General features: G+C 46.0%; 1 protein-coding gene and 1 pseudogene across 1 annotated transcript; one reads left to right on the top strand and one right to left on the bottom strand.

Moving 5' to 3' along the window:
* Positions 1 to 121,702: 121,702 nt before the first annotated feature.
* On the bottom strand, positions 121,703 to 142,816 carry LOC144762418 (myeloid-associated differentiation marker-like protein 2; annotated as a pseudogene).
* A 42,900-nt stretch (positions 142,817 to 185,716) lies between these two features.
* Positions 185,717 to 445,857, top strand: TMEM30A (transmembrane protein 30A). The gene is made up of 7 exons (XM_078648076.1): positions 185,717 to 186,140; positions 305,064 to 305,174; positions 334,936 to 335,043; positions 357,219 to 357,306; positions 383,731 to 383,877; positions 394,507 to 394,716; positions 443,497 to 445,857. The coding sequence occupies exons 1-7, from the start codon at positions 185,904 to 185,906 to the stop codon at positions 443,688 to 443,690; spliced, it is 1,095 nt and encodes a 364-aa protein (XP_078504202.1). The 5' UTR covers positions 185,717 to 185,903; the 3' UTR covers positions 443,691 to 445,857.
* The last annotated feature ends 130,859 nt before the right edge of the window (positions 445,858 to 576,716 follow it).

Raw genomic sequence — 576,716 nt, 5'->3', positions numbered from 1 at the left:
AGCTCTTAAATTTGGGTGCCCGTCCCCTACCCCAACGAAATGCCACCCTCCTCTTAGCCATGAGCAGCGCCAGGGCGACATATTTGCGGTGTTCTGCCTGGAGGGGCTTGACATAGCCTAACAGAGCCATCAGTGGGATAGGCTCCACGTGCATATTTATCATCCATGTCAGAGCGTTGAAGACCTGTTCCCAGAAGTCGTTCACCCCGGGCACTCCCACACCAAATGCAGAAAGTCTGCACCTTCAGCGCGACACCTATCACATCTGTCCGAATCTCTTAGTTTATATTTGTGCATCCTGGCTGGGGTGTAATACAGTCTATGCAGGAACTTATAATGTATTATGCGGAGCCTGCTGCTGGCCGAAACCAGTTCAGTCTGCAAACAACAGAACTCCCAGTGATCATCCGTTAGGGCAAAACCCAGCTCCTCCCCCCACCTCGTGCAGGACATCGTAGCCGGCAATTCTCTCTGCGAGTGCACTGTTCTATATATTAGGGAGACTAGGCGTTTAGCTGTGGTAGTCTTTAGTAACAGCTGTAATGGTGCCAGTGCTTGCGGTTCAGCTGGGAACTCCGGGGTAAGAGATCGCATCCCCTGTCTAAGTCGGATGAACAGAAAAACATCAAGAGGGGTTTGTTGTGTGCCCTGAAATATATGCTCCATAGTACGGAATTGGCCGTTATGATATAGGTCCCCCCAGGTACGGATATGGGTACGCTTTTTAAAGTTATGAAAAATGGCCTCCTGGAGAAGGGGCATGCTCAGGTGGTAAGTGAGAGGCAACAGTGGAGAGTATAGCATGGGGACGTTCAACATCCGCCCTATGCGTTGCCATACTGCTAGCGTTCATGTGAGGGTGGTCGGCTTCCTGTCTCTAGTTCCAACAGGTTCATATATGATGCCATCTATTGGGATGGGATGTGCGAGACAGTGTTCCGCCGTAACTTGCGGCAAATACCGTGGCTGCTCCACGCAAAAACCATGCATAATGGGCTTGTGCACTCATGTAGTATAATTCGAAATCTGGTATTCCAAACCATCCCTGCGGGTAAGGTCAAATCAGTACATTCCATTGCAATCTCGGTTGTTTGCCTCCCCATACAAGGCGCGTCAGCTCCGACTTTAGCGTCTTAAAGAAAAAGGCCCACGGATAGTACGGAATATTTAAAAAGAGGTAAAGTAGTTGGGGGAGCACCACCATTTTAATTAAGGATGCCCGGCCCGCCATGGAGGGTGGCCAAGGAGAGGGGCAAAGCTATCCAGCGAGTGACACATTCCGCTATACGGGTCATGGCTGTCCCTTAATTCAATCGCATGAGTTCATCTTTGTCTCTAGTAACTCGTATCCCCAGATATCTCAGTTCCTCTTCACACCACTCCAAAGGATAGTCCAGCGGGAAGCGAACTGTTGCAGCCATCAGAGGGAAAATACTTGACTTCCCCCAATTAATTTGGATCCCAGACAGTTTCCCAAACACTATAAATTCCCTGAAGGATCAGGTTCAGATTTTGCTGTGGGTCCTGGATGTAAAGGGTGATGTCGTCTGCATAGAGAGATATTTTTTTATTTTTATTTATTTTATTTTTATTTAGGAAGTTTTCTATAGCGCTGTCAAGACCCGGAGGAAGCAGAGCGCTTTACAGTAATAGAATGACAAAAATCTGTATAAACATATACATAACAAGAACATGAGCATAACATATGTAAGGTATAAGCATTCAATGAGTGACATTGTAAGCGGAACATGGGTGAGTTGCCGAGCTTCTTTGGTTATGGGATTCACTGTAGTCACATAGTTCAGGGGTTGCTTGCTGACCCCAGTTATCCACAGCCAAGGGAGCGGATCAAGAACAAGGATTTGAGTTGCCTTTTGAATTCCACAAAAGAAGGAATAGTTCTGATGTGCGGGGGGATGGAGTTCCAGATTTTGGGGGCGTTTCCAGTGAAGGAGCAGTCCGCTGTTCTTTTCTTTCTGGTTTTGGGTAGGATGAGCAGGAAGGAGTTCGAGCTTCTCAGATTCCTGGCTTGGCCTGCTTTTTTGAGTTTATTTGCCAGGTATTCGGGTTTGCCGGTATGGAGGGCTTTGTGTGTTAGGCAGGCCGTTCTGAAGTTACTACGCATTTCTACTGGGAGCCATTTGAGTTCCTTGAGTGCTGGGGAGATGTGCTCTGGTTTTTTGATGCCGGTAATCATTCTAGCTGCAGCATGTAGTGTTGTTTTGATCGGTGCCAAGTTCGATTTCGGGATGCCTGTTAGGATTGCGTTCCCATAGTCTAGTCTTGACAGTACCAGAGATGGGTGGCCAGTTTGAGATCCTTGTTAGAAATATAGGGTTTGATCTTGTTCAACAAACTGAGGTTAAAGAAAGCACCTTTGGCTGCATTCTTGATGTGTTTTACCATGTTTACTTTGGGGTCTATGATCATGCCAAGAGATTTAACAGAGTCGGCTAGAGTAAGATTTCCTTTAAGCGCATCGATTGCTTTTAGCCATTCAGTGATTTGAGGGTTGTCTTCCTTGTTCGAGATGAGGAGTGTCTCAGTTTTGTCTGGATTCAGTTTCAAGTGATTGTTTGTCAGCCATTGTTGAACATCTTTCAGGACATCATTTAGTCTATGTATGTCAGTGAGAGAGGAAGTTTCCAGATAGATTTGTGTATCGTCCGCATAAAGGTGAAAGCGGATGTTGGCTTTTCTGAGTAGCTTGGAGAGTGGTTCCATATAGATGTTAAAAAGCTGAGGCGAGAGCACCGAACCTTGGGGGACGCCCTTATTGACCTGTTGGATTTCTGAGGTGAAATTCTTGATTTTTATTATTTGTGTTCGGTTGTGTATGAATGAGGAGAACCATTTGAGAACTACTACGCCGAGGCCAGCTCTTTCTTGAAGAGCCTTGGTGAGGAGTTTGTGGTCCACCGTATCGAATGCTGCAGAAAGGTCAAGAAGAATAAGGAGGCAGCATTTGTCTGAATCCAGAGATCCGTGGATATCGTCTATGATGTTCAGCATCGCTGTTTCTGTGCTGCATCCTTGTCTGAAGCCAGACTGGAGGGGGTCTAGGAGATTGATGTTGCCCAGATGATGAGTCAGTTGCAGGAGTACACAGCGTTCCATAGTTTTGGCTAGTAGAGGGAGGTTAGATATTGGTCTGAAGTTGTTCAGGTCTGTTGAGTCAAGACCTGTTTTTTTCAGCAGGGGGGTAACTTGCCCAATTTCTAGGCAGTCCGGGACCACTCCGTTTTTTAGGGAGCTGTTTATGATGTTGCCCCATATAGGTGCAAGAGAGTGTTTCATTTTCATGATTAGTGAGGGAGGGATGGGGACAGCGATATGAGCTGATGGTTTGGAGGACGAGATCAGCGAGATTATCTCTGCGTCTGGGACGGGGTGGAAGCTAAGCCAGGGGGTGCTCAAAGAGCCGGGAGAGAGAGCCTGAGGAGCAGCCGAACTGGTCTTCTTGGGGTGTGAATTGTTGGGGTCAAGTGAAAGCTCAATTTTTGTGATCTTTTCGTTGAAGAAGTGGGCGAAATTGTCGCAAAGATCTTTGGACGCTAGCACAGAAGAGGACAATGGTTTGGACGTTTGTTGCCTGATGATGCTGTAAAGTTCATTCGGTCTATTTTTGGCTTTGTCCAGTGCCTCGCGGAAGAAGCTGGATTTTTTGTTTTTGATGTGGTTATTGTATTTCCTTCGGGCTGCTTTCAGTTGGTCACGAAGGATGGCCGTTGGGTTGTTTCTCCACTTTCTTTCTTTGCCTCTTAGAGTTCTCCTTTCTGCGTTGAGGTCAGCGTTGAACCACGTTCTGGAAGGGTTAACTCTGCTTCTTTTGAGCTTTAGTGGCGCAAGTTTGTCGAGTATGGACACTAGCTCGGAGTTGTAGCAGTCGATGAGCTCATTGGTGGAAAGGTGCGCTTTGTTGGCCGGAAGAAGAGTGCTTAACTGATCATCCAGGATATCCATGGGTATTTGAGAGAGGTTTCTTGTCCATTTGGGGGGGCCTTGGGGGGGGGTTTATGTGAGGTAATGTGGTGATTGATATGAAAGAGGATCATGTGGTGGTCTGACCAGTCGACGGGAAGAATGTGGTTGATCGTGATTGATTTCTTTTGTGAGATGATAGCATCCAGTGTGGCTCCTTTGTAATGAGTCTCCTCGGTGCAATGTTGTTGCAGGTTGTTATCGTGAAGGAGGCTGGATAGCGATTGGATTAGGGGATTGTGTGTCTCATTCCAGCGAAGATTCAGATCCCCAAGAATTAGGTTATTGGAGTCACCGAGTGCGCCTTGTGCAATCAGGTCGGAAAGTTTTTCTCCAAAAGGGTTGTTTTTAACTGGGGGGTGGTAGAGCATGTGACACCGTAGAGAGTCTTTGTCATTGGTCTTGATGATGGTGGATAGGCATTCGAATGAATCGTAGTCAAAGGAGGTGGTTTCCGAGATGTCCAGGCTGTCCTTGTGGATGATGGCCACCCCTCCTTCCCTATGCTCTATCCTGTCTTTGGAAATGATGGAGAAGTCAGGTGGTACTAGCAAGTCAAGGCAGGGAGGGGATATCTTATTAAGCCAAGTCTCTGTGAGGAACGCAATGTCAATATTGTGAGTGAGGATGGCTTCAGCTAGTTCTGTTGCATGCAGTGAGGCCGATCTACAGTTGATTAGCAAGCAATTGGAGAATTGCTCTTGATTGTTGGCCGATTTATCTTTGATCTCTCTTGGTATGGCAGTGAGGACCGGGTATCTCTGAGGTTTAGTGCTGGGAGGGACTTTCCGGTGACCTGTGATGACTTGGATTTTGGATTTGGGAGAATCTAAGGCGGGGGTGTTGTATGTGGCGGCTAGTAGGGCTGCTTCGCTGTCTGACATAGGTGCTGCTGATCTTAAAGGCCTTGAGGTCAAGTGTTTTGTGTCTGATAGGGGGTTTGGAGGAGTGTGGGAAGGAGTAAGAGTCTTGGACCTAGGGAAGGGGTCTCCGGTTTTTGTAGTCTGCTGTAGGCAGGATTCCGAGATCTTGAGGGGGGATAGTGAAGCTGGGTACTAGAGGTTTCTGTCGGCCTAGGAGAGCTGTTAGCGTTGCCGGAGTGAGCCGTCAGCGGGGGGCATTTGGAGGGTCTGCAGGCTATACCTAGGTTAGAGAGGATCTCCAGTAGGCCCTGGGTGATTGTGACAATCTGGTTTTCGAGAGCCGCGAGGCGTTGTGGCACAGTGTTGAGGGAGGGGATGGGGGTATCTGGGGTATCGCCAGGTGTGTGTGGTTCGGGTTGGGGGGTCCGGGGAGAGGACGGGGGAAGGGGAGGGGAAGGTGCAGGGGAGGACTTTGAATGACTGTGAGCTGGGATGGGACTCGAGGGGAGGGGGGGTTCCTGAAGGCGGAGGAAGGGGAGGGAAAGGGACAGGAGGAGGCTTTGAATGACTGTGAGCTGGGATGAGGCTCATGGGATCAGGTTGAGGATCAGGGTGCGGTTGATGGGATCGGGTTGAGGGATCAGGGGAGAAGGCGGGGGAAGGGGAGGGGAAGGGACAGGGGAGGGCTTCGAGAGACTGTGAGCAGGGATGAGACTCGAGGGGAGGGGGGTTACTGAAGACGGAGGACAGGGATGGGAAGGGACAGGGGGAGGCTTTGTGTGTCTGTGAGTTGGGATGAAGTTCGTGGGGCGTGAGGTTCCTGGAGGCAAGGAAGTATTGACAGTAGGGGGATGAGGGAGGCGGTAACTGGGGGAGGTGTGGCTGTTGGAAGAGGGGATTGAAGGAGGGGTTGGAGTTTCCTGTTGTGGCTGATTGGTAGTAAATGCCCATTGTGAGACAACTTGGCGAGGGGGGGCGTAGCAGGCAGGAAAGCGGTCATGGAGGAGAGGATCATAGTCTTCTCTGTTAGTAGTGAGGGAGGGTGGAGAGGGGGTTGCGGCGTGGTGAGGTAGGGTTGGGGAGGTTGATCTTAATGTGGGGAAAAGGACGTCGAAGGCTTCAAGGTTCTCGTTATTGGCCTGGATAAGGACCGTGTCGTTCGTGTAGATGGTCACCGTAGTGTAGCCTCTACCGACCGATCTAAAAGGGAGTACAGTGGTAAGTTTGCAACCATGGGGAGTGGATGTGGTTTTGGCGATAAATAGTTGCGTTCTGATCACGGAGATCCAGTAATCAGGTCTCTCAGTATGGAATATATGGTCCATCTTAGTCGGACCATTTGCAGACGAGTGGTAGATGTCTGTGATTTGGGTTTCCCTATGTTGACGGATAAGTTTCTGTTTGAAAGAGCGTCTCGATTTAGTAGAGAGGAGGGGGGGAAGATGATGGTGAAGGAGTTGCGGCTGTGGGGTTTCAGGTGGGTAGATAATACTTGAGGGGAAGGGGAAGGTCGGTCTCGAGCCATCCTGAAGGTAGTGAAGGGCGCGAGAGTACCTAGTTTGGTTACGGTGTTTGCGCTAGATGACGCGACTCACCAAGGTTGTATCAGGTGTCCGAGAGCCAGAGAGTCCTTTAAGGCAGCCAAATTGTAGACGATCCAGCATCAACTAGAGGATTGCGGGGCGGGCGATGTTGACGGCTGAAGGTGGCTCCGGTACCTGTAAGTTTCGCTCTGGAGGTGTCCTGGGGTCACGGGAAGGCAGGGGAGCGTCGATCACGTTAACATGTGATCGGGCGGACAGTCCCTGCTTTCGGATAGTGTGAGTCAGGCTGCACTTCCTTGCTTAGAGGTGGGCTAGAAGGTATGGAGCTGTATTTGGCGCATATTGCACCGCAAGGCCTTATAATTGTGGTGTTGTCGCAGTTTCGCTGCTAACGGCTCCACAGCAACAGCAAAGAGCAATGGGGAAAGCGGGCATCCCTGACGAGTACCCCTAGTGATTTGGAACTACTGCGATGTGTGCCCATTATTAAGTACCGTGGCGACCGGTAAGCAGTATAATAATTTGATCCACGAGAGGAATAGAGGTGGAAAGCCCATTTGCAACATTACCCCAAAGATGTAGTCCCACTCAATGGAATCAAAAGCCTTGGTGGCATCTAAAAAAAAACACAGCTAGAGGAAGGTCTGGCAAGACATTATTCAAGATGGCAAAAAGTGTTCTCAAATTATGGGAGGTGGCCCTCCCAGGCACGAAGCCCGACTGGTCAGGGAGGATCAATTTCTCCATCAGCAGGCTCAGTCGAATTGCAATTATTTTCGCTAATATTTTGGCATCGCAATTAACCGCATGCGTGCGGGCGGAATTCCGCCCGTACGCTGGGTTTTTTAAAATCGCACTTTACGTGACGAGCTGGGCTCGTCATGAGCGTGCGAGGAGGCTACGACATGACGAGCCCAGCTCGTCATGAGCGTCGAAGGGGTTAAGGAGGGAGAGTGGCCTGTAGGAGTTGAAGTGCTTGGGTGATTTCCACGGTTTCAACAGCGAAATTATAAGAGCCTCCATCATAGAGGCAAGAAGGTTGCCCACCTCATCCTAGACCTCACGAAGAATGTGGGGACATTAGTTCTATATATGTTTTATAGAATTCTATAGGAATTCCGTCAGTTCCAGTGGCCTTCCACGATAGCATACTCATGATCGCCTCTCTGATCTCATCTAGTTCAAACGGAGCACATAAGAAAGTTCTCTGTACATAACTCAACCAGCCCAATGCCACATCCTCCAAAAAGCTATCTAGGTTCAAGTCATCAACCCTATTTGTAGTATAGAGGCGATTGTAATGGCTCGCAAAGGCATTAAGTATGTTGGTTGTGTCCCGACAAACTGTCCCTTTTAGAGCAGCAAAGTTGTCTAACCATGTGCGCTAGAGCCTTACCTGGCCTAGCCCCTTCTCCGTGACTTCTGGCCACCCAGTATTTGCCTGTAAATTGCGTTTCCCTCTGCGCCACGTCCATGTACTCCGTAAGTGTGTCCCTAAACTTAGCTTGGGCAGAGCCATTCGGGCCCGCAGCAAGCTTCGATTCCAGCGTTTTAAGTTCTACCTCCAATCTCTCCAATGAGGTGATTATATCTTTAAGGACTCCGGACCCCTTGTATATACAGTACCCACGGATCGTGACCTTAAATTCCTCCCAAATAATTTCGACACTGTTCACCGAGTCTTTGTTACGCGCGAAGAAGTCCTGTATTTCTACACGCAGCTCTTCCTGAAATACAGTGTTGAGCAAAGTAGAGGCATGGAGCCGCCAACTACTGCACGGTGTGTCAAAGTCAGAGGAAGAAAGCGTGAGCAGAACCAGGGCATGATCCGAGTACGTTCTGGCTAAGTGCTGTGCTCGGGATATTGCGGGGGCTAACCCTCGGGACACCAAACAGTAATCTAGACTCACCCATGACGCTGCCTGTCCCGTGTACTGTGTACCTTCCTGTGCATGTGGATGGGCATGTCTCCAAGCATCAATCAGTTAATAGGCGTTTATTGTGTCTTGTACAATTGTGCGAGCTTTGGTGTAGTGATGAGGGGCGGGGTGCGACCTGTCTAAGCTGGGGTTATATGTAACATTGAAATCGCCACCCCAAATGACATGAGTAGAGCCCACCTCAAATATCTTGGCCCACAGAGAGGTATAAAAGTTGGTGTCATCTGTATTCTGCCCAATACAGCAGGCCAATGTGAAGGAGATTGATCCCAGCCGCCCCCATGCTAGGCAGTAGCGGCCCTGCGAGTTCCATGTAGCTCCAGCCAAATGGAATGGTACCTGTTTTTTATAAGGATTGCTGTTCCCCTTGCATATGAGGAGTAAGAGGAAAAGATTTATGCTCCACCCACTTACCTGCAGAGCTGTTTGGCTTCTGAGGCGCAAAGTGAGTCTCCTGTATCATAGCTATATGCACACGATGTCTGTCCAAATATGCCAGAATACGCCTTTAACTTCCTGGGATCTCCCAAGCACCTAACATTCCACGTGATAACATTCAGTGCCTCAGAGTCTGTGTTAGCCATACTTTGGGAAATCTAGCATTAGTCTGTGTAGTATCCATGTAATGCAACCCAAATCACTTGTATTAACATAAAAGACTGTCGTAGGGTGCTGTTGATGCTTGCCAATTACCTCACCTTTCATCCTCTCATATCATTGGAGGTCGACACCCTGATGTAGAGGTGTCATACAAAAAACAAACTAGCCCTCTCCCTCTCCCCCACCCACTGAAGCAACCCCAACTTGCCAGAAATAGTCTCCCTCCCTCCCACCCTCCCCGAACCCCAACTTAAGTAAGAACAGTCCCACAGTCCCTGCAAGCAGTGTGCTGTGGTCAATCTCGGGGGAATACCCATTGGGGGCCATCTCTAGGCGGCAACACAGACACCCCGAGCCCCCCGAGCCCTCCGCAGCTGTGCCACCCGGGCTCTTGAGCGGGTGGGGGGGTTTGAAACTAGCTCAAATGGCCCGCCATACAAACAACATGCGTGACTCCTGACTTAGAATCAACTACCAAGCAGCAGTTCAATTGAGGCTATATTTGGAATGTCTTGTTGCGGCGTGGGCTGTGTTATTGCGAATCTTCTTCCGCTCCCGTTGATGAAGACTGTTGCAAAGCTACCAGACCTCCGTCGGATCGATTCATGCGCTTCACGTGTTTAAGGAACTCCTCCACTTGCTGTAGATTAGTGAAGAACCGCTGCTTCCCCTGATGTGTGACCCTGAGACGCGCTAGGTACAACAGCGCATAATCAATTTGCGCTTTCCGCAGTTTTTTCTTGACTTCAATAAACTTACGCCTCTCCTCCTGGACTATGGGTGTAAAGTCTGGGTAGGTGGAGAATGTGTTACCATCATAGGAAAGGGTCTGCTTACTTCTTGCTGCTCAAAGGGCCACATCACGATCTCTGTAATTCAACATTCTCGCTATTATAGGATGCGGAGTGCCCCCAGGCAACGGATGCGGCCCAAGGGACCTATGGGCCCGCTCTACGATGAACTGGCTGGAGAATGATTCCGCTCCAATTGCAGCTATCAGCATGTTTTCGACATACTCCTCCATTTTCCCAGTGTTGGTCGACTCGGGAATTCCCAGCACGCGGATATTAATTCGTCGGCTGTGAGCTTCTAAGTCCTCGTTCTTGGCAGCAATTATTTTCAAAAGCTTATCAATGCAGGCAAGCTGGGTAGTGTTCCTGGTGGTTGCGTCTTCGGTGTCGAATATGTGCCGCTCAGTTTCCTTGATTCGATCCTCGTGTCCCTCCAACTTATGTGCTATGCCATCCATCCGCAATAATATTCTGTCCACCTTGTCCACTATAGTGGCGAACCCCTGTCTAACCTCCTGCAGGATGCTCTGCACATCTGCGGTCTGCGCAGTAGTACCTCCCTGGGCCTCGCCCGTCCTATCATGGTCCTGATCATCCTGAATGCCTGGTATCCGGTTTCCCCATGCTGTCACCAGTGTGAGGCGCAAGCGCGTGTGTCTCTCTCCCGCACGTTTGCCACTCCTCAGAGAGATAGTCGTTCCGGGCCCACGACAAAGTTTAAATATTGCAGTACAGAGGCAACGTAGTGCAGAGGTACTCAGCCTTCCAGACACAGCACCTGCAGTCAATTGGGCACAATCCAGCACACATAGTTCTAAGGGGCATCAGCCACCGTCTCCAGGGCAAAGCATACAGTGTCGTCAACAGTGCCCGCAATCTCTTTGAGGAGCCACCTTCAATTGCGCCAGCAGCAGTATCCTCTCCAACCCTCAGCCTCAGTATGTGACATAGGTCAATCCCCGTGTCTGACCGTTGGGCTTTTTGCAGGGGGGGTCACAGCTTAGTAGGTGGCACCGGGGAACTCTGCCTCCCCAAATAGTATTAAAGCTATTTATATGTCCCCCTCAGGTAACTGCAGCAAAGTCCAGGAATGGCTGTGCCCTCCCTATCCTCCACAAGATGGCGGCCGGTCGTCCCCCACAACAAAATGGCACCAATTAATCTGCCTCAGGTGTATTTATTTGGTCCACAGAGCAGGGCAGCGTTAATAAGTAATGCCCCCCCCCGAGTCCCAGCGGGAGTCCTCCGACATCAATCAGAGCAGGCGCTGTTACCCAGGGCAGTGATCAGGCAGGTCGGCAGGGGTATGAGCAAGGCAGTTCAGTGGGGGCCCAAGAGCGCCTGGGCACCCTGCATGTAATGCCACAGGTGACCGGGGTCTACGCTATCACTCCGAGAGATCCCCAGCAGCCTCGCGTCTCTTTTTCACGGCGGAAGCACACCTCCCCGCCACCAAGGATCCCAGCGCCGCCGCCGCTCCAGCAATCTTCCTGCCTCTCACCTTCTAAGCGGTCGAGCAGCACCAGCTGCACCGGTCACCTCACATCGATTCCGATCGCCTCTTAGTACTGCTCCATCTCGCCCAACCAGTCAGTGTTCAGGGCAAAGTCTTCGCCTCTGCCGCTTGCGCCGCGGCCCGGATGTCTCGTTTGCAGCAGCGGTCTTTCCCAGCCACCTCCGCCACCACACAGCACCACCCAGTACCAGCTGTGCCTCCGGTCGATTCTTCTCCGCCTCAGAATTGGAGTATTTGCAGCCCAAACTCCACAATTTTCTCAGCAAGGCAGCAGGACGCTCAGTCCTTCCAGATAGTAGTTTTGTAAGCGATTAGCAGGCCATTTAGCAGGATAATTGGAGGATTAGTACACCAGGCTGCAGGAGCCTCACGCTTGTGCGGCCATCTTGCGTGTGCACCCCCTAGCGCCTCCCTTAGTAATGTATGTACCATGTGTCATATCATGTATATGTAGTAATTATTCGTGTTTGACGAAATCTGGTCCGGAGTTTGCAGCTGATCGTTTGTTCGTGTGAGCCAAGAGAGTCGAGCAGCAGCCTGAGGCAGTGTGGCAGTGGAGCTTCGTGTGGGAACCCATTGAGAAACCCCCCCTGGAGAAAATAAGGGCGCACAGAGAGTAACCATCTGGCTCTGAGCTCTGAGCCCCGAGCCCGTCCAGCCGCCCTTCGAGCCTTCAAACTTTTGGAGCCCTTTAACTGTGCCGCAGTTAGCTGCCACCGACCCCGCCGCCGCCAGCCGCCAGCCGCCAGCCTTTGCACATAGCTGTGTGGTGTGAATAGCGGTGAAGCGAGGCGCGAGTCGTCGGGCGCAGAGAGAGCCGGCTGAAAAGTGGAAAAGAGGAGCAGGGGACTCGGTGGCGGCGTGCGGGCCCCCACGGTTTGCCGCGAAAAAAAAGCTCCGCGCTCCAGCCAGCTCCATCTGGTCTCTACGACCGCGACCTACGACCGCGACAGTCTGGGTAGGTGTCCCAAGCTGTCAATTTGCCAGGCTGCAAATCTGCCCTCGAAGACCCCCAGATCCACAGAGTGAACTGTTTTTGGGGCTCCGGTGGGGCTCCGATGGAGGGGGACGCCGGTGGGGAGAATCTGGAGAGTAATAAAAGTGAGACCTTAAGCTCTTATCCTACATATTCTCTAGTTAGATCAGCTAGCTCAACTGTTCAAATCGCTGCTATATACTGTCAAATCCCATCTAAAACCTTTTTGCCAGGAAAAAGGCATAACACCACATAGCGAACCTGGTGGGGGAACTTGGACTGTGAAAGCAAGTTCGGCTTAGTAAGCGTCGCTTCAACAGGGGAAAAACAATTAAAAACAATTTTAAAAGCAATAGTGGCAATAATCATCCTCATCTTTATTTACGACGAACCCTTCATCTAACCCCCAGTAAACCCCCAACCGGAGCAAGAACTTATCCAATCGACGGCCCTTAGCCCTTAGCTGGCCCTCAGCCCTACAAACGAAAAAGAAAAAAGAAATAAGATCAAGTCCCAGGCCAAGCTGTGGGCCGTGCAAATGAGATCGGAGACAGTCCGCCAAACGGCGTCAAACAAAAAAAAGGCAAAAAAACAAATAAAAAAAACAAACTTAAAATATCTAAAGAGGAGGAGTCTCTTCTCAATCAAACATCAAAGGGAACATGTTTAAGGGAGAGGCTGGTCTCAGTACCTACCCCGACAACAACGCCAAGCCCGAAATTCAAATCAGGGATCCACAAATTATTTTTTCTAAAGGATCCAATGGCGGCAATATACGCTCCATCAGCAGAAGCCTCGCAGCTGCCAAGCCCAATCCTTCCTGATAAACCACGAGTTATTGCCCCACAGTCATCCACAAACCTCGACATCGCATTACAGAGGGAGTCATCTTCGGAACAAAATACGGCTTGCCCAGGCGTTGGAAAACTAGTGACATTAACAGCTCAGGTGCATCAAACAACGCCTACAACTCTGGCCTCAACACTTACAACAATACCTAAACTGTCGGCTAATACCCCCAATCTTAAGGCAAATGAGCTAGTCAATAATGTCGCATTGGGGGGAAGGACCGAGACTCTTACGGAGGAAAAGAGAGAACGGGAAAACCCTAACAGCAGTTTTGCAGTTTTCAATGTAGCAACCGAGGGACAAACAACTGCCACGGGCCCAAAGGATGGAAAATTATTAGTAGGCCTCAAGGAAGAAGGTCAATCAAACACAAAATGGACAAAGGTTGAAAAATTAAATTTAATAAAATCCGCAGTAAATGCAGCCCCTAAGGAAAATGTTCGCTCCAAATCATTTTCTAATATAAATGACTCAAACTTGGTGGAAATCCTAGAACTATTGGAATCCAACAATCAGGACAATGAAGGTCAAGGAACAGTCCCTCAATCAGTATCAAGTCAAAGTACTCCACAGAGCAGATTCAAAATGGTTGCATCAACACCTTTAAGCCTACAAGGCAAACACATTCCTAAGCATTCAGTATTAGAGGAGAACAGTCATAGTTCTATAAGATTTAAGCAATTAAACCTCTCACCACCAATAACCATTTCATCTGTTAGTGGAACAGACCTCAGGCCAGAGGCCTCGGCGCAGCATAAAGAAGACCACCCTAATACTCAATGGGCTCAAACCCTGATTCACACTTTAGAACAAGCTATAAGGGTTTTGAACTTCCAGTCAGACAAAATGGATGTTCAAATTGACCTTGTAAATCTCATTGCCAACCACATTTGAGGTGTAAACACCAAAATAGATTTAATAACATCAATATTAACTAACAGGAAAAATATGGACCAGCAAAGAGATAACAACAAACAATTATCCATCTGTTGCTGCGGGCCCATATTAGAGAAACTGGCAACTCTCCCCTAAATTTTAAAGGATGTCCTAGGGGCTGTAAAACAATCTTGCAATAGCAAGCAGCAGAAAAATACCCCAAAAAGTGCCGAATTAGAGGAAATAACAAAATGTGCCAAATTAATAATAGAAGACACCAGCGACGTCAATGACGAATCAGAGAAAGCGGAGTCCCAGGCTCAACCTGACTTAATAGACCCTGAATCGAGCTCCTTGAAACCAGTAGCGGTGGTTGCCAAACCGACAAAACGGGAAAGAAAGCGCGCAAGGAAGGCGCGGCTCAAATATAATAAACAGCCAAGCCCAGCCCCGGACAAAATCTTCCCTTAATTTACAATAAAACCATCCATGGGGAAAAATAACATTTCACCCCTGCGTGGGGTGACACTTCCTGCATTAGATCAACAACAAGTAACTCAATCCCGAAAACCAAAGCAACGGAGCACAACCGTTACCCCCATACTTCAAAAATCAGTCCAAGCTTCACAAACGGACGGAGGAGCCTCCCCAGAGGTAAGAGCAACCCATAAATTCATCCATGAAGTGCAGCAACAAGATTGAAATGAAGTATCCAACACAGGCGAAGGGCAAGGAAAAACATCGCTTATGTTAGGCAAACAAGAACCTGGGAGCAACAGAGATCCGAGTACACAATCTTGGGATTTCAAACATGAAGAGAGGAAAAAGGGGTTAGAATCAGAAAAGCGGAAAACCTCTCCGGTCAAGAAGTTTCAGGTACTAACAACCCCCAAGTTTCAAACCCTTATTAAACCAATTGCGGTTACAATAACTGGAAATACTCGACACTGTAAGTTCCATCATTTGGACCAAGTGGCGGTGCAAACAGGAAAAAGTGCAACTAATAATCCGGGAACGCCGGAACGGATTCCAGAAGAGGCAATCTCTGTCCCCACGGAGAGTGAACCCCGAGCTAAAAAGGACACCCTACTAATAACAACTTCCGAAGAGGGAAGAAAAGAGATCTCACCTGTCCGCGACAACGTACAAAATCGGTCAGAGGAGTTTGAATGTAAATTGGCATTTGTCCCCGAATATTCGACCAAAGGAAGACAAGACATCTTAAACAGAGGGAACCTGTTAAGGCTTTTCAAAGAAATCCCTGAATTAAAGGAAATTCGTTCTTGAGACTTAATATCGGTAGAATTCAAACAAACAACAAGGATGGGAGCAGAAGAGACACTGACAACCTGGTCCTCTAAGAATCTGGTGAATAAAATATCTTCAATGAGCGCAAGGTTCGGAGTCTGGGGAATTGCGCTGAAGGCTCACAAATGCCCAAGGTAGCCGCATCCCCTCCTTGAAAATCCAAAAGAGGTGGACACTCTGGGGAAAAGCCAAATCACATGCATACGCGGTGCACGTTCCAACTCGCCCGCAATACCCTCCAACAAGAACAGGTACAACTCAAGGGAAAGCCATGGAAACATGGAGGCCAGTTCTCAGGAAACCAGGGACTGGTCTTGGGGGTCTAAAACACTACATAATAAGCATCCCTAATGAAGATAAGAAATGCTCCACAGCAGCAAGGGGGACGGCCCTTAAAGCAGAAGAACTATGTCCAACCAACATCACGTTCTGCTCATGGAATGTCCTTGGATTTAAAGATATGGGGCAAGACCATGAAACTTTATCATTCTTCACTCAACAAGACATTATCCTGCTCCAGGAAAACTGGAATCTGGTTCCACCTTCAATTCCCGGATTTGTAGAACACCACTTCCTGGCCGAAAGATTTTCTAGTTTCGGGCACCAAAGAGGGGCCCTATCAATATGTGTTACACAAAAGCTGGACTGGTCAACAGAAGAACTAGACACGGGGTTAACTGGATCCAAGCGATCAATCTAAGTGGTAAACACGCGTCTGATGAACTAAAGTGGCAACTCCTATTAATCAATGTTTATATTCACCCGGAAAGAAAAAAGCAGAAAGTAAAATACTAAATCCTAATGAAACTAATAAAATCAATGCAGAGAAGTCATCAGTACTCTCAAATAGTTATCTCGGGTGACTTCAATTGAAATCTCATAGCAAGCACTCAGTTCGGAAGAAAAATACAAGATATTCAGGGAGCGAGAGTTTTCGTGAACGAATTAGAATCTCTCGATTTGGCAATCCTGAACTGAATAACTCTGGGGGACATTCCTGATGCTGCTACATATTTAAGCGGAAAAGTCTTCTCAACAATAGATTTTACTATCATTAGTAACAACTTGCTCCCACAAATCGATACATTTAAAGTCACTCCACGAGTCGAAAGAGATCATCTTCCCCTTATCCTACAAATGAACATTAAAGTAAAGCCTGCACAAAAAATCAAGTCCATTACACAACCCCCTGAAAATTTCAATCTTTGGAAGTTAAAATGACGCGGAGTGGCACCTCAATTTATTCAGGATACAGCCAGTGACTTTTTGGGCAAACAGGGCCCTCAAGCAGAAAACGATCGTGTAATACCTGGGAACAGTTGGGCCATTTATTGGTCCAAAAATTCCCCGCCACCCGGGGACGCACTTCAAGAATGGCGATCAAAAGCGAACCCTGGTTCAATCCTGACCTAAGAAAACAAAAAAGAGAGATTGCGAGAGAGGTGCGTTTGCAATCACAAGCAGCAAAAATGGGTCGTAAAACAGAAAATCTGAAGATGTGCAAACTGAGGAGCAACTACAGGAGGAACCTGAGGAGCGCAAAAATAGCGCATAAAGGGTCCATCTGGTTATAATTATTGACTGCAAGTAAAAAGCCCAATAGCAGTGACTTTTGGGGTATAATAAACAAACTGTCAAATGGCCCAACATTACGACTAGAGGCGGGAATCGGAGTAGATACATGGATTTACCACGTGCAATCTCTGTACAGCAATACAGCAACGAGACTCGCAGGAAGGCCTCACGGGCGACATCTCGATCAGGAAGAAATACAATCATTTTCCGCCTAGGAATACGCGGAAGGCGGATTATCAAGATCAGAGTCATTTAGCATCGAGATGGACAGCCTGACTAACGCGAAGGAACTGGGATGTTTTATAGTAAAACTTAAGACCGAGGGTGCGGCAGGTCCAAATGGCCTCCCCAACGCATTTTTAAGAATGACCCAGAGTTCTGGTCTTCCTATCTCACGCCCCTCTTCAACGAGATCTATAACCAGACTAATATCCCGGCATCCTGGAAGGGGAATATGATCCACCCATATTTAAAAAGGGAGACCATCGCAAGCCGGGAAATTATAGACTGATCTCATTGATGAATGTAGAAGCTAAGCTTTATGCTTCTTGCTTGCTAGTCCAGCTGCAAGACGGGATGGAGGAGTAGAACAGAATTCCCAAGTTCCAGACGGGTTTCAGGCAATGGATGGGCACCACAACTAAACTGGCCATTCTAGCACTCCTAATTGAAAAAGCACAAAAAAAGAAATCCCTGCTTTTTGCGTGCTTTGTGGATATCAAATCCGCTTTTGACAGAGTAAGTATGAGTCACCTCTGGAAGAAACTTAACGCCTGGGGCTTGCCAAGCGCAATGCTCAATGCCATAATTTCCCTGTACACGGATACGTGGGCAAGAGTTAAGCTCGGCGACGGGTTCAGCACAACCCCAAGCATCCATACATAACGAGGCTTGAAACAAGGCTGTGTTTTGGCTCCCAGCCTATTTAACTTGTTCCTATCAGACATCGCATCATACATCAAAAAACCCGATTCCCACCCGCCGAATTTGGCGAACGAGTCAGTTGCCATCTTACAATATGCAGACGATATTGTTTTGCTGAACCAAACTCCTATTGGCTTACAGAGATCAATAAACAATTTAGCAGCTTATTTGGATCACGAACATTTGGAGCTAAACAAAGAAAAAACAAAAATCGTTCGATTAGTGGATCCCAAAAAAATAAGTTTAAATGGTCGGCCAAAGGGGCAGTCGTGGAGGAGCAGCGCTCATATAAATATCTGGGTGTAACAATTGGGCAGGGCGCAACACATAAAGAACATAAATCGGCACTAAAAGCAAAAGTTCAATCACTAATCTATGCATATAGATTACTACGCAAAAAAGTGGACAGCCCGAATTACACTTATCTGTTAAAAGTTATGGCCGCCCAAATCCAGCCCAGTCTGTCCTATGGCCTGGCTCCCTGGTGCGGCAAGGAAGCTCACTTACTGAACGAACTGCAGATAAAGATTTATAAGGCCGTCTTTGACCTGCCAAAATCTGCTTCCCCTTCCCAGGTCAGACTTGAATTTGGCCTTCAACACCAGAAATTCCGGGGAATGAGCAGTTTTGTTAAACTTTGTCATAAATTCCGCTCCTCAAACCCGGACACTTTGAATAGATTATGCTGGGGCGAAATTAAGCACCAGATGATATTCGAAACACCGAATTCCTGGGGAAGCTTTTTGAGAACATCTCTAGCCGAGCTGGAACTACAAACAGTATGGGACAATGGGGAAGACAGAGTAAGCACTGGCAAAGCAGCAAACATCGCAGCAAAAAAGAAATCCTTGTTGGCTGACAAAAAGGCAATCACCAAGCGCCGGCAAGGGTGGACAGTCATTAACTCCTACAGATCTTTAAGGCCACAAGCATATTTATCTGCCCATTACAGCTCACATCTAAAAAAGAGCTTTATATACTTTCGATTGGGTGTGCATGACTCAAAAGACCTGTACCCATCGTGGAAAAAGGACTTTCAATCGGAGACCTGTCGATTATGCGGCTTTAAACAAGAATCTTTACCCCACTTATTATGTGCCTGTCCAGCTGTTCTGAATCAGAGGAGACAGCACTTAAAATTCATTTTTAACGATCTGAACATTCGCTCAAGCAGGCAGGCGGTGATATGTTGGCTGGAGGGCACGTCCAACATCCTGGCTTGCCGGGGGTCAAATACATGACAATGGTTAACAGGCTTTTACGGCAAGCTGATGGAGAACAAACAAAATAAGTTGGATCAATGCAACTATGCAACAGTTGAATCTCCATATTAATTAAGCGGAAAAAATGTTAACCTACAAAAAGACCCCGCCTAGCTGCAGGCACCAAATAATTAGACTGCCCAGAAAAATACACCTGAACACTGGGACCTCATTATTATCATTGTCTTCCGCAAGGGGTTTCACATATCGTTAAATTTGTTAAATTTGTTGTTCTGAGCTTTAAATTTAGCCTCTATCGGTGTTGTATTATGCTGCCAAATTGATAGACCGTCTTATTTTCGCTTTTATTCATGAGATCGGGAGGGATTATACCAAAAAAGTTAAAGAGCAAAAAGGGTTTTACGTCAGGAGAATAATAAGCATCCCTAATGAGGATTATACCAAAAAGTTAAAGAGCAAAAAGGGTTTTACGTCAGGAGAATAATAAGCATCCCTAATGAAGATAAGAAATGCTCTACAGCAGCAAGGGGGACGGCCCAAAAAAGTTAAAGAGCAAAAAGGGTTTTACGTCAGGATAACGTTGTTAAAGTAGGAACCCTTATATAATGATTTTTAACGATAAGCATTTTTGTAAGTAAGTACCTTAACCATGGTATTGTTTTAAAATTAGGTGTATTTTAACATGGGATTGTAATGTAATTTCTTAAATTATCTTTTACTCAATTCAGGGGGGAATTGTAATGATTTTAATTAATCAAACAATAAAAAATGAACTTGAACTTGAACGTATATGTAGTGAAAAGTCAGCAAACTGTCTAACAACAATGACAAGACGTGTCCCATGAAACTGTAAAGTATGCCCAGTTTATGTGTTGCTAACATTCTTTATTTTTAATAAAATGTCCCTACACAAAACCATTGTCTTTCACTTCATGGGATGCAGGGGCTGATAACATTTCGGGGGACGGATTAAGGAAGCTTTATTACAATTCAAGCGTGGTCAGAAGCTTTAAAAGTGCTGAAGCTCTGTTTAGAAGGGTTCAAGTTGAAAAGGAGCTGGTAAATAGAATGCAGGTTAAGACCTGGTTATCTGGTATCTGCGTATTCACTACACAAGACAGCCAAGAGGCATTTTAAGAGGAGACCGACCATTGTGAATGCGCAGCTAGATAATTAATGGCAGGCAGACATAATCAGTCTTCAAGATCTAGACAAGCATAATAATAGAGTTCGATATAAACGGCAATAGATCTATTGCCCAAGTACGCCTTTGCAGAAGCGCAAAGCGATCAAAGTGGTACTAGCATCACCACAGCCTTTAAAGCCATCTTCAGGAATGGCCAAAACCCTCAAAAACTGCAAACAGACAACAGCTAATAATTTTTAAACAATTTGTTTCCGAAATTATTAAAACAGCACAATGTTCATCATTTTGTAATACACACAAAGGTAAAAGCAGCTGTTTTAGAGCGCTTTTACAGAACTTTAAAATCTAAGATGTGGAGATATTTCACTGCTTATAACAACTACCCATATGTGGATGTTCTACATGCTTTTATAGATGATTATAAAACCAGTTTTCACAGAACCATCAAGACCGATAAATCCTTAGCACTGTACGGGAGCCGTGTTAGGGCAAAGGTACAGAAGCCTCTTTTAAAAGAAGGTGATCATGCTAGGGTATCAAAGTTTCAAAGTTGAAAGGCGTCTTTACAATGGGCTAGCGGCAGACTTTTAGCAACAAAATTTTTATAATGGAGAGTGTGGAGCTTAAAGAAGGTACATGTATTTACAGGTTAAAGGACTAGAATAGTGAAAACTTCTTGGGCCTTTTGTAACAAAGAGTTTAAAAAGCTACAGGACGATCCACACTGGGTGTACAGGGTTAAAAAGATTCTGAAAAGGAAAGGTAGCAGGACTAACAGATAGGCCTGGGTGGCCCACGAAATTTAACAGTTGGGTGGAAACCAGCTCCCTGCAAGTACAGGGGGCTCCCAGAAGGCGACACTATGGAGACAACGTAATTTTTACATTTTATATTACTGCGACAGGGCACCCTCAGAGGACGACTACGAGTGTCCTGGGGTGCACTGCCAAGGCCTGTCTACTGGCTATGCTGACGACAATAGAGAGGCGGAGTCCAGATACCTTTTTCAACCCGGAAGAGGCCCCAGGAGCGTCATTGAAGAGAAAGGAGATGGAGCGAGCAACAGTGGAGAAAGAGACAGTCACTAGTGAGAACCAGCGGAGGCAACGGTGGAGGGCAGCGGCTAGATGAACAACGAGGAAGGCAAAACTGAGAACACAGCTCGGTCGGAGATCGGTATTGTGGTCTGTCAGCCAAAGGCGGAGGCGCCCCCAGAGGAAGGCGCTAAGGAGATGGCAGCCATGACCCTGTCAATGGGTCACGGCTACAGGCAAGTGAGTCATGCAACCGGGCGTGTATTTGTAGTGTAGTTCCTATATTCCCAATAGGCTCTGCGCATTGGAATAATATATTCAGCAGTGTAGACGTAGGACTGAGGTTATCTAGGTCTCTACTGACTATATTAGACTTAAGTTTTGCCAGCTAGCTCAGAGGTCACTAGAAACTTTCTCGAATAAACGAGGAGGAGTTTTAACCTCCCTGGATAGACAAGAAGGGATTAGCTTCTGACAACCGTACAACATGACAACTTTGCTCTCCCTGAATAAGAGTGTATCTCTAGAGTCGTGTGAAAACAAAAGACAGCTATTTCACTCAGTTAAGATGTGCGTACTTAGTTTCACCAGAATGCAGAGAAAAGAGAGACGGGCATTTTCAATAAAAGGTGTTATTTATTGAGCAGTCTTCTTCCTCATACAAGAGAAATGAATTGCCACGATTGTAATACTCAAGGTAAAGTAAAGTGCGTACAGTAAAAGGAGGAGTATAAAATAATACTGTAAAAGCATTGATATGGTTTCTTAGCCATATGATACTTTAAAATAGATAAAATATATACATACATATATACATTGAATAATCATACTCAACTGGTGCTTCTAAATACGCCTACCCCGGTGTACCTGACCTAAGCCTAATACGTGGGAAGGAGTAAGTAAGTAGCAGTTTAAGTTAAGTTTGTTTTGCCAAGAATCTGACTCAAGAATTCTCTGTAAGGGTTTAGTCAGTTCCGTACCTGGGTAATAGAAAGCAGGAGGTCTGGTATCTCTCTCTCAGTACTTGATATCCCAGCAACCCGCGAGGGTAGGCTGGAAACGCCGGAGCAGGATTTCTCGGCAGGAGAAAAGACAGCATCTTTCTCAGCGCGTCAAGGAGGAGGGGCAGCGTCCGTGGGCTCTCGCATCAGCTGGGCTTTCGGAAGTAGATAGCTGCTCTGCTCCAGAATTACCACAGTGTGTTTGCTTATGGCAACGTTGGTATATTTATACCTGAAAGGTGCCTGGGTTTCACGTAAGGTTGGACATAAGACATCAATAAAGATGTCACTAAGAACTGGCCGTTCTTACAGTGCTTTACTGGAGTTCTAGGACGAAATCAAAACAAAGGCAAGGGGGGTTTCCCAGGTTGCTGGAGGCTTGGTTTTGTTTAGAGAACTCGGTGTGCTTACTAGGGGGCCGGAGAAGTAGCCTTGCTTAATGTGACAGCATGTGCTACGACGGAATTATGGATATGGTTATTATGCCGTTGGATGGATATTATTGATTTTAGCCGGACAAGGGCATAAAATAGGAATATCGATTCAGGTTTCCTAGATAACACACTACACCCACTCCACGTATTAATGTCCATCATTACTAAAATTTAAGCAATAGTAAACATAAAAGGTGCATGTGTATTCCAACCCACCCCAAAATATATTTTTGCATTTGAAATGGTGTATGCGAAATACATGAAAATGATTATAGGTACTGTACGCTTTTCAAGCAGTGTAATCATTCACTAAAAAGGATGCATATATATATCGGCATGAATGATTTGCGAAATTTACACATGAAATGGCTCTTTATACAGAAAAAAGGGTCAAGACCATTCCAAGACATATAAATACAGTTGCTGTAAATGTGCTAGAGGCTGACGTGATATATTGTCTTTAGAGTTCCTAAAATAGAAGCTCTGTTTTCTAAGAATAGTTCTACTTCAAGGAGAGTACATGTGCCATGAAAAAAGGTAAATATTTTGGAATCGGGGAAAAAAAATAATTTCGCTTTCAGGGGAGAGTGAAAAAATATAGTTCCAAATATGTTCAGTAGCTTTTGTTTATCAAAGCCGAAGGCCGAATTCAGAGTTCAGGGAACGCTGTGTACTAGTTTGCTTAAAAGTTATTCTTTTTGTTCGGGGGAAAACATCATTTCAGACAGACTTTCAAAAAAGCAGTTTACCGCTTCAGGTGAAAGTTTGACCAAGTTGGAAAATGCCTCAACTGTGCAGTCGTGAGCATGATTGCTATCATCGATGACAGGATCAGCAGTGCTCACAGAAGGTCGTACCTGGGTGATGTTGCTCTCCTCTCGCACTTCACTACCCTTTAATCGCAGTGGTGAAGTCTCAACGAATGCCGTCATCAGGATGGGTAACCGCTGGGGACAACACGAAGCATGAGCCGTTACAGGACTTAGCAAAGTATCTGTATCCAATGGTACTTCTGATTGTAGTGTAAGACAGACGTCCAACACGCATTCTTCTCCGCATAGCATACATCGAAGCACAGGTAAGATACAATTCTGCCAGATGGGTCTGAATGAAAGAAACCAGGTCATATTCAGATCTCTTAGCCGGGCTAATCCAAGGACTTTAGTTATGCGGTCCCGATAGCGTATAGCTAGGATCGTTTCTTCCATTGTTGCAGGAGTCTTGTCTGCGTTTTGGCTTGCCATAACGAAGCAGGAGAATCAAAAATAAAATGCCTGCTACGAGTCCCAACAGGAGTGGTAGGCCACCAAAGACAGAATGGACAAAATTAGGAAAAATGCCCAGAACTGTTGTGAAGGGTGGTAACAGTTCTGAAAAAGTTGTCTTAAATACATGTGGGATTCCTCCAGTATCGGACATATTTAGGATTTGGCTTAACATTTCTGCGAAATGTAGGGGGCAATTTGCTGATAAAAGGCTATGTATCTCTGCCGTTGTCTTTGCGACTTGCAGATCATACGTTTCTTTTGATGACGTCAAGGGCACAGTTGTCTGCAAAAGGACAGACTTTATTCTGCTTAAAGTATCAATTCGAATAGAAGAGATATTCAAAAATGGCCAAATGTTTTCCTCCCTGTCTGGAGTGCTGTTTGGAAACAATACTTGCATACAGCAAGTGACCATGGAACTAACGCTAACTAGATAAGCTTTTCCTGGCACCATGCCACAACATCTGTGGTCCACTATTAGCATATAGCTCCCGTTAGAAAGCCGTCTAAAGAATGGCTCTATTCGAGTTGCAGGTGTGCCATGCTGGTGACATGAAAGGTTATTTGAAGTCCCCTCACAGGCCCCATGCAGGTTAATACCTTGACACAGAAGTATACCGCTTAGTGATCTTTTACAATTATTACCACTAAGAAATACATTCTGTTCCTTTTTACTATAATGTGTGTGTGTAAGGTAATTTCCATGATGACTTAATGTACCCTTTACCCAACCTTTCATACTGGCCTGCTGGTATATATTCTTGACAGAATTTAAATTTGAAAGTTGTTATCGGAATAGTTATTATTCCATGTATTATCCATTAGATGACAGGTCTTTCTGACATTGTCAATGGTAATCTCTCAAGTTTTTCAATGCTCAGAATTGTATATTCCGCTCCTTTCTGTGCCAAGCTGATTTGTGTATCAGTAAGGTTAAAGATAGAAAATAATGACGTTGTGTTGATTAAACGCCAAGGCACGTAGCCTGAACGCAGATTTTGTAACGTCCAGCCAAGCTGTACAATAGAACGTAATTGGGACTGACCATGTTGTAACATTAACAAGTCCTGTTCTATTATATCTATAGCAGATGATACAATGCTGTCCAGTGAATATATTCTGGAAGACAGAGTCATTAACCCATTGTCCACAACAGAAAGTGATTTTTCTAAATTAATACGGTCAATTTCCCGTATTTTTTCTGCTGTTTCAGTTTGCATTATTTTCCAAGCTTCATTGTAAGCTGCATATATACTGGCCGCTATGAAACGTTTTTGACGCTGTTTGCGTGGTCCCATTATGAAATCATGCAAGTCAGCACCATCTTTAAGTAAAGTCAAGTGTTGCTTAATTTCTGCCAGTGTGGATTTCTGTAGCCATTCGAGGCAGAGTTTTCCTACACTGTATGTTGTTACTATCCCTGGATGTTGTCTCTGGGAGTATCTAGGGTCTGGCCTGGTCAATTTGAACCCCTGTATTTTGTTCAGGAATCTATCTTGACAGTTATTTGTGTCTGTGGGCCAGATCAACCATTTCTTCCAATCAGGATGTGTTCTGTTTAGTTAAAAATATGGGATACGTCTATCTCAACATCCGTAGTGCTATTACTGTGAGGTGTTGGCTTTGGAATAGACGGTTTGTTCAAGTCTTTAATTTGGGCTAGGCCAAGACAGGTTGTCTGTTGAATGGTACCATTCAAGAATATAATTTGTTCTGGGATCATGCAGGCTCTAAATAAAGATTCTATACCTTGGACCTGCCAATCTTTGGTACCCCAGATTGTTTTTGTTTTAATATTGTTTTTTCAAAAATCAAAACCGAATGTAGTCATTTTTTCATAAAATGCTTCTGAATTTATTTAATTTAGTGTTTGTCAGCATTGTTTTAATTCCTGTCTTATTTAACATTTTGAAATAAAAGGCTTCTGCTTCACTTGTGTTAAACCCTGAGAAGTATGGGAATTTCTCATAAAATGTTTTTGAACTACCTTTTGGTGGAGTTGCACAATGTTCCCATTGATTATAATTTAAAACATTTCTAGGTTGAGCAGATTTATGCAAATAATGATGTGTAAAATGGTTGTAGCAGTACAATTGTTCATAATTAGATGAACCCTGCAAGTAATCATGTTCTGTAAATTTTGCTGACATTACTAAATCTGACATCATATCATTAATACTTTCAAAGTCCCAATCATCAGAGAATGTGCTCGGTTTTACAAAGTCACTTAATGAAATCTTGAACTGGTGTGGATACTTCAAGAGCTCGACCGGGCCATAAATATCGTAATCTGTTTTGTCCCAAGCTACCCCACCTGGTATTGGATTGGCTGTGACATTCACGGATGATAGTTCTCTTTTCTCGATGTGAGATGACTTGTGTGGTTTTAGGACCAAGTTGATGTTCTGACTTGCTGTGTCCATTGTACTGTATTTTCCCTCAATGAATGTTCCCAAACAAAGAACCATGATGAGCCAAAGCAGGAGGAAAAGTACACCTAACACAATCCAAAATTCAATCCATGGAGAAATCAGATAGGTTTCTTTGAGTTGATGAAAGAGTTCTGTTACTTTGTCTTTAAAAGTTTTTGTTGTTGGCTGTTCTTCAGGCTCGCTTGGATCCTCAGAAAAGTCATCGAAATTGATGAAGTAGCCAGATGCAGTTCTGTCAATTGTTGCTCAGGTCTTTTCTTGTTTCATTTAAGTCCTGTAAAATAGCCAAACGATCTTTGATATCAAAGCATTTTTCTTCTACCACTGAAGTCTGACTATCTAAGTCCTGAATATGCATTCTAGTCCCGAACAATAGTTCATACGGACTGAAACCTTTTAGAGAATTTCTTGGCAGATTGTTAAGACTACGTCGGACACTTGTTAAATGTTGGACCCACCCAGTACCCGTACCTAATACCCTCGCTGTTATAGATTGCTTTATGTCTCGGTTTTTTCTTTCCACAATCCCGTTTCCCTCAGGATGGATGGGGCAAAGAGTACCGCAATGCCCATGCTGGTCATGGTCTCCTTATAAGCTCGAGAGCTAAAAGCAGGACCCTGGTCACAATGTAGCATGCCAATTGCGTATATGCCGATATAGACTCGGAAAATCTTTTATAACAGTTCTGGCGTCAGCCGAGCGCTGGGGTCTACATTTTAAGTGAATCTAGTCTTAAATAACATACATGGGGACGCATGTTTCCTGTTTAATCATGCGAATAGATCGCCTTATGCTTTCTATTAGGTGTTCTGGCACTATTTCGGCCGGTTCGCCACTGCGATCTCTGTTGCAGTTTTCACAAATTTTTGCAAATTTGTGATTATCCACGCTCATTCCCGGCCACCAGTATTCTGATTGTAATTCTGTCAGAGATTCCTTGATCTTCTGATGCCTTAGACCTAATCCCATATGTGCTTCATGTATTAAGAAGATTCTCCTGTTCATGTTTGGAATTACTCTATCCCCCACTCCAGGGATTCGAGCAAAAGGAACGGAGTTTGCATCGATTATGTATGTATAATTGAGTGGATAGTTCACGGGTAATGCTGCACAGTCGCCTTTTGAGGACGTTTTTCCTGCCAGCACGGTTTCCCCGTCTATGTATTTTTCTGAACGCTTTTTTGTGGCTACGGAAGGCGGTTTAGTTGCTATATCTGTTTCTTTCAATTTCTGACGGATCGCCACAGATGCTGCTTCCCCTTTTATGTTGGCTAATAATATAGCCGAGACCTGCTTGAAGTCTTTTAGTAATTTCATACCCAGAGTTAAAGCAGGTTCTGGACCGTATTCATTTTGAATCTGTCTTAGCACATCGGGTATTACCGCCATGGACGGAACACCATGTGTTTTTGTGTAAATGGAAGCAAAGACTGTGCCCCAAGTGTCACAGTCCTCCACATGTGGTGCGATCCCCATTGGAAGGCATATAGTCAGAATTCTTTGTTTCTCAGTAGGGGTAGTATCTGGAAATACCACCTCTATTTGAGTGATTTTTTGTGCTAACCACAATGGAATTTGTTCCCGTTTTGCGGTTGTTTTACTAAGACACGATTGTATGTTCTGTGGTGTTATTTTATTTGTGTTCCCCTGATGAGGGGTCAGCTGTGGAATGTTAATAGCTGGTTGGACTGTTGAAGTCCGCATTACGTATTGGACTAATGGTCTATGAATTTTAATCAGTTGTTTTAGCTGTGCTAAAAGTTCTGGTATTGACATTTTTTCAATGTCTGGATGTGGTGTGTAGCTGGCTAGAACCGGCCACGTTGCTCCTGGTCTACCTAGTGGACCGAGCCTGGTGATGTGATTATTATGTTTTAGGGCGCCTTTAAACCAGAGCAGGTGCTCTTGGTATTTTAATGGGATTTTCACCTCCTCGAAAGGAGTGTACTCTTCTGGAGGTTCCTCTATTTTGTAATAGTGGAATTCATGTGTGACAGCGTTTGCTGCTGGAAAGTTTATCCATGAATAGAATACCTCTGTCTGCCGATATTCATGTGCCTCAATTACAAATACGACTATACCACCTCTCGATGTTAGTCCATTCTCTATTAGTTTAACAGTTATAGTTTTTCTTATGTTGACCGGAATGAGTATTGCATTCGGGTCGGTCTGCAGGAGACTTGTGTCATCCTCTAGGAGCTGAGCTGCTATTCTAGCTGTCTCCATTTCTTCTTCATTTTCTGACATTTTTTCTGACAGAAAGGTTTTTGTTGCAGATCAGGTTTTCAAGGAAACAAAGATTAGGTGCACAATATTTTTGGAACACTGTATCCTTCAACGTTGATTAAACCAAAACTATACATAGAAATCTCTTCCTACTAAGTTCCGGCGGATTTTAACCTTTTACCCACTCCAGACGTCTTTTGGAGTATTTACGGGAAAAAGGGTCTGTGTGAATAAGCACGACTGAGTTACTCTAACGTCTTGCGTTAGATTTATCGCCTTACCAAACGTTGGGCGCCATGTAGTGTAGTTCCTATATTCCCAATAGGCTCTGCGCATTGGAATAATATATTCAGCAGTGTAGACGTAGGACTGAGGTTATCTAGGTCTCTACTGACTATATTAGACTTAAGTTTTGCCAGCTAGCTCAGAGGTCACTAGAAACTTTCTCGAATAAACGAGGAGGAGTTTTAACCTCCCTGGATAGACAAGAAGGGATTAGCTTCTGACAACCGTACAACATGACAACTTTGCTCTCCCTGAATAAGAGTGTATCTCTAGAGTCGTGTGAAAACAAAAGACAGCTATTTCACTCAGTTAAGATGTGCGTACTTAGTTTCACCAGAATGCAGAGAAAAGAGAGACGGGCATTTTCAATAAAAGGTGTTATTTATTGAGCAGTCTTCTTCCTCCTACAAGAGAAATGAATTGCCACAATTGTAATACTCATGGTAAAGTAAAGTGCGTACAGTAAAAGGAGGAGTATAAAATAATACTGTAAAAGCATTGATATGGTTTCTTAGCCATATGATACTTTAAAATAGATAAAATATATACATACATATATACATTGAATAATCGTACTCAACTGGTGCTTCTAAATATGCCTACCCCGGTGTACCTGACCTAAGCCTAATACGTGGGAAGGAGTAAGTAAGTAGCAGTTTAAGTTAAGTTTGTTTTGCCAAGAATCTGACTCAAGAATTCTCTGTAAGGGTTTAGTCAGTTCCGTACCTGGGTAATAGAAAGCAGGAGGTCTGGTATCTCTCTCTCAGGACTCGATATCCCAGCAACCCGCGAGGGTAGGCTGGAAACGCCGGAGCTGGATTTCTCGGCAGGAGAAAAGACAGAGTCTTTCTCAGCGCGTCAAGGAGGAGGGGCAGCGTCCGTGGGCTCTCGCATCAGCTGGGCTTTCGGAAGTAGATAGCTGCTCTGCTCCAGAATTACCACCGTGTGTTTGCTCAAGGCAACGTTGGTATATTTATACCTGAAAGGTGCCTGAGTTTGACGTAAGGTTGGACATAAGACGTCAATAAAGATGTCACTAAGAACTGGCCGTTCTTACAGTGCTTTACTGGAGTTCTAGGACGAAATCAAAACAAAGGCAAGGGGGATTTCCCAGGTTGCTGGAGGCTTGGTTTTGTTTAGAGAACTCGGTGTGCTTACTAGGGGGCCGGAGAAGTAGCCTTGCTTAATGTGACAGCATGTGCTACGACGGAATTATGGATATGGTTATTATGCCGTTGTATGGATATTATTGATTATAGCCGGACAAGGGCATAAAATAGGAATATCGAACGGTTTCCTAGATAACACACTACATATTGAGAGGGTGTTTAGTCACTCATGCTTCATATACGGGCCTGTAAAGTAAGGCAGCAGAGCAGCGAAGGAAGGGAGAGTGATCCCTCTCAGGTTTAATTGCTTTGATTTAATGATATCTCACTAGGACACATAGGGTGGTGGTTGGGACAGTTGCCCTAGGTAAGGAGAGGAGTAAAAGGGATCCAGGGTCCCCTTGTTCCTAATACAGGGGTCACCTAAGGCCCCCTCCATAACCCTCCCAGCTATTCCTCCTAGTCTATCCTATCTACCCCTCCAGAACAGTGTGAAGAAATACTGGGAATCCTTCTCTGGATAACTCCTTGTCCTAAAAGGGGGAGGGTTGAGGGAGTACAATAAGACTAGTCAAACACTTGGGAAATTTGCAACTACTAATAGCCTCTCCTTCTCTGTCTTTCCTACTGAGGGGACGACCGACGCTAGAAAGAGGACCGAAGCAGGAGCCAGCAACCGACAGGACGCAAACGGGCATCAGAGCGAAGAGGACGCTGCGTGAACGGGCACAGAGACCTTACCCTTTTGTAGTACACGACAACCAACGTGTGAAATAACAATAAAAGACTATTTCACAAGCATCCCTGTCTTCCATGGTGTTTGGGTCGATGACAAGTGGTGTCAGAAGTGGGATCACCGCCAAGACCAGTCTCAGCGCAGTGTCCGACACCAAGATGATAAAGATAAACAGCCTGGATGACATGCTAAAGCAATTGGCTGAAGGTCAGTGACACCTCCAGTTGGTGACGGAGGGATAAACCACTGATGCACAATAGGACAGGGAGCAACTACAGGAGGCCCTAAAGGGACAACCGGGTCTCATTGCCCAAAACTAGGTGGTACAGAACTCTGCCATCCAGTGCTTAACTGACACTATTGCAAGCAGCAAAGTACACCCTAACATACCAAGTTCGGTGCTACAGAAGTACCAACCAGGGGAAGACCCTGATTTCTCTTTTACGAACTTTGAGCGGGTAGCTACTACTGCCCAATGGCCAGTCAAACACTGGGGCCCATATATAGCACCCCTGTTGTCAGGCAAACTCCAGACTGCCTATCAGGCTGCCAACCCATCCGGAACCACTCCCTATGGACCCATTAAGAAGGTAATACTGGAACGATTGGGCTATGACCCGGAGCATTATCGTGCCAAGTTCAGAAAAGAGAAGTGGTTGCCCAGAGACAACCTTGTGCCCTTTTTTACTAGGTTCAGGACTTGTGAACTCGTTGGCTCCAACCTTATACCTTAACTATTGATGAGGGTTCAGCTCGAGCAGTTCTTGGTGGGGCTTCCAACTGCCACCAGTGCATAGGTGAAACAACACCCGAATATCACTGTCACCAGTGTCATCGAATTTGCTTGTGCCCACCAGAGAGCACCAGAAGTACGGGTGTTTAAGCCATGGATGCCAACCCCAGTTGCCCTGAAGTGGAGATTTTCTTCTCCCTATTAATGCCCAAATATTGTCATCAGAATGTGATTCCAGTGGTCGTTGGGTGCTAGTGGACGCTCTCATGAACAAAATGCAAATAGCCTTTTTTATTATTTATGGGCCTGTTAAACCAGATTCTGAATTTTGGCATTCTATAAAATTGAAATTATCCTCTATATCTAATTATAATATAGTTGTTGGTGGTGATTTTAATAACTGGTTCGACCCTTTTTCTGGCAGGAAATCTAAATGTAAATTTAAACCAGATAAGACCCACAAATCATTTCAGTCTGCCATTTCATCTAGTCCTTTAAATGATGTATGGAAAACATGTCATCCAGATGCTTCTGAATTTACTTTTTTTCTCCTGTTCACCACACAATATCTCATATTGATTATATTTTAATCTCTAAATCATTACTTCCTTGCCTCCAATCATCTGAAATTGGTTCTATTTTTATTTCTGACCATGCTCCTGTCTCTACCTCTATTGATATGTCCCTCACTAAATTCAAACAAGGTCGCTGGCGATTCAAAAATCACCTTTTGTCAGATCAAACCTTTATATCGGAAGCAACCGCTTTCATTAATGAATTTATCCTGCTTAACAATTCTTTAGATACCTCAATTCACAATAATTGGGATGCCTTTAAAGCATCATTTAGAACCTTCACTATTGCTTACTCTTCCAAGAAAAAAAGCTACTAAATGCTAAATATAAAGAAACCCTGCTACAAATTAAAACTTTGGAACATAACTATTTTTCGTCCAAATCATCCTTTTCATTACAAGAGTTAATTAAATCTAAATCTACCCTGAACAAAATTGCCACTGTGGATGCCTGTAACATCTTTCTTAAGATTAAATCAAAATTTCACGGGGTCCAAAACAAAGCAGGGAAAATCTTAGCAAACTATTTAAAAATTAAATTAGAACGTAAGAATATCGGACCTATCCATTCAGAAACAACCAATAAACTCCTTACATCTGACTCTGACATTATAGACACATTTCAATCTTATTACAATCTCTTATATACAGAAAATACTACTTCCTCTGAAGGATATTTTGTATCTTTCTTTCATGATATTCCCAAACCTAAATCTCTCCCTGATATCTTTTTACCACTGGAGGAGGATATCTCTCTTCAAGAAATATCCGATGCTTTTAAATCCTTGAAAAAATCGAATGCACCGGGTCCTGATGGCTTTTCGGTTGAATTATTTTTTAACCTTTTCCTCAATTTTTGCCCCTAAATTATTAGAGCTTTTTAATTCATTCCTATCTAATTCTAAAGTCTGTGGTTCTTTTTTAGAAGCTCTTATTATTGTTATTCCCAAACCTGACAAAGACTCCTCTTGTTGCAAATTTTTTTGTCCAATATCCCTAATCAAATATGATTGTAAAATTTGTGCAAAGATTTTAGCATCCCGTTTGGAGAAAGTTATTCCTCTTCTCATTAATCTAGACCAGGCTGGTTTTGTCAAAGGACGATTGGCTTCTGACAATGCCAGAATGTTTTCCAATATTCTAACCCTTGGAGGAAAATATCCCTTTCCCTTAGCCGCCCTATCTCTTGATGCTGAAAAAGCTTTTGATTGAATAAATTGGGAATTCATGATACACACTTTACAATGTTTTGGGTTTGGTCCAAAGTTTATTTCATATGTCAAACTATTGTATACTGCTCCAAAAGCATGTGGTTTTGTTAATGGTCTCTTCTCCCCGTATTTTCATTTGCAAAGAGGTACACGCCAGGGATGCCCCCTTTCCCCATTACTTTTTCTCCTATGCTTCATTTGCAAAGAGGTACACGCCAGGGATGGCCCCTTTCCCCATTACTTTTTTTCCTATGCTTAGAACCCTTCCTAGAACGTGTTAGAAATAACCCCCTTATTCCTGGTTTTACACTGAAATCCCATCAAATTAAACTTTCTGCATATGCAGACGATACCCTTATTTATATGTCCAATCCTGTTTCCTCACTTCCCCCTTTTTACAAGAGATTGAATCATTCTCTAAAGTCTCAGGTTCTCCAAGACTGAGATTTTACCTTTAAATTCACTATGTTATCATCATATGTTTGATTCAACCAACTTTACATGGTGCCCCCCAAAAATTAAATATTTAGGAACATGGTTTTCCTCTAACATTCCTGACACCCTATCCCACAATTTTACTGCTCCAAAACTTAAAATCAGTAATTTGTTGGCCTCTTGGTCTCCTTTATTTCTGTCTTGGTGGGGCAGACTAGATACGATTAAAATGATGATTGTTCCCCAGGTATTATTTACACTTTAAATGTTACCATTTAAAATCCCCAATTAATATTTTACACAGATTAATTCTATATGTACTACATTTTTAGGGAATAATAAGCATGCACTGATTGCCTTATCTAAATTGATTCGTCCTAAAACCGAGGGCGGTGTTCGATTTCCTGATTTTAGACTATATCATAATGCTTTTTTGATTTGTCAATTTTATGCTATGTCTAAAGATTATCAAGATTTACCTAGGCCATCTTGGGTTACTGTTAAATGTTCATTGTTACATGATTTTTCTTTACAGGATGTTTTATTTATGACCAATTGTACATTTATTTCTAAATACCCAATTTTGAAATACTCTCAATACCTTTTACATACACTTTTTTTCAAGAATTTTGACAGTTATCAATCTTTTCTAGCCTCTTCACTAAGGTTTAATAAATACTTAAAATTTCGTCATAAATCATTTTACTACAAAAATTGGAGAGAAAAGGTCATTTTTTATGTCAATCAATTGATAGTTAACAATTTGATTGTGCTCTTCCATCAATTGCAAGAGAAATGTAATCTCCCTGATTCATATATTCAACAATATAACATTTTAGTTTCGGCTCGCCAGAATTGTTTACAAAACTTCATATCTAACCCAGTTCCAGTTTCATTCACACCTGATACACCCCTGTACCAAGTTTTTCTGACACAATTCCAAGTGCTTCCTTTATATACAAAACACTATCCGTATCTACCGGCACATGGAATAAATCTAATATTGAGTTAGCCTGGGAACAGGATCTATCCCAAACACTGTCTATTCCTCATTGGAACCGATTGTGGCAAAAACTTTTCAAGACTTCCAAGGCCGCCAATATCACACAATCCCTATATTTTATTTATAATAGAGTTGGTATTACTCCCCTTTTCGTTCATAAAATCAACCAATCTGTTTATCCATTTTGTTGGTCATGTCTCGCTCCTGAAGGATCTTTGATACACTTACTTTACCATTGTCCTAAGGTTCATGTTTTTGGAAAGCTGTTTGGTCGAAATGCCTTTTGATTTTTTCTTATGGGGTTCAATTAAACATTCATAATGTATTTTTAGGTACTCTATCTCCTGACGTTAACCAACTTACTTCCAATTCTATTTTATTTGATTTGTTTATTGCCGTTGCTTTTAAGGTTATATTAACATGTTGGGAAGACAATTCTAAATTATCCTTTTTACTCTGGTGGAATTTAATATGTGAATAATAATAGAATTGCTTCTGTATCCCACGCATCCATCCATCTAAAGATTACGTCTGATTTACTATGGCTACCGTTCACTACTTTTTTGTCATCACACTCCTCCCCCCTATAATTTCCTCTTTTATTCAGTATCTTCTTTTTCTTTGTATGTCTCTTTCTCTTCGCTATACTTTTTCTTTCATATTTCTCCCCCCTTTTCTTTTTATAAATAAAATTCACTAATATATTATGCTCTCTCCTAATTTCTACCAGAACACAGTATTTTAGCACAAAGTTCAGTTTTATAATTATTATGTTTTCTTCGTCGAGCAGTTTTAGGAGTTTTAATAGAATTATATGCAATCTTTTAATTCCATTTATATCTCTTACTTTCCATTGATTGTATTATTGTACAATATTTGTTTATACTTCTCTTCTGAACGCAATTTCTGTGTTTTTCTCTTAAATAAAAAAAGAAATTTAACTAAAAAAAAAATATTGTATCCCAATGCTTTTATAGGGAATAGCCTACTTCACTGTGGTAAAAATAGCATCTAGGGCGTATTCACTGTAAGAGCATATTTTACATTAAACTTTTAGATGTTCTAATCTTAAATACCATACACCCTGCCATAAGAGCAATACAGCCTACTTAGGGTGACTTTATAATATTTAAAAGAAAGGTTAAAGTTGTCAAAATAGGTTACTTAGACATTCAAATTTGCAGTTTTAAAACTGAACTGCCAGGCTACATTGGTAGGCCTTGAGACATGTTTTACAGTGGCACAGCAGTGGATGGCACAATGAATGCTGCCGTCCAAAGGTCCCGGATTTCAATCAAGACACAATAAATGTACAACCTGCAGTTATTTGTAGCAAATTCAATCTTAGGCAAAATCAATTTGCCCCATAGGAGATGTGTGACTTTCAACCAGCAATATTCAATGCATTAAACCCAACACATAAATTTTCAAAAACAAAAATTGTTATGTATCACAAATTTATTTACATACTAAAAAGAATTTTTGGCGATCCAGAACAATTATAAATGACAATGAATAAATGATAGATTCAGAAAAAAGGGGGTGCTCAAGTGAAATGAAACGAGACAGTTGAAAGAATAAATGCAAAATAGATTGATACAATCAAAGGGCAAAATTCAAGAAAGCCTACCCATACATTATTATATACACAATTTACAATTGAAATAAGACGGTAGGTGTAGGCTGGGATGGGGGGGCAGTCGTCGACGTTTCGACCCTAACGCAATACGGGCGATTTCTAGGCCTCTGCTACGGGTCTTCTTCAGGACAAAGGATAAGGGGCAGATAGGACTGGATCGATAACCATGGACAGTTAATAGCGGGCGTCTGGCCAATGTTGGAAACCTAAACAAATTAGGAGAGACGTCTGGCCAATGTTGGAAACCAATATTCAATGCTTCATGTGTTTCCAATTAATGGAGTATATACTTCTGATGCCTTCAGAGATAGTCCCCGCTTTGAGAATGAGACGTCTGGACAAGGGTATTAATCCCCTACAGATGAACGTGGGAGGTTCAAATGGACGGATGACCAAAATTAATTTCGTCAATGATGGCTCATTTTTGCCAAACGTGGATGTTAGGCGGGCTCGTACTTCGACTAAGAGAAGCACCTCCTCTGCCCTGAATTGGATTCGCAAGACATCTTTCCTATTCAGTGAAAAGCTGAGGTTTGCCATCATTGACGAAATTAATTTTGGTCATCCGTCCATTTGAACCTCCCACGTTCATCTGTAGGGGATTAATACCCTTGTCCAGACGTCTCATTCTCAAAGCGGGGACTATCTCTGAAGGCATCAGAAGTATATACTCCATTAATTGGAAACACATGAAGCATTGAATATTGGTTTCCAACATTGGCCAGACGTCTCTCCTAATTTGTTTAGGTTTCCAACATTGGCCAGACGCCCGCTATTAACCGTCCATGGTTATCGATCCAGTCCTATCTGCCCCTTATCCTTTGTCCTGAAGAAGACCCGTAGCAGAGGCCTAGAAATCGCCCGTATTGCGTTAGGGTCGAAACGTCGACGACTACCCCCCCATCCCAGCCTACACCTACCGTCTTATTTCAATTGTAAATTGTGTATATAATAATGTATGGGTAGGCTTTCTTGAATTTTGCCCTTTGATTGTATCAATCTATTTTGCATTTATTCTTTCAACTGTCTCGTTTCATTTCACTTGAGCACCCCCTTTTTTCTGAATCTATCATTTATTCATTGTCATTTATAATTGTTCTGGATCGCCAAAAATTCTTTTTAGTATGTAAATAAATTTGTGATACATAACAATTTTTGTTTTTGAAAATTTATGTGTTGGGTTTAATGCATTGAATATTGCTGGTTGAAAGTCACACATCTCCTATGGGGCAAATTGATTTTGCCTAAGATTGAATTTGCTACAAATAACTGCAGGTTGTACATTTATTGTGTCTTGATTGAAATCCGGGACCATGTTCGATATACAAATCGCTACCCAGGTCCTGTGACTAATTGGGTTAACCCCATTGATTCAATGCCGTCCAAAGGTAGCATTTATTTTGCAGGCCCTGGGTGCACTTGCTAGCGTATACTATGGACTTGTGGGTAAATTAAATGTAACAATCAGGAATATACCAATGATACCATGCTGAAAGGAGGAGCACACGCATTTTATCACATCACAGGCTAGTAGGGAAAAAGTGAACCGAGTGCTATAGTCTGCAAAAATAAAGCTCAGCAAAAAGGCAAACAAATCCGCGGTGACTCTGAAAAATGGGTAAATATCCAACAGGTGGTATGTTTAGGTTTCTGTTAAAGAGTCTGATATATGGCTGATTCAATGGCTTTACGAAACAAAAATACCAGTGCATGGTCTCTACGTATGCTGTGCATGAGTGTGCATGAAAACACCTGTGTTTGAGTAGTGCCTTTGTATGTGCCTGTGTAAGAGAGAGTGAGTGAGAGTCTTTGTGTTTGAATGCATAGAAGTGTGTTTTTTCAGATAATATTCAAGCTATCATACCGTTTGAGGGATTATCAGTACTTACCTAGGATCCACCAGGATGCATTTCAACAGTGACTGACCAATTGTGCATTGATGACAGGGCAATTCTGTACTAGCATGTACACTCACTTGACAGTGCAAATCAACATTTGCACTGGCCGAACAGTGCAAGAACAACATTTGCACTGACCGACTGTTACATTTTGCAGTATATGCAAACTGGCCCCTGATGTCCGACTTTAATTACTTGTAACCTAAAGTCTATCTGGGATGTCTCCGTGCAAGAGGCAAATCTGCTTTCCAGTACTCCTGAGAATGGACGCAGGAAGGTACATAGACCTCTTGCTTTATCACATAGCCAATCCATTTTCTGGTCCAGCTTCGTATCCGAACCTAAAATAGCATGAGCAAATGCTACCAATGCTTTCAACTATATGTAGAGTAGGCTCCACATTAAGGAGTATTTCTATCTCACCTCGTGGTATTAGCTGTTTGGTATATCATTTACCTCCTACTGAGAGCGTGCATTACTGAGCCGAAGGGACTATTTTACACCCATCTCAAAAGCACAGTAAATATTTAAGGTTAACTTCCTTGTCATACATACATTTTACACAGAAAGCAATTATTTTTGTTTCCTTTTTTCTCTAAAGCAGACACCACAAGTATAGCACGTGCAGCGGTTGTACGGTAAAACACACACACGCACGCGCTTTAATAGGCTTACACAGCTAAATACCAGTAATGCATACCACATTAAAGCCAGACCTATTGGCTTCACCGATACTTGTTCTATACAGTAGACAGGTGAACCTGGAAATTACTTAAGAGATGTATCTGCCAGAGGAAACCTGGAAGATTTGAAGGTGCATGGATGCTGTGTCCTTCAAACGCCTGCACTGAGCCCTGAGGCACAGTCAGTTCATGCCACACATGCCTCCACATGAAGTGATCTGTAAGTCTCTTGCCAATGAATGGGAATCTTTGTGCTTAACAAAATCTAGGGATGCTCTCCCTTCTCAGATTCAATCTTATACAAAGTACCTGTATTTGATTGTCCTGTTAGATCTATTCTAGCTTCACCTGTGATAAAATCTTACAGGATGAAATCGTTGAGACCATCCTTGGTGAAGGTCTAAATAAATATTTGATGAGCACTCTGTATTTTAACAACTTCTTGGGTCTGCTAGAAGGAAGATAATCGATACCTTTCAGACATCCTTGACAAACACCGAAACTATCTATCTATAGTCACTGTACTGTTTTTTAGAGTGATGCTATAAATAAACCAAGAATGGCCACAGCGTGCTCATTGATTTGAACGTGTAGATAAATTGTATAGTTTGACCTTGGTTCGGATGAGTAGGTCCTGGATGTTTATTTCCACGGCCTCTCAAAGCTATTGGAGTTCCATGTGGCTTTTCCATCAAGATTCTGGCAGGTTGTCCACTATCTATTGGAATTTTGTACCTTAGGGGCCGAGGTCACAGCTGGGCTTTTAATGTGAGTTGACAAAGGATAGGTGTTTGAATCTGGGTTAAGTATGTGAGAAAACTTTTAGCAGAAGAGGGCAGAAGCTCTACAGGAGCTGCGCCTCTGTAAAAGGAAACCCTCAGTATTTGAATAGCTATTATGGGGCCTTTGCCTACACAACATAATATGAAACAAGTGAGACCAGGTTAAATATATCAACTAGGGTGGTGAACTGTCCATTATCAATTTGCAGGACACTTTGCGTGCTTGGAGACACTGCACTGTGCAGAGATATCACAAACAGAGCAGGCCAGGCCTTTTATTCCACCTGGCTTTTCCCTTAATAGTTGGAGACCCTGAAGGCTGAATTTAGAGGTCTGGGGCGCTCCTGGTGCCTCTGTTACTTTTCCTAGTACCAACGTTATTTACAGCAGGCACGGGGAGCCTTCAAGAGAGAAAGATATAGGGAAGAAGGAGTGAGGGAAGGGGAAGGTAGAAAGAATGAGAACAGTAAGGGAGAAGAGAAAGAAGAGATGAAAGAAGGAGAGAAAATGGGAATGGAAAGAGAGAGATTGTGCAAGGAGATGAAAGGAGTGGGCTGGTTTAAGTATTTTGATTAGGGCTGCTTTGGATCAATCAGGCCGTAATCAGAAGAAATTTTTTAGGAAGAAGGGGAATTGGAAGTTGCTGAGTGCATTTTCATTTTTGGGGTTTCTTTCCAAAACACCCATTTCTACATCAGGCCATCTTAAAACATGTGATTCTGCTGGATATTGAGCTTATCGAGTGGGATTACTGTGTCATGCAATATTTAAGGTACCACCTCCTGGCTCAAGCCTTGGCTGTTCACTAGTGCCAATTTGAAAAACAAGTTTACACAATGTATGTTTGCAAGAAATAGGCTTAAACCCTCAAATACCAATGGTCAATATCTCTTTCCCCTACAAATATTGCCCAGTAACCACTTATTGTCATACAGCCCTGGCAAAAGGTCTCACAATGTAGGTATGCCTTTTCCTATCAGATGAACACACTGGGGGAGGGGGGGGGGGGTTTAGAGACAGGCTCAATCAGGCAGCCAACAACAATGTGGGCAAATCAACAGATTTGAACGTAGTCTAGTGAGCATGTTGAAGCCATAGAACTATGACACTTGTCATATAATCTCAGCTTTACCACTTTCCCTAAATATACTGGAAATAAACACTATTATAAATGTGAACGGAGCACACAACACAGTGACTTTTCCCGGAGTACCTTGGCCTTCCCCCTCAGAATTACTGCCATCCAAGTGGTGATCTAATTGATTAGTTGGAAAACTTTGGAACCATAAGACAGTGGGGCATATTCTCAAGGAACTATCGCCGAGTTATCGGCACTTTATCGCCGCCAAAGTCGCAATAAATGTATCCCCCATTCACAAGCTGGTGCTAACAGCCCATATCACCAGTTTACCTGCAATAGCAGTCGCAAAAAACATCGCCACAGATGACCCCAGCAACTAACGCTAATGAGATGCAGAGTAGGCGTTCCCGCGCAAAAAACAGCAACAACACCACTTCGCAACATTCTTAATGACCAGAGAGATCAGCGATAAGAACCCAAAACAGGTGTTAAGGCGAGTTAGCAGCAGGAAATCAACACCTACTCTGACCTGGCGTAAAGTCAGATGACAACCTGCACCAGAAAAAGGAGCCCAGAACAGAGCCACAACTGAAGGGCAACAGATGCCACGGAGCTACTGATCATGCAGCTCGGAGCCCCAACAGGCCCACAACACCCACCGCCACCACCTCCTCCAGGCCCCACCCCCCCTGGCCCCTCCCCGCACACCCACCCCACCCCACGGAACACCACAGAGGCAGCGCAGAGACAGACCGTGGACCTTCAGAAAATGCACCAGCCTCATAGACTTAACACCAGAGTATGTCATTGCCCACTACGGCTCAAAAGGACAACCATACTCTGCACCATGAACACCATAGCCCACAGGCTGGCAGTACCAACACAGCGGAAAACCAACATCCCTCTGCAGATAAAGCTGCTGGCTGTGCTGCATATGTTGGCCTCTGGTACCTTCCAGCTAACAACAGCCAGAGTCGGAGGAGTCTCACAGCCAGCCCTATCAAAGTTCATCAGACCTGTCCTGGATGCCTTCATCAGCTTGGTACCCCCACACTGCGCAGGAACAGCTGGAAACCAAACAAGGTTTCTACGCCATAGATGGCTTCCTGCAAGTGTTGGGGGCAATTGACTGCCCACATGTCCTACTTGTGCCCCCTGCTGACACTGCACACAATTACCACAACAGAAAGCACACGCATTCCATCAATGTGCAGGCAATAGTGGACCACCGGGGACTCTTCACCAATGTTGTCGCAAACTACCCAGGCAGTGGGCATGATTCATATATCTTCTGACAGTCCATCATCAGCCAGCGCTTCCAGGATGGCACCTACGGAAATGCATTGCTCGTTGGTAAGTACAAACTGAACCCACCTCAACTCCATAATCATGCAACTCACAACTCTGAGAATGCACACGTCACAAAGTCACAAACAACATGCCAAACAACATGCCTACCCACCAGACACAACAGCACAACTTACTGTGGGAACATGGGCTCGCCATGTACATGCAGTACAATTAGTTATGCAGTCGCGGTAGCAAGCACTTCTGTTTACACAGTAAATAGTAGCATTCACCAATTTTTTCGTTGTGGCATAAGTCCAATTTATTGACTTAAACAGAAGAATCTGATGCAATTAAATTCAAAGCATTAGCAGATAATGGCAACACAGTTGCTCATTAATATAACAGTGCAATATATTACAGAGCTCTTGGTGTGAATAGAGAAGGAAGAAGGAAATGGGAGTTGAGTGATAACGTGTGGGTAAAGGACAGGGAAAAGGTGTTTGTGACATACATACATCAGTTATACATGGTATGAACTTTTCCGGCCTGTGATAGGTCAAATGTTCCTGGAAATACACATAGCTCTAATGGACAACCAATTTTTTATAACATTGTCGCCAGAGTTTGTGTTGTATGTTATCTGTATTGTCGACGTTTCAACCCCTAAGGTGCAGGATTAAATCGTATCCTCACGGTGGAGTCTTCATCAGGACTGGACTGGGAAGAGCACCTGTGAATAATCGGAAAAATAGTGTGAGGGGGGAAAATTTTTAAATCATGTGGATTTTGCTAGTGTGTCTGGTGATCAGTACCTACCTAAATACAACGACGGGGCTTCTCCGACGTGTGGTTAAAAGGTGTGGGCTTGGATTTGCTCCTAAAGGTAGAGGGAAAACAGTCATGTATCTGCTATCTGAGTCAGCTTATCTCACTACATGAAGAGGTGCCATTCTCATATACTTACTCATCCATAACTGGGAAAAACCATGCAGAGGTATCTCAACAACTTGCATTGCTGTAGGAACCAATCCAAAAGTATCTATAATAAAAAAGGAAGTAAATGTAGCCAAGATAAAAGGACTCTTGGGATCATGAAAAAACTTTGAAACAATGCACAGACTGGCACAAAACTACATAACAAATAAATAGGCCACCTATTAAAAGGCATATCAAGTGTATATATATGGACCCACCTACATGCCTGTCACAATTATAGAGGGCTACCTGTATGCAAAAATAGTAAGAACATCAAAACTGGTCTCTGGTGCACTGACATACTGTTAGCGGAAACGTCGATTCACCCCATATTACACACCATACAGCTATAAGGCATGACGGGGTTAAAAGGTTTAGGTCAATCCTAAGTTAAAATTCCTAAAGACTCCCAGTGTCACACAGCTATTGCAGGGTTTAAAACCCGGAACCTCTCAGAACGCTTATATTCTATCATCACGAGACAGACCACCTCAGCGTGAGTTAAAAAGCACATCATCAGAGTGCCACAATCTATGTGATCCTTGTGATACAAAGCGGAAACCGCCAAATCTAGGCAAAATGCTGAGCAAGGCCAGGATTTAACATGCCCTACACTGATCGTGGTCACTACTCTAGATTCTAAACTCAAAGTCTGCGTTAATCTAGATGTCCCACAGTATGTAACAAAACTCGTGGTTAAAAGCACAATGTGAATTCCTCTTAATGGGTATACAAAGGGGTGTGATCATTAAAACAAATTAACAAGTTGTTCATGGCACACAGTCTACGTTCATCTGGATGTGCCCGAAAACTGTGTCAAAACTCGTGGCTGTAAAGGCAACTTGTGAGCTCATCTTAATCGTTTAGACAATTTAACAAGCTGTTCATGGCGTAAAAGGGTGGACAGCACCAGCGCTTACCTGTCTCTCGGCCGGAATGCTCGGAAGAATGAAACCTGCTGCCCCATGACAAGATAATTAAGGGCACGGCGTAGCTGGCGTGCACGAGGAATGTGCAGCCGCTACATGTCACCTGGGAGGCTCGTCGTTGGGCAGCCAATGCGAGAACTCGGGGCTGCCTCTGACGAACGACGGCCCGTGTCATCCCCTTAACTCCGAGGAAGTGTGTAAAAAAAATATTTTTGGGGGGATTGTGTTCCAACGAAATAACTCGACCATACTGTATGCCTGTGTTCCAAAATGGACATTGCAAATGTATGTAGGCTCTGAGGTGCAAACAGATGTAAACGCTTTCAGCACAATCTGAAATAATTATCGACATGTGTGTGGCAACATTTCTATCCTCTATAGGTGATATTCGGTAGCATGTATCCCTGTGCAAATACTGTAACAACAATCGTAGTGTACTGGACATTCTCCTTTCACCTCTATAGCATATAACAAATGGAATCACATAACAAGGGATCAGCAGTCACAATTATTAATGGCCATCATTGGAGGCCCTATGGCCATAGTATATAACAAGGTATTTGGGATACATTGGAGGTATTGATGTGATATACAGTAGCATGTATTCCTGTGCAATTACTGTAACAACAATCGTAGTGTACTGGACATTCTCCTTTCACCTATAGCATATAACAAATGGAATCACATAACAAGGGATCAGCAGTCACAATTATTAATGGCCATCATTGGAGGCCCTATGGCCATAGTATATAACAAGGTATTTGGGATACATTGGAGGTATTGATGTGATATACAGTAGCATGTATTCCTGTGCAATTACTGTAACAACAATCGTAGTGTACTGGACATTCTCCTTTCACCTATAGCATATAACAAATGGTATCACATAACAAGGGATCAGCAGTCACAATTATTAATGGCCATCATTGGAGGCCCTATGGCCATAGTATATAACAAGGTATTTGGGATACATTGGAGGTATTGATGTGATATACAGTAGCATGTATTCCTGTGCAATTACTGTAACAACAATCGTAGTGTACTGGACATTCTCCTTTCACCTATAGCATATAACAAATGGTATCACATAACAAGGGATCAGCAGTCACAATTATTAATGGCCATCATTGGAGGCCCTATGGCCATAGTATATAACAAGGTATTTGGGATACATTGGAGGTATTGATGTGATATACAGTAGCATGTATTCCTGTGCAATTACTGTAACAACAATCGTAGTGTACTGGACATTCTCCTTTCACCTATAGCATATAACAAATGGTATCACATAACAAGGGATCAGCAGTCACAATTATTAATGGCCATCATTGGAAGCCCTATGTTCATAGGTATCTAGGACATCAATATTCAGCGGTTTCTTCCAAAGGGAGTGTGGGTACCCTTACTTCATATGTACAACAATGACTACGCCTAGGGGGTACACATGATATGTCCTGGGCATGGTTGGTATCAATATTCAGCTGTTTGTCTCAAAGGGAGTTATGGTACCCTTACTTCATATGTACAACATTGACTGCGTCTAGGGGGTAACATGATATGACCCAGGCAAAGTTGGTTACATGTGGCATACTGAACAGCATGTGTCATTAGGAAACAGTAGGTATGGCATGAAGTTAGATTATCTATAACCAGACCAGGCTCGTGAGAACCAGCCCCAATGGTCTTTAGCACCACCCTATCTAACCCATATTTACTCTGTGGTCAGACCTGCTAATTGTGCATTAGTGCCATCTAGTTCATTCAGCCCGTTGTTTACTGTATCTAAAAGGTACATCTACTTGCACTCTCTTAGATTCAAGATGGGCCACAAATCACTTCCCCTCACTCCCAATGGCACTTTTTCAAGGACCAACCATCTGATGGAGTCTAATGAGTGTGTTTGTGTCCTAAAGTGTTCCACTACTGGGGCACCAGGGGTATTGCAGCGAATTCTACTACAGTGCTGCAGTATCCGTGTCTTGACTTTTTGTCTAGCCTGCCCGACATCAGGTTGATTGCATGGGCATACAATGGCGTAGATAACGTCACTTGAATTACAGTTAGTGTGTGTCTTTAGTTCAATGGTGTGGCGTTTGTAACAAAAGGATTTGGTTTCAATCACCATTTTGTTCGCCTTGCATCATGTACATTTGAAATGTCCCACTACTTCGGGGAGGTTCCACATCGTTTGGATTGTTGGTTTCGGTGGTGTATCAAGGAGCGAGTGAACCTCGTGATCTCTGATATTTTTCGCTTTTTTTCAGGCATGCATGGGTGGTTCCTGTATTTCAAGGTCATCTGATATAAGCTTCCAGTAATTATTTTTTTGATCTGATTGCTTCCGGTACAGTAAGTCGAGACACAGATCATTCTGTTGTTGGTAGGTTGGTGTTGTTTAGGCGTTTTTTACTAGTCTCCTGGGGTATCCTCTCTCCATCAGGCGGGTGATTAGATCCTCTGACTCCTGGAAATAGTACTCCTTCAGGGAACAATTCCTCTGGATCCAGAGAAATTGACCGAACGGTAGGTTATCCCGGAGGCTCCAGTTGTGATGGCTGGTTTATCTCAGCAGAGAATTGTGTTCAGCTGGCTTTCTGTACAATGTCGTGTACAGGTGCTTATCCAATGTTTTTATGGTGATATCTAGAAAATCTATAGTGTGCCTGTCCCAATGGATTGTGAACTTGATATCTTTGGAGCAGGTGTTGAGCCACTCAAAGAACCTCAGCAGCACTATTTCGTCCCCTGACCAGATCAATAGTACATCGTCTATGTACCTCCGCCATTGCGTGACATTTTCTTTGTATGGATTTGTGTCAGAAAAGATGTAGAGTCCGAGGCGAAGGCCGCCACCATTGCTACTCCTTTTGCTTGGATGAAGAAGTAATTTTGAAAGACAAAAAAGTTTTGCATCATGGCAACCTCTAAGAGTTCCACTATGAATTGTGTAGGTACATTTGCTGGTTGAGGTCTTTTATCCAAAGCCTGTCTCATCACTTCCAATGCTGGTTGTTGTGGTTTACTCGTCTAGAGGGATATGATGTCTAGAGTTGCCAAAAGCTGTGTTCCTGGATCAAACTTCATTTGGTCCACCAGGTGAATGACCTGCATCATGTCTCCAAGGTATGCCTTAGTTGTTTCAGCCAAAGGTTTCATAAAGAAGTCTATGTATTTGTACACAGGCTGTAGGAGGGAGCCACACCCTGAAATGATGGGTCTTACATGCGTGTCTGTAGGTTCTTATGTACCTTGGTTAAAGTACATGTTGTGGGGAGACGTGGTTGGTTGGTATTTAAATATTCAAATTCTTGATCTGACAGAAACCCTGCCTCTTTTCCTTTTTCCGTTATGAGACGACTTTGTCTTCTTTTGTGGGGTCTGCGGTGACAGGTCTGTAACTTAAGCCATCACGTTGTTGCGAATATATTTCTGTTTTGTAGTCAATGGTGTTCTGAACCACAATAGCCCCCCCCTTATCTGCTGATTTGGTAACTATGGTTTTGTTATTCTACACTGTGCTCAGAGCTTCCCGCTTGCCTTTTGTGATGTTGTGTTTCACATATGACTTAGTTGAACATGCTTTTAAGACATCACGAATGACTACACTTTCAAAACTCAAGATTTTGTGCGACATCATGTGACTCGGAGGCATGAATGTGGAAGGTGGTCGCATTCCAGTGGTTAATGTACATGAGCCATCAATGGCATGGCACCTCAGCTACACAATAGCAGAATGTGGGGAGAGGAGGGAACCAGGCATGTGCAAAGGAGGCGATGTGACTGATGAATGAAACTGCACACAAAGTGTTGCGTGGATGTGCTGGCCAGACTGCCGTATGCAGACCACAGACATATCCATGTCGACATACACTGCTGGTGGTAGTAGTGTTGAGGACAGTGGACGCAACCATGTCACCCCAGCCAGTGGGGAAGATCACGGAAAAGTAGCTTGTTACGTCCCCCCCTGTAAGCGTGTGTGGAGTGGACTGGTCCGGCGTAAGCCAGGCTAGAGTAGGGGTGTGAATAAAAAGCCCATAGCCCTAGGTGTGGTTCTCTTCAGGAATGACAAAAACACTAAGGTGTTTAAGGGCCCTAGGGAAAGTTTAAAAGACCTAGCATAGACACATTCCCTAAACTGTAATAACTAACGCACAGGTATCTATGGGTCTAACCAAAGAAAGAATGAACTACAAGAAAGTGTTGTAACATAAGTCTGAAACCATGAAAGCAATCACGCAAAAGATAAATGAACCAATAAAAGCGGAATACAGTGATCCTACTTTCAGCCTTGATAGTACCGGAAACCCATCAGTCACCACTCGGATCCGCCCTTCATCATTTGGGACTCCTTTTAGACCAAGTACTGCCGGGTCATAAGTGATATCAGAGAAAAAGGTGGAACATCTGCTATCATCTTAATGACTTTCTTGACGGTCAAGGTACTCTTGGTCAGCGATCTAAATGTAGGTGACTGATTAGCAGTGCAATTGAAAAAATGTGAAAGTGTAGTAAAATTGGGTGAGGGAGCAACACGTGACTTTATTCTTGTTTCTGCTCACTCCACCAATATTAAAAACGGAGCAAGGCAGTGTTAACAAATAACTGCCTTCAATAAAATGTAGGTCAACATGTTTCAGCAAACATCATGGACATATTTGTCCTTGCCTTCTTCAGGACCTAGATGAATATTTGTGCTACTGCGGTGTGCAAACTGAAATGTGCAAACTAGAAGTGCCAATAAGTGCAAATTCAAAATATAAAAAGGAACATGATCACCTGGACTCCTAGGTGTCAGCTATCTTCCTGTGTGTGGATCAAAAGTATCCCACTAATAAAGAGAGAGAGCAACCATGTAAACAGACAAGTGTACAGCAACAGCTGGTATCCAAACATTTTTATGTAAACGTAGGGAAAATCTGCCATACGTTAGTTTTATATTTTAAAATGTTTACACCCAATTCGAGGATTAATTATTTTTGTACACAATGAGAACACACATTATCTCCAAAATGCAAAGATGAAAAACCTCCTGCTTACCAGTTTCACAGGAGTAAACCGCCTCACCCCACCTGGCAGCGGTTCAGGTAATGAGGGAAGCACCGCTCTAAAGGATCAAAAAACACGAACCAGACGGTAAGTGTTGTGTGTTCAAAGGAGAAACGCAGTGTGCACAATCAAAATAAGGAGGGGAAAAGAAAAGGTAATGAGAATAGCTATCAGGTAAGTTCTACACCCCTCCGAACCCCGAACACACAGGCCCAAAGGCAGTACAATTTGGCCCACAAACGCACCAGGGGCATCGTGGAGTGCACACTTGGCGTGTTGAAGTCATGTTTCTGGTGTAGTAAGAGGAAGACGCTCTTCAGTCTGGAGGACAAAAGGCTCACCTTTACGGAGGTGATGGGACACTACCAACAACAGCACTGGTGCCACTGACTCTGTGCAGCACAGGCATATCACACGTGGCTGTGGGCCACTGCTGACCGCTGCCTCCGGCACACACTGCAGTAGTGTAGGTCACACAATTGGAACTGAGCCTTGCTCTCTGCATGGCAGGGTTCATGTTATTGTACAGGCCTCATCGCAGACTGCATCCCCTTTCAGCTCTGGTGCCACTGAGTGTGTGCCCAGAAATTAATGGGCAATTTCTGGTTGAAATTCGGTGGCGTCTGAGTCCATGGGTTGGGGGTTGTCTTCATCTTCATGTAGCTGATACTTACATGATGGAAAAGATGAGTCTGTAGCATTCAACTCTGCCATTTGCCTGTTTCTGCTTGCTTCTGCCCTGGAAGGACCTCTTCCACTGTCCCCCGCAATCCTCCGCGACATTCTCCTTGGACATCGACGAGGACCCGCTCAGCTCATGTGGCCCTATCTCAGTACACCTCAAGTCACTGTCCCGTGGCAGTGTGCCTGTGCTGGCCGATGGGCATCCGGGGCCACTAACTTTGTGCCGCTCAAATCATGTACCTTTGCTGGTTGAACTTTGAACTTCTGATTGTCTGATCACTGTTGTGGTTGTTGCCAGTACCAACATCACCTGAGGGGTGGCTTACACTACCCAACACTCATCCAGCACAGGCGTCACTGGGCATGTGACTCTCGCAATAAAAGGAGATGGGCGCCCGTGCCCGTAGCCAGTTCCACAAACTCACTCAGTGTGTCTGTGTTGTCATTATGTATGCATGAAGGGCCGGGGACATTACACATCACATTGTGCTGTGTACAGCGGGCGCTACCATGTCACTGCATGCAGTGTAGACCTGGGACATGTAACAGTGTTGTACCTCCCTGTGAGCGTAAGCGTGGTGGACAGGTGAACGACAGTACAGCATAGGGGTGTGACTCCTTCACACGTGGATCTGGGTGTGGTTAAGTGTAGGCCTTGCCAAGGATGTGGCTGATGTGTGTGTCTCTGTTGTAGTGGCTGCGCCACCCGTCCCGCAATTGACAATGTTACTATGTGGCATGGCCCTGTGTCCGTGCTCGGCTGAAGGGGTACATGGGGGAGGGCATGTCCACTCAGGGTCAGGTGATCATGCATGCCAACTGTTGTGTGTATCGCTATTAGCACAGCATTAGCCAAATATCTACCCTCAACTGCATGTCGAGTACAGCTAGGCAGGTGCTCCACATCTTTGTCAACCCTGTCCTTCCAATGGCCCTACACACACGTGACTAGCCACCTTCTGCGCACATCAACACTGTGTCATAGTCAGGCTTGTGGACATGCGCAGACAGGCATGACAATTTATTTATTTATTTATTTATTTTCAAGGTGTTGTATAGCGTGAACAAGATCCTTACAGATATCAGAGTGCTTTACATATAATGAGAAGACAAAAACAATGTAATACAGGGGAAAGAGAAACAGATAAATAGTATTTACATAGTTTTTAAGTTCAAGTGAATTTAGCTAGGAGGATCGTTTTTACTTCCTTTTTGAAGGATGCAGTGGATGAGATAAGTCTTATTTCTGGAGGGAGGGCATTCCAAATCCTGGGGGCCATCCCTGAGAAGGAGCGTTTGTATCTTTTTGTCTTGTGGAATTTTTGTGGTTTCAGGAGGAGAGTTTGTGCGCTTCTTGTTGTTCTTAAACCACCTGAAATTGTCAATTTCTGTGCAAAGTAGCTAGGCGAATTGTGGTGTAAGGCCTTATGAGTAATGCACGCAATTTTAAGGTGTATTCTGGCTTCATAGGGTAACCAGTTCAGAGATTTTAAGTCGGGGGAGATGTGTGAGCGTTTTTTTGATCCAGTGATGAGTCTTGCTGCAGCATTGATAGAAGCTCTTAGTGGTGCGGTTGTAGATAGGGGGAGGCCGCAGAGTGTGGTGCTTCCATAGTCGATCTGAGGGATAACTAGTGCTTGGACCACAGTTCGGAAATCGTTGGCTGGGAGGAAGGGTTTCAGCTTCCTCAAGGTGTTGATTTGAAAATCAGCTCCCTTCGTTGCATTGCTGATATGTCGTTGCATATTGAGATTGGAGTCCAGGGTTATACCTAAAGATTTTGCTGAGTCTACAATGATAGGTTGGACGTTGAATGCATCGAGGTGTTTAAGCCATTCCCGTGCGATGTGGATTTTGGCGGGGGGAGCTATTAGTAAGAACTCAGTTTTTAGAGCATTAAGTTTGAGATGGTTCTCTGCCAACCATGTCTGTGTTTCCTTAAGAGTTGAGTTGAGAAGTTTGATGTCTTCAGGTGATTGAAGTTTGAGGTAGAGTTGGGTGTCATCAGCATACATGTGGAATTGCACATTAGAGGCATGAAGTAGTACGGTGAGTGGCTCCATGGCTAGATTGAAAAGTGTAGGGGATAAGGCTGATCCTTGCGGGACACCTAGTGTTACTGGGGCAGGGCTGGAAAAAGTGTTGTTGATTTTGAATTTCTGAGTCCGATTGTGGAGGAAGGAGGTGAACCATTTGAGTACTGTTCCCGAAAGACCCATTCTGGAGCTCAGCAGTTCGAGTAAGTTCTCGTGTTTGACCGTGTCGAAAGCTGAAGACAGGTCGAGAAGAATGAGGAGGCAGGTACCATTTTGGTCAAGAATTTGAAGTGCCTCATCAATAATGTGAGTCATGGCTGTTTCTGTGCTGTGGCCTGCGCAGAAGCCGGATTGGTGTCGGTTAAGGAGGTCAAAGTGATCGATGTGTTTTGTCAGTTGGAGGTGAACAGATTTTTCTAACAGTTTGGCTAAGGTAGGGATGTTGGAGATAGGGCGATAGTTATTAAGGTCAGTAGGGTAAGCTGTGGGTTTCTTGAGTATGGGCAAAACTTGTCCCACTTTAAGGGAGTCTGGGATGCATCCTTGTTGGAGAGAGCTGTCAATGATTTGGGTCCTGAGTGGTAGAAGCCATGGGATAAAATCCTTAAAAGCGTTAGCAGGTAGAGGGTCCGAGAGGTGATTGGAGGACTTCAGGGTGCTCAGGATCTTGCCTATGGAATCTTCTGTGTAGGTGTCAAAGGATGACCAGGACGCATTGTTTTTTAGTTTGATGGGGGTTTTGCTGAGGGGGCTAGAGTATAGGTTTAGATCAATGAGGAGATCATTCTTGATGTTGGTTGTCTTTAGATTGAAGAAAGTAGAGAATTCTTCACAGGAAGGTAGGGTGTTGGGTGTGTTCAGTAATCGTTGTGGTTCGTCCTTGGATTGCGATTTGATTAGTTCAAAGAGTTTTTTTGGTCGGTTCTTTGCTTGGTCAAGTTGAAGGTTAAAGAAGTCGGCCTTTGATCGTTTGATTTTCCTGAAGTAAGCGTTTCTCTTTTTCTTTAGTGCATTGAGGTGAAAAGCTGAGAGGGTAGATCTCCAATTACGTTCAGCTAATCTCATAGCTCGTCTGTCATCGTTGAACAGACCATCGTACCATGGTTTAGAGATTTTGGAAGAGACTCTCATTAACTGAAGGGGTGCAACTTCGTTGACTATCGTGGTCATTGATTTGAGGTAATGATCGGTGAGCGCCTGAACATCGTTTATTCCGGTGGGGGGAAGGAGAAGGTTATAGCTGGGTGATGGTAATGAGTTGGGATTGAGTTTCTTCAGGTCTCTTTTCCAGGTCTTGGGTTTGGTGGATTGGGCTGGACAAAGTTTCACATATTCATTGATGAAGAATGTGATAATGTGGTGGTCAGACCAGTCACAAGGTTGGATTGAGTCTAGTTGGGTGGCATCACCTTTGGAGATGATGAGGTCCCGGATAGAGCCTTTATCGTGAGTGGGACTGTTGCAGATTTGGGTGAGGTCTAGGGTGTTGAGGAAGTTTTTGAGACTGTTAACGACTGAGTCATTGTGATCATTCCAGTGAAGATTGAAATCACCAAGGAATATTTGTGAAATTTGTCGACCTGAGTTCGTTGTGATCATGTCCATGAGGTGTTCAGTGAAGGTGAAGTTGTCTCCTGGTGGATGGTAAATGATATGTAGAGAGCAAACTGGATTGCCTTCACTGTTGACGTCGAGGCATATGTGTTCACAAGAGGAGAATGTAGGAGAGATGGCTCTAGTTACTGAGAGGTTACTCCTGTGAATGACTGCTATACCACCTCCTGTTCTGCAGGCCCTGTCTAATCTGATGATGTGGTAGTTAGGGGGAACTAAAATGTCAATGAGGGGGAGGAGGATTCTGTTAACCAGGTTTCGGTGAGTATGATATGGTCAAGATCAAGTGCGATTATGAGGTCGGCTATGTCTGATGCGTGTCTGGGGGTAGATCTACAGTTAAGTAGTGTACATTTGAGCCGTGGGGTGATGATGGAGACGGAGGGGTCAAGAGTGAGGGTGACTTTTGTGAGATTATTAGAGATGGTACCTCTATTATTCTGAGTAGGGGGCTTGTGCGGGTTGGAATGGATAGTAGGGATGGGGAGGTGTGTGGTGGCTGTGCGGGCCATGGAGGCGGAATCATAGGAGTGTAGGAGGGCACGTATGTCATAGCGTGTCAATGTATTGATGGATCGGAGAGGTCGGGAGGAAGAGCTATGGGCAGGGATAGAGGTCCAGCGAGGAGGGTTGTGTATGTGTGAGCATGTAGATGGGGTGGGGGGCTGGCGGGGTAGGTGGGTATCGGGTAGAGAAGGGTGTCTAATATGATTTGTAAATAGCTCTTTGAATGTTTGTAGCTCGTCTTTAATTTGGGAGAGGGAGGACATAATCTTGTCCAGAGTGGAGTTAGGGACGGTGGTGGTGGGGATGGTAGAGCGTAGTAAAAGTTGAGGAGATTGGTCTTTGTTTGGTGTGAGACCTGAACGGGGCCGGGAAAGAGTATGGGGCGGAGGTGAGTAAAGAGTTTAGTATGTGTTAGGCGTGGGTCTAGAGGAAGTAGGGGCGTGTGAACGAGGGAGAGGAGATGAGGTAGGAGTTTCCATGGTGGGTAGTTGTGAGATTCCACTGACAGTGTGTGGGAGGGTTAGCAGGGTGGGGAGGTGGTGTGAAAGGAGGGGGGAGTGGGGATGGGATAGGAGGGGGGGCATATAGGAGGTATGGGGTGAGAGGGGAGTAGAGGTGGGGGAGGTGGGGATGGTAGTGAGGAGAGGGTTAGGTGTGAGAGGAGGGGGGTGGTGATGTGCAAAGAGAAGGGGGGACTAGGTGTGAGAGGGGGAGGAGAAGATGTGAGAGGAGGAGGGGAGACTGGATGTGAGAAGAGGGGGGTGGTGATGGGGGAGTGGGGACTAGGTGTGAGAGGGGGAGGGGTGGTGATGTTGTGAGAGGAGGAGGGGGGACTGGGTGTGAGCGGTGGGGAAGAGGTGAGGGCGGTGGGGGGAATAGGTATGGAAGGAGGAGGGGTGGCGATGGAAGGGGGGGCAAGATAGGAGAGGAGGCGGGATGGTGATGTGAAAGGAGGGGGGAGGGTTAGTTGTGGGAGGTGGCGGGGTGGAGATGTGGCAAGAGTAGGGTGGACTAAATGTAAGAGGAGGGGGGAGGTGATAGAGGAGGAGGGGCTACGTGTGAGGGTTGGTGGGGAGGTGGTAGGGGGAGTAGATGAAGGATGCGGAAGGGTGGTGCAAGAGGAAGAGGGGCTGGGAGAAAGGAGAGGCTTGGATACATGCTCTTTGATAATATGAAATATGTTATCAAATAGGTTTAGGCTATGATCCGTGGCCTGAATGAGGATAGTTGATAGCAAAAAATATATCCAGGCAATAACAATGTAGACAACTGGCAAAAAACTAAGTATAACATATAAACACAAGTAAAAGAAAAAGGTATAACCAATAATTATGATGACATAAAATTTAATAACAATGATAAAATTTGATAAACACATTCATTTAGATACACAATATTATAAAAAGATAATAAAAAAGAAGAATACAGTATTCAATTGCAGTATTCACTCTAATATTTGGGAGAAATAAAAAGCTGTGATAACTCCCAAGGTTGATTGTCGGAGTTGATGTCTATCTGTCGACGCGTTTCGACACAACCAGTGTGTCTTCATCAGGACAACATCTGCGTTTTTCTATAATTCAAGAGATACCAATATTATGTTAAATTTACTTGTGTTTAAACATGTATAACTATTTTTATTTCTTTTAGTAAACTTTTTTTCTCTTTTTTAAAACTCTTTTGATTTTGCTCTTGCAATTTGCCAGATATGTCTTAACAAAAAAACAAATTAAACCACAAATATGAAGACACATAAAAAGAGATACTCAACAGTTAAAAGTATACAAATGAAGCTTTTGAATGTTACCCACTAATCTAAGGAAACATTTACAAACGATACTTGGTATAGACACAAGTCTCTACTGGTTCAGTTCATAGTATTAACGACAACATTTTGTTTCGGTAACATTTCCAAATATAAACCTTAGAGACAAAGGAGAAAAAGTAGAAAGAAAATTGGTGCTAATATCCTGCATAGAGATGAGTATTAGAAGCAGGAATACAAATTATCTAGGAATTATAGCTATAACCTGTATTTTATCTACTTATTCTCTAATTAGCAACAGTACCCCTAGAGACGTGACTTAAAACGAAGCTATAGTATTTCAGTATGAGGAGAAACTGTGAGTTGTTTTACAAATTCCTGAGAAAACGTATGAAGAAATCGATAGGTATGTTCCTATTGCAAAAAGTTAACATTCTCGCTGCTATAATATAACTATAACAAGGACATTTAAAGTAGGAATAGAAACAAGAAGGATAGAAAATACAATCCTAATGATGGAGCCAAAGGACATTTTCATGACCGTCTATACCGGCTTACCCTGGCGTCGCCCGGTTACGATTCAGTAACACGGCAACCCACGTCCTAACTGGGGCTGCTGGTCCGGGCCATTCTGAGTATTAACTCGTTTAGATATTAACTAAACGCTGCCTTGGCATTTTGAGGTTTAGCGATTAAGGCAATTATTTGTTTGTCCTGATGATGGTCCCCATGACCCTTTAGGGGGACCGAAACGCCGTCGACTTGCTTAAGCACCTTATACGAATATTTGATTGCTAAATTGTTGTAATGGTGCGACCTGATAATTTCTGTGAAATGAACATGTAAACAGAAGAACGCTTGTTTGCCTTAAAACCTTTCCTATCTATCACCAACTGTCAACACCCCGCAAGTGTTGGGCACAGGCTTGTGTACCACACAGGGTTTTGTGGAAGGTATCCTTGTTTTATTCTGGAATTTTGTTTATTAAGTAAATGTGAAGGACCTCTGTCCGGCTGGACATGTCATTCTAAAATATAGAACTGATTCCGTCTATATTTATTGATGTTGTACTAGAATGTGCATGGGACCACTGTTGCTTGAAAAGAATTGCTCCCCGAGGTCCCCTGTTGACTAAATTGGGGTCCCTTGTTGTTTACAATATATGTGAATACTTAGTTAACACAGCGTTATTTTCCCGCGATGTTGAAAGTTGCATTAAGCTAATTTTGCTTTTTGTTATCACATGTTCTTGAGAATATGCCCCAATGTTTTTCATCCAGCCTACCCATTGACTAAATGTTGTGCTCTTGAGAAATCACATTTTGTGCATATTCCTCTTTTCCCTCTTTGGCAAGGTCAGTATTTTTTTTTTTAAATCAATGTAAAATCTGATAGTGTGTGGATAAAAACTGGACCAGATACTTATTACCAGGCGAAGGGATAGAAGGCCCTGTCTCATCGTTTTATTTCACAAAATGCAATTGAAGTAAATGTTAAACTTATGGAGCAAGTACTAGTATTTTGTTGTCAGAAGTCCTCCTCTACTCTATGATCTTGTGCAACCATGCTCTCCCTGTGCCTCTGTCCACTAGTCTGCCAAAATGAGAGCACTGTGAAACAAGCTTTTTGATAGAAATAAGCACTAAAGGCACATTCCCAGTATACCACCCAAGTATGGTTTTCATTCACCCATTCAGAACGGTTTAGCAAATGGTGGCTCAAAAGAGGGACACATTTACAGAAAACTGGATCAATTGGCACCACAAAGCCAACTTACAAGAGCACACACTAAGACAGACTTAAGAACACAAATTCAACTCAGAATGAATATTCAACTACCTGGCTAGTATTAAGGCATCTAACAGCACTTACTACCACCAGCTACTTACCACATAAATATATTTTCCAGGAAATGGGCACCCGTAGCAAGGAACGATTTGTTTCAGTTCCGCCCAGTCAACTTATCCACCAAAACACCTACACCTTACACTGAACTATGGAAATGCTGTATTAACGACAGATTTGAGCTATACAAGTGTTAGTTAACAATAACAGCAATAGGGGCGTGGCCTGCGGCGTCAAGCTGGTGGTCGCACTTTGACAGTGCTCCGGACCCCCTCCGTCATCCGCCCTTAACAGCCTACCTTTCTACCATCCATTGGCCGAGCGTGGACCCCGGTGCTGCCCGCTGTCCCCCGGTGTCATCTGGGGCAGCCTTTGATCTCCCCCGCGCCTCCTCTGCTCCTTGCTGCCGGAGGCCCGATTCCACCAACATGGCGGCCCCCAGGTAGCGCGGGCCGGAGCCCAAGCGCTGGTCCACCCGAGGTTTGGGCCCCCCCCCCCGCGGCGGGGTTTGAGACGACGGGTCCGAGAGGCCGCTGGTCCTCCCTGTGCCTTGGATTTCGCAGGGGAGCTGGGAGACGGCGAGCGTGGACGTCACCTGCGGTCCCTGAGGCCTGGGCTGCACGCGAGGGGCCGGTGGGCCACGTGCCCATCCTGAGGCGGCGATCCAGCCCGAGAAGTTGCGGCGGTGGCAGCTGCCAGGCGGAGACATCAGAGGTCCTGTGGATGCTGCGGCCGAGGCTGGGGAGCGGACCTGCAGGAGAGACATCGTTGAGGTGAGGGCTCCCGGGGGTGGGGGCGGCTTGACCCGTGCTCGCCGCCTGGGGCCCCCTGGCCTGTGTCAACTGCCCTGGTGCGTCCCCGCGGCCCACACGCTCTGGCGCTTGCCTGGCTGGACCCCGGGAGCCCCCGCGGAAGATTGCGGTCTGCTGGGATTATTGCGGGTGGCAGCCTTGTGGCTCATTGCTCCCCCTGAGCGGTGGTACCATTGACCCCCCTGCTGCCCGTGCGGGGCCGGCGGCACTGGGGGCGGCGGCGGCTGGCTCCCCTGAACCGCCGGGGGACAGCGAAAACTGTTGGTGAGAGTTGGGCTGCACGGAGATAGAGATCTTCCTACTGGCTGGGGGTACCATAATAGCCTCGGCGCCCGCGGGAGGTGAGGCTGGGCCCATGTAATCCTCCCTGGCCTCTACATCCTGTGCTGACTGCGCCGCTGCACCCCCTGGATTTGGCCTGGATTGACTACGCCCCAGGGGTTACCCCTTTTGGAGAACCACGAACTGCGGTGGGCCGTGAGTGGTGGCCCTACGAGCTGACCTTCTCCTGTGAGGTGGAGATCACACCCTATTGCCCTGGCGGGGACGCATGGGGCCGGAGCGTGGGGGAGCCCCCGAGGAGGGTTCCCTGGGGCCCTGACTGGCCTGGAGCCGCGTGCCCGCCGTTGACCCAGGGACATCCAGGCCCTGTGGCCTCCCGATCTGGGGCCCATCTGGGAGTGCCACCACAACCTAGGTGGATCATCGGGGTGCTGCCGACCCCGAGATCCAGCCAGAACCTTCCCCCTGATGGTGAGGGATCCTCCTTGCCCACTCACTACACGCCAGACCTCACTTTCATATATGACCGGCACCTATAACAAAGCCCTCCACATCCTCTCCTGGAACGTGAATGGCCTCCTTGACCGCATTAAATGAACCGCGGTGCTGCGGGCGGCCCGCCACCACATGCCTGATGCCCTACTCCGCCAGGAGGCACACCTTCTGGGCTCCCAGTGCCACTTCCTGGCTCGAAATGGGTTTGACCGGGTCTGGCATTCCAGTTTTACCAGAGGCTCTCGGGGGTGGCCATTCTTCTGAGACAAGGGCTTCCCTTCACCGTAATCGACGCCGTCACTGACAAACAGGGAACGTATGTGGCCGTGTCGGGACTGGTTGAGGGCAATCCCTTGAATCTCCTTTGCACCTATGTCCCCCCAGCACTCTTATCATCCACTCTTCGGCGCTTCACGCATGTGGTTTCCTCCCTTCCCCAGGGCCTCACCGTCATCGGGGGTGACTTCAACGCTGTGCTTCAACCCTCCATGGATGTGACAGGCCCTCCTTCAGCGCAACGGTTAACCTCTGCGAAGAGCCTGGTAGGATGGACCTCAGCAATGGGTTTTTGCGATGTATGGAGGGTGTGGAACCCCCGAAGGGAACAATACACTTACACATCAGCTGCCCACCACACCCACTCCCGCATAGATTTAATTCTTATGCCCGCCACGGACTGCCAGTTGGTGTCAGGGGTAGAGATTCTCCCCAGGGGAATCTCCGATCACTCCCCCATCTCAATCCACATCGGGTCTTCCTCTACAGGCCCAAGACAACCTGGCGACTAAATGCGTGGTTCCTGCAAGACTCCGAACTGGTGGAGTCTCTCGATCAGGAGCTCCGACATTACTTCTCCGCTCTGGGAGGCGAGCAAAGCAGTGATTCGTGGGGTCGCCAAGGGGTTAGTGCATGCCAAGCGTGCGGCCCAAACCGCCCAGCTGGCGCAGCTGGAGTACCGAGCCGTTCACTTGGACCAAGCTCAACTAGCCAGGGACCCTGCCGACTCCTCTAGACAGCTGGAGCTGGTCCGGGACGAGATTCGGCGGCTTTGCTTGGAGTCGGCCAAAATGCTTTGGCGCTCCTCCGTGGCCCGTATCTACGGCTGGGGCGATAAGAACGGTAAACTGCTCCACAATCTGGTATCCTACCCTAGGGCCCATTGCATCATTCCAGAGATCCGAACGGTCCATGGGACATGCCAAGTGACATCATCGGCTATTGCGCAAACCTTCGCACATTACTGCGCGGCCTTATATACCGCATGCCCCCCGGAGTCTCCCTCACTGAATTGATGGCAGACTCTGGTATGTGCCTTTCATGTCTCCCCAGGGAAACCGCTGATACCCTAGACGGCCCTCTCACCCCGGAAGAAATTCATGGGGCTATCACCCTGCTGCACTCCGGCAAGACGCCAGGGCCTGATGGATTTCCCCAGGAATACTACTCAGCGTTTCACGAGGATCTGGTCCCCCATCTGACGGAGCTTTTCTGCCAGGTGGTCGATGACGGGTCCTTCCCGTCTGAATCCGACGTGGCGACCATTGTGGTCATCCCAAAGACACAACCACCTTCCCTAGACTGCTCCGATTACCACCCAATCTCTCTGATAAACACCGAAATAAAAATTTTCGCTACTGCGATAGCCCAAAGACTCCGGCCCCTCCTGCAGGACCTGGTTGACCCCGACCAATGCAGGTTCATGCCGGCCAGGGGTACCCGTCACTTTATCCGCCGTCTCCACCGGGCGCTGGCCCTTCTCCTCGTTGACTTTGAAAAGGCCTTTGACACGGTGGACTGGGGGTACTTAAGGGACGTTCTGGAAAGAATGGGTTTCGGCCTTCCCTTCCGCCGCCTGGTCCAGGTTCTTTACAACAGCCCTAGAGCCCGTGTACTCGTCAACTGCGCGACCTCTGAACCATTCCCGATTCGGAGAGGCACCCGCCAAGGCTGCCCCCTCTCACCACTCCTATTCATGCTGGCGATGGAGCCCCTGGCTGCAGTAATCAGACAGGACCCCCTCATCCAGGGCTGGATGTGGGATCAGAGCCAGGTGGACAAAATTGCTTTATATGCAGACGATGTTCTGCTCTATTTGGCCGATCCTGAACATTTCAGCCCTAGGTCTTTGACGGCCCTATCTGCCTTTGAGCGGGTCTCAGGTCTCCGTCTCAACCCTGCGAAATCTACACTGGTCCCTCTTCACCCCTCCCGGGAGTGCTTCGACTGGCAGGTGATGATACCCCTCCGGAGGCAGTCATTCAAATACCTGGGTGTGTGGGTGACCCTTCTGCCTGAGATGGAGTGGGCCCTCAATGTTGCCCCGCTGGTCACCCGGATGAAAACCGATCTTAGGAACTGGCAGTCCCTTCCCCTTAACCCATTGGGCAGGAGCGCCCTATTCAAAATGATGATCCTTCCCCGCTTTCTTTATATTCTACAGAACACCTTGGTTCACCTCTCGAGTAGCTAGTTTAGGGAACTGGATGGCACACTCACCCGGTTTCTGTGGGGGGGTGGGCGATCATGATTGTCCCTGTCCCATTGCTGGGTCCCCCCTTTGACGGTGGCATGGGAGTCACCAACCTCTATTTTTACTACCTAGCCACAAAACTCATTGTGATTCACGATTGATTTGCGTGCGGCTGGTCCGACGCAGCATACCGGGTGGAACTCACCGTCTTAGACTTCCCACAGATTCAGGGCTTCCTATACAGCTCCCCGGTGCCACAGGCCATGCCCCCAATCACCAGAACGGTGCTCATGGCTTGGCGCGCTGCCCTTCGCATGGTGCACAGGGATCGGAAGCTGACTAGACAAACACCCCTATGGCATGGCACCTGGTTGAGAGAGGCCTCCTCCCTAGAGGGTTTCCGCCGCTGGGACCTGGTGGGGTTATCACTACTTGGAGACGTGTGGGTAGGAGATCACATGCGCTCTTTTTCTGATCTACAGCAAAGGCATGCCCTCTTACACTCCCAGTTCTATAAATATATGCAACTCCACCACGCCCTCCACATACACCTCCCAGCACCCACTTCCCTTCCGGAGTTTATTCCTCTAGAGGCCCAAGTCATGTTGGGTAACCTGGGGAGAGGGGGAGTGTCCCGTATATACAGAGCCCTGATTAATAACTGCCCCACATTCTTGGTTCGCCTTAGGGAGCGATGGGAGGGGTGGGTGGGTCCTTTGGACGAAGCAGACTGGCGTGACGCCCTTATGGCACCCAAAACCCTAACCACATCTTCAAAGCTATGCCTGGTCCAGCTTTACTACCTCCACACGGCATATCTCACGCCGGCCACTCTCTTTCGAGCCGGTGCGAGAACCTCCCCGGCCTGTGCGCGTTGTGCTGGCACCTCAGCCGACTTCTATCACATGGTATGGCTCTGTCCGGCCTTAGATCCATTCTGGAAGGGGGTGGAAATGGAGGTTACACGGGCTTTGGGATGGGTAGTTCCCCACGACCCGAGGCATTTGTTATTGGGAATGTTTGATGGCCTGGACGGCTCCCGGGCCGACTAGCGCTTTCTGGGAACAGCGTTGGCAGTGGCAAAACAAGACATTGCGGCTAGATGGTCCCAGGCTGAGGCACCGGTACTACAGAAATGAAAGAGGGGTGTGGACTGGTGCGGGGTGCAGGAGGAGGCCCTCTTTGAGGCTCAGGGATGACCAGAGATGTTCAGCAAAGTGTGGGGCAAATGGTTTGGCCTGTTACCATCTTGATGAGTCCTATCTTGCTAACTCAATGTGTTATGAGGGCGCTAATTACTTACTCTGAAAAGACTAATAAGATCTGTGTTGTCATTAGGGAGGGTCAGGGGTTTTTAAATGAAATGTGTGACTTGTTACCAATGAACTTATTTGGATTGCAAACTTCAATAAAAATTTGATTATCAAAAAAAAAACAATAACGCCAGTAGCACAACAATGCTACTTGGCTTGCCTGTGTCACTTGTGCATGGATTTAAAATGTACATTTCACAGATATTCTCTCAAATGTTCTGCCATCCTAAGATTGTGATCTGAAAAAAAGCAACGGGAGAAATTAATAACTTTTTAGACAATGGCATAATAACAAGAAAGTATTAGAAATGTTCAGCCAACAGGGGCAGCTGGCTAGTATCGCCATAATTTCATTATCTTTCAATTGAAGATACTGTGCATTGCCTTTCCATGTCAAACCAACTAGGTTACACGTTAAGCTTTCTCGTAGAACAGGAAAGACATTGAAAAACATGGCCACATTTCAAACAAACGCATCAAGGAAGGCCTGCCAAAATCAGAATCATTTATACAGGAACCAAACAGCGGAAACCTCTCTGGGATACATTGCTTACTCCAGCTTGTATGACTTAAAAAAAGGTTGGCAATACTTGTGGAATTGTTCTTCATATATAAAATAACACGATTTTTAAAAGGATAGGCATGTTTGTTTAAAAGTTCAGGAAGGTGGACTATATAGATAGCGTAAATATAATTTTAGAAATGTTTGGTAAGAAATTATGTTTGTTATAAAAATGTTGCCAATAGATAAACGAGTCAAACTGTTCAGAGCTGTACAACTTAAAAAATTGCAGACGGCAGCCACTAATTCAGCATATCTCCCAGATCCCTCCCCTGTTTGTCGGTTGAGGTATACATCCACTATTCTCAAAATCTGCTAATAATAACGCAAAGCACTACATAGACATGTATAACCTCCACTCATTTCGTCTCACCACTGTGGATGGGCACATAAGACTCCTACAAAATGGTGCTGTATCTAATGGAGACCTCTCTTTCAAAACCAATGTTTATTTGTAACTCAAAGCTAAGGAGACAGCGCATTACCCCCTTCCCTTTCTTTTATTGCTCCCATATTCCTACTTTAATATCTGTTTCTTGAAAGACTCATTATGTTATTTGGGATGTATTTTGCTCTAAATCTTTTTTGACTTTCCCTGTTCAAAGTATATTCAATAAACAGATTTGAAACAAAAACATTTGTAGACAAAGCCAATTGGTCGTGCTAATGTATACAGGGAAGTGTTTTTGCACAGATTGTGAAACTTGTGCGCATAAGTGAGTTTTAGAGGAAGTGAATGGTTGGATGGATAAGACAGTGTATCGAGGTATGTATGTAAGGGTAGTCTGGATGGACGGATACATAGGTGACTAAGTGCATTCATGAATGAATAAATGAATGAGAGCATGCCTTGCTGGAGGCAGATAACACTAATCTTTCTATGTCAGTTGTGGTAATAATTGTAGGACATTGCAAAGTAACTTAATGATGCATGAGCCAAGGATAGCACCAGGGATTGGTACCACTGTACCAAGAATACCTACAATGTTAAAGGGAATATGGCCATTATGTGAGTGCAATCATACAGTGGAGGTGGGCATGCACCATGATGCCAATACTATCTCAAGAATTAGACCCATTTTGATAGTGCACAATTTAGGCAGGCTAGGCCAACATCTTGGAAAGAATGACCACTGTAGGTTAATAATTGCCACCAAGATAATGTGTAGTGTATGCTCATAATTTCATTATAGCTCATTATTCTGAAGTTCATAATCGCATGTTGAGATTTGCTCTATTATTTGGTAATGCTTACTGCATGTTTTGGATGCAACGGTGTAGGAGAGTAGGGTCTGCTTTCCTATAGTCACCCCATTTTTTTGCTTTTTGCTTCACTGGTTTTTGACTTAATGTGACTGTGGGCCTGCTAATCAGACCCACAGCCCTGCTGTTCTCTCTCTAAATGTCACACCATGTACTTTAGGTACATCACCAATTGGGATTTGGGTCACTCCTATGAGTCCCTGTACAGTGTACTATAGGTACCCAGGGCATAGGTGCACCCAAGGCTTACCAGGGGCTGCAGCATATCTTTTGCCACCCCTGGCTGGCCATCCAAACTGACACAACTGGCTGATCACTCAGCTGGGGCAAGGTCATGTAACCACCCCTTGCTTAGATATAGTATTCCTATGTCTAACCTTATATCTAGACACAAATACACCTATAAGTCACTCCTATGGCAGGCTTTAACAATCCTGAAGGCAGAGTGCTTGGTTTTATGTGAGATGGGGCTCTAGCATGAGCTGAGCCTGTCTGCAGCTTTCAGAACCATATCCTTATAGCTGTTCTAGGATATGGCCATACCATATACTCTTAGGTGCATTATGTACCTCGCGGTCATAGGCTAACTTTGGTTTAGCTTTATCAAAACATGTCGTGTAAGGTGTCATACGCTTTGGAATACTACCCCCTCGCCAGTCCTGGTGACGGGGGTAGAATTCCACCCTTCTAGAGGGAGAAGACATGTTACTTCCATTAATCCCAGTTAAAGTTAACCAGAGCCTCAGCATCACAAAATGGATGCTGCTGCCACAGACACAAGTCTGACCTCCTGCTGCTGGGAGTCCTTCCAGCGAGGGAGGCTTGGACAATAGGTTTCCTGTCACAGGGAGGGGCTAGCACCACCCTAGACAGGCTATAGTGTATTGAGGCAGGGAGGGCTAAATGAAATGAGACACTGCCTGGGGCACACAAGGTGTCCTATGCCTAGTCCAGTTCAAACCGGTGCTGGGGCACTCCAGCCGCAGCTCTGGCGTGAAACTGGACAAAGGGAAAGGGATGTAACCACCCCCTTCCTGGGTCCCACCCATAGGAGGGACCTAGCAGGTAATCCAGCCCCTAGATTTGGTATATAGGTAGGAGCTGAGTCCCAAGACTTTAGATTTATCCTGACTGAAACTCTGATACAAAACTCTGGACCTTCGACATCCTACTCAACGTAGAAGACTGAAGAATCTCCCTTGTGGTCAAGGAGTGACCACCCTGTGCAAACAGGCACCATCAAGCGCTCAATGGTTTGCTTTGTCGTTGCTCCCACCAGAGCCCTAACACAGAGCCTTACAAGACCCAGACTTCCAGACTTCCTTAAGCCCTATCCACAGCCACAGCAAAGCTGTCAGTCAGTCAGTCAAACAAAACTTTATTTGATTTGTTAAAACCTTAAAAGTACATTCCACTTTCCGTGATAAGAGAAAGGACAACAGAAAACATGGTAATATTCAACAAGAAAAAGAGCAGCAGCATAACAAGATAATATTAAAACCACAATTACACCTCAAGATACTTAAAATTAACTTCTCTTATTCCTTTTAAAACGGAGTACTATAACATTATTTGTTAAAATCGCTAAAATTTCCTATATATACCTTCTTCAGAATGCAGTTTTTACTACTATTGTCCCTTAGTATCTCTACCTTTATTCAGGGATAAGGGCTACACTATACATGTTCTTCTGCGCATTTGAGGAACCACCTAACTTTATTCATATATTTCCCCAACGCGCAGGCTATGTCTAAAGTCTCCATTTCCACCAAAAGAGTGGCAGCTTGCATTCTGTGCGTAATCTTATATTTTTTAAAAATCGGACATAAAAACTCCTTTCGAAAGTCTAAAAATCTCGTACAATCTAATAAAATATGTGACATATCACAAGTGGTTCCTAAAGTGCAAGTGCATTTCCCATTACTTCCTATCATTGAATTTCGAACCCCGTTATTTGCATAGCATGGGTTTATGCCAATTCGCATTTTCAGGACTTCTCGCCTCAGACTATGGCTGGGTAACCGGTCCACGTAAGGGAAGTGTTGACTGCTCTCCCAAGCCACTTTCATGTGTGCTACCGAGGTCTTTTGAGCAAGGTATTCCTGGTCATAACTACGGGACATATTGACCCCCTGAGTCTTTAATTCTTTTTTCCCAAATATTATGGGGTCTTGTGGCAAACATACCCTCAAATCTAGCACCCCATAAGCCTTGCTTATTGAGGCTCTTACCTCTTTTGCCCAGGGGAGCTCACTATTGATAATTTCCTCCTTAGCCCATTGGGAGATTTTAGCAAATTCCCCTACTCCCAACCGCTGCCAGAAGCGTACAAGGCTCATACAAACTGTAATAGCCCAGGAGGTTATTCCCAGCTCCAGTCGTGCTGCCTGCACCATAGAGGATTTTGGCAGAGCGAATAAGCTTTTTAATATATTTCCCTCTTCACTATCCCAGGAGGTCTTGCCACTGAGATAAATAACCTCGGCTCCATACAGAAATTGTGGGGGGACCATTGCTTGATAAGCTTTTAAGACCGGTCTATCTGACCTTTCACCATAGGTGTTATTAAAGCTTTTTAGGCCTTTGACCGATGCCAATGCCCTTATTTTTAGTGCTTGCAGGTGTGTATGCCATTTCAGGTTACCTGAGAACCACATTCCCAAATATCTATAGTTGGTCACCCTCTCAAGCAAGGTTGTGCCAAGATACCACGAGAACTTCACTTTCCTTCTCCCAAAACATACTATTTTGGTTTTATCCATATTTACCACTAGTTTTTTACTCGTACAGTAATCTTTAAACCTATTGAGTTTTCTCTGGAGGCCTATCTCTGTTTGATCCATTATTACTAGGTCATCGGCATAAAGGAGGCACGATATGTGCCTTCCTCCCAACTTCGGGTTCGCCCCTCTGACATCTCTTAATACTTGGGGTAGGTCAGCTAAAAACAGGGAAAACAGCAGGGGGGCTAGGACGCACCCCTGTCTTAAGCCGTTTCCAATAGGGATTCTCCTGGTCAGTCCTCCATCCGTGTCCAATATTATCTGTGCCCAATTTTCTGTATGTAATGCTTGGACAAGGGCCAGCAGGTCATCCTGTAGTTCATACCCTGTTAGTGTTGACCACAGCTGGTCCCTGTCCACAAGATCAAAGGCTGCACGGAAGTCAACGAAACAGCAGAATAGGTTACTCCTCTGATCAATTGACTTCCGTGCGATGGACCACAGGGCAAAACAATGGTCAATCGTTGAGTGGCCTTCTTTGAACCCCCCCTGCTCTGGGGGTATTATCTGTTTGTCTTCCACCCACTCCTTTAGAATCCCTAGGATTACCTTAGAAAAAACCTTTTCGCCTATATCCAAGAGGTTTATTAAGCGGTAATTTTTAGGGGTGTTTACATCACCTTTTTTATGGATTGGCCTAACAATAGCCCCTTTCCAATTTGCAGGGAATTCACCTGAATTTAGGATCCATAAAAACATATTTGAAAGGAACTCTGCCCACCATTCTATGTTTGTTTTTATTATGACAGCTGGCAGGTTGTCAGGGCCGGCTGCCCGTGTTAGGTTTAGTCTAGATATTATGGTTCTAATTTGATCTGGGAGAAAATGGGTCTTTAATTCTTCACTTATTCCTGGCCAGGCATTTACCATTATTCCCTCCCTCATTGGCCATTTCCCATAAATTTCCTCTAGATAGGCCAGCCACTTGTCCTCTGGTACTGCGCACTGCATGGTCCCTTGTGCTTTCCCCATACAGTCCTGTATTAGCCTCCAGAAGCCTTTCACATTTTTGTCTTCAATTGTCACGAGTAAATTATCCCAACATTTGTCCTTAAAACACCTTTTTTTATCTCTAATAACTGACTTATATTTTAGCTTCATTTTTTTGAGATCTGATACCACTTCCTCACTATAGTTACCTCTGAGTTGTCTTTCTTGTTTCCTAATACCGGCCTTTAATTTCCGGCATTCGGCATCAAACCAGTGTTTGTTATTATTAGGGTATAATGTCGCATTATTTACTGGTTTTTGGATATTGCACTTTAACTTAATCCGGAGGCATTCCACCAATTGCCTTATTATGCCCTCGTACCAGGCTATACTTCCTTCTGGTACAAGGTTACCCAAATTCACAGTTAGCTGATATGCACTTAGTTTCTGTATATATTCCTCGGTGATTCGTGTTGTTAACCGCTTGGGGTATTCTACATCTACTGATAACACTTTTTGTCTTTGCGGGTGGCTATTTACCTGAAGTTCAACCTGCAGTGGATGGTGATCACTACCCTCCACCCCCAAAATTTCGAACTGCTTGATAAGGTGGAAATGCCAGGCCTGTATGAATACATAGTCTATGGGGCACATTTGTTGCCCTACCTTAAAGGTGCGCTTCGCAGGCCTGTCTGCTTCCTTTCTACCGTTGGTACATACAAATCCCATAACCCCCAACAGTTGCCCGAGCTTATCATCTTTACTTGAGGTTTCACAGCTGGGGAATTGTGCCTGCTCTATTTTATATGCATCCAACAAGTCCTTCAACCAAGAATCCATTGATTTAGGATTCAATTTATGGTTGAAGTCTCCCAATATTACGAGCACATCCTTTGGAAACCGGTTACACACCCCATCTAGGTCAGTTTTTAAGTGTTCCAAGTCTGCCTTATATTCATTTACTTTCCCTTTCTGAATATATACATTTATAATGCATAGGCTTTCACCCCCCAACATGTTTGTTGTTCGCACTCTATTGCCCAGTGCCCAGTTACACTGTAGTTCCAGGGGTTCAATGTCCTTGGCAATCCTTGTAGAAATCAGAGTCATCAAACCCCCTGAGGGTCTGCCCACCGTGTTCCTTTTAGCGGCTTTTACATAATGAGTGAAACCTACCGTAGCTGGGATTTCGCCACACAGCCAAGTTTCCTGGAGGCAAACGATATCGTTTTTCCTCAAGATATTTTTAAAATTTTCCTGTATCGCTATTCTATTGTACCCATTTATGTTCCAGGTCATTATTGATAGGCTGTGCGGCGCTCCTGCTTCCTAGTCGATCTCACTCATAAAACCATCTTCCTCACTACTCATATATGCCAGCTCTCTGTATCTGTTCCCAGCAAGTACTTCTTCCATGTCCCACCTTTGGTCGTTGGGTCTTATCGTGATTTCTAGGGCGTCGTTGGTACCTCTCCCCAGATTGATCATTTTTATTTGTCTGTCCCCTAGAGCTGCGTGATTTCTAAGGAAAGGAGTCCCTAACTTATCCGAGAATACATCCTTCCTTTTTAGTATTCTAATGCCTTCCCTTAGCATCTCGGACTCTGCCTTTTCTATAGCATCCTTTATTAGGGCTGAGTGGAGTAAAGCTGAGAACCATGGAGGTGACGCGAGACGTGGGACCGGCCATCTTGGAAAGCCAGTGAAACGCTTTCCGTGCAGCTTCTGAGGCACCCTCAAAGTTGTGCATTGGGTATTGAAAATCCTCAGCCCCGAGCATCAACTGCAACAAAGATTACCTCTCCACACTCATCGAGTGCTGCGTGGGGCCCTTTTGAATTTTCCTGCTTGACGCGTCTGTCCAGTCACTTGCCCATTGGCTAGTGGCCTCTGTGACGACGAAACCCAAAATCTACACTGCTGGTCTGGTTGCTCCAGACTGGCCCTTGCTTCTCTGCGAAGGAGAAGCCCCTCAGTCCTTGCTGGCCTGAGTAAGAAGCCCTCTTCCAATCCTGCGTGGGTTGCCTTTGCCAAGGCTTGTTGACTCCAATCCGGAAGCCGACACCGCTGACAGTGAGAGCCTTTGTGGAAAAGTCTGTGCCCAGCTCCTGGTCATCCTCGACACCTCCTGGTCCACGTGGCAGCAGAGACAAGCTTCACAACATCGCCTGATTGCTTCCCAACATTGCCTAGTTCCTTCCTGGTTCCATCCTGGTCACTGGCTAGTGACCTAGACTCTGTCCCCTCTGCTTTCTGGTACTCCTCATCCTCGATCTGCCCTTGAATCCAACCGGACTCTTCCCTCCTGGTCGCCTGCAGCATCTTTTCTCCAAGGCTCCATAGGAATCCACGACGAAACCCGACACACTTTGGGACCTATGCACCCGTTTCCTGTGGGTGAGGTAACGCGAGTACTTCGGTGCTCCTGTGAAGATTGACTATCCTAGTGTCCTAGTTTCAGGTGGTTAATTCCTAGGCCAGTCGGAAGACTCCTAAATCTTTAACTTTCTAACTTTACGCACCCATTGACTTTTATGTGTGCAGGCGTGTGCGTTTAGACTCTGCACCCGCATCCCGTGGGCCTCCTGCTTCCTAACTACTGTTAGTCCAGTGTAGCCCCAGCGATTCCCAAGGCCCTAGGCCTTTCAATTGTTCATGACATGGTTCTTATACCACTATTTTAGTATATGGTTTAGCGGGCCACCAGGGCCTATCCATATTGTGCAACTTATTGTATGTTATATTGAGTTACTTGTTATGCGCTTGTGCCTCTGCCCTCATAAAGAGTTCAGAGGATTGATTTAGAAATAAATACATATATATTTTGAATATATAACCTGTGTGGTGTCCTTTCGTTTGGTATTAAAGGGATTGCATATGGTAAAACAGCTGGCTTCACATGCCCTCTTGAGTTTAGCCTAAGACTGCTTTTGTCCATGCTACCACTAGGATAGCTGGTCTATAAGGTTGACTTTACAACCATCACCATAAGGGTTGTTTGGACTGATACAGGGTGCCCACTAGAATAGTGGACATCACATATCAGGTCAACTTCTCACAAATGGTGCCTGCCAATGATCTTATATGTTAAAGGTTAGGTCTTAATTTTTGATACAATCATTCGTTTTATATACTATTTGTAGCTTTTGTCATGGAAATAAAAATATGTAGTGTTTTCCAAAAACAAATGATTATATTGGAAAATAACATTGACACTATTAGACTTGATTTATAGTTATCAGAATTGTACTTTCTGGTTGCTAAACTAATGTTTCATGATGTCTGAACTTCTTGCTCTGTGAAGTCATCTTGAAACAAGACTATGCTCGTATGGACATGCAATGAGTCAGGAACCCAACCGAAAGGGCTGCTCTCCACAGTATAAGCAATACAAACCCCATCAAAAAAGTATTACTTTAACTATCGTGTAATAAGTATGACTGTCAGTTCTTATTTTTTAATAAAATAATTTATTTTCTATTTTATGTAGCATTTTGTTCACTCAAATATTTTTGTTCACAAATATCTAACTAATAGTATATATATATCATGTGATCAAGGCAGAAGGAGCTGCCGAAACGCGTCATGGCGGAGTGCTTACATCTGCAATAAATAAATCTGCAATAAATAAATCTTAAGCACCTACTTGGGTCTACGCTCGTTTGTTTGGTGATGAAGCGGGAGAACTAAGATTCTTCATATATATATATATAAATAAATATATATATATATATATATATATATATATATATATATGTGCACTCAGGAGAGAGATAATTCACCATGTTTATTCCTTAGTACCATTACGCGTTTCGACACACGGTGGTGTCTTGGTCACACGATAATCACAGTAAAAAAAGGACGTGCTTAAATAAACAAACAGTAAACATAAATGAGGCACTCGATTTCTGCCTGCTTTGGGTCTCAGCGACGAACGCAATAAACCTGGTGAATTATCTCTCTCATTTTCACTTTTCTTTGGACTTTGCATATTACTGACTGGCTTTTGGGTTCCTGCCGGCGATGCGCCACCCGACTACGGGATTGACCCCGGAAGGACCCTCACTGCGCATACACGGAAACTGAGGGGTTGTATGCCGGCCACAGCGAGGATTACTTGAACTGTTTCATGGAAATACATCGAGGACGAGTGGAGTAACGCGCACCTTTTCGGGCACGAAGGTAAGCTCGTCCCCGGGTACTTTGTGAGGAGGGGGGGCGCCCGGACTGTTCTGTTCGCGCGGAACCCCATTCGAACAGGAATACCGGGAGGTCCGGCTTGCCTGTGTGAAGTGCAAGGGCTGCATTGCGTTAGCGGGAAGAAGGCGACACTGAGGTACCCAGAGGGAGGTCTCGCTTAAGTTTACCCTTTTCCGACGAATTATACACTCGAGTTCTACCAGTAACTAACACAAAGTGGCATCAGGAACTGCTTAGTTATAGGTGGGGGAGAGAGCATAAACACCAGTGAGGAACAGGAGCGGAAAGAATTCTACACCGCAAAATTCGGAGATTCCCGAGATGTGCATGTTCACGATTTCAAACACAGGCACACTGTTGTACACAGTAATTAAGCTATGGATGATGAAGGAGAAAAGCGGAAGGAGACGCAGGCTCTTTTTGCCCGTGCACCGGGCAAAGGTGGAGATGTGAGACCTACAGTTGAAAAACCTGAGGGGAACTTATTGAATCTGAAACTGAGACGCTATGAAAAACCTATAAAACAGAAATCATCTAAGTGGTGGGAGGCGACCTCCCTGCAGGATTATGTTGAAAAAGATATGGTTCCACGGGGACTAAGAATCTATATTACGCTATCACATGAGTCCCTTAATCCACACATGCTGCGGGAATGGGCAGCCAATTCGGCAAGTAGCTCCAAGAATATGCTGAGCATATTAATCAGATATGCGTGTGGGAGGACCGTGAAAGTATCATGAAAGAATTAAAGGAAATTGAAGAAGAATTCAAAAAAAGCACTGAACAAGACAGCAATAGAAAATTCAAAGAGGAGTTAAAAGGTAGATTGAAGAAATATGAAGATGATATAAAGTACCGCAAACAAAAAAAACTGCACAGAGACTGTGGGGACTACCAAATTAGTTGCATTCTCACGTATAGTCATAAGTATGACCATCTATACAAACAACAAAATTCTAATGGAAGAGATGCCAGCGAATCCACAAGACAGGAAGAGAAGCAAGAGAATGTACAAGCAAGTGACTCTGACACTGATATTTCCATCCAAAAAGCAAGCACTTTGTCAGATATTGAAATAACAAAGAAACCCGCAACTTTTTTAAACGAGTTCCGGGTGCTACGGTCACGACGAAACAGAGAACAAAGACGTAACTTCAGAGGCAATGTGTAAAGTATTTGTGCAACACACAACGGCGATGACACAGTAAAAATACTCACAAAAGGAACACCACACCAGTTTTGTATAAGAATAAGAATTTCTTTATCTAAAAAGTATGCGAGAACCAAAAGCAGGTAAATCCAGCTCCAGGCAAAATCAATAATAAAAAGGATTCCAGTTGCCAAGCAAGATCAATAGTCAATAAGAATGAATCCAGTTCCCAGGCCTGATAAAAAAAAAAGGATTCCCGGATCTGAAGAAAATTACATATTTATATGTATTTGTGCCCCCAAGCGCTACCCTCTCACCATCTGCCATGTTGAATAAAAACCCCTGCATTACTTCACATTCAGAGGCCTTATTTCTCTGTCACCAGGCCCCTCCATGCCAGACCCTGAAAAAGGCACACGTTACATTTCTCTGCAGCACATTAGATATTTTTTTGAGCAGTCACGGAGAAAAGGCCCAGCCCGGGGTGTCTTAACAGTGTCAAACAAGGGTCGACCTGATAAAGCTGCATTCCGGCCCGAGCAGGAGGCGAGCAGAAGCCCCTCTGCAGAGATAAGGCCCAGTTTTGCTGTCGGCTCTCAGAGATAAGTGGGGCCCTTGTCAAGGGAAACCTCCAAGACAGTTACACAAGGGGTGGACAGGAAGGGCCAAACCAACTGCTAGTATGAAGCAGCAACACTTCTACAGATGAGAGCAATCTGCATGCTGCCCCGAGCTAGAGATAAGACCAGACATGCTAGTCACTCTGACACCCAGGGCCCTCCCTGGCCAACAGAAAGGAAACAGCCTTCAAGGAGAAGTCTGATAAAGTTACGCAAACAGGCATTGCGAGTTTTAGCTGACCTTGCTGCCCCCTCTATGCACCCACCCACCTATGACTCATTACAGTGAACGCCTACATGCTCATATCTTTTTCTTTCCTTCTGCTTGGAGGGCTCCTCCCTATGTATGCAAAGAATGTATAAATATTGTACTCTGTGAATAAAGCTCAGAACTCTCCTGTGCCTGCTTGGCGCTGGAGCTCTCCCTTAACTCGAGTTAATGCAATAAAGCCCATTGACTCTAATACCACGGACTCTGCTCCTCATTTATGCTTGACCCTTTTGATATTTATTTATTTATAGAAATTATGATAGTGTAAATAATTTATTTACGACATAATCTGGCGCCCGAACAGGGACGCATCCCCTTCCCCACGCGCCGGCGATGTAGGTCCGGCCCCTGCCCCCTTCTACAGCCTAGACGGACTTCAAGTGTACACGCCAGCGGGACTTCCCGCCAACTCCCTCAGGCCCACGGAGGAGGCGGACTGCGACCAGACATCCACACGAGGCGGTGAGGAAGATTGCGGAGCGTCCTGACCCAGAGCCCAACCCGTGAGAGAGCCGAGTCCGAGGTCTTCAGAGGTCTGCCATTCCTGCGCAAGCGTCAAGCGTCCGATGACCAGGTCTTCAAGTTCTGCTTCCCGGTGAGTACCACTGAGAACGCATAAAGACGGGTTCATTTAATGAACACGGTAAAGACGTGTCTCCTTCACGAGACCGGTATGGTTGTACTGTATTCCAGTACATAAGTATATGTTGTATATGTTTTGAGTTTGAAATTGTTTTAGTTAGGTTCCAGCATGCCGTTGTTTTCAAAATTGCGTAAAATAGGCACTAAAAAGGGAATATTAGAAGAGGCAGTTAATGTCCCGCCAAGAGATACTCCCGGCCATTTTATGTATAACAAACATGGCATCAGCGCTATTCTCTATTTAGACCTCTGGGTAGATTACACAAAGGATCTAGAGACGGTGCATAGATGGCCTGCGACCGGCACATGGGATTCAGAATGTAATATGAGAGTAGAGGAACAACTATGGAAAAGGAAGTCGAGGCCCTCGCAGAAAGAGGCCATTGAATTATGGCGCAAAGAGGCTAATAGGAGGGCCCTGAAAGAACTTAACAAAGCCGAGAAAAGCAGGCAAATGTCAGAACAGGCAAAGGAAAAAGAGTTACTAGAAGAGGGTGAACAGGTTCGAGTGGAACAAATGGATAGGGAAAGAAATGCTGTTGTTGCTGGTATCTACCCTGTACTCTCAGAGGAGATTGCAGAGGAAGTTCCCCAAAATGTACCCCTTAAAATTAAACCAACGGCACCAGAGGCGTTCCTTTCGCCTACCTAGCAGAGCCACCCCCAGCCTACATAGACGCACCATTTCCCCCGCTCCCACCAGAGGCCGCGCCCCAGCCAGTCCAGGACCAACAACAGGTTTCCGGGGGTGCGGAAGGGGGGGATAAGGAAATAAAGGATGACGTTGAACTCCCTAGATGTATATATGATTTACAGCCAGGTATTACTGGTCCAATGCGCGCCATATCAATATGAGTAATGCAAGCCATCGCAGAGCTAGATGGACTGCCTGATATGAATACACATTTAGATGCCTTGTATGAGTTCATCAGAACAGGACGGAACCATGAATGCGTAGCTCAAGCTATGGAAAATAGAAAAGTAAAAGCTAAGAACAACATCCTCCGTTTTATTGTCAACTGTCTGATCAGGGAACGTGATGAGGGTGATGGGGACGTGGAGGTTAGTTTAATAGAGTGGAGCGACAGCATCAATGACGGTAAACATGATAAGGTAGCGCAGACAGAAGCAATGACGAATAAGATTAAAAAGAAAATACTAGCAATACGTAACGCCGAGAAGGAAGGCAGGGATAGTGTGTCAGAGGAAGGGGATAATAACGAGACGCCAGACAAAATGAATTTTCTGGGCATAGCACGGCACTGTAATGGCGCCAAACACCATCGACCTCAGAAAACAAGGCTTAACAAGGAAACAAACATCTCTCCCGAGGATTTGTTCCAAACAACTGAAAAAGCCCTAGACCATTGGATGGACGACGAGCCACCCCTCACGCCACATGAGAGGGAGTTGGCTCGGTCGGCCACCCAGTGGGTGTCCCAACATCATGTATATAATCCCGACATAGTGGCCCAGATGTTCCTGAGCCTCCCACCACTCGAACAACGCCTGGCCAGCATCTATATGGTCCAACACTTGATCACGTTGTATGAGAGCCAATATCACCACCCTGGCAAATTATATAAAATACTGGAAAAGGTAATACTAGATAGATGGATGGAACAGGGCCCAGAACTGATTAACACCATTTTAGACTTGCGTCTCCAATATGAGCAATTCCTGTCCGCCTCAATGTCACCAGACCCTCGCCCCAGAGGACAGTACCCTCTGCGAGAGGTCCACCCCATAAGAAAACAAGATGGCACTGTCCAGCGGGTATATGTCTATACCCCTCTCACCAAGCTAGAAATACTGGAAATGAAGAGGTTGTTACCTTCCCATGATAAAGACCCGGGGGGTTTCACAGAGAAATAAAAGATATACTCCGCATAGGAGACTATACTTACCCTGATATCCTAAGGTTACTAAAGGTCTTGTTACCAGCAGGCATTTACAAGAAACTTAAAGAGAAAGACTGGGATGTGGGAGATAAAATGTTGAAGTGGGCAGAGTTGCAAGCTGAAGATGCAGGTAGGACCCCGGGGGATGGCCTTGGTGAAAAAATTAAGGGGCTCCCCGAACTCCTTATACAAATTTTACCAAGACTATTGACGACTAAAAAGGAAGACTGGGATGCAATTTCAGCCTGTAAACAGAAACCAGAGGAAGACACAAGCGATTACTACACTAGGTTGGAAAAATGCTTCGCTGTCAACAGTGGTTTAAAACACAGTAGTGAGGCCTATCCCCACCTTTTTGTGACCAAACTGGTAGATAACGCCCTTCCTCAGATTAGGAATAGAGTGCTGAAGGTTGAGAGCACTTGGCAAGCAAATAGCCCCTCACAAATGTTACAGATGTTGCAATACCACCAAAATAGAATAAGGGAAGAGCAAGAACAAGAAAAGAAGCGCATGAAGGATACAAAAATGAAGGTGCTAGTTGCCCAAACAGTACCTGCAAACACGAACAAGAATGGTACCGCACCCACTAAAGGGACCTGCAATTATTGTAAACAACAGGGTCACTTTGTAAGGGAATGCCCCGTCCTAAAGCACAATATAGCCACAGGTAAAACAAAGGAACGGCCCTATACACCCCAGACAGTACAACACTCAACAGACACAAGTCCCCACCCCGCCGCAGGTCCAGACGCCCGCTGCCGCTGCACCTCAAATGTATCAGTACACGCAGTCAGACTACCCAGAATACCAATCTTTTTCATGAAACAGCCTCGAGAGGGAAGATTGCTTGCCCCTTATCCCAGTTCCTGTGGACCAAGAGGGTCCTTATGTACATGCTCGTTTGCTGGGGCAAGATAGAAAGTTTCTGATTGACACAGTGGCAAGCAGGACTACCATCAGTCATGACGAGGTCCCAGGTGCACCTCTCTCGGGCTCACAGAATATATCCCTGGGATTTTCTGGAAAGCCAATTGTCAACAAAGTATCAGAACCAGTCTCTTTAGGGGTGGGTCCACTGACACGCACCACAGACCTACTACTCACTAAGACATGTCCAGAAAATTTACTAGGTATAAAGACCCTAAAAGAACTGGGAGCAGTTATCTGTTGCTCACCAGAAGGAGTAAGACTGTTTTTGCGTGATTTCAAAGGGCATTTCACGGTTAGAGATTTTGATCCCAGACTTCAGGATGTCCCACAGTATCTATGGGCACAAGGTTTGACTGACGTAGGTTACATGGATATAACATCACACGAGGTCACTCTTAAAGAAGGAGTAGTCCTACCACGAATACGACAGTACAGGATTCCACCTGAGGCTGAAACAGCCTTATTAAAAATAATTCAAGAACTCATTGAACAGGGGGTGGTGGTGGAGACAGACTCGAATGTGTATAACTCCCCCGTCCTCCCTGTTCTTAAACGCACAGACCCTCAAGCACCCCCAGTTTACAGACTAGTAGTTGACCTTCGAGAACTGAACAAATGTGTGGTCCCACAATACCCAGTGGTCCCAGACATTTCCTCATTATTTACTGCCATTGATTCTGAGGCAACATTTTTCACGGTCATTGACCTGAAGAATGCATTCTTCAGCATTCCAATACATCCTGACAGTCAATATCTTTTTGGATTCAGTTTAAAAGGACGCAGCTTTAAATTTACAAGAGCTCCCCAAGGCTTTACAGAAAGCCCAAGTGTTTACAGTCAGGCATTAAAGAGACAACTTGACAGTATTAGTATGCCTACTAACACAGCATTAATACAGTACGTGGATGACATTCTCATCACAGCAAGATCAGAAACTGACTGTGAAGAGGCTTCCCTCACGGTCCTTTATTTTCTGGCGGACAAGGGGCACAAGGTGTCCCCTTCGAAGTTACAGTTCTGTGAACAGCAAGTGGCTTACTTAGGGCACTTGCTGTCCAAGGAGGGTAGGCAGCTGACACAAGAACAAATTAAATTGATTTCCAACATTTCACAACCCAAAACTACAGAAAGAAGTACGTGCATTCATTGGCCTTACTTCCTATTGCAGACAATGGATTCCCCAGTATGCCCACATAGTCAAGCCACTCATACAATTGACTACATTGGAGGCAGCCACCTCTAACGTCCTCCCTTGGACATCAGAGCACACCTTAGCATTTGAGGAACTAAAACGGGCATTATGTCAAGCGCCAGTTTTAGCCACTCCTGATTACAAGAAACACTTCACCCTGTTCGTGACAGAGCGGGATGGAACAGCACAATCTGTCCTCACACAAGACCAAGCAGGGAAACACAAGCCATGTGCTTATTTTTCTAGTACACTGGACCCTGTAGCACAGGCTCTGCCAGCATGCTTGAAATCTGTTGCGGCCACAGCTTTGGCCATAAGACAAAGTGACTCGATAGTGCTGGGACACTCCCTGACAGTACAAGTACCACACGCAGTGGAAGTTCTCCTGAATAGGACACAGACACAACACCTGACTGTAGCAAGATTGACAGGATACGAGCTGACACTATTTCAACCCCACATAGAGATTAGAAGATGTAACATACTCAACCCTGCCACTCTTTTACCCTCAAGCACAGATGACACTACACCCCATGACTGTGTGGAAGTAATAAATGTAGTGACGAAGCCAAGACAAGACTTGACAGATGTTGCACTCCCAGACCCTGACATAACGTTTTATGTAGATGGATCATGCATGAGAACAGGGGCAGGAGAATTAGTGGCAGCATACGCCGTAACTACTGACCATGAGATCATAGAGACACAAAGAATAGATATCCTGTCAGCACAAGCAGCAGAGCTCATTGCTTTGACGCAAGCCTGTAACCGAGCAAAACAGTTAAGGGTTAACATCTACACTGATTCACAATATGCGTTTGGGGTAGTTCATGACTTTGGGGTACTATGGAGGGAGAGAGGTTTTCTGACCTCACACGGGGCCAAGATACAGCATGGCCCTCTCATACAGGCCATGTTAGAAGCAATACACCTACCTACAGCCATAGCGATCCTGAAATGCAAAGCACACACCAAGGCCACAGATGTCATTTCCCAAGGTAATGACCTGGCAGACCGAACTGCTAAACAGACAGCTCAGACTCCAATTGACATAACAAACTCACAGGTATTACCACTGACAAGGACTATGACAGTCAGGGATCCCTCCAAAGATGTACAAGATATACAGACCCATGCCACTCCAGATGAAATAAAGAAATGGACTGAACAAGGAGGGGTCCAGACTGACCAGGGTTGGATGACTAAAAACAAAAAGACATGGTTCCTCCCAGACTCTATGGTACAGGTGATAATAGAGACAGCACATAGCCCGGCACACTTGGGAGAGAAGGGAATGTTGGATGGCCTGCAGAATATCTGGTTTAACAAACACTTGCGAGCGGCAGCAAAGCAGAAAGTGAAGACTTGCATGATTTGTTGCCAATTTAACCCTGGAAAAGGCATCTCAGTGGAACAGGGTGGATTTCATCCCCCTGATCACCATTTTGAGGTTCTCCAAATGGATTATATTCAAATGGACAGATGTAGAGGTCACAAGTACGTCCTGGTAGTGGTGTGTGCCCTAACCAGATGGACAGAAGCTTACCCAGTCCCAGATTATACTGCAGTTACAACAGCCAAACAGTTAGTGAGGGAGTTCTTCCCTAGATACGGGTTGCCACGTGTCATTTACTCAGACAATGGCCAGCCCTTCTCCTCTGAGCTCATGAAACAGGTGTCCCTTCTGTTGGGATATACCTGGAAGTTCCATTGTGTAAGGCATCCCCAAGCAGCAGGTCTAGTAGAGAGACATAACCAGACCCTCAAAACAAAATTAGCTAAAGTCTGTGCAGAAAAGGGCGTGGATTGGATGGTAGCCTTACCGGTTGCCCTCTTTTACATGCGCATGGTAGCTCATTCTAGAACCAGCCTATCCCCATATGAGGTGGTCTTTGGAAGACCACCGAATATGTGGGGTACACCAATACCTAAAAGAATAACTGATGTTGACAGTACTATGCTCACAGATTACCTGGCTTCCTTGATGTCTGCACTACTCTCTTGCCGTTCGCAGGTTGCCGCTGCCTTCCCTGACAACACCCAGGTCGAGGACCATGCCATAGCCCCAGGGGACTGGGTGCTAGTGAGGAACTTCGACCGGACGAGCCCTCTGGACCCCAGGTGGAAGGCACAAAAAATTAGTCCCGCTGACGACGAGGACGGCCATCAAAGTCGAGGGAAGAAAGGGGTGGCTGCATGCCAGTCACTGTAAAAAATACTTTGGGACTACCGGAACATTTGCTAAAAACAAAGACAGTACAGACTTTGAGCCCCCCTTTTTGGAAAAGACTCCCCAGCAACAGTACACTTCCAAACTGAGATCTAGAAGGTCAGTCGACGTTTGATTGTCTAAGTCCACTCGGTGGTGAAGCGGTTGAACATGATGTCTGACTTGAATAAACTAGTGAACAGTAAAGAAAAAAGGACTAATATGAGAGAGAAATACTGCAAGGGTGTTACACAGCAGATGTATAGTGTCTCTGATTATTGTAATTTTTATGAGCATTGTGGTAATAAGTATTGGCTGGTTCTTACATGTTCTCTATCCACCTGCTGTCTCACAGAACGCCACCATAGTACACTCACATGTTGAGCTCCCAGTACACTTAGAGAACAGAAGAAATGAATTTAAGAACAATACTTTCATCACCCTTTTACAACAGCATCAACTGGCCATAAACACATCCAACTGCTGGGTGTGCGGTCTTCTTCCCCATACAGTTGCCAAAGGCATGCCTTTCATCACTCTCCCTTTTTCTTATGAAGGCTCTTGTACCGGTTGGTGGGAAACAAACAAAGATTCCTATATGGCCAATACGGATACAAAAGAGCAGTCTCAGCACAGATATCACCTATACATTTTATGTTGGCGAGGTGAAAAGAACAGGGCATGTGGTACCCCATTAGAGCAGGAAGCCTATGCTGACCACGGTAACAGATCTAATAAGTTATATTATCAGTATATGGACAGGAGAAAAAGATCCGTTTCACCTGTTTTTGTGGCATCAACGAAAGCCCCTTTTTGTGTCCAAAGTAAAGGAAAGATACGTATGGGTGATAGCATCTGCAATCACACAGTCAATTTGAATGGAACAAACAATACACGGCTTATAGCCGCACAGGGCACCTACTTCATATGTGGGGATAAAGGTTATACATGGCTCCCGCAGGGCTGGTCCGGCACATGTTACATTGCTTTTCTCCTTCCCCCCACCTACACTACCCCTGCGGACTATCATGAAATTGAGCCTCTGACTGTCTATAACAGACGGCGAAGGGGGGTCATAGATACAGAAGATACAGCAGGGCAGGAGGCGGGAGACTTCTTTGCCGGAGTCATTCCATTTTGGGGTCCCATGGTAAACAGCAGGAACATCCGCCACCTCACACGAGTGGTGCAAAACACGATAGATGCAATGGCAGGTGCCCTCTCTAATCTCACAGCCGAGGTGGTCGCGGACAGACTCATGACCCTACAAAATTGCATTGTTTTAGACATCGTTCTGGCTGACCGTGGTGGTGTATGCAGATTGATCTCCACGAGTTGTTGGGTGTTTATTCCAAATAACGCACCTACGGTATACCAAGCCATTGCCAAGCTACACAAGATGTCAAGTCAGCTAGACATGGATAAAGGAGAATGGTCCTTAAGCAGCTGGTTGTGGGGATTAGTAGCAACATGGGGATGGAAAGTGTTGACTGTAGTAGGATCAATACTGTTTATCATCTTCAGTTGTTGCCTCTGCATCCAATGCGGCCCTGCCATCTGCAGTCTGTGCGCCACTGCTTGCATTCCCCGTCCACATGTGCAGAGCAGAAAAAATGAAAAGATCATGTTGCAAGAACACATTAACGGCTTGATGAAAATAGAGGTGTATTAGAGGGGTGCGCTTGGGGACAAGGAGGGAATGAAGAAAATTACATATTTATATGTATTTGTGCCCCCAAGCGCTACCCTCTCACCATCTGCCATGTTGAATAAAAACCCCTGCATTACTTCACATTCAGAGGCCTTATTTCTCTGTCACCAGGCCCCTCCATGCCAGACCCTGAAAAAGGCACACGTTACATTTCTCTGCAGCACATTAGATATTTTTTTGAGCAGTCACGGAGAAAAGGCCCAGCCCGGGGTGTCTTAACAGTGTCAAACAAGGGTCGACCTGATAAAGCTGCATTCCGGCCCGAGCAGGAGGCGAGCAGAAGCCCCTCTGTAGAGATAAGGCCCAGTTTTGCTGTCGGCTCTCAGAGATAAGCGGGGCCCATGTCAAGGGAAACCTCCAAGACAGTTACACAAGGGGTGGACAGGAAGGGCCAAACCAACTGCTAGTATGAAGCAGCAACACTTCTACAGATGAGAGCAATCTGCATGCTGCCCCGAGCTAGAGATAAGACCAGACATGCTAGTCACTCTGATACCCAGGGCCCTCCCTGGCCAACAGAAAGGAAACAGCCTTCATGGAGAAGTCTGATAAAGTTACGCAAACAGGCATTGCGAGTTTTAGCTGACCTTGCTGCCCCCTCTATGCACCCACCCACCTATGACTCATTACAGTGAAAGCCTACATGCTCATATCTTTTTCTTTCCTTCTGCTTGGAGGGCTCCTCCCTATGTATGCAAAGAATGTATAAATATTGTACTCTGTGAATAAAGCTCAGAACTCTCCTGTGCCCGCTTGGCGCTGGAGCTCTCCCTTAACTCGAGTTAATGCAATAAAGCCCATTGACTCTAATACCACGGACTCTGCTCCTCATTTATGCTTGACCCTTTTGATATTTATTTATTTATAGAAATTATGATAGTGTAAATAATTTATTTACGACAGTTCCAAGCAAGATCAATAATCAATAAGAATGAATCCAGTTCCCAGGCCTGATCAAATCACCAAAAGCTCATGTGTGCCAAGGGCTCCTGCTGGTAATGCATTTTTCTCACAGTGTCCTTGGATGGCAAAAGTTCACTTGAGGTAGGTTCTCATGGTCAAAGCTCACTGGGGGAAGGTTCTTAGGCCAAAGTTCCCTTGTAGCGTAATAAGTGTGCCTCTCATAGAAATGATGCTCCCAGCGTAGGAAGTGTGGCTGCCCAGGCGCTGCTGGTAATGCTAAAAAATGCCCCAGTGTCGATTACCAAGTAATTATGCCCCCGTAGGCCGGTCAGTGAAGGACGGTTCCCAGCCAAGCACAAAGCTCACACTCCAGGTACCCGGTCAACCCGCACCCCGCCCCCTCGCAGCAGCCTGGTTGCACTGAGGTGTTACCTGGGGTGGTGGTTGCGGGCGCGGGTGCGAGGCTCCTCTTCCCCTGGGGCCTCGGGCTCAGCAGGCGCTGCACGGGTGGGGGTCACGGCCACACAGTGCTCCTTTAGCACAGCGCTTAACAGTGCCTCCAAGTCCGGGGCAATGACGGAGCCTCCTGCCACACAGCGCTTCACTTCTCAGCGCTACACTGCGCGCTCCGGTCCCAGTGGCGGTGACCTCAGGGCCAGTTCCAGTAGGCTTGCGCCAGAAGCAGAGGCAATCACAGAGCCCTCGGGAGGATCATGGGGCAAGCAGTGCTGAGGGCAGGCACAGCATTGCAGGGCAAATTTTAAGAGTGTTGTTGCTGTTCCAAAGGGCAGTCTTTAAAACGCTGTGGTCCAAGGACAGGTAGTTTCCTTTAGCTTAAAAAGGGTGCAGTCCCAAAAAGGCAATCTTTAAAAGGTTGAAGACTCTTTAAAATGTTGTTCAAAGAAAAGTAGTTCCCTTGGGATGTTGTGGAGACACTCTGGTGGTGATGTTGCAGTCTCCCATACAGGGCAGGATCAGCAGACAGTAGGGTAGCTCAGCAGGTTGTGGGGCAGCAGTTCCTTGGAGCAGTCAGCCTCCTTCCCAGTGGCAATCCTCTTGCGCAGCAGTCCTCACTCCAGCAGGGATTCTTCCAGGTCCAGCAGTGTAACAAAGAAGTGAGGCCAGGACCCTCCGTTATATATCTTTTAGTCTAGGGGCTAGAAAGTGGTAGAAGTCTCTGGAAGGGTCTGGGGGTAGGGGCTTCTGGAAGAGTCCAGGGAGTTCTGGTATGTTTCCTGCCTTCCCTGACCTAGCTGTCACAGTGACGAGAGACAGGCCGTTAAGGCTACAGTGGGCAGCCCATCACAGCTCATCCCAGGGAAGAAGGTGTGAATCACCACTCCCACCTCCCAACCCAGGCAGGCTATCAGTATGCAGAGGGGAGGGGGGAGTCTGCAGAGCCTAATCTAAGTGTAGGCAGGAAAAGGTCCCATTTATAAAAGTGGGATCCCTAGCGTAGTAGTACCCAAACCCTATATATCATTGGAAAGGGTTCCCCGCCCTGAGTCCAACAAGACCAAACATGATAGACTTATTAGGTCCCTGTCAGAAGTTATCCCATAAGGGGAGGTTCCCAATGTTAGCCTATGGAGGATTAAGCCTTACTGCGGTACCAGTGGCTTGTGGCAGATATGCCAGCCTCACAAGGTTTTAGGGGAGAGCACCGGCACCTCAGCACTGTTTAGCAGTGGTGAGGCGCCCAGAGTCCTAAGTCCAACAAAAGGTAAGGTAAAAATGAGAGGCAAAAGGGCAAAAAGGTAGGGGAAGACCACCCTAAGGCTGACAGGTCCAACACGTATCCCCCCCAGCTGAAAGTAGGGAGAACTACCCAACCTCTAGGGAGTTCTCATCACTAAGGTGGAAAAACCTAGAGAGACCGTCAGCATTGGCGCTGTCTACTCCGGGTCTGTGTTCCACCCTGAAGTCCATCCCCTGTAGAGAAATGGACCACCTCAACAATTTGGGATTCTCGCCCCTCATTTGCATGAGCCACCTGAGGGGCCGGTGGTCAGTCTGAATCAGGAAGTGGGAGCCAAACAAGTATGGCCTCAGCTTCTTCACAGCCCAGACCACCGCAAAGGCTTCCCTCTCTATCGCACTCCACCGCTGTTCTCGGGGGAGTAGCCTCCTGGAGATGAAAGCAACTGGTTGGTCCCGCCCCTCCTCATTGAGTTGCGAAAGTACTGCCCCAATGCCGTGCTCTGAGACGTCCGTTTGGACAATGAACTCTTTGGAGAAGTCAGTGGCCCTGAGCACAGGAGCTGTGCACATGGCCTGCTTTAGAGAGTCAAAGGCTTTTTGGCAAGCCTCTGTCCAAATGACTTTTCTAGGGTATTTCTTAGAGGTTAGCTCAGTCAAGGGGGCCACAATGGTGCCATAGCCCTTGACAAATCTGCGGTAGTAACCTGTGAGGCCCAGAATGCCCTGACCTCAGTCTGTGTTTTGGGAGGCTCCCAGGCCTTGCCCCCGCCTACCAAATGTCCTAGGTAGACTACCGACCCCTGCCCTATCTGGCATTTGCTGGCTTTGATAGTCAGGCCTGCCTGCTGCAGGGCCTGAAGCACTTCCTGGAGGTGACCCAGATGGTCCTCCCAGCTGCTACTGAAGACAGCAATGTCATCCAGGTAGGCAGCAGAGAAGGCCTTTAAACCGGAGAGGACCCGGTTCACCAGCCGTTGGAAGGTGGTAGGAGCATTTTTCAATCCAAAGGGCATCATTCTAAACTGGTAGTGGCCCTCTGGGGTGGAAAAGGTGGACCTCTCTTTAGCTCCATCCGTTAGGGCGATCTGCCAGTACCCTGACGTAAGGTCAAAGGTACTCAGGTATCGGGCAGCCCCCAGTCGGTCAATGAGCTCATCCGCCCTAGGGATAGGATGAGCGGCAGTCTTGGTCACAGAGTTCAGTCCTCTGTAATCCACACAGAACCTAAGTTCTGGGGTGGTGCCCGGTGGTGCAGCTTTTGGTACCAGAACCACCGGACTGGACCAAGGGCTGTTGGAGGGCTCTATCACCCCCAACTCCAGCATCTTGGGGACCTCACTCTGGATGCTGGCCTTCACCTTATCTGACAACCTGTAAGACTTGGACTTGACAGGGAGGCTGCCTCCTGTGTCCACATCATGGGTACACAGGTGGGTAATCCCAGGGATAAGGGAAAACACTGTGGCCAACTGTCCCAGGACCTGGCGACAGTACCTTTGTTGCTCAGGAGTCAAGAATGGGGAGAGAACCACTCCCTCCACTGACCCATCCTTCTCTTTAGCAGCAAAGAGGTCCGGGAGAGGTTCACTTTCCTCTTCCTCAGCCCCATCAGTTACCATCAGTAAGGTGAGCTCAGACCTCTCATGGTGGGCTTTGAGGCGTTTGGCGTGTAGCACCCTGTGGGGCTGCCTGGGGGTCTTGGGGTCCACTAGGTAAGTGGCCTTGCCCTTTTTCTCCAATATCTCATAAGGGCCTGTCCAGCGATCCTGGAGGGCACTAAGTTCTCCAGGCTCCATGACCCACACCTTCTGTCCAGGTTCTAGCTCCACAGGGTGAGAATTCTGGTTGTACCATTCCTTCATCACCGCCTGGCTGGACTCTAAGTTGTCAGAAGCTTGTTTCCACAACTTAGCCATTTGGCTGCGGAAGGCCAGCATGTAGCTCACTACATCTTGGGAAGCCTCCTTGGAGTCTTCTCCCACCCATCCTTCACTAAACTGAGAGGTCCCCTAACAGGGTGACCGTACAAAAGCTCAAAGGGGCTGAAGCCCACTCCCTTCTGCGGTACCTCCCTGTAGGAAAACAACATACAGGGCAAGAGGATGTCCCACTTTTTCCGCAGGCCCTCAGGCAGACTCCTGATCATGCCCTTTAGGGTCTTGTTAAATCTCTCCACGAGACCATTGGTCTGTGGGTGGTAAGGGGTGGAGAACTTATAAGTAACCCCACACTCCTTCCACATGGCTTGCATGTAGGCAGACATAAAATTAGTACCCCTGTCGGACACCACCTCTTTGGGGAAACCCACTCTGGTAAAAATCCCCATCAAGGCCCGTGCCACTGCAGGTCTAGTGATGGTTCTCACGGGAATAGCCTCTGGGTACCGGGTGGCGTGGTCCACCAGAACCAGGATAAACCTGTGGCCGGAAGAAGTCGGTGGATCCATGGGCCCAACAATGTCGATGCCCACCCTCTCAAAGGGGGTGCTAACGACAGGCAGTGGTTCCAGGGGAGCCTTCAGCTTAGCCCCTGTTTTCCCACTAGCTTGGCAGGCCAGACAGGTCCTGCAGAATATATCTGAGGAGACCCTCATCTGCGGCCAATAAAAATGGGGGCCAAGCCTAGCAAAGGTCTTGTCTTGGCCCAAGTGTCCTACCACATGGATCTCATGAGCCAATTCCAAAAGAAAGGCCCTGTAGCACTGGGGGACAACTAAGGCCCTTGATGACCCATGCACAGGAGCCTTGGGCTCACTGTAAAGGAGCCCATCCTCCCAGTAAATATGATACTGTCATATAGTTACTGCGTACCTATATACCTTGTTAAGTTAGCATGAGCTTATTAAATGTTTAAACGCCATTTTTCCTTTTTGCTGCTTCTGCACACGACACATAATTGTTGTTTTAGCTTTCAGCCTAGAAGAACGTTGTGATTTACATGAGAATAATATGTTATTGCTCTGATATCAGCTTTGCTTGGTAAACTATGTCTGTACAGTGCTGAAGCTTCAAGGATAACTCGACACAGTATTGTTGTGAGGTCTGATCTTCGCACCTTCATAGACATAACATAAGTGTAGCTTCTGCCAAATTCTGGCTTTAGGCGCGTTTTATATTGCTTTGCTTAGAGTACACGACACACACTTGATGCGGTTCGCATGCAGAGAGCTGGTGGAAGATGATGTGATCCCTTCACACTAGGATCTTGAGGTATGGGGCCGCCCTGCTAAAACCCAAAGAGACCTTCTCAGATAATAGTATAATAAGCTAGTTAGGGAGGGTGAGAATTAGGTGTTGCTAACTCCTATTCATTTCAGTTATGACAATTCATGCATGGTAATGTTCCTTTCCATATCGAGTATGGGTTGGTCTTAGGTCTAAATTTCAAAAGTTGTCCCATGTTTTTCGCGCCGAAATGCATTGGGAGGCCATGGGAGGCCAGAATTTTGTAAATGAATGATATTTGACAGTTAAGAGCGTGGATTTAGACATTAAATGTGAATTAAACATTTCGGATGTCATGATGAACTATGGATTACAATTAAAGAAAACTCTCAAATGAAGAAGTTAAAATTGTCTCTTTAAACTTCCTGCTGTCTTAGATCAGCACATACTCGTGCCCAGGTATACGAGTTGATTAAGAACTTGTTTGTTTTCAGTCTTTACACTTCTCACCCTGGAGTAGAGGGTGTTCCTGGAGCACAGTGATCGTTGTATATATTTCACAGTATCTTGCAGTGCTCGAACCATTCAATATTTTGATTTATAGTGTACCTACTCAGTAGGTTCGAAGCACGCCATTTAAAGAACCATGCAATATGATGATATCACCCACATGACTGAAAGTAGGGCGGATACATTCGCATATGATGCAGAAGCTAGCACACGCATATACTCTTTAATACAAGAGGACACTACTGAGTATGCCACCAACAAAACCAAAGAACAACATATCAAGCAACTATTATATCTAACGAGGAAAACAATAAACCAAAGACTCCATGCAAGTACCTTAATCAGGTATCATAAATCTCAACGGATTCCAAGAGGACTCAGAATCCCTCTGAAACCTTCGCTATGCAAAAATAGTAAACAATTTGTCGACAAATGGTACGCCATCCTGAATAAGTGTAGTCTGGACCTTATCCTGTTGATTATTGAGGAATTATCGAAAATATTAGAAGAACTACACACAGAAATCGTGGGAGTCAAGGAAGAATTAAATAAATTTATGAGCCCTGAGGAAATCACTAAAACATTAGAAGACATCAACCAACAATTAATAAAACACACTCAAGAAGTTAACGAGCGCAAAATTAGAAAGTACCGTCGAGACACTCTCGATTACAAACTTGAGGAAGTGTATTCATGGGCAGAAGTCTATGCTAGAAGAAGGCAAAACAAAGGACAAAATTCACAAACTGATACTTCCTCCACAGGGAGTGATACGTCTGCACAAACTAGTCTTCAAAAAACACAAACTCAGCGATCAAAGGAGACCCCAACAACTTCTGCACAAACGTCTTTTTTAGAGTCAGGCCCAGACAAAAGGGCAGACCCAGGAGGGGACATAAACACAGAAAAAGAGAAAGACCCACCAACTACGAGAGAAAAACCCAAAAGGAGGAAATGACAACAGTAGAAATGGATGAGGACAACCTGGTTATCAACATATCACACAAATCCCTGACTAATAAAGAAATGAACACATTGCAGAGAGGTATGTCCTTTATACCTACATCGGAAACCGAAGTCCTTGAATTGGAAGTGAGTTTGTTCAAACTCACTCGTAAATTGCGACTTAGAAACTTCTTTGACAACATAGTGACAGAATCTAGAGAAGAAGAACCAGATCAACTCAAGGGACTCAGAGTCCACAGTAACTATATGGCACCGGTAAGCCACAAGGCCATAGACCTATTTGAAACTTTGTGTAAACAGGATTTACAATCAATTAACCTTCGCCACAAAAAACATTCCAATATATCACCGGGCGAGTTAAAGATCATTAAAAACATCAGTTATGATGAAAACATACTATGCCAAAAAGCAGACAAGGGTGGAGCGCTTGTTATAATGGATCGGTCATATTATGAATCACAAATTAGTGAACATCTGGGTGACACCAACCTGTATATGAGTATCTCCTATAACCCCACCAGAGAAATTCAAGACATCCTAGTTCAGATTCTGAATAAAGCAAAGGACAATGGCACCATTAAAGAAAAAAAAAAACAATATTTGACACAGACGGATCCGCGGAGCCCGTCATTTTATATGACGCCCAAAATCCATAAAGACTTATATAAACCACCATGTAGACCCATAGTATCCACAATCAAGAGCGTTCATGAACCCGTGGGGAAATTCCTCGATAAGTACCTTCAACCGTTTGCAGTGGAAGCGCAGTCCTATATCAAAGACACCACAGATTTTTTGAAAAAACTGGCCACCATCAAAATCACTAAAGAACAATCTATTCACATGGCGACAATAGACGTCAAAGCATTGTACACTTCTATACCTCATCTATCAGGCATTGAAGCAGTGGAAAAAGTGTTGTTACACAGTAACTATGAAGACGCCATGAAAATTTTTTTGATGGAACTTTTAGAGTTTACTCTAATGCACAGTTATTTCAAGCACGGTGAACAGTGGTATATCCAAAAGAGTGGTACATCCATGGGCAATTCGGCTGCTCCGACCTATGCTAATATCTTTATGAGGAACTATGAAGAAACGAACATCTTGAGTCAAAACATATGGAAAGAACACATTAAACTCTACGTCCGTTTCATTGACGACATCTTTATTGTTTGGGAAGGAGCCAAAGAAATCCTATCATCAGAAATTTTGAAACTGAATTTGATAGATGAACGTATTCAGTTCACCTGGGACATCCAAGAGAAAAACATTAATTTTCTAGATGTTAATGTCATCCGAGGAGAGATAGAATTTGATACCACTTTGCACAGAAAAAATACAGACCGGAACAACCTACTAAGTTATAAAAGTTTCCATCCGCCAGCCCTAAAAAGACATTTGCCATTGTCACAACTCATGAGGGTGAAAAGAGTTGTCTCGGAACCGCAAAAAGCAGAATTCCAAATGAATGAAATGTCCACACGATTTTTGAAGAGAGGTTACCCTCCATCGATCTTGAATGAAGCCACTCAAAGAATACAAAACATGTCCAGAGAGTCTCTGTTTACCAATAAACCAGCCTCAAATGAGCAACGAATAACATGTGTCAGTAAATTCTCTATAGCCAGCAAAGCTTTCAAGAACATCATAAGGAAACACTGGTCCATACTACGAATAGAACCGGATTTTAAGGGAGCATTTGAGCATGAACCACTGTTTGCTCATACACGTTCAAAAAACATGGGACAACTTTTGAAATTTAGACCTAAGACCAACCCATACTCGATATGGAAAGGAACATTACCATGCATGAATTGTCATAACTGTGGGAACATTGTGAAAGGCAGTAAGCTATTGCCACCAGACTTCAAAGAAACCATTAACTTGCGGGTAAATGGCACATGCGACACGATGAACGTGATCTACATACTGAGCTGTCCCTGTAAATTGCATTATGTTGGTCACACAGAGCGCAAATTGAAAATTCGGCTCACTGAGCATAAAAGCAACATTCGCACAAAAACGCTCAAATCTACTGTTGCCACACATTTTTTGGAAGCCAACCATGACATTGCTGAACTTAAAGCACGGATTTTGGAAATAGTAGATAAGCATGAAGGCACTAACAACAAAACACAACTCTTAAAAAGAGAGAACTATTGGATTTATCGTTTGAGAACCTTGAAACCGTTTGGCCTCAATGAAAGAGTGGAATTTCTTTGTTATTTGTAAATGGAATATTGTTATGCTTCACATGTTTTTGCGCATGGTGTTCCTTGTTTTATTGTATCATATTCCTCATTCACCTGCATACAAGTACCACAATCCTTAGCGCTAAGCTTAGATACAAGCCCCTCCCACCCCCTTCCCATATACCCCTTCGCTACTCCGCGTTGTTTGAACCGGAGTGCAGCAGATTCCTGATAGCGGCCCTTCGCTTTTTCTGGTAAGCGTAGTATGATTCACGGCTAGTTAAAGGATTACGTCCCACAGTATGTTAATATGTCATCTTAACAGAGTCTTGAGCGGGTGCACCCACCCGTATTCAAAACCGTTATGCTCTTCGCACCCGTGTAGCAGACTCTCTCACCCTTGTGACACCATTTTTCACTTTATACCTTGGGCTGCCCCCCTACCACCACGCTTTTAGTTTAATTTTCAGTGTTCCGCTTAATTTAAACAACAGTATTAAACACCCGTTTTGCATATGTATCTAGCGCGCGTAAAAACATCTTTCAATCTTTAATGTTACGATGCGATATTTAATTTATTGCCGCTGATGTTGCTTTTTTCTATATATGTGCCTGCAAGCAGAGTTTGCATGTAGTTTTGTTGGTTACACACTACGTAGTAGTAATTACCGCTTTTGAATTTGCAGATCCCTTGACAAAGGCGCTGGCTCGTGCCGAAATGCATTGGGAGGCCATGGGAGGCCAGAATTTTGTAAATGAATGATATTTGACAGTTAAGAGCGTGGATTTAGACATTAAATGTGAATTAAACATTTCGGATGTCATGATGAACTATGGATTACAATTAAAGAAAACTCTCAAATGAAGAAGTTAAAATTGTCTCTTTAAACTTCCTGCTGTCTTAGATCAGCACATACTCGTGCCCAGGTATACGAGTTGATTAAGAACTTGTTTGTTTTCAGTCTTTACACTTCTCACCCTGGAGTAGAGGGTGTTCCTGGAGCACAGTGATCGTTGTATATATTTCACAGTATCTTGCAGTGCTCGAACCATTCAATATTTTGATTCCCTTTCCGGGCAGCCATGGACCGTGTGGTAGCACAGATCCACTCTGGTAACCCCAGCACCTCCACATGCGCTTTGAGCTCTACCTCCTTCCAGGCAGTGTGCTCAAGGTCATTCCCTAACAGACAGTCCACTGGCATGGCAGGGCTCACAGCAACTCTTAAAAGGCCTGAAACCCCTCCCCACTCAAATGGAACCTGTGCTATGGGATAGTGACCCCCCTGTTGTCAGCCATCACAACTGGGTGGAACGCATCGGGAATTATTTGCTCTGGGGACACCAGCTGACTCCTTACCATAGTCATGCTGGCACCTGTGTCCCTCAGGGCCTCCACCCCTGACCATTGAGGGTGACCCACTCCCTATACTTAGTAGTATTGGAGGGCACATGGACCTTAGGAACCATCTCACTGTCTCCCAGAGACACTAGGACAAGCCCTGTCCCCTCACTCCCATCATCTAGGGACAGCTCCTCCCCAAGCGCTACACTAGCTACCCCGGGGTTTTTACCTCCAGTGGGCTGTGGTGCTCTCTTGCGACACTTGGGATCCCCCTTGTAGTGTCCAAGTTCACCACACTCATAGCACCGGACAATTCTGGGCTGCTGACCTTTATCAGGATAAGTGGGCATCTGGTGGCCAGATTCGGGCTGGGACCCAGACCCTTTCCTTTGTGAATTATTTTGGGGGCCTTTGGAGAACTCTTTCTTTTTGTCTCCCCCCTCTTTCCTCTGGTGGGGACCCTGACCACCCCTTTGGGAGTCCCCACCAGAACCCCTGTTGGACACTCTGGTACTGACCCAGGTGTCCGCCTCCTCCGCAAGCTTCCTAGGATTGGTCAACTTAAGGTCAACCAGGTGTTGGCGCAGCTCTGGAAAACATTTCTCTAGAAGGTGCTCTCTTAAAAACAAGTCATACAACCCTTCATAGTCATGCACATTGCTGCCCCGCACCCAGCCCTCTAAAGCTTTACTAGCGTAGTCCAGGAAGTCTACCCAGTTCTGTGTGGGAAGTTTGTGGCTATTCCTAAACCTCTGCCTATACCTCTCAGGGGTAAGCCCAAACCTCTTAAGCAATGCGGCTTTCATGACAGAATTGTTAGTCTGGTCTTCCTTCTCTAGGTAAAGGATGGTGTCCCTAACATCTGGAGGTAGGTACTTATACAAACCACCCCCCCAATAACTCTCTGGGACCCCATGGGCTCTTAAAGACACCTCATAGGCGGCTAACCACTTATCAATATTATCCCCCACCTTAAAACTGGCCATCACATCTTTAGGCATAAAGACCCTGGACTCACGTGAAGCTTCCATTCTTGTTGCTGTTGGCCCCTACTTCTAGGGCCCGGATTTCCAGTTCCTTCAGGCTGAGCTCATGGGCAAGTTCTTTTTCCCTCATAGCCAGTCGATTGTTCTCGCGATCCTGCTCCATGGCCCACCTTTCTCTTTCCCGCTCTTTCTCCAGCTTGGCAAGCCCCAACCTAAGCTGTCTCTCCTCTCTCCTGTCCTGTCCTGTCCTCCACGTCCTCTGAAGACAGGGTCTTTACTTACACACTACTGCCTGCCCTAGAAGGTACCCTTGTACCTGGTAAGAAATTACTATTTTCCGCCAAGTGCAGTAGGTCAATATTTCCTGTGGCGTCATGCTCTGGTCCTTGCTCGTCCCCATCTCCTTCTGGGTGGGCTGTTACCCATGCTCTCAAGGCTTTCTGAAGCTCTGCCTTCTTGGCACTTCGCTTGAAGGGCACCCCTTTCTCCTCGCAGAACTCTTTGAGTTGCGCCACTGTGTAAACTTCCAGGTTGGCCAGCTCGAATTCCATCTTGCTAGGTGGGGCCTCAGACGTTTGTAGAGAAAATCAAATGGGACTTAGGCAAAAGGGACCTTATTAAAAAAAAAAGAGCAGCCAGTCAGGGAGAATTTAAGAAAAATTAAAAAATGCCAATTGGAGAGGGTAGACAAAAATTCAGTAGAGTCAGGTGTAGGATTGCGGTGTACACTGCGTCGCTGCGTGGTGTTACACAAGCACAAGTCCTATCCCACCGCTGCCACCAATGTTAGAACCGGGGTCTCTAGTTGGCAGGGGTATGCACCCTAGTCCAAGTAGGTACCACCGCTTCCGACCTGGAAGCTTGGCGCAGAGCAGCAAAGGCGTAACTTCAGAGGCAATGTGTAAAGTATTTGTGCAACACACAACGGCGATGACACAGTAAAAACACTCACAAAAGGAACACCACACCAGTTTTGTATAAGAATAAGAATTTCTTTATCTAAAAATTATGCGAGAACCAAAAGCAGGTAAATCCAGCTCCAGGCAAAATCAATAATAAAAAGGATTCCAGTTTCCAAGCAAGATCAATAGTCAATAAGAATGAATCCAGTTCCCAGGCATGATAAAAAAAAAAGGATTCCCGGTTCCAAGCAAGATCAATAATCAATAAGAATGAATCCAGTTCCCAGGCCTGATCAAATCACCAAAAGCTCATGTGTGCCAAGGGCTCCTGCTGGTAATGTCTTTCTCACAGTGTCCTTGGATGGCAAAAGTTCACTTGAGGTAGGTTCTTATGGTCAAAATTCACTGGGGGAAGGTTCTTAGACCAAAGTTCCCTTGTAGCGTAATAAGTGTGCCTCTCATAGAAATGATGCTCCCAGCGTAGGAAGTGTGGCTGCCCAGGCGCTGCTGGTAATGCTAAAAAATGCCCCAGTGTTGATTACCAAGTAATTATGCCCCCTAGGCCGGTCAGTGAAGGACGGTTCCCAGCCAATCACAAAGCTCACACTCCAGGTACCCAGCCAACCCGCACCCCGCCCCCTTGCAGCAGCCTGGTTGCACTGAGGCGTTACCTGGGGTGGTGGTTGCGGGCGCGGGTGCGAGGCTCCTCTCCCCCTGGGGCCTCGGCCTCAGCAGGTGCTGCACGGGTGGGGGTCACGGCCACACAGCGCTCCTTTAGCACAGCGCTTAACAGTGCCTCCAAGTCCGGGGCAACGACGGAGCCTCCTGCCACACAGCGCTTCGCTTCTCAGCGCTACACAGCGCGCTCCGGTCCCAGTGGGGGTGACCTCAGGGCCAGTTCCAGTCAGCTTGCGCCAGAAGCAGAGGCAATCACAGAGCCCTCGGAGGATCACGGGGCAAGCAGTGCTGAGGGCAGGCACAGCGTTGCAGGGCAAATCTTGAGAGTGTTGTTGCTGTTCCAAAGGGCAGTCTTTAAAACGCTGTGGTCCAAGGACAGGTAGTTTCCTTTAGCTTAAAAAGGGTGCATTCCCAAAAAGGCAATCTTCAAAAGGTTGAAGACTCTTTAAAATGTTGTTCAAAGAAAAGTAGTTCCCTTGGGATGTTGTGGAGACACTCTGGTGGTGATGTTGCAGTCTCTCATGCAGGGCAGGATCAGCAGACAGTAGGGCAGCTCAGCAGGTTGTGGGGCAGCAGTCCCTTGGAGCAGTCAGCCTCCTTCCCAGTGGCAATCCTCTTGCACAGCAGTCCTCACACCAGCAGGGATTCTTCCAGGTCCAGCAGTGTAACAAAGAAGTGAGGCCAGGACCCGCCCTTATATATCTTTTAGACTAGGGGCTAGAAAGTGGTAGAAGTCTCTGGAAGGGTCTGGGGGCAGGCGCTTGTGGAAGAGTCCAGGGAGTTCTGGTATGTTCCCTGCCTTCCCTGACCTAGCTGTCACAGTGACGAGAGACAGGCCGTTAAGGCTACAGTGGGCAGCCCATCACAGCTCATCCCAGGGAAGAAGGTGTGAATCACCACTCCCACCTCCCAACCCAGGCAGGCTATCAGTATGCAGAGGGGAGGGGGGAGTCTGCAGAGCCTAATCTAAGTGTAGGCAGGAAAAGCTCCCATTTATAAAAATGGGATCCCTAGCGTAGTAGTACCCAAACCCTAAATATCATTGGAAAGGGTTCCCCGCCCTGAGTCCAACAAGACCAAACATGATAGACTTATTAGGTCCCTGTCAGAAGTTATCCCATAAGGGGATGTACCCAATGTTAACCTATGGAGGATTAAGCCTTACTGCGGTATCAGTGGCTTGTGGCAGATATGCTAGCCTCACAAGGTTTTAGGGGAGAGCACCTGCTCCTCAGCACTGTTTAGCAGCGTTGAGGTGCCCAGAGTCCTAAGTCCAACAAAAGGTAAGGTAAAAATGAGAGGCAAAAGGGCAAAAAGGTAGGGGAAGACCACCCTAAGGCTGACAGGTCCAACACGGGGCAAGCATGAATACGCCAGGATTGACTGTAGGTGATGTAGAAACATTACAAACAGTCTGTAACTTGGGTAATGTACCTACAGTAAGAGAAGGAGCTCTGGGTATGCAAGAACAAGATGACGTCCCCATGGGTATGGCAGCATGCACTCCATTTAGACCCAAATCCATCTTTTTGCCAGTAATGCCCCATGATGCGATCGATACCTTTCATGAGGTAGTGGCACGGGAATTGATAAAACATAAGCACAAGAAAACAAGGGGCAACAATTTAAATTTTAATTTGTCCAAAACACAATGTGACTTTATCATTTCTTTGGCAGAAGATAAGAATGTCATCATTAGACCTTCGGACAAAGGGGGTATCATTGTCCTATGGGGAAGAGAAATGTACATTGAGGAGGTGAACAAGCAGTTGGATGATAGAGCTTTCTACTGTAAAAGCAACACAATGGAGTACAATCAAAGTATAACTAATATATGGGAGAAGCTAGCCGAGTGGCAGAAGGCAGGCTTAATCACATGGCAAGAGAACTGTTATCTTAAGAAGGATTTTGCCAAGTTGCCCATGCTATACCTCTTACCCAAAGTGCATAAAGACCCCAAGAGACCCCCAGGTAGACCGATTGTCTCCTCCTTGGGAAGTGTTAACGAAAGTATATCCAAATACATAGACCATTTTTTGAGGGAATGTATTACATCATTACCCTCGTATATTAAGGACACAAAGGATTTTCTTAACAAAATAGAAAACATCACTTGGGAGGGTGGGCTCACACTCATCACAATGGATGTGAGTTCGCTTTATACCATAATCGATCATGATCAGGGAATTGAGGCACGCTTCCACTTTATGAGCGCAAGAGGCATAGCATACTTGGGACACCTGCACATGCTTGTAGAGATGATGAGGATATGCCTTACCAACAATATCTTCATGTTTAACGAAGATCTCTGCCGGCAGGTGCGTGGAACCGCGATGGGTTCAAGTTTTGTGCCGAGTTTCGCGAATCTCTTCCTCGGCAAATGGGAAGAGGAGATTCGCTGTGACATAGATCTTAGAGCTGATTTCAGGTTTGTTAAGGTATGGATCCGATATATCGACGATCTTTTTGTAATATGGGGACGTTCAGAACAAGAAGCCAAGAATTTTATCGAAAAGCTGAATAGGAATCCATACAATGTTAAACTCACATCGACCATGAGTACCAGCAGCATTGAGTTTCTCAATACTCAGGTGACTGCTGTACACAAAGGTAAACTCACTACTAGTCTCCACAGGAAAGAAACTGCAGGGAACAGTCTTCTTCACGCTCTCAGTGCTCATCCAGAGACACTCAAATGGAGTATACCGTATGGAGAGTTACTGAGGGCGAGAAGAAACTGCAGCACAGATGAACTATATGAGGCAGAACAAGCAAGGATGGTAACTAGATAGGGGTATCCTGAATGGGTCCTTACCAAAGCAATGAACAAAGTAAAAGACACGACCAGGTCAAGTACTCTTGAGGAGAAGCAGAGTATATCCCAGAGGGAGCTAGAAACTAGGGTGATCACCACCTTCAATCAGGATTCTAAGAAAGTACGGAAAGTTCTGGTTGACAATTGGAAAATACTCAAGGCTGACACTATCAGTGGTCCCTGTATTAGTGACAGACCTCAAGTCACATACCGGAGAGGAAGGCGACTTAGAGACATTTTGGTAAAAGGGGACATCTCACAAACCACAGGCCGCAATGTTCACAATTTAAAAGGGTTTTACGCATGTGGACATTGCAGAGCTTGCAAAACAAGCCACATGGTTAAAGAGATAGAGGTACCAGGTAGAAAAAAAACATACCTTGGGACAATTCTTAACGTTCAGTACTAAATACACAGTGTACGTTTTGGAATGTCCTTGCAAATTGCGATATGTGGGGAGTACCATCTGTATGGTTAAGAAACGGGTGCAAGAACATCTCCGAGCCATTACACACATTGATCTGCACTATCCCATTGCCCGCCACTTCCAACAAAAACATCAGTCCAACAATGCACTCCTCAGATTCTATGCCATCGAACAAGTTAATCTCCCAACTTAAAACGGTCACAGTGCGTGTTTACACAGTGCGGAAGGGGGGGAACAGGGCCTGAGGAGACGTGTGCAAACATGCCCTATGGCGCATTTTAAGTTGGGGAAATATTTCCCCTGCAATCCTGGGGGACCATAGGGGCCAATTAGTCCACCAGGTGCTTCCAGTAAGTGCCACTGTGCTGCGTTGCAGAGAGGTGGTCCAGGCCGTGCAACGCAGCTCTGTGGTGCTAACTGGAGATACCTGGTGGGCTAGTTGTACCCAAGGGACACTAAGGATTCAAGGGGACTTTATACCCCAAATTAAAATGGCCACAGGGTGTGTTTTCACACATCAGCTCAGCCCCCCCTCCCTTCACCAGTGTGCATACGTGCCCTATGGCGCTTTTTAAGAGGTAGTTTTAATCCCCCTGCCCTATTATATATTAGGGGCTTACAGAGGAGGTCATGCTAATAACAGGGGTACCCCAACGCATAGTGTTCCCTAGTGTATGTAGGTGTTTTAACTGTATTCTAAGTGTCTTTTAGCATAGCACTGGCTCTAGGACTGGTTAGTCAGAGTCAGTTACCTCCAGTACCCATCTGAAAAAGTTGAGGGTACAGCATGATTTAGCAAAAGGCTTCTTTCTGCTCCTCTGTTTGTTCTTTCTGCAGGTCTTCCTTCTTCCTGCACTTTTGTTCGTCTTTTTATTTTTTTTATTTTCAAAACCTTTAGTAATATTTGACGATGATTACACAGCTTATCGCCTACAACCAAATAATGGCCGGCAGCTCCGTATTCGTGGTATCTGTCAATTAGTGACTACTCACAGATTTAGCACTAGTTATCACAGCATGTCGCCTACAACCACCTCGGGCCGGCCGAGTTTCAAGTTAAGTAACATTACGCAATTGTAGCCTTTGGAACGTTAGGCATTGTAGGAACACTTCAATACAAATAAACAGATTAGAATGATAAAGGATATATACCAAATAAGAGTAACATTTCCTTATATGCTTGATGGAGCATGAGTGTTTTAGGTATTACACATTTATTGAGATAAGAACAATCCTAACAACATGGAACTCAAACCAAAACAGCATAGGTTGCTCTAATAAGATCCAACATTATCGGATTCATCGCCTTACAGCCCAGCTAGAGGCCTCCATCTAGCTTGCACATACCGTCTGAATAGTACCCTGTATTACAGCAGATTGTGCATCTATCTGTCCATAGTGCGCGCCTGTGGATGGGAGCGGACAGCACGATGGCAGCAAGTCCACAGGTGCCACGAATCGTCCCACATGAAATAGTAGTGAAACCCTGGGTGGGGGTGGGAGGGGAGGGGGGTTGGAGGGGAAGAGAGGAAGAGGTGGGGGAGCTACGTCTCCGGTACAGCATCCTTGAGTTGCCAGTGGAGTGCTTTCATGGGTCGGTTATCCTACCTTGTTCTTCTATATCCCCCCACCCCTAAAGAGGCTGTCAAGAACTTGGGTGTTTTAATGGACAATTCTCTGTCCTTTGAATCTCATGCAAAAAAGGTTGCGGGCACCTGTTTTGGCCGTCTACGCTGCATTAAGCCCATCTTAGGCTTCTTTGAGCCGCCTACCCGCCAAGTCATTGTCCAGTCCCTGGTACTTTCCCATCTAGACTACTGTAACGGTCTTCTATTGGGCGCTAATAAGGCGGTTATCAAGAGACTTCAGAGGGCCCAGAATGCAGTGGCCCGCATCCTCTTTGCCCTACCCAAATACTGCCACACCTCTCACCTCCTTCGCCGACTGCACTGGCTGCCGGTGAAACAAAGAATCGAATTCAAGACCCTTTGTCTCACCCATAAAATTCTACACGGCCAGAGCCCTCAGATACTGCAGGACATGTGTACACCCTATGTTCCTACTCGGGCCCTGCGTTCTGCTGATCTCCATCTTGCTCGCACCATTAGAGTGCGTAAGAGCAGAGCGGGCGGTCGATCTTTTAGGGCTCTCGCCCCGGCCCTCTGGAACTCTATCCCTATGGAAGCACGTGCCATAAAATCACTGGCACTTCCGGAAATATATTAAAACCTGGCTGTTTGCCTCCCTCCAGGGGGCTGAGACTTAGGCTGCTTTACAGTGCCCGATCCCTCCTGCCGTGCCTTTCTGCCCGGCTGTCCGCAAGCCCTGGGACGCCCTGTTGCTGGGGCAGCCATGCGCTCTATAAGCATATTTAACATAACATAACATATTGCAATTCCCACCCCATCTGGAGGAGGAGAGGTCGCTCTGGCATGAGCCCATTGGAGAAAAGGTTCCCGGATATCTCGGGGCCTAGACGCATCAGGCATCAACTCCCAGTATGTACCTAACTGTGTATGTCCATATGTAACATCGGCTAACCAAGAACTGAAGGTAGGCAATTTCTTCCGTCCCCATCTAAGGGCAATGTCGTGTCGTGTATAGCAACAACAAAGCATGCAGTATTCTACTCTGGGGCACTGTATCGACAACCATTCCTAACAGACCCAAATGCGAGGAAGGGTACTTTTCTTCGTCTTTGAGGACTTCTGTTGCTTCTTTCTGCATTTCTTTTTCTCCTTTCTGTGTTTGTTCTTATTTCTTCATATGCCCTACCTCTGTAGGCATAGTTAGAAACTAGCATTTAAAAAAGCTTTGAAATCCACTTACAAAACCATAGGTTTCAGTTACGTTAAAGTTAGAAATTAGCATTTAAAAAACATTTGAAATTCACTGAAAAAACCATAGGTTTCAGACATGTTATAGATAGGAATTCGCATTTAAAAAACCTTAGAAATTCAATGAAAAAAAACATAGGTTTCAGGGGCGTTATAGTTAGCTGGACATTTCACTCATGCAAAACCATTGAAATTCCCCCGTTATAGTTAGTTCAGCTAACTATAACTCGCACCCCCGCAATGCACTGCTGATGACATCACATAGTACATCACTCATGACATGGCCAGTGCCATCACTGATGACATCACTGATGACATCTTTAAATGGCATCACTGATGACATCACTGATGACATCATCCTTGTGATAGAGTGGCAGACCGCCTCTCACCCTAATATAACCTTCGATACACACACTCACAAATAGAAAAAAAATGAACATACCAATGAACATACCAATACCAGTTACAACAACCTATTCAGTAATTCCAAGATCTACATATACATCCACACATTCACACATTCACCAACAGTCCGATACAGACACTCATACATGTACTCACTCATCATATGTACTCATACACCTATACATCCTGTTACACAATGACACTCATCCATAGAGTTACTCACACACATAGACACACATGTAAACAAAGTATCAAACATCCATTAAATTACATATACAATTATACACACACCGCCACACTTACTGGTACAGAAACTTACACGTACTTACTCTCTTAGGTAATCACTTATAGAAACAGAGACTAAATTATACAGGAACTCTTCCAATCTCTCACTCTCACATATGTTCACTTATATACACCAAAACTCACATATACTAGTTTAAAACATATGTTGTTACTCATAAAGACACTATAGAGACAGTAATTAACTCACTAACACACCCATACACACACTCATCCACCCATACAGTCCTGCACACATATTGTCTCAACACATACAAACAGTGACACACTCATTCATGCATCTATGCACTAAGTACTACCCCCCACTGAACCATACAGACACTCAGACACTCATACTGATACTCGAAAAACCAACTAATAAACTATATAGACACTCATGTAGCTACTCACCAACCCATGCAGCCACTTATACACAAAGTGAGAGACTGATACTGATATTTACATATTTAACCATTACTCACTAAGACCATGTATTCATTAAGATACACTTAATCAGTCCGTTATACAATCAATTTTACAACAAAAAAATCATTCATTTAGATCAGAGGTCTTAAATCTGTGGGGCGTGACCCCCAGGGGGGGTCGTGGAGTCCTGGGAAGGGGTAGCAGATTCTGTCAGAGCAGTTCCTTGAAACTCGTGGTTTGCCTTAGTGGCGTCGGGCTGATTGAGGGTGCTCCCGGCGGAGGCCTAATTCACACCGAGGGGTGACAAACATCAACGCCTCATTAACAAGTAAAAGGTCTTTTAAAGACCTGGGAAGTACTCGGGTGTGGCTTTGTGTGTGTCCAAGCTGTTTCAGCCGGGCTCACATACACAAGGGGGAGGGGGGGTGGGATGGCTGGGGGAGGAGGCTGTAGCCCTTTGAGTTCAATGGACGTTGCGCGCCTGGAGCTGTGGGTCCTGCCAGTAAATGCATGTGAAAGGTCCTCTCCCCCCCTCCGACACATCCCATAAATCATTGGTTCAAGTCCCATGAGCCCTCATACCTGGCGCTGTTCTTCACAGTGAGATGTTGTTACACCCTGTCAGCCCTCGCCCGCAGCAGGGAGGCACAGAGATGCCCTCCCATGAGAGAGGAAGAAGGAAGAAGACGCAGAGAGATACTGACCCCCCACCCCATGAGAGAGGTACAGAAAAGGTGGGTGGAAGAATGATGGGTGGATGGATGGATGAAAGGGTGGATGGATGAAGGATGAATGTATGGATAGAAGGATGAAAGGGTGGGTGGATGTATGGATGGAAGGATGAAAGGGTGAATAGATGTATGGATGGATGTAAGGATGAAAGGGTGGATGGATGAAGGATGGATGGATGGATGAAGGATGTATGAATGGATGGAAGGATGAAAGGGTGGATGGATGCATGGAAGGATGAAAGGGTGGACGATGGCTGGATGGATGTAAGGATGAAAGGGTGGATGGATGAAGGATGGATGGATGTGTGAAAAGGTGGGTGAATGAATGATAAGTGGATGGATGAAAGGGTGGATGGATGAAGGATGGATGTGTGAAAAAGAGGGTGGATGAATAATAAGTGGATGGATGAAAGGGTGGATGGATGAGGGATGGATGTATGGATGGATAAAAGGTTGCATGGATGAATGAAGCATGGATGGATGTGCGAAAAGGTGGGGGGATGAATGATTGGTGGATGGATGGACAAAAGGGTGGGTGGATGAAGGATGGATGTATGGATGAAAGGATGAAAGGGTGGATGGATGAAGGATGGATGGATAAAAGGTTGCATGGATGAATGATGGATGGATGTGTGAAAAGGTTGCATGGATGAATGATGGATGGATGTGTGAAAAGGTGGGGGATGAATGATGGATGGATGGAAGGGTGGATGGGTAAAGGATGGATGCATGGATGGAAGGATGAAAGGGTGGATGGATGAAGGATGGATGTATGGATGGAAGGATGAAAGGGTGGATGGATGAAGGATGGATGGATGTGTGAAAGTGTGGGTGGATGAATAATGAATGGATGGATGTGATGAGGTCTAACAGGCGCATTTATGGTTGTCGATAGTTGTTGATGATGAGGAGTACCAGTTTCTAGAAACTTTTATCGGAAGGGGGTCCTCACGCCTAAAAAGGTTTGACAAGGGGGTCTCGGCATCAAAAAGTGTGAAGACCTCTGATTTAGATACTTATATACCCACTTATTCTTCCATCGACCTTGAGATAGACATATATAAAAAATATTTAATTTTCAGAAAGACACACATTCACTGGATGATGTCATCAGTGATGTCATGAGTGATGTCATTTGAGATGTCATCAGTGATGTCATGAGTGATGTCACTGACCATGTCATGAGTGATGTAATATAAGACATCATCAGCAGTGCATTGCAGGCGCGCAAGTTATACTTAACTGAACTAACTATAACAGGGGAATTTCAATGGTTTTGTACGAGTGAAATGTCCAGCTACCTATAACGCCCCTGAAACCTATGTTTCTTTTCAGTGAATATATATATATATATATATATATATATATATATATATATATATATATGTATATATATATATATATATATAGTATGTTTACATAATTATACACCTATATATCAAGTAAGTGTTTGTTTATCATCGGGAGAATGTTGCTTTTAGTGAGGCCATTTTCAAAACGGCATCTGAATTCACGAAATAGTCATTGCCAGCTGCTCCTGAAAGCAACTGTGTTGTATTGTATTGTAATTGCATTTACATAGCATCTACTGCCCTTGATGAGGCATCAAAGTGCTTTTTGCCACACAGCAAGCTGCTTCGGAACCCAAGGTTAGTGTTTAGTCCAGTGTGATTGGTTACTGTTATTGGTATTAGACTTGTGCGGTCAAAGCCAACCATTCCATGCAGTCATTCCAGCTTTTTGTGGTGGACTAAATTAATGGTGGTTAGTTGTGATCATTAGTAGGGGTGTGTGAGCTCATGCACATGTTGGTGGGATTAATAGATGAGTTAGAGAAGATTTGTTATTATTAGGTTGCATAGGTATGCCTATCAAAGGAAAGAGGAGAAATTGTGATCTTGTAAATGAGTTATGGGAAATTTTCAGAAACACAATACTAGATAATAGGCTAAACATACATAACAGAATAGGTTGTGCTGAGAGAGAGGAGGCATGCAGAGAATTGTAGGGAAGGCGAGAGGCATTTGAAAGTAGGAAGAAAAATAAGCTGATAAAATGACAGTAAGAGAGAAGTACTTCTTGGAAGTTGTCTCTAGGTATATCTAGAAAAGAAACAAGATATCTGGTAAATAGGTAACTTAAAACCTGGTGTTTGGAAGGGCTTTCATATTTGCCAATGAATTGCCTTTTGTTTCTCTGATTCGTTATGCAGGAGTCATATTAATGGCAGAGTGTGTGTTATGTTACTGCTAATTATCAACAACACTATTGATGTTGGTTCAGGAAGGCCAGGTCCATACAAAATGTTCAGGATAGCTTGATATGATTCACAAAAATACTCACAATAGAAATAATTTACATTGTTAGTGGTTAAAATGAAAATCTAGCAAACACAACAAGTTGATGGACGGAGTGCTGAAAATGTTCAAACACTCACCTCAGTCAAGAGATCTAGGTTAAAACAGTTGTTCTTTTGCTCACCATGCCACGCCAGTTTGGATCCAGCCATATGCAAATCAGTCTTGACCCGGCTGTCAGGGACTGTCCAGGACTGTCTGGGACACAGTCATTGACTTGGGCAAGGACAGGGAACTGGATAGAAAACGTACACAGAAAGAGAAGTACAGCGCTGCCCAGGATCACACAGGGAGTCAGAGGAGAAAAAGGAATTCAAAGGGGAAGCCTGTACAGGTGAGCAAGATGGCTAAGACTCAAAGGATGGGCACTCAAGATGCAATTTAGCATTCAGAATAACTATACCCAGGATGGACGTGCAGAAATATATACATATACATACACACACAACAAAATTACAATAAAGTGAGTGTGGGGTAAAGCACTCGGGAGCTCCACACGGTAAGACTGCAGCTCAGTAAGGTCCTCAACCACAATTGCTATTACAGATACTGACTGCAAATTCTCACATATGCGATATGCCTGCAAAGGCAGGGTCTGTGAATCTGATAACAATGGTGATGTTGTAAATGTAACTCAAAGACAACACTCACAGTGAACAAGAAATACCACCTAGGTAGTCAGCTGTGCCCACGGATCCTGGCGATCAAACAGGAACACGCAAGGCAGTAACAGCAAGGGGGTAGAACTAAAAACAGGCACAATAGACAAGGCGCTAGACAGGAAAGGCAGGAAACCACAGGGCAAACTTGGCAGAAAGCAAGTAACAAACATGCAAGGTAAAAAAAGCAAGACAGCAGGAATAGAAGACAGTAAAGTAGGAACTTGAGCCAAGGAAATGGGAAGGAAAGCACAGACTGGGAAAGGATATAAAGAAGGGGAGGCTACAAGGGTATACTAGGATAGTATTGAATCAGAAGACAAGACAACATGGTAGCACTGAAGGCTGTGCAGGAGCAGAAATAAGAATTGAGAAAAAGCTCAAGAGCCAAGGTAGCACTGCAGGCAGTGCTAGTTCAGGAACAGGAAGTTACTATAGCTCAGGAGTCAAGGCAGCACTGCAGACAGTGCTAGCTCAAGGAAACAGTAAATAGCTACAGCTCAGGAGACAAGGAGTCAAGAGAGCGCTGCAAGCAGTGCAAATCAGGAACAAGAAACAGCTGAAGCTCAGGAACAGGAACGAAGAAAAACGATAGCTCAGGAACTCAGTAAACAAGGTAGCACTTTAGGCAGTGCCAATTCAGGCACAAGGAATAGCTATAGATCAGGAATCAAGGAACAAGGATTAACCATGCTCAGGAATAAAGGAATTTCAAAAGCTCAGGAAACAAGGATCGGTCTCACTGGAACACAGCTACATTGACCAAACTTGGCCTGGAGAGAGCTGGGGCTTAAAAGAGCTCACAGTAATCACATGAATCAAGTGTGAGCAGGCTAGCAGCAGCCAGCCACAGGTGCGCTGAATTCCTCCACCCATCCTTGGCCTGCAGGGGTGAAGATGACGCAGTGAGCAGGGAATTCTAGGAGCAGAATGTCAGACATTAGCAGGCTGGCTTCAAGCATGAGCAGGCTGGCTTTCACAAAACCCGGCATGGATTGGGAATGGATGTCCATTCCCAAATAGTGACCAAATGGATGGAAGTCAGGATATACTTGCAGGGGAGCATTTGAAAGCTTGTTAGAACACAGGAAAGTCACACTATGCACCCCTCTGGTTTTGGGCATGAGAGTGCAGGGAGCTAATCGTGACACCTGCTCCAATGGCAACAGTCCAGCCCATATTGCCAGGCCAGGTCCTCCCAGGACCAGAAACAAGCATCCTGGGACCGGTTTTGGAATATTACCCCACACCAGCCAGGCCATCTTGAAACCAGTAGCATAGCTAGCAAGGGCCCATGTCTGGGCATACCCATGGCCATTTTGGGGAACATAGCAAACACAGCAAGATGATGGACGGAGTGTTGAAACTTTTTAAACAGTCACGCCCAGTCAAGAGATCAGGGTTAAATAGTTCATTTGCTAACCATGCCACCCCAGTTTGGACCCAGCCATATGCAAATCAGTCTTGGCACTGCTCCCCGTTGGAACAGTCCAGCCCGAACTGCGAGGCCAGGCCCTCTCTGGATTGGAAACAAACATCCTGTAACCGGTTTTGGGGTACCACCCCTCATCAGCCAGGTTAACTTGAATCCAGTGGCACAGTGAGCACAGAAGCAAACTCTGGGCATTCCCTTCCCATTTAGAGTGACCATAGCAACACAAAAAGATGAGGGACGGAATGCTGAATGTATCAACCATTCACCCCCCGCAAAAAATCTGGGTAAAGCCCATTGTTTTTTTGCTCACCATGCCAACCCAGTTTGGACCCAGTTATAGGCAAATCAGTCTTGACCCTGCTCCTCAGGGGAGCAGTTCAGCTCAAACTGCAAAACAAGGTCCCCGCTGGAATGGAAACAAGCATCCTGGGACCGGATTTGGGTCATCACCCCATATCAGCCAGGCTAGCTTGAATCCAACAGCACAGTGAGTATGGGACCCACATCTGGGCAAACCCACTTAGGGTGACTATAGCAACACAAAAGGATGATGGACGGAATGCTGAACATATCAACCATTCACCCCAAGTCACAGATCTGAGTTAAATCCATCATTTTTTTGTTCACTGCTCCACCTCAGTTTGGACCCAGCTTTATGCACATCAGTCTTGACCCTGTTCTCCATTGGAACAGTCCAGCTCGAACTGCCAAGCCAGGTCCTACATGGACCAGAAACAAAAATCCTGGGACCCGTTTCGATATATCAACCCTCAGCAGCCAGGCTAGCTTCAATTCAGTGGCACAGTGAGCGTGGGACCCATGTCTGGGCATACCCAACCCACTTAGGGCGACTATAGCAACACATGAAGATGGTGGACGGAATGCTGAAAATATCAACAATTCACCTCCATTCACAGATCTGGGTTAAATACGAATTCAGAGAGGGTCTTAAACATACCATGGGATCAATATGAAGCTTTATTTTATGGTTTATGAGACAGCCCATGCTGGAATAAAGTGATTCATACTCAATGTCATTTTCAAATGCATACTGCCGGACACGGAGATCAAATTGTATAATTTTCAGGACAACAACCATGTTGCAGCTCAGCAGTGTGCCTCTCCATGTTCCGATGACAATACGGGCCAGTATTTGGTGGTCAAAATGTTGCATTAAGCTCTGATATTCAGCAAGATAGTTATGACCAATACTCATACATATTGCTGGTACTGCTTACTGGACATCATGCTCATTGTTGCCAGTTGTAGATCTTGTCATTGACATATAGGGTTAAATGTACAAGGAAATGGCACAGCGCTGCAAGCAACTTTGCAGCACTGCACTGTATCATTTCCAAATTCAGGGATGCACCGTATTTACAAGAATAGGGCCAACCAGTGTTTTCCCTTGTGCTGGTGCTAAAAGGAAGCTGCCTAGTGCCAACGCAGATACCGTTGCCCCATAGTGTAAGGGCGCCTGCATTCCAGGGAATCATCCCTGCAATGTAAGCATCCTTGCACTATGTGACAAGGGTGTCTGTTTTGCAGGGAATTATTCTTTATGTGCAGGGAGGGACACCTTCTTGCACATAAACAATCTTTAAATGTGTTTTGCTCTTTCTATGTGTGCTGCTGAATACAGCACACTGAGAAAGAGCAAACACAAGTAGAAATATAAGTATTTCTCCTGTTTGCACAAATCTAATGCCTGCTTTTTCATGGCGTTAGTTTTTGGGGCTGCCTCAGGTTTACAAATTCTTCTAAATCTTGGGCAGCGTCAGAAAGCAGTGGAATGCCCACAGTAACACCAATTGCACCCTCTTTTCACACAGATACCTGTGTGAAAGGTACCGTATTTACCAATTGATGTTAAGCCACCCAAAGCAGCTTAAAGCCACTTTATAAATATGGAGCAGGGAATTGCGTCACCGGAATGTCGGTAAAAGTGACATTCTGATGGCTCAACCCCCTTCTAAGTATGCCCCCTAGCCTTATATCTTCATGTCCCATTTTGAGTATTCTAACCCTGACTGAGGGAACGGTGTATACATCCTCCGTTTCATGATGATCAGTTTCCATCAGGTGCTTGTCTCAACTTGCCTGAAGGATAGCCACCAAGCCCCATGCCTCACTGGCCTCGTGTACATTCCAGTTGCCACACATTATTATTATTATTATGGTAACTTGTGTATGGCGCACAGCTACCTCCGACGGAAGTGTCCCGGCGCCATTCCATGTCCTCTCTCCCTCATCAGGGCAGCCGTTCTCAAGCTGCAATTTGCTTACACAAGATCCACTGTCATCCATTTCCTTGGTAACTGCTATGTGTAGCTGTGTCAGTGCCAACCAGAGATCATCTTGCCTATTCATTTCTGTAGCTCCTCTTTAATGAAAACCACTGCAAATAACACCTTTCGATAATCTGCCTTAATATTTGCTGGAAAGGCATGAGGGAGCAACACAGCTAAACGCTTTCAAGGATCGTTTTGTTATTAATGTGTCTGACATGTTGAAGTGAGGTTTGACATGAATCGCGGTAGCCCATTACATGAGCTGCATGTTGATACGTGTGTGCAGTTACCCATTTATTGGCAGCCACATTTTGCACCGGGATGACACTCCCAGACACCATCCATGTCAGCAGCTAATTTGTTGCAGCCTTAGCCAATTAGTAATCACACAGAAAACTGCAAACCTAGTAATGTCCTCTAGACGTTTGCCCAGATAAATACAGGTGAAATTCAGGAAAGAAAATCTGATAAAATGGGGATTTACTTTGAGAGTCAGGGGCCATAACTTCATTTCCTGCTCTAGTTACCCTTTTCTAAGGGCAACACTAGGGTCTCATTAGGAATACTCTGGTAATTGTGCATAAAGGAATTCCCTATAGTTGTGGTATTAGTAAAGATATAAATGTAGTATTCCTGACTCACTCAGAATAATGACCTGAAGCTTCTAAATTCTAATAGCACCTACCATCAATTTTACCTGCAATCTACTGTATCAACACACAATTTAGAAATCACCTGTTCCATATTCCTCTTTTCTTTCTTACACATCATACAACTGTTTTCTTGTTGAGGATGTTGTTATTCTACTGCTGATACCCTTACCCTACCAGTACACTGCTATGAACCCTACTTCTTGGAGAGGGGGCATTTCTAATTAGATCTCCTAAGACTCAAGAGGAATTAGACCCTGCACACCCTCTTTGGAGAATGGGTTCCTGGGGGCGACACTCGCAGAGTGTTCGCCCCCAGGCCATTTCGGGCTTTGGTATGCCCTTAGCCTCGTGGGTTGGGAAGCAGCTGGGAACAGGGGCGCGAGACACGGAGGCCGGCTCTGACGTCAGCTCTAATTGCACAGGTGGCGCAGGGCGCGAGAGCCGGGTCTCCAGTGTCGTAGTTTCCAGAAGCAGCATTCGGGTCTGAGGGGCGTAGAGAGCTGCATTTTTCGGGGAATTCCTTCACCGGAGCTGTAGCGCGATATTTTATCGGACTACGGTGCAGCATGGAGCGAATTTCTTCTTCAGTTCGAGAAGCGCTCCGCATGCTGGCTGAGGCAGGATGAGAGGACCTCCTGATTCCTGGTACGCTCTCCCAGGCGTAGGTTGGCCTGGAGAAAGGGGAGCGTCCGGCCGCCACACTTGTCACAGCAGCGGTTCCAGCCTTGTCATCGACTGACGCCTCGCACGGTTGTTCAGTGAGAGGTGAGCCTTCGACGCTGCATGCGTCTGCCGTTTTTTCTCCTCCTGTTCCACAGACTATTGCACCTCCAGCCCATTCTAGCGAGGCACTCACTTCTCGGCAGAAAGGCAAGACTGCTTTACCTGATGCTACACAGGGCTTGTCCAAACCACTTTTTATTTTTGGAAAACTGAAAGATAATGACAAGTTTTCTTTTTCTTCAGAGTCCTCGGATAGGGGGTTATCTCCCATTATTTCAAATGTTCAAGGAGATTTTGTGATGAGTCAGGGTCATCCTTCGCGACGACCACACAGAGAGCATTTTTGCGCCAGTAATAGTGTCCCGTCCGACTCTCAGGCCTCTGATGTTCCGGTTTCATTTGTGCCGACACCCACTGCAGTCACCCTTGCTCCCATGGCTGGTGGGCCAGGTTTGGTTCCTGATCAATGCGAGGTCCAAGGAGAGTGGGTCTGGATTCCCAAAGACATTTCGGATGCGACTAGAGTGAAGAAGATGCAGGAGGATTGTTCCTCCCAGGCGGCAAAGTCCAGCGCGTTGCGGTCCCACGAGGGTTCGACGCTGCCAGCCTTGCTAGAGGGCAGCGAGAGTACTTCTGGGAGGTTTCTGGCGTCCTGCACCTCCAGCACAAAGAACACTCGGGGAGTTGTGGCGGCTTTACCGGCACCTGTTGACCCCAGGAGAGCAGCTCGCTTCCAGAAAGCGGTTAATTGGAGGGTGTTCGATGGAGGTGTGGGTGATGGAGAAATCCCGGGGAGTGGTGGTTCTGGTACTAGGTCCAGCTGAGACGGGGTGAGGCTTTCTGGTTCTAGAGAGGAGGCCGCTGGCTTGTTAGAAGAGGGGGACTTATCCGAGCAGTTTGATGAAGGAGGGGTGTTACCAACAGTTGTGGGTGGTCTGGGGGGGGGCCTCTAAAGATCTTTCCAGTTTTTATTCCTTACAGGCTAGAGCTCTGGACACAGAGGCTGCCAAGGGACTGAAGAGGAACAAAGCGATGGTGGCTCGTGTGGCTGACTACTAACTTACGAATAAGTCAGGTGAGCAGGACTTACAGACTGTTAAACGCATGAGATTGGACAAGGGGGTAGGCACTGATCCAGGTGATGCTATAGCTAACATGGTTTCGACATTGCCTGCCAAGGATGCTGATACCACGCTAGAGTCTGCTACTAGACAGAATTTTCCTTTCAAACGCTTACCATACATGGGGGTTGCTATGCCCCTAGGTGCTCATTTGAGCAAGACTACTAAAGATAAGATATGGAAGGGCGATTTCATTGATGTGTTTAAGCTTCTTTACAGGGACATCCAAGCGAAAGAGGGTTCCAAAGAAGGGCGTGGGAACTTTCTAAAAGGCCGAGGGTTCCTACTAATATAGATTCCTGGACTTCGGCTTTCCTTATATTTGCTAGTGTTTACTGTGAACAATTTGCTGACAGATCTGTTTCCCTTTTTAAATATATTGATGTCATTAGGAAAGCAGCTCACGTGTTTGGGGGGTTTGCATGGCTTCATTATGACGAGGAATTCAGGGCCCGGTTATCACTGATGCCAGACAAACCTTGGAGGGAAGTTGATAATGAGCTCTGGGTTCAATGGATGTATCCTCAACGGCCTCCTCCTTCCTTACACACGGCCAGTGGCTTAGCGGTGTCTTATCGGCCCTTTTGGTCTAGGCCCACCCCGGGGGGGGGGGGGGGGGGGGGTTGTGGAACAGACCTCAATCCTTGTCGACTGGCGCATGCTGGAATTTCAACAAGGGTTTCTGCACTAGGAACCCTTGCAAATATAAACACGAATGTTCCAGGTGTGGCAGTCGGCATGCGGTCACTCAATGTTTCGGGGACAACGGGCAGTGGGGGACCAGTTTTTACAACAGGGGGCGAGGCTTTACACCTCAGTTTGGCAACAAAGGCTTTTACACCAATCAAAGTGGACATTCTGTGTAGCTGGCTGCCTTTGTACCCTGATGCTCAAGTTGCTAACCTGCTGCACTGGGGTTTCAAAGAAGGTTTTCGGCTGGGTTATCAGGGTCCACGGAACCCCCGGTTCGCACAGAATTTGAAATCTGCTAGGGCTTTTCCTCACATAGTTTGGGACAAACTTTTGTCCGAGGTAAGTGCAGGAAGGATGGCGGGGCCTTTCAATCGCTGCCCTTTAGATAATCTAATTGTGTCTCCCGTAGGCGTTGTTCCCAAAAAGACAGAGGGGGAATACAGAATGATTCAACACTTGTCCTGGCCTCAAGGTTTTTCTGTGAATGATTTCATTGCTAAGGAGGATTCCATGGTGCATTTTGAGTCCGTGGATGCTGCTTTGCTCATGGTCAAAGACATGGGTGAGGGGTCACAGTTGGCAAAATGTGATATTAAATCTGCTTTCCGATTGTTACCCATACATCCATCAGATTTTTCCTTACTAGGCATCTTTTTCGAGGGGCAATATTTTGTGGACAAAACCCTTCCTATGGGCTGTGCCATATCTTGCAAACTGTTTGAAGCATTCAGTTCTTTTCTCCAGTGGTGTTTTTATTTCCGCACAGGCCATGCAGGGATTGCGCATTATCTTGGCCTGGCTAATTCACAACAATGCGCACTTGCCTTACAGGATTTTTAATTGCTTGCAGAGACTCTGGGTGTACCGTTAGCTGAGGACAAAACTGAGGGTCCTTGCTGTTGCCTCACGTATTTGGGCATTGAGATAGACACTATTTCTATGCAGGCTAGGCTCCCTACACAGAAGATTGCAGAAATTAGACGGCTGTTAGAGCATGCTCGCTCTGTACAGAAATTGACCCTCGTGGAGGCACAACGTTTGCTAGGTCATTTGAATTTTGCTTGTAAAGTCATACGTGCTGGCAGGTCTTTTTGTAGGAGACTTGGTTTCTCTATGTCTGGCCTGCAGCTTCCTCATCATAGACTCAGAGTGACAACACACATGCAAGCTGATTTTGAAGCGTGGTCCACATTTTTATCTGATTTCAATGGCATTATACTTTGGTCTCTTGGCGATGATTTTGTCTGGCAATTACAGCTTTTTTCTGATGCCTCTGGCGCATATGGTTTTGGCATTTTTTGGGACGGTCATTGGTGTGCAGAGCGATGGCCCGCCATTTGGTCTACCGAGAAGTAGAGCATTGCTTTCTTGCAGTTTTTCCCCTCATTGTAGCGCTCAGGTTATGGGCTTCCAAATTGGCCAATAAAACTGTACTATTTAACGTAGACAATAAAACGGTGGTTGATCTGGTTAATGGTCAGAAAGCAAAAGATAAGCAGATGTTGAATTTGTTACAGCGCTTTATGTTGGGATGCTTACAATTTAACATTGTCTTCAAGGCAAAGCATATTGCAGGTACAGCTAATAATATCGCGGATGCCCTGTCTCGTTTTCAGTGGGAGAGATTCCGTGGTTTGGCGCCCGGAGCAGAGTTACACATGACTCCCATCCCCTATGACCTATGGAGTTTGGGGATATGACTGCTTATCTGCTCATCGAGAACTCGCTAGCGCACAGCACCAAAGTGGCGTACAGAAGAGCTTGGCTGGAATTTTTGGGGTCAGGTGCCACTTTTAGAACTTGCAGTGGTCCAGGTTTATGTCACCGTAGAAATGATGTAGTGAATTTCATTTTGCTTAATATAAAAAAGAACGTCTCCTCTACCACTATTGCTGGGAAACTGGCAGGTATTGCCTTTTACGGGAAAGCCTTTTGGGGTTATGAGCCTTCCGCTGGTGAAATGGGAAAGCGCATGCTACAGGGTTGGGCTAGGTCCAAAAAGCGGGGTTCATTTCAAAGGGAACCGATATCTATCCAACTACTTGCTAGAATTCTCAAGGTCCTTCCCCAAATTTGTTTTTCCCAGTTTGAATTTCAATTGTTTAAACTGTGCATGGTTTGGCTTTTCTTTGGGGCATTGAGGATTTCAGAACTGTTGGGGTCCTCTCTTCATGATGATTTGAAACTCCTTAACGTTTCTGGTTTTTCTTCGCACATTGAAGTTTGTCTGGAACATTCAAAAACTGATCAGATGGGCAGAGGTTGCACGGTTGAGTTACAGGCTACAGGGGGTTCCCTTTGCCCGGTTCAGGCCTGGTCTGAATTTTTGCATATAGGTGGGGCTTTCTCCAATTTTGTTTTTCGCCACCAGAATGGCTCTCGCCTTACAGCGCCCCAAGTTCTTGGCATACTTAGGAAGTCTTTGAACCTTCTCGGAGAAAATTCCCAACATTTTGGTACTCACTCCTTTCGCATAGGTGCGGCTTCTGAAGCTGCGAGGTGGGGGTTTTCTGTGGTCGACGTTAAGAAGCTGGGTAGGTGGTCTTCTGATTGTTTTTTGCGTTATGTTAGACAGTTGTACATTTTTAATTTCAGTTTTTTCCAGGATATTAATTGTCCTTTCTTTCCAGGCTCGCAGGCCCATCGCAAGAATGTCTGGGTCATCGGCCATTCCTTTGTTAAATGGGCGGCTACGCAGGCTAATAAAAGACACTATGGCACGAGCCTGGGTTTTGCCTCCGAGGCAGTTGCTGTCTCCTGGTGGGGTAAGAGTGGTATGCGCTGGGGGCAGTTGCTGCCTTTGATTGCTGAATTTCCTCCATCACATATGCCAGACTTTTTATTAATACACCTGGGGGAGAACGATCTAGTTCAGTTATCTGGCTTAGGTTTGCTGATAGAAATGAAGACAGACCTTGAGCTTTTACTAAAGACTTGGCCGCGCATGCGGCTCATATTCACTGCTCTTGTGCCCCGCAGAGTGTGGAAAGGAGCGGATAGCTATACGGCCATGGAAAGAGCACGTCGGAAGGTTAACAGGGAAAAAAACGTTTTTGCTTCTTCCACAAAATTGTTTGGTTGCTACATGATGAGATTCAAACCGCTGATTTTCAATTTTTCCGCCATGATGGGGTGCACCTGTCATTCATTGGGAATGAAATATACTTATTGAATATAAAGGACATACTGGCCAGCCTGTTGGGCATCAACCCATGGTGTTAGAATTTATACTGTTATAGCGACAGCTGGTGCTTGTTTTTTTCTGTTATCAAGAGTTTTATTGGTTGTTGCTATTCTGTCCCTGTCTCTCTCCATTCCTTTTTCTGCATTTGCTTCGCCTGAGTATCATTTTCCTTTCTGGATCCTGCTCCTTTATGCGACTCCTGCTTTTCTCTGCCTTTCCTGTTTTTCCCCGTTTTTCCTTCCTTTTCCTCGATTTTTCTCGTTTGCCTCTTTCCATCGTCCTTATCAGAGTGGTTTTATGACTTTTGCTAATTTGTTACAAATTGTTGGGCAACATGGTGTTTTCGCTGTTTCTAACGGCAGTGTTTTTTCCCCTTTTCCTCATGTTTGGCTCACGTTCCAATAAAGTGTTTTTTTTCCTGTTTGGCGACAGTGGTTAATTTTCTTGTGGTACACTTTCACGGGACAACTCAGTTGCCGGGAGGGGGGGGGACAGGAAAAACACCCGTGATGTTTTTTTTTCTGGAGGCAGATTTGGAAGAAAGCAAGACAGGCAGGAAGGGTTGGGGGCATTAGGATTAGGTTTGGGCAGAGGGAAGCAGGGGAGATTAGTTGGAGCCAAGAGGTAGGCAGGAGACTGAGTTAGGCGTTAGGTGAGGAGCTTTGGGATGGACAAGGTGGGGAAATAGGTTGAGGGGGGTATTAGCTGGGGAAATGTATGTATTTGATATGTATGCATATTTATGATCCTGACTACCTGTCTAATAAAGCGGCCTTTTACCCCATTTTGGCGTTCGGTGTGGTTATTGCCCGAAATGTGAATGAGCAGGTGTCTCTCACCTCTCACTACAAATTATGCTCATTTAGATTAGGAGTGGTATGAGTCAGATAACCCTGTCAGAGCAACTCCCATCTACAGGTAAGCATTATATAAAGATATGGAGCCTCACCCTGGCCCCTAGAAATAGTACACACACACAGTTGGAATTTTAAAATAAAAGGTAATTATGCACTATTCATGCATCTATCTTTCATTTAAGAATGCAGTAATCTCAACAGACATAATATACATCAGTGTGAATGTTAGAAGTGCCCTAAACATTATACATCACACATCCCAACTTTCTCGATTAGATAGTCTAGTACTTGCCTAATAGCCACATATATGTTACCAGCAGTATGGCTATTGTATTGGCTCAATAATCATTACAATTCCCTAAGTATTTATATGCTGAGCTATGTAAGTACCCTTGTATAACTCAGTAAGCCAACGTGTCTGAAATTGGACAATGGCACTTGACAATTTCTCATTAACAATCAGTCATTATTTCTGGTCCATTCAATCATTGGTACTCTATATACCTTCTACTCTAATCCCACTTTCATGGTGATTATGTGTGCATTATTTTCTTTAATATTTTAAATGCTACAACTAGACTCTAGCATCGCTCACTGCTCTATATAGACTCTATATCCAGAAATTATTCTCAAAATTAGCAGTGAAATTAATGTTAAAGTAAGCAAGGTAGTTTCACATATTCCTCTGTGCTACATTAGGACTACATCCTTTTTTTTTTGCACATACACCTCTTTGGAAACGTTATGGGTTACTTTTTCTAATATTATTTCATTCAGTAGCATAGTCTGATATTCTGATCATATTACAACTGTATATTCTGACATGCAAACGCTGGAATATTGAAAGTTTAAATCTGGTTAACTTTCAAGTTCTAAAGATGGAGCAGTTGGCAATGTTACATTATCAACAGTGGTGTCCGTGCTTTCTGCTTCATGTGTTCTTAAGACTGGTTGCACTTTAGTTTCAAAATGGCTAAACCCCTTGGACTGAGTTGTTAGTTGCACAGTCAACTGGCAACTTAGTCCCAGTCCTCAGTGCTTTATAGTCTGGGCACAAGGTATGGCTTTACCATCTCCACAGACACTAACCATGTTCTTTTTCTCCTGGGTAACAGTGGTATTATCACCGTTCTTATGTCCTCAGCACCGGCACAGATTCTCAAAAGGCTGAACCGAACTCTTATTTATCCCAATTACTCTACCACAAATCTACCAACCTTTAGCATCTAGCCAGTCCTTGAATGCAGCGTTGTAGTTGCATTCATGCGTAGACCATCCAGGGTATGTTCCAAATTCTGCAACAAAGCAATATGTGATGGATCCCTACATCCTAAAGGGACTGGTATATACATTTTGACACTGAACAACATCTCATAAGAAGTGCAGTTTGGCAGTACACTTACTGGCGTATTATTTAAAGCTCTATGTGCACTATAGAATTTGTGGACTCATGATCACCATATCTGGAATTCTCACAATCAAGACTTGTTTTAACATACCGTTAGCTCTCCTTAGCAAGGACCGTGATCAAAATGAAAAAGTTGAACACATTTCTAGTAAGCCTAACAAGCCTTTTGTAACATTGTGAGCCATGATCTGGCATGGGAAGCCACACCCATATGAATCATGTGCATAAGTCAATCGCTACCAGTATTTAATTGTTTTTATCTATTGGCTTAAGTGGACCGACATGGAACAGATACATAGTTTGCCCTCCTTTCCCCAATGGCACTTGTGGGGAGTCTCACAATAACTTCATTTTGACAGATTACACATTGTAGTCAATATTGTTTTGGGTGTTTGGGCACCATTAGCCAGCAGTAGTGCTCCTCTAAGGTGCATAACATAGTGGAGACTAGTGCATGCACAGAATATATTCTTTCATGAGTGTTTTTTACTACGTTTGATAGGCAAGACTTATTTGGTATGTACCATTTTCCAATTTTAGGAATTCTGACTGTAGCTAGCCCATCTTGTGACAGGAAGTAGTTATCCCTCTTGAAAGAGCCAGAAAGCAGGGCTTTTTTACTGCATGATTATTGGTCTGCTTATCATATAATTAGGTTGATTTTGGTTTTCAACCGGATCACAGCAACTACCTTACTAATCATCACCGGTACAGCAGGTCTGATAGCCTGATCAGCAAAAGCAATGTTATTAGAGCGCACTCCCCTAATTTTGTAGGCAACATATGCTGGACCTTCTCCAATTTATAACTATCCCTAGAGGGCAGCTATCCGAGCTTAAGCTGGTTGGCTTCTGCCATCTTTCCCTGAGAATTTTTGTAATTCTGAATGTTTGAAATCAAAATTGTAGACAGAATGATGATCTTGACATGATCAAAGTAGAAACTGATTTATCAGCTGTATGGAAGTCTATGAAAAATTAATTAAAATGTGCAATTTGTGTCGTTGGGTCATCTAATGGCTTTACAGGTATTTAATTAATTTTGAACACAATATCCTCAAGTGTCCATTCCAGAACAGCACAAGCTGTGGATCATCTCTGTTTTGAGCCCATCAGTGTAAAAACATCATCTTACGAATGCATTTAATTTGAAGATGCGATTCCCAGAAATACATGCCAATACTGAAAGAATTTCTGTGTTCTTTATGTAGAGTCATGGTCAAATAATGCATCTGTACTGGCTTGATTCGTAAACCATTGCACACGAAGCTCTTGCAATGCATGTGAATTTGGTATGCTTGCTTTGGTTGCAGCTTCCAAGGAAAGTAAGCTTCCCACAATTAACAGTTTTTTAGGTCAAGCCTAGCGCAGCGCGCATGGACTACTTTACGAGACTTTTAGTAAGGAGCTTCAGTTTTTGTTTTTCTCAGAGGCTATTGGGTTTTGTGTGCGTCTTTCTAAGAAAGACAGCACGCAATTGGGCAAAGGCAGGTGCATGTCCCGCCTTTGCTCCGTCCACGGCTTATTGCTTGCAGTTACCCGCACAGGCACCATCTATTTTGAATTATCGTGCCCAGACGCATGCGCAATAATTCAAAACAGATAACTCGTTGTGGCACGCACGCGCGCACCACTCGCGTTACAGAATTCCATTTGCTTTACGCAGTGTCTTTCCATACACCCCGTGAATTGGGGTTCACCGTGTTATTTCTACAGCCGTCGGTAGCATGAAGGTCACATGTTTGAACCCTGGCGAGCCCTTTTCAGCCTTTTATTTTTCATCGGATTATTAAAGAAGTGCCAAGTCCAAGATCTAGCGCAGCATGCTCTTCAGAACCGTCAGGTCGTGCACCGGATGTTGCGTGGCCATTCCGTCAGTACCTGCGATGTGAAGGAGATGAGCAGGCACAGTCCGCGATCGTTGCACACTACACAGTGCTGCTATGGCCACGAGGTGAAGCGGATCCGCTGGGAGTACACCAGGTCTGCGATGTAGAGCAGCAAGTTGACATGAGTGAAGACAGTTTCGACGAGCTGGCTGTCCCAGGGGCACCGTCCCCGGGGACATGGCTGCAGATGCTGGGCTGAGCCATACTTACTGTCGAAGCAGAAGACTTGCCAGATGACGACTGCCAGGACAGTAAAGGTCACCACGCACTGCTCAAAGGGACCCGGAGCATCCCTGTGCGCCCAGAAACTCTTAAAATGATGATGGCCACAGTCACCACAAAGCAGAAGCTGTAAACAGCCACACACCACTGTGTGGCCACAAAGCGCTGGTACTGGCTTTCATTGGCCAAGGCGCCAAAGATGATGCAGGCAGCATAGGCCTGGATGGCCTTCAGTAGGCCAGGGACTGTGGCCATGTAGCTGGTAACCTGCCCAGGCTGGACCCGGGTTACGTCCACCTCCACGGCATAAGCTGCCACGAGTAGGGCAGCAAAAACACTAGCAGGCAAATGGAAGTCTCTTACTTCGCAGCCAATGGGGTAGCAGGCAAGTTGGGTGAAGTAGACAGGGTAGACCATGGCAGCAGTGAGCGATGCTAGAGTGGCAAGCATGGCGAAAGTGGCAGTGAAGTCCCCCCAAGAGATTCCTCGCATGCAGCCATACAGCCGGGTCAGCTCACAGCTGACGATGAAGGCTGAGACAGCGCAGCAGACGCACATGCAGAAGATGCCATAGGGGGCACTGTACCTGGCACGGTGTGTGGTGACTTGACCACCATCCCAGGGCACTAGGACCCTGTGGGCCACGGGGCAGCGTCCAGGTCACTGGACATGACTTCCTGTGGGCAGACAGGAAGGGGACACTCACCATCAGGACGAGGAAGAGGACGGACGCAAGAGGCGCCCAGAGCACACATAGAAATAAAGATATGTGAACCGGTACCTGGCTCCTGCGTATTCATTGCCGCGCTAAGGCATCACTACACGACAACTGGCGACGAGGCGGTTTGGAAATCCACGCGTGTGCGTCCCTTGCAACAAAGGGGAACAGGGATACAGGAGGCCACCCTGCATCGCTGTCTGGGGAAGAGGAGCTCATCACTGAAGCGGGAGCCCACCCCGACTGAAAAGGACTGCGGGAAAGACTGCCGGCTGGGACCCCCGTCTGATCGGGTAAGCGCTGCAGGAAAGAGCGCGAAGAAAAGAAAATAGGCGCGAGCTCTCGCGAGAGTCTCGGCGGCCATCTTGGGGTCAGGCGGCCGGGGCCAATAGAAACGCTGCACGGCTGAGCGGCCATTTTGAAGCCAGGCAACGTTGCAGCAAGCGCGAAAGATCGCGAGACTTGGCGGCCATCTTGAAATCAGGCGCCCGGGCCAATGGGAAGGCCAGAATAACGGGCGGCCATTTTGGAAACAGGCAAAACGCCGGAAAAAGAGGAAAAGGAGGAGAAAAAGCTCCAAATTGAGTGGCAAAGCAGTCACAGAAGATAGGAAAGAGGCATAAGGACTACTGAATAGGAAAAAGAAATTAAAACACAAGAGAAAAGGAGCAATTACAAGAGGAAGCCAAAGGCTGCCAGGTGAAAGGGAAAAGAGAAAACGGAAAATATATAATAAAGGCATAACAGTACAAAGGCAACAAAAGGGCCAAAGAAAGAGAAAATGCCAGAAACAAAGCACAGTGCGCAGTATCGCACACCACTACCATTCAGTGTGTCAGAACCACAAGTGGGAATTCGATGGGAGAAGTGGATTGTGAAGTTTGAGCGCTATGTGGAGGCGACTGATGTGGTAGACGGAAAGAAACTAGGGCTATTCCTGAACCTTGCGGGGGATGAAGTGGAGGACCTCCTCATCACACTGCCCCCGAGCGAAATAAAAACATATGACAAGCTGATCAAATGCTTGACGACAAAGTTTGATCCCCAAAGGAATGTCGATTTTGAAAGGTACAATTTCAACATGGCGTTTCAACAGCAGGACGAGTCAATGGATGATTTCGCAACAAGGCTGAGAAAACTAGTGGCTCATTGCGAATTTGAGAACTTTGACAATGAACAGGCCCTTCGCCTAAGATTGATAGAAGGCTGTCGCGACACAGAATTTCGCACAAGACTACTTAAAGAACCGACGAGTGTAGAAAAGATTCTAGATTTGGCAAGAGCGGAGGCCAGGGCAATGGTGCAAGCCAGGCAGATGGACCGAAAGGGAGAACATCTACACCGGATGACAGACACCCGCAAGACGGGCAACTGGAAGAAAGGATCAAAGGAACAAGGAGCAAGAAAAGAGGGCTCGAAAGAAGGCTCTCAATGCTACAGGTGCGGTTTGGACTTTCCACACCGAGGAGCATGCCCGGCATTTGGTCAGACATGCAGAAAATGCAACAAACCCGGCCATTTTGCCACCATGTGTCAAGGGGCACAGTTCAGAAATGAAAGAGGAAAACAAAGAGTGACAACAACCAAACATGTACGTCACATGGAAGCGACCGAAAGGAGCTCGTCGGCGGGGTCGGAAGACGAAGATGAGGAACAAAGAACGGCGGGAAAGGTAGAACGCCTTTACCTCATGTCCACAGAGGAAGGGCAGGAGGAGGAGCACATCCGGTTAGTGGACAGGAAGTCTATAAAAAAGACGGATTGGGTGACCATCGACGTAGGGCCCCATCAAACAGAATTTGTGCTAGATAGCGGGGCCACATGTAACATCATGTGTGCCACAGAGTATGATAAGATGAAAAAAAAAACTCCACTTAGACCGTCAAATGTCAAAGTATTCACATGGGGTGCCCAGAATCCAGTAACAAACATGGGAAAATTCACGGAAACCATGACGCACAAGGGCAAGACCGTCACGGAAGACATACACGTGCTACGAGGAGACATTCCTGCACCATGCCTACTGAGCAATGTAACGGCCAAGATAATGGGCCTACTAAAAATGATGTACCACATGTCAGACAGAGAAAACATCCTACAAGAGTACCCGTCACTAACGAAAGGCCTTGGAAAGTTAAAGGGAAGACAAATAACTTTACACATAAATGAATCAGTCAGGCCTATGGCCCAGCATCATAGAAGGGTGCCCATTCATCTACAACCTCAGGTAGAGGAAGAAATAAAGGCGCTACTGGAACAGGACATCATCGAGCCAGCAGAGGGGCCAACGCCATGGGTATCACCAATAGTGGCGGTGCCTAAAAAGGACGCTGCGCAGATAAGAATATGTGTGGACATGAGAATACCCAACACAGCCATAGAACGAGAACGACACCCAGGGCCGCACCTAGATGACATGATAAGTCGCCTGACCGGAATGAGGAAATTCTCCAAGCTCGACCTATGCAAGGGGTACCACCAGCTGGAGCTGGACCAACAGTCCAGATACATCACAACCTTCTCCACACACCTCGGATTATTTCGCTACAAGAGGCTAAGCTTCGGAATATCGTCAGCAGCAGAGATCTTCCAGGAAACAATAAGGCAAATAATAAGACCGATCAAAAACAGTCTGAACTATAGTGATGATATCCTGGTGTTTGGCAGATGTGATGACGAACATGATAAGGCGTTGAGAGAGGTGTGCTCACAGCTAGTAGAGGTGGGCCTGACCGTAAACGAAAAAAAATGCGAGCTAGGCAGGGAAGAACTGGTATTCTTCGGACACGTCTTCTCAAAGAGAGGAATGAGACCAGATTGGGGCAAAATAGACACCCTTGAAAAGGCAAAAGAACCAAAAGATGTCGCTGACGTGCGCTCATTCCTCGGTCTCGCCAGCTATTGCGCGAGATACATAAAAGACTTTGCGACAGTGAGTACGCCGCTGAGAGAACTGACGAAGCAGGGCCAAGCTTTTGACTGGACAACTGAGTGTCAAAGGGCGTTCGAGGAAATAAGGGCATCAGTAACGGCAGTGGACCACCTAGCGTACTTTGACCCGAGACTTTGCACCGAACTGACAGTGGATGCCAGCCCGGTAGGCCTTGGTGCGATATTAGCACAACACAAGCCAGGAAAAGACTCGCCGTGACAGATAGTGGCGTATGGAAGCAAGAGTTTGTCAGACATAGAAAGGGCATACTCTCAACCAGAAAAGGAGAGCTTGGCGGTTGTGTGGGCATGTGAGCACTATCACATGTTCATATACGGAAAACCGTTCACGATTGTAACAGATCATCAAGCGCTAGTGACAATCTATGGAAATCCAAAGGCAAAGATACCACCAAGAATTGAACGATGGGGAATAAGGTTGATGGACTACAACTTCACGATTGTCCATAAACCAGGGAAGGATCAAAATCCAGCGGACTACATGTCACGGCATCCGCTTCCCTATCAAAAAGGGGGCGCCACGATGGCAGAGGAATATCTGAACTTCATCGTGAGACAGAGCACTCCGGTATCGATAACAAATGAAGAACTAGAACGAGAAACAAAAGGAGACCAGACATTGCAAGCCGTTGGAGTGGTGGTACGGCAGCAGAGGTGGAGACACATCAACAGCAACACCATCACCGCGGAAGGAGTCAATAAAGAGGAAATGCTGGCTTTCAAAAAGATAAGCGAAGAACTGTCGGAAACAGAGAAAGGAATATTAATGAGGGGCTCCAGAATTGTAATACCACGTCGGCTCAGAAAGAGAACAGTTGAACTAGCACATGAGTCGCATCGAGGCATTGTGGCGACAAAGAAGATGCTGAGAGAAAAAGTCTGGTTCCCGGGTCTGGACAACATGGTAGAGGAAGAGATAGCACACTGCCTCACCTGTCAAGTAACAGGACCTCCCGCCAAACAGACACCACTAAAGATGTCGGAACTGCCACCGGCAGTATGGACAGAGCTGGCAACAGACTTCTATGGGCCGCTAGAGAATGGAAAATACCTACTAGTGGTCATTGACGAATTCTCGAGGTTTCCAATAGTAAGAGAAGTATCGTCGACGTCGGCAAGTGCTACGCTACCAGTGCTAGATGACATATTTGCCGCGTGGGGCTCCCCGCAAACACTGAAAACGGACAACGGTCCTCCATTCTCGGGAGAGGAATTCCGCAGATTCCTGGACTACCTGGGGATAAAACATCGGAAAATAACTCCCTTGTGGCCACAGGCCAATGGAATGGCAGAACGATTCATGGGGACAATAAAGAAAGCCATCATGCGGGCGAAGTTGACGCAAATATCTATTGGACAAGCGCTATGTCAAGTACTCAGAGACTACAGGAACACCCCTCATAGCTCCACCGGCAAATGCCCGGCAGAGCTGGTGCTGGGGAGATCGAGCAGAACACGGTTACCTCAGATAGAGGTAACGGGAAACACGACCAGAAGTGACATTGCGGCCAGAGATCACAAAGCAAAACAAAAAATGAAAGAATATGCCGACAAAAGGAGAAATGCAACAGAACACCAGCTGGCTGAAGGGGATCTGGTGGTAGTGCGACAGAAACAACAAAGGAAGTCGGACAGTCCATTCTCAAGAGACCCGCTGGTTGTGACTGATGTGAAGGGGTCAATGGTGACTGCAGCTTCAGACAACAGGAAAATAACAAGGAACAGCTCCCACTTCAAGGAATTGAAAGTGGAGGAAGAAGAACGTGCAACAACAACTGAAAACAGTGAACAAGAACAAAGACCAAAAAGGGAGACGGTACTAACAAAAGAGGAAAACGAAGGACCAGAACAGAGCAGAGGACAAAGACCAAAAAGGGAGTGCAAGAAGACGAGAAGGCTACTGGAAGAAATGTAGAGACTTCTCTCTTTCTCTCTCTCTCTCTCTCTCTCTCTCTCTCTCTCTCTCTCTCTCTCTCTCTCTCTCTCTCTCTCTCTCTCTCTCTCTCTCTTCCCCGAGGCCAAGGATTTGCACATGGGACAAAGACATTCCGTTTGCAACAAAGGGGGAGATATACAAGGGGGGGCCAATAGGCCCCCACGCAAGCATGGCGGGGCCCGGCCCCTCCCACACCCCGTCCCTTTCGGGGCCGCTTGCCCCGCGCCCTCGCCCCGGAAGTACTTGTGTGCTTCCGGGGCGAGGGGGCGGGGTCGCGGCGGCGAAAGGGTTAAAAGCCTGGGGAGCGCGGGAAGCGGCCTCTTTGTGCCCGCGCTCCCAGGCTCGCTCCTCGCCCCACCGTGGGGCCGTGTAATTTTCTCTTTTTTATCTTCCAGGTCCAGGAGCTGTGGAGAGTGCGGTGTCCAGCGTTTCATACGGAGCTACGGAGCAGCACACCGGGAGGCTGTGAAGCGGAGGCTTGGCGGATTGTCGTGTGGGGCAGAAGAGATTAACACCGGGCTTGCTCCGTGCCCCCCAGCGAGGGGCAGAATAATTGGTCTCTTTATTTTCCTGCCAGGTGGTGCAGGCATCGAGCCAGGACGGGGTCAGGAAGAACGCGGTGGCGCCCGGAGATGCACGGAGGCGGGAGAGGCGTTTTTCGATTCCCGGTGGTGCTCGGAGGCGACGAGGGTCATCGGCGCGGGTCCTCGGCTGTCGGGAGGACAACGAGGAGAAAGAAGCACACGGCAGTCCCATAGGTAGGCGGGGGTGCGCTCGAGTCACCAGAAATGTGACTGGGGTGACTGGAATGGTAGACGGGGCTTCCCCCGTCTAAGTACGATGCAGCTCGAATTAAAGAGCTCGGGTTGCTCAGGGATGGATGCTGGTCGGGGTGCTACCAGTAAAGGCCCGTCTTCCCCTCTTAGACTGAAAAAATCAGGGAGGGTGGTCCTGGGAATGTGGCCCCCGCAGACTCCGTCCTCTATAATTTAAGTGGGTGAGAGAAGGGCGAATTTCGACAGAGGCTCTTTGGGCACATTGTGAAACTGGCAGAAAGGGATGAGTAAAAAATTCCAAAAGTGTGGCACACCATTTGAGTTGTATGATAGAGTTGATATCACAGAAGCACGGCCCATGAATAACTTTTGAGGAATAATGAAATCTACATATGTTGCTCCTTTTTAGCTGCTTGGGCATAGTTAAATGAAGAAAACTGATTTTGCGTGAAACTCGTTGTGATAAATGTAAACTGATTTTGCGTGAAACGTATTTAAAACTCGTTTGTTATAAATATAGCGCACCGTACAGTGCTTTTGTCATCTGTAGGCACTGTAAATACGGGGAGCCCGGCTAGCTCAGTCCGGCTAGCTCAGTGGGGCGAAAACGAGTAATTTTTAAAAAACAGGTATTACTTTGTCTAATATCTCTCCCATTTAAGGTGGATACATATTTATTTACTCCAACGTTTAGGGGGGGGTATAGGAACAATGGATTAACACTCTGCTCCCTTTTTACTCGATACAAAATCTTACGTGATGTAACATAGCCTATCTTTGGGACAAACCATGTTTGCCCCATTCCTATTTTCCACGGTGTAGAATGGTAAAATGGCTTTATTCCATCATTGTCCGGGTGCAGAACTTTCCATTATATTTCTCATTACACTACAGTGGTTGTAAGGGAATGCGAAGTACTTTTTGCACAATGCATGTGTTTGCTCGCATTTGTCGCTATTACCTCACGTAACTTAACGTCTGCTTTTGTAATCTGTTCTCATGGAATGTTCTCAGCATGTATCATTGCGGTTCTTATCGCAAAGCGCTCTGACGCCTTTGGGTAAAAGCCTGCGCTATATGTAAAGGCGTAAATATATAAATAAAGACCCGGGGTAGGATCACTTTAGAGCATACAGCTGGCTTAAAAGCATATAAGTAAGAGGGAGGGTATTGCCCCGTCAATAGGTCTCCCCTTTCCATTGCTCAATTTTGAGGAAGGCTTCGTAGGTAGCAATTTTAAACGCTGCGCTGGCTGGCATGACTTCATGAAGATGCACGGAGGCAATCATAACAGGTGGTGAGATTCGTTCGTGAAAAAATAGATTGGATGAAACGGTCTATGCTGCCATCTAGTGCGCCAATAACGGCACCACTGGCATAATACAGCGAGAATAGACTGTCTTTGTAAAGCACATCTTTCATATGCGTGATGTTAGTCCCTGGCATGGGCCTGGGGATATTGACTCCTAAACGTTTAGAGATGAGTGGTGCACAGTACTGGTGTTCGGTTTAGGCAAAGGTACATTAAATATTACATAATAGTGTCTCATTTCTCTAATGAACACTAATGTTAAACTTGGCTGAGCACAGTCAGTGCTTGAAACAAAGCACGAACTTTCTGCTCAGCAGAGGTTTATCCAGTTTCTTGTTTCATAAATTGCTCCTCAGCGAAGTTTCTTTTCATACATTGGTGGGTAAGGAGAATCAATATAGACTCGGGCTGGGTGTGTCATGAGATATTCTGTTTAGAATTCTTAAGTAAGAGGGAAGTAGCGATGCAGCAATTTCACACCCGTGTGTGGTCTGTTGCATCGGTTCTTTCGATTATTTTAGAGAGGCAAGACAAGTTGCTTTTGAAATACAATGGATACCCACCAGTATTATTAAGCGTTCTTTACAACAGGGCTCCTTTCGCAGTAAGCACTGTGGATCTAACTAGCGTCACACAGTAGGGAGCCCTGGTGCATTATATGAGTGTGTGTGCGGCAGCATGCTATACTCCCGTTGTCATATAAATTTAATCTGTACAGTGCCGCCACCCATGGTGGCTAGGACTGCACTCTACCAATCAGCCAGGTATAAACAGGTGAGCATGGGAGAGAGAGCCAGGTGTGAAAGTGAGAGAATATAATCCAATCTAATGGATTGAGCCAAGGAGACCATTTAAATGTTAAGTTCCCCGCCTTCCTCATGCGAGTGTAAGGAGGTTGGGCAGCTATATGCTATGAGGTTGATCTATGGGTTAGGGGCGGTCATCCTTCCTTTCTCATCGGTATGGAGTAGCATTCTGCCGGGGAGTGTTAGTTAGTAGAATTTTACGAGCTACAACAGCAGCAAGTCCATGGTTTTGTTTTCTTGCTCCGTTTACTGGATGGGACTGGCCCAAAGCTCAGGGGGGCTCTTGTATTCATAGTCGAAGGTGGCTCATTCCTAGGGTGGGTGCGTCATGTGGTTATCGCATGAACAGCCAACTCTTTCTTCTCTTCTGAACCTTATACATTACTGAATGCAACGAATCTCTGGTGATTATGACTTCCAGGGCCAGGCCACTGGGACCGAAAAGGGAGTCCTCAAGTGGATTCTTTAGTGAATCCTGAGTGAGAATCTGGGGTGTTGCCACTCTTGTGGTCGGCATTGCTTACATTTGTTTGTAGTGTTCCTCCTTTTCCTGGAGAGGTTTTGTAGGTGGTTCAGAAGGTCTTTTTAAACATTGATCGAGCCAGATCAGGGTGCCGAATTATGCGAACATAGTGCGAGAGAGTTGATTGACATTATAGGGGGCGCACTGCACCAGTCTAGGCGACCCTTATTGACGGTAGGTTAAAGACGACCTTATTAGAAAGCTATCCTAGGGGTAGATGTGGTGAACAGCCGTCAGGCTCAGGCGGCTAGGGAGGAAAAGCAGCTGGTTTTACCAGCCAAAAAATTCTTACGAGTGAGGACATTAAAGTAGTACCACACCAGGTGGATATAGATATGGATATAGGTATTTATTCTGAACACTTTCCTCGGGTCCCTTTAGGAAGCTACGTGGCAAAGAACCTTGTTTTGTCCACATCACTTACAGTTGATTTATAGTGGTACTTCTTTTCATTGAGATGCTCTGTAGATGGTGCTAAATGCGTTAAACATTGATTGGGCCGGATCTATGAAATGTGTGGCACAGGTTAGCAGGCACAGTGCAATTTAAGCCTGGTTACAGTGGTAGGAAACCTTTGACGCGCCCGGACCGAGGTAATGCTACTTACCAACGGTACCATGGTAAAGTGGCTACGTAAGGGATACATCTATCAGGAATATTGACAATACTAGTGCTGGGTCACCTGGGTGCACTTGCGTGTGTACTTAACAGCATTTGGCACCTAATTCTTCCCCCCCTGTTTTATTGCCTAAGTAAGTCAGCCGTACCAAATGTTAGCCAGGAAATTGCCATTCCATAGTAAGCCTGTGAGTTTCAGGTAATTGTCTCAGAGGCCTTAGAGCACGCAAAGGACTCACTATAGTAGAGTTGATCTAAAGAGGAAGGTCGTGACCATTCCTAATTCCCATCTCTGATACTGCTGGTGCTCTTGTATGGGCAGGAGGGGCAGACAGATGTGCATATGAACAGGGGGCGGAACTGGGGGGAGGCAGAATGGGTTAATGAACGGTAACACATTAAACCCTGATCGGTTGAAACTAATGTTGCATCATGATTTACAATAGGTGGCGGTATACTATGAATTGTGGAAAATCATGTGTGGCAGTTGGAGGGCCACCTGTTACTGCAACTTGTTAAGGGAACGATGCTCAGTCTGGTATCATAAGAATAATATACATAGTTTATGGTTGCCCCTTAGTATATTACGCGTTACGGTCGAAGCCAACAGTCCGGCGCGAGGGGTTCGGTACTTAGAACACGTATATCTCATCAAATTGTGATTGGGTGGGTGCTAATGCAAACGGACTGTTCCTTTTAACTGATATCCTAATCATCCTTAAGGAGTCATGAGGGCGTTATGGTATGCACTGGGGACTCCATGCTTTGTGTCACTGCACTGCACACTGGGTAGTGTTCGTTAATGACGGCCATTTTTACAGGGCACTCTTCGTAACACTAATACAGTCACGCTACAGGGGACACAAACTGAGGCTATGCTCCACACTTAGTGGGAAGTGTTTAGGAGTATGCATCTGACGCTAATCGTATCTCAAACGTGGCAAGGGATGGCAATGTAAGACTAGCACGTGTACAGCAGTTATCGCCAGAAACACTAATGGTTTGTGTTTATCTTTTTCATTTATGTATGGCCGGGTCCATGGTGGATATCTGGAGTGCTCCGCATCACAACAGCTGCTACAGGTGGACAGCCCAAGGGATGCTGACGTCAGGTAGAGGATGGCAAACAACAAAGCAAGTGTGATGGGCGAGCGATCAAAAGACGCAGGAGGTGCCAACACAGAGTTGATTGTTTCGGTGTGTAAGCCCTTATATTGGGCTGGCGGCAGTAATGTAGCAGGATGTGGTTTCACAAAAATGGCAGTATTTGCCGTAACAGAAAAATGTATACCTACAGTAACGGCGCCTGTGCACGCAGGGCCACCAGTGTCAGGATGATATGCATAGATCACCAAGTGGTAAGTGACAACGGTAGAGATGGGACAATACACAAGGGTGTGCATTGCTAGCCTCGGCAACCCCAGGAATGATAGGCCTATGCAACGCCTCATTTCCCCGGTTCAGGAAGTGGGGACTTCCATGGTAAAAGTAGTACCATACACTTAACACTTTCCAGAGCGTAGTGGCTGGGTGTGGATGGTTAGCAGACTGTACAGTATGCCAGTGGGAAGGGTAGAATGGTAGTACCAGGATACCCCCGGTCACAGCATCTGCAGGGACCCTCGTTCATTTAGGACATGGGGATACGATGATAGGACCCAGATTGCACCATAGAGGGGGGGCTCAGTTTTCCCCAGGCTGCACGTAAAAGGGGGGGGGGACTAGGCGAGTGCAAGGAGTCACTCGGTGAAGAATCGCTCGATAAAGAGGATCAACACTTGGTTTGAGAAACTATTTCATACACATTAATCGCAGAATATCCCACAGGGGGTCATCTCAGGACCAAGTAGACTAACAGTCGGCTGATAATGGGGGGTTGACGTTTATTAGAGGCTCTACTCACAGGGTGGGGGGTCCAGTGGACAGAGTCGGGGATGCCCTAGGGATAGGGAACTAAATAGCAGGGGTAGAGGGTTTTTGGATTAGGAAGTTATGACCTTTCAGTGTAGGCGGTGGGGGGGGGCCAGATAGTCGGTAAACTACCTGGCCTGTGGCGGTAAGGTCATTAATCGGTGAGCAGCATTTTAAGGTCCTTACGGGGGGGCGGACCCATTCACGAAAGGGGCCGCCCGCGGGAGGGGCCATTGGTCTCTCTCAGAACTTCAGGGGCAGGATATGATATCCCGTTTTAAAGGGTGCGGGGGAGGGAGTCTACGCTTTCCTCAGGCTGGTAGCCACCCCTCACAACACTATGACGTCACTAAGGTGCGCGAGTGTCTGGGCCCTCCTGTTATGGTTAAATGGAGTTCAGGGAGCGCACGTGGGTGTAACGTGCCCTGGGTTGCGCATGCGCATCTTCAACGTGAGAGCGCAGCTGTAAAAGGATCTGACACCGGTTGGCGACCTTGCCGTAGGACTTTATTAAAAATATTAGAATGCAGTTTAATTTTCAGGATGATTAGATTACGTTAGGAAACACGCTGTACTAGCTATTTGTTAAGGTTAGCCCATCATACCATGTCGAAACGGATGTCAATCTAATCTTCTGAAAAGTGTGCATTTTAATAATTGTCAGAAATGTTTATTTGATTAAAATTTTTGATTTGTTTTTATATTTTAATAAATACGGCCAGGGGGGGGGCCCTGTACCCCCCCTTGACTTCCAAAGACCCCCATGTGTTGACTGGTTGAGTTGGGTAATTCAGTCAGTGTTTTAAGGGGGGAGGTGGCCGGCAGTCCAAGACCATGATACAAGGGGGGGCCAATAGGCCCCCACGCAAGCATGGCGGGGCCCTGCCCCTCCCACACCCCGTCCCTTTCGGGGCCGCTTGCCCCTCGCCCTCGCCCCGGAAGTACTTGTGTGCTTCCGGGGCGAGGGGGCGGGGTCGCGGCGGCGAAAGGGTTAAAAGCCTGGGGAGCGCGGGAAGCGGCCTCTTTGTGCCCGCGCTCCCAGGCTCGCTCCTCGCCCCACCGTGGGGCCGTGTAATTTTCCCCACCCTCCATCCCTTGTTAGCAGACCTTGGGGCCTGGCAAATGGTAAGAATCAGGTTTGTCAATGTGCCGGACTATAGGTTTAGGGGGTTTGATCCAGTAGGCCTTGAATTTCCCGTTTACTGGAAGGTAGAACAGATGGAAATATTTTGTGCAGTGCCGTGATATTTAACTAATTCTCTCCTTAGGCCTTTTTTCCCGCTTACAGGAGTATCTGTATATGTATATGTTTTGTGCTTTGCTGTGTATTAACAATTTTCTCCTTAGGCCTTTTTTCCTTTTAGAATAGCAATGTCGTATTTATTATGTGTGTCTGGCGGTAAGGTCATTAATCGGTGAGCAGCATTTTAAGGTCCTTACGGGGGGGCGGACCCATTCACGAAAGGGGCCGCCCGCGGGAGGGGCCATTGGTCTCTCTCAGAACTTCAGGGGCAGGATATGATATCCCGTTTTAAAGGGTGCGGGGGAGGGAGTCTACGCTTTCCTCAGGCTGGTAGCCACCCCTCACAACACTATGACGTCACTAAGGTGCGCGAGTGTCTGGGCCCTCCTGTTATGGTTAAATGGAGTTCAGGGAGCGCACGTGGGTGTAACGTGCCCTGGGTTGCGCATGCGCATCTTCAACGTGAGAGCGCAGCTGTAAAAGGATCTGACACCGGTTGGCGACCTTGCCGTAGGACTTTATTAAAAATATTAGAATGCAGTTTAATTTTCAGGATGATTAGATTACGTTAGGAAACACGCTGTACTAGCTATTTGTTAAGGTTAGCCCATCATACCATGTCGAAACGGATGTCAATCTAATCTTCTGAAAAGTGTGCATTTTAATAATTGTCAGAAATGTTTATTTGATTAAAATTTTTGATTTGTTTTTATATTTTAATAAATACGGCCAGGGGGGGGGCCCTGTACCCCCCCTTGACTTCCAAAGACCCCCATGTGTTGACTGGTTGAGTTGGGTAATTCAGTCAGTGTTTTAAGGGGGGAGGTGGCCGGCAGTCCAAGACCATGATACAAGGGGGGGCCAATAGGCCCCCACGCAAGCATGGCGGGGCCCTGCCCCTCCCACACCCCGTCCCTTTCGGGGCCGCTTGCCCCTCGCCCTCGCCCCGGAAGTACTTGTGTGCTTCCGGGGCGAGGGGGCGGGGTCGCGGCGGCGAAAGGGTTAAAAGCCTGGGGAGCGCGGGAAGCGGCCTCTTTGTGCCCGCGCTCCCAGGCTCGCTCCTCGCCCCACCGTGGGGCCGTGTAATTTTCCCCACCCTCCATCCCTTGTTAGCAGACCTTGGGGCCTGGCAAATGGTAAGAATCAGGTTTGTCAATGTGCCGGACTATAGGTTTAGGGGGTTTGATCCAGTAGGCCTTGAATTTCCCGTTTACTGGAAGGTAGAACAGATGGAAATATTTTGTGCAGTGCCGTGATATTTAACTAATTCTCTCCTTAGGCCTTTTTTCCCGCTTACAGGAGTATCTGTATATGTATATGTTTTGTGCTTTGCTGTGTATTAACAATTTTCTCCTTAGGCCTTTTTTCCTTTTAGAATAGCAATGTCGTATTTATTATGTGTGTCTGGCGGTAAGGTCATTAATCGGTGAGCAGCATTTTAAGGTCCTTACGGGGGGGCGGACCCATTCACGAAAGGGGCCGCCCGCGGGAGGGGCCATTGGTCTCTCTCAGAACTTCAGGGGCAGGATATGATATCCCGTTTTAAAGGGTGCGGGGGAGGGAGTCTACGCTTTCCTCAGGCTGGTAGCCACCCCTCACAACACTATGACGTCACTAAGGTGCGCGAGTGTCTGGGCCCTCCTGTTATGGTTAAATGGAGTTCAGGGAGCGCACGTGGGTGTAACGTGCCCTGGGTTGCGCATGCGCATCTTCAACGTGAGAGCGCAGCTGTAAAAGGATCTGACACCGGTTGGCGACCTTGCCGTAGGACTTTATTAAAAATATTAGAATGCAGTTTAATTTTCAGGATGATTAGATTACGTTAGGAAACACGCTGTACTAGCTATTTGTTAAGGTTAGCCCATCATACCATGTCGAAACGGATGTCAATCTAATCTTCTGAAAAGTGTGCATTTTAATAATTGTCAGAAATGTTTATTTGATAATTTTTGATTTGTTTTTATATTTTAATAAATACGGCCAGGGGGGGGCCCTGTACCCCCCCTTGACTTCCAAAGACCCCCATGTGTTGACTGGTTGAGTTGGGTAATTCAGTCAGTGTTTTAAGGGGGGAGGTGGCCGGCAGTCCAAGACCATGGTGGTGACTTGACCACCATCCCAGGGCACTAGGACCCTGTGGGCCACGGGGCAGCGTCCAGGTCACTGGACATGACTTCCTGTGGGCAGACAGGAAGGGGACACTCACCATCAGGACGAGGAAGAGGACGGACGCAAGAGGCGCCCAGAGCACACATAGAAATAAAGATATGTGAACCGGTACCTGGCTCCTGCGTATTCATTGCCGCGCTAAGGCATCACTACACGACACGGTGCATCACTAGGCTCAGTGCGGCGCAGGCGTACGCCACCTGCAGCAAACGGATCACGCCCACACGGGACCAAATCGCATCCACGTTCAGAAAGGGGCTGTGTCGAGGCCTGGTGAGCCATCTCTCTGCCCAGAGACACGGGGGCAGCAGCAGGTCTGCGGGCCACGTTATGCAGATCTATGTGAGTCTCAGTGTGTCTGCAGTCCTGCCGCTCCCAATCTTCAGAAAGACAAGACAGCGTGCCACCGATCCATTGACCTTTGGCCTCGTATCCTTGTAAGTAGAGCACAGGAGCACCCTCTTCCGACCGCGTGGACGGTTTATTTTCAAGTTCTTGGATCTGATCTCTTGGCAGTCACCACGTTGGAGGGGCTGGTGTATTTTACTCGATGCACAGTCAGAGTCTGGAGCATGTATTCAATTTCACTACGATCTCTGATCTTTCTGAAGATCGCCTCCCTGTTCTGCGTCTTCCGTGACTTCCTTCTGATCGACAGCTGTAGTCCGTTTCTTGTGGGCAGTCAGGGGACCCGGTCTCTGTGCTCAAGTCTCGCCTCTTCATGTGCACCCTTCTATCACTGGCGGATTTCAGCTGGTTGGTCACCTGTGGGGCCTAAAGGTCATGCAAGAACCTGTGTGAGCACTGCCCTGCCTGCATGCTGAAGTCTCGCCCTCGTCCCCAAGCACTGCCCTGGATATCTGCTTGGCGGGTAGGCAGAAGGAGGCTGCTGGGTAAACACTATTCGATATGCACGCCCCGTTGCTGATGGAGATGCAGGGGGGCGCTGGCAGGTTTGTGCTGGAGTTAGAGTTCCGCTTGTTCGTACGTTTTTTGCCTCTTTGTCTTTCTGTCTGTTTGCCTACATTACAAAGACACTGGTAATCCCGTGACGATAATGCAACGTGTCTCTGTTACTTTGTGTCTGTTTATATGTCCACCTTTCATTGTCTCTGTTCAGTTATTTGTATAGCCTTTCTCATTGCCCGTGTCTCGCTCTGTCTCTGTCTATCCCTGTGTATGCGTGCGTATCTATCTATAACTGTCCCTCTCTCACTGTCACTCTCACCCACGATAATGTAAAGCATGACTAAAAACGTATAAGGTCCCAAAGGCGAGACCTATTGGCAATGCCAATGCTTGTTCTTGAACTGTGGGTTCCTAATTATTGCAGTTTGCACAGACTAGAGTATTTTCTCTATCACAGCAAATTGCCCATTTGTAATGCATACAAGGGTGATTTGTACAAAATTGGTATGGTCTGTCCTTTTATTGCTGAAGATGACTGATTACTACCCTAATTATTCAATCAAGTGTATTATCTTGTTTTTGCAACTGTGCCATTGTAAGCATATCACTTCGTAACTCTCTTGTAATGCGATTATTCTTGCTGAGAAAACCCCAGCTATACTAGCACTATCTCGCCCGAGTTAATGGGACTCACCATGGCGCCAACTGTGCAGTAAGGGCTGGGTGAACATTTTCTTCTATCTTTCCTTTGCCAATGTAATTTCATCTGATTCTCCAGTCAGTGCCCACAAAACCTCTGACAATATTAACAAAACCTTGGTATCTGTTATGCGCTTAACAAACACCAGCAGAAGTTTAGGACATATCTCTATATTCTGGGAAGGATTGCAAAATACACATGCAGGCCTGATTCGCCAAGGTGAGTTACACTTTTTAGCATGTTTACACTTCGTGGTAAGTTTACTACTTTCAGTATTCACAAACTTGGAGCGCAAACTACAAAAGTGTACGTTACATGCCTCCACATCCAGAGTAATGAAACTGGCTTTCTCGTGCCCTCCCTGACTCACTAAACCCGTCTTATGCCTCGCTAATCCGATCCCCTCTGGTAGCAACTCTAGCCCTTTTCCCACCCATTTCATTTTGTCCCTCCCACATTTATTATTAAATCCTATACTTAAATATGCAGGGATTCCGCAGTAGGGCGGAGAACTCTTTGCATATAATTAGAGGCAAAGTTTACACTTAGCAGTTCATTTTGGAAGTGCATTTTGCAATACCACAAACGCATTACAAAGTACACTTTGTGAATCAGGCCATTTTTATTTCTTTTATATCTAGGGCCCCAGGATTTCGGGGTGTTTAAGGGTCAAGCCCTGCATTCTGGGCACCATATCAGGACTCCTACTTCTTGAGAGGAGAATGCCTGAGTATATCTTGAGATATGTCAAAGGATTATACCTAGTGTACCCTCTTCAGAGAAAAGGAGAACAGGTAGGTGTATATCACACCTCACTACAAGTTATGGTCATTCAGATAATGAGTGTTGCGAGTCAGAAAAATCGGTTAGAGCAATCCTCATCTGCAGGGTCAGTATTATAAATAGATATGGCTGCTAACCCTGGACTTCGAAATAGTAGATACACACAGTTGCTATTTTAAAATGAAAGGTTATTTATTATGCGTTCTTATACATAAATATTATTTATCAGAATGATGGTAATTATTACAGTAAGCTCAGAAGGCAAACCATATAAAACAAAGTGAATATTAAAGAACCTCTAACATTCTACATCACGCTTCCCTACTGTCTCTATTAGATCAGTCTAGTTCCTACCTAGTACAGACATATATGTTATCAGCCGCATGGATATTGGATTGCCTGAATCATTATAGGAATTCCCAATTTATATGCCAGAGCATGTAAGTATCCCTGCACACCTCACAATGTCATCAGCAGTCTGACAGTGGTATCTTGGCATGACACCTTATTAATCAGACCTTGTGCCTGTCTCCCCCAATTTCTCAATACACTTCATACTTTTTCTTCCAATTATTCTCCATGGAGAGGGGAGGGGTACTCCTTTGAAGCTTCTCATATCATTGCTCCAGAACAAAAGCAATGCTTCTGTTATAGCAGTATAAGAAAGGCAGACAAATATTCCCATTTCTTTTTCCTTCCAAACCTAGGGGCAGATTAGGATGGCGGACGGACCTGCGTCCGTCCGCCACCCCAGAGGTGGAGGGACCGTCCGCAGGGGCAGCGGCGGTCCCTCCGTGCAAATTACGATGTGACCACCACCCTGGCGGTCACATCCTGTATTAATAACATTGCGGCGGGTGCTGCTTCAAGCAGCACCCACCGCAATGTTAAAAATGCATGTATTACATTTACATGCACAAAGCGGCAGGCACCGCGCGGTGCCTGCCGCTTTGTGCATGTAAATGTTGGGGGGTACCATAGGTACCCCCCATGTGCACCCCCCACCCCTGACACCCTGGGGGCCCGCAACGGGCCCCCAAAAGCCAAAGTCCACATGTTTTTCCACGGCGGAAAAGCCGCCGCGGAAAAGCATGTCTCCGTGCAAATCCTAATTTGGCTGAGACACCGTCACCAAATAGCCCTCCCCACCCCGCGGATCAGCGGCGGACGGACCTGCCGTCCGCCGCTGGTCCAACCGCAATCGCACCGCCATCCTAATCTGGCGGTGGGTGTTCTATGTGGCTGCAGCGGTGAATCCGCATACTCCGGGCCGGCGGTGGCTTCCGCCGGCCCGGAGTATGCGGATTCACCGCAATCATAATGAGGCCCCTAATGTGTGCAAAGCCAGATAGCCTTGCAACTCTAATCATGGGACCTACTCCTGAAGCTGTAAGAGAGTGCAAACTGTAATTTCCCTGTTTTGTTAGAGGGATTAATATCAACTTACAGTTCTGAAAACAGTCTGAAAAAATATGGTGTTCTCACACATACACCAATAGATTTACAATTTAAAATATTCATTTTCTAGGACCTAAGTCCGACACACACACACATGCATGCACACACATACACACACTCTCTCTCTTTCTCTCTCTCTCTTTATCTAGTTATTGTTCTCATGTTGGCATACTATCAGGCTCGGATTGTATGTAATAAGTAGGTGTTGGACCTGACATCATTGACGTGGTTTTTCTCCAACTTATTGCCTTCCAGCCTTCCAGCCTCTTGTTTTGCTGGCTTTCAGACTGCACACTTTACCACTGCTAACCAGTGCTAAAGTGCCTGTGCTCTCTCCTTTAAACATGGTCTTTGCTTACACCCAATTGCCATATTTAATTTACTTGCAAGTGCCTAGTAAGTTGGTACTACATGTACCCAGCGCCTGTAAATTAAATGCTACTAGTAGGCCTACAGCACGGATTGTTCCAACCACTTAAGCAGCCTTTTTAAACATGTCTCAGGCCTGCCAATTGCAACCTGTGTGTGCATTTTTAAATTGCCATTTCGACCTGGTAAAATAAACCAGGCCTAAACTGTGCTTTTGAATACGAAAAAGTGAACTTTGGGGTAGGCCCTAAACAGACCACAATACAAGGTGCAGTATATTTAAAAAGTGGGAAATATACTCTCAACTTTTAAATGTCCTGGTAGTGAAAAACCCTTAAACTTGTTTTTCACTACTGCAAGGCCTACCGTTCCCATGCATTGGATTAAATAATTACAAGTAATAAGTGATAACTTTCAACTGGGAGCAGGTAAGAATATTTAGTTTGATGTTTAAAGATTTGTAATTTAAAGCCCTTTTTAATGGTAAAGCTGGATTTCAAGTGCCAATTCTGAAAATGACACTTTTAGAAAGTTGGCATTTTCTTTTCCCAAACATTTGGGACCAGATTTATGATCCTTTCTTGAGGCCCTAAAGGGGAGAACCTGAGTTTGTGACTGCAAAAGAGGGTAATGGCATGTACAAATGCTATTTTGCGAGTCACTGACTCGCAAAATAGCATTTGCGACTCCCGCTATTAGGAAGGGGCATCCTTTCACCCTGCACCCCTGCATGTAGCTTATGCTTAAACCCAACTAGCAGTGTGCCTCTCGCCCCAACTCTTATCTACAGCTACCTAAAAGTAGAAAATAGAGGGAGGACCCAAACAAACCCGCCAACCCCCTGCCGTCCCCTGCCCCACCACCGCTACGTCGTTCCAAGTCAATCTATAATGATATCTTTGCTGACATGGCAAATCGGGGGCACATACCCGCCACACCCCCCATTAACAACATACTGCTTTTAAACCCAACGAACACCCCGACATGCCAGACTATTGTTCATATGCTTCACCTCCGCCTCGGCTCTCCGCCTCCGCCGCGTGTGCACTGTCCAGCTAATCTGTCGCCACATCCGGATTGTCGAAAAAACATTCCTTGCCATTAAGCTCCACCCGGAGCCGGACCGGAAAAATCATAGCATATTTTAGTCCTTTGTCCCTCAATTTCTTTGTCACCGATAAGAAGCCCTGATGCTGCTTTTGTACCATTTGGGTAAAGTCAGGGAAGAAGGAGAGCGTTGCATTCTCATATTTCACGGGGGGCCAGCTCGAGCATCCTGCAAAATCACATCCCTGTCATGAAAGTTCAATACCCTGGCTATCATAGGGCGGGGGGCGCACCCGGTCTAGGTCTGCCGCCGGGGACTCTGTGTGCACGCTCAACCGTGAAAAAATTACTAAGGCCTTTAGGTATGAGGTAATTGAGGACGATAACTTCAACAAAGAGGTCCGGTGTTTGTCCCTCAGATTTCTCAGGCACCCCAAGAATACGGACGTTGTTACGCCTGGCCCTGCCCTCATAGTCATCCAGCTTGCGATCCACTAGGACACTTGAGGCCTTAAGGTCCTGTACCTCTTGTTGTAACAGATTCACATCGTCGATCAAGCTAGCCATCTTGAGCTCCAGTGTCTTTACCTTCTCATTGGCCTTTGTGAGATCCGTCCGTATCAGCCCCATCTCGATCGTGACCGTGTCCAGTATATGATCCAGAGCTTCCATCTTCTGGTCGAACGATGCTTGAACCCCAGTGACGGCCGCCATAAGATCCGCCAACGTCGGTTCCGCAGGGGCAGGAGTAGCCTATTCACTCCCGGATTGGGCCTTCCTCAATTCCCCAGGGGACCCCTTCGGGAAGGTGTAACAATCTAGCCGATTTGATTGAATGTTCCTGGCCCCTCTGGAGGACCGAGGCAGGGGCTTCTCTGTCTCCGGTTTCGTCGCCATCTCGCCACCTTTTCCCCGGGGGGTAGTCCCAAGTGCGGTCTAGTCCCGTGGTCAGGTCCACTGGCCAACCATTCACCCCCGCCGTTCACCAAAAGGGGCACGTATCTTAACCTCCCTGGTCCTCCACTGAGCCACGTCTGGTTATTCTGCCGAAGTCGCACCTGATGCTCCCATCCGCTCCTGGGAAGCGAGCAGCAGTCCGAGGGCCTTGCCCCCTTCCCAAAGTCTCACGTCCAATCTCAGTGCCACACGATTTTGATGAAAGCAATCCGCTACACAGCTTATCTCTGCCAACCCTCCTGGTGCAGCTTGAAACAATGTATCTCTTGATAGCCCTTCAGTGCTGTGGCCAGCCCAGCAACTGTTCTCCACTGTGTCCACCTTACAAGCCGGGGGATGCGCTGCAGCCACCCAAGCCGCGCCGCCCCTATGCCGCACCCCTCTCTCCACAGAGACAGCACCACCCATGGGCATCCACAGGCACCCCACGTTATAATCCGAAACGCTGGCAGCCAAGCGGGACCCCCCCAAAGCAGTCCGATCAGGCCCAGTCTATATTCTGCCACTTGCTTACTGCCCTGCACTTCTGGCCTCAATAGGTCGATCACGCCTCCTCCTCTCTGCAGGCGCCGTCTTCCCTGGGGTATTTGTCACTGTGCAGGCTCTGCATTCAGCCGTCTCTGCCCTTATACTCCAGTCCACAGCTTCTCACAAAGAACGTGCGACAATTACTGCCGGGGTGTACCCCGTCAACAGGCCATCCACAGTCTTAGGTATATTTGCCCCGGGGATGCCCCAGCACCATGCAACAGGCTGAGGTACTGCGCCGGGGCACCACACACGTCCGCACTCCCTCTGCCAAGCTATGCACCCATTGGCGAGAGCACAGGGCTGCTCCAGGGCCGCTCAGGGGCTCCGGGGCGCACGCTCACACACAGCGGGCCGGACCGATGGCAACTGGCCGCTGTTGACTCACTTCCAGGCGGCCACTTTAGAAATCGAGGCCCCAACTTCCACGCCGGACCAGGCCTCAATCTGATGGGCGGCGTATCTATGCCGCAGAGCTACGGAAGGAAGCCGCGGTAACAGGGTTGAGTGCCGCTTCTGCTCCCAAGTCAGGGAGTGGAGCTGGAACTCAAGATTGGACACAGGATATGGTGGCAGGGGACGGTAGTCGGAGGAGCCGGCTCCCTACGCGGCCATCTTGGTCGCCGGTTAGGCTCCTCCCCCTCATTTTTCTTTTTTAAATGCATCCCATTTTCCTTTAAGGAAAACGGGCGGCATTAAAAAAAAAAAGACTGCTTTATTTAAAAGCTGTCCCAGACATGGTGGTCTGCTGACCCCAGCAGGCCACCATCACTGGGAGTGCTAGCCGTTCCTAATGGGGTCGCAAATTTTGATAGCCTCATTAAAATTTATGAGGCATGCAATTTGCGATCCCATTAGGAATCGCTAACAGTGTCTGAGACACTGTTATACGTCCCAATTTGCGAGTCGCAAATTGTGAGTCGCAAATGCGACGCAATTTGCGAGTCGCAAATTGGTGGGTCGTACACCTGGCCCTTGGTGCCTGCAGTCTGTTTACTGGGTCACATGACTAGGTGTAGCTGGTAGTTGGTCTTTGTGTATTGTCCCTAGACAGTGAAACAAAGGGCCATTGGTGTTGGCAGGAGGGCCCATTTCTGACTTGATGAGGGGGAGAGATTGTCAACTACCACACTAGCACATAACAAAGACCCTGCCTGGACATACCGTTGAAGGGTTTGGCACTAGTCTATTGTATTCCCAAGCACTCTGGGGCCAAGGCGGGGAGGTAGGACATTTCAAGCACTTTTGAGGGTGGAAACCTCCAGAACATTCTCCTACTTACTTCCAGGTGGGCACCAGGTATAAATATTGGACCCTCAGACCCAGTTCTTCACTACATCTCTGGACCTGTGAGAAAACTCATAAGCTGTGCTGCTCTGCAAGAAGGACCCCAATTCTGTTGCCCTGCTGTCTGAGTGCAGGACTGAACCTGCATCTTGAACCCAGGACCACCAGAGTGACTCCAAGGGCCAGCTGTCTGACCTCCTGTTTAAAGCCTCAGTGACAGAGCAAGCTCCAACAACTTTGAACTCAGAACTTGGACTTTGCCAGCGGTGAGTCCTGTAACCCAAGCAGTGGTACATCCCAGTCCTGGACCATTGGAAGTGGGCCTGAACGAACTCTGCCAGCCCATCTGTATTAGAACTGCTGAGAAATGCATTCCTGATGCAGGACCTCACATGAAATCCCCTCGGAACCGTGGATGCACGATGCATCTCCAGGTAGGACATCGCATTGCCACCACAGTGCCTCTGCCAGCCGCTGTGCAACGCATCTCCATGCATGGACCTCGAATCGCCACTGCAGCTCTCACTGAACCGCCGCTGGATGATGCATCCCCACCCACCTCACATCGCCTCGACTGTGCTACTCATCCTCGATGCAGGACTTCACATCGCTCAACAACCAGAATTTAAGGTACTTTTGTTCAGCTGGCCTAACTTGGTCCTATATCCGGCCACCGCTCCTTCACAGTCTGCCTGAACTTATGACTTTGTCCTGATCCGCCCCAACCAGATAACCATAGTTGGCACAGTGCTTTTTTCACTTAAATCTTTAAAATTGTATATCTCAGGTTCTTCTGGTTGGATTTTTGTAATAATTTACTAAATTTAACTCTACTTTTCTAAATTGGTATGGGATTGTTCTTGTGTTGTGCTTATGCTTTATCACTGAAGTGCTGCATAAATACTTTACACTTTGCCTCTAAGTTAAGCCTGACTGCTTTGTGCCAAGCTACCAGAGGGTTATGAGCAGGTTAATTTGGGGTTTGCTTGTGACTTCATCCTGACATACATTGTAACTGCTGCTTGAGTAGCGTTTCACACCTCTCAACCAATTTCCAATGGCAGGTATTACCAGGAGGGCCCTGCCACACATGACAGAAAAATATGTAACCCTCTCTCCCAGCTGAGTATTTGAGCACTTTTCTGGAAAATATTATATTACCTAACAGTTGGTGATACAGCTGTTAGCTTTATTATTATTTAACAGATGTAATTTATGGTGATGTACTTGTATTTTAGAAAATGTAATAGAAAATGTACAATTACAAACTCCCTTAAATGTCTCTTTTTAGTTGTTTTGTCTGTTCTCACATTGTATACTTCTTGTCGTTCAACTGAGACAATGTGGTTTGTAGTGTTGACAACAAAATAAAATGTGTCCATCTTTTATAAAAAAATAAAACTCATATTATTAATTCCGTCATATCCATTCCCCTTCCCTCGAGGGTTACTATGACAGATAAAAAACTAAAATGTGATAATCTAAACACAGTTGTGTGAAACATTATATCTGAAAGGCAAACTGGGTCTTACTTTGTTTATCATCTTGGTAGGTCAACAACTTCATACCTACACATGTAATGTAAATTGATATTGCTTTCAAATCAACTGTACTTGCTTTACTTAATTTTGCTTCCCTGTAATGTCCTGAGCTGGAACTTGCCACCAGAAGTGAGTCCCAAGTTCCCCTGTTGCTAAATAATTTAAGTCAAATAACTCCTCACCTATCAAATCTTCTCATATATTTGTAACAATAAGTTCACACATTTATCCTGGTGATAGTGCAAAGAAAACGTAGGATGTAAATGATAACATCGCATAAAAATCAATACATTGGCACCATGCCAAGGTGCGGTACGGCCAAAACCCTTTTGCTCATCCAATTTGGCGGCCACCATGAGAGAAAGCACGGCACACCGGACACGAGCAGAGTAAGGGTCATTGGAAGATCCATGTGCTCCTCATACTTGCAGAATACCCGGTGGGCCCCACCATCAGAGCATTGCCCTGGGCCCCGTAAACCTGACTGCTATTATCCCGACTCGAGCAGGACGCAGTGACTCCATCAGAGCCAGACTGATATCCATACTGCCTCTGCCAGATGAGGCCTGTATGACATTCAACTCCCAGCGCTGCCCTCGCCAGAACTTTGTAAGGCAACTGCGGACACTCCAGGATTTGCATATGGCCGCCTTGGGCTCAGAGGGCTGAGTAGGCTGCGTTGCCACTTTGGCCCGTCATCTAGCCCTGAACCTGCACCTTAGCAGCTGGGTGAAATACAATGGATATTATATGCTGTACCCTGAGCACACAGCAACATGGAGAGGGGCGGGGAACTGGAGGCAATGGGCAACAGGGTCTCCAAATGAAAGAGGCAACCCCACCACCGAAGGGGACAAGCTTGAAGCTCTGCGGCAACAGATCCTCTGACTTGGTGACCACAAGACAGCCCCCAAGCCCATGCAGAGGACTTGGATAACCGCTCCCTCTGCCTCATATCCTCATTCAAGGGGTGCTTTCAGGAGTGGCGGACCGGATACAGTAAGACCTCCACACAAATCCTCAGCGAGGAGGACGCTACTTCCATCCAGCTGGGCCACACGCACAGTGTGGGCTGACTGAGCTGAGGAGGAGCGCGGCCACTGTACATGCTCACCTGTGTACACCACTGGCAACTCAAAAAGGTAATAATCCGAGTGGCACGGGACAACCACCCAGTTTTTTCTTAAAGGGACACAAATTGGTCCTCTACCAGGATTTTGTGACCCTCACCCTACAGAAACGAAGGAGCTTCTGCTCGATCGCCAAGTTCATCATAAGTAAAAGCATAGAATATAGCTGGGGCCACCCGCTCCAGATAATCTTTCGCTGGGAGGACAATCAGGACCCTGGAGGAGGCTTGTCAACTCATGAATCTTCTCCCTGTCACAAATAATGCCTCACCTAAGAACAACCGGAGGCTGAGACCGGCACTGGTGCCGGGTAACAAAACCCTCTTGGGGCCTTCCTCCAGACCCAGCAACTATGGCTCCAGAAAGCCAAGCAGTGCTTGGAAGTCTCAACGGATACTCTGTCCCTGATGAAACTAATTGATCTGGAAGTAGGGCTGGCAGGATAGAGACCCTACCTGGCCCTTTGTCTAACACTGGCCGTATTGGCAGAGGAAGGTGAAACCCTAGAAATCGGAGACCTTTCTAGATGCGAGTGAGTCCACTCTCCCCATCGGATGCTGGTAACTGCTGGTTCCGGACAGCTAACTGTTAATACATGGTTTCTTGTACTTCTATGTTGTTGTAATGTTTAAGTGTTTTGTTTTTTCATGGGGGGACTGTACGCTTTCTTGTTATACTCATCCTTGGGATTCTAAAGGTCAAGCAACCACACACCCAGGCGCTTAATACAGGGGACGCCAACCAGTTCCTCCTCTCTCCTGTTAGACTGTCCCATAGTATTCTGTACAACTTGGACCCTCAACAATACAACTCTTAAGATAGTCAGTCTCAAGGTGCGGGGTTTAAATAGCCCTGCTTTCTTGGTTGGAGAGCTCGGGAGGAGAGATATGTCTCCTTCAAGAAGCACAGGATGAAATCCCGACATTTCCCCCATGTTTTCGTTTGACTCTGCCAAAAAGGATGGCGTGGCCATATTTTTCTCCCACTTTTGCCAAAGGGTTGTATGGGATAAGGTGGCTGAGAGCAGGGGAGGATTGCCAACTATGCTACACTATAGCTATAGCTATGCTAGCTATGCGCATTCATGTGGGGGGACACCTGCTAGTGGACTTTCTATGGACGAACAACATAGACACCACGTCTATAGCCACTCTTTGGTAGACAATGAAAGCTGTGATTAGAGGGGTAATTATTGCTTTCACCGCAGTTGGGAACAAACTGTGAAAGGAAAAAAGAGCAGAATTAGAAGGAAAAAAAGAGCTGAATTATGAAGGGACTCCAGTTGCAGGGGGAATCCCTCCATAAGCGAATAGGGGCCCGAGGGCAGTGAAGGCGTCTTGACTAGGACAAAGCAGAATACGCTCTGCTGCGACTCCGAGACAAGTTTAACACCTGGGGCAACATGTGGAAAACTGCTAGACCATAGGTTGCGGGTCAAGGGCAGATTGATAGGATCAGGGTCATTTGAAGACCGGATGGCTCAGAAGCGACAGAGGACTCTGACAAAGCTGTGTGCTTTGGGAAGTTCTACAAGCAGCTGTATGACACACAGGACCGCTGAGATACTAACAGCCAAACATACCTTCAGGGCGCAAGCATCTCCAACTTACTCGACAACAAGCAAAATCCCCTGAGCGGCTCATCCGTATTCTGGAAGTGATTGTGCCACGGCCTGCTTGAAACCCCTAAAATTGCCTGGCCGAGACACCTTCCCCCCCAATTATATAATACCTTCTGTCAGACCATCATGCTGCTCCTTACTAGGTTGTACAACTCCGTCATTGATACGGGGTATCTTTCCCCGTCAATGCTGCCGACTTCCATAATACTGATCTTAAAGCAGGGGAAAAACAAACTTCATTGCGGTTTCTTACTACCACCCTATTTCTGTGATCAACGTGGACACCAAGCTCTTCACTCATATTTAGGCAGCCTGCCTCAGCCCCTTAATGCCAACCCTGATCGACCCACATCAAGCAGGATTTATTCTCCATGGACAATGTGGAGACAATTACAAACGGATCCTGCATCTCATTGACAAAGCTAGAAGCTCTCGAGGGGAGATTGGCTGCTGGCCTTCAACATGGAGAAAGCATCTGACAGGGTCCATTTGCCCTATTTAGCGGCAACCCTGGAGCACTTTGGATTTGGGAGCACATAAAGGGGCTCAGTGAGAGTCAATGGTATTGGCTCAGAACCTGTCCCCATGCAGAGGGGGACATGGCAGGGCTGTCCATTATCACCCTTATTATTTGCATTCTACATGGAACAAATGGCTCAGCGAGTTCAGTATGACAGTGTAGTTCCCTCTAAACCATATGACCTGCATATTTGTTGGACAACATAAACTTTGGAATAGGTGCCTAGAATGATTCCGCAGGATATGATGGCCTAGAGACCAGCTGGCTCACAGTGCCACCATAAGTCTCCCTAACCTTACCAGGGAGTAAATAGTTTCTGGCAATTACTGAACATGACAACCCTGACCCCTCAGGGATCGTGGAAACAGATCGGAACCTTTTGATAAGCTACTTGTGCTCACTTGTGCTCAGAGACATATACAGGGAATACACAGTGGGATGTTTTCAATATATTTATTGAATCAATGTTATTCTTGTACAAAGAGAGGTCAGGGCAGCAAAACCCTGCACCAGTCGTTAAAGTGTTGTGGCTGTAAAAATGAATTAGAGCAGCAATGAACCAGAGACGTGACCCTCATACGTCCCCAACAAATGGAGAAGAGCCCTTCCCCACAATACATTTTAACATAAATGGCTCTGCACTCAACTAAACAAAAAATGCTTTATAAATGGATATTAGTGTCCATAATCCATCACACATAAGGACAAGTAAATGGGATATGTATCTCCCAAAAGTGTGGAATAGAATAGATGTGTTACAATAATCAGTACACAGACGGAGATGAAGGTGATTCCAGGCACCAAAGGAATAAATAGTAGATAGAATTCTACCATGGTGCTAAAACAGATTATATACGTAGGCATATAAACAAGGCAGTCATCAGGCGTACTCCTACTATGCAAACCCTACTCTGAGTGTATCTACAGTGTGTGTAGGTATGAAGCCAAACATTCCCCCAACGGATGATCCAACCCTGCCAGTCAAGAATGTAGGATCCCGTCTTGGTAACGAACTGGGCACCCCTCACAATGTCAGACAACTGCATTGTGAAGTCTCAGCATGCAGGGACCCTCGGTGTCAGCTAAAGTGCCTCCTCTACAGATCTTTTGAAATGCTCTTTATATATAATAGAAAGCAGCTGGGCAGTGTGCACAAAGATTAGCGATGTTATGGCTATGTAGATAGCCCTGTCTCCCCATGGATGAAGATAGAACAACATTTTTACATAGTGCGTAAAAGGGCCGTGAATGTGATGTTCGAGGCATCGTGATAATGTTGTGCGTAGCTAGATGTGTAAAAAATTTGTTTCAGAGAAACTAATCCAACATTGTCATGCACGCAAATGTATGCAAAAAGTCACAGCAGAAATGTTAATGTGAAAAGTAGGACAATGTAAGAAATAAGCTGCGTCACTACATGGACTTGACCCTGGCACATAAAAACGCATCACAGGGATTTAATTCATGGCTAACACATCAGTCTCTATGCTAATGATGTCCTGGTGTTGCTTTAGCCCTTTGCAATCCCTTCCTGCCCTCCTAAATGAGCTCCTGGTCTTGGACAGACCCTGCAGATTGAAAGTCTTTCTTTATCATCTTTATTCGGTCAAGAAGATGTCAGACCATAAAAGCACATTACAACGAATATAAAAGGTAAGACGATGTTCCAAGCACATACAGATCAACCCATGATTATAAAAAGGCAGTCCTTTCCATATGCCTATTTAACAATCAATTAGAGAAATTTGTAACTTATATCTTTACAAATATTTGTGGTGGGTTATCATAGAGCAGCAGGAAGGTTATAACCCCAAGAAAGCTGGGCTAGAAGGTTAGAATCACAAGAAAGCAATCCCTATTTCATAAAATTCATGTAGATCATCATAAAATTCATAAGATAGACTTACTAGCGTAAATTACACAAAAGATGACATTCTTAAGCAAATATCAATTGTCGGAAGGGACTGCATGAATAGATAAGCAGGACAGCATTGATGGAAATCTAAGTGCTTTAGGTAGCTTAATTTATAATGCGTCCTCCATTTTTAGTGAAATTTACAAAATAGAACAGATTCAAAGTCAACCTGCAGAAATCTCAGGCTCTCAATATTTAATATATCGATGCCCCTCCAAGACCGGCCAGTGAATCTGTATTGCCTGACTGAGCACCAACATCGGGTTTCAGATAGCTAATTCACTTTTGGTGCTCAATTATCACACCCTCATACACAAGACCAGATCGGATCTTTCCTCATTGGAGAACTACGGCCTCCCCTGGCTTGGCTGCATAGCTGCCCTGACGATGGCCTTACTCCCAAGAGCTCTATACTTTTTCTAGGCCCTCCTGTTCTTGCCACTCCAGGTTTACTGAAGAAGCTGCAGACGGAGCTCCTTTTTATGGAGTGGCAAATGTCTATAATGCATCAGGCTCAGGGATACCGCCTGGTCTCAGGAGGAGGCCTGGGGATCCAGAAACTACTTTGAGACTACCAATCAGTACAACTTCGATTTCTGGTAGAATAACACCAGGGGTGAGTTGGAGAACCACTGGTGTTTTATGGATTAAGTGGTGGCGGGAACACATGTGAGGAAGCGATCTTGCTTCCCACGAAAGCACAGGGCCTGTGGTCTCTACTCATCACCAGTCACAGAGCTAGCCATGTGACCTTGGATTCCACAGCTACACGCAAGGGCTTGACTACTTTATCCCCCCACTTTCGCCAATTTTGGGGAAATCCAACTTCTCTTTTTTGCCTGGAATCAGGCAGGCTATAAATCAGTAGGGAACTTATTTTATTCCAACTGGCTTATCACATTCGACCAACTGAAAATGGACTATGAGTTCCCGGAAACGGAACGCCTCCTCTATCTTCAGATCCACCACTGGGTCCTGCAACCCATGGTGAGACTTGTGGTGTAGAGATGCCTGACACCCTTTGAGAAATGGCTGATTACAAAAGATGGCGACAAGCGTCTTGTCTCCAAAATGTATGCCTTCGTCACCTGAGCCACTGTAGGAGAGAAATCAGTGGCATAACTACGCTGGGAGAGGGAGGTGGTGTGCCCCCTCACACATAAGGAATGGCAGGGTATTTATTACAGTGTGTGCCAGACAGTGCATAATGCTACTAGCACAGAAAGTGTGGTCAAAATAGCGTCATACTGGTACCTCACGCCGGCCAGACTGCATCAGGGAAACCCAACGAGCAGCACGACTTGTTGCCGGGGATGAAGGGCCGTGGGCACTCTCCTACACCTCCTATGGTCCTGCCCCAAGCTGGTCCACTACAGGGAGGAGATGTTGAAGGATACTGACATGCACATGGACATTCAGCTGCTGTGTTTCCCTACATATATCCTGCTAGGACTTCCCAAAGCCTTAACCTACCCGCTAAAATAGTGAGTCCAGGTCTATTGAAAGAACTGAAAACCAATAAAAGCCTTGTCTTTGCATGACAGAAAGGCGGGTGACCATTTATGACTCAGATATGTGCAGTAAAACCTGTTAATCACAATCCTACTGTGATCCTCATCACACTCATTATTTATGAGGTGCTCCCATCTCTATACAGGAGAAAAAGACATAGAAGTATGTTTTCACCAAACTTCTAGACATTGTAGAGAAAACTATAAAAGGACAACTTGCCCAGCATTCTTCCTGTCTTAACAACATTATTTGAAGAACAGCAGTCTATGAGGAAATGGGCATGGTGTAATGATTGTTACGAGGATAAGCAGAAATAAAGATAATGAAGATTACCCAAGACTGAATAAGACATCATCCCTAGATCCATCATCCTAGTTGTTACTTATGAGGAATACCAACAACGCACTGGCCTTCAAAAACCCCAAAAAAGAGAAGAAAATATGAAAAAAGGCCACCACTAGTCATTCATAATCAAAAAATAGAATAGATATTTGAGGGCCGATTACGATGTCGGGCAGAAAGCCTCCGCCTGTCATTCGGAATCTTCTCACCGCGTCGGAGCCCTTCTGACCGACTCCGCCGGTTTACATTCCGACTGACTAATTACGATGTTCGCGGTCGGAATGTAAACCGTCCAGTCATTTTGACTCAGGTCCGACAGACTCGCAGAGTATTCCTGTCGGTTAGAATGGCATCATACACCCCTATGGACAGCATTTCCGACCTCGGAATTATGATATCGATCTACAACAGCCTTTCCGCGTCGGCCTGTCCGACACGGAAAGGCTGTCAGAAAGTGACTCTGGGGGCCCCAGGCAGGTCCCCCGAGCCACCTCTGCCTGCGATTGATGGACGAAGGAATACCTACCCTGTAAAACCCTGCACTGTGTGGCAGGCACCATAGGGCACCTGTGACAGGGTGCAGGATTTTACACGCACCCCCCATTTCCCCATAGGAGCCTTTGTTACAGCAGGTTCTCAGGCGTAACACGAGCTCCCATAGGAAACAATGGGAATCCGACCGATAAGTGTTCGGTCGCATCATAATCTGGTCAGAACCGCCTAACGCAAGTCGGTCGGTCCTGAATCAGAGTTGGTGTCGAGCGGAGGCTTTCCGACCAACATCGTAACGAGCCCCTAAGTGTTGTAACTGGCCTTTTTGCTTTAAATCATGCCACAGAGAGACAATAAAACATGTCTTTAGTCTACTGTATTACAATATTTATACATGTGTTCCATGAAAGTGAGTTTGGGTGGACTTGTACAGGTCCCTATCTCCTCTGTTTCTCAGGCCTTGTTTTCCCATCTATCTTCCTTGTATTGTTTCATAGATGTAAAGGAAACCCAGTGATAGAGCACACTGAAAGGGTCCAAATATAGGTTCAGAAAATGTACCAGGCATGTCCATTACAGAAAACCTCATGGTATTGAGAACTCTGATCAGAATCGCCCTTGCAAGATGAAGATCAAGACCCTTATCAGAGGCTGTTTTAGTCTGAGGAGGAACAAGTAAGTGCATAAGAGCCATAGTTCAGAAATGATTCTACAAAGTCTGCCCTCAAAATTCTACTCAGATCATACCCTAGGCCTCCTTGCACGCATCCTAGGTGATGGTGAGCAAGACATAAAAGAAAAATGAAATTCTTTATATGATACATAATTTTACTCTGTTTACCTATAGTTGTTTATTTTACTTTTTTCAGGAAGAAACCCATGATGACAAGAAGAACTGCCCCAATCACAATATCTTACCAAAGCATGTGCTCCAATATACATCTTCTGTAGCGAGGAAGACATGAAGAGAAAGAAAAAGGATGTGCATGAGCATACAATACTAACCTGCACAATGTGCATGCCTGAAGGAAACCAATAATCAATCAATCAATCAATCATGTCATTTGTAAAGCGCGCTACCTACCCGTGAGGGTCTCATGGCGCTGGGGGGGAAGGGGGGGGGGGGGGGTTTAGGGGTGCTGCTACTGCTCGAAAAGCCAGGTCTTGAAGAGTCTTCTGAAGGTCAGCAGGTCTTGGGTTTGCCGGAGGTGGGTGGGGAGGGTGATCCAGGTTTTGGCGGCGATGTGGGAGAATGCTCTGCCGCCAGAGGTCGCTCTTTGGATGCGGGGGACTGTGGCGAGGGCGAGATCGGTGGGCGGAGCTGGCGGGTGGGAGCGTAGAAGCTGAGTTGTCTGTTGAGGTACGCTGGTCCGGTATTGTGGAGTGCCCTATGTGCGTAGGTGAGGAGCTTGAAGGTTATCCTCTTGTTGACGGGGAGCCAGTGAAGTCCTCTCAGGTGGGGTGTGATGTGGCTGCGTCAAGGGATGTTGAGGTTCAGGCGTGCTTAGGTGTTCTGGATACGTTGCAGCCATCTCAGGAGGTTGGCGAGGCTCCTGCGTAGAGGGCATTTCCGTAGTCCAGCCTGCTGCTGACGAGGGCCTGGGTGACTGTTCTTCTCGTTTCGGTGAGGATTCACTTGTAGATCCTGCGGAGCATGCGGAGGGTGTTGAAACAGGAGGAAGAGACGGCGTTGACCTGCTTAGTCATGGAGAGGGTGTAAATGTAAAAGCTTTAAAAATATTTGTTTTAAGGAGTGATACTCCAAAACAACAGACACTTCTCAGAGCAGGGACTCCGATGTGTACATCAATGGCAGGACATGGAATCTGAGGAGAAAGGAAGCCAGTGTATTTGTTTCTTGCCAGGGGTGTACTTGAGCACCATGGACTGTGTGCGACTGAGGTGCCCATGGTGGCCACTGGACTATAGACGCTGCTGGGAGAGGAAAGACTGAGCGGGCCGGGAGAGATGTCTGCTCCCGAGGTATGCTCACCAAGAGTGCCCTCTCCAAGAGGGTGTAGAGGGCAGAGGATACCTTGGTGAAGGGAGACATAGCAGCAAAATCTCAGCACTACACCAGCAGCAGCGATGGCACTGGAGAAGCCCCAGCGCCCGGCCTCTGCCACATCCCCAACACCAGGCACCGTGCTGAAATATAAAGCGCAGCACCTGTGTAGATAAAACGTATGCACATTCCAGCTACCATGGTAAATAAAAAATAAAGAAACACAGTCTCTGTTTTCAAATACACAGGACCTCAACCATGTGTTCCTGCATGATGATCTTCGTTGCTGGCAGGGGGGCTGTGCCTGAGAGTTGCAGGCACGTTGTAGGAGCATAAAAAGAAAGAAGACAAGCTTTCGCGGCCGCGAAAGTGAAAGTAATCGCGGCTGCGCGGTGTGGGGTGTGGGCCGGAAGAGTTCTTTAGAAAGGGGGGGAGTCCTGAGATAAGTAGAAGTGCGCACAAAAGTGAAAGTAACTAACAAGGAGGGAGGGGGTAGTGAGAGGGAGGGAGGGGGAGAGGGGGGTAGTGAGAGCAGAGAGCAAGGGGGTGGAGGAGTATTAAAATGAAAGTGATTCACGCGCTGTAAGGCTTAATGAGCCATGACAAAAAGCCAGATGGCGGCTGCTGGCGTGCACGGGTGCGGAACCGCAATCTTGAGGCCATCAAAAGCTTGTGGTAGCACTTTGAAAATCCACTTACTACATGTCTCGCAGGGCAGCGCATGTGCTGGCTCAGGCGAGACCTCAAAATGGCTTAAAAGAAGAAAATATTTTGTATTTTGATCTTTTTTTACCTTTGAGCAACTGGATATAAAATAGCTTAAACAAAAAATAGATGACGTTTAACCAATCGTTGAAAGTGTACTCCAGAGTGCTGTGAGGTAGTGTCAGTGATTGTGGTGGAAGGGTCAAAACAGTAGCTAAAAAGAACAAATATTTCAATTTCTTTTTACTTTTACCTCTGGGTAACTGCATATAAAATAAGGTGTGAACACTCTAAATAAAAAATAAAGTTAAACTAATTGGTTCCAAGTGTACTCTTTCACGTTATAAAACGTCAGTTGGCTAATGCGATCACTGCAGAGGTCTGAGTGTGTGACCAGAGAGTCACAGAATTAAATCCTGGTTCCCACAGTGGTGAAAAGTGATGAGTATTTCTAGTGCTACAAGGTTTCAGCTTGCGACAGAAAGCACTATAAATATGTAAGCCATTATTTTAAAAAATGTATTACACACAGTATGTAAGCTGCCATAAAATAATGTAGTGTTTAAGATAATACTAGTGTTTTCAGAATATACTTTTTAGGTCTCGCTGATCCAGCGCGCATGCGCTGTCAGTGAGACATTTAGTAACTGGCCTTTTGGAAGTGCTTCCAAAGCGTCGACCAATTACTCTCACGCGCACAAGCACGCTCGATCTCTTTCATTTTCGCGGGCGCGACGTGCACAGCACTTTTTTCCGTCGCGGGCACGCGCTTGCATACAGCCGCGCGCCAAATGCTTGTTTTAAATCCCACTTAAAGCCCTGCTGTACACATACATACTTCTCTCACCTCCCACAACACCCCCTCCACTCCCATCGGGTCTGTGTCCTCTCAGTTCGGACATCGATGAGCCGAGCTCTTGGAGCCACTCACAACTGCCATGAGAGCCTCGACATTTCGTTACACAACCTCGCACTGGATTCTTATGGGCGCGTCTCCTAGCTCTCTATATATATGACAAATGGTGAAGCTCCTACTCCTTCCCACCCACTCCACAAATGACATGGGCACTTCTCTTAGTGAAGCAGGCGCACAGCACTTTTTCTACACCGACCACTGCAGAATCATTACCCCAACATCTCGACTTTCGTGGAGGAGGGTGCTTTCCAGTGTGCTCCTTATTCTTATGAATAAATCTTTATTCAAACCGTTCCCTGGTTTTGAGGATTTGTCTATCATAGTACTCCCACTCGATACACAGAGAGCATTCCCCACAACACATTCCCTAGAGCTGGGAGTGTTCAGTCTGTCACCCAAGCATTTCAAATTCCTGACCAGTGGATCGCCCTGGGTAGACCAATGCACTTTCTCACCGAACACAGGGATCACAGTTCCTCTAGCTGGAGCCTCCTATGCATATATGCTTCTTGGTTAAGTAGCATTAAACACATACAAGCTGTAGCTTTAGCATTAACTCTCTCTTCACACAGCATTAAGCTTTCTCCCCGGCTGCGCTCATCCTGCCCCACCCCTTCGCAAGCCAGCTTCAAGGGCGAAAAGCTATAGTGCATCACTTCCCACCCGTCTCACTATGGATGTATGCCTCTCACTAGACCCTCATCCCATCACATTCTCCAACGCGCAGCTATTAAATGGTCTCCCTAACCCGTCCTGGGTGCCATACCTGGTGAGTACAGCTCTGCCAGCTCCTTGGCCCCTGCATGCTGGGGACCCCATCTGGGGCCGCTGTCCCTGTGCTGGACCACAGGAGGACAATTCTCGACCACGGCCATCCTGTAGTCCTGCTGCTCCGCCCCGCCGCCCCCTTCCCTCGCGCATGCCATCTTCCCGGCGCGGTCCCCTCTTTTCTCTAAATGTAGTGCCACAAAATAATTTCTTCCCTTGGAAAAGGTATTTCCCTCAACTTCTTAAAGACTAGACAAATCATTCTAATATTAAAACAAAAAAGTTAACTGATACCAACTTATAAACTACAGATCAGTCACACACCTTTCATGAATATCTACTGGTTGCAAATACGATGCAGCACAGAAACTACTATCACTAAAATTCTTAATGACGTTAGCCATATGTTGGATAACGGTGGAACAGGCCACTTGTCTTTCTGGATCTCGAAGCATCCTTTGACACAATTGCTCATCGAAGGCCCTTTGAGAACATTAAGAAACACAAATGAGTCAAGGGTATGGTTCATCTCATACCACATCAACCACAAACGCCTGCGGAAAATGGAAGATACCGGTTCTGACTGTGCCACAGTCGCATGTAGAGTACCACTGGGCCCAATCCTGACACCTGCATACTTCAGTCTGTACACAGAGTTGCTAAGAGCCTTACGAACGAGGCAGGCTGTCGGTCCACCCATATATATATGACACTCAACTATACATGAAAATTGCCTCTTTTGATGACATCATTGCTCTTAAAAGTTGCCTAATAAGAATGGATGCTCCAAGATTTAATCAGAGTAATCAAGAGAACACTGTACTCATCCCCGTTGCCAGAGAGCACAAACAACAAGCATTGGCATAGCCAATAGGTCTCGCCTTTGGGACCTTATAAGTATTTAGTTATGCAGTACAATATCCTTGGTGCAACAACATCAACTGTTGCATGGCTATATGCTTAAAAGGTCCCAAAGGCAAGACCTATTGGCTATGCCAAAGCTTGTTAGTAACATGAGATCAGACTGTAAATAATGCAAACCTTTTTATTTGTGCATTAAAAGTACACCTCTCAAAATGAAAATAAGTTCCAGATTTACAAATGCTTTGTATTGGGTTTCTATTACTTTTTTAATGCAAACTTGATGCAAAGTTTACTCTCTAATGCAAATCGAGATTTGCGCTGTTCTGCTCTCTCCATTTCACCCAGGTCAACAAGTCACCTCAAGGTCAGCTTTCACTGTTGAGGGCCTGTTGTTTTTGTAAAACGGTGAGTCCAGGGAATGGCAAAGTTGCATTCAGATGCAGAACCTTGGTCTTCCAGTCCCCTGGGGCCTCATAATAATGGCCAAGAGAACAAGCATTTGCAATGATATAGGTCTCGCATTAGGAAAGTTCGAGCTATTGTTATTTTAAATGACACATTTTTTATTTATGTGTTGGTTTTGAGAAAGGCTAAATTAATAGCTTTGTCATTTACAATACCAATAGTTTTAACTTTCGCAAATTTGATACCTATAGCTTTTGTATTGCAATATGTGTTGTATTTACGTGACATTTCAAATAACAATGGCTTTTAATTTTTTTAATAATTAATACTTAAATAAAAGTTATTGTAATTTATAATGGCAATAGCTTAAACTTTTGTAAAATAACTTTTGTGAAGATTATGTTCAGTGAATTTCATTGTGACGAAAATCCAAGAACAGAAGTGAAATCTTAACATCTTTTTGTGACATTTGTAATAAAACTTGAAACATTGAGAGAACCTATTTGAACCAGTTGTTGTTGGATGGTTGCACAGATTGATGCTGTGGTGGCACTGAGTGATGTTGTAGTGGCGACGAGTGATGTTGTGGCGTTTAGTGATGCATGCTGTGGTAGCGCACAGTGATGTTGTGGTGCCCCTGAGTGATGCTGTGGTGGTGCTAAGTCATGCTGTGGTAATGCGATAGATAGATAGAGTGAGTGCGATAGATAGATAGAGTGAGGGCGATAGATAGATAGAGGGAGGGCGATAGATAGAGGGAGGGCAATAGATAGATAGATAGATAGATAGATAGATAGATAGATAGAGTGAGGGCGATCGATAGAGTGAGGGCGACAGATGGATGCAGTGAGGGCGATAGATAGATAGAGTGAGGGCGATAGATAGATAGATAGATAGATAGATAGATAGATAGATAGATAGATAGATAGATAGATAGATAGATAGATAGAGTGAGGGCAATAGATAGATAGAGTGAGGCAATAGATAGAGTGAGGGTGATAGATAGATAGATAGATAGATAGATAGAGAGATAGATAGATAGATAGATAGATAGATAGATAGATAGATAGATAGATAGACGGACGGACGGACGGACGGACGGACGGACGGACGGACGGACGGACGGACGGACGGACGGACGGACGGACGGACGGACGGACGGACGGACGGACAGACAGACAGACAGACAGACAGACAGACAGACAGACAGACAGACAGACAGACAGACAGACAGACAGACAGACAGACAGACAGACAGACAGACAGACAGACAGACAGACAGACAGACAGACAGACAGACAGAGATAGAGTAAGGGCGATAGATAGAGTGAGAGCGATAGATAGAGTGAGGGTGATGGATAGAGTGAGGGCAATAGATAGATAGATTGAGGGGGATAGATTGATAGAATGAGGGTTATAGATAGATAGAGTGAGGGCGATAGAGTGAGGGTGATTGATAGATAGACAGATAGATAGAGTGAGGGCGATAGATAGAGTGAGGGCGATAGATAGAGTGAGGGCGATAGATAGATAGAGTGAGGGCGATAGATAGATAGAGTGAGTGTGATAGATAGATAGAGAGGTAGAGTGTGGGCAATAGATAGATAGATAGATAGATAGATAGATAGAGTGAGGGCAATTGATAGATAGAGTGAGGGCAATAGATAGATAGAGTGAGGCCAATAGATAGATAGAGTGAGGGCAATAGATAGATAGATAGAGTGAGGGCGATAGATAGATAGACAGATAGATAGAGTGAGGGCGATAGATAGAGTGAGGGTGATAGATAGATAGACAGACAGACAGATAGACAGACAGATAGATAGATAGATAGATAGATAGATAGATAGATAGATAGATAGATAGATAGATGGTTGTGTGTGTGGTTGTGGTTGTGTGTGTGGTTGTGTGTGGTTGTGTGTGTGGTTGTGTGTGTTATGCTTTGTTTTGCTATGCTATGTTTTGTTATGCTATGTTTTATCATGCTATGCTATGTTTTGTTGTGGTATGCTATGCTATGTTTTGCTATGCTATGCTATGATATGTTTTGTTTTGCTATGCTATGTTTTGCAGCCGCGGCCCGTGGAGGGAGTTACGGTGGGGCAGGGAGGCGGAGGGGCAGTGTGGAGGGTGCTAAAAACCGGCATATTTAATTAATAAAATGAATTTCGTAGCGCGCACTGCATCGCATTTTGCAATGCAAGGCGCGCTACCAAATTTGTTTTATTAATTAAATTGTTTACTTACCTGCAATTATCCATATGCCGGTTTTTAGCACCCTCCACCCTGCCCCTCCCCCTCCCCGCCTCCCTGCCCCACCGTAACTCCCTCCACGGGCCGTAGCTGATGTTTTGCTGTGTTTTGTTAAGCTATGCTATGTTTTGTTATGCTATGCTATGTTTTGTTTTGCTATCCTATGCTTTGTTATGCTATGCTATGTTTTGTTTTGCTAACCTATGCTTTGTTTTGTTATGCTATGATATGTTTTGTTGTGTTTTGTTATGCTATGCTATGCTTTGTTATGCTCTGCTATGTTTTATTGTGTTTTGCTATGCTATGCTTTGTTTTGTTATACTATGCTTTGCTATGTTATGTTTTGTTATGCTATGTTTTGTTGTGTTTTGCTATGTTTTGTTATGCTATGTTTTGTTATGCTATGCTTTGTTTTGTTGTTATGCTATGTTGTGTTATGTTATGCTATGCTTTGTTGTGTTTTGTTTTGCTATGCTATGCTATGTATTTCTATCCTATGCTTTGTTTTGTTATGCTATGCTATGTTTTGCTATCCTATGCTTTGTTTTGTTATCCTATGCTTTGTTTTGTTATGTTATGCTATGCTATGCTGTGTTTGTTATGCTATGCTATGTTTTGTTATGCTATGCTATGTTTTGCTGTGTTTTGCTATGCTATGCTTTGTTATGCTATGTTTTGTTATGCTATGCTATGTTTTGTTGTGTTTCATTATGCTATGCGTTGTTTTGCTATGCTATGTTTTGTTATGCTATGTTTTGTTATGCTATGCTATGCTTTCTTATTCTCGGTTTTGTTATGCTATGCTATGTTTTGTTGAGTTTGGTATGCTATGCTATGTTTCGCTATGCTATATGTTTTGTTTTGTTATGCGACCGCCGTACAGCGCTCTGATACCGTGATGGTCATGTTAGCGCTTTTAACACATAATAAATAAATAAATAAATAAATACATAAATAGAAGTATGTCTGAGGGCAGGGGTACCAAGGTGCACTTAGCAAACTTAAGTACAGTACCGGGGCACCCCTCCCCTTTTAAAACAAATCTAAACGTGTCCTGTCTCATTTACAATAAAGCCGGCGCAGGAGGGGATGAAATGCGTTTGTAAAGGGTTGTATATGTAAACGTCTGGCTGAGCACTTCCTGCCCCTGCTTACAAAGTGTGCAAGAGGGAGAAGGGGGGTTGTGATCCGCGCATATGTATCATACATACACACATTCATGCATAATTATTGCAGCCTGGAGCTGGGACAACGTGAGCACACAATGCATTGCGGTGTGTTCAACATGCTAGAACATTCAATGACATTGCGGTGTGCATTTGTACACTGTACAATTCTATCGGTGTGTGTATTGTGTAGCATAGGGTAACAAGGCGGCTTGTAGAACAGGCAGTGACATCGCAGTGTGGGCGTAAAACACGGGTGCAGCATGAAATGGCATTCGAATGTGTACCACATTTAAAAACATTTTATGAACTACAACGTGCAAATAAATGCGCCATGCAAACTCTTACAAAAACATAACTGTATTTATATAAAATGCAACAAATTTTGTACACAAAAATAACCCTGTGGTGTTTAGAACATAATATTGCGACACCCAGCGGTGCGCACAGCTAACAATGCTGTGGCGTGAGTAACATGCGCTGCAACGCGCTTTAAAAAGCCTCAGTAATAATAAAAATAATGCAATAAAAGGAAGTGTGTGCTACATGTAAAAACATAGCGGCTTGTGTGTGGCATGCAATAACACAGCGGTGTTTGTAGCACGAAATACACCCCAGCGCCTACATGTAATAACCACGTGGTGTCTGTAACATGCAACAAAGCGCAGTATTTACATGTAATAACATCGCGGCATTGTTTACAACATACAGTGACACTGCGATGTGTGTAACGTGCAATAAACCCCTGCGTGTATGTGTAACAACATCGCAGTGTGTGTAACATGCAACAAATCACTGTATTTCCATGCGCACCTAGGCGAGAAGGGGGGGAATGCCAGCAGGAAGGGAGGGGGTGGCAAAGGAGCTGGGGGTGTTGCTTGTAAACAACAAGCTCTGGCATTGCGTGGAGGGGGGCGGGGAGCGGATTCCTTTGAAGTGTAGGCTGACAAATGGTGTGCGATGTGCATGTGCTCGCACACATGCACTGTAGGCAATCCGCCTAGAAAAGCCTTTGGGTGCATTTTTGAAAGCCCCTACATAATATCTCGCCAACAAGCATTGCTAAAGCAATGCCTTAAGCGAGACCTAAACAGTAAAGGGGCGAGGTGCTATAGGGGGACTCAGTTTTTGTTTACAATTGGGCCGACACATCTTTCTCAGAGAGATATCACTAAAGAAAGGGTCGATATGTAAGAGGGTCTTTTTTAGGTCGAGCCTAAAGCCAGCACGCATACGCTGCTCAGGGAGACTTGTTGTAGTGGAATATGTAATAGAAGCTCCACCCACTCTCTGCCCATATTTGTCATTGGCTTGTGTCGGTGTCCTACGTAAATGCTGGTGTCTAATTCGTAAAGAGGCTTGTTAGTCCCTCCTTAGTACTGCCTTGTCTTCATCTGTAACCTCCCATGGCGACTGGCCCTTTTACTTCGGATGCTTCACGTACGCCTTTTTTAGTCACTGAGCAGTATTTTCTTTATTGAGCTTCTCCTGTAGGCACAACGTGCTCAGTTTACATTTTAGCGTGCCATGCGCGGACAATAGCAGCATAGGTCTCCCATTTAAATGCAAAACTTATTGCATTGCAAATATTATTTTTCCTGCCTGCAGCGCTCTCCCCATCACTTTTTAAAATGGTTTTAACTAACACATCAAGCCTCAATTGGATTACTGGCAGCCGTGCCTTTTGTTTGTTATTTGTAGATAGAGGCATTCCGAGGGCGCCTGTTCCGTGCACTTCACCTTCCTCTCCCACTTGTTTGCGAGATACAGATGAGCGCCTGAGACCTGGTGTCTTCAACAGGATTTGTTCCTATGTAATTAAGTAACAAATCACAAAAAAACGGGAAATCAGAAACACACGCCTCTCGTTTCCAAAGCTCTATTTTGCCCATTGGGGGTCTCAAATATTTACATCTTTTAGATTCCTAGATAGCAATATGCCTACGACATCGGACTTTTCACAGTGTGGGAAATCTGCAATCCTGGAGTTAGCTTATATTTTCAAAACCACATTCTGCAAATACAGCAATGAACATTTCTCTCATTTTGTTTACACTGAAAAAAAGAAAAATTCAATGTGAGCCAATCTCTTTGCCTCACTCCCGCACACCCATTGCTTGATTTTTCTACAGCCTGGTATGTGCATTAATGGTGAGAAATGCATAGCAAGCATTTTAAAATATAATCAAAGATTTTGATTGGTGTAAGTCCCCAAAATCAGATTTAAACTCCTTCAGGGAACACCCAGGTTCCGAATTCTATCGGGCACAGAACGCATTAAGAATTTACTCCTACCTGGTAGAATATCTCCACTCTTATAGGCCATCGATGCTCCTGAAAAACTGCAGATGCTGTTTTTGCAAAAAGGCTCTGGGATTTGCAGTGGCTGCTGACTTATTTTGCCAAGTGAAGTTTCTCTTAGGTGAGCAAAATTTGCTAATACTACTTAACTGGAATTCCCGACATTATCAGATATAAAAACCACGAATTTCTACTGAGTTTGTTTAAAAGGCTACATATAAAAAGCATCCAAGCACTGTTTAATATTGAGCACACAACTCTTTGAAATGTTTACTGCGCGTTTTTGCACATCTTTACCTATCTAATTATCACATTTTTTCTACTTGCACGGTTCCCAGCAAGTTTCTTATTCAGGTGAAACCTATGTGTGCGTTATGCAGTTTTACTTACATCAGCACGAAAAGTCAAACCATTTTACCACGGCAAATAAAATCCATGATCATGGAAAAATGTAGGGAAAATCTTTTGCCATGCAGTTCTATGTTGCATGCCAATCAAAATAGTCCCTAAATGTCTTGTGAAAGACAATGTACTTCTTCTTATGTATTTGGAACGGTAAGTGAGACTGGGGTCATATCAGTGCTTGCTGAATATGCAACAATAATAACGGTGAACAACTACACGTAAAATGGTATGTGAAGAACAGTGTTCTCTTCAGCATAAACTGGCTTGTTGGATCTATTCTGAGAAAATGTATCATTTTATTGACGCACCAACGTTGCAACAAACGGCTACGCTTTTAAGCGGCTACTGCATGGGCTCAGTTTGTTGCAGTATTTAGTAGCACTAACTCGACCCGAACGTATTGGAGCGCTTTAAATGAGCACCAGTTACTTCAAACAAGAATACATTCATATTTTGGTAGGCACGGAAATATTAAATTTGCTCAGTATCACAGGGTGCTGAGTCGATGCCGAGGCTGGGACCTACCTGTTTCCCTCTGTTCCAAAGTCAGCAGCTCTTACCGTTAGGACACATTATAAGGAACGCAGAAGACGTGTAGCATATAGCAGTCCCTACTAAACATTTAACACTTGTTTAGCCGGGGCACCACTGTGTTCGACATGTCTGTGATCTGCTACAATGAAACCTGGAAGGGAAACAGCCAGCCGGCTGATTTGTCCCAGCAGAGACAGGACTAATGGACCTGTTGTTATCGGAGGATGCTTCAAACACAACGCGTTTATTCGCTGGCTATTAATCCATAGAGCCCGGACCCCCCAGCATGCCCCCCGCACCAACCTCATGCAATCCCACAATCAAACTAGCCAGTCTAAGAGTGTGGGTAAAAAAGCCATGTTTAATAACCATCAAAACACTCATAAACATGACAAAAAACATTTTTAAATCGACATTTCAAAATTAAAATATTCACACTTTTAATATTTACAAGTATTATAACTGATCATAACCACCGGTTATGCAATAACTACTTACTCCAGCACCAAGGGGCCCTCTGACGCGCATCCCCTATCTGAGAACCACGCAAGGTGCAACCCACCTGCGTCCTTGAGCGGTGAGCCCCCAGCCCTCTGTCCTTGTCCGTCATTTCCGGGGGCCTTGAGTCCTAATTGTCTATGTATTAACATTTAACAATACATCAAACGGCTGCTGAATAAACTTGCTAGCATTTCTAAGATGGGAGGTTGCCAGGCAACCAGTCATCAATTACCTTAGTGGACCTATTTAGGGCTGCCCTTCACTCAAAAAAGGTAATTATCTGCCGTCCTAAAGGGGTCAGGAGAGGGGAGGCGCCTATTGTGTCACCTGCTCGGCCTGGGGACAATGCAGTCCTGGAGCAAGCGAGGTGCGAGCTCCCCGGCCTGCAGGCTTTGTTTGGGTCCGGCCTCTCCAGAGGGTGCTGGTGAGAGAGCGCAAATCGAGAAAAAAATTAGAAGTGCACCATATTTACAAGCACGTTGCATTAGTTTAGTAAAGATTACATAAGAGTGTCGAATTTATAGAGTGAAAATACATAAGAGTGTTTAATTAAAATAGAATGCATATATCTGTGTGAAAAGCTAATATAGAAGTGTGTAGAAATGTTAGAATGATGTTGAAATCCAATGTTATGTGGCTGTTGTAGAGGAGAATGTAATACTGCTAAACGTAGAAATGTGTAGGCCACATGGCAGTTCACAGAGAATGAAAGGGGTTGTTACACTCTCACACGATATGGATTTTAATGTTGTTGTAATTCAAAGTATTATTGATCATAGAACTGAAATATATGTTTTATAGAAGTGTTTCATATAACCATTGTGTGTAATGAGTTAGAATACTGTTTAGACTAAGAAATTAAAGGTTTACAGAGTGCACAGGCCCGTTTCATGTAATTCTAATAGGCCTGAATAGATAAGTTCATTTCTTTTGATCTGCATGTGTTAGTTAGAGGAATGTCATGTTAAGCTTAAATTGCAGAGACTGCTCGATGGTTTACGACTTAGAAGATATGGTGGAGGCCGGAATTTGGGGCCCACTGTACAAGTGTCTGTTTGCAGGTGCGAGGAGGTTCCAATCAAGAGAGTGATAAATAGGGTTTTTTTCAGAGAGCCAGGCACAGGCCTGGAGGAGGCTTCAGGAATTTCCTGGGGGGGTACCGTCCTGCCGGAGAAGAGCCTGAGAAGCAAGGTCAACGCTAACGATGGGCCCAGAGGAGTATCAGCATGGAAAATGCCAGAACTGACACCACGTGAGGGGCGTCTCTAAAGGGCGTTTCTATTGTAAATGTGATTTTTGTATTAGGGACAGCACCCGTGGGTGGAGTTAGGGCAGATGGTCTGAGGAACCTAAGAGAGCGGATGGGTAGGCAGATAGGATAACTGCGAGACACCGATTTACAACGAAGACTAAGGGAAGTGAGTGATCTTCTTTGGAAGTCACCACGGCTGACACCTTTTTAGGTTAAGATTTTACTAAGTAGGGATGTCACTTAGTCTAGTGTAGGGACAGTCTAATCTGGATTTTCTTCCTTTCTGTAAATGACTCATAAGCTACAGCTTGTGTCTATTCTTGCAACTGTGATGATTTTTGAATTGGTTTTGGTGATATTCTTCTGCCGACTAAGAGCATTTAGAAAATTTATGTTTGTATTGATACCAGTATATCTTTTGAACCTTATTTTGAGATGTTTGTATCTCCAGTTAACTTTGGCTTTATAATAAACTTTTAAAACTTATTCGTAGTAGGTGGTTCTTTAGAGGGGTGTAAGTCCTTAACTGATTGACCTAGTAGTGGATTGCCTTTTACTCTATGACAGGTATCAACGGTTCAGTCGACCTGAGTTGGGATCTAGACCTATAGAAATAGATCAAAAATCCCGCCGTAACACTGGCAATGGTGCCAGACTCCTGGCGCCAGGCTCTTCTTCACCTTGGGTACCATGCTGCCTGGATCTCTCTCGCACTCACTTGAAACTTTGGATCTTGGAAGTTTGAGCCTGGCTCCGAGGCTCACGGGTGATAAAATAGAGCGAAGCTGTGTGTGTGGCATAAGCGTTACCCTAAGGGAAAGAGATTAAGGATGACGCACTAGACATTTTCGGTATGAATCTTTAACTACAAAGTCAGATATTGATCAGTTTGTATTTGGCTTGATAGATTGGCTCTCTTTATCCAATGTTTCCTACAGTCCACCCTTCATAATTCCTAGTTTCTATTTTTTTTTATATCCTAAGCATTTTACTCAATTTACCCTTGGTTTCCCATAAGGGGCACTTGGCTATTGTTTAACCTTTTGTCAATGAGGTACAGCATTTCGTTAAATTGTATGGTGTAGTTCCTGTTGGGACATTTGAAGCCAGTTTGTTATGCAAGTTTCACTTTTAAAAGTGAATTGCTCTGTTCCATAATTTAATCTGGCTTAATTACCACTCTACATAAAAGGCAACAAAAATCTATTGAACACAAATATGAAGCATATACACGTGAAGCTCTTTGGAAATTCAACTGCACAAATTGTAGAACTGAGTCACTTCTTCTATCCTTGTAAAAACATAGGCTTGGTCTCAACATTTATTACTTCTGATTCATAATTCTGTGTATAGTAGATTTAATGCATTGGGAATCTAATGATTACAAAGAATCATGAGATAAGATAATAAGAGTGAAGCAGCTCTGTGCAATGCTTCAAGAGAAAGCTTCCATTGGTGGATGTACAGCTCACCATGGAACACCAGACTGAGAGATTCTACTCAAAAGGCAATCCATTCTGCAGCTGACCAACCTTTAAAATCTGCAGTATAAGTGCACAAAGTAGCAGCTGTGAACTGGTCACAAAACCAACTAGGAATTACACTTGGCAATGCAATCTTCAAATAAAAAGACAGCTCTGACGCCAGACTTTTTTGGTCGAGCCTGGGTAGCGCGTGTGCTGGTCTGCGAGGCATGCTGTATTCACTTCAATGGGCTTTGGCCATGCCCTTGCTGCCGATTGGTTAAAGTGTGTGTCATTCCACAAGGCTTTCTTCTGTATAGTTTATTGTACTTATTTGTCACACCTTCTCCTGTGTTACTCTTTCCCTGGAGTATTGGCCTATTATGGGATCCTTTCCCTAGAGTGTTTTTCCTTTTGTGTTCATGCACTTTTTTTGTGTTTTGTTGCTTCTATTCTTCATCTGTGCACAGCAGCACCCGGGTACGCATCAAAACTAGCCATGGGTGTCACACACAGTTTGGAGGCCACTGCCATATACTCAAGTGGCCGTTTACTTACATATTCCACAATGATATTGCAAATTATTCTAGCAGGAACAAATGAGGAAAATGGTAATACAATATACAAAGATAATGCAATATGATGTGAGGCAACATGTGGGCACCTTAGTCAGTGTCAGACTGGGTGGTTGACTTGCGCTGCAATTAAAATCTGAATAGCCACCTTGACAATGATGGCAAAGACGTGCAAAACTGTGAACAAAGCACCGCCATCTTGAAGTGGTAATGTTAATGTAAACAACTGAGAGGATGCACCTGTATGTTCCGCGATTATCTGGGGTATGTGTATCCCCTTGTACCAATTAGTATAATGTCAACAAAAACAAGGGTGTGCGCACCACTGTGCTGAGCTTCTGTCATGAACACACAAATGTTGACAATCTCCTACAAACAAGGGTGTGCACGCACATCACTTCACTGTGATGAAAGCTTAAACCACAATACACATTAAGTTGTGTTAATAAAAGACTGGGCTGAGAACCTCCAAAATATGTCTCTTTGTGAAACAATTAATCTCCTTGGATGGCTGCGACGTTGAGTACGTCTGACTCCTGACGTGAGTTGGGAAACACCTGGGCCATAAATCTCACACTTACGTTGATGGTATTTTAACAAAGCAAAATGGCTGCGATGTTGGGTACGTCCACCAGCCTTTGTGAAACAGATTAAGAGGCACGCAAGCATTTTCCTCCAAAATGGCCACTCTTGCTTACGTCTTCAGCTAGGGCGTTAAAAAAAGTCTGTTCCACTTCTACTAATGTTTAGCACATGCACAATGTGAGAAAATGCAGGAGGGGATCACCTGTGTGCTGCCATGGGAGGACCTTCCCCTCAGAGCCCGTACTCCTTTCAACGCTCAGGACGTGCAGAACCACGAAGGACTACAAAATCCATTCCCCTATCCTGTCTCTCCACAGCGAGACGTCAACGTGAACCCGGAAGTAGGCTGGTATAACTCCAGAAGTTCTTGCCGAAGCCCAATAAAAGGAGGAGGAAACGAACAGGAGGCATCTCAGTCTGGTGACGCGGGAGCAGCAGGAACAGTGTCGAGAGAGCGGAAGGAAGAAGACGGACCCTGCAAGCGGACGACCGAAGGAGATCCAAAGAACAAGAACGCCCTGAGAGAAGGAGATGCGGAACCGGACGAGAGGTGGTGCGAGGAGTGGTGATGTTCGCTGGAGGATGCTGGAGAGGGGCCGCAAATCAGGAGAGTTGTGGCGGAGCCGGTGAGTGATAGCGTCTCAAGGGACAAGGAGCAGGGTGTGAAGGAGGTGGGTGGCGAACGTGAGAAGGGATACGGGTAGGGAACTGGGGGTTCCGCCTTGAAAGTATATGCGTGTTGTATGCTCGAGTATTTTGATTTACTGAACAGATGGCACTCTATTTAAACTAGTGTAACCGATAAGCAAGCCTCATTGCAATTTTTCTTTCATGGCACTACGTTAGACCGAGCACTAGTAGGTCCCCTACGCACTGTTTAACGATTTCTCCCCCCCCCCTAACCAGCACATAGAGAGAAGACCTGTGAGCACTTCAAGGTGTGTTGAAGGGTATATACTACCGATTGACTTTAACAAAACTGTGACTGACGGCTCCCTCTTTTCCTCTCTTATGAGCCTTCTGGGAGACACCCTTAACAACGAAGAGGAGGAGCAGGGAACATCGACCTCTGAATCTCCATCAAGCTCAGCCAAGATCACATCGGAAGAGGAACAAGAAGAAAAACATCCTGAATAACATATCACTTCTACTATTGATAATAAAAATCGTCCTTTTGGCAAATACATTTATCAAACCTGCCCTCCCACACACATTGACCGTAAATATTCTGTTCTTGTTCGTTTTTTTTTCTATGCAATGGTTTACAATACCCAGTATGCTTGTCCTTGTCGAGAACAAAGTTTTCCGACTGACATCCCTTAAGTCATGTTCTTAACTTGTGAACTCCTTCCACAGTTGAAGGCAGAGTGACACTGTGGGGACTCCGGATGACCCAGTGGGTTCTGCAGTCACATTATCAAAGCGTCGCCATCATATTTGTAGCGATAAAAAATGCTACAAATACACAAAGGTAAGTCTGTAGTTTAAATGTCACAGACTCCGCAGCGGTCAGCATGAACACCTCAGTCAGTTTAACTGTCGCTTCAAAACCTGCCACACATAAACATTCTGACTTGGAACTGCATGACACCACAAAAGGCTTCTAAGATTCTACAGGTGACAAGAACATCACCTCAATAATAACCACTACAGTATGCTAATCACGCCTGAGTAAGGAGGAAAAATTCACGATACAAGGTCTCAGACACAGAAGATGGACAAGGAGGTAAACCTCTCCTTGAATATTTTCAAGGGGTACTTCTGTGCCTTTCCATCTAGTTTCGAGCTTATACGACTAGTTTATGGCTGTTTTTGCAGGCAAGCTACTCTCACCACCCCCCCTCCAAACGATTTTGAGACCTCGTCCCTTGTTTTGGAGGGTTTTGAAAACACAAAATGCATCCCATGATCGAATACCCTAGCTCGTCACCTGAAAACTAATTTTATGCAATTTGTTTTCCAGCTGTCCCTAAACTTCAAAGTTTGATGACTATGTGAGTAGTGCAGCTTAAGCACTGTGACTGACGATAAACCCACTCAGACCTCTAGTTTCCTTGGATCAATATGATAAACTTATAGCAGTCCAAACATGTTTATATTACCCCATGTTTTAGTTTGTTTGGTGTCAGCGTTTGTGAAATATAATGTTATGTTAACAAGTTGTCCTTTGTCTCTTTAAGGCCAACTTGTTATGATATCAAGCACCCGCTCGGGACATGTGTTGCTTTTCAATATATATCTGTCTTCTGCTGTCCCTGTGTGATCTGATCTAACTGTTTAGTTGGGCAGTTACACTGAGGACACCAAAAGAGCGGTTGTGGGTTCTCTGATCTCCGACATTACCTGCAAACAAATCCTGAGCATTCATCTACATTGTTTGGAGGCTCTTCCCTTCAACATATGGCGACAAGGATGGCGGATTTTGCAGATGAACACTCCGACTGGGTCCGGTTAGAGAGGTCACGTCAAGGTTCCAAACGGGTGCCTGGTGGAAAGGGCAGTGTGCCAAGTCGCCTTCACCCCCCTCCCGAGACCCATGTTGCATGAAGTGTCAGCACCTTCTAATATACTTGGTTTCTCTCCTAATTTGAGAGAATCTTTCTAGTGATTTGACCATTTTTTATCCTTGTAGCCCCAGGTTAGGGTGGGCCTTAGCACGCCCATACCGCTGGGGTCCTCATCACGTTACACTGGTCCTGACGAAAGCCTGAAAAACTGTTAATTTAAAGGCAGAAACTTGTTGACCAACACCTTGGGGATAAAAATGGACTTTTAATTTGGTCCTTTACCCTACACTCTTACTTTTACTCTAATTGGCAAAATTAATAAAGCACTTTTTTAACACAATTGGACATTTTTTAATTCACTTATATCACTCTTCACCCATCACTGAACCAGCTCCGCAGTAAACTGGTGTTGCAGCACACTAGGGTGGCATTCGGCCACTCCTGGTGGGGCCCGATGATGAAGCATGTCACCAACTAGGTTGGTGAGCGACGGCCTTCACAAAAACCAAAAGTGGTTTCATTCACGAGTTAATGTTACAGTGAATGTGGATACATGCTTGCTCTTCTTGTATTATTGATACACTCCTTTGTTGTTTTCTCGATTCTCTTGATCATCAGGTCACATCTCAAGGATCTTCTTGATAAGCTGTGCAGTGAAGGAGTTATTCAATCAACTGACTCATCGGAATGGTTCAGTCCAGTCGTTAACGTGAAGAAAAAGACAGGAGAAATCTTTCTATGTGTGGACTTACGCACCCTCAACAAGAACATTATCATAGATTGTCATCCCCTACCCAAAGTGCAGGATCTCTTAGCAAATTTAGGAAGGGCTAAGATTTTCTCGTTGCTTCTCGTTGCTTGATCTCAGATCAGCTTACCATCAAATACCACTTGCTGCAGAGAAGTCAGGATCTCACTATTTGTATTACAGCTTTTTGGGCTTTTACATTTTTATGGATGCCTTTTAGTCTGGCTTCTGCAGCAAGTGTGTTTGAAAAGTTTATGGACACTGTTTTAAGAGGCATCCACAGGATACAGGCATTTCAGGATGATGTGCTCATTTATGCTGAAAGTGTTAGGGAATGCAATTTAATTTTGGAAAGGGTTTTAAGTGTTTTTGAGAATGTAGGTATTACACTTAGGAAAGCAAAATGCAAATGTTTGGTTGACCAGTTGGATTACCTTGGCCACTGCATCTCTAGTCAGGGCATTAGTCCTAAAATGTTACTGGTCTGTACTATCCAAGATACATCTCCACCCACTAATAAAGATACACTTCGTACATTTCTAGGATTATGTGAATATTACTCATTTTTTATACATGGCTACGCTTTGATTGTTCAACCCTTACGTCATCTATTTTGTCTGATCTGATGCAGTGGATGAATCTTTTTCTAGGATCAAAAATCTCATCACTTCAGCACACATTTTATCAGCTTTTACAGCTGGACAGCCATGTTTTTGGCAGTAGATGCCAGTCAATTAGGGCTAGGGGCCATTCTATCTCAGTGGGTGGACAAACAAGAGCAGACAATTGCTTTTGCATCACGTTCTTTGAGCTCTACTGAATTCAACTACAATACTATTGAAAAAGAGGCATTAGCATATGCATGGGCAATTGAAAAATGTAAAACATATTTGTGGGGTACACAATTTCAAATCTTCACTGATCATAAACCATTCATTTATTTACTCAATGGTACTGGTACGGGTACGGCATCTGCCAGGCTAGTTTGCATTTTGTCAAGAATGCAACTTTACCGTTCATTATCTTCCTGGTGGGAAGAATGCCTGAGTGGATTGCTTGTCCAGAATGCCTCTTGCCAATGATACATTGTGTGAATCTGGGGAAAAAGTGGAATGTGTGGTGGCTCTTATTGGTGATTTTGCTAAGGAACAACCCTACATCTCAAGAGAGTCTTGGTTAAAAGCTCTCCAACAAGTTATCAAACATGTTAAACAAGGATGGCCTCAAGAAAGAAACCTGGCATCTGGACTTAAAGTGTTCGCTCAAGTCTCACATAAATTATCAGTAGTTGAAGGATTTTTACTCCGCCATGAGTTACCCCCCCACAAATGTGAGAGAACTATTATTTAAAAAAACTCCTGAAGGTCATTTGAAATTCACAACCACTATTCTTAACTTGAAGCAATATTATAGGTGGCCTGGTCTTGATGCTCAGGTTTACAGATGGGTGTCAGGATGCAGTACTTGCTTGATTTCTGATAAACATTGGAAATGAACTGAGCCTGACTTAAATATGATTCCTTTACCTGATGCACCATGGGACAAAATTGCACTTGATTATGCAGGTCCTTCTGAGCTTCTTCCCAGCAATAAGAGGTACATGTTAGTTCTGGTGGATTATCTTTTGAAGTGGATTTATTTTTAACTTTGTTTCAACACCTGACACCACATCTGTCATAAATTTCCTTAGCAAAGTATTTGAAGTTGAAGGACCACCAAAAGAGCTTGTGACTTCATAATGGTACTCAGTTCAAGTCACATCAAATGTTGCAATGTATTGATAGTTTGGGAATTAAACATCTCAAGATGACTTTGTACTCTCCAACTTCAAATGGTTTAGTAAAGCGGGTCAGCAATTTTTTTTAAAGAAGGAATACAAACTGCCTAGTCAGCTGGTTAGCAGGTTGAAAATAAAATAAAATTTGAAATGATCATACACTACATAGCACCACTGGTGCAACTACCTTTAAGTTGTTATGCCACACAATGCCCAGATGTAAACTATGTCCTGCATGGGTCAAGGAGTTCTCTAATGGTATTGATAATGCAGAGGATAACTCTGATAGTTTGAGGAATGAAGTGGCCAGACAACATGAAGCGATATCCACCTATTATGGCAATAAGAATAATACCAAAGCAGTCCAGTATTCAGTTGGTGACTGGGTAGTCATTAAAAAACCCAACTGGGTGAGGAAAGAAGAATCTATATTTACCCTACCTGTCAAGATAGTTAGGATTTTTAAAGGTGCCATTCTTTTGGAGGGCATAGGGTGGTGGAACAGGAGGAGTCTAGTGAAAGTCACCTGGGAACAAGCTTCAAAGATAAAGGTTTATCCTACCCAGAGTATGGTGAGGAAAGTTCCTGGTGGGACCTTTCTCCTTGAAAGATTACTTTACATTTAACCTCTGTTATGCCCTCTGCTAAATTGTATAGTGTTCCGTTCAATGAGGATGTTCATGAATATGATTCTATAGCAGGACTGGAGGCTTCTGATTATGCTCTCTCAATTTCTTTACTGAACTCACAGCAGCCGATAAAAGTAAAACTACACAATGAAAAAACAACATATCCCATGAGGCTTTGAACCACGCCTCCTCATTACAGCCAATAGCAACATCTCAAAGTATACAAAATAGAAAGGCACCATCCTGGTTTCCTCTTTCTTTGCTGCTCCCGCAGTCAAGATAAGTGTCTCTCTATGTTGTATACTCTGACTTGTTTATTGCTTTTTACTTGCAATTTATGCCTATTTATTGTAAGGTTTATTATTATATGCGGTTTTGTCTGTCTGCTTTGCAGCGCGATATCTGCCTTTGAGTCGAGCGGTATAACGCTCTTTTGCCTGCTCATGCTTGACGTGCGATTAATTCCTGGTGAGTCGGAACCTGCGAGGCTCTGTTGGCATATGTGCTTGCCGCGCGTTTAAATGCCTGCTTAGTTTAGAGCTCTAAAGGCTCGGTTTACCATGCAGGTTGACAGCGAGTTTACTTGCCGGCACCGGAGCAGTGAAACGTTCCTTTTTCCAACAACCGATTCACCTTAGTTGATCCCCGCTTGTTGACCACGTGTTGTGCTCTAGGTCCTTCCACTTGTTTTTTGCTTCTTGGCTGCCGCCAGCGCTGCTCGCTTTATCCGACCACGGTGTGTGTACGGAGGGGTTTGCACCCTCCCCTGCTGGGAGCCAGGCCGGGCTGCCAGCGTGCGTCTCGGGAGCTTGCACGCGCCTGTGTGCGCGCGCAGCTCCCTTTCCTAATTGCCGGACCGACGCCCTGCCCAGGCTCAACAGGGGCTCTAAGCAGCAGGCTCTGGAGCCACAACAGGCCATTTTCTTGAGCTAAGGCAGCGTTTGAGCTCTTCGGAGACTGACAATTAACTCTTTCATTTCCAGGGCATCTGGAATTAATTTTTGGGCTCCTCTAATCTGCACAGGCTGGTTTACTCCCTCCATTAATCCTGGGCCATACTTAATTCTGTGACTGCATAATCTTTTCACTGGTTCCTTTGCCCCGGCACTGCTCCCTACTGACGCCCTATGCTACTGTGTGGGCTGATAATAGTGCTTCCCTCTGGGGATTGTGATTGAATATTTCTAATATTCACCTTGAAGATGGCAGACTGTGAGTTCTACCAGGAGGAGGTAGCTGCGGGTGAGGACCAGGGTGATAGTGATGATTAATATTGATTATTATTACGATGAGTCAATGGAAGATATTATTGACAAAAAGTTAGACGCAAAGCTGGATAAGGCACTATACTCCGCCTTGCTCCCTATAGCAAAGAAGTTAGAGCTTCTGGCTCCCTCCAAACCCTCCCCTACAGGGTCTTCGTCGATCCCAGCTCCACTTCCCACTTCAGAGCCCTCTGGTCTTCCCTGGCCTCATGTGCACACGTATTGGAAGCTCTACAAGACTAAAGAGCAGGCCCAAGATGGCGTTCCGGCCCTTCCTCCTTCCTCTTCCCCTATCCACATTCCCGATACCAGTACAGATACAGACTCATCTCATGAGTCTCGACCCCGCAAATGCGCTAAGAAGCGCAAACACTCATCTTCCCCGTTCAACCTTCTCCCTTTATGTTTGATCCCTCGGACATTGTCCATCCACGTTCTGCGGATTGGTTCCCCCCCCCCCCCCCTGCAGTTGCTGATTACATGCAGACACATTTACGTAAGAGTTTTGATAAAGACGTGACGTGTCAGGTTAAGGTGCTTGACCTTTCAGGGCCTCTGGCCAAGATTCTGGAGTTGGCCTTTCAGGCACAGGAGACGGGTGCTGCTATCCACCCCGAAGTCCTGGCTGGATGGGCGCGAAGAGCGATCTGTATGCTTGGTAACGCCAACTGTGCCTTGGCTTCTGAATGGCGCAAGTCTGTCCTGCTTAGAATTGACCCTCAATTCGTGGAGTTGGCCTTGTCTGAATCGGGCCCTCTGGCGGAGGGCAACTTTTTGGCGAAAGGTTCGTGAAGGACATTGCCAAATTTGTGAGCACCTTCGCCTCCCTCGATGAGTCGCAATCCTCATTGAAGAGAGTGTTTCATCAGGTCTCTGGTAGGGCCGGCCCTTGCAGAGGATGCTCGACCGGCCGCTACACCAACCCAAGTCCTCAGAGAGGCTTTGCACCCAGACGCAGAAGTTACACCCAAGAGCCCGATCAGACCGGCTTCTATCCCTCCAGGTCTCGTGGCTACAGGGGTCGCTTCAACAGAGGTGTTAACTGAGGCTACAAAAACTTTGAATCCCAGTCTTCTGGTAAGTCCTGTGTGCCCGTTGATTCCACTAGGGGGCAAGTGAGTCCTCAGACCTCGGCCCCAGGATCTCACTCTCCCCGGCAGCTCAGCGGTGCTCTACCCCACCTTGTGTCCAGGCAGCCCTCTTGTGCAGGGTTCGAGGCTTCCCTGCTCCTTTTTTTTCACCTTGTGCCTGTTCACTGTGATTCTGCCTGGTACTGCTTACGTTTCATTCCCCTATATTTAAATAGTATTGTGCCTGCCACTGATAATTGTCTATCTTTTCCATTTGTGCCCCTCACTCTCTAGTTGTTTTCCCTCCGATTTCCCGCCGCTTTCCTTGACTCTTCCCGCCCCGACACGATCCCGCCTCCCAGCCGCACCCACCTCCCCCTACTAATGCTGACCGCTGCACGGTCGCGCGGCAGACGTGCCCAGTTGGCGCGACGCTTGCGTGCCGAAGGCGCGCCTAAGGCAAGCCCATCTGCGCCTGTCTGCGCCTGGCCCGCGCCCAGCACCAGATCCCCTGGCTCCCGCGACCACCACACGACCCGACACCGCTACGACTCAAACACCCTCCATGCACTCAACGCCGGCCGAAATTCCACCTGCTTCCAAGCCACGCTGAGCGCACCCACGGACCCCTCACCTGCCGAAACTGCAGCTACACCAGCCAGCGCACACCAGCAAGTCCTGCCCATCCATACACTGCAGACCACAACCATCTCAGCTGCATATTGCTCAACACCCACTCAGTCCAAAAGCACGCCGTCAAACTCTGGGACCTGCTCGACTCCTCCGCCCCAGACGTCGCCTTCCTGACAGAGACCTGGATGAACACCTCCTTGGCACCGGACATAGCCATAGCCATCCCGGATGGCTACAAGATCACACGCAGGGACCGGAACAATAACAAACCAGGAGGAGGAATTGCCAACATCCACAAGAACACCATCAGAATCTCAACCAGCACAGAGGACTCCCTCAGCATGGCTGAACACCTACACTTCCAGATCCACGTCAATAACAACACCACCCTCAGAGAAACCCTCGTATACAGACTTCCAGGACCCCGATCACAGTTCAGCGAATCCATTGCCGACCTCAAGCACGCCATCGCCTCCACAGACTACATCCTCCTCAGAGACATGAATTTCCACCTAGAGAACACCAACGAAAGCAACTCCACAACACTGATCGACAACCTCGGACTCAAACAACTCATCACGACACCCACCCACTCCGCTGGACACATGCTCGACCCCATCTTCTCCGCCAGCAACCACGTCACCTTCAGGCACACCACCGAATTCCACTGGACCGACCACCACTGCATCCACTTCTCCTTCGAGTAACACACTGCGCACAACCAACCGCAACGTATCCCACACCGCAACTGGAAAAGAGTCACCGAAGACCAACTCACCACCTCGCTTGCCCGTGACCCTCCACCCAAGCCCTCTGAGACCAACGCAGCAGCCCACAACTTCTGACAATGGATCGACGACTGCGCCAACACCCTCGCCCGGACCAAGAAACCCTCCAACAGGCGCACCGACATGAGAGCCATCTGGTTCAACGCCAACCTGCAGAACTCCAAGCACACCTGCAAAAGACTCGAAAAGCAATGGCGCAATGACCAGACACCAGACAACCACACAGCCCTCCTAAATGCCAGGCGCAAACACCACCAACTCATCCGATCCGCCAAAAGAACCTCCTTCGAGGAACGCATCGACAACTACGTACACAACAGCAGAGAGCTATTCAACATCGTGAAAGAACTCGCCACTCCCAGCTACAGCTCCAATGACGTACCGCCGTCACAAGAACTCTGCGACTCCCTGGCTACCTTCTTCCATCGCAAGATCGCAGACATCCACAACAGCTTCGACACTCAGGCACCGACGACAGACGCCGACACCCCCGACCCAACACCCACCAAACGCACCGACCTCCTGCTCTCCTGGAACAACGTCAACGACGAAGACATCATCAAAATCATGAACACCATCCACTCCGGCTCATCTTCCGATCCCTGCCCCCAGCACATCTTCAATAAGTCCAGCTCCATCATCGCACCCCAGCTCTGAAGGATCATCAACAGCTCCTTCGAGACCGCCACCTTCCCAGAAAGCTGGAAACACGCCGAGATCAACGCTCTCCTCAAGAAACCTAAGGCGGACCCAAAGGACCTCAAGAACTTCTGACCCATCTCCCTGCTCCCGTTCCCGGCAAAAGTAATTGAGAAGACCGCCAACAGACAACTGACCCACTTCCTGGAGGAGTACAACAGCCTGGACTCCTCCCAATCCGGCTTCCACAGCAACCAAATCACCGAGACCACCCTCATCGCCGCCACCGACGACATCAGGACCATACTGGACAAGGGCGAAACCGCGGCCCTCATCCGCCTGGACCTCTCGGCCACCTTCGACACCATCTGTCACTACACCCTGTGCACATGCCTTCACGACGCAGGGATCCAAGCAAAACCCTGATTGGATCACCTCCTTCCTCACCAGCAGAACCCAGAGAGTCCGCCTCACCCCCTTCCGATCCGAAGCCACCACGATCACCTGCAGCATACCCCAAAGAGCGTACCCCAAAGATCACCCCTCAACCCGACCCTGTTCAACATCTACATGGCACCGCTCGCCAACATCGTCCGAGCGCACCACCTCAACATTGTCTCATACGCCGATGACACACAGCTGATCACCTCCCTCACCAAAGAATCGAACATCACCAAATCCAACCTCCACAAGGGAATGAAGGCTGTTGCAGATTGGATGAAGACCAGCCGACTGAAACTGAACGCAGACAAAACGGAGGTCCTCATCCTCGGCGCCACCCCCTCTGCATCGGACAACTCCTGGTGGCCGACTGCGCTGGGAGCACCCCGACACCCACAAACCATGCACGCAATCTGAGTTTCATCCTGGACTCAACGCTCTCTACGACCCAGCAAGTCAACACTGTTTCCTTCACCTGCTTCAACACCCTCTGAATGCTCCGCAAGATCTACAGATGGATCCCCACCGAAACCAGGAGAACGGTCACCCAAGCACTCGTCAGCAGCAGGCTGGACTACGGCAATGCCCTCTACGCAGGAACCACAACCACACTCCAGAAGAGACTCCAAAAAATACAGAACACCTCCGCACGCCTCATCCACGGACTCCCTCGCAACAGCCACATCACCACCCAACTAAGAGACCTACACTGGCTACCGATCAACAAGAGGATCACCTTCAAACTCCTCACCCACGCACACAAAGCAATCCACAATGCCGGACCTGCATACCTCAACAAACGACTGTCCTTCTACACCCTGAACCGCCAGCTTCGCTCTGCCGACCTCACCACCGTCCCACGCATTCCGCGAACGACCACCGGCAGCAGATCATTCTCCCACCTTGCCGCAAAGACATGGAATACCCTCCCCATCCTCCTTCGGCAGACCCAGGACCTGCTAACCTTCAGGAGACTTCTCACAGGATCTGGGCTTCGTCATAAACCTCAAGAAGTCAATGATAACCCCGAGCCAACAGATAGAATTCCTGGGCTTTCTAATAAATTCAGTTTCTGCCCAACTTCTCCTTCCATATCAGAAGGAAAATCAAGTCCACTCTGTCCAAACACATGATTTCTTTGAGAGTTTTGGCGAGAATTGTGGGCCTGTTAGCATCCTCCATCCAAGCCATTTTCCCAGGTCCCCTGCACTATCGTGCCCTTCAGCGCCTCAAGATTTATTACATTCAGAAGAAATTCCATTTCGACCATCTCATTCCCTTGTCCCCAGACGCTTGAAAAGAGCCTTGTTGGTGGCTGGAACACATGCCATCCTGGAACGGTCGAGCAATCTTTGGCGCAGGCCCAGACGTGATTGTCGAGTCCGACGCCAGCCGATGGGGCTGGGGCGCTCGATGTGGAGACTTTGCCACAGGCGGACGTTGGTCCGCTGACGAGTTAAAGTTGCACATCAACTGCCTCGAACTTTTAGCAGGCTCATTTGCGATCAGGTCAATATCTCCTCTGAAGAGCAATTGTTGCATCCTCCTCCAGATGGACAATGTGTCAGCGGTGAGATATATCAATCGCCTAGGGGGAACAAGGTCCAGTATGTTGGTCAACATAGTGAAGGAGTTCTGCCACTTCTGCCTGGATCACAAAATCACTGTCATAGCAGAATACCTACCGTGGAAGCTCAAACACGTAGCGGATTGGAACTCGAGGTTCCTCAAGGACTACAGCGATTGTAGGCTTCACCCCTCTCTGTTTGCGCAGATCATGAGTATGCGAGGCCCCTGCAAGATAGAGCTATTTGCCTCTAGCCTCAATGCTCAGCTCCCTTTGTTCTTCAGTTGGAGACCGGACCTGATGGCGATGGGAACGGATGCGTTTCTTCACCATTGGGGGCAGCAGAGGAACTATGCGTTTCCTCCGTTTGCCTTGATACCGAGAGTGGCTGCCTTGGTCCGTCGACAGACGGCCTCAATAGTGTTGGTGACACCTTTGTGGAAGACTCAGTCGTGGTTTCCCACACTATTGGAGTTGTCTGTGGGTCTTCCGTTTCAACTTCCGATATTCCCTACGCTTCTCCAGGACCCATAGGGGGATTGTCACCCGCTGGTCCTACAGAACCAACTAACTCTGATGATGTGGACGCTCTCAGGAGACACGAGAGCATTCCAGGCCTTTCGCATGGTGCTGCCGGCTTCATACAACAGGCTTGGGCTCCATCGACCCGAAAGTGATATTCAGCTTCCTAGAAGAGATGGGTGGGTTGGTGCCTTCAACGGCAGGCGGATCCTGTGGGATCAGATGTGACTGAGATTTTAAACTTCCTTTCTGAGTGTGTGGAGTCAGGCCTTGCCTACAGATTGGTTAACAACTTCAGGTCCGTAATCACAGCAGGCCACGATCATATTGATGGCAAACCTGTGGGAATGCATCCCCTGCTATGTAAATTGCTTAAGTGTGTCGGGGTGGCTAATCGCCCCTCGTCCCAGATATTCAACCCTATGGGATTTTTCTAAGGTCTTCTCCTTACTTGAATCTTGGCCGAATAATACAGACCTTTCCTTGAAACAGTTATCTGCCAAGCTCACTATGTTGCTATGTCTACTCTCCTGCCGCAGAGTTTCTGATGTACGAGCTTTGGATCTAGCAGGCAGAATATTTTCTCCACAGGGTGTTTCTTTTGCAATCACAAGACGGACAAAAACAATGTCACGTTTGGTGGAGTATCCCTCTTTCCCTCATAATAATAAATTATGTGTTTTGCAATGTTTGAAATGTTATGAGGAACGCACTCTTGCACCAAGGTCTGATCTGTTGGGTCAGTTGTTAATATCACTACAAAAGCCTTTCAAACCGGTCTCTGCTGCCACCTTAGCTAGGTGGGTCAGATGGGTAATGTCAGAAGCAGGTATTGATATCCCAGTATATTGTGCCCATTCTGCGAGAGGAGCTATGACCTCCAAGGCTTACATGTTGGGATCTCGTTTAGAAGATATCCTGAAAGCAGCTGACTGATCTACAGATTCTATGTTTAAAGTTTTTTATTACAAGCCTATATCTCATGTTTCTTCTGTTGTTATTGATGAGCTTTGAACCAGCATAATCAGAAGCCTCCGGTCCTGCTATAGAATACAACATTTTCCAGCAATCGCGACAAGAATTTTATATTCTATTAAGGACACAGAGGTGAGGATAAAACCCACCCGTTGGGACAGTTTATATCAACTGTTAAGTTGTTTGATGGTTAAGTTAATAACTGTATTAAATACCCACCCTATGAGAATCAGATTTGTGGGTTCTCCTTCTCGACCTTGTTTCTATTTTTAGGAAATGATTCTAACAAGAACTGACTGGCTACTCCGGATGGAGATGGATCACCCCAGTGTGAGGAGCTGGTGACATCAGGACGTGTGCAATATATTCTCAGTTGAGAATAAAAAAGGAACAGTTTGCCTCTCCGTTGAGATTTGGGACTTTGTTTTTTTGGTTTGTACTTATGGACTGGTTTTTCGCAAAGAAAGAGGAAGCCAGGATGGTGCCTCTCTATTTTGTATACTTTGAGATGTTGCTATTGGATGTAATGAGGAGGCGTGGTTCAAAGCCTAATATGATGTTTTTTCATTGTGTAGTTTTACTTTTATTGGCTGCTGTGAGTTCAGTTAAGAAATTGAGAGAGCATAATCCTCGCCTCCGTGCCCTTAATAGAATCTAAAATTCTTGTTGCGATAGCTGGAAAATGTTGTATTCACATGTTGTTGCCATGTCATGAGCGCGGGTTCTTTCTTCTGGTGTCAGCATGGAGGATTAGAGCAGAAGGTCTTCGCTTGCCAGTTCTCCTTGCAGCATATTTCACAATGTTTCATTTCCTCTGAGGTTTAAAGATTATTACTTAATGTAGTTCATTGTTATTGTGCATGCTGCTTTGCTCTTTTTCCTGGTTACTGTTAAGATCACCGAATTGTAAATTTGGTGATATTATGCATGCTTACATGACTTCTATTATTATTGTTTACTCAACTTTTTTTCATTCGCAATAATGGGGGGGGGGTTGATGTTATGATAACAAGTTGCCCTTAGTCTCTTTAAGGACAACTTGTTATGACCCGTGCTCCCACTAGGGACATGTGTTGCTCTGCTGTCCCTGGGTGTTCGTTTTGCTCTGTTTAGTTGGGCAGCTACACCGAGGACACCAACAGAGCGGTTGTGGGTTCTCTGCTCTCCGACATTATCTGCAAATAACTCCTGAGTTTTCATCTATTTCGAATGGAGCATCTTCTATTCAACACTTAATTAGCCGCATTCTTAAATTATTTTTTATAGATTTTAAGCGCGATTTAAATACAATTTACAACTTCAATTTCAGTTTGAAGATAAAATCATCGTTAACCAAAATCTAAAAAAATATGCCTGAAAATAGGGACAAGCGTTCAGGTATTTTGATAGGTAAGTCGCCAAAAGTAAATACACACATTAACGCGGTAAAACTGTCACAGAGCTCGGTGAGCTCAGCAGGTATGGATCTCCGGCACAACCAGGGCACGCCCACGAAAGCCGGGAAAAACACACAAGAAACGTGATCGTTCAACAACGAATCATTGCTCGCTGCTTTGTAGCTTCGTTGCTGTGTCGTCACTTCCTATGAGCTTTACGTCTGCGGTGGTTACCAGGAGGAACCCAGTGGCGACGAGAACCCGGAAGTGTAGGAGAGTCTCCGTTTCAGTCCGACAGTAGCCTCGACTTGCCGCCCGGCCATGAATTACAACGCCAAGGAGGAAGACGGCGGCGGGCACCACTCGGGCGCCGGGTCCGGGGTGGCTTCAAAGAGTAAGAAGCCAGACAATACTGCCTTCAAGCAGCAGCGGTTGCCCGCCTGGCAGCCCATCCTGACAGCCGGTACCGTGCTACCTGCTTTTTTCGTCATCGGCTTAATCTTCATCCCCATCGGTATCGGCATTTTCGTCACCAGCAACAACATCCGGGAGCGCGAGGTACCAAAAACAGTACTAATCCTACCCATAAATAACTATTGTCTGCGTGACCACCCATCGCCCTGCACCCCAACGCTGTCCCGTGGCGCTATGCTTTATGTATCAATTCACACCACCCTCGTGGCCACAATGACAGTCTGTGCGCTATTAACACTGTGCCTAGGAAGATGATTGTATTAACGGGGGCCTAGGGAGGGATGGCTATTCTAATGCTCATTATTCACCCCGCCCTTAAAGCAACCTTGGGAACTCAATGGCCTTGTTCCGATAAAAAGGTAACTGGGTGACCTTTGTCATTCCCAGAACTGATGTTCGCAGACCTTTAATCCTGCGAGAAATCATGAGTCAATCTATATAACTTTTTTCCCCATACAAACAGAGGGTCGTGCAGTTCTTCAAAGGTTTGTCATAAACATTAGATGAGAAGCATTTTAGAGCATCGTACGTATATATAGTATTCGGATTTCATATCGTATACACACTTATCGTTAATTTTATCTTTGCGCTACTCGGGGATTTTTGGTGAGCTGTTTTATTTGTAGAAAACTTTAAACAGGAAATTTATGTGGAATGATTTTGGTGCTTCTATATAGTTTCCACTTGACTGTATGGCTGTGCAAAAATGACGGTTCTCAATCAAATATATTTTGTACGTCCTCGACACTTTTATTTTGAAAACACGTTCTTGATACTTTTACTTTTGACAGTGTGAGATTTATATTTTTCTTTAAAGTATATGGATGATTTATTTATGTCTAGAAAGCTATATTAAGGTCATTGTTTTAGTCTTTTTGGTTCTTGTTCTGTTTAGTTTTCACGTAATTTTTTTCTGCGATGTTTCCAATTGACGTTATCAGGACTCAGTGTACCCAAGTACATCATAGCGCTGGTGTTAATGGAATTGACTTGTGGTATTATTTGCATGAAGCTCGTACCGAAGCTTGAGAACGCACCCGTGTGATACATTCCAAAAACATGTTTAAATTTTATATATATATATATATATATATATATACACCCCCCGTGTATTGAAGTACTTTTGCTATTCTCAAACACGTATCAATGAAAACGCAAGTATTCTCCATTACATAAACAGTTTTTTAAAAATTATAAAGCTAGATTGAATTTTGAGGTGTAATGCCTTGCTAATTCTTTTACGAGAAAACGAGGTTTATATCTAACACGCACATAATCTCTTTGCGTGTGAAAGAAATACTTTAATTTAGATAATGTGCAGTCCTTACTCTGCCAAAAGTCCCCCATGTTCCATGATTTTAAGATTTCTTTTCTATCGCTTGGCGTTTGTGCATTACTTTGTGAAGAAAAGGATTGCATTGGGAGCAGGTGTTTTTTGCCAGGGGCTGTTGGGAGGGGTCCACCTTGTAGGCTGAACAGTTATGTTGGCATATCCCAAGTGCGTTTTACGAACATAAAAGAGGTACACATTGAACAGATGCAGGAGGTCTTTTCTTACACCCTCATTATCTGCAGTGCACATTATTATTTTTGTTCTCATATGTGTTAACGCTGTCCTTGATGAACTACATTCAAGGCGAAACAAGCTAATAAGCTCTGGATCTTAATTTGGTGTACTACACACATTTTCGTCTATCACTGACCTTGCACATTCCGCCCTCCTCACTATTCGCACTTCTCTATCCAAGGGTTTGCAAATCCATAACTTAATAAACTTTTTAACGTAATCAATAGGCCATCATTCACCACTCCGTGGGTGTTTTAATATTAAAAGAAATAAACATGTCTCCACCAAACGGGTCTTTAACTGTATTATTTGAACATGGCCCTTTCAAACTCGTCATCCTAATGTAAATCCAAAATCTACTCATCTAAATCTTTCTCATCAAATACACCACCTCAGTTAATTTCTCCCACTAAATCATCTTCTTCTTGTGAGCCGCTAAGGGCAAACTTTCCATGTGTGTGGCTAAAGACACCTTTTCTTTCCGTGCCGCCACGGACAGCCATCACAGCGGTGACCACCAAGTAATCCTTTCTCTTTTTTGACATCTCAATGTCCTCAATATGCCTTATCTTTTTTTGTTTTCCTCTTACCAACTTCACCACTTACATATTCTCCACACTCAAATTCTCTTATTCTAAGAACACCATCCACAGCTTCTTTCTGACTTTACCTGTTTCCTTATCTCATGTTGTATAAGTATCTTCACTATCTCTTTATTTACCATATCTCCTGTGTCCTGGAACTTCCCACTCTGTCAATCATGCTCTGTTATTTAAATCCAATTAAAAAATATTTTCTCTTTCTAAACAAATCAAACTTTTTACACCTACTCTTTCCTCATAAAAAATCCAAATTTTCTAAGCATTCCAACTGACCTTCTTTTCAACCGCCTCCGCGCTAGCATATTTTATTTATATCCTATTATAAAATCCCCAAACTAAAATGTCTATTTTAATCTTGCATAACTTTGTAAACTCATGTGCAGGCGAATATGCATTAGTAAGGGGCTCGGCCCTGTGAGCTCCTACGCACACTGATTCATAAATGATCTTTTAGGAGCTGTGCTCGAATGCAGAAGTCTGATACAACAACTCGCATGCAGGCACGAGTAAGGGGCTCCGGTTCGTGAGGTCCTACTCACGTGCTCCAACGTAACAATTTTTTTGAGCAGCGCTCGTATGCAGAACCTGTCACAACACTTTGATTATCCTCGCTCGCGAACGGCAGATCATCAATAACTTAGCAACGAACCGCATTCGCATGCTCCTCGAGCCTCGCTCCCCTGTTAATGCCGCCAACCAAACAGGCAAGCACACGCAGAGAGCCCGTATCGAGTTTACAATTAAAAAAAATGCATCCATTCATTCTCACCTAAAGCTGTTCCTACCTATCGTCTAGAAAAGTTATTAAACCATTTTGAGAACGCTAAAAGGCTAAACACACAAATTAGTTATATTACTTTTTTTGTTGTTGCTATGAAACCTTAATTCTAGACAATAAAACAATCACAGCGACTCTTCCATAAATTAAAAGCTCAGGCTCAGACTATCACAATCATAACACACTTACTCAAACCATAAAACAACACATATATATTTGTATGTATTCTCACTTCAATCAAATAGATAACAATGTGTAGTAAATCTGAAAGGTACTTATCTCCTTTAGCAGCAATTAAAAGAGGAAGAATGCTCAGCTTATTGGGTATCTATGGACTTGAGTGTTCTGATTCTAGTGTTTTTAATTGTTATAATGTTCTTTAAAGGTGCTGCAGGAGTAGTATTAAAAGATATAATGCATATTAGAACGTTGGAAGCTCCATTGAAAACAATGGAGTAGCTCCGGGCTTGTAAAGGCTGGTATAAGTGCAAAGCTTCAACATTCCAGTGCTTCTTTGTGACTGTGAACAAAGGCTTCAGGGAGCCTGGGGGATGTCAATCCTCTCACCTCAGATAAGGCTTTGTTTTATTTGTTAGAACGTTCTGCCCTCTAGTGGCAGAATGTTCTAATAGCCTTATAGTCCTTCGTAGCAGGGCTATACCGGCAATTAAAGTTACGCTGCTTTGTTAAAGTCCCTCGTCTTCGGCTTGGGCCTTTTAATGCTGCAGCGGCCCTTTAATAGCTATAAGGCTATAATGGTAGCCTCCGTGTCTTTAATGAAAACTTGATTCTCATTTCACTTTGCTTGGAGAATTGCCATTCCAAAAGGTAAAACGTAACCAGTTTATGGGGACATTGCATCTTCATTAACTGCCATCTAGTCCCAATGAGCCAATGCCCTAGCTTCGTAAACATGAATATCAACTTTAGGATATTTGTGAATAGTCCTATTCTTACTTTTTTATACCTAAGGTTATCCCCCTCGCCCCTTTTGCAAATTCAAGGTTTACTGAAGAAGCAGTTCTTTATAGAAATCTGGCTTGGAAATCTTTCATAATTCCGTTGTGAATAAATAAACCTAGTATATCGTTATCTTAACCCTCCACTGGTTTTGCATACATTGAGATTGGTTTGGAGGGAGAGACCATGACACTAGAAAAAACATGCCAGTTCCTACGCTGAATGGTTCTTATGGTGCCTGTGTCTTCAGAGTAGGTTGTAATTAGGCAAAATCTGCCCTCACTTGTTTTGTCTTTTTTGTTGTTTCCTAATAGGCTATCCCTTGGTATTTTGCTAACCTTTCTCAAGGTATTCTCAATTAATTCTGGACTGTAGCCTCTAGCAAAAAATCTTTCAAGGCTTTCTCTGGCTGTGCTAGTAAAATTGCATTCTCTGGAACAGTTTTTTTTAAGATGTAAAAACTCCCCATAGGGGATGCTGGTTTTTAATTTTACTGGATGACTGCTGGTAGCATGTAACGTGCTGTTTCCAGCAGTTGGTTTGCGGTATAGGGCAGTAATAATCCTATTCTCTTGGATCTCAATCGTCAGGCCGAGATAGTTCACTGCCACTGAACTAATCTGGCCTGAAAACTGTAGATTTACACTGTTGTCATTCAGATGTTCAATGTAATGTCTCGCACTTTCGACTGACCCCCTTCAGACAAGGAAGAGGTCTTTGATGAATCTGTGCCAGGTTACTGTATTCTTAGACCAGCCTGCGTTTGCTGGGGACCATGCCACCTGCTCCTCCCACCAGCCCACGAATAAATTTGCGTAACTGGGGGCGAAGCAGATGCCCATCACGGTCCCCGAGACCTGCCTGTTAAAGGTCTCCCTGAAACAAGAAAATTTGATTTAATAAGCAGAATTGTACAAGCTCGATCAACATTTTACTATGTTCCATGAATCCCCATTGGTCTTTTGCTCAAAAAATACTCCACAGCTTTTAGACCATGTGTATGATCTATACATGTGTATAGACTCGTAATGTCAAGCACTATGAGAATAAAAGATTGTTCCCATTGTAGTTTCTCGATACGTGTAATGAAATCTTTAGTGTCTGATGTAAGAAGACAACTTTATTACCGACCGAAATAGAAAATGATCCACAAAGACCGACAGACTTTCAGTTAGGCTCCCCTAAGAGGATACTATGGGCCTGCCAGGTGGTCGTGTTTTGTCTTTGTGTATCTTCAGTAAATAGTAGAAAGTTGGAATTATCGGGTTTAATGTTCTCAAGAAAAGATGTTTTTCGGTAACCAGCATGGATTTATTGTGCCGTTTCTGGATTAGCAGGTGATATTCAGTTATAGTCTCCTGGTATCTCTTTTTTGTTGTTAATTCGTAATACCGGTTGTCAGTCATTTGACGGAGAGCTCTCCTACGTTCTGTTCCCTTGGCATGAGGACAATATTTCCCCCTTTATCAGAGGGTTTGTAAATCACGGTTGGATCCTTTTGTAGATTTTTTTTTAGAGCTTTTTCCTGGGCTTTAGTTGCATTTCTTTTTATTGTCCCGTGGCTGCCCTTCTCACGAAGTTGTACTAGATCCTTTATTACTGCCCCCGAGAAGGTATCTATAGCGTCTTGGGGCATTTGTGGCAAGAATTGGGAAGCAGGTATAAAATCGCTACATGGTCCCTCCTGGTTGATTCCCACATTCCTAGTTCTTTGAGTTATAGTGTCCTCATTATAATCTCTAGATCTCTCTTCTCCTTGCCGTCGTTCTTCCAATAGTTCTAAGGTCGTGAGATCATTTAGGGACAGTAAATCTGTATCTTTGCCTTTCATTTGTCTGGCCTCCTTGATGGTAGGTTTCATCTTGAAATATTTGTGCAACTTGAGCTTTCTTGTGAACTTAAAAAAAACCTGGTTTTTGTAAATTCAAAGCCGGATTGTGGGCAAAAGGATAGGCCTAATTTCAATACAGATTCCTCAGTCTCTGTTATTTGTCTTGATGTTAAATTCACAATGGTGAGATTATCTATCTTTTTCACCGTCTGCCCCCTCTCTTGCTTCTGGTGACCCTTGGTGTCACGTTGCCTCTTCCTTTTCCCCTTCCAGCCGCCCCTTCTGGTTTGTTGGCATCCACTTCTGGGGGCTTGCTCTTCTCCCCCTCCCCCCCCGGACTCAGCCACGACTGGCGAATCAGGTTGAACTCCTCGTGAAAAGGGATTCTCTTCTGGTTGCCGGAGGGGCCAGCTGTTTCTTCCCCAGAAAACTCATTCTCCGTCACATCCGACTCGGAGGTTTCAATTCTTTCGGGTGCCTGCATTAGTGTCTGTTTTTTTTTTTTGATAGTTCCTTCCTGGGCCCATCGAATTTTTTTGCAAATGTTAGTATTCGCCCCATAGAATAGTCCCTCTCGTCACGGTTGAATTTCTCTTGTTTTCTTTGGCGGATTTTCATTTCATATTGTTGCAATTTTTTACCTCAATTCCTCTTGGTTTTTTTTTTTTTTTTTTTTTTTCTTCAAAGAAATTTTTATTAATTTTTCAAAACAGAGATTCAAGGCACAATCCGCCAACACAGCCTCGCAGGGGATCTCCCAAGCCTGAAGTATAGTATTCACACAGACAGACAAACAGGGGGAGGAGCCCCCAGCACCATTTAGTGCACCCAAGTCACATCAGCTGCACAGTTGTAGGGTTCATCTTCAAGGAAGATTGGGTACAGTCACAATAACAGCCGCGTGGGGGGGGATCACGAGGATTTGCGCCACATCTAGGAATGTCTCTGCGATGATTACCGCCCCCATGTGTTTTGTTTCGACCAATTGTCAACATGTGCAATTAGAGAGGATCGCACCTCGAGGGCACAAAAAGAGTCAAAAGTGGATAACACACCAAGAACCAAACAATAAAACCCAACCCACCCCCCTCCCGCCCCAGAACTCCCTCTCCCTCCCCCCTCCCAAGTGGTGGTGCTGCGATACTACAGAGTTTCGACCGTATGGAATCCCTCAGAGTTGAAAAAGATGGAGGGCCCGAAGTGTAGGAGGGCAAACCGCCGATGGTAGGCCTCTCGAGAGGACAGAGACCAAAGGACCCCATCGAAATTCAAAGTTCTTAAAATCCTCTCGAGAAATATCAGACATGCGTTCCAAGCTAAGCAGCTGCCACAGTCGGGAATGCCACAAGGACATCGCTGGTGCCTCCCTCTTCTTCCACGCCGCCGCTATAGCGATCTTGGCTGCCCCCACACATATCCACATAATCCTCTTATCGGCCCTGGTTTGGTGTTCTAGCAAAGGATTTCTAATGCCAAGTAGGGCCTCTGTCATTGATGTCGGGATGGGGTACCCCAAGATGACCGTTAGCTGTGCTAGGATCTCTTCCAAGAACGGCCTAATGGCGGGGCAGTCCCACCAGATGTGTTGGAAGTCTCCCTGTAGGCCACATCCTCTCCAACACCTATCTGACGAGCCTGGAAAAATTCTAGCTAGTTTAGACGGGTATAAATACCAGTCCATCATTACTTTCAAATGGGCTTCTCGTAAAGCCGTGGATTGATTGAGTTTAAATATGTCGGTCCAAAGATGGGTCCACTCTGCCTCTGAGATGTCTCGCTGAGCCATCCCTTCCCACCATGCCATATATCTTGGGCGGTGTGCTATCGCTGTAGAGAGTAAGGGCTTATACAGAGCCAAAATAGCACCCTTCATGGTCGAAGTTTTGATGAGGAGAGATTCGAATTTAGTGAGAGGTCTGGTGGCACCCTCCCTAATCCGTGGCTCGAGAGCCCAATGCAGCAGCTGTGCGTGGTGGTATCGCTCGCGATCCCCAAACCCATAATCCCTTTTGCAGTTCTCAAATGTAAGGGGATCATAGTTGTGGAATAAATGGGTCAGTGCGAGACAACCCCCTTCCCTCCAAGCATTAAACGGCCCTTCTAGAAGCGCTGGGGGGAATGAGGAGGTAAAGTGTATAGGTGTAAAAGGTGAAGGGAAAGAAGTCCACCCCTCCCTTGTCGCCACGGAGTCCCAAACTTTAAGAGTAGGGGGGGCCGGGTGCTGAGGTATGCATTTTGGGGTCTGTCCTGTTTGTCGCGCCAAATTAAGTCCCATATCGTTCTACCTGCTATGCTACGGTCCATGTGGAGCCAATGCTTCTCCGATTCCTTTTGTGACCATTCGACCAAAATTCGCAGTTGGGCCGCCTTATAGTAGAGTCTTAAGATCAGGAAGTCCTGCTCCCCCCCCCCCCCCCCTCTGCGGACGACGTAGCATAGAAAAGGAGAAACGGGCCCGCCCTCCCTGCCAGACAAACTGCAGGATCATCGTTTTCATGCGAAATCCTCATCTAGTTCTATGGGAAGTGCCTGAAATAAGTATAGTAGTTTGGGGAGGAGTGTCCTCTTTACAGCATGGATGCGCCCCAACCAGGAGAGAAAAAGCGGTTTCCATCTCGTCAGATCCGCTTGAATGCGGGTGAGGAGTGGGGGAAAATTGGCCGCATATAGTTTCTCTATCGATGGCGTCAATTGCACCCCTAGGTATTGTATGGAAGAGGACGCCCACGCTAGAGGCGATAGCGATCGGAGTTGTAAAGCTTCTGCATGGGAGAGGGTGAGATTAAGTATATAGGACTTATCCAGATTAACCTTGAAACCTGCCGCTTTTTCGAAGGAACTAAGCACTTCCTGTAGACGTGGGAGCGATCTTATCGGGTTGGACAAGGAAAGGAGGACGTCATCCGCGAAGAGGGAGGTTTTATGGGATTCACCTGTAAAAGGGAGGCCCTCAATCCCTTGATGTTCCTTGACTGCTACAGCTAAGGGCTCTATACTGAGGGCGAACAACAAGGGAGACAGGGGGCATCCCTGTCTGGTCCCCCTGGAGTGGTAGAATGAGGCAGATTGTACGCCAGTAATTGAGACTTTGGATCTTGGGTGTCTATAATTGGCCTAGAGCATTTTTATGAATTGGGGGGAAAAGCCAAATTTCGCGAGTGTGGTTAGCAGGAAGTTCCAATCAACACGGTCAAATGCCTTTTCAGCATCTAGTCCGACTAGGACCGCAGGAATTTTAAATTTGTTGGCTTTCTCAATTAGGTGGACGATACGGCGGGTGTTGTCATGTGTTTGGCGCCCCTTAATGAAGCCAGACTGATCGGGATGGATAAGAAGTGGCATGAGCTCGTACAATCTTTTGGCCAGAATGGAAGAGTATAGCTTTGCGTCAATGTTTAGGAGGGCAATGGGCCGGTAAGAGGCACAGCGGGTGGTGTCTTTACCCGTTTTGGGGATCACTGAGATCACCGCCTCGGCCATAGAGTCCGAGGTGTCGCCGTCTGAGGCCATCCGATTAAAAAGCCGAACCAAGTGGTGACCAATGTTGGCCGCAAATGTCTTATAAAACACCGCGGTATATCCGTCAGTGCCGGGCGCCTTATGGGGTTTCAGCGCCTTGATGGCTGATTGCACTTCCTCAAGCGTGATCGGAGCTATAAGAGTCTCATTCCACGCAGGGGAGACCTGCGGAAGTGGTAAGTCCCTAAGGAAGGCTTGTTGTTGCTCAGTGTCCAGTGTGTCTGCTGAGTACAGGGAGTTATAAAAGTTCCAGAAAAGGCGCGCCTTATCCTCGTCTTTATGGAGTACCCTTCCCGTCGCATCTTGAATACCCCCTATGTATTCTCTCTCTCTTGTCTTTCAGTTGCCTAGCTAAGTGTTTCCCCACCTTGTTGCCCTGGGTATAGGACAGATTGCGCAGCTTGAGAAGGGTGAATTCTGCCCTATTGTTGTAATTTGCCCGAGTGCCGTGAGCGTGCGGAGCGTCTGCCTAGTGGGTGCAAGTTTGTGGGTTCGTTCAGCAGTTGCTAATTCCTCCTCCAGACGTTCCCTTTCTTTTGCTCGCTGCCTATTCAGGGCTGAATTGAGCGCTATGCATTTGCCCCGCAGCACAGCTTTGAAAGTGTCCCATGTGTTATATTCAGAGGTCTCTTCCGGCCTATTAAGGGTGAAGAATTCTTTGATAGTCTCCCGCAATTGTGTGGTCGATTCCTTATCCCTCGTCGGGGCTTCCGGGAAGTACCAACGAGCAGGAGTTGGAGCATTACCTAGCCACGAAAGACACAGTGTATAAAGGCCATGATCTGATACTGAGATGGGGAATATCTTAGCGTCCCGGAGATTACCCTGTAGGGACTGACTGGTAAAAATGTAATCTAGTCGGGAGTAGGTCTGGTGTACATGTGAAAAGGAGTAGTCTCGGGTATGCGGGTATAAGGCCCGCCATGTGTCCAAAAGTCCCATGTCCTTGATGTGTGTCTGTATGGTATCGGTAAAAGTGCCCATGTCGGAGCGGCGTGTGTGCGTGCTGTCGAGTTCTGGGTGCCAGACCAGATTGAAATCCCCCATGCAAAGTCGGTCACTTTACCCAACAGTGCGTGCAAGAATTTTTTTTCCCCAGTGTTAGGGGCATATATTGCCACAAAAGTGCACATCTTCCCTTTCAATCGACCTTTGACCATCAGCCATCGCCCTTCTTTATCACCCTGAATACCTATGGGTTGGAACTGAACAGACGAGCTAAAGAGGAGAGCTACCCCCTTTTGTTTAGTAGAAGCCGAGGATTTATAGATAAGGGGGTATTTTTTATGTTTAAGACGGTGGTCTTCGGCTTTCAACAGATGTGTTTCCTGCAGGGCTACTATGTCTAAATGATGATCCAGAATGTATTTCCAGACCTTCTGGCGCTTCTGAGGGGAATTGAGCCCTTTAACGTTCCAAGTTCCTATAGTAAGTGGCATTATAGATCAGACTTTGTTGTTCCCTCTGTCGTAGCTAATCCCTGCCCTGCCCTCCCTTGTAGAATGTTCTCTTCCCTCGGCTCCTCCCATGCGCGCCTGGGAAGGACTGGACCATAGATGCATTCTGAATCCCCATATGATAGTGTTGTAGCCACCCTTGCCCCCTCCCGTTCCGGAGCCATTCGAAACATTCTGCACTATGCCACTCGAAGGTTCCTACGGTGAGAAATAATACGATACCACCACCACCACCACCACCACCACCACCACCATCACCATCCTCCTCCCTCCCTCCCCAGAACACCCCAAAGGATCAACCGAATACTAAACAAAAAACATAATCTTAACCATTTGTGTTGTCGTCGCGCGGGGCACTCCAGCCCGCGCATAGGCTGGTGGAGACTACGGGTCCTGGACCCAGTCCGCACAGCGCACCAACGCCCCCACAACAATGGATTAGTAGGACCAGCACGGCTCACAGTTCACCACAGCCTCTGCCAAAGAAGGTTCCCGCCCAATGTCTCTGTCTCTGGAAGGTGTGGCAGGGGCCAAACTCGCATCTTCATGAGTAGCTAGACTCCACAGTGAGGGGATCAGGCCAGCGCTACCATTGTCCCCAGTAAAGATGAAACGTGGCCTCACCTATTCACGTCGTCATCGGTTCTTCCTGTTTGTTGCCTGTGACCAGGTCCGGGATGTGGACGCGTCTCCTGATGGGCCGCCAGAAGCACCTGGGACGGGGTCGCCCTCCTCTGCTGGTAGGCCCAGGAGATGTAGGCCCTCCTGAAGCGTGGTGACGTGGTGCCTCTTGTTGTGGAGCTCGAAGCTAAGACCGAAGGGGTACGTCCATCTGTATCTAACCTCATCTTCTTGAAGCTTGGCAGTGATCAGACGCATAAGTTGTCTGTGTGCTAAGGTAGAAGGGGCAAAATCTTGGAATATGGAGCAGGAGAAATTTTGGAAGGATACAGAGCCTTTAGTTCTAGCTGCTTGCAGAACGTCCTCTTTTACCTTGTAGGAATGGAATTTCGCCAAGATGTCTCGAGGTTTCCGCCGGTCACCTTTCGGGAGGAGGCCCACCCTATGGATTCTGTCAAGCTTCATTTTAAGGACTGTGGGGCTCAAGATTTCTGCAAAGAGTCCTTCTATGAAAGTCTCCAGGTCGCCACTCTCTGCGCCTTCCTCCAGGTCCTTGATACGGATGCTCTCCCTTCGAGCGCGATTTTCCAAATCCTCAGCTTTCAATATCGTTTGCTGCAACTGTTCCTTCAGACAATGCATCTCCGTCTGGCAATCTCCCATCGCCTGCTTCTGCTCCTGATGAGCCGACTCAAGATCCAGAACTCTGGTACCCACGGAGTCCACGTCGCGTTGCAGCGAGGCCATGCGTTCCGAGATATCCGATCGTAGTTGGTCAATGGATGTTTTAATGTCCTGGCCTAGCTCATTGCGTAGTTCGGATTTGAAATCCTTGAGCATGAATTGGAATTCCGCCTTAGATAGGGCCATGGTCGACTTCTCCGGGTTGCCCCGTAGGATCAGTCTCGAGTCCGCAGCAGTGAAAAAATCCGATACTCTGCCAGTCCCTTTAGTTGTGCCTTTCTTCGGTGACATAAGGAGGCGGCAAGAATGGAACAATCGGCCACGACCCCGTCAGGGGGGCACCTGAGATCACCAGCGGGAGATAGCCACGTAGTTGTGAGAGACTCTCCAGATTCACCACCTTGGCGCTGGGCTGAGCGTCCCCCCGAATTTCAAAGACCTGAGGATAAATCGTGGCTGGTTTGTTCTGATTCCCTCATCACACAGAGGTATGCATACCCTCAGGGCAGTTTCTGTAGGTTGTGGAACATTGTGGCCACCCTTCAGCCTGGGGCCTCGTCCGGACGTCTTCTCGGGGCTCCACGAGGTGCAGACAGATATCAAGGTGTCCCTCCGGCCGCCATTTTAGGGTCAGGCAGTCGGGTCCGCCGCTCTTCTCTCTCCGGACGAACCACTAGCAAGCCAGACATTCAGACTCACCCCTGAGTCTCCGTCGCCTCCCAAGGCCGCCCGACCTCCGTAAGAGACACGTCGACGCCTACCGGAGTCTCTGGCGCTTGCAGTGTCCGTAGCGAATCAGGCGGCCGCCGCCATCTTGCCGCCGGAGCCCCACTCCGATCGGAGACAGCAAGGAGACAGGGGCTTCTGGGATCCGCAGCTCACTCAGGACATCTCCACTGGGTGCAGCACCGTTGTCGACTCCTGGAGGTGAGTCCCAGCCCGATTGCACCGTCCAATTTCCACCGTATTGGGACGCCGTGCGCGGCGCGGACCGGGAGCCAAAGCAGTTCACGTCTGCTCGGCCATCTTGCCCGGCCACGCCCCCTCTTGTTTGTTTTTATCAGGGTTGTTTTTATCTTCCAATGTCTGTATTTCGGCCAGACCCTTTGCTCTGTAGCTGCAGGTGAATTTCATAAGTATCTCTAAACTCCCTCTACAATATAGAGCTGTATGCTTCGCCCACTCTTCCAACAAGAGTGGGTCGGGATTCTCATAAGCAGGCACTGTATAGATGTGCAGACCTTGTGAGACTCTCTCGACCTCGATATAGTTCCCGAAGAGAGGTCGCCTCCCACCATTTGCGCATCTCACGCTCATACAGTTTCTCCAGTTTTGTAAATTGCAATAGTAAGGTGTTCGGAATGCTCAAACTTTCCGCGGTGCCAGTATGTATTGCGCCTTTCTTCTTTTTCTTGAACATATCGGCTGCCGCCTCTTTACGCGCCGACTCGCTAAACATCATTATTCTTTAAGTAGGAGCACCGATTCCGGTCTCCTTAAAGTTCAAACTGAGGGGGACAGGGCGGTTCCGTACATAGGACTCGCCAACAGCCGATCCACGGCAAGATCGAAGAAATGATGTGTCTCAAACCGCTTTGATTTACGAAACTGGTCCAGAGAATATGATTTTACCAACACAGCCAGAGAAAGCCTGGAAAGATTCGTTGCTAGAGGCTACAGTCCAGAATTACTTGAGAATACCTTGAGAAAGGCTAGCAAAATACCAAGGGATAGCCTATTAGGAAACAATAAAAAAGACAAAACAAGTGAGGGCAGATTTCGCCTAATTACAACCTACTCTGAAGACAGACACCATAAGAACCATTCTACGTAGGAACTGGCATGTTTTAAAAGCAGATGCAATCATTGGAATGGACATTCCACCAGTCCCATAAGTTACCTTTTAAGAAGGCAAGGTCTCTCAGAGATAAATTGGTCCACAGCCATTTAGATAGTCCTCTACCTAAACAGAACACACTAACTGAGAAGAAGGGTTTCTACCCCTGCGGTAGATGCAAAGCATGTGCATTTAGCAAAATGGTTTTAACTTACGACATCCCAGGAATGAAAGGTCGTAAGACAATAAACAAATTTGTAACATGTCAGACTACACATTTAGTTTACAGTTTAATGTGTCCCTGTAAACTAAAATATATAGGTAGCACCATGAATGGTGTCAAAGTGAGAATTCTGGAGCACATGCGTGCAATTATGAACAAGGATATGAGTTATCCAGTGGCAAGACACTTCGCTATTAAAAACAATAGTAATAGAGATCTACTCCAATACTTTGGATTAGACCATGTACCACTCCACATCAGAGGGGGGGACAGAGTGCTCAAATTAAGACGATTGGAGTCGAGATTTATAATCGATTTACAGACAAACTCCTATTGGTCTGAACAGCGGTGAGGAGTTAACAGTACACCTAGGGATCTAGGTAATTGAGCCATGTTACAGAAAGCAATCTTGCCAATTCTTGAACTATTGGTGACAGGCACTGGGTACTAAGCCGATACACAGCGAGAATAAGACATATTCAGGGGGACAGGGCGGTTCTGTACATAGGAATCGCCAACAGCCAATCCACGGCAAGATCTTAGAAATTATGTGTCTCAAACAGCTTTGATTTTTAATCATGAACACACATGAGATTGACTAAGATGATTTAAATATTTTCATATAAACATTGTAAATATCCATTTGTGTAAATGTATGCACAGAATCTTGTAAGATATGGGTTTGTAAATATTGTTTCACCATATATAGCAGATTTTGCACATTGTAAGATGGCGCCAAAATTGATGTGGCGTGATAGTGCTACATCACTTGCACTGCCGGTCAATTTTGGTTATATATATATATATATATATATATGTTTGTGTACAAAGGCTCTGCATTGAAGAAAGCACACGGCAACAGAGAAGTCGGTAAAAAACCTTCATTTAATGCTTGAGAATGTCCCGGCTTCCGTCTCTTATGCTTGCCTGCCCGACGCGTTTCAGTGCTTCCTGCACTTTCCTCTGGGGCTTGATGGCAGTGTGTTCTGATTGAGGAGGCTTGTACAATTACCCAGTCCCTGCTTACTTTAGTGGTTTAGCCTGGGAGGCGCTTCATTAGCACGTGACTCAATTACTGTCTTCTGGGAATTGTAGTGTGTTTCGCCTGTAATTATTCCCCACAGTGGGTTTCACACCGGCATCAAATTATTTCAGGTTGCGATGGTATTGTCGAATTCCAACACATTATAAAGGCATTTCAGTATGCCCCGGTTAGCTCGAGCATTCCCATCTGTGTTGCACTCTGCTGCGCCGTCACCTGTCTGGGTTTGTTCCCTGAACGACGGCCCCTTTCTCCACGGCTCCCTCCTATATAACAAGGTGGTGCATCTCTTCCACGACGAAGCTGTCGTGTTGAATTGTTTGTGTACAAAGGCTCTGCATTGAAGAAAGCACACGGCAACAGAGAAGTGCTTTCTTCAATGCAGAGCCTTTGTACACAAATATATATATATATATATATATATATATATATAACCTATGTTTTTTTCAGTGAATATATATATATATATATATATATATATATATATTACCTACTGGCGGTCGCCAGTAGGTATATATAGTTAGGATTTTTTCCCTATGGGTTTTTTGAAAATTCTATGTCTAATAACTTTGGCGTTTGTGGACGGAATTGGCTGAAATTTTCTGGAAAATGGAACATTTTGTTTCTGAGCAGCCCCTGGAAATTTGGGGGGGGTTCGTCCAGGGGGGGCCGAGAATAAAGGGGGGTCCCAAAACGTGTTTTTAACATTGAGTTTTCCATAGGGTGGTCTGTCGCATTTTTAGCCCGAACGGCTGAATGGATTTGCACGAAACTTGGCAAAATTGTAGAGACTGGTAGCCCGATGTGCCTTTTGTAGGTCTCAATTTATGTGCTCCAGTGGATTTTGAAAAATTAACATTTAAAAAAAGATATATATCTGTAACAGCGGACTGGGCAGCTCCCGGTTCGCGGACCGGGGAGCGTACCAAAACTTCGCGTAGCGAAGCTGATTGGCTCTCCGGCGTCTGTAAACATTCCAAACAGTCCGGAGCGGCCGCCATCTTGTCTCTCGGTAGGATTGAGAGACAAGAGGAGGCCAAAACAAAAAGGGAAATAACCATAAGGGGGCATAGTAGATCCTCCCTGACCCCTTAGGTTTAATGTGGAGGCTTTAAAAGGGCCCCGCGGGGCAAAAAAAAAATAATTTTTTTTTTGTTTTTTTGCGTGGGTAGCGCCCGGTACGCGAACCGGGAAGCGTTCTGGGCAGCGTACTGCAATGAAAAATGAATGATAGACTTTTCAAATGCTGTATGTTAATTGATTGTTGTTTTTGTTGATTATTTTTTATTTTTTTTATTTTTTAAGCATTTTTTATTGTGTTTCATATTTTATTAAACTTTCTAACATTTCATTGTCAGAAATTTCAAAATTATCTTGGAATATACATTGTAGTCTCTGAGGTTGTAAAATGTCCTCATTTGCAAGGAGGTTATCTACTGCTTGTACACATTGCAGTAGTTCTTGGTCCCAAGTTTCATCCATAAATTCAATCTCATTTGGATCAATGATTTCTGTGTTGGACTCTGGAAGGACAATTTCAAATGAAATTTTTTGTTCGCTTTCCATTTTCCCTGAAATTTGCATAAAAAAAATATATATTAGTAGAGGTAGGGCAATGTTGGGATTGATTTTAGATAGGCAGTTTTTAACAGTGAATTTATCTTTGGGCAGTGTATAGTATCAGAGTGATTGTATCTAAATTTATAAGTACTACAGAGGGATAGTATATAACTAACAGAAAAAGTTTGCCATAATAACTTAAAGTGCACAATATACTTCAGTTTTAAAAATAACAACTTACCTTTAAAAATAAGTTGAAGTTATTAATGAAAATCCTATTGAAATGTACACCAGGAAGTAGTAGTCAAAATGGCTGTGTTTCCTTCTCTTCCTTTATATATATATTCGGGTACATAACCAATCAAATGTCAGGTAAAAAAAGTAGAAAATGAAAGTAACATTTTAATTGGTTGTGAATTCCAACACTTCAGATGTGTTTTGTGAAGTAATTTACCTCACGGTATTTAGAGAGGTCTACAGGCTAAATGGCTAAATGGAATTCCAATCAAATTTGTGAAAATGGTAGGGATTGGTATGTAGTATGAGCTAATCTATATTTGGTGAAATTATCTCAAGTGGCTTTTGTGTGAACTACTTTCCCACCTTTTTTGATGGTGCGCTTCCCAGGGAGCGACCCGGTACGCGAACCGTTGAGCGCCCCGGTTCGCGGACCTTAAGCGTTCCAGGAGTCCACCATTTTGTGTTTCGGTCGAATTAAGATACAAGATGGAGGGCAAATAATGTTCAGAATGGGTAGAAGGGGGCACGGTAGAGTTATCTTGACCCCCTAGGTTTTCTGAGGGTGGCTGAGGAGGCTTATATGTGCGAAAAAAAAAAAAATTCAAAAAAAATTTCGCGAGGTTAGCTCCCGGTTCGCGTACCGGGTAGCGGCCCCGGTAGCGTATTTTGTTGAAAATTAGTGAAAAATGTTAGAGTAAAATAATAATTGTGAGTGATCAGATGTAGGGTAGCTCTGAGAAGAGCTTTTGGGTTTATGGTACATTTAGGTACTTATAAGTAGGTACCAATGCACATTCTTAAATTCAGAGTGAAAATTCTGTTGCTCTCATCTGAGAAGTGAACTCCATCTCCTCTGTAGATATCTTGCATGTAGTAACGCAAGTTATTGTTGTACAGGGAGCCCATTCCATGGTCTCTCATGTAAGCTGAAACAGATTTGTTTACATGCTTCCTCGATTTCTCAATTTGTGGACAAAATTGGTTGGACCACCTCCATTTCTGTCTTTGGCATATATTTGAATATACCAAGGCAGTCTGAGGAAAAAATGACATTAATTGCTCAAAGGTGTCCTTTAAAAGCATTTCCAGACCTACCCCAGTCAAAGTGCCCAAGTCATTACCTCCACAGTGCACAATTAACAGGTCAGGTTTGGGCAAATGCATAAAGGTTTTCACCAATGGTATCAATTGGTGACATTTTAATCCTCTGTGGCCAAACCACTTAATTTCCACATCTTGTAAATTGAGGTTAGGTAAATTCCTGCTTTCAACGTACCTTTGAGCCCAGTGAATATAACTATGACCAACAATCCAGACAGAAAACATGGTGAGAGAAGGTTGTCCTGCAGTCAGATGAAGTGTGGCAATGAAATGGCAGTTGAAAAAATGAGAGTTTGAAATGAAAAAAACTATGGAGTTTCTGTGTTCATGAAGCAGTAACAGTGATTGGTGGATTTTGATTGATGAAAACAGAAAGTTAGGGTGTACAGATGTGTTGTTTGAGAGATGTATTTTGAGTGGTCAATAAAAAATCCTTAAATGAAAGAAAGCACTGGATATGCAGGTGCACTGAGAGTTCAGAGTTCAATTGCAACATTGTTGTGTGAACTTGCAAACACCAGATTTTCTCCAAGAGGTGGTTGCTATGGAAAATAGCCAGAAATGGCAGAGGGGGGAAGGGTTTTCATTTGAAAAAAAGTGAGGGAAGAGTTTTGATTGGGTGACATGAGAAATATGTGTGAAGAATTACAGCATTTCTGTGCTTTTGATAGCTGCAGACTCTGGAGTGCATACCTTTTGCTCTGCTGAAGACAAATTGGTGTGTTTCTTAGACTGTTTTCAAACTCAAAGTATTTGCTAAGGTGAGAAAATATTTCTTTATTTTAGATAGAGAATAGTGTGCTTTAAGGAGAAAATATGATTTATGTGGCGCAAATTGCTTGTAAATATGCTCTCACATGTGCATGAAAAAATTTGATTTTGAATGTTAGTGTTATATAGCCATGTTAAAAGTGACTCAACCATGCTGGAAAGTCAATCAAAAAATGATTTCATGTGTTTTAATGACATTTTAAGTCATTTTCCCATGTGCAGTGTTTAGAAATTATGATTTGAAAATCGTTTTTGGGGAAAAGGAATTGTTTATAAAATCATGACAAGGACATAATGGTGTATGGTTCTTTATAAGGCAATTGACTGTCCCTGATGTTATTTTTCTCATTTTAGTGTAAGACCTTTCTCTGTGGCGCAAATTGCTTGTAAATATGCTCTCACATGTGCATGGAAAGTTTTAATTTTGAATGTTTGTGTTACATAGCCATGTTAAAAGTGACCCAACCATGGAGGAAAGCCAATCAAAAAACGCTTTCATGTGTTTCAATGACATTTCAAGTCATTTTCTCATGTGCAGTGTTTAGAAATTATGATTTGAAAATCGTTTTTGGGAAAAAGGAATTGTTTTTAAATTCATGAGAAGGACATAATGGTGTATGGTTCTTTATAAGGCAATTAACTGTCCCTGATGTTATTTTTCCCATTTTAATGTAAGACCTTTCTCTGTGGCGCAAATTGCTTGTAAATATGCTCCCACATGTGCATGGAAAATTTAGATTTTGAATGTTTGTGTTACATAGGCATGTTAAAAGTGACCCTACCATGCAGGAAAGCCAATCAAAAAACGCTTTTATGTGTCTTAAGGACAATTTAAGTAATTTTCCCATGTGTAGTGTTTTGAAGTTATGATTTGAAAATCGTTGTTGAGGGAAAGGAATGTTGTTAAAATTTATGTGCGCCATATGCCCCCAAATTTCTTTTTTAGGGTTGCAGCAGGGTGTTCTTGAGACACCCCTGCACCTTTGGAATAAATTCCTAATTTGTGATGAACAAATTGTTAATCGCAAATTGCACCTTCATTTATATGAGCCTCCTAGCTCATGGAAATGAATGGGTAATTTGCAATTAGCAATTTTCTCATCGCAAATTTGGAATGGTAAAGAATCGCTATTTATTCCTTAAAATTCGCTTTTTTGGAAATGCAAAATAGTTATATGATACATATGGCGGTTGATGTCTAACAAGATAAGAAGCTTAGGTATACATTTATGATGACTGGCGCAATGAAGTAGAAATCACTTACTTCATTGGTAGGCCTTTACATGAATTATCTCCTCTGTATTCTTCATCAAGCGTAACTTTAATCTGCAATCCTGAGTAGGCCTCACTTTAAACAAACCTCTGGATAGGCTACATCTTATTGTTATCCTGTATTAATCATTTAAAATGCTAGGGACAGATTTATGATAGGTGTATACCTCTTTTGTGCCACTTAGAAAACATTGTCCATGGGGAAATGACTTAAAATGTCCTTAAGACACATGAATGTGTTATTTTAAAACGTTTGCAATTTTTTTGGGTCACTTTCAACATGGCTATGTGACTGAAACAGTCAAAATCTAAATTTGCAATGCACAGGTGGGAGCATATTTACAAGGAATGTGCTTCATGGGGAAAGGTCTTATAATGTAATATGGGAAAAATGACATTAGAGACACTGAAATGCCTTATAGAGAAGCATACACCATTATGTCCTTGTCATAAATTTGCAAACCATTACTTTTCCCCAAAAACGATTTTCAAATTATATTTTGAAAACACTGCACATGTGGAAATTACTTAAAATGTCAATAATTCAAAATTTGCGATTCCTTAAATGCAATGTATCAAAAAAAAAATATGTAAAAAATGATATTAAGGATTTGGAAACTACCACCAACTTCTAGTTTGTGGTAATTTGCGAATTCTTTTCAAAAAGCATTTTTTTCAAAAAAAAAAAGGTCCCATATGACGCCCATACATGCCATTAGGGCATGTAGGTGTGCCATGTGCTCTCAAATTTCTTTTTCAGGGGTGCAGCAGGGTGTTCTTGAGATACCCCTGCACGCTTGAAAAAAATCCTATTTTGTGATGAGCTAATTGCTAATCACAAATTGCAACCTTAATTCCTATGAGCCTCCTAGCCCATGGAAATGAATGGGTAATTTGCAATTAGCAATTTGGTCATTGCAAATTAGGAATAGTAAAGAATTGCTATTTATTCCTTAAAATTTGCTATTTAGGAAATGGAAAATAGTTTGATGGTACATATGGTGGTTCATCTGTAACAAGATAAGAAGCTTAAGGATACATTTATGATGACTGGTGCAATAAAGTGCACATTACTTACTTCATTGGTAGTCCTTTATATGTATTATCTCCTCTGTATTCTTCATCAAGCGTAACTTTGATCTGCAATCCTGAGTAGGCCTCACCTTAAACAAACCTCTGGATAGGACACACTTTATTGTCATCCTGGATTAATCATTTAAAATGCTAAGGATAGATTTATGATAGGTGTATGCCTTTTTTCTGCCACTGTGCGTCACTTTTATGATGCAGCGGTGGTGCAAAATATTTGCTATGAGGTGACAACATTAAAAATTGATGCATTTAGGCAGATATGTCATGGTGTAAAAAAAAAACGTACCACATAAAACCCAATCAGGAGTAATGCAAAAGATGCACCATGTCGCAAGACAGGCCTCACTTGGGGCCATATGTATCAAGCTAATTAGCATTTGCAAAGATCAAAATTCTATGAATTTCGGCCTTTGCGAATGTTAATTAGACAAATGGTATGTATCAAACAACTTTGATGCAAAATAAGGAGTAGCAAAATTTGCTATTCCTTATTTTGCGATTGCACTGAAGCATTTGTAAATTTTGTGACTACTTAAATGCAATGTATCAAACAAAAACTATGTAAAAAATGACATTAAGGATTTGGAAACTATTGTGGTAAATTAGTGGTAATTTGTGAATTCTTTTCAAAAAGCTTTTTTTCAAAAAAACAAAAGGTGCCATATGACGCCAACACATGCCCTTAGGGCATGTATGTGTGCCATATGCCCCCAAATTTGTTTTTCAGGGGTGCAGCAGGTGTTCTTGAGACACCCCTGCACCCTTGGAAAAATTCCTAGTTTGTGATGAGCAAATTGCTAATCGCAAATTAAACCTTCATTCATATTAGCCTCCTAGGCCATGGAAATGAATGGGTAACTTGCAATTAGCAATTTGCTCATCGCAAATTAGGAATGGTAAAGAATCGCTATTTATTCCTTAAAATTCGCTATTTAGAAAATGTAAAATATTTTGATGATACATATGGCAGTTCATCTGTAACAAGATAAGAAGCTTAGGGATAGATTTATGATGACTGGCGCATCACCAGGGATGTGACAGTCATCCTGCGCCACTGTTCCGCCACCCATGTTGTGCTGCATTTACAATGCGGCGCAGCATGGGGCAAAAACGGCACAGATGCGTGACGCATCTGTGCTGTAAAGGTGGCGCATTGCTGGAGTTGTATCGCAAGTGCGATGCAGCTCCAGCAAGGCTCAGGGGTGCCCCATCTCCACAATGCTGCGTCAAGACCTATGCCAGCTTCAATCAGGCGCAGGGTTTTGACGCAGCTTTCTCCTATCTGATTGTAAATGCGGCACACCATGGGTGGTAAAGCAGTGGTGCACATTAACTGGTGCATGCCTGGGGATGTGCCATTTAATATAAATCTGCACTTTAACATTTGAGTATGTGCAGGGGACACAGAGTCGTTGAGGCTTATCCAAGGTTAAGAAGAGATGAGTCCTGTTCAGTGAAAAATTAGACATAGGCTTCACCTGCTCAGCATTGCTGGACATGGCTAAATAATAGCTGCAAAATGTTAATCTTGTTAAACAATTTTACTATTATAATCTCTGAGATTTGTTTCTTACTCTGCAACATCTCATTGTTGTTATCTTTCTTTAAAGATAAAGACAACATCAACATGAGCGACAATCTGCAATCAGTTGATTTTGACCTCATCATTGAACTCGTAATTGAAACATCAGTGGATGTTGATCCCTTGGATGATTTAAATCCTGAGGATGAAGAAGAGTGTGATGAGGATGCAGATTTGTCCGAATTATATGATATAGGATGGGAAGCTGACCTGCTTGAGCCTTTGGAATTATAAACATTTATTTTTAAAATTTATAATCAATAAAAAGTAAAAAGGTAAACCGTTTAATTTAAAAATAAAGACACCTTCAAAAACAGGTTATGTGTAGTGTCTTCAATAAAATATTAAAATATGCTCATAAAAGTAGATCAGATTCACATATAAAATAGCATAGGTAACATAAATATAAATGTCATTTCTTTTCTGGTATTTCTGTATTGTAAAAATGGCAATGACTAAAAAATCTTCAAATTAAAATGTCAAGTAGTGTGTTATGTTTTTGATCACTATTACTGATTTACTGTTTGATAATAATGTTTATTAACATTTTTTATTATATTTTTCCTCAGATTCAACTGCAGATCGTTTCAAGAATTTAATATGCCTACAACAGAAAGACAGATAAAGGCTGCAAAACGTCAAAGACAGCAGGAGAAAAAAAAAATGCAGCAGTCCTCTAACAAAAAGATTTCTCAAGCCACGAAGAAAGCACTGGGTAAGAGCTCTAAATATTTCATAAGAAATATTTGTAATAAAAAAAATATTACTACAGAAAATGTTTCAGTCCATAACACGAGCAGTAAATCAAATGGAAAGAAAAGGACAATGGAAAATGTTACTGCTAGAGCAAGAGATAAATCTGTGCATGATAGTAGAAGGAAACAACAGTTTAGGGAGATTCGTAAACGAATGTTCCGCAACAGGATAATTGGCAATTTGTTAAAAAATATTAAGAAAGGTCAACAGAAACTAGTTTTTTATAAGAGAAAAAAAAAAGTTGAGAAAGTTATTGATCAGGCATTTGAAATTAAACGTAAGTTATTTATTTTGATAATCAATAGAATTAGGAAACTAAACAAGGCAATTTTTGATTTCAAAAGAAATAGTAGATGGAAGAGAATAGTTAATCGTAGTAATTTTTGTGAAGTTTTTTCTGGAGAATGGATGCATAGTTCAAGCTGTGAGGCATTTTTTAATGAAGAGAGTTATTTCCAGGATAATGATTTGGTGCATGCAGTTGACATCAGTGGTCGTGCTTATGAAGTGAAAGATGGTTGTCCAGTTGAAAAAGAAAAACTTGTGACAACAGAGGCAGAAGAGTTGTTAGGTAATGAGGTTTTAGGAAGACGTGCTAAGGGTCCTGTGTACACCTGGAAGTGTAGTAGTATTTGCAGTGTGCGACAGGATTCCATCAATTTGCTTTGTGATTTTGTACGGTCATTTAACAAAAAAAGTTTGAAGCAGAAAATGAGGTTGTTGCAAGAATTAGATCCTTGCAGAGTAAGAGAAGTGACAGGTTTGCATGGTCATTCACTGGCTTGTCTTTCCAGGAGAGTATGCCAGAGTGTTTTTCATCATTTCAGGATGCTAGCAGTGCATCATAACAAAGTGAGGAAATTAGTTAGAATGTTGTATTATGCTAAGAGTCCAGCAATTATGCTGAAACAATTATGCGCTGCTCTTTTGCATGGTTCTGAAATAGATGTGAAGAATATATGTGAAGAAATTGAGTTTTGTTACTTTGGAAGTAAAGAGGAGAATGTTGAAATTGAGCAAGAAGTAGAGGGTCATTTGGAAGATAGTGTACATGTTTCCAGTACAGATAATTTCCAGAGGGAAATTGCGACGTTTGACATGAAATCAAGTGAGAGGCCTAATTTCACTTGTGTGTGTTGTAGACGCACTTATTATAAGAATCAGACTAAGTTAGTGGATTTATATGCAAAAAGTGAAAGGGAAAATAATAGTGAATGGAAGGATTTTGCAACATACTTGATGGTAGAAAATTGTTTTGATTTGGGATTGGATCAACGTGTGTGTACTTATTGTTGTAACAAATTAAAACAAAACCAGATGCCTGCTAGAGCAGTTCATAATAATCTGGAATTGGTTGAGATTCCTTCTGAATTGAAGGACTTAAATACTTATGAATCTATTTTGATTCAAAGTATCCATCCCTTTCAGGCTATTGTAAGAATGGAGCCAAAGACAGGGAAATTGCCTCCATCAGATTTACAGAGAGGATTAAAGGGAAGAGTTGTTTATTTGCCTCTAGATTTGAAGAAAAACATTAACACAATTGGAGTAGAAAAAGTGGAAGAGGAACCTCTTGTTATCTTAGTTAATGGGGTTCCGACAAAGAATAAGAAAATATGGCAAGATTTAGTAGATGTTAGGAAAGTTAAAAAGGCAACATTGTATTTGAAAAAAAATAATAAATACTATAAGAATGTATATGTTGCAGAAGAGGAAGTAAGGGAGGAAGAGGATAGCGATTTGTGTGCTGGTCAAATTGAGAAAGTAGAACCCTCTACTAGTGAGGAAATATATGAACATTATAGTGTTCATCCTTTGCATTCCAAGGAAGTCATGGGGAATGCTATTGAGTTGTTTCAAATGAAACAAGCCAAAGGGAGTCCCATTAGTGTTTGGGAGGAAAGTTTGGAAGCTCGGTGTTTCCCACAGCTTTTTCCAACAGGTCAGGGAGGAAGATATGATGAGCGACCTCATCAAATTCCTGCTTCTGAATACCGGACTTTGCGATTGTATGCAGGAGATGCTAGGTTTCGACAATGCATTCCTTATTTGTTTCATCTCCTGTTTGAAAGCGATCTGTCTGGACTGTCATATGCAGTGAACCACATCTTGAAAAGTGGTATACACATGCAAAACATCTCGGCAAGTGATTTTATGGATAAAGTCAATGTCCAAGATAGTATTTTGGATTCTCACCTGATTAATCTCATGGCGTGTCAGCGTGGTACTAATGAGTACTGGTACCGTCGTCATGGTGATTTAAAATGTATGCTGAGGAACTTAGGTACTCCCACATGGTTCCTCACTCTGAGTTGTGCCGAGTATGGCTGGGAAGACTTACTTCAATTTCTACGAGAGGCAAATGCTAACGTAGATAACATTGAATTCAAGACACCCGGAGAACTGTGCTCTTTGGATCCAGTCAATGTATGTAGGTACTTCAATCATAGATTTGAAGCTATGATGTCTTTCATCATGAATAAGAAGAATCCACCTCTTGGAGAGGTGTTGGATTTCTTCTGGAGAAAGGAGTACCAAGCAAGAGGTGCTCCTCATATACATATGTTGTTGTGGATCAAGGATGCACCTAAATTTGGAACGGATCCAGAAGACTCAGTGATGAGTTTCATCCAACAGTATTCTACGTGTGCTGTTCCAAACGCAAAGGAGAAGAAAAGCCTAAGAGAAAAAGTTCTGCGTTTCCAAAGCCATCGATGTGGAAAGTACTGCCGTCGTAAATTCCGAAACAAGGACAAGTTCTACACCAAATGTCGTTTCGGCTTTCCACGACCGGTGATTTCTAAAGGAAGAGTAAACAGTTTGATGTCTTCGCTGCGACATAATGTGATGAAGAAATCACCTAAAAACACATACAATTTGAAGAGGAATGAAGAGTCCAAGTACATCAACGACTACAACCCGGTGATTTTGTCCATGTGGAATGCTAACATGGATATACAGTTTGTGGCTGATAACTGTATGGCTGTGGCTCGGTATGTGACGTCTTACATCACCAAAAAAGAGAAGACAGAATTGAAGGATATGTGGGAGGACATTTCCCATGAAAAGAGCCTCAGCAAGAAGTTGTACAGTTTCAGTCTGAAGATGTTGTCGCATCGAGAAATCGGAGCGTACGAATGTTCTGACCGGTTGTCTTCAGCAAGTCTCTATGCCAAGTCCAGGAGTATCGTTTGGGCGAGTCTTGGTCTTGCTGCAACGCGTAATCGAGTTCTCAAACCTGTGCGGGAAATTGAGTATTTGGCGGAAAAGGAGCCAAACAGTACCGACATTTTGAAGACAAACATGTTGGATACATATTATCCAAATCGAAGCAGTCACCTAGAGAATGTTTGTCTGTATGAGGTTCTGTAAAATTACATATTCAAGAGGAACATCAAAGAAGATACTGAGAAAGGAGTGTATGCTGTAATAGGAAGTGAGGGATGTCTGGTCAAGCAAAGAAAATGCCACTTGATAAACCATCGAAAATTGAGTGGCGAATCTCCTGAAAAAAAGGAGTTTTTCTATTTAGCACTTTTGCAACTTTTCAAGCCTTGGCGTGCAGAAGAGGAACTGCTTGGAGATTTCCTCTGTTACGAAGACTCTTTCAATGCCGCCAAGGAGACCATAGAATGTCCTGCTTTTCCCAGATATGTAGAAATGTTGAATGCGGAAATTGAGCAGGAAGCAACGATTGCAGCCGAGATTGCCAGAGACAGTTCTCAGGACAGTCAGAGTTCTGCTTCATTGAGTCAGGATCCACTAGGAGGACCTCTTATTGAAAATGAAGCTGCCACTGCTATGAATGAAGTGGAAAGAGCCATGGCACATGCTCAAGAGGATGCGGTTAACTTAGAAGAGTTGAAAAGGCAACTCAACGTTGAGCAGAGGAAAATATATGACGAAGTTACCATGCAAATTGATCATGGATTAAGTCATGATAAGAAAGAGTGCTCATGTACGTCGTTGAAGCCTGTCCGACTGTACGTGAGTGGAGAAGCGGGAACTGGAAAAAGTTTCCTCATTAAAGCAATTTCATGCTATTTGCAGGAAAGGACAGAGTCATCGCTGTCTTGTGTTGTCACTGCTCCAACTGGACTGGCAGCACATAATATTAAAGGGATTACTTTACATCGTTTACTGATGCTGCCAGTGGAGCATGACAACAAATTAGAATATCACAAGCTATCTGGAGATGCTTGTTTTGAAGTTTCAAGAATCTTGAGGAAAATGAAACTTCTTATCATTGACGAAGTAAGCATGGTTTCCAATGTCATGCTTGCCTTTGTGCATTTGAGGATGCAAGAAGTTCTCAAAACAGAGTATGATGTGTTATTTGGTGGCAAACACATCATTGTTTTCGGAGATCTTCTGCAGCTGACACCAGTGAAAGGGCAACCTGTGTTCAAAATGCTCACGCATGAAGATACCAGGAAGTGCCTAGGCAGCATTGGCAACGTCAATATATGGTTAAACTTCAATTATGCTGAACTGCATGAAAATATGCGTCAGGCGAAGGATGAAGTTTACAAGACTATTCTACAAGATGTTAGAATAGGAAAAGTGACCGAGCATGGGAAAGAAGCTTTACATGCACGATTACTGTCAAATTTATATCCAGAACAAGATGTTGTGCCTGAGAATATTTTTCAGAAAATTACTGAGAAGAAATCTGGAATATGTTTGATGCCAACTCTTGCAGAATGTGCCAAATTTAACAACAAAATGTTGCATTTAGAAAAGCAAGAGATTGTGAAACTGGAAGCTATTGATAGAGTAGAGCATATGGGATCAACAATTATTTTGTCTGAGAATCTGAAAACTAAATTGGATTCATTAGAGAAGAGTATATCTAAAACTGCAGGTTTTGAAAAGACTCTGAATGTGTGCTTGAACTGCCGTATAATTTTAAGAAGGAATTTACATGTTGAAAGAGGTCTGGTAAATGGATCAATGGGTAATGTTGTTGATTTTGTGAAATACAGAAATAGAGATGGAATTAAATTTTTAAAAATTAAATTTGATGGCATTGAGGAAGTACAGCTAATTGCTCGTTGTTCTGCTAGATTTTTGCTTGTAAAAGACTTATATGTGCGCCGTAAGCAGTTCCCGGTTTGCTTGGCATATGCGGTGACAATCCATAAATCGCAAGGTTTAAGTGTAGACAGTGCATTGGTGAATATTGGCAGTTCTGTGTTCAAGGAGGGTATGGCATATGTGGCATTGTCACGAGTTAGAACTTTATCGGGATTGTACTTGATTGAGTGTGATGTCACAAACATTTGTGCAGATCTAGATTGTGTTAAGGAATACAATAGGTTAAGAAGAGAGTATGCGCCACATTTGCCTCAGTTTCCTTTGTTTGAGAAACGTCTGGTAGGCCGGAAACGAAGAAATGAGAACAATACTGGGGAGGTTGTAGCAAAAAGACAAAAAGTGAATGAACCTAAAATTACAAGCAGAAACAAAGAGGATTCTGTTGAAGATGTTGTTGGTTTTCAGTTTGAAAACAGTTCTGGTGTCAACTGCTATGCTAATGTAGTAATTAATGTTTTGTTTTCTCTAAAAAATGTAAAAGAAGAGATTGTGGTCAATTCTGATCAAAGATTTTGCAGTTTGTTAAATTCTGTGTTAGAGAAATGTACCACTGATAGAAGAAACATAGAAAGTGTGTCTGAAATTCGAAATCTGTTAGATAGATGTTCAGGCCAAACACAATTCTCTCAAAATATTCAGCAAGATTGTCAGGAGTTTTTAATGTATATGCTTGATGTATTACATGCTGAAGGTGTAGATGTAGATCAGCTGTTTGGGCTTTCTTATCAATGGCAGCATGACTGTGAGAACTGTATGGTATCAAGTACTACTAGTGTAGACTCAGAAAGATTTATATATTTAACTTTGCCAGACAGTAAATCAGTCTCCTTTAATAAGCTAGTAAAAGCTGCTAATCACAACATGGAGTGTAGCCAATGTAAATCTGAAATGATGTCCACATTATTTATACGAACATATGGCCAGTACGTCATTTTAATGTTCCAACGATGTAGGACTGATGGAACAAAATTGACAACTTTAATAAAAAATGTTGTAGCTTCGCAGTTGTCAATATCAGGAAGGACTTTTGTAACTACAGCAATTATATATCATGATGGCCCTTCAATAACATCAGGACATTACACAGCTTATTTAAAGTCTAGAAATGGCTGGTCATTCTGCAATGATTCTGTTTTAGTTTTCAAAAAAAAATTGCCGTATGACCTTAAAAACTCTTACCTGGTGTTTTTAAAACCAAAATTTTAGGGAAATAATCTCGGGATGTGCTCTGTGGAATTTCAAGAAGTTCTAATGGCTCCTACACAATTTGGCCTTGAGGATAAGTGTAGTTCAGAGACATAACTTCTAATCATAGGACTGGACATCATGGAGATATATGTGCACTTTGAATGAGTTCAGAAAAACTGTTTCTTTTTATAAGCTAATTGAAGCAGCCAATCAAAACATGGAGTAGAGGGAATGTAAGTCTGCAATGCTGTCTACTGTTTTACATTGCTTTGTGATTAAAAGTGATGTAGAGAATTAAATAATTGTAGTACTCATAGAGGTAGTGTAAGTCTGCTTCATATTAAGCAGTATCAGTGTCATAGGAAATGTAGAACATGACTGAGCAAGAAGGAGAAGATATTACTATTCCAGGATTGTGAAAATGATCTTCAACATTTTAATTGTGAAAGTTGCGGAAATGCCAAATGATGGGATTGGCTTACAAGAAATCCAAGAGTTATAAATAGCTCTGACTAGATTTGGCCTTGTGGAAAATAGTGGTAGAGAGCAAGAAGTCATTTATTGCATGTAACGTGTTTTTAAAAACGATGGAGGTTTTCTTTCAGAAAGTGGCGGGCTGAAAGTAATAACAGCACAAAAGAGTGTAAGCTGTTCATAGGACATCCTTGGACGTCATGGAAAGTAAGTTAACTTTAAGGAGTTCTGAATTTTGATTGCTGATGTTGTATGGGTTTTTTAAACACAATCATTTTGATTGTGTTTTTTTCTCCCCGCTGTTACATGATGAATACCTTCAAGTCACTGTTTTTAGTGAATTTTGATACATTCTGAGAACAGCAAAAATAAACCATTTAACATGTATAATTAATTCTGTACTGTTTGCATTTATGATGTATATGTAGAACTGTGTAGGAGGCATGGAGAAGGTGAGTTTTCTGTAAGTGTTAAATTTATTGCATGCAGTGCTGCACTTCTACGTATTCTTTCATATGCTGGACTACATCTGCACAATGAGATACCTAAGCAAAGGAAACACAAGTGATGTGATTGTGAAATGAGCAAAATAAATTGTACATATTTCAATTACATCACCTGTGTTTCCTATCATTATGAATCACATTGTGCAGATCAAGTTTAGGTCTGTCCAGGGAAACATAGGAGGTTTCTACTTTGTTGAAGAGTGCAGTGGACATGACTCACTTCATTGGTAGACCTTCACATGTATTATGTCTTCTATTCTCTTCAACAACTCGAAATTTCATCTGCAACCCTGAGTAGGCCTCACCTGAAACAAAACTCTGGATAGTAGACATCTTATTGGCATCCTGAAGCAATTATTTTAAATTTTAGTGTCTTGCGACACTTTTCTGAGACAACAGCAATGCAAAAGATGCACCATTTTTTAAGATAGGCCTCACTTCATCTGCATCAAGATAGTGTTAGTTTAAAATGTATATCTTTAGGACTGTGTAGCTTCTGTAAGTGTCAAAGTTATTGAAAAACTGTTTGTCCTTCAATCTTTGCCCTTGTCTTTTGTAATTTTTTAATACATGTTTTTATATTTTTCAAATGTTTGTTCTCTCTTTCACAGATTGAAAGTATAAAAATAAAAAGTGAGGAATTTAACGACAATTATAAGGTAAGTATTTTGTACTCTTTTCGTTACATTTCTATCACATTGAACTACTATTAGTTCCACTGCTTCATTTCTTTAATCCTCAGTTTCCTGCTTTTGCTATTTCCCTCATTCCTTTATCTATTAACTACTTACTCAACTCCTTCCACTCTTTTTCTCAGTCCCTCTCTTCTCATAGTTCCTCACTCTTGTTCACTCACTCCGTCTCTATTACTCTTAGTGTCTTTGACTGATCACTGTATCACTATTTGTTCATAATGCTTTCTCTGTGTAGTTGAAGCACACTAAGGGGCATATTATGAATGCAGCCAATAAAATTATTGCTCTTTTTATTGACAGAAAACTGGTGCAAAAGCGGCTTTAGCGGCAGTTTTCTGCCGCAAAAGCAGCTTTAGCGACACATTTCTGCCGATAAAAGCTGCAAAACTTTTATTGCCTATGTTGATAATATGCCCCTATGTTATTTACATTAGGGCTATATTGTCCAGTATAACAATCAAAATTGCTCTCCAAAGACACCAGGCAAAGCAGACGCTCCCTCAAACAGATCACCAAGCGCAATTTACCCTACTTACAATCTAGCCTGTTCTCTGTCGAGACTTTAGCAATCTTTAGAGCACAAGATAAGATTTTTTTACATGGAAGAGCCATACGTATTGCAATTCTACTTAAGAAACAAGCATTGGCATAGACAATAGGTCTCGCCTTTGGGACTTTATACGTGTTTAGCCATGCAACAGTTGATGTTGCTGCACCAAGGATATTATGCTGCATAACTAAAGACTTAGAAGGTCCCAAAGTCGATACCTATTGGCTATGCCAATGCTTGTTTTTCTTTCACTTCGTTATCTATTTTGTTTTTCACAATTATACCCTCTTCTGTCTGTTCTTTGGTAAATAGATCTATTAAATAGTATCTCTTCTTTACTCCCTATAGCTGTCTTTCTTGAAACATCACTCTCTGTTTACTTTCCTTATACTTACTCTTTTTTTAAAAAAAAAATTTTTTTTTTGGTTAGCTCCCGGTACGCGTACCGGGAAGCTAAACCGGAAGCGAACCAAAAGAAATAGAGCTTGCCAGAGTGCTAAACATTCTAGCAATTTTTTTGGAAAGGGAAGGTAGTTCTGAAAAGAACTTTTTTTTTTATATTTTTGTTGTTTTATATTTTTTTTGTATTTTTTGAACATTTTTTGTTTTTTTTGTATTTTTTGAACGATTTTATATTTTTTTTGGTTTTTTGGGGGGGGGGGGAAACAACAAAAAACAGGCGTTGAAAAGGGCTCAACAGGAGCAAAAAAAATTTACTGGGGGCGGTTAGGGCAATCATGGTGTTCATACGCCAGGTTCAGTGCATTGATGCTCATGTTGCCACAAGCTAATAATCCACGACAGCGCATACATAAGTGTATCATGTTCCCAAAATTGGGCTGGATATTTGGCACAGTTTCCCGTGCCTCCTCTGGTGATAAAGAAACCGATGTTGCTGGTCTCGTCACAGGAGTTGGTCGAGGATTGTCCATCATATCCCTTAATTCCGCCCGGCTGTAATTTAAGGGATGTTTCCTCGTCATATGCCTATGCATGGTATGATTACCGTAGCTGTATTTTTTGTCCGTCCCTCTGGACAATTGTTCCTTGCATATGAGGCATGTTGCATACCTGGCATTGACCTTTTTTTGGCCACGAGGGATGGAAAAAAACTGCCAGATGAAACTGGGTTTCTTTCTTGAAACCCGGGGCAACTCTTCAAGAAATTGTGGTTGTTCTCCCTCCTCATCCATCTCTTCATCTTCCTCCTCAGTGTTGATAACCACCTGGGGAGGTGGTCCTCTCTTCCCATGAGGAGGTGGAGGTGGTGGTGGGGGTGCACCAGCTGAAGCAATCAGTGAAGCCATTTTCATAGAATCAAAATAGGTCTTCCAAGAAGCAAAATAGGTCTTCCTCTCACAATAATGAAAGTCAGAGTGAGGAAAGAAGGAGTGGTTTTCATCATTTGGAAAAAACAATACTTCTCAACCAATGAAAAGTGTTATTTTTAGGTCACCTGACCTAGCCTTCCATAATTATGAAACTAAAAGTGAAATGAACCAATGAAAAGCTTTATTAACAAGTCACATGACCTCTAACTTTCATGTTACGCGCTGCGGAACGCTCCCCGGTTAGCTTCCGGTTCGCTGCGCTTCGCGCCTCGGTCCGCGCCCCGGGACACTTCCGGGTGCGCTAACGCAGTACGTCACAAGACGCATTTCGCGGCAACGCAATACGTCACGCTTTCGCGCCGCGGATCGCTTCCGGGGAGTTGCGTTTCGCGCCTCGGTCCGCGCCCCGGGGCACTTCCGGGTGCGCTAACGCAGTACGTCATAAGACGCATTACGCGGCAACGCAATACCGTCACTATGTTGATTTGTTACCGGTTCGCGGACGGGATCGCGGAATCGAATTGAGCTAACTGGAAGCTTCCCGGTTAGCGGACCGGGAGCGAAACAAAAAAAATATTTAAAATTTTTTTATTAATAAACATATAAAATATATTTTTGGATTTAAAGAATAATACATTTTACAGCTATAGATATTAGCTTTTAAAAAACCAATGAAATTCACTGAAAAAACCATAGGTTATAGACCATATATAGTTAGGAATTAGCATTTACAAAACCTTGAAAATTCACTGAAAAAACCATAGGTTATAGACCATATATAGTTAGGAATTAGCATTTACAAAACCTTGAAAATTCACTGAAAAAACCATAGGTTATAGACCATATATAGTTAGGAATTAGCATTTAAAAAACTTTATTTTACTCACACAAAACCAATGAAATTCCATATATAGTTAGTTGTACTAACTATATATCGCGCACCCGCAATCCACTGCTGATCATGTCACATATTACATCATTCATGACATGGTCAGTGACATCACTGATGACATCACTGATGACATCTCAAATGACATCACTGATGACATCACTGATGACATCTCAAATGACATCACTGATGACAACATCCAGTGACTGTATGTTTCTGTAAAGTTAAAATATGTTTTACATATTGAAGAATGAGTGGATGTAGAAGTGTCTGAACAAAGGATTTAGTAGGTGCATGACTGACTGTATGAGTGAGTGATTAAATGTGTCTCACTGAGTGCATGGGTTAGTGACTAAACTGTCTTAATTTGTGCATCATTATGTCTGTTGTTCTGTAAACTGCTGCATGTGTTGATCAGTAGCTATATGATTAACTATATGGGTTATTGATTGGTTGCCCAAGTATTTGTATGGGAGACTGAGAGTGTGTATGGGTGGCTGGGAGGTGTATGACTCTCTGCATAGATGTATGGGTTCAAAAGTGCATGTGGAAACAGCTGTATGGGCGGTTGACTGTGTGCATGACTGTATTGGTGAGTGAATAGATGTCTCAGTGCTACATGTCAAAGTAAGTACATATGTAAAATACAGTACATGTGAGAGTTGACATATATAAATAACTGTGCATAAGAGCCAGTGAATGTGTGAGTGGCTGTATGGATCATTGTGAACTTGTATCCAGGATTGTATAAGTGAGTAAATATGTTTTAGTATATGTTTGAATAAGTAAGGTGTGTATAAATGTATAGTTGTGAAAATGGAGGTGTGGTTGATTCTTTGCATGACTGACTAGGTGTGTAAGTAACTCCATGGATGAGTGACAGTCTGTGAGTGTCTGTTTACACTGAGTGTATCTAAGGTTATATTAGAGTCTGAAGAGGTTCATCGTATTATCACATGAATGATGTCATCAGTGATGTGATCAGTGATGTCATTTGAGATGTCATCAGTGATGTGATCAGTGATGTCATTTGAGATGTCATCAGTGATGTCATTTGAGATGTCATCAGTGATGTCATCAGTGATGTCACTGACCATGTCATGAATGATGTAATATGTGACATGATCAGCAGTGGATTGCGGGTGCGCGATATATAGTTAGTACAACTAACTATATATGGAATTTCATTGGTTTTGTGTGAGTAAAATAAAGTTTTTTAAATGCTAATTCCTAACTATATATGGTCTATAACCTATGGTTTTTTCAGTGAATATATATATATATATATGTGTATATATCTATATATGTGTATATATCGCAATTTATCATCCGGAGAGATTGTGATTTGCCCAGAATCACAGCATGTTGCACGACCTGGACTCAAACCGAGATCCCCAGCTCCTGAGTCAGCAGCTCTGGCCGCTGTGCCACATCCTATCTTATGTGATATTTGTCAAGGAGCTCTTAACTTCGGCCCAGCGTATTTTTTTCGTAAAGTTTTGCCTCTTTAGGTTTTTTCGGAATGCGTTATACTTTAAATTAAATTAGCAGATTTATATGACGTAGGTGAAATTAATGCATTGCCAATGCTTGTTCCTGTCTAGGATATGGGTGAGGCAGAGGGATTTAAACAACCTTTTTAAATATAAGGGAACAACTACAAAAGTTTGTGTACCTGAGCAGAGCATTGCTGTTTGTGATGATGAATCTTTCAAGAGTGGTTGACGTGGCTGGCGTTCGAGAATCAATAAAGGAAGCAAGCTTGTGTTAGTAAAAAATCTGTCAGCATTTTCTGCTTCTTTCTAATGGACATGAGATCTTTTAGAAAGGTGTGCAATCACGTGAACACTTAGATTTCTCTTGCTTCTTAGTTTGTTTTTAAAAACCGACACATGGTGGACTAGTGTACTGAGACTTGGATTTTCACATCTACTCAGTTGACATTCTGCTTCTATCCTCCTACAATAAGTCTGTAAACCAACAACAATGCCTCTATTAGCCAATCCCATTTGCTAGCCATTAAAGTAAAAGATAGATGGGTCCATACTGGTCACCTTAATAAAGCGCGATGTTATCATTTTCCATACCCACAAAGAATACTGAAGCTCCCTATGCACAAAAAGCAAGCTACTGTCAGTAAAAAGAATAATTTTACTGTAAAACCGGGTGTCCAGCAATTATCTGCAAACGTTTTTAATTGAATGGAAGGACGCCCTCAGAACCAGATCTGTGGCATAATCTGGAACTGACTGTTGAGATTAATGGTTTCTGGGATCTGAAAATAGCACACATGGTAAGCAGGAGAAAAACATGCTGCCAGAGTAGTGGCTGGTGTAACGGGGACGGGTCATATCGACCAATTAGAAAAACAAAACAAAAAAATCCTCAAAATAGCATCACAGATAATATTCAAGGCATAACATGTTTAGAAAAATACTCCTAAACCTCGGGTAGGAAAAATGAGTATTGGTATGTGTCAACCAGTAATCTAGGAACGTAGAAGATAGCATTGGCACCAACAGTTGAGGGAACTAAATTTTGTGGAAGAACATGCAGCGCTCTGTGCTTGCAAAGATATTAAACGCCTATTAATTAGAAAAGTGAAAACATACCTTTCCTACACAATATGCTGTTAAATACCAATTTATTCTTGACGTTATAGAGGAGCCTTACTCTGTCATTTAGAAAAAAACTTTTTTGACTTAAACAGTAATAAGTGCTATTGTTGCAAGCCACGTTTTATTCATTTACTTTAGAAAAAAGTGTCTTTTTCATCCGGCCAACTGTCGTCCTTTGATTTTTTTTTTATTTTTTATTAATTATATTGAGATTTAGTTTTCTATCTCTTATGAACAGGTAATAAAAACGTAGCCGAAAAAGCAACAATGACTAAATTCATAAAGTCCCAGTAATTATACAAAGAAAGCCTCCTATTAATCTAAAATATATCCAATTGCTATTGGGCAGTGCACTGACTTTCCCGAAGATCAGATGAGCACAACCGGCAATAAGGCCTTGTGTAGAAAGGGGACAGAGTAGAGAATAATGATTGGCTCTAAATTCATTTCTTCATGTGGCAGGGGGAGAAAGCAGTTTCCACCCCGTAACCCTCGGAGCGAGGTCCCAAGATCCCCCTTCCAGTGCCTTACTCTGAGTACAGTGACAAAATCTTAGCCAACCCTCACTTCTCTAGCATTATCTCCCAACCCCATCTAATGGCATTTTTCTAAAAGTCTCCGGCCAAGTCTATCCATGTAAACACACTTTATTGTAACGAAATCCACTCTCAGCTTAACTGGATATCCCACTGAGGCCATGATGCCCTTTCCCTCAAGTCATTCCTTCGTTCTAGAAGGGCATTGTTCATGTTAATATGTTAGGGATGCAGTCAAGGCGAAAATAAGGAACCTAACAGGACTGATCTCTTTAAGCATCAATCACTAGACGTGAAACATTTCTGCCCAAGCCTGAACCTCCTTTCAGATTAAAGAAATCTTTCTTGTGTAATTTGTCTGTCAGTCATACTCTCGGGTAAGTGTGGTGTCAGTGTGGAATGGTCTGATGTGGTTACACTGTCGCCTCTTCTCATGCATGCCAGACTATTGCTACACAGGCCCATGGTTGTAGCCACCCATAGTATCGCTACATCAGGAAAGCCGCCAGCTGAGTCCTTTGGGTGTACAGGCTCAATAGCTGAAGTCCTCCTCCGGAGATCCAGACTTGTTTTCGCCAGCTGGCCCCTCCTGATGCCTTTGGCAACAACCAATTACCCCAAACCCCACCCGGTGCTGTATTCCTTTTTCGAAGACCTGGCATAACCAACGTTCCTTGGGTTTGAATCCCTTTCAGCTGCTGGTCCTGATTCCTCTCCCAGTTTTAGCCTTGCTTGGCCTCTGTGACTCATCCTGGGAGCCTGCCTCTGAAGAGTTTCACACTTCATCAGCTGCATCACTGCTTGGAGCGGGGAACTACAAGGCCTGATTATTGTTGCTGATGGAGAAAACTAGTCCTCTGTCCATCGGCCCCATTTGTATCACTGACATCTCTTCCAACTCTCTGGCAGCAAATTGCCTCTGGAGGAGGATTCAATCCGTACGGGACTGGGGCCCAGTTTCTGGATCATCTTGGATGCTGGTTGCCCCAGCCACCTTTTTTTTTAATTTTTATTTTATTTTATTTTTTTATATAGAGCTTTGTAAGAATATGCTCACATTTAGTGCGATGAATGAACTGCATTGCTGATTGCATTAATATTTTAGTGAGATTTTACAAATGATAAATACAGTAGTATTCCTGTTCTCACCCCCATATTACATTTAAATATTAGAGGAAGTAGATGAAAGTAAAACTTTGCTCTAGGAGAAGGTGTTGGTTACTTTGTAGATCCCGGCGTGTTGTGGTACAGTTTTTATGCATCACAATCTTTATTTTATTTATTTATTTTATTTTCGAAGTTTTGTATAGTGCTAGCCTGACCGGGGTGGGGGTGTATCGGAGCGCTTCACAACAATTGCAGAGCAGAACAAACGAGAGCAGAACATATTACAATAAAGCGAGCAAAGGAAAGCAGAATACAGGAAGACAATCCGGATGGGAATCATAGTAAAGAAGATGTTGAGGAGTTCCGTTACAAGGGCTTGTTATCCCACAACCGAGAGAGGTTAAGTGTCATTTTCAGCTCTCAGACTGATCCTATCCAATAGCTAGTGATCGATCGTGGAAAAGGATTTTGAGCTGACTTTTGAATTTAGCAAAGGAGGGAATAGTTCTGATGTGGGGGGGAATAGAGTTCCATATTTTGGGAGCATTGCCGGCGAAGGATCTGGCAGCGTTTGTTTGTTTTCGTTTTTTTAGCGGGATAAGAAGTAAGGTATTGGAGCTTCTAAGGTTCCTGTTCTGACCTGCTTTTTTGAGTTTGGATGCCAGATATTGGGGTTTGCCTGTGTGGAGGGCTTTGTGGTTGAGGCAGGCCGTTCTGAAGTTCGCCCGCATTTCTATTGGAAGCCACTTGAGTTCTTTGAGAGAGGAGAGATGTGGTCACATTTCTTTAATCTGGTGACCATTCTGTATTGAGGGTTGTTTTCAGGGGAGCAAGGTGTGTTTTTGGTATTCCTGAGAGGACTGCATTTCCATAGTCCAGTCTTGACAGCACCAATGCTTGCATGGCTTGTTTGAGATCTTTGGGGGGGATGAAAGGTTTTATTTTGTTTAGTGGCTACAGGTTAAGGAAGGCGCTCTTAGACGAAATCTTAATGTGTTTGGTCATGTCCAGTTTTGAGTCTAGTGTGATGCCTAATGATTTAGAAGAATCGGCTAGGGTGAGGTTCCCGTTGAGCGCATCGATCTCTTTTAGCCACTCGACCACTTGAGGGTTCTCTTCTTTGTTCAAGATGAGGAGAAGTTCGGTTTTGCCCGGGTTCAGTTTTAAGTGGTTGCTTGCCAGCCAGCGTTGCACTTCTCTTAGTGTTTCATTGAGTCTTTGAATGAGAAGAGCTCCAGGTAGATTTGGGTGTCATCAGCATATAGGTGAAAAGGGATGTTGGCTTTTCTGAGTTAAGTGGCGAAGGGTTCCATGTAAATGTTAGAGTAGAGGGGAGAGCACTGGTCCTTAAGGGACTTCCCTCAAGACTGGCTGAAGGTCAGATTTGAAGCATCTGATTTTGATTCTCTGGGAGCGGTTGAGTAGGAATTAGGAGAACCAATTGAGGACCACCTCGTTTAAACCAGTCCTTTCTTTGAGAGCTTTGAGGAGAAGTTTGTGGTCAACTGTGTCAAATTATGCCTATAGGTCAAGGAGAATGAGGAGGCAACATTGGTCTGAGTCCAGTGATTCGTGAATATCCTCAATTATGTTGAGGATTGCGGTTTCAATGCTGCATCCTTTCGTGATTTCTGACTGGTGGGAGTCAAGGAGGTTGGTAATGTCCAGGTGTTGAGATAATTGTTGGAGTACACATCTTTCTAGGATTTTGGAAAGAAGAGGAAGGTTGGAGACTGGTCTCAAGTTGTTTAGGTCTTTTATGTCTAGGCCTGGTTTTTTCAGCAGCGGGGTGACTTGACCCACTTTCAGACAATCGGGAACGCTTCCGGTTTTTAGGGAGCTGTTTATAATCCTACACCGGAGTGGAGTGAGGGAGAGTTTCAACTTTTTGGTGAGTTGTGTAGGGAGAGAGCGTGCGATGAAGGTTTAGAGATGGAGATAAGTTTGACTATCTCTTCCTCTGGAATGGGCTGGAAGAGTGACCAGGATTTAGTGTTGGGAGTGTGAGCACTGCTAAGCACCCAGCTGGGCTGGTAAAGGAAGGGGAGGAGCAGTTGATGTCCAGGGAGTGCTCGATCTTGGAGAACTTGTCATTTAAGAAGGTGGCGAAGTTGTCGCACCGTTCTTTGGAAGCCTGTCCCAAGGACTTGTTAGGTTTGGAGGTTTGTTGTCTGATGATCTTGAAGAGCTCCTTGGGTCTGTTTTTTGCGCCATCCAGTGCAGAGCGGAAATATACAGATTTTTTGTTCTTGATATGACTGTTGTATTTCTTCCTGATAGATCTAAGTTGATTGCGGTGGAAGGTAGTGGGCATGCTCCTCCAGCGTCTTTCTGAGGCTCTTAATTGTCTCATTTCGTCATTGATGTCAGAGTCGAACCACGATCGGGCCGGAATGGCTTGTTTTTTTTTTTTTTTTTTTAAAGTTTCAGGGGTACGAGTTGGTCCAGCAGGGATACGTTGTTCATGTTATATAGCGAGGTGAGATCATTTGTGGAGAGATCCTTGCCGCTGGGTAGGAGCAACTATAAACCTTCCTCCAGGATGTCCGGGGGGATTTGGATGAGATTTCTGGACCATTTGGGTGGGGGGGGTGGGTCTTGAACAGGAGGCAGGGATAGAACTTTTTTATTGATGTGTAATAAGATCATGTGGTGATCCGAACAGTCCACTGGGAGAATGTTGTCAATCGTGATTGCGTCTCGATGGGCAATGATGTCATCCAAGGTCGCTCCTTTGTTGTGAGTTTCTTCCGAGCAGTGTTGGGACAGGTTATTGTCGCAGAGGAGACTGTTGAGAGATTAAATTAGTATGTTGTTGGCTTTATTCCAGCGTAGGTTGAGATCACCCAGGATTAGGTAGTCCGTGTCATTGAGAGCACAGCGGGCAATCAAGTCGGATAAGTGTTCCCCAAATGTGGGGGTGTTACCTGGTGGGTGATAGAGCAGGTGACCAACTAATGGGCTGTTATCCTTTGTTTTGATGTTGACAGTGGGACATTCAAAGGAGCTATACTTGCAGGAGTCCATTACAGTGATGTCTATGTCCTCCTTATGGATGATGGTAACATCTCCACCTCGTTGGCTTTTCTATCTTTGTTGATGATGGAGAAACCTGGGGGCACCAGCATATCAAAACAGGGAGGGGAGATCTTGTTCAGTCACGTCTTCGTGATGAACGCAATATCTAAATCCTGAGAGAGGATGGCTTCTGCTAATTCCGTTGCGTGCTTGGAGGCTGATCTACAGTTGATGAGCATGCACTTAGTGGATAATTTCTTATTGCTCGGATACTCTCCTGATGGGGCCCTCTTTATTGAGGAAAGGGAGGGTGGGGGTCTTGTAATTTTTACGGGGGTGGTCTTTTCTGAAGCCTGTGATCACTTGAATATTAGAATTCGGGGACGCTGAGAGAGGAGAAACATAGGTGGAGGCTATGTCCAAAGCTTCTTCAGCAGACATTGCTGCTTTAGTTCTGGAAGGTCTTTGTGACTGGATCTCCGCATCCTTACTAGAAGGGAACTGTACCCCAGATGCGGGGGCTTTGATTCTTGTGGGAGGCTGAAACGGGATCTCAGCATAGTTCCTGGTAGGACTCTGCCGCCGGTTCTTGAGGGTGGATGAGGGCCCGAGATGCAGCGTTAGAAGGATAGTGTTGGTCTGGGAAGATGATTCAGAAAGGGGGTGGTGATGGACAGAGCATCTGAGTTAAACAGAACACTCATACCCAATTCTTTACTGGAAAGGAAACAAGCTTCCGGGGACCGGTTTCTGGCATTACAGCTCAGACATGAGTCCCTTGCTCACTGCACCATCAGGATTCAAGCAAGCCGGGCCGAAGACGGCTGTAATGCCAGAAACCGGTCCCCGGAAGCTTGTTTCCTTTCCAGTGAAGACTTGGCTTGGTAGTTTGGTCTGCCCTGCTCCCATGATGCACTGGGCCAGGGACAGACTAATTTGCATATAGCCAGGTTCTGAACTGGGATGGTGCAGTGAGCTAAAAAACGGTGATGGATCAAGCCCTGATCTGTTGACTGGGTAGGAGTGTTCTGACTAACTCAGATACTCTGTCCATCACCACCCCCTTTTTGAAATTATTTTGGCCACCACAAGTGTGGAAGGGTATGCTCAGACATGAGTCCCTTGCTCACTGCACCATCAGGATTCAAGCAAGCCGGGCCGAAGACGGCTGTAATGCCAGAAACCGGTCCCCGGAAGCTTGTTTCCTTTCCAGTGAAGAATTGGCTTGGTAGTTTGGTCTGCCCTGCTCCCATGATGCACTGGGCCAGGGACAGACTAATTTGCATATAGGCAGGTTCTGAACTGGGATGCTGCAGTGAGGTAAAAAACGGTGATGGATCAAGCCCTGATCTGTTGACTGGGTAGGAGTGTTCTGATTAACTCAGATACTCTGTCCATCACCACCCCCTTTTTGAAATTGGTCTGGGAAGATGGCCTGGGTTGGGATTGCTGGGGCTTTCGAGCTTTGACTAGGTTGGTTAGGATTTCATCAAGGCCCCTGAATGTTATTTCATGCCATGCGGATTCATATGTACCGGCATGGGTGGGTTGACGAAGGTTGGAGTGCCCGGTGCCATTGTTGCTTACTAAATAGACGAGGGTTGCTGAGCTGCTGTTAGAAAGGCGAGACTCCCTTGGTCTGGGAGTGACGACTGTGGGCAACTGAAGACTAGTGTTTGGCCGTCACGCAGGGGACCTCTCTACTATGTGAGCAGTGGGACTCCCTTGTGCGCGAGGCCATTGCGTAGCGATGGGAGAGATAGATGGCTATGGGAACAAGATGTCGTGAAAGGAGTCGGTGGAGTTCCGATTACCCTGTTCTGGGGTGATATGGCGGTGGACCATATAAGAGAGGGAGCCTCTCGGTTAGGCTGGGAGGTTAGTTGCTGCTTAATGAGGGAGGGAGTGAGGGTCAGTGTGATCTATTTGTCCCGATTGGGGGTGGTCGGAGGGACGAGTCGACACGAGTGGGAGAGATAAAGGTTCTGGGGCATAGATGCGGCCGAAAAATTTGTGATTGTTACGGAGGGAGAGAGCGTCTTGAAATATGACTGATACCTTAGAGTGGACCAGGAGTCATCAGCGTCGTTGGAGCAGGCGGAGGGTAGTCTTTAGCATCCTGAGTATGACCTTAAACTGTGTGGGGGTCCTAACAAAGCGTTAAATGCCACACTCTTATTTTGCCGAGATGGGATGGTGTCGGCCAACTTAGTCAGGCATCAACTCCGTGCCACTCCGGGTCGTGCTCAGACTCCTTTTTGGGCTTCCTTTTGGGCAGGTCTTAAAGGGGGGGGGGGGGGGGGGAGTTTCATCCAAATGAGTGACCCAGTGAGCGGAGGCACGGAAAGCTTAGTGGGTGCTGCAAACCTTTAACTGGAGATGTCCTCGGCATCGGCAAATCTTAGGGCCAGGCATGGACTTCAAGTCTTTCTGGATCTTTTAGAGTACCTTTTTGGGCTTCCTTGTGGGCAGGACTGAGGGGGGGGGAGCCTTCATCCATATGAGAGCACCAGTGGACGGGGGCACGAAAGCTTAATGAAAGCTGGAAAACTTTCGACCAGTGGAGTCCTATGCATCTGCTATTTTGGGTCCATAGACTTCAGGTCTTTCTGGATCCTTTTTGCCTTCCTATTTGTTTATATTTTTGTTTTTTTTGCTTCCCTTTGGGCGGCTCCAAGGAGAGGGAGCCAAGCCTTCCTCCGATTGCGAGCTCCGATGAGCAGGAGCAAGAGGAGCTTTGAGTGAACAGTGCTCGATCAGGCACAGTCTCAGGCGTCGGCCATCTTAGGCCAGGCGATGACCTCTCGCCGAACTGCCGTGTGAGCAAAATCTTTTCCCAGATCTCTTCCGTACACCATTAAGGGAGGGGGGAGCCACTCCTTGAATCCATGCAGGCTCCGGTGTGCGGGCCATCAAGGCTGCCCCTCCAGGGAATCAGCATGAGCGTCCATCGAGGGGTCCTTCGGATCGCTCCTCGCTCCTCTCTTGACGCCTGCCGGGCAGCTCCGACTGCGTGGGGGTGACTCTCGCCCGCTTCCGTTCCAGGACTTCTTTATGCAGAGCAAATCGTCAGGCTTACATGGGAAGAACCCGAAGGATTAGTCTCCCGGGGCTCCTCGGCATGACCGTTTTGGCAGCCGGGGCGCTGGGGACGCTCTCGCAGAGGTTCAGCCAGGTGCCCCGGTAAGTCCTGCGGTGTTCAAGATTAATGGCTGTGGCGGGGTGAACGGGGAGAACGGGCCAGGTGGGATTTTCACAAAGTTGGTGATCCCAAGTCCAAGAGCCCATTTTTCCGATCTTGCCAGCCGCGGCTGGCAAAAGTCCCCATCATTCGGTAAGCTTTGGTAAGGAGATACCTGCATTATTAACGTGCCTGCATTATTATTAACGTGCTATACTATCTATGCTGCAGTAGGCGCGCAGCGCTTCTGACTTTTAAAATTTACCGTTTTTTGTATTTTGGTTATAATCATTTCCTTAGCCCCTGTTTTTAATACCATCGCCGCGCCCACAGACTTGCACCATAATTGGGCCCCCCACCGCTTGTAGAGCGGAGTTCTTCGTGCTGGTATTGCTTACTCGTGGCGCCTGGCCGCCATATTGGGGGTGCTGTCTTTCCAGCGCGCCACCTGACCCAGCGCTCTAGTGCTCCGTTTGGAGACCAGGTGAGGCTGTACTTAAAGCTCACATCCCTTCGCGCAGCGGAGACGCGCAGCGGTGGTGCCTGACTCGCGCCGGAGTCAAGCCAGAGTCCTGCCCGTCTGCGCCCGTCAGCATCCCGGAGGCTTTCGGGGCGGCGGGGGGGCTCTGGTACCAGGCATGTGTATGCCTGGGTTACCCATGCTGCGTTATACTTCTGAGGAGCTCCGCTCCCTCCATAATCTAGCTAGCGGCTGCTGCACTGTCTTTCCCGGCCACCATAGAGGTAAGTCACGCTGCCCTTGCTGTGGCTGGCGCCCCAACCGCGCTTTTTCTTCATCTCCCAACAATAACACCATCAGTGTTGGGTACCTCTGCATGCTGTTAAATACTAGATCTGCGTGCAGACACGCGCAAGACATTTTTGAGCTTCTCGATACGGAGAAGCCCCTTTGTCTTATGCTTACTGAGACGTGGTTGGGAGAATTTTCCAATCCGGACGTCACTATGGCAATTCCGCCTGATTATAATATCTTTAGGAAGGATAGAGCTAAGGGAAGGGGTGGCGGAGTGGCACTGGTGGTGAAGAAAGGCACGTCATGTACTATCCTGCCAGTGGATGACATCCGCGGCTCCGAGACCCTTGCTTTTTCTATCACTCTGGCTCCTCACCAATCAGTTAAAGGCTTATTAGTATACCGACCACCTGGCCCACCTGGAACGTTTTTTGAAGACCTCGATTCGGTTTTGCTGGGACTGGCCCTGAAAACAGAACACTGTATAGTAGCCGGGGATTTCAACTTCCGGATGGATGATCCGTCGGACCCGGCCGCTATTAAACTATTAGAGGCTACGGCCCTGCTGGGCCTTATCCCTTACCTTCAGGGGCCTACGCATGATAAGGGACATACTCTTGACCAGGTCTTCTCGACATCCCCTCTTGAGGTGAAAGAGATTATCCCGGTGCTATGGTCAGACCATCGGCTTGCTAAATTCTCGATTAGAGGCACAGCTAAATTGTCTATTCCTGTGCCACAGCAGCAGGGTCGAGTCCCTAGGGCTTATCATCGAGTGACCCCTGCGATGCTGGCCCAGGCCGCCCTGGATCACCCTTGCCCCCTCACAGGTGACCGTCTTTGCAAGCATGGCTTTTAGACAGGCTAAACGATCTTGCCCCGGTGTTGGCCCCCCGCTTGACATCGAAACGGGTCTCGGCTCCCTGGTTCACCGCAGCACTGTCGGCTACGCGGCAGCAGTGTAAGGTAGCCGAAAGAGCCTGGCGGGCACAATACGATGCTGTGGCTAGGCTGACCTATAAGACGGCGGTTAAGGCCTATCACCGGGACATTCGCCTTGGAAAAAAAGCCTACCTTGCAGGGAGGATAGAAGCCGCCTCCAACTCCTGTAAGGAGATTTTCACCATAGTGAAAGAATTCATGGCTTCACGGTCCAATACATCTGAAGAGATGCCCTCTGAATCTTGGGCCTCGGATCTTGCTAACTTTTTTACTAGCAAGATCAAACTTATACAGGACTCTTTTCCACCGGTGGCACCTGTGGGGCCGATAAACCCTGAGGTTGACATGTTCTCTCTGGCCGCACCAGGTTCGACGTTGGCTGCGTTTCCACCTATTTCAGCCCCTGCTTCCTTAGCGCTTATGGGCAATCTCAAATCTGGGTCGCCTCTGGACCCGTGCCCGGCCAAATTTTTGGCGAAAATTGCGGAAGGGATTAATCCGCTGGCGAACCCTCTCCTGAATCTCTCGTTGAGCCAGGGAGTGGTTCCGCAGGCCTGGAAGCAGGCAATGGTCATCCCTCTGCTTAAGAAGCCCGGTCTTGACCCGAAGGCCCCAGTCAACTATAGGCCTATTTCTCTGCTGCCGGCTCTCACGAAAATTTTGGAGAAGCATGTTCAGACGGTGCTCTCCAATTTTTTAGAGACACACGAGATTCTGCACGCCACCCAGTCTGGTTTCCGTCCAAATCTCAGCACAGAGACCGCGCTCCTAGAGGTTTCAGAAACCATTAAAGGGGTTCTGGATACCGGGGGCAAAGCCATGCTGGTGATGTTGGACTTGGCGGCTTTTGACACCGTCCCCCATGATGGCCTTCTCGCAAGACTCTATGAGATCGGCCTGCGGGGGACGGTGCTCAGCTGGTTTTCTTCCTACCTAGCCGGCCGCCGGCAAACGGTCTGGGCCTCCCCAGATTCCGCCGTGATGCCGCCTCTGGGAGTCGGGGTTCCACAGGGCTCTATACTGAGCCCGACCCTCTTTAACATCTTTATGACCCCTTTGGCGGCATTGGCGGAGTCATTTGGGGCCCAGATCGTATCTTATGCAGACGACACCCAGCTCCTCTTCTCTTGTAAGAGAGGAGGAGACTTTGATGGGGAGAGTATCCGGGATTGCCTTGGGGCTGTTTTTAAATGGTTCCAACTGAACAGCCTCAAGTGCAATTCCGATAAGTCCGAGGTACTCTTCTTTGGGTGCGATACGGAGCCAGACTGGCAGGCTTGGTGGCCCATTAATATGTTTCCTCCGTCTTGTTCATCCCAAACTGCTAAGAACTTGGGGGTCAAGATGGACAAGGGGCTGACGTTGAAATCCCAGATCCTTGGTGTGACGGGTACGTGCTTCGGCCTCCTGAAGATGCTGCGGAGGTTTTTACCCCTTTTGTCTGAGGAGCATAGGAAGCTGACTGTGCAGGCTCTGATCGGCTCTAGGTTAGATTATTCGAACGTTCTTTACCTGGGCCTACCAGAGTATCTGCTACAGCGGCTCCAAGTCGTGCAGAACGCTGCCGCGAGGGCCATTTTTGGTCTGAACAGACGATCCAGTGCTGCAGGTTTGCTGCAGATGCTGCACTGGCTTCCCATCCGCAAACTGATTGCTTTCAAGGCATTGACTTTGGCCTATAAGGCCCTCCATGCTGTGGGAGCGAAGTACCTCCAAAAGAGACTTGCCTTTTACCACCCGGCTCGTTCTCTGAGGTCAGAATCTCTGTTCCTGGCGGCTGTCCCGCGAGTGAAGAGGGCCCGCCTGGGAGGCCGCTCCTTTGGATTGCTGGCACCACAGATGTGGAACTCACTGCCGCTCACACTCCGGGGAGCCACCAGTCTACTTGCTTTTAGGAAAGGCCTCAAAACCTGGCTGTTTACCCAGTAGGCCGCCCTGTTGTTTGCTTTCTCTGTGTTCCTTTCTTCTTTTTTCACTGTGTTATGTTATTGTGCTGTAGCTCTCCTTACCTAAAGCGCCGGGACACTCTTTTTGAGTAGCCGTGCGCTATACAAAAATAAATATAACCTAACATAACATCATATTGTCTACTAGCAGTCACCATGCAGACACTTCATGTTTTCATGTTTTTTAGGTTGAGCCTGGGCAGCGAATGCCCTGCTCTGCGAGGCATGCTGTATTGGAGTATGCACTTGAAACCCCACCAACTCTCCACCCATATTTGTCATTGGCTTGTGCCATTGTCCTTCGTAAATGCTGGCTTCTGAGTCGATAATTGGCTTGTTAGTCCCTCCTTAGTACCGCCTTGTCTTCATTTGTAATCTCCCACGACAACACCCCCTTTTACGTGTTGATGCTCAGTAGGCTTTAATTACAGCCTCTGAGCACTATTTCGTTTAGTGGTTTTCACATGCAGCTGTTGCAGGCAGGACACGCTCTCTCGCAACAGCTTTATTATTTTTGTTACATAGCACAGCACGCCACGCCACGCTGACATTGGCGGCTGTGCCTTTGGTTTACTTGCTGCGCCAAATGTGGCACATGTTTTTTTGTTTTTACTCTTTTAAATTTTTTGTAAATTGCTCCATGTCGCACTTAAACTTTAATGTTGGCCGCGCCCGTTTACTTAAACGAGCTGAGTTTAAGGAAAAAGGCATGGCCGCCATTAAAGTGAAAATGCGGCATGGGGTGCTTTTACATATAAAAGCATTTGTTTGCCAACTTGATAAACAAATGCTTTTTTTCCCCTAAATGCGCCCGATACCGAGCTTTCACTTTAATGGTGGCCACCCCCTTTGTTTAGACACGGTTCGCCTAAAGAAAGGTGTGTGACTGAAATTAAAGTTGAAGCGCACATGGGGGGTTTTACAAGCTAGCATTTGTAATGCAATAGGTGTCGCATTTACGAAACTCTCGTAAATGCAAGACCTATTTCATTACAAATGCTTGTTATTGAAAATTAAGAGCTCATTTCAGCAGTTTTTCTACCCTGAAAGTTTTAAATAATAGTGCCTTAGGCTGTTACTATGTAAACATCGTAAAACTGTAAATATGATGATTGCTCACATACAATGCAATACTTATTTTATTTCAAAATAAATATCAAGGATTGTGTGATGCTATGGGCCACACCTGCAAGGGGTTTCACAGGGACACCATCTATTAAAGTGGCCTTATATTAATGTGTTAGCCTAAATACTTTGTGTATTGCTTATAGGCTGACGTGCAGTGAAAGCTGGAGGATGCTGATATATATGGTTAATGTAAATTACCATTAGTTCATTTCAACCCACGTAGCCATAATCTATGCAGAAAACATATATATTTTTTTTAATATAAATCTGTTTTTATTGTTTATATTCCAAACAATGGCAAGTATGGCAGTATAGAAAATATCAATCATGACTAATAACATGTGCATTAATGACAAAAAATCAAAAAGAAATCTTACATAAGTCCAATCGGCTGCAGGTAGGACCACATAAATTAAATTCAACATTTCGCCCTTAAATTTCTCACGTGTCTTCCTCAGAACTGTCGTCGTCATGTTCGGGTATAGGCTTGCATATATTTCCTTGATAGACATTCCATGCTGCCCATATTTTGGTCCATTTTTGGGGACAGCCCGAGTGATATAGACCGTCCTTTCGGCCATCATGGCCAAATCCATATCTTTACACCAGGTCGTTAGTGTGGGCAAGTCTGCAGTTCCACATTTTTGTGCTATATTGCGCTTTGCCACCATGAACCCCAGTGTTGCCCAAGTTTGTGTCTGGCGTGTGAGGTCGTTGAGGTCCCATATGTTTAGCAGGCATTTTCGGGGCTCTGGAGCCAGCGAGACACCCGTGACTTGTGATAGTGTTCTCAGTATCCTCGTCCAGAAATCAGCCATTCGGGGACAATCCCACAGTGTATGATAAAAGGAACCTCCTCCCGACAGCTCCTAAGGCAATACGGGTGTTGTGCTCTGCCCATTTTATGCAAGGGGGTTCAGGTATGGTACATGCGGTGCAAGATTTTTCAGTTGAACTAGCCGCAGCCGCGCCGGTATGCCTACTTCTTCTTTAGGAGTTTTCAAGTTATGATAATAAAACGTAAGACCACCTATTTCATCAATCGTGTGTACAGAGGTGACGGTTATTGCTGCACACTGTCTACGATATCATGTGGTCGTACAAATTCATTTGGAAACGCCCCTGCATGAGTGTTCCTTTGAATAAGGATTCTTTTTTTCTGGACATATTTACAGTGGAGCATTTACTGAGAGTTTTCTTTTCCGATATAGAGCGGTGCTCCTCAGTACCTGAGCTGCAGCCAGGTGAGGTGAAGCGCCATCCCCACAACTACAGGGTGAGCGGCGCAATATGGATATATGGAAATCCTTGTAATGAAATATAAACTACATATGAGTTTATTATGTTTAATTCAAAATGTCTGTCTCCTATCATCTTTTTCTCTTTGGTATCTTGGTATTTTAGATTGTGGTGGAGTACTCAACCTGGAACTCAGGTGATGTAATTCCCTTTTAAATATTTCCTTTCACTTATTGAAAAGCAGTAGCAGTAACAAGGTCCTGATGAATGCATTGGCACTATCCATTTATACAGAAACATGTTGACCAATTTCCGCTAAACAGATATTTTGTTAAATCTGTTGTTTTTCAAGTATTTTTAATCTTGGAGGGCTGAGAGAAATCATTAAAATCACACTTCTACTCAGTCTCATCTAATTTTAGTTTATCACTACTTACCTTTTTCTTTGCACTGCTTTTTCGGTTGTCTTTCTACACTGACTCTTGAATCTACATTGCCAATCCCGCAGATATAAGAGTCGTTTTGCTCTCACAGTCTCTTTTACACTCTGGGGACTGCGTTTGCTTTCACTCCTGGGTAAGGAGAAACCCACATGATGAAAAAGTGGCGGTACAGATCGACAACTGATGGGAATATTTCCACCTACCCTTGGGTTTAATTTTCCCAGTTATCGCATGTTTTTTGATTTCTAACCTATCACATGGTGTTATTCAGGTTTACCATGGGCTTTTGATGAATGGAGCTGTTGTCTTTTTCTTTTCTTTTATTGTCTGACTCCTAGATACTTTTTGTGTATAACTGTTGTAAGTAGGGGTGTGTGTATAACTGTTGTAAGTAGGGGTGTGTATCTAGTTTGAGTCTTTAAGCCAGCCCTTGGACCCCCTTCTATGTAGTGTGTGTTATAGCGATGCCTATATCGTCCCATTGGTCGAATCCCTTACTTTTGCGCAAGCGTCCCAATTGTTTGGTATCCCATAGTGGGGTGAGGCGGGTTAGGGTCCCTTTCCACCCAAGTCGCGCTTGTGCTGCATGCCATATTGTAGCCGTATGTTTTGTTGGTCCTAGTAGGTTTGATGCCTGGTCCTTATTGTAAAGCACCGAGAGAAAACATTTTTTTTTTTTAAAATACAAACCTATTTGTTGCCATTCTGGAATGAAGAAAAATAATCCGAGCAATTTTAAAAGAATAAAGATACAGACTTGTTTCTTTTTCATGTTTTTAATGTGCCTGTTACTTTAACGGACTCCATCGTTTTTATTTATTTATCAGTGCGCGCCCTTGTCGTATTAACCCGTTCGCTGCTTTTGTCGGCCAATGGCCTTCGCGAGCACTACCTCCGTACTGCTGTGCACGTCCGTTGGCCGGCGTGGCCCCGCCCGCTTATTAGAACGTTCCGCACCGGCGCAGAACGTTCGAAGCAGCAAACAGGTTGAAAAATAATGCAGTACAACACGTTTCTGTAATTTTGTGGTTTGGAACCTTCCAGGCATAAGGCTTACTTTTAACAGTTGTAAATCATGCAGTTTTATTTATGAGCGAATAAAACTTGGTCCACAAATTCTGCACGCTTTTAATTTTACATTCTTACTGTGGAGCTTTTAGTGAAGGTGCTGCAAAGAGATTCATGCAGAATATGCATTACATATCTGAAGCTTCAGCATTAATGTGTGCATTGCTGTAGTTATTACACAGCAGATGAAGGGAGTGACGCTCTCATAAGAACGGAGTGCTGCACCCTGCTTAAGCGTCTTTGTTCAGGAATCCTTGTATGATGAACAGCTGCACTTTTTTGTAAAGTTTCAACATCTCAGCAAGTAACTGAATAAGGAGTATTATGTTCATGCCATTTTAATGTACATATTTAACAAAGACAACTATTACTTCTTCTCGGTTTTAAATTGCAATACTGCTAAAGCATCGCCACTTCAAACTTAAAAACAACCTGAAGTACTGGTTGGGTTAGACCTCGAAAGCGTTAGTTAAAAAACACGATTCAGGTGACCTCGTCCTACACTTCACTTTGGGTCGAGAACATTTCCTGTTGTGTCTTTCTTAGCAGTTTAGAGAAAGTGTAAGGCTGAATTTTTTTTTAGTTTAAGGTCTCATACAGTTTTAATATTTAATATTTCCTTTGCAGCTCCTTCAGTTTGTGTTTCTCCTATTTCCTTTGTTGAATGTTTATTGCATGAACTCTGTATTTATTACTCTATTTGTTGTCCGTTGCGTAGCTGTCGAGGGGCAATAAGAGTCAGGGTGACTTTTTATAAGATTTTTAAAAATGAATGTCTGCTCTCGAAGAGCTGGAAAATATGAATTTTCCGATCAGCATAATGACAACAAGAAATAAACACTAAAGACATTTGTTGGTGTCTCTATGGTATAGTTACCCCATGAAACTCTAGCTCAAGTCCCAGCGCAGCACAACCAGATATACCCAAAAGTGCTTTGTGATGCTGTTTGTCACTATAAACCCTAAAAGTCAATATCTGCAGTTCTACTGATTGGATTTTTGTTGTTTTGGTCTTGTTTCATTAATTAATGTCTGATCTATTCTAACCTGGTGTGCAATCTGCTTATGTGCTGTTTTAATTGTTTTTGCAGTTTGAAGTGTTGCACAAATGCTTTACACACAACCTCTAAGTTAAACCTGACTGCTCTGTGCCAAGCTACCAGAGGGTGAGCGTAGGTTAATTTAGGGTTTGCTATCCCTTACCAGGATTGTGGTTGCTGCTTGACCAGGGCTCATAACCCAGTCAACCAGTTACCCAATTTCTAATATTGGTGATCAGCGGTGGGAGTAGCGCCATACAGTGATTTGGTGTACACTACTATTCGATACCTAAGAACAATTCAAATGTTTAATTTTCCCTGATTGACATTGTTGATTTTTACCAAATCATGTCTTTCTGTTGGATCTGAATCTACACCTGCAACTACACCTGCAAGAATGAGAATTCCAGAAGTTTTATCAGAGATTGTATGCAGAGGATGGGTCCGCTTCTCAAGAAATACCATCAACCATTTATTAGTATTTACCATCATAGAGAGATGACTGGGATTCAGCAATCCAGCTTGGAGAATCCAGTTACATTGCCTGAAGTTAAAACTGCAGGTAGTCAACTTGCCAGTGAGGAGGACTCCGGCCCAGATCTAATCCCCTTCTGTTGAAATGTTTTCATTTTTTTATTGAAAATGTCATTAGTAACATAACATTTGTGAAAAATCTGCATATATGCATGTTATTGCCGTTATGTACATGCAAGTAAGCATTGCTATGTATAACCCCCAACAACTCCTTCTAATCCCCCTCCCCCCAATCCGATAGCAAGCCAATCAGGGTTACAAGCAGATGTAAGATTATCATACAGTGGACAACTACACGATTAAAAGGAAGTACAGTGTTCGTCACCTAACTCCCTCCTGCTCTCTCTCTCTCTCCATCGTCTACCAGGTCTTCCAGGGAATAATGTAAAATCCATTTCTCCACTACTGTGTTGTGAGGCCCTCTTCAGACCCCCAATGACGGGCTACGTCTCTCTTAACTATGACCAGGGCAAGGCTACAGAAAGGCAATTGGGCTTGTGGTAGGTCTATATCATTATGAATGCTCAGAAGGATACATTTGAGGTACACTGGGAGGCGCAGCGAAAACATGACCAAAAGATCTCCTGTGATGACTCTCGTATGTCTGTATTTTGGGACAGCTTCATATTGTGTGAAAAAAGGAGCCATCAATGTCTTTTCATCTCAGACAGCATGGGTCCATTGCCCTCCCCATATCATGGAGTCGTCGTCTATCATAGTAGACTCAGTGCAAAATTTTAAACTGTACCAGTTAAAGCCTTGACTTCATCACTACCTCTCAGGGTTGCATTAACCTCTTCACTGCTGCGCGAATTTCGCTGCAGTGCTGAAGGGTTTAAAAGCGTATTGGCTCATGACGGAAATGTTCCGTCATCAGCACCGGAGCACCGACGCTGATGACGGAACCGTTCAGTCATGAGCATGGAAGGGGTTAAGGATGTCTCCCAATCAGTCTACTCCATGTCTCCTGCGTTTGCCACCCACTTCTAACGCATTCCCCTCCCTGTGTATGGCTCATTATAGAGGAGGGTCCTGTATGTGGAATAAATCGCACCTCTCCCTAAGCCTTCCATCAACTGCCTCCACTCCACCAGCGGTGTAAATTATGGGATCCCCCCCCCCCCCTCTTCTCCTCCCCCGGAAGCCCCTCAGATTTCCATGCATGTCTTAGCTGTGCATACTTTAGGAACGGAGTGTCGTACATGCCATAATCTGTCTGTAGATAGGAGAGCGGCATGATAATGGGACCCTCCAGAAGATCCCCTACCTTGGCAATCCCTATCAGGTCCCAGGCCCTGAAACTGAGTTTGGGTAGCCACTTCGAATCCCACAACAGTGATTCCCTCGTGGGCTTGCCTTGCCACCCCATAGATTTCATGGCTCTAGCCCATATCCCAATTGCACCCTGGTGGCAGGAAGGAGACGCTGAGTCCCTCTTCCCTCCCATATAAGTAGTGACTTCAAGATTTCATGGACCTTTGGGATCGGTCTAGCTTGATGTGGAGTGACCTGGGGGTAATTGAGCCAATCATTGACATTAATGCCTAATAATACACACAGATGTCAGGTAGGGCAATTCCACTGTTTTATTGGTGAGGCTGGAGCGTAGTTAGGGCAGCTCTAGGGTGTTTATCATCTCACAGTAATATTTGTAGATCTCAGTCTATTGTGGTGAAAATCTCAGGAAGAATTGGGTAATAAGTGTGTTGGAAGGCATAGAGTAGCTTGGGCAGTGCTATCATCTTGAATACCGCCGGCCTTCTGAATAATGTGAGGTGCAGTTCACGCCATCTACCTGTATTTTCTCGACAGTTACGCATAATTCTCCCTAAATTACGTTCATTGCATACCTCTTTGTGATGTGTCAGAAATATACCCAGGTTTTTAAATCCTAGAGTGTTGTGCGCCAGGTGATGGTCAAGGGGGCGGGGTGCAACAGTGTTCCCCTGTTAAAAATAGAGAAGGGATTTATCCCAATTATTTCGATACCCGGAATAGCTCCCGTTTTAGTCTAGTCTCTGGAATTATAGCGGGAGATACAGGGAGGGCCTGGTGATGTAAAGGAGAACATCCTCAGCATAGAGGGAAATGTTTTTTCTCAATGGCCTCCTCGCCCGAGGCGCAGAAGGTCTGAATCACCAGATGGTCACTGAACCTACATGCCAGCGATTCCTTAATAAGGGCAAATAGGAGGGGAGAGAGGGGGCAGCCATGTTGAGTTCATCGACCTATCGTGACCTCTGAGGACATCACCACGTTAACTCTCACAGATGCCCTCTGGGCCTGGTAGAGTAATTTAACCCATTTCCTGAAACTGGGACCGAGACCGGATTTAACTAATGTAATTTCTAGGAACGGCCTATGCATGGCGTCAGACGCTTTCTCAGAGTCTAGTGCTAGCCAAACAAGTGACTCCAGTCGATCCTTCATTTCGTTAATCCAATTCTGTGTGCGCCTTCAGTTGTAACAGGTAGATCTTCCTGGCATGGAACCCGGTTGGTCCTGGGAAATATGCAGCATAATAACTTGTATCAATCTGGTGGCCAAGATCAGAGCCAATATCTTGACTTCAATATTTAATAGAGATACCGGATTGTAAGAGCCACAGTAGTCTCTGGGCAAGCCGTCTTTGTGTATAAAGTCTATAGTTGCCCTCTGAAGGTCGTGGGGGGAGAATTCCCACCCTTCTTGCCTCCAAGAACATGTCTTAAAGCCGGGGTCCAAAGAGGTTCACCAATTTCTTGTAAAAGTCTGTTCCCAATGGGCCCTGACGTTTTGTTAGTTTTGAAATGGGTATGGCATTTCTGACTCCCGTTAGTGATATCTCAGCATCTAATGTTTCACAGGTCTCTGCATCTAACACCGGGTTAGTGATAGATTCTAGCTATGTTGTGAGTTGGGATGCTGACTGCAGAGGTCTAGCATTGTATAGCTCTTTATAATAGCATGCAAAGACCTCAGCTATGTCTTTATCTGAGTCAACTACCTGCCCATCTGGTCTAAGTACGCGGTGAACCCATCTGGCCTCCCATTCTTTTCTTGCCTGCCAGGCTAGTAATTTACTGTTCTTGTCTCCGGCATCATATAGTTTATGGACGGTTGCTTGCATTTGATTCTTGGCGCATTCCTGCACTAAGGCACGGTATTACTCTCTAAGGAGTGCCAGCTGGCTGAGGACCAAGGGTTAGGGCTCAGAGCCTAGGGTTTTCTCAAGGTCCAACAGCTGATTTTCTAGTCGTTCTAGGGAGATACGAGCCCGTTTACATTTCTGTGCCACCAAGTTCTGTGCCCTATCACGAAGAACTGTCTTGTAAACTTCCCATAATGTTATTTTGGATGTGACTGTGTTCTCGTTTTCTGTAATATAAAGCTCTGTTTCTACCCTAAGGCCAACTGCCACCTCTTGATCGCGCAGGTCCCAGATGTTCAGTTTTCATCCAGTCTCTCACTTCGCACCCTTACCCATCTGTATTGGGCGAGTGGCCGGAGAGGCCCGAGCCAAGCAGTCCGCCCGCCGCATTTTTTTTTTTTTTTTAGTAGAGTCTTATATAGCGCGAACTAGACCCGAATCAGGTATCAGAGCGCTTTACATAGCACAAGTGACTTTTTTTTTTTTTGTTTGTTTTACATGAGGACACACACTTTCATTTTTTTTTTAGGCACGCGGAGATTAAGTGATTTGCCCAGAATCACAGGAGGTTTTGGCGTCGTTACCGAGACTCGAACCCAGATCCCCAGGTCCGAGGTCGAGCGCCTTAGCTGTTAGGCCAACTCCTCTCCTGCGCATTGTGCTCACTTCACCATCTAGGATATAGCCTAATCCGGAGAAGACTCCATGGGCCCTGGAGAAGTAGGAATAGCCCCTAGCGTGGGGGAGCGGCCTCCTCTACATATCCGTCAGTCCCAGGGCATTCTTAAGTTTGCGAGTGGAGTCTAATGGACATGTGATTGGGTCGAGCTAGTCCTATCTTGACTTGGCACCATAACGTCATTGAAGTCACCCACAGATGAAGTGAGGATCCTGCCTCTAAGAGAATGCTGGCTACTTTGTCTATGATGGGGCTACTAGTCCGGGAAGGGGGAAGCATAGACGCTAATTAATGTGACCTCTGGGTGCCCCTACAACCCCTTTATCCCAGGATAGTGGCCCAGCAAGTAAATCCAACATCTCATGACTATAAAGGGTGTCCTCTTGAGAACCAAAATAGCTCCCCCCGGACCTAGAGGTGTATCCTGAGTGTGCTGTTGTGATCTATGCACTCCGACTCAGAAATTTGCATTTTGAGATGTGTTTCTTAACACGGATGATTAAAGTCTCTTTATATAAAGTGTGACTAGCCCCTCTTGATCTTCACTCCCAAGTCATTACCATGCCACGTTGAGATTGAGATACTATTCTTCTAGAGGCATTTCACTTGCGTCTCGTGTTTTAAAGGGTAGGAAATGGCGTGAACAGGGTGGTTGTCTCTCCAGCGCCCTAAGGTTGCGACCAATTGTGTCTCTAGACCAAGCCACACAGTGGTCCACTGGTCTGAAAGTATGCTGCCCTATACAGTTTAATGATTGGTGCCCCTAAACATTTGTAACTGAGAACCCCCCCATGTCAAACCCAGCATTCCCCTCCCCACAAAACCACTGCGAGTGAAACCCCAAATTGACTAATCCTTGAACTACTCAACAGAGGAGTGTGAGAGGCCTGTAGCGCACCATCTCCACCCATTAATTTAGCCCCACAAACCACACATTAACAACAACAACAACTAGCTCAACTGTCCCTGATAACAGTGATACTAGAAAGTGTACCTGGTATAGTCGTTCTGTTGCTCCTCCAGACGACGGCAGGGGGGCGCAGTTGATGTTAATGTGCCACCTTCTGGCCACATGTAGAATGCCAAAGTGCCTTTAAGATGTCGTCGGCAGTTCAGCGTTTGCCGCATCAGGAGGGGATCGCCCTGAGTCTTCTTTGAGGGCTGCAATAGCCTCTTCCAATGGGTGGGGAGCCCACAAGTCTATCTCTCGCTCATCTCTAAGCGCTGCAAGCAGGCGCTCTCTCGGTGTCCATTGCAGTAGTCTGCTTCTCAGCCAGCCGCTGGCCCCTTTGTGATTGCAAGGATGTTGACGGGTGCTCACGGTTGTCTCGTCTTCGCCACAATCACGGCTATCTCAACCTTTTCTCTTGGGATGGCGTTTAACCTTATGTCTGGCACCTTCAGTCATATTCGAGCGGGGGTCTTGCACCCTTTCTTGTGGACGCTCCTCAAGCCAAATCCAGGCCTCTTCTGGCGTTAAAAAGAAATGGGATTTTCCTTGATTGAGTACTTTTAGCTTGGCTGGGAACATAAGCGTGTATCGTAGCTGTAGGTTGCGTATTCTAGCCTTCACCTCGTCAAAGGTGTCTCTGCTTCTGTACCTCTGTATTGTAATCCAGGAATATAAGTATTTTGAAGTTATTGTATCTCACCTCCTCAAGTTTGCACCCCTCGGTAATGATCATACCCTGTTGCGAAAGTTCAGGAAGAATGCCGTGACTGTCCTGGGCGAGGCCCCAGGAGAAGGGGGGTTCTCCAGTGCACAGTGAACTCTCTCAATGGCCTAGCACAGTGCTACTCCAAGCACAGCCTGGGGAGCACTTGCGGCCCTCTTGACATTTACATGGGTCCCCCCTGGTGAACAGTAGTACAAGCTGCTGTTTAGTTGCTGAGCAGTAATATTCAGAACTTTTTAAAAGTAAGCAAGCATTTATTAACCTGCATAAACATCCCTGCCTATTTATTTAGCTTTTGTTTAGACCTCTACACAATCCCTGACCCACCCAGATCCCCTACCAACACCCTGCTGGCATCAGTGTGGCCCTTGGTCACACCACAGACCGTACTTTGCGGCCCCTGGGCAGATGTTTGTGAGTGCCCATGTCCTAGCAGGAGCAAAATTTGTCCTGTGGAGTGAGAGAGCAAAGCCATTTGTCTAGGAATTTCACCATATCGGGGCCTTCAACTACTTCAGGCAATCCCACAAAGCAGAGATTACTATGGTGGGACGGTTTTCCATGTCTTCCAGCCGCCATAGTATTTCTTCAGTAGAGTTTTGGGAGTCTGTGACATCCCTGCGGAGAGTAGCAACTGTGTCTTCTAAGTCTATCACCGAGACTCTGCTGATATGACTCTTTTTGCCACGTTGTGGAGGTCCTGCCAAAGTGAGGTGACCTTTGACCGTACTTCGCCAACTCTTTCCTCCAGGGCCTCTCGGGAGGACTGTATGGCCAGAAGGAGGGCGGCATTATCTGGCATGGCCTATGTGGCTGGCTCCGGACGAGGGGGCGGTTTATCTACTATTCTTGTGAAGCGGTCAAGTCGTCCCTGGCGGGTAGGCTTAGGGTCTTTGTCTTTGGCCATCTCCCCCACAAATGGCCGTCTACAGGTCAAAGTAACTGCTCCTCTGGGTCGCCTCTCAATCGTAGAGGCCGTGAGCAGCCGTGGGCTGGGCAGGCACCACAAAGGGCCCGATGGTCTTTGCCAGATGAGCAGAAGGTACAGCGCTGATGAGTAGGCCTCTTCGTTTAGGCAAACAGCACTGACCTTACGCCAGCTGTTTCTGCCTACTACACAAGGATGACGTAGTGCACCTGTGCACCACGTACTGCCGTCGGGGCCTAGCTCTCAGAATGCTGGCACTTACTGTTGTGGGCGGTATCTGAATGTCCAAGCCTGGAGTCTCCTGCCGCTGTATGCACCTGGAGTGGCCCCCCTTACTCCAGGCGGCCTTTTTCTCAGGCGCGGCCCCAGCAGCCTCGGGCCTAGCAGGCACCTCCAGGCCCAACCTTATCTGGTAGCCCTTGGTCCTTGGAGTGTACTCCCTCCTACCCTCAGGTCTATTACAATAGGCCCTCTCTCCACAGCCAGTGCCTTGGAAGCTACTCCGTTCCCAGCTCCCGACTGAGTTAGGGCCGCAATCAGCTGCTGCAGTCAGACGACCTCGATGCTGTCGCTCCCTCCTCCAAGCAATCTCGTGGCTCACTGCCCCACCAAGGCCACTATTGGTTCTCGCTAGGACGAGGAGGCAGTGTATCTCCCAGTCCCACCGTTGGTTGTCCCTTGTCCAGGATTTAGGCCACGTTGGCAGGTCCGCCGGCTCTGTTCACCTCCTCGGCCTCCCCCAAAGTCCCAGGTCATGCGGCCGGCAGGCAGGCAGGATTATTTTGGGTCACAAAAAGTTTCTTGCCATAGCCAGGTATGCAGGCGTGCTTTTGCGATGTGATTGCACAATGGTTAGGATAAAGGCAGGATATTGAGCTGCCTGGCGCGGAGCTCAGAAACTGCATGTCTTGCTCTGCCACCATCTTGGCCACGCCCCATCGGCCTTGAGTTTTATGTTTTTTACATATCCTTTCTCCCTTTTTATGCAACCTTTTTATTTTATTCGAGCCTTTTGGGCAGGTGCCTAACTCTTGATCAGAGACCAACATTGTTATCTTTCCTGAGAAAGGGAAATACCACATGTTGTCTGGGTCGTATCGACCAATTTGATGTTGATTCGAAGATCGACTATCTTTAGTGATCTTGAGTTTAGTGGATGAGTGCCAGCATTGGTTTAAACTGAGTACAGAAACTTCCGCTCAAGTAAGTATGGCTATTACTGCTTTAGAAGCTGGAAGGTACATTGTCGGAATGATGATGCTTGACACAGAAAAAGCCTTCAACCGTGTCTCTTGGGCAGTCCTCTGGGCAGTGATGGGTGCCTTTAGTTTTGGTCCTCTGTTTATCAACCGGGTTTAACAATTGTATAAAGGATTGACGACCAGGAGCATCCTTTGCTCCGGCACTCTCGGACCTCATAACGATCAACAGGGGCACTCGACAAGGGTTCCCTTTATCAACCCAGCTGTTTGTGTGCGAATACATCAGCTGGAGCTCAAGGTTCTCGCCTCTGCATAAAATGTGGCCATTTTGACCTCTTCCCCAGGCATCGATTTAACAGTAATAGATACTATTGCGAGTACGTTTGGGCCGTCTCTGGCTATATGAAATTAATTCTGACAAGACCCAAGTCCTGACTAATGTCTCTGGCTTAGGACGAGACAGGCGCTGGGTAAGGTTGGCAACTTATCTTGGGGTTCAGTTATAATTAAAAATGGAAGAAATAATTGAACTCCATTATGGTGAAATTTTTACAAGGACGATGGAGACTTTTAATGAGCAGAATAGACTACATCTTAGGATAACTTGGAGGTACAATCTTATTAAAATGATCCTTTTACCTCATTATCTCCATCTTGTGTACTTCTCAATCTCCCTAAATACGTTTTCATAAGATTGAGGCATCCTGGCAGAATTCCATTTGGAGTTATCGTAAACTTAAATCCAAGTTTCAGCTTCTTCTGCTGCCACAGGAGAGTGGGGGATTCTCCTTACACGACCTTCTGGTTCACTATCTGGCTGCATTCTTGTCTAGATTAGTCCTGGTTCTCGGTAGGGAGCTATGGCCCCTGGGGCACATATTTACTCAGGGTTGACCACAGAAGTCCTTGTGTTGGTATGATCAACACCATCTATTTTTAAAAGGACCAGGTTCAAGAACTTGCGATGTATCATTCTATGTGTTCTTATTTTTAAAAAGACGTTACAGACTCTTACTTTGTACAACAACTATACATATTTAGATTATAATCATAACCTGCCTTGACAAGCACATGAGTTTCTTGGAATGTTGGGATGGTTCTAGCCTTCTTTATATTAGGGCAACTATTTGAGTGTGACGTTGTTCTTTCTTATGAGGACTTGTGGCAACGGTTCTCTCTCCCTGTGAAGTTTTTTTTCCGCTATCTTCAGGTATGGCATATCTTGGGTAAGGCAAAAACGGAAGACGTTCTGGTCTTTCTGATGAAGGCCTCCCACAAGAAAAGTATTAGCCGTGCCTAAACATGAGTTCCTCAGCTGAGGCGGGGCAGAGGGCTCCACCCTTTTCAGTCTAGGGCAGATAAGTGGTGCCAGCACCTTGTGGTGGGGGTAACCTCGGAGGTTATATCATAATATAATTCTTGCACCGTTCTTCATTAAATGATTACGAAGTACACACTTCATCGAGTCTGATGGGATCAGCTTTCACCTTTTACTACTTTCTAATTGGTTTTAAAAAGTTCTTGGAGCACCAAATTTTTATATTTCAAGCAGGATTCAGATAGGGTTTTACAATGAGTAAAGACATGCGATGTATGCTTCGGAAATGCCTGTTAACATTGTGGTGCACAATTTGAAATGTCTCAGCATTTCGTTTTCAAAAGGAGTGCATACATTTGAAATATTCATTTTTTTATGCTTGGCGATGCATGTTTTTATTTTCTATATGGGATGTTGTTCGAGGGCAAAGATCGGAATAAGTGTTAGCATTGTGCGCTATTGTCTATTAAACGGGGATGCTAACATTGATTGCTAGCCCAATTGTATTAAGTCGTCTTGTCCATCCTTTATTAATTTCTTACTTTTAGGTTTCACCATCAAGCGGTCTCTTAGTCGGACAAATCATAAGAAACATCTCAGTAATAATAATTAAAAAAAGAAGGAAAAAAAAAAAATATATATATCTAAGAATTTTGCAACATCTTCGTGCGATCAAAAACATCGACCCTAATTACCCAATGGCCAAGCACTTCAATGAATGTCACCAGGGCGATTGTAATAAACTACAGTACTCCGGCCTTAAAATTATAAAATCTGCAGAGAGAGGGGGTGAACGGACATTGAAGTTGCGGAAAATGGAGTCAAGAATGATCATGGCGATGGGTATGGAGCACCCACATGGACACATTCTGGATGCAGAACTGTATGTACATTTGTAAATATCAGTGTAAATACCAGTATTACATTACATTACATAGGATGTAAATATGGATTTTTCTTCTTTTTTCCACATTGTCATTATATATATATATATTTTGTAAATTCTCGAAATTCCATGGATAGAAACTCAGAAAAATGTTTTCACTTTATCACATTTTTTAATTAATGTACTTTACATATTATATGAATTGATATGGTGATAATTATCTTCGTTTTGAAAAGAGTACTTTACCTTTCATGCGAAATAGAGATGAAAATGAACACAAAAAATAACAGCGGTAATATGGTGGCAACACTGGTCCACTGTGTGAGAGAAAGGTTATCTGTCTAGTGTTTTAAGGATATAGAAAAGGGTACTTGCACACATACACTTTAAAACCACTCTAGACGCCTTGGGACTCTATGGTCCAGTTGAAGGCTAAGTGTAGCCGAAACGCGTAGGCCGTCCTGTATTTCGCACTTTTGCACATGGTGTTTTAAGAAATAAAACTTAATGAATAACTTATCTGCTGCGGTGCCGTGACTTTCTTGCTGGAAGGAGAGGAGGCGGAAGGAATCAAAGTTATTTATATATATATATATATATATATATATCTGCAATACCTCGCAGAAAAACGCCACTTTAGCGCAGAATCATGAGCGTGGACTAACAGTTGTCAGTGTTATTTTATTCCCATTTCACATGTCACGACGTGTTTCGGCCGTCCAAGCGGCCTTGATCACATGACTGCGCATTCTGACAAGCCCCATTTTTAAAGTGCATGTGCATCTCAATTGCAGTAGACATAAAGAAAATACTTTCATGTTTAATACATATATGGAAATGTTTTTTTGGCATTATTTCACATAAATAAGTATGTCAAATATTAAAAATAACAGCATAAATGCTTATTTCTAAAAACATTTCGTTTAGGACATTCATCAAAGGACATGTCAAAAGTCATTCCAATCTATTATCTGCATTAATGCATGTGAACTTCCCTACTATTCCAGACATACTACTGCAACTACATAAACTTTTACTTCTGCGTGCTCACCTAAACGTGAAGTGAAATAAAACACCAGTGTGTCTTACAGACTATATGCATATACGTGTTGTAAAAAAGAAAGAAAAGAAAGGATATATATATCTACTGCATTTGAGTATCTGACAGAAGGGCATCGGTCAGTCTGAAATCTGCTTTTCTATGTGACGATATTTCAGTGGCACATTCCAAAGCATTTCAGCCATAAGTCTAGGTTTTACACAGTATTACTGCCCTTAACCACAGTCGCCTCTTTTCCGTCTTGACAAGTTCATCTTAAACCATTAACCAACTATTCAGTCACAAATGGCCCACTAGAATCCTTAAACTGGGATGCGAACTGCTTCTGATCTGCAGTCACGTGAATGAGAATTTATTTGTTGACATAGTTGTAGAATCATTGAACATAATATGTAAGGAGTTGGGTTAGAGATGATGAGGAAAGATATTAAATACAATTAAAGATAGAGAGCCATATGCATCTTCTCAAGTTATTGCTATGAAATATTGACATACAATGAGGCAAATAGTGGTGTGACTCCTTCCCTCTAGAGCGATTGAAGTCAGCCCTGAATTGGTCACCACAATTCTGGCCTCATACAGGCGATGCACTGATGGTTAATTGTGCTTAATGGTGGAGAGTGGCCTAAATTGGTGTTGACATGTGCAGCCTCTAGGATGGATTCTGTTCAGTGGCCATTTTAGGCCCGATTTGGAAAATGTCCCAGTAATGTTATTCTTCAAAAAGCTAGCAGAGATAAATACTGCACAACTACATTTTCCAGTAGATTAGCTCAGAGTAGAGAGCCCACAAGTTTTTTTGCTTCTCTTTAACCAAAGGATGTATTTAAACAGGAACAAAAGACGGCGCAGTACTCGAGACTGCATTTTAGCTACCCTTGGAGGGTGCTTGGCCAGTAGGCTTCACAGGCATATGTTGTACTTAGAACGTTAGACTGCTCCATAAATGCGTAGCTCATCGCACAAGAGGTGGGATGGAGTCTTTTTTTTAATTGTGGACCATTGGCTAAGACTGCACCATTGTTGTGAAGAATAAAAATATCTGAGGTTTAAGATTTAAATTCATGCACTTTGATTAATTAACTTTATTTGCTTGTCCATTCTTGAGTCATACATTTCTTCTGTCCTGCGTGTACGCAGCACATGTTTCACATCTTCCTATGTAGCCACATTGTGATTCACTTATCCTAATGAGTACTGTTTACTCTCAGCTCTACTATGAAGCAGCAAATAGGAACCCATTTAAAAGCACATTTTCCTGCATTTCATTGGTTTTTAGCATTTATATCGAGATTCATACCCCCTGTGTGGGACACAAGGGCATGAAATCCCTACAAAACACAAAACAATTGCATAGCATGTTTCACAACAAAATAAAAACTGAATGCACCACAATAAACTGTGCAACACAACAGAACCGCAATGCAGTAATAAAACAGAAGAGCACAAAATGTAATACAACAGCATCGCCACAACAAAGTGCAACAAAAACAATTCACATATTTATTCTTCTCACTCCTTACCGCCTCCATAAATTTGCTCTCATAGCACATTGGTAAAATCTGTTGCTCCAAGCACTGCCGTAACACCCAGGACATGCAATAGCACCATTTACAATTGTTTTATGATCTGGGTCATCGTTTTCTATCCAGCTACTGGTAATTCTGTACCTTTTCTAAACGGAAGAAAGAGCCTTCTCCTCATCTAGTTATTTATTATTGTTCTTTGATCCTGGACCAGATTTACATAGGGTGTGTGTGCCTATTTAGCATCTGGATATTACCTTCCCTTGTTTTTTTTATTTTTCTAGGAGTGTTGATGACTCAGGCTTTCTGTCTGGCCTGTGCAGTTGCTAGTGCAACAAAGCATTATCCAGGCTGAACCAATTTATCAGAAATGTCCAAGTACGTAAGTGATATTGATTCCTCACAATCCTGGACCATGCAGAGGCAGATAATATGCATTGTTAATATCACAGTGCAGTTCTGTGGGTATATGAGACACCGGAAGAATTGCTCCCCTGTGTCCACTGTTATGCAAACCTGAGTTACAGCATTACTAGTGCAAATGTGTGGAATCTCAGTAGACTAGCCCTTGCATCTTAAATAGTGGAAATGGATATTAACACCTCCCCCCCCCCCCCACACCACCCTCCAAAGTTGAGGAGCCAATAACCTGCTGTGACTCCTAGGACAATGTAACAGATATTCTGCCTTCTAAGTATAGGAAGTATTAAGGGAATATTTTTCTACCTGAAGTTTTCTCCTTTTTGCATCTGTAGGTGATACAGAGTAAGAGCAGATCATTGATTCATTGTATATTTGGCTAGCTTGTAGCTTTCTTTTATATTTATTAGAGATGGATCAGTTCCTCATCATTGGGTCTTTCTGTTGTTAGACCTGTGATGACTACGGAGTGTCAGTCTTCCTCTAGAAAGAAACTGATGTAATTTCTCAATTACAGTTTTTTAGTCTGCTGATTGTAGTAAGAGACATTCATGCTTCAAGGTTTTGTTGGAGCAGGTGTCTGCTGCAGTTCCATTTGCTGCAACATCTGAGCATGATCCGACAGAGACCCATTCAGAATCTTGCAACTAGTAGCATAGACAGTCAGAGTCTGATGTGAGGAAGTAGCCTATCCTTTACTGAGCAATATGGTCGCAGGTGAGAAGTGTGTTGCTTTTCTCATTGATGAGTGACTTTCCATATGTCCAGAAGGCCGTGGTCCCCTAGGATTTTGTCCATTATGGCTGTATCATTTGCATTATTAGTGTCTATCTGACCCTGTTCATTGCTAGGTTCTAATGACCAGCAACAGTTGCTAGCGTCAAGCCAAAACGTGTGCAATTTCTGGATAGCTCAGGCAGGAATGGTAGTATGGCAAATTAGGGCCATAAACTGGTCCAACGATAAAACTCCTGGCACACAGCGAAAGCTTGGCAAACAATTATGTCCAATCACATTTTTGGGATGTGCACCATAGTTTTTTCCTGAATTAAATATTTACGCCACATTTCTTGGAACAAGTTGGTTGGCAGAGGTGGGGGAGGGCGTGGGGGGGGGGGATTTGGATGGCGTACAGATAACTACTGTACCTTCATGGCCCATTCTATTTTCAGTTTGTTTATCAGAGTTTGCGACAGGTGCACTTCCTGTAGGAGTGAAAGATCTGTTTTTTTTTATCCAAGGTTGGACAGTATTCTTTTGTGTTTTACTTGGTGCGATATGCCATTTACATTTGGGAAGATAATCATGAGGGAGACCAGTAAAATTGCACCTTGTTTGGAGAAAGTGTGTTTGGAGAAGCACCTTAATACTATTCGGTTAAGCATTAGACTGTATCAAGGTAATATACACTACTTCATTGGGCGCAGCGTGGCAGTGCTGTTCAAAAATTCACCATGTATAAGAGCAGTCTGATAATCACACACTAAACATTATAGAACTGGGGACTGGACAAACAAACCTAATGGCAAAGGCCCAAGAGAGGGTTTGCTCAAGTCCCCTATGGGTCAGGCCCTGGAGCCAAACTCTGTCACTTGTGGAATGTGCTGCCACTCACCGGTGGAGGGATACCTGGTTCAAGCCCTAGGGAACAGTTTGTAGTGTGCTTTGTTAATGATCTGTGTATGAAATGGTTGAGGGCAGAGCTATTGGACATGTACAAGTACCCAGTTGTACAGAGAAGTGGGTCTCCTCCGGGTCAAGGAGAGGAAGGCAGACAATGTATATCCAAGGAAGATGGGGCTTGATTGAATGTGGAGGTCATCTATTGGACCACTCTGAGGAGGGATGTGCGAAGTGGTGGTAGTAGTGACTGATTAATGACAAAACATCAGCAGGAAGGGCATAATAAAGGAAATGTGTCAGCTGTCGGAGCAGATCAGGCAAGCACAGGAATCCGACTCCCAGGTTCCACATGAGAAGGAGAGAAACTCTGAGACGGAATATTGATGCAGGCAGGTAGAATATATCTTCTGCCTAAAATCAGTTGATCAGTCTTTGACAGTGAGGGCTCCAATGGTAGGTTTCGGAGAGAACCGGAATTTGTCCCATTCCATGTTGCTGGTCAGTAATTCTACTACTTTGATCGGGCTGAACCTTTTGGAGTGTCTGTGGAGCAATTCCTCACTCGTCCATCCATAGCACTGATGCTCACGTCAGCAAAGGACAAGCCAGCCTGATTCCAGTGAGAAGACATAAGGAACATTCCTTGTGTCCCTGGATGATGATTCCATGCTCTCCAAGAACCTCAAGATCCTCGGGGCCAGAGTCCTCCATGATGTGGAAGGTCCCAGTATACCATATTTTATGTCCCATGTGAAATGTCTCGGCCTCAGGACAAAGCAAGCCTTCCCCTTCACATTGGTCTCAAAAGAAAACATTTCCAAGGTCTGATTCCGATGACCATCAAGCATTTAGGGGCCATTCCGACATGCTACTTGGAAGATTTGTCATGCTTGCTTGTGTCAAAGAAAATTCACAAGGATTGGTCTGGGCTGCCACATACTTGTCTCTCGAGGGTGGATTTTGTGACTCTGTAGTTTAGGCAGTGGTTCAAAGGTCATGCTATATAGGTGGGGAAGCATGGCCCCATAGAAGCCCTCATGCTGTCTTTCTCAATTATTCCGTAGTAGTAGGTATGATTGGATTGCGCCCTGTCTTTCTGATCAGTCTGGCCATGTCCGATCTCATTGACTTGACTTCTGATGTCAGTTCTGTGATCCTGTAGTCAACAGCACTGTTTCATAAATGTGATCTCCCTCATCGCCTCAAAGTTGATATGATGCGAAGAGGCCCCATGGATCGGTGCATCCACCCTGGTGCCCCCAATTGCCTGAGAGTTTTGCCAGTGAAATTGTTGGGAACTGCACCTAGTTGAAGACTTGGACAGCCAGAGTCCTGGGAGCAACACCAAAGACCTGACTGACCAAATTGATCCTCCAGTGGGATTACTCACCCACAGGCTCAGTTTCTAGTGGAGCACAGGACATAAAAAGAGTTGGAACCCAAGAGCGTCCCATCCAGTCCAGTATCTAGAAGGAGCTAAAATAGCCTATGCTTGTTGTGGTGCCACAGGTAAACGAGAAAGGGGGGGGGGGGGTCGCGAAGGAAATCCATGGCAGTAAAAAAGATGGGGGTGGGGTGGGGGTAGCTCACAAGGCCCATCGGTTTTCTGCAATTCATCACTCGTTATGGACCTGTGCAAGTGTCCAATATAAGCTCACCTACACAGGCAAGCAAAGAGGGAGAGCAGAGCACCTCATTCTGATTCCGATATGGTGGTGTCACAGTCTCTCCAGTATTTCCACAGGGGCAGATGCACTGGTCAGGCACACGCCCTCCCTAGTAAGGTGAGCGGGGAGGGAGAGAAACAGAAACCTGACCCAGGTCTTTGGGGAGTATTCTAGCATCACTAAATGTCCTATGAGGGCAAGCGTCCTTGCTCTGCACTACTCCAATGTTACAGCCGCTTGAGTGCATACTTTGCCTCCTTCCTGCTGTTAATGTGCTGTGACGACAAACAGTTTCTCGACTGGGCTGCCACTCCTTCACCTTTGTACATCCAGCCCTTTTTGGAGCGAAAGATGAGCAGCCAGCACTCTGCAGGGAGAGCTCACTGGTAGGCCAACAAAGGATGTTGGAGGGGAGGGGCGGGGGTGGTGTGAGGGGCGAACTTGTGGACTCCTGGGTGACTTAGGCAGACATTCAATGCTTCGGGGTGGCTGGTTAGTGTGCAGGGAGGGATCCCTCATTGGTTGCTGCCATCCAGCTCATCAGTGCACTACTCTAGGCACCATCATTGGGCTTTTTCCATGGAGCTCCCAAGTGGCAGCTGGTATCTTCATCTGTTGCCTAGATCTACCCCTCAAATGAGTATTTGGCCTGCGATGGAAAGTTAGCCTCATTAACATCCATGATTGTTTGGATAGTCCAATGCTAGAATTGAACTAGTGTAGCAAGCTTATGTACGGTACAATATAATTAACTTGGTTCCAGGAAAGATGTGAATGGCAAGAGAGAGTTGTGGTACACAACACTACTATCTCAAAATTTGTACAAATGTAAAAGCCGCCAGTACAAGTTAGATTTCAGTTAATGTAAAATACCTATGGTAATAATAGTGCCATATAGTGTAGCGAAAAACAATGGTCCGTTGCTATACATAGCGTGCATTGTAAACTATAACTTAATAATCCAAATGGTAGCGCTGCCCTTTGGGCAAAAGCAAAATAAAATAGCAGTGTAATTACATTAGCATAGGAATGGCTTAACAATATTCAAAAAACGCATATTGATCGCAATCACTAACTTATCACAATGCTGGAAAATGGAAGCCCTCCATCATCCCCAAGATATTTTGTGCTGTACATACCCCCCTGCAGAATATTGTGGCTTGAGGAAATTGTGAGGCACAAAAAAGGGAAATTTGTGGCCCACAGTTGTGTATTTTGCAGCATTTTTGTGGCACCTATTTTAATTACATTTAATAGTTATGTCCTGTTAAAGGAAATCTTAAGTAAAAAAACATGGTGTTAGGGCTCCTCCTCAGACCGACCCAGTGTTGGGACGCCATTGTGGGGGTATAACCCTTGTGGAAGGGAGCTCCTTTTGGAGGGGAGCTCTTGAGGTATAAAATGTTTGGAAGAACATCCTATATGATGAGTGGCATGGGTGTCTAAATCTAATTAAGAGGAATCTGCATAAGTGAAAAGGAATGGAGTAAAACTGCTAAAACGACCTTGTCGTGGACCGTAAATCGTATTTGTGTCCCCAGTGGCCTCTGTGTGAAGAAGCATCTGACCCCTAGATGGGTGATGGATTTCATTCTTAAAATAGATGAAGTCCTTACATTTGAGACTAATGTTTTGGTTTGAGGCAAATAGCCTGGAGTATTCTTTGTCGTGCTATTCAACAGATATGCATACTTTTAGCCTGTGATTGATGTTGGACAGCAGAGATGATACATCTAGTGTTTTCGTTTTACTGAAAAGAAATCAGACGGGTGGTGGTTATGTTTTAAAAAGGATGGTAGATGCTAATGCTACAATTGTCCACCTCACCAACACTCACTTCAAATTACAAGCTTTTGTAAATAATCAAAATCTATCAGCAGAATGTTGAAAATGTAATCAAACGAGGTGTCCGGGATTAGTACATAAGGTATCACACCATTTAATGACTTTAAATATTTAATGTTTGTTGGCAGTTCGTAATAAGTTGTTTAGATGATGCCATGCCATTGGGGACACTGGGCTCTGATATTGGGCTTTACTTCTAGAAATCACTGTTTTCAGCTCTGTTGGCCAAAGATTCCATAGAAAGTTGATTGTATAGTAATTGCATTTATATACCGCTTACCACCCCATTCAAGAAATGTAAGCGCTTTACGATTCGTAGTAAACTACTCTGGTTTCTAAAGTTAGTGTATATTCCAGCGGTTGTTGTTGGTTAATAGGATTAGTTTTCTTTTCTCAAGGGAATCCTCATTCACTTCAGTTCGACCCGCTATGGGTAGCCATGACTAACCACATTAACCAACTAACAAACTATCTCACTGGAAGCGGGAATATTTGACTACAGGTTTTGTGCATGCAGGAAGTGTTAGTCCAGTGGTATCTTTTAATAGGGGAGGAACTTATGACCTGTAGATGGGCTACATGCACACCTCCACAGCAAGTGGATTGCTCCCCGAGCTGCCTCCGCGGCACGTCTCACACAGATGAAGAAGTTGAGGGCCTATTAGCTGGCCAGGTTTCTCCCCAGCAAAAGGATGAGGATGTGAAAGAAGGCCCATCCCTTACTCCACCACTTAGTGCAGGAATAAAGTAGCCCATCTTCTAAAAATCTGATGACTCATGACCTTCTCCTCAGTAGTCAGGTTTTGCTCATCTGCCCTTCAAACTGGAGAAGACTGCAAAGCTATGAAGCTCTGCACACCGAGATTACAGCTTCAAAGTGAAAAGAAGCATAGAACCATCTCCTCGTTCAGGAGGCAGCAGGGCCAATAACAGAATAAAGGATTAGCATTTTTACAGAACACCTGGGACTAGCCCGTCAGTAACCGGAAAGGATCATATAAAGTCAATACATTTGTGTATAAGAATAGAAAGCAGTATTGTGTTCTTTCTTTCGAACTTTGTAGCACATCTTACCCACTGTCTTCTCCCACAGTCTCTGCAGCTGACGGGACACCTGGAGAGGTGGGCGAGGTAATTAAAGCTGGAGCCAGACTTGAGCCTCTTGGAACCTCGAGCCCAAGCTTCAATAGGAGGTGATGTAGCCTAGTGGCTACAGCTATCGCCTTTACAATATGGGGGACCAGGTTTGAATCCTGACCTCCGCTCAGTGTTAATGGGAACATCGTTAAATGTCCTTGTGCCAAAAAAAAAGTACAAGATCTGTTATGAAGCGCTCTTATGTCGTTGGGCAACGCTTGTGCGGTGTAAACAGCAAAAATAAAATGTGAATTCTGCTTGTCACCCACACACTTATCTAATCCTCCAAGACCGAAGGACAAAGCGCTAACTTGTTTACCATTGATGTCCGAAAGAGATACCTAGAAGCTGAATTGTCCAGCGCGGAACTGAGAAATTGGAGATAAATCACTGCTTCCCTGCTTGGCCAAATTGTGTGACCTAATTCAAATAATTCATTTGACTGAACTTGGTTTTTGTTCATTCCACATATCAGAGCACCTTCAAATATGAGTTCAAGATTTGCAATATACAAAACCTCTTTTATATTTTCTGTAATAATCTATAATGTTTATCCATTTATATTAAGGATCGGGGTCACATGTAGGGATCACATGACGACAAACTTGCCTCTTAGTCCAGTAATAGCATTGTCATCAGAGCGGGGGCAAGAACGTTTCTCAGTGCATGTTTAAAAACTCACTTTTAATCAGTGCTTCTAAATGCAGAGATATAGTCTGATATACTAAGGTGAAATGCATTTGCATTTTGAAGACACAAGATCATATTTTAACATTATCATTGTTGCATGATTTACATGCTAAATATTTCCAGGGCTTGGTTCCTGCGCGGGCTCTTTGAGCCGGAGCTGCTTTGGCTCCCCTCTGGCTCAGAACTCCTAATTTTTTTGGCTCGCCCACCTCTATACCTTAGCGCCCCCAGGCTGGTTCTCCTTCTTAGTTTGCATGTCACAGAGTGGGCAGAGGGATGGGTGAAAGTGAGGAGAAGTAAAAAAAAAAAAAGTTACAATATAACAGAGCTCACTATAGGTGAAAAGGTTATGCTAGTCTTCCAGAAACTCCAAAAATGTACTGTTGCAGGCCTGGCTTCCTCGCTGGTACAGTCACTCCCCGAAGCCGCTCCAGGAAAAGGGAGGAGGAGGAGGAGGAGGAGGAGGAGAAGGAGGAAGAGCTGGAAAAGGCGATGTTAACATTATTTATAGCATGTCTTGGGAGGGTGGGCAAGCAATAAAAAGACAGGTTGTGCTACTGCCCTTCCATCGCGCAGAGGAACATAATACTGTGCTTATTCAAAGACACTAGCCAGCCTGCATTAAAAGAAAGTCATGAATCAAGAAAAGCAATGCTTGTTCTTTTGTGCCACCCAGGCAGTTTTGTGGTAAATATGCAATTTACATAGTTGCCGTCATTTGAAAAAAAATTCCAGTGACAATTTGCAGCACTTACTTACTTGAAAATTTACCACACCTACTGCCCCAAAGCCCCGCCCACTACTCCCAACCCACATAATTCGCATAATTTAACTCTTCCATCTTAAAATACTGTCACTTATTGCCACTTGCATTATAAAATAAGCAATGTGCTATTAAAGTTCGTACATCTAGTCAAGACCGATAGCAACACCTTCCCAACTGGACAAAAGAGCAGTGAGCCTGGGGGGGGCGGAGTTTGCCGGCGCCGAAGATGGCCGCCGCGCTATCTAGTAACGATCCTGCAACTATCCAGCATTGGCGTGATCAATTGACTCCGCAATGAGCAGCCCTGCAATGTAGAACGGACCCTGCGCTTGCAGAGCCCTTCAGCTCCCTCCTGCGTGGTGTGCAAGAGACGCGGCAGCTGAGTCGGTGTGGTGCGTGAGCTGGGCCGCGCATCCCCGGCCTCTGGTACATCTCTGGCCGACCGGAAGTTGGTGCAGGCTGGGTGCGGTTGCCCGGACGTGCCGGCCGAAGCATCGAAAAGGCACGAGGGCGCTCAGGCACGTACTACCGGCCCTGCTGAGTGGAGTGCGACTGTCGGCCCCAGGACTCAGATTGGGGCAGGTTATTGGCAGCGTGTGGGACTGGAGGGGCAGCGTGCAGGCTGAGTGCACTGCTGCGGTGTCCTGCTAAGGGCTGCGCCTGGACGGCGGAGCGAGTGCTGTGAGGGGACGACATTCGGCAGGATCCTCGGGTATGGTAACTCTGCCACACGACCTACTGAACCCCCTCCTCCCCCCCGGCTTGAGGACACACCGCTCGGGCCCGTGGGGCTGAAAGTGTGTGGGGCACTATCCTTGTTCCATGGGCAGTGCCCTGACCTAGCCCCCCAGTGCTAGACGCATGGAGTGACTACTGCTCCTGAACCTTCCACGTCCCCTTTTCCCGGCAGGGGCCCTGGCTGCTATACGTCCCTCCCCGGTGTCTCACGCCCACTTGAAGCTGTGCTGCCTGGATTGCCTGACCGCCATCGCGCACAGACCTGGGTGGGAACTGTTCTATGCTTGGGCCGCGTCGGGGGGAGCCAATAGGGGAGCCCAGCTCCATAACTACACATCGGCAGGCAGAGTTGGCCTTTGGGGGTGACGGCCTAAACTGAGCTACAGACCTCCAGAGGCACCGCGACAGGCATAGATCGCCGATAGCTCCCCCTGCGCACGCCTTTCCCCGCTGCAACCCTAGACAACATTGGCGGGCCTGCAGTGGACCCTCGTGGCCTAGGTGTGATTTGCTGTTGACCGCTACTATGGGCAGGACAGATGAAACGCAGCAGAAACTGTCCTTTGACAGCACAGGCCCAAGGATCGCGCGCTTTCGACAAGCGATCGTGGCGCGAGTGAGGAGAGGGCCATGGAGCTACCAAACCGCGACATCAAGGCCATGCTGACCTCGATGGAAAAGAGACTCCAAAACTCGCTAACAGATCGACTCCCTCTCCTACTGCATGGATAGTATGTCTGAAAGAGTGAACAAGCATGCGAACGCGTCGACATGACTGAACGCCGTATCACTGAAGTTGAAGAAGCGCAGACGGATGTGGATACAAGCCGTAAACATATGGAAAAGATGCTACAGACACTACAGGACAAGGCCGAAGACTTAGAAGCGAGGTCCCGAAGGAGCAATCTACGGATCACAGGCCTGCTGGAGTCAACACCCACTAGGAATATGAAACAGTTTGTGGAGAAATTGCTGGTCATGCTGTTGGGCAGCGACACTTTCTCGCCCACGAGCGGGCGCATCGATCCTTAGGCCCATGGCCTGCACCAGGCGCTCCACTGCGGCCTATCATAGCAAAATTACTGCTTCCGAGATGCATCGCTGAGAGTCGCTAGGGAGAAGCAGACTCTGTACTATGAGGGATTGGTGCTTGCCTTGTTCCCAGATTTCACAATGAAAGTACAGGAGGCGAGGCGGCAGTTTGTCCCACTCAAAAAACAGCTTAGGGAAAAGAACTTAGATTATGCTATGCTGTATCCGGCCCGCCTCCTGGTCAATCGACAGGGCAGGTCGCTAATCTTCATGGACCCACGGTACTGCAAAAAGCGATCAAGGACTGGATCAGGGAGAAACGGTGCAGCCAGGACATGGTCGCTGGAGCTGAAGCCGCAGGAGGTTCGCTCGATGAGCAGGACTGACCACATGCTTGATCACCTCTCCGATAAGGAACATACGATTGTGGAGACTGGGTATTGCAATATAGTGTACATGTGTCTCCCGGGCCTGGGTGGGCGCTGAGGGACGACTCTGGGTCCTCATATACTGGCAATGTGGTACTGACTTTCTGAGTTTTTCCTTTTATCTTTCTTGGGGCTGAACATTATTGAGCAGATATGGTCGACTGTCAGGAGTCTCAGATTAGACTGTATGTAAGTTAACTATTTCTCACGCCAATGAGTAATGCTACTGAGTTGTAGTGCGGATTGGTCCGTTCTCTCCCAACGGTTAGAATTCTAGTGCACAGGTGGCAACCTCCACCTACGAGTGAATGACATAACGGGGAGATTGTTGTTGATGCATTTGGGTGAGTGGGGCAGCGGGTGGTGGTGAGGGGTTTATTTTGTTTTGTATTGTATGTATGTTACGCTTTTGGGGTATGTTGGGTCTTTTTTCCTTCAGGTCCTGTTTGGGGGGGGGCTTGATGTGGGTGGTGGGAGGTTGGGACATGGGAAACAGGCAATATTGCTTGCTAGCTCTAGTCGATTCCGTTTGGTGCACAGTTCTATAAAGATATGTAATACTCAGTGAAGGTGACTATGTACGACTCCGCGACCCAAGTGACTGAGGACGGGCAGGACCCTGGGGTAGACACTTAAAACGCTAACATGGAATGTCTGCGGACTGAACCATAGAAAAATATACAAGGTCCTTGCCTACCTGAAGAGGCATTCCATAGCTGTGGCATTTTTACAAGAAACGCATCTCCCGCTTAATTCCTCTATGTTAAGCTGTAAGGGCCTACTTGGGAACATACTAGCTGCAGGCTTCACCACATATGCGCAAGGTGTCCTCACATGTGTCAACCCTAAGTCAGCCCTTACATCACGCCGCTGGCCACTGACACTGACAGACAGTATGCTCTCACTAGATGTAATGGGAAGAACATGGATTTGTTGCTGGTAAATATATATGGCCCAAACTTTGACAACCCAGAATTTTTCTCCGGTCTGGCCCATGAGGTGAACTGCTGCTGTGGAATCTCCTAGATGTGTGGGGGGGGGCTCAACCTGGTTCGGGACCCAAACTTGGACAGATCGGGCGTTCCTTCATGACGCACAACTGCGGCGGCCAGGGACCTCGATAGTATATCCGTTAGGTTTGACCTATGCGATGTATGGCGATGGAAGCACCCACGCACGGGGGGTTATACACATTATTCCGCATACCATAACATACACAATCATATAGATTATTGGCTTGCTATTAATTCGCTCTGCGATCAAGTCCACACTTGTCAGGTTCTGCCATGCACGCTTTCCGACCTCTCTCCGATTCTCCTAGTGCTGGAAAAGCCCGGCAGGCGCATACCCCCATTCATCTGGCGTTTTCCTCCCTACTCTCTGTTAGATGCGGTGTTCAAACAAGAGCTGGCCGAGGCTATTGAGCTATTTGTTTTCAAAAATGTGGACTCTGTTGAGGACTACCAAATTGTCTGGGAAACTTTTACGGTATACATCCGGGGGATCACTATAGCGAAACATTCGGGGGTTCTCCGTTCCATACGCAACAGGTTAAAAGACCTGGAGGGGAAGATTAAGGGCCTAGAGCGCCGTCTGCTGCATGGCCATAATGAGGCGGTGGAGAGTGAACTAGCGGAGTCACTGGTAGAATACAATCAGGCGGCAGATGACGAGATTAAGCATCTGGGCAAATATGCCACTGCTAGGGCGTATGGAGAGAGTGAAAGGCCGGGAGTGGTTTTGGCGCAGCTACTTAAGAAACGACGTGAAGCAGCGCGTACTGTGGAAATAAGGTCTGAGGAGGGCTCACTTTTGTCAGATGACAAAGGGGTAGCGGATAGATTTCGCCAATACTACTCGGTGATATATTCCTCCCGAAATGCAGCGGCAAATGAGGATGTAATTGACTATTTGGCACATATCAAATTACCGTAGCTGTCTAACACGCACAGAGAATTCCTTATGAGGCCCTTAGAGAGGGACAAAATATTACTGGCTTTATCTAGTATGCGTGCAGGTAGTGCTCCGGGCTCTGATGGCCTCACTGTCATGTTCTATAGGACTTTTATTGATCTGCTGCTTCCACAGCTAGCTACGCTTTTTGATAACGTGTCACCGGCAATATGCCGCCTACTATGTCGGAAGCGGTGATAATCGTTCTTCTTAAACCCGGCAAGCCCTCAGATGATTGCGCCTCGTATCGCCCTTTGTCTCTGCTCAATGTGGACACTAAGTTGTTTGCTAAGATCCTCGCTAACAGATTAGTCCCACTTTTAGTGGCTTCGGAGCAAACTGGGTTCGTACCTGGAAGAAATCTCCCCTATAACTTACGCACTGTATTTGGTGCCCTGCAACATATCAACCCAGACACGCCGGCTGCGGCGGTCTTTCTAGATATAGAAAAGGCATTCAACTCTGTTAAATGGCCGTTCATGACACTGGGTACTGTCTAGGATGGGAGTGGGACCGGTTTTCCTCCAGTTATTAGGCACCCTATATAGTCAACCCACGGCCCGAATAAATATAGGCAACATAGTCACAGACCCAATACACATTACCAGGGGCACGCAACAAAGCTGCCCCCTGTCGCCGTTCCTTTATGCCTTGGTGTCTGAACCTCTGGCGTGTGCGCTACGGGAATATCACCAGCACCAGGGAATACGTTTTCCACACTATAAAATTATCGTCTCCACCTACGCTGATGATACACTCTTATATGTCCGTTACCCTGAAACTAACCTCTCTGCCGTGCTCCGTGAGGTGGTGCGCTTTGGCGCACTGTCTGGACTCCATGTCAACTGGACAAAGTCCATTATCTTTCCACTTACGCCGAATACTCCTCAATTTGAATTATACTACCCTCTCTTATGGACCACAGACGCGGTACGATATGATACACACGGACTCTGAGACAGTATTCAGGGAAAATTACAGGACGACCTTCAGTAAATTAGAAAACGTAGTAGAGAGATGGATTAAGCTGCCCCTGTCATTGCTAGGTAGAATATCCATCATGAAAATGGTAGTGTTGCCATGGCTGCTATTTTTATTTACGAATATTCCCAGGGTAATTCCTCTGGCCTTTTTTTCACCGCCTCACGACACTGATGGTTAGATTGGTATGGGCTGGCAACCAGCCGCTTGTTAGATGGCAAATACTAGTTTTGCCTTATTCTATGGGAGGACTGGGAGCCCCAGATTTTGAATTGTATTATAGAACTGCACAGTGCGCCCACGCTTACTACCGAATACATGGTTCTCCTGACATACTGCATCTTAGGATTGAATCAGAGGTGGCTGTGCCACTTCCACTGCCTGAAATGCTGTTCCAGACTGTAGACCGGAGGGCATGTATATTAGACTCCATTAACTCCACTGCACACGCCTGGCCCCATCTCTTGCAGCTGCAAGCGGGCGCTATATTATACTTGCTGAAAGCCTCTCTGGACTGGTGCACCTGGCTGGCACCTTGTAAAGAAAAAGGAGTTACACAAGCACTCAACACTGTGGGAGTACACACAGTGGGGGACTTGTTCAAGGGAGGGAGGGGGGTGGCTGGGTCTGCGAGGTATGGGACGACTATAGCAACTCTGACCCTTACCCCACCACCATGACACAATTCCAATTTCACAGAACCCGAGCAGCACAGAGAATTGCTTGGGGACTAATATCTTGAGCCCCCGTAGATACTGGCCTTTACGCACTTTATTCGCGCAACAACCCGAGACGCGTGGTCGCCAAACTCTACAGCATATCCAATGCACACAGAGCGCACCAGTACACTAAGGCACGCTTGGCATGGCAGCATGATCTGGTGATAGATATAGACATGTGGACTTATTGCTGTACAGGTGCTAAACTTATTTCCCTTAACGGTAGACACCGACTGGTGCACTTTAAATACCTAAACAGGGTATACTATACCCCTGATAGGCTGCATAGATATGGGCTAAGGGATAGCGGGGCATGCGACCGCTGCCGGGTGCAAATAGCCAACTTCCTTCACTTAGACTGGACTTGTCCAGGCATTTCGTCGTTCTGGGTGGCTATATTTAAGGAATTAAGTAATATTACGAAGCTAGCCCTTGATCCTGACCAAGCACTAGCATTATTGGGCTATTCCAAGCCAATTCCCAAAGGGGTGCAATGTTTGATAGATATGGGTCTGCTGATGGCTAGATGCAGGGGGGCGATCAATTGGTCTCGGGGACCCTTACCCACGGTCTCGCAGTGGAAAGGGGACATGACATATTGTAGTAAGCAGACAGAGCTTTAGTGCAAATTACTACCCCCGCCCCCCCCCCCCCCCCCCCCACGTAACACGCCAAAGAACTTTTGGAAATTATACACTACCCACCTGCTAACTGCATCTGTTGCTGACGATGTGACCCTTGACCAGGGACGTGGTGTGCCCAACGACTGTTCCTTTCATCATGGTACATCTGTTTAGTATGCGTATGTCAAACATTCCAGTGTGCTACATCTCGGAGGACTTGTATAACTATGGACTTAACTAATGCCTGATGTCACCTGTGATACCCTGCGCTACTATTAGTGTTTAATAATTGCCTGCCCCACTGGGAATTAATGCCAATGTTTACCTGTCAACGTAAGGAACTGAGTTTAATGTTATACTCCATTGCTGTGTCTTGTACTTGAACGTTCTAAGAAAATCAATAAAATAAATTAATAAAAAATAAAATAAAATGAGTAGTGAGCCTGGCGCACAGGCACACACCTACAGCCATCCTGTACTCCAGCTGTGCGTGAGACACCGCCACCACTCTGCTGCGCGGGTTGGAAGGAACCCCGGGGGTGGATCATGGGTGATCTCTTGGACCTCCACTCAGTGTGGTGGGTATTCAACAAACCGCAGACTTTGTAGAGAGCAGCAACACTGATAGTCTTCACCGAAGCTTCTTAGGTCCTGCAACGAAAGACAACAAGAGACAGCAGGGGCGCAAGAAAACCCTACTGCAACCTGAAATTTCCAAAGATACTGGAGAGCTCGAATCCAAGATTTGCAACACTCCTGCATAGGTATTCCTACTCCTAAAAACACCAACAAAATAAGTTTGGGAATCCCACAGTTTTTCTATTTACCCGGCCTTAATTCATCCACACATTGTATTTGCTCGAGGTTAGCAAAATGCGTGGGCGGGGTGGTTGAAATCGGGAGTAAAATTTTTCCTACAAAATGTAATTCTTAATCATGTGGTTACTAACTTCGGGACCTGGCTGCAACTGGAATTACTTTGAATTAAAAACCACATCATAACATCCTCTTTCATTATTCTATAATTCAAAGCCAATATGCAGAGACTTATCCCAAAGTTTTGAACTGGCAAATGTGCACGAAAATCACTTGTGGTAATCTTGCATGAAACAATGCTGCATACTTATTACGTTTTGCAGCAAGGTTGGGCTTGGCCTGCGAGAGCAGCTACCATGTCCCCATTTTCTTGGGTCATCGCTGTGCCTGGTGGATGGCTGCTGCCGCTGAGGCTCGCTCAGGTCAGCTACAGTCCTCTGGGCAGCTGAGCTGCAAACTATTAATGTTCAGCGCCACTCACAATGGCCCAACGCCCTGTCTGGGCCCGGCATCGTAGACGTTGCGGGATTTATCATTACCATGGCGAGCGAAGCTCATCATTGCACGAAGCACTGCAGCAAAAAGAAACTAATTTCAACTGCCGCGCCACCCAGCTGCTTAACTGTTGACATTGTTGTACCTGAGCTCAGCCAGCCCCAGGGCCTGCCGAGCTGCACTCGCCGCACACTCATTGCCACTCCAGCTTTTACCAAATCAGGTTTTAGCGGCAAGTAGGGCAGAAAGTGGAATTGGCGGGACTGTCCTCAGACAGTGAATTACCCGGAACAGTCTCCAACTTGCCGGGACAGTCCCGGCAAAAACGGGACAGTTGACAGCTATGAATTAACAAAATCACGAAAAGTTGGGGGGGGTGTTCTGTCTGAGGCACCCAATAGCAGCATGGTCTTAGAGAATTTGTTGTCCGGTGTTGTTCAGTTCAGACATTTTGGCCATAACCCTCTGCCATTAAGTCTGAGTTTGCCAAGTTCAAAAGGTTCAACCAGAGAGGCTGGGTTACAGTTTGCCTATTAGCATGGGGTTTTTGGACAACGTCTGCCGGAAAACATGATGTTCTTTCTTACTTGTCCCCCAGAATGCTAACCTCTTAATGGGTGTTGAATGGCCTACTGTGGACAATCGAAACGTGCTGTACTCCTTTCACTTCATGTGCTCTACCTCTAAAATATGACAATTGATTAGCAAACATTAACTATTTTGTACGCTTTTGTTGAGTAAGTCTACAGTGTACAGTCTGCATTGTTAACTCGACATCCAACCAGTTATGACCTATTTAGTCCTATATCTAAGATTAAAGAAGTCAAATCTAAAATATATCTTAAAGCATGCATGTTCCAGTTATATGTTGGTTAAACTGTTAACTTTCATATTTCTGAAGTAAGATGGTCACCAAAGCGTTACTATGTAGGTCTCTGCCATCTATGTAAAAATGAAGCTTGCGGGTGTGTACAGAAGCCCTGTTTTTGAACTTGGGCTGAGAAAAAGCTAGACATTGCATTCTTATAATATTTTGGTAATTGACGAAAAAAGACTTAATTGATTAAATGAGTTTTAGTACAAACACAAAAAAATGTTTCTTTCCTGCACCAGTGTAAAACTAGCTTGTCTTTGCAGGGACCTCCCACTATGCAGTGACCTGTAATTGGGTTTCCCATCAGCCCAGAACATTGACAGCAGGTGTAAAGGGTTTTCATAAATAGTATGAAAACTACGTTCTTTTTGGTTTAATGACTTCTGCTGGCAAGCTGACACTACTAGGAATCACCAAAACACAGTTTTGGGTGGTTCCTGGTTGTGAATCAAGTGAAGATGTTTGGGTTGCTGTCTCACATAATAGGCAGGTGTGGCCTGTTGTTCCGGCTGAGTCAAAGGAATGATACAGAAGGGAATTGTCTATGAGGAGTCTCTTCCTTAATGGCACCTGGGGTGGACGACAATAGATAGATGGCGAGTATGGGGGAGTTTCTCTTTAATAGGATGAAGGCTGCAATAATTTTGTTAATTAAGGTGGACTGGCTCAGTCATTGAACATACGAATGGGGCTTCCTGGTATAGATCCTCGCAGAAATTTCAGGGTGGTTTAGGGCCCAGTCCCGACTCCCCGACGCCAATAAATCCAGCAGCTAGGCTAGAGAAGTTACTGTCCTGCAAGGAGAAGAGGGGGGCTTAGCAGATCTAGAAGAGCTTCTATTGTGCTGTGAGGAAGGACCAGAGTCCTTGAAACAGTAGATCTATGTGGGTCTGGACATTTGACTGTGGTTTGAGTGTTTAGGACGCCTGCCTCCCCCTGAAACCCGTGGCACTTTATTCTAAGAAAAGTACCTGGAAGTCTGTTGGTATTTGATGCTGCATAAATATAATACAGAGTTTTTGCTTGAAGAACTGAACGTTTAGACGCTTGGGTTCGCCATTTGTGTTTGAAAGCGGGCATTTGCTACATATAAGTGACTCTTGATGTTGAGAAAACAAAGCGTTTTCTTCAAGATTGATTTAAAAAAAAAAAAAAAAAACATTGTGTGTGAGGGGAAATTGACTGTTTTAGGGTTGTGAACAAAAGTATTACTGCCGTTGGATTTTTCTAAAAGCCACTGTTTTCCTCAAATTCATACATCAGGAACTGCTTCAGAAGCTAAAATTAGTTTTCTGAATCTTTTGTAGGTATACTTTGTGCCCTTTTTAGTCATTTCTTGGTTTTAATGTGTTTTGATACGGCTGTTCCTTACAGAAACACCGCTTCTGCTTTTTTTAATGCAAGATTGTTTGTCATGCTGGCACAATCGGTAGATAGATAATAGAGGCTATCATGGCATGAACTGTTTATTGTGACTCTTTCTGGTCTTACCTCTTACGTTACATAGTGGAATAGGATAAACATTTGTCACCCATAGATCTATGTACCTGATTCTTGCACAAACCTGGTGGTTTGCTAGCACTCTTGCGTTCTAGATTTCACTCCGAGTAATTATCTGTGTGAATAGCTGATCATAAGATTTCCCTGCCTTCTGTGATGGTACAGGTTTTCATCTACTCTGAAAGATAGGAGGGCCTTATGAAAACACTGCCTGTTGGGTCACCAACATTTCCGCTCTACCCTGCGGGTACGCCCCATTTTCCCTTCCTTGTCCTCCCACTTCTCTAAATAATACATGGCTCAAGAGAAACCGTGTCATATCACCAACATCTTATAGAGTGGCAGGCTCGTTTTCTTTAGTGTGAATTCCTGCAGATGTTCCTCCTCTTTTCTCTAACCTTTCCATATTGGATTTGACTAGTGGGTTCCATCCCTTCAAGTCTACTTCTTTTTGCCATTATTTAGGCAGGAGATGTTGGCCATACCCCCTATATTTATGTCCATTTCCGCTTTTCCTTGCATGCCAAAAGGAATCTGTGTTTTGAACATGGCGGCCACTAGACATCTTTCCCTGGTCCACACCGGTCTCCCTAATCATAACAAAAAACACAGATGATGGACGGAATGCTGAAAAAATCAAACATTCAATCTCCCAGTCAGATATGTGTTTAATCCATTGTTTATTGCTTACCACGCCCCCCCAGTTTGGACCCAGCCATATGCAAATCAGTCTCGACTCCTCATCCCCTTGGGGAACAGTCCAGCCCGTACTGCCAGGCCAGGTTCCCCCTGGACCAGAAACAAGCATCCGGAGACTGGTTTTGGGGTATAGTTTTCATCAGCCGGGCTAGCTGGAATCCAGTAGCACAGTGAGCACAGGACCCACGTCTTGGCATCCCCTTCCGACTTAGGGCGAGAAAAGCAAAAAGAACAGATGATGGACGGCATGCTGAACAAATCGAACATTCACCCCAGTGACAGATCTGGGTTTAATCCATCAGTTGTTTTATTTGAGGCATCATGGAAGAATACGGTCTTTCCTTTGTTCACAGACCGGCTCCTAAATGCACCTCCTAGCTCTGTCACTCCAACGGCTTTCCAACTGCTTACCAACATGATGTAGGATAGTCTTCTCTGTGTGGTGGCAGAGAGGTGTCAGGAACAGCACACCTCCATCTGAGAACTCTGGTCCAGGCCTGCCTAAGCGCGATGCCTCCCAAATGACGGAAGTAGGCATACAACCAGAGGGTAACTATTCCCTGGTGGCGATCTGATATACTGACCTACTCTGGGCGTCTGCCCATGCAGCTTACGTGACTGTGTTACTTTGCGTGAGCCGCAGCTTGCATCAACTCCGGTCCCAAAACACCTTCCTGTGGGCACTTGCCATTTTGCAGTTGGCCAGGTACATCTTCCGGAAGCTTGTTCTCATGGGAACTATTTTATATTTACTTCAGCAGAAAGAAGTGCAAGTGGTGCTGCCATTGTGAGCAGCAGTCATCACCCGTCTTACAGTTTGTCATTCTTGCAAATAAGTGTTTACTTTTTGATGGCTATACCTTTGACATGCTGGTGTTTGGAAAGTATTTAGTTTTAGCCCACGTTCTGATGGCCGTGATTTTGCAAAATGCATGCACATAATGTTTGTAAGCATTTAAATGTACCCAGAGATCAACATGAAGGTGTCCCAAACTGTTAAAAGCCTGTGGAATTACTTTACCTAAGTCGCTAGAAAACATTTCAGCTATTGCTACGCCCCCCAAAAAATATTTTACCACAAACCAGCTCTGGTGTAGCCCGGGTTAAGGAGGACAGAGGGTGGGATGTTCCAATGTAGAATCTCTCCTCTCAAAGCGTACCAAAGTAATATCATTAAAAAGCATCAATTTACATATTGATGAGTCATTCTGGCTAAGGGGCCCATCAAACTTACCAAAAATCAGAAAGGATAACTTCCAGCGGAAAAGGAAAGATGTGGGAATCTAAATGTACAACACTTTTGTCCCGAAAGAGTCCTGTTAATTAAAATATGAAAGTTATACACTGCTTGCAGACATTTCCAGGTCGCAGTTATTTCATGTTCTTACAAATTTCTCTTTTTGGTTTTACTTTCAAACATATTTTTTTTCACGATAAAGTTAACTCTGCACTTAGAAATCGAAAGTAAACATTACCCTTGGAACAATTAAGAACCATCACGTCTCAATCTAAATGTAAAATTCTTCCGCCCCCCACCCATCCGCGTCTCAAGAAGATCCACACCAATTTATATAAATAGCAAACATCTTTACATATGTTTAGGCATCAGAGGAATATTGTTCCGGTGAGTACGTTTTTGAATATAAATAATTTTCACTTTAAAAAGTGGACACTGGTGCACTTGCTTAGTTCTGCAATGTAATCGTAAGGAGATAAGAACAAATTCTGGAAACGGGTATAGTACTGCAACTTACTCGACCAATCTCCAGGAGTTAAGGTGTGTGGTTGACATGGTCCAAGGCAGCACTAGCAGTACACCACCAACGTCCTGGGGGGGTTGGGCGCAGGGTGCAGAACCGCATCGGAAGCCCAATGTATTTCAATTGACATCGGTCACTGAGGAAAGAGGCTGAATGCTCTGGCCAGGAGGCCAGTCAGGCTGAACCAGCAAGTGGGCTCAAGCCTTGCGATGCTCTGGGATAGGAGGGCGACACCTTTTGGTCCTTTTTTCCAAAGCCAAGGGCGACCGGTGCATGGGTGCCCTTGGGCATCGGGTTTTTCCTTACCGGAGCAGCCGCGTTTGAGGGGTCCGCTGTTCACAGGAGGTGTTGTCTTTTTCAAAGGCAGGCAGTCCTCCCAATTTTCTGAAGTAAACTGTTGGATGAGTTGACTTTAGCGCAGTTTTCGATGAGAGATACAGACAGGCCAGTGGGGCGGGTACCAGGTCAGCTGCTTCTTCTCTCTTCTCTGCTTTCACGGCTCTTCTGTGTCCTCTCTCTTAGGTCATGAGGATCTGCTTCTCCGGTGCCAGGGACTCTCCTAAATAAAGAATTTAGGGATGTTAGAGGAGTGTAGGGTAGTAGCCAATGGGCTACTGACCCTTGGAATAGCTACAACACCTACATGTCCACTTCCTGTGGGAAGTGGGCATAGCCCTGTCCCAGAATTCCTGAGTAGACCATCACAAAGATGGCTACTTCTAAAAAAACATGTCCACTTAACAGTAGCCCACCTTAGGGGTGGTACTAGTCTGTAGGTGGCACACCTAACTGACTAGCTAATTTTCTCGCATTTCCATGTGGCATGGGGGCTTCCTCTCCAGTGAGGGGAGCCAGATTCGCATTCCAAAGGCGGCAGCTTCTTTGAAGCTTGCAGGCCCAAGTAGTCAAATCAGCAGGTCGTCCTGTGGGAGAGGGTGTTACACCCTCTTCCCGGACAGGATTTTGTTCTTGATCTTTTGAGGGCAAAGGACCTCACCTTAGGCCATCAGAACAGCATCTTGGGTGGCGGGCTGGCAGAAAACAGTCAGCAAGTACATCAGAGGCTGGTAGGTTTTCAGGAGGTACCTCTAAGGTACACACTGGGTGCATGTAATGGTAAATCCAAAACTGGTATCAGTATGGGTTTACCAGTACAAGATGTTTGATACCAAACCTCCCTATTTTTAGTGAAGCCATCATGTAGTGGGGGAAATTGTTTTTCACCAGTGTCCAGCCCAAGCGAGCGCCTATTGAAATGGCAAAGGATCCGCGCCCATGATAAAAAAAAAAGACCTTTAATTTCTGTTAAGCACTTGTCCTATAAATACATCCTTCTATGATGAGTAGAGTTACTTTTAAGCATTCATCTGCTTAGTGAATCACTCGTGGTAATAAGTTAATTCATGTGTGCGTCTCTTACAGGACGTTCTGGTCACTGGCTATTAACTTAATGATGCCCGAATTGGTGACACCCAGCAACAGTCCCAGCATTAAAAATACAGAGTTGTTTGGGGCTGGTCTGTTTACAGTTCAAGTATTATTGTATTTATGTTGCAACTTTGTTTCTAAACTTGTTTTGATGAGTAAAGACTTTGCAGTGACTATGAAACTTCCATTTATGACTGTGACTAGCCTTACAACACATCATACAGTTAAAACCAAGTCTGGATTGACAGATCGTTTTATGTTTACCATGGGGTGGGGGCTGCATCTCATTAATTTAATATTGTGTAAATTAAGCGACTGATATTTTAGTAAAGGTGCGCATTTGTGTTTTATTGAAGTGCGTTTTACTTCTGTATTTTCAAATAAACCATACTAGAACATGTCTTTGTGGCATAGCTGCGAACTGTTCCGTGTCTGCCGGTACACTCCTGGCAAGTTGGAGACTGTCCTGGGTAATTCACTATTACGCTACAGTCCCGGCAATTGCACTTCCAGCCCTGCTAGTCGCCAAAACATGATTTGGTAAGTGGCAGGCAGCGTGCTGCTCGACAGGCTTGGGGGCTGGCTGAGCTCAAGAGCAACCATGCGAACAGTTAAGCGGGTGGGTGGCGCAGCAGTTGAAATTAGTTTCATTTTGCTGCAGTGCTTCCTGCCAGGGGCGGCTGGAGACATTTGAAAGTGGTGGGCGTAAACTAATTTGCATATTGCAGCGAGCGAGCCCGAACCACCTTGCATCCATCCATACATCATTCATGCATCCACCCATCCATCCATCCACCCACCCACCCATCCGTCCACCAATTCTGCATCCATCCTGCATCCATCATTCATTCATGCATCCACCCATCCATCCAGCATCCATCATTCATTCATGCATTCACCCATCCATCCATCCTGCATCCATCATTCATTCATCCACCCATCCACCCTGCATCCATCATTCATTCATCCATCCATCCACCCATCCATCCTGCATCCATCCATCATTCATTCATCCACCCATCCATCCACCCATCCATCCACCCATCCATCCACCCATCCATCATCCATCCTGCATCCATTCATGTGTCCACCCATCCATGTGTCCACCCATCCATCCACCCATCCTGCATCCATCATTCATGCACCCATCCATCCTGCATCCATCATTCATTCATCCACCCATCCATCCTGCATCCATCATTCATTCATCCACCCATCCATCCACCCATCATCCATTCCTGCATCCATTCATGCATCCACCCATCCATCCTGCATCCATCATTCATTCATGCACCCATCCATCCACCCTGCATCCATCCTGCATCCATCATTCATTCATGCACCCATCCATCCACCCTGCATCCATCCTGCATCCATCATTCATCCACCCATCCTGCATCCATCATTCATGCATCCACCCATCCACCCATCATTCATCCTGCATCCATTCATGTGTCCACCCATCCACCCACCCATCCTGCATCCATCCATCATTCATTCATGCACCCATCCACCCACCCATCCTGCATCCATCATTCATTCATGCACCCATCCATCCTGCATCCATCATTCATTCATGCACCCATCCATCCTGCATCCATCATTCATTCATACACCCATCCATCCACCCATCCAGCATCCATCATTCATTCATCCATCCATCCACCCATCCATCATCCATCCTGCATCCATTCCTGCATCCATCCATCCATCATTCATTCATGCACCCATCCATCCACCCTGCATCCACCATTCATTCATGCACCCATCCATCCACCCTGCATCCATCCTGCATCCATCATTCATTCATCTACCCATCCACCCATCCTGCATCCATCCTGCATCCATCATTCATGCATCCACCCATCCATTCATCCACCCATCATTCATCCTGCATCCATTCATGCATCCACCCATCCTGCATCCATCATTCATGTATTTTTATGACCATATAACTTGCACACAGCTTGTCAGTGTTTAATACCAGTCTCGAACCTTGTACTCCAGCACCAATGATACATGATTAATATTAATTGTTTTTAAAAACATGTATTTATTCGACACCAATTTCACACCTTAGTCGGAACATCAATTTTATTTGTTTTTTAAAATATCTATTTATTTAACACCAAAGTAAGTCATGTATACATGTTTATGGTTCGATAAGAGGCTCGAACCTGGTTTCTCAGCACCAAAGTCGGCCGTGCTATCCGTCAGGGGTTATGTAACCGGGCTATGTAGTGACCAGCCAATCCTGCGCCAGGATTGGCTGGGGGGGCCCCATGACTCGTCGCCCTGTGTAACCCCGGGGGCTGCGGCCCGCCCCCTGGTCCTCTCTCTAAGGGGGAATTCACAAGAAAACGATCTGCGCATGCGCGGGCATGTTTGTGCCCAAAAATACACTTGCGCAGCTGCAGCAGCCCGATCCCCCCCCCCCCCCCCCCCCCCCTTGCGCACTTCGGGTGTCTCCCGGTTTCCCGGCCGGCAGATAGCGCGATTTTTTAAAATAATTGTGATTGCCTTCTAGTGACGACGTGGTGGGTCCATGGGGCTTAGTGGGGCTTCGCCCCTACGCCCCAATGGACGCACCGCGCCTGCTTTCCTGCAATGATGAGCTCAGCTCGCTGTGGTAATGATAAATCCCGGGATGCTGACGCAGCCAGGCACAGACAGGGCATTGCAGGCGGCACTGAAACGCACAGCTCGCTCCAGCACAATGGCGCTTAATAGTTTGCAGCTCAGCTGCCCAGAGGACTACAGCTGGTAGCTGAGCCGAGCGAACCTCATTGGCGACAGCTGTCCACCAGGCACAGAGACAACCCAGACCAGCGGCCCGTGTACGGAAATGGCAGCTGCTCTCGCAGGCCGCGCTTACCCTTGCTGCAGAATTAAGTAAGTGTGCACCATTGTTTCATGCAAAATTACCTCTTGTGATTCTGGGATATATTTGCCAGCTCAAAACTATTGGGATACATCTCTGCAAAATGGTTTTGAATTATAGAATAGTTACCAGCTGCAGCCAGGTCCCGTAGTTAGTAAACACATGATAAGAATTGCATTTTGCAGGAAAAATGGGACTCCTGATATAACCCCGATCCAACACCCGCCACCCACCGTCCCCCCCTCTCCCCCCCCCCCCCCCCCCGCCGGCCTGGCCTGGGCAGTTTGCCAACCTCGAACGAACGCAATGTGTGGATGAAAAAAGGCCTGATAATTAGAAAAAACTGTGGGATTCCTGAACTTATTCCGTCGGTTTTGGTGCTTAAATGAACAGGAATACCTATGCAGGAGTTTTGCATGGCTCTCCCTATGCCGGTATTTTGGTAAATTTCTGGTTGCAGTAGGGTTTTTCTTGCACAGCTGCTGTCTCTGTTGTCATTGGTTGCATGCCCTGGGGGCTCTCAGTGGAGTCTGTCCAAGGTTCCGCTCTCTGGGTCCTATACAAGGTCTCCAGGTTGTTTAATACCCACCACGGTTGGAGGGCCAAGATATAACCTATGATCCACCCCCGGTTTTTTTTCCTACCCTCGCAACAGAGCACAGGTGGTGTCTCAAGCACAGCTGGAGTGCAGGCTGGCTGTAGGTGTGTGCCTGTGTGCCAGGCTAACTACTCTTTTATCCAGTTGAGTGGGTGTTATCAGTCTTGACTATGTATGTATGAATTTTAATAGCATATTGCTAATTTTATATTGCAAGTGACAATCCGTGACAGTATTTTAAGCTGGCGGAGTAAAATTGTGTTAATTATGTGAGTTGGGCGGAATGGGTGGAGTTTTTGGGGTAGTGGGTGGAGCTTTGGGGCAGTTGGTGTGTTAGACTTTCAAGTAAGTAATTGATAGCTGTGCTGCAAAGTGTCCCTGGACATTTTTTTAAAAAATGTTTGCAACTATGTTGTAGTACTTTGCTGGAGGTGAGAGCAGGTAGATTGAATGTCTTGGTGAAAGGTAGTCCAAATGTGTGCTTACAGGCATGCTGAAACTGACTATATGTGAGATTTTATAAGCATTTATTTTGCACATATCTGCCTCGTAGTGCTTTGGGACATACGTTTCCACATGCTTCCGAAGCTCTGACAGACTAGAATCTGACCTGAATCATACTATGGTGGTTTGGTTCAGGGATTATGTTCTCGTCCATCACGAACACTGATGTGTCCATTGTATGATGTGGTGGCTGAACACTAATTTAAATTGCAGGAAGAATGGAAGTGGTAGTCTCTGGTAATTGTGTTGCAGTGCGTTAGAATGCATGTCTTTAGTGCCAGGCCAGCTCCCCTGTAAACAGTAACACAAAACCAAAAAACGATGGACTGCATATAGTATCAAGTTATTACTAGTGGCTGAAATGAATTTAATCCACTGCAACGCCCCAAGTGCAACGGTATTCCAAGACGTGGATCCAGTGCTCACTGTGCCACTGGAACCAGGTTGTAACCCACTGAAAAAGCCCCGATATCCCATGCTGCTGTAGGGTTGCTTGTGTTTCGATTCAGAATGGACCTCATCTAGCAGTTCAGCATAGTCTTTTACTATGGGAGGTGGGCGAAGGCTCATTTACATATGGCTGGTTGCTGTCTGAAGTGGTATTTTGGGCAAGAAAACAGTGAACTGGGATGCAGCCCCAAGAAACTCTCAGTGGCGGACGTTCAAGCATTCCACCCATCACTATTTTGTATTCCTCAGAGTTGTAGCTGTCTTGCATCTCAGGGTGGACAGTGCAGAATGTGATCTGTGCTGTTGCATATATGGGAGAAGTGGAGGTTTAATATGGTCAGTTTCTTTAAGTGAGCGAAAACGTATGTGAAGTTTCTATATGCCCTAGCTTGGTAGGGTCAACTTGATTGCCAGATTCTTTGGATGTACATGAGATGTTGGGTTTAACTTGTTCTGTTCGTTTTTTATTTATGATGTTGAAAATATATACTTCACATTATTTCAATGGAATAGATTTCTTTTGAATACAACAGATAGTGCATAAGATACTTTAACAGGTAGCCAGCCATTTCAGGACTGAGGTGCAAGGTGTTTTGCTATGGTGTCCAATAAAACGCCACTGCTGGAAACTCGCAATCCTGGATTACATTTCATAAGGGTTCGCATCCACTAGTGCTCAAAGCTATCAATGCAGGCAAGGATTGGAATGGGTGTGATACCACACTTGCTTCAGCTAGAGCTGTGAATATGACTGCAGTTCTAGTAGGTGAAGGTGGAAACAGCCAAAACTAGCTAGGAGCAAGCTGAATATTGCTGGATGTTGGAAAGGATGTGAATAACCACAGCCACCCCCATTTCCCACCTTCTCTTCTCCACCCCCCCCCCCCAACCCACCATGGAATTAGGAATCCTGGAGTACAAGTTTGTTTTAGCAGTTACAGGAGCACTCCATGTGTCCTGAAGAATTATGCTGACATATCAAATTTTGAAGTAAAGCACACATTTGAGAGGCGGGTGTCTAATAATTGATTTTAACCTAATATACTATTGTAGTAGATGAGCTTTTTACGACGAAAGCCAGTAATTTGCACCAACACCTGTTTAGATGTTTACTTTAGGCAATAGCCTTAGACCTATTCATCCCTGCTATAGTTGAACGACACAGATACAGTATATCTCTGTAGCTGCCTTTAGGTTGTACTGGACCAGCATTCAACAATTTCCACATATTTTAAAATCTGAGTCTTTATTTTTATGAGCCGTATAGCGCTTTTTTTTGGCTGCAAAGAGCGCTTAAATTATTTTTTGAGCAGAAAAAAACATTTCTGTGTTGCTTTAATTTTAGTGGGATAGTAGGAGTGATTCATGTCCAAGTTGCTTATTTTGAATGAGGAAGGTAGGAAACAAAACTATTTGTCTAAAGGAAAAGGGGACACAAGTAAAAGGGGTGGTGAGCAGAGGGAAAAGAGGACACAATTAAAAGGGGTGGTGAGCAGAGGGGACACCTAGATCCTTTTGAGACTTGGTGAAAATAGTGCACACATGTACAAGAGGTGTTATTGGCGTACCAGAGTTCACTAACCATCTGAGCCTCCTTGCAGAGAGCAATGGAGTTACTGAATTCAGCGTAGGCGTCATGAGGATGGCTGTTGGTAAGGGATAGGTCTGTGATGGGCACAAGATGAAGTGAAGGACACAAAGAGAAGAGAAAAAGTAATGATGACTGCTATGAGGGGAGGAGAATGGTGGCAAAATGGAAATGGGCAGCAGGATGAGCAGAAGGCGAGAGGGCACTGATGGGCTTTACCATGGCCAGTAAGGGGTGGGAAAGTAGAAGTGTTCCTCAGTGGTTCGTGAACTGGGCATTTGATGGAAGCCTCACTTGCTCCTCTTCTGGCAAAGGAGTGCCAGTGGTGTCTCAGATTTCCTGACCCTCCCTGTTCCAGTTGAGGCGATCCCTGACATCACCCACAAGGCCCATATGGTGCTCTGAGTGGAGCAAAGTGTGGGGTGAACGTTCAGGCAGTGACAATAGGGTTCTTTGCAGCCATTGGTGCTTCCGGACCGGTATTCTATGCATGAAAAGAATATAGCAGGGGTCTAAAACCTGTCTGTAAAGAGCTACTTCTGATCAATGATAATCATCCTGAGCTGCTAATACTGTTAGTGACAAGTTTTGCCTATGCCATATAATTTATGACTCCGTTATTAGCTTTGAATATATTTTGGAAGTTCAACCATTTTTCTCCAAACGTTATCTTATGGTTTCTGTAAGCACCCATATTTTCGTCTTGAATACATGCTTTGTTGAATCCATCTACGAACAACTAACACTTCTAATATAGTAGGCTGGGCTGCACATAGGAGGGCTAATCCTAGGTAGCCAGGGAGCTACCAGTAACTCGTGAGCTAGTTATTGGAGAGGGTTTGCATATAGTACCATAAGTTGGATCACTGGTAAAGACCAAGAGCCTCCCAGTTGACCTGGAAGATGGCTAGTTAAGGCGTTTCGGTTGGAGACATCGTTTTAACATCATTCAACTACTTTCCTGAGCATGCTCATTCTGCTGATGTGTACGGAACCGGTGGCTTTCTATGCCCTGGGTCTTAGGACTAAGGAGGAGCTACACCACGTTTATAGTGTATTTTGTGTCCTATGGAAGCACAGTCTGGAGAAGGAATCCTTTAGATGCCTTTCAGGCTTGGGGAAAAACGTGCACTAGCACGTCACCACCAGACATCTTGCTGTATTTAATAGCAATAAAACACCCCAATGTTCTAGCAAACGGTGGCCTGCTTTGCACATTGTGGACTTTCTCCATTGATCTGCTTCTTTAATTTCACATAGCCGTTGCTGGCGCTGGTTACAGCTATTCAAGGCGCCCCTCTGTGTAAAAAGGGAGGGTTAGCCTATTCTGTGTAAAATGATCGTATTTGGATGTGGTTTAATGTCTCCATTTTAGCCAGGGTCCGCCTTACTTCAACCCTTCACCCAAAAAATATGAAATGCTAACTCACTTTCCCATGTGGCTTCAATTGCGAATAATTGTGTATTGTAAAATATGTTTAATGTGTAAATATATTTGATGTGAAAATAACTGTACTTTCGCAATTACATGCTCCTACCGTACACACACCTTTCTTGTTGAAACTGGCCATCACCAAGACGGAAATCTTTTGTATACAGCTTCTCATGCAAGAAGTGTTTTAGGCTTAAAAAAAGGGCTCCAGTGCTTCTTGAACCTCGCTTTGTGCTGCTTCAATTGCTTAAAATAATAGTGAAATAAAATGAGGCCAGAGAGGGGATTCTGCAGGTGAGAAATGGAAGCACTTAATTGATATGCGCACTCACTCCTTGCTGCTTTTGGTTTTATTTTCATTTTAAATTGGAACATTTAGCCCTTTGTGTGCAAGGGAGCAACATAATTTGAGTTTGCGGTGGTTAGGAAAAAAACACTTTTCATTAAACAAATGCCACATGTTCTGAGATGTCATTGGAGATCATTTTACTGCGCTCCACTCCCTTCCCTAAACATTGATGTTTTAAATAAATAAAATAGTCTCTTTTTTTTGTGCCATTATTGTGGAAGTATCAATTGGCAATTTTAGATGCTTTGAATGGATTTCCTCCTAACCTCTTTGTAAGTTTAACCTTAATGGCAGCAGGTCCAATTAACGGCAACATTCTGTAGCTGTTTTCCTGGAATTCTTGTCCCCGGAGACGTTATTGCTTTTAGACACTTTAAAAGCTGCAGCTTTAGAAAATCGGGAACAGAAAGCAGATGAGATTTATAAGAATATGCAGTTCTTTTGCTATTTTAGCTTAGGTGACTTCTGCGGAGGAGTTAGGACAATGTAGTGAATACCACTGATAGGAGTCTGGCGGCTTCTTTCTTACACAGGGTTGCAGAGTTGTACACTTTTCAGGAAGGAAAAAAAGGCCCATGTTTCTCTAATTATACCACCTTTGGTGTCCTGTTCAGACTTCTTGTCACATTGTTGTTTCTACAGACTCAAACGCCTTCTTTGCTCGTATACTGGGATTGGGGATTGCGCCATTGCCACTTTTACTATAAAATAAATGTTTTGTTTATTTTATTTTATTTAATGCGATTTTTATATAGCGCAAACATTACCCAAAGGTGTCGGAGCACTTTACAAAAGAACCAGTTGCGATACACAAGGACTTTGGATTACATGAGTTACATAAGAGTTACAGAGAAAAAATTGCACATGTACAAGTTGTAAAGTCACTCAAGGAGAGATACAAACCGATAGATACACACTCTAAAATCACATAGATATGGTAGTAAGTTCAAACAATCGATTCGTCTGCCAGGCCCTAGATATTACTTATCCCTGTAACTGGTGGACACCGCCCAAAGCAGCAATAAAATAGTAAATAATTTACACAACCAAGTACTGAATATATAGCAGGAGGAACATCTTCTCTTAGCTTAGTTGCTGTTTTTTGTCTGACATCAAAAACGAAGAGTACATAAGTGGTGAAGACAAACTATATAAACCCATTAAACCCCTGCCATGCCTACTTTAGCTTATGAAGGGGTTTAGTTGTATAGTGTTTATGCTGCGTAAAAGTTATTTTCAAAGTACTCCAATCCGATTTCAGAAATAGCTCTTTGCAAACGAAGTCCAGTCTTAAAAAAAAAAAAACTCTATAGACAAATACATTTTATTATAATTGGCCTGCAGCCCAACTATAAACAACAAGCATTAACAATGCCAATAGGCATGGCTGTAAAAGAATGTTGTATTGTACTGTGAAGAATTACAAGTAAATGGTATGGAAATAGATATGCATTTGTGTAGAAGCTAAGAACTGTAGAATCATTTTGTTGTCAGTTAAAAGGTTATATTACAGCTGCACTGTCAAGCCAGAGCCAGACCTAAATATGCATGTAGGTTAAGGACTACCCGCCTCCCATCTGTGGTGCAGCCAGCCTTATACAGGGCAGTTAATCAGCATTCCAATCTCATGCTTTTTGCCCTTAAAGTTCAGGCTTAGGCAGCTGGATAAAAAGACAAAATGATCACAGAAGCATGGAGGGCAAGCACTTTTTTGTGTGGAAGCGTATAACGTCCGCCAAATCAAAACATGTGCTCCTGTTCCAAACATGGGGGTGGAGACCAAGCCCCTCTCTAGTGATGCTCACATGATTATCTGACAACAGCAGTGCTGGCAAGCCAGACCATAAAAACGCCAATGATTAGTTTACAACTAGAGCCAGGGAAAGGCACAGCACCTGCAGCATGTGGGCTCCTGGGAGGTGTGAATGGATGTCTGGTGTGGGGGGCGGGGGGGTCTGATGCGAGGGCCCCATTCTGCCCTACAGAAAATCTGCACCCCTCACGGCCACTTACACTGCCTCTCCACCGGAAGGTTCCTGGGGCTGGGTGGGTAGGAGTAACTGTGATGTGGTGGAAATTGTGTTAATTGGGCAGCCTTCCAGGTGCATAGAGGGATATTGGCTGGAGACCTTAAAGTATTTCCTCCCCCCGCCCCTTCTCGCCCCCATGGGAGGGGCAGTTTGCTTTGGGATCTGCATCTCTTACTTACTGTGGCTACACAAACACTTTAACATTTTGATTTTTTAAAAGAGTAATGCCCCGGTTACTTACCGGTAATCTTCATTACTCCGAGTCCGTCTTCCTCGCCACAGTAATTACCCATGAGCCTCTGGCTCCACACAGAACTCCAAGCATAAAAAAAAATAGCGCTCTAGCCTCCCTCTCCCTCCTCCAAGATGGCCGCCAGTGGCTCCAGCCAATCCCATAAAGGGATACAGAAAGACCAACACGACCTGAAGAACCAAGCCGCAGACATGAAGCCACCAACCGGGCAAAAAGGGAAGGGAAGCTATACTGTGGCGAGGAAGACATGGACACGGAGAAATGAAGATCACCGGTAAGTAACTGGGCATTACCTCCTCGTCCTGTCTTCCTCGCCACAGTAATTACCCATGGGCCGATACCAAAGCAATCAGCTTCATGCAAGGAAAACACTCCACAGAATCATGTAGAGAAACAAATTTTCAACCACAAGAGGTACAATATTCCACAGAAACATACACCTCAAGGAATCCCAGTCGACAGTACAGAAGAGGGAAGGAAACAGAACCCCCACCGCCAATCCGAAGGCGATAACGGGACCTGAAAGCTAGCGGGGACGACCAAGTGGCAGTCCGGCAAACATCCACCACGGACACCCCTTGAAAAGCGGCCCACGAAACAGAAACAGATCCGGTGGACCGACCCCGAACAGACAGAGGGGGAAGAATAGAAACAGAACCATAAGCCAACAGTATGGCCTCCTCAATCCAACGACTGACAGTGGACAGGGAGGGCTTCAGGCCCTGATGAGACAAACCAAAATTGACAAACAAATTGTCAACCGTACAAAAGGAAGAAGTGCGTGACAAAGAAACCAACAATGCACGACGCACATCCAATAGGTGGAGAAGGCAATCCTCCGCCTAGGAAGGATCAGGACAAAGAATTGGAAGAACCACTTCAGCAGAACGGGGAAAATAAGAATCCACCTTAGGAATAAACGTAGGATGAGGGCACAAGACCACACGATCAGACAAAATGACCAAAAGTGGAGCAGATCGCAGGAAGGCACCCAGCACACCAATATGGCAGGCAGATGCAATAGCCACAAGAAACACCACTTCGAGTGTCAAGAACCACAGGCCCACCGACTCCAAAGGCTCGAAAGGAGCCGACTGCAAGGAACGCAATACCAGAGGAAGGTCCCAAGGAGGAGAACAGAAGATAGGACGGGGACGTGGCAAAGAAAGCGACTCAAAAAGCCGAGCCACCAAAGGAGAAAACAGAACCAAAGGCAGGACATGAAATGCCCGAACGGCGGCCCATAGAGCCCTGAGAGTGGAAATGGTCAAGCCCAAAGGAAACCATCAAGTAAAAAAATCCAGAATCCGAGCAGGGTCCAAAGAAGCCAACGACAGCCTGTGACACACACATCAAGAGGCAAATTTATCCCAATGCCTAGCATAGGACCTAAGAGTATAAGGCCTCCGAGATTGCGGAATGACGCCAGCAACCGCAAACAACAACCTGCATGCAACAGCGATCCCCTCACAAGAGCCAGGCCCGCAGACCCAGGGACCGGAACACAGGCAGAGGCAGAAGAGGACCCAACAGAGGATAAGGCACGAACGGTAACGTCCAGCCCGGAGATACAGCCAATTCCAGCAACAGGGGATACCAAGGACGACGGTACCACACCGGAGCAACCAGAAGGACAAACGACCCCACTCTCCTGAGCTCCCGCAATACCTTCGGATTCAGGGGAACAGGAGGAAAGGCATACAACAGGCCCCTCGGTCAAAGAAACGACAGAGCGACCACACTCCAAGCATCCAGACAAGGCATAAACGTGTAAAAAAACAGCGAATGCGGAAGAGGACCGGGAAGCAAAGAGGTCCACAATCTGAGACCCAAACATCCACCGCAACCATCTGAACATCAAGAGTGGCAGGGACAAAGACCCCATGGATGGAAACACACGGTTCAGACAATCCATCACAAAGCACTCCCGACCAGTCAGGAAAAGCTCAGACAGGGACACCAGGCTCACCCCGCCCAGCAACAAATCGACGGCCGAGGCAACCGAGGGAACGTGACAGTCCGTCCGGACCCACACACGGTGACCCCGCGGAGATCCGAAAAAGGTCAACAGACCCAACAGGAAGGACCCAGCCTCCCGTAGTCGGAAGAACAAGACAACACCGCCTGAGGCCAAACCCCCGATTCATAGAAACCCCCAGAGAAGAACCCTACCTCAGCAGGCCGGAATCGGCAGTGATAACCCGCGAGGGAACAACCAGAAACGGGCGGCCCCTGGACAGACTACATTCGGCCACCAGGCCACCAGGACACCAGGACCACCCGAACCCCCGGGGACACATGGAACAAAACACTCATATCTAGAGAACAGGGGTTCCAAATGCAACAAAAGTGCCGGACACCCACAGACATTTGTGAAGGCGAGCCCATGGCACGGTCCACAAAGATGCAGACATCAGACCCCGAACCCGCAATCACAGGCACACATGAGGAGAATGCCCCGACAACCGGGACCGCACAGCAGACTTGGGGACAGAACCGATCAGGGGGCAGGAACACCAACCCCAACTGAGTCCCGAACAGAGCCCCAAAGAAAGTCAATACCTGCGTCGGAACCAGGGATGACCACGGAACATTCCCCAGTAACTCGCGATTCTCCAGGACATAGCATAGCATCCGGATATGCAACCCCGCCTACAAAAGAAAAGAAGTAGAAAAATGTAACGACCAGACTGTGGGAAAAAAACACTAACCATCCCACGAAAGGGCTGACCAGCACGTACCCTCCGCGAAGGACCAAAAGACCTTCGGGAACCAAAAGCCCGGAAACGGCCAGAACGCTCAGGAGCCAGAAGCAAACGGGCCACCGCCGTCTACCGAAACAAATTCCCCAATTGGGAGGCAAACAGGCACACACCAGAGAAATGGATGTACATCAGCAGACCCTTCAGTGCAGCATCCGCCTACCATGACCGGAGCCACAACAGCCTGCACGCAGCGAAAGAAGACCCAGCAGCCGAAGCAGCCGTCCCCAAAGAATTATCTTGTACCATTAACGCCAGAGTAGAAGAGACATCTACCCCCTGGTCCAACAATACAGCCAAAGACTGAAAATCCGTAAAGAAAGACTGGACAGCATATTAAGAACAGGCCGCAGCCCGGATGGAGAAAGCAGCCGCTGCAAAAGTGCGCTACACCGTACCATCCACCTCACGATCCACAGGGTCAGCAGGAGAGGAATCCTCCCAAACAGTCCCATGAGAGGACATACCGGCCATCAAGGAAGCAACCTCAACAGAGGAAGGGATTGTCACAGCAAAGTCCTGCAGAGGATAGCGGTTATTCAAAAAATGCGGAAAAGAGCCCTTGTCCACATTCCTCCACTCCGACTCCAAAACTATCAAAACAGAAGAATGCAGAGGCAAAGAATCAGGCTCAGGACGCTGATAATGACAAATAATCATCTTCCATAGGCACAACAGAGCCAGGAAAAACCAAGTTCCAGCGAATGTGACCCAGCACCACCTCCAGGTCGGCACCCTGCACAAAACGATTGTTGACATCTACATCCTCCTCAGACTAAGAGTCAGGAGCGGGAGTGTTATCAGCCCTAGGCCATTTAGCAGGAGGAACCTGCCCCATATCCCGTAAGGCAGCAGCCATAGCATAAGCTATCACGCTCAGCAATAATCCCACAGAAGGAATCGTTACCCCAGAGTCAGAAGCCACCAAGGAATCCGGAGCAGCCAAAGCCGAAGAACCACCCTCCATAAGAGCCAAACATGAGTGACAAACACAGGCAATCCACAGAAAACACCCGATCAAAAAAAATATATATATACCCGAGGTAGCTAAGCAACCAATGGAAAACACCCACTGCACGCCCCCGACAGCACAGAAAAGCGAGGGAAGTCTTGCGCGCATCCCGGTAAGAATGCCCGGACCCAACGTGCACAGGGAAAACAGCACGAGAAGCCACATCTCGCCTCCCGCAGCCCCCGAATCAAAGAGTCAGCAGAAGGTAAGTGCGAGTCACCGGGAGCCTCCGGCCCCCACAGGCACCCGCAAGCGACCGCGCACACATCCGCATAGCAGGACGCACCACGAGTCCACGGGAGTCCTCAGCCCCCCAAGGAAAACGCACCCGGCCGCACATACACCCGCACAGCAGGACACTCGGCCGGGAGACAGAACACGGCCAGTAAGACCCCGCACAGCAGGACCCAAGGCGCATTCACAAGTAGCGAGGCACAAGGCGCCCAGGCCACAGAAACGCTCCCAAGTCCGCTAGAGCAGGACCGTAGCGCAACGGCAAAAGAAGGGGGAGAAAAAAATCATTAAACAAAACAACACGGTCAAACCACCAAGGAATGGCAATACTCGAACGTCCCCCTTCCCAATACCAGAGGACAAGCGGGGCTGCTCCAGCAGTACCCCAGCTCCCACTCACCTGACCAGCAGGGAACACAGCACTCGGAGTAGTGCAGAAAAAAAGAACAGGTCGTGTTGGTCTTTCTGTATCCTTTTATGGGATTGGCTGGAGCCACTGGGGGCCATCTTGGAGGAGGGAAGAGGGAGACTAGAGCACTATTTTTTTTTATGCTTGGAGTTCTGTGTGGAGCCGGAGGCTCATGGGTAATTACTGTGGCAAGGAAGACAGGACGAGGAGGTAATGATATCTTGGTCTCCCCTGGTTTTCCATGTTTGAGGAGTGTCCGGGCTTAGTAGTATTTCCTGGGTGCTGGTTGACACTGAGCCCAAACACTACAGCCATCCGCCATCAACCCTGGGTACTCCAAAGACCCACTGAACACTAAAGATTCTTAAAGATATGGGATGGTGAGCCAGGCGTAACAGATCAAGCAAGCGCCACAGGTTTCCTGGTAACCTGGTAGTACGTGGAGGTCACATCATTTTGTTCTGTTTATCTGGAATACACCTCAAACCAGATTTTTTTTCTTATGCTTAAATATAAGATTCTATATTCGCTGCTCATTTGATTGATAGCAAAAGAATGAAATGCCAAGGGTCCGGCCAAGAGGATTTAAATTTTTGGCTTGCAGCTTACACTCCGATATTTGAAACTGGCATCTTAACACAGGGTTGTGTTTTATGGGTAAGGATCTGTGGTGCTCTAGGCAGTGCAAAGGTGCTGATCAGCAGGGTGTTTTATTGTTTATCCGACCAAAGTCACAGCATGCAGGAGTCTTTTGTCTGGCCTGTTTAAATGTTGCACAGATATGATTTACCTTGGGGGAAAAAAAACATAAGAGGCGTTTGGCAAAACAGGAACAGCTGGTTTAATTAAACACTGCGGCAGACAGCATACAAAAACAGGTCTGAGGACTGAACAGAGGTTTTGAATACCATTATAGAAATTTCTTGGAGCATCATATAACGATTCGTAGATCCTATTTAGGAGTGGAATGTGGGCTTAGTCATTGAGCCATAAATTACTCACACGTGATGACAAATGCAGGTTGGTCTTGACCTTGCATGGACACAGTGAGGGCCAGTGGGTAACCTATCCAGATGTCCGGCATAGGGTGCGCGTGATCACTACATGTGCTTTGAGTGTTGTGCTGATTGGCTGAGTGTTCCTAACTTTATGTGGTATCTTACTATGATGTTTTCGGGAACACGCGCCCATCTGGCCATGTGCATTTTATTGGGGCCAATCTCCCTGGACCATTGTGATGTTGCTGCCTATCTGTGGGACTAATCTGGGTTTTTCCTTATCGTGCATTTGTTCTGATCGTTACCTCTCCACCTGTGATCTGTCCATCAGTTGCCTTAGGCCTAGATCGCAGGGCCTGCCTGGCCACGTATTACTGATTCTAGGTTAATGGAGAGGTCATCTCGGGTGATTTCGACAACAGTGATTCGATTTCGTTTTTATCACACATTTATCGTTTTGTACAACAACATCAATATTAACATAATGATATGTCTGTTTTATAATTTGCTTGTTGATGGTTTGTTTTGGTTTAAAGAAGGGACACCTCTATGCCCTACTATGTCGGAGTTTGCCCTTAGTCTTGAACTATGTTAGAAGTTTGCTTTTAAGCACACTGGCATATGATGTGTGGTGAATTTGCGCCATATTTACTGTGCGCACAACTGTTAACTAAATTGTTCTTTTATCAGTTCTTGTGAGAAAACATCATGTTACTCAATTTGTGAATCTCAGAATTGAGAAAGCTTAGATTTCGAGTTTCAGAAATAGTCTGTAGAATACTTTCTAATTCACCCAGGAATGTCTGCTCTGGAAATAATTTGCGATGTTGCGTGCTACACACATGCAAGGGTCTGGTGGTGGAATGTAAACAGGGCATTGCACACGCTTGGATCAGTGGCACTTTGCTCTAGCATTGTCTTTTGGCAGCAGTTGTTTCACTGTTATCTGGGATTTAGAGTTCCCATTTTCCGTATAGTGAAATGTCACTACAAATTGGGAAAAGGTAAGAGATTCCAGTGATTGCTTGAAGTCTTATCGAGTTATAACAAGGCAATTCCGGGAACAAAAGTAATCGAGAAAGCTTAGATTTCTGTAGAGCACCAATCTGCAATTTTATGTGCATAAAATGTATTCTATTTGCTCGATATGTTTTAATTAGGAAGATGGGAACAAAAGCTGTTAATGGCAATCGCCATACTCTCTCTTTCTGTGTTTTGAGTTGCAAGGTCTTTTTACTTGCGGTTTTGCACTATATTTTAAAGATCACCAGTTAGCTATTTGAAAAATCTGTTGCTGCTGCAACTACTCAAGCCAATTCATGATAGTAGGTAGACTTTTAGTCACTGACAGCTATTCGCCTCTTCTGGCACTGGCTCCCCTGTCAGCATCCCATGCCTAAACAATCCAGAGTTGACACCACCCTGGGTTTTGTCTTCTGCATGGCTCTAGAGTGCGTGCTTCCCCTGCCCTATGTTCATCTCTTGGCAGGTCACTTGAACACTTGAAAGTGTTGTAGTTTTTTTTATCTCTACCTCAGTGAACATGACAGGTGTCGCATTTACAAGGAGCAGGCCTTAAGCTCCCAGTGGCCAGTAGACACTGTGCCATATTTATGTAAATGTAAATCCGCATTTGTAAAGCGGAAACTACTCGCCCTTATGGGTCTCAAGGTGCTGGGGGCCGGCGTGGAAATTAAGTGAGCTATTGCCCAGAGTCACATGGTTCTGAGCTGCCGCTGGGGATCGAACCGTGAGCCCTGTGTTCCCAAGTCAGCTACCCTGGCCGCTGCACCACACCTCTCCACCCACTGCACCACACCTTCCATCTACATATATAAAAACAAATGTATGTCTGTCTGTCTGTTTGTCCTTTATGCATTACTACACCATTCATCCGATCGCCATGAAACTTTGGGAAGTTGTTGAGTACACTCCCGCGAAAGTTTCTGGCATACATTTGTTTTAAATATCAGCCCCCCAGGGCCCTCATAATCTTTCGAATACTGATGTACGCACAAGATGGAGAAAAAAAAATCGTGTATCCACAAGCACTCGAATAAATAAATAGAATTAAAACCGCATTCATCTGATCGCCAGGAAACTTTGGAAAGTTGTTGAGTACACTCCCGCGAAGGTCTCTGGCATAAGTATTTTTTAAATATCGGCCCCCCAGGGCCCTCATAATCTTTCGAATACTGATGTATGCACCAGTCGGAAAAACAAAAAAATTGTGTATCCACAAGCACTCGAATAAGTAAATAGAATTAAAACGACACTTTGAAATGTTTTCCATGTTAAAATTAATGTTTCAATAAAAATGACACAATGTAAATTGAATGTTATCAGAACGATTTTCCTTGAATTTCCTTTCTTCAGAGATGCAACAACGCGCGACGGGTAAGCTAGTTTATTTATAACCGAAAGATCATCATTTCTTTAAATGGGAGAAATGTAAAGTTAGGAAAACTTTTTCTATGAAACATTACATATTAACCCCTTGCGTGCGTCGGATGGCCGCCGGCTGTCCGACGTCACGGTGGGCGTATGTGGAAGATGGCCGGGGGCTGTCCAAACCACGCCATAAATCAGCCGCACCGCGGCGAAATTTTCGCCGCGGTCAAGGGGTTAATGTCTTCCTCCACTTTCAACAAAGCCAAATATCTCTTAATGTTTTCTGACGTATGTTTATTTACTTAAAATTCCTCCCATTTAAACAAAATGTATTTTTAGGTTATAAATATATCGCCATGTCTACAGGCCACTGGGAGCAAAATGCTTGGTGTTTGTAAATGTGACACTTAAACTCTTTAGTTTCATTTTCTCAATACAGTGCTATATATATATATATATATATTTTTTAAACTTTATTTTATTAAGCTTCACAAAGAACACAACAAAAACAAGCAGTGCTTAATTCAAAGTGCCTATCAATAGGAATACCACTCCCACATATCTAGGTAGTGTTATGAAAACATGAGGCAAATCATCCCTCTGCTGAACATTGGTGGTAGAAGACAACCCATCAGAACAGTATTATATAGAGTCCAAGTCATCAACCAGATATACAGTAAAAATATGCACACATTGTCACACTTAGCTGTCACATCCATTACAAATTAGTAGAGAAGTCACAAGGTTTTACATCTCATTTTCCGAACCATCCTCCAAGCTAGTGTCACAGTCAGTTTATTGAGGAGGAGCACCCAGGCCATGATTGCATCCACAGCATTCTCATCAGTACGGGGAAGGTGCTTATGGGCCTCCTCCCCTGCACCCCATTCACATAAGTCCCTGAGTCATGCGTAGTTTGTGGCATCCTAGCGCTTATCTAACCAATGACTATTTGCCAATAATAGTGCAAGCTCAGCAAGTTTGTAGGGGGTCTTTTGCCCTTTGGACTGTGCCACCACTTTCAGGAGGCAAGGCATCGCAGTGAGGGGAATTGCAGCGTCCGGTGCCCTACATCCCTCCAGAAACTATGTATCCCAGCACATGTCCAGGCATAATGTAAAAAGGAGGCCCCCAATTCCCCACAACATGCACAACTAGCTCCTCTCAAAAGGTCTGTTCTATTCAGCTGTCTAGGGGTCACATAGGAGCGTTGTAGGAAATGAACATTAGGAATTTGAATTGTGGTTGCAGGAAACCGTCCTCACAATCTCGCAGGCGCAGGACCAATCGGCGTCTGTAATGAGCTCCTCCAGTTCTCTGGCCCTATTCCAGTGCGCTGCGCAGGAGGTACTCCAGGTCCCCCTGGACTGTGCCATAAAGCAGGGTGATTAGTTGTTTCGATTCTCCTCCATTGCAGCAATCCAAGTCCAGAAAGGGCCAAGGCATAGCGGGAAACACATCCCACAGCTCTCTCGCAGTATTTTCTAGTTTAGCAGAATGAAGGTAGTAGTCTGGTCCCGCCCGAATGCCTCTTGAAAGGTGAGGAAAACCTCCCATGGGTGTAGGTCACCCGCCACCTGTACAAGTTCTGGCATCAGCGCAGGCAACCCTATATTCTCCAGAAAACCCTTAATCATCCACTCAGGACCCGCCACTCCAGCTTGGTATACCTTCTTAAAGTGACCCACACAGACGTCTAATATGTCCTGATGACTAGTCACAAGGGCACTGCCAGGAGTGCAAATGTGGAAAATAGGGGGGAACTCTTGCTCCCTATGCAATATCTGGGCTAAAAGCCTACGTAGTGCGCATTTGAGAGGCTCCCAGATACGCAGCACCTCCATTGAACCGGATGTTCCTCGCAGAAGCGTTTCCACACCTTATGACGTCGTAGGAAGGAATGGACCCTATACCTGTTTTAGAAGTCCCTCAAGCCCCTAACATTCCACGTTATGATATTCGTATAGTCATCTGTGAGTTTCCCCCCTGGGGCACCAATCCTAATGCCCTTCCCGATTTACTGCCATCGTGTAGTAATCCAAGTGATGAAAAAGAATCATTCAATAGGTGTTAGGCACTGCAATCAACACCTAGCACTCTGCAACCAATGGCAGAGCAGGGCATTATAACACCCACAACTTCCCCCACCCCGGAAAGACCGTATAACAGCAACACCAACACATACTGCAAACCCATCACAATCCTTGCTGTCGGGACCCACAGCCTATACCCAGAACTGTGGCCTACCACTTAAATGGATGGAGCACCCTCCGCTCCTTAAACAATATGATACCATATCAAATGTAAACCCACGGTCTGTCATCTCATAGTAACCACAACAAGAATAATGCAACCAAATAATGTAAACCAACGCAGCATATGGTGGACTTGACTGCTATACATACCTCAAGCTACAGAATAGGCATAACATAACACCCACACACCTGAAGAAGAAAGAGCGGAGAGACATAAAGGAAAAGCAGAGACAAATGCTTCAAAAAAACGGTGAAAGGACAAGCGATCAGACGCAGTATCTCCCAGCCCAATTGAAGGCTCTGTGGTACGTACAGTCCCTCCAGATTCTTAGGGCACCAACCCCATGGTACCATCCCCCTGGATCTCAATTATCTGCCATTTCTCCTTGCCAGGCGACTGGGGTGGAATGGGGGACCCAGCTCCTTTGCCTCGTGCGACCTCCAGTTTGGGCTGCAGGCACCATGGGCACTACTAGTGCCAGCTCGACACTAACTTGACCTGTCTCTGGGTACTTTGTCCCACACCTCCAACCATTTACACACATCCACTGGGCTATTAAAGAAGTGGGACTTTCCTCCAGACAGGACTCCTAATCAAGCTGGATACAGTAGCGTGTAGCGAAGACCCATTGAAAGCATTTTGGCCTTCACCTCCAAGAAGCCATTCCTGAATCTCTGGACTCTGTTGGTGTAGTCTGGATAAATATAGACCTTATGATTTTCGAAGTGGGCAGTATCTGTCACCCAGGCAGCCTGGAGTATGCAATCCCAGTCCTTATAGTTCAAGATCCAAGCAATGATGGAACGTGTCGGTGCCCCAGGCATGGGGGGAGCCACCAGTGCCCGGTGCGCACTCTCAGTTGCAAATAGTGTGGATAGTCCAGTAGGTTTGAGCACCTCCTGAATCCAGCATTCCACAAAGGCCTGCTGCGATGCCTTCGGCCCGTTCTGGGAACCCAAGAAAGCAAAAATGTTATGGCACGATCTCCTCTCAACATCCTACACTTGTGCTTCAAGGATCCCTGTTTTAGAGGTAACCACAAAACACACAAGATGATGGACGGAATGTTGCACAATGGCAAAACATTCACCCCCAGTCACAGATCTGGGTTTAATACATCGTTGTTTTGCTCACCAAGCCACCCCAGTTCAGACATGGCCATATGCAAATCAGTCATGACCCTGTGCCTCATGGGAACAGTCCAGCCCGAACTGCCAAGCCATGTCTTCCCTGGATCAGAATCAAGCATCCTAGGACCGGTTTCTGGCTATCAGCCGTCTTCAGCCAGGATAGCTTGACTCCAGTGGCGTAGTGAGCACGGGACCCACGTCTGGGCATACCCTTCCCACCCTTCCTACCGGTCCCAGGATGCTTGATTCCGGTCCAGGGAAGACCTGGCTTGGCAGTTCGGGCTGGACTTCTTCCCATGAGGCACAGGGTCAAGACTGATTTGCTATTGGCCATGTCTGAACTAGGGTGGCTTGGTGAGCAAAATAACGATGGATTAAACCCAGATCTGTGACTGGGGGTGAATGTTTTGCCATTGTGCAACATTCTGTCCATCATCTTGTGTGTTTTGCTTGGAGGTAACCACAGCCATTTGCTTCCAAAGGGCAGCGTCCTCTAATTGAAGTTCAGAAATGGAGCCCTCTACAACCTGCACCTTGTCCAATACTTACCTGGGATCAGCACATTAGGAGATTGACTTCCAGCGCCACAGTCTCGAACTTCCCCTAAAGAGCCACCCTGGATCATTTATGGCAGCGAGCAGCTCCGCTCGGGAGGGCTCATCAGCAGACTAATCCAATGTAGAATCTTATCTTTTTTTTTTTTTCACAACAGATTTTATTGAATAAATCAAGCAAGGCAATCAATGTGGCACCCCACAATCAGGAGAGACCACTAAGCATTTGGATACATTACATATGGCAGGATCTGAATCCGAACTAGAATCATTGCAAATTATATTCATTTGGAACTACCCCCCACCCCGTCCCCACCCCAACTTCCCACCAGCCTCAACCAGTCCCACCCCGTAGTCCCTCCCTAACCCTGTGCACGTGTGAAGAGGAAACAGCGTTGTGTGAGTACAGTGTAGCCGGCATGGCGCAAGCCACAGGTCCACGCAATGGGGGAAGCCTAGGGCTCCTCTTCGGGTTCGACTGGGGGGTCCAGTGGCAAGTCCCTATAATCGGCCCATCTTTTCCATATCCTAAAGTGTTTGCAGGGGCAACCTCGCGCTTCAAAGATCGGGCGCTCCAGACCCATACAAAAGTCCAATCCTGCTTTCCATACACACAGAGGAGGGGCCCGTTCGTCCTTCCAAGCCCGTGCTAGGTCTCTCTTGGCTAGTACCAGCCCCAATAGCAGTAGATGGCGCTTATAACTATTCCCCCCCACTCCCTCAAGAATATGAAGCTATCCTAATCGATGAGTGCGGGGCAGGTCCCAGTGTAGCACTTCCGACAGACAATTCCACACACCTCTCCAAAAGCCAGCTATTCTAGGACACAGCCACACCGTATGAAGCAGCGAGCCCACCTCCATCCCACAACGCAGGCATTCCGGTGATTCAATCAGTCCCGCCTTCCAGAGGCGCTCACGGGTAAAATAAGCCCTGTGAAGAATTTTAAATTGGATAAACCTGAGCCTCATGGCGATGGCAGCCCCTCGTGGGGATTCCAGAGCCTCTCGCCAATCGTCCTCGTCCATGGGACCAACATCCACCTCCCAGGCCGTCCGCAGGGGAAGGAGGTCAGAGGCGCAGTGAGTGACCATCGTTTGGTATATTCGGGATACTTTTTTGTCTCCGAGATCACCCATGAACAACTTCGCCTCAATAGGGCTGAATTCGGGGAGCGAGTCTAACTCGGCAACGTATAGTGTTAGTGCATGCCGAAGCTGCAGATAACGAAAGAACTGGGTCCGCGGCATGTGGAACTCCGCACTAAGTTCCTGGAACGACTTAAAAGCAGTTCCAGACATCACATGTCCCAGCGACGAGATCCCGATCGCGTCCCAGCCACCGAAACCCGACAAGGAGGCCAGTGCAGGCAGTCTACCGTTACGCCACAGCGACGTTTCCGCAGTCAACTTACCCCACCAGCCCATGCGTCGCAACGCTTGACGCCAAACAAGGAAGACAGTTTTCGTGACACTGGGCAACTCCCGCCGCAGCCGAGCAGAGTAGAGGAGCATGTGAAGAGTGTTGTCACCCATCAGCGCGCGTTCTAATGCATACGCCGGGTCACCCCTTTCACCGTACCACCAGTCATTAAGGATAAGCAGGTGAGCTGCCTGATAGTAGGACATGAGGTCCGAGGTGGCAAGTCCTCCACAGTACGTAGATAGGAAGCCAGTACGCAGCGCCACCCTGGCAGATCCCCCAGCCCATAGGAACCGCCCCAAGACCGAATTCACCTGCCGAAACCACGAGGTTGGGACAGGGTGGGGATAGTTTTGCAGCTGATACAGGAGGCGTGGAAGCGCCACCATCTTGAAAATGGCGGACCGGCCAAATATATTAAGAGGCATTCGGGACCAAGTTTTCACGTCTGCCTGCACCCGCTCCCACACCGGCAGCACAGAACGTTCCCACGTGAGGATCACTGATTCCGACAGGAACACTCCCAGGTATTGCAAGCCACCGGACGCCACCCGCAGGTCCAGTGTCCAGGGATCCGATACTGCACCACCTCCAAGGACCCACAGGGTAGATTTACCCAGGTTCAGGTATAGGCCCGAGACCTCTCCAAAGACCCGCATTATTTCCAATACTCGCGGCCCGGAGCGTCGCAGGTCCGTAAGGAAGAAAAGGACATCATCAGCGTACAACGCAATTCTATCAGAGAGGCCCCGGGGCCACACAAATCCTCGCATCTGCGCATCGATACGTACCCAGGCGGCCAATGGCTCCATAGCAAGGGCAAAGAGATACGGGGATAGAGGACATCCCTGTCGGGTTCCCCGGCCAATGTGGAAGGTCTCCAAAACCGCCCCGGCAATACGCACCGCAGCTGTGATATCTGTATAGAGCAGCTTAATGTAGGATAGAAAAACAGGGCCCAGGTTGAGACGGGGCAGGAGCGCGAACAGATATGACCAGCTCACCGAGTGTAGAATCTTATCTTTGACCCGCCTGTTGTGTCTGCCGATGTGGGTGGTCGGGGGCTGATGTAGTGCACTGCTCCACAGTGTTCCCCTGTGAGGGGATCGACTGCTTACTTCTGTCCGTGAGGATACGGCCGGTGTAACCCCTAGGTACCCTGCTGTAGTACAGCACCCATCAGCACTCCCACCCAGAGGCCCCCAGTTCAGTCAGCTATAGCTGAAACTAAGTGCAAAACTGATGAGGACGGGTTCTCATGAGCCCTCCGCTAACAGGCTTCAACTGGGCTGTGCGGCCTGTTTCTTGGGGGGTGAGTCCAATTCAGTGGTTATCCTCCATATGAGGCCAGTGTCAGTCCACGTGTGGGCCCAAGGGGGCCAAATGTGCCTAAAGACAACCACCTCAGAGAAGAAATGAAGAAGAAATTAAGAAATGTAGCAAGGAGCAGCCCCCTGGCCCAGGCCATTTGTAGGCCCACGATCTACTACAGTCCCCAAGTCTCAATGGGCAGTTATCAGTCCCAACGTAAGCCCTGTGATAAAAGCCCAGCCACATCTGGAAGGAGCGTTTGTGTTGGGGACACCAGGGAGTGGGGAGCAAACCGCAGCTGTAATAGACAAGGTGAGGAGGCAGTGACTGCTCAGTTCAGTGCCTACCGAGTTGGATCCTTTGTCTAGCTCCCGTGTCAGGAGGAGGGGGCAGGTCCTTTAGGAGCCCTGCATGGACGAGGGTGAATCCAGCGATTGAGCTCCTCCTCGCAGAGTCTTCGTCTATCTGGACAGAAGCACATCTAATGGGACCCACCGCGGGCAGCATCGCACCAGGCCTGAGGAAAACCAGGAGCCAATCTATTGATGAGTGCTGTCACCAGCAGTGTCGCCGGCATGTGTCATCGAGCAGGTGGGGGGAGGGCGCAGCAGAACAGCCTAGCAGGTTATGTCGGGTTGCATAGCTGAGGCCAGCTCCCAGCGCAGCACCAGCAGTCAGCGCAGGCCACGACAATTAACCCGTTGGAGACCGCCTCTCGCCTTGTCGGACTACCCAATTTTTGTAGAACATAGGGCTAACCCCCACCGTAAGTTGAAGCCGTGGGTCAGTGAATATGGCAGGATTATGCAGGATAATGCCAGGGCTGTGAGGAGCTTCCTGGAAGCGCGTCCTGCCTGCCATCTTGCATGGTCAAGCCTCACAGTGCCATATTTAAAACTGAAAAATACAGTCCTTATTTTATGGTGGACAAATTTACAGTGCAGTAAAATGTTACATACTCTGAACATTTTTGCAGAACATTTTTCTGCACTTTAAATTTCTCTCATTTGTATTATACATGTAACGGTGTGACATAAGGTGAAAAGTGTGTTCTGTGCCGCATGTACATACGACAGTCTCTCAGTTACCCCCACACATATATCCCATTCATATGCACACATGGTCATACATCCCCAAAGACCACACACTGTGACGCATATGGGAGCCCTGTCATTGCACCCCTAGTCAAAGCATTTTGTTCAAACCATAGCATGTGACTGTATGGACATTAGGCCTAAATCCAATTAAGCTGGGTGTGGGGGCGTCTGGTAACTATAAGCGAATGCTTAGCCTTCAGTATCTCATAATGATTTTCACTGATCAGAAGTAGCTTTTGCTACAGAAAAGGTTGGAAGACCTCTGCTCTAGAGCTTGACTCTGTAAAAGAGGTGGGAGACCTATACATGCCTCCTCGACTTCAGTGTCTGCTGCCCTCTGTACCCAGGCTGTGGTAGTCTGACTGTAGTGGCAACATTAATCTATACTCCTGGCTACTTATAGCCTTTAGGAGGGGCTTCCTACCAACTACCTCCTAGTACAGTTGGTGCAGTCTCGTTACCTGGGTTATTTTTGCCTCTGTGGTATGTGGGATGTGTCTATTGAGAACCAGTGGGTGTACTGGGTGAGACTGGTGTCATTGTGTTTAATGTGATCGCAGCTGGTATATGTTCTGCTGGACATTCTAGCTCACCCGTGCCCTTCCCTATTCTTAGTGGAAGCCTGGTGGGTTGGGGTAGGCACTATCTCTTATATGTATTTAGGTAAGACTCCCTCTGCTGGGACTATCCTCTCCCTTGCCTCTTGGTCTAATATACATTCATATTCCTCCCTGGGTGATAGGACAGACCGGTACCCTGAGACTGGGAGAGACCTACTCACATGGACTGATCACGTTGTGAATATGCAGGAAATATGCCCCAGGAGAAAATATTAAATAACATAACTCATTTAAATAAACATGTTCATGTGTAAGCACATCGGTTAGGCGTGCACAAAGAGCGGAATGACTATCCTCGCATAATGATGGGTTACAAAAAAAGTTTACCCGCTCGACCCTATAAAAATAAATGTCGTGGCATGGGCGATTGTTAAGCCTCGTCACCTTTAACGTTTTTCTTCCAGCATGTTGGTAATGAAAGTCAGCGCCCTCATTTTTGTGATGAATAACCTGATCACAGAAGGATTAATGTGACCTGGATATAGGCAGCTTGATATGTAGTAGGAAATGTGTTCACAATTTACATATCCTGGGCTGAGTCTACAGATGTCAGATCCGTAATGTAATAAATTCCTTTACAGAAATGCTCTGTGTACTTCTTATTTGAAAAGGGAGCATAAAGCTTCTGTTTGAACCGGGTTGGAAAATAGAAATTGTACATTTGCATAGCTGAGCTTTTTATTTGGTCACCTCAAGGAGTGTCCAATGAATTTTCGGAATTCATCATGCAACTAAACCGCTTTACATATGAAATATTAGAGACTCTTTTACTGTGAGTTACATGAGAGGGTGCTTAAGTTAGAAATGAAAAATGTAAATGCTTCCTTGGTAACATTTCCAAATTCAGAACTAGGTGCGCACAGTCCAGGGTCGCAGTTGAGGCTGGCACCTAAGATTTGTACTAGCCTTGTGAAAAATACATGCATTTGTGCCCCTGTGTGAACAGTGGAGAAAAGTAGATAACAAGGAATGAGGCCTTGGAGCTGTCCTTACTAGTCAATAACCCCTGTGTTAGTTTTTTTAACCAAGACAACAGACACTGTAAATCAATCACAAGCCCTCTTCTATAGTGCCATCTCCACTTCTGCACGTTACATCTGATCCAGGAAGCCTTGAATAACTCATGCATCGTCTGCACTGTAATACATCTAATGAGAAGATGATGTTATTTCTCCAGCAGAGCAGTAGTTGTTTTGGATTTCTACACAGGCGCTTTTCAGATGTGGCAAGCATTTCTTTTATACTCCATCGAAGCTGTACTAAGCTATAAATGATTGGATATACACTGTTGCTCCATGCCATACTTATAATTTAGCATATTAACCTGTGATGTCTACTTTTTTAGGGCTCGGGGCGGAGCTCCGAGATCCTATTGTTAAAGGAAAAAAAAAAGTTTCTTTAGGGCTCGGGAAAGACACATTCCTTAGTGCGCGAGTTTTTTTTTATTATCTGAATGGTGATTGGTCCTCGCGGTGATGTATTTTTAGTAGTCTTGATGCGATTGGGCAGATGTAATTGTCGGGCGCCATTTTGGGCATTTTCTGTGCGGTTACGTGCTCGGCAGTGCATTAATTTTAATTAGGAGCTGTCAGGGTGGCCGTGTAATGCATTCCAGATGGTGTGCTCGCGTTCACCATAGAGCAGTGCGTTTGTCGGGCGCGCGTCCTCCTCACGTGCACACAGGCATAGCGAATCAGTGTCTCAAACACTCTTGATTTAACCAGGGGACTCATGATCTCTTTATAGTCAAAATTATTTTATTTTGTCTTTCTCCTTGTTAAAGCTCTCCACTCAATACATGTTAAGGGAGAAATTAAATTGCCTCGATGTTATTTACCACATTTCAAAGGTTATCATTTATGAATTTCTTTTCATCTGGTGTTTTCGTAAAGCACTACACATACCTCCCAACAGTGTCCTCAGGCGATGTCTGCATTTCTGCTGCTGATGGTGTTTTTTGGAAGGGGAAATAGCGAAATATAGACATTTTGGGATCGCTTGCTGAAAGAGTTGTAATCTGAGTGTAATGTTTTCCTTTTCTTATTGACTTTTTATGGCGGGAGCCCAAAAAGTTATCATTAACCCCTACGACGCTCATGACGAGCTGGGCTCGTCATGGCGTAGCCTCCTCGCACGCTCATGACGAGCCCAGCTCGTCACGTAACATGCGATTTTAAAAAACCCAGCGTACGGGCGGAATTCCGCCCGCACCCATGCGGTTAAATACAGAAAAACAATATATCAAGGCGCGCAAAATGTGCACCTCTGGAGACCCCAGCTTGTTCTCAAACACCCAATATTTATTTAGTATATTGTGCACAGCCCCAGCTCTGTGTGGCACACGGCTCCCAGTCTCCGCAGGCGCTGGGACTTCCTTTTGTTATGAACTCGCTTTCCAATACATCCGGCTGCTAGCCCGAGGCGCTCCTGCGCGAGAGTCACCTGTCAGACAAAATTGCGGCTCCGCTTGTATTTCCAAATGAAAATTATTGGGAACACCTTTAAATTAAGGTTTCGGGAAGGAAAGCAAGAACCGGTTTAACATTAATTGCAAACCTTCCCACCCCACTGACCCCGGCCCCCGGCAATGCCCGCACAAACACGATGACATTGGGGCGCGCACACACATGAAATATAGGCACACAGGTACATGCACACATTTTTTTTCCTTTCATATCCCAAATAAATGTAGCTCACCGTTTTCACCCCAACACAGTGGGTCCCTCAAAACATCCCATTTTAAAAATAGATTTTCTCAGATTGACAGGGAACAAAGAGGTCCCTGGGATTTTGCCTCGCGTGGTCAAGTCAAGACATTGTGTTGGAAAGCGCTGTTACTCGGTACCACACAACAATGTGAGTGCAGAGTGAGTGTACAGAGTAGTGAGTGCAGAGTAGTGAGTAGTGAGTGCAGAGTAGTGAGTAGTGAGTGCAGAGTAGTGAGTAGTGAGTGCAGAGTAGTGAGTAGTGAGTGCAGAGTAGTGAGTAGTGAGTGCAGAGTAGTGAGTAGAGTAGAGTAGAGTAGTGAGTAGAGTAGAGTAGAGTAGTGAGTAGAGTAGTGAGTAGAGTAGTGAGTAGAGTAGAGAGTAGAGTAGTGAGTGAAGAGTAGTGAGTAGTGAGTAGTGAGTAGAGTAGAGAGTAGAGAGTAGAGAGTATCCATGACAATTTGGCAATCCTCCTAGATTCTTCTATTCATGATAGTGTTATTATGGTAACATTCTACTCGTATCAATAAAGCAAACCTTAGGGGGCTAGTGGCTGAGACCTCACCTATTTCAGACCTGTAGTTTATGCAAATATATAGCTTCTCCAAACTGCATAACCAGTGTGGCATGTCTATCAACTGCACAGCTAGCACAGCCTCCCATGTCGCTTGTGAAAACCAAAATCTGCACCACCAATGCTTTAAGACCCCTGACCATGTTCATTACTCGATACAAAGAGACCGCAGTTGATTAAACACTCCCGTGCCTAGGGTCTGTGTCACGTTGTGGTTTAGGGAGGATGTTGCCACACCATTCTTGTGTCTTCAGTTCCTGTATGGTGTGTTTGCAGGATCAAACCAGCACTCTAACATTAAACATGAAATGGCAAGTGTTGGCAGATCTGTTTCGTGAAGCTAGGACAGGACACTGTTGTCCAACGGTAGGCTTTGTGGCTGTTTAATTATTTCTGCTGAACACAACTTATTAAAACCTGTTTTAAAGATACTTTTGCTAATATTAGAAAGAATTCGCTGGAGTAATCTTACGGAGGTGGTGGAAGGTGGTCTTTGTTTTAGGTTGCCAGTTGACTGAGAAGTGGGCATGTGAGCCCCCATAGCACTTTAGTTAATTAAAAGGGGAGAATGTTAGGGACTGGTGGCTCAGTGGACTAATGCATCCACTCCATGGATTTGTGTTTGACCACATGATCAGAGGTTTGAATTTCCGCTGGGTCCACTTAAACCTTCATCCTTCTGAGGTATACAATGAGTACCAAAAGAGCTCTGTTTCAGAACACATGTTTTATTTAGTGCTAAAACGCCCCAAGGGATGAACGATGGTCTAAGTGTTATTTAAACATATTTATACAGTACTCCTTCTATTCTGCGCTTGTTGTCAAGAACTGACTTGTTTTGTTAATTCACTGAGTTGTACAAGTGGGACACAGCAAGCAGTCTGGATCGGGGTGGTTTGAGGTGAGAAGAGCGCTTAAGGAGGGCAGGAAAAAGTGCTCATTTTCAGGTCTATAAATGGAAAAATGCATTGATTCAGTAACCACAGACTTCACTCCCACTCCAGTAAGTACATATGATGAGGGTGTATGTGTCCTGTGAAGATTGACTGTCATTCTCTCTACCTTTCAGATTGATTATACAGGAATAGACCCTTCAAGTGAATGCCACAGATGTCGAAATGCCCTTTGGAACGACACGTGCACTTGCACCATGAACTTCACCCTGGATCAGCCTTTTGAGGTGAGTCTTTCTTTCGTGTGCCAGAGGGCCAGTTTCAAAGTGTACATCACAGCCTGCATTCCGTAAATAACTCTTCTTTTTAGTCTAAAATTTGTGCTCAGCACTGTGTCCTTTTTGCATCTAGCCCGCCACCCATTACGTTTGGTTTATAAGACACTAGCGATCATTGTGCTTTTTGGAATTTTAAATGAAACCATGCTATTTTCCTTTTCATTCCTAAGGTTTCAACATATTGCCATTTCTCCAAATCCCCATTAATCATCTTGTTCTAAAATATTTTATCTGCACAGACGTTCCAGAAAGAAAGCTAGAAATCAAAATGTGATCATTTCTTTTAAACCAGAATAATATCGAAAATTATATAAATTATATAAAGGCAAACTACTTAAATCTCAAGATCAAAACTGTTGTACTGAAAAGTATTGAACATGCACAATTTAAAAAGCACAATAATAAAATATTTTAATATAAGCAAAATACTTTGAGATATTTAAAACCGACTTAGTGCGCAACAGCAGGAACACACACTTTGGTTCATGATTTCCCATTAGCAATCACTGTAGTGGAAGTATTGCTAGTTAGAATTCTTGTATATATACCCGTCTGTAATTCGAAACTCATACGTTGGTTTAGTGGCATGTTTCGCTGTAGATACACATACTGTGCATACTCATACCATCTAGTAGTTGGGCTCGGGCATGCGTAAGTTGTTTTTCCTCCAAGAAGTATTTTTGAGTTACGAGGTATAGTGACTCTTCCTATTACTGGTAATGCACATGGGCATCAACTCCATTGTTAGATATTTATTTTTTCTGCCATCCAGTTTAGACTTGTTTCCACCGATCTCTGGGCCGACTCCTTGCGATGTTTGTCGTCGTACGTTTCAGGACTTTACGTTTCAGTTGAATAAAGCAATTGTTGTTGGCAGCCGGTTCGGTGTAGTCTCGACCTTAATCGGGCTCAACGATCAGGTGTTATTCGATGCCCCTCCTGCGTTCGAAGTCCGAAGCAAATGAAACTCAGGATGCCCAACCATGGAAATGTAGACCAGGAGTAAATCATCCCTCAATCCACTACCTGCCCTCATCAAGCTCAGGCCAACCACATCCCTCTAGGGGATCGGGTGTCGAGCCCAGAAGCTCAGCGCCAGGCTTCCAGTCCGCCACGGACTGAAAGCCATGGCCAGCAACAATGGGTATCCTATCCAACTCCGAGTTAGCCTTCGGCACCAAACCAGCTGCTAAAGATCAGACCTCCGGCGCTGGCAACACCTTCGACACTGACCACTCCATCGGTGCCCTCTAAGCCCATCTCAGCGCCAAAATCTTACCTCAGCACCAGCAGAACACTAAACACCTTTGGCGCGAAGCGCCCAAAGCCCCATCCTCTGCTGTATCCAAGGATCCAGAGCAACCCATCGTGCAGGAGAAGCTTGACACTCAGCAGAACCAAATTCTCATTCACCCACAGACTGGCAAGATCATTACTCAAACCCCTCCATAGGCTCAGAACTCTGTTCCTCACAAGAAGCTGACATTCGAGGAGGCTTTTGCCTTGGATTCCGACTCGACTCGACTCGACTCGACCCTGAGCATAGGGATGGCTTGTGTGACGATTAGGACATCGACTTCCCAGGGACAGTGGCCCAGATTTCAACCCCGCCAAATCATCCCCCAGATAATAATACATCCTCGTACCACAAGGTGCTCCATCGGGTTGTCTCCTTTCATAAGGTGGAGATGTACAAGGTACAGGAGGATGCAAACTTCCTTGTGGAGACGCTGCCCACCCCCCAGCGCTCCCTGCAGCTCTTTCCTATGCAGAAGGGAATTTTGAAAATCGTTCCTGACAAATTTAAGGAGATGATGAAGGCCAGGGTAGTCACCTGCAGGGTGGACAAAATGGATAAACCCTCCCCTTCTGACCCACCTTGCATCCGGGGCCAACTCCCTCCAGGTTCTATAGTGGTCTATTTATCATGCAAGTGTGCCAACGCTCAAGGCACTGGTGATGCTTCTCCTCCAAATAACGAGAGCTAAAAGATAGATGCGGAGGGTAAGCGGCTTGCTGCCCAATCAGCAACTCACTAGTGCATTGCTAACTCTATTGGACTGCTCTCCGGGTATGATTGGGCCCACTGGGACGAGATGGAGGAGCTCCTCCAGTATCTCTTGGACCTATACAGGAAACGTGACTTTGAGCTAGTTTCTGAAGGGGAGCTCATCTCAAACACCACCATTCGTGTGCCCTGAGTGCCGCTAATACTGCTGCGCTAGGCATCAACTCCAGGGTCTTTATTTGATGCCATCCCTGGCTGCTTGACTCCGGCTTCAAGCCAGAGGTACAACAGCATCTGATTAACTAGTCTTTCGACAAGGAGCACCTCTTTAGACTGTAATTCAGATGCTGGAGAAGATTTTTTTTAAAAAAGGCACGATACAGCCTTCTCTCTAGAGTTAATTTTGCAGGCCTCAGTATAGCGGGGCTTCCAAGGTCACCTCCCCTGAGTCATCTACCTCTTACCACAGGCAACGGCAACAACAGACTCCTACTCCAGGTTATTCCATAGGAAGATACAGGGGTAACAAGTCCTGTGGCCGAATATTGGGTGGTGTGGCTAAAAAAGCTGCCATAGCCAAGCAGTCACTCACTCTCCCTTACCCTTGATTTTACTACACCTGTTAGGGAAAGACTGCAAGGTTTTCTCTCACACTGGGAAGAAATTGCCCAGTTGTTCTCCATCATCCGGCTGGATTACTGTTTAGAACTCACTGCAACCCCACCAAATATCCATTCCTGCAAAGACACCGTCTCCACAGAACATTAGCAGCTCCCTCAGGAGGAAGTAGAACCACTAATTCGCAAGGGGGCAAAAGCGCCTGTGCCGCCACACCAGTGCAGCAAAGGGGTATGCCTCCTGTACTTCCTAATCCTAAAAAAGGAGAGAGTTGTCCTACGCAACCTCAGTATACCCTCAACAAATACATCCTTTAAGAGCAATTCCACATGGTCATACCCAGGATGTCACCCCACTCCTACAGCAAGATGACTTCATGACAGCACTCAACCTGAAGGACTCCTACGTTCACATTTCAATCCACTCTGCACCCTGACAGTACTTCCGGTTTGTGATAAGTGGCCAACATTTTCAGTTTTGAGTGATACCACAGCCCCTATGGTTATTACCAAGTGTCTTGTTGTGGTTGCCGCTCATCTCGGGAGGATAGTAAACACAACAAGATAATGGACAAAGTGCTGAAACATTTCAACCACTCACCTACAGTGGCAGATCTGTGTTTAATCCATCATTCTTTTGCTCACTATGCCATGCCAGCTTTGACCCAGCCATATGCAAATCAGTCTTGACCTTGTTCCTCATGGGAACAGTCCAGCTTGAACTGCCAGACCATGTCCTCCCTGGACCGGAAACAAGCATCCTGGGACCGTTTTTGCGGTATTACCTCTCATCAGCCAAGCCAGTCTGAATCCAGTGGCACATCGAGCAAGGGACACATGTCCCGGCTACCCATGGCCATTTAGGGCGAACATAGCAAACACAACAAGATGATGTACGGAGTGCTGAAAGCTTTCAACCACTCACCCCCAGTTACAGACTGGCATCCACATGTTCCCTTATTTGGACGGCTGGTTGATCAAGAGTGCAAATGAGCAACAGTGCTTGGCACATTCTCAGAACCACCATAGACGTCTTGCACATTCTAGGGTTCAGTATCAACCCACTGAAGTCCCACCTTCAGACCCTCTAGGTAAAACTCTTTCTGGGAGCAGTTCTCAGATCAATCAGTGGGAAAGCATAACCCAGCCAAGGACGGATCCAAGCTTTCCTGATGTTACTACCCCTTTTTGAGTCAGATCCCCATATTACGGTCCGGACGATCATGCGTCTCCTTGGCATTATGGCACACTGTATTGCTATAGTTCCCCACTTGATATTGACAGTCCTTAGCCAAATAATGGTTACAAACAGAGGGTCACTGGCAATATCTAGTGTTGATTTGGGCCAACACTCACTGCTCTCTACAGTGGTGGAACAGCAACAATCTGTTGCAGGGGCAGCTCTTTCTCAACGCAGTTCTTCGAGTGACCATGTTGACGGATACTTCTCTCACTGGGTGTGGAGTGCATTGACAGGATCTGACCATTCAGGGTATAGCAACATGTCAGCAACACCCAGGGTTATATATCAACTACCTGGAGCTAGTAGCCATCCAGGTAGCTATCCAAGCCTTTTTTCTACCACATTCAACACTAGGTGGTCTTCATCAACATAGACCACTTGACTGTCATGTATTACTATAAAAAACAGGGCGGAACAATCTCACAACAGTTGCTAGAGTTTGTACAGGCCGTTTGGTGGTAGACACTTCATCCCAGGATCCATCTACTGGCTGAGTACATACCAGGAGTGAACAACAGTCTGTCAGACCTGCTCAGCATGATTTGGCAACTAGTCCATGAGTGTGACCTCCAACCACAAGTCATGCTCCCTTCTCGCCATCATTGAAAACACCAAATGCCCAAGCTTCGCCTCCAGGTTCCCACATCCACAGTCCATGGCAATGCAGTATGGATGAACTGGTCAGGGATGTTTCACAACGCTGTTCAGCCTCTTCCATTTCTTTCTTTTGTGGATTGGAGGCTTCTGCAAACATCCCTCACTTTCATCCTTGTGGCTCCCAGATGGACCATGCAATCCTGGTTCACCACCCTTCTGGATCTGTCCCTATGTGTAACAGAAACTGCCCAGTCAACCAGACCTATGCACACCGAACCAGGGCACAGTCAGGCACTAGAGTGCATGCAAACTTAGTTTTGCAATTTGACTCCTGAAGTCCTTGAATTTTGATACTTCAAGCTGCCTCCTGAGTGTATGACCATCCTCAAGAAGGCCTGCTGGCTTGCTAATTGGCTACATGGAAAAGATTTGGCCACTATTGCTTCTATGAAAAATTGACCCTCTCAAGCCAGCAGTACAAGACCTAGTCTACCTGCTTCATCTGGAGATTGCAGGCCTTGCCTACACATCTATTTTCCTTCACTTAGCTGCATTTTCAGCTTCAGAATAGGAAGCACACTTCTCTGTTCACGGTCCCAGTTGTCAAAGCTTTCAAGGAAGAACTTAAACAAGTCATTCCACCCAGAGTACCTCTGACCCCTGTGTACAACCTCAGCACTGTTCTCGCATGACTCATGGGCCCTCATTTTATGCCTCTTCATTCAACCTCCCTACAGTTTCTCTCCGTGAAGTTGGCTTTTCTACTGGCCATCATCTCTCTGACATGTGAGCTTCAAACTCTTACCCTCCAGGAACCTATCGTTCAGGTGCACAATGATAGGGTTGTATGTATAATAAAACGTAAACTTCTACCTACTGTGGTATCTTCTTCTTTTCTTAACCAAACCATTGAACTCCCTGTGTTCTTCTCACACCCTGACTCCATGGCAGTGAGGGCCCGTCACACACAAGACGTCAAGATGGCTCACATGTATTACACTGACAGGACTAAACCCTTTTGCATACCTTGGCAGCTCTTTGTCTCATTCACAAAACCACACAAAGGCCATACTCTCTCCAAGGCAAGCATTGGCAAGTGGCTGGTCAAATGCATTCACACTTATCATGCTGAACTCAACGGGCAAGTGCCTGCCCCACCCAGGCCCCACCCTACCCAAAAAAGGATCCTCTATGGCTTTCCTTAACAAAGCTTCCTTTTTAAACCTAGTAAAGAAACTACATGGTGCATTACATGCACATTCACTAAGAAACTAAGAACTACTGTGTGGATGTCTTAGCACGCCTGACTAAGAGAAAAGATCCCCTTGATGACAATTCACAGTGTAACAATGTACTCTAAATGCAAAAAACATAAAAAATGTATGTGTTATTTATTACAAATTCAATTTATTCATGTGTAGTTAAAAAATATAAATAATGTATGTCATAAAATCAAAACAATAATATACAGTATAAAAAACTCATACACAATCAATTATGACCTGCATAATTAAAACCGACAAACATGTACAACATAACATTTGTTTGATACTAGATGTACATTCCAAATCCTATTTCACCACTTGGTTATATACAAAGATGAAATCAGTATTATAAATTCAGTGCTGGATCCTTGAATTGTACAGAACAAAGAGCGTCTTAGCACGCCAACAAGCTTATGTGGGCTATAGATTTCTGTGCTCCATGTTCAGCCTCACCCGCTGTGCAGAAAAGCAGTCGAACCATGGAGTCTATGCCCATGCGCATTACCAATAATACTCAATTGAATGTTTTGAATAAAAACAACTTTCACACATCTGAGTTCCACATTTGTTTGACAAGGAGTATGCACATCATGTGAATTTACAGCACTACATGCCGCAATCCGGGACTTAGAGGGTAAATTTTCCTTTGTGGGAAGGGTATACCCAGACGTGGGTCCCGTGCCCACTACGCCAATGGAGTCAAGTTATCCTGGCTGATGACGACTGATAGCCAGAAACCAGTCCTAGGATGCTTGATTCCGGTCCAGGGAATACATGGTTTGGCAGTTCGGGCTGGACTGTTACCCTGAGGCACAGGGTCCAGACTAATTTGCATATGTCTGAACTGGGGTGGCGTGGTGAGCAAAATAACGATGGATTAAACCCAGATCTGTGACTGGGGGTGAATGTTTTGCCAATTATTATTATTATTAAATGACATTTATAGAGCGCACTGACACCATGAGTTTCCTGGCGCTGTAGGACAGAGGGGGAGCAGACTGAGGAGGTTTACAAGGTTTAGGAGGGTAGGGGGAAGAGGAGAGTTTTGAGCTGTTTCCTAAAGAGAAGGAGGGAGCTACTGGATTTAATGGCCATAGGGAGGGGATTCCAGAATTTTGGGGCCAAGAAGGCGAACCTTCGTCCACCGAATTTATTGGTTCTTGTTTTGGGCACGACAAGCTTTTGGGGATGGGAAGAGCGTAAATCGCGAGTGGGGCGATAAGGGTGGATGAGTGAGGTTACGAAGGCGGGGCTGGTGCCATGAAGTGCTCTGAACGTAAGGCAACCCACCTTGAAGGCCACTCTCTGCTCTATAGGCAGCCAGTGTAATTTGTGCAGCAATGGTTTGGCTGATTGCCATTTAGGAGATTTGTGAATGAGGCGAGCTGCTTGGTTTTGGACTGCCTGTAGGCGGTGGAGAAGTGTTTTGGGGAGGCCGTGGTAGAGGGAATTGGAGAAGTCCAAACGGGAGAGCACTAGGGAAACAATCACTTGGATTAGAGCAGCAGGGTGGAGTAGGTGACTAATTTTGCGGATCTTACGAAGTTGGAAGGAGCAGGATGAAACCACCGAGCCGACTTGAGATCGAAGGGAGAGTTCGGAGTCGATGGTCACGCCCAAGCTCTTTACAGTGTTTGCGGGAGTAGGTGGGGTGCCAAGTTCCGTGGGCCAGAAGTGCGCCCCCCAGGCAGAGGGACTGGAGCCCGGAAGGAGGAGCTCTGTTTTCCCGGGATTCAATTTCAGATGGTTGGTGTTCATCCATTCCTGTATGTGGACCATGGCGGCGTGGTGCCAATGTGCAACATTCCGTCCATCATCTTGTGTGTTTTCCTTAGTCAAATCATTCAGTTAATCAAGGGAAAAATGACTTGTTACCCCCTTCGCTGCTAGGCCTTTTCCCATCCTGTGCTAAGCCTTTTTTTGGCGATTTGGGGAAGTGCGCTCTTAGGCCGTTGTAACTTTTTGACCACATAAGGTATCCACGCCAAATTTGCGTCCTTTTATTCCAACATTATGTGGATTCTAAAGGTGCCCAGGGTTTGTGGATTCCCTTGGAGGCGTCCCAGAAATTAAGCAAAATACAGTAAATTTTTTGTTTTTTTCAGAAAAATGGGGAAAACGGGCAGCAAATGAAAGCCTCTGGGTTTTTCCCTGCAAATGTTATCAAAAAAGGGTTTGTGGGGCTGAAATCTCCATTTTCTCAGCTTTTAGGGAATGGCAGTCTTTTGTCAGAGAACCAACATTTTTCACAGTTTTGGCATTTTTCTGTGACATAGCCTATTTTTGCTATTTTTAGAGCTTTCAACCTCCTTCCAGTTAATGGTAGAAATGAGTTTGAAAGCAATAATGGATACTGGAAAGCTATACATTTTCAAAAAGTAGACCACATTCTGAATTCAGAAAGGGGTAATTTGTCTAAATCCATGAAGGTTTCTTTATAGAAACTAACAGTTAAATATTGGAATAATTATAAATTAGTTGAAAAAAACAGCCTTTTGTCTCAAAGTTTTCACCTGTAACTTCTTGTAATTTTGACAGCTCTTTTAAAGCAATATACCGTTACATCCGTTTGACCTTCCTGGTTGTGGGGATATATAGGACTTGTAGTTTCACCAAGAACCCGACGAACCCAGAGCCAAAAACAAAGCAGCAACGTGCAATGGTATTTTATTATTTACCGGGTATAGAGCACTTATTCTTGGAAAATGTATACATGGAAAAATCGGTATGAAAGACACCTATTTATTTCTTAATTGGGTACAAATTATAGAGTTTAGATTTTCAAAATTGGGAATACTCCTACTAGCATGAGAATTATTGGTCATTTTCAAAATGATTTTTTTTACACAATGTCTTTCATTGGGAAGGGAGAAATGCATGAAAAATTATAGGTAATAACAGTTGATTTACAAATCTGAATTACCCTAAGTCTCCCGATAAAAACGGTACCTCACTTGTGTGGGTCGGCTTGTGCCTGCGACAGGAAACGGCGCAAAATGCAACGTGGTCGCACCTCAATTTTGCAGTTAAAAATTGACCCTTTTTTGGCAAAGTGCCTACCTGTAGTTTTTGAACCCTAGCTCTGCAGGCACCTAGGGAAAACTAGCAAACCTATACATTTTTGAAAACTAGACACCCAGGGGAATTCAGGATAGGGTGACTCGACTGCCTCCCACCAGGTTCTGTTACCCAGATTCCCTTGCAAAGCTAAAACATTGCCAAAAAAACGCATTTTCCTCACATTTCAGTGGTGGAAAGTTCTGGAATCTGCGTGAATGAACAAATTTCCACCCACCCCGCGTTCCCCCAGGTCTCCCGAGAAAAATGGTGCCTCTCTTGCCTGGGTCTGCCTAGTGCCTGCGACAGGAAACTGCGCAAAACGCAATGTGGTCGCACCTCAATTTCGCAGTCAAAACTGGCCCTTTTTTGGCAAAGTGCCTACCTTTCGTTTTTGAACCCTAGCTCTGCCGGCACCTACGGAAACCTAGCAAGGCTATAAATTTTTTAAAACTAGACACCCTGGGGAATTCAGGATGGGTGACTCAACTGCCTCCCACCAGGTTCTGTTACCCAGAATCCCTTGCAAATCTATAAAATTGACAGAAAAAACGCATTTTTCTCACATTTCTGTGGTGTAAAGTTCTGGAATCTGCGTGGATCAACAAATTCCCACCCACCCAGCGTTCCCCCAGGTCTCCCGAGAAAAATGGTGCCTCACTTGCGTGGGTAGGCATAGTGGGTGTAACAGGAAAAGGCCCAAATCGTACGGTGGAGACTTAAAAATAACCTACAGCAAAACTACCTTATTTGGGGGGGGGGGGGGGGGGGGGGGCACCTGAGTTTTTGGCCCGTGGCTCGGCGGCAAACTTGGGAAACTACCAAACCCAAACAGTTCTGAAAACTAGACACCCGGGGGACTCCAGTGAGGTATGGCATGCGTGGGTCCCACCTTCGTATTCCTACCCAGAATTCCCTGCAAACCTTAAAATTAGGTAAAAAAAACACTTTTCCATACATTTTTGCGTGGGATCTTCGTGCCGGCAAAAATGTCCTACCACCCAGCATTCCCCTTGTTCTCCCGAGTAAAATGATACCTCACTTGTGTGGGTGGGCCAAAGCAGAACAGGCCAAAAATGTATTTTTAAGAAATTGTAGCGTTCGGGATTGACAAATTAAGCACAGAGTATTCTACTGTTTTGGGGTCATCCTAGTCACAGACCTTTGGCTCACCCACACAAGTGAGGTATCATTTTACTCGGGAGAACGCTGGGTGGTAGGACATTTGTGCCGGCACGGAGATCCCACGCAAAAATGTATGGAAAAGTAGTTTTTTTTAACCTAATTTTAAGGTTTGCAGGGAATTCTGGGTAGGAAAACGTTGGGGGACCCAAGCATGCCATACCTCCCTGGACTCCCCTGGGTGTCTAGTTTTCAGAACTGTTTGGGTTTTGTAGTTTCCAAAGATAGCCGCCGAGCCCCGGGCCAAAAACTCAGGTGCCCCCCCCAAAAAAATAAGGTAGTTTTGCTAAAGGTAATTTTTAAGTCTCCACCGTATGATTTGGGCCTTTTCCTGTTCCAGCCACAATGTCTACCCACGCAAGTGAGGTACCATTTTTATCGGTATACCTGGGGGAACTCTGGGTGGGAGGAAATTTGTGTGAGCCCAGTGATGCCATGCTTTCCCGCACAAAAATGTGTGAAAAAAATTATTTTTTTCAACTAAAATTGAGGTTTGCAAGGGATTCTGGGTAAGAGAACGTTGGGGGATCCACACAAGCCATAGTTCCTTAGAAGCCTCCGGGTGTCTAGGTTTCAGAAGTGTATGGGTTTGATAGGTTTCCCTAGATAGCCGCCGAGCACAGGACCAAAAATCCAGGTGACCTCCCTTGCAAAACCAAATTGTTTTGACTTGATTATGTTTTCTGTTCTACAGCATGAGCACCAATCAAGTGCCAGTCCACGTACACCATCAGCCAAGCACCAGCCCACGCACACCACCAGCCAAGCACCAATCCATACACTCCGCCAGGCAATCTCCAGTCCACACACACTGCCAGCCAAGCACCAATCCTTGCACTCCTCCAGCCAAGCGCCATTCACTCACACCGCCAGCCAAGCACCTATCCTTGCACTCCGCCAGCCAAGCAAAAATCCAGGCACACCCCCAGCCAAACACCAATCCATGCACTCTGCCAGCCAAACACCAGTCCACGCACACCACCAGCCAAGCGCCAGTCCACGCACCCCGCCATCCAAGCACCAGCCTGCACACACCACCATCGCATTTAGAATTTTTTATGAAAATAACACAAACCAATTGCAAATACCTACAAATCTGCTAACACAAATTCTAAAATTAAATACATTGCACTAATGCCAACCTTGAAACCGACTAAAAAATATTACAGAATACAGACCAGGCAGTTCACTCTACCGCTCATGGAAACTCCCAAAACTTCTTATGCGTGTGATACGATTTAAAACAAGCTGACACACACAATCCAGGATTAGAATGACAGTCGGGGCAGTACATACAAGTCTCCCTCCGCACGCCTCATCGCCAACAGACTCTACATCTTCTAGTGGGAAAGTCTTTTGAGGATGTGGGAGGAATGTATTCAGGAAAGTGGCGATCTTTGTCTAGCCACATCCTCCACCACTCCAACTCTAGGAACACTTGCCTGTTCCACTAGAACAAGGCTGCCTATTATAGACTCCTGTAACTTAACAAAAGGCATCTTTGACTCAGGACAAGAATTCTGGAACACAACAAAAGCATTAAAGGTTGCCAAGTGGAAAAGATGGATAGGCAACTTCTTATACAAAATGTAAGACTTTCGAAGAGCTGCATAAGTTTCCAACCTCTGATCTACTCTGTCAACACCACCCATGTGCCTATTGTAGTCTAAAATGCACACAGGTTTGCGCACTTCAGCACCCTGACCCCAAACAGGCACAGGTTCAGTGCTTTTATCATGGATAGTAGTCAGCATGTACACATCTCTCCTGTCTGAAAACTTCACAGCTAGAAGCTCCTCACATCGCAATGCACTAGACTGTCCCCGCACAAGCCTTTTGCAAACAAGTTCTTTTGGGAAACGTTTATGGTTACAGCGCATTATGCCACAAGCAACAGTGCCCACTTTGGCCAAATCCTTGAACAACCGCACACCAGTTTAGAAGTTATCTACATATAAATGGTGGCCTTTGTTAAATAATCCTCTACCTAGTTCCCACACAATTTTCTCAGTCACTCCAAAAGTGGAAGGACAACCAGGAGGGTTAATGCTGGACTCCTTACCGGTGTACACCCTGAAATTACAGACCTATCCAGTCCCACTGTCACACAGCATATACAGTTTAATTCCATAGCGTGCCCTCTTACTAGGAACGTACTACCTAAAAACCAAGCGGCCCTTGAACAATACCAAAGACTCATCCACTGCTATTTCTTTACCAGGAGCAAAGATCTCAGGAAAACGATCAACAAAGTGATTAAGGACAGGCCGAATCTTAAAAAGACGGTCACAATCAGGGTGATTTCGTGGCAACGCTAAACCATTATCAACAAAATGCATCATCCGAAGCAGAAGCAAATACCGATCACTACTCATGACTGCTGGAAATATAGCTGTTGCCATCAAGGGACTAGTGGACCAATATGAAGACATTGATGGCTTCCTTAGCAAGCCCATCAAAAAAGTTAATCCCAAAAACTTCTTCATCTCTTCAACATTTGTGGGAGTCCACCGGGTAGCTCTAGAATGGGGCATAAGGCTGGCACTGTTGTCCCTCAAAAACTGTTCTGCATACAAATTAGTTTGCTCAACAATCTCTGCCAAAAACACACCGTCCAAAAACAACTGAGAAAAATGTATCGGCAGAAAATTCTCAGTATTCCCTCTACTCCCTGGAACACCAGTGAAATCTGGCAATGCCGGCTGCACCATGCCAGGGGCAACACAGAGGCCAACACTATCATCGGGAAGTGCAGCCTCCCCAGCCTGCAGCCCAGATGCCTCTTGCCGCACTACACCAACGGGAAGCCTAGCAGCCTCAGATACTTCTTGCTGCACAACACCAACGGAAAACCGAGCATCCCCAGAGGGCTCTTGCTGCACTACACCAACGGGAAGCCTAGCAGCCTCAGATGCTTTTTGCTGCACTACACCAACGGGAAACTTAGCAGCCCCAGATACCTCTTGCCACACTACACCAATGGGAAGCCTAACAGCCACAGATGCCTCTTGCTGCACTACACCAATAGGAAGCCTAGCAGCACCAGATGCCTCTTGCCGCACCACAGCAATGTGAAGCCTTTTGGGCGCAGCCTGCAGCCCACATGCCTCTTGCCGACGTACACCAAAGGGAAACCTTGCGGCCCTAGGCTGCAGCCCAGATGCCTCTTGGCCCACTACCGGCACATCAATGTCCTCCTCTAACACAGGCACTTCATCAGCACTAGAAGAAGATTCATCATCCAATAATTCCACGCAAAGAGAAAACTCACTGCCTGAATCTTCTCCACCTACCTCTGGCTCCGAATCGGAGTCAGTCTCTGAACCATGGTCATAGGAAGACTCAAAAAGCATACCAACAACCTGCTGAGCAGTAATCCTACGACTAGCCATAATCCTTACAAAGAAAGAAGACTGCACAAACAAGTGAACAACAACCAACACTGTGCAAAGTAAGTAGTAAACAAGGTAAGGCTTTCACACAAAGATCTATACCCTCCAAAACAATACAACTCTTACCAAAGATAGCTACACTCACCAGCACCTACTCCGCTGAGACACAGCAAAAAGAAATGATATCCCACTAGAAAGAAAAAGAAACTACACATTAGACAACCAAGTACACATCAAGCACTAATGCTAAAAAGATTTTGACAATCAAAACACAGAGCCACACAAACTTCTATAACTACACCTTTTACAAAAACACATTCATCTAGGGAAAGTAGTACAAAATACATTCACTTACCAAGCACATGCAACTACACAAGCTGCAAAACCAGCAGTAACAGAACCGCAACCTACAACAATCAAAACAGCAAAAGCCTTGACCTAGAATGAAATAGAGAAAAAAAAATTACTACTACATTTCGCAAACAATTAAAAATATAACACACAAATATGCCACCCAAATGGACATTCGGCCAGATGGGCCTTCAAATAGGGCTGAGACCAATGGGGATTAGGTGAGGTGTTCCACCAAGACACTGGTTATATTTCTGGATGTTTTTTTCTGCCTGCCCCATTTGGTGCCAGTCGGTCTTTTGGTCCTTACTGTACCCCCCTCACACGGGGGCAGTAAGGACAAAAAAAGACCGACTGGCACCAAGGGGGATGGGCAGTAAAAAACATCCAAAAATATAACAACCTTTGGAAGCGAGCCTTGCCCAAGGGCTCACTTCCACACACTACAAAACCCAATTCCTAGGGCCTAGTGGGCCAAAAAACAGGGCCAATTCGCCCCCAGGGGGGTGGGGGTGGAGCAGAAAAACATTCCTAAAAAATGTCCCCTCTAGGAAGCGAACCTTGCCCAAGGGGTCGCAGCCATTACAAACCAATAAATCCCTGGTGCCTAGTGGTGTTTTTCTGCCCCCCCCCCCCCCGGGGGCAAAAAGGCTGGAAAAAAATGACCTATTTGCCCGGTGGGGGGCAGAAAATGTAAATCTACATTTGTCCCCCACCTGTAAGTGACCCTTGCCCAAGGGGTCACTTCCATTGCAATGAAAACAATCTCTGGTGCCTAGTGCCATTTTCTGCCCCCCCCCTATCCCCCCGGGGGCAAAACGGGCAAAGAAACAGGCTGATTTGCCCCCGGGGGGGGGCAGAAAATGTAAATCAAAAATTAAGCTCCCACCTGGAAGTGACCCTTGCTCAAGGGGTCACTTCTACATTTCTAAAATGAAAACCCTGGTGCTAGTGGCGATTTTCTGCCCCGCCTGGGGGCAAAACGGCCGAAAAAAACGGGCCGATTTGCCCCCAGGGGAGGGGGGACAGAAAATCGAAACGAATTTTGGCCCAAAAATGGAAGCGACCCTTGCCCAAAGGGTCGCTTCCAATGCGCAAAAATTGCCCCGTAAGATATCCCTGGTGCTAGTGGTGATTTTCTGGGCTCGTCATCAGCAGGGAAGGGGTTACAGAAACAGTTTTAAACACACTACTGTTACTGTGATTTGAAATCTGAAAGCTTTGTGCATTTTTTTTGTTCTTTTTTTTTTTTGCGTAAGACCTTTATTAACACAAAGCGATTGACACAGCATGAGCCTACAACCCTGGGGCCGGCTCGCTACGTTAATATCAGTAACCATCATTGGATATGTTCGTTGCTCATAAACATCTCTGCATTGTGAGGCGGAGTCTCCCCGCATGCCTCACGCATGGCTACTAGCTGGCATATGGGATGAGTCTTACATTTTCACATTTTATAACAAAGAACAAAAGAACAACATTCCCCAACTTAGACCATACAGTGCAGTCTCACTTGCCACACTTCAGCTGCAATGATAGTTCCAGTTCCCCCCTAGTTCCTGCCGCCACCCAGCTCATGCACGTGCGGTCACCTGCCCATGTTCCCTATCGATTCAATCCAGGGGTAGGTTCTCCTCATCATCCTGTATTGAAGCGAGGTATTCCTCCAAATAACCCCAGATATTTTTGGGCCTGGACTTCGCCGGCATTTGCTCCTCATAAGTTTGTAGCTTGTCACGACAGGTGGACATGTCATGCAACCACGTTTTTATCTTCGGCACCTTACGACTGTGCCAGCATTGCGCCACTTGCCTCTTCGCTAACAATAAGGCTATTGCACAGAACTTGCGCTTCAATGCCCTGAACTGTGGCACTATTCCCAGCAGGCAGACTTTGGGTGTACACTGCACCTCCTCCTCCAAAATGATAGACAAGGTGGCCGTGACCTCCACCCAGTAACTCGCTATCTTGGCGCAGTCCCAGGCCAGATGTGCAAAGCCCGCACCCTCCCTATTACACCTTTTGCACCTATCTTCCTCCTGCAACCCGAATCTAAGCAGTTTTGTCGGCGTGTAATAAATTTGGTGAAGAAATTTAAAATGAATAATTCTCAAATTGCCTTTGGGTGTCAGTATTTGTGTCAGGGCACAAGTGCTAGTCCATTCTTCGTCTGTCAATGGTGCGTCTAATAGTGTATCCCACCGCCCCTTGGCCTTCAGCGCATTTCCCGCTAATTCTGATTGCGCAGCTGTATAAAGTCTGGATACCAGGTGTGATAAATCGTTAGTTGTGATCAATAATTGTAGTGGCGCAAGGCATTCTGGTTCCGCTGGGAACGTCGGGTAATGTTCCCTCAAAGCTCTAGTGAGTCTGTAATATGTAAAGTGAAACATGGGAGTTTGGTTCTGGATATAACCCAACTGGTCTAGGCCTATGAATGTGCCCCCTTGAAACACATCACCCATCCTGTCAATACCAGCTCTACTCAGCAGGGACATTCCGACACTCTCCCCGGTGACTGACAGCTCCTGATGATGGTGTAAGGACATGGCCGGTGCATACAGTGGGGTTTTATGAGCCAACTGCCCCAGCCTGTGCCAAGCTTTGACCGTGGTATCCACCGTGTTAATATCCCTAGCATGTAGTGGGGGTCGTGTATGTGAAATTATTGCCGAGAGGGGAACAGGATGCGCATCACTCTCCTCTATAGCCGCATGTGTGAGGTATGGGACCGCATGGTACCAATATGCCGCGTATTGCGCCTGCGCGCAAAGGTAGTATAAGAGGAAATCAGGCACACTGAAACCACCCTGTGCAAATGGGAGTGTAAGAGTCTGCAAATCTACACGGGCCTGTTTGCCAGCCCATATCAGGGTCCTCACCAGGGAGTTAATGCGGCGGAATATAGCCTGTGGCGGCGTGATTGGGATGTTGTTAAACATGCACAACAATTTGGGCAACACGTTCATTTTAACAATTGCTATCCTGTCGGCTAATGACAGGGGCAAATGTATCCAGCGCTGGATGCTGTCCTCCAGCTTCGAGAGTGTCACACCGTAGTTCGCTCGTAGTACCTCCTCTGGATCTCTATGGTACATGACCCCCAGGTATCTGATCGGATCCTGTTGCCACTCCAGCGGGAAATCTACAGCAAAGGAGGAGGTGGTGTCAGTGAGGGGTATTATGGAGGATTTGGCCCAATTTATAGCCAGCCCTGAGTGTCCTCCGAACCTGATGTATTCCCTGAGTAGTGAGTTTAGGTGAGTCTCAGGGTCACGGACATAGAGTAACATATCGTCCGCATATAACGATATGTGAAGCGGCCTGGCTATAAAGTGTAACGCCGAGTCTTTGTAGTTCTGCCGTACCAGACAGGCCAGAGGTTCCAGTGCCAGTGCGAATAATAGAGGCGAGAGCGGGCAGCCTTGCCTCGTCCCTCGCTCAATTGCAAATTGATCCGAAACATAGCCATTGATTCTGATCCTGGCACACGGCTTTGTATAAAGCAAGGAGACCCATTGCACAAACCTTTTAGGGAACCCCATTCTATTCAGGACGGTGATCATATATCGCCACTCAATGGAGTCGAACGCTTTTGCAGCGTCGAGCAGAACCGCCACCGCTTTGACCGAGGGTTGAAGGTAGTGCGAGAGTGCAAACAGGGATCTAGTGTTATGCGTGGTTGATCTAGAGGGCACGAAGCTGGACTGGTCTGGCAGGACCAGACTGGTCATCAGGGGAGACAGCCGCTTCGCTATAAGTTTCGCAAGGATTTTTGAGTCTACATTTATCAATGAGAGTGGCCTGTACGAGTCACACTCCTCCGGATCTTTAGACGGTTTGAGGAGAGCTATGATCATGGCTTCGCGTAACGTGGGGGGGAGCAACGCTTTTTCAAATGAGGTGCCGTACATGTCCACCAAATGTGGCGCGACAATGTCCGCATACTGTTTATAAAATTCCGAGGTATTCCCATCAGGGCCTGGCGCCTTACCATTCGGCAGCGATCCTATCACCTCAGTCACCTCCTCTGCCGTGATGGGCCTAGCCAAGTACTCCCTATGCGCATCTGACAGCCAGCCAATCGCCACATCGTGCAAGTAGTCACACGTGTCGGCTGCTGGGGCTGTGGGTTGTGACTGGTAGAGTGACCCAAAGGAATCCACAAAGCATTTCAATATATCCGCGGCATGTGTTTGCGGTACACCCTCCCTGGACTTAACCCTGAGTATTGCTGTCGGACCACAGCCCTCAGATTTTCCGAGCCAATACAGCCCCAGGCCTACCCCCCTCTCCAAAGGTTCTAGCCACATAAGTGCGATTCAGGTACTTCATTTCGGACTCAAGAAAGTCCGCGTGTTCAGTGTGTACTTCGCGCAGTTTAGACAAATGGGAGACATCCTGAGTGGCCTCATACAGGGACTCCAGGTCCCTCATCTGCTGCTCGCATCTGCGTATTTGGTCCCTGATATCCTTAAGGACCCCTATAGTGGTGCTAATGCAGACCCCCCTGATCGTGGCTTTGAATGCCTCCCAAAGGAGGCACGAGTCGTCTGTCGTCGGAGCATTGATTTCAAAATAGTCCTTTATCGCTTTTTTAATGGTGTCGGCATATACCGTGTCCGTGAGGGCACGTGAATTAAAGCGCCATTGAAAAGGAGGGGGTGTGTATCGTGGGATTTCCAATTGCAGCAGGACGGGGTTGTGGTCCGATAGTGTGCGGGGCAGCACCTGCAGGTGATGAACCCATAGCGCCAGGTCTTTGGTGCCCAGCCAGTAATCCAGCCTGGACCAGCTGTTGTGTGAAGCTGTTATGTGCGTGGCCCCAGATGCGTCAGTGTGTTTCAGCCTCCAGAGATCCGCCAACCCCAGGTCTTTCATCATGTGACCCACCATTAGGCGCGATTGCTTGTGTTGTTCCAAGGAATTAGATGAGCGGTCCAAGCCGTCACGCAGGGTCATGTTCCAGTCACCACCACATAATATGTGTGTGCTATTATGTTTTTGCAAGTGGTCCCAGACTTCTCGAAAGAAGTCCGGTGCGTCCGTGTTGGGACCATAAACATTCAACAACGTCACTCGTTGGCTCCTCAGTGTGCCCGATACCAACACAAACCTACCAGATGGGTCTTGTGTAACATGTTGAGTCTCAAAGCCCACCCCTCGCTTTATCAATATGATCACCCCTCTTGAGTAGGAAGAATATGAGGCCCTGTAGACTGCCTCCGCCCACCTCGACCCCAAGTGAGCGTGTGTGTGCGGCGCTAGGTGTGATTCCTGTAGGAACGCTATGTCTACATTCCATCTCGCCAGGCTGGCGAAGACCTGTCTGATTTTACGAGGTTGTGAGAACCCTCTAATGTTCCAAGTAAGAATGTTCAAGCTTCTCCTACCCGTATCCCTCGAACCCATCAAAATTGATTAATACAGTACATGACAGTGTCACCCATGTCAACTGTGTAGGATTTGCCAGATTCTCCCCAGCAGGAAGCCCAAACTGTACAGCGGCAGGCAGAACCAACGGGGAACAAAAAAGGAGAGATATATCGTACTCTGTCGGTCTTTGCATACACTTAAACAACCCCCCACCCCTTATCCCACCCACTCCAGCAACCCCAACCTGCCGAAGCCTTACCCTTTCAGTGCACCATTCCCTTGAACTCATAACCATAACTACAGTGCCCAAATCGAAACTCTTAGTGGGTTATACCCTCCCGGAGGTCCGCCAGGAGCACAACTCTCCACCCGAGAGATGGGTGCGGGCGATGCTAGATAAACTGTATGGTACGCAATTTAAGTGATCATCCACCGCCACCCCCACCGCCCCCCGATAACACATCAACAGCGTTGCAAAAATAATGACATGCCTGGTGCAGTACTATCTCACCTTAACTCCATTATTCAAACAGCAAATAACATATCCCTCAGCCCTCCCGATGTGCTGTTCGCCTCATACAGCACATCTGAAACATCAACGGTAGCATTTGATCGAGGCGTGTAAAAGGGAGTGCGTAGTAGGCAGCTTACATTCCACATGGTCCAGTGGCCCACACGGAGTGAGCCGGCCCTCACAGGTCAAACCGCCAAATGGCGCCATTGCTGCCCGCCACTATTAGCCAGTATAGCACGAGGGAGGGGCTGGCAGCGCGGGGCAGCCACAATCCATAGTCAATGTGAACCCTTCACAGCCGAACAGCAGTCACATTGCCCCAGCAGGTCCCATCCATCCAGATATGCAGTCATAGCTGCACTGGCAACACGAGTCTTTTCTCAGGAGATCAGCGCCATGTTGGTCCCACCAGTGCAGACAATAGCGGCCATGCTATAACGTATGTAAGCAAACAGTACAAGCATGCCCAGTAGTCCGAGCGCCCCATATAGTAAATTTGCAAACTTCAGTCTTAGTAGTGATTGAGGCGTGTAGGAGCTGATGCATGGTTGTCATCCCACCTTTCACAAGGTCCAGTAACCCATAGTGCATCGAGGCCACATGGCCACCTCACGTTAACGCTTACGAGAATAAGCTACAGCAGTCAATGCGGAGGATGGGAACTGCTCCGCCTGTTACAAGCCAGTAAAATGGCGCCAAAACGACCCGCCATTATCAGCCAGCTTAGTGTGAGGGGGGGCATGGTAGCGTGGGGCAGCCACAAGCCATAGTCAATATTTACACTAAACAGATAAGCCACAGTCCCGGCCGCCCCATCACATGCCTACCACCCAGTTATCCAGACAGTGCGGCACTATTTCCACAGCACAGCACGCAGGAGGTCGGCGCCATGTTCTCCAACCGGTGCAGACACCAGCGGCCAAGTATTAACTGACACAATCGATCAGTACAACACAACTCACCACTGGTCGGCTTGGAATCAATCCAGCGGCTTCAGTCCGAGTCCCGGCGCTGTTCATTTTGCGATCTGTCTTTCATCTCGCGTTGCACCTTTTTAATAAAGTCTTGTGCCGCCTTCGGTGACGTCAATACAATCGCTTTCTCCTGCCACACCACCCGGAGTCGCGCTGGATACAACATTGAGTACACAATATTCAGGTCTCGCAGTTTGGCCTTCACGGTGTTGTATTCCTTCCGGGCCTGCTGGACCGCAACCGTGTGGTCTGGATAGAACTCCAGGGAGTTACCTTGATGTTGGATTTTCCCCTTTTCCCTCGCAAGTCGAAGGATCGTGTCCCTGTCGCGGTAATTGAGGATCCGCGCCACTATAGGTCTCGGAGTGGCGCCTGGCGGCGGTTTCGGGGCCAGTGACCTATGTGCACGCTCCACGATGAAAAGTGGCGATAAGGCCTCCGCACCAAATAGATGTTTGCACAGGGATTCAACGTAGTTCTCCATTCGCCCCGTGTTGGTGGTCTCCGGCAGGCCTGTAATGCGTATGTTATTGCGCCTCGAGCGCGCTTCCAAGTCCTCCTCCTTCGCTTTGATCACCTCCAGGAGGCGTTCAATACCTGCGCACTTGGAAGTGGAGGCCCGTGCTTCGTCCTCAACCGCGGAGATTCTGGTTTCGGCCTCATCCAGACGCTCGCCATGCTTCTCCTGCCGCGCTGCCATGCCATCCATTCTGCAAGTTAGATTGTCCAGCTTGCCATTTATATCCTGCAAGTTGGACTGTATCGCTAACAGGATCTTCTCTATGTTGTTGTTGGCCGCAGGCCCAGCAGTATCGCTACCTTCCACCACATCGTCCGTGGGTTTCGCCGGCTTTCTGTTCTCAAATGAGTTTCGGCTGTTGCTTATCTGGCTTACCCATGTTGCCGGTTGGAGATGCTGTCTTCCTGCTAGCGGGCCCAGGTGCCCTCGTGACTCTAGCTGGGGTCGCCGTGTTGTATCGCACAGGGCGTATCGCAGCCGCACTCGGTACTTTCTCCAGGTTGGGAAGGGGGCACCACCTCCAGCCACCTGACCACGTGGGTATGGGGGAGATCGCCTGCAGTCCTCACACGCAGCCGTGCAGTGTAGTATAGTCAGCGACCTGGTTGTGCCAGTGCAGGTTGAGCGATGGACTGTGGAATGCTGGTGAGCTGGTTATGGCCCGGGCCTCACTGTCTCTGGGGTCATGGGCATTCGGTGTGTGTCCTCACCTCCTCGCGCTGAACAGCCGCCACAGCACAGCCTGTGCCACAGGTACCACAAGCGCTCCAGGTCAGCAGTGCTACAGGCCTCTGAGAGCGCAGTGGTTATGCCGGCAATTCAGCAATCCTGGGACTGTTGCTTGTCTACCGGCGAGACGGCTATAGTCCCCTCACGTCGGTACCGGCCGCCGCCATCTTGTCAGGCACCCAGTCCGGCGCATTTACAGCAGTACATGGCCCTCCGCAGTGACAAGGGGCGAGATGCGGACACCGGAAGGGACAGGGAACAGGTCTCTACCCCCGCAGCGGTATCGTTGGTGTAGGAGGATGGTTCCGTGTCGTCGGCCCCTCACTGACCGTGCGTTTGTCCTTCGGCGGCGGCCATCTTGTCAGGCAGTCAACGCGCCAAGGCACTGCACGCAGAGAAAACTCCTCAAAACACGGTATCCGAAGTGCGCTTCAGATCTCGGACATAGCAGCACATCTTCCCACACCTGCCGATGTGTTTGGATGGCGGGTAACGGGGGCGAGAACGGCAAGAGATCACATATTTGCCGATCGCCCGGCGGAGCTGCAGCTCAGGCAGCCATTACGCAGTGCGCCCCCTAGCGCCTCAGCTTTGTGCATTTAAATTCGTTGATTTAGGTACCATTAACCAGTTTTGTTTTGACACTTCAACAAATGAGGAAATTGATGGGACCTGGGTACTTATTTTTCAAAATGTACTAAATGCTATCAATCAGTCAATCAATTTGTAAAGTGCAGTACTTTGGCCCCTAGGGGTATCTGGGTGCTGAGACTGCCATGTCTCCATCGAAGAGCCAGGTCTTTAGTTTCTTTCTGAAGTCTGCCAGAGATGGAGCTGTTCGAAGGTGGAGGGGCAAGTTGTTTCAGGTCTTGGCAGCAATGTAGGAGAAGGAGCGGCCTTGATGTGTCTGTGATGGATGAGGGGCTTGTGTGCAAGGTCGAGTGAGGCGGAGTAGAGGTGTCTTGCAGGCAGATGGAATTTCAGACTATAGTTGATGTAGGATGGTACTTGATTGTGTAGAGCTTTGTATGCATGTGTGAGCATCTTGTACTGGCATCTCTTCTGGATGGGGTGCCAGTGGTGGTGTCTGAGGTGGGGGGAGGGGACGGGAGTGATGTGGGTCCGTTTGGTCCAGGATGAGTCTGGCTGCGATATTTGTATGGTCTGGAGTCTTCTGAGGAGCTGGGTGGAATCCGGCATAGACCGTGTTGCTGAAGTCGAGACGGCTGGGGACTAGGGCCTTGGTGACGGTCTTTCTTGTGTTGATTGGGATTCATCTGAAGATACTACGGTGCACGTGGAGGGAATAGAAGCATGAGGAGGCTACTGCTTTGACTTGTTGTTTCATGGTTAGTTGGCTGTCTAGGATGATGCATGGTTGCATGCATGGTCTGTTGGTATGGGTGTTGGTCCAAGTTCTGCTGGCCACCAGCTTTAGTCCCATGGGGAGGTGTTCTTCAGAAGTAACTTCAGGTTCGAGGCATATAAGCTTCTGATAGTACACTTTGCATAGATCGCCATCTGGTGTTGGGCTAGGATGCTTGCACATTGTTGTCTTGGAAGAAGTCTTTTGTGGTCACAAGATAGGTGACTGCTCCCTTGGATGATAGTGCACATGTGTATCGACTCCATCTTCAGATAGTTTTTTTCCGCCATTGGGTTCGGATGTAACTTCTGCGATCAGGTTCGGCACCATATTCTCCAAATCTTTTCGACGCGCAAAACCATCATAGACTCGACGGTATTGATTTTTATCGCGTGATCTTCGACGTGCTCCTCAAATACTCTATTCCGGTCGTCGACGCGGGCCGCTGGGCCTATCGACTATCTTCGGGCCTACGGCTCATGGAAAGGACTCAATTTAAAAAATGCCCCCAGTGTGGAGCTGAATTTCTACACAGTGACCACCACAAGGTCTGTAACCTGTGTCTCTCGCCTGAGCACGACGAGAACAATTGCCAGGCCTGCTCCTCCTTAGATCCAAAAAGACCATCCATGATCGCCAGGCCCGACGACACAGCCTGGTGCAGCAAGCAGCTCTGGCGGACATCTTTGATAAAGGCCCCAATGTTCCGGAAGAGGACTCTGAGGATCTGCAAATCGTGTCCGAAGCAGACAACTCCGACTCAGACCATCCCTTAACTCCAGGTCAACGAGTGAGTACAGCTGCCCCTGCCCCAATCCCACATCCAAAAAAGAAGGCCCTGGTCAAGACTTTGCCAGCTGGCCCCAGTCGTGACCAAAAATATGCTTCAAAAGCCCCACCCTCGGGCTCTGCTCTGAATATAAAAGACAAGCCTTCCGGTAGCTTGGTACTGAGCAACCCACATATCACTGTCCCACAAGCGCCATCTGCACTGAAGCAACCTACTCCCAAAAAGACCTTGACACCGACCACCCCCGTGCCGAAGGAATATGTTATGTTATGTTAAATTTGTTTATATAGCGCAACAGGGCGTCCCAGCGCTTGCAGACAGGCCAAGAGGCAGAGCAGGGGGCAATGAAGTGACAATTTAACCCGAAACAGGAGTGCTGGTCGTCCTAAATGGAGGCGAACAGCCAAGTTTTAATTTGTTTCCGAAAGAGTCGATGGTCCTGTGTGGCGCGTACCTCTGGGGGGGATGGAGTTCCAGAGAAGCGGGGCCATGGACTTAAATGACCGGCCGCCTGCTCTGCTCTTGCGTACCCTAATGGTGCATGCAAGGTGGAGGTCTGCAGAGCGTAAGGCACGTGTGGGGAAAAGGCATCAGATCCGAAACCAAAACATTTGGAACCGAAAAAGATTTCCGCCGCCACATCGAAACCAAAGGACCCGAAAACACCCTCCAAGTCTCTGGAGCAGAAATCTAAACCCCACTCAGAACCGAAAAAATCGGCGCCAAAAGCATCTACAGAAGAGGAAGAACTTTTTCGACCTGATCCTATCGATCCAAAACAAAAAATAATCCATATAGACCCTAAAACAGGACATGTGTCTACTGTTCCACACAACAAAAGGAAATTGGACACCCCAGGCATTCCTGCAGTGCCTGTAAAGAAGAAGAACTGTGCGACTTCACCTTTGTAACCCTCTTCTCCTGTTCTTCCTTCTAAGTCTGGCTCTCCTATACTTCCACCAAACTCACCACTGAATTAGGGGATAGGGGACACAACACTGACCCTTTTGATGATCCTGATAACGATGCAGACGTACCACAGGATGTTTGGGATGATTATGATGACCCAGTAGATCCTCCAGACCTCCCTAACCCTCCTGCAGATCCAACAAAGTCATCTCCCCCAGATGACAATATTGGTTTTAACCAGCTTGTAAATGGTATGGCTCAATACCATGGTGTCCCAATGCATTCCGACCCCCACAGAGGAGGATTTTCTACTAGACACCTTTTGAACAGTCACTAAAAACTGTTCAAACACTGGTAATGTTAAAAGGGGTCATTAAACAAGCCCCTGACTTATTCAAGGAACCTGTTAGGACTAGAATTCTAAATCTAAGGATTGACAAAAAATATAAACCTGCTTCCAGTGATCCCGCCTACATCAAAGGACAGCTCCCTTTAGATTCCTTGATGGTAACTAACGCTAGAAAACATGCCAACTCTCAAACCTCCGGTGATACGCCACCTCCAGCCAAGGAGTCTAAACTATTAGATGCTTCTGGCAAACGAGTGGCTGCCTAAGCTGCTAATAACTGGCGAATAGCCAACACACAAGCATTACTTGCTAGGTATGAAAGGGCTCACTATGACCAACTAGAATCCCTATTGCAACATTTACCTGATCAATATAAGACCCAAGGCCAATGATTTAATTCAGGAGGGGAAGTTAATAACTAACGCATCAATCAAATGTGCCCTTGATGCAGCAGACACCGCCTCTAGAGCCATTAACACTAGGGTGTTACTCATACGACATGCCTGGTTGCGAATCTCTGGCTTCAAACAGGAGGTATAAACAACTATCCTCAATCAGCCGTTCAATCAGCAATAGCTTTTTGGACCAGCTGTAGACACCGCTCTTGAAAAAATAAGGACACAGAGACTGCTAAATCCATGGGAGCATTGCAATCTCCATCCCCACGTGGTTTCTTTCGGCGCTCCTTCTATAGTGGAGCATCCAAAAACATCAATACAGACAATGCTTCATACAAAAACACCACACAAACATCCCCCAACAGGGGATATTTTAGAGGTGGATACAGGTGAAACAGCAAGGGGAGAGGCCAAGGTAATTATTATTATTTAAAATTTTATAAAGCGCATAGCTGCCTCATTGATGAGGCGTCCCAGCGCTACGGTAATAACACTCCCAGCGGTAATAATACTTGCTCCTCCCCCAGTAATAAGCAGCAACTTCCCTCCACTCCCTCCAGACCTTTGAACTCCAGTTGGAGGGAGACTATCACATTTCCTACCTGTCTGCAATTCCATCACTACAGACAAGTGGGTAAGACAAATTATCCAATATGGTTACTGCCTGGAATTTACTACTACTCCACCCAACATACTACCCAAACAACGCTCAATGTCTGGGGAACATCTAACACTCCTCAAACAAGAGCTTCTTTTACTGCTTCAAAAACATGCAATAGAACCAGTTCCCATACAACATCAGGGAACAAGGGTTTACTCCCTCTATTGCCTAATCCCCAAAAAGACGGGACCCTAAGGCCAATACTGTACCTCAGACCTCTCAATTTCTACAAACAATCAGATCATTTTCACATGATCCCTCTACAGCAGGTTCTTCTGCTGCTTCAACAAGGCAACTTCCTTGCCACACTAGATCTCAAGGACTTTTACTTCCACATTCCCATACACCCTGCTCACAGAAAATACCTAAGGTTCACAGTGGACGGCCAGCACTATCAGTTCAAAGTCCTTCCATTTGGGGTGACCACAGCACCCAGGGTGTTCACAAAGTGCCTTGCAGTAGTAGTAGCAGCACACTTGAGAAGACACCAAATTCATGTATTTCCATACCTGGACGATTGGCTGATAAAAGCCAACTCATACATCCAGTGTGTTTACCACACTTATCAAACAATTCAACTGTTACACAACTTGGAGTTTACACTAAACTACACCAAGTCACACCTTCAACCCTCCCACATACATCAGTATCTAGGAGCAACAATAGACACTTGCAAGCTCTAGCATACCCCAATCCAGGCAGGATAGCCAGCATGCAAACCCTCATCAACAGGTTTCAGCCTCAACACTCTCTCCAGCACGATTGTTTATGCAGCTCATAGGAATGTTGGCCTCTTGCATTTTCATCGTACCTCACGCAAAACTTCAGATGCACCCTTTACAAGAATGTTTGGCACATCAGTGGAACCAGGCTCAAGGACAACTTGCAGATCTGGTGTTGGTGGACAGCCGAACACATCGCTCTCTGCAGTGGTGGAACATACAAAACCCGTCCAAAGGACGGCCGTTCCTAGAGCCGGTTCCACAGATAGTGCTAACAGACGCATCACTCACGGTCTGGAAAGCTCCTCTCCTAAACCATACAATTCAGGGCAGGTGGACCACCCAACAAATACTGCTCCAAATCAGTCACCTAGAACTACTAGCAATATTTCTAGCCTTAAAGTCATTCCAAGTACATCTTCTCAACAAGACTGCCTTAGTCCGGACAGACAATATGACATACATACAAAAGCAAGGAGGAACACATTGTCTGCAGCTCTCTCGCCTAGCGCAAAGCATATGCAGATGGGCCATTCCACAAAACATATATCTTCTGGAGGAACATCTTCCAGGAGTAAGCAATCGGATAGCGGATCTGTTAAGTCGTCAGACTCAACAAATACTCAAATGGGAACTTCATCCACAAGTTCTTCAACCTTTCTTCCAAATGTGGGGCCAACCAGACATAGATCTGTTCGCCACACACGCAAACGTAAAATGCCCAACCTTCACCGCCAGGTTTCCACACACGCTGACCAAGTGCAATGCGATATGGATGAGCTGGTCAGGCAGATTTGCTTACGCTTTTCCGCCACTCCCACTCATTCCACTAGTAATATGCAAGCTCAAGCAACAGTGAATGATCCTAGTTGCTCCCACATGGGCACGGCAACCATGGTTCACAGCACTACGGGAACTATCACTAGTCCCTCATCAAAAATTACAGCTCTCCCAAAAGCTGCTGACGCAGAACTATGGAGAAATAAGGCACCCAGATCCAGCGCAACTGAATCTAGCGATCTGGCTCCTGAAGTCTTAGAGTTTGGTTACCTGAACCTCCCACCGGACTGTAGGAGTATTATTAAAGAAGCCAAACGTCCCACTTCTGAAGCTTGCTATGCAACCAAATGGAAAAGATTTGTTATTTACTGCAAAAACAACTAAATTGAGCCATTAGATGCTTCAATACAAAACATTATTTGCTCCATCTACAAAGATGCAATCTTGCATACTCATCAATCAGATTACATCTACCTGCCCTTGCCGCCTACTTACAAAACAGACAACATTTGTCATTGTTTCGAGTAGCTGCTATCAAAGCCTTCATGGAAGGCCTTAAAAGGATAATTCCACCCAGACTGCCACCTAAACATTGTTCTTACTAGGCTCATGGGTCCCCCCATTTGAGCCTTTACGTAAATGCGAATTACAATTCCTTACATGGAAAGTAGCATTCCTTGTCGCAATCACATCTCTTAGGAGAGAAAGCGAGACGAGATCCAGGCTTAAACCAAACAAGAACCCTTTTTACAAATAAAACCAAATAAAGGTTTCTTAGAACAAATCCAAAATTTCCTCCCAAGGTAATTTCTGCTTTCCATCTTAATCAATCAATAGAGTTACCAGTGTTTTTCCAAAACCCTGATTCCGTAGCAAAAACAGCTCTTCACATGCTCTACATCAGAAGAGTTTTGCTTTATTACATAGACAGAACTAAACCCTTTAGAAAAACAAAACAACTGTTCGTAGCTTTCTCTCCACCTCATTAAGGCAACCCCAGCTCCAAAACAGGAACTGCCAGGTGGATAGTCAAATGTATTCAAATGTGCTACCAAAAAGCAAAACACTCAAACTAAGGGCTTCCATGGCATTCTTAGGGAACATTCCCGTAGACATTTGTGAGTCGATGCCCATGCGCACTTTTATCCAAGGGAGGAGTCACCTATCTCGTGACCACCAAAGACTTCTTCCAAGACAACAACAAGATGCAAGCATCCGAGCCCAATACCAGATGGCGATCTATGCAAATGTACTACTATGCAGCTCTACATGCCAAGAACAAATGCATACTGGTAAGTAGTATTTTCCTTTTGTCAGAGTTGAGTTTGAGGCAGTTATGTCTCATCCATTTGGCTACGTTGGTTATGGCATTGCCGAAGTTGGTTTTGGTGTTTGAGGAGTCCTCTGTGATTGAGAGGATTAGTTGAGTGTCATCTGCGTAGGAGAAACAAATTGAATATATCCTGCCTGATCTTATTTTCCCCTTTATGCTACAGATAATATTGTGCTTTAGTTATGAAGTGGTTCGTCCTTTTGTAACATTATTTCTTCTTGTATGCTTACATAGAAAGTAAAAGAAAACGTTGAAGATTAAGTATTGATTTTTATTCTTAAATTAATGTATAGATGTCACGCCCCAACACAAAGCAAGTGAATGACCATGTGCTTTGGGGTTTCAATTGTGTGTGTCAAGTTTAATTGGCAGCAACTGCTTTTGTGTTCAGGTTAATATTTTCCCACTCCAAGATCAAGATTTTTTAAATGCAATGTTTTCCATTAGAGTCCTATCTTCTAATTAGTCCTGTATGTTCATGTGACTGAACCATACAAGCAAAAGACCACAACTTTGCCATGTGATTTATTTATTGTTAAAAGACTATGAATAAAATGTGTTTATCTGTCCCATTTAGAGCAATGTGTTTATGTATTATGGGCTGTCCAACTTTTACCAAAATCATCGTCGTTATGTTAAATCTCGAGATGACAGCCAACTAAATGGAGACAAAACATCATTATTGGTAAGTAAATATTGAATTAGTGGGTGTGGGTCCCTAATCTTGGAATCATTTCTGTTTGCAGCAATTTATGTCTTTCCTTAGTTTAGTGATGGCTGTCTGTGTAAAGGCGACATCCTATCTGTTTACACCTTTTGTACCGTAATGTTCTCTCATGAGCAGTGTTCAACTCCATTCAATATTCATTTGCTGTACTGCATGTTTAATAGAAATGTGAAAATAAGCTCATTCCTGTGTCTTCCACTACTAAAACCCAACCAATCTCACCTTTATAATGTGAAACCTTTTTCTTGCCTCCTTCGCCATACATCCCTCTTTATTGTGTCCGGTGAACTTGTGCTCAGAGTATCCTGCTACCTTTACAATATGTGTACATTTTATCCAGTCTTCCATCACTTACTACTCCTTTTCCATCACAGTGTAACCAAATATAATACTGACTCTCGTCTCTAGGCTCTCAAATTTACAGTCCAAATGTCTATTCTTGTAATTTCCTATTTTGTTCATCTCATGAAAACACTTCCAAAATATAATCACTTTTAGTGCTCTCTCCTCTGGGCCAGGTTGAACCTGGAACTCACATTTTGTTACCGTCCGATTTCCTCCTTTTCCTTATAAAATCCGTGTTCGAGGCATGTGTGCTGTAGATACACATGCTTTGCCATCTAGTGTTGGTTTCGGATGTTTGCAAGTTAGTTTTCTTCTAAGAAGTCTTTCCAGTCACGAGGTAAGGTGACTCATCCTTTCGGTGATATTGCGCATGGGCGTCAACTCCATTATTAGATTGTTTTCTTTCCGCCATCGGTTTCGGACGTGGTTTGCTACACTCCGGTTCGAAACCGTCCTTTGGGTTCCCCTCGTGCGCAATCCACTGTACCCTCGATGGTATTATCGTGCTCGTTTTTACTATTTTTCATGCATCGAATTGACCGGAAGACTCCATCTTCGGTCGAAGACATTGTGGGCGACTTTCGGCTCTAGCCACGTCGGTTGACTTCTACTCCCTTCCGTACTAGCCAGCTTTCTGCTGATGAAGCAGAATCCATTTCAATTTTGTCCTCTGTGCCAATTCCAAGTACCCTTACACCAACCTGCATAAAGTCTGCAACTTGTGCCTCTCACAGGAGCAGAAAGAAGAAGATTGTGAGGGTTGGCGGGCATTCCGATTGAAAATAACTCTCTGCAGGATCGATGAAGAGACATGCAGTGACAACAAATACACCATACTCCGTATATCTTCGGAGTAGAATCCGAACACGAAAAGGTAGAAACGTCAGCAGCGGAGGAGGAGGAAAGATTCTCTATCCCAGAATCGGATTCCAAAATAGAGTTGGAGTCCGAAGACGTTCCACCCGGACAGGGAACCGTGAGTACTTTAGCCCCTCTACCCTCCAAACTTTCTTCGATCAAACAAAAGGCTTCGGGACCGCCTTTGGGCAATGGTCGGCACAGAGACTATGTTTCCAATGGCCCGCCATCGGGCATGGCACTAAAACAACGATTCAAGCCTTCCGGCTCGGGACCGAGTCGAGGAAAGCAGTCTTTGGAACCAAAACCTTCCTCTCCAAAAGACCAGTCCAGTTTGGAATTGAAACCTTCCACTCCGAAGGACATAAAAGACGAGTACAGATCGGCACCGAAACCTTTGGTGATGAAATCGAAAGATGCCCTTCCAAAGCCTCCAGAACCGATCCTAGAACTTATGAAAGAAAAGCTAGACCCTAAGCAGACAAAACTTTACATCAATCCAGACACTGGACATATTTTGGCAAAAACACCTTCCAAAAGGAAAGTTTGCTCAGAGGACACTATCTATAAGATTCCCCTCAAGAAAAAGAATGACCTGGCTACAAGCCCTATTTACCCTAATTATCAATACCCATGGGATAACTATAATATTGATCTACCCATGAATAATGATCCAGATCTATATTCTGCGAAGCAATCACCCCCAGATGATGATGTAGCTTATCAAGAGCTGATTTCAAGAGCAGCAGCTTACCATGGGGTTAAATTATACGAAGAGTCTTTAGAAATAGGGTTTTTATTTGACACACTAGGTTCTACACATAGGACGAGTCAGTCTACCTATGTTTTAAGGTTTTATGACGCATGCCGATGACCTCTTTAACCCCTTTGCTGTGGGGGTTAATCCCCCGCTGTGCTGGGGTGGAAGGGGGCGCACACAGCTCCTGCATGCTCATGACGAGCTCGTCATGAGGCACGGCGCTCCTGTGCTCATGACGATCTCAGCTCGTCACAGGAGCATTACCTGCCGTGGTACGCTCAGCACAGCAGGGGAATTATCCCCGCATGCGAGCGTTCCAAGGCTCATGACGAGCCGAGCTCGTCATGAGCACCGGAGCGCCGTGGCTCATGTCGAGCTCAGCTCGTCATGAGCCTCGAAGAGGTTAAAGACCCTGTTCGGGCCTGCATATTGACACCTAGGGTTGACAAAAAATATACACCTCCATCATCTGATCCCATTTTTATTAAGAGGCAATTACCTTTAGACTCACTAGTAGTCTCTATTGCTCATAAGAGAGTAAATTCACAAACATCTGCAGATGCACTACCCCCAGACAAAGAGTCTAAACTGATAGATGCATCTGGTAAAAGAGTAGCTGCTAAGCCACTAACCACTTGCCTATTGCCAAATACGCAGGGCCTACTAGCCAGGTATGATAGAGCCCACGGGGACGAAATGGAAGATCTAATTCAACACCTCCCATAGGAGCATAAGAAAAGAGCACATTCCGGTTCACCCAGCACATTGCTAATATCTCAGATTTGTCATTGCTGGAAAACAGATCAGTTCATAGTACTTCCATTAGGAATAACTACTGCTCCCAGAGTGTTCACAAAATGTCTAGCAGTAGTGGCAGCTCATCTCAGAAGACAATAGACTCCTGTCTTCCCGTACCTAGTCGATTGGATCGTCAAACCCAGCACACACCACAAGTGTTTGCAACACACTCAGACTACATTAAACGTACTCTACCAATTGGGGTTTACAATCAATACGCAAAAGTCTCCTCTTCATCCTTCACAAATGCAGTCCTATCTGGGAGTAACTCTAAATACCTCCCAGAGCTTTAGCCTCTCCCAATGCAACCAGAATTCAAAATATCCAAACTCTGTTACTACAGTTTCAGACCAATCAATACTTAGCAGTCAGGACTTTCATGCAACTACCAGGCATGATGGCATCATGCATTGCAATAGTGCCTCATGCAAGATTACACATGCGTCTGCTACAAGAATGCTTAGCACGTCAGTGGAATCAGTCACAGGATCAATTAACAGATCTAGTGCTGGTAGACAGCTGAACCCATCACTTTCTACAGTGGTGGAACACACAAAACGTATCAAAAGAGCGGCCCTTCATCGACCATGTTCCACAGATCGTGCTAACAGCAGACGCATCTCATACATGTTTGGGTGCCCATCTACAGAACTTGACTATTTTAGGGTCTGTGGGACAATGAGCACAAAAGTCTCCACATCAACTTTCTAGCGCGTCTTGCTGTGTATCTAGCACTCCAAGCTTTTCAGTGTCACCTCATAGGGAAAGTTGTTTTAGTCAGCACGGACAATAGGACAGCTATGTACTATGTACAAAAACAGGGGGCGGGGGGGGAACACTCTATGCAACTATCACGCCTCTCTCAGATCATTTGGCATTGGGCAGTCGATCACCGAATTCATCTTCTGACAGAGCACCTCTCAGGAGTGAACAATCAAATTGCAACCTCCTCAGCAGGATGCAGCAACAAATACATGAGTGGGAACTTCATCACCAGGTTCTCCTTCCATACTTTCTAGAATGGGGATTCCCACAAATCTGTGGTTCCTCATCAAAAGCTGCAGCTCTATTCCAGCCTTCTCACTCAGAGCCATGGCGAAATTAGACACCCAAACCTAGAGTTTGGATACTTAAATTTGCCGCCAGACTGTAAGGCTTTCTTTCTTCTTTAAGAATAGTCAATCACCGGAGCATGTAATGCAACAAAATGGAAAAGATTTGTTGTGTATTGTAACAGCAACAATATTGAACCACTAGATGCCCGTATTCAAAATAACATTGGTTACCTTTTGCATCTACAGCGATCCGGTCTAACCTACACTTACTCCAATATTGGAGCTTTCATAGATTCACATGCCTGCATCATTCCCCGTCGTCGAGACGGGAGTCTCCGGTATATAAAAAAACAATGCTTAGCAGTATAGCAAACTGAAAGAGGCCTATGCCCATTTCTCTTTTGCAACCCATAACACTTGTTATGTAAAAAGGACCAAACTTTTCCCTGAACCAATCCGAGCTCCTCACCCTCTAGAACCCTCCTGAGAGAACCTCTTGCTCCTCAGATTTTCTACCGCACGTTGTGCTAGGGAGCCTCCTTTGAGCTCTGCTCAAACTCTTCAATTCTACTGACTTTGACTGGGATTTGAGGTACTCTCTTTTTCCAGATTTACTTATTTGAAGTTCCTTTTTCTTCTACCATGGCTGACCTGGAGAGTAAAGGATTATTTAGAGCTTGTGCCACCTGCTCTAAAAAAAATACTTTATACAGATGACCCTCATAAAGACTTCATATACTGCCTATATCCAGACCATCAGGCGAAGGATTGTAAGGTACATCGTACCTTCTCAAATAAAACCTTGAAGGATCGTGAGGGAAGACTACTACTTTGGCTTCAGAAGGATAAAGCCAGGAAGGAGATCCTCTCAAGTGATGGTGAGGAGGAGTCCTTTTCGTCTAGGAGATTTAAAAAAAGGAACAGATCTCCTTAGGCTCATACCTCAGGTGAAAGACCCGAGAGTGCCCATAAAAAGACCGCTCCAGGGTCTTCAGGGCGCAGACCCTCAAAATCTCCTTCAGGCAAAGGTAAGGGGAAGAAGGGTCCTGCTTCAGAGGTGAAACAAGTAAAGAAAACTACCTCAGAGCCTTCAAAATCGACTCCCAGGGTCAAGATTACTATCAAAAAGCCATGCTCCACACCTTCTGAGGAGAAAGAGAAAAAATCTACACCGTCGACGGAAGCGTCGACGAAAAAATGACATCATCGTCGACAAAAGCGGCATAGTCGACGAAGCAGGAGGTAAAGGCTGTTTCTAAGGCTTTATCGCCGTCAACCCTTCCACCGTCGACGACTGTGTCGACGACTGTGTCGACGACGAGCCCTTCGACGACTATGACAACTATGACGACCATGGCTACATTCACATCGGCGACGGGATCGACGACGGCAACGACCACTGGACCGTTGACGATGGCGACGACGATGATGGCGGCTACGACTTATTATTATTATTATTATTATTATTATTAATGAATTTGTATGGCGCAACAGCTATCCGGAGGTTTCCCAGTGCCCTGGACCTCAACTAGGCTAAGGAAGAGTCTGAGGAGTTATTGATGGAACAACCAAGTCTTAATGCCTTTTCGAAATTTTACATAGTTCTGTTCATGACGGAGCGGAAGAGGTAGCGAGTTTCACAGAACAGGAGCCAGCTGAGCAAAGGAGCGACCACCCATCCGAACTCGTTTGAATCTAGGGATCACAAATTTAGGCTGCTTTGACGTGCGAAGATGACGAGTAGGGATTTATAGTTTAACCAGCTCACAGAGATAGCTGGGAGCCTTACCAGTGTTGATTCTGTGCATGAAACAGAGTGCTTTAAATTTAGAGCGGTTTCCAATCTTTAGCCAGTGTAGATCACGTAGGTAGCCTGTAATGTGAGTCATTCTAAGAAGACGATATAACAGTCTGGCTGCAGCATTTTGGATCACTTGCAGTCGACGAGTAACATCTTTATTGGCTCCTAGGTATAAGATGTTCCCGTAGTCCAGCCTTGATACAATAAGGGCTTGGACTACTGTCCTTTGTGCCCCATCTGGTAGCAGCCATAGGATTTTTCTTAGCCACTTTAAAATGGCAAAACATATTGAGGTGGTCTTAACTGATTGTTGTCGCATGGACAGTTGGTCATCAATTATGATGCCCAGATTGCGAACGGACTGCGACGGTTGAGGAGTAGGACCCATTTCAGTCGGCCATTGCAGTGGACCCCAGTGCTCCTTCTGTTCATCAATGATAAGAAGCTCTGTTTTCCTGACGTTTAGCTTCTGTTTATTGGAGTGCATCCATTCAGCGATCTTATGAAGTCCTGTATGGAGGGGTGACACCTCAGACTTGTCATCAGTCGATAAAGAGAAGACAAGCTGGGTGTCGTCCGCGTAGGAAAATATAGTAAGGTCCGCTTCTTCTGCTATAGTTGCCAAAGGACTGATGTAAACATTAAAAAGTAGAGGACTCAAGATAGAGCCTTGAGGCACTCCGTGAGGGGAAACGAGAGGGCTGGAATTATTATTCTCGGAGAAGACCTGGAAAGTGCGATTCGACCGGGGTCGCATGGGATATGGTATCAAAGGCGGCACTCAAGTCAAGTAGTATGAGTGCCACCATGCTACCCTTGTCTAACCTCAGACAAATTGTTTCCGCCACTCCCAGGACTGTAGACTCCGTTGAAATGCCTGCTCTGAACCCGGATTGGGATTGGTGCATGAGATTGTGGGAGTTCACAAAATCTGTTAGTTGATTATTGACATGCTTTCCCCAAATTTTGGAAAATGCAGGAAACAGTGACACAGGGCGAAAGTTGGAAAAAACTTCCGGATCAGCATTCGCTTTCTTCAGAAAGGGTAGAACCATTGCGTGTTTCCATATTTCCGGCACCACTGCTTCGTCAATTGAGGCATTGAGAAGATCCCTTATCCCATTTAAGATCAGAGGATTCAGCTTTTTTAGAATGTGTACAGGGATAGGGTCCTTCGGGGAGCCCGACTTAATGCTGTTTAATATATCCATGAAGGCTGCTGAATCTAGCAGTTGCCAACTGGTAAGTAAATTCCCATAGGGTGCTGCCAGCTCCCTAAAAGGACTAGGAGTAGATGACATTTGAGTGGGTTCAGGGCTCTGTTTTCCGTTTATACTGAATTCGGTATACATTTTCTCGATTCTATCATTAAAATTGTTCGCTAGCTGTTTGCATTGAATTAGATAGTTTAGGGGGTTCTGGTTGGTGTGCTGCACTCGACAATTCTTGTACCACTTTAAAAAGAAGTTTTGGATTATTTTGCACAGCAAGAATGTTATTTTTTGTGTGTTCTGCCCTTGCCGTCTTGCATGATAACTGGTAGACTTTGATGGCTTGCTTGTAAGATAGTTTTACCGCCGGTTCATAATGTTTTCTCCGCTGCCTCTCTAGCACCTTACATCTAGTTTTTTCGGCTTTAAGAATCTCCGAGAATAATGGGGCTGGAGGTCGATGGTACCTCGGTTTGTTATTTAATGGGATAATAGTATCTGCTGCAGCAGTTAACCAGTTATTGATTATGTTCGTATCCGAAATTTTAACTTCTTTTAAGTCTGGTTTTGAATAAAGTAGTTGGGTGTTTAGGAGCTCTTTATTAAGCCTTTTCCAATTTCTGGATCAAATTGCGTTGGCCAGTGATGACTTGTTCCCTACCTGCTTGATCTTAAAACTAACTACGTAATGGTCAGACTAGAATAAAGGTGTATTAGGCTCGCATGTTAAATTATTTACGTTGGAAAAGATAGGATCTAACAAGTGTCCTGCTTTATGCGTGGGACCGGAATTACATAGTGGCAAATTGAGAGCGTCTAGATCTGAAATTAGTGTCAAGCAAGTTTAGCAGTTGTGGTCGTCAAGATGTAAGTTTAGATCTCCTAAAATCAAGTAATTAGTGGCTTCAAGTAGATAAGGAGCAATGAAATCCGGGAGCACAGCCGCCCAGGCTCCTGCTGATCCCGGGGGGCGATAAATCCGCATCCCTGAAAAAGTGAACTGGGGTGAGAGAGCTAATTTAAATAGGCCAGCTTTAGTTATTTAGCGGTAGTTCCTCCCATTTACAAATAAATTCCTTTTTAAAAATAATACCTATGCCTCCACCTATTTTATTCTTACGATTCATCCTGAGGATCGTGTAATTCAAAGGGATTGCAGTAGCTATGTCTGGTCCTGAGCTATCATTAAGCCATGTTTCCGTCGGGAAGATGGCATCAGGTTGGAGGTCACTTATTAAATCGTAGATATCTTCCTTGTGTTTTCGCAGCGATCTACAGTTTATGCTAAAAAATCGATAGTCTTTGGTCGCATTATCCTCTTTGTGCTTCACATAGGAAGTAGGATTATTATGAACCAAAGTATCTGCTCTCGAAAGTTGCAGACTCAAAGAGAGGGAGAAATTACAGCCAGGACAAGGGACAGATGGATTCTCTGGTTTCAGCATCTTACAGTTCTGATGGCAGTTAGGGCGAAGTTTGTTGAGATCTTCGTGGGAGTATCTAAGAGAAAGCGCATTTTGTGCAAGTGCTATTGCCCCTGGTTCAGATCGGTCGCGGACGGGCGCAGATGGGCTTTCCTTTGGCGCGCCGCCAGCGCGTCCGCTGCGTGCGTCCGCTGCGCGTCGTGCTCATGTGCTCTCTAAGTAGTGTGGATGTAAGTAGTCCCGCCCCCTGTCCTCTAACCCAGAAGAGATGTCTTTACCGCCTTCACTCCCTCCACAACAACCGGTAAAGACCCGTGGTGGACCGGGGAGTTGGCGGAATGAACTGCGGGTGTCAGAGGAACATCGTGCAGCGGTAAGTGAGCAAAAAGTATCCAAAGTTAAAACACAATGCGCTCAGAATAAATTGAATTACTTAAAAACAAATTACCATGCCTTTGAAAGCACCTCGAGCAAGTTATTCATTCAGCGCCCGTACCTATGGCTTAGCGCGAGTCGCGAGACTATCTCGTCGACAGGCTCGTCAAATGGTTTTTGGCCTGAAAAGAACAATCACACCAGAAATTACATCTCCAAGTAAAGTGTCTCCATTAGTTCCTTCTCACTTTCTAGAGGAAGAGGACTAAGAGGACGAAGACTCGGAGGATGAGTATGAAGGATTTCAAGATAATCCCAACAACATCAACAATACCACTAGGAGCATCACGAGGAGATCACAAGTGTACCGTCTTCTTTATTGAAGGATCTACAAGACATGTTAGAAGATTATAGGAGAAGATATCCAGTGCCTCAAGCCTCTAAGGAAATTCCAGAGGTTACGCCTAGACCACGCTCTGTACCGGGTATGCCATTGCGAAGGCAGGAGATCTTGCCAGAGCCTCTTCCTAAATCTCCACCACCAAGATCTCAGCAGGATCCAGATACCACGGATGATGACCATGAAGGAGAGATTATGGACCCTAGTAGAGAGTGGGACGATTATCTCATTCCGTCTCCTACACCGAAACCTGTGGATTCTCCACCAGAGGACATTGGTGGGTTTCATAACCTGATGGAAAGGGCCACTAAAAGATTCGCACTTACCATGGTGGAGGATAAAGCTGAATGTTTCTTATGACTTTAAGGAACCCTATCAAAGATCTGTTCGGTCCTTTCCTATTGTAAGTCATATCTGGGAGGAAGGTCTAAAGCTTATGGAAACGCCAGCTACATGGACCCCAGTGCTCGCCAGACTGGACAAAAAAATTAAAGCGCCTGCAGATGCTCCAGTGTCTTTTTTGGGTCATCCCAAACCGGACTCAGTTATTACACAGGCGGCGCAACAGAAATCGAGAAATCCGTCCGCTCCAATTAGGGCACCCCGAGACAGGGAAGGTAGGAGACTGGACAACGCAGGAAAGAGATTTTCCTCAATGTCGGCTCTACTAGTAGAAGCTGCAAATGCCCTGGCCATTCTGGTGAGATATGACAGACAAATGTGGAGCGACCTTTCGCCATAAATTGACCGTGTAACAGAACCAGAGAGAAAAGATCCCAGAAAAATTCTTCAGGAGGGTGAGAGGACTTCAGCAGAAGTCCTTGATTGTGCCATGGATATAGCGACTACAGCATTTAGGTCTCTGGGAGGAGCAGCGGTTCTGTGTAGACAAGGGTGGTTAAGAGCGACGGCTTTTAGACCGGAGGTCCAGAATAAGATCTTAGACCTTCCCTTCAACGGTGAGGATTTATTTGGCAAGCATGTTGATGACACACTACAGAGCATCAAAAAAGATAATGATACTGCTAAAGCATTAGGAACTCTGCAATACAGGAAGGTTCCTTTTCGAGGCTCTAAGGGTAGGGGGCAATCATCTTACAGAGGAGGATATCCGCAAGGAAGATATTCCTCTTCTCCACCTCATCTCAGCCCTACCGTCAACAGTATACACATCGACAATGGGGAGGTTATACAAAATCGACTCCGAAAGAAAAAGGAGGTCGTCGGGGGAAAGACAACACCCGACGACAATGATAACCTTCGAGTTCCGGCTACACCGACTCTACTGAGATCACATGCTCCCCTGGGAGTAAAGATTGCTCATTATTTTCTGAATTGGCAAGAAATAACTACGGACCAATGGGTCCTAAACATTATTCAATTCGGCCACTCTTTAGACGCCTCTTTGTACACCACCGATGCATCAATCCTTTGCATCAAATCCGGAAGGAGATTCGGACAATGCTCCGAAAGGGAGCAATAGAACCGGTCCCGAATTCCCAAAAAGGAAAGGGGTTTCACTCCCGATTTTGTTTCTGGTCTAGAAAAACATCCTCCAATGGTGTCCTATTCTGGGTCTCAGATCCCTAAACACCTATCTCAAAAAGCAATCTTTCAGGATGGTTTCTTTTCAGGACATCCTTCTACTATTGAACCCAGGAGATCATATGACTACTTTAGATCTACAAGATGCGTACTTTCACGTCCCCATCCATCCTTCACACAGACAGTACCTTCGGTTCATGGTAGCTGGAAAACATTACCAATTCAAGGTACTACCATTCGGCCTAAAGTCAGCGCCAAGAGTGTTCACAAAATGCCTGAATCCAGTGGCGGCTGTTTTAAGGAAACAAAAACATCAAATATTTCCTTACCTCGACGACTGGTTAGTCAAGGCACCATCGCAAGCACTAGCCCGAGCGTCAACAAAGGCTTGCATAGACTGGTTTACCACACTAGGTTTGACTCTACACGAGGAAAAATCATCCCTTCGACAAATGAAACTGATTACTTTTTTGGGAGCAATACTGGATACGGAGAGAAACAAGGCGTTTCCCTCCAAAGAAAGACAGCTGAAGATCGTGTCTCTCTTTCAAGACTTTATAAAAAGAAAGTGTCTTTCAGTACGCAGGTACAAGTCCTTACTGGGCATAATGTCATCTTGCATTTCCCTCGTGCCTCACTGAAGGTTAAGAATGCGCCCGTTGCAAGAACAGCTCGATCTACAATGGCGTCAAGCGGAGGGATCCTTCGAAGACTTAGTCCAAGTAACACCAGTCATGGTTCAAGCAGCGACATGGTGGGCACAAGAACAAAATGTCTCTCAAGGTCTTTCATTTCTTACAATACCAGCTTCATTGGCAGTGACTACAGATGCGTCCCTAGAAGGACGGGGAGCATTTATTCAAGACCTTCAAGTCCGCGGTCGTTGGAAGTTGCACGAGCAGCAATTATACATAAACTTGCTGGAGTTCAGGGCAATCCGCTTCGCATTACAAGCTTTCCTGCCAAGGATAAGAGTCTCGTCGGTGTTGATAAGAACGGACAACATGACTGCGATGCGCTACTTAAACAAGCAAGGAGGAACAAGATCTCTCCCTTTCTCAAGAAGCCCAGAGAATATTGGAATGGGTGCTACAGCAACGGATATCCTTGACAGCGGAACATCTCCCAGGGGATCAAAACATCAAGGCGGATACTCTCAGCAGGCTCACGTCATCCTGCCACGAGTGGGAACTGGACCAGGGGATCCTAAACAAAATTTTTCGAAGATGGGAAGACCAACAGTAGACCTCTTCGCCACAAGGGAGAACAAGAAATGCCGGTTCTTCGCAAGCTGGATTCCCCAGAGGGGGTCTCGGGGGAATGCGTTTTCGATGGCATGGCCCGGCGTATTTGCCTACGTTTTTCCTCCAATTCCTCTCCTACCGCAAGTGCTTGTGAAGATCAAGAAAGAACCGTGCAGGCTGATCTGATAGCCCCATGGTGGCCCATACAACACTGGTTCACAGAACTCCTGCTGCTGTCGGAGGCCCGTCCAGTTCGTCTCCAACCAATCCATCTCTTCTGACAATGTCCCAGGGACTAGTGGTCCATCCGGACCCGAAATCCTTGCGCTTAGTGGCCTTTCTCCTGAGCACTGTGAGTTTCAGCAACTAAATATCTCCTAAGAATGTAAAAACATCCTGTCTAAAGCTAGAGCGATGAAGTGGAAGAGGTTTTGTCTCTGGTGTCAGAAGTAAAATTCATCCCCTAACTGCAGCACCTCATGAAGTTATCCCATACATCTTACTTTTAGCCAAATCTGGATTGGCTCACGCTTCTATTAAGGTGCATTTAGCCGCAATATACACCTACAGAAGGTCTGTCTCAGGCCCATCCTTATGGTCGACAAGGATTATCAAACTATTTATGAAGGGATTGTTCAGAGTTTTTCCTCGAATAAAGCCTCCACCACCCCCACTTTGGCGTCTAAACACAGTACTGTCACAATTGATGAAGCAGCCGATACACAGAGCAGATATTAAATTCCTATCATGGAAGGTGGCGCTTCTCATCGCTCTAACGTCAGCGAGACGGGTAGGAGAACTACAGGCTCTCACGATTCAAGACCCTTTTTTGCAATTTAAAGATGACAGGATGATTCTTAGGACTAACCCAAAGTTTATTCCTAAAGTACCAACTGACTTTCATTTAAATGAACCATTAGTTTTAAAACCCTTCTTTCCTCAACCAGTAACAGCGGCGGAAAGAGTTTTGCATTCGCTGGATGTACAACGATGTCTCCAATTCTATTTGCAAGAGACTAAGAGCTTTCGCAAATCTTCACAGCTTTTCGTCGCTTACAGCGCACCCAGAAAAGGTTTCCCTTTATCAAAACGGGGGATTGCTAGGTGGATTTCTAGTGCGATTGTCTACTGTCACAAAGCTGCTGGAAAACCCCTGAACGCACAAGTTCGTGCTCATTCAACGAGAGCAGTGTCCACATCCACTGCGTTATTTGCAGGAGTGCCGATCCAGGACATCTGCAGGGCAGCAACCTGGACATCTACGCACACCTTCACTAGGCACTACTGCTTAGAAGCGGCTGCAGAAACAGATGTGGCAGTGGGAGAAGCGGTTCTGAGAAATATCATCCAATAACGGTGAGCCCTCTTTACATCCCTCCTTCCTTTTGTCTTGATTACAAAGGCACATTTTTATTACTCGCTGTGTATAATGTTATTCATACTGTCTTACATGATAATAGAATACAGAGAACAAATGTGCTTTGTTATATCACTGCTCGCTCTTCTGATTCCGGCATGTGAATCTATGAAAGCTCCAATACTGGAGTAAGAAAACACGTTACTTACCTGTAACTGTAGTTCTCCAGTATTGGAAGCTTTCATAGATTCACATGCAACCCACCCTCCTCCCCTGAGAGGCTCACCTTGGATTCAGCACGGAAAGTGTTTTATGCACAAGTGCGCGAAAATCTGAGGAGCAAGAGGTTCTCTCAGGAGGGCTCTAGAGGGTGAGGAGCTCTGATTAGTTCAGGGAAAAGTTTGGTCCTTTTTACATAACAAGTGTTATGGGTTGCAAAAGGTAAATGGGCCTAGGCCTCTTTCAGTTTGCTATACTGCTAAGTTTGCTATACTGCTAAGCATTGCTTTTTTATATACCGGAGACTCCCGTCTCGACGACGGGGAATGATTCAGGCATGTGAATCTATGAAAGCTTCCAATACTGGAAAATAGCCTTAACAGTGGAATTGATGCCCATGCGCAAATTCACAGAAAGGAGGAGTCACCTTACCTCGTGATTGGAAAGACTTCTTCAAAGAAAAACAACTTGCAAACATCCAAACCAACTCTAGAGGGCAACCCATGAGAATCTACAGCTCTACCTACCAAGAACAGATACTTACAGTGTAAGTAACATAATCCTTCCCATTCTCAAGTGAATCTCAATATTTTAATAGTTCAGCTAATTAACAATATCTGTGTGCCAATTAGAGGTAGCTGCCGCTAGCAAGTGTTTTGCTCACAGTAACCCAAGTGATGTAACCTTTTTACTGCTGATATTTGTAATAGCTTTTGATATCTGATTTGGGCTGGTCAGTCAGGTGCAGCTTGGTTCCAGGGGCACAGTGAGCAGGGGACCCACTTCTGGGCATATCCTTGGCCGAATTGGGTGTTCTGTCCGGCACATAATAGGTGATGGTCCTGCGCTCACTGTGCCATTGCAACCAAGCTACTCTAGACTGAAGAGCTGGACTGTTTGTATAGGAGTACGGTCAAGACTGTTTTGCATATTGCTGGGTCCAAATGCTGGTGGCATGTTGGGCAAAAGAACACGGTGTTGGAATGCTACAGCAAACGATTGCCAGTGGTTAGACAAAATGTAAGCTTCCCCCATCCTGTTTTTTGTTGTGAAATATAGGTGATTTCATATAGACAAGAGTGAAGCTCAAGTTGTAGATGATGTCGCTTAGATCCCATAGGTGAAAAACATCCTTGTTAAACTGTTTTTCCCATCTTTAATTCCATGTTCTGTTTGGTTACCCAAGTCATCAGTCCATTCTTTCATCATCTACGCTGGGGCAGAGGAATAATGGGAGAGCCATACCAGCTAGTAGCTGCACGGCAGGTGGGCACTAGGTGGCCCTCTGGGGGGGTCAGGCCCTAGCCATGCTCTGGGCTTTCAGGCACGCTCCCTCTCGCCATATTGGTCATTGCTTCAGAGGCACATCCCTCCCACTTTTCAGCCACTTCAGATACAGGGCTCCTACCTCTCCGGGCTGGGCCTAGCCGATACCTTGCCCCAATCCTGAAATGTTTATGCAATCCATGCAGCGGGAGGAAGGTGGCTAATCATGCCATTGAACCTTTGCTTCCCTGTGCCCATTAACCTACACTATGCTGCACCACAAGCTCGCCTGGGAGAATTCTGTGACTCCACTCTAGCACAAGGTTTCAGCAGTGGATATGGACATGGAGACCACCCCACTGGCAGCTGCTGAAGGATCATCGCTGGTGTCACTTTCTTATAAACTTACTTTCTTATGTTTGAATACTATAAAAGTAATAAAGACTGCTCCAAATGTGCCGTGCCCATGCAGAGTTTGTGTGCAAGATATTGATTTTGCAGTATCATTGAGGATGGATTTTAAAGAGGCCACTCTTCTTGCCTATAGGTCTGTTAGTGTGGCAACTCCTTATTCCAGGTGCGATACAGCTGCTTCTAGTACTGCACTGTATTAGGTCTTCATCGAGTGTAATATTTGTGATTGCAAACCTTTTAGTTGGTGCTGTGCTCCTTTTGCTGTTTTTGACGTGTGCTTCCGAGTGGATCTTGCTATCAAGTATGATACCCAGTGGTTTAGGATTGTGAACTGATTTGTTGCTTCGGCTAGGTTCAGTGCTTTTGAGTCATGGTGACCATTTAGTAATTTAACACATTCAGTCTGCAAAATATTGGTGTCTGTTCTGTGGGGCCCGGTGCTTTTCACGTGAAAGCTGTTGGCAGTACCTTTCGAACCAGGTTGTGAATGGGTCAGAAACATGGATTGAATTTACGAATGATAATTGCTGCTAAATGTTTATCAGCTGCCTCCTTAAATTTTAAGTTGGTGGGTGGTTACATGATGTTTGTCTGTGTAGCTATGCAAGGTGAAAAATTATTTGCATCACCTTTAACAATTCTTTTTTGTACACACTTCTGGAATAGGTACACATAGCGATCTTTCTGGGTTTGAAAGTATTGCTTGCATTGCATACAGTGAGGCAATGGTGCCAAATTGGACTTGGTTTTTGCATTGTTTCAAGTATCTGGCACATCTTTAAAAGTTAAGTGCCTCTAGAAAGACTGTTTAAATCCACATTCCTCTAGAGGAGAACTGAAAACTGTTTTACAGGTTTACTTCCACAGATTAAATGCTATTGCAAAAAATCTCCAATTGCTACAATCAAAAATCCTGCAAGAATAATTGACTTTGGATATCAAAGCTTAAGATGCAGGTTTTAACAAGGCAGTTCCAAGCCAGAAAACAATACACCCTCTGAGGGCAAGCTTACTATACATGTAATACATATGTCAGTAAAGCTAACCAATCTAGGCATCCTACTAGAGGCAATACTTCCCCAGTATGCATAAAGTGTCTTCTCATTGGTTGTTACTGATGGGCTCAAATCGCTTGCAATCATACCCCTTTAGTCTAATATTGAATGGCAAATAAAACCGGTTTTCAATATAAACAAACCTCTTATCTCTCGGTCTTAAAAAATGCATACTGACTTAACTGTCTTTCACAAAGTAGTGAATTTTCTGCTTCACCAGGTAGCTCCAGAAAACCTGTAGACGAAAAAACAAAGCTGTAAGGACCAGGATATATTAAAATTAATTTAGCAGATAAACCACTTCCACAATTTTAAAACGACATGAAGATTAGTCTCATTAATGCTGCTTGTTTGACTTAATAAAGGGCTTTATTGTATTCGTAATTGGATAAGAAACCTTATGTCCTGATTACTGCTGCCTGTCTGAACCCATGCCACCTGACTGATATGTTCGAGGGGACAGAGGTATTGGTCTGATGTTTACTCTTTAGCTACCTCCTGTTATGTGTGGCTGGTGTTATGTGGATCATCTTCCTCCCTCTTCTCTCTTCCACCTTTCAGTCTACCTTTCTTCTTCCTGCCTCCCTTGGTGCTTCTGGTCCCCTGCATCCCAGGTATGTGATTTTGATGGTTTAATGCCGTGTGCTCCGAGTATTCTATTTCTGGGGTGCTGAGACTTTATCCTTTCCTCTCATTTGTTTTCCTCTCCCGGACTGAGCTTTAGCCTTACGTCTGCACCCCTGTCTTTCTTTGACTTTATCTCTTTAGATGCCCTGGTGATTGGAAAAATTGATAGCCTGAATTCTCTCTAGTTTCTGTTTGACAGGCAAAAGATGTATTTTAGGTGAGCATGCATTGACTGCTTCTCACAGTAATCAGCAGTCAGGAGGGGGATAAGAACTCTTTTCTTCAGGCATGCACCATTAACCCCATCCTCGCTGCTAATCTGTTGCTTTATTCCTTCTTGTGCCCACTAAGCCTACGTGATATGGTTGATGACTTCCCGGAGGATGGATTCACCTTAATTGTTTTGGGGGAAGGAATAGGAGAGCTAGCCTGTGTTTCACCCCTATATTGTGCCACATTATTTACCATCCTGCCAGTTCCCCATCCTGTCTTCTCCGTAGCCTTGCTACATTCATTTTCACATCCTTTATTTTCCCTCTTTGTGCCCCTTCTTTTTTGGCAATCTTGGGTTGCTCCTCCATTGTTCTGTTTTTTTCCCATCTAGGTTGTTCCCCTCCGCACATTGTAGTAAAGTGCTTCCCAGAGTCGACTTTTATGCTAGGAGCACTGTGAAATGAGGATCTGCAATATCGTGTTATATATTCAGAGTCCCTAAAGTCTTTCTTAGGTGTTCCAGGGGTGGGGGGGTCCTGTAGGTATAAGCAGAGTCCTTATAAAACCTGTTTTATAGGCCCTGCTATTGGAGAAATTGACCAGTTCATGTTTCCATTGCAGATCCCCAACCCATAAGTTAAGAATGGAAAAATCCATAAAACTAAAATTAAAGAACTCCGTAGAATGGTAATGACAGAATCAACAATATGGTCAGAGATAAATGGATTAGCCTGGTTGCTTTGAAGAAGTGATCCCATTGGTTAGGAAGCCTTTCTGGGAGGAGAGGCTGCTGGGCATAGGAATGCAAGAGCCAGGGGGAGGGATAGTAAATAATGCTCTTCAAGGGAAGGAGCAGACCAGCTAGAAAAAACAGTTTTCATTTCCAACTCTCCTATTTGAACCCAAGCATATGCTAGCCTTAAGGAAGGAATGAGCAGATGAAAGGGGGGGAGACTATGGAGATTAGCCATCCTGGGGGTGTGTTTAGCCAGCACCTCTCTCCCTGCTGAAAAGTCTAACATATTGCATTTAGGAGGAAATGTGTTTTCTGGGATAGTATTGTTCCACACTTTGGAGGAAGTGGTCATGCTCGGGGTGTTGCTCTGCACCTCATTGGACAGAAGTGCCCTCCTGCTTGGTCCCAGAGAACACTAAATAAGTGTCTGAGAGTGGCAGTGCCTCTCAGATCTGCTTTTTGAAACCTAAGAGAACAAGAAGGGTCCACGCTCAGGAGTTTGATGTGCACTAACCAGCCCCTGCACTCTGAAGCAAAATGCCTGTGGTATTAAATGCATTTTATGTAATGTGAGGTCTTTGGCTAGGCATCCTTTTGAAATCTGGGATATGATTTCATCACATTCCCCAGATATTTGCTTTCTTACTGAAACCTGGTTAAATGCCACCAACTATCCACTTATTGAAGTGGCCATTCCAGATAAGTATACTTTTCTACATCTGGATAGGGAGGGAAAGACAGGCGGGGGATAGCAATAGCCTTTAAGAATCATCTTTCTATAAATTGGATCACCACACTAAGAAATGAAAGCATGGAGCTAGGAATTTTTAAGATCACAACCTCACCCACAGATAGCTGGAATGGTGCACTATTATATCGACCTTCGGGCTCGAAGACAGATTTTGTTGACAAACTTACAGAATTTATTGCTATGCATGTACTTGTTGCCAACAAATTCCTCCTATTGGGGGATTTTAACTTCCATGGTGAAAATTCAAATTGCTTGGAGGTGAATAAACTCATATCCACCCTTGACCTGCTGGGGTTGTCCCAAAGAGTGACTGGTCCTACCCAATCGGCGGGACATACGCTAGACCTTATCTTCTCCAATATTGACCATCTGACCTGCAACCCCCCAGAGCCTCTTACATGGTCTGTCCATGCTCAGGTCGGCTTTACCATCAAACTGCCCTGTCCCAAGATCACCACATAAAATACGGGCAAGAATCAAATCATGCGGAGACCTTCGCGCAATCTCTCAGTTGAAGCTTTCGAGGAGGTATTCCAATCAGAAGTGGGCAAAAAGGATAGGGATAATGAGCTACATTGGAGGGTTTTAACAAGGCGTTCGAAACCGCATTGGATGTAGTGATCCCTAATAAAAAGATGTTCCAGTTACAAAACCGTCCATCGGCCCCCTGGTACACTAGTGAACTTAGGACTGAAAAATCCAAATGCAAAAGACTGGAGAGAGTCTGGCGCACTAGTAAAGCAATATTTGATAGGACGCATTTCAAACAAGCCTTGACCACCTACCACTTCAACTTAAAAATGGCTAGACGCCAATTCATTCTCAACCAAATTGAAGGTGCTGCCAATGCCCCCAAAGCCCTTTTTAACATTGTAAAGGATTTTGTGTTCCCTGATGCTTGCAGGCAATCCCCTGTAGAAACTCAAGACTTTTGTGATCAGCTTGCTAGCTATTTTCAAGAAACAATTATTAGGATATATGAGAACTTTCCAGAGAAAATCGCCCATGCACCGGATAGCCCGAGCAGGCATGGAGATCTGGATATAAGGATTGTACACACCTTGGGCTGTTTTGACCCAATTACCCTAGAGGGTGTCTCAAAAGCACTGGCCTCACCAACAGATCTCTGTCCACCTAAGATTATGGCTCTTCTAGCCACCAGTTGTGCGCTAGCTATTCTCCAACTGCACAATTCCTCCATTTTATCCGGGGTTATTCCTTGTATTTGGAATGAATCTTTTGTGCGTTCTATCCTGAAGAAACTCTCGGCTGATCCACGAGATCTTGGCAATTACCGCCCGATCTCCCTCCTACCTTTACTGGCTAAGGTGTTGGAGAGCATGATTAATAAGCAACGGAGTCAATATCTGGAGCAAAACGAAATTTTAGACCCCTCACAATCAGGATTCTGACAGGGTTTTAGCACAGAAACCGCCATACTAGCAGTCACTGACTCGCTTAGATTAGAAACAGATAAAGGTGGATCGGCAATACTGCTGCTACTAGATCTCTCCGCAGCATTTGACAACATCTCACATAAAGTGCTAGCGGAGAGACTGGCTACCTGTGGAATCCAGGGAACAGCCCTAAAATGGTTACGAAACTTCATGTCCGGCAGAACACAAACAGTCATGCTTGGCTCTCATCTTTCAAACCCAATCAGCTTGGACAGAGGAGTCCCTCAGGGCTCCTGCCTAAGCCCTACCTTGTTTAACATTTATATGTCTCCTCTGGCAGGGATTGCAGAACAACAGGGCTTTGAGATCATCTCTTATGCAGATGATACTCCGCTCATGTTCCAGATCGGCAAGGATACAGTAGCTGAAAAAGCACGGTTGGCCAAAGGTATGCTTGTAATCTCCAACTGGATGACGCAGAACTGTCTCCAGCTGAATCCTGGCAAGACCGAGATAATGCTAATGGGCAAAGCCACAGCTAGCTGGTCGTATGACTGGTGGCCGGCCCAATTGGGAGCTGCTCCAGTCCCGACACAATGTGTTAAAAACCTAGGGCTGAAACTAGATCAGCCTTTATCTATGAAAGACCACATTGCCGCAACTACTAGCTCATGCTACTATAGCCTGCGTCTGTTGCGCAAAATCCTCCCCTTTATGCCGACAACCCATCGAAAAACCCTGGTCCAGGCTCATTAGTCGACTGGACTATGGCAATGCTCTGTTGGCAGGGGTTGGAGAGACTCTGCTGAACAAGCTGCAGGTGATTCAAAACACTGCAGCTAGAATGGTATTGAATCACCCAACGGGGACCGCATCGGTTCCATTACTGCGCGAACTCCACTGGCTACCAGTGAGGAAAAGATCATACTTTAAGATCTGCTGTCTTACTTATACAGCACTTAAAGGAAGAGGCCCCAAATACCTCCAAAAGAGAATTAACAAATACGTAACTCATAGAAACCTCAGGTTGGAGTCGCAAGATCTCCTACAAATTCCACACATAAGGCTGTGCCGCTCCGGAGGAAAATCCTTCTCGTACCTAGCGCCAAGGTACTGGAATGAGTTACCAGATTTCCTTTGGAAAATGGGCATCTACAGCACTTTCAGGAAACAGCTTAAAGCCTTTCTATTCTAGTTTCATCTGCTCCCTTTCAGTCGCAGGAATTTTGCTAGTCAGCGCCGAGATGCCCCCGGGTGAGTCGAGCGCTATACAAAAAACAGATAACATAACAAGATTGCACCTCTTGCACCATCTAAAACTACAGCCCTGTGGATCAAACCTGCTTCAAAAGGACTAAAGAGTGGACTCACTGCAAGCTACAGGTTAATAGAGCTCACCTGGGCCATCACCACAACGAATCCTCTGCCTGGAGTACTACCAGTGAATTTGTAAGGGTTTTGTCCAAGTGGATTTTTGGAACTAAAGTCCAAAACTTTCAAGGACCCTCTTTGAGATTCCAGACCCTTAGATTGTATTTTAAACACTTTAGACCCGCAAGAGAAACTTCAGAAAGGAGTTCCTAATGCAATTAGGCCTGCTGGAGGAGGCTGCAAGATCATGCTGAGTTTCCTTTAGAACAGTTACTAAGTATGAATTTTTCCCTGTCCGAGGCAACCAAGTGTCCAAAAGTGGTACTGTTGGTTTCTAAGCACTAGAAAGTGTCTGTTCTTTAAGAATGCATATCTTTGGTTCCCTATCAGTGGATTTTGTATTGTTTTGGTGTCATTTTAAGGATAAAAATATTTTCTATTTTTATAAATTGGTGTCGTATTTTTATTGTGTTATGTCTTAATTATTTACTGAATTGGTATTTTTTAAAATGCTTTACAAACCTGTCTTTGAAGTTAAACCTGCCTGCAGGCAGCAAAGCTACCAAGGGTTCAGCATGGGCATAATTTTCTAAGACCTGCTCTGGGCCCTATTGTGTGTTAGTAGTATTATTGCCAGTGGTAAATGCATATCTGCCACTACTAATAATACACTTTCCAACTCAGTTATTTAGTTCTTGTTTTTGCAGGAATGGAGATATTTCATTGTCATAGTGTGATGTTTCATTACAGGTCTTGAATCCATCTTTCGATCAGAATGCATCACTTTGTAACATAAACTATTGATAACTTGTGAAACATAGAGGGAAACGGTTTATTTGTTGTAATTATCATTCTTTCTCGCTCTTCTCCACTGACTTTGTTGCATTGTTTTTGTTACTTCCTGAAAATAGAGCCCAAGTAAGGAATGTGAACCTTACAGAACCAATAATAACTTGCCTATTGCACCATGTGGAGCAATTGCCAACAGTATGTTTAACGGTAAGATATTTTTAAAATAAATTAGTTACTTGCTATCTGGTAGGTTTTTTACAAACTGAGTGATCACTGAGCTGATATCCTATTTTTTAAATGACAAGTTGACAGTTACCAAACATAGCCCTCTTTTCTCATATGTTGATGCGTTTTGACTTTGGGAAGATGGTGAAATGTTAGCTTTACCCTTACATATAATTTATTATCCCTTTCTTATTGCATTGGAAATATACTATGACTTTTGTGTTTATGTTAATAAGAATCGCAAACTGTTTTAGATCATTTTGGTCATATTTGTTTAGTTGCATTTGTGTTAAATTTCTGTGCGCGCCTCATTTAGAAATGCAGAACGGAGCATGCATCCAACCATCTAACTGTTCATTGAAACAAAGTCTTGAGTGGTAGCAAAAAACTCTTTGAAAGAAATGGTGGGGAAGGAGATAGAACAAGGAGAAAACACAAGTTTTCTCTTGCAGGATTTAATTTGCTATTTATAGTCAATAAAATATATGCATCCTTGTGTGGGATCTCTAGCACTTTTATAGTAGATAGAATTATTATTTCAAAATAGATTTAATTAAGGAAACCTGTCTCCGACATATGTCAATAAATGGATGTGGTTGTACACTATATAATATATTGGCTGAAGAATAAACGTTCACTGCTCCCACAAAAAAAGGTTACAGTGGTGCTTATTGGCATTGCATCCTACATAAAGGAAGTCGGACATTTGATGAGGATTACAGAGGCTTCACTGTCCCAATATGCACATCATTGCCAAGTAATTTACTTTTTCACTCTATAGGCATATTTATCTTTAAAAAAATTATGCCAGAGTAGATTCCAAGTTTCTCAACATATGGCCATTAGCCAAATAATTCACTATTATCTCTTAACAGAGAGGTGGTTTGCTTTTTTTTTAATGTGAGTCTCTCTTGAACTGCCTTTACAGGAATAATGATTAGCTGTTCTAAGAAAGCATCACTGTTTGTGGAGAACTGAAATTAACGCAACAGGCAAGAGAAATGTAGCATATTGGTGATGCACCAAATGTTCTCCAAGTATATGGAGAGATTGCTTATGTTGCATAGTAGTAGTAGTAGTAATACTTTATTCAGTACCCATGCACCATCAAAGTATGTATAATAAATATGTAACATTAAAAATACAGTTTAAAACGACAGGTAGTTTATTCATACTATAAAACCAATACTACTTCAAATCCATTCCTATTTACAAGTGGTGCAAATATGGTCTTGAGTAGGTCTAGGCGGTAAATTCCGTTCCGCTTGCTGAATTTGGTTAATTTCATGTTCCACCGAGAACACGGAATTGCCCAAAAATATGCTGCTGTGCTGAATATTTTGCGTGTTCACGCTTTCAAAATGCGTGTTCTCAAGATATTTCTCCCCGAGCATGCAAACAGCGTTCGCGAACAGAAAAAAAGCATCGCGAACGGGCGGAACAAGCAATTCCGTGGGTTAGTGGAACTTTTGCGTGCTCGCGTAGATTTTTTATCGTTTTGCGGAGCTTTGCGTCGCGCCCACCCCTAGACTTGAGCTATATACAAGCAAGCAAAAAAAAACATTTTTATCAGAAATCTCATAGGAATTTAAAAATTGAAAATATGTATAAATTAAAATTAATTGATCTTCAAGATGCATCTCGTTTGCTAGGTGACTCTTACTACAATTTTGTTACGCTTAACCAAACCGCCTGTAAAAAGTTACTAACTAGAATTACAGGGGAGGTATCACTCTTTTAAATTCTATACGCCACTAGATATATGGTCAAACCCAAGTACAGACATAATCAATTAATCCTTTGTAAAGCGTACTACATACCTGCGAGGGTCTCAAGGCGCTGGGGGAGGCGCTACTGATCGAACAGCCAGGTCTCCCACCGGTGGTTGTTCTTCGGATGCACGGGACGGTGGCGAGTGAGAGGTCGGCGGAGCGTAGCTGGCGGTTGGGGATGTAGAAGGAGAGCCGTCTGTTTAGGTAGGCTGGGCCAGACATGTGGAGTGCCTTGTGTGCGTGGGTGAGGATCTTGAAGGATATCCTCTTGTTGATGGGGAGCCAGTGCAGGTTTCTCAGGTGGTGGGGGTGATGTGGCCGTGGCGTGGTACGACTGCTGCTCTTCATGCAGTCGGCGACGGCCTTCATTCCTTCGTGGAGGTTGGCTTTGGCTGTGATGGGGTCCTTGGTGAGGGAGAGGATCAGCTTAGTGTCGTCGGCGTAGGAGATAATGTTGAGGTTGTGCTGTCGGGCTACGTGTGCGAGCGGGGCCATGTAAATGTTGAACAGCTTCGGGCTAAGGGAGGATCCCTGGGGTATGCCGCAGATGATCTTGGAGGCTTCGGAACGGAATGGGGGAGGCGGACGCTCTGGGTTCTGCCAGAGAGGAAGGAGGTGGTCCAATCCAGGGACTTGTCGCGGATACCTGCGGCATGGAGGCATGCGCGTAGTTTGCGGTGGCAGACTGTGTCAAAGGCGGCAGAGAGGTCTAGGAGGATGAGTGCTGCGGTCTCGCCGTTGTTCAGCAGGGTCCTGATGTCGTCTGTGGCGGCGATGAGGGCAGTCTCGGTGCTGTGGTTGCTGCGGAACCCTGACTGGGAAGGGTCTAGGATTCTGTTTTCTACGAGGTATCGGGTTAGCTGTCTGACGGTTTTCTCGATGACCTTGCCCGGGAAGGGGAGCAGAGAGATGGGCTGGAAGTTCTTGACGTCTCTTGGGTCTGCCTTAGGTTTTTTGAGTAGGGCGTTGATCTCTGCGTGTTTCCAGATCTCTGGGAAGGTTGCGGTCTCGAGGGAGAGATTGATGGCGTTGCACAGGTGGGGTGCGATGGTGCTACTTCCTTTATTGAAGACGTGGTGCGGGAATAGGTCAGACGGAGAGCTGGAGTGGATTGAGTGCATGGTCTTGATGGTGTCATCGATGCTCACGCTGGCCCAGGCTAGCAGGGGGTCGTGGTCGTTGGTGTACGGAGGGTCTGTTGTGTTGCTGTCTGTTGGGGCTGTCTGGGTGTTGAAGCTGTCGTGGGTGTCTTCTATCTTGCGGTGGAAGAAGGTGGCGAGGGAGTCACACAGGGCTTGCGACGACGGGATGTTGTTGGGGTTGGAGCTGGGGTTGGAGAGTTCCTTCATGATGTTGAAGAGCTCCTTGCTATTGTGTGCGTTGTTGTCGAGGCGGTCTTTGAAGAAGGTCCTCTTGGCCGTCCTGATGAGGTGTTGGTGGTTGCGGATGGCGTCCTTGTGTGCTGCGTGGCTAGTGTCAAATGATTGGGCACTAGCTGGTGTCCCAGTCTCCAGATCTAAGCACTTAACCTGCCTTGTCTTTAGAATAGCAAAACAGACATGCAAAGTAGGGATCTGCTAGAAGAGCAAACATTGATAAACAAGTTGTTGACGTGTGTTCTCTATTTGGGAAATGCTGATTTTCGTACTATGTGGCCAGAATTTGTGTTCAGTTTACCTGAATCTCATTCCAAAAAGCGAATGTGCCCTGAAACTGCAGAAGGCGCCGGGTCCTGATGAGCTTAATGTCATTTTCTATCGTAAGTTCGCGCCCGAACTGACACCCCAACTGGTGCTCTTGTTTAACGAAATAGCGAATGCCCAGAGGGTAACAGAAACTGTGGGGCTGGTTACAGTCCTTCCCAAACCGGGAAAAGATCCTAAAGCATGCGCTTCTTATAGGCCAATAGCCCTCCTGAACTTAGTTGCCAAATTGTAATCCTCCCAGCACTGATCGACCCAGATCAATCGGTATTTAATATGGGTCGGCAGACCCATGATCTTCTTCGATTAGTGCACATATTTGAAAAAGCACAGAAGAAAAACATCCCCGCGGCCCTCCTCTCGCTGGACGGAGAGAAGGCCTTTGATTGGGTAGATTGGGCCTTTCTGGCGCGAACTCTGAAATGCTTTGGGTTCAACGACTCGTTCAGCGGCATGGTTCAGACCAATTATCGCTCCCCCGCTATGAGAGTCCTCGTCAATGGGGCGGCATCTGACGCCTTCACACTTGCGTGGGGGACAAGGTAGGGATGCCCTCTGTCCCCCATGCTGTTTGCTTTCTGCATCGAAACCCTAGCAGTGAGGATGAAGGCGAACCAGAATGTTCGAGGCATGTGGGCTGCTAAATTCATATCTATTGCATAGATCGCCGCCTAGTGTTGGGTCCGGATGATTGCACATTGTTGTCCTGGAAGAGTCTTCGAAGTATCACGAGATAGGTGGCTCCTCCTCTGGACTACAGTGCGCATGGGCATCGACTCCATCCCCAGATTGTTTTTTTCCGCCATTGGGTTCGGATGGGATTTCGACGTCTCCTGTCGGAATCGATAAAAAACAGTTCTCTGAAGGCCAAAAGGCTTTCTAACCTCGTCGGTATTGTTGGCATTCGGTTCTCGTGTATACTCCAACTCTTCGAGCCGGTTTTCTGGGGAGTCGTGTGACTCTTCAGTCATCGAGGCCCTTTGACGCCGCAAGACCCCGACGAAACTACAATGGAACGAAGTCCGTTCAAAAAGTGTCCCGTGTGCGGTTCGAAGTACCCACACATCGACGTGCATCCTGTATGCAACAAGTGCCTGTCGCCGGACCACAACGAGGCCGACTGTATGGCCTGTTCGAAGTTCAGGTCGAAGAAGACGCTCAAGATTCGGCGCGTGGCGCGCCTTGAGGCCCAGCGATCAGCACCGGTGGACATCTTCAACGACCCCGAAGCAGACGAGCAAGAGCTTCAGCTTCAGATATCCCCTCCATCGGCGGAGGTCGAGCCCGACTACGGAGAGGCCGTGGAGGGCCTGGACCTAGACGAATACGTCGAGGAGGTAGGGGACGGCGAGGAAGTTTATGGGGCCGCGGAAGATAGCTCGGAGGAAGAGCTATGCCCCGTCCGTACCATAACTAAGGCTCAGGTCACGGGATCGCCACTCGGCCTTACCCACGACCCTCCACCTAAGTCCTCGGCCCCGCCTTCTGGCCCGGCTACAGACATTTCAGCGGAGCCTCCGTTACAGAAAACGAAACCGAAACCATCGGCTTCGACTTCTTCTAAGATGGCCGACACACCATCGAAACCGAAGACGGCAGAGATGGCTTCAAAACAGTCGTCTTCGGAGGCTTCCAAGCCTAAAAAGGCAGTCGACAACGAAAAGGCACCCAAAGGGGCCAAGGAGGCCGGCTCCAAGAAAGTCGTCGAGCATGTGTCGAGTAAGGTGGTGGAGTCGACGTCGAAGAAGACTGTCGAGAAACCTTCACCCAAGACTGCCGTGCCGCACTCTGAAACCACGACGCAAAGGGGGAAAACTGCCGATCCGAAGCCGGCGGCGTCGACGCCTAAGGCCAAGACAGGGGAACGGACCCTTGCAGAGGATAACGGGACAAGGCGTCGGAACCGACAAAGTCCTCGGTACCAACGGCGGCTGTCCCGCTGAAGAAGACTTCAACGCCAATCCTCTATACTCTGCCGCCGAAGGTAGCGCCGAAGGCTTTCGCACCTCGTACGGTGCCCGATGACTCGGAGGGGCTGCGGCAGACTCCGCGTACTGGAAGCTCTGCTCAACCACTTGCGCAGGACGACGATTCGGAGCATTTTATCGACGCCGACACGGGCAAATTACTGCTCTACAAGAGGAAAATTACATCCCAGCCGGTGGACTCCTATGTAATCCCTCTAAAAAAGAAAAGGCCTGCACCAGATACTCCAGAGCTTGTGGAACCCATTCCTCAACAGCCTAGGAGGAGTCCGACGCCTTCACCCACCTACTCAGATGGGGATGGGAATGAACAGGATGATGAGTATACCTTCCCTGCCAATAATGACCCTGATGAACAGCAGGACTCGTGGATAGACACTGGTGACCAGGGTGACCAACAGGTGGTTAGTGACCCACAGCTTTATGGAATAAAAACTTCTCCTACTGAAGACTCGGCGGCATTTAATGCCTTAATTGAACGGGCGGCTGCAAATCACAAGGTGGAGATGCATGCCGACCCTGTGGAGGTTGACTTTTTGTTTGATACATTCTCTGCATCGGAAAAGACTGTCAAAACACTGCCAATGCTTAAAGGGGTTCTCAAACATGCCAATGACATTTTCAAGGAACCCACCAGGGCACGGGTGGTCAACCCACATATAGAGAAGAAATACAGACCGGCACCTGGGGACCCTGCTTATATACGAGGCCAGTTGCCTCTGGACTTTTTGGTCGTCTCCAATGCCCGCAAGAGGGCGCATTCACAGACAACGGGTGAAGCTCCTCCCCCGGACAAAGAGTCGAAAGTGCTGGAGGCAGGGGGCAAAAGGGTGGCGGCACAGGCTGCAAACATATGGCGCATATCCAATACACAAGCCCTGTTGGCTAGATATGATAGGGCGCATTATGACACCTTGGAACAGCTTTTGCAACACCTTCCAGACAAGTTCAAGGAAGGAGCTGAAATGTTGATCCAAGAGGGCAAGCTCATTTCTAATGCTGCGATTAAATGTGCGCTTGACGTTGCAGATACAGCAGCAAGGGCGGTGAACACTAGTGTTATGTTGAGGCGTCAAGCTTGGCTCCGCATCTCGGGGTTCAAGCCCGAGATCCAAACAACTATCCTCAACCAACCCGTCAATCCAGACAGACTGTTTGGCCCGGAGGTTGACACCACCCTTGAGAAAATTAAAAAAGACACTGAGACGGCTAAGTCCATGGGTGCACTTGGCACAGCAGACAAGTTTCCATAGAGGAGGCGCCCAGGCCTCTTACCCCAAACAGAATAGAGGTGGTTACAGAGGAAACAGCGCCAAGGGCAGAGGCAGAGGCAACAATACTTCCCGTTCCTCTGCTGCCACCAAACAGTGACTCCCTGTCAGTGCCCCCCGACCATCCATCCCCTGTCGGGGGAAGACTCCAACAGTTCCTGCCAGTCTGGAAAAACATCACCACAGACAGGTGGGTAAGGAAGCTTATCCAGTTCGGGTATTGTTTGGCGTTAACGTCCACTCCCCCCAACATACCCCCAAGACAACGTCCTATGTCAGCAGAGCACTTGCACTTGTTGCAGCAGGAGGTTCTCGTAATGCTGCAAAAAGGAGCAATAGAGCTCGTGCCAGTGGAGGAGGAAGGCACAGGGGTTTATTCCCTGTACTTCTTAATACCAAAGAAGGACGGCTCACTCAGACCCATTCTGGACCTGCGCCCCCTCAATCTATACATACTCTCGGAACATTTTCACATGTTAACGCTACAACAGGTTCTTCCACTTTTAAACCAGGGAGACTTCCTCGCAACCTTGGACCTCAAGGATGCTTATTTTCACATACCACTCCACCCGTCCCACAGAAAGTACCTCAGGTTTACCATACAGAACAGGCATTACCAGTTCAAGGTCCTACCCTTTGGAGTGACCACTGCCCCCAGGGTGTTCACGAAGTGTCTGGCGACCGTGGCCGCGCACCTCAGGAGACAGAACATACATGTCTACCCTTACCTGGACGACTGGCTCGTTCAAGCCAAGTCGGAACAACAGTGCGCCGCAGACATGTCCCACACTATTCACCTCCTTCACAGTCTGGGGTTCTCCTTAAACTATCCAAAGTCGCACCTCCAACCTGCCCACGTGCGGCAGTATCTGGGCGCGACCATCAATACTCTGGCTGCCACAGCACAGCCAAACCTGGCGAGGATCGACAACATCCAGTCGCTAATCCAGAGGTTCAGACCCCAACACTCACTCCCAGCGAGAGTGTTCATGCAGTTGATAGGCATGATGGCCTCCTGCATCTTCATAGTCCCGCACGCGAGACTGCATATGCGTCCGCTCCAGGAATGTCTAGCACATCAGTGGACTCAGGCTCATGGACAGTTGAAAGACCTAGTGTTGGTAACCGGTCGGGCATACAACTCTCTGCATTGGTGGACTCCACACAACCTTTGCAAGGGCCGACCGTTCCAAGAGCCTGTACCACAGATCATCCTCACGACGGACGCCTCTCTCCAGGGTTGGGGGGCTCATGTGCTCCACTACACGGTGCAGGGACTATGGACAACACAGCAAAGGAAGATGCACATCAACTGCCTGGAGTTGATGGCGATCTTTATGGCGTTAAAGTCCTTCAAAGTACATTTGTGCAACAAGGTCGTGCTGATCCGGACGGACAACATGACGGCCATGTACTACATCCAGAAGCAGGGGGGTACGCACTCTCCACAGCTGTCTCATCTGGCTCAGAGCATGTGGAAGTGGGCCATTCAGAGGAACATCTTCCTCATGGCGGAACACCTTCCGGGCAAGGACAACCAGATGGCGGATCTGCTCAGCAGGTACAGCCATCGAATGCACGAGTGGGAGATACATCCATCTGTACTCCGCCCGTACTTCCAGCAGTGGGGTCATCCGGAGATAGACCTGTTTGCCACAAAGGAAAACGCAAAATGCCAAAGCTTTGCCGCCAGGTTCCCTCACCCACAGTCGCAAGGCAATGCGATATGGATGAAAGGGTCAGGCAGATTTGCGTACGCTTTTCCCCCAGCGCCTCTCATTCCGCTGGTGGCAAGAAAGCTAAAGCAACACTCGATGACGCTCATCCTGGTTGCTCCAACGTGGGCACGCCAACCATGGTACACAACATTTCTAGAACTCTCCGTGGTACCGCATCAAAGGCTGCACCTCACACCCAGGCTCTTGACGCAGAACCATGGCGACATTCAGCATCCAGACCCGCAACAGCTCAATCTGGCGATCTGGCTCCTGAAGTCCTAGAGTTTGGCTACCTTAATCTGCCTCCTGAATGTATGGACATCATCAGAGAGGCAAGAAAACCCACTACCCGAGCTTGCTATGCAGCGAAATGGAAGCGTTTTCTCATCTACTGTACAGAGCATGACATAAATCCGCTAGATGCATCCATTCCAAACATCATTTGCTACTTGTTACATCTTTACAAATGCAATCTAGCGTACGCTTCCATTCGAATACACTTGTCAGCCATAGCAGCTTATCTTCAGAACAGGCAGCGCCTCTCTGTTTTCATGGTGCCTGCCATTAAAGCTTTTCTAGAAGGGCTGAAGCGGGTCATTCCTCACAGGACCCCACCCGCTCCAATATGGAATCTCAACGTGGTCCTCACTAGGTTGATGGGTCCACCCTTTGAGCCTCTACATTCATGTGAGATTCAATTCCTGACATGGAAAGTGGCTTTCCTCATTGCCATCACGTCTCTCAGACGTGTTAGTGAGCTACAGGCGCTCACGATACAAGAGCCATTTATTCAGGTTCATTCCAACAGGGTGGTGCTCCGCACTAACCCCAAGTTCCTTCCAAAGGTGGTGTCACAATTTCACGTCAATCAGTCAATTGAACTGCCCGCATTCTTTCCAAATCCAGAGACGGTAGCGGAAAGAATGCTCCATACCTTGGACGTTAAAAGGGCGTTGATGTACTATATGGACAGAACACAACCATTTAGAAAAACACAACAACTATTCGTTGCCTTTTCAGCTCAGCACAAGGGCAACCCCATTTCCAAAGCGGGAATAGCCAGGTGGATCGTTCAATGTATTCAGATTTGCTATCAGAAAGCTAAACGCACTTTTACGATCCCACCCAGAGCACACTCCACACGCAAGTTAGGAGCCTCCATGGCATTCCTGGGAAACATTCCTTTAGAAGACATTTGCAGAGCAGCCACGTGGTCCACACCACGCACGTTTACCAAACAATACTGCGTAGACGTGCATTCCAAACAGCAGGCAGCTGTAGGACAAGTTGTTCTTAAGACTCTATTTCAGACTTCTGCAGCTGGCACAGGCGGCCGCCGTTAATGGAGGGACTGCTATATATTCTATGCAATAGATATGAATTTAGCAGCCCACATGCCTCGAACTGAATATGCTACTTACCAGTATGCATCTGTTCTTGGCATGTAGGGCTGCTAACATTCATATCGCCCACCCTCCTCCCCGGCGCCTGTAGCAGCTGCAGATTGCTTCTTGCATTCAATCATTAGCATGGACATCTTTAACACTGTCATACTCCATCTTTGCCGCAATGGCTAAAAACAATCCGGGGATGGAGTCGATGCCCATGCGCACTGTAGTCCAGGGGAGGAGCCACCTATCTCGTGATACTTCGAAGACTCTTCCAGGACAACCATGTGCAATCATCCGGACCCAACACTAGGCGGCGATCTATGCAATAGATATGAATGTTAGCAGCCCTACATGCCAAGAACAGATGCATACTGGTAAGTAGCATATTCAATCAACGGGGTAACCTTCGGCATGGACGCCCACAAGATCTCCCTCATCGCGGACAACGTGCTCCTTCCCATCACAGACCCACATACCTCGCTACCGGCAATCCTAGAAGAACTTAAACGCTTTGAACGATTGTCAGGTTTTAAGGTGAATAGAGCAAGGTCTTTATAGCTCAACCTCACCCTACCAGTAGAGGAGTGGGATCGTATACCAGCGACTTCCCCCATCTGTTGCACAAACAAAGACATTACATACCTAGGGGTTAAGCTCATTCCAAAAATCGTGGGGCTCTATAAGGCCAATTTCCCACCGTTGCTGAGATAAATTAAGGCAGACCTGAACCAGTGGAAATCGACCTATACTTCTTGGATAGGGAGAATTAATGCGGTGAAAATGAACATCCTCCCTAGACTTCTATATCTATTTCAAGGCCTCCTGATACCAGTGGACAGGGATCTTTTCACTGACCTAAAAAAGGTGGTCACCGGTTTCATTTGGCAGGGGCAACGAGCCTGACTCTCGCACAGAGTCCTGATCCGGCCGCATTCAGAGTGAAGCCTAGCTCTCCCAGACTTCAGAAGCTATTACTGAGCTGCCCAATTGCATGTCATCACGGAGTGGTCCAACACGGAGTCCGAAAAGCACTGGCTCCTTATGGATTGCCAGATAACGGGTAGGATCATATGGGACCTCTTGTGGTTAAAGAAAAAATATAGGTTTTCAAATGCGGACATCAGTACCCCCACAGCCACTACCCTACGAGTGTGGGACATGCTCACTAAAAAACACTCCCTGACGACCTTTCCCTCGCCCGACACCCCCATCCATTTCAACTCTGATTTTTCCCCAGGAGTGAAGGAGGGAGCTTTCTCACAGTGGAAAGAGGGAGGCTGCCTAATGATCTCCCACTTATATAGGAAAGAGGAATTCATGTCTTGCGGAACGTGTAAAAGCGTTCTATCTAAAGCCCTCTGAGGGATTTTATTACACTCCACTCAAACACTGGGTGCAGCAACCACAGGAGCGGCTGGCCGCTACCAGGGACCTGCTCCCAATAGAGTAATTTGCACAGTCAGGGTCCTCCTCCAAGGGCACGATTTTCTTCCTTTACTCCCTCTTTCGGTCACTAACTCCACAGGAGCGCCCGAGACACAGAGCTTTCTGGGCAACCACTCTTTCGAGTCCAGTAGAGGAGAAGCAATGGAGCTATTTATATAAGGACATAACTAAACATAACAGATCTATGTATCTCCGTGAGGCTCACTACAAAAAAATATACGATTGGTACTTACACCCCCAAAAACTACAAAAGATATTGCCTAACACCTTGGACAGATGCTGGCGAGGCTACGGCTTACTGGGTGACTTCAGGCATATTTGATGGGACTGTACCTCAATCAAGCCATATTGGAAAGAAATCCTGTCACAGATGAAACTGATTTTAGACTAACCCATTCCGGAGACCATTGAACACACCCTACTGGGGCTTAGAAACCTGATACTGCAAAGGCAAACAAATAGTGATCAAGCCATCATGTGGCTATGTCTTGGGGCTGCCAAGTTGGCGGTGGCAGCGGCCTGGAAAAAGACGGAGGCCCTGTCCGTAACGCAGTGGCATGCTAGACTCTGGCGAGCTTTAGTGATGGAGTGGCTATCAGACATCACAGAGGGCACGAGGAAGGGTTTTTACTACATATGGGCTCCGCTAGTGAAATATCTGTCAGAAGGTCTTCCCTTATTTGCATGCAGCCCCAGACTGAGGGCCCTCCACCTCTTCCACATCTAACCAAGTAGAGTCCCGCAAGGTTTTTCTAGCGTGAGAGTTGTCTGACCCCCACCCACCCAGCCACCTTACAAAGAGCGTCACTCTGGCACCTACCCACCATAATACACAGGTTAATCTCTTTTTTTGATATTGTTTTTTCTCTCTTTACACTATTGTTTTCGATCTTTGTCACACCGTATTATTTTTGTTAGTTGTTTTTTCGTCTCTTGGGTTTCACACAAGGCCTTAGTTGAGGCACACAGTTCATACAGAACACATCCGTGTATTCGCTCTGAGTCCCTACAACCGGGTAATGACACAGCGGGAATGCATTGAGAAAGTGGAAAGGTTAGGTTGGGACAGCCATGTACAGGTACTTAAGGGGTCGAGTCCTCGTTAACAAGCTGTGTTTACTTGGAAGCAATCTGTAACAGTTGCCCTGTATGAAAAATTGGATGCAACTGTCATGTTGCTTCTCTATGCTTGAATTGCTATAAAACTTCAATAAAAAGATTTTTTAAATAAAGATTTCCGGGTGGACGATCAACTTTTCCTGGGTTATGTGGGTGCCAAGAAATGTCAGGCCTTGCACAAACGTACCATCTCTCGATGGGTTGTCCTATGCATCAAGACCTGCGATTCTTTGTGAAAAAGAAACCTCCAGTAGGACTACGTGCCCACTCTACTAGGGCGACAACAGCCGCTACTGCTTTGGGACGTGGAGGTCCGCTGCTTGACAGCCACGTGGGCATCCCTGCACACGTTCACAAAACATTACTGACTGGACAGCCAAGTCCGTAGGGACTGCATTTTCGGCCGCTCTGTTCCCCAGGGCTTCCTGGTGTGAACTTAGTTCGCAGACCCACCAACGGGGTTGGCATTGCTGGGGTATCTATTCGAAAGGTAAGGAATCTATAACTACTGTCTCTTTCAGATGAACAAGTTACTTACCTTTGGTAACAATGTATCTGTAAGAGACATATATAGTTATAAATTCCTTACCGCCCACCCATCCTCCCCGTTCTGTGAACTGACTTCTAGGGATAGAGGGTCTCCCTTCGAGGGCCCTAGTTTTGTACACCAGTAGTCAGTGTCTTGCATGGCTCTGGGCTTCTGCCGTGGAAAGTCATGTCAGAACTGACGTCGGTGCGCAGGTGCGATGTCTAAGTAGACACCGCAACGTCATTCTGGCGACGACGGACAAGGAGTCGACTGACGCCACCCACCGACGCGCATGGATACTGCTACGAAACAACTCTCTGGATCCAGTCTGACGCCTGGGGGTAATTACCAAAGTAAGTAACTTGTTCATTTAGACTATCTTTTCCATCTGCAGCAAACAGGGCTTGCTTACACATCTATCAGATTACAATTTGCAGGACTAGTTGCCTACATGCAAAAAAGTCAATATATGTCCTTGTTTTATATACCAATAATATAGTTAGATAAGAGAAGAGTTGGACAGATCAGTTAGGCAAAGATCTCAGTGGGAACTGCCGAAGCCACAGAGGCGGAAGTCACGGAGGGTGAAGAAACAGACCCCAGCCACTCCATACAGGGACCAAGGATCAGGAGACACGTGGCGCGGGAGGGCGTCTTCGTCAGGAGACAAATCCGTGCCGGGCTCAAGATTCAGTTGTCTCCGGAATGATGTCCGTTCAGAAGGGGACGAGGAGGAGGACTTGGGGAGCCGTGCATCTGGGGGAGAGGACGAGGGAGGGAGGGGGGGCCGGGCTCGGTACACCCGCTGGTAGAGGCGATCCGACATCTGGAACATGATTCCTCGGGGCAGATCAGTGCCTCAGTAATGGACACGCAAGACTCCCGTTCGTGAACAATGGTGCACCTGGACAGTGGGGATGGCAGCACGTCTTAGGGAAGCACGCAAGTTGGCACCCCCTTTCTTTTCTTTTCGTTTTTTACTGTTTTTGACTTTCTGAAGGGTGGGATGTGTGGGTGGGCGACAGGCCTTCTCCTGCGGATAGTCTTGTCCTGTGTCAGGGTGCGACTGGATGGGGAGGGAGGTGGGGTGTGGGGTGGGAGGGGGGGGGCATTCCAAGTTGACTCAGGTTGGGGTTCGAGTTGGGAATTTGGGGGGGGGGGAGATGGTGGGGACAGGGCAGCAGCATACTTTAAACACGCTCACCACAAAGGTAGGCCAGAGAATACCACTTTACAGATGCAGCATAGTAGTCGGGAAGTGGCTGGGAATTGCCACGACTCTCGTACACAGGGGATTGCCCTTGTGCGAATAATGGAGTATCCGCCTTCGAGACGATGCCCGGGGCTCAAATGACGCATACGCTAGACACCGCAAGCTTGGGGGAGAGGGGAGTTAGCATCCTGTCTTGGAATGTCAATGGGCTGGGAGCCAAGATTAAGAGAGGGCTTGTGAATGCCTACATCAAAAGAGTAGACCCCGACATCACTCTCTTACAGGAAACTCACCTCAAGGGAACACAGTGTGCTTTCATTGCAAGGGGTCGACATAGAGTTCTGGCTCATTCAGGGTACACGTCCGATTCTAGGGGGGTGGCGGTTTTCATCAAAAAGACCTCACCATTTCATACAACTCGCACTTGGGTGGATCCCCTAGGAACATATGTAGGGGTGCAGGGATCATGGAATAGGAACATCTACACAATAATCTCAGTGTATGCCCCGCCCAAACTACAGGCACGAACACTCAAGGCTATAGCCACTATTCTGCTAGACACGCCGGACACGATCCAAGTGGTGGGGGGAGATTTTAATGATGTCATGGAAGTACAACGAGACCGATCAGGGGATGTGGCTAGAGGGGAGGCCCAGACGGCGCTTTCGCGCACGATGCACAACGTAGGACTGCTGGATATATGGCGGTGGCTCCACCCCACCCAAACACCTTACTCGTATTACTCTGGGGCACATAAGGTGTTCTCGAGACTAGATTATGTCTTCATGTCCAGACAATACTTGAGAGGTACGGATACTGCGGAATATAACGCCAGAGGCGTGTCCGACCACTTGCCTTTGTTCGTGAGGATGGGAGGAGGTCGAGGCGCGTTGGATTCCTCCTGGCACCTTGCGGCATGGGACCTACAAAACGCATCTATAGTCAGGGGTCTTAGAGCTGACATCAAGGTCTACGTGGCCGAGAATGAGGGCACAGTGGATTCCGGGGTCACATTCTGGGAAGCCCTAAAACCGGTCTTCAGAGACAGAATAGGAGGCAGGTTGAGGGAGGAATGGCGTAAGGGCCGTGCCGACGTTACTGCGGTGGAACAAACGGTGCTAGACTTGGAAAGGGAGTACCAACGCGGGAGGAACTCGGAGACCCGTAGACGGCTGTTAGACGCCCAGATGCGATACAGAGAGCTGGTAACTAATGAGGCGAAGACGCAATCCCTGGCCACCCTCCACCGTCTCTACGACATGGGAGACAAGTCCGGCAAGCTACTATCGTGGCTTAGTAAAAAGGAGAGGGCGGAACGATGGGTGGACACTAATAGAAACGGAGAGGGGGTGCTAGTGTGTGCAGACGGGGAGATAACCGATGTTTTCGCCACTCACTACGAAGGCTTCTATGCAGCGCAGGCCTTGGGGACAAGCGACGAGGCATTGAGTTACATGTCCCGGACGGACATTCCAGTGCTGACTCCGGAAGCTGTCGTGGGCCTAGAGGCGGACATCTCGACAGAGGACATAACTGAAGCCATTGCTAAATTGAAACTGGGGAAAACACTGGGGCCTAATGGCTTTCCTGCAGAATTTTTTAAGCGCACAGCAGACCTCCTGTCCCGTCACCTTAAGAGTCTCTACTCTGACACGTATCAGGAAGGGGAGCTACCACCGGATCTCTCTTCGGCCACGATAGTGCCGATTTATAAAGAAGGTAAGCCTCGGGAGGACTGTGCATCCTACCGCTCGATATCTCTCCTGAATATGGAGGTGAAGATCCTAGTGACAATCCTGGCAGGCCGTCTGAGGGCGGTCATACCGGATCTCATACACCTGGATCAGTCCGGCTTCCTACCGGATAGGGCGACTAAATTGAACTTGAGAAGGACGCACAATTGGCTACAGGAGGTGAGGGGACGAGTTGAACCCCATTGGTACCTCTCCCTTGACGCAGAAAAAGCCTTTGACGCCGTACACTGGCCTGTTCGAGGCATGTGGGCTGCTAAATTCATATCTTTTGCATTAGATCGCCGCCTAGTGTTGGGTCCGGATGATCGCACATTGTTGTCCTGGAAGAGTCTTCGAAGTATCCTGAGATAGGTGGCTCCTCCCCTGGACTACAGTGCGCATGGGCATCGGCTCCATCCCCAGATTGTTTTTTTCCGCCATTGGGTTCGGATGCGGTCTCGACGTCTCTCTGTCGAAACCGAGAAAAACTAGCTTTTTACGGCCAAAAGGCCTTACTTTCATCGCGTCGGTATTGTTTGCGCACGGTCTCGAGTTCTTCCGTCTCTTTGAGTCTGATTCTACGGAGTCGTATCACTCTTCGGACATCGAGGCCTTCTCATCGCGACACGACCGCAACTTTTCAGCATGGAGCGGAGCCCGTTTAAATACTGTCCCGTCTGTGGGTCGAAATACCCACATATCGATGTGCACCCGGTCTGTAACAAGTGCCTCTCGCCGGACCACAATGATGGAACTGCATGGCCTGCTCCAGATTCAGGTCAAAGAAGACTCTCAAGCTTCGGCGCGCGGTGCGCCTTGAGGCCAGACAAGCGGCCCCGGATCCAGAAAACATCTTCGGCGACCAAGAAGAGGAGGGCCGGAGCCATCATCTTCAAATTTCACCGCCCGCGACGGACGTCGAGGCAGATCCGGAAGACGACGATGGAGTCGTGGGTCAAGGCCTTGAATACGTCGACGAGGTAGGGGACGTCGAAGAAGTTTATGGGGCCGCGGAAGATAGCTCGGGTGATGAGCTATGCCCCGAAGGTTATTCGGATCAGGCTCGGGTCACGGGATCGCCAGTCGGCCTTACCCAAGACCCCGTACCGCAAGCCACGGCCCCGCCTTCATGCCCGGCCACGGACATACTTGCTGTGCTGCCCGTAGCGAAACCGAAAGTGAAACCAACGGTATCGACTACACCTAAAATGGCCGACCCGAAACCGAAACCGAAACTTACGGATTCGAGCGTCCCTAAGATGGCGGCCGTTCCACCAAAGAACCCGAAACCTGCTGCCTCATCGACTCCGTCGGCCTCTGGTCCACAGAAGTCGAAGAAAACTGTCGATCCGACAGTGTCGACATCGTCGACAGAAGAGGTTTCCTCTAAGAAGGGAGTTCGGCACGGGTCGACCGGTGCGACGCCTTCAAAGCCCGCCAAAGCCGGCGACAAGACTCCGGTTCCGACTGGGACGTCGTTAGTCGGGCGCGTGGTGGAGACGGAGCCGGCAAAATCACACGGATCGAAAGCTGGAAGCTCAACACATAGGTCCAAGGACTCTGTGTCTACGGCTGCAGCGTCAACGTCTAGGACTCAGAAGGGCCAACAAGACGTCGGATCCGAGGCCAAGGGGAAGGCCTCCTCGTCGGCGCCAAGTGCCGCTGTGAGTGACGCGTCCCCCATCGCCGCTTCACTACAGAGAATTCGGGAGAAGGCATCTGCGACGTCGGCTCCGATGCCATCGCACCAGAAGCCGATGGACTTGCCGGCGAAGCCTGCTGGTAAACTTCTCTTCATTCTGCCGCCCAAGGAGGCTCCGAAGGCCTTTACGCCAAAGACGGCGCCAAAGACATCGGAATCGTCAACGTCTGGAGCACTGACAGGTCGACTACTCGACTCAGGAGAAGATTCTGAGCGTTTTATCGATGCAGACACGGGCAAATTGACCCTTTACAAAAGAAAGATCACTTCGCAACCAGTGGACTCCTATGTTATCCCTCTGAAGAAGAAAAAGCTTGCTCAGGACGCTTCAGTCCTGATGGAACCTATCCAGCCTCCCCCTAGAAGGAGCCCAACACCTTCCCCAGACCACTCTGAGGGTGAGGGTTATGGAGAAGATGACCAATACACTTTCCCCGTCAATGAACCCGATGCACAGCAAGATTCCTATGACGACATAGGTGACCAAGGCACACAGGATGTGGGGCAGGACCAACAGCCTTTCAGTGCACGTGCATCCCCAACAGAAGATTCAGCAGGTTTTCATGCACTCATTGAACGGGCAGCTGCTAATCATGATGTGTTGGATCTAGCCCTGATCTCTTGACTGGGTGAGAGTACTCTGCTTAATTCAGAGACTCTGTCCATCACCACCCCTTGTTGTAAATTATTTTGTCCACCCTAAGCGTGGAAGGGTATACTCCGATGTGAGTCCCTTGCTCATTGCACCATCAGGATTCAAGCAAGCCGGGCCGAAGACGCCTGAAATGGCAGAAACCGGTCCCCGGAAGCTTGTTTCCTTCCCAGTGTAAGAATTGGCTTTTGTAGTCTGGTCTGCCCTGTTCCCATGATGCACTGGGCCAGGGACAGACTAATTTGCATACAGCCAGGTTCTGAAACTGGGATGGTGCAATGAGCTAAAAAACGGTGTTGGATCTAGCCCTGATCTCTTGACTGGGTGAGAGTACTCTGCTTAATTCAGAGACTCTGTCCATCACCACCCCTTGTTGTAAATTATTATTATTATTATTATTTTTTTTTTTTGCTAATCATGATGTGGACATGCATGCTGACCCAGTAGAAGAAGACTTTCTATTTGACACTTTTTCAGTCTCTGAAAGGACAGTAAAGACACTGCCTATGCTCAAGGGGGTCCTTAAGCATGCTGCGGACATCTTTAAAGAACCCACCAGGGCGAGGGTGGTCAATCCACGCATCGAGAAGAAGTACAGACCAGCCCCTGCAGACCCTGCATACATTCGGGGACAGTTGCCTCTTGACTCCCTTGTGGTCGCAAATGCCCGCAAACGGGCGAACTCCCAAACGACGGGTGAAGCTCCTCCCCCGGACAAGGAGTCAAAAGTGCTGGAGGCAGGGGGCAAAAGGGTAGCGGCGCAGGCTGCCAATTTCTGGCGTATTGCCAATACACAGGCACTATTGGCACGTTATGATAGGGCGCATTACGACACCCTAGAGCAAGTTTTCCAACACCTGCCTACGCAGTTTCAAGAGGCTACCAGACTGCTTATAGAGGAGGGAAAACTAATCTCTAACGCAGCCATAAAGTGTGCACTGGATGCCGCAGACACTGCAGCTAGGGCTGTTAACACTAGCGTCATGCTGAGACGGCAGGCGTGGCTCCGCATATCGGGGTTTAAACCGGACATTCAAACAACCATACTCAATCAGCCCGTCAATCCTGATAGACTGTTTGGTCCTGATGTTGACACCACCCTCGAAAAGATTAAGAAAGACAACGAAACTGCTAAATCTATTGGGGCCCTACAATCACAACAGTTCCGGGGCAACACTTTTCGTCGCTCAGGTGCACGTGGAGTCACCAGAGGACAGATGGGTCAACAGTCACAGTTCTCCAGAGGTGGAGCACAGTCCTCGTACCCCAAGCAGAACAAAGGGGGTTATCGAGGAAACAGCACCAGAGGGCGTGGCAGAGGAAACAACAATTCCCGTTCCTCTGCCCCAAACAAACAGTGACTCTCTGTCACTGCCCCCCGACCATTTAACACCTGTCGGGGGGAGACTCCAGCAGTTCCTGCCAGTCTGGACAAACATCACCACAGACAGGTGGGTGCGACAACTTGTCCAGTACGGTTATTGTCTAGAGTTAAATTCCACTCCACCCAACATTCCACCAATGCAACGGCCTATGTCCGCAGAGCATTTGCACTTATTGCAGCAGGAAGTGGTGGTGATGCTGCAAAAAGGCGCAATCGAGCTCGTGCCAGTGGAGGAGGAAGGCACGGGGGTATATTCCCTGTACTTCCTTATTCCAAAGAAGGACGGATCTCTCAGACCCATTCTGGATCTGCGTCCCCTCAACCTGTATATACTGTCAGAACATTTCCATATGCTTACACTGCAACAGATCCTTCCCTTGTTAAACCAAGGGGACTTCTTAGCAACCTTAGACCTCAAGGATGCATATTTCCACATTCCACTACACCCGTCCCACAGAAAATACCTCAGGTTCACTATACAAGGCAAGCATTACCAGTTCAAGGTCCTACCCTTCGGGGTGACCACAGCCCCAAGAGTGTTTACCAAGTGTCTGGCGACGGTAGCGGCGCACCTCAGGAGGCAGAACATCCATGTCTACCCCTACCTGGACGACTGGCTCGTTCAAGCCAAGTCGGAACAACAGTGCGCCGCGGACATGTCAACTACCATTCACCTCCTTCACAATCTGGGCTTCTCGTTGAACTACCCAAAGTCGCATCTTCGGCCAGCACATGTCCGGCAGTTTCTAGGTGCGACGATCAATACCCTGACGGCCATGGCTCAGCCAAACCAAGTCAGGATAGACAGCATGCGGTCTCTAATCCAAAAGTTCAAACCACAACACTCGCTTCCAGCGAGAGTGTTCATGCAGTTAATTGGCATGATGGCCTCCTGCATCTTCATAGTCCCTCACGCACGTTTACATATGCGTCCGCTCCAGGAGTGCTTAGCAAATCAGTGGACACAGGCTCAGGGACAATTGACAGACCTAGTGTTGGTTACCAGTCGGGCATACGACTCTCTGCATTGGTGGACTCCACACAACCTTTGCAAGGGCCGACTGTTCCAGGACCCAGTGCCACAGATTATCCTGACAACGGACGCATCTCTCCAGGGATGGGGAGCTCATCTGCTCACTTACACGGTGCAGGGACTATGGACGACGCAGCAACAGAAGATGCACATCAACTATCTGGAACTGATGGCAATCTTCATGGCGCTCAAGTCCTTCAATGTACATCTGTGCAACAAGGTAGTGTTAGTCCGGACGGACAACATGACCGCGATGTACTACATTCAAAAGCAGGGGGGCACACACTCGCCACAGCTGTCTCATCTGGCTCAGAGCATGTGGAAGTGGGCCATTCAGAGGAACATTTTCCTCATGGCAGAACACCTCCCCGGCAAGGACAATCAGATGGCGGATCTGCTCAGCAGATACAGCCATCAAATGCACGAGTGGGAGTTACACCCCTCTGTTCTCCGACCGTACTTCCAGCAGTGGGGTCAGCCGGAGATAGACCTGTTTGCCACAAACGAAAACGCAAAATGCCAACACTTTGCCGCCAGGTTCCCTCACCCGCAGTCGCAGGGGGATGCGATATGGATGAACTGGTCAGGCAGATTTGCGTACGCTTTTCCGCCAGCCCCTCTGATCCCCCTGGTGGCAAGAAAACTAAGGCAGCACTCGATGACTCTCATCCTAGTTGCTCCAACGTGGGCGCGCCAACCATGGTACACCACGTTTCTCGAACTCTCGGTGGTGCCGCATCAAAGGCTGCGCCTCACGCCCAGACTTTTGACGCAGAACCATGGAGACATTCAGCATCCAGATCCGCAACAGCTCAACCTGGCGATCTGGCTCCTGAAGTCCTAGAGTTTGGATACCTTCACCTACCTCCAGAATGCATGGACATCATCAAGGAGGCAAGGAAGCCGACTACCAGGGCGTGCTATGCTGCAAAGTGGAAGCGTTTTGTCATTTACTGTACAGCCAATAACATCAACCCGCTAGATGCATCTATCCCTAACATCATTTGCTATCTGTTGCATCTTTACAAGTGCAATCTAGCGTACACGTCCATTCGGATACATCTATCCGCCATAGCAGCTTATCTTCAGAACAGGCAGCATCTCTCAGTCTTCAGAGTGCCTGCCATTAAAGCTTTTCTTGAAGGCCTAAAACGAGTCATTCCCCCAAGAACACCACCAGCTCCGGTGTGGAACCTCAATGTGGTCCTCACCAGGCTGATGGGACCACCTTTTGAGCCATTACACTCATGTGAACTCCAGTTCCTAACGTGGAAAGTAGCTTTCCTAATAGCTATTACTTCACTGAGGCGTGTTAGTGAGCTGCAAGCGCTCACAACCCAAGAGCCATTCATTCAGATTCATCCAAATAGGGTGGTACTGCGTACTAACCCCAAATTCCTTCCGAAGGTGGTGTCACAGTTTCATCTCAACCAAACTATTGACTTGCCTGCATTCTTCCAAAACCCACAAACGGTGGCGGAAAGAATGCTTCATACTTTGGATGTCAGGAGGGCGTTGATGTACTATATTGACAGGACACAACACTTTAGGAAAACAAAACAGCTATTTGTTGCCTTCTCGCCACAGCACAAGGGCAACCCGATTTCCAAAGCAGGAATAGCCAGGTGGATTGTTAAGTGCATCCAAATCTGTTATCAAAAGGCTAAACGTACCTTAACGATACCCCCAAGGGCGCACTCCACACGCAAATTGGGGGTATCTATGGCTTTCCTGGGGAACATTCCTTTAGAAGACATTTGCAGAGCAGCCACGTGGGTTACACCACATACCTTTACAAAACACTACTGTGTTGATGTGCATTCCAAACAGCAAGCGGCTGTAGGACAGGCTGTTCTCAAAACACTTTTTCAAGTTTCTGCAGCTGGCACGGGCAACCGCCGCTAATGGAGGGACTGCTATATATTCTATGCAAAAGATATGAATTTAGCAGCCCACATGCCTCGAACTGAATATGCTACTTACCAGTATGCATCTGTTCTTGGCATGTAGGGCTGCTAACATTCATATCGCCCACCCTCCTCCCCGGTGCCTGTCGCAGCTGCAGACATATTCTTGCATTCAATCATTAGCATGGACATCCTTTACACTATTTCACTCCATCTCTGCCACAATGGCTAAAAACAATCTGGGGATGGAGCCGATGCCCATGCGCACTGTAGTCCAGGGGAGGAGCCACCTATCTCAGGATACTTCGAAGACTCTTCCAGGACAACAATGTGCGATCATCCGGACCCAACACTAGGCGGCGATCTAATGCAAAAGATATGAATGTTAGCAGCCCTACATGCCAAGAACAGATGCATACTGGTAAGTAGCATATTCATTTCTCATGGCGGTGTTCCAGAAGGCTTCGGCCCAAAATTCCAGAGGTGGGTCCAGCTCCTCTATACTACCCCGAGAGCGAGGGTGCGGGTAAATGGCAGACTGTCCCGAGAATTCCCGATCCGGGGGGGTACCCGGCAGGGGTGCCCCCTCTCTCCCCTACTCTTTACACTCACCATCGAGATACTGGCAGCCAGGATCAGACAGAACGAGGACATAATAGGCTTTGTGAAACCAGGCACTGAGCTAGGCCAAGAAAAGGTTTCGCTCTATGCGGACGATGTCCTCCTCTACATAACAAGACCAGAGTCGCAAGTCCCGGCGCTATTTCGGGAATTAGCGCAATATGGCGGGAGGGCGGGCCACACCATAAATTGGCATAAGTCCATCCTGTACGACCCTGGGGGACAGGACCGATGGGGATGGTTACCGGAGCGACTCCTGACCACCACTGAAGGCTTTCAGTACCTTGGAGTATACATCACCTCGAATGTGGCTTTATCGTTCCGGAGGAATCTGGAGCGTATCATAGTGAATGCAGTGGCTGACATGGACCGTTGGAGACAGCTCCCACTCACACTCTTGGGTAGAGCGGCCATGTACAAAATGATCATCCTGCCAAAATTTCTTTATGCGCTGCAAAACGAGTATTATCCGATACCTGTTGCGGTGTTCAATAGAATCCATTCGGACCTGCGTACGTTTCTGTGGCTGGGTAAGCAACCACGGGTGGCCCTAACCACGCTCCAGAGGCACCAATACAGTGGAGGCATCTCGCTGCCTAACCTGGAGGCGTACTACTGGGCGGAGCATCTGACGCCGATCAATGCCTGGTTGCATACCCCTGCGGACCACCCGACGTATGCCTTGGAGAGGCATAAAATGTCGCCTAAGAACCTACTAAGCTACCTATATGGTGGCACCGGACGGGCGCGGCTCCTTCCGGCAACGGTCCAGACCCTCACAGCCTGGACTAGGGCCACGAAACGTATGGGGTGGGAGAAGAAGCTCACACGGCAGACTCCGCTGTGGCACTGTCACTGGCTGACAAAGCTCAACAAATTGAGCGGATTCCAACGATGGGACGATATAGGCATCTCCACTATAGGAGATGTGATTGTTAAGGGGGAACTGAAGTCCTTCGGGGCCCTGCAGGGAGACTTCGGCCTCCACGAGTCGCAGCTCTTTAAATACCTACAGTTCCGCAATGCGTGGAGGGTTCAGAACATACCGTTACGGGACATCCCGGAATACGCGCCGCTAGAGGGGCGCCTACTCCAAGAACAGATGGTGGGACAGGCGGTTTCCCTTACCTACAAGACTCTAACGAACAACATGTTGGGAGATCTGGCAAAGCTCAGAGGCGTATGGGAGGCACAGGTAGGAGAGATGGAAGACCTAGATTGGGAGATGGCCCTGATGCACCCCAGAGAGGTGGCAATCAAATCGAGATTACGCCTCATCCAGTTTAATGTGCTACACAGAACGTACTATGATAGAACGTACTATGATAGACAACGTCTCCTCCGTATGGGGAGAGTGGCAGACGCCCGTTGCCTCAGGTGCCTGCAGCAGGAGGGAGACTTCTTCCACACTATATGGGCATGTACTAGAATACAGATCTATTGGACACACATATTCACTGAACAGGAGCCGAAGTTGGTGTTGCTGGGTTTGACCACTGAGGTTGACCTCCCGCGCCCACTCATCACTTTCCTGGTGCTTCCACTGGTGGTAGCGAAACGGGACATTGCAAAACACTGGGGAGCGCAGGAGCCGCCTGACATAGAGGAATGGAGGAGAGGGCTAGACCTCTATATGGCAGCTGAAAGAGTGACCTACAAGGCAAGGGGATGCTCGAAAAAATTCCGCAGAGTCTGGGCAAAATGGCGACACGACCATGGCTTGGACGGGGGGCTGGGAGGGGAGGGAAGAGAGGTTTAGGTTATTTCCCTCCCAGAGGGCAGAGGAGGGGGAGGGCCCGAGGGGATCCCAGTTTACATAAGGGGTGCCCTGAGGCACCGATTGTGAGATGCATCAATAGGGGATTGATCTTTGGAAACTGAAGAAGGTGGAGAGGGATATAGAAGTATAGTTGCTGCCTGAAATGACCAAATGGTTTAGTTGCTATGAGACATTGTAATGTATATACTTTCATGAAACAAACGTTTTGAGGGGGGGGGGGGGAGAAAACGTAAAAGTGATGACTATTTCCGTACTGATAATACATGCAGTTTTCCTCGATCTGTTCTCTGGGCAGTAGTGATCCGATGAATATGGATGTGTAACGCCGCCCGGCCCCCGGGATGTGGGCTGAATGGCTGTGTGAGGCGCTGCCTGGTTAATTGGTGCGTGGTTAAGTTATCCCTCAGAAGAGGCACTGTACAGAATAACCTGCTTTCATCACAATAAAAAGTTGTTTAAAAAAAAATAATAATATAGTTAGATGCATTCAAACATGTTCTAAAAAAGCGAAAAGGGTGCTAACAGTACCACCACGGGCTCATTCCACACATAAACAAGGAGCCATTATGGCTTTCCTAGGAAATATCCCTAATAAGAATATTTGTAAAGCAGCAGCATGAAAGAAGCCACATACCTTTTCTAAACACTATTGTGTTTCTGTTTTCACCCATCAACAAGCAAGAGTGGGTCAGGGTGTACTTAAAACACTATTTTAAACAAGTACTTCAACCAGTCGCTAGCCACCGGAAAAGGGAGCACTACTTTACATTCAATATTAAACAGTTGTATCTAAAGCCAACACATGCTACGAATGGAATATGTTTATTAATCTGTAAACATCTGGTCGTAACGTGTAGTGTTGTAGATTCATATGCACCCACCCTCCTCCCCAGAAGCGTTTGGTTGCATTACCTCATAATATTTAGAATTCTACTTTACACACTCAATTATACCCATATTTCTTTCTTCTGTCACTTTGTTGCACCTTTGTCTAACGCTCACCTGATGAGCCAAAAGCAATCTAACAAAGAAGCCAAGCAACATGTGCAATGCACACCGAAAGGGAAGTAACTATACCTCATGACTCGAAGACTTCTTCGAAGAAAAACAACTTGTAATCATCCGAGCCCCACACTAGATGGCAGGATAATGCTAAGTGTATGAATCTACGTCACTACACCCTACGAATATATGTGCACAGGGTAAATAACATATTCCCTTATTCACATCTTTTTCTTCTATTGTTCTTTTCTCCTTAGAATTGATGAGGGTGTATTATGAAACTTATTTATTTGATAAATTATAGGCCTGTCTTTTCATGCGTTTTGAATTTTTTCCTTAACTTGTAAATAAACTATTTGTTAATTTGTAAATTAAACAAGCTCCAAAATACATGTTAGTAACAACTTGTTTACCTCTTTGTCTTTCCTATCATTTTGCCTTTTAGATTCTTTCAAATTGTATTATGTTTTGAATAATGATACCAAAACCGAGATACCCTTAAATAAGAGAGGTATTGCTTGGTGGACGGATAAAAATGTGAAGTTTAAAAATCCAACTGGCAACACAACCAACTTAACTGAACTCTTTAAAGGTAAAGAAGGCGTGTTTGTGTAATTCATGTTGTTGTGTTAGAGTAGAAGTCGTACTAGGAGTCTATTTGTTATCTTGACTGTGTATTTATTTTTTACTCTTGTGGCTTGGGACGAATGTTATTTTCCAACAAAGGAATTGTGTTTTTTGTTACTGCGCGCAACATAAAAATGAGTGCCTTACACCTGATAAAAAGCTGAAGTTTCTCTTTACCCTCTCACTCAATACCCTTTACAAAATAGTCATTCGTGCCACGCGCCAGCTAAATTATCCCTTTGCCTGGATAGCACAGATTAACAGATGTTGAAACTATAAAAAATAAAAATACAGTCCTTACAGCGTATTTTCAAAACTGTATTTGTGCTATAAACCATTCGTTAACCTTGCAGCTACACCTGTTTGAAAGAGAGTGAAACTGTTAACGTTTCATTTTTGTTTCCAGGAAGACTTTTAACCAATTAACAATTCTGAAGGCAGTTTGCATGTGTACCTTCATGATTCATTGCTGGTATAGCTGTTTCTCATTTAAGCGTTCACCTTCAATCTGCATAGAAAACATAAAATAATTGAGGTGACTCTACGAACAAACATTTCCTATTGAATAGATCTGCCTGTGGATTCCTCACCTTTTGAATATCCTCCATGCGCAACATTCCACGGAAACTGTCCTCTGCACCAGTGTTAAGGTCCATTGCCAGGAGGTACAAGCCTGCTCCAGGGGATCCAGTGTTTTTGTCTTCATACCCTATAACTAAAAGCTTGGTAGTACAGGCTTCTTGTTCCACCAAACTGCTGTCTGGTTCGATTCCAACCACTACAGCTGACAGGGAGTCTAAGAGGATGGAGCGATCTGCCAAGAAGGTCCAAAATGCTACATGTTTATTAGAGCGTTATGTGCATGTTTTAATGGGCTCTGCAAGAGAAGTCGTCCCAAAGCAGCCTGGGTATCTCCAGGGTAATTTTTTTGAGATCTTGAATGATGCTCAGGCGGCTGCCTGCCAGGTAATACAGTCGGGACTGGACACTGCTGCCTCTGTGGCAAGGGCTATGGCTACCTCTGTGGCCACAAGAAAACATCCATGGTTGAGGGGTCTGGCTTCTCGTCAGATATTCAAGCTACATTGATGGACTTGCCCTTCGGTGGGGCAAGTTTTTTGGTCTGAAATAGAATGAGGCTAGAGCGCACTGCTTTCTATTATGTTAAATGTTCTTACTTTTGCTTGTAACTTTTATTGTTTAAGCGTGCAGTCAAGGCGGCGCCTCTTGCCTGTAGTCGCCCAATGAATAATCCAATAAGTAGTGCTTCCCACTGACAAAGTGGAAGCATCCCCTGACGCACAGCTATGAAATCCTCCTGGGAATGGCCCAGAGTTCCTCTAAAGTTTATGAAATAAACAAATTTTCAATGTTCATCTGTCTCTTTTATTAGTCAAAGAGGTATTTTTTGATTCATCAAATTCATCATTTAGAATATATTTCAATTGTATTCAAGTCAAATGCATTTCGGTCACTTAGACCTTCATCTGGGACCACATGAGCTGAAACAAGGTATAACAAAATACTACGTCAGAAAAAATGTAAAGGATAATGTCAAAAAAGTACATGCTGTTCATTTGTATAATGTTAATTGTGGTGACTTTCTGTGCATTTCACCCAAGTGCAAAACCAGCTTTTGTGTTGTCGTGACATAATATAACCAAAACACGCCCGTTTCGGGCACTCACATTGTTGTACTTGATAATCATTTGCGTGTTATTCTATTGCCATATTAGCGAAACTTTCAAGGAAAACGTAAGAACAACTTTGATGTAAAGTCTCCCTATGTACACACAATGGTTAATAAGACTCGTATTAGTGCATCATTGTATGGTTTTTAACTCACTTTCTCGACGCATTAAACCAGGAAGTGATGCTACTAATAAACCACCACCAAACAAACTATCCGCCCAGAAAGACACCACAAACTGGTCAACCTAACACAGAAATGACTACCACAAAGGGAACGGCAGTAGTTGAAAAACCAACGACTTCAACAGCGAGCGGTACTATTGATGAGCATTTTTTATGCGAAGGCCCAGACCTACAAGGAGATCCTGTAGGAGAAATCGATCCTCCAAACACAAGGAGCGTGACGACAAAAATAAAGGAGAAAGAGAAAAAGAAGACAACACCAAAACCCACCTAGTGATTAACATATCCAATTACAAGTTGACTGACCAAGAACTTGCAGTACTGGAAAAAGGTACTTCCTTTGTTCCCACGACTGACCAACTCACTGGAACTGGAGATCAGTTTCTTCAAACTTATGCGCAAATTAAGGTTGCGTTATTTCTTCGATCATGTAGTGGATAAACCCTTGACAACAGAACAGGATCAGCTAAAAGGATTACGAGCCAGAAGTATTTTTATGGCACCGTTGAGTCACAAAACACTCGACTTATTTGAGACCATGGTCAAACAGGATTTGAATAAAATAAAATTTGAGAAAAAACCACGTAGAAACCTGACTAACAAAGACCTGGATATCTTAAAAAAACTTGCTGATAACAAAGAGATAGTGTGCACTAAAGCAGATAAAGGCGGAGGCCTGGTCATTATGAATGCCACTATGTATCAACAAAAAATTGAAGAACATCTAGGGGATTCCAATACCTATGCAAAATTGAATGCAAACCCCACTAAAGAATACACCAAAAAGCTGACTGAACTAGTTGAGAGAGCCAAGGAAAATGGCACCATCGACGATAAAACTAAGAAATTTTTGTTGAAGGAGAATCCCAGTAGCCCGACATTTTACATGATGCCGAAGGTGCACAAGAATTTGTGGGACCCTCCCTTACGTCCCATTGTATCCACGAGAAACAGCATACATGAAGCCACAGGTCAATTCATTGACCAATATATGCAACCTTCAGTACAAAACATGATGACATACATTAGAGACTCCACTGATTTTTTGACGAGGTTGAACCAGTTGGAACTTGAAGGAAATGAAGAATTGATACTATGCACAGCTGACGTAAAGTCGTTATACACTTCGATACCCCATGGAACAGGCATCGAAGCAATGGAACAAGCCATTCTATCAACGGATTATGAAGAACCCATGCAGATCTTTCTCATAGAATTGTTAGTTTTCACGCTATATCACAGCTATTTCAAGTGTAACAATGAGTGGTACCAACAATTAGTTGGTACATCAATGGGCAACTGCGCAGCCCCGGTATATGCTAATTTATACATGAAGGCATATGAGGAAGAGCACATACTGAACAACCACACATGGACTGACAATCTGAAAATAATAGTACGGTACATAGACGACATATTCTTAATATGGAAGAACTCGGAAGATATGCTACAACAAGCACTCACTGAATTGAACTTAAAAAATGAAAGAATTCAACTCACTTGGGAAATCTCCATGTCCACCATAACGTTTTTAGACGTCCGAGTCAATTTACAGGAAGGGAAAATACAAACTGAAATGCACAGAAAAGCAACAGACAGGAATAATACTGTTCACTTTCAAAGTTTTCATCAAGACTCACTGAAAAAGAATCTACCCATATCACAGATGATGAGAGCAAAAAGAATTACTTCGGAGACAAGCAAAGTGGATCACACTTTGAGAGATATGGGTGATAGATTTCTAAGGAGAGGATATCCAAAGACTCTTGTTGATCAATCTATTGGGAAGGTTAAGAACATACCAAGGGCAGAACTGTTGAAAACACGCACTAAGACTAAACAAGAAAGAATGACAGTTGTATCAAAATATTCAACCATGAGCCACAAATTTAAAAGAATCATACGGACCCATTGGAGTATTCTACGAGCAGAAGTTGACTTCAAACCCAGCTTTGAACAACAACCTATTTTTGCCTTTACCAGGGGCAAAAACTTAGGAGAACTATTGAAACAAAAAAGACAAAAAGATGAAATTTACCGAGGTACAAGACCTTGCTTGCAATGTGGACATTGTAATAACATCATAAGAGGAAATACGATCACACACCCAATGAAGGGACATAACATAAAGCTACATGTTAATGCAACCTGTGACACGGCCAATGCTATCTATATGTTGAAATGTCCATGCGGAAAGGCTTACGTAGGAAAGACAACCAGAAAAATAAAAACACGACTAAACGAACACAAATCAAATATAAGAACTGTGAACGTTAAATCAACAATAGCGTTGCATTTTAATGAAGCCAAGCATAACGTTTCACAACTTCAATTAACCATCTTGAAAGTAATTGAAAAAAGAGAAGGTCGGGACAATAACAGGTTTCTCCTTCAGAGGGAGAACAGTTGGATGTATCTGCTAAATACCCATAAGCCCTTTGGTCTCAATGATCGGGTAGAATTTATGTGCTATTTATGAACACGTGCTATAGACTTTCAAAAACACAGTTGTGTTTTGCTTTACTCATACTGGTGGATAAAGTAGTCATCTACTTGTAAAACATTTTACTTTATATTTTTGATATTCTGTTATTTATTTAATTTTTTCGATGCCGATTATGATGACTTCTTTCACTCATTATTGTATAATGTTTTTATATCATTTTTATATCATTTATGATAATAGCATCGAGTGATAGGAATTGCTAGATATCTCCGTTTAGGAAACTTCATTGATAGTCTATTTATTTTTGAGACCCGCATGATTGGTAGAAGTCCCGCTCATGTGACCGGGAATCATCCAATCAGAATGACAGTTAGAATAACGTGTACTGCACATTGAGCTTGAAGAGGGGTGATTGGACCGGCTTCTTGCGAATGCCGGGAGATTGCCGGATGCGGTTTCTAACAGAGAGCAGGAGAGAGGAGACGCTGGTTTAATGCGTCGAGAGTGAGTTAAAAACCATACAATGATGCACTAATACGAGTCTTATTAACCATTGTGTGTACATAGGGAGACTTTACATCAAAGTTGTTCTTACGTTTTCCTTGACAGTTTCGCTAATATGGCAATAGAATAACACGCAAATGATTATCAAGTACAACAAATGTGAGTGCCCGAAACGGGCGTGTTTTGGTTATATTATGTCACGACAACACAAAAGCTGGTTTTGCACTTGGGTGAAATGCACGGAAAGTCACCACAATTAACATTATACAAATGAACAGCATGTACTTTTTTGACATTATCCTTTACATTTTTTCTGACGTAGTATTTTGTTATACCTTGTTTCAGCTCATGTGGTCCCAGATGAAAGTCTAAGTGACCGAAATGCATTGGACTTGAATACAATTGAAATATATTCTAAATGATGAATTTGATGAATCAAAAAATACCTCTTTGACTAATAAAAGAGACAGATGAACATTGAAAATTTGTTTATTTCATAAACTTTAGAGGAACTCTGGGCCATTCCCAGGAGGATTTCATAGCTGTGCGTCAGGGGATGCTTCCACTTTGTCAGTGGGAAGCCCTACTTATTGCAAGTTTTTTGGTGCCAAGGCAGATTCTGCGCTGCAAAGGTTCAAGGATAATAAGGAGACTGCGAGGTCCTTGAGTCTTCAGTTGCAACCTATGGACTACAGACAGTTCCGTAGGTTTCAAGGCTTCAGCCGGGACCTGTCCTTTCGAGGAAGAAATTGACAGCAACAGCAGCAAGCCTCAAATCCCCTTAATATGAGTAACAAGGGATGGGGCAGAGATCGTCAGCTTGGTTCTGCCCATCAACCAGCCTCCTTCTCTTTGTTCTCCCAGGCCAATGGCGCTTGAAAGCAGCTCTAGTTTCACCATCATAGAGCATGCTTGTCCAGTGGGAGGACAGGTTTGACTTTTTTCTGCCTCCCTGGAGGTCTGTCACTACAGACCTCTAGGTCGTCGACATTGTGGAAAATAGTTATGCCCTTCCAGAAGTGCCCCCTTCGCCTCACTTCGCTTTTGTTCCAGTCCTGAAGGTCTTGAGCCTGCTCAGTCTGTTTGCTACATGCATTTTGCTGGTCAGTCATGCATGCTCGCACAAGAGGGCTCTCAGTGGAGCCTTCAGACAATGGTTTCAACACAACAGAAAACTTGAGGATATGGTCACGATCTCCAGAGACACTGCAGCATATTTTCAATGGTGGGGGGTGTCCAGCAACCTGTCACAAGGGAAGCCGTTTCATCCCCCTCCTCCAGTGGCCATAATGATAACAGATGTGCAGCCTATCTGGAGGTCAAAAGCCTTTGGTCTCCAGAGGAAAGATTGTTGAAAATCAATCTTCTGGAATTGCAGGCAATACGTTGGCTCTCAACGCTTTCCCCATTCTATTTGCGGGCAGTCAGTTCAGGCCTCAAGAGACTATACTACTGCGATGTGGTAGGTAAACAAGCAGGGAAGAGTTGGGTTGTATCTCCTCTGCAGAGAAGCTCTACGGTTTTGGCCCTGGCCCCAGGATCATCAGATTTGCATCATCGGAAATCACTTGGCCGGAGTTCTGAAAGTAAGTGTGGGCTGTCTCTTTCTGCATTATTCAGCCACTCACAAGTGGCTTCTCAATCAATAAGTGGTTCCGCATATTTTCAGACTGTGGGGGATTCCTCAGTTAGAACTGTTTGCCACTCACAAGAATGTGCACTCCATGCGTCATTGTGCAGTCTTCAGTATCCGATGCAGAGAGGATTGGGGAACGCGTTCAGTTAGACTGGGGATACCAGCTGCTTTATTCTGTTCTCCCCCCTACCCTTAATTTCTCGGGTTGTGAGGAAGATTCGCCAAGAATGGGCCCACGTCATATTAATAGCCCCGGATTGGCCGCAAAGGGTATGGTACACCAGCCTTCATTACTACTTTGAGCCTTCCTCTGTCTCCCTCACAGGGCAGACCTCCACTCGCAGTTGCAGGGGCAGGTTCTACACCCCTACCTCCAGAGCCTGCACTGTCATGCCTGGAGATTGAACGATGAAACTGGAGTTTTTTCTCTCTCCCATCTAATGTGGTGGACATTATTTTTTATCAGCCAGAAGGCACTCCACCAAGGCAGTCTCTGCTGGCAGGTGGGCTTAATTTATGAAGTGGTGTGGAGAGAATTCAGTTGACTCTTTGAAGGCCTATTTGTCGAATGTTTTGAGTTATGCGCTTTCCCTGGCGCTGCAACGTTGTGCTGTTGCAACAGTTCAAGGATACCTGTTTGCTTTTCTTTGCTTGCCTGACCAACCTTCCGTTTTTAAGTCGCCTATAGTTTTAAGATTCATTAAGGGGCTTACTAATAGGTTTCCTCCCACTCAGTTTATCATTCCTCAGTGGGATCTTAATCTAGTACTTACATTTCTTATGTATTCTCCTTTTGAGCCCTTGAGCCCTCGCATAGTTGTTTGTTGAGGCCACTTACCTTTAAAACTATTTTTCGTGGCAAGAACATCTGCCAGAAGAGTTAGTGAGCTGCACGACCTTAGCTCTAGGCCTCCTTTCACAACCTTTCATTCAGATGAGTTGGTGCTTAGAACCAGAGCTGCTTTTCTGCCAAAGGTTATCACTTCATTCCATTTAGGACAATCCATTACCTTGCCTACTTTTTACCCTTCCATGCATCCATCAAAGGAGGAGGAGAGGCTACATCGTTTGGACCCTCAGAGGGCTGTGAGTTTCTACATGGACAGAACTCATGGATTCAGATTGGATAACCAGTTGTTTGTTGGCTATGTAGGCAAGATGAAAAGGAAAGCAGTACACAGGAGGGCATTGTCCAGGCGGATAATCCTGTCTATCAAGAGTTGCTACGCCTTGGCTAAGATCCATCTGAGGGTATTAGAGCTCATTATACCAGAGCTAAATCTTTAACTTCTGCTTTGGCTAGAGGTGTCTCATGCGGACATTTGCAAAGTGGCAACTTTGGACTCCGTCCAGATTTTTGCAAAGCATTACTGCTTGCATTCTGAAGTGAGGAGGGACAGCCATTGTGCTCGTTCTTTGTTACAGGATTTTTTGGTATAAGCAGGCAGGTTCCCACAGAATGCAGGACAGCTTGGGGATTCTATTCAAAAGGTGAGGAATCCACAGGTAGATGTACCCATCAGAGGAACACGTTACTTAACCTTTGGTAACGCTTTTTCTGGTGGTTACAGTATCTTTCCGTGGATTCCTCACTGACCTTTCCGCCTCACCATTGCCTGTCTGCATATACCGACATAAGGGGGAGGAGTTCCACAGCTTTCCTGCATTATAGGAGAAAGAGTGGCTGCTGCTTCTTGCTCTCTTTATTTTTGTCACTGTGGGGTGCAACATGTTTGCCAAGCGGAGGCTTCTGTTAGGGAGTTATGGGGTGATCATAGATTGATTGATCGATCACTGGCCCCTTTCCCCTGAAGGACTTATGGGTAATACACAGTCCTTTGAATTTGATTCTCTCCACTATTGGCAGCCAGTGTAGATTTCTCAAAGCAGGGTTAGCCAATTGCCGATAAGGGAGATCTAGGAGCAAACAGCCCGAGCAATTCTGAATTAACTGTAATCTGGTTGTCGTGGCCTTAGGAGCTCCTGGATAAAGGGCATTCCCGTAATCCATGCGTGAGAGAATCAGAGCCTGGGACATTATCCTTCTTGTGAGGAACGGGAGGAGAGGAATAACTTTCCGAAGCATCCTCATGATGAAATAGCATGTTGCAGACAGTTTAGCTGTTTGGTATCCGAAGGTCAGGGAGCGATCCAGCCACATGGCAAGACTTTTAATTTGATTCTTAGGTGGTGGGGCAGAGCCAAAACAATTCGGCCACAGTATCCCTAAATTGGCTGTTGGTGAGTTGCCTACTAGCATGAGCTCCGTCTTGTCTCAGTTCAATTTTAAACATGAGAGCTCCATCCATTTGGCAACCTCCTCTAAGCAAGGGCCTACGCTTGCCAATGAGTTTTCTGGGCAGTTTAAGGCCATGGCCAGTTGTATATAATCGGCATGAGTCACAATTGTTATGCCAATGGCTGGACTATCTCAGCGAGCGGCCTCATGTATATATTGAATAACATGGGGCTAATGGAGGATCCCTGAGGAACACCGTAGCTGAGGGTCATACTCTTAGACAAAGCTTCTCCTTCGAAGACCTAAAAAGATCTGTCCTCTAAGAAGGATTGTAGCCAAGTAACACCCCCTGATACTCCCAGTATCCTGAGTCTGGAGAGTAAGATGTTATGGTTGACAGAGTCTAATGCGTCGCTGAGATCCAGAAGAATGATAGCCGCTACGCCACCCTGATCCAGGATCCTCCTGGACTCTTAAACTACCACTAGGAGCTCTGTCTAAGTCGTATGTGGGGGCAAAAACCCATCTGTGTAGGGTGAAGCAGGTTATTCTATTCTAGCAACTCGGATAGCACTGAGTTAACATGCCTCTCCAAGATTTTGCTAATTACTGGGAGGAGGGAGATAGGCTGATAGTTCCCTAGGGTACCTCGATCCAGATTGGGTTTTTAATAGTGCCTTTACCATGGCACATTTCCATGTAAGAGGAACCACTCCTGAGGAGATGGAGGTGTTGATCAGTTCTTGGATCACTGGGAGAATTGTGCCCGTAGCTAATTTCAGAACATATGGGGGGGCTGGATCCCTAGGTGATCCAGATTTAACCCAGGCCATGATGGATTCTAGAGAGTTAAGATAATACGTTTATGTGGAGTACTGCACTTGGGGGGCATTCAAAAGGTGAGCAATACACCGCAGATAATTTATCCACCAGAAAAAGCGTTACCAAAGGTAAGTAACTTGTTCTTGTGGGTTAAAAGCTAGACATACCAGTTTAGCCTAAAGAATTCAGGTTTTTTTCACAAAACCCATGTGTGACATAATGCAGAAGATTTGCTTGTTTAACTAGACATTCGCCACTCAAGAACCACTTGCACTTTTAAATGTCTCTAAAAAGTCAATATTGATGAAAAACAAACTTAAGTGCTGAAATAAAAAAAACTGAAAAAAGGTTCACACACACAATTGAATTGGATCCATGGCGTCTTGCTTGCATATAAAAATGCTTAATCCGATACAAGTTTGTAGGGGGGAAATAAATCAGTAGTCTAAGTTCTACTCGATAGAGACTACAGGCTTCTTAACAAGTGTATTGCAGGAGGTACCATGTTTCCCTATAGCTTCATTGTTTCAGTGTCCTCTTTTATGTTTTCATGCAGTGGAATTCAAAACTTCAATGCAATTGTAGTTCATAACATTATGCTCATCCCCAGATCCTCTACACTACTTCCCTACAGCTTTCTTGGAAGACCTGTCTATCCATTTGGGCATAAAACCAGTCACTTAAACGTGAGTTGTGCTGGAAATGCCTCATGCCCACTAACCAGTGTAGTCCAAAAAATACATCTTAATCTGGTAAAGCTTATTTAATTTCTTTTAAGGAAACATTTATATTTTCAAGTTAGCACATATTCGGAAAATACGGAGTACACTGATATTTTGCAGAAAAATATTTGCATAACCGGACAACAAATTGAGAGGGTGGAGTTTATATTTTGCCCTTGGAATAATTCCAGGAGAAACCAAATAAGTACTGGCATGAATGCAAAAACACAAGTTGAAGGCCGGGAGCTATAGAGAAACCCTCACTTTAATATCTGTATTTTAAGTTATCACATACAATTTCTAATTTCTTTGCTCTCACAGTGAGTTATTATTAATTTATTTTATTTCAGGTACCACGCAACCTCTGAATTGGCAAGGTCCAGTCTACAAGTTGGATACGCTTGACCCTGACAACAATGGGTTCATCAATGAAGACTTCATTGTTTGGATGCGTACAGCAGCTTTACCTACTTTCCGGAAGCTTTATCGCTTGATAGAGCGGAGCAATACTATGCAGCCTACTTTGCCAGCAGGAAACTACTCTCTTTTCATTTCATATAGTATCCTTTCACATAAATCTAAGTGTTCATGTTGTGCTGCGCCCAGCAAAACCATCGAAATGTCCAATGAATCTTGACCTTTATTCAGTGCAAATGCTGATTATAACAGAGTTCAGTTTGTGTTGTAGCGAATTCAATCACTGTCCATTTTCATTGGCCTATCTGGCACCCTCCATTTGTGTGCTACTGCAGTGTATTCTAAGCATTGTGGCAGGAAGCTTGCGCCTGCTAATCTTTCGGATTATTGCCTGCTTAGCTGCAGTTTTGTTGTGCCACTTGTTTTGGTGACTACCGAGTTTTCCTCTGTAGCGGTGCTTTCTGACCTTTGTCTTTATGTATGCCATTATGTGGCTTTTAAGAGTATCAGACAACCACAACTTGACTTTTGTCTTTTTCATAAATGAGTTCCATAACTGACAAATTGTTTTCTCCTAACCTGAAGGCCTGCTGGCATGCAATGCCATTTGTTAGATAGGATTTTCCAGCCAACATACTTTACCCTTGCCTTATGAAAATTAATCAACTTCATTGAGTATTTGAGGCAGGCTGTGTTGTGACCTAAAAATGACTTTTTATAATGTACAAAAGCCTTTTTTTTTTTTTTTTACGAGTTGAAGTATTTCTCTTAAAATGTCTCTTGCTACCCTTTCCGAATCGCAAGTAGGAGTGTGAGAACGGCACAGCCATTATTTTAACAATTAAGAATGTCTTGTATCAACCATTTGTGAACATAATTTTAATCATAACCCATTGATATCTTCTGATGGTGTATATACACCATCAGAAGGTAACAAAACTTCAAGTGCAAGAACAGCTCTCCACTGGACCCCAAAAGATAAACTTACGATAGGCATCTCAAACAACACGTAGAAATGAACTGTGGAAACAGAAATTAAAACCCCGATCAACACCTGCGGCACTGTACAAAAAATTGCACAAGAAAGACCGAATTTGAGGTTCTTCACTACTGTCCTACATGCCAGTTGGGATAACGGGCAGTTAGTTATTAACCCATGGATCATTTATCTACCCCCGAGATAGGGTCGGAACTGATTCGGAAAGGGGGAGTTATCCCTGTTGGCAGCCTCGGAGGAAGCAGGTGGTGTTATTGAGGACCACTGCTTGCTCCTCCTAATGCCTTCCTAAACAGGAAACATTTTTTCAGCTGCATCTGTCCCTTTAATGGATATGGATTTCTTTAGTTAAAGTTACTGCAGGTTTGACCTGTCAAAATTTAACAAACCGATATTTAATGCGCCCAATAATTATCAGATGAAGTAAATCCCACTTCGAATTTCAAACCCCTGCACAGGGGTTTACTTGCACAAAGGTCGGATAACGCCGATCCACTTGCAGTCAGGGACTTAGTGTTCTGTTTAGAGCAGGGCTTAAAGTTCAAGCTTAGGGTAAAGTAATGGATACTTTTCTGATTTTAACTGCATTCAGGGTTATACCCACAAAAGGAATTACTGCACCAAAAATATCTCCCAAAATTTCTGAAAAACTTTCTCTTCTGAATCTACTCAGATGATTGCCAATTTCAAATGAACCCTTTTCATTTCCGTCTACATGAAAAAAATTTGGGAAGACTAAACCAACATAAGTCCCATACCAGTGGTCTGGGAGATTGTAGTAAGCCTTGTCTCCACATACAAAATAAATTTCAGGGAAAATTGGATCTTTGCCACCTTTGAATCCCCATCCACTCAAGATTTGATAAGTATCCTCACACTGACTTGAACCCACAAAATAATTGTCAAAAAGCGTGTTGTCTCTCCTAATGCAAAGCTTACCACTAACTGGTTTATCTATGTGAATAGCAACATTTTCTAATGATCTACCATTAAGTTTTTCATCCTCAACTTGCCAAAACTTAGATTTGGTTTGTTTCAGCATCTCATTTCTTTTATAAATTGCTCTTCTCTCCAACTAAATTCAAGAAAGACTTCTCCTCATTTCTCAATTTACAAGTTAAATTGTTTCTAAAAGCATATTCATATGTTAGTTCATTTGTTACAACAAAGAATTCCCTCATCTGTTTCGCTTGTTTATGCTTATTCAATCTTTTGTCAACTTTTAGATTTTCAAAAATCTCGTCGTGGTTAGAATAATAGTACTCTAAACGACCTGTTTGATAAAACAAACTAGCTATTACGCTGCATGTAATGCCATAAGTAAGGGAAAGTATGTTATAGGTCACCCCCTCAGAAACAGAGACTGGTCATTTCACACAAATGTATCAATCCTTAACATCCATCACTCTAACATATTCAGAAAGAAGTCTTGAAAAAGTATTACTAGAAAAGTCACCAACAGATCTATCTTGGTGGATCTCTGGCTTGTGATCAATAACTCTGTTAGTTTTGCCTGCTGTACCATGATTATCTTGTTTAGCCATAGCTTTGCTTGTCATATTAGCCTTGTATATTTCCTTGTCAATTCCAAAAGGGAAAATGACAGCTAGAATTAACCAGACCAAGATTATTAAAACCACACAAATTAGTGAAATTTTACAACATCTCCTCAGAATAGAACACCTTGAATCATAATTAACATAAGGCATCTTTTACTCAGAACAAGAGCCTTTCAGAGAAAATCAAATACTAAAAATTTAAAAATCACTAAATATACCCCCCTGTTTTTTTAAATTATTTTTTTTACAGAAAACCCTACTTTCTAACAGCTTTTCTTCGACCTTGCGTCTTACATCAATGTATTTTTCAGCTAACACAATTTCTTCGACCTTGTGTCACCTAACACAATTTTTTCAGCCTTATGCCAAATTTACTGAAATCATTTTAATCATTTCCACTTGTGTCATCTAAATCTTCCTGACTACTACTATTCACCTCCACCACAGGTGGGATGATTATGTACGTCCACTCAGGGGACTTGTACTTCTGGTTAGGCTTTACAACTCTTTTTGCTCTACTACTGATAACTTCTATTTTCTTCCCTGCTTGAATTTTCTTATCAGTCACTTTTCTGACTAGAGACTTCGTTCACCTGCTCTTTTGATCTGTTCACAAATTTGAATTTTAGTCCCTCATTTTCATTAGGCCAGTTATCACCTCTTCTTTGCAATTTCTTTTTTGGTTCAGATGTGTTGCACTCAGCACTCCAAGCTCTTTTTCTAAAATTTCTTATTATCACTTTCATTTGAATCTGTTTCTGATACTTCAATTCTAAATCTAGGCTCTTCTTTACTCGGCAGTTTCACTCTGTTAGGAACATCATCCTTATAGCTGGTACTCGGAATTTCGTCTTCTTCTTCTTCTGGAATAATTTCCAACTTCCCAGTTTCAGGAATTCCGTTCCTGCCTTCAGAGTTTCCAATCTGCTTTTCAATTGAATTTTCCAGATATCGACCTTCTTGTCGATCTTTAGGATCTGGATTTCTTTCAGGTTCTTCTTCAGAATCAGAATCAGTTGTTGTGTCACCTTCGTCAGGATTTTCAGGTGTTGGCACACGAATAGTGTGACTAGCGTGAATCCACCTCTTTAATCCTTTGCACTTTACTGCATTTGTTGTGACAAGAATCACCTGTCTTGCTTTTTGCCACCTGGGTACCAGACAATTTCTTCTCCGATGTATTTTTGTCCTCACCCAGTCACCTGGTAACAGATCATGAGCTTTTTCTTTGTCTCTTGCAATTACATCAGTTCCTACCTGGTGGAACACAGAAGTCACTACGTCAGAAAGGTTCTTACAGTATTCCAAAATGACGCTATCATTTATACTCATTAGCTTTCCAACAGGTACAAATGCTTGTCTCATGACTCTACCCATGACAATGTCATGAGGACTCAAACCTGTCTTTTTATCAGGAGTACTTCTCAAAGACATCAAAACAAGTGGGAGTGCGTCAGTCCACTTTACTCCTGTAGGGAAACACATCTTTGCTATTCTATTCTTGATCGTACCATTTATTTGCTCAACCACACCTGATGCTTCTGGTCTGTAGGCACAGTGCAGCTTCTGTTTTATGTTCAATGCTTCACAAATCATTTGTAATAGTCTGTTCTCAAAATGTGTGCCTCGGTCAGTTTCCACAGTCACTGGAAAACTGTACCCAGGTATGATCTCCCTTAAAAGCAATTTTGCAACAGTAACTGAATCATTATGACGTGTTGGACACGCTTCCACCCATCTTGAAAATAGACAAACTATCACAAGAACTTACCTCAATTTATTGTGGGGTGGCATATTAATGAAATCCATTTGTAACCTAGTAAAAGGACCACCCTCCCGTCCTATGGTTCCCATGCTCACAACTGTTTTTCTGTTTGGATTCATTTGTTGACAGACTAAGCATCTCTGACAAAATGATTCTGCAATTATTCTAAATTTTGGGTTGAACCATGTCTGCCTAAATAACCTGATCATGGAACCTCTTCCAATATGTCCTGGACCATGATACATTCTAGCCATGTCAGCAATCATACTATTTGGCATTACTGGTCTGTCATCTTTGTAAACCCAAATTTCATCTTCCTCTCGCTGTCTGCAACCTGCTCTTAACCATGAGTTGTTCTCCTCATCATCCGCCTCATCTTGTAAATCTTTAACTCCTTGCCATGTCTCAACTACAGATGTTAGCATGAGTGAATTCAAAACATGTTCATTGTTTTTCTCCCGATTGATTGAATAATTGTTTATTGCACAGTGTTTTGCAATCTCATCTGCATAGGCATTTCCTTTGGTTATATAATCATTGCCCTTTTTATGAGCCACACATTTCAGGACAGCAATTTTCTCTGGTAACTGAATGCCATCGATCAATCTTTTGATCAATTTTGCATTTCTTATAGGTGATCCCGCAGAAGTTAAATAACCTCTTTGAGACCAGAGTTGACCATAGTCATGAACCACACCGTATCCATACTGACTATCAGTCACTATGGTAATTCTTATTCCTTTTGCTCTTTCACATGCTCGAATCAAAGCAATCAATTCTGCTACTTGAGCTGAACGAATTCCTTCGAGACAGGAAGCCTCAATTACATCTGCAACTGTGCAGCCAGAATATGCTGCTCTCAGAATACCTTCATCTGTTCTTAAACATGAACCATCAACAAAGTAAACAAAATCTGACTCTGGCAATGGAACATCTTTAATGCCCTGCCTTGGTTTAGTACAATATTCAAAAACATCCAAGTATTCGTGATCAATGTCATTTTCATTTCTGATCTCTGTTACAGTACCATCAGGCAACAATGTGGAAGGATTTAAATTCACACACCTTGCTATTGAGACGTTATCTGATCCCGGAATAATTTTCTCATATTTCGTTAATCTGTTACTTGTCAGATGCTGTGTTTTGCTTCTGGTAAGGAGAATTTCAACAGAATGGGGTACATAAACTTTTACAGGAAACCCCATTATGATTCCTTCACTCTGTTCAAGGCTTACACTTGTTGCAGCCACTGCTTTTAAGCAGCCAGGTAATGCTTTTGCAACAGGATCAAGAACAGCTGAGAAATATGCAATTGGCTTTCTCAGTTTCCCATGTCTCTGTATTAGAACTGACAGTGCACATCCTTCCCTTTCACTGCAATACAGCTCAAATTCTTTTTCATAATCTGGTGTACTCAAAGCAGGTGCTTCACACAAACTTCTTTTTAACTGCTCCAAAGCTTCTAACTCAGTTTGTGTCAGAATAATCGGGTCTTTTATGTCTGCTTTAGTCAGTCTCGGAAGTGGTTTTGCAATTACTGAAAATCCACTAATCCATTGACGACAGTAACCAACCATTCCTAGAAACATTCTGACCTGTCTTTGTGTCTTTGGAGGTTGCATTCCCTGAATAATTTTAATTCTCTCAATTGTTACCTGTCTGATTCCTTTCGCAATCCTGTGACCAAGATATTTAACTTCTTGTTTGCAAAACTGTAATTTCGCAGGAGACACTTAATGTCCTTCATCTGCCAAATGATTCAAGAGAGTAATGGTATCTGTAACACAGTTATCTCGTGTTTTCGCTGCTACTAGCAGGTCATCAATGTATTGGACCAATGTTGATTTTCCAGGTAAATCTAAATTTTCCAAGGATTTCTTTAACAACTGATTAAAAATAGATGGACTCTCTGTATACCCTTGAGGGATACAACACCATGCTAGGATGCGATCCTGGAACCTAAACGCAAAAAATTGCTGGCTATCTGGATGCAATGGAACAGTAAAGAACGCATTGCAGAGATCAATGACTGTATACCATTCTGCATCATGCAGAATCTGATAAAGAATTACGGCAGGGTTTGGAACAACTGGGCAACATGGAACAACTATCTGATTAACCTTTCTCAGGTCTTGAACAATCCTGTAAGTTCCATTTGGCTTTTTGATACCCATAATCGGTGAATTACATGGACTACTCTCAATTTCTTTTAGAACACCTTGTTTTATGAATTTTTCAATCACAGGTATGACACCTTCAATAGTTTCTGCTTTCATTTTATACTGAGGAATATTTGGAAAATCTACTCCTTGTTTCACTGTAATTTTGACTGGATCCACGTTTCTCATCAAACCCATTTCGCTTCCTGTAAGATCCCAAATTTTAGCATTAACTGTTTCTTTTAATTCTTCTGGAAGACTTTCCTTATCAAATACAGGAAATAATTTACTTTCCTCTGCTTCAACCATTAACATTGTTAATTTATAAAGCCCATCTTCTTCTAAAGTTTGAATCTCAATACCATCCGGTGAGCAGTATATTTTGCAATTCATCTTGCACAATATATCTCTTCCTAACAGATTTACAGGACTGCTGTTACAAACTACAAATCTATGTTTGTCTTTACATTTTCCAATTTCAACATTTACAGGATCTGTTAAGTCTGTTTTAATTTGTTGATTAGCTACGCCAACTACTTGGATGGTGTCCCCAGAGAGAGGCAGGTTTTCTATTTCCACTGATCTAACAGTAGAACGGGTAGCACCTGTGTCCACAAGAAAAGTGATTTCTACATCATTCACTTTACCATTAATAAATGGACCAGACTGGTCTACCTCGAGAGTGGCTCCAAGCACACACTCTTCCTCCTCTCTCAGGCACCGTCATAAGTAATCTTCAGAATCACTTCCTCCATTTTCATTTAACAAGTATTGTTGAGAAACATTTTGCACATTTACTCTTTGCGATCTGTTTACCTGATCACCTCCACAGAATCCCGTCTCTGAATTGTATCTCTGTACATTCACACAATTTGGAAGTGGTGGTTGTGGAATCTGACTCTGATTCACTACCTGTCGCTGTAGCTGTTGCTGCAGATTTATCTCATTCTGCATCTGTGGATTTAATGATGCATTTTTAACATTTCTGGGCGGATTTTTACATTCGCGCTTCCAGTGTCCAATTTAGCCGCAATTAAAACATGGTAGTTTCTGTTTAAGTTCTTCAATATTCACATTAAATTTTGGTTTATTATAATTACCTTTAAATTTACCTTGATTTTGATTAACATTTTTATTTTCTGAACTTGCAATTTGTTGTTCAGCAACTTTTACTTGTGCCCACATGGCTTTTTCTTTTCGCTTTTCCTGCCTCGCATCTATCTCATCACTACAATATTTTGCCTTTCTCAAAATGTCATCAACTGATAGTGATTGCCAACCAACTATTCCGTTTCTAATCATATCACCAATTTCAGGTCTTAAACCATAAACAAACCTATATATGAAGTGGCTCATGTCCTTTTCACTTAATTTTTCATAGCCACTGTACTGTTTGAAAACCAACAGTAACCTTTCATAAAATGAATGGACTGATTCTTTTGGCTCCTGATTTGTTCTGTCTATTTTAACCCAGTCAACTTCTTTTGGGGGAATCTTGTTTTTCAACCAATAAATTACTTCATCATACAAATCCATAACTTCTGATGATGGAGCACCTGTTACTCTATCTCGTTCAGGTTCTACTTTAGGCCAACTTAAAGGAACTTTACATTCTGTCCAAAGATCTGACGGAACGACAATGTCAAAGAATCCATCAAGATCAATCCGCAGAACTTTTGAGACTTTGATAAATCTATCCACCTGTCGATACCATTCCACAGGCTTTTCTCTCAGCCGAGGGAAATCATTGGTGAACAAGAAAATGTCCTGTCTTGTCCAAGGGACTTGCACATACCCACCTCCTGCTATTTCTCTCATCGGGAATTGATTTGCTACTTCACCTTTTTCTCTCTCTTCTTCTCTTTTCTTTGTCCATTTTACTCTCCATTTACTTAAATCTCCTAATCTTTTTAAATACACAATTAAATCTTTTATATGCAATATTCTTCCATTAGAATTCATGTCTTCAATATCCCTTTCAGTAAATTCTATTCTGTAATGCTTACCCAAATTCTTTTGTCTGCTCAAATCAACTTCTAGTTCAATGGCTAATTCTTCTAACTGTTCATATTTATTTTTAGTTTTCCATTGAATGCTTTTGCAAATAAACAACAATTCCTCATCTTGATAATGCTTTAAATTGTCAGGTCCAATTGTGCCAATAATTAATTCCTCCAAATCTGCTTTTAATTTTGCAACATCAAGTAATTTATTTTCTGGAGTCTTTGAGGTATGCAGAGTAGGTGTTCTATTTTATTTATACTCTTTTCTGGAGTATCAGCATCAGATTCTGCACCAGTTGGTGTTCTACCTATTGGACTTTGATTAAAAGTTAAATCGGGCATCCTTGTTCTTTCTTGATGTATTTCTGACACATCTGAATAAAAATTTTCAGCAACTTTTTGAATTTCTGCATTTAATGGAATAGTCAAAGCTGAATGTCTAATTTCTCTTTGATCAAATACTGGTTGAACAGGACCAATCGTTACTGGAACTGTTACCGCTTCCATGCTTTTAGTTAACTGCTGTATTAATTCTTCTTTTGTTCGAAAATATTCTGAAGTATTTGGCATATCCCCAGAACCTTCTGTTCTCATCACGTTTCTTAGTCTCATTTCTGCGAACTGGAGTTTCAACATAATTTCTATTTTCCCCAAATATGCTAGAATTAGTTCTGGTTTCTACGCTTTCAGGAGTATTTGCATTATTCGGGTATAATCTAGGAGATACTTCATTAACAATTTCTCTTGGAGGTGCACTTGGAGTAGTTCCTGAAGAAACCATCGGGGAAGACCAAGTACAAGCTGGTTTATAAGGAGTATTCTTTTTCTGATTTGTAATATAAATCTCTTCTAAAACTGGATCTTCTAAATCACTTTCTTCAACATTATTATTTTTCTTTTGGGTATTCTTTTGACCCTGTACTTCAGTAACCATCTCTCTTACTGGGTACAAACCATCACACATGTCTGCACGTCTCCAACGACGCATTCTATCTTCATGAGTTTCCCTATTAATGTCTAACTTTGGGCCTCGTATTATACCACTATTTTCTTGTGCTAGTTCAAACATCTCATCCTCCCATTCAACTAAAGCTTCAAATTAAGTAGGTCTAGGCTTTGGCACAAGAGCCATCATTTTTTCTCGCAAGTTTTTCAAAACCCTCATATTAAATGATCCATCTTCCGGCCATGCTAATACACCATCATCTTTGCTATACTCCATCCAATTATCAAACCAAAGACAAGTATGATAACCATATTCACCTTCCATATAGGCTGCAGGTGTTTTGTACTTATGAAGTAACTTTCCACCTCGCGTTTCAAGTTTCTTATCGGATGTAAATATATTTTTCAATTTCTGAAGCCATGTAAGCTTCTTTTCCTCTTTCTTGTAATAATAACTCATGTTTTTAATCAAATCCGCTTATTTCTAAATGATCGTAAATGTTTCCTGGTTGGTCCGCAAAATCAACCAATCCGTGCGCGAAACTCGCCAACAAGCCAATCAGGTTAAGCTACGTCACCACCTTGCTCAACCAATAGAAGCACTGCTTTCAGGATAAGCCAATCAGCTATCAGCTCGTCTTTGTCACGTGAGCCAATTAGTGCGCTTGCTGTGACGTATGTTAGCCAATCACAGCGCGGACCTTTGTGACGTACACTGCCGTTGCAGCTTCTCGTCTCTCACTCCAAGAGCTCACCCCTCCTTCACAAAATATTTTCACAGTGCCATTTTAAATAAAACTTTTCAATGAATTTCAATTAGTAACTCCAGAAAAACAAACCATTTGTCTGTTTCACTAAAATAAAGTGATAGCCTCTACAGACACTCAAGTATTCTTTGCGTGGAATAGACAACGCTATTCTCACAGAATATTCATTTGTTGATAAAGTAGGTCTACTCTACCCTTCTAACGGGTAATAACGAATTTGTTTCTCTCTGAATGCACATAAGGTGACAATTCAAAGTTTAACTCAAACGTAATTACAAAATCATTTTCACACAATCAAACAAGAAAGAACCCTAAACAAGCATACACAAATCTTGGTAGGACTTTAACCAACCATAGAAATCTACACTCGCCAGTAAGAATAGACGACGCTACCTCATCTTCCACTCAAGCTTGGATAAATTCTACTACTCTTTTCACAGTGAGTTTTAAAACAGGCTCCAAGTCCCTATACTCGAAAGCTACGATTTCATAGACAATCCTCATTATGCATTTTACCTAGCACACCTAGAGCCCCTATACTTGTGCTGTACGTCCACAACACTAGTGATATTTGTCAATACCACTATTTTGAAACAGAACAAATGCACTGTGCAACTTAACTTGTCACACTACTCTTATCCCGGCTCAACTAGGAATTTTCACACTGCTGGAAAAAACCTTTCGACTACATACAACAACTGAACAAACTCAACATATGTTAAAACATCAATCCTATGTAATTACCATGTAGCATGTCCGTTACCATAGAAACCGTAACTCTGCTACCAAGAAATTGATGCAGCGCCCATGTAGAAAAACTGTCTCAACAACGCTACCCAACACCATAATACTCACCATTAATCATAAATTACTCGTAAGGCCCATAAACTAACGAGACAATTTTTGGGCAACTGAATCATGTGACCTAATTAATCAGAACCTATTTACACATTTATATACATCTGCAGTTTATCATCTCTTACCATGGTTTTTATGCAAATAACATTTAATTAAGTCACTTAGGTAAATGGATCAACTGACCATGATTAACTAGACCATGAATAATGTAAGGGAAAAATCATTTAGGCTTATTATCCTTACGTGCGCCAAATGTTCATCAGCATGTCACGCCTTTCTGGAATCGGAAACGAGCAGCCCCCTCCTGTCAAAGGGGTCAAGTTTTATACCTTCTCTGACTAGCTAATATCCGCTAAAGTATTCTTTTTCCTGCCATCCAAAGTTCTAATTGGCTGACAGATGTCAGTCAATATGAGATCATCTCCTCTTTTTCAATCCAAAATTGAGCTTTCTAAAACACCATTGTCCTTTAAGTCATGCAACACTAGCTTCCTCGGAAATGCAACAATTTATTGAATATCAGTTCGCTGCTTCCTTAACTTGGCAGATTTGCCTCATCCCGTCCTTGATTTTGTCATTCTCAGAACACATCCTGCACGAAAGTTATTCATCAGTATTTCTTTAGCAACTGTCGGTGTGACAAATGTTTCCAACTCGGAATACGTGCAGGCTCCACTCTGGACAGGATTCTAAGCTCCATCTTCAAACACTAGGCCTTAGACCCTTCTCCCGATAACTAGTATTCAAACAAACACAAGCCATTAATTAATTAAAGTATTGAGATTCATTCTGTTACCCACTCCCTTTGCTAAATATTAACCCATTAATCAATGCTACCTAGCTGAAGCTCAAGCCATGGAACTCTCCACGAACTTAGGCCACATAAAAGAGGAAAGACATAACATATGCACACAAAATAAGCACATGCTTTTAATAAAACAGCCGCATTTAATACTGACGAAGACCATAGACAAGGTTAGTTTATTATTTTCCACGAAATTGCAGTTTGCAACATAAAGCACATATGTTAATCCCCTGTGTCGTGTAATGCATTTTTAAACTAGGTTGATTAGTACAATTCACTCTAAGCTTATTAATATGATTATATTATGGAAGTTTAACTTCGCGAGTCAGAACAAAATATCATTCTGAACCTCGCTCAATCAGACCAGAGTTAGATTTCGCTCATGGTCGCTCTTCTTTTTTGGCACATGTGATATCATCTGACAGCACAATAGTTCAGAGGAAAATAACGTAATCGTGCTGGCGTGGTTACTATCATGTCCTGCACCCTGCCATCACTTCCGGAGGCAAAGTGAGTTAGTCACAGAGTCCAATATTGCCATCTGGTGGCACACAGGAGCAATTGTTGTGAGAAGGTCCATGTCTAGTCTGACGCCTGTGGAAATTCAGAAGATAAGGTATCTGCAGTTGGAGTAGCCTCCAGAAAGTGGGTTACCGAAGATTAATAACGTGTTACACTATTTCTTTTTTGATTCGTGCCCCATATATATTCCTGCTTTGAGATTGCGGCAGGATCTTCATCCGCAAGGTAACATTATTCATTCTGGACAATAGGAATGAAAATGTGTCAGTCTGCTCTCGGCACAGGACAGGCACCCCTCTTCACTGACAGCAACAGCCCTTGGAAGATTAATCCCTTCCTTGCTCGGATTCATCATATTCCCCTAGTAGATGTGAATGTCTACTAGGTGCATGTACATTTTAAAACTATAGTAGCACTAAGTTAAAAGCCAGGTCTCTGCTCTCACCCACCCAGCTGAGCAAGAAATTAATTGGTTGAAAGAAGCAGTCGAAATTCCAGTGGTTTCACTCCCAAAACTAATACTATTAAGGGAACGAAGTTGAACCACACTTCCAGTTCATGTTTCATTCCCATTGGAAACCGAGGTTTAAAAAACAAAATTGTGATAGGAGCACTCCATCCTTCACAAACCGGTAGTCCTCTTCCCTGGAAAGATAGATTGCAGGGATACCACCTTAATCTGATTCCTGACTCCAGAAGGAAGGTGAAAGCCAACTAGAGAGCAGGAATTTGGATAGTGTCACTCTGGCAGCACTACAGAAGCAGCCAGAACTCTCCTCCTCAGGATGGCATCTTGTTTAAATCTTTATTGGAAACAAGGCACTCCTCCTTTTCATTAGTCTATCTACTGAAAGTATAACTACTTGTTGCCTGTGGAAGGACCCTAATTGTCAAGCATGAATCATTGTCACATTAAAACCAGGTATGCATTCTGGCGAAAACCCGCCACAAAGGACCTTATCTCCCTTTAACCAGTACACCGTGCACCAGGTTCTCAGCTCTGATTAGGTTCTAAGCGGTTGGTATCTAAAAACCATGGATAGATTCTTGTTAAAATAAAAATAGAGTTGAACGCCGGGCTGTAAGAGGCAAGATGCATTTCTCCAATACTCAACCCATCATCTCATTTAATTGTCCCTATTAAGCATATTGGGGTGTCAGCCCTCAGTTTACCCTCCTCAGGGAGCCTGAAATGTTCTCTGGGATTCAGAGATTCTTTGTATGTGAATCTCTAGTTTCTAGAAATCTATTGAGTTGTTAGGTTCCCCTTTTTCTCAGTAGGGGTTAAAAGCTACATCCTGCTTGAAAGCCCAAAAAAAGCAGTGAATATACCTGTTAGACCTGGCATCTTGTGGCGTGATTTCCCTGTATTTTTGCTTCTGGACTTCTGTTTTTAACTGTGTGCTGCATTTAATTTTTTCTGTGTTTGGAACTCTTGGCTCTTTACCACTGCTGACCAGTGCTAAAGTGCAAGTGCTCGCTGTGTAAATTTTATTGGTGATTGGTTTATCCATCATTGGCATATTTGATTTACTAGCTAGTTTCTAGTAAAGTGCGCAAGGTGTGTCCATTGCTTGTAAATCAATTGCTACTAGTGAGCCTGCTTTATCAAGAAAACAGTGGTTCTGTGGTGCAATAAATGTACGGTAATGATTCAGTACATAGCGTAATAGCAATCACAGTGTAGAGGGGAGGCATCAGTCGGACCCGGGCAGACTGATAGACGCGATTGCGCGCAGTTTTCCAGAATCACAGGCATTTTCCTGTTGGAAACCACTCGGCCTGAATAAACTACACCAGCAGCCTTGGTCCCCTGAACTTGATTCAGCCCCCTGCGGGCAGAGACCCAGGACCTGATTCTAGGAGGAGTCTTCATCTACATTCCCACCACAGTGTACCCGGCTGGGTTCACTGTGAGTAATTTAACGCTCCTACTCACGCATGGGTTGCTCTTCTGGATTAACACATATACATTAAGCAAGATGTCCCACAGCACTTGGTCCTGGCGAGACCCCTCACCCCCCCGGGTCGAAACGCCGTCGACACTATAGGAAATGAACCATACAAACAGTGCCTATGATTGTAGATAGCCACTGTCTAACTATTGTGTAAATTATCGTTCATGGTCACTTTCCTTCTTTCCTTGTAAATACCCCTAGTAGAAACCTGTATATATTTACTCCCTGTCACTTAACTGTTCTTTTGTTCTCACAAATACTCATGGGACACTTTGCACTTTTCATGAATACTATGTGTGCAATGTATATAATTGGTTGAACTCCTTTTTCTGAAATATAGAGAAAATGATGATATAAAAAATTGGTACTATGAGCTTTGTTTCTCCTTCTGACATCCTCCCTAAAAACCCTCTACACTGTGATTGCTATTACGCTATGTACTGAATCATTACCATACATTTATTGCACCACAGGAACCACTATTTTCTTGGTAAAGTACGCACCCTGGTTCCTCTGTGAGTAGGGTTCCCTTGTGAGCCTGCAGCACTGATTGTGCCTCCCACATGAGTAGCTCTGTAAACATGTCTCAGACCTACCACTGCAGTTTCTGTGTGTGCAGTGTTGGACTGCCATTTCGATCTGGCAATTTCACCCACTTGGAAGGCCCAATCCTTAACTTTTACTACATTTAAATCACCCCTAAGGTAGTCCAAAGACAGCCCCATGTACTGTGTATTTAACATGTAGGACATGTACTGGTGTGTTTTACATGTCCTAATAGTGAAATACTGCTAGTTTTGTTTTTCACTATTGTAATGACTATCTCTTCCATAGGGTAACATGGGGATTGCCTTGAAATATATTTTAGGTGTAATTTCCCATTGGGAAATTTGGAGTTAGGGGTGTCTGAACATGTGAGAAGTTGGCCTGGCATATGCTGTCCACTATTCTAGCGGGCACCTTGCACCAGTCCAAACGACCCTTATTGATGATAGGTTTAAGACAAGCTTTATTGAAAGCTATCCTAGTGGTAGCTATGGAGAGCAGCCTTCAGGCTAAGTCTTGAAGGAGTGTAAAGCAGCTTGGTTTACCAGATCATAACCTCTTGAATGTCTGAATGAAAACAGACCCACACAAGGTGTGTATATATATATGTATGTATATATATATATATATATATGTATATATATATATATATATATATATGTATATATATATATATATATATATATATACACTCTAGTTATCCCTTTATGAGATTACAGAGCAAAGTACACAATGTCAATGCAATAGAAATTCAGTAAATAGCACAATATTCACTGGGCCCCAGGGGAGTAACAAAATATATATTAAGAAAGTGGTATGAGAACTACGACTTGACTAGACACAAGGCCTAGAGCCTGTAGAATCGCTGGGACCACAAGGAACCACCCAATGTAGTGACACGGGGGACACGTGCACTGCAAAAACACAGCCGTGAGACACAGCTAGCTTCTATGGGGAAAGTCGCGGTTGGAAATTTAAAGATTAAGGACGCTTACGAGAGGACTTTGTGCAAACCCCTTTAGACTTAAAGGGTTCTAGGGCCATCACCCATGGGAGCACCGGAGTACTCGAGTTACCTCACCCAGGGAAGCCGGGTGCATAGGTGTCTTTTGGTGTCGGGAATCGTCATTGATTTCAATTGCGATCTGCTGCTGTCGAAGTGGAAAGTGTCCTGTGTAATCCAAGCCTGGATCATGGATCAGAAGAACCTGAAAGCAGAGGGGACAGAGTCTGTGTCACTAGCCAGTGGCCAGGGACACGATAGACGAATGCCCACCGATGTTGGGTGATTCAGGTGTGAAGAGGTGAAGCTTGACTCTGCAGCCAAGAGGACCAGGAGGCGTTTACGACGACCAGGAGCTGGTTTTAAGCTGTCCCACGAAGGATGTTGAGTGCTGTGGTGTCGGTGCCCCGATTGGACCCAACAAGCCATGGCAACAGCAAACCACGCAGGAAGAGAAAATATGCTTTGGCGCGGACCAGCAAGGTCCATGAGACTTATCAAGTGGTAGAAAGTCAGGGCACGTCTGGAGCAACCAGGGAAGCCCAAGGAAAGTCAAAGTTGCCTTCTCAGTGACTCACCAGTCAACGGACCAGGGATCGCGAAGGTACCTCGAGCGGAAACACAAAAGGCCATCTCTCGGAATACTTGTGGGGTGTAGGCCAGCAATCTTAAGTGGAAAAGGTGCTCGGGTCTGGGCTACAAGTAACCCAATGCACAGCCTCAAGGGACTTCAAGAAGCTGATGCACTTGCAAATGTGCGGGGTGTCCAGGGGTTCCGGTTCCACGGTACTCATGAGGGCTGCTGGTCTCCGCTTTGCTGGGGACTCAGGTCAGCCTCGGAGAAGTCTGGAAATCCACCTCCTCGGCTACAATTACTTCAGAGTCCATCTGGAGCTTCGGAGATGCAGACCGGTCAGATGCGTCTTTGGTGCCTGCCAAACGGAGGAGTAGCTCCTTTACTCCAAAGGAGATTCTTCAGTCATCCAGCGTCGTGCAGATCGTCGAAGTTCCAAGATTTAGTATCAGTTTCATCGAGGTGTAATCTAAAGTCCTGTAGTCAGGGGTTCCTTTCTTATACAAAAGGAATGGGTTGTACATATTCTGTGGACCCACCTATGGGAGGGTTTGGAAAGAGGGGTGGCTACACCCATTTACTTTGTCAATTTTCGCGCCAGAGCAGGGACTGCTAGCCCCTGCAACCGGTTTGAACTGGGCTATGCACAGGGACAAAGAAATTGTGGAATCTGATTCTTTCTCCTGGTACTGAGTTCAAGTTAACAAAACGCGCTCTACATTTCTTGTGAACTTTCTGCCCAACACAAACGTGAAACTTGCATATTGTTCTCTCCTTGCATGTTTTTTGAATTCCAGTCCCTCCTCTTTCAGTGAGTACAGATACAACGTCATCTTCTTGAAACACCACATCACAAATGAAACACTTTTCTACGTCCATTTTCACTGTATCTCACAGCAACTCGCAAGAACCTGTAACCCATAAATGAAACATTTTTGATTAACAAAAAAATAAACAATAACAAAGTTACAAAACACAAACAATAGCAATTTTTTTATTTCAAAAGTTAATTGTAATATTTACGTTCCTTCACACTTTGTCATATAAGTCAACGAAAAAATTATACAAACTTTGTCTATCTGACATATTACGCGATTATTTGATATTATGGTCATCAGAAACAAATTTTTTTTTCAAAACTGGTTTTATTGAATCACAGAAATAAACATCCACAGTGCTCCGAACCCCGGAGAGGCTGTGACTACAATCACGGTTCATGTTGTGCGATACATTTACTAAAAATACCCTCTACTCCCCAAACCCCCCCCCCCCAACTACCCAACCTCCCCCCCCCACCCCCTTCCTGCAACACTCCGTCTCTCCACCACTGCTATGGGTATGTATACAATCATCCATGGATATAACTGTGCCTCAATATGCCTACTACATCTGCCCTTCCTCGCCCCTTGGCGGTGGCTCCAGCCACAGTCCCCTGTAGTCTGCCCACCTCTTCCATATTTTATAGTGTTTTGTGGGACAGCCTCGAACACCGGCCGCTCCAGTCCCATGCTCCAGTCCTTTCCTCCACCCCGCTACCTTGGGAGCCCCAGGGTTCTTCCAGGCCTGAGCCACATCACGTTTGGCCAGTGTTAGTCCCAGCAGCAGCAAGTGTCGCTTGTAAACATTCCCGCCCACCCCATCAAGCATATGAAGTAGGCCCAATTTCGCCGTGCGAGGGAGCTTCCACCCCAGCACCTGTGACAAACAGTCCCACACACCCTTCCAGAATCTCGCCAGGCCACTACACTCCCATACTGTATGCAAAAGGGTGCCCAACTCATGACCACACTGCAAGCACGCCGGGAACTCAATCAGCCCTGCCTTCCACAATCTCTCTCTGGTTTAATAAGCACGGTGCAGGTATTTAAATTGTATTAGGCGTAAGCGGACTGCTATTGCTGCTCCCCTGGGGGACTCAAGAGCCTCCCGCCAGTCCTCCTCGTCCAGCTCTCCCACATCCCTCTCCCAGCGATCTCTCAAGGGCTGTAGATCCGAAGAACAGTGTGTCACTAAAGTTTGGTATATTTTGGATATCTTTCAATCCTCTAAATCCCCCATAAAGACTTTTGCCTCTATTGGGCTGAATTCGGGCAGCGTAGTCAAGCCCACCAGCGCGGGTGCCAGAGCGTGCCTAAATTGTAGATGGCGAAAGAACTGGGTGCGGGGCATATTGAACTCTATACTGAGGTCTTGAAAGGTTTTAAGCTTGGTTCCTCTGAGGACCTGGCCCAAAGTTGAAATACCTATCAAATCCCAGCTCCTAAATCCCGGAAGGGACATCAGGGCCGGGAGTTGCCAGTTATGCCAGAGCGGGGTCTCCCCAGTCAGCTTTCCCCACCATCCCATGCGGTGCAGTGCCTGCCGCCATACCTGGAACACCACTTGCGTTGCTCTAGGCAGTCTCTTACTCAGCTGCGGTGAGTATAATACCGTGTGTAGTGAGTCAGGTTCCATCAGGTATCGTTCTAGGGCATATGCCGGGTCCCCCCTGCCACAATACCACCAGTCATTCAGGACCACCAGATGTGAGGCCTGGTAGTACGACAGAAGATCTGAGGTCGCCAGTCCCCCACAGTATGTGGACAGAAAGCAGGTCCGCAGCGCTACTCTCGCGCGCCACCGGCCCACAAAAAGCGACCGAGAGCCGGGTTGACCAGTCGGAACCAAGACGATGGGATTGGGAATGGGTGGTTTTGCAGTTGGTACAGTATTCTGGGAAGGGCAACCATCTTAAAAATGGCTGACCTACCGTAAATATTGAGAGGCATGCGGGACCAGCACTTCATTTCCTGCTGCACTTTGTCCCATACAGGAACCACGTTGCGCTCCCAGGCTATCGTCGGCATGGACGTCAGGAACACTCCCAAATATTTAATGCCCCCGATCGCTCTCTGCAGTGTCAAGGCCCACGGCCCGACTTCGAAGCGGTCTCCCAAAGTCCATAGGGTGGATTTCTGCGGTTTCAGGCAGAGTCCGGAAACTTCGCCGAAGATCCTCATGATGTCCAGGACCCGCGGCCCGGACCGGTTCACGTCTGTAAGAAAGAACAGGACATCATCCGCATATAGTGCGATTCTGTCCGACGGTCCCGCCTGCCACTCACGGCCCTTCAGCTGTGCATCCATTCGGACCCACGCTGCCAGCGGCTCCATAGCTAGAGCAAACCAGTAAGGCGAGAGGGGGCACCCCTGCCGAGTGCCACGTCCTATCGGGAAGGCTGCCGACACCTCCCCCGCCACCCTCACCGAGGCCGTCAGACCGGTATAGAGAAGTCGGATATAGGACATAAAGTGGGGCCCTAGGTTAAGGCGCGGAAGGAGGGCAAACAAATAGGTCCAACTCAGGGAATCAAAGGCCCTGTCAATATCAGCTAGTAGTAGTGCCGCCTGATCCGCGGTTTTACTCATCGCCTCCACAGCCACGTGGGCTCGTCTAATATTATGCCGCGTCGCCCTGCGGGGCATAAATCCGGCTTGATCCGGATGGACCAAATCTGATATGTAGGGGAGAAGGCGATTCGCAAGCGCTTTAGCAAGTATTTTGGCCTCCATGTTAAGAAGAGAAATTGGCCGATAGGACTCTTGGCTGTCCGGCTTTGCAAAATACAACTATTTCCGCATGTCTCCAGTCCGCCGGCAGAAGGCCCCTTCTCGTGCCGCCTCCAGGGCGGCTTTGTAATGTGGCCCCAGTTGTAGGTGATAGCGCTTAAAAAATTCACTCGGGAAACCGTTGGGTCCGGGGGCTTACCAGGGTTGAGTTCCCCCAGTGCTGTGCCCAATTCATCGGCCGAAAGTGGGGCCTCAAGGCGCTCCCGCACATCATCAGGAAGCGCGCGGGGCGGGAGATCAGTTATAAACTTATCAATGTCAAGTGCCGAGAGAGAGTCCCGCGGGGCGCACTGCAGTGCAAAGTAGCCAGCGAAACTGTTCGCCAGGTCCCTTGGGGCTGAAATGGAGGCCCCGGTATCGTCTCTAAGGCCCGGCAGGTCCTGTGCCTGGAACACTTTTTGGCAGAGTCTATGAAGCATGGTGCTGGACTTGTCGCCCCATTGATAAATCCTGCTTCTGGTCGCTAGCCAGATCTGGCAGGCCTCGTCCAACTGGAGAGAAGCGTACGTCTGCTGCGCCAGTAAAAGTTGCCCTACGTCCTCTAGGCGATTCGCCACCCCACATTGAGTTTCCAGCTGCATCACCTCCGCCGCGGCCCGCACCAGTTCTTCCCGTCGTCTGCGACGCGACGCCGCGCACCATGCAATATCTACCCCACGCAGCGTAGGTTTCATAGCCTCCCAAACTGTCCGTGTGTCAGAGACCGTACCTAAGTTTTCTTCCCAGTACTGGGCGATAGCCACCTCTAGATGTTGCTGATATGCCTCCTGCTGCAAATGCCAGGTGGAGAGGCGCCACCTGAATGGGCGTCTCTCCCTGTCTAGGGCAACCTCCACAACTACGGGGGAGTGATCCGAAAGTCCCCGCGGCAGGATAGCCGCCGAGACCACTCTGGCAATGACCGCGGCAGGAACAAAAATGTAGTCTAGTCTCGAAAACGAGCGGTGGACCGCCGAGACATACGTGAACTCCCTCTCATGCGTATGCAAATATCGCCATGCGTCAACCCAGTTCAGGCCACTCACCATACCATGTAATCTAGTGGGGGTATCTACAGCGGGGTCCCCCCTAAGTCTGAGGCGATCAATTCGACACTGCATGACATCATTCCAGACCCCCCCTATCACCGCAAGGCTCTCTGGGATCTCGGCCCACACCGTGAAGAGTTTTTCAATCAGGGCCCACTGCAGCGGGGGTGGAGCATATACACTCCCAAGAACCACTGATTCTGAGCCACCCGTCCCCTGTACAAAGACATAACGGCCCTGGGGGTCTATCCAGTGTTTAGTGTGTGTGAAGGCCAGTCTACGATGCATCAGTAAGGCCACCCCCCTTGCACCTCTCCCAAAGCCCGCGTGGTAGACCTGATCATAGCCATATCTCTGTAAGCTCAGTGCTTTGTTACCCATGAGGTGTTTCTTGCAGCATCAGGACATCTACATTCTCCTTCTTCCCTTGTCGCAACACCGCCCCCCGTTTGATCTTGTCCAGCATACCCCTCACATTCCAGCTCATCACTCTCATGAGGGCACCAAATTGCGCCCGCCCAGGGTTTTCAGCCCCCATCTGAGGGCAGATTAAGTCGTACAGCAGGTAGTAGGCTCAACAAGTGTGGACTCCACAACAGCATCATTCGAGACAATCGTGTGCAGGACAGCCCTCCCCCCAACCTCCCTCAGGCCCCAACCACCCCTCGCCAACTGCAATTAACTTCCCACAACTTTCCCCCCCCCCACCCCCACCCCATACCTCAATGAACAATGAAGTATCTGTCGCGGTGTGGCGTGGCTCCTGCCCCCAACATGAGATAGACCGCCCACCCCACCAATGGACCCCCATCGCTACCCAAAACCCACTAACAAACTAGACCTAACAGAGGAGTCGAGTCCGCCCTCCCCATGCCGCCCCCCCACCCGAGTCCCAAAACCACAAAGTTACTTGTACAAATGAAGTTCTTTGCTACGGTCCGCTAAGGTTGTCCACATCAGGGGGGAGCGAACCATCTCCCTTCAATCTAGATGGAGCAATCACTTTTCGCTGCGGTAGCTAAGACGCCGGATCCTGAGAGACTGGAGCCCCAGTAGCTCCCGCCGCCCCATTCTCCGTGGAGGAGTTCTTCTTAGAGCGGGACCGCCAATTGCTTCTGCTGCGCGACCGCCGTGGAGTCTGAGGGGGCCCAGACGTGGAGGAGTCTGAATCCCGACCTGGGGGGGGTGTGCACTCTGATACGGACTGTCTCGTCTGTCCAGGCGAAGACTTCCTCCGGGGTGTTATTAAAGAGTAAGGTCCTGGACTAAAACACCACCCGCAGGCGGGCCGGATAGAGCAGGGCATATTGAATTTTCAGACCCCGCAGTCTCGCTTTGGCCTCAGTGAAGGATTGGCGCTGCTTCTGCACCAACTTAGTGTAGTCCGGAAAGATTAGGATCTTATGAGTGTCATACAGCAGAGGGTCCTTCATACGGGCTTGTCGTAGGATCGTGTCGCAGTCGTGATAATTGAGGAGCTTGGCTATCACAGGTCTAGGGCGTTCTCCCACTGGCGGCTTCTGGATTAGCGCCCGGTGTGCCCGTTTGACTATAAAGCAGCGCGATAGGGACTCCGGCGGCATCCAACTTTCCAACCAAGTGGTCAGGAAGGCCTCCATACCACCCTTCTCACAATCTTCCGGAAATCCCACAAACCGTAGGTTGTTCCGCCGGACGCGCCCTTCAGCATCCTCACCGCCACTGACCCGCAGGCCGTCGCCGCCGAGCCAGGCTGCAGCCCTCACGGGACCAAATCGCTGCAAGGTTATATATGGCCGGTCACCGCTGCCTGCTGCCACCTCCACGCATACGGGCCTGCCCTGTGGCCCTGAAGTGTTTCTGAGCCAGGGGAGGAGAAAGTCCAGAGCACTGAGGGAGAGGCGCCGGATGTTGCGATCCCAGGCCAAATGTCACTCCCCCCCCTCCCCCCTCGAGCAGCACCAGGAATCGCTACTCAGTTGTTGGAGAAGAAAATGGGGTGGGGGGGGAGACCGTATCGCCAGGGCAGGAGGGGGGGGGGCTCTCCGCCGCTTCACAGTGCGGCCGCTACCGCTCAGACCTCGCGGCAGCCCGCCCAGCCGCCGATCTTGCCTTCAAGCCAGCCGGAGTTGTGGAGCGGGGGCCCCCAGCAGCCTACCCGCCGGCCTCCTTTCAAATCACGCCCCGGGTACCTTCGGCGCAGCCGCCTCTGTGGTCCCGATGGTCAGGGACCGGCTCCTTCCTCCGCGGCACGCCGGCCGCGCCTCACTTCCGGTCTGCCCCTGCAAGGCGAGAGCCCCGGCTCCACTCGTGGCCGCACCGCTCCAGGGCCCAAATCACCGCACAGCAAGTCGCCTCAGCCCCCAAACGATCACCACGGCTCCGCAGCAAGGTCCGGTGGGCGAATTCGTTGGTTCGGGCTCTTCGGGATGAGGGAAGCGGGGGATATATGCAGGATATCGGATCGGCAGGACGGAGCTCACTCAAGCTGCGTCCGCCATGATCGCCGCCTTGGCCACGCCCCCCATCAGAAACAAATTTTGATGTTATTTTTGACTTTCCCGTTCCTAAAAAGATATAAAATGATACCACACATGGGCATATAAACAGTTATATCCTTTATCTCAAATAATGGGCAGCCATTTTGAAAAATCCGCCATATTTGATTACCGTGTCATGATAGAGTGGTAGACTTTTCACCATCGTTTTGTACGGAAAAATTTCAATAAGAATCCACTCACAGAAATTGTATTGCAATTAGTTCTAGGTTCCGCAACAAATTGACTAGTCTAGAGGCGTCTATTTGGAGGACAAATGTCTTTTTGAAATCAGGATAGGTAACTACAATAGACGTGCAAAGAATCCTTTTCAGTTTCTGGAAGCTTTCTTCATGGGAGGCTAGCCAAAGAAGGTGTTTCCCCGTGTGCGTTTTGGAGAGTAGATCGGTAAGGGGACTCGCTATTTCAGAGAAATGTGGTATAAACCTTCTGTAATACCCCACCAAACCAAGGAATGAGAACGGACATCTTTCTAACAGGAGGGCCGGGGTATCTTGGAGATGGCTTCTGTGTTGCTGACCTGTGGCTTTATACACCCCTTACTGATAGTATATCCTAGATATTCTATGTGTTCAGTCCCAAAAGTGGTTTTCTTGGGATTGAGGGTGAGACCTGCCTGTTTTAAAACTGAAATACCGCTTCCAGGTGTACAAAGTGAGTTTCCCAAGTCAGGACTATAGACGACAATGTCGTCCAGATAGGCAACCGCAAATTGGTGGTGTGGGGCCAGTATAGTGTCCATTAATCGCTGAAAAGTAGCGGGGTCCCTTTAAAGGCCGAAAGGCAGGACTTTAAAGTGGTATAGACCCATGGGTGTTGAGAAGGCCGTTTTTTCTTTGGCTGAAGAGGTTAATGGTATCTGCCAATAGCCTTTGGTTAAGTCTATGGTTCTCATTACTCTAGCTTCCCCCAGTCGTTCGATTAACTCGTCCACCCTGGGCATTGGATAGGCATCAAACTTTGATACTGAATTCACCTGACGAAAATCTATGCAAAATCTGATGCTCCCATCAAGTCTTGGGACGAGAACGACTGGAGAGGGCCAGGCACTGTGGGAAGGTTCAATTATATCGCCTTCCAACATTGCTTGTATCTCCTGGTAGACTGCTTTTCTCCTAGCCTCGGGAATACGATATGGTTTCAGCTTAACTGGTTGGGTTGTTTTTGTGACAATGTCGTGTTCTACTAAAGTATTTCGCCCAGGATTCCCTGATAAGACAGCGGCATATTTTGCACACAGATCCAACATGTTGTTTTTATTTTGCTGTCACATGTGGTCCTAATTGGATGTGGGTATCTCACTGATGTCCCTGGGGAATGTAGGATACTTCCATGGGTTTGTCTACGGTGATGTGGCATATGGGGGTGTCTGGGTTTGGGGTATCCTGAAGGGGCCTCTCCCAAGCTTTGAGAAGATTTATATGATATATCTGTCCCTCGTTCTTTTTATGGGGGACATCGACTAAGTTACTTTACTCAATATTTTGTAGGGACCCTGCCAGGTGGCCAGTAGCTTTTTCTCTGAGCTAGGTAACAGAATGAGTACATGATATCCCGTTTTGAACTCCCTAAGCCTTGACTGACGGTCATACTGTTGTTTTTGCCTAGTCTGAGCACTCTCCATGTTTACATGAACCTCCTCCCATAGAGAAGACAAGGTATCTTTCAAACTGGCTGAACATTGAAGTAGAGGTTTGCCCTCATCTTCTTCCCCTGTCCACTTTTCTATGGCCATGTCTAGGAGTGTTCGGGGTTGTCGCCCGAACAAGAGTTCAAAGGGCGAAACGCCTGTTGACTTTTGTTTGTGTGTCCTAATAGCAAATAAGACAAGGGGAAGTTGCCTGTCCCAATCCCTCCCTGCTTTGTCTATGCTTTATTTTAAGATGGTCTTGATAGTGCAGTTGTATCTTTCTACCAACCCATCTGTTTGAGGACGGTAGACTGACGTGCGTATCTGCTTTACTTTGAGGATGGCACATATTTGTTTCATTAAACAGGACATAAACGGGGTTCCCTGATCTGTTAACAATTCCTGAGGGAACCCCACCCGAGAAAAGAACGTAACGATGGAAGCTACAGCTGGGGTCGTCGCGGAAGAAAGGGGTATCGCTTCTGGGTATCTGGTAGCATAATCTACTAGAACAAGGATGTACTGATTGCCTCGAACTGAGGGAATTAAGGGACCTACCAAGTCCATCCATACTGTCTTAAACGGAACATCTAAAATGGGGAGGGGTTGAAGCGGTGCTTTAGAAATGACTGGAGTGTTGACCAATTGACAACGGGGACAGTTAGTACAGTATATGGCTACTTCTTGATATACCCCCACCCCCGGCCAATAGAAATTTTATTTGATTCTTTTCACATGTTTTTATTGGATTTTCTCCACCGAAACAAGAGTGATACATCGTATTATGCAGGAAGGCAGATTCTTGTGTCATACAATAAATGGAAACACAGTACAGGATCACAAGCAGTTTGTTCTGATCGCATACCATTGCTACTGCTATGCTGTCCTCTGCAAGTTGCGGGGTATTAAGTTCGTAGCAGTGTAGGTCCATAACTGCAATCAAGGCACTATAATATCATAACAATTGTAATATAGTCCGGTGGCCTCATAAAAACATGCCCTGTAACAACAACAACAAAAAAATCCGAAAAAAGGAACAATACCCACCACCCTCTATTACCCCTGTGCTCAGATTCCAGTAATCTGCCTTATGAGGTGTGTGTGACTAACTCACTCAGGTGCCCATAGTGTGGTGCCAGAGACTGTCTACTGTTAGTTAATAGTTGACGGGTGTTGGCGATACCCATTTGCAAGTGGGTAGTAGTGGGGCCTTGGGGCTCACAATCGTCTATGTCCGGTATGTGGGTCAGGGCGTGTACTCAGTGCGCGGATGCATCTATAGCAGTAAATTCTTCCAGCAGTGCTTGCCATTCCAGCGAAATGGGCGTCCGCCTCAACCCCCTGTATTCCACTCGGTGCAGTTCTGCTCCCTCCGCTTTACCCCAGCGGACTACTTCATCGTGCCAATCCAAAGGGGACGGGGGTCTGGTGGATATCCAGCGCGTGGTCACCGTTCTTTTGGCTAGTAGAAGGGCTAGATTGGCGAAGCGCGAGGAGGGGTTGCCTTTTTTGTCGCGGGGGCCCAGACCCAAAATAGAGTACTCAATGGAATCATATGGACCTGTTGGGATCACTGTGGCAAGGATCATACGGACCGTTGCCCAATAGTTTCCTAGCTTCGGGCAGGACCACATCATGTGCAGTAGGCCAGCCTTATAGCGCCTTGCATCGCAGGCATTAGTCAGTGGCTCTTGGGAACATGGCCTGTAGCCTACGTGGAGTCAGATATGCCCTTTGTAATAGTATAAGTTGGATAAACTTGAATCTAGGATTCTGCAACACTTTTTTGGGGAATCCCAGAATCCTGCTCCATTCCCCGCAATAGAATTTTGGTAATAGGTTTTTCAGGGTATGCTCTTTGCCATAATGCCCACCCCTGGTCTGGCTATGGGCCAAGGACAATACCTGTTCCCTGTAGGATCGAGGTACAAACTGTTCTTTCCTTTTGTCCCCCTTATGCGATACCCTGTATAAAAGTCCCCTTTTCACACAGAAAAGGGCCTACCATGTCTGGTTGATCTTCCTGCTCTTGGTTCCAGGCATTGAGTAGCGTGGAATCATCTCTTTGTGCAGCCCGAAAGCTTTGTCCTGGCTCTTGCGATGTGTCTGGAGAAGTAAAGATATGTGTGGGTGAGAGTGGTTCTGACTGCAGATACATAGCACGTTCCCTCCTTTTTCCTTGCAGGTTTTTTGTATTTTAGGGAACGTTTCCTCTATCTCTGCTGCATAAAAAGGGGCACTATCTAACCAAAGGGCCGCGGGAGGTGATGCGGTGTAGGCCCCCCCTTGTTGGAACTTCTGGAGGACCGACCCAGGTACATTAGGGTGGATGCGTGCACTAGAAAGAGTGTCGGTCAGGCGAAGAACTGCGGTGTCCTGAACTTTTTGGTTCGAGGTTAGGAGAGCTGCTTGGTCCTTTAAGGCTGACTGCAAAGCTTCCCTCTCCTTTTGTGCCTGCTTGGTTTGTTCCTCAAATACTAGCTGTAAGTGGCGCTGCCCTTCGGCTAACTGGGTAATGATTGCTTCCATGATGGGGTTCAGTCTTTTTCCAGACTTTTATCCCGCTTCTGACACCACTGTGGTCGGGACGCTCTCACCAGTTTGTCGCTCCCTCCCTTCTCCGGTACTAAAGTAGTCCGAAACTATATAGGTTTGGTTTATTTTAGAGGTTCAGGGGTTAAACCATCAACATAAGTGTTTTCTTTGAAGGCAGCAAAAGTCAGCATAGAATAAACAGAATGCAGGTGTGGGGTCCTTCACGATAGACTCCTTGTATCTCTGTTCCCAGCTCCGTCTCTTGGTAGGATGCGTGGACCCAAAAGAAAAAAAACACGGGCTCAGGCTTCAATTAAATACTCATACATAGGAGGGAGGGTAAGTGCACGGTCACCAGTCCCTAGTGTATCGTGCCTAATGTGGGGGAAAACAAGTGGTGACTTTAGTGATGCCCCTTATGCGCGCCCAAGCCCCTGGACAAGCACCGAGCATGCAGCGGGTACTTGCCTGCTTCCACGACCCTCCTGGGCTGTGGTGTTGGGAAACCAAGCCTCCTCGCCGTCAGGGAGTACAGTGTTCCCGGGGCAGTGCTCCTTGAGCTGTTTTTCCCTCTCTGGCTCTTGTTCTCCGGTGCGTGGCTCCCGCTCTGCTCTGGTGCATGGCTCCCGCTCTGCTCCTCCTGCGCGCACCTCCTCGGCGTCCTCTTCTTCCCTCGGGGTCGTGCTCTGCAGCTTGTACTCCGGTTCGGCTCCGGTCGCGTCCTCCTCCTCTTCCTGCTCCGAAACAGCTGAACGCCCTTCCGAACGCTGGCTGTCCTTTTTACCGGCCTCGGGCGCTAATTCCATATCGGACGCTAGAGCGCCAATCCCCTTCCGGTTTCCATTTTGGTGGCGGCCATGTTGGGTTGGTCGGCGTTGTCGCCTGCGAGTGGGGGTTGGAAACCATCACACCACATTTCTGTAAAACACTTGTTTGAATTTTCTTCAAATATATTCTCTTTAAGTGAAAAAAAACGTGGTAGCTGAAGACCTTCATTGGTGGATGTCCGATGCAAAACTGATGTGCCTCAAACATTTCTACTTGCCACATTCAGAACTCACAGTACTGAAGGACACCTTTTCTCTGGACTGGGGAAGTCACCTGGGTAATGTGTTGTACGGAGGCCTCTGGTTTCCAGTAGAGCAGCTTTACCCTAGCAACCTTTTAGAGCTACATGGCTTGCCTGCCTTCTGTGAAGGAAAGGAATTCAAAGGTGGGAATGGCTATTTAATAGCTATTTATTTTGACATAGCAATCATGAGACTTAATACACAATAGAAAAACTGCAGACGCAACGTTAGAAAAAGAAATACAGTAAAATTACTCTCGCCACAGCACTCATATGTATCACAGTCATACCACTCACATTCCCATCCAAACGTGCAAAAAAGAGAAATACAAAAATGATTCCCCACTACAGGTGAGGCTAAGTCCCGTAGGGGAAATCAAGAAACGGTCTGCTCTGATTGTAAAAAAAAGATGTTTTTCAGTTATTAAACACTAGAATGTTTTAAGCACAATCGGGGTTATTCAAACAACACATATTGAGTGTAAGTAATAAACCAAATCTTCGAGTGCGAAATCAATAAGCACAAGAACACACTAGAAGAGCAGACCAAGAAAGGCAGGCCTACGCGTTTCGAATCCCTCTAGCTCAAAAGGGGATTCTCCTCAGGGCCAGGATACATTCTGAAAAGTAGAAAAGGATAGAGACTAAATACCAATCAAGTCTAAAATGCAAGGACACTACAGAGCACTACTACACCAACAAAATATGTCGCTTACCCTCATACCTCATAAGTAGGTGCAAGAATGAAGACTCCTAAAAGGGTGGAAAGGTAAAACTAAAATAAAACTAAATGAAAATGCCAAATATCAGTAGAAGATGGGGTATGGGGGGGGAAGGACAAGTTTCAACGTAAATGGACATTGGATTACCTTGAGAGTTATGTAGTAAAGCCTGTAGTGGACGGGTAGGGATCGAAAAAACTATGTGGTGAGAGCGGCAAATCCGCAAGAAAAACCACCCATACTACGACAAATGATGGGCCTAAATCCCATTGTGGGTCACCACCAATGTGGCACATGTCTATGTTGCGATACCACCACGGAAGGATTTTTATTCCAACACAATGGTATTTCGTGGAAGCACGAAACCTTCAGCAACTGTAAATACAAATTTGTGGTATATGGGATCACATGCCCATGTGGTCTCCTATACATTGGCAAAACCAACCAAGAGGCGCGACCAAAGAATTTCTCAACACAAATCGAGGATCAAAAACAAACTGGAAACTGCGCCACTGGTCAACCACTTGACAAGATATAACCACCAAATAAGCGACCTAAAATGGACTATCATCTCGAAGGTCGAGAAAGACCCACGTGGTGGGGATTGGGATTCTAAATTATCCAAAAGAGAGGCACTCCTCATTGTAAAATTTGATACGGCTACCACAGGCCTCAATGAACTATCTGAAATCTATAAACTATGAGCCATTCCATTGATGCGGACCACCTTGACCAACCACTTTCCAAATCGCTTTGGAGTTCCGAAGTTTCTTTCGAAGGTGTGGTGCAGGAAGTTTTATTTAGTCTCTTAATTATTGTTTTTCATAATTATCTCACAGGGTGTCCAAGCCCCAATAGTACTTGAAGAGTCCTCTGGTATTTCTTCACGTATTAAAATCCACAGCTCTACATTCCTTTCCATGTCTCTCCTGACGATTCCATTGCCTTCGCGCATGTGCGAGGGACTAGTGTCCTCTAAAATTCTCTGACCCCAGCCTGGGGCCTATAAACACCTCCCCTTCGGCTGCACTGAATCATCTCGACTACGCATGCGCGTACAATCAGCGCCCTTGGACCACCACACGTTGTATTCGGCAGACTGCTCAAGCCTCGGTAAGTTCCGCTCTTTGACGCGACTGCTTTGTGGCACCTCTCCCACTTTGCCCCACCGATGCCTTACAGCGACTTTTATTTTAATTACAGAGTGGACTCAATACGTTTCTAGTTGTTTACGCTGCAATTCTTTACAGCGCCTGTCCAGCCCCCGTACATTGATTGTGCATCCCAGATACGGGTAAGAACGCTTTGTAGTAGTTCTGTGCGTTTTTTTGCTCTACATCTAGGATGGGTCACTTACACTTAATCCCCTCATGATTTACGCAGATTCCGCGTACCGGATTCGATCCCTACCCGTCCACTACAGGCTTCACTACATAACTCTCAAGGTAATCCAATGTCCATTTACGTTGAAACTTGTCCTTCCCCCCCCCATACCCCATCTTCTACTGATATTTGGCATTTTCATTTAGTTTTATTTTATTTTTACCTTTCCACCCTTTTAGGAGTCTTCATTCTTGCACCTACTTATGATGGTAAGCGACATATTTTGTTGGTGTAGTAGTGCTCTGTAGTGTCCTTGCACTTTAGACTTGATTGGTATTTAGTCTCTATCCTTGTATAGCGCACAATCACCCGTTAGGGTCTCTAGGCGCTGGGGGCCGTCGGGAAGATTAAGCAAGCTATTGCCCAGAGTCGCATGGTGCTGGGCTAACCTGCCGCCGGAGCCGGGGATCGAACCCTGATCCCCAGATTCCAGCGTCAGTCGCCCTGGCCGCGGCAGTGGGAGAGGTGTGGCGCCGCGGCCAGGGCGACTGACGCTGGAATCTGGGGATCAGGGTTCGATCCCCGGCTCCGGCGGCAGGTTAGCCCAGCACCATGCGACTCTGGGCAATAGCTTGCTTAATCTTCCCGACGGCCCCCAGCGCCTAGAGACCCTAACGGGTGATTGTGCGCTATACAAATGTGGATTATTATTATTATTTTCTACTTTTCAGAATGTATCCTGGCCCTGAGGAGAATCCCCTTTTGAGATAGAGGGATTCGAAACGCGTAGGCCTGCCTTTCTTGGTCTGCTCTTCTAGTGTGTTCTTGTGCTTATTGATTTCGCACTCGAAGATTTGGTTTATTACTTACACTCAATATGTGTTGTTTGAATAACCCCGATTGTGATTAAAACATTCTAGTGTTTAATAACTGAAAAACATATTTTTTTACAATCAGAGCAGACCGTTTCTTGATTTCCCCTACGGGACTTAGCCTCACCTGTAGTGGGGAATCATTTTTGTATTTCTCTTTTTTGCACGTTTGGATGGGAATGTGAGTGGTATGACTGTGATACATATGAGTGCTGTGGCGAGAGTAATTTTATTGTATTTCTTTTTCTAACTTTGCGTCTGCAATTTTTCTATTGTGTATTAAGTCTCATGATTGCTATGTCAAAATTGATTCAAATAAATAGCTATTAAATAGCCATTCCCACCTTTGAATTCCTTTTCTTCTGTGGATGTTATTGATTTATGTTGAATAAACCCATCAGTATTGGCATCTACTTTTGTTTGTTTAGATGATCGGCTCAGCCTTACTGATTAGAGCCAGCCCTGGTTTGTTAGTACTTCTGTGAAGGACAGCTCAACCCAGATCCTTAGTGGTAACAGGATAACCATGTTGTGTTGCAAAAAGAAGGGCAGGGTGTTTTCTCCGCTCTCCCTATAGGCTCTGAGGCTGTGATGGTGCCTGCGCCCCCACAGGACATCCCTGTTGGTTAGTCATCTGGCAGGTTCTTTGAATAACAAGCCAGACTTACCCAGCAAGAGTCCTCTTACTGATCATGAGTGGAATCTAATCCTGGTGGAGTACAGGACGTTGTCATGTAGAGGGGCGTGCCTTCAGTAGATCTGTTTACTAATCCAGAGAGCGCCTATTGTCCAGCCTTTTGTACCATGGAGCCAGTCTAAAAGTGTCCACCTTCAGTAGGATCTCCGGCGACCTTTATGCTTTCCCACCACTGCTGCTAAACCCACGGGTCCTAAAAAAAAAGCCAGGAGGGACCAGACCCTGCTAATCTTGATACTCCTGGATAGGGTTCGGAGACTTTGGGACCATAACCTACCAAATCTGAGCATCTGCCCTCCATTTCAGCTGCTTTTTTTGGAGGATCTGCTGTCCAAGCAGGAGGGCCGAGTCCTACAGCTGAATCTCCACAAGCTACACCTCCATGCATGGGATTGTGCAGAACTAAAGTGAGTGGCTTTACTCTCCCTCTGAAGGTAGTGTGCACATTTCCGCCGTCCATCAATGCCCACAGGTCTATATTTAGCTGGTGAAAGGGCATTCAGTTTGGATACTCTTCTACCTAAGTCCTCTGATGTTATTCTGTTTGTTTTCGCGTTGACACAGCATAGCTTTGTTGTAGACACATTTAGTGGTTACTTGCCCTTTTGGCCATTCTTAGGTGCCTCATTAGCCCTGTTTCTTGAAAGTGTTTGTATATGTTTTTCCCTTCTCATTTTGTTCTGCCTCGGTGGTACCTTAATTTGGTCCTTCTGACCTTCATGACTGTTTTTCTCATAGCCATCAGCAAGTTTTAGTCGGTGTGCTTAGTCACTGGATTATAAGCAGTGCTTTAGTTTTTCTGTTGATAGTAATAAGATGCACCCATGGACGATCAGTTATTTATTAGATTCGTAGATGCAAAGAAAGGACAGGCTGTTCTGAAAGGAATCTCATCAAGGTGGGTAGGATTAGGTTGTACTGTGCTCTTGCCAAAAATAAGCCTACTATGGGTCTTTTGAGCTAATTCCGCCAGAGTGAAGGCCAATACTTGTGCGTGGCTAGAGTCATTATGGTATTGGGCATCTGTCATGCTGCTACATGACCTCTGTCCATAACTTCACCAGGTGCTATTGTAGCCTCTCTCTGAGGCCTGTGTCATTTTAACCAATTGGTCCTGCAAGATCACCTAGTGTAAAGTACCCTTCTCAAACCCAAATCCTTTGGGGATGGTTTTGTTTATATTAATTCAAACGGTGTGAAATCTGCAGTTAAAAGTATCTATCAGAAGAACTACTTACTTGCCTTTGGTAACGCTCTTCCTGGTGTATGTACACTCTTAACTGCTGATTCTTCACCACCCATCCACCTCTTGGTTGTGTTAGGGTTGTATTGTATATGGTGACATATGTTTTATGTAATTAGTCTGCTAGGCGATGTGGACATTCAGTACGGTTTCAAAGAGTTTATTTTATTATTGACATGAATGTAAAATGGAGGTTTTGCAGCATAGACAGCTTCTAGATTCACAAACTGTGCATATTCCGCCATCTAGTGGTTGGAGTCGGGAAGTGCTTTGTATTTTTTTTTGTGTGTTGGGAGGTTGCGAAACTTGATACCTCTGGCGAGGCTACAACCCCACTTGTGTGTGCAAGCTCTCAGATTATTTTTTCCACCATGATGACTTCGGTGAAAAGACAGCAGCAGCAGACACATGCAACAGAGGAGGCCCACCAGAAGCTCCAAGGAGATATGTGGTAATAACAGAGTTGCATGAGGGAAAAATCTTGAGCTTTAAAGCAGCTTGTTTGGCGCTGCTCACATTATTCTTCATGCAGCAGGACAAGTACACTTTTGTTGCCTTTTTTACAAAACTGTCCCCAAACTATTAAGGGGATGCTCTGCACGGAGCAATGCTTTATCCACAAACGAGGTAAGAATGTAATCTTTTATATATTATAAAGCATCATGATGGATGAACTGCTCCACGCACAAGCGCAGGACTTTAAAAAATGTAAGCCACATTTATTTCAACTAATTCAGAATATATACTAGTCTGTCTAACGTGCCTGTATTTGCAGCACTGTGCCGGTACGCATGCAGGGTTTGGCAGTGCATTCCAAACGCACAAATAATGAAAAAGCTTCATAGGAAGGGCTTATTTCCCAGTGTTTACCTAGTTTTCAGACATAGCTAGAACTCAGCTTTGATTAAAGAGACAATTTAAGAATCTTTTAAACGGTTATCAATAAAGCAGGGTATTTAATTCCCTACTAGTTAACTAGTTAACAAACATTTATAAAAGCGCCAAACACTGAGCCATAAAACTCTCTAACCCCCGCCTCCCCCCACCCCCGTTCCGCCTGAACACAAGAAGGGTAAACTTCAAGGGACCTTCATGTCGAGCACTGTGGCCTCATAAAATCAGGGTATTATCTCTGGGAAGCACTTTCCTTAATGGCCTTGCTGAACAGGGCCTGGAAGGGGGTTTTAGTTTCTCAATAAGAGCGTAAATAAATTAAAGCACTTCATTACGTTTTTTCATTCTCACCTTCCCAAAGGCCAAATATAATGTAACGGGGTTCTCTGCAAATCCCAAGACCATGCTATATCATATATCGCAACCACAATACAACAACACCTCTCACAAGAGAAGGCACAACCAAGGAAAATATGGCAACATTTAGCAGTTACTAAAGCACCTCGCTATAATAATTCTTTGCAAAGCTTTTTCGCGCAAGCAGCAAAGCAATGGTTCACAGCTATGCTGTACATATGCCTCAAAGATTGCACTACCAGAAAGCCGCTGATAACATAACACAGCGACGGAGAAAAATACTTCACGGTAAAGCATAGGGCATACAATAAAGAAAAGCCTCATAAATGCGCAAACAGGCACGCACTTGCAAAATAGCACTAAGTACTAATAGGCGCACAAGTGCAGCGTTACCTGCTAAGCCACTCCATGCTATAAAGTTGCAATAGTAGGCTACCTTGTACATTAATCCTCTTATACAAAAATAACACATATCACCCAATACTCAATGCATTGTGCCGGTGTCAAATAGGCACCCGGGGTATTTCTATAGCAAGCACATAAACGGTCTCTTTTAAACCCAGTCACAGAAAACGTTAAGAACATACCAACTCCCTCCACCATTCACCATTGCTGGACTGTGCAACCCTGTTTTTAACAACAGACATTATTGCTGCAACAAACGGAAGCTTGCTTTGGTTTAGTCATCTTTTAACAATCGCTAATGTTGGGGGAATCAGTTTGTGAGCACTGAACTGTTGCGTATTTACCTGCAGTCCTTGCCTTGGTCCGCCGCTGCTGCTGTGACGTTTGAGCGGAGGGCGGGACTTCATTTCACAGGCGCACCAGATTCCACCCTCACTTCCAGTCTGGAAGTTGACGGCTAGTGCTCTAGCTTTCAGGCATCGCAGCTCTATATCAGCCGGATGCTGCAGCAGACGCACACAGCGGGAGTGCAGGGGGTGCGCCAAAGGCAAGCCCATCCGCGCATTAACCACGCACAACGCCAGCCATTATGCCAGTTCTTCGCACAACGGCACAATTAGTTCTCCAATACAGTATACCAGGGAAGCACTTCTGCACCTTAAAACCACAGGTAATTGCCACCTGAGTACTCCCCATGATCCATGCCAGATCCAAGGAGAAACAGTGTGCTCCTATTGTCCCACTATGTTCTACTGCCTCCCTCTTTCTCAAGTAAGGCACAGGTTTGCCAAGCAAATAGATTTGAACAATAATCAGAATACAACCCATTGCTCACTAATCAACACAAGATCTCATCAAAATGTCCTAACATTTCATCAGTTCATGGAGGAACATGCTATTGACATAGCCTTATTACAGAAACCTGGGCAGAGCCCTCATCTGAACTTGACCTCTTGGGAGCCCTCCCAGATGGATTTAATATGTACAAGACAGACGGAATCGGGGGAAAAAAGGGGGCATTGCCCTTAGAGCCAGAAATACTCTCACTATTAAGTTTAACACCATCTCAGACTTTACCGAAGGAGAAGTAGCGAATTTTAAAATTAAACTTGATGATCATAACACTTTTAACGTCTCTCTTATCTATCGCCCACTATCAGCCAAGGCCAACTTCTTAAGCTCCATTGTACAGCTTTTAGAACTTAAAGTAAAGCTACCCAATTATAACCTCCTTGGCGATTTTAACTTTCACCTTGATAACCTCACAGACTCGGATACATAGGCCCTTTTAGACTATATGGCCTGTGTAGGCCTCAACCAACTAGTAAAGGAAGCGACCCACTTGGCAAGGCACTGTTTGGATGGAATCTTTACTGGCCATCCTAACCTTCTTTGGACTAAAATGATACCACTCATCTGGTAAGATCACAGAGCAGTGCTGTTTAAAATTAACACACCTCCCAAAAAGTCTACAAGCCTGTCCAAGTAAACTTTTAGCTTTCAGCCATGGCATAAAATTAAGAAAGATGAACTTAGCAAGATATTAGTAGGCTCACATAGGTCCACCTCAGTAAACCTTGATGAGGCAGTATCAAACTATCACTCCTGGATACACCATGCTGGACAGTAATTAGCTCCCCTAACCACACAGTACCCAATCAGGCGTTCTGAACCCTGGTTTAATAAATCTTATAGAGCAAAAACAGACACGTAGAAAACTTGAAGGGAAATGGAGACTAGACAACAACAATCAAATTAAAGCCGAATATAAACTGGCTATGCAGACCTATAAACAGCTCATCGTCAAAGCCAAATCGGACTTCATCAAAGAAAGTATTGAAGCATCCGAGGGCTGTTCTAAAAAACTGTTTGCTACAGTAAAAAAACTCTCTAACCTCCCTGAAATTGAAAGCCAGGGTAATGGCCAGCAATTCTGTAACAGGTTAGCTAATGCTTTTCAATTTAAAGTCAACCAAGTTTTCAACAGCTTTATTCCCCAAGTCAATTCATCTGTATTAACAGACAAGAATCTAAGTACAAACTTATCCCACCAAACCAACATTGTTAGTCCCTCCACCACCATTCTATCTTCAATTCAATCGATCACTCTTAATCACACTATTGAGCTGATCCTTCAAGTAAAATCGTGATCACCCTTCGATCCTTGTCCCCCAAAAACAATGCATCTAGTCCCAGAAATCGTAGGACCGGTCCTTTGGCCTATTTTTAAGACCATGATTTCCTCAAGAGTGTTCCCTCCTGAATGGAAAAAAGCATCTATTTTGCCTCTACTGAAAAAGGCAAAATTGGACCCAGACGATCCTTCCAATTACCGACCGATTTCTATGATATCATTCCCAGCCAAAATCATTGAAAAATATCTTAATGAGGAATTGTCCACCTTCCTCGTGGAAGGAGGTATTCTAGACCACTCACAATTTGGTTTCCGGGCCCACCATAGTACGTAACTTGCCCTAATCACAGCTACGAAGGAACTTAGGATAACTCTTGACAAAGATGGAAGTGCCGCCCTGATACTTTTGGACCTATCGGTGGCATTCAATGCTGTCAACCATGACGTGTTGGTCGATCGTCTTACTGCACTGGGAATAAGAGATAAAGCACTCCTACTTAAATCCTATCTGTCTAATAGAGCACAGTCTGTAGCGCTTGACCCGTTTGTCTCCCCAGACTTCACATTACTTTGTGGAGTGCCTCAGGGCTCATTGCTGAGCCCTACTCTCTTCAATCTATACGTCTCTCCACTGGCCAAACTGATAAAAACGTTTGGATTCATGCTGGTGTCGTATGCGGACGAAACGCAAATCATAGTGTCTATTAACAGCTCGCCTGCCGACACCGCGTCCCGGTTCAAAGACTGTATAAATCATATTGGTAACTGGATGTAGACAAATTGTCTTAAGCTCAGCGCCTCAAAAACAGAGGTCATGCTTTTTGGCAATACACCCATTGCGTGGTCAGACAGTGGTGGCCAAGTCACAGGGGCCCTCTCCTGGTGCCAGCGGAGAAGGGTAAAAACCTGGGAGTTCTGTTGAATACTAAGCTCTCCTTTGAGCCTCAGATTAACCATACAACTGCAACCTGCTTTTTCATCCTCCAAATCTTAAGGAAGATTTTGCCGCTCATCCCGTTTGAGCTGAGGAAAATAGTAGTCACAGCCTTGATTGGTTCCAGACTAGATTACTGTAGCGCCCTAATGACCAGTGCAAGCAAATGTAGTCTACAAAAATTACACACTACCCAAAATGCTCCAGCTAAAGTTCTGCTTGGGCTTCCTCGTCTTGCCTCAGCCTCTATGGCTCTCGCAGAACTACACTGGCTGTCTATTAACAAGCGCATTCAGTTTAAAGCCTTGCTTATCACATTCAAGGCAATACACTGCAAAGGCCCACTACAACTATCACAACTCCTTAAACCCACCATCCCAGGAAGACCATTAAGATCTGCCAAGAGTGGCAATCTCGCCATCCCCAAGATCTCAAGATTAAAATGGGGAGGCAAAAGTTTTACCTATACTGCCTCTTAAGCTCTGGAAGTCCTTGCCCACTTCCCTGAAAAACGAACATAACTTGCTACACTTCAGGAAGCGTCTAGAAACATGGCTCTACCAGTAACTCTTTTCTGGGAACAACTGCTTTCTGGTGTTTTAGCGCCTAGATACCTTCGGGTAATGTCGTGCTTTAGAAATTCGCCATTTCATTTCACATAAACCACTATACATAGTTTTACACACATGGTTTACTTCTAATAAGGAATGAAGTCTCAGACAGCAAGACTACAACCCCCAAAATACAAGTACATATCTACGCACGCTACACAGCATTTCTTTCTACAATACAATATGTACTTTCAGCTCAACATTATGTTGGCTATAATCACAAATGCAAGTCCGCTTCACTAAAGGGGCAGATCGCCACGATATGAGTGGGCATACCACAACCACACTAATCTCACACACACTATGGGCGTGGTGAGCCCAAAAGGTGGAAGTCCTCTCCTACCACAGAGACTGATCTTGGCACCATAAGGGAGCCGGCAACTCTTCAAGGGGAGTTATCTGCGAATTCCGAAACTATTGCTTAAGGCCGGCAACTGGGGTTGACAGCGACCTTTTCTGGACACCGTAATGGAGCCGGCAACTCTTCTATAGGAGTTCATCGCGACTTCCAAAGGTATCCCATATGGCCGGAAACTGTTGTTGGCTGCGACCATAAAATTCACCAAATACAGTGGGGCCTTAATACCCTACCACCACATACAGCACCTACACACAGCAGGGCTCGAAAAATCCCAAAAATGGTACTAGTCCTGCAGGACTAGTACCCTAAAAAATGTCCTCGACCTAACTGCAACCTACATGACCTCCGTCTCTGAAAGCGGAGCAATTGTGACAAGATAACAAGATTTAAAGGCATCTTTATTGCTCATTAGCTTTGTGAGCAATAAAAATGCCTTTAAATCTTATCTTGTCACATTTGCTCCGTTTTCACAGACAGAGGACATAAGTTGGTTTGTTTTAGGACCTAAAAACAGCTCGACCTTGTTAAATTTAGCTCTACTATGCGAGCGGTCGAGTGGAATTTTCGAGCCCTGCACATAACATAAAACATAACTAAATCAGCACCTTAAACCTTGCATAGGCCTACTGTATAGCAAACCAGGTTAATGGGGACACGGTAAGGACGCATACCTCGCATCATGCCCACAAGATACTTATCACAATCTATCCCTAATAGGGCAAACACAACACACCCCTTACCAGGTGGAGGTTCCGTTACAACAAGTAAACATCCATAAAGGCAGAATAAGCACAAAACAAGGCACAGTTCTGCAGGCTTCCTGACTACATGGTTAAAACTACACAAGATATGCACACATCATACTTAAATGTTACTGTATCTCTCCCTTGCGCTTCATCACAAGGGATATCAATACCACAAAACCAGGCATTAGCCTACTAAAAATTAGAAGCCCGTTAGCAAATAGATAGCCAAAAGGCCCACTATGCACAGTGCACATTAAGGGCCGTAACCCTCATAGTATGGTATTTTATTGTAATTGCATTTATATAGCTCTTACTACCCCTGACGAGGCGTCGAAGCGCTTTTTCGGCGAGTAGCACGCTATTCGGAACTGAAACCAGGGGCGAATAAACATCAAGGTCAACATCTTTGCTGTACATGTCAAAATCTTGGGTATACCACATGGGTGGAATACTCTCCATAAGGGGAAAATAAACATACATATGTAGGCCTCTACATCAGCATATATAAATTAAATATATAGCTGGTATTGTTGAGGTATGTTTATAGGTACAAACTAAAGTGCCCCCCAAAACAGTCAACAGGACCTTGGCATACAAACACCCAAGGCTTATAACAAGGTCAAGGCCTTTCTTTACTCTACCCTTAATTGCCTCCTAAGGTCATAAACAGGACACATAATCATACAATAACGTCCATGTTCTAGGAAACCATAAACAGGGAAGAGTAATAACAGATTTCAACAGGTCAACAGCATACCCATAAAGGTTGTCTGTTGCTACCAAGGCTAACATCAGACACAATACGTACACATATAAAGCAACCAGGCACCCCAAAAAACCCTTAAGCCATATCTACATAAGGCACCTTTGCCGCGGCCGCGATTTCGCGGCAGTGCGGCACATCCGCAAAATGGGCGGGGCCCCGTTGGCTGACGGCAGCACTAGCGAGGTAGTGCTCCCTTAGCACGCAAGGGGTTAAAACCAGCCCATTGCATCAAAATAAATCTGGCAACATACAAACAAGAGCTCGTGGTTGGTAAACACCATATTAAAAATAGCACTCACGGAATAAAACAAGCAAATTGGGCGTTAGCCTACACATGGATGAATGGGCCTATAAAATATAACTATTTTAATATACATCCAGGGGTTTTGTTCCTGGTCACATATAAAAATATGTAAAACACTCGCAAATGCAAATATGTACACAACGGAGTACATATATGGGTACTTTCCTCAAAGAAAATCTATATGGATACCTACTATATACACACAACGGGAAAACTCAAATTCTCCCAGAAAACAACAAGTGGTACTCTACACCATTTGTGTTTTTTATTATCCTAGGGGAATCAACTACACTTCACTCCCTCCTCCGCAATCTCTAAATACCGCTATACAATCGATGCACAGTTTAATCAAGAAGACGTATATGCTGCAAAACAAAAATATTACTTACCTGTAAGAATAGTTTTGCAGCCTAGCCTCTTCTAGAGTCACATACGACTCTCCCTCCTTCCCTGTGAAGGAGAAAGAATTAAAATAAATCAATGAATACAAGGAAAACTCAAAACATAGTCCCTACATCAACATAGTAAATAAGTACTTGTAAGGGCTAACAAATAGCAAAAGCTATACATCTCCTCTTTCAATATTACGTACGTAATATATTTTTTTTAAACTAGAGCCGCAGCAACTATGCTGCGTATCTCCTATTATATCAACTGATAACCCCTTTCATAAACACATAAGCAAAAACTAGTAAAAAAAGATTATAATAATAAATGTGTTTAGGTATATATAGATAGATAGATAGAGATATATATATATATATATATATATATCTCTATCTCAATAAGTCACCTTTTACAAATCAACAAGTGTCCCTGCACTCTCAGCCCTATAAGCAATCGGTATTATACCTATTCAACAAGCAGACATAATCGCAACGCAAAACGGGAAAAACTAATCTGAGAGCTTGCACGCACACAAGGGGGGGGGGGTTGTAGCCTCACCAGAGGGATCAGGTTTCGCAACCTCCCAACAGAAAAAAAGAAAATACAAAGCACTTTCTGACTCCGTCTACCAGATGTAGGGATATGCAGTTTGTGAATCTAGAAGAGTCTAGGCTTCAAAACTTTTCTTACAGGTAAGTAATATTTTTGTTTCCTATCAATCAACGCAGTTAACGGACACCTAGGGAAAACAAGCACCTGGAAGGATTCCAAAGGGGAGTAATCTGTGGTTAAAGTATCCACAGAAAGTAAAACCAAGATAAGAAATGTTAGTCTTCATGGCTTTGAATGAGGCAGTTAGTAGCAATAGCTGCAGAAGTGTGCAAGAAAGCTCCAAAGGAGGTTTGAGTCATCAACCAAAAATATGATTTGCTTTGGGGTTTCCTCCTAGTAAGCAGGTAATCAGATTTCAGTCTCATGTGTTTATGAGAAAATACAACTGGATTGATTTATATTTACCCTATTATATGTTCGAGGCATGTGAGCTGCTGAATTCATATCTGTGCACAGATCGCCGCCTAGTGTTAGGTCCGGATGATTGCACATTGTTGTCCTGGAAGAGTCTTCGAAGTATCGCGAGATAGGTGGCTCCTCCTTCGGACTACAGCGCGCATGGGCATCCTCTTCATCCTCAGATTGGTTTTTTTCCGCCATTGGGTTCGGATGTACTTTCCTACACTCCAAGTTCGGAATCAACAAAACTTCTCTAAAGGCCAAAAGGCCTTCGGATTCGTCAGTATTGTTCAGCGTTTGGTACCGATACACTTTTTGAACTTCTGTTGCACCCCGGACGTCGAATCGGGCCGTGAGGCCTTCTCGACAACACGTGGACCGACCGTCGATGGAACGAAGTCCATTCAAATACTGCCCGCAGTGCAACTCCAAGTTCCCGCACACAGATAAGCATCCTGTGTGCAACAAATGCCCATCTCCAGATCACAACGAAGATAGTTGCCTAGCCTGTGCCCAGTTCCGGTCGAAAAAGACTATCCGGAATCAACGGGCGGCGAGGCAAGAAATGCCAGAGGTCGGCGCCAGAACCCGACAACATCTTCGACGATGAGGCAGACCTAGCTAGTGCCAAAGACTCTGATCAAGACGAACAGCAATACTCGGAGCACGACTCCGAATATTACCTCAAAGAGGAGGAAAAAATCGTTGATCTCGAGGAATACGATCAAGACATCATAGCGGTTGAAGACGACTCCGATGACGACGAGGGGCGAACCGTGAGTACACCGCCCCATATAGACACTACACCGATATCAGAGGCTCGGGTCGAGGCATCGCCAGCAGGCCTTAGCCAAGATCAACATCCTCGTTCTACAGCCCCGCCATACCAAGAACATACCAAAAGAGCCTTCTGAGACACGTTATACGACACCGGTTCCATCAAAACCGAAACTCGTCGACAATACCGTCTTCGGACCGATCGTCGTCGAACCGAAGGTGATTAGGCCGAAGGGCGTCGACCCGAAGGCCACTGTCCCAATACACCCTTCGAAGCCAAAGACCATCGAGTCTACATCGAAGACAAAAGCTATCGAGTCGAGCTCAAAGTCAAAAGCCGTCTAGTCAACCTCGCGGCCAAAACACGTCGAATCGACACCAAAAAAGCACTTCGAATCGACTCCCAAGACAAAGCACGTCGAATCGAGCAAAGCAGACTCAACTTTCGACAGTGGGAAAAAAACGGTCAATGAAGGCAAAAGGCCTACGCCCAAAAGTAACGTCGAACCGAAAGCGAAACCGCAGGTGGACGAAAACAACTCTTTCGAGCCGACTCCCATCGATCCAAAAAAGGGCATCGTGCCAAAACCACAAACTCCGAAAACACCTAAAGAGACTATCGAACCGACCAAACCGATCGGTCCGAAAAAGGTGGTGAAGCCAGCCAAAGACGTTCAACCGACAAAACCTGTCGAAAAACATCAAAAACCGATCCAACCACCAAAAGCGGTCAAACTCAATAAAGCTATAGACCCGCAAAAAGTCAAACCAAATGCTACGGCTCCGAGGCCAAAAACTGTGGAAGAAGAGATTATTCATCCAGACCCATCCACAGAAGACAAGTCAAAACTGTACATTGACCCCAAAACTGGTAAAGTGACTGTCTACACAAAAAAGAAAAGACCTCTGCCAACTGAAGACTTTTCTAAAATTCCCCTCAAAAAGAAGACTGTGCTACCTCTCCTATACTTTTTGAACCTATCACTCCAGCTATGCCTACTACTCCATATGCCCCAACATCACCGGCACGCTCTGACTACAACCCAGATGAAGATCAGGATGCAGATGTGGGGTTTGGGTATCCACAAAACCCAATAGGAGACCCAAATTTACAGCCATGGGGTGGGGGAGGAGAACCAGATACTGAAGGGACACACAGGCCCTGCTGCCCAGATATGATAGGGCGCACTACGACAGCTTGGAAGACATTCTCCAACACTTATCTGATCCTTACAAACAGCAGGCAGATGAACTTCTACAGGAGGGGAAGCTCATCACCAATGCCTCAATTAAATGTGCCCTAGACGCGGCAGACACTACTGCCAGATCCATCAATACTAGCGTGCTGCTAAGGCGCCACGCATGGCTTCGCATATCAGGCTTTAAGAATGAAGTCCAATCCACAATTCTTAATCAGCCCATTATCCCAGACTTTTTCCATGGGAGCTCTCCAGTCACAACAACACCGGGGCTCCTTTCGTCGCTCCAATTATAGAGGAGGAGCGCGAAGTAATACATCACAGCAATCCTCCACCTACAAAAGTAACACACAATCCACATACAACAAAAACACAAACAGGGGTGGATACAGAGGAAATAACACCAAAGGACGGGGTCGTGGAGGCAATGCAAATAGATCCTCCACTAACACCAAACAGTGACTTCTTGGCACTACCGCCAGACCACATAACACCGGTCGGGGGAAGACTACAACAATATCTGCCAGTCTGGTTAAATATCACTACAGACAAGTGGATCAGGCAAATTATCCAACATGGCTATTGCCTCGAACTCACCTCAACACCACCCAACATACCACCCGTGCACCGTCCAATGTCACAGGAACATATAAAGCTACTGCAACAAGAGGTCATCAGTATGCTGCAAAAGGGGGCCATAGAACCAGTCCCACTACAACATCAGGGAACAGGAGTATACTCTCTATACTTCCTTATTCCAAAGAAGGACGGGTCTCTCAGACCAATATTGGACCTCAGGCCCCTCAACCTGTACATCTTGTCTGAGCATTTTCATATGCTCACTCTCCAGCAAGTCTTACCATTGCTTCGCATGGGAGACTTCCTAGCAACTCTAGACCTCAAAGACGCGTACTTTCATATACCAATACACCCTGCTCACAGAAAGTACCTAAGGTTCACCATTCAAGGACAGCACTACCAGTTCAAAGTCCTACCATTTGGTGTCACAAAAGTTCCACGAGTGTTCACCAAATGTCTAGCTACAGTGGCGGCACATCTCAGGAGGCAACACATCCATGTGTACCCTTATCTGAACGATTGGCTAATACACGCGCCATCAGCCCAGCAATGTGCCAACCACATGTCAAAGACCATCCATCTACTGCACAGTTTAGGATTTTCACTAAACTACCCAAAAACACATCTGCAGCCCTCCCACGTCCAACAATACCTGGGAGCAACAATAGATACACTGGCAGCAAAAGCATATCCCAACGCAGCACGGATCAAGGGAATGCAAGCGTTGATCCAAACGTTCAGACCCCAACACTCGTTACCAGCTCAAGTGTTTATGCAACTAATAGGCATGATGGCCTCGTGCATATTCATAGTCCCTCATGCTAGGCTACATGTGCGTCCACTCCAAGAGTGCCTAGCAAGGCAGTGGAACCAGACTCACGGGCAATTAAAGGACCTAGTGTTGGTGACCAGTCGAGCATACAACTCTGCATTGGTGGAATCCACAAAACCTTTGCAAGGGACGACTGTTCCAAGAGCCTGTCCCACAAATGGTGTTAACTGCGGACGCATCCCTACTAGGATGGGGAGCCCATGTCCTACACTACACAGTACAGGGACTCTGGAATGCACATCAACCTCCTAGAGTTGATGGCAATCTTTCTAGCCCTAAAAGCTTTCAAAACACACTTGTGCAACAAAGCCGTGTTGATCCGGACGGACAACATGCTATGTATTACATTCAAAAACAAGGAGGAACACACTCACCACAGCTGTCGCACCTAGCTCAAGCAATGTGGAAATGGGCCATTCAGAAAAACATGTTTCTCATGGCGGAGCACCTCCCAGGCAAGGACAATCAAGTAGCCGACCTGCTCAGCAGACACAGCCAACAGATGCATGAATGGGAAATTAACCCCAAAGTGCTCCAACCATTCTTCCGGAGGTGGGGACACCCGGAGATAGATCTGTTTGCCACAAGCGAAAACGCAAAATGCCAGTACTTTGCCGCTAGATTCCCACATCCGCAGTCGCAGGGCAATGCAATATGGATGAACTGGTCAGGCAAATTTGCGTACGCTTTTCCCCCAGCTCCATTGATACCACTGGTGGCACGCAAAATGCGCCAACATTCGCTAACACTGATCCTAGTTGCTCCCACATGGGCAAGGCAACCATGGTACACGACGTTCCTAGAACTGTCAGTAGTACCTCATCAAAGACTGCGACTCACACCCAATCTTCTAACTCAGAGCCATGGAGAAATCCAACACCCAGACCCGCAACAGCTGAACCTGGCGATCTGGCCCCTGAAGTCCTAGAATTTGGATACCTAAACCTGCCCCCGACTCCATGAATATTATCAAAGAGGCAAGAAACCCCACTACCAGAGCATGTTATGCAGCAAAGTGGAAACGTTTCGTCATTTACTGTAGCAACAATGACATTAACCCACTTGATGCTTCTACTCAAGACATCATTTGCTATCTCTTGCACCTACAACGTTGCAATTTAGCCTATTCCTCCATCAGGATACATCTAGCTGCGTTAGCAGCATATCTTCAAAACAGGCAACACCTTTCACTATTTAGGGTGATAGCAATTAAAGCGTTTATGGAAGGACTTAAACGCGTAATTCCTCCAAGACACCCACCTTCACCAGTCTGGGATCTAAACGTCGTTTTAACCAGACTTATGGGACCACCTTTTGAACCACTACACTCGTGCGAACTACAATTTCTTACTTGGAAGGTGGCTTTCCTTGTGGCTATTACTTCGCTTCGAAGAGTTAGCGAGCTACAAGCCCTAACTATTCAAAAGCCATTCATTCAAGTACATGCAAATAGAGTAGTTCTCAGAACAAACCCTAAATTCATGCCAAAGGTGGTATCCCATTTCCATATAAATCAAACCATAGAACTGCCAGTGTTCTTCCAAAATCCGCAGACAGTAGCTGAAAGGGCCTTACATACTCTAGATGTCAAGAGAGCTCTGCTATACTACATAGACAGAACTAAGGCATTTTGTAAGACAACACAGTTGTTTGTTGCTTTCTCACTGCAACACAAAGGCAACCCCATTTCTAAATCAGGTATAGCCAGATGGATCGTTGAGTGCATCCAAATATGTTATTTAAAGGCTAAACACACCTTAACTGTTCCCCCTAGGGCACTTTCCACACGCAAGCTAGGGGCATCCATGGCTTTCCTGGGTAATATTCCTTTACACGACATTTGTAGAGCAGCTACATGGTCAACCACACATACATTTACCAAACACTATTGTGTAGATGTACATTCAAAACAGCAAGCTGCTGTAGGATAGGCTGTTCTCAAAACTCTTTTCCAAAATGCTGCAGCTGACAGAGGTAGCCACCGCTAAGGGAAATACTGCTATACATTCTATGCACAGATATGAATTCAGCAGCCCACATGCCTCGAACGAAATATGCTACTTACCAGTATGCATCTGTTCTTGGCATGTAGGGCTGCTGACATTCATATCGCCCACCCACCTCCCCAGTGCCTGTCGCAGCTGCAGCATTCACTCTTTGCATGGACATCTTTTTCTGTACTATACTCCATCTCTGCCACAATGGCGAAAAACAATCTGAGGATGGAGAGGATGCCCATGCGCACTGTAGTCCGAAGGAGGAGCCACCTATCTCGTGATACTTCGAAGACTCTTCCAGGACAACAATGTGCAATCATCCGGACCCAACTCTAGGCGGCGATCTATGCACAGATATGAATGTCAGCAGCCCTACATGCCAAGAACAGATGCATACTGGTAAGTAGCATATTCCTTCTCCTATTTACAGCGTTCAATGTTGTAACTGCTGGATGGTAGAGGGGGATTTTTCCACATTACATTTGGTGAAGGTAACCATAATTAATGAAAAATGTAATAATCTATTTTGGTTTTGTTAACCATGTACAGTTTACTTTCGCCAAACTTGAAACCAGGCTGGTGGAGGAAGTGCACTGTGTTTAACTTGCGTGCCTTAAAAGAAATGATGACATAAAAAAGGTGTGTGTGTATATATATGTGTGTGTTTGTGCGTGTGTAAGTTGCTAGCATTTGAGTAAAACAATAATTGTGTGTATCAAAAGGGGTATAATTTTGTTTGAAGGCTTAGGCATCACTGCACTTTATAAAACTACATGTTGAAGTGTGATGGAAAGGTGGAACCTTAACTGTTCAGCAAATCTACACTGTGAATTATTGTGTGGTGTAGCAGTAATTCAGTATAATCATTGTATCCTTATTGATTGTTTTCCTATGTACTGTTCAGATTACCCTGTAAAATCATTTGATGGACGGAAGAGAATGATCCTGAGCACCATTTCCTGGATGGGAGGAAAGAACCCTTTCCTGGGAATCGCATATATCACTGTTGGCTCCATCTGCTTCTTTTTAGGAGTTGTGCTACTGATTATTCACCATAAATACGGAAACCGAAACAGTAGTGCTGACATTGCAAATTAGCTTCTGCTTGAATATGGTATTCTGCATGTGCACCAAAGCAAGGCCAGAATGGGCCCGGCTTTTGTCTGTTAGGTGTGCTTAATACAAGTCATTGTCTAAAAAAAAAAAGGCTGCATAGTTTTTTGTTTGATTGCTGCTTGACCTGAAAAGCAAAAACAGCGAGGGGTATGTAGTAGAATTAGTGATATGACCAAGCCATCATTGGCATTGCTTCAGTAGTTTATTCTTTTAGCTCCCTTCAAGCTTCCAAGGTTTGTTCATGTATTTGTTACTTTTTTAAAGATCATCCGTCAGAAGAGGTTCCCTGTCCTGCTCGGTATTGCACACATTTCCCCGATTTGTTACCAGACAGGTTTGTTGTACTGCAAATGTACGCATATTCAAGGTATTTAAGATGAAAGATTTGATCAACTGCTTTGATTGTTGTTGTCTGCGTTAATCTTAAGAAGCATTCATGTTTTTGTTAGACCAGGCTAATTAAGTCTTTGATTCACATTCTTGTTTCTGTAACTCGTTTTTTCATGTCTGAATAGGCCAAGCATGTTGATCTGCAGCGAATAACACAGCAGCAAATTCGACCTCATATTTTCTATTTAAATGCAGGGTTCTGAAATTCCCTCTTTAGAGAAGATTTGAACTGGTTTTAAATCTGTAAGGCAAAATATTCCTACAAGGGGCGTTATCCTTTTTATATTTAAAACCTATGTTCTGGATTGTGATAACATGAGGAACTAGAACTCTGTGTTGCTTCTATTTTATGTCCACATCCTTCCACAGTGGAGAAGATACAGTGCAGTTTGGAATTCTGTGTCATTTTTGTTGAGGTAACAACTCCCTTTTTCTTTTTTTTTTTTTTTTTAATAAAGATGTTTTGGACAGGACTATGCTGGAGATGGGTTGTGGTACCTACAATTATAACAAGCATAAAGAGAAGAAAGAAGGGTTAAGCTCTTCTGATGTAGCACATCAAACTACTCAAGACATAACCTTCCCCAGTATTATGTATATCTGAAAATGGATATTTGCATTTATTTTTCTCCAAGGTGTACAATTAAGTAAATATGTTCAGCAGGATTCAAGACATAACAAGAAAAAAAAATCCCACACTTATGATGAGGCAGCCTCCCCTGAGTTTTTTTGGGGCAGATGTAGCAAAGTTTCCTTTCCTGTTTGTCGGGTGACACACATACATGGTAATTGGCATCACCCTGTGTGAATCTTGAAGTTTTGTTATTTAAAAGGGTATTGATCTAGGAATAAAAAATGTTTGCTGTGTCCTGTTTAGATGTCATATCTGGCATTTTCTGTTCAACTCCATAGATTATATCTCTTGTATTGTTTATGGTGATAGATGCTTTATGTATTTAGCCTGCTAATTATTGTGAATATTCAATGCTATTTTAAAGATTTTTTTAAGCAGCAGTGTGGTTTATGCTTGACGTGAATGTAAATTTTAAGTTTTCTGTCAATCGAAACAATTAACACTTCCCTAAAGACACAAGTGGAGGGCTTGCTTTTTTAAAAATGTGTCACTACTGAATATCACATGGTTGCCTGTTTTGTGCATCTCTTTCCATTGCCCGTAAAACTAAGTAGGAACAGGTGTTGCGGAGAGCAGACTGCACCCTAAACAAAACCACAACAAATGTGTACCACTGTTAACACCTTCGCTGTGTTCGTCGGCCAACGACCGTTGCGAGCACTACCTCCGTTGGCCGTCGCAGCCCCGCCCACTCCGCTAAACGGCCGTACCGCGGCGGAATTGCCACCAAGGTTAATAGAACAGGGTGGTAATTTGACTCTGGATTCTAATACGGCAACATTCTATATCTTTTAACCAAAGGTATGAAAATCATCATTTTTTTCTCTAGACGCTTACTTGCTAAAACATAACTGAAGTTGACATTACTCACAGAATTAGCAATAGATAAAACTCTAGTATCAGATGAGCAGTTTTCATTCCAGCCTGTTCGTACATTGCCATCAAATGTTGTTACCTTTTCCCATATCAAAAGTTTTGTTTTGTCAGCGTATTTAAATCTGATTTATGTTGAATGCTTTATATTTAAGTTATATTCGAATTGATTTAGTAATGCCTCACTGTAAATAACGTGATTAAACAAAGAAGAAAATTGTTATTAATAAAACGCATGCATGCGAGTAACCCTTTCACAGCGCTGCTATGTGTGGTTTAAACAACTATCGTGCTTTTCTATGCAAGCTTCCATGGCTCACGTTGCCAACTGGATAGATTTAGTTCCCCAAAGCTGTTGAGATTGAAAATATTGCCTTAACATTGAGAATTTCTCTGGGGGGGGGGGGGGGGGGCGGGTCTCGTGGGGGAAGGGGGGATTTCCACTGAGAGCCTTGGCACACTCTTTTAGCATCTGGTGTACCTTTCCTTGTTGAGGATTTCAGTTTTTTTTTTTTTTTTTTTTTTACTGGAGCTTGTGATCCTTTTTTTCTTTAGATTATAACATGGAGGACTGAGTTTAATTCGAGTAGTTCTAAAGACAATGCTCTCCCTCATTGTAAGAATATCGGACTATTGCCAATTACGCACAAACACCACCTTTTTGAATAGTGAAACTCCATATTTAGGCCCGGAAGAGGCAATACATGGATAAACAGTTTCCTCTTTGGAGGAATGTGAACTTATAGTTTTTTAACTTGAAAATAATTGGCAATTCGATTTAATAGCTTTACTGTCATTTATTTCTACTATATTGATGATGTTTATTGTTGAAGATCAAGCCACTCGGATTTCAGATATAGTATGCAAATATTTACTATAGATTAGTGTTGTTTTTTTTTTTCAATGTAACCATTGTTCTGTTGGAGATTTTTACTTTTTATTGCTTCTTAACAAAATGTTAAATAGTAATTTTACTATTAAGAAAATGTTAAACAATCATTTTAAATGCTTGCATTGCAGTTTTCACATAAATCTTTACTGATGTCTCCAAAGTCGGGGTCTGCATTGGTTGCTGCTCCCTCACTCTTTATTCCATACTCTTTGCCATCCCTTATTGTGTCTCCCTTTTATGTTTACATCCCCATTGCTCACCTTTTTTGTTCGAGGTGCATGTACCTTGTTGGACAAGCGTAATATAAATGATAATTGGGTAATAATGAATTGATATCTCAGTTAATCTACCAACTTAACCTGCAAGTGTCCTAGTGCAAGGACATTCTGAAAAGGAATACATAGTTGACTATTTGCTGGATTTTAAAAAGAAATGCCTACAGTATTATCTGAGTTTGCATGTGCAGTGCTAAGAATGTCTAGTTATCCAAGTCTTCCCTAGAATATTTAATCTCTTACACCCCCCCCCCGTCCGTCCCCCCGTTAAGGCACGCTTGAACCCCCTTTGAAAGACTACTGGGTCTGCTACATGCCCCTTGTCTATGAATCTTGTTACATGGCAAGCTTAGATGTGGAAGGCATGAAATCTACTGGTAGTCGCATGTCAAATTCACCTTTGAGATGGATAAGGCAGAGGCATTCATTATTTTGTTAAAGTCTGGTTAGTGGTGAAAAAATGCTAACATTTATCCCATTGGAAACATTACTTGCAATCATGTGTAAAGAATCACTGAATACCTCGCTAAAAATGCTTGGAGGGAGTGCAGAACCCACTTTGACATGGAAGCCAAGTTCAGTCTTCATCTTGGCCATTAGATATTTCACCTTTGCAAATGATTTATTTACTAAAACTGCAGTGCAGACATGGATGCTTCCACAGTTTCATTGAAGAAAAAACCCTAGGCAACTATCTGCCCATAAAGTATAACAGACCTAGTTAAGCATAAACATGATATTAGAGACTGTGTACAATTCAATAAAAAATAATTGTATTAATACAAATTCTTTTAAAATTATCATTGTTAATATTTCAATAATTCCATGAAAAATGAGTACTGCACAACAACATCACAACAAAACTTACAGAATGGACAAAAAGGAATACAATTAGCAAACATGTGCATATCAACTAAACATGATAATCACTATAATAATCTTCAAAATAATTTGTTAGAAAAAAACAGAATAAATCAGGTAAACAATAATATAGTCAAGTGGCTAAACATTTAATGATGACTCTTCTCAATGTTGACATTGAGAAGATTCATCATTAACCCCTTCCATGCGTCAGACGCGCGGGAGCCGTTGGACCACAAGTGCTACTGTGTGTCGGATGGCTCCGGTGCGTCCGACGCCATTGCCCATGAAATCCCTCTGGTGCAGGCACCAGAGGGATTTCTTTTACACCCCCAAAACCTCAGTAGCTGGGGAAAAACTTCCCCCAGTTCCAGATCAGTAGCTGGGGAAGAGCCCCCTCCCTGCCCCCCCTCCGTTTCTGTGAAATGACGATCAGCGCTGAACTGAAATGAGCCCTCTTTCTATGTGCTCTGGGGGCTATCTCAGCCCCCTGAGCCCCCAGCTTCCGAGCCCCCCCTCCCCCACCTGTTTCTGTGAAATGACGATCAGCGCGCACGCCGTGCTGACGTCATTTCACAGAAACCAAAACTGAAATGAGCCCTCCTACGTGCTCTGGTGGCTATCTCAGCCCCCTGAGCATGTAGAAAGACGGGAGAGGTATCATTGGAATGGGGAGAATCTCCCCTTCCCAGTGGATCCCTGCTTGGGGATCGCCCCAGAGGACAATCCCCAAGCAGGAATTCACCCACTAGACACCAGGGAGGGGGTAGCGGCCCCTTGGGCAAGGGCCTTTGCTCTCCCCAACACAATTTGTAAATGTAAATGTCATGGTACTTATAGAGCGCACTGTCACCAGACGGTCACCTTGCGGTGTCGCCTATGCGGTTTCCTGGCGCTGATACTCATACCGCTGTGGAACCCCTCCTGGCTTTCCCTGTGAAGTGTCCACTCCTGGGCACCCCCAGGGTGAAGCCAGGCATCCTTAGCGCTGTTGGGGCCAGTGTGGAGGCTAAGCAAGCTATTGCCCAGAGTTGCAGCGAGGGGCCCGTGATTAGAATAGGCACCGAGGCGAGAATTAACAGGTCCGAGGAAATTGAGCCCGAGACCCCGACGAGGCAGGAATCGAACCCTGGTCCCTGGCCAGAACTCTGCATCAGGGTCTGCCGCTCTAACCATTGAGCCACACTCCTCCACAATTTGGGCAAATTCAGTCCTTCTACCCCCCTGAGGGGCAGAAAGCCCACTAAACGCCAGGGATTTTATTTTGGCCACTTGATTTTAGGGTGGGGGCTGCCCAAAACAGAGCCCCCCCAATCTGCCTTGGGGCAGAAAGCTCACTAGACGCCAGGAATTTATTTGGGGCAATTTAGTTAGGGTAGAGGCTTCCCAAAACGGGCAAGCCAGATGGGGGCAGAAAGCCAGCTAGAAACTAGGGATTTTTTTGGTGCAATTTTAATTAGGGTGGGGGCTACCCAAAATGGGCATGCCAATGCCCCCACCCCCACCAAAATTACAGCTAAAAGCCCACTAGATGCCAGGGATTTATTTTGCCAATTTGAATCCTGGGTGGGGGCTTCCCAAAACGGGCATGCTTATGCCCCCACCTACAAAAGTTAGTCTTTCTGCCCCCACAGGGGGTAGAAAGCCCACCAGAAAACAGGGATGTTTGTTTTTATTCGTGTAGTGGTGGGGGCTGCCTAAAATGGGCATGACCATACCCCCAAAGAAATTCGTCTTTCTGCCCCCCCTGGGGGGACAGATGGGGGCAGAGGCCACTGATCTGCCCCCCCACCCCCACCTGGGGGAGCAGAAAGCCCATTATGTGCCAGCGATTATGCTGGTTTTTTATATGCGTGGGGGTGAGGCATGCCCAGAATGGGCATACCAATGCCCACCCTTACAAAAAATCGCCACAGTCTTTCTGCCCCACTTGGGGGCAAATCTGGGCAACCCCCCCTCCCCGATTCTCCACCAGGGCGGTATCATTTTACTCAGGAGAACGCTGTGGGGTAGGACATTTGTGCCGGCACTGTGATTCCACACAAAAATATGTGGAAAATGTGGGGTTTTTCAGCTAAATTTGAGGTTTGTATGGCATTCTGGGTAGGAAAACGTTGGGGGATCCACGCAAGCCATACCTAATTGGATTGGACTCCCCTGAGTGTCAAGTTTTCAGAAATGTTTGGGTTTGGTACTTTCCCAAAATGGCCGCCGACCCTGTGGCCAAAAGCCCTGGTGACCGCGCCCCCCTCCCCCCCCTCTAAACCAGGTAGTTTTTTTATAGGTAATTTTGAAGTCTCCACAGTACGATTTGGGCCATTTCCTGTTGCAGTCACTATGCCTACCCACACAAGGGAGATACCATTTTTATCGGGAGGCCTGGGGAACGCTGGATGAGAGGAAATTTGTGGATCCATGCAGATTCCAGAACTTTCCCACACAGAAATTTGAGAAAAAAGTGGGGGGGGGGGTTTCAGCGAAATTCGAGGTTTGCAGGGGATTCTGGGTTGGAGAATGTTGGGGGACCCTCGCAAGCCATACCTCGCTGGACTCCCCTGGTGTCTAGTTTCCAGAAATGTGTGGTTTTGTTAGGTTTCCCTACATGGCCATCAAGCCCTGGGCCAAAAACTCATGGGATCCCCCTGCAAAACCAGGTTGGTTTGTGATAAGTAATTTTGATGTCGCCTCAATTGGTTTTGGGCCCTTGCCTATCACGGGTCCTTGACCCACCCACGCAAGGAAGGTACCACTCTTCTCAAAACACTTTGGGGGACATGGGGTGTGTGGAATTTTGTGGATCCACGCAGATTCCAGAACATTTCACCACAGAAATGTGAGTAAAATGTTTTTTTGGGACAATTTTTTAGGTTTGCAAGGGATTTTGGGTAACAGAACCTTGTGAGAGCCACTCAAGTCACCCCATCCTGGATTCCCCTGCGTGTCTAGTTTTTAAAAATGTATAGGTTTGCTTGGTTTCCCTAGGTGCCAGCAGAGCTACGGTTCAAAAACTACAACTAGGCACTTTGCATAAAAAGGGTCCTTTTTCACTGTGAAAATGTGGTGTGTCCACGTTGCGTTGTGGGACGTTTCCTGTCACGGGCACAAGGACTGCCCACATAAGTGAGGTACCATTTTTCTCAGAAGTTTGGGGAACACTGGGTGGGTGGAATTTTGTGGATCCACGCAGATCTTTTTTGGGGGGGGAACAATTTTTTAGGTTTGCGAGGGATTCTGGGTAACAGAACTTGGTGAGAGCCGGTCAAGTCACCCATCCTGGATTCCCCTGGGTGTCTAGTTTTAAAAAATGTATAGGTTTGCTAGGTTTCCCTAGGTGACGGCAGAACTTGGGTTAAAAAACTACAGCTAAGCACTTTGCAAAAAATGGGTCATTTTTCACTGTAAAAATGTGGTGTGTCCACGTTGCGTTATGCGCCATTTCCAGTTGTGGGCACTAGGCCTAACCACACAAGTGAGTTACCATTTTTATCGGGAAACTTAGGGTAAAACAGAATTGTAGAGCAACTGTAATTACCTATTGACTTTTGATGCATATCTGCCTTCCAAATGAAAGACAATGTGCAAAAACAAAGTAATTTTGAAAAATTACCTATAATTCTCATGCTAGTATGGGAATTCCCAATTTCGGAAATGTGCAAATATCTATTGTTTCTAAACTGTATATTTTGTTCTCGTTTCAGAAATATATAGGGGTCTTTCATACTGATTTTTCCATGTATACATTTTCCCAGAATAATAGCTATATACCCGGTACATAATAAAAAAACATTGCAAGTCGCTGCTCAGTTATTGGCTCTGGGTTCGTCGGGTTCGTGGTGAACCTACAAGTCGTATATATCCCCACAACCAGAAAGGTCCAGTGGATGTAACGGTATATTGCTTTCAAACAGCTGTCATAATTAGAAGAAGTTACAGGTGTAATCGTTGACACAAATGGCTGTTTTTTTCAACTAATTTAAAAAATTTCCTACGTTTAACTGTTGGATCCTTGAAGGATCTACACAAATGACCCCTTGCTTAATTCAGAATTTTGTCTACTTTTCTAAAATGTATAGCTTTCCGGGATCCATTATTGCTTTCATACCCATTTCTACCGATTACTGGAAAGAGGTTGAAAGCGCAAAAATAGGCTATGTCCCAGAAAAATGCCAAAACTGTGTAAAAAATGTTGGTTTTCTGACAAGCGTCTGCTTGTCCCTGAAACCTGGGAAGATGGTGATATCAGCACCACAACCCCCTTTTTAAAAAAAATTGTTTTTATTGATAAATTGCATGACAGACAGATAGTGATTACATACAGTATTCGCAAGTTACATTTAACACCGCATCTGGGACAGAGTTCAGATAAGCATATATATTAAACAGTTACTTCTCTGTCTCTACTTCTCCGCATTTCCAATTCCACCACAGGTGATGCACATACCTCCCGCCTATAGAAATTCCACTTCAACCATTTCCTGTCCCACTTCTTCGGGCACCCCCAGCTATAAAAACTTCTTTCTCCGCTGCCATACATCTATCGAATTCTTCAGCCACACTGCCACTGCAGGCAGTGCCACTCTGCCCCACCCCTCGCTATCTCCCTCTTGACTAGCGTGTAACCTAGCGTCGCCAATTGTTGTTCCGTTCAGTTAGGTCTGTATCTTCCCATACATTAAGCAAACCCAGGTGGGGCGTCATGCTTAGCGTCTTCCCCAGTGCAGATTGCACATGAGCTGTGGCCCTGTCCCATAGATCCCGCACGAGCGGGCATTCCCACACCATATGATAAAAGGTAGCCGGCTGCCGGCAACCCTTCAAACACAGGTCATCCTGCCTTTACCCGATTTTTGCTAGTGTTATTCCCGTCAAATAGGAGCGGTGTAGGATACGAAGCTGTATTAATCTGAATCTGAGCTTAATAGCTTCCTCTCTGGGCGATATAAGCGCCTGTCGTCAATCCTCCTCATCAATCGGCCCAAGGTCTCCCTTCTAGTGCTCCTTAAGCTTTTCGAAGTTATCAGGCAAATTATTACTACGTTTTTTATAGGTCCAGGAGATCGCCTTGGACTGCAGCAGCCCATCCAACAAGCGATCCTCAAGGTGTGACGATTCCGGTATGTCCTTGCAGCTAGGGAAAGCCGCCTGCAAAGCATGCCTAATTTGCAGATACCTAAAAACCTCTCCTGGGGCCAAGTGGTAGGCCTTTTGCAGCTCCTCAAATTTGAGAATGGCTCCTCTTTTAACCAGGTCCTTGACTGTCGAGATACCAATGACATCCTATCTATCGAACCCCGTGTGATGGCAAAGCATGCAGAGTTTCTGTGAATACCACAGTGGCGTTGCCTTGGCGAGCACCCCCGCCCATCCCAGACGTGAGTTGGCTAACCGCCAGATCTGTACCGTATGTAAAGTGGGGGCAATAGATTGTTGCTTCTTAGTGCGGGAATACAGGGCCCCCAGATAGCCCGAGCGATGCATCTGATACCTATCTAGGGCACATGTCGGGTCATCTGGCGGGGCATACCTCTTATCTATTTACAGCCACCAATTGAGAAGCCCAATAATACAACCTTACGCCGGGCAATGCAATGCCCCCATCATACCAGCCTTTCATCCGTTTCTGAAGCGCAATCCTCAGGGCTTTACCATCCCAGAGCAGTGTACGTATCTCCCCTTCCACCGCTACAAAATATCCATCCGGAATTCGGTGCGGGCAGTTCTGGAGAATGTACAGAAATCGTGGGAGAGCCAACATTTTAAAAAGAGCATCGCGGCCCACCGACGACAGGCAGCGACCTCCAATGTTTGACAGGTGCAGTCTGGCCAATGGGGTGCCAAATTGCGACTATAGAAGAGAGCCGGATCTGGTGTGATAAAGACTCCCAGGTACTTAAATCCATCCGCTGAGACCACTAGCGTACAGACTTTAGGGAGACGGGGGTCTGCCCATGCAGCACATATAGCACGGACTTACTCCAATTAATTGCGTACCCAGAGTACTTCCCGAAGTTCGTGAAGATATTAAGAACTGTGTGGATTGATTTATATGGAGAGGCAAGATAAAGCAATATGTCATCGGCATAAAAAGATATTCTAACTTCACACTCCGGTGACCATCTAAAACCATGCACCATTACGTCACGACGAATCCAGGCCGCCAGGGGCTCCAGCATGAGGGAAAACAGCAGCGGGGACAGCGGGCACCCCTGTCTGGTGCCTCTCCGTAGCGTGAACTTTTGGGACGTGTAGTTGTTGACTCTAACCTGCCCCTGGATGTCAGTATACAGCAGCCTCACCCACCATATAAATTTAGGGCCCAACCCAGCTCTCACAAGAACTTCAAAAAGATACGGCCATTCGATCGAATCGAATGCCATGGATGCATCGAGTGACAATATAACTGCATCCTCCTCCAGAAAATACTGACGCGCCATCACATTATGGAGCCGGCGGATGTTAAGGGCGGTGTTTCTCCCAGGCATGAAGCCAGACTTTGTTGTGAATCTATCTAGGACCCTAATTAGATATCCCCGATTCATGCCCTTATGCGGTTATAACAAAACATACCCTTATAAAGGCATAAGAATCATGTCCATATTCAGGCATACCCCATGCAGTCCAAATACGGCAAGGCTACTCCCATAGACTCCTAGAAAGCACAACGTGTTCTTTAAACAAACCAAGCCTCCAGCAGCCCGGGAATTCCCCCTGCTTTTGTTTTGATTTGCACAAGAACTCCTGGAGTCCAGAAAGAACTGTTAGTTCTTAGTGACGTCTTATGTCCAACCTTACGTCAAACACGGCACCTTTCCGGTATAAATATACCAACGTTGCCTTAACCAAACACACGGTGGTTAGGAGCAGAGCGGCTATCTACTTGCCCGACGCCCAGCTGATGCGAGAGCCTAAGGAAGCTGACCCTCCCATGACGCACTGAGAGAGACGCTGTCTTTTCTCTTGCCGAGAAATCCAGCTCCGGTGTTTCCAGTCACCCTTGCAGGTTGCTGGGAGATAGAGTCCTGAGAGAGAGATACAAGACCTCCTACATTCTAGAACCAAGGAGCTGACTAAAACCTTAAGAGATTTCTTGATTCAGATTCTTGGCAAAAAACCAACTTAACTTAAACTGCAACTTACTCCTTCCCACGTATTAGGCTTAGGTCAGGTACACCGGGGTAGGCGTATCTTAGAAGCACCAGTTGAGTACGTTAGTCAATGTTTTTATGTATGTATATATTTTATCCATTTTAAAGTATCATATGGCTAAGAAACCATATCAATGCTTTTACAGTATTATTTCATAATACTCCTTTTACTGTACGCACTTTACTTCATGATAAGTATTGCAACTGTGGCAATTAATTTCTCTTGCATGAGAAAGAAGACTGCTCAATAAATAACACATTTTATTGAAAACGCCCGTCTCTCTATTTCTCTGCACTCTGGTGAAACTAAGTATGCACGATTGACTGAGTAAAATAGTTGTCTATTGTTTTCACACGACTCTAGATATATACTCTTTATTCTGAGGGAGCAAAGTTGTCATGTTTATGCGGTTGTCAGAAGCTAATCCCTTCTTGTATAAATCAGGAGAGTTAACTCTTTCCTGAACATTCGAGAAAGTTTCTAGTGACCTCTGAGCTAGCTGGCAAACCTAATTAAGTCTAATATAGTCAGTAGAGACCTAGATGACCTCAGTCCTACGTCTAAACTGCTGTTTATATTATTCCAATGCGCAGAGCCTATTGGGACTATAGGAACTACACTACAACTTGTCCAAGTGCACCAAAGATGAAATCACTGTTCCCAGCCGCATGGTAAGGACTTTTTCCAAGATCTTAGCGTCAACGTTTATCAATGAAACCGGCCTGAATGAGCGACAGTCGTCCACCGGCTTTCCGGCCTTATGGATAACAACTATAGTGGCTAGAAGTTGGTCGGGCGGCAGAACACCCTTCTCCCAGCTTTCCTGATACATTGCCCGCTAGTGCGGGACCACCTGAGAGGCCACAGCCTTAAGGAACTCCACAGTGGTGTCGTTCGGCCCCATCGCCTTCCCAGATTTAATTTGGCCAATAGCCTTTTGGATTTCCTCCTTCAATAGATCTGCATCTAATATATCCCTGTCCATCTCCGAAAGAGTCGGTACATCGCTATCCGCCAGCAGCCGGCGCAAGTCTTCCGCTGTATACGTCGTGGAGGGAGAAAATACCTTCTCGAAGTGATCTGCAAACGCCTCTATGTTGCCGGGGCAATGCAGGACCTCATCACTTGGCGATGTTAGTCAGGGCACCCACCATGCACCCTGTTCCCTCCTCTCCAGCCACGCTAGTGTCTTTCCTGCCCTGTCTCCAAACTCATATAGCCTGTGTTTGGTAGCTGCCTTTTTGGCCAACATTTGTTCACGTGCTTTGAGCTTGTACTCCTTCTGCTTTAACTGCAGACTATGCAGTGAATCCTCCGAGGGAGTTAACTGGTGAGCCGCCTCGAGCCCTCTGAGGGCTTCCTCCAGCTGCACCAAGATCTTGCGCCTTTTAGCAATATATTTACAGGGCATACCCCTTCAGGACCACCTCATACGCCTCCCACAGCGTTTGCGCCGATCCCACCGACCCTAGATTTCCTGTCAGGAAATACCCAGTTTGCACACACAGCTCCTCCTTGATATCTGGAATTCTCAACAGCCAGGGGTTGATGACAATAGTACAACACTGCTGCCTTTCCCCTATGTGAACACCACTCCCGCTGAGGAGTGATCCGAAATACCCCGGTGGTACGTCCGGGGATGCCTGAAATTACCTACTGAGGCTGTGTATGTTAAAACGTAGTCTATTCAGGAGAGACTGCCATGCATGCTGGAAAAATATATAAATTTGGAGTCCACTGTCTGGAACTCCCATCCCACATCCGAGAGGCCCAGCGCCGCGGTAAATTCCGCCATGAGCTCATTCGGCTTGGCCCCCTGCTTCTGCGGGTATCAACGGTGTCGTCCATTGTCATATTGTAATCCCCGCCCAGTATCAAAGTACCATCAGGAAGTTTGGTCAATACCCAGCCCAGATCTATTAAGGCATCTCTACTCAGCGCTGGTGGCAAGTAAACAGAAACTACATTCAGGGCCCTCCATTCCCACTGGGCCTCAGCTACCGCAAACAGCCCCCCCCCCCGGATCTACCCACGTGTTATGTACGATAAATGATGTGCTTTTTCTAACCAAGATACACGTGCCCCTAGATCCAGTGGTATAGTCGGCATGCACCAGGAGCCGGTATCCCCATCTATTAAGGCCCTTACTTTTATTGCCTACCATGTGGGTTTCCTGCAATAGGACAAAATCCGGGGACTGTCTCTTCAAGTACTGCTGGACGACACCGCTCTTTATTTTATCCCCTAAGGCATTAACATTCAAGGAAAGGACAGAGAGCACTGATTCCCGTTCAGCCCCCATCCCCCAGTACGTTGATACTCATAGCCCAATAGGTCAGTAATACATCGATCACTTCTTTACGCAACTCGCAAATAAGAGCAGCACTGTCACACCTGAGTCTGTCACATTCAAAAAGAGAAAACCAAACATGGCAAAACTGTAGAGTTATTCTGGAACTCGTCTCCGAAGCGCATACTTAAGTCTATCCAATCCGTAGCATAGGAGTTCACCACAACTTTGAAAGCAGCAAGAAACTGCAGAACACCCCCCACCCCTGACCCCCATTCGCACCCCCCTCCCTGCCTGTGGATTTAGAACTACCCACCCCCAAACATGGTAGACTGCCTCTCACACCCCCTGAAATGCTGAAAACGCAGAGGGAACCGACCCCCCCCCCCACAGATACACATCAGTTATCTTATTTTGTAGCCATCCTCTATTAACAGCAACTAAGCTGTGTCATATCACGTCAATATACCCATCAAATAATACCATGTCATAAAGCACCAAGTTAAGAAACAGTCTTGTATCAGTGAGTCCTTCCACCCCCCCACCCGTGCCACTCTACTTGCTTATTCTTCTAGTTTCAGGCTCTTCAGTCCCACCGCCAGGGCTATCAGTCCTGCTCCTCCAGCCAACTGTTCTCCGTGACGGAACCATTGCTCGCCACCTCCATCCGGACTCCTCTGCAGGCCAGATCTACTAAGGCAGTCCCTCCTTTACCCTCCCACCATGCTCTAGCCCTCCATCCATTCTCAGACCGCATCTGGTGAGTCAAAGAACCATGACTTTCCATCCGACTCCACTCGCACCAGGAAGAACATCGCATATTTTACCTCCCGATCGCTCAGCTCCTTCTTAACCACTTGGAAGCTTCTGCGTTGCGCCTGAACCTTGGCCGTGAAATCCGGAAAGAACGCCACCTCATAATTATCCATCTTCAAGGGAGGGCTGGACCGTGCAGTCTGCAGTATTATGTCCCTATCTGGGTAGTTAAACACCCTGGCAATCGGGGGTCTCGGAGGTGCGCCTGGTTTTGGTCTACCACCCGGTACCCTGTGAGCTCCCTCTAAAGAGAAGTAGCTGGACAAAGTTTTGGGCTTTCGGTGTTTCGTGATTAGCTCCTCCACATAAAGGTCCGCAGCCCCTCCGTTCTTTCCGGAACCCCTAAAATTCGAATTTTATTACGGCGGGCTCGACCTTCATAGTCGTCTAGCTGTTGCGACATTCTTGCCTGCTACTGTTGCATGTCGAGCATTTGTCTCTGGAGTTCCGATGTGTCAGGCTGCAGGGCGCTCGTCACTATCTAGTTCCTTAGCTTTCTCGTCCCTTTTCTTAAAGTCCGCTCTGAATAACGAAACCTCAACAGTGACCGAGTCCACTGAAGTACGCACCTCACCTATCGCCGCCATAACATCATGAAGAGTTGGCTCCGGTACAGGGGCCACCGTGCCCCATCTCTCCAATCGCGGTGATTCGCCTTTTTCACCGGTTTTAGATCATGCGAACTTCGCCAATTGTTTCTGAGCGTTAGCCTTGGGACCCTTCCCTCCTGTCGCCATGACTACGGAGCCCTGAATCTTCAGACAAAAGCAGAGGGCAGCCTAGTGGATACAATCGCAACCAGCTGAAGGAAACGGCTAACACAGTACACAGCACTTGCAAGTGGTTTTTCTCGGGGTCCGTCACGCCAAGCAGGCCTTTCACTCACGATGGTTGACTCCAGGAGTCAGGGGTCAGCTGCCCCTGCGATCAGTGCAGGACTCCTTGTCACTCAATCACAGCCCACTAGCAGATGCTCTCAGTAGCGCTCCACAGTGCCAACCTTCCTGCTCCTCAAGGCACATCAGGGAGGGCCGACATACACTGCGCCAGTCCCGGCTCGAGGTCAGGGGCCCAGAAAAGCAATGTCCCGAGCCCAGCGCACCGCCCACACCACAGGTCCGCGCGCGTGATGGCCACTCCAGTTACCAGCAGGATATTTGAGTGGGGCAGCACCCGCACAGCTTTCACTCCAGGCTCCTGCCCGCGGGGCCTTCTTGCAGATCAATCTGTCCAGAGGGATCCCAACCAGGCTGGACACAATCGCCCACCCAGTCTCCTGGGTCAGCTGTCGTCATGCTCCTTCCTTACTCCTCTACTGCCGAAGCACTGCACACAGTCCAGTAAACAGGCGGCACCCCCTCCGGACAATGGGCAACAGCCAGCGCTCCTCTAACGCACCTCCTGCAGCCAAGCGCCCCCCTGCGAGGAAAGTACAGGGCATCAGTGGGGATCCCTAGCGCCCCCACATCCAGGCATAAGCTCTTTCTGTGTTAGGCTGCAGTTCAGAGGTGGTAACAGCCGTAGCACCGCCCGCCTTCCAGCCGCTGAGCCGTTGCAATCTCCTCCACTCCCGGGCCTTCTCCGCCCGCAGGCAGTAGGGCCAATGCTCCCACTGAGGCATACCGCTGCCACCTCACCCGGACCGCTTTTCCCCCACTGCGCCTCTGCAGGGTCCCTTCTCCGGGCCGCCGATCACAACTCTGCCCTCCTAGTCATGTAGGCCGCAAAGCCGTGGCCTCCAGCACCAGGGCGTCCGCCGGGTCTGCACACCATCTCTCGCTGTGCCGGATTGAGCGCCGTGGACTCGCCAACGCAGGACTCATGCCGCCTCCGGCATTTGCCGCACCTCACTACTGGGCAGCGAAGCTCTCAGGACAAGGTCACTGTCACGCCTGGAGGCCGTCTCACATCACGGGCCGCACCGCGGGGCCGCCATTTCCTGAAGCACTGCACAGCCAAGACGATTCTTCAGGAAAGGCGCCGCGGCGGGAGTCCGAAAGTAGCACGGGGGGGGTCAGGAACCAAAAACCCACCGCCATGAAGGGTCTCACATCCTCGGATGGCTCAGGAGAGAACAAGATAGCCGCAGGAGGGAAGGAGCTTGTTTAGGCAGCGGCCATTTCCCACGGCTGCAAGCCATGCCCCCACAACCCCTTTTTTGATACCATTTGCAGGGAAAAGACCAGACGCTTTCATCTGTAGCCCTTTTTCCCAAAAAAACTAAATGTTGCTGTATTTTGGCTAATTTCTGTGTCCCCTCCAGGGGAATCCACATACCCTGGGTACCTTTAGAATCCCCATGATTTTGGGGGGAAAAAGGATGCAAATTTGGCATGGATACCTTTGTGGTCAAAAGCCCAAAAAAGGCTTGGCACAGCGGGGGAAAAGGCCTAGCAGCGAAGGGGTTAAACGTTTAGCCACTTGACTATATTATTGTTAATTGTATTCTCAACAATAGACTATATCTTCATGTCTGAATCCCTTGCAGGTTCATTTATCTAATTTTGAGGTCCCTAGCCTGGGCAAAAGTGATCATGACCCTCTGATTTTAACCTTACACCTTGGTGTTCCAGTGGCAGTTATATATTGTGCAGTGGGTTCCTCAACAACTGCTGAATCAAAAAAACTAGTAAGGAGGAATAAATGATCCTACAGAAAACTCCCAGGTCTCCAAGTCACTACGGATGGTGACCACTAACCCCACAGAAAGTTCTGCAAAATAATTGGAAGCGGAAGTTAAGAAGAAGCCTCCCCATATACAAGCACAATCCCACTATTAAAAACGCAAAGGATGAGACCGAACTGCATAAGGCATATAAAAAAGCTGTATGTGAAGTGAAGAAAAAGAGTGGCTAAAAATACATCATCTGAAAGAAACAGGTTAGTGTTAGATTCCTTACCTTAGAATATCCCCAGGCGTCAGACTGGATCTGGAATGTTTTCGTTAGCAGTACCCCTGCGCGTCGCTAGGCGTCGTCCGTGGCTCCGCGTCAGTCGTCGTGATCGCCGGGATGACGTCGTCGGAGTACTTGGACGCCGCCCTCGCGCGCGGACGTCAGTTATTTTTTCCACGTCAGCAAGCGCAGTTTCGGGAAGAGCAGTACTCCAGTCAATTTTTGACTAACTTTTTGATCTCTTTTGATCACTTTTCGAGTCGACCTCGACTCGCGGTGCCGCTAGGGATGCCTGGTTTTAAACCTTGCGAGGACTGTCACCGCCTGATGTCGGTGACAGACCCCCACAGTCGGTGCCTTTATTGCATCGGAGCCGACAATGATGACAAGTCATGCCCCCGACTGCCGGGCCTTGACCTCGAAGGCTAGATGGGAGCGGTCCTGTAAGCTGCTCAAGATCCAGCAGTCGGCTCCGCGCCGCTCGAGGTCCCGGTCGAGGAGGAAGTCGAGGGACCGGTCGCAGAGCCGCAGTCAACACCACTCGACGAGCCACCACCTCTTGTCGGGCTCCAAGTCCTTAGGTAAGTCGAGGCATTCAGAAAAGAAGTCGAAGAGGCGTCATCACGCTTCCGACTCTGCCTCCCCACCCCTCCCCTCCCCCCTCCTCCCCCTCCCCTCCCCCCTCCTCTTCCCCCACCTCTTTCCCCCCTCCTCCCCCCCGCTTCCCCCCTTCCCCCCCGAAGAGGCGTCATTCCGACTCTACCTCCTCTTCCCCCCTCCGCCTCTCCCCCCCTCCGCCTCTCCCCCCTCCCGCCCCCTCCATCCCCCTCTATCCCCCCCCCTCCGTGCACCCCACCACCGAGAGCCTCCGGATCGGGAATCCAAAAGGTATGATCAGTTTGGGAAGAAACTGTTCTCCTCTGAGTTTGGGGCTGCGGTCTGTCAACACCGCCTGCCTTTTGGGCCGTTACACCCACTCTCTGTGGGATACGGTTGCGGACGTGCTGCCACAGTGTCCGGAGGAGACCCGGCCAAAGCTCGCCCAAGCCCTGGCGGAAGGGTGGGATGCAGCACGGTACTCAATTAGATGTGGACTTGACACCACGGACTCACTGGGTAGAGCGATTTACAACAATGGTGGCGGTGACTGATGTCCGCCAACTTTTCCAGGGATGTCCAGACCACGCTCAATGACATGCCCTTCGATGGCCATCGCCTTTTTGGAGACAAGGCGGATAGTGCGCTGGAACGTTTCAAGGACTCCAGGGCTACGGCCAAATCCTTGGGCCTAGGCCAGCGCCAGCAAACTTCTGCTTTTCGCCCCTTTCGTGGCCAAGGAAGGGGCGCCCCTACACGTCCAGCCAGCCACAGGCCGCAGAACCAGTCTCAACGTGGTCGTGGACGTGGTAACCGCTGTGGAAGTGCCCGGGGACAACGGCAAGGTCAGTCCACATCCGCTCCCGCAGCATCTGCCTCTAAGCCTTCCTAGTCCGGCATTTCAGGCCCATTCAACACCAGTGGGGGGCAGGGTTCGCCATCACCTGCTCCACTGGCGCACCATCACGTCGGACAGGTAGGTGCTGCAAATCGTCCGAAGGGGCTAATCCCTCCCATTCGAGCCGACCCCTCCAGCCATACCACCGCATGTCGGGGGATCACTTGAAACTTCTGCAGGAGGAAGTTATGGCCCTCTTGGCCAAGGGGGCCATTGAGCGTGTTCCTGGGCCAGAGTAGGACGTGGTTGTCATTCCCACTACTTTCTAGTACCCAAGGGCAAAGGAGGCCTACGCCCTATCTTGGACCTACGGAGCGTCAACGGCTTCCTCCTGAAGAAGAAGTTCAAGATGCTGACTTTGTCTCAAGTCCTAGCTGCCCTGGACTCAGGAGACTGGATGGTAGCTTTGGACTTGCAGGGTGCATATTTCCACATCCCCGTCCTGCCGGCCCACCGGCGCTACCTGCGGTTCATGGTAGGCCACGAGCACTTTCAGTTTACCGTGCTCCCCTTCGGCCTTACCAGTGCCCCTCGGGTGTTCACGAAGGTGATGGCTGTGATCGCAGCTCATCTGCGCAGATCAGCGGCCTCAGTCTTCCCCTATCTCGATGACTGGTTGTGGAAGGCGAGCTTGCCCCAGACAGTCATCTCCCACCTCCAGACTACGGCCGACCTCCTGCACTCGCTGGTGTTCTCCATCAACGTGCCAAAGTCACACCTGGGCCCCAAACAGAAGCTCCTTTTCATCGGAGCGGTTCTGGACTCTGCGCAGTTACGGGTTTTTCCCCCCGAACACCGGGTTCGGGATATTCAGGCTATGATTCCGATCTTTCAGCCTTTATCCCGAGTCTCGGTTAGGTTGACGCTGCGGCTCCTGGGGCTGATGGCCTTCTGCATCCTTCTGGTGCATCACGCCAGGTGGTGGATGCGGGCTCTGCAGTGGGACCTGAAGTTTCAGTGGGCACAGCATCAGGGCAACCTGTCCGACCATGTCCTGATCTCGGAGGGCACTGCGAGTCTGTTGCAGTGGTGGCTCACGAACCGCGATTGGGTCAGTAGCAGATATCTCTCCCTACCCCAAGCGAAGCATGTAGTGATGACGGATGCGTACCTTCTGGGATGGGGGGGCCACATGGTAGAGAGGGAGATCAGAGGCCTCTGGTCTCCGGCGGAGTCGCGCTCCATATCAACCTTCTGGAGCTGCGGGCGATCCGACTTGCACTGAAGGCATTCCTTCACTCTGTCCGTGGAAGTGTAGTGCAGGTGTTCACGGACAACACCACCGCCATGTTTTACTGCAACAAACAGGGCGGGGTGGGGTCGTGGACCCTTTGCCAGGAGGCTCTGCGCCTCTGGACATGGCTGGAACATCAGGGCGTCACCCTGGTGGTTCAACACCTGGCAGGTTCCCTGAACGCCAGGGCGGACGAACTCAGCCGCCGGTGCATGATGGATCACGAATGGCGTCTGAACTCTGACGTGGCGCAAGGTCTCTTTCAGCAGTGGGGAAAGCCTTGGTTAGATCTATTTGCCACCGAAGAGAACGCGCAATATCATCAGTTCTGCGCGTTGGAATTTCCAAGACGGCACTCGCTCGGCGACGCTTTTCGTCGCGAGTGGAGCTGCGGTCTGTTGTACGCCTTTCTGCCTATACCACTTCTGCCCAGAGTGCTGAAGAAGATCAGGCTAGAGCGGGCCCAAGTCAATGGACGGGCGGTGCACAAGCGAACCATCTCTCGGTGGGTCGTCTTGTGCATCAAGGTTTGCTACTCCTTGGCGAAAAAGGAGCCTCCTGTTGGGCTGCGTGCCCATTCCACTCAGGGCCACAGCGGCTACTACTGCCCTGAGTTGGGGAGTACCCTTGCAGGACTTCTGCCAGGCAGCTACGTGGGCCTGGCTGCACACGTTTGCTAGACACTACTGCCTAGACAGCCAAGTCCGGATGGATGGCTTTTTTGGCCGTTCCATTCTCCAGGACTTTCTGATGTGATCTTGGTTCGCAACCGGAGTTGGTATTGCTGGGGTATCTATTCTAAGGTAAGGAATCTAACTCTTACCTGTTTCTTTCAGATGCACAAATTACTTGCCTTTGGTAACAATGTATCTTTAAGAAACAGTAGTTAGTGTTAGATTCCTTACCGCCCCACCCATCCTCCCCGTTCTGCGAACTGATATCGAGGGTTAAGGTATCTCCCTTTGAGGGCCCTAGTCTCATGGCACCAGTGTTGGTTTCTTGCATGGCTCTGCATTCCTGGCGCGGAAAGCTGTGTACAGAACTGACGTCAGCGTGCGAGAGCGGCGTCTAAGTACTCCGACGTCATTCCGGCGATCACAACGATGGACGCGGAGTGGCAGACGACGCCTACGGACGCGCAGGGGTACTGCTGATGAAAACTTTCCAGATCCAGTCTGACACCTGGGGATATTCTAGGGTAAGGAATCTAACACTAACTACTGTTTCTTATAGATATATCGTTACCGAAGGTAAGTAACTTGTGCAACTGCGCAAAGAAATAACTGTTGCTCGCTTCTGGAACAATGTGAGTAAACAAAAATCCTCAAAACGAGGGGAAATTTAGTTTTGGAAAGTGGATGGGGGAGCCATTTAGCAGCCCTACTCTCTAGCCACCCTACAGCACCATGCTTCATGGACAAACAGCGGCTTGCTGATCAGCTCCCATGGGACCAACAGAAGCTAACCTCACCAGCTCAGGTCTGCAAACGTATCAAAGCTTGATGACTGGAATTTTTAATTGTGATCCGGAGGACTGGGCAATGGTTTCAACCCCGCTATTTAACCACACTTTCATCTTTGGGCAAATTCCAGAGGCTTAGAGAGGCTCTACTTTATGCCCAATATTTAGGAAAGGAGATTCAACAAATCCAGCCAATTACCGCTTGAGATCCCTGCTTGATCTTGAGGCTAAAGCTTTGCAACTACTCAACAAGCTGGAGGCCTGGGCATCGGACAACGGACTTCTTACATTTTTCCCGACAGGTTTCCATGGAGGAGCATCTACCATTAACAATATTATGTACTAGCTGCTCTGAGCCACCTAGCAGCCATCTACCACTGCTTTATCAATTCTAGTGCGGCATTTGACAAGGTGGACCGACCGACACTGTGGAGGAAGCTATCTGGTGCATTCCTTTCAACCTTCTAAGACCTATAATCTCTCTACTCAGCCATGGGTTTAGGTGGAAACCGGTCCTTACACAACCACCCCCCAAATTTCCACGCAAGAAGGCTTGAAGCAAGGTTGCATGCTCGCTCCCTTGCTCTTCAATTTATATACAGCAGATCTGGGGAAAGCACTGGCAAACAGCAGCTTTCCCCCTTCTCGAATAAGCTACAAGTCTGTACACATTCTACAAAATGATGACGACCTTGTAATCCTGGATCATACAAAAGTGGGATTACAGCGACGAGCCTCCACACGTACAACTAAAGGAATTTTCTCACGATAAGACCAAAATCGTAATTTTTGGGCGTTACAAGAGCATGAAATTCCTTTTATGCTGTTTGGGACCCAAGACCATCACCACCGGCATTGAAATACAACTACTTGGAGGTGTGGTTCTCTAAGTCCGCCCAAATCTTGGCTCTCAAAAGCTCATTAAAAAATAACTTCACAGCTATCATCTACTGCTTAGTCAGCCTCAATAAGAACGTAAACAGCCCCTCCGCAGCACAAATTATTAAAGTTATTCAGGGCCCTCTTCTTCCACTGCTACAATATGGACATCAGGTCCCTTCCGGTGCCTGCCCTGATTTTCTAGAGAATGCACATTTTTCAACTGCCCAGATACCTCCACAGATCAAGAACTGAGTAGAAATTTGGCCTGTTAAATCAAACGCTTGCTAGTGAGGCAGATTCTCTGAAATATTATATGCGCACACTGAATGATCCAGAGATCTCTCTTAAGTCTGTCTTAGAATTATATTTGAGAGCTCAGGGAACCCATGGCACAGACAACTACAGAGGGCAATTGCATCCTTCTAAATTGAAGCATTAGCGCTCACTTTTGACTCCATTAAATTTCTGGCGTGGGAAAAGGTAGTTAATAGACCGTTATGACTAGTCTCATTCCAGCAAGGTTCAGCTTCTTTAAGGTTTTCAGATTTTTCTCTTGTTAAATGTATCATATCTGGTTGGGAGACCTCAGCAATACCTCTTAAATTCCATCAACAGCTGGGTGTGTAGTGACATTATGTATATGCGCTTGCTCTGCCTGCCAATAATAGATATAAACCCAGCATGGGCCAACTCAGGCTAGAAAGGGGCTTGTAGCCTATGTAATTTCAAGCATCAATCATGGCTACACTTTCTGTGCTGCTGCCCAGCTCGCAACGCTACAAGAAGGGCTCTATTAAAACCAATCTTCCCTACGAAGAGTGCCCGCACTTGTGTGGAGACATCTTCAATATATTTTTCCCAACATTATGGAATGTCCTTATCAAGGTGCTCAAAATTCATCAAGGTTTTTAGAGATTCACTCCAATGTTAATCTGCTAATTCCCAACCGTCGGTTATGTTCAAAAACCGAATTACCGACTACTACTAAAAGAAATTTGGAAACATCTAGACGTACAGCATGGCTTACAGGGGCCCCCTTAAATGCAATATTGTTTAATTATTGTACAAAAGTCTAGTATTTATCACAACTTTACACTATTGCCTTGCTTTGAGCCTAACCATGTTGGTTTAGTTTTTGTGTTTATCCTTTATGAACTTAGACAAAACAGCTATATCCAGTGGTGTTGGGAAGCATTCTAAATTATCTAGAAACAAGCCACTGGTGGCAGATTGTATTCCGCCCCTCAACTGATCTTTGATGGCAAACTCGCCATGTAGAATGAGAAAAAATGTATAGTTTTATTAATCAAACAACAAGTTTAATTGTGCTCCAAGTCTACTTATTCGATGAACAATGCACTAGAACTTTACAATGTTAATGATCTCATCAAATGGGTCTTTTACAGTAGTGATCTTTGTTTTAGACTGTTTTTTAATTTTTTGTCTGATTAAAATCTTTTAAGGTGGACGAGGTTAAGCACCAGGACTTCAATCCTGTATATTCAGGATCTTTAATGAAGGGACTTTAGCTTTAGAACGTTATCAATCAACTAGTTTAATGTGCACCAAGTCTGCTTGTTTGAAGAACCCACGCATTAGCACTTTATAATGTGAATTACCCGAATAACTTGGCCTTTTACTGAAGTGATCTATATTTTAGACCGTTCTTATTATTTTTAGGGTCACCCCAAGTTGTGGGTAGGACTGTCACAGAATGGGTCAAGTTAAGGTCCGCTACAAAGGATTTAAGTCTGTTAACTGCAGGATCGATAGGGTCATTTCAGTGGATGTTGAAATCACCGAAGATGATTTGGGGACAAAGTTGTCCTGCCAATTGGTAGAGATGATTTCCATTATTTGTTCTATGGATATGCTGTTATATCATAGTGGGTGGTAAATTGTGTGCAGTTTGCACAATGGATTGTTATTCGGAATATCAATGCATAAGTATTCCCATGAGGCTAGGGCAATGTTGTGTGACTGTTTCACTTAGAGGTTGTTTCGGTATGTGTAGGCAATACCTCCTTTTTGTTCTGCCTGGTCTATCTTATTTTTTGTTGTTTTGGTTAGGTGGAACTAAGTGTGGAGGCACTGTTTAGCTAAGTTTCGGTCAGAGTTAGTAGGTCCAACTCATGTGCAAGGATGATGTGTGCGATGCCGGCTGCATGTTTCACTGCTGATCTGCAATTGAGTAGCATGCATTTTTAGGTGTGGTTTGATGTCCTCTGCGGTTGCATGAGTGATGGGCACTTGCTTAAGGTTAGACTTGTTTCTAGTTCTGTGATTGAGCCCTGGTTCTCTTTGTGGGTTTGTAAGAATTGTTTGGGTTTGGTCCAAATTGGCTCTGTGAGCGGAATCTGTAGAATTATATGAGAAAGAGGGTGGGAATGTCAATATCAGAGAGAGGATTATTGTGTGTGATTGGCCAAGTGGAGGCGTCGAGGGTAGGGTATCGGTCTACACCTGAGATGGGAGAGAAAGTTGAGGTCCCGTTGGTTGTGGGGCATGACAGTGCTCTAGTGTGGGAATTAGTATCTAGAGCATGGTTGTGTATTTTTCACAGTAGCTTTGTAGATCCATCTATTGTTTGCCAGCTCTGAGGTGATGCTTATTAGGTTTTGTAGGTCTGCCTTAAGTAGTTGTAGGTCCAGTAATTTCACCAAGTTTGGATTTGAGTGATAAGTGAGAACAAGAGATTGAGGTTTGGGTCCAAAGGCCAGGAGATGGGAAGTGGGGGGTGCTCAAGACTGTTGGCCTGAGCGAACAGGCAGGGGGAGGTCGGGTTGTAGCTGGAATGGGGCATGAGGTGGAGAGTTGGTGAGCTGGACAGGTAGGAGCGTTGGGGTCTTATGCTGTGTGATACTGTTTGGATTTGGGTTATCATGCTTCACTGGTGACGTGGTTTGGGCCAAAGGTAGTGCCTTGAGTGTATTCAAAGTATCCATGAGGGTGTATTCAGCCATCAAGGGGATAGTCGAGGTGGTATGGTTATTTCTTTGGCTGTAAATCTCTGCTTGCTACCTTGCAGTGCATTAAGGGGGTAGCCTTGTTTGGTGATTCATGGATAGGGGCTCATGTTCCTTGGAGGGTGGTGTTCTGTGTGGTTGCACAACATGTGGTAGCTAGGGGAGGCGTGATGGAGCATGAGGGAACATTACTGTGGCTTCCTGAGGGAAGCTTGCAGAGTGAAGGCAGCCTTGGGAGGGAGCATATTTAATTCTAGTTATAAAGCTTTGATGCTAGCGAAAGTTTCAACAAAAATGTCTAGGTTTTGGTCTGAAAATTGGATGAGGATGACCATGGTATTATATAGCGAAATGGTTGCGCCTGCTCTACAAGTGAGTGAGGAGGCTAATGCATTGCAACTCTGTCAGCATTGTCCATTAAGTTGATGGGTTCTTCAGTCCTCAGTCTTTCTACAGCCTCCAATTTTAGCATTCTAATTTTAGACGCTCTAGTTCTGTTGTCTTTATATTTGCAGACCTTAAGTCCTGCATGCTAAAACGTTTGAACTCCAAGGCAGTAATTCAAGTTCAAGAATACTAGCTCTCTGGTTCACGTACTGGTCCTGTAATTTGGGCATAGCAGTAGGAAGCTTTTTAGTTCTCTTTTTCCGTATGATGCTTTTTCCCAATACTTTACTGAAAGGAATCTCTTGTACTTTGTTGCTAATAAGACAGACTTTGTAACCATTTAAAAGAATACATTTTTGCAGACTATATTTCCGGAACATGGTAAACAAGCATTGAAAATGCAATAGTCTTGCCTTTGAATAAGTTAACGCCATTTGCTTTGCTAATGGTATTGTATAGCAAAGCAAATGGCTTTAACTTTATGAAAGGCGAGACCTGCAATTTTAATCAAGCTGCTTCTCTCACACACACGGGCTGAGTACCATTGTGAGCCCTTGGTTGGATGGAAGGATGGCTTGTTTAGCGGATTGGGTAAACGAGTGCACACACTGGTGGAGGAATCAATTTTGGGGCAGCCCTTTGCTGACCTGGTTCGCTGGCTCTAGAGCAGCTCTGCTGACCTGGTTTGTCTGGCTTTGAAGCAGCTCTGCTGGCCTGGTTCTGTGGCTCTAAAGCAGCTCTGCTGACCTGCGTCTCTCCCTCTAAAGTAGCTCTGCTGACCTGCGTCTCTCCCTCTAAAGTAGCTCTGCTGACCTGGTTTCTCTGGCTCTACAGCAGCTCTGCTGACCTGGTTTCTCTGCCTCAAGAGCAGCTCTGCTGACCTGGTTCTCTGCCTCAAGAGCAGCTCTGCCGACCTGGTTCTCTGCATCTGCTGACCTGGTTCTATGGCTCTAAAGTAGCTCTGCTGACGTGATTCTCTGGATCTAAAGCAACTCCGCTGACCTGATTCTCTGGTTTTGAAGCAGCTGTGTTGACCTGGTTCTCTGGCTCTAGAGCAGCTCTGCTGCCCTTGTTCTCTCCCTCTAAAGCAGCTCTGCTGACCTTGTTCTCTGGCTCTAAAGCAGCTCTGCTGACCTGGTTCTCGCCCTCTAAAACAGCTCTGCTGACCTGGTTTCTCTGGCTCTACAGCAGCTCTGCTAACCCGGTCCTCTGCCTCAAGAGCAGCTCTGCTGACCTGGTTCTCTGGCTCTAATGCAGCTCTGCTGATCTGGTTTTCGGTCTCTAAAACAGCTCTGCTGACCTGGTTTCTCTGGCTCTACAGCAGCTCTGCTGACCTGGTTTCTCTGTCTCTAGAGCAGCTCTGGTGACCTGGTTCTTAGGCTGTAGAGCAGCTCTGCTGACCTGGTTCCCTGCCTCTAGAGTAGCTCTGCTGCCCTGGCTCTATGGTTCTAAAGCAGCTCTGCTGACCTGGTTCTCTGGCTCTAAAGCAGCTCTGCTTACCTGGTCCTCTGCCTCTAGAACAGCTCTGCTGACCTAGTTCTTAAGTTCTAGATCAGCTCTGCTGACCTGGTTCGCTGGCTCTAAAGCAGCTCTTCTGACCTGGTTCGCTGGCTCTAAAGCAGCTCTGCTGACCTGGTTCTCTTCCTCTAAAGCAGGTCTGCTGACCTGAATTCTCTGGCTCTAAAGCAGCTCTCCTGACCTGGTTCTCTCCCTCTAAAGCAGCTCTGCGGACCTGGTTCCTCTGGCTCTACAGCAGCTCTGCTTTCTCTGGGTCTACTGCAGCTCTGCTGACCTGGCTCTAAAGCAGCTCTGCTGACCTGGTTCTCTGGATCTAAAGCAGCTCTGCTGACCTGGTACTCTCCCTCTAAAGCAGCTCTGGTGACCTGGTTTCTCTGGCTCTACATCAGCTCTGCTGACCTGGTTCTCTCCCCCTAAAGCAGCTCTGCGGATCTGTTTCATCTGGCTCTACAGCAGCTCTGCTGACCTGGTTCTCTGGCTCTAAAGCAGCTCTGCTGACTTGGTTCTCTGGATCTAAAGCAGCTCTGCTGACCTGGTACTCTCCCTCTAAAGCTGCTCTGGTGACCTGGTTTCTCTGGCTCTACATCAGCTCTGCTGACCTGGTTCTCTAGCCCTAGAGCAGCACTGCTGACCTTGTTTTATGGCTCTAAAGCAGCTCTGCTGAGCTGGTTCTCTGGCTTTGCAGCAGCTCTGCTGACCTGGTTCTCTGGCTCTGAAGCTGCTCTGCTGACCTGGTTCTCTGGTCTTGAAGCTGCTCTGCTGACCTGGTTCTCTGGCTCTGAAGCTGCTCTGCTGACCTGGTTCCATGACTCTAAAGCATCTCTGCTGACCTGGTTCTCTGGATCTAAAGCAGCTCTGCTGACCTGGTACTCTCCCTCTAAAGCAGCTCTGGTGACCTGGTTTCTCTGGCTCTACATCAGCTCTGCTGACCTGGTTCTCTCCCCCTAAAGCAGCTCTGCGGATCTGTTCACTCTGTCTCTAAAGCAGCTCTGCTGACCTGGTTCTCTGGATCTAAAGCAGCTCTGCTGACCTGGTACTCTCCCTCTAAAGCAGCTCTGGTGACCTGGTTTCTCTGGTTCTACATCAGCTCTGCTGACCTGGTTCTCTAGCCCTAGAGCAGCACTGCTGACCTTGTTTTATGGCTCTAAAGCAGCTCTGCTGACCTGGTTCTCTGGCTTTGAAGCAGCTCTGCTGACCTGGTACTCTGGCTCTGAAGCTGCTCTGCTGACCTGGTTCTATGACTCTGAAGCAGCTCTGCTGGCCTGGTTCTCTGGCTCTAGAGCAGCTCTGCTGACATGGTTCTCTCCTTCTAAAGCATCTCTGCTTTCCTGGTTCTCTATCTCTAGAGCAGCTCTGCTGCCCTGGTTCTCTATCTCTAGAGCAGCTCTGTTGCGCTGGTTCTCTGTCTCTACAGCAGCTCTGCTGACCTGGTTTCTCTGGCTCTACAGCAGCTCTGCTGAGCTGGTTCTCTGGCTCTAGAGCAGCTCTGCTGACCTGGTTCTCTGGCTCTAGAGCAGCTCTGCTGACCTGGTTCTCTGGCTCTAGAGCAGCTCTGCTGACCTGGTTCTATGGCTCTGAAGCAGCTCTGCTGACCTGGTTCTATGGCTCTGAAGCAGCTCTGCTGGCCTGGTTCTCTGGCTCTAGAGCAGCTCTGCTGACATGGTTCTCTCCTTCTAAAGCATCTCTGCGTTCCTGGTTCTCTATCTCTAGAGCAGCTCTGCTGCCCTGGTTCTCTATCTCTAGAGCAGCTCTGTTGCGCTGGTTCTCTGTCTCTACAGCAGCTCTGCTGACCTGGTTTCTCTGGCTCTACAGCAGCTCTGCTGACTGGTTCTCTGGCTCTACAGCAGCTCTGCTGACCTGGTTCTCTGGCTCTAGAGCAGCTCTGCTGACCTGGTTCTCTGGCTCTAGAGCAGCTCTGCTGACCTGGTTCTCTGGCTCTAGAGCAGCTCTGCTGACCTGGTTCTCTGGCTCTAGAGCAGCTCTGCTGACCTGGTTCTATGGCTCTGAAGCAGCTCTGCTGACCTGGTTCTATGGCTCTGAAGCAGCTCTGCTGACCTGGTTCTATGGCTCTAGAGCAGCTCTGCTGACCTGGTTCTGTGGCTCTGAAGCAGCTCTGCTGACCTGGTTCTATGGCTCTGAAGCAGCTCTGCTGACCTAGTTCTATGGCTTTGAAGCAGCTCTGCTGACCTAGTTCTATGGCTTTGAAACAGCTCTGCTGACCTGGTTCTCTGGCTCTAGAGCAGCTCTGCTGGCCTGGTTCTTTGGCTCTAGAGCAGCTCTGCTGACCTGGTTCTCTGGCTCTAAAGCAGCTCTGTTGACCTGGTTCTCGCCCTCTAATGCAGCTCTGCTGACCTGGTTTCTCTGTCTCTAGAGCAGCTCTGGTGACCTGGTTCTTAGGCTGTAGAGCAGCTCTGGTGACCTGGTTCTTAGGCTGTAGAGCAGCTCTGCTGACCTGGTTCTTAGGCTGTAGAGCAGCTCTGCTGACCTGGTTCTCTGGCTCTAAAGCAGCTCTGCTGACCTGGTTCTCTAGCTCTAAAGCAGCTCTGCTGACCTGGTTCTCTCCCTCTAAAGCAGCTCTGCTGACCTGGTTTCTCTGGTTCTAAAGCAGCTCTGCTGAGCTGGTTCTCTGGCTCTAAAGCAGCTCTGTTGAGCTGGTTCTCTCCCTCTAAAGCAGCTCTGCTGACCTGGTTTCTCTGGCTCTACAGCAGCTCTGCTTACCTGGTTCTCTGGCTCTCGAGCAGATCTGCTGACCTGGTTCTTAGGCTCTAGAGCAGCTCTGCTGACCTGGTTCTGTAGCTTTGAAGCAGCTCTGCTGACCTGGTTCCTCTGGCTCTACAGCAGCTCTGCTTTCTCTGGGTCTACTGCAGCTCTGTTGACCTGGTTCTCTGGCTCTAAAGCAGCTCTGCTTTCTCTGGGTCTACTGCAGCTCTGCTGACCTGGTTTCTGGCTCTAAAGCAGCTCTGCTGACCTGGTTCTCTGGATCTAAAGCAGCTCTGCTGACCTGGTTCTCTCCCTCTAAAGCAGCTCTGCGGATCTGTTTCCTCTGGCTCTACAGCAGCTCTGCTGACCTGGTTCTCTGGCTCTAAAGCAGCTCTGCTGACCTGGTTCTCTGGATCTAAAGCAGCTCTGCTGACCTGGTACTCTCCCTCTAAAGCAGCTCTGGTGACCTGGTTTCTCTGGCTCTACATCAGCTCTGCTGACCTGGTTCTCTAGCCCTAGAGCAGCACTGCTGACCTTGTTTTATGGCTCTAAAGCTGCTCTGCTGACCTGGTTCTCTGGCTTTGAAGCAGCTCTGCTGACCTGGTTCTCCGGCTCTGAAGCTGCTCTGCTGACATGGTTCCACGGCTCTGAAGCAGCTCTGCTGGCCTGGTTCTCTGGCTCTAGAGCAGCTCTGCTGACCTGGTTCTCTCCCTCTAAAGCATCTCTGCTTACCTGGTTCTCTATCTCTAGAGCAGCTCTGCTGCCCTGGTTCTCTATCTCTAGAGCAGCTCTGTTGCCCTGGTTCTCTGTCTCTACAGCAGCTCTGCTGACCTGGTTTCTCTGGCTCTAGAGCAGCTCTGCTGACCTGGTTCTCTGGCTCTAGAGCAGCTCTGCTGACCTGGTTCTCTGGCTCTGAAGCAGCTCTGCTGACCTGGTTCTATGGCTCTAGAGCAGCTCTGCTGACCTGGTTCTGTGGCTCTGAAGCAGCTCTGCTGACCTAGTTCTATGGCTCTGAAGCAGCTCTGCTGACCTAGTTCTATGGCTTTGAAGCAGCTCTGCTGACCTGGTTCTCTGGCTCTAGAGCAGCTCTGCTGGCCTGGTTCTTTGGCTCTGTTGGACCCGGCCTCGTGGCGTGGTCCTACCCCTCCCGCCTGGCGGGCCCCGGACGACATCGGCCCTCCATCCAGCCCGGGTCGGCCTCGGGCACACCTCTGCACGCCCTCCACACCACCAGATCCGCCACCCGGCGGCCCACAACCACTGACACGACACCCTCGGGCCGCCCCAGCATTACCGGTCCGGTGCCCACCCCGGACCCTCATTCCAGGCCCGACGCCATCTTGGGCCCATCACGTCACAGACACGTGGTCCCGGACCGGCCACGGCCCCAGCGAGCCCGCCATCGAGGCACCAAGAACCCTCCGGGTGGCAGAGTAGCCACTCCACCAGAGACAAGAAGAGGGGAATTTCGATGGCTCTCCAACCATCCCCGGATGCCTGGTTTCGATCACCCTCCGGCCTCCCTGGGCTCCGGCTCCACCCCCCTGCTGGGTGTCTGGACACCATCATCCTGGCCCCTCTGACCCCCAGGCGAGAGGGTCCGGACTTCAAAGGACTCCAGACCTATATCTGGGCCAGCCCCGGAGTAGGACAGCAGTTGTATCCCGAAGTCGAGAAGCCCTGCTGACGCTGTCGCGGCTGACCCTGAGACGAACTCACCTCGCTGTTCTACCTGGAGCCTGCTGGCGCTGCCGCGGTCCATCTTCGCTGTAACCATCTCGGAACCTGCTGGCGCTGCCGCGGTCCATCTTTGCTGTGACCTCCTTGGAGCCTGCTGCCGCTGCCGCGGTCCACACTCGCTGAACCATCTTGGAACCTGCTGGCGCTGCCGCGGTCCACACTCGCTGAACCATCTTGGAACCTGCTGGCGCTGCCGCGGTCCACACTCGCTGAACCATCTTGGAGCCTGCTGGCGCTGCCGCGGTCCACACTCGCTGATCCATCTCGGAACCTGCTGGCGCTGCCGCGGTCCACGCTCGCGGAATCATCTTGGAGCCTGCTGGCGCTGCCGCGGCCCAACCTTCCGGAACCCCCAGCTCGAGGATTGAGAGCTGTGCGTAGGGTCCCATTGCAACCGACCATCTATAAGACTGTCCCGCTACCTGGCCCCTTGCTACGAGACTTTCCAGATCTCTGGATCTGCTGTATATATTGAAACGATACTTATTGCCCGATAAAGATTGAAAACTCTATCCACGTGTGGTGTATATTTGGAGTGGTGGGGTTACTCTGCTGTACGATTCTAGGAGAGGGCCCTCCCGTCGGAGGCCTCTCGACATCGCTCGGTCCCTTCTCTGAAGGAGGGGTAGACCTAGGGGTGGTCAGTCAGACACCTTCTGCCTCCCCCGGGTTCGCCTTTCTAACATTGGTGGCAGGCGCTGCGATCCGAGCCAACGCAAAATCGTACAGAGGGTGATCTACCCGCTACGACGGAAAAACACACAGAGACCATGACGACCCAAGGAACCAACCTACCTGCCGAATTCCAGAAAGAGAAGATAGAAGAATACAGCCACAAAGAACTAAAACAATTCTGTAAAGACATGGGTATCGCTACCACTGGCCTGAGCACAAAAGAGGACTTCAAATCGGCCCTACAAGCCTGGGTGGAAACCCGAGAAAGACCACCCCAAGAGGAGAATGGCCCGAACGGGCAACCGGAAACCAGCGCACCCCCGACGGGGGAAAGAACCGCAACACTAAACGTGGACCTCATCTATGAAGACGCACGAGAGCGCAACCGGCTACACGAAGTGGAACTTGCACGACTCCGGCTAGACGGAGAACTCCAGCTAGCGGAGAAAAAGATAGCCCTCGAGCAACTACGGCTGGAGGGGGATCTAGAAGAGAAACGGAGACAACGTGACCTCGAAGAAAAACGACTAGCCTATGAACACGAACGAGGCCTGAGAGAACTAGAAATCAAGGCCAAGATCAACGAAGATAGCGCGGCCGGGGCCAAGACCGCGGCCCCTCCCGTGGACGCCAAGGTTCACCTACCGAAAGATGTAGTCAAAGAATACTACAAGAACGATGATATCCAACAATGGTTCAAGGCCTACGAGGTGGCCATGACCGCCCATCGGGTGCCCCTGAAGGATTGGGGCGCTGGCCTGTGGGGAAAGTTCGTCAACGAAGGGAGAGACGCCCTGCTGGAACTCCCTGACACCGAAATGACCTCCTATGAACACATGAAAACGGCACTACCCACGCCCTACGGACTCACCCCAGAAATGTACCGGCAGAGGTTCCGAGACTGTAAAAAAATCCCCGGTACCACTTGGGTAGAGTATGTGAACTTTTTTAGCAGATCCTTCGAGGGGTGGGTCAAAGGCAGTCAGGTCACTACCTACCAGCAGTTGGTCGACCTGATGTTATGGGAGCACCTCTCCAACAACTGCTTCATTGAACTACGACTGATTCAGAAAAGGGGGTGGTGATGAACAGAGTGCCTGAATTAAGCAGACCACTCTTACCCAGTCCAAAGATCAGGGCTTGATCCATCACCGTTTTTTAGCTCACTGCACCATCCCAGCTCAGAACTTGGCTATATGCAAATTAGTCTGTTCCTGTCCCAGTGCATGATGGGAACAGGGCAAACCAAACTACTAAGCCAATTCTTGTACTGGGAAGGAAACAAGCTTCCGGGGACCGGTTTCTGCCATTTCAGGCGTCTTCGGCCCGGCTTGCTTGAATCCTGATGGTGCAATGAGCAAGGGACTCACATCTGAGTATACCCTTCCACGCTTATGGTGGACAAAATGATTCAGAAAAGGGGGTGGTGATGAACAGAGTGCCTGAATTAAGCAGACCACTCTTACCCAGTCCAAAGATCAGGGCTTGATCCATCACCGTTTTTTAGCTCACTGCACCATCCCAGCTCAGAACTTGGCTATATGCAAATTAGTCTGTTCCTGTCCCAGTGCATGATGGGAACAGGGCAAACCAAACTACCAAGCCAATTCTTGTACTGGGAAGGAAACAAGCTTCCGGGGACCGGTTTCTGCCATTTCAGGCGTCTTCGGCCCGGCTTGCTTGAATCCTGATGGTGCAATGAGCAAGGGACTCACATCTGAGTATACCCTTCCACGCTTATGGTGGACAAAATGATTCAGAAAAGGGGCTGTATCGTTTTTGGCCACTATAGGTGTGGCAGGGTATACTCAGACATGAGTCCCTTTCTCACTGCTCCATCAGGATTCAAGCAAGCCGGGCCGAAGAGGCTGAAATGCCAGAAACCGGTCCCCGGTAGCTTGTCTCCTTTCTGGTGAAGAATTGGCTTGGTAGTTTGGTCTGCCCTGTTCCCATGATGCACTGGGCCAGGGACAGACTAATTTGCATATAGCCAGGTTCTGAGCTGGGATGGGGCAGTGAGATAAATAACGGTGATGGATCAAGCCCTGATCTTTGGACTGGGTAAGAGTGGTCTGCTTAATTCAGACACTCTGTTCATCACCACCCCCTTTTCTGTATCGTTTTTGGCCACTATAGGTGTGGCAGGGTATACTCAGACATGAGTCCCTTTCTCACTGCTCCATCAGGATTCAAGCAAGCCGGGCCGAAGAGGCTGAAATGCCAGAAACCGGTCCCCGGTAGCTTGTCTCCTTTCTGGTGAAGAATTGGCTTGGTAGTTTGGTCTGCCCTGTTCCCATGATGCACTGGGCCAGGGACAGACTAATTTGCATATAGCCAGGTTCTGAGCTGGGATGGGGCAGTGAGATAAATAACGGTGATGGATCAAGCCCTGATCTTTGGACTGGGTAAGAGTGGTCTGCTTAATTCAGACACTCTGTTCATCACCACCCCCTTTTCTGTATCGTTTTTGGCCACTATAGGTGTGGCAGGGTATACTCAGACATGAGTCCCTTTCTCACTGCTCCATCAGGATTCAAGCAAGCCGGGCCGAAGAGGCTGAAATGCCAGAAACCGGTCCCCGGTAGCTTGTCTCCTTTCTGGTGAAGAATTGGCTTGGTAGTTTGGTCTGCCCTGTTCCCATGTTGCACTGGGCCAGGGACAGACTAATTTGCATATAGCCAGGTTCTGAGCTGGGATGGGGCAGTGAGATAAATAACGGTGATGGATCAAGCCCTGATCTTTGGACTGGGTAAGAGTGGTCTGCTTAATTCAGACACTCTGTTCATCACCACCCCCTTTTCTGTATCGTTTTTGGCCACTATAGGTGTGGCAGGGTATACTCAGACATGAGTCCCTTTCTCACTGCTCCATCAGGATTCAAGCAAGCCGGGCCGAAGAGGCTGAAATGCCAGAAACCGGTCCCCGGTAGCTTGTCTCCTTTCTGGTGAAGAATTGGCTTGGTAGTTTGGTCTGCCCTGTTCCCATGATGCACTGGGCCAGGGACAGACTAATTTGCATATAGCCAGGTTCTGAGCTGGGATGGGGCAGTGAGATAAATAACGGTGATGGATCAAGCCCTGATCTTTGGACTGGGTAAGAGTGGTCTGCTTAATTCAGACACTCTGTTCATCACCACCCCCTTTTCTGTATCGTTTTTGGCCACTATAGGTGTGGCAGGGTATACTCAGACATGAGTCCCTTTCTCACTGCTCCATCAGGATTCAAGCAAGCCGGGCCGAAGAGGCTGAAATGCCAGAAACCGGTCCCCGGTAGCTTGTCTCCTTTCTGGTGAAGAATTGGCTTGGTAGTTTGGTCTGCCCTGTTCCCATGATGCACTGGGCCAGGGACAGACTAATTTGCATATAGCCAGGTTCTGAGCTGGGATGGGGCAGTGAGATAAATAACGGTGATGGATCAAGCCCTGATCTTTGGACTGGGTAAGAGTGGTCTGCTTAATTCAGACACTCTGTTCATCACCACCCCCTTTTCTGTATCGTTTTTGGCCACTATAGGTGTGGCAGGGTATACTCAGACATGAGTCCCTTTCTCACTGCTCCATCAGGATTCAAGCAAGCCGGGCCGAAGAGGCTGAAATGCCAGAAACCGGTCCCCGGTAGCTTGTCTCCTTTCTGGTGAAGAATTGGCTTGGTAGTTTGGTCTGCCCTGTTCCCATGATGCACTGGGCCAGGGACAGACTAATTTGCATATAGCCAGGTTCTGAGCTGGGATGGGGCAGTGAGATAAATAACGGTGATGGATCAAGCCCTGATCTTTGGACTGGGTAAGAGTGGTCTGCTTAATTCAGACACTCTGTTCATCACCACCCCCTTTTCTGTATCATTGAACTACGACAGCACCTCCTCGACAGCAAGTTGACCGAGCCGCGAAAGCTAGCGGTCGAAGCAGATCGGTGGGCGAGCAACCGCGTCCACTGGAACACCACAGGAGAATACGGACGAGGGTCCCCGGGGAACCACCGGCCGCGAGGCGGCGGGTCTGGCATCGGCCGAGACCTTCCGCCGGGGTCTTCGCCCGCCTCCTCTACACCAGCCTCCAGCCCGAGGGGGGCCCCTCCAGCCCGACCGGGGCCACGCCCCAACGTTACGTGCCACAGATGCCAACGGCTGGGTCACTATGCCAATGATCCTCTCTGCCCCATGAACCAGCGGCCCGGCACCACCGGGCCCCCGGTCGACAAATCACGGCAGCTGCCCTAAGCGCAGAAAAGGAGGAAGAAGAAGAGGTCCCTATGGAACCAGAAGAATGGGAGTCCGCGGCCATGTGCCTCGCCTCCCTGGGCGACAAAGACATGATCCCCCGAGACCAGATTCCGGTCAACACCCAGAAGTACCGCCAGTGGGTCACCATTAACGGGCGCCGGGCCGAGGCTCTCTGTGACACGGGGGCCAGCATAACTGCCGTCCGCTGCCATCTGGTGACCCCAGAACAAATCTTGCCCCACGTTCTGTGCCCTGTCCGGTCTGCGGACAATTCCGAGAACCTGTGCCAGATGGCCCGCATCCCCTTCGAGTGGGGAGGAGTGTCCGGCCTACTGAAAGTCACCGTCCGAGACGACGCCCCGGTGGACTGCCTCCTAGGGAACGACCTGGAAAGTTCCCCCTGGGCACAGATCGAGAGAAGAGAGCATCTGGGGATGCTAGGCCTTCCTGAATGGGTTTGCGTAACGACCCGATCCATGTCCACCCGGGACGCCGTCCCAACCGAAGACAATCTGCCCGAAGAACCTGAATGGCCGGCACCTCCGCCACCCGCCACTGCCACGGCCGAACCCGACCTGGGGCCGCAGGGCCCCAGCCATGAAGAACTTCCCGAGCTCGGGCCCCTTCCCGAACTAGCCCAGTGGCGCCAAGAAGGGGGCCCCACCCACGAGCAGTTCTGTCGGGAACAAAAGACATGTCCTTCCCTTGAGGGACTCCGACAACAGGCCGCCACGCAAGCCACAGGAGACTCCTCGGGGTCCCACTGGGTCTATTGGGACCAGGACCTCCTGTACAGTGAACAGAAGATCGCCGAGTGCTAGTCGTCCCCCTCCACTTCAGAGACTTTCTCTTAAACCTGGCACATGATGTGCCCCTAGCTGGACACCTGGGGCAGGACAAAACCTACAGCCGCCTGGTGACCCACTTTTATTGGCCGAAGATGCGCCGCGATGTGTACAACCACTGCCGAACCTGTCCGACCTGCCAAGCCAGCGGAAAAAGTGGGGGGAAAATCAAGGCCCCACTCCAACCGTTTCCTGTGGTGACCACTCCCTTCGAGCGAGTAGGGATCGACATCGTGGGGCCCCTGGATCCTCCAACCTCACAGGGGCACCGCTTCATCCTCGTCCTGGTGGACCATGCCACCCGCTACCCAGAAGCTATCCCCCTCCGGACTATCACCCGCCCCCGTAGTGGGCCGGGCGCTAATGGGGATCTTCTCCCGAGTCGGCTTCCCCCGAGAGGTCGTCAGTGATCTGGGCACAAACTTTATATCGAAATATATGCGGTCCCTGTGGCAACAGTGCGGGGTCGCGTATAAGTTCACCACCCCGTATCACCCTCAAGGGAATGGACTAGTGGAGCGATTTAATAGGACCCTGAAAGGAATGATCAAGGGCCTAGAAGAGCCCCTCCGGCGCAAATGGGACGTTCTGCTGCCATGCCTCCTGTTCGCCTACCGGGAGGTACCCCAGAAGTCCCTGGGGTTCAGCCCCTTTGAACTATTATATGGCCACCCGGTGCGAGGCCCCCTCAGCCTGGTCAAGTAAGTCTGGGAGCTGGCCGCCTCCGATACTCCGCCCGATGTTTTCCGATACCTCTTGACTCTCCGCAACCAGACTCGGAAGTTCCGGGAACTGGCCGAAAGCAACCTGAAGGCCAGTCAAGAGGAGATGAAGCGCTGGTATGATGAAAATGCCTCGTCCATTGAATTCGAGCCGGGCCAGCAGGTCTGGGTCATGTCCCCGGTCGACCCCGGCGCCCTCCAGGACAAATGGACGGGGCCCTTCAAAGTGGTGGAGCGCAAGAGCCCCGTCACCTACCTAGTGGACATGGAGTCCCCCCCGGAACCCCCTCCGGGTCCTACACGCCAACCGGCTCAAGCCCCACTTTGTCCGCACCGAACTGAGCCTGTTGTTGGCTACCGATGACGAAGCAGAGGACGACTCCGAGCCTCTACCAGACCTCCTGAGCACCTCCGAGAAAGATGGCTCCGTCGAGGGAGTCTCCCTCTCTCCCGCGCTGACACCCAAACAGCGCCAGGACTGCCAGAAACTGCTGGGTCAATTTGCGAACTTATTTTCCCCTCACCCCCGGAGTCACCCAGTGGTGTGTTCACGACGTCGACACCGGGGACAGTCCGCCCTTGCGGCACCGAGCCTACCGAGTCCCCGACCGAGTCCGGGCCTGCATCCACGCCGAAGTTTCCAAGATGTTAGCTCTAGGGGTAGTCGAACCTTCAGACAGTCCATGGGCCAGTCCCGTCGTCCTGGTCCCTAAGGCCGCCGCCCCTGGAGTGCCCCTGGAGCTGCGGTTCTGTGTCGACTACCGGGGACTGAATGCCGTCACCAGGACCGACGCCCATCCCATTCCCCGAGCGGATGAGCTGATCGATCGCCTGGGGGCCGCCAGGTACCTCAGCACCTTCGACCTCACAGCCGGATACTGGCAAATCGGCCTCACGCCAGGGGCACAAGAACGATCCGCTTTCTCGACCCCCGATGGCCACTTCCACTTCAACGTGATGCCCTTCGGCATGAAGAATGCTCCGGCCACCTTCCAGAGACTAGTGAACCGGGTGCTGGCAGGGCTGGAAGAGTTCAGTGCCGCCTATCTGGACGATATTGCGGTGTACAGCCTCTGTTGGGACGAGCACTTGACCCACCTCTGGAAGGTCCTGACGGCCCTCCAACGGGCCGGACTAACAATAAAAGCCAGCAAGTGCCAGATCGGTCAAGGGTCCGTGACCTATCTGGGACACCAAGTGGGGAGCGGCCAAGTGGCTCCCCTTCAACCCAAGATCGACGCCATCCAGGCCTGGGAGCCCCCCGTCACCCAGACCGCCGTCCGAGCCTTCCTGGGGCTCACTGGATACTATCGGCGGTTCATAAAGGACTATGGGAGCATTGTGGGGCCCCTCACAGAACTAACCTCCAAGAGACTACCCCCGAGTGCCAAGTAGCCTTTGAGACACTAAAGACTGCCATGTGCACCGCCCCAGTGCTCCAGGCCCCCGACTACAGCCGAGAGTTCATCGTCCAAACGGACGCCTCGGAACACGGCATTGGGGCCGTACTCTCCCAAATGAACTCTGACGGAGTCGACCTTCCTGTGGCCTTCATCAGCCGGCGCCTGCTGGCCCGAGAACAACGATGGAGCACCATTGAGAGGGAAGCATTCGCCGTCGTATGGGCCCTAAAGAAACTCCGGCCCTACCTCTTCGGCACCCACTTCAGAGTACAGACCGACCACCGGCCCCTGCGGTGGTTGATGCAGATGCGGGGCGAGAACCCGACGTTGCTACGTTGGTCCATCTCCCTCCAAGGGATGAACTTCACCGTGGAGCATCGCCCTGGCAACGACCACGCCAACGCTGACGGCCTCTCCAGATTCTTCCGCCTTGGCGAGGAGAATCCCCAAGAAGATGGGTGACTCTCCCCTGCCTTCAGCTGGGGGGGACGCGTGTTGGACCCGGCCTCGTGGCGTGGTCCTACCCCTCCCGCCTGGCGGGCCCCGGACGACATCGGCCCTCCATCCAGCCCGGGTCGGCCTCGGGCACACCTCTGCACGCCCTCCACACCACCAGATCCGCCACCCGGCGGCCCACAACCACTGACACGACACCCTCGGGCCGCCCCAGCATTACCGGTCCAGTGCCCACCCCGGACCCTCATTCCAGGCCCGACGCCATCTTGGGCCCATCACGTCACAGACACGTGGTCCCGGACCAGCCGCGGCAACGGCCCCAGCGAGCCCGCCATCGAGGCACCAAGAAACCACCGGGTGGTAGAGTGGCCACTCCACCAGAGACGAGGAGAGGGGATTTTCGATGGCTCTCCAACCATCCCCGGATGCCTGGTTTCGATCACCCTCCGGCCTTCCTGGGCTCCGGCTCCGCCCCCCTGCTGGGTGTCTGGACACCATCATCCCGGCCCCTCTGACCCCCAGGCGAGAGGGTCCGGACATCAAAGGACTCCAGACCTATATCTGGGCCAGCCCCGGAGTAGGACGGCAGTTGTATCCCGGAGTCGAGAAGCCCTGCTGACGCTGTCGCGGCTGACCCTGAGACGAACTCACCTCGCTGTTCTACCTGGAGCCTGCTGGCGCTGCCGCGGTCCATCTTCGCTGTAACCATCTCGGAACCTGCTGGCGCTGCCGCGGTCCATCTTTGCTGTGACCTCCTTGGAGCCTGCTGGCGCTGCCGCGGTCCACACTCGCTGAACCATCTTGGAACCTGCTGGCGCTGCCGCGGTCCACACTCGCTGAACCATCTTGGAACCTGCTGGCGCTGCCGCTGTCCACACTCGCTGAACCATCTTGGAGCCTGCTGGCGCTGCCGCGGTCCACACTCGCTGATCCATCTCGGAACCTGCTGGCGCTGCTGCGGTCCACGCTCGCGGAATCATCTTGGAGCCTGCTGGCGCTGCCGCGGCCCAACCTTCCGGAACCCCCCAGCTCGAGGATTGAGAGCTGTGCGTAGGGTCCCATTGCAACCGACCATCTATAAGACTGTCCCACTACCTGGCCCCTTGCTACGAGACTTTCCAGATCTCTGGATCTGCTGTATATATTGAAACGATACTTATTGCCTGATAAAGATTGAAAACTCTATCTACGTGTGGTGTATATTTGGAGTGGTGGGGTTACTCTGCTGTACGATTCTAGGAGAGGGCCCTCCCGTCGGAGGCCTCTCGACATCGCTCGGTCCCTTCTCTGAAGGAGGGGTAGACCTAGGGGTGGTCAGTCAGACACCTTCTGCCTCCCCCGGGTTCGCCTTTCTAACAGGCTCTAGAGCAGCTCTGCTGACCTGGTTCTCTGGCTCTAAAGCAGCTCTGCTGACCTGGTTCTCTGGCTCTAAAGCAGCTCTGTTGACCTGGTTCTGGCCCTCTAATGCAGCTCTGCTGACCTGGTTTCTCTGTCTCTAGAGCAGCTCTGGTGACCTGGTTGTTAGGCTGTAGAGCAGCTCTGGTGACCTGGTTCTTAGGCTGTAGAGCAGCTCTGCTGACCTGGTTCTCTGGCTCCAAAGCAGCTCTGCTGACCTGGTTCTCTGGCTCCAAAGCAGCTCTGCTGACCTGGTTCTCTGGCTCTAAAGCAGCTCTGCTAACCTGGTTCTTTGGCTCTAAAGCAGCTCTGCTGACCTGGTTCTCTGGCTCTAAAGCAGCTCTGCTGACCTGGTTCTCTGGCTCTAAAGCAGCTCTGCTGACCTGGTTTCTCTGGCTCTAAAGCAGCTCTGCTGAGCTGGTTCTCTGGCTCTAAAGCAGCTCTGTTGAGCTGGTTCTCTCCCTCTAAAGCAGCTCTGCTGACCTGGTTTCTCTGGCTCTACAGCAGCTCTGCTTACCTGGTTCTCTGGCTCTGAGCAGATCTGCTGACCTGGTTCTTAGGCTCTAGAGCAGCTCTGCTGACCTGGTTCTGTAGCTTTGAAGCAGCTCTGCTGACCTGGTTCTCTGGCTCTAAAGCAGCTCTGTTGACCTAGTTCTCTCCCTCTAAAGCAGCTCCGCTCACCTGGTTTCTCTGGCTCTAGAGCAGCTCTGCTGACCTGTTTCTCTGGCTCTATAAGCACCTCTGCTGACCTGGTTCTCTCCCTCGAAAGCAGCTCTGCTGACCTGGTTCTCTGGATCTAAAGCAGCTCTGCTGACCTGGTTCTCTGGATCTAAAGCAGCTCTGCTGACCTGGTTCTCTGGATCTAAAGCAGCTCTGCTGACCTGGTTTCTCTGGCTCTACAGCAGCTCTGCTGACCTGGTTTCTCTGGCTCTACAGCAGCTCTGCTGACCTGGTTTCTCTGGCTCTACAGCAGCTCTGCTGACCTGGTTTCTCTGGCTCTAGAGCAGCTCTGCTGACCTGGTTCTTAGGCTCTAGAGTAGCTCTGCTGACCTGATTTTCTGGTTGTAAAGCTGCTCTACTGACGTGGTTCGCTGGCTGTAAAGCAGCTCTGCTGACCTGGTTCTCTGGCTCTAAAGCAGCTCTGATGACCTGCTTCTCTAGCTCTAAAGCAGCTCTGCTGACCTGGTTCTCTCCCTCTAGATAGAAGATTGATAGATGATAGATAGAAGATAGATAACTAGAAGTTATATAGATAATAGGTGGATAGAAGATAGATAATAGATGCATCAAAGATAGATAATAGAAAGAAGATAGATAAAAGATAGATACTAGATGGATAGAAGATAGATAGAATATATATATAGAAAAAAGATAGATAATAGATAGAAAATAATTAGATAAAAGATAGAAGATAAAAGATATATGATAGAGAAACGATAGAAGATCAAAGGTCGATAGAAGATCAAAGGTCGATAGAAGATCAAAGGTCGATAGAAGATCAAAGGTCGATAGAAGATCAAAGGTCGATAGAAGATCAAAGGTCGATAATAGATAATAGAGAGAAGATAGACGGTAGATAGAAGATATAGACAGAAGATAAAAGATAGATAATAGAAGATAGATAATAGATATTAGATAGATAATAGTTAGAAGATAGATAGATATAGAGAAATGATAGATAAAATATACATAGAAGATAAATGATAGACAATAGATATTATTTAGAAGATAAAAGATAGATGGAAGATAAAAAGATAGATGATAGATAAAAGATAGATGATAGATAGATGATAGAGAAAAGATAGATAGAAGATAAAAGATAGATAATAGATATTATTTAGAAGATAAAAGATAGATGGAAGATAAAAAGATAGATGATAGATAAAAGATAGATAATAGATGAAAGATAGATAATAGATAGATAATAGAGAAAAGATACATAGAAGATAAAAGATAGATAATAGAGAGATTGATAATAGATGATAGATAAAAGATATATAAAAGATAATAGATAGATGATAGATACATGATAGATAAGATATAGATAGTACAAATGGGGTGCACTTAGCTCCGGGTGGTTGATAAAGGGGGTACACTGAGAGTAGTGTCTTTAACACAGTGTGCACCGAGTGCTGCATATTCGACACGGGAGCTCGGCTCTGAGTGATCAATGCACATGGTGCACTGAAAGCGAGAGTTTAACACACTGAGCAGGGCATGGTTAACACACGGGTGCACTGAGCGTGGCTTGTTAAAAATGTGTTCACTATGTGGTTAACACACAGTTTGCACCGAGCGCTGTGTGTTTGACACAAGGGTTACTCTGGGCGCTATGTGGTTAACGTGACGAAGTACATTGAGCAGGAATGTGTTTGGGGTGTGCGGGTAACTGTATTATTTATCTAGTGGTAATGGTATAGAAAGTATACATATATTTTAGAGATTAGTGTAACAAAGCCTGAGGATCAGTGAAAAGCTATACCAAAAAAAGTGCTTAGCAGCTAATTAGGGAACACTGTCTCTCACCGCCAGTAAAAGATGCAATCCCGGTGGGCGGGGCCAAAAGGAGACAGCGTGGTAACCAGGAGGGACTAAAAACCCTCCTGGACAATCAGAGCACCCGGCTTTGCATAATTGTTGATGCAAAATGATGCGCCCCAATGCAAAACACTGGCAGAGCAGAAAGCGAGCTTCTGGAATCGTATCGATTCCGAGAAGCTGTCGTATGACGAGTGCAGTGCTAGTGCAGCGCTTGTGCAGCTTTCGGCAGGCTGAAACCTAAAAATAAGGACTAGTCTGTGACGAAAGCAAATGTGTGCCGTACAGTGATATGATAAAGAAAGTATGTCCTCTTAGGATACCAGTATTTTACATATTAGCCCGTATCTAACAATGACTGAGTAGTCACAAACTCCTAGCAGTAGATACATTTAAACTCATGTGTCAATTACTTACATTTTATTTTGTCATAATGAAAACAGCTAATATTCAGAAGCCTAGTATGAATAAGCAAGTGTGCCCTTGCTGCTTCCATATCAGGTAAGAAAGTAACAAGATGTGGTTGCTGCTAAACAAGCACACTGCTTCCTTGATCAACCGGAAGTAGTACCACTTGTATATTGAATAAGAATTTTTGCCAGTTTGGTCTGGGGCATTCTGATTTGTAGTAGTATACAATATCTGTGATTTTCTTAGAGTAAACATTGCTGGTGCTTATCCCTCTGAGGGGTTACTATAAAGAAGGTTACAAACCAAATACATCCATCATTCCCCAGTCAGAAAGAACAAGACAGTTGCCAGTATAACCAGAAATGTGTCTCCATGGGAACTACCTACGTGCCTTTGCCAATGTGGTAGACAGAGATAACAATTCTGCTATTGGGAAAAGACTGAGGTGCGGCTTTCGTGCATCAGATAATGTACCCCCCCCCAAAAGAACATTATTCTTTGGACAGATGAGACCAGTGTGGAATTGTTTGCACAGCAGCGTATTTGACAAAAACTACAGACTGCATCACCAGTAGAACCTCATACCTCACTGCCAAGCATAACGGCAGATGAATGGTGATTTGAGCCTTCTTTACAACTGCAGGACATGGACTCCTCACAATTGGAATCTAACATGAATTTGTCTCTGTACCATCACGTTCTATAGGAAAATCTGAGACCATCTGTCCAAAAGATCAAGCTTATCCGTAAATAGATCCTGCATCAGAATAATGCTCCAGAAGGCACCTGTAAATCTACAAATGAATGGCTGAATGTGGTTGGAGTGACCTATAGATCAATTTAGGAGATTAGGAAGAGATGGCAGGAACTTTTATCAGGGAGAAGGTGGCAAGCTGTCTGCGTGAGGCAAGAGGAACAGAAGGAGGCCCCCCTGGGTCCCACCCCCAACTACCATAGAAGAACTTGTGCAAAGCACCTTTGAGCCAGAAGCCATCAGTGGTGTTGGTGCAATTGACACCATAGACCTTCCTGTAACCTCACAAGGTCACTCAAATATAGAATTGTGATACTGAACAGAGTATGGGAAGGGAGTCAGTCAGACAAGTAATCATATTGTTAACCCATAGTAATGTAGTGAATAAAAATAAAACAAGTCCTAATCTCAGATATACAGTAGTATTAGTCTATGTACTTTGTGAGATATAGTGCAAAAAAAAATTACCAACAAATAGAAGGGCAGAAAATGTAATGGTAAATGTTGCAAATGTAGTCAAAGTGCAACTAAATACAAAACGCTAAAGTATTTTCAATCCATTTTTACACAGTAAATCCACCTCAAGACAATGACCATTTAGAAGAGGAATGGCCTGAAGATATACACATGCATGTAGGTGACATTGTGATTGCCGCAGATATGTCAGTCCTACACATGCTGTTAATCTAACTCCTGCAACTACAGAGCATAGAGACACAGCTGAAGAAGGGAGTGAGGAAATCACACCGACTGTTGCACAGGACCCTATAATGAGGCTGTCCCAACTGCGGGTAAGATATAGACTTGCCACTTGTCGTCCTTCATACACTCAATCACAGTCCCCTGTTACAAATATGATGAGTTTTGAAAACCAACTGCTCTGGAGGTTTAGAAACCTATATGATAAAGGTTCAGCACCCGCAACAGAAGCAGATCAAAATGATTAATCATAAACTGGTAACCCTAGTCAAATGCCTCTCAACTGGGTTTGAAAGTGCCACAAGTACCTAAGCTGCCAAACAGATGGCAAATAAATGATAATGTTGCTATCTCACTCATGCCATAAAGATCTTATGTCCGGAACTGCATCCTAAAATCATCCAGCAAAGGTGTAGGGAGCGCCATACATCATCCCGCATTAATAGGTTAACTCATGCTATCAATCACATAGCACAAGCCACAACTATCTTCTCTCACCGTATCGTAAGTGAGTAGGTGGAAATGGGGTGGAAATGGGGCACCACAGTGCAAATATCGCATGAGGACTAATACAGGTGATCAATGCTGTGTAGACAATGCAAGGGGCACACTGGTATGAGTGGAAGAACGTGAGACCCATTTAAGTGTCATCCGCATTTCAGCTATAGACATCTGCTGTGAAGCAGGGGTCACAGTGGTGCTGCTGACATTTTTAGAGCAAAAACACCAGCCCTTACCAAACGCAAGCCTTAGAAAGGAAGAACTGCTCCGTCATAACATTGCATGAACTTGCATATCGTTTTGTTTCTCAAAACAACCGTCTGGAAAGAGAAGAATCTTTTCAGATATACATTATGTATTGGGTGTATTTAGTAATTCAGCCCACAATGGCTCTTTCTAATTCTTTATGTAACATTGAATGCATTTACATACTTACCATGAAAAGTAATGATTGGTTATATTAGCACGTATCAAATGCCCTTCTGTAGCTCGAGTTTCTTCATGTGTGGGAGATTTGCCATTGCTTCGCCTTCTTCGTCTGTCATATTCGGACAAAGTAAATTATTTCTTCCTTTTTTGCAATATTGTGCAGAATAACACCTGTTGTTTATATGTTTCTACTTAACTCTGGGTAGTTTTGCAGGGCAACACCACTCTTATGCAGACATCTAAAGCAAGTTTTAAGTTATCGAAAAGTATGTGCAACTGTGCCTCTGGTGCTACATTGTGCCACGAGGTAAAGACATTCAATGAGAGTATAGGGGACAGATATGGTGTCATTATCCATGGCTGTAAGACATACGCACCATCACCTACAAGCAAACAAAAGCTATTTAGCTATGGGACTTAGTTGACATTTAAGCTGTATGTTTTATAATTATATGTGTATTTACCCAATGAATATTATATTCATCATCAAAAACTCTTTTTTGTAGCCTTTGTTAAATTCCACTATGTCGGAATATGAAAGGGTCGTGGGTGCTTTGTGGAACTTGGGCAACAATATCTGTTATGACCTTTTTGACACCACACACCCCTTGAATGTTTAGGGAATTAGAATTATTGCAATTCCTGAACAAATATGGAATGCCCGGTGGTGGGCATATAGGCACATGTCCCACCTACACATCCAATGAAATTAGGAAAGTTGGCAATCCAATAAAATTCTATTTTTGCTACTGTTCAATTCCTGTGCATTTCCGGGCAAGCATATCGGTCTGAATGTGCATTACCGTAGCATCTAGAAACGCATGAAAAAAAGAAGAAAGAGTACTCGGACACACCACCAGCTGCTGCAATCACTCCTTGGTAGCCATGAGAGGATAACAGATGCAAACTACAAAACTCCTACTCATGGGTGGGGTTGGACGTACTGCACAAGGTGTGTCTCTCAAGCTGAGGTTTTAAATCCACTGTGAGCTCCTGGATAACAGCCCTACTTAGCCTGTACTTAGCAAATATGTCTTCCTCCGTTTGCTCAAATGGTGAAATCCTCAGTGTGAAGATCCTTTTCAGTCGGCTCCTTCTCTGCAAACCAGCCAGACTACGCATTCTCCTTTCCATCACATACAGAGCAGCCATTTTGGGAAACCAAAGATGCATTCTGAGCTAGCTTGTATAGTTTGCACACAGTTACCACCTAATTTCATGTGCAAAATGGTGGTTTTGAAACTAGTCACGATTTGCAATTGCAGGGTACATGGGAATAGCAATTTGCTAGTAACTATTTCTTAATAGCAAATCGCTATATGGAGTCGATAAAATACTGATTCGTTATTCATTCGGCTGCAAGTGCATTGCCTACATACCAAAATTGTGTTTTTGCGACAGGTAACTAGTTTGTGACTGGACCATATATATTCGATAGTGCCGCCAAGATTTTAAAAGAGTTTGCGATACTCTTGACAGATTACACTTTGTCCGAGATCTGATATAAATTGTGAACTCTTCACGACACTGAAGTACCTATATTGAAAGAGTGAACAAATTATATTCACTCTTTTAAAATCTTGGCGGCACTATCGAATATATATGGTATGTTTTCGCGTGGACAGACTATCAGCAACCTAGCATTTGCCCTGAAGAAGTCTGTGGTCTATACCACTATAGACGAAACACGTGTTGGCGGCTGGACCTTATGAGAAGATTACTATTGGAATAAAAAGAAGAAATGAAGACCACTCTACTTGTGATTTATTGAAGACACCTCATTGATTGTGTTTTATTAGCTCAGGATATAGTTTGTTAAGTATATATGGTACTGTTTTTCATTACCATTCTGGTTGTTGGTAGGTGGCCATCACCTTATCCTTGGAGCTATTCAGATTGTGCTTATACATTTTTGTCAGAACTCTGCGTAGCCATCACCCAGCCACCCCTCATCCATTGTTTAGTTTGTGACTGATTACCGAGTAGCAAAAACTTTGCACATATGGTCCAACATGAAATGTGTGTTTTGTTTTGAGGTTTGCTTTTCCTTTGGTTAGGACTCAACTTCCTATTGGCTAGGTAATAATTAGATTCATATTCATTATTAAAACAAGAATCTTAATCGGTTCACATCACTGTGATTAAAACACTCTGGAATCTAGATTGACCGAGCAGAATTAGCGTACGCATTCTTCTTCTGTGATTTCAAAGCGAAAGAGAACAACCGAGCTGTGGCTGCAAGTGAGTTATCACACTTGTATCGGGGCTCTGAGTTTTGTAAGGGACTTAAACCAGAAGATAATTTGCTTAGATATGCCGGCATCATATAATATCTGAAGGACCCAGCAACCAAGCTGCCTAAAACAAGCCATCCGGCTTTCATTCCCAATGTTTGAACTGAGCGTTAGGAGCATCCATAGGCAATGCCATTTGTTCATTAAAAAAAAAGAAAAACGAGCACAAAGAATAGGCCTACAGGGTTTCATTGACAGAGTATTTGCCTGAATTATACAATGGGTCTATAATGTGGAATCACTGAACAAACAGTATTTGTTTGTTATTTTTTACTTTGGCCCTTTAAACTGCCACATAATCTGAAAACTATTCTATTAGGCCATAACCCGGTATGCCTTAATAACGTGCAAGATAATTATTGATGCAAATTCAGAACATTTCAGGTATCAAGTAAGTTTAGAAGGTACACACGCCTCCTTCAGCACTGAAAACTAATTAAACCCCATCACGCCCCCAAAATACATGTAGATAAAGAGATAATATAAAGCACTGAGATCAAATGTAGATGATTAAATCAGATTTAGAAATCTGACACATATTGATTGTTAAAGGATACATTTTCTTAAAAAGGGTTATAGAGCACTTTCGATAAACATTTTGAAAAGTAATATTAAAGCACGTCCAATTAGTGCTTATCTCATTGATCTCAAAGACCAAGGGCCCAACACGGTTTGGCACTGCAACGAGCACTTTTGAGCAGCCGTTGCTCAACTCATCCACATAGGCTCCCCGCACCTCGAAGCGGGGTCAATGGAGAGATCTGTAGTGAAGAGGTCCTAATGTTATTATTTTGTATAGCTTTAACTGAGTTCCTTGTTTGTAGTATCCTAGCTTGTCTACATTTCTTCAGGAGATCTGGGTTCTCAGTAATAATTCTGTACCTGTACAGTGTAGTATTGAGTCATATACATGAATCTAATTACTAGCTTAATAGTCAGTTTTCCAATTCCTGGTCCTCATTGGATAGCTGGATTGGATCCCCTATGTCCAACTCCTCTCGGCATGGTTCAAGATCCCTCCCTCGGAGTACCAAAGTAAATGATACTGAGGTGTAGTGCCAGGCATCGTAAGATCTATGTATCTGGGCCCAGTGGCACTACAGCAATTATCTATGGTAGCGTGTCGGAAGGTTTATCTGTCATTAGAAGTAAGAACATAGGGGGTTCCCTACTGAGATCCCTATTGACATTCCCTGCCTGAAGATTACCCATCCCAGCTCAAGCTTAATGTTCATGTCCAGTTGAAGGAGGCCAAGTGCTGGTATCAGCCGAGAAGTTTGACAAAGACAGGTTAATGCAGTAGCATGAATATCAATAGAGTTGTGAGTTGCAAATGCTTAAAGCTTAGATTGCAGTGTGGTGAAATGGCTGCATGAGGTTATGCGAAGTGGTTGAAATTCATGTGTGAGTGATGCGCTAGGTGCAGAAGAGTTGAAGTTATTAGGTTCGTCTTGACCGAAGATCCCTGGATACACACCTCTGTGTGGCCTCAGTGTGGCATATGCTGAGTAAATTGTCTGCTGTGTTTCAAAGGTGCTGTTCATGAGACGTCGGTGGCAGGCCCATTAAGTGAAGGGAAATTCTGCTTGTGAATGAGGATAATGGTTGTTATGATTGTTTCCAGTGTATTGGAAACATATTATAGCAGCTTAAGTGGGATTGTGCTGGGCGCTGCTTCTGTCCACTGAAACCATCCGTCGGCTGGTCGATGCTGGACAGACAGTGGTGCTGATTCGTTGGACCTTAGCGCGGCCTTTGATACCGTGGCTCATCCCGTGCTGATTCAGCACCTTTAGGAGAGCGGAATAACCAACCGGGCGGTGAAGTGGCTAAGCTTGCTACAGGACAGGATCTTTCAATTATCCCAAGGGCAGTACTACTCAAAGAAGATCAGACTAGGTCAGGGGGTCCCCCAGGGATCAATATTAAGCCCTACACTTTTCAATCTGTACATCGCCCGTCTGTCAAACATCATTGATAAATACGGCATCAGCATCGTGTCATACGCGGATGACACGCAGCTTGACGTATCCTTGTCCCAAGCTCAGGAAGAAACTGCTGCTAACTTCTCGGCCTGCCTCCAAGAGCTCTCAGTCTGGATGGCTAACAACTGTCTAAAGCACAATGGCGGGAAGACCGAGGTCCTCATTGTAGGAAACACTCCCGAGATATGGTCGACGAGTTGGTGGCTGCAGACTCTGGGCGCCACCCCCGTCCCTAAGAAGGAGTTCAAAACCTGGGGATATGGCTAGAACCCACCCTCTCCTATGATCACCACACCAGGACGGTGGCAGGAAAGTGCTTTGGCATAATGAAGGCCCTTCGGAAAATCTTAGATGTGCTCACAGTAGCGGCCAGGAAAACTCTAGTCCATGCATTTGTCACCTCTCGCTTGGACTACGGGAATGCACTCTATATAGGGGCCAATAAAAAGAGCATGCAAAGACAACAGTACATCCAGAATGCCGCCGCCCGCCTGGTCCTGATGCTTCCCAGGAGAGCCTCGTCAAAAAAGGCCCGCATTACTCTCCACTGGCTTCCTATAAGAGAAAGAATCATATTCAAAACTATATGCATTAGTCAGCGAATTATGTTGAGGAAAGGCCCAGAGTACTTGCACAGTCTACTGACCCCTTACATGCCTACCAGAGCCCTGCGTTCCCAAGGCGCAGGACTGGTGAAAGTCCCAGTTATAAAAAAAATGAAAATGGAAGGCCGCTCTTTTTGCTACCTGGCCGCTAAGCAATGGAACGCTCTTCCTCTAGACCTCCGCATGGAACAGTTGGAGAACATCTTTAGGAAAAACCTGAAAACTTGGCTTTTCCAGGATTAAAATCTCTGCTTTCCCATTCCCATGAGATATACTGCTCCATCCTTTCTGACTCCTCCCTGTGCTCTTTCTGACCGCAGCGCGGGAACACACTAGTCAGTGTAACCAGGCGCTTTACAAACTCTTTATTATTATTATTATTATTTGAAGTGTATGGGAAATTAGATTGGAATATTGCTGTAGGTTAGGTTTCTTGTGTGAAAGGATCTGCCATTTGCTTTAGTGGAGCAGACCGAGTAATTGAAATAAGCTTGCTTTGTGTGTGGATTTTGCTCAGAGAAAACGGTCACGAAGGATTGTAAAGGAGGGGTAGCCGCCTGAAGGACTGAGATCAAAGTCTTAAAGTGTTGGGCTGGTATTGGTCGGTTGATGTAATGCTGCGCTGGGATAAGGTGACTAAGGCACTGTGTGCCGGGCTGTTTGATTTATAGGAGAAAAACAAGGATTTGGTGTAATGCAGCGCTGGGATAAGGTGACTAAGGCACTGTGTGCTGGGCTGTTATTTGATTTATAGGAGAAAAACAAGGATTTGATCAGAGAGAAATATTTGCAAAGGACTAATTTAAATTCAGGGAAAAATGAAAATGATGAGAAATGTTTAAGGTTTAATGCAGGGGGATGCACCAATACCTCCCTAGTGTACCCCAGCCTTATATATGACCCAAGAAAGAGGATATCACATGTGTATATGACTTGAGAATTGGATGAAGTACACCATAAATGATGGGCCATTAGCTTTCCCATAAATATGAATCATTTAATATTCGTATCCTTGAAAACTTGAGGAGACAATTATACAAGATTAAGCCGTCTCCTCGACCCATGCAGTTTGAGGCACTCAGCGAATGGGAGCATATAGCTCATCAAAAAGATAAACAAATGTCAGGGAAGGTACAGGAATACTTTGAACCTAAATGTTCAGGCTAGGTGAGATGCTCAACAGAGGGCTTGGAGAACAGCTATAACTGAGAGCTTGGAGAACAGCTATAGCAGAGGGAACTAGAATGTATCCTGAGCTAGTGCCAGGAAAGGAAGAAGGAGGAAAGAGTAAGGAAAAGAAAAAACTTCTAGAAAAACTAAAAACATTAGATCCAGCTACAAATAGTGATCATGAATTTTATGATGAATTACCAAATTAATTGCTACTGAATCGACCACCACCTTATTATGAAGACCAGCCCGAGAGTTTAACAAACTCTTGTTCGGGAATAGTTCCAGATGCACCTGCAGCACCTATAGAGCCAGTTCCACGCACCCCTTTTACACAAGTGGGTGATAATGAAGAGACACCTGGTGTGGATAATCAGACTGGTATGAACGCACCTGATGCCTTGAAAGTTCCAGTGACTATAGCTCCTGATGTTCCCTTGTACCAATTTGGGAATTAGGAAAAGAATGCACACACATTTGCTGTCCCTGCTGGGATAAATGGTACAATCTTTGCTTCTGCAGATGGTAGAACGAGGCAGCCTACACAAGTACCTTTAATTCTTACCTTCCTCGTGTAGCCAGCAATGTGTCGAGTCTACGTTGCACACGATTAAACTCTTCCAGTGGAAGGGCAGGACCAGGTAAGACTCCTTACGTGCCTGAAAATGGTATGGTAACTCCACTCAGGCAACACAGAATACTACAGGAAAAACTCTCCCGTTGGGAACGCCAAATTCTGACATGTCCCCACTCCACTCCTATTGCAAGAATGGAAAGTCAGGATGAGAACTTGTTAGGGAATGCAGCAGAAGGACAAAGAGGTCCTACTTTCTCAAGAAATGTACTGGCTTAAAAATATAATCACACCTGCAAACGACACAGGTGCGGGAGCCAAGGGCACACATACTTTGGAAGGGAAAAAGAATAGGTCCCTTGATATTGCCAGGCTCGTTGTAGAATTAGAGGGAAAGATTATAGGTACCATAAGCCCTGCTAGAATAGTAGCAAATCAGGATGATGAATTGCTGTTCCTCTGTAAAGATATTAAAAGATGCGCTCGAAATACACATGAAAAATTATCTGAATTGGCACAAAAATATGGAGTAGATGTAAAGCAATCAAAACATTGCAAAAAACCTATAGACAACTTCAGTGACAAAGACATTGGACACATGAGACCTTCAGGAATGAGGTTACAGATTAAAGAATTTCTGACCCTTCTCAAAAAATAGGAAGAATTGGAAAAATGGGAAGGTTGATGGGCCAAAAAGAAGGAAACAAAAAGGGTTAGCATGCAAATGTTAATGGTCTTCTTGGACGATGGGTGCAACGGAGTGAGGATGCCTCCAATGAGAGAGGTCCCTGGAAGAGGATATGTTCATGTCCCTTGGACCAGACCAGACATCTTGTCCCTTACAAATGATTTCCCAAAATTAGGAGAGAATACTGTTGAATAGTATAAGGAAGTTGGACGGTTTGTGAAGGTTTCAAAGGCCTCACTGAAAGATTTAGATACCCTGTTTGACATTTTAGTCCTAAGCAATTTGTGGCCAGAATGTAAAATTGCTGTTGATTGGCCTGAAACAGAACCGACAAGGAATGCTTGTATAGGGGCACCATCTCCTGAGGTGATACAGAAATATAACCAAGTTATCACCAATTCCAAAGGGAAAATTTCCCCCAAAGAGATTGATTGGGTGTAGATTGACAACAACCCAGGAGCTGAAAGAATCAGTTCATGCTTATTATCAAAGACTCTTGCAGGCATTCAAGCAGTATAGTGGGATGGAGAATGTGTCTGAAAAGGATATGGGGCAATTTTTTATCGGTTTTTGTAGGGATTGAGGCCTGATATTAACCACAGGATTCAGCTGCATCTAATTTGCTGGTGGAGTAAGCCCATAGATGAACTACTGCATTATGCAAAATACTGTGGAGATGAAATTGATTCAAAATATAAGAAGCAACTAATGATTGTTCAGAAAGGTCAGGGTGGAACAGGGCTTGATCCCATGCTAATTGTGTAGGGAGATTATCAGCAGCCCCCGAGAATGCGAGGGGTGAGCAGAGGACAATAGCATGGTATGAAGCCCCATGGTAGAGGTCGAGGTGTGTCAATAGATGCTTTAAAAAGGACCAATCTGTGTCATGTTTGCAGCAAGTTGGGGCATTGGAAGCGCAAATGTCGAATTAATCTGATTAATCAAGCCCGGCTTGCTTGAATCCAGTGGCAAAGTGAGCAAGGGACTCACGTCTGAGCATACCTTGCCAACTTATGGCGAACAAAGGAAAACCAAAGGAAATGATGGACGGAGCGTTGACAATACAAGCACTCACCCCCAGTCAACTGATCTGGGTTTAATCCATCACCATTCTTTAGCCCACTCTGCCACCCCAGTTCAGACATGGCCATATGCAAATCAGCTCAGACGTGAGTCCCTTGCTCACTTTGCCACTGGAGTCAAGCAAGCCCGGCTGAAGATGGCTGTAATGCCAGAAACCGGTCCTGGGAAGCTTGATTCCGGTCCAGGGAAGACATGGCTTGGCAGTTCGGGCTGGACTGTTCCCATGAGGCACAGGGTCAGACTGATTTGCATATGGCCATGTCTGAACTGGGGTGGCGGAGTGAGCTAAAGAACGGTGATGGATTAAACCCAGATCAGTTGACTGGGGGTGAGTGTTTGTATTGTCAATGCTCCGTCCATCACCACCTTTGGTTTTTCTTTGTTCGCCCTAAGTTGGCAGGGTATGCTCAGACGTGAGTCCCTTGCTCACTTTGCCACTGGAGTCAAGCAAGCCCGGCTGAAGATGGCTGTAATGCCAGAAACCGGTCCTGGGAAGCTTGATTCCGGTCCAGGGAAGACATGGCTTGGCAGTTCGGGCTGGACTGTTCCCATGAGGCACAGGGTCAGACTGATTTGCATATGGCCATGTCTGAACTGGGGTGGCGGAGTGAGCTAAAGAACGGTGATGGATTAAACCCAGATCAGTTGACTGGGGGTGAGTGTTTGTATTGTCAACGCTCCGTCCATCACCACCTTTGTTTTTTCTTTGTTCGCCCTAAGTTGGCGGGGTATGCTCAGACGTGAGTCCCTTGCTCACTTTGCCACTGGAGTCAAGCAAGCCCGGCTGAAGACGGCTGTAATGCCGGAAACCAATCCTGGGAAGCTTGATTCCGGTCCAGGGAAGACATGGCTTGGTAGTTCGGGCTGGACTGTTCCCATGAGGCACAGGGTCAGACTGATTTGCATATGGCCATGTCTGAATTGGGGTGGCGAAGTGAGCTAAAGAACAGTGATGGATTAAACCCAGATCAGTTGACTGGGGGTGAGTGTTTGTATTGTCAACGCTCCGTCCATCATCACCTTTGGATTTTCTAAGTCAGGAAAATACCAGGTGTAAAAAAAAGCAGTGCTAACCACGGTTAGCGCTGCTTTTTTTATCACTAACAGGGTTAGCGAAATCCTTGATAATAGAAGAAATGTCGCTTAACAACATGTCTCCTTTTGTTTTTCTCTGGAACGCCCTCTTTGCATCTCATTAGAGATGCAAGGGGAAGCGTAGAGAAAAAGGGTGCTAACATGCGAATTTGCGTGTTAGCACCCTGTTGCTGATAGGGAGATAATTTTATCTCCGCTTTCTTGGCTTTTAAAGCCAAAAAAGCGGAGATAAATCCCTTGATAATATGCCCCTGAGTTCCATACCATCGATGAGGATGTTGTTTTTAAATTGGCTAACCAGAAGACAGAAAGCGCATAACTGTTTCTCCTATTAACAAGAGATGACTTGTCTTTGAAAGAGAGGCGCCATATTTCCTGAGGTCTAGGACTTTATAGGCAAAGATATTGGTCAGATTAAAGGTGTGGCTCCAGTAAAAATTACTGTGAAGCCTAATGCTGAATATCCACAAATCCCACAATACAATTTGAGTCCAAAAACCATTGCAGGAATAACACCTTTAATTGATTCGATGATTGAGCAAGGTATCCAGAAAGAAATAATGTCCATGTTACTCTGCTATTATGGGTTTACAGAAGCCTAACAGTAAATACCGTATTGTTCAGGATTTGAGGAAAATGAATCAAGTAGTTGCCAATGTTGTCCTGGGGTGCCAAATCCAGCATAGATTTTGTTCTAAATCCCTTGTGAAACTGAATGGTTCTCAGTCATTGATTTGTGTCAAGACTTCTTTTCCATTCCATTGCATGAGGATAGTCAGTATTTGTTTGTTTTCCGGTTCGGTCATTGTGTTTTGGCATGGTGCCAAGTTCAACAAGGGTATATGGAAAGCCCCTCCATATTCAATTAGTTTTTAACGAAAAATCTGCGATCCCTGGAGATGCCAAATCATTCTGCCCTTGTCCAGTAAGTTGATGACTTACTGGTAGCGTCAAGTACACACGAGGCTTGCACAAGCAATACTATTGCTTTATTGAATCACTTGGCTGTCAATGGACATAAAGTGCCACCGTCCAAATTGCAATTTTGCCAAAGGATTTTTGTGCACCATGAACACCATATTGAGAAAGGAGCAAGGAAAGTGTCTCAAGACAGGAATGCTGCAATCCTCAATAGGAGTCCGTCAACTACTCAAAAGGAAGTCTGCATGTTTTGGGGAATGGTTGGCTATTGTCTGCAATGGATTCCAATTTTTCTTCGACAGCCCAACCTCTTCAGAGGCTGACACACAAAGATGTGTCAGATCCAGTACCCTGGAATGATGGTAGCATGCCCTCGTCTACTGAACTGCGAGAGAGTCTTTTTTGAGCTCCAGCCTTGGGAATGCTTGACTATAACAAGAGCTTTACTCTCTTTAGCAGTGAGCGCGAGTGATGCACACTATCAGTACTAGCACAGATGCATGGTACTGCACGCAGACCTGTAGCATATTGTTCGGCAACCCTTGATCCTGTTGCCTCCACTATGCTTGGATGTTTGAAATTAGTTGCAGCAACGTATGTGAGTTTGGAGCAGAGTGAAAGCTTTGTGTAGGGACATCGACTTAGAGCATTGGTAATCATAGTAAGGCCCGCGGGCCGCTGGCGGCCCGGCAAGCCTTCCGTGGCGGCCCGCGGACCTTGAGACATCATACCCGTGTTTGAAATTATTTTTTTAAGAGTGTCTGCAGCAGCGCGAGAGACTCTGCTGCTCTGTGGGGGCCGGGCGATCCTAGCGATAGCCAGAGTAAAGCTGCAGGGGCCTAAGAAGAGGTGAAATACATCAAGGCCTCATTAACATGAAAATGGTCTTTTAAAGACCTGTTAAGTGCTCGGGTGCGGCTGTGAGTGTGTGTATGCCCCGGCTAACACACAGGCAGGGTGTGATGAGAGGGAGGGGGACGGAGAGGGTGGGAGAGTGAGTGAGAGGGAGGAAACCCCATTTGTATTAGGTAATTATTCAATCCTCAGGTGAAATTAGCAAAAACAGTTCCCAACCACGCACCAGCCAACTATTTTCAAAGTATTAGGCAGTCAGTATTTTAAGATGCTTTTTTTTATTAATCGAAAAGTCAGTGCTTCATTTTGCCGCACACTGTATTTCTTCTCCGGAAAGCTGCCAAGCACTCGTTAGCGAGTATGAATATCTGAGCAGCTACCTTAGGCACTGTAGCCCTGATAACTGTCTCGAAGTTGGCAGGCGAATTCCCACATGTTTTCTTATAAACACATGCACACCTCAAAAGAAAAGCGCATTCTTTAGCTGGAAAACCACCTACTTAATCGGCGCTTCTCGCTCGCTCAGTCTATTGCCCCACATTCAGGGTCTACCACGGAATGCAAGACCACCCGAGAGAAAATTACGATTTAAATTTTTGTCCAAAAATAATCAGCGCTAACAAAGGCTACTGCAGCTTTGAGTAACCTTCTTGCATGTAATCGGTTTTAAACCCAAACAAGGTAATTTAGCACTTTCCCTATCCTGGATGCCTGTAAGTATTTGAATACTCTTTCATATTCAGCAACACATTTATAGCACAGGTCAGGTTTTACTAAGAGGGATTGCCCAGCGTTTATTTGGTTAAAGTAGTGTATGTACTATTGATTCAGCGCCGACTATTAGTTCTATATTTGACCCTATGGCTTCCGGAAATTATGAGCTACATTTGTTTTAAAAAATATTATGTTTTTGTAGGTGTTATCTATTCACAACCCTGTTTGCGGCTGTGAGTGTGTGTGTGCCCCGGCTGACACACAGGGTGAAATGAGAGGGAGGGGGACGGAGAGGGAGGGAGAGTGAGAGGGAGTGAGAGGGAGGGAAAGGGAGGAAGAGGGAGTGAGAGGGAGGGAAAAGGAGGGAAAGTGAGAGGAAGTGAGAGGGAGGAAAAGGGAGGTAGATGGAGAGGGAGTGAGAGGGAGGAAAAGGGAGGGAGATGGAGAGGGAGTGAGAGGGAGGGAGTGAGAGGGAGGGAAAGGGATGGAGACAGAGGGAGGGAGACGGAGGGAGAGAAAGGGAGTGAAAGGGAGTGACGGAGAGGGAGGGAAAGGGAAGGAGACGGAGAGGGAGTGAAAGGGAGGGAGATGGAGAGTGAGTGAGTGAGAGGGAGGGAAAGGGAGTGAGACCGAGAGGGAGGGAAAGGGAGGGAGACAGAGTGAGAGGGAGGGAATGGGAGGGAGAGGGAGTGAGAGGGAGTGAGAGGGAGGGAGAGGGAGAGAAAGGGAGAGAGAGGGAGAGGGAGAGAGAGGGAGGGAGAGAGGGAGTGAGAGAACGTGAGAGAGAGTGAGAGGGAGAGAGAGGGAGTGAGACAGAGGGAGACAGGGAGAGAGAGAGGGAGGGAGAGAGAGAGAGCTAGAGCGAGAGAGGGAGACCAAGAGTGAAAGAGAGAGAGAGAGATGTGTGTATGCCAGGTCTGGTGGCTCAGTGGACGAAGGCGTCCGCAGCAGGGACCTGTGATCAACCTCATGGTCACAAACCAAACTGTAAATTTGGCCCCAGAGAGAAAGTTTGTGAGTACCCATGACTTAGAGTGTATATACCTCATTCTGTTGAGGTCTTGCTTACGCATACTCAAAAGCAGCACCTCACAAACAGCCGCCTCACCAGATATGAGCAGATCATCCTGGGAGCAGGGAACTTGACTCTGAGATGCACGAGTTTGAATCCTGCAACTTTGATGACCCTTCCTGGAAATGAGTTTGTGATTGATGTGGCTGATCATGATTTTGAGTTGTGTACGAAGCTGCCTACAGATATACTTGATACCCCTTTGCCTGAATGAGATCATGTGCTGTTTGTGAATGGTTCTTGTTTACATGATGCGGAAGGAAACCTGAAAGCTGCTTATGCTGTGTGTACAGTTGTGGGTGTGATTTTTTTTTTTTTTTTGGCAGAGTGTTATATAGCGCGAACTTGACCCGAATCGGGCATCAGAGCACTTTACATAGCACCAGTTACGTTACATGAGGACGCACATTCATTTTTGTTAGGCGAGGGGAGATTAAGTGATTTGCTGAGAATCACAGGATGTTCAGTGGCATTGCCGAGACTCGAACCCAGATTCAAGGTCGACCGCCCTGGCCGTTAGGCCAACTCCTCTCCCTCTAGAAGCTTCCTGGTTGCAATGTGTTGAAGGTAGCTGAACTGGATGCCTTGACACAAGCCTGTGACTTATCTGACAAATTACGAGCTATCATCTTCACCGATAGTCAGTACAGATTTGGGGTTGTACATGACTTTGAGCAATTGTGCTGGAAGCGAGGATTTATGACCTCATGTGGGTCCCCATCAGGAATGGAGAGAGTTTGACAAACCTTTGGCTGTCAGTACAATTGCCTGTCCAAATTGCCGTGGTGAAGTGTGCAGCCCATCGGTAGGGCAATTATTATGTCACAGTCGAAAACCGCTTTGCAGATGAGACTGCGTGCTATTGCGCTCTAAATTCTGACACATACAATAAAGATCCTCTGCGAGAGAAAGCAGATTTCACCAATTGCAAACTGTTTTTATCCCCTGTCGAGACATGTGAAGGGGTGAAGGCATTACAGGATGAGGTACCAGAAACCGAAAAACAAGGATGGGTCTGAGTCAGATACACAAAATGGTAAGAAGATGAGGTGTGGGTGTACACTGATGGGAGACCTGTTTGCTGCCTCCTATGGTGTGCTACTATCGTGGTCCTGCACATATTGGGAGGGATGCTATGATGCGTCTCTTTCATTAGACAAGGTTTAATCTAAGAGTCAGATCAGTGGCAGAAGACTTGTGTCATCGTTGCATAGTGTGTCAACAACAAAATGTGGGGAAAAAGTACCCCTGTTACCATTCACCATGTACGAAGATCTGGGGGTCCTTTCAACTGAATGCAACTGTTTTTTGTTGAAATGCCCCCTTGCAATGGTTTGAGATGCATTTTTTTGAGAGAAAGAGAGCGTGTGTGTGTTCGTGTGTGTGTGTGTGTGTTCTCGAAGGTGTGTACAAGCTTACCCAATGAGACGAAACAACAGTCTTACTGTAGCTAAGTAGTTGTTATGAGAGTTGATACCATGTTTTGGATTTCCAACTTCCTTGGAGTCAGACCGAGGGACACACTTTAACAGTGAGATTCTACAGATGTTATGTGCAGCCTTACAAATTGATCAGAAGCTCCATTGTGCTTATCGTCCAGAAGCCTCGAATTGTGGAGCAGATAAAAGCCACACTGAAATCCAGATTGGCACAGTTGTGTGCTTCAACTTCTTTGAGATGACCTGATGCATTGCCTCTTGTGTTGATGAGTTTGAGAAGTACCCCAGACAGAAGAACAAGACTATCTCCTCATGAGATCATTATGGGGAGGACTATGAGACGGCCATCAGTTCCCATCACTGTACTGGTTAATATGACCGATGATTTGGTGCTCGATTACTGTAAGGGACTGGCTGACGTGGTATGTTCTGTGCCTCAGCAGGTTAGGAAAGCTGCTATTTCACCTCAACAGGAGCAGTGCCACGTCCTCATTCCAGTCGACTGGGTCCTGGTGAGAAAACACATACGCAAGTTGAAGTTGGACCTAATTGGCTTGGGCCGTTCCTGGTAACTACAAATGCTGTTAAGTGTGGTGGTCTTCCAAACTGGGTGCAGGCTACTCACGCTTGCAGAGTCCCATGTCCTCTTGATTATACAGTGCCTGTTTCAGATGTGCTGGTGGTTACAGAAAGACAGCTGTCTCACGTTAGCCAAACTCTAGAGCGGGCTCCATCTACTGGGATCCGAGAGAGTCCTCTCCTATAGGTACCGAAGGGTCACAAGAAGAGGAGCGGACTAGGCGTCTGTGCTTAATTTGTGCCTGTAGTTTCTGTTGCTTAGCACCGGCACTTATTTTTTAGGGCCGGGTGTATTGAAGTTTTCTCCCCTGGGCCCAGTAATTATTCAAAAGAAATGTACATGCATCTGTCCTGTGTTCCTTCAGTTCAGATCCCTGCCTGGCTTGTCTCCAGAGAATGGGTCGCTCCGGTCAAGGCATGATGACTGCATCACGGTAGTGATATCAGCAGTGCATGCCTGCCTTTCATCAAAGGGCGTCCTCCTTCTCATTCTGTTTGAATAATTGTGGCTGAGGGCGGGCTCATGGGTGATATGGGGGGCAAGGCAGGCTGGGAAAGTTCAAGACATGCTGCTGAGGCCCATTAGACGTGGTACTCTGACTTTTGGCCAACGCAGCTGTCAAGAGGCCTGCACTGAGGAGGAATTTAAACGCAGTTATAGCATTTTAAGAATGAAAGCAGAAAATCCCTGATGCTGCACAGATTATTAATTACTTATGCAGGAATTGAATTCGACCAGATGCACACACAAAAGGTGAGTCTCCCCCCCCCCCCACCCCGCACCTACCTTTTTTCATGGGGTGGTACAGAGCAGTTAATTAAGCGTACTAGTGTCTGCCACTGCAGGTCCCAATAACTGAAGTTTTAATCCAACTGATTATGGAAGTTGAAACAGTTAAGAACTGGTGCAGGGCAAGCAAGAATATTTAAAAATAGGAGTGCGCAACAGCAGATTTCTATACCCATACACTTCGCTTGAATATGAAAGCCCTGCCTCGTTGACTTCCCCAGAAAACATTTGTATACACGAACCTTTGCCCACAGCCTTACTTGTAAAATCAGCTGTTAGTTGTTTTAGACCATCATGTACTCCCAGCAAAGCTATCTACTGCCAAATAATAAACAAGCGGTGCTTTTTCCAAGAACTAACGCGCCTCCTGCTGTGTGTCCTCAAAATACGCTTTCATGATAAGGTGAGGGCAGCCTTAGTGCAGAAAAGCCATCCTTCAATTTCCAAATGTATTCAAATCTGTTTGCGCTATGTAAATCCAATTACAAAATATAGTCAGAAATAAAGCTGACTTTTTTTTATGTGTTTCAAAGAAGTAATGCATGGGGAAACTAGAGAGGCAATTTCGAAAAAAGCCCAAAGCCTACCCTCCCCCCCCACCCAAAAAAAAAGAAGCATTTGTTGTGTTTCTGGGCCAGTATGGCTGCGTGACCATTTATGCTCTACTGTTCACTGTGGGCAGTGAATTCACATTCTGCATGTCATCTGCTATGTCTCAAGTACTTTGAGTCACAGATTTGAGAACCCAAATTCTGAGCATTAGGATCATTGAAGTCACATTCTTCTAACTACTACTCTGCAGGAAACCTCTACTCAGTGGAGTGACACCAGAGGGGTGAACATTTTTATTTATTGATTTGAAATCTACACGAGGTTCTAGGAAAGATTTAGTAACTTTCCAATTGTTGCAACGTTTTACCATTTTCTACATTTGCATAGAAATCATGCATACATTTGCCACTGTGCATAAAAAATCTCAGAAAAAGTTAAACCTTCGGACACAAAGTCTCCATATATCTTTCATCTTGGATGGGTTCCATTAGTCTGGCAGTTATCTCTCAGTACAGTGAAAATTAGCTTGCAATGCACAAAACAATCTGCTAATCTACGAAGGTGTAGTTAAACTGGGAAACTTCACTAAGGAATAAAGTCCAGAGCAATGCTTAAAAAAAAATCTTTACAAACCTCTAAATCCCACTAGCCAATAGATGAATCCATAATGTATGTCCAAAATGAACACAGTGAGTGTGCTGTAGCCAAACGCTTATTCATGTGTTGACAAACCAATAACTACAATGACCATATATAAGTTGTTTTTTCATGCATTAAGAGTATTGCCACAGCTCTTAACTATTTTGCACTAAGGTTTTTCCTTTTTAGGTCGAGCCTGTAACAGCGTGCATGCGCTGTTCTGGTGAAGACTTTATGTAAGGGCTTTCAGAAATCGCACAGAAGCTCGCACATGCTCGCGTGTGTGCTTTTAGTTTTGACCCAGGCTATTGGCCTTTGCGTGCGTCTTTTTAACAAAGACAGCACGCAATTGGGCAAAGGCGGGCGCATTGCCCCGCCCACGGCCTATTGGTGGCGGTTACCCGCACAGGCAACATCTGTTTTGAATTATCGTACCCGATAATGCAAAACAAATGTCTCGCTGTGGCGAGCGCGTGCACCACTCGCGTGCTTGTTTCCTTCCTCCTGTTGCCATGCTGAGCACGGCATCCGCTTTAGGGACAACGCGCAGTTTCTTTTTTTTTGTTTCAACTTTACTGTTGAGAGCGGCGCCTGTTTGAGGGAACGCGCTCTGTTTAGTTTTTTTTTTCCTTAACATAATTCCTTCTGTGTGCAGGTTGTGAATATTTGGTCCTACTGACTGTGATTCATATGCCCCCTCACCGCCCCCATCATCAGCCACCGTACTCTAGTCTATGTTCACGGAAAATACTTCAAATACGCATCTTCTCCCAATAAGGCTCGACACAGATGCGGGTTTACATTTGAGCCAGGACGGATCTTGACACGCAAGGCGAAGAGAGATCACAAAGCAACATGTCAGCAAGGAAACAGATAGACATGTTGTGTGCCGGTGTAAACTAGATGCACAGTTATTTCTATCAGTTCTGTTTTGTGCTTGCTTCTTTTAAGTACTGGTTTTCCCTTTGACGTTGCTCTGTTGGGTCGTGCCCTTCCTCTGCGTTCATAAAAAATACCTAAGCTCACACTCTGGAAGGGGGTTTGGGGGGCACGGCAGGGGGGACACCGACCCTGTGGTCTATGCTGGCTTTCATAGCTAAAGCACAAGCAGAGCCATTAAAAGATATAAATCTACCGTCAAATGCCAAGAAATATATAATGAAGAACTTTTTAAAAAATGTAAAACTTCTAACGTTTTTGAGTATCTAGGTTGAATAGATACCATTGTATTACGGAATGGAACAGCATTTGTTGAAAATAATATTTTTTTAAACATCAAGCATTCAAGGATATCCCCATGCTCCGATTACGTTACCTATTACAGATTACCACAGACTCTATTTTATAGTGATGTACCGTAGTTCTAATTATGCCCTGCAGCTACTGCGAATGTATATTAAAATCAATAATTCCTCGGAATTTCCCTTGAAACAAATCAGGTTCTAACTTTTAAATTGCTAGTCAGCTCACGGATGCAACCCAGATTATGCTACACAGTTAAATGTTGTCATATAATATGCCTCAGGCGTTTGTATCCAGGCACCATCTCGAAATAAGAGCCGTCAGTCAGAGGACTCTGTGGTCTTTCTAAAGGTAAAACAGATGTGAACATTACCTCGAACTTCCCACTGCCCTCAGTGTTAATAATCATTTACTGCAAACTACAACAGCACACAGGAAACAGGCATCACGAACAAAGGAAAGGTCAGTCCGCAGAAACGCAGCTGTGTTGTGGCTTAAGCTTTTGCAGTGTAGTGTTTTGTGATAGATTAAGATGAAATTAATAGGCATCATAAATTGTATTAGCATCTGACCCATTTGTTCTGACGTATATCTGAGAGACTACAGCGTTAGGCCTTAAATTGTGCACCACTCAGAAGTGTTTTGCCTGAGCAGCGGAGAGCTCAGTGTGTTAGGAACACGAGCAGTTATTAAAGTTAGCAGTTGCTATTAATTTGATTACTTTTCTAGATCTGGATTCAGTAGTACAATACCAAACAAGTATTTGCAATACAATAGGGCTCGCATTTACACAAGTTTAAGCTTTTGGCATTGTAAATGACAATGCCTTTTATTTATGTTTTAAAAAACAAAACATACAAAAGGCATTGCCATTTACTTTTTTTTTTTACTTTATTTTTATTTTTGATTTGAAGAACACATGGTGGCAGGAGACATAAGACATAAGATTATACAGAAAAGAGCAAAGAGAATATCATGGAAAAATACAAAAGAAGAAGAAACAGAAAAAAAAAATTATACAATACAATACACTAAAGTAAATTTTAGTTAGACAGGCAATTCTCAAATGGTGCCCAATTCTTAGAGGCAATCAAACGCCTTCTAGTCCCTCTCAACAGCTGGACTGATGTCTACAATGTATGCCATCCAAGCATTCTAGCTTTCCAATGGCAGAAAATGGGCGGTTCAACGCTAAGCCACTGTGATGTAATACAGAGTCTGATCATGGCCATTGCAATAAACAGAAAGCTTGAATATATCTTGTTCTCTCAGAGGCCATCGAATGTTCGTAGCCAGTTATTATTAGCTCTGCTGAGATCTTAACAGCGGTTTCAATAAACTGATTAATAAAGGCTTCAATTTCATTTATAAAAGAACCTAAAGCAGGGCATGCATAAAACATGTGAACAGAATCAGCAGAGAAAAGTTTACATCTAGCACATGAAGACCCTTTAGCACCTCTAGCAACTCCCCAGCTAGCTAGTTTGGCAGGAGTATGGTAGAGATTGAACATTATATGGGGGGAAAGGGCGTGTTCGTGGATGCATTAGATTAAAAATGACTTAAGACTTGAAATAATGGATCATAAAGGATTAAAGTGTATGATAATAGCAAAAATGTTCGCAATTGCATAAGCAACAGTGCCATGGTTTGGGGCACTGATCCAGTGCCCTGTTATAGTGATTTAATGTTACATGTGTCTTAGGAGCTGGGCACATAACCATTGAGCACGCATATCGAATAATGAAGAGGTGGATAAAGTGGATGAAAAAAGGTGTGCAGCCTACTCCCCCCATATGTTGTTACAATTAATCGGCTTCAATGGGCTAGCACCCACTCAAGATTGGAATCAAAGGAACTTTTTTTTTGTAAACACTTTATTGAAGTCAGTAAAGCAATCTACAGTGACAGCAATTTGATACATTTCTCGTACCCTGGAATAGCAAGTGGTGGTATCAACAATACAAATTTAACCTGCAACTGTACAGTAAGATTGCGTAGTAGGAGAACATGCATACAATAGTGTTATTTTTCTGATAAGGCAACAGGTGTGGATATACTGTAAATCAAGATGCACGTACAGAACAGAACAGGGAATATAAAAAACAGAAATCATACGGGCTATCTTGCGAGAACAGCACCTTAAGTCAGCTTGTAAGACAATGCACAATACAATCGGTGACAACCATCCTAGGGCAATACAAAAAGCGGTGAAGACCGGCACCACCCTGCAAGGGCCCAAGCAACCTGCAAGTGCCATCACAAGTATCAGGGGACGGAACATACCACAGAGCGGATCAGAACCGCTCCATCGCCCATTGCTCCAGCAAGAACATGCTCCAGTGCAAGGAGAAGAGAAGAACCACCGGCCCAGCTGAATCAGGTCATCATACACCAGGAAGGTAAGTGTGCCGCTCCGAGGGAATGTTCGAAGCGGATGCAAGTAGAGAGAGTTCACGAACTAGCCCACCCCGGTTGGAGTATTAGGATGTAGGGATTGAGAGGGCGCCATCTTCGCCTTTTCAGTTATATAATGGCGATAAGGGCCCCAGATATCTACGGGGCGGGAGGAGGTCGGAAGTTGTTCCGAATATTCCACGCTGTTAATATTACAGAATGCCAGGCTCCCAAGCCACGACGCCACCGTGGGAGCGCGCCGTGAACACCAAAGCAGCGCCACCTCTCTCTTGGCCAGCAGGAAGCAGATGGACGCCAATCTGCGGGTTTTACGAGGGAAATCGGACACATACCCCAGCAATGCAATCTCAGGCGTGACAGTCAATGATAGTGTCAGTATTTCACCTAATGTTCTGTGTACCTCAACCCAGTAGGAGTGTAATTTCGGGCAGGTCCAGGAAAGGTGAGCAAAATCAGCCTGGGGGGCGCCACATTTAGGACAGGTATGGGATCTGGTGGGGTCAATCCTATGTGAAAGTGCCGGTGTGTGGTACAGTCTACGGAGAAATTTAAAGTGAATAAGCTTGTGTCTGGCATTCATAGAGACTTCCCTGGTCATGGCGCAGCATGCTTCCCATTGATCGTCCGTGATCTGTGTGCCTAGATCCAATTCCCAAGCAGTGCGGACCGTTTCGTCTGACGAGGGAAGTGAAAGCAGGCACAGTTTGTAAAGTTTGGACACCAAGTGGGCCCCTGATGTGTCCTGTATGATGTGCGTAAGGGCCGGAGTATCTTCAGGCGGGAGAGGAAACGTGTCGAATGTAGCTCTCAGCATCGCTCGTATTCTTGTAAGAATGAACGTGTCCATGAATGTGCGGTCTGCGAATCGGGAATCCTCAGTGATCGTGAATATGTGGCCATTGGTGAACAGGTCACCAATCGTGTGTAACTGGAATTTCGCCAGTGTTCTACAGACCACCGTTTCGCCCGTTATGGGGAGCCAGTGGGAGTTGGGCAGCGGGAGGGCGGAGGAGTACAGTGTATCTATGCGTAGCAAGCGTTTAAGTTTGTCCCAGGCCCAGGTCGTTGTGGTGAGTGGGAGTATGTCCTGATGTTCACGGGGGAGACCTCTAGGAAGAACCGTCGCTAGGCTCACCGGGAGCGCCGCGTCAGCTTCAGGCCTCAGGTGTGGAATCCTGGCATCAGGATGATACCAAGAGTGTGCGTAGGAGCACTGGGCGGCCAGGTAGTAAAGGTGGAAATCCTGGACCCCAAAGCCGCCCCTCTCGTACGGAAGTGTTAGCGTGCGCCAAGCCAGCCGTGGGCGTCTGCCCCCCATACCAATCTCAGCAATGCAGTGCGTAATTGCGTAAAAAAAACCTTGGTGAGAGGAATCGGGATATTGTTGAATAGGTACAAAAAACGGGGGAGAACAATCATCTTTATAATGGCAATGCGCCCAGCCATTGACAAAGGGAGACGCAGCCACCTGTCAGTGTTATCCTCCAGAAAATCAAGAGCTCGGCCATAGTTTAAGCGAATGATGGATACAGTATCAAGGTGTATGTGAATCCCCAGATATTTAACAGAGTCTTCACACCACTCCAGTGGGTGGGAGCAGGGCCATTGTGTGGTGGCAGGGGTGAGGGGAAATAACTGTGACTTGTGCCAATTGACCCTAAGGCCAGAATAGTCACCAAAGCGTTCAACCTCAAATAACAGGGGTCGCAGATTGGCCTCCGGAGAGCGGACATATAAGACCATGTCGTCCGCATATAGCGAGACCAATAGAGGGCCTGTGCGAAACTACAGCCCTCTGTGGAGATGCTTTTCCTGTAAGTGCCGCACCAGGGGATCCATCGCCAAAATGAAAAGCAAGGGTGACAAGGGGCATCCCTGACGGGTACCTCTAGATAAAGTAAATTTGTCGGATATGGTGCCGTTGATGCGGATGCGGGCCGCGGGAGCAGTGTACAGCAGTTCCACTGTCGCGACAAACATCGCGGGCATGCCCATCCTGCGCATCACATCTAGAAAAAAGGGCCATTCCAGCGTATCGAAAGCCTTTTCGGTGTCCAAAAAGACCGCGGCAGCAGGGGTAGCTGGATCGATTCTATGGAGAACCGAAAAAATCGTGCGCAAGTTCAGTGAGGTTGACTGCTGAGGAACAAAGCCTGATTGTGCCGGAGATATAATGGTGTTGACCAGCAACGCTAACCGAATCGCCAACGCCTTGGCCAAGATCTTATAGTCCAGGTTGAGAAGCGAAAGTGGGCGATAGGAGCTGCAGACCGTGGGGTCGCGTCCTGGTTTGGGCAACAGAACTATGACCGCCTCGCGAAGAGTCGGAGGAAGAATGCCAGATTCTAAGGCCTCGGCGTACACTTCCATAAGAATGGGCACCAGTTCGTCCTTGTATTCCTGATAAAAATCCGCCATGAAGCCATCAAGGCCAGGCGCTGAGGACCCCTTCAAGGAGTCGATCGCCTCCGTTATCAGTTCCGGCGTGATGGGATGAGCCAAAAAATCCTGCATATATTTCTCCAGGTATACCATAGCGATTTCATTAATGTATGGCCCCGGATCGCGACACTCCACCGAAAGGGCAGACGAGTAAAGCTGCCGATAGTAGGCCAAAAAGGTGCCGCAAACGGCAGGGGTGCCGAAATGGCGATCACCCTGCGCGTCAATTATCTCAGTAATGTACGTCGCCTGACGGGGAGGGCGCAATAGCTGAGCCAGCAATCTACCCGGCCGATCGCCTTCACCATACTGACGTGCCGTGTGGTATTTGCCGACATACTTCAGTTCCCTGTCTGCCGTGTCTCTGAACTCCAGGAGCAGCTCGAGGCGACGTGCCTCGTGGTCCGGAGAGGGATTAGTAAGGATCGCATGTTCGACAGCCAACAACTCCTTCTCCAGGCGGGACAGAGTAGCACGGATGTCTCGCAGCGCCCCAACATGTTTAGTGATGCACACCCCCCTTATGGTGGCTTTGAACCCCTCCCAGAGTGTGGCCCAAGTGGTTACCGATCCAGTATTCAGTTCGAAATATTCCGCAATCGCAGTGCGCACCTCCTCTGTAAATACCGGGTCTGTTAAAGCCCTCCCAGGAAACCTCCACTGTCGTTCGTAGCCACCCAATCGAGGAACTGCCAGGGACAGGACAACGGGGGAGTGGTCTGAAAAAGTGCGGGGGAGAGTGTTATGGTCGGTGACCCAACCCGCCAAACCCGGTGAAAGTAACCAGTAGTCTATCCTGGTGCTGGTATTGTGGTAGCCAGAGTGATGCGTGAAAGCGGGTGAGGTAGAGTGTAGTTTTGCTTCAATGTCCAGAAGAGAGAAATGGGAGCAAATGGACGCCACCGCCGCGCGGACGAGTGGTTTGCGATCAGGGGAGGGGGACGTACTATCCCTGCCGGCGTCCATGAGCATGTTGAAGTCACCCCCCATCGCCAGCATGTCTACGTCAGAGTGTAGAAGGGAGAGGTAAAGGTCCTCAAAACATGTCGGGGAGTCCACATTCGGACCATAGACTACCACAAAAGCAATTTTATGGCCATACAGCTGTCCAGATAATATAGCGTACCTTCCCTCGCAGTCTGCTTTGCTATGGAGAAAAACAAAAGGAATCCGCTTATGTATCAAGATCGCCACCCCGCGCGCATATCTGCTGTAACATGAAAATATTCTGTGGGAACCCCAGCCCCTAGCAAATGAGGACGTGTCTGCCTGAGTCATGTGGGTTTCTTGTATTAAAAGGACATCTGTCTTATACCTCTCCACGTATTGCAGTACCTGTTTCCTTTTACGGGTGGAGTTCAGCCCCCTAACATTCCAAGTCATCATTGTCAGCCCCGATGGTCCAACCTGTAAGCCTACCCTGGCCATGGCATCAGATCAAAATGTGCAAGCAAGAAACAGTGATGCAGCCAACCAACTATATGTGCCTCGCAAGCAAAAGACAATAAGAATAAGAAAAAGAAAATAAAAGGGGACCATAAAGAACACACATATTCCCCCCCCCCCACCCGCCACCCAGCCTCCCCGCTTCCCAAGAGAGGCAGAACCCATCTAGGTTTCGAGCAACAGAGCAGAAGAACAATAAACAGTAATACAAAGCTTCAAAACATTTCTGCAAACAAAAGCGTAAAACGCGCCAGAAAGAAGAGCAAAACACATAGGCATACGCCATGGGGGGAGGCAACGCCATCCCCCGAGCGGGCAACCCAACAGCACAAAATTGGAGATATTAGCAAGCATGGTAAACCGGAGAAAACACCACACCCCGGTTGACAATTGAACCCCAGCAGGAGTGACCCAGGTGATCAGCCCCGGGCAGAGTCAGCAAATAAATCTGCACTAGCTTGCGTGTCCGGCTGCTGCGGAGATGTAGGTCTAGATCCAGAGGCTGAACCCTGCCCCTGTGAGTAGGAGCGGCAAAATTCTTGAGCGACAGCCGGAGAGTCAAAGATACGGAACCTGCCATGAACGTCCACCTTTAGCCGGGCAGGGTACAGCATGCTGTATTTCAGGCCGAGATTGCGGAGAGCCGCCTTAACACTGGTGTACTTCCGACGTGCCTCCTGCACCATCAAAGTGTAGTCCGGGAAAAAAGACAGCTTACTCCCCTGCCACTGCACCTCACCCATCTCCCGCGCAGCCCGGAGGGCGGCATCGCGGTCGCGAAAGTTCATGATCCTGGCGATGATGGGCCGAGGAGGCAGGCCTGGGTTCGGCTTAGGCCCCAAAGTCCTGTGGGCCCTCTCTACCACGAAGCCAGTCGTGAAGGTGTCCCTGCCAAACAGTTCAACGAGGAGCTTCTCCACAAAGGTATCGAAGCGGCCGGTGGCTGTCGTCTCCGCCACGCCAAGGATACGGATATTATTGCGCCGGCTCCGGGCTTCCAAATCCTCATTCTTGATGGCCACGTCCTTGAGAATTTTCTCGACCCGCTCTAGCCTCTTCAGAGCCTTGGATGACCCGTCCTCCAAATCAGACACCCTCGATTCTGCTAGGTCCAGTCTTCGGTCGTGAGCCTGCACCGTAGAGCCGATGTCAGCCAGTTTCTTTTCCAAACTATCAAAGCGAGTGTCCAGCGCCTTAAAGCCGGCGCGCATCTCCCCCAACATGGCGGCCATCATGGACGTTGCGTCGGCAATAGCTGGTGCCTCCTGTGCACTCGAAACCGCACCCGGAGGGGGGTCCGAAGCAGGCGGTAGAGGTTTATCAAAAGTAAGTGTCCTCTGGGCCGGGTCTTTCTTCCCCATGGCAGCAGTCGTGTGTCGGGGTCGCAAACGCAGCGACAATGGCGGAGAGCAGGGATCAATTGTTGTGCAGGTGGTCGGGTATAACCCCCACCCGGCAACTGCAGCAGGCAAGTGGTGTGGGCCCAGAGCAGGAGAGAGAGTACAAGGAGGCGCAGGTCAGTCACTGGTAGGGCAACGGACCGCTTCTATGTGGGCACCACGTGCAGCGCATCGCCACCTTAGTCGTTGGCGTGCTCAGGGTACATATGGTGGAGCTTCACGAGGCAGCACAGTAGTATTCACGAGGCAGCACAGTCGTATGAAGCACAGAGGCACAGCGGGTCCGCCGGGCCGCGCCGAATAAAGTTCCCGGCCCACCAGCAGCCGTGCGACCCCCCCCCTCCCCACCCCTGGCAAGGCCCCGCAGGCACCACCCCCGAGCCGCGCGAGCCCAAACCCCAGGCCCCGGCTCCTCTGCACGCCCGGCCCGAAGGCCTCGACCTCAGCCAGAGAACAGGGACCCCGGGGAGCAGGGACCGCGCAGCGGCGGCGGCACCCACAACAACCCAGCAAGGGAGCGCTACCTAGGGGGGAGGACGCCGCGGCCGTTCAAGGCAGAGCGGGACTCACCCGGCGCTCCAGCGCAGAGGGAAGACGGCGCCGACGCCCGGAAGCTTCAGGACCCCTCCGCCGTGCTCTCTGCGTCCGGCCGCTCCAGCGGCTCGGAAACGGCTCTACCGTGGTCCGGTGCCATCCGAGGGCATTTGCAGGCTCGAGGGGTGTTTCAGAACACCGGTCTGCATCTCCGTGTGCCGTCACAGGGCGCCCGCTCGGAGGAGCTTCACTGCGGAGCCGCCATTCCGCATGCCGCCGTGGCCACGCCCCTGGAATCAAAGGAACTTAGAGAGATAAACTCGTCGAGCCACGCGCAAGGCGGAACATCTGTTTTCACTCAGCATGTTTATTTTTAGAATCGTCGGAAGTTTCTCGGAATTGGTTTTTAAAAAAAACAAATGATGACAATGGAATTCGTGCAAGCGCTTTGAACTTCACTGTATCTCTATATTTATCCATACAGCCATGGAATAATAATGAATACTTACCATGTTTTGTAGATTGGAAATGGGTTACTAAAGGGAATTTAAGATGTAACATGGGAGTTGTAGTTTAAGGGAGGTCCGGATTGATTGCAGTTTCACTGATGTTTACAAGTCACTCTAACGGGCGGGCTATTGTGGGAGGAGGGGTCGAGAAGGTATTTAAACGAAAGGCGAATTGCCAACTAGGAGACAGTCTTGCCGAAGTCAGGTCGACAGGATGAATGGTTTGCAGCAGGTACGTGATGAGGGCAGTTGATAAGGAAAATGGAGGGAGGGGATAGTGATTAATCACCTGTTTAGATGCTCGTTTCATAGCACTGAGCTTTATATAGAGACATGGCTCATCTCAGCACGAGGCTGACTAGCAATGAGAAGTATAAAATAAAATGTGTGGCGCCGTTGATGATATGTGACCGGAAAGGGCGGTAACACGGGTGTTGTTAGACTCGGGGGTAAGAGTGGTTTTGTTGGAAACCTCATTATGAAAGGTGCAGGAGAGCCTGAATACTAGTGATCAGACCGAGGATAAGGGAGGAGGGAAGGTATATTAAGGGTACATGAGCCCATATGTGACCATGAAACTGTTTGGAATGTTAATAATATTAAGGCAATAGACCAGCACGTAATAATTGCATGCACTTATGGGAAAAGCGTAGAATGCCCATTTGACTGTATGGAGGTTACAGTAAACGATTTTAACCTGATATGTGAAAAAGTGATTTGGCTATTTAGCAGCGCATTGTATGTTAATATCTGTTTAATTCATTCTTACAGTTACCCCTGACGAAGGGCCCCTGGAGGCCCGAAATGCATTGGGTTGTAATAAACTGCTTAAAGATGAAACATGCCTTCAGTGCGTACTTTTGAATGAAGAGGTTCGGATGACCCATCAAGAATTTGAGAAATAGTGGAAAATTGGCATTTCCTTGTTCGTGGATGCATTAGATTAAAAATGACTTAAGACTTGAAATAATGGATCATAAAGGATTAAAGTGTATGATAATAGCAAAAATGTTCGCAATTGCATAAGCAACAGTGCCATGGTTTGGGGCACTGATCCAGTGCCCTGTTATAGAGATTGAACATTGACATATAGCTTTGAGTACGAAGCGTACCTGAGACCAAAACAGAACTGGCTAATTCTAACGGAAATTTTAAGTCTACAAATGAAACCCCGAATTTACCCGCCCACTTACTGTTCTGAGCCTCTAAATCATCTGGGAGTTGAGAGAGAAGACAGTGATACAGAGCCCTAATCTGGACTTTCTTTGTATTAATTCAACGATGGCGATCTTATCGAACATATTAGGGTTTCTTTGAAGATTCTTATCGAGGAAACTTCTAAGCTGTAAATATTTTAAAAAATGATTAGATTGTAAGTGAAACTTCTCCTTCAGGTAGGAGAATGAAGCCATCTGACTTAAGTGAGCCAAATCCCCAATTTCCTTCAACCGAACAGAGCTCCATTTAATAATCACAGCCTCTTGAAATATTAGAGGTAATAATCCTGTGGCATTAAATGGGGTATAATAATTGATCTTTGAAATGAGAAAATGGCGACGGATTCTTTGCCAGACTGAGAATAGGGCCCAACAAACCTTAAATTTTGTTTTTTTAAAATAGCTTGGTTTAAGGATCTGAGTTAAAACTCCTTTAGCAGCATCGCCGAGCGATATTGCATATATAGATGGAGACAAATGCAGAGGGATGTCAACTGAGTCACCCAACAAAGGGACACCAAAATGTTGTATCAAGGCGGCCCAGTAGTAATATAACAGATTCGGAACTGTCCAGCCGCCCTGCTCACGCGTTAGACAAGTCCACTTTGCCGCCCTTCTTGGTTTGCGATAGCCCCATAAAAATCGTTGGCATATCCTTTCTTAATAATGTTGCTTTAGGAATTAAGAGTGGAACTGATCTAAAAAGGTATAAGAATTTCGGGAGGACAAACATCTTTAAGATATTACAGCGACCAAATAAAGAGAGATGTAGGTGATCCAATCTCTCTAACTTAGTATGGAGTGAATCAATTATGGGGGAGTAATTCAAATCAGGGATCTGATCTACATCAGCGGAAATTTGAACACCTAAGTATACAGCCTCTAGAACTGTAGGAACCTGTGAAAAGGGCATAGCTGTAGATTGAACAATTTGCGTCTTTGCGACGTTTAACTTGTAACCAGAAATAGCACCGAATCGCCCCGCAAGAATCTCTAATGCAGTAAACGATTGGTCAACATTGTCAGTTAATACAACAATATCGTCGGCATATGCCAATGCCTTATACTCAATTCCCTGAACCCTGACAGGGGAAATAGCCTGGGAACTTTCAATCATACTAAGGAAGGGATCGATAAACAAGGTAAAAAGAAGGGGAGAGCAGGGACAGCCTAGTCTAGTCCCCCTGCTAATAGGAAAATAATCTGACTCCTTCCCTGAAATACGGATTGCAGCAGATGGAGCTAGATATAAGACTTGATGAGCCTGAATAAAATTCACAGAGAATCCCTTCCAGCGTAGAACACCCCACAGGTATCCCCAGGAGACCCTGTTGAACACCTTTTCGGCGTCCAACAGGATCACCCCAAGAGGAGTACTTGTGACCTTAGCCCAATCAAGCAAAGCAATGATGCGGCGGATATGATCAGTTGTGTCCCTGCCAGGAATGAACCCGTGTTGACGAGGCGAGACCAGAGGGACAATAATTTGAGCTAATCTGAAAGCTAAAATTCTCGAGTAGATTTTACTATCGGTGTTAATAAGTGCTATTGGCCGATTTGATGCGGGGTTCAGCTCATCCTTGCCTTTTTTCTTGAAGAGGACAATTATCGTCCGTCGCCAAGAATCGGGCACGGTCCCGACTTGCGGTGACCTAAAAACATCTAACATTTCTTGCTTAAATACTGAGGAGAAAGTCTTATAGAACTCTAAATGAATAAGATCGGGGCCAGCTGCTTTGCCATTGGAGAGAGATTTTATAGCAATTTCAACCTTCTCCCAGCTGATAGGTGCAGACAAGACTTCATTTGCTCTGCTGTAACCTTCAGAGTGTCCAAAGGATGAAAGAATTGATCCATGGTAGTTTGTTGTTGCAGAGTGATAATAGGATCTTCTGTATATGAACTCGAGTAAAAATGCAGAAAAACGTTCATAACGTTTCCTGAATACTACCAAACTGGTCAATAATTCGGGCAATCCGATTAGCCATGGCCCTTTGCTGGAGTCTCTTTGCTAGGACCTTGCCTGAGTTTTCCCCAAACTCATACATTAAGGTCCGAAATTGTATATATTTAACTTCAAGATATTTATACAGTGGGTCTAAAAAATTTGACTTTGCTATTGCAACCAGTTTCTGACTACTAGCCACATCTTGGCCCACCCGGATATTAGTGCTTAAACCAAGTTCTGCTTGTCGGAGTGCTTCTAATCTATATTTAGTTTCCTGCTGCGCTTGTTGCCAGCGGTAAGAAGTGAATCTTTTAGTTTCTCCACGCAAGCCAGCTTTGAATGTGTCCCAAACAATAGAATCAGAAGATATGCCCCTATAAATATTAAAAAATCCTACAATCCAAGAAGTCATCTGTTCCTGATACTGCTCGTCTAAGAGCAGTTTCCTTTCAAAGGTCCATGATCTGATCTGCTTAACAGGGCGATCCCATACGAAATTAACAGTTATAGGATTGTGATCAGATATAGTCCTAGGGGTGACTACAATCTTAGCAGATCCGACCAATTGATCGGACATAAAAACATAATCAAGATGCACCATTTTATTATGTGGAATAGAATAGAATGTATGGCCATCCTCATTTTGATAATGATGATGCCACACATCAATCAGGCCATGTTCCTCAAGAAGGGTCTGAAGGGCCTTAAAAACTTGAGGCTTCCGACCTACATAACCATGGTACATAGAGGGGAACAGCGTTTACAACAAAACCTTTACAACGCTGTGCCTTTACGACGCAACTTTTACAACGCAAGTCGTTACAACGACTTGCGCTGGGGGGGCGCTCCAGGATAGGGAATAGTTTAATTTACTATCCAACTCCTTCCCTACTATCCACGGGGACTGGAGTTGGAATAGTAAATTAAACTATTCACTATCCAGCGCCCCCCAACGCAAGTCGTTGTAATGACTTGCGTTGTAAAAGTTGCGTCGTAAAGGCATGCGTTGTAAATGCATGCGTAGTAACGACATACATCCACGTAGATATATTAATTTGACTGGAAATATTGATATTGAAATTGCCAAAAAACAACATTGGGTGAGACCACCCAGCTAGTTCCACATTTAAATTCCTAAACACTTAGGGGTCATCAAGATTAGGAGCATAAATCGAACATATGGTGAGAGGACAATTATTTACCACTAATTCCAGAACAACCCATCTAGCACAATTGTCTTCTTTGACTCTTTTAACCAACCCAACCCCTATCTTTAGCAGAATAGCAACACCCCTAATTGTAGATGTTTGACAAGTGCAGGCGACTAAATCATACCCAGGAAGTCTTAATAATCCTCGATTACTCCAGGGAATATGGGTTTCCTGCAGGCAGATTAAGTCTACCTGCATAATTTGAAGTATTTTGTGGAAAATCCTACGTTTTTTAGGATCATTCAGTCCACAGATATTCCAAGTCGCGCAGCTAAGCCTATCCCCCCCATTAGGAGTTATCAAAAAGCAGCAGCCCAAAAAAAACACTTTACTCGTCAAACAGAAATTTAATTCTCTAAGAGTGAGTTTGCACGATGTAACAATTAGCATCACATAAAGCAAGTTTTGAAGGATCAAGCCCATTCCTGCAAAAACACCCTGTCTCCTGACCACCACCCATCACCAAAGCAAACCCCCCACCCAACCCCAATACACACACACCCCCGCCCCCCTCCACCCCCACACCCTTCACCCCCCATGTAGAGCAACAGGACCATGGTCCTTACGATGGTTAAGTTGGTGAGCACCCATGCTCCGCTGTGTCCGCCGTCCCCCCTGTCTAAACATTACAGATGACCCTGCCATCAGAGAATAAGAATACTAACATAGAATATAGAACAATCAGGTCATCTTAAGACTCTACAAATTCCAAAAACAAAAAAAGGTTCCTTTCCCAGTTAAAGTAGAAAGATAAGCGATTTGAACTAGATAGAGTCCAAGAACTCCTTAGCAGGTATCTCAGAGAGAAAGTACTTTGTTTGGCCCTTGAAGATGACTTTTAACTTTGCTGGAAAGAGCAGGAATACCTGGGCACCCTTAGCCTGAAATAAGGATATCAGCTGGCGGAGATGCCAGCGGGGGTCAACTGTTTCTGAAAAGAAATCAGGCCGAACAAAGAATTGGCAGTTCTTGGCCATCCTCTTCTTGTTTGGTCTGGCTAAATCGAATATTCTTTCACGAGCAAGAAAGTTATTGAAGCAGACGAGGATGGCACGAGGATAGGTGTTGTTAGTACTAGATGAGGATTGCTTTTTATGAAACGTAAACCTATGTGCACGTTGTATTTCAAGATTCCAGCCCCATTGCGTGACTTCGGGGAAGGCCTCAGTAAAAAGCTCTACTATAAACTGCCTAGCATCCTCGCCTTCTTTATTTTCATCAATACCTAAGATTCGCAGATTGTTCCTTCTTGCTCGATTCTCTAAGTCAGAGAGTTTCCAGAGAATATCCTTACGTTGTTCTTTAATCTCCGTTACAAGGTCCTTCTGAGCTGCTGCAGCGTCCTCTAAAGCCGAAATCCACTCCTCAGCTTCGCCAACCCTTACAGAAGTGTCCGTGCATGTTTTGATAACACGCTGAAGGGAATTTTGCATTGTGCGACAGGCACCTTGTGTGCGCATATTCTCCTGCCTTGTTGCCTCCCTATGCATGATGATGGTTTGGTATATTGTTGAGAGGGACACCTCTTCAATAGCTTCTGTTGCAGCACCCTGAACGTTACCGGCTGTACCTCGCTTATTTATTGCAGATTCTTCTAATAAGATACTACATGCGGTCATATCAGTGATCGATGCCAATGTTTTAGCGCCAGGGGCCTTACGAACTGTATCGGTGAAGTCAGCTGCATTTTTCGAGGCCTCGCTTAGACGCCAGTCACCAGCTTCACTATCATAACCAGACCATTGGAGCTCGGCATCTTCATCCTCCCCCGATAGTGAATGATCTGAGACTCAATAAAATTTATCAGTAGCCTCACTGATCTCCGACCCCCTTGTGTCTAAGGAATGCTCTACCGTAAGATCATCGGAATGGAGGGCCATTGAATTGACACACAGGTCCAGAGCAGGAATAAGTTGATTGCCAAGCTGGACTACGTTTCCCAGAGTGCCTTGGGGGGTGGGGTTTGAAGAGCTGGCAGGACCTGAATTTAACGTCTGCTCTGATAAATCCTCCGAATGATGATTATTGGAGTCAGGAAGCACAATATTTTGTAATGAGGTATCAGCAATGGTTTGTAAATCTGCATGGAAGATTTCAGTGCCCATCTGCAGAGCAGGATCAGTAACAGTCATATCTGAATCGAAAACTGTAGCTGGTTGTTGCACTAAGGCCACCAGCTCTGGAATCACAGTACCCATTGCCAGAGCCCCCTCCTTACCGATAGAGTCTTTGGTGGCTTTTGAATTTTTCGAAATGAGCTGCATCTTTTCAGTGCCTCCCGGGCCGCCTTGCGAAGCCGCTGCTTTCCCCTTTAATCCGATTCGATCGAAGAGCTCCGGTAACGTTTGCCCTTTCTTCGGGACTGTGCCGGCAGATGGAGGAGAAGATTTTGCGGCTGCCGCCGATCGTCCTTTCTCGCTCAGGGCCGCGGAGACGGGAACCTTAGATTTGGGTTCTTGATTAATTCGAGCAGAGCCGTGGGTCTTCAGAGCTGCGGCAGCCGTCTTCGTTAAGACCTTCGGAGGCATATTACACAATGAGGTCGAGGTCAAAGAATCACAGCACAGGCAGCAGCTAATCCCATGAGTTCGGAGCTCCACCCGAGACACCAGCCCAGGTGTGCAGAGACCAGAGTGACGAGCTGCCCGCCAGATCCAAAACAGCTTCACAGCAAGTCCTGACCTCACGGAGTCCAAATGAAAGGTAAGCGCCATAAGAAGAGGGCTCTGTATTGAGGATCGCTTTTAGCAAGAAGGATATTCTATAGAAAATCGCCGGGGTAGGAATACGGAAAATGAGCCAGGGGGAAAGGCATTGCCATTTACAATGCAAATAGCTCAAACTCTCTTGAATGCGAGACCTATTGCATTGCAATGCTTGTTTAAAAGAGGTGCCATTTTTGTGTACTACCGACAAACTGCATTATGTCAGTAGGAATATTGGTCCGACAGATTGACACCCTTCAATCTACTGATTGTGGGCATTTAGGTTTGTAAAAGGTTTGTTGTGTCCACTGTTGTTAAGTTGGAAGGAATGTAGGGGGGCAAAATTAAAAGCATTGTGAAAATCATGGCACTTTGATATTCTTCTCATATTGTAATAGCTATCAGACCGTGGAATAAAGAGAACTTTAATAAAAAATCCTATTTGTGGCAAACGTCAACACACATTGGTTTTGTATGTTTCACTTCAGTATTATACTAGCAGGGATAGTACTCATGATTAAGATTTCAACTGGTTTGGAGCACTCAATCTTTACACCGTAGTAGAGCAGTGGGCCAATTTTGATATAATGCAGCAGAAATGCTAGTTTGTTTCTTTTGCAAAGTAATCACAGAGATGGGTCCCTGGGCTACAGCATAGCATATGTGAGAAATTGGGATGTTTGTTGAAGAGTGTGAAACCCTACTCAAGAAACAGCCTGTAAATGTTGTTTCTTCACTCACACATACTTTAGAAAACAAATGCTCCCCCCTCCCCCTGGGGATAAACAGATCATCAATCCATACAAAATCATCTTCTAAAAATATAGGGGCAGATTTACAAGCTCCTTCCGCCACTTTTGAGTAATTTCTAACAAGGGAAAAATGACGCAAAATTGACGCAAGGGGCTTGTAAATCTGCCCCATAATTTGATAGGCAAATATAGTCAAATCAGCAGTAATATGACACAGATGTAATCTAGAGACACGTATTTAAAGTGCGACGTGCAGAATATATATGATGACAGGAATACCAGTTATACATATTAACCAAGCTTCCAGCTTTGGCGCGTTGTATTAAGTGTGACGTGCGGAATAAATATAATGGAAGGGCTGGCCGTAATAAATAATAACCAGGCTTCCCGCCTTTAAACATATTATTCCCTTCAGCACAATAATGTCACAATAAACACTGAATCCCAGAATCATTCAAAAATCACCATCGGGCTGTAATTTAAAGTGCAAAATGCTGATCTAAAAGACTCCTGGGCGATCCCTCTTATATGCTCAAACCCCCTCAGTTTTCTAATCTAGATAAGGGTGCCCATATTAGCTGGCCTTTTTAGGTTTCGTCCTGGCGTTGCAACTGCATAGCAGTTGCTCCGCCCAGGCAAAATCTAATGTTATCTCTATACTGGGGACTTGAAACCGCCCCTTCTTCCATTGGCTAGCTCCATAAATGGAGGCTAGCCATTGGAAGAGATCGGCTGTCAGTCACGTTTTCCCGTGAAAACGCGATTCTGGGGCGTTTCTGGGTCTTTTTTTAAGCCCCGCCCCTTGTTGCCGTGTGTCCCGGGCCGCGCTCTGATTGGCTGCAGGCCCGGGACACCCCTGTGACGTCATTTCCCGGGCAGCGCTGTGATTGGCTGCCGGCCCGGGACACCCCCGTGACATCATTCCCCGGCCGCGCCGTGATTGGCTGCGGCCCAGGACCTGACTTGGTATTATTTTGGGATAGACCTTCTACTGCTTATTGCAGGTTGGCGCTGGTACCGTCCTTTCCCATTAAGAGCTCCTGTAAGCACGAGCGCCCTCTGCATGACGAGGCGCTCTGGGCCTGCGCTCAGCTTGCTATTGACTTTGGCTCCGTGTCACGACAGTGCGAAGGGGCTGTCATTGATGGAACGGGCTAATAAGGCGCACTGGCTGCAAACAGTGAAAGCTGGCGCATGCCCTGGGCCTCGCGCATCTCGAGCAGGGTCGGGCTGCCCTGCAAACAGCGCCTTGACTTTTCTCATTAAGGATTCGACCTGTTTATTGAATCTGGTAATGTCTGCAAACAAGCTTTCCAGGGATTAAAAGAGGGAGGGAGGGAGGGCGGGGGAGGGCGCGGGCCTCCAGCGAGCGAGGGGCCCTCGCTTTCCTACCCGTAGGGCACTGTCACTCACTACCTCTTTTACACTCATTAGCAATTGTGCCGGGAGGCGCTTGCTGCCCAGGGGTCGGACTGGGGGCCCAAAATCAGTCCTGGTCCTGGAGAGACTGTTCAAAGCAGCCCCGCTTCGTATCTCTCTCGCTTTCTCTTTTAATTCTCTCTCTCTCTGTCTCTCTTCCTGTCTCAGACACTCTCTCTCTCTCTTTTTCTCTCTGCCCCTCTCTCTCCCTCCTGTGTGCCGCCCGCCCGGTGCCTCACATCTTAGAACGCAGCCACCCCGATTCGTTCAACAACTTAGCAGCAAGAGTTGCAGCCCCCCGGAAATGCCCATTGGGACGAATAGTCAGTCCTACTCTGCGTGTGGGGATTCCTGCTGCCTTTGAATGAGTATGTTTTGCCATGTATTAGTACAAAAAAGCATGCGGTGCACATAGGACACGTCTGTCCCTCCCTGTGGGTAACATCCTTGGCAGCTACTTGCCATTACATTGCTTGATAATATCCGGTCCACCCACACTGACCACTGCTGGCCAGTGTGCGTTGTGCAGGGAAAAGTGCCTCTGCTATAGCAGTAGCGCTGGAATTAGAGCATCTGGGCTTCTCGGAGCTTTGTAGCATCGTATGTAAGCCATTCATTTCCCGCGCAAGACACTTATTAACGTTCAGGGCGAGGCACTCTGTAAATGTAAAGAAAACACAAGCAAGTTACTCGGACAGTGTTTTTAAAAGTACTGTTTAACACCTGTCCTCGGCGCCCTTCCCTGTCTGCTCTTGCGCATCGCTTTCCTTTCTGCATCAGATCTGGAAGCGGCGAGGTGACGGTCTCTGCTGGATGCCAACATCCCACCTTTAATCCTCAAAAATGATTGTTTGCAAATATGCCCCAATCTCAGTGTGGGGGAAGAAATCCTTTTTTGAGCGCTGTGTGCCCTCCAGTTAGATGGCGAGGCATTCCCACCGGTGCAGCAAAACATAAAATTCGTTCTCCTCAAACAGTAATCAGCAATTTTTCCAAGAGCAAATATTATGTTTTCCTTGCATCTGTTTATTAATTGCTTTTCACAGCTTGAAATCACATTAGAACTTCATAAACCCCCCTTGTCTGCCTGAAATAACGACACACGCTGCTGCCCTGTGACAGCGTCACTCGAGAGATTGTAACAGCTGGGCACGGTGGCTCAGCTGCGCAAACACGCGCCGTGGCTGGGGAAGGCAGCTCACAAATGCCAATATATTCATTCACAGCAAAAGCAAAAAAATCAGATTTTACAACTGCCCCATGCTGCGAAAACGTACCCCCTTTGCTAAAAGCTTGATTGCTCATAGAAGGTCCCATCGGGGAGGAGGCGCTGTGTCACGATAGTATGGGTCATACGCTCCTTACCCAGCATTCTTCTGGCACTAGCAGGGCAGGCTGCTGCCCCAAGCAGCCCTCATAGCAGGCCATGGAGAGCATTAGCGGGCACAGTTACCACTGGTCTGATAACACGGCAGGTAACAGTGCATGCAATATTACAAATAGAAGGCGGTGTTTCTGCGCCTCTGCCTGGACGCTGTGAATTTTCATGTCTACGATGGGGAATAACATGGAAAAGTTGTATTCATTTACCATTTTGAATTCTAGCCAATTTTATGGACATCATGCAACCCACTTTTTTCAAATGGATATATCGCCAGATATATTGTTGAAGGCAAAAATGGGAGATTTTGTCTAAAATTAGGATTAACGCCCATTTTGGAACTAATTTTAAACCACAGACACTTGAGTGGACAGAATAAGGAGCTTGTGAGTGATGGCTCAGTGGGTTTGTTTTGGTGGGGATTCCAATGCCGAAGGACAGAACGAGGCAGATCTGCCCCTAGGTTCTTTATTCATGGGTGGCATGCAGGAAAGCACCATAGGTTAGTGGAAGATGGAGAGAGGGTGCCAGGAAAGTTGTGTCCTTTGAGTGAGAGACACTCTTGAGGGCAATGTGGGCGATGACAGCGAGACAGGGAGTTATTTTATATATATATATATATATATATTGAGGAAGGTGTGATTCTTTCCGACACAGCTACCCCATTTTTAGAGTTGACTTGTGACATCACAGTTACACGTGCTGAATGCAGCAGTGATAAAAACAAGCATTTGCAGAGCAAATAGGTCGCATCTTGATGACCTATTGGCCTGTACAATGGTTTTTAACCACGATGCACAGTATACCGATGCTGTACCACATGGATACATTAAAACAACAAAAACTTTTATGAGGCTGAAGTCATTTTGTGGGCACACACACTATGCATGCGTACACCAACAAAATGATGCAGCTACTTTTTAATTATTTTTAATTTCGAGTCGTATCAGTAACTAAAAACAAAACAAAATCTGTAAAAGTGTTTTTTTTTTAAATTTATTAAAGCAGGTGATGGGAGAGTAGGACGCAGAAGCAACACAGAAAGGTTGAGGGATACGGAAGTAACACATGGAAGGCTGGAGGACACGGAAGCCACAAAGTGATTGGAGGAGATGCAGCAACAACACAGGGGAGCGCAGGGATACATGAAAGCAACATGAGGGATTGCGTGAAGGATGCAGCACAGAGAAGCACATGGGGAAGCGCAACAAGGAGGGTGTGGAGCCCAAGGAACAGGCAGCAGCACAGGGGGATACATGTACTAAGGAGATGGCCCAAAAACACATGTACTCTCTGTGAGTACTTAAACAAAAAGAAAAAAGTAGTTTCCTTGCATCAAGCACAGACACCAGGCAAGTTCACATGGTAAAGAGGCAAAGCTCCATGGGAGGGATAAACATAGGGTTATGAAGTTGGGACATGAATAAGAAGCAAGCAAATCAGAGTGACGAGGGAAAGCCAGTCAATAGTGAGAAATAGGCGGGCTCTAAGCCCTTCTATGTTCATGGTAATGCACAATATGCTCGCAACAGACCGCGCATGCATTGTTTAGTAAGCTTGACCCAATCATCTTCCCAAGCAAAACTCCAAACGGAATTAAAGGAATAAATAACTTCTCAAATTCTCCGGAACTTTCGTCGCATGAAATGTGTCAGTCATTAACGGATAAGGGAAGGAAATATTTGTTGTTAACTAGTGAGTTGCTGAGATCAGTACATGGATCTTTCTACATGTAACTACACATTTTAAAGAACATAACTGGCTTTGGACTGACGTATTAAAAAGCTGAAAATATGTTTGAAAGAAATTACAAGCAGCCCATTGGGAGATTCATGTCTATTGTACTTTCCACATTTTTTTGCAGCAGGAACAGGACAGAATGGGGCCCAAATACTGAAAAGAGGGCAGTTGTGATATTGTGACCATGTAGTATGCTCTACCTCCACCCTCTGACTTGTCCCAAACCTCATTTTACTTCTATGATCTCCTAAATAACCATTTCTAGACTCTTCCCTCTTCTATCCTTCCTTTTTCATAGCTCTAACTTTTGCAAAGGCGAAACCGTTGCATTGTAAATGCTTGTTTTATTTGTTTTAACTCCCTTCCTGGCATAAATTGCTTTCTTCAAGCTGGAGATAGCTAGTAAATTGGACATCGATTTAAATCAATCATGAATCAATTGTGCATGGTTTTACAAGATATATTAGATGTAAAGCAACTGAGCTTTCTCCAGCACTAAATGCCTGCGTGACACTTTTTAAATGCAGTTTTATGTCTGGAGCTCAAAGCAGCTTTTGTCTCAAATAATGCTTAAATCTATAGGTGATATTTACGCGCTCACATGAGTTTGCCAGGTTAGTGAGGCAACAAAATAACAGGGAGAGCTAGGCCAGAGCCGAGCTAGGGTCAGCTCTGACTCTAGGAGCCTGTGCACGAGCAGAACATTTAAAATATTAGCCACGTAAATAATGCAATAGTGTGCTATTCACAAACGGTGTGACTGGCCGCACAGGACTATTTTTCAATAAGTGCCAGTATGCATAAGGTGTGAAACTAATACACAATTCCATATCATTGTGAAAAAAGTTGTAAATAATGAAAATGAGGAAGAAGGTAAGAAAGGGAAGTGAAAGAAAGGCATTAGGGACCGGAAGGGAGAGGTGGAGTTATAGAAGGAAGAGAAAGATTAAAACAAAAAAATGAATTAGGGGTGAAAGGTATACGAAAGGAGCATTAAAGAAATGAATAACTCGACCACAGAAGAAAATAATGTTGTTAAAGCAACGTTTTGTTTTTGAAAGTTTCTAACCATGTAATGTGCAACTTTTCAGTATGGAAATGGAGGTCAACAAAATGCTATTTTGGCCACTTGTGGCACCATCGTGGGACAGTTCAGTCTAGCGAAGAGACCCTGGAGCTGTTGTGCACTATTGGAGAGTTTACACATCTCAAAAACGGCACCAGCTGCAGCATATCACATGTATAAATGAGTGAAAATGTTCAGCTCACCACACGCAGATTCAGCAGTGCGAGCTTCCCTCATGATTTAACTGTGTGTGTGTATATGTGATGTTATTTATTTGGTGGTGTACAGATGTGTTAGTTAGGGTAATTATGTGTGTCAAGACAAGTGTTTGGTGGATTGAAATGCTGAGTGTTTGTTGTAGTTGTCAAGTGTGGTAGCAATAAATCTCTGACCTTCTTGGCTAATCTCTGTTTAAACTCAGGAGCTAAACAAGTGATGCTAAGGCCTCCCCTCGGATGGGCGACACACTTTTCCGTTGTAATTACTTTACGTTTTTTTCCATGGGTTTATGCCAGCTGACACAGTCGTTAAAAAATAGATTGCGAAACAACAGAACTTAGCCATCTGTTCCAGTACACTATGTCCGCATTATCAACCAGATTCATCGATGTCCCGTTTTGCGAGTCCTTAATAGCGATTATTAAGGAATCGCTATAAAAGACTCGCAAAACGGGATTCATGTAGAAATCGCAAATAAAATTGCGATTTCTACAGCTTCCTTATTTGCGATTAGCAAATTGCTAATCGCAAATAAGGAATAACTCCCCATTCAATCGCAAATAAGGATGCGATTTCAAGGGTGCCAGGGGTGTCCAAAGGACACCCTGTAGCACCCCTGAAATGTAAATGTAGACTGATGTTGCGCACACACATGGCCAAAGGACATGTGTGTGTGTAACCTACAACTTAGAAAAATGCACTAAAGTGTATTTTTCTAAGTTTTCGCTATTTACCACGAAGTCAGACTTCGCGGTAAATAGTGGCCAAAAATTGCGAATTCACAAATCAAAATTGGTTCATGAATTGCATTTAAGGAATCTCAAATAGAGATTCCTTAAATGCAATTCCTCGCAATTTAGCGATTTTAAAATTAGCGATTTTTGCATTTGGGATGATGAATCCCAAATGCAAAAAAAGCGCTTGCAAAGGGCCAGATTCGCAGAATCTGGCCCTTTGCGAGCTGATTCTTGTTTCATGAATCTGGCTGTATATCTCCTCAGGCATCCCTAGCCAATGCTTAATTTGAGCCGGTGATTGCAGATAGGGCCCACCAACACTAATTTTTGGGGGCCAGCTCTTATTTTTGTTCATCTTGACTTTGACCCAGAGCAAGAGAGGGAAAATGCACAAGGGGAAAGGAGGAGGATGATATTTTATGTTCCCTAGTCTTTGCTTGATTTGGCTCGCAAGAAAGTGTCACTCATAGTCAGTCGTTCAATGTCACTCATAATTACACTGAAATGCAGATTTTCCACAGTTTTAATGGGAAGAAAATCATGATTTTATTAAAGGCACAGAGGCTAATATTGTGCATTTAATCCTTTATTGCACCTCTCAGCAGCAACAAGAAATAGCTAGAATTAGAACATCAACCAAAGTCTAGAACGTTGAACATGCATAAGAACCCAACACTGGCAGCCATCTTCCTTCTTTTATCCGCTGCGAACAATACAGTCCCATTTAACAATTTATTGACACCCAGCAAAATTCAAACTTCATTGCTGCAAAGATCCACGTCTTCGTCTCCTTCTCAGCTCTGTCCTACATAAGAAAAAATAACAATACGTCAATAGGGTAGTGCAAAGTTAGGGAGGGATAATATTAGCCTCCGTGCCTTTAATAAAATCATGATGTTCTTCCCATTAAAACTGTGGAAAATCTGCATTTTATGACAAGGCTCGGAGGCCAATATTATGCATGTTCAAATTTCATCCAAAACTTTCTGCGAAACATTTTCCACAGGTTTAAAATAAAATCTTTTAAACGTAGTGTCAGTAGACCAATCTGCCGCTTTCAAATTCCACTCATAAAAGCTTTACTTGTCATCGCTCCCCTTACTGAATGTGCACCAAATACACTCACATCAACCCCTGATTTTCTCATTACCTCCTTAACCCATCTTGCTAACATAGGGCTCAAACCGCTGTAAATGGACTCCTAAAAGAAATCAGAAGTTGTAAACATCCATGCTCTCTCCAACCCACTGTTCTTCTCTCATATTCCTTTAAACAACTAACCGCACACAATCTACTATGCCCCTCTAAACTCTGATAAAAAATTGTCCTAGACATAGTCTTAGTTCTCCTCCTTACCTCGAAACACACACCTTCCGGCTGGTAACTTCGTGACGACACGTCCAATGCTCTAATGTCTGACACCCTTCTAAAAGAAACCAAACACAAAAGCATAGCCAACTTCCAAAATAACATCCTTAAACTTAAACCAGAATTTGGCCCCCAACTCTCCACTTCCTTTAATACGACCGAAACATCCCAAAGGAAACTGTACTTAGCTCCAAGAGGTAACTCTAAACGACTACTCCTTAAAATTCTTTTAACCAAAGCATGTTGACCCACAGGTAATCCTCCAACCAACACATGAACTGCTGAAATTGCCAACCTGCTCAAATTCACCGAACTGTATGCAAAACCCCTTCTAAATAAACTAGATAAATAATTCACAATCTCCACTACAACAACTGAAACGTGATCCAAATTCCTCACAACACACCAATCACACCACCTTCGCCATGCCAACCTACAGACCTTTGTTGTTCCTGGAGCCCATGATCCACAGATAAGCTCTGTAGCCTCCACAGATAATCCTGAGACCTGCTATACTCTCCTGAAATCAGACACCCCAGAAGTCTCAGCTGCCCTGACATCACTAGATTGTGAACATTCTCTTCCGCATCCATCAAAATCCCCAAAAGTTTGGGAGCAACACCAAATCCTCCACTAACAGGTACATCATATCTGGAAACCAAACCTGAGTCTTCCAAAAAGGGACAATCAACCCCATATTCGCCTTCTCCCTTCTCACCTTCAACAACACCCTCTGTATCATCGAGAACGGAGGGAAAGCATACATCCTTCCCATTCCCCACTCTTGCAAGAAGGCATCTATCCCTTTTGCCTCCGAATCCGGTCTCCAACTATAAAACTCCCACAATTGCGTATTCAATCTGTCCGCAAACAATTCCACCTCCTTTGGACCCCACCTCTCCTGAAGACTCAGAAACACTCGCCTGTCCAACCTCTAACTGCTGGCATCCCTTAAATACCTCGAATTCCAGTCTGCTTCCACATTGCTCTTCCCCGGAATGTACTGTACCTGCACTATAATTTCTCTGTCCATGCAAAACCTCTAAAACTCCTTCACTAATTCCACTAGACCCCGTGAACGTGGTCCACCCAACTTGTTCACATACCAAACTGCTGAAATGCTGTCCATCTTCAACAACATGCCACATTTTGCTTGCCCCTTTAGAAAACTCCTTATTGCAAAGGACCCGGCTAGAAATTCCAAACAATTTATATGTAATTTCTTCTCCTCCAGGGACCAGAGACCCCCTGTCGTCATTGCTCCACAACTCGCTCCCCAACCATGCAAACTTGCATCCGATTCTATCACCATCTCTGGTTTTCCTCCAAAAATCACTCACCCATTCCATGCTTCCAAACTCATCCACCGCCATTCCAACGCCTCCTGCATTTCCTGATTCATTCTCACTTTCTGAGAATACTCCGCTCCCTGTCTCAAATGATACGCCTTTAATCTTTGAAGTGCTCTGTAATGAAGAGGCGCTGGAAAAATTGCTTGAATTGAAGCTGGCAGCAAACCCAGCAACCTCGCCAACTGACGCAATGTTATCCAGTCCACTTCTTTCACCCTCTTCACCTCTCTGCGAATCTTCTTCACCTTGTCCATCGGTAACCTCAATATACAGTCTAAGGTCTGAATTTGAAAACCTAAAAATTTTATTTCCTGAGCTGGATCTACACTCGACTTCTCCCTGTTTACCACAAATCCCAAGTCCTCCAAAGGTTTTATCGCAAACTCAGTCTGCTCCAAAGCCAAAAAATTTTCCTCTGCCATTATCAAAATATCATCCAGGTATACAATCATCTTAATACCTCTTGACCTCAACCAACCCACAACTGGTCTCATCAACTTTGTAAAACACCACGGAGCCATGTCAGTCCGAATGGAAGACTTTTGAACCTCCATCTCTTTAGGTTCCACCTGAACTGGAGATAGTCCCTTTGCTCCACACACATTGGAATCATCAGATAAGCATCTTTCAGATCCAATCTCGTCATCCAATTTCCCTCTCTTAATAAATCTCTCAACATGTGTATGCCCTCCATTTTAAAATGGTTGTAACACACCCAGTCGTTGAGGTCTCTCAAATTTATTACTGGCCTCATACGCTTGCCCTTTTTCTCCACCAGAAAAATGTTACTCACAAAACACCCTGGAACATTCTCTGCAACCTCTTTTGTACCTTTCTCTACCAAAGTTCTTACCTCCTGTGACACTAACTCCTCCTGCTCTTTTGCAAACCTCACCAAGCTTGGACACCTTTCCTGAACCGGAACATCTATGAAATCTATCTGTACTGTTTGCAAGACCCATGGATCTTGTGTTATTTCTTTCTACCTTAAAGCAAAAAGGGCTAGTCTGCTGCCCACTTTTACAAGGATAGAAATAGGGTCTTTGCATAACCTTACCTGAGGAAGCTCTTCCCCTCCTTTCCAAACGTGTGCCACAGCCTCTCGATCTCTGTCTTTGCGGAAAGAACCAGCCTTGTTCAAACCTTGATCCAACTCCATATCCATAGCCATAATTATAGGGTCTCAATCCTCTCGAAAAAGAACCTCGAGTGATTCCTTGCCCGCGGAATCGACCCCGCATCCTCCCGGCCAGCCCAAAAACCTTCCTAATATCTTTTTGGGCTTTTTGCAAAGAATTGAATGTCCCAACGTACCTGGACAAATCTTTTACAAACTCTTCTCCGAAGAGCATTTCCTCACTACTTGCTCCAAACTCTTTATTTGCCAGCTCCGCTAACTTGGGATCAATTTTCATTAGAAGACTTTTCGTTCTCTCAATGCATAATGCAGCATTTGCATTCCCAAAAGGCATATTGGCACATTTCATCAACATCTACACCTGTATTTCACACAAATCGACAACCTTTGTTAAAGGTCCAAGTATATCCAGTAATCTATCTTGACACCCTTTTAGGCCCTTTTCTAAATTCCTCCTTGGGTCTTGGCCTGTTTTATTTAAGAAGCTCATCATTTTTGTGTTAAGTTCAGGTGTATAACCCACCTTGTTTTCTAGACTAGGCCTTGGGCACTCAGGCTGTAAGTTAGTCCTCACCTCTTTAGGAATTTCCCTCCTAATCCAGTATGAATTATATTTTGCCACTTGTTCAGCTGGCATCCATTGAGGTGATAAAGGGTGTTGTATCAACAAAGGGTCGAACATCTCTTCGCCTATGGGATCCACAAAATCCCCTAACTCCAATTTAATATGTTTCACATCCTTTTTCCTCATTTTTTGCACAACCTCCTCTTCGTCACTGTCCTCCAAACTTGTAGAACATGAGAGTTCTGCATCCCCACTAAAAAAAGATGAATAACACGCTACCACACTATGGCTCCTTTTCTTCACCTTTATAGCGACCCCTTTGGCCTTTATAGCCCTCTCTCCATGAACCTTACGATCATGATCTTTCTTCTCCATTACCTTTTCCATATTATTCTTCTCTTTTCTCTTCACATTAGTGTGCTTTGAACCACCTGCAACAACCTCACCCTCATCAGTAGAACAGAATACCTTCTACATATTTCTTCTTGCTACTCTGCTCGCTCAACTTTGTCTCCACAGTACTCTCTATTTTTCTGTCTAATGAAACTGACAATTCCCCAAACATCCTATCCATGTATGCTTTAAACCTTTCCTCAAACACTGATCCTTCACTTTGCTCCATTTTTTAATTATTCCTAATATGAACTCCTAACTCAATCCTACCAAAAATCACTCAAATAATGTTTTCTTCAAAAAATCACTCCTACTTCCCTTTACTCGTTTAGAAACTCCTTCTGACGCTCCTGTCACAACTGTAGTGACCCCCCCTTCGAGCTCTAAATCAGTTTCACCACTCAATCCCAAATATGGCGCTCCCTATTCACATTGCTTTCATTATAAAGCATCCCAACTTCTTAAAATGGCTGCCTTACGCTATGTAGCACGTATGGCGGCCTGTTTTGTCCATTCAATTACCTTAGCTGAGAATACTCCAGCTGAGAATAAAAAACACTCTGCGCGAGTCATGCAGCTAAAATGCACGCTCGCGCCCTGCTCTCGCGCTCCTAGTCCATTACGCCACAATCTTCCTGCACTGCCTCACGATGCGTCTTATCCCGGCACGAGCGGATCAACTGACAACGGTAATAAATTAAAAAAAATTACCTAAACGAAATCAATCCTGAACCTCTTTTAAAAAATATTTACAATGCGGAAATTTTATCTCCTCTATGTTGAATTAAAACACCTATTCTTTCATAAAAATACTAACTTTCATTAATTCAACAACCTTATTCTTTCTAAAAGATACTATTTCTCGTGCTGCAACCAAATATCATCAACATAAATAAAGATCTTATAATTCCACTCTATAATTACCTTTAAAAATATAAACTAATTTATTATACCAATAAGTCATTAAGGACATTATAAAAGAATGTACTTATCTTTCTGTGAGCAGCAACAAAAGAAGGAAGAGGGCTGCCAGTGTTGGGTTCTTATACATGTTCAACGTTCTAGACTTTGGTTGATGTTCTAATTCTAGCTATTTTTTGTTGCTGCTGTGAGGAGCAATAAAGGATTATATGTATAATATTGGCCTCCGGGCCTTGTCAATAAATTGCGATTCTCCGATTAGCATGCTAGAGAATCTGGATTTCATTAAAGACACGGAGGCTGACATTATGCAAAGTCTTTTATTGCAGTCTCCAAGCAGCCGCATGTGTCATAATACAAAGGTTCCAGAAAGAACATTGAAAAAGATAAATGGTATGACAAGACAATAATCTGCCTCTTTTAAATCAAGCGAAGAGAGATAAGAAAGTTCAAACACATTGGAGCAGACAAAGAACTTGAAGGCTTTCAAAGAATCCAAATGGAGACGTGAAGAAGAAGGTAATCCAACAAGGAGTCATCCAGAAGACCGTTGGTTATGAAGAAGGATTATCTGAAAAGAAAGAAAGTAATGAAAGTCTTGTACCAAGAAAATCTTTCAAGACAAGATAAGAAGAAATAAGAATTATTTCAGAGCATTACATGTGAACGTAAACAAATAATGAAGCATTAAAGCTACAAATGTGAATAAACAAGAAATCACAAATCACCAAACATTAGGAAATGGGAATGGGAAGGGTAGGATAATGTCAGCCTCCGTGTCTTTAATGAAATCCAGATTCTCTAGGCATGGTAATAGGAGAATCGCAATTTCATTTCAAGAACGGAGGCTACATTATGCATGTTGGTAGCTTTGTAAAACAACATTAGACATGTGTTCAATTAGTTTTCAAAAATGTCTAGCAAATGAACTAGCGTTAGACCAGTCTGCAGCTTTAAGAATATCATCTAACTTACCTCCAGACCATAGTGATTTACTGGCCATAGCACCTCTAAGCGAATGAGCTTGAAATTTTGCCACATTAATACCTGCTAAGTTCATGGCGGTCTTAGCCCATCGAGCATTGGAAGTAGAGGTTATAGCATTATGAGGTTTAATAAAGGAAATAAGGAGCTGTTTCTCATTAATAGGGCATAGGCTAGACATTCTCTGATCATATACTTTCATGCATTCAACTACACAAAGTTTCGGGCAAGGATCGAAACAAGGATAGAAGATTGAGACAGACATGGTTTTGTTTCTTCTGTAAACCTCAAATTTGACTCCAAATAAGTTGTAAGACCTATTAGAGATCTCCAGAGCTTTAACGTCAGAGACTCTACGACAAGAGATAAGACAAAGAAGAGTAGCAAGCTTAATGGAGAGAAGTTTTCTATTCAGAAGAGAATTGTCGGGCCAGGAGATGAAAAGATCTAGAATCAAGTTCATATCCCAGAGGGTATCGTATTTGGGTCTCGGGGGTCTTTTTAGTCGAATGCTCTTCATCACTCTACAAACAATGACATTTTTACCAACTGTTTTCCCGTTGACAAGTACATGACCTGCGGAAATGGCAGATCTATAACAATTGATAGATCTATAACTTAAACCTTTATCAAAAAGTTCGACCAGAAAGTTCACCACATCAACGATAGGTGCCTGTAGGGAATCCAAAGTCCTTTCCAGGCATCAACGAAGCCACGATTTCCAAATGTTATTGTATTTGTAATGAGTTCCTGGTGCCCAAGACTCTCTGAGGAGAGTCGCAGCTGATGACGAAAGTCCTGAGATTTCATTGGATCTCCTGACACTCTCCAAGCAAGAAGGTTCAAACTCCCTGTCTGGGTCAGGAGGTGGGAATCTCCATTTACGTCTGTAAGGAGATTCTCTAGAGAAGGGATCAGGAAGGGATGATCGTATGCCAGCTCCAGAGTGGTGGAGAACCATGCTTGGGATGGCCAGAAGGGAGTTATCAGAAGGAGTGAGCATTGGTCTTGTCTCACTTTCTGTAAAACTCTTTGGATTATGGCAAAGGGGGGAAAGGCATATGCGATGATCCCTGACCAGGGTTGTAGGAATGCATTCACTGCTAGAACGCCGGGGTCCGGCATCCAGCTGAAGTAATGCTCTAGTTGAGATGTGAGACGGCTCGCAAAAAGGTCTATCTCGAAAGGACCCCAAATCAAATTCAGCGAGTGGAAAACAGAGACGTTGAGCTTCCAGTCGCTGTGATCCAATAGTAATCTGGAATTCCAATTGGCAGAAACGTTCGATTTCCCTCGGAAGTATTCTGCTCTGAGGGCAAAATTGTGTTCTAAACAGAACATCCAGAGTCTCCTGGCTTGATTGGAAAGGTCGGCAGACTTGGTGCCTCCCAAACGATTGATGTAAGCCACTGCGGAAATATTGTCCATCTTTAAAATGACCGACCTCCCCTGGAGGGAATGTTTGAAGCTCATAAGAGCATAAAGGTCAGCAGTAAGTTCCAGAAAATGTATGTGGTGTGATGATTCCTCCTGAGACCAGATCCCTCCTGTGTTCTGGTCCAGAAGGCATGCACCCCAACCGTGAAGGGAAGCATCTGATTTCAAAACAATATCTGGTTCTGAACCAAATATTGCTTTCCCATTCCACGCTTCTAGGTTGTCTAGCCACCAGATTAGTTCTGATTTGGCATCCAAGTCTAGAGTAATTCGATCCTCGTACCATAGACCGGATCTTAGGGCTCCACCTTTTATCCTTTGTTAGGCCCAGTAATTCAGGGGGCCTGGAAAAATCACCTGAATAGAGGAAGAGAGAAGACCTAAGAATCGAAATTTGCCTAGCTTACGTAACGGTAAGTTTCAATTCTATTAAGGACACGGAGGCGAGGATTATGCTATATCTTCCTTCGCTTTATTACCATAAAACTTCCACAGCAGCTTAGGAAAATACTCAAACAGTGAAAAAAATGCTTCCAGTCCAAAAAAGCATTTCAAGAAACGAATTAACAGTCCAGGAAACCACAACTCCCAAGAGTCTCCTCTGTACTTCCAATCGACAGTCCTTCCACCATGTCTACCACAGATAGATAGCCAGTCCTCTCTTCCTCTTCTTCCTCTTTCTTCGCGCAGATCACGCATCCGCCTCACTGATCCTGTTTATTCCCCTCGTTGCCTGTCAGAAAAAACGACAGCGTAAACGGGGTGTCACAGGAGTGGGACAGCATGAGACAGAAGAGCATCATGTACTGGCAACATAATCTAACCGCATATAGGAAAAAGACTTTACTTACTGTCATACGGGCGGGTGTGAACCACCGTGCACTCCGGGTGGGATAATCCTCGCCTCCGTGTCCTTAATAGAATTGAAACTTACCGTTACGTAAGCTAGGCAAATTTCGATTCTATGTCAGGACCGGAGGCTTCGGATTATGCTAGTTCAAAGCTTACTCACCACCAACTGGGCCAAATCCACTACCGGTTTAAAATAAAACCTTTTAAACGTGGAGTCCGAGGACCAATCTGCAGCTCGCAGTAAATCCTCCAAGCCAGCACCCACTGCAAACGCCTTAGAAGCCATTGCCCCCCTGGCCGAGTGTGCTCCAAAAAGTTTCGTATCGATGCCTGCTTCCTGCATGACCCAACGCACCCACCTTGCAATAGTGGGGGAGGAGACTGCATTGTGTGGCTTCCGCAAGGCAATCAGCAATTGACGTTCGCCCGGAGGGCGGAGTTCCAAAGTTACATCCTCATAAGCTTTCAAGCATTGCACAACACACAACTTCGGAGTGTCCCGAAAAGCTGGGTAGGAGATAGATCGCAACGCCGACTTTGTGCAACGCCTCACAGTAAAAGTGACCCCATCAGGGGAGAAAACTCGCGCCGATATATCCAGAGCGCGCACATCAGACACACGTCTACAGGAAACCAAGCACAACAGCATGGCCAACTTAGCCGAGAGCTCCTTTAGAGACAAGTAGGTGTTGGCCGGCCATGAAAGGAACAAGTTCAAAACCACATTGACGTCCCAAAGGACGGAATACCGAGGTTCTGGAGGCAACGAAAGATGAATACCTCGCAGAAGCCGGCATACAAAAGGATGCTCCCCGACCGGAGAATCGTCGATCGGATGGTGACCCGCAGAAATCGCAGATCGGATAGCATTAATTGTCCTGTAGGCAAGGCCATTGGTGGCCAGTTCCGCCAAAAAATTCAAGATGGGAACAAGGCCCGCGACCAAGGGATCCAAATCCCTTCGAAGACACCAACGCATCCACTTAAGCCAAGCGGATCTGTAACGCTTCGTCGTACTATCGGCCCAAGCTTTGGAGAGAAGGCCCTCAGCCGATCTCGAAAGGCCCGGGAGCGCCCAACGTCTCCTGAGAGCCTCCACGCCATGAGGCGGAGCGAGTTCCGCAGGATGAGAGGATGCGGTTCCTGATCCGGATTCCTCAGGAGGAGAGGAAACAGGGGAAGTAGGATTGGAAAATCCCAAGAAAGTTCCAGAAGAACTGGAAACCAAACTTGAGACCTCCAAAGCGGTGTAATCAACACCAACTCCGCTCCTTGGCGGCGAACCTGGGCCGCCGTCCGCACTACCATGGCGAACGGGGGAAAAGCAAAGGGTTTCTCCCGACTCCAATCCTGTAGAAAGGCGTCTGTGGCCTCCGCCAGGGGATCCGGCCTCCAACTGAAAAACCTCGGAAGTTGGTGATCCAGGCGGGAGGCAAACAGGTCCACTGAAAACGGACCCCAAAGGTCGTGTTGATAGAGCAAGATTTCGCATCGCGACTTGCTCGAGTCAAGAACCTCGAAAAATCTATTATAATCTCGTAACTTCAAATTGTTCGTTTTACTAATATTATGTATTTTGAATATGCGTGGGTATCATAGAGATGCTTGCCTATGTGTTCTACTAATACGATTAATTCTTGTTCCTAACATGGCCGCTGCTTGACTTTCCTCTTCTGCGCATGCGTCAGTCACACTCACGTGACTTCGCGTAGAGATAGTTTTGGAGGGAAAGGGTGCGCATGCGTAATCGCCATAAAATGGCAGCTTAATGTGATAATGAATTGAAGCTCGTGCTATTGCTCATCGTGTTGTTATGTGTAGCACTTACCCGTAATTGCATAGTATATTTTTATAATGATGAAACTAAAGTACGAAATCATGACATGAAGTACATTCATTTATTTCTATGTGCTAATTTGTTTTCGCTTACTTTTCATGTATCACGGGAAATGGGGGTCCGAGTGGGTTGCGAGCCATTTTGAAGGTCCCTTCCGCGCATGCTCATGATGCGAGGCAAGAAACAACCTTGGACAGTGGAACTCAGCCAGCTGGCAGTCACCAACGAGAGGCTCATGCGAACGCCACCTCTGACCCAGCAAGATGGAGTTGACTGTCCTCAAAATGATACAAAGACATTTTCTCTATTGTAAGCTATGCGACTTTCTCATGGGAACCCCAATCTTACTAGGCGGCACCTTAGGATGCAAAATAAGTCTTACAATAGTCTGTTCTGATTGGTGTGTTAACCAAATCCTACCTTAGGACCAATCGAAATTGGGGATTCTGACACTTTGCAACATTTGGGGGGTGGTACACTGACCCAAAAGAGTATATCTAGCCTAGGTTTAGCTAGAGAATTTGTCCGACTTGTCTGAATAGCTGACCTGTCACTGACCCAACGCACTCAATAGGTGACTGAATATACAGAGCGCTGCAGAGCACTCTGTCCGAATTTGACCATAGACTAAGGTTTTACTAAACCTTAAGTGCTGGCGGAGCACTTTTGCTGGGAGTTCGCTGACCCAATCGGGGTTCCGACTGATAGCTGCAGAGAGGGTGGAGCGCAGGCGTTGCTTCCGAACTGCGGGTGCTGGTCGTGTCCTGGTGGTCCTGTCCTGATCCTAATCTGGGTTTCCTGTCCTGTCCTGAGGTGTCCATACTGCACCTGCTGTCCCATTGATGACTGCTATTCCTTGGGGTATTTCCTGTCCTTAACTGACCCGTGGCCAGGGTTGGTTTTCACACCAGTCTAGGTAAATATCTTGCTGAAATCTCTGAAACTGCACTTCCTATTTTCTGTCTTTGCTTCAATAAAGACATACCTTTTGCATATGTTAATTTTCCATGCTTTTCTCCGCAAATCATTGCATCTCATTAAAGTCATTTTTCCCTATATGCATTTCATAGCATGTTCCTATGTTACCCTACCTTTTTAGAAATTATTTTTCTCATTACAGTTTACAATTTGCTTAAAGTGGTCTATAATTTTTCCGTATAAAACTGACTAAAGTAATTCCCTTAATCCATAGCGTGTTTTGACTCTCCTATAGATATATAGGATCTCTGAATTTACCATAGTATAAAACTTTTCCAATAGGGACTCTCTAGTACGTGCATAAGATTGTTCCTTAGATCAATGTCCATTCTTAAACTTTCTTCTGAAATCTGCATAGCATATTCCCGTTGCATCTCATATCAGAAATTTAATGGTTACCCTGACATTATTTCTCTATAGCTATGTACTTTTCGTTTTCTTGATTATTGATTGTCTTCTTCTTGTAAATCTACTTATTTCTGAGAATGAACTTTAGATAAAATCCTTTAAAACTTCTAGTTGTCCGTGGTCATTTCATGAAATAAAGTACAAAAAGTTGGGTTTTATATTTTGCTGCCTTTCCTTTTACAGCTAGCTCCCTGACCCATCGTGGTCATAGGTACCCATAACAGTGGATGGTAAGTTGGGTACACTGGAAATAATCGAAAGGGAACTCACAATTATTGGTAGTAGATTGTGTGGTCATCTGATCAATGTATATGATAAAGTAAAGTATATGGGCCCGAAGCCAGAAGTGGCGAAATTATTGGTCGGGTGACCAGCGATCTCTAGCAGTGTAACCACTGGAAGACTCCTGAATCCAGTTTCCACTGACTGGCATCCCTGTGCCTGAAGTGCCAATTGATTGGCTTGACCCGGCAGGTACTCCGCAATGTGACGTGACAGGCAATAGTCCCAGAAGTCCTTCGCCAAATTCGCCAGAGCGCGAGAGCGAGGACCCCCTAGATGGTTCACATATCGAACTGCTGAAACATTGTCCATTCTGAGTAAAACGCAGGCTTTCACTGAATCCTTGGTCCAACGAACTGCGAAGGAGCCCGCCAGGAGCTCCAAACAGTTGATATGCAACCGTTGTTCGTCTGAAGACCAGGCGCCGCCGGTGGAGAAGTCCCCGCACCGGGTGCCCCAACCCGATCTGCTGGCGTCGGATTCTATGATGAGGTCCGGGACCGACCCAAAGATCGCCCGACCATTCCATGCTTCCATGTGAGAAAGCCACCATGACATTTCTTCTTTCACCTCCTCCGTGAGTGGTATCAACTGATCGTAGCTCATCCCTCTCCGGAGGTGCTGGGCCTTGAGGCGTTGAAGCGCCCTGTAGTGTAGGGGCCCCGGAAAGATCGCTTGGATGGAAGACGACAGGAGTCCTACCACCCTGGCGACGTGTCGCAAAGATGTACTGTCCTTCGCGACCGTCTGCCGCATCAAATGTCGGATTCTTGTGATCTTTCTGGACGGGAGGCTGAGAACAGCCTCCACCGTATCCACAACGAATCCTAGAAAGGTAAGCTTCTGAGTGGGAACCAGTACCGACTTGGAGCCGTTGACGACGAACCCCAGTCGCTGAAGGAGTTGCACGGCTTGTTGCAACTGCCCGGCTAAAATCACCGGACACTGACCAATTGAAAGGATGTCGTCCAGGTAGACCAACATCCGAACTCCCTGGCCTCTCAGATACTCCACCACCAGATGCAACACTTTCGTGAAGCACCAGGGGGCCAAAGAAAGGCCGAACGGAAGGGCCGTGAACTCGAACACCTCGTCTTTCCACCGGAACTGAAGGAAACGACGGTGCGGCGGGTGGATGGAGATTACCAAATAAGCATCCTTGAGGTCGAGCCTCACCATCCAATCCCGCGGGAGAAGCACGTCTCGAAGGAGGTGGATACCCTCCATCTTGAAGTGCCTGTAGACCAACCATCCGTTGAATTCTTTGAGGTTGATCACCGGCCGCTTGCCTCCATCCGTCTTGTCCACTAGGAAGACATTGCTGACAAAACCATTGGGGTGGCGCATTGATTGACGGATGGCCCCTTTGCGAAGCAATTCCGCGACCTCTCCGTCTATCAAAAGCGCATCGGACTCTGAAAACACCATCGGCCGTGGAGAACACTCCTGAGTGGGGTGGTCGTAGAACTCTATGTGAAAACCACGGACGGTTTGCAAGACCCAAGCATCGGCAGTGAGCAACTCCCACTCCTCGTAAAAGGATGCCAACCTCCCTCCTATTGGGATCTGATCCAAACAAAGGACACTCACTGTTGGTATTGTTGGGTCCGGAGTTTTTTCGGTAACCTCTGCCGCCAAAACGTTGTCCTCTGGTGGGGTAGAAATTATTGAAGTTCGCAGAGGTCTGGTATTGCCCTCTGCCGGAGCCTTGCCCTCTAGTATTGGTCGTTTGGCCACGGCCGGTCGCGCGGCCCCTGCCGCGACCAGCCCCTCCAGAGAAACACTGGTGGAAAACGCGCTTGATGCTGGATTGCGCCTTGTCTAGCGAGGTAAAGGTGGACACAAACTTGCCCAGCTCCCTGATGAAAGGTTCGCCAAAGAGGCCCCCTTGGGCCACCGCGCCCGCCTCCGAAGAGGCCAAGTCTCCCGACTTTGGGTCCAACTTAATAAGTAAGGACCGCCTACGCTCGGTCGTCAGGGCGCAGTTGGCATTTCCCAGGAACACGATAACGCGTTGTGCCCAGTTTGGCAGCACCTCCGGGGAAATGACCGTGCCATTCGCCTTCGCCTCCTCCGCCATATCGAGGATTTTTGTGGCAGGCCCGACTGCATCCAACAACTTATCCTGACATGATCGCCAGGATCGATCAATGCCTTTGCGTGGGTCCTTCATGAATTTGGCCAGGAAGGTGGCCATCTTAGCGTCTAACTCGGGGGTCATAGCCACCTTGCCGTCTAGAGTGGGCCTTGGACATTAACCCCGCAAGCAACCTCTGGCCTCCTTCTCTAACGGTTTTCGCAGGCGACCTGCAACAAACTTCGCCACAGTCTCCCCCGGCGACCAGCCCGCGGACCGCGGATGAACAATCTCATCCGGGTCCAACATGCCTGACTCGTCCCGAGGAAGTGCCACGGCGGAGCCCGAGGGGCGCCAAGAGCGCACCGACTCCCCATCATCATCCGTGTCAGGAGAATCATACACCGGAGACGAGGGGGCAGTTCCCATGTCTACTGTGGGCTCTGGGCCCGACAGAGGCGCAGGGGGCGCAGCAGTCGCCTTAGCCAAAAAAGCGTTGCGGAGACGTTCAAAGGTGCCCCTGTCCACCCCCTGCGTCCCTGAAGGGGGTCCCTCCCTGCAGGGCTTCTTGGGTGCTGGCGGTCTCTCGCCCGATGACCCCGGAAGGTCAGTAGGTGCTCCCAAATGAGCTGACGCTAATTTAGCACATTCTTCCACAATGCGGGCTGAGAGGCGGTCCTCCATGGGACCCACCACCTCAGTCACGCAGCGGTATATGGAACTATCCACCACTTGGTAAAATTCGTCATCCTGAAGGTAAGAGTAGGGCTCCTCCTCATAATCCCCTTCCTGGGCCATACCAACAGAGTTTAATCATAAACCACCATACAGGTAAGAGAGAGAAAAAACACCCAGACAGGGGCAAACCCTAGCACTTTATGCACCCAACTGGGTGTACTGTGAATTAATATGGGCAGACAGGATGACTGCGATTAAGTTTGTGGGCCAAGCTGAAGTGGCAGATAGGGAGGCACCAACCCCCCAGCGCGCTGACTCTCCACACCGGGACCGAGTCCAGCCACCCCTCGAGCGCGCTAAGCCACACGTGTTTACTGGTGCCACCAAAGCGCCCGAAGGCGTTAACGCGGTCCATGCCGCAATACAGATCCCTTCGGGGCGTCAACAGGTAAGAATACTGACCCGGCAACCGGGCGTAAGAGGGGTAGGCGAGGGCAGGCTCCGGCACAGGCAGGCTCCTCAGCGCGGCTCCAGTGAGAGAGTAGAGACGTGCTGAGGAGTCGGCGAGACGCGGGGACGCCCTCTGGTGGGTCTCGATGATACCGCACCTAGTCTGGGAAATGAAAGTCGCGTAGGAACGAGTAAAGCGTTCCCGCGACGGAGGGCTCTGAAAAGGAAACCACAAACATAACGCGGCGAGCCCCCAACAATCCGTTCAATGTTACGAACAGCAAATACCACAACAACTTAAGGAAACATCAAAAAGCACTTATCTGACTGCGAGAGCAGCGAAGAAAGAGGAAGAAGAGGAAGAGAGGACTGGCTATCTATCTGTGGTAGACATGGTGGAAGGACTGTCGATTGGAAGTACAGAGGAGACTCTTGGGAGTTGTGGTTTCCTGGACTGTTAATTCGTTTCTTGAAATGCTTTTTTGGACTGGAAGCATTTTTTTCACTGTTTGAGTATTTTCCTAAGCTGCTGTGGAAGTTTTATGGTAATAAAGCGAAGGAAGATATAGCATAATCCGAAGCCTCCGGTCCTGACATAGAATCTGGCTAGTTCCCTCAATGGGAGATCCATTTGTTTTAAGACATGTCTTATCTCTTTCTTGATCTTTGATATTTTGGTGGGTGGTAGGAGAAGGAGACACTTGGAGGTGTCCAGGGTGAAACCCAGAAACTCCAGAGATTTTTTAGGGGGTCAGGATAGACTTCTCTTTGTTGGTAATGAATCCTAGACTTTTGTAGAAGATTCATGACCGTTTCCAGATCCAAGTGAATTTGTTGGAGGTCTTGAGACATTGTAAGAATGTCGTCTAGATAAATGATAAGACTAATACCTCGTTCCCTCAGGAAGGACGCTGCCGCTCTCATGACCTAAAGCACCACGGGGCAGAAGAAAGACCGAAAGGAAGGGCCTGGAACTGGTAAAGATGATTTTTCCACATAAATTGGAGGAAAGGTTGGTGGATTAAGGCCATAGGAATGGTGAAATATGCGTCCTTTAAATCTAATTTTACCAACCAGTCTTCTTTCAAGAGAAGGTCTCTCAGGAGGTGGATACCCTCCATCTTGAAATGCCTGTAGACAAGAGATTTATTGAGGTTTTTCAAATTTATTACAGGTCTCCAACCTTTCCCTTTTTTCTCTACGAGGAACAATGTACTTATGAGTGTTAAAGAATCCAAGGGAACCTCTATTATTGCACCTTTTTGGAGCATAGAGGAAATTTCCTCCTCTACTATTTTTTTCTTTCTCCAAGGAAATAAGAATGTCTCTTGGGAAGGTGGATTGAAAGGGAATTTGAACGAAATCTATCCTAAATCCCTTGACGGTGGAAAGGACCCAAGCATCTTCAGTTATTAGCTTCCAATTTTGGGAAAAGAGTTTGAGTCTGCCTCCCACCTTTAAGGGGATAGAAGGGGGAGGGGGTAGGGGTGGAGGACTTACTTGGTGGATTGGAGTTGAATGAACCACGAGGTCTTGATCCTCTTGAGCGGTTTCCTCTTCCAAGTTGGGAGTAGAAGGTAGGGGTGTTGAATTGCTGATAACGCCGTCCGAAGCCACGGGTTCTCTGATAGGGTCTCTGGTTAAATCGGCCGGAAGAAAGGCCCCTTCTTCCGGCCCTTCCAAAAAGGTTACTATTAAAGACCCTTTTCATGTTTTGTTGGGCCTTATCATGGGCTGTAAAAGTAGAAACGTATTTTCCAAGGGATTGATGAGCTCTTCTCTGAAAAAGAGGCCTTTAGGATTCGAAGATGGCTCTTTGTCAGCCATATCAGAAAGTTTGTGGTCGAGCTTGTAGAGAATTAGTCTACGGCTTTCGGCATTAATACTCGCGTTAGCATTGCCCAAGCGTATTAGGGCTCTTTGGCTCTACCCTCTGATAAGATCGGTATCAAGAGGCGTACCATGGAGGTAGCATTCTTCTGCAGAGAAGAGGATCCTAGTAAGGGGGCCAAGCACATCTAAAAGACGGTCTTGGCAGCCCTTGAATGATTTTTCTAACCCTTTTCTAGGATCACGCCCAAGCTTAAAGAGAAATTTTATAAGCTCAGGGTCCAGATTGGGCGTTTCACAGGTCTTTTCTTCAATAGAAGGCCTTGAGCATTCTGCTCTAAGGATATTTCTAGTCTACCTTTCTAGGGGATAACAAATCCACTTTTTAATAAATTTTGAAACATGATCCTGTGGGGACCATTGAGAAGATCTAGGGTGCTTTAAGATTAGGGGAGAAAACATCTCTTACCCTAAGGGGTCTAGAATATTATCTTTTGAGGATGTAGGGAGCTCATCCTCTGTGTCAAAAAGGCCAACATATTCATCATCTAGATCTAGGTTGTACTCGTCAGGTACATCTGAATTATCATCATTGAAGTTAGAGGGGACATCTCCCATGACACGCTGAGCACTATGCGATAACGAGCTGCTAAGGGCATCCGAATTACTTGGGCCGCGATGGGCACCCATAGATGATGTGCCACTAAGGACACCCTTCGGGATCCAGGTGCTAGGACCTCCAATTAGGTTTGAGGTGCTAAGACCTCCCATATCTGAAGAGGTGCTAGGTGCTCCAGTGCTCACAGGGGTAGTAAATTCAATATTATTACATTTCTTACTTCTTTTACCCCTTAAATGTAGATCATCATAACCAGGGAGTTCATTAAATTCGTCCTCTTGAGAAGGGAGAGGTCTTTTGTGGGGCATGACCTGACCAAGGGTCTCTAACATACATGACCTCATTTCCCTTTGGAGTAATAATCTAAAACTCTCCTTATCAAAATTGGGAAGAGTGATGCTAGCCTGCTCTGAGTCAGAGTCAGACATCTGCTTCATCTCTCTCCTTTATTTATTTTTTATATAATAATATATAGATTCAAATTGTAGGTGAGACTCCCTTTTCTTTTTTTTTTTATATAATATGTGGATTCAAATTGTAGGTGAACTTCCCCTTTCTGTTTCTCTCTTTTTTTTTTTTTTTTGCAAGGATAGCAAAATGTATAAAAAAAACAAACTAATGGCTAGGCTTCGTATTGAATGATCGCGAGGGAGAAGAGGAAAGACCCTTGGCAAGCTAGGCACAAAGCGTGCCTGCTGCCAAGGTGAATTCCTCTAATCCTGGCTTCGCGTTGCATAAGGTCTGTCAGCAAGCGAAAGGGTCTGCCGCGGTACACACATCGCGGTAGACCCGATGTGACAAAATCCGCAGGTAATACCCGAGAGGAATGAGTCAGCGCTCACACAAGCGGGGAGCGAGGGAAAGACTCACGCCTCGCTTGTGCCCAAAGGGTAAACTGACACCGGCAGCGTGAGCGGGGAAGTTAAAGTTTACACTCCCCAGCGCGTGAAGAGGGGGGTGTTAAAAATCGATAACATTAAGTAAATACCCGAGAGGAATGAGTCAGCGCTCACACAAGCGGGGAGCGAGGGAAAGACTCACGCCTCGTTCGTACTCAAAAGGTAAACTGACACCGGCAGCGCGAGCGGGGAAGTTAAAGTTTACACTCCCCAGCGCGTGAAGAGGGGGGTGTTAAAAATCGATAACATTAAGTAAATCAAGGAAACTTACCTATCGTGCTGAAAGGGAAGAGTGTTAGTATTTCCCTAAATATAAAAAACACATAAGGTGAAAAGGATGAATACAAGAGGGGGATCTCCATAAATTGCAGATCGGTAGGGAGAGGGGAGGGAGGTGAGGGTGGGGATTAGGCCACAAACAAACCATTAAGTGTCAGAATAACGAAATTTCATTAAGAGAGAGAGAGGTTAATTATCTGCTTGGAGCCGCATTTAAAAGAGGCAAATTATTGTCTTGTCCTACCATTTACCTTTTTCAATGTTCTTTCTGGAACCTTTGTATTATGACACATGCGGCTGCTTGGAGACTGCAATAAAAGATTTTGCATAATGTAGCCTCCGTAGATTATGATAAAGTCACACATAAGCAAGCTGAAACCTTGGTAGCTATGCGCAGGGACCTGACGTGACGTCCTGTGCTCACTTCTGCCAGAGTTTGTTGTGGGAGGCTGGCTGGATTTGCGGCAAATCTGAATCATGGTGCAGCGCTGCCTGCTGCTCGTAGCGGCCCTCGAGTGGCTCAGCTACACATTTAAAATCATTCATATAATTGACCCCCGGCACGTTCTGTGAATTTGAGGGACTGTGGAGACGGAGTGACTTTTGTAGTGGCCAGGACTCTGTCACTGGACTCTGGGAGGCGGGCGGCAAACCTGTATTGCTGTGGCAAGCAGCTTGAGCCTGCCGCAAGTTGAAGTGTAAATGACTGTAATTGCTGATGCAGCATCCCAAATAGTTTCCTTTTTAGAGGCAGCCAGGGCTCAATCAGGTAGCTAGCTGCCTGCAGTGAGTAGGTGCCGCCCGGTTGTGTTACATAACTAACTGTGCAGCTCAGAAGCCCTAGCATGGCTGCTGGCTGCAGGCTGTGACAAAAGTGTGACTGTTTTCCACGTTAATAGTCATGGCAAGTTGTCACGTTAATTGTAGCACGTTATTTTATGTGATGTCTTTATTGATGCTTATCTGGTGTTGCTGTCAAATTTCTAGTAGTATTTTGACAGACTGATATCAATCGCACGCCCAAAAAATAAAATAATAATAACTATACAGTTGACAAATGGTTGTTAGCTTTTAACAACGGGAGTCACCTAAGTCTCGTAAAGGCTGCATCTAGAGGGCCTAGAGCAGAGGTCTTCAATCTGTGGAGCGCAACCCCTAGGTGGGCCCCAGAGTCCTGGGAAGGGGGTCGTACATTTCCAGGCCTAACTTCTGCTTATAATACAAAACGGCTCTTCCTTTTGGACAAAGTCAACCGCGATCGTTAAAATGCTTCAGCTGAAGTTAATTGAATGTCATGTGCTGTGAAACGAAGAGGCCCGGCAGACAGGTAAAACAATCCTTCATGCCAGAGTGCCTGCTTGCCTGAATGAAATGCAAATGCAGGCTGGGAGTTAATCTGCAAATGTAAAGGATGCTTGGGAGTGGTCCTGGGTTTAATTGCTCAAATCACTTCAAGCATTGTGATGGCAAAGTTGTGTTTTTTTGTGTCGGGGTTAGCAACTGGGAGGTGTAGTGTGTATTTACACAGCGCTTACGACCCCTGAGGAGGTGCTGAGTGAACATGTTAGACCTGGCATCATTGGCGTGAGTCTCCCTTCCATTTTTGACGGATTGCCTCCTCAGTTTTGATATGTTTTGCTGGATTAATGCTTTGGGCACTGTGCCACTGCTAATCGGTGCCACAGTGCAAGTGCTCCCTATGTTAAATTGATGTACTAATTGGTTATTCCATGATTGGGTTAGTTGATTTATCTGTCAGCCCCTAGTACAGTGCACCATGTGTGCCCAGGGCTTGTAAATCAAAGGCTGCTGAGGCCTGCCATTGCAAGGCCTGTGTGCAGCCTAGCACTGCCATGTCGACTTGGCCAAGTGCCCCCACTTGCCAGTCCCTAAATCTTCCCTTTGCTTCATATTAGACACCCCTATGGTAGGCCCAAGGACAGGGTTTATTGTAAGTATAAGGTAGGGCATGCTCTGATGTGTGTAGCATGTTCTAATAGTGAATTACAGCCAATTTCGTTTTTCACTATTGAAGGCTAACTGTTCCCATAGGCCAGAATGGGCAGTTAGATTATTACATTCTTATAATCCTAACTGAGTAAGGGAACATGGTAGAAATTTGAATTTAATATGCCTGAACTCAGAATATTAAAATACATCTTTTAGTAAAGTTGGTTTTAATATTCTGTGAATGAAAATACCACTTTTAGAAAGTAGGTATTTTCTTGCCTAACTATCCAGGCCTGCCTCTGCTGGGTTGTGTATTCCTTGTCTGGGTTTGTGAGTTACAGGGCTGGGGGATTCCAGGAGACAGGCTGGGTCAGCCCAGTGGTGAATAGAGAGATCTGCATCTAGATGGGAGGGAAGAGTTGCACCTGGGACCTGAATAGGGCCGGGCCTTCCCTCTACAATGCTGGCTCCACCTCCTGAGGCTTGTCTGATGTCTCTGCCCTGCACTGTGAAAGGAGAGGAGGAATCATGTCAATAGAGTGCTCCAGAGCTGTATCTTCCCTCCCCTGTGCTGGCTCTACCTCCTGTGGGGTGGCTGATGTATCTGCCCTGCAAAGTGAAAGGAAGACGAGAGTCATGTAAACAAAGTGCTCAGGAACTGGTTTGGACCAGGCAGAGACCTCTCTGCCCTCAGAGAACAAAGGATGTTGGGGTATAAATATTGGGACCGTGATCCCAAGTAATTAGATCACTTCTGGAACAAGAAACCTTTCTGCCAAGGAGAAGAACTAAGGAAGCTGCAGGAGTTTGGACTACCCCTCTGCCAGTGTGCTGTTTGCTGGGTTGGCCTGCAGCGGTTAATAATAATAATAATAAAGCCACTTATAGAGCGCATGGTTACACTAAAAACAGTGTGTCCCCGCGCTAAGAGATGTTAACGCTCCCTGAAGAGGTCAAGAGCAGGGGAAGATCTTCACCCCTGGCTACAGACTCAGTTATTCCTGTGGGAACAGGTAAGTTTTAAGTTTAGATCTGAATAATGTTTCTGATGGCTCCATGCGCAGGTTGAGGGGGAGATTATTCCAGTGCTTGCTCGCAAGAAAGCGAAAGGAGCTGCCTCCCATCCTGCTCCTGCGCACACGTGGGGCTTGAAACAGCATTGTTCCAGCCGATCTAAGGTCCCGGGAGGGGCGGTGTATGGTGAGAAGGTTGCGCAGGTACCTTGGCCCTTTGCCCTGTGCAATGCGGTGGGCAAAGCAGAGGGCTTTAAACTTAATGCGCTCCTCAATGGGGAGCCAGTAAAGTTTTTGTAGTGCTGTTTTGCCGGATGCCCTACGAGGGAGGTTAAGTACCATACGGGCGGCAGCATTTTGGACACATTGTAATTGATGCAAGCCTTTCCTGCTCAATCCTAAAAGGAGGGCATTACCGTAGTCCAGATGTGGAGTCACCAGAGCATGAACAAGAGTCTTCCTAGCACTGATAGGGAGCAAATCAAGAACTTTCCGAAGTGTTTTTAATATTCCAAAGCATTTACTCGTAATTTTGCTGACCTGTTGCTTGAAGGAGAGTTCCGCATCCAGCCATATTCCTAGGTTCTTGATTGATAGTGCTGGTCGGGGGACAGCTCCCAAATTGGCAGGCCACCAGGCCTGCGACCATGCATTGGGGGACTTGCCTACCATCAATAGCTCAGTTTTATCGCTATTGAGGCGAAGGCAGTTATTATTCATCCAATCTGCTACTGATCGCATACAGTTGGAGAAATTGGTGGCGTCCTCAGCCTGATTGTTGGAAAGGTTGATTATCAGTTGGGTATCGTCAGCGTATGTGACGATATCCACACCATAAGTTTCCACCAATTGGGCTAGGGGTTCCATATATAGATTAAATAACGTCGGGCTCAGACTTGAGCCCTGTGGAACCCCGTGTCTCAGTTTGCGAAGAGACGATTTGTAGGGAGGACAGTGCACCTGAAAACTTCTGTTTTCCAGATAAGATCCTATCCACTCCAGGGCTGGTCCTACCACTCCCAGATCAGAGAGGCGAGACAGCAGCGTTGAGTGCAGCACGGTGTCAAATGCTGCACTAAGATCTAACAAAACCAACGCTGCTGTCTGTCCCTCATCAGCAAGTTGTTTTAAACGTTCAGTGGTGAAGAGGACCGCTGATTCGGTGGAGTGGCCTGCTCTAAACCCTGACTGAGTAGAGTGGAGTAGGGAGTTTTCTTCAACAAATTTCATCAGTTGGCTATTTACTATCTTCTCCACAATCTTTCCACAAAAGGGGAGAAGGGAGATGGGGCGGAGATTTTGTAGCTGGGAAATCTGTATATTAGCTTTTTTTTCAGGGGTATTACTTGTGCCGTCTTCCAACATAACATTCCTGGAAGGACAGGGTGATCAGGTGTTCAATCTGCTCGATAAAACAGTCAATGACTTCCTTACAGCGATTGGGGGCAATCACGTCCAGAGGGGAGCCAGACTTGATGCTATTAATGATAGTGAGCAGGTCAGCTCTCTCAGGAACACAGAATTGCGTCAGATGGATCTTGTTGGCGGAGGCGCTTCTTACTTCCACCTCATTGATGGGTGTGGCATCAGTAAAGGTAGCATGCATTAGATCAACTTTTTTTGTAAAAAAATCAGCGATATCATCGCATACTTTATTGGTATAAATGTCATGGGCCTCAAGTCTAGTAGGGGTCGTAAGCTCTTTGTAGATCACAAAGAGTTCTTTGGTAGGATTTTTAGCAGATTCAATGCGACCTTTGACGTAAGCGCCTTTGGCTGATCTAACAAGTTTATGGTAAATTTTTAATTCTTTCTTATAGTTCAGCCTCTCAACTAAGTTGTAATTATTCCGCCAACTTCGCTCAGCCTTTTTACATTTGGCTTTGGCTACCTTGAGTTCATTAGAGAACCAAGGGGCCGTTTTCATTTTCCTGACTGGGGCTTTTAGAGACCAGGGTGCTACTGTATCTAGCGCCCTCTACACCCATTCCTCATAATTATCCCACGCTTTGAGCAGGTTATTAGTGGGAGGGGGTGGGTCATTAAGAAGGGCAGTTTTGAAGTTTTCCTGTGTGAACTTCTTCCAGTTTCTAAATATCGTGGGTACAGTTTTGTTCCCCTTATCTTCCTGCGAGCCGATCTCCACATTAAAAGGGATGACAAAATGATCTGACCAGACAATTTGCAATGGTGTGGCAATTTTTACTCCATCCCAGTTAGCAAAAACGGGGTCGAGAAGATGGCCACGTTGATGTGACGGGGCGGACGATTGGAGTTTGAGTGACCGAGACTCAAGAGCTTCCATCACCTCCTGTGCCTCTTTACAGTTGGGATTGTCAAAATGAAGATTGAAATCCCCCAAAACTAGGTATTTTTTGTAACGAAGAGAGAAGTTGCTTCATTGCCAAGGGAAAGGAGAAGGAACTTTGTAAGGACTTTCATCTACAGAATATTCTCCAAGGGCTAGAACTGTGCTTGCTTCCTGCTGAAGTGTCATGGACAAAAGACTTCACCTCCAGCTCCCTCCTGAATTTCCTTGCTGGGAATTCTGACTCCAGTCACTCGCGTGCCGCTGGGAGCCGGAAGCGCGACGCATCGAGAAGAAGCGTGTCGCCGCCGCAGCTGAAATCATCGCAATGCCAGAGAAGTGTGCCTTTGTCGCATCTACCTGGAAGCGTGTGTTCATCGAAGCTGCCTGCTGTCGCATCAACGGAGAAGCGTGACGCCATCGAGAGAGTCGCCATCGATTCATCGGAGAAACAGGTCGCAGGGCCTGTCGCGGCTCCAAAATACAGAGTCGTCACAAGGCTGCCATGGCGTCATCGCATCGCCATCGCATCACCGCATCAAGGGCGCCATCTTCTTGCATTGCAACCGGATCATTGCATCAAGGCGCCATCCTGCGCACCCCAATGGGCCCGCAGGCCGAGAATCTACGCATCACCTCCGCAACGGTAAGGCTCACGACGAGTCCCCTACTCTGCGCAAGCATTGAGGAAGGACGCAACCATTCCCCCGGGTCCCGGAACCGACGCATCTCCCCTTTTGCGAGCCTTTTGTTCACTTTGCGTTACGCATCCAGGCACTTTGTTGAGAACTTTGTCGCATTTACCATCAACTTGAACTAAGAGACTTTAATCATCTTTTAAGTAATCGTAAGTTTAGTATTGTGGATTTTTGTCGTTTGTGGTCTTGTGTTTAAGTCTATATAAAGAATACTTATTTTTATAAAACCTGTGTTGTGTCCATCTGTAGTGTTTTCACTGTATTACTGTGTATATTCACAAATGCTTAACACACTGCCCCTGAGATAAGCCTGTCTGCTCATGCCAAGCTACCAAGGGGGTGAGTAGGGGTTATTAAGGAGTGTAATCCTCTTATCCTGACTTAGAAGTAAGGGTCCCTATTTGGACAAAGGTGAATACCATTGCCAACTAGAGACCCCCAGATCTAACTGGACAGGTATACAAAAACAAAACCAAAGACATTACTTATCGTCTGATATTACACAAATCTGCATTTTGGAAGCCCCATTTTTTCCTAAAACTGTTTGCACATTTTGTAGCAGTCTATCTTATAATGTGTGTAATGCAAGTATAAAATAATGGCTTACACATTCACAGTGATTTCGGTCACAGGCTGTGACCACATGTCCCTTTTTTCCACTGCACCAACCAGATTTAATCCTGTGGCTCTCTGGTTACACAAAGACCTATGAAGTGCAGTAAATAATAGAGGTTTTATAATGTACTGTATAGTGCATTTCTCACTGAGTAACAACTTTTAAAATTTCTTTTCATTTAAGTTACCCATTATTTTATAGGTAGTTACCTGATGGCGGAAGATCTAAAAAACAAACAAAATATTTTGGGGCTGATTTATGAGAGGCTTGCGTCACTGGGGCGTCAGTTTTTTTAGGCTTTGGCAGCACAAGCATCTCAATCATATCTATGAGGCGAGACAAAGTCACTCTGCGTGGCTTTGCATGGCCTCATAGATATGGAGTAAGACAAAACAGCGCAAGTCTCCACATTGACTTTCTCTATGTCAATTAGGCATTCCAAAGGCGTTGCGCTGGGTGTTCCCACACAACGCCCATGGATTTTGACTCTGCCCCAGTATTAAAAAGCTATCAAAAGAAGAAATGCACAGTTCCCCTGGATCCTAGACCTTGGATGAGACAGTTGTAAAATAAAAGTGAGTGAAGGCACGCAGAAGTGGGATCCTCCTTTTCGGAACTAAAGACCTCACTCACCCAGTAAGCTAGGTGTCATGCTTTATCATATGGCATTGCCCCTCATCGGGTCGGCGGTGCAATACCCGACGGGCACCCTTAAAGGGGCTCTTTGGCGGGGATCTTTTATTCCTGCCGTATGGTGCTGTGGGTGTGAGGGCCCTAGAGAGTGGAAGTGAGTGGTGTAGATGTGTTAAGGTGATATTAAAAAAGGTTGAGTAATCCACAAAAAGAATTTTAATGAAGTGGTAACCCACCTTGTTAAAAACAAAGTGAGTGGTGCTTTATCAGGCTCAAAGGTCCGTGAAAGCAAAACCTACTCAGCAAAAGTGGTCGACATGTTTCATGCTATTATAGTTCAAAGTGATACTCAGCAATTCCTCAGGACCAAAATACGGAAAACTATCTACGCTACTAGATTCTCATGGTGTTGATCTAGTCTACTGTGTGCCTGGTTCTGCCATGTAGAAACCCGCAAAGCATGAAGCGAGTGCTGTCACGGTTTCTCCCCCGCTAAGACACCACGTAGTTTATGTCCTCTCCGTGTATGGAGCCGCGCCAACCTCCTAGAAAACGCTTCCGCCGGGAAACCGGTGCCAATATTAAACAAGCATTTACAATGCAATGGTTTCGCCTTTGGAAAAGTTAGAGTTATTGGCATTGTATATGCCAAAATTTGTATTTATGTTTTTGTTTCTAAAACAGATAAGTAAATGGCATTGTCATTTACATTGCCATTACCTTTTTTTTTGCAGTCCCTTCTCTTCACTTGCCCTCTCTACACATGGACCTGTGCAGAGAGATCATATGGAGAGAGGCATGTGCAGAGAGGCCGTGTGTAGAGAGGCTGTGTGCAGTGATAGCGCATGTTGAGAGGGCATATGCAAAGAGGAGAGGACAGGATACAGAGGTAGTGCAGGAATAAGAAAGTGCAAGAAGTAGTGGGAGAGCAGAAAAGAGTGGGAGAGCAAGAGAGAGGGCAGAAATAAAAGGGAAGGGATAAAAGAGGCCAGGAGTAAGAAAGAAGAAAGGTCAAAAGGAAGCGAGGGCAGGATAGAGAGGGAGGGCAGGAAGGAAGGAATAGAGGCAGAAGAGAGAGAGAAAGGGCATAAAGGAGTGTGAGGGCATGAGGGAAGGTAGGAGGGTGTGAGAAAGGCAGAAAGGAGAGGGCAGCAGGTTAGAGGGAGTGCGGGAAGGAGAAGGAGGAGAGAGATGGAGGACAAGAAGGTGAAAGAGAGCAGAAGAGAGAGGTGGAAAGGGAGGGCAGTAGAGACTAAGAAGGCAGAAGAGAGAGAGGGATAACAGTAGAGAGAAGGGCAGAGGTAATAGAGTGAGAGAAGGCAGAAGAGATAGGGAGGTCAGGAAAGAATAGAGCAGGAAGGAGGGCAGAAGCGAGAGAGTGTTGAAAGAAAAGATAAGGAGTGCGGGATAGAAAGTGTGGAGAAAATGTGGATGTAGATGGAGAGTGAAAGGCAGGAGTGTGAGAGATGTAGAGGGAGGGCGAAAGGAAGTGAGATTGAAACAAAGGAGAGAGATAAAAGAGATTGAGGACAGTAAAGTGAAAGAGATTAGAAGAGAGGTGGAAAGGGAGAGAGTGGGAGAGAGGGAAAGGGATTGAGTGAGAAGGAAGGATGTAGGGCAAGAAAGAGAGAGGGTAGAAGGGAGAGAGGGGGCAGGTATTAGTGTAGTAATGTAGACAGAAAGAGGAAAAAATGTGTGAAAAAGTTGACAGTGCCTCAGGAAAGCAACACCATAGCAGTTTGCAGATGTGTTCTCATCACATAAGGAACACCATTGGAGTTTGCAGATTTGTTGTCACCTGCACTCACTTTCTCATCATAAGCACTGGTCAACTTATAGCCTCTACACATGCCCTTTTAAACATGCACTATTTGCACTTGATCTCTCTGTACTTGCCCTGTCCGGAAAACACCCTCTCTGCACACGCCCTCTTTACTCATGCCTTCTCTTCACTTGCCCTCTCTACACATGGACCTGTGCAGAGAGATCATATGGAGAGAGGCATGTGCAGAGAGGCCGTGTGTAGAGAGGCTGTGTGCAGTGATAGCGCATGTTGAGAGGGCATATGCAAAGAGGAGAGGACAGGATACAGAGGTAGTGTAGGAATGAGAAAGTGTAAGAAGTAGTGGGAGGGCAGAAAAGAGTGGGAGAGCAAGAGAGAGGGCAGAAATAAAAGGGAAGGGATGAAAGAGGCCAGGAGTAAGAAAGAAGAAAGGTCAAAAGGACGCGAGGCGCCCAGCTCACCTCACCATACACAGGGGTCTCAGAGCACACACTCGCACGTTTATCTACGCCTGATGGGTCAAGTAAGGGCACACCCCATGATGGGGACTCGTTGGGTGGATTGCGTTCTGCTGACGTCACTCTCCGGGTTGCTGACCGCTCTCCAGCATTGCTTGCGTCACCCTAGTCCCTGTGGCCTGCAGTCCGCTTAAGATGCGGCTCCAAGGTCAATTCACCAAAATGCCTGGGGTAGCGGAAGTGCCTTTACATTCCACTTGACCTTCACTTACACATACATATTTATACATATACAAACACACACTCTGCCTACTCATTTACACTCTTACATAAACACACTTAAAACTGCCAGCACGCACACAACATACATATATATAAAAGCATTTTTCCCCTTACCTCAGCTGCGAGGGAAAAGCATTCACCAGCTATAAATATGGGGTCGTTGGAGCCCCCCTCTGGGGCTCGACGTCCTGAAAAATGGCCCCTCTGAGCCTCAACAGGCTCTCTTCAGCGTTGGGGCGACCCACTGCCATCCGGGGCCGCCCTGACTCTCCATTTACTTCACCAAATGCCCCCCAGAGCCTCTCAGGGCTCTAAATACAAAAAAATGGGGCGGGGAGCCTCTCCGGGCTCTGTGCACGTTGGGGCGACCCACTGCCAACCGGGGCCGCCCTTGAAGCCCTCGTGGCTTCACACACCCAAGGAACGCGAGCTCGCGCTACTGCGGGGGAGGGGTGGACACCGGCAATGTGTCCCGGCGCCCCTCCCTTTCGTCGGCTCATTCACCGGCCGTCGGCTCTCTCTTCACTCGGGGCTCTCCCTCCAGTCGGGGAGCCTCACGGGGGGGGGGGCAGGCACCGGCAATGTGCTTCGCGCCCCCTCCGCTCGCTTCTGAAGGCCGCTCCTCTCGCCGCAGGGCTCCCTCCGCTCACGGGGGCCCTGCAGTCCAGCTGCCATCACTCTTCCTCCTCTTCTCCCCAGACCCGGCGGTGATTACCCGGCACTTCGGAGATTCCCTCGGCGAGGACGGGGTCGAACGGCTGACTCGGCTTCCGGATCCTCGCTGGGGCGGCTCCACTGCTGCGGCCCAATCCGGTCGCGGCTCCTGCGTCGGCGGCTCCACTGCTGCGGCCCAATCCGGTCGCGGCTCCTGCGTCGAGCCTCCATACACGCCCAGCTTCTGCGGGCAAGGCATCGAATCAGAGCGCGGCTCTCGGGACAGGCCTACTGCAAACGGCCAATCAGAGCGCGCCTCCTGTCAACAGAGGACCAATCAGGTCGCGGCCCCTTCGTTTCTCTCGCTTCAGCTTCTGATCACTTTCAGGCCCCCGGGCCGCAGCGGTGAGAACACGGGGCAATGCCGGGTGGGCACCGGCTCTTCAGTTAGTTAACAATCGAGGTGGCCACTCGATCGGGCCATAACAGGACAGCGAGGAGGGGGGAGGGGGGACGGCGGGAGGAGGGACACAAGGCAGGACAGCAGCAGAGGGGGCGGGAATGGACAGCGCATCTGAAATCACTTTCAGTGAAAGGGGAGGGAACGGAAAAAACGTAACTCCGCCCAGGGAAAAAATCTCGGGAACGCCCCCGAATCTGGTCCGGCCTTGACGGACAGATCCGGCACTCAATGGCTAGCCTCCATTTATGGAGCTAGCCAATGAGAGCCGGGGGACGTTCCCGAACTCCTTATAGTCAACAAAGGATTTCACCTGCGCTGAAAACCTGCGCAGAGCGCAGCCTTTCCGCAGGCGAAACCCAAAAAGCCATGGAAACCTGGGGCAGTGCCAAAACGTTGCGCCTCCCCACAGAAGGCGTAACGAGGAGACATTTTCAAATTTCTCCTTGTTTTTTCCTCTTTCCATGCATGCTGCATTCTGCAGCATACATAGAAAGAAGAAAACTCCTCTCAGGATTGTTTTTGTGCAGGAAGGTGCCCCTTCCTGCACATAAACCATCCTGCCTATGTTGGCGCTAGGCAGCAATTGGTGTGCCAACATTGGGGGGAAAAGGGCAATAATGCACTATATTTCATAAATAAAGTGCATTCCGCCCTTTCACATTGGCGTAGGGCAGCACTGCAAGAGGACTTGTGGCGCTGCCCTATGCCGATGCCTCATAGATGAGGCCCTTTGTTTTTGGCCACATCCTTGACCACTCCCCCAACCACTGACCTTTGGTTTGCTAAACACTATTTGATTTATTTCCCTAATGTATAAATAATTTGCTGTGGGAATTGGGGGCGTTTATAGTTGTCGATAGTTGGCAATGATGAGGAGGTGCAAGTTCTAGAATTTTTTGTCGGGGGTTGGTCCACAACACCTCTTACGAACCAACAGATATTTCCACCCAGGCCGACTCAAGTAGTTACCCTAGGATACGATAACTGCACCCCTGGTCCCAACAGCACCCAAGCTTCACCTAATAGCCGAACAAGTAGCTTCCTTCCCAATCTGTTTCCAATCACCCGAACACTACTACAGACCAATCCCCTCCTCACATCTACTCGATGCAAACCTCTCTACCTCCTTCCACTCCCCCCCACCATCTCCGTTTACTCATCCATGCGGACCTCAATACATCGACTCAGGCTATTCTAACCCCTCAAGCCCACCCACCCCTCCCCTACACCAAGCTTTTTTCACACATCCCACACTGGAACCTAGACTGGATGAAATTCTACTGTCATTGCAACAAGTTAAAGATGACTTCCAGTTCCTACGGGACCTGATTCTCCACCCGCTTAAGACTAGAAGGCAGGATCATGACTCTTGCACGAATAACCACAGTAATTACCCCACATACCCACAACAAATGCACACTCTATCCACGGAGGACATGCAACCAAGATGGAAAACAGTTCCATACCCCAATGCCACAACCCACCCTATCCAAATGAAGGACCTTTTATCATCCAGTGACATATACTCCCTACTCCGCACTTATGATCTCCCCCATCCCAACCAGAACACAGAGTGCGCGAACAACATAAATAATCATATCCTAATACAAACCATCCCCGCTAATCCATACAGAGCTCCAAAACATAACCCTAGAGGAATATACAAGCAACAAGACAAAAGACGGTGGACTGTCGTTCCTGCACGTCTATACCAGTTTCATCTTCTGTGTTGATCCTATGCAACAGACCCAGACACCCACTATCCTATGATGCCACTGTACTCCAGATCCTTATGAGATAATTGAAAGGTGTGCGCAGGAATGAAAGAAATGTCCAGGAATTAGTCGTAGAGTTTTCAAAGTCCTTTATTGATCAGATTTCAAAGTTGATTCAAAAGAAAAAAAAAGGGTTCAGCCAACGCGTTTCGTTCTCAAAGAGAACTTTGTCAGGGCTTCTCGGGGTAATACCCCCTCAGAAGGCGAGATAGCGTAGATTTGCATGTGCTGTAAGTTAACGCATAGAGCATCAGCTCAGTGGCAACCAAGTGACCGTTGGGAGTTCTTGCGGGTATATGATTTAAAAAGTGATAGTAATCCCAAAATCCACAAAGGGAATCCAAAAATAGAGGCTCCTCCAAAGGGCAGTGGTGTGGTGAGTCTTAGTATGACGAATTTTATATGGTGTTCACGGTCCCGGTCCCGGTCTCAATTTTATTAAAAGGAACAGCCAAGAAAGCTCTGTGTCATAACGTAACAGAAACACCTTCTTAATAAAAGGCATCCAAATGTGGCTCTTTGTAGGCGTGCAGTAAGTCTGTATGGTAAATATGTAGACCAAGATACCGTAGTGGAAACTCCAGGCAGTAACTCTGGATTAAAAGAAGGGGGAACTAACCCAAGGCAAGGATAGGGCCTAAAGGACCGCAAATCAGCGTCAGTAATGCCATACTTACTGCACGCCTACAAAGAGACCTCATACTCACTCTTGAATCCGACCACTTAATTCTGACCAAAACCTGGGTAAATGAATCATCTGCACCTATCTTAGATATTTAGGTCCCCCCGAATCATGATATCACCAGACTAGACAGAACTGATAGACCAGGGAGCAGTATTGCCTGCATTTATTGGAAGAGTCTCGTGGTGACCCGACCACATTGCCGACACTATCCTCATGCAAATGTATTGACGTCACTAGCAACAACAAACCAATCTGTTCACTGCATACGTTCTGTCACCCTCCAGGTGACAACCTCACCTTCGTCGAACAATTCATGGATATCGTGATCACAAATACTGGACAACAAAGCACCAAAATCTTCATCGGAGATCTCAATATTCACTGGAATGACCTTAACGACCCAGCAGTTAATAGCCTTAAAGCATTCCTCACAGACCTCAACATCTTCCAAATTTGCGACAGCCCCACACATGAAAAGGGGTCCATACTAGACCTGGTCATTTCCAAAGCAGACTCTATTCAAATTAATACTATCCTCCCATGTGATTTGTCGGACCAATATACCATCACATTCTTCATTAATGAACCAGTAAAACTATATTCAGCCCAATCCCTGAAACCCAAAATATGGAAACAAAACTTTAAAAATGCCAGCACTGATTTATTGACATCCTCTAGCGCCAACCTTTTGCTTCCCTCCGAAGGCCTATCTGATGTTCATGCACTAACAAACCACTACTTCACCTCTATAACCACAGTCTTATACACAGTTGCTCCCCTACAGCTGAAGAGGCTCTCCTCAAAATACTCCAAACCATGGTATGATGGAAGTCTCAATGATGACAGATGCTCCGATGATTAGTTGAACGCCAATGGAGATCATCACCAATTCCTGACCTCCTTAAACTATTAAGAGCTACCAGAAACTCCTACTACAGAAGTATCAGAAAATCTAAAGCCATCTTTTTCAGGAACGAATTAGACCAAGCCAAAAATGTACCCCAAAAACTATTTTAACTAGTCAAAACACAATCTAAGGGCTTACCCTACCCCTCCTCTCCCCCCACGTTGGCCCAGGCGCACTACCCAGTAGCGAACAATTTGCCTCGTCCTTCACTGAGAAGACAGAAAACAGAAAGACGGACCTACTTAAGGTCTTATTAACTCACTCTCACACCCACAGAGCTCCCCACCTCCCTCTCTAGCATCCCCTAGCTTATGCACACCAAAGTTCGCCCTCACAAATGACGCCGAATGGTCCTCCTTCAATACTTCTACAGAAGAGGCAATTAAAAAAATTCTCACATCATTGAACCCCTCTAACCACTTTACCGATCCGCTTCCTGCAAACTACCTCAAAGATTTCACACCGCTGTTATTACCACTGTGGACCAAGATTATCAATACCTCTCTGCTTCAAGGACTCATCCCAGAAAACCTTAAATCTGGGCAGGTCTCCCCCAACCTAAAGAAGCCAACAGCAGATCACATGGACTTAAACAAGTACCAACCAATCTCTAACATCCCAACTCTGGCCAAACTCCTAGAAAATACATAGAGATACAGCAAGGAAACCACATCAACCATTTCAACCTGCTCAACCAATATCAATCCGGCTTTCTCACAGGGCACAGTATGGAGTCGCCCATAACCCACATAGTAGATGACGCACTAAAAATCCTATACCAAAACGAAGACTACCTGCGAATCCTGCTTGATCTATCTTCGGCATTTGACACCGTCAAACATGACAAGCTTCTGGACCTTTTGAAATATAGAATGGGCCTATCAGGATCAGTTCTAAACTGGTTCACCTCCTTCCTCCAAAATAGATCCCAAAGATTCATGGTCAATCAATCCCTATCTATGGCCGTTCCAGTCACATTAGGTATACCACAGGGCTCATCCCCCTCACCTACACTCTTCAGCCTTCTCTTGGAACCACTCACCATTATTCCCAGCTCCTCAAACATCCAATATTACATGTACACTGGAGGAGAGTAAGATCAGCTTCTTATAGTTATCCCCACTTTTTGCTGATGTTTCACTGTTTTTCGATGTTAGTCTGGCTAGGGCTCTGCTATCCAGGACCCCAGCCTAGCTGCTTTCTCTCTAAAATGATTCCATGTACTTTAAAAACACTCCAGTTTGGTTACTGGGGTACCCATATAAGTCCCTAGTATATGGTATCCTATATACCCAGGGCATAGAGGCCTACGAGGGGCCGAATAATGTATTATGCCACCCCTGGGCAGCCATCCAAAATTACACCACAGGTCTGCTACAGCAGCCTGTGTAAGGTGGTGTATGCACCCCTTACTTAGATATAGGTTCCCTATATCTACCTTACATCACTACACATATAAACCTATATGGCAGGCGTTATCAATCCTGAAGGTAGGGTGCTGGGTTTTGTGTGAGAGGGTGCCCATGCATGAGCAGGGCCCCTCTGTAGCCTTCAGAATCTATTCTCCGGGGTTGTTCTGTGATGCAGCCAGACCATATACTCTGAAGTGCATTATAACTTCGTGGTAAATGCTAACTTTTGAATGGAAGCAAGGAAACATGTTGTGTTTGGTGTCAATCACTTTGGAATCATACCCCCCGCCAGTCCTGGTGCTGGGGGTATGATTCCACCCTTCTAGAGGGAGAAACATGACCACACCGGTACACTCGGTACCAGCTTAAAAGAACCCTGGCATCACAAAATGGATGCCAAAGCCACAGACATGAGTCTGCCCTCCTGCTGCTGGACGAAACTCCGCCAGGGGAGGCCTGGACAATAGGTTTCCTATCAGAGGGAGGTGTCAGCATCTCCCAGACAGGCTTTAATATATTGGGGCCGGGTGGTTGCACTCCAAGAGTGCTTTGAAGTCTGCCCTGGGGCACTTTTGGTGTCCCTGTGCATAGCCCAGTTCCAACCGGTTACAGGGGCTACCAGCCCCTGCTCTGGAGTGAAACTGGACAAAGGAAATGGGTCCCCAGAGTTTGTCCCACCCCTTCCTTGGGTATAAGATAGGAACCCCTGGCAACAGGACTTAAGATTAAACCTGGACGAAACTCTGATACTGAATCCTGGAACTTCGAAGATCTACAAGGCGCTAGATGACTGAAGGATCTCCCTTGGAGTAAAGGTGTTACTCCCCTGCGTGGCGGGCACCAAAGACGCATCTGACCGATTTGCATCTTCAAAGTTCCCGCCGGACTACAAAGAATTTGCAACACAGGAGGTGGGTTTCCAGACTTCCCAGAGGCCCACCCGAGTCCCCAGCAAAGCTGAGACCATAGCCTTCGTGGGTACCATAGAACCGGAACCCATGGACACCGTGCACATTTGCAAGTGCATATGCTTCTCGTCGATCCTTGAGGCTGTGCATTTGGTTGCTTGTAGCCCAGACCCCAAGCAGCATTTCCACCAAAGATTGCCAGCCTACACTCCACGAGTGTTCCGTGAGCCGGCCCTTTGTGTTTTCTCTTGAGGTACCTTTGCGATCCCTGGTCCGTTGACTGGTGGGTCCCTGAGAAGGTAACTTTAACTTTCCTTGGGCTTCCCTGGTTGCTCTAGATGTGCCCTGACTATCCATCACTTTGGGAGTCCCATGGACCTTGCTGGTCCGCACCGAAGCATCTTTTCCCTTCTGTGTGGGTTGCTGTTGGCAAGGCTGGTTGTGTTCAATCCGAGCACAGATGCCGCAGCACTCGACATCCTTCGTGGGACATCTCGAATCCAGCTCCTGGTCATTGTCAACTGCTCCTGGTCCTCATGGCTGCAGAGTCAAGCTTTACCTCTTTGTACCTGAAACACCCGACATCGGTGGGCATTCATCTACTGTGCCCCTGGTCACTGGCAAGTGACCCAGACTCTCTACCCTCTGCTTTCAGGTTCTTCACATCTTCGATCCAGGTTTGGATCCCACCGGACACTTTTTTTCTCCACTGCAGCAGCATTTTGCAGCAGATCACCATTGAAATCAACGACGATTCCCAACCCAACACCATTTGACACCTATGCACCCGGCTTCCCTGGGTGAGGTAACTCGAGTACTCCGGTGCTCCAGTGGGTGTTGGCCCTAGGCCCTTCAGTCTAAAGGGGTTTGCTCAAAGTCCTCTCCTAAGTGCCCTTCAACTTTAAAATTCCAACCGCAACTTTCCCCACGGTTCGCAGCTGTGTTCTCACGCAGCACACATCCTCCGTGGGTCCCCTGTGTCACTACCTTGGGTGGTTCTTTGGGATCCCAGTGATTCTACGTGCTCTAGGCACTGTGTCTAGTCAAGTCTTGGTTCTTATACCACTTTCTTAATATATATTTTGGTCCCCCGGGGCCCAGTGTAGCCGGGTCTGGTGACTCAGTGGACTAATGCGTCCATTGTAGGGGCCTGTGTTCGACCTCATGGTCACAGGTTCAAATCCCGGCGGGTCCACTCAGCCTTTCATCCATCTGAGGTCGATAAAATGTGTACCATTGAGTTGGGTAACAATAAACATCTGTTATTCAGCGCCAAGACACCTACGGGTAATCATGCGCTTTACAAATACACCTGTTATGTTATGTTATTGTGCTATTTACTGAAGTTCTATTGCATTTAAATTGTGTACTTTGCTCTGTAATCTCATAAAGAGATTACTAGAGAGTGTTAGTAATAAATACATATATTTTATGTATAAACCTTGTGTGGTCTTTCATTTAGACATTCAAGAGGTTATAATCTGGTAAACGAAGCTGCTTTACACTACTTCAAGACGTAGCCTGAAGGCTGCTCTCCATAACTACCACTAGGATAGCTTTCAATAAAGGTTGTCTTTAAACCTATCTTCAATAAGGGTTGTTTGGAATGCTGCAAGGTGCCCACTAGAACTAGTGGACAACATATGCCAGGCCAAGATCTCACATACGCAGACGACAACAACTTTACTTAAAAATCGCCTCTCTGAAGGACATAAAGTCTGTCAACTCAACTCTAGAAAAAACCCAGACTTGGCTGGTGGAAAATCACCTGAAACTAAATACCCTCAAGACGGAATTCCTCCTAATCGCTCCACCCAACCAAACATGCATCCTCGAAGAATGGCTTCAACAACTAACAGCGCTCAACTGCCAACCCCATATCATTGACTCCGCGAAGTAACTGGGTTTAACACTCGACAGAAATCTAAACATGCAGAAACATATCAGTGCTGCAACAAAAGGAGCAAACATTCAGAGGAACACCCTGAGAAAATTAAAACCCTTCCTTCCCACAAGTGACTTCAAACTGGCAGTTCAAGCACTAGTTATCCCAAGACTTGACTATGGGAGTGCAATGCTTTGCAGTCTTCCCAGATTGACAACAACCCCTCTAAGAGCCTCACTCAGCGGCCAGACTTATTTTGGGCTCAAAAAGAAATTGTCACATTATCCCCGACCTTAGAGTTCTTACCTGGCTTCCTTTTGAAGCTAGAATTCGACTAAAAATAGCATGACCGACAAAGCCACATATCACAATACTCCAACCTACCTGGCCCAGAAACTTGTGCTCTCTTGTGGCAACTGATCCTCTAGAAGTTCCAGAAATCTTCTTCTGAAACCACAATGTTTTGCCAAAAAGAAATCATACAACCGTGCCTTCTCAGGAATCGCTCCAAGGATTTGGAACGCACTGCCCCCGGAAACCAGGCGGAATCTTCTAGCTCCTTTACAAAAGAGGGTAAGTCACTACTCCTAAGGAAATTCACTTGAACATTCCATCTAAGTCCGATGTGTTGTTTACCAAGACTCAATTTGTAACTCGCTGTATTCTTTTGTTTCTGATTTCTATCCCTGTAAAGCACTCTTAAACCCGCAAGGGTCTTGTTCGCGATATATAAAAACTTCAAAATAAATAAACGTTTTTGACAGAGGAGATCTCGGCATCAAAAAGTTTGAAGACCTCTGGTCTAGAGTAACTCCTAGCGACAAACCTGTGCCATTGGCATACTGTTGTAACGATAACAACTTAAATACAAAACTCGTAGAGGATTTAGATCCAAAGTTCTTTATTTCTTTAAATGTGAGTCCCAGGACAAAAACCCACGAAGAGCACCTTGGTGAAACTGCTGTCCAGTGGGAGATACAAGGAAGAATGCCTAACTGGGCAACATTCAGCACCAAGGTAACAGAATTCAGAACCTAAATGACATTCAATTGCAAACATACAACACTTAGTAGTGTGCTTACTGTGGATGCGGGTGGGAAAGGATTGGAAGCAATGCTTATGCAGATTGAGTGGTTCAAAAGAAGTGGTGATTGGTTTTGCATCAAGAAGTCTTACATCTGCTGAAGACGTTTATTCGGTGATTGAAAGGGAAACTCTTGGGTGTGTATGGGGCAGGGAACATTTCAGAGCTTTCTTGTGGGGAACTGAGTTTGAGGTTAAAACTGATCACAAGCCTTTTGTGACTTTACTTACAACGGGTGGAATGGCGAAAGCTTCAGCAAGAATTGACAGACTTTCAATGAGATTACAGGATTACAATTACAGGATAAAGTATGTACCTGGTGCACAGAACAAGGTTGCTGATTGTTTAAGTCAAATTCCTTTACCGGTTAAGGAAGTGCCCGGAAGTATTTGGGATGATTATCAAATTGCATCGGTGGTGGAAGAAGAAGGGGTGGATTCTATTGAGAGGAAAGAGTGGATGGTTGAGTATGAGAAAGATGATTTGCTAAAAAAAAATGAAGGAGTGGATTTTGGAAGGAAGAGGGGAGATGAAGCCAGACATAGCTGGAGTGAGAAGGTTTTGGGAGGAAAGAAATGAGTTGAGTATGGAGTTTGGATTTGTGATGAGGGGTGGAAAAATTGTACCACCACTTGGTCTCAAGAATAACCATTTTAATTTATATCATGAGGAGCCACCTCATATCCTTGAGCCCCCTGGTGTATGTTCCCTCAGGGGAAACATCGTTAACATTGCAGTCAGTACACCGCAATGCTGTTACATCGCGGTTGTTACACCGACTGCGATGTTACCACGCTATGCCATTACGACGCAAGTCTTTACATGGACTTGCGCTAGATGGCATGCTAACTTTACAAATAGTGTAGTTTACTTTCTCAACACCTTCCCTACTGTTAAGTGGACTGGAGTTGGAATAGTAAATTACACTTTTCTAATGTTAGCACGCCATCTAGCGCAAGTCGATGTAAAGACTTGCGTTGTAATGGGATAGTGTGGTAACATCGCAGTCATTGTAACGACTGCGGTGTAACGGCATGCGTTGTACTGCCTTGCGTGGTAACGTCATACATCCCTCTCTCAGCGCTAGATAACTCAATTTTGCTGCCAACATCTGAGTTGGACTCCACCTAAAACCCAGCCAAGTTCACTTCCTGGGCTTCACACATTTCTTCTTCTTGGATTAAGGCCCTCTTGGCCTCAGCCCTCTCTAGCTCCTCATCAAGCTATCTCAGCCTCTGCTCACAAGACAGAAGGCAGCCAACGTTTTCTGTTTCTTCCTCACTTTCAGAGAACTCCTCTTCCTCAGACTCAACTGGCAGTGTTCACTCCCAGCGGGGTAACTCATAATGAAATTGAATGCCTCTAGAACCTTCCTGGACCTTCTCTTCACAGGCAACCCCCTCTCCATGCAGAACACACGTAGCTCCTTCATTGTGTAGATGAACATGTGCCAGAAGTTAAGTTCCATTTTGCAACAACTAGCCAGAGTCAAAAACAATACTCCCAGAAGGACACCAGAAAACACAAAAACCAGTATGTGGTTGTGTTATGGTCTTCACTCACTAGTAGGGTACACCAATCACTGTATATGAACGACAAATACATGTCCTAATCTCACCGCTGCCACCAATGTTAGAAATGGGGGGCTCTAGTTAGCAATGGTTTGCACCTTTGTCTAAATAGGGACCCTTGTTCTAGTCAGGGAAAAGGGGGGTACACTCCTAAAATAACCCCTGCTCACCCCCTTGGTAGCTTGGCATGAGCAGACAGGCTTATCTTAGAGGCAGTGTGTAAAGCATTTGTGAACACATACAGTAATACAGTGAAAACACTACAAATGGACACCACACCAGTTTAGAAAAATAAGTAGTCCTTACTAGACTTAACACATGACCAAACGACGAAAATCCACAATACAATATCAAGAATATGACTTTAAAACAGTAAAAATAGCTTAGTTCAATGTAGATGGTAAAAGCGACACTTTACTCTCAAAGTACCTTGGATGCGTCACACAAAACAAACAAAAGGGTCGTATGGAAGGTGTTGCATCGGTTCCTAGCTTCGGGGAAGCTGACGAGTCAGTTCCTTACTGCAGCGCAGGGGAGGTGATGCACCAGTTTCTTACCGGAGAGGAGGTGATGCGTCAGTTTCTTACTGCGTTCCGTTTACGATCCGACAAGATGGCGCCTCAATGCGATGCGACGATCTGGTGTGATGCAACAAAAAGGCGTCTTTGATGCGATGTGACAATTTGGATGTAATGCGTGCACACCCGAAGGCCGTGCAGCAGACTCGGTAAACTTTTGAGCCGCGACAGGACCTGTGACACACTTCTCTGGTGATGCGACGGCAACCTCTGGGACCGCGACACACTTCTCTGGTGATGCGACACGCTTCTTTGGTGATGTGATATGTTTCTTTGGCGATGTGTTGGCAAACAACTGCGGCGGAGACACGCTTCTTCGGCAATGTAACGGCAACAGCTGCAGCGGCGACACGCTTCTTCCTTGTTGCTTCGTGCTTCCAGCTCCCAGCGACACTCAGTCTCTAGAGGTAATGATGGAGCAAGGTTTCATATGTAAAGAAACTTGCTTGTATTCCGTACGCTCGAAATAACATGTAACTTATTAACCAACATGTTTTGTATTTACTAATAACTGCCTTTCACAACATTTTAGTATCTAGGGGAAGCTTACCTATGTGCTTTTACTAACAGTAATCTGAGTGACTAAAAATGGCCGCCGAAAACGCTGGAACCTTTCTGCGCATGCGTCTACTACATCTACGTAGTGTGACGTATCTTTCGCTTTTGGTGGGAATTTCTTGCAGCTGCGCAGTAGTGCCAAAGATGGCCGCTTCAAACGCTAAAGCATATGCCTTGCTTGAACTAAACCTCGTGTGATTTGCTTAACCATTAATGGTATAGTTAAATTAAAATAATGGGGTTAGTGTAGAAATAAGTGGTATACAGTGCATTCATTTATTTTTGTATTATAATGTGTCTCTCTTTAACTTTGCTGATAGCTCGTGTTTGGGCCTGAAAGGGATCGCAAACTCCATTTTGAAAACCCTTGATCATGTGCAAATGACATCAAAGTCCTCGAAGCCCTGACATTGAATGCTTGCTAGTTCTCAGCTTATTCGCAACGCTCGTGGGAATCTAACCCTGTGACCCGGAGCAAGAGGAAGAAATTTTAAGATTTTGAATACATTGTATATGAAATTGAAACTAATATTGCTGGGTGGAATAAAATCATGGGAAAGTAAATTATGGGCGGGAACATTGATCAATTACATCGAATAGAAATGATGTAATTTTATTATGGTTTGATGACCTCTCCTCATCTTTCTGGCCAATCAAATGAAGGGAACACATAGAATTTGCAACATTAAGGGGGTGATACACACTCTGAAATGGTATAACTAAGGTAGGTTTAGTCAGTTAGATTGTCCAATTTGTCACAGACCTGTCACTGACCCAACGTATGCTGAAGGAGAACCGAGAACAGAGTGCTGGTCGAGCACTTTGACAGAAGAATCAGGAGTTTGCTGAGGGAGAAGAATCGATCTACCCAGTCGGGGTTCCGAGAGTAGCTGTAGAGAGGGGTGTAACGCTGGTGTTGCACTTAGCGGAGGTTACCTGTCCTGTCCAGTACCTGTCCTGTCCTGTTGGCACCTGATTAGTCGGGAACCCCTTTTCTTGTCCAAGCCCGTGGCCAGGGTTGGTCTTCACGCCATTCTAGGTAAATATAAATCTGTGTGGTATGTCCTTGTACTCTCTCCTTTTCTCACCCTTCCCAGGTACCAATGTCTAAAGGTGTTTTCTTAAAGTCCTGCAACATTTATGCTTTAATAGTTATTTTCTTACTTGCAAAGTCCTTAGTTTCATTGTTTTGGCTTCTGACTCATAAATTGTTGCATAGATAGTGTTTTAAATCAGTGGTTATTCCATGAAAGTAAATGTTATATTATACCTATTATTCTAACTCCTTTTGAGCCATCAGAATTAGGACTTGGAGCCTAGTTGACAAGGATTGGTAAGTCACGGTTTAGAGGTGTAAGTCCTAAAGTGAATAAAACACTGATAGGCAGGAAGTTAAGTTGGATTACCGGTTCGGAGTGTAAATGTTCATGGGCCCAGGTGAGTATGATAAACAGAGCCAGTAATCCCGTGCCATCAGTCCCAAAAACAGCAGCAGGCACCTCTCTGCAGGCAGAATTCCCAGCAAGGAAATTCAGGGGAGCAGGTGGTGTAGTTTTTGTGTCCCTGAGACTTCAGAACAGGAGGAAAGCTCAGCTTCAATCCCTTGCAGATCTTCCTCAAGATCCTTTTCTCCTTTCCATGGCAATAAGTAACCACTGTAGGCCATCCCCAAACAGCACACAGCACAGGGGCAGTCTCCACCTTCAGCTTCCTTGGTTTCTCTCCTTGGCAATGGTGTGTCTTGATTCCCAGAAGTGATCTAAAGTTCTGGGGTCTGGGCCCCAATATTTATACTACTAAACCCTTTCGTCTCTGAAGGCAGAGAGTGTCTGTACCCAGCCCAAACCAGTTCTGTCCTCCCTGGTGCAGCTTCCTGGCAGGAGGTGGAGACAGCATTACTGAAAGCAGACCTGGCCCATGTAGCTGAAAAGCTGAAAAGCCATCTCCTCCCCCTACTCTCTATTCCATCAGGCTGCTGGAGCCAAGGCCCTCTCCAGCCCCTTGACACTCACAAACCAGACATGGAATACACAAACCTTGAGTGGGTGGAGTTGGATATTGTTGAAAAGGCTGATGCGGACACTGTTGTGACGTTTCTAAGAAAAGGTGTTTTTGAAAGAGTGTTTACTTAAGAGGCTTCTAAGTGGCAATGAAACAAATTTTATGGCATCCAAATTTGAGCAATTTTGGAAGAGGAATGGTATACAGCATGTTAGAACTTCGGTGTGCCATCCCGTCGGAAATGGTGCTGTTGAGCGTTTTAATCGGGTGATTAAAGGTACTATACAGATTGCTTGTGACAATAAGAGGAATTGGGAAGTAGAAGTTAAAAACATGTTGTGGGGTTACCGGTTGACGCCATCTCTCACAAGGTTCAGTCTTCAGTTTTACTGTTCTTATTATTGTTGCGTTCCTGTCCTACTATCAGTGTCACACCATGCCCTTTTTACTACACTGCACAATAAGCGCTGCTACATCATTTCCACTGAGTTTACAGAGCAGGCTCCTTCGGAGAATCGAACATCGACTTCTATATTCTTGGGAGCATAGCTCTACCTGCATCAAGGCCAACCCGGAACCAACAGATCCATGAATGGAGAGGCCGATTTCAATGCTGGAAACTATATATGATTCAATAAGTAAACTGCACTGTATTAATGAATGTACATTTGAATTTACGATGCTTCTGCAGCCATTTGTATTGCGTCATTCTAGTCTGGGAGGCACAAAAAAACTGGCTTGTTTAAAGAGGACATTCAAAGCAGTGACATAAGAAAAAATGTCCATGGACTATTGGGGTGGCACTGTGTAAACTTTTAACAAGAGGTTTGGTTTAAAACAATCAGTGGCGTACATGGAGAGGGAGGTGCTGGATGTGTTTAAGTGCCCAGGACTTGATGGAAGATTGAAAGGCAATCACTGTCCTTGCACAGCCCCCCTGTGTTTAAAATTTGCAAAATAGAAAATTATGAAAGCAAAGTACAATAGTCAAAGGCATGTCAGGAAATGGAGATCAATGAGTGGGTGGTGAGACCTGTAGCCAAAGGGCAGCACACACTACTTTTTCTGTGAAAGGAGGACATGGATAAAACAAATAGCAAATGTTGTCATGTTAATGACGAATAGCAGCAGACATAGACAAGTGTTGTGCTCAAACCATAAATCTGGGAAGCAAATGCACAAAATGTGCACACTAATCCAGGGTTAGTCTATCCAAAATGGCTATGACCCACAGGCTTTACACAGCTCTTAGCAGCAGGAACTTAGACCTACTGAATTTTTTTAATACTATTTGTAAATTGGATAACACTGCTAGTGGCCACAAGTTTTCACCCGCCTGCTATTGCATGCAGTACTGCACCAGAGATGGCTTCCAGGCGCTGTGAATTATTATTTCAAGTGGCCGTTGTGTGTAAAAGCAGGCTGTCTGCAAATATTTCCTTTTACTTTTAGCGTGAAAGACATTTTATTTCCGCCGTCTTAAGGTACACCTCCG

The sequence above is a fragment of the Lissotriton helveticus genome, chromosome 6, assembly GCF_964261635.1.
Source record: "Lissotriton helveticus chromosome 6, aLisHel1.1, whole genome shotgun sequence".
NCBI lineage: Eukaryota > Metazoa > Chordata > Amphibia > Caudata > Salamandridae > Lissotriton > Lissotriton helveticus.
This window is presented reverse-complemented; position numbering and strand designations above follow the sequence as displayed.

What these genes read in the sequence shown, in the direction of transcription:
- TMEM30A (XM_078648076.1), top strand. Translation starts at nt 185,904, where the DNA reads ATGAATTACAACGCCAAGGAGGAAGACGGCGGCGGGCACCACTCGGGC. An exon ending in ACAACATCCGGGAGCGCGAG is followed by an intron (nt 186,141 to 305,063) that starts GTACCAAAAACA and finishes TCTACCTTTCAG; the next exon opens with ATTGATTATACAGGAATAGA. An exon ending in GAGACAAAACATCATTATTG is followed by an intron (nt 335,044 to 357,218) that starts GTAAGTAAATAT and finishes TCCTGAAAATAG; the next exon opens with AGCCCAAGTAAGGAATGTGA.